At 38.9% G+C, this 511,959-nt stretch overlaps 27 protein-coding genes and 1 long non-coding RNA gene across 47 annotated transcripts; 22 read left to right on the forward strand and 6 right to left on the reverse strand.

The window, feature by feature from the left end:
* Positions 1-757: 757 nt before the first annotated feature.
* On the forward strand, positions 758-12,873 carry dcaf5 (ddb1 and cul4 associated factor 5). 2 transcript variants are annotated; one of them, XM_041971269.1, is made up of 9 exons: positions 758-1,195; positions 1,825-1,968; positions 3,555-3,591; positions 3,717-3,856; positions 4,855-4,984; positions 6,130-6,343; positions 8,671-8,737; positions 9,427-9,554; positions 10,910-12,873. In XM_041971269.1, the coding sequence occupies exons 1-9, from the start codon at positions 988-990 to the stop codon at positions 12,215-12,217; spliced, it is 2,376 nt and encodes a 791-aa protein (XP_041827203.1). In that variant the 5' UTR covers positions 758-987; the 3' UTR covers positions 12,218-12,873. The 2 variants fall into 2 exon arrangements, with proteins under 2 accessions (XP_041827203.1, XP_041827202.1); XM_041971268.1 differs by lacking the exon at positions 758-1,195 and adding an exon at positions 1,265-1,409.
* Positions 12,874-23,702: 10,829 nt separating this feature from the next.
* Positions 23,703-82,866, forward strand: actn1 (actinin, alpha 1). Of its 5 annotated transcripts, none has more exons than XM_041971259.1 (22): positions 23,703-24,096; positions 51,477-51,591; positions 53,090-53,209; positions 60,325-60,411; positions 61,062-61,149; positions 63,837-63,915; positions 64,133-64,214; positions 66,202-66,287; positions 69,404-69,496; positions 70,526-70,756; positions 71,726-71,873; positions 72,043-72,193; positions 72,295-72,403; positions 72,687-72,827; positions 73,924-74,106; positions 75,500-75,634; positions 75,983-76,162; positions 77,178-77,324; positions 80,797-80,877; positions 81,203-81,268; positions 81,535-81,693; positions 82,290-82,866. In XM_041971259.1, the coding sequence occupies exons 1-22, from the start codon at positions 23,998-24,000 to the stop codon at positions 82,446-82,448; spliced, it is 2,739 nt and encodes a 912-aa protein (XP_041827193.1). In that variant the 5' UTR covers positions 23,703-23,997; the 3' UTR covers positions 82,449-82,866. The 5 variants fall into 5 exon arrangements, with proteins under 5 accessions (XP_041827193.1, XP_041827197.1, XP_041827192.1 ...); XM_041971258.1 differs by lacking the exon at positions 66,202-66,287 and adding an exon at positions 65,001-65,086 and having other exon boundaries at positions 23,704-24,096; XM_041971263.1 differs by lacking the exon at positions 80,797-80,877.
* Positions 82,867-85,063: 2,197 nt separating this feature from the next.
* Positions 85,064-92,321, forward strand: LOC121630792 (cytochrome c oxidase assembly protein COX16 homolog, mitochondrial). Its single transcript, XM_041971277.1, has 4 exons — positions 85,064-85,249; positions 85,967-86,044; positions 87,838-87,906; positions 91,885-92,321. The coding sequence occupies exons 1-4, from the start codon at positions 85,190-85,192 to the stop codon at positions 91,996-91,998; spliced, it is 321 nt and encodes a 106-aa protein (XP_041827211.1). The 5' UTR covers positions 85,064-85,189; the 3' UTR covers positions 91,999-92,321.
* Positions 92,322-111,765: 19,444 nt separating this feature from the next.
* slc8a3 (solute carrier family 8 member 3) lies at positions 111,766-224,234 on the forward strand. Its single transcript, XM_041972806.1, has 7 exons — positions 111,766-112,200; positions 119,682-121,548; positions 185,018-185,124; positions 219,175-219,299; positions 219,696-219,795; positions 221,912-222,181; positions 223,014-224,234. The coding sequence occupies exons 2-7, from the start codon at positions 119,768-119,770 to the stop codon at positions 223,388-223,390; spliced, it is 2,760 nt and encodes a 919-aa protein (XP_041828740.1). The 5' UTR covers positions 111,766-112,200; positions 119,682-119,767; the 3' UTR covers positions 223,391-224,234.
* A 5,272-nt stretch (positions 224,235-229,506) lies between these two features.
* Positions 229,507-245,689, forward strand: map3k9 (mitogen-activated protein kinase kinase kinase 9). 2 transcript variants are annotated; one of them, XM_041972803.1, is made up of 11 exons: positions 229,507-230,152; positions 231,138-231,551; positions 235,827-236,007; positions 237,812-237,960; positions 238,279-238,454; positions 238,579-238,819; positions 241,428-241,550; positions 241,692-241,833; positions 241,921-242,033; positions 242,712-243,470; positions 243,624-245,689. In XM_041972803.1, exons 1-11 carry the CDS (start codon positions 229,768-229,770, stop codon positions 244,076-244,078), a joined length of 3,138 nt encoding a protein of 1,045 aa, XP_041828737.1. In that variant the 5' UTR covers positions 229,507-229,767; the 3' UTR covers positions 244,079-245,689. The 2 variants fall into 2 exon arrangements, with proteins under 2 accessions (XP_041828737.1, XP_041828739.1); XM_041972805.1 differs by having other exon boundaries at positions 242,712-243,486; positions 243,624-243,696.
* A 1,930-nt stretch (positions 245,690-247,619) lies between these two features.
* Positions 247,620-250,588, reverse strand: LOC121631753 (tetratricopeptide repeat protein 9A). Its single transcript, XM_041972807.1, has 3 exons — positions 249,962-250,588; positions 249,455-249,637; positions 247,620-247,942 (listed from the first exon to the last, which is right to left on the reverse strand). Exons 1-3 carry the CDS (start codon positions 250,434-250,436, stop codon positions 247,845-247,847), a joined length of 756 nt encoding a protein of 251 aa, XP_041828741.1. The 5' UTR covers positions 250,437-250,588; the 3' UTR covers positions 247,620-247,844.
* Positions 250,589-252,096: 1,508 nt separating this feature from the next.
* med6 (mediator complex subunit 6) lies at positions 252,097-255,311 on the forward strand. 3 transcript variants are annotated; one of them, XM_041972809.1, is made up of 9 exons: positions 252,097-252,173; positions 252,482-252,641; positions 252,955-253,046; positions 253,438-253,520; positions 253,605-253,713; positions 253,826-253,941; positions 254,051-254,078; positions 254,279-254,439; positions 254,493-255,311. In XM_041972809.1, the coding sequence occupies exons 1-8, from the start codon at positions 252,152-252,154 to the stop codon at positions 254,407-254,409; spliced, it is 741 nt and encodes a 246-aa protein (XP_041828743.1). In that variant the 5' UTR covers positions 252,097-252,151; the 3' UTR covers positions 254,410-254,439; positions 254,493-255,311. The 3 variants fall into 3 exon arrangements, with proteins under 3 accessions (XP_041828743.1, XP_041828744.1, XP_041828742.1); XM_041972810.1 differs by having other exon boundaries at positions 254,279-254,437; positions 254,476-255,311; XM_041972808.1 differs by having other exon boundaries at positions 254,279-255,311.
* Positions 255,312-256,417: 1,106 nt separating this feature from the next.
* pcnx1 (pecanex 1) lies at positions 256,418-291,649 on the forward strand. Of its 3 annotated transcripts, none has more exons than XM_041972811.1 (36): positions 256,418-256,762; positions 257,865-258,079; positions 260,424-260,529; positions 261,627-261,663; positions 262,003-262,068; positions 262,161-263,894; positions 267,138-267,267; positions 270,564-270,757; positions 272,267-272,360; positions 273,456-273,513; positions 273,845-274,074; positions 275,088-275,241; positions 275,529-275,561; positions 276,381-276,552; positions 277,491-277,601; positions 277,810-277,901; positions 281,427-281,536; positions 281,951-282,056; positions 282,140-282,232; positions 282,458-282,608; positions 282,758-282,899; positions 283,018-283,195; positions 283,391-283,499; positions 283,691-283,820; positions 283,912-283,970; positions 284,174-284,389; positions 286,534-286,787; positions 286,887-287,117; positions 287,290-287,390; positions 287,623-287,773; positions 287,862-288,092; positions 288,182-288,456; positions 288,542-288,720; positions 288,819-289,249; positions 289,380-289,520; positions 290,415-291,649. In XM_041972811.1, the coding sequence occupies exons 1-36, from the start codon at positions 256,610-256,612 to the stop codon at positions 290,553-290,555; spliced, it is 7,008 nt and encodes a 2,335-aa protein (XP_041828745.1). In that variant the 5' UTR covers positions 256,418-256,609; the 3' UTR covers positions 290,556-291,649. The 3 variants fall into 3 exon arrangements, with proteins under 3 accessions (XP_041828745.1, XP_041828746.1, XP_041828747.1); XM_041972812.1 differs by having other exon boundaries at positions 273,860-274,074; XM_041972813.1 differs by lacking the exon at positions 262,003-262,068.
* Positions 291,650-295,325: 3,676 nt separating this feature from the next.
* Positions 295,326-303,557, forward strand: lgmn (legumain). Its single transcript, XM_041971747.1, has 14 exons — positions 295,326-295,412; positions 295,714-295,878; positions 296,111-296,208; positions 297,568-297,649; positions 297,776-297,858; positions 297,986-298,061; positions 298,682-298,744; positions 298,884-298,950; positions 299,550-299,668; positions 300,135-300,224; positions 300,440-300,649; positions 300,801-300,971; positions 302,074-302,141; positions 302,768-303,557. Exons 2-14 carry the CDS (start codon positions 295,735-295,737, stop codon positions 302,802-302,804), a joined length of 1,308 nt encoding a protein of 435 aa, XP_041827681.1. The 5' UTR covers positions 295,326-295,412; positions 295,714-295,734; the 3' UTR covers positions 302,805-303,557.
* Positions 303,558-305,095: 1,538 nt separating this feature from the next.
* On the forward strand, positions 305,096-312,382 carry chp1 (calcineurin-like EF-hand protein 1). Its single transcript, XM_041971520.1, has 7 exons — positions 305,096-305,479; positions 305,658-305,730; positions 306,707-306,787; positions 307,333-307,460; positions 308,668-308,729; positions 309,512-309,634; positions 310,937-312,382. The coding sequence occupies exons 1-7, from the start codon at positions 305,413-305,415 to the stop codon at positions 310,988-310,990; spliced, it is 588 nt and encodes a 195-aa protein (XP_041827454.1). The 5' UTR covers positions 305,096-305,412; the 3' UTR covers positions 310,991-312,382.
* A 566-nt stretch (positions 312,383-312,948) lies between these two features.
* LOC121630954 lies at positions 312,949-316,622 on the forward strand. Its single transcript, XR_006008643.1, has 2 exons — positions 312,949-313,280; positions 313,455-316,622. It is a non-coding gene; the product is annotated as an uncharacterized LOC121630954 (long non-coding RNA).
* A 754-nt stretch (positions 316,623-317,376) lies between these two features.
* On the reverse strand, positions 317,377-319,354 carry oip5 (opa interacting protein 5). Its single transcript, XM_041971525.1, has 5 exons — positions 319,072-319,354; positions 318,635-318,701; positions 318,429-318,551; positions 318,065-318,146; positions 317,377-317,871 (listed from the first exon to the last, which is right to left on the reverse strand). Exons 1-5 carry the CDS (start codon positions 319,232-319,234, stop codon positions 317,779-317,781), a joined length of 528 nt encoding a protein of 175 aa, XP_041827459.1. The 5' UTR covers positions 319,235-319,354; the 3' UTR covers positions 317,377-317,778.
* Positions 319,355-319,614: 260 nt separating this feature from the next.
* On the forward strand, positions 319,615-322,520 carry nusap1 (nucleolar and spindle associated protein 1). Its single transcript, XM_041971522.1, has 12 exons — positions 319,615-319,820; positions 319,957-320,025; positions 320,125-320,307; positions 320,437-320,620; positions 320,728-320,820; positions 320,917-321,029; positions 321,114-321,164; positions 321,254-321,429; positions 321,531-321,694; positions 321,786-321,902; positions 321,984-322,089; positions 322,172-322,520. Exons 1-12 carry the CDS (start codon positions 319,746-319,748, stop codon positions 322,257-322,259), a joined length of 1,419 nt encoding a protein of 472 aa, XP_041827456.1. The 5' UTR covers positions 319,615-319,745; the 3' UTR covers positions 322,260-322,520.
* Positions 322,521-322,577: 57 nt separating this feature from the next.
* ndufaf1 (NADH:ubiquinone oxidoreductase complex assembly factor 1) lies at positions 322,578-326,665 on the reverse strand. Of its 2 annotated transcripts, none has more exons than XM_041971524.1 (5): positions 326,399-326,665; positions 324,530-325,063; positions 324,141-324,326; positions 323,080-323,154; positions 322,578-322,985 (listed from the first exon to the last, which is right to left on the reverse strand). In XM_041971524.1, exons 2-5 carry the CDS (start codon positions 325,037-325,039, stop codon positions 322,845-322,847), a joined length of 912 nt encoding a protein of 303 aa, XP_041827458.1. In that variant the 5' UTR covers positions 325,040-325,063; positions 326,399-326,665; the 3' UTR covers positions 322,578-322,844. The 2 variants fall into 2 exon arrangements, with proteins under 2 accessions (XP_041827458.1, XP_041827457.1); XM_041971523.1 differs by having other exon boundaries at positions 324,530-325,066; positions 326,399-326,664.
* Positions 326,666-326,791: 126 nt separating this feature from the next.
* rtf1 (RTF1 homolog, Paf1/RNA polymerase II complex component) lies at positions 326,792-338,017 on the forward strand. Its single transcript, XM_041971521.1, has 18 exons — positions 326,792-327,087; positions 329,017-329,127; positions 329,254-329,404; positions 330,591-330,792; positions 331,090-331,207; positions 331,353-331,464; positions 331,542-331,680; positions 331,767-331,944; positions 332,092-332,174; positions 332,295-332,382; positions 332,475-332,582; positions 332,670-332,747; positions 332,928-333,049; positions 334,308-334,365; positions 336,003-336,080; positions 336,488-336,592; positions 336,716-336,830; positions 336,951-338,017. Exons 1-18 carry the CDS (start codon positions 327,004-327,006, stop codon positions 337,055-337,057), a joined length of 2,037 nt encoding a protein of 678 aa, XP_041827455.1. The 5' UTR covers positions 326,792-327,003; the 3' UTR covers positions 337,058-338,017.
* Positions 338,018-338,302: 285 nt separating this feature from the next.
* golga5 (golgin A5) lies at positions 338,303-346,338 on the forward strand. 2 transcript variants are annotated; one of them, XM_041972631.1, is made up of 14 exons: positions 338,303-338,497; positions 340,468-340,554; positions 340,636-341,121; positions 342,587-342,784; positions 342,893-343,112; positions 343,211-343,334; positions 343,421-343,624; positions 343,723-343,893; positions 344,107-344,235; positions 344,318-344,416; positions 344,515-344,737; positions 344,863-344,962; positions 345,796-345,859; positions 345,934-346,338. In XM_041972631.1, the coding sequence occupies exons 2-14, from the start codon at positions 340,476-340,478 to the stop codon at positions 346,009-346,011; spliced, it is 2,175 nt and encodes a 724-aa protein (XP_041828565.1). In that variant the 5' UTR covers positions 338,303-338,497; positions 340,468-340,475; the 3' UTR covers positions 346,012-346,338. The 2 variants fall into 2 exon arrangements, with proteins under 2 accessions (XP_041828565.1, XP_041828564.1); XM_041972630.1 differs by having other exon boundaries at positions 340,468-341,121.
* A 2,319-nt stretch (positions 346,339-348,657) lies between these two features.
* On the forward strand, positions 348,658-368,892 carry trip11 (thyroid hormone receptor interactor 11). The gene is made up of 21 exons (XM_041971373.1): positions 348,658-349,267; positions 350,733-350,809; positions 351,629-351,739; positions 352,009-352,311; positions 353,120-353,188; positions 353,314-353,479; positions 353,698-354,024; positions 354,226-354,266; positions 354,593-354,691; positions 354,945-355,148; positions 355,300-358,338; positions 358,468-358,608; positions 359,429-359,622; positions 359,767-359,930; positions 360,068-360,171; positions 360,243-360,342; positions 361,180-361,261; positions 361,771-361,885; positions 364,190-364,312; positions 367,093-367,234; positions 367,388-368,892. The coding sequence occupies exons 1-21, from the start codon at positions 349,129-349,131 to the stop codon at positions 367,600-367,602; spliced, it is 5,955 nt and encodes a 1,984-aa protein (XP_041827307.1). The 5' UTR covers positions 348,658-349,128; the 3' UTR covers positions 367,603-368,892.
* A 120-nt stretch (positions 368,893-369,012) lies between these two features.
* fbln5 (fibulin 5) lies at positions 369,013-383,757 on the forward strand. Of its 2 annotated transcripts, XM_041971375.1 has the most exons (11): positions 369,014-369,468; positions 369,624-369,678; positions 369,890-369,938; positions 370,081-370,362; positions 378,169-378,291; positions 378,802-378,918; positions 379,039-379,155; positions 380,461-380,583; positions 380,840-380,966; positions 381,082-381,277; positions 383,062-383,757. In XM_041971375.1, exons 1-11 carry the CDS (start codon positions 369,425-369,427, stop codon positions 383,221-383,223), a joined length of 1,395 nt encoding a protein of 464 aa, XP_041827309.1. In that variant the 5' UTR covers positions 369,014-369,424; the 3' UTR covers positions 383,224-383,757. The 2 variants fall into 2 exon arrangements, with proteins under 2 accessions (XP_041827308.1, XP_041827309.1); XM_041971374.1 differs by having other exon boundaries at positions 369,013-369,678.
* A 2,539-nt stretch (positions 383,758-386,296) lies between these two features.
* LOC121630716 (tandem C2 domains nuclear protein) lies at positions 386,297-397,262 on the forward strand. Its single transcript, XM_041971146.1, has 12 exons — positions 386,297-386,363; positions 387,643-387,734; positions 387,808-388,011; positions 388,890-389,060; positions 389,416-389,495; positions 390,712-390,781; positions 391,537-391,637; positions 392,148-392,261; positions 392,537-392,728; positions 395,032-395,146; positions 395,251-395,450; positions 395,829-397,262. The coding sequence occupies exons 2-12, from the start codon at positions 387,668-387,670 to the stop codon at positions 395,937-395,939; spliced, it is 1,425 nt and encodes a 474-aa protein (XP_041827080.1). The 5' UTR covers positions 386,297-386,363; positions 387,643-387,667; the 3' UTR covers positions 395,940-397,262.
* A 5,621-nt stretch (positions 397,263-402,883) lies between these two features.
* Positions 402,884-407,298, forward strand: plek2 (pleckstrin 2). The gene is made up of 9 exons (XM_041972149.1): positions 402,884-403,154; positions 403,258-403,422; positions 403,826-404,007; positions 404,109-404,200; positions 404,812-404,999; positions 405,141-405,242; positions 405,618-405,701; positions 405,880-405,958; positions 406,192-407,298. Exons 1-9 carry the CDS (start codon positions 403,101-403,103, stop codon positions 406,317-406,319), a joined length of 1,074 nt encoding a protein of 357 aa, XP_041828083.1. The 5' UTR covers positions 402,884-403,100; the 3' UTR covers positions 406,320-407,298.
* A 1,956-nt stretch (positions 407,299-409,254) lies between these two features.
* Positions 409,255-413,524, reverse strand: si:ch211-10a23.2 (uncharacterized protein LOC567812 homolog). Its single transcript, XM_041972044.1, has 4 exons — positions 413,338-413,524; positions 412,899-412,984; positions 411,695-411,875; positions 409,255-410,185 (listed from the first exon to the last, which is right to left on the reverse strand). The coding sequence occupies exons 1-4, from the start codon at positions 413,362-413,364 to the stop codon at positions 410,042-410,044; spliced, it is 438 nt and encodes a 145-aa protein (XP_041827978.1). The 5' UTR covers positions 413,365-413,524; the 3' UTR covers positions 409,255-410,041.
* Positions 413,525-414,265: 741 nt separating this feature from the next.
* On the forward strand, positions 414,266-445,414 carry zfyve26 (zinc finger, FYVE domain containing 26). Of its 3 annotated transcripts, XM_041971492.1 has the most exons (43): positions 414,266-414,350; positions 415,408-415,695; positions 415,903-415,978; positions 416,189-416,275; positions 416,374-416,505; positions 417,282-417,621; positions 420,272-420,396; positions 420,569-420,733; positions 420,945-421,033; positions 421,132-421,283; positions 421,402-421,605; positions 421,918-422,520; positions 422,689-422,853; positions 423,338-423,489; positions 423,672-423,915; positions 425,832-426,095; positions 426,222-426,341; positions 426,483-426,653; positions 426,881-427,114; positions 427,644-427,749; positions 429,572-430,425; positions 430,794-430,993; positions 431,190-431,294; positions 431,420-431,542; positions 431,867-432,043; positions 432,746-432,995; positions 433,084-433,182; positions 433,265-433,452; positions 434,238-434,374; positions 434,540-434,568; positions 434,805-434,941; positions 435,111-435,331; positions 437,259-437,406; positions 437,512-437,721; positions 438,382-438,597; positions 439,055-439,252; positions 440,760-440,840; positions 440,935-441,062; positions 441,291-441,465; positions 441,612-441,671; positions 441,815-441,997; positions 442,079-442,129; positions 443,356-445,414. In XM_041971492.1, the coding sequence occupies exons 2-43, from the start codon at positions 415,481-415,483 to the stop codon at positions 443,563-443,565; spliced, it is 7,824 nt and encodes a 2,607-aa protein (XP_041827426.1). In that variant the 5' UTR covers positions 414,266-414,350; positions 415,408-415,480; the 3' UTR covers positions 443,566-445,414. The 3 variants fall into 3 exon arrangements, with proteins under 3 accessions (XP_041827426.1, XP_041827427.1, XP_041827428.1); XM_041971493.1 differs by lacking the exon at positions 414,266-414,350 and having other exon boundaries at positions 415,391-415,695; positions 426,486-426,653; XM_041971494.1 differs by lacking the exon at positions 414,266-414,350 and having other exon boundaries at positions 415,391-415,695; positions 426,489-426,653.
* A 1,418-nt stretch (positions 445,415-446,832) lies between these two features.
* rdh12 (retinol dehydrogenase 12) lies at positions 446,833-453,238 on the reverse strand. Of its 2 annotated transcripts, none has more exons than XM_041971503.1 (7): positions 453,070-453,238; positions 452,339-452,454; positions 452,018-452,173; positions 451,806-451,910; positions 450,524-450,733; positions 450,206-450,395; positions 446,833-447,776 (listed from the first exon to the last, which is right to left on the reverse strand). In XM_041971503.1, the coding sequence occupies exons 1-7, from the start codon at positions 453,144-453,146 to the stop codon at positions 447,674-447,676; spliced, it is 957 nt and encodes a 318-aa protein (XP_041827437.1). In that variant the 5' UTR covers positions 453,147-453,238; the 3' UTR covers positions 446,833-447,673. The 2 variants fall into 2 exon arrangements, with proteins under 2 accessions (XP_041827437.1, XP_041827436.1); XM_041971502.1 differs by having other exon boundaries at positions 452,339-452,457; positions 453,070-453,237.
* Positions 453,239-453,740: 502 nt separating this feature from the next.
* Positions 453,741-457,630, forward strand: vti1b (vesicle transport through interaction with t-SNAREs 1B). The gene is made up of 6 exons (XM_041971505.1): positions 453,741-454,055; positions 454,153-454,211; positions 454,392-454,589; positions 454,756-454,929; positions 455,275-455,336; positions 456,983-457,630. The coding sequence occupies exons 1-6, from the start codon at positions 453,959-453,961 to the stop codon at positions 457,080-457,082; spliced, it is 690 nt and encodes a 229-aa protein (XP_041827439.1). The 5' UTR covers positions 453,741-453,958; the 3' UTR covers positions 457,083-457,630.
* A 2,573-nt stretch (positions 457,631-460,203) lies between these two features.
* On the reverse strand, positions 460,204-465,666 carry arg2 (arginase 2). The gene is made up of 8 exons (XM_041971501.1): positions 465,287-465,666; positions 465,039-465,111; positions 462,329-462,503; positions 461,964-462,123; positions 461,609-461,703; positions 461,392-461,496; positions 461,121-461,257; positions 460,204-461,032 (listed from the first exon to the last, which is right to left on the reverse strand). The coding sequence occupies exons 1-8, from the start codon at positions 465,398-465,400 to the stop codon at positions 460,842-460,844; spliced, it is 1,050 nt and encodes a 349-aa protein (XP_041827435.1). The 5' UTR covers positions 465,401-465,666; the 3' UTR covers positions 460,204-460,841.
* A 2,856-nt stretch (positions 465,667-468,522) lies between these two features.
* On the forward strand, positions 468,523-482,023 carry rbm25a (RNA binding motif protein 25a). Of its 4 annotated transcripts, none has more exons than XM_041971495.1 (18): positions 468,523-468,681; positions 468,943-469,060; positions 469,405-469,454; positions 469,597-469,767; positions 472,409-472,466; positions 472,789-472,949; positions 473,044-473,238; positions 473,455-473,538; positions 478,091-478,365; positions 479,202-479,313; positions 479,412-479,501; positions 479,596-479,669; positions 479,750-479,900; positions 480,047-480,557; positions 480,638-480,942; positions 481,036-481,134; positions 481,333-481,380; positions 481,587-482,023. In XM_041971495.1, exons 2-18 carry the CDS (start codon positions 468,955-468,957, stop codon positions 481,677-481,679), a joined length of 2,583 nt encoding a protein of 860 aa, XP_041827429.1. In that variant the 5' UTR covers positions 468,523-468,681; positions 468,943-468,954; the 3' UTR covers positions 481,680-482,023. The 4 variants fall into 4 exon arrangements, with proteins under 4 accessions (XP_041827429.1, XP_041827431.1, XP_041827433.1 ...); XM_041971497.1 differs by having other exon boundaries at positions 468,531-468,649; XM_041971499.1 differs by lacking the exon at positions 468,523-468,681 and adding an exon at positions 468,696-468,789.
* Positions 482,024-483,053: 1,030 nt separating this feature from the next.
* slc39a9 (solute carrier family 39 member 9) lies at positions 483,054-489,114 on the forward strand. Its single transcript, XM_041971504.1, has 7 exons — positions 483,054-483,606; positions 483,820-483,928; positions 485,638-485,841; positions 486,186-486,254; positions 487,584-487,669; positions 487,981-488,115; positions 488,398-489,114. The coding sequence occupies exons 1-7, from the start codon at positions 483,511-483,513 to the stop codon at positions 488,629-488,631; spliced, it is 933 nt and encodes a 310-aa protein (XP_041827438.1). The 5' UTR covers positions 483,054-483,510; the 3' UTR covers positions 488,632-489,114.
* A 4,773-nt stretch (positions 489,115-493,887) lies between these two features.
* On the forward strand, positions 493,888-510,882 carry plekhd1 (pleckstrin homology domain containing, family D (with coiled-coil domains) member 1). Its single transcript, XM_041971500.1, has 13 exons — positions 493,888-494,042; positions 496,530-496,623; positions 496,791-496,880; positions 498,196-498,272; positions 498,472-498,563; positions 498,655-498,707; positions 498,766-498,860; positions 498,953-499,046; positions 500,857-501,071; positions 503,558-503,690; positions 503,988-504,132; positions 505,533-505,676; positions 509,909-510,882. The coding sequence occupies exons 1-13, from the start codon at positions 493,888-493,890 to the stop codon at positions 510,064-510,066; spliced, it is 1,545 nt and encodes a 514-aa protein (XP_041827434.1). The 3' UTR covers positions 510,067-510,882.
* Positions 510,883-511,959: the final 1,077 nt, after the last annotated feature.

Raw genomic sequence — 511,959 nt, forward strand, 5'->3', positions numbered from 1 at the left:
TCTGAGGGGTTCCAAGTGGGGGCTGTGGTCCTGTGTACAGGGGAGGGTTACAAGCTTCACTGGGGTCATCAGGTGGGCACCCTACTTTATTGGGGTTTCGATGATAGGCCCACAACAACTCCAAAGGGCTCATCGGCAATACCTGCTATCCCATGTGTGCTCCCCTCAGCTTCTAACCCTTCTCAACGACTGGCATTATTTAGGAGCCCAGGAGGAATCTCTCCTTTTCAATCAAACCCACCAACTTGCCTGTTCAGCTGCACTTCACAGGGCTTCTGAAGCCAACTTCTACTGGGCAGACCTTGCTTTCCAGCCACGGCGTCAGTCAACAGTTCAGCTTAGCCCTACTTGCGTTTGTTGGGCTCCTCCACAGCATCCTCCTCCCAGGGTACAGTGAGCTCTATGATGTACACTGTGAAGTGAAGAGGACCAAAGCATGCAATAATTACAATATAACTGAAAAGAATCTTCCTGCAGTCCTATGTAAAACAAAAAAGTTTATTTAAGACTAAAGTAGGAAAACAGTACTTAAACACGAATGCATAACAGTCTTCATATCTGAATTATGAAAGTACAAAGTGCAGATACTTTTGTCTTTAGTACAGAACAACAAAGAAAACGTGAAAGGAGAGGTGAGACATAATTGCGGTTCACGTTTGGCACATTAAAACACAACTGTGGCGATTGTAGTTTTATGTCATTTCAGGGGGTGTAATCCAAGAGCCGATGCCGAGCAATAGGAGGGGAGGGAGGGGAGAGAAATCCTCTACCGGAGCAGGAAGCTGCTGCTGGGACTGCCAACAGAAGACAGAGGAGGTGCGAAACAACGTCGACATCAGTAGGCAGCCAGCGGGTATCCACCATAATGTAGACAAAATAAGGACAGGATCAGTCGTGCGCCACATCAATCCGTCTGCACGAGCAGACGTCCAGGGTGCAGTGGTGACAACAAAAGCAGACCGAGGCGTATATTTTAGCGTGGTGAAAATGAAGGAGCTAAAGGGCTGCGGTATGCGCTCCTCAGTGGGCTTTCTGTCCCGCAGAGAACTGACTGGGCAGCCGCTGTTGAAGGAAGAATTCCAGAGACGCAGACTGGCAGGCTGCACCAGTCTCTACAAGAAAGATATGCTCGGACATTTCGGCTGTGTTAACGCCATTGAGTTCTCCAACAACGGTGGAGAGTGGCTAGTGTCAGGTAAGTTGACAAACCCTTCTTCTTTTAGCTTAGGCTGTTTTGAAAATGTTAGCTTGCTAACGCTAGCTCGCCTGGCTGTCAGCTGAAACGCTCCTGGGCTAGCTGATGCTAAGTTAGCCTAGCTGTTTCGCTAGCTAGCAATCGTTAAGCCGAACAGTCAGCAGGTCAGAGGGCAGCAGCACGAGACCCCTTCCATATGCCAGTGCTGAAAATGGTAAGTGTCGTCACTGAAGTCTAATTCTTCCCCTGTGATGGGTTTAATCATCACAGCCTCTTGAAATCACAACGTTGTTTATGCTTTGAGAGTATTAAAAACAATCATATGGCCCAGCGTGACACACTGGCTTGCCATTTTGGTTTTGCACAATGAAGCTGCAGTTCCCTAAAATTATATCAGCTGGACTTAACCAGATCAGGTAAGGTACATACAGTTAGATGGACGACAACTCTGCCACCTTGAGGAATAAACGAAACTCTTATTGGGGACTCCAGAGAAACTGTAACTATGATGAATTGTTAAAATGCTGTAATTGACTAGATTTTGCTCCAGATACAAATCTGGTGTTTTCATGTTGGATCCAGTTTGAATCTGCACTTTTTTGCTGGTAAAAGGCCATCTTTCACTGCAGGAGGAGATGACCGCCGGGTGCTTCTTTGGCACATGGAGAAAGCCATCCATGGCCGGGCCAAACCTGTCAAACTGAAGGGCGAGCACCTGTCCAATATCTTCTGCCTCGCCTTTGACAGTACAAACAAAAAGGTCTTCTCTGGTGGTAAGAGAAAGAAAGCATGTGTGTGTTACTGTTTTTCCCCACAGTAATAAGAAACTTGTTTATCTGGCAGAAGTTGGTAAAAGCAGGGCTCTATAAATTTATTAAAATTAAATGTTTCACACGAACAAACACATAGTGCATCTACATACATCAACACATAAATATAGTCTACACAACTATATGTCCAGCACAAAAAGCAGGTAAGTCCAGGTGTGCACTAAGGTGGAATCAATCAATCAAGTTTATTTATAAACATTTAAAAACAACTCATGTTGTCACAGTGCTAAACAGTGTGGTGTCACAGTGCTGGGGGTTATTCCAGGATCTGGGGCTGCAATCACAAAGGCACGGTCACCCCTGAGTTTTAAGTTTGAGTGTGGTACCACTAGCACCACTCAAGCACCACTTGGTCAAGTTCAGATCAAGTCATTCTTCTTGACATTTGCCAACCTTAAGATAAATGAAGAGGAGGATGTGGTAGAAATAAAATTTAAAAAAGTGTCCCCCCCCCCCCCCCCCCCCCCTTTTTTTTTTTTTTTTTTTTACCACAATCTTTTTAATATTCGAAAGCCATTTTGGCAACTTAAACTTGCATATATGATGATCTCCTACAAATAAAGTTACAAGCAACAGAATGTCTTAAACATTTTGTCACAGTCCTCGAGGGGTTATGGCATCAGGCATACTTCATACTTTGATTCCCTTTCCACACATAGATGGGGGTCCAGATTTATGGTGAGGTCGAGCCACAACCGCAGCTCCATTTAACTGCATGTAAGTGCAGTTATTGGAACAAGGCATAGCTTAAAGGGCTAAGCACTGTTGCTAGCAGTTAATAGCCTGTGGATAGGACAGACTCACAAAGCCATATGGATTTATTGTTCTTATGCAGGAGGTGAGGAACCACACATGATCAAACATCCCACCAGGCTTTTACAAAAAGTTGCAAGTTAACCAATGTGGTTGACAGCATGACTCCAAACTCTGACCTCAAATTGAAGTCCAGTGTGTATGTTGTAAGGAAGCACATCGGTTTGACCAGCGATTCACAAAAAGAATAATAATAAACATTTAATTTAGCTTTGTTTTTTACTAAGTGGCTAACATTTCAACATTCTCACTGATGATGTTTTCTTAATATTAACTTGCAAGATGCTAAAAATAAGGTGTTATCAAAACAACACCTGTTGTGAAGGACCAGTTTAATATAGCATGTGCATTCATGTCACAACAAAATGAGTCTAGATAAACAGCAATCAGGCTGAATTATGAAAGAAATCAAAAGTTTAAGTATAGCCTTAGAGGATCGCTGTGTACTAAAACTAATAATGTTGCAGCCTAGTTATAAATGCATTAACTTGAAGGTAAAAAAAATCTTATTTAAATAAAAAATAAAATAAAATAACACTTTTAATACTGTTTTATTGAACTTGAAATGACATGAATTGGAAATCTGGACTTTTGTCTAAATATTTCAGCGGGTGTTTTATTTAACAAAATAGTAGTTTTGGTATAGTGACAACTCTTAATACATTTTTAACAAAGATTTAAACAAATTCCCTTTTTGTGTGTGTGTTTTTTTTAAGGAAATGATGAACAAGTGATTCTTCATGATGTGGAGAGGTGGGTAACAAAAACACTGATGTGATCACAGCTGTTATAAACAGTCAGTGATGAATCAGCTGGCTGATGAATGCATCCTCACATGAACTATTTAACTAACGTGGGAATGGTTGTTGCTCCTGCAGAAGGGAAACTCTGAACGTGTTCCTGCATATTGATGCAGTGTACAGCCTGTCTGTCAGCCCCGTCAACGACAACGTGTTTGCCAGCTCGTCTGACGACGGTCGTGTTCTTATCTGGGATACTCGTGAACCACCACATGGAGGTAAAAGGATAGATTAGATCATGATCATCATTATATTTATATTTGTTGCTCATTCATTTGCCAGTGTTGTTTAGGCAGTAAACAGGAAAAACTGGATGTTTGTGGAAATTAAGCTCTGAATAACCATTTAAAACAAATCATGATTGCATAGTTTTATTTGTCACAGTCTGCAAATACATATTGCTGGAGTGTGAGGGGATTACAATAAATTAGGAAGAGTGTAAATGAAAATAAAACTAAACACTTCCTGCACTTAAATGTGGAACAATGACAGCATTACAAGCTTCAACCATTGTATAAAGTGGACTTAACTGAAATGATAATTAAACTCATGGTAATGTGTAGAAAGCATGTCTTTGTGCATGGGCAGCATTTTAATTAGTTGTGCAGTGTATTTTAATGGACTCTCTTTTGGACTGAAAAGGATGTGTAGCAGTTGCTTTAACGTTAAAAATACAGTGTCTCGTCTTGCATGGCATCCTCGTCCTTCTATTTTAGAAGCCTTCCTTGTGACCAAGTTGGCAGCGATTAGTCTTTCATTCCTGCCAGCGTGCTTTTTATGTTAGCCCATTAGCGCACTGATGTCCCAGTTTGAATGGATGGAAAATGTAGATTAAATCCTCTGTTAATGCATCTACGGCTGCTACAGTATTAATCAACCAAAAGAAGGATACTGGTTTTTAATGATTCAGTCTGCATTTTCTGAGTTTTAAAGAAATTCTCAATCTAAACAAGAGGTATTGAGCTTCAAATTCAGACATAAAGTGACTCTTAATCTTCCATATAAGCTACACTAAGATGGACCATTATAGATATCAGTAAGGTGAATGTTTTTTTTTATGCTTTTTTTTATTGGCTCAAGTTTTAAATTCTGCAAGTTTACCTTGCATTATTTAAAACACATCTTTCTGGAGTGAATCTGAATGAAAAACATGGCCGTTTGGATATGTCACACGTTTCACTGTCGGTGTTCATGTAAGTGTCGTCTCTTCCTGCAGAGCCATTCTGCCTGGCCAGCTACCCCTCAGCCTTCCACAGTGTGATGTTTAACCCTGTGGAGCCCCGGCTGCTCGCCACAGCTAACTCCAAGGAGGGCGTTGGATTGTGGGATATCCGCAAGCCGCGCAGGTCAGACAACATATCTGTTTTCTGTATGTTGAACCTGTTTATAAAAGAGGAGGAAAGTTCATTATTCCTCAAGGATAAAGTGATTAACATCAGGGGCAGTTGTGAGGGATTCTTGGGCAAAAAAAGTCTCAATTTAACTTTTTTGGCATAAAAAATATTAATTTTTATGCTAAAAAAAAAAACCTTTTTGCCATTTTTAAGCCCAAACATCAGAAGTATATCTGCACTATTGCTCAGGATTGTAGAATGAATGCTCTTCTATTTAAAGTGTGTTTTATTTGCCTCTTAGTGTTTTATGTTCATTGGTTTTAGGCACAAGTACATGTGACACTTTTTTCCCTCCTCCACCAGATGTTGCTGTTTCCTTACTGTTAAAACCATTGTTCCAGCTGCAGAGCTAGCTCACTGAAAACATGTTTATACCAATAAGATGAAAACACTGACGTGTGATGAGTGTGTTAAGACACTTTCAGGCTATTAGGGCACAAAAGCCTCTCTGGCCCCTCTGTTGGCTCTGCTTCTCCTCAGTGAGGGTAGGGTTTGTTTAGAGTAGAAATCTGCTCAGTTCACCGTTGAATGTGAAAATGGCTTCCTAAGAGGCATTTCATTAAATATTTAATTTTCTCCATCCATGTTTGTGTAGTTGGTCGTCTGTTAAGCATCAGACATGTACAAACATTTTAAGAAATTTCCAGAACTTGTTTTCTTTTTCATTGTTTCTTTTTATATCTTCAAACTATCTGGAAAATGCAACAGAAGTACCTGGGAATGCATAATGTTGTAACTGTACACTTTCATAACAAGCCCATCCATAAGGAGGGAATTTCACATAATAAATAAATGACTAACTGTGTTGTTTTTAATCAGAGCAAAACTTTAATATCTCTGCTTTCACAGATAACTGTGAAGCTGGAGCCTGAACAAACCTATTAGTTCAGCCCTGAAAATGACTAAATAGCACCTTTTCCTTTTCACCGTACTAAAGTAAGACTTAGAAATAGCTTCATAACTTGGGTACCTTCAGACAGAGGAGGTCTCTGCATGCTAAGCTAACCAGCTTAGGGCTTCAGCCACATATTAAAGAGGCAGATGTGAAAATGATGCCATACATATCTGTAATATTATCTTTCCTCTTGTCCTCTTAGCTCACTGCTTCGTTATGGAGGCAGCATGTCACTGCAGAGCGCCATGAGTGTCCGCTTCAACAGCACCGGCACACAGCTGCTGGCTCTGCGGCGACGCTTGCCGCCTGTTTTGTACGAGCTGCACTCCCGGCTGCCCAGCTTCCAGTTTGACAACCAGGGCTACTTCAACTCTTGCACCATGAAAAGCTGCTGTTTTGCTGGGGACAAAGATCAGGTGGGTAACTGGATCATGGGAATCCTAAACTAAAAATACTACTTTTTGAGACAGAAGAAATTTAAAATGAGACATCAGCACTCCTTGCAATTATTTCCCTTTACCTACTGGGAAATATGTTCACGAAACTATACAGGGCTGAATAAGTTTCCACTTCATGGAGAACAAATGAAACTAGTCTCTTGCTTGTAATGTAATACCCACATGACCATGATTTAGCTTCTGACATAGGGAGCAGATTTGGACTGTAGAACAGTAAAAAGATTTTTGTTAATGACTTTGTGGTTACTTCAGATGAAACGTAAGAATTTGTGAAACGAGTGGGATCAATTTAAGGAATAGGAAAAAAGATTTGTTCCTTCAGTAAAATCAGAAACTTTTGAGAGCTCGAGGAACACCAGAAGCCCCTGAAATCAACCACTGATCCTCCCGTTGGTCCTACTCAGACATTACATCACCGTGGAGTCATGTTTATTATGTTAATATTATTCAGGGCTGTCAGTTGAGTTTGTGAAGACTTAGAAAAATGATTATTCCCGGCATGACTTGTTTAAGAGTTGGAGGAATTACGTCAGGGCTTTACAGAAAGGTTGCAGGTTAGAATCTGCTCAGCTGCAACCAGGTTAGACAAAACTCACTCTTTTGTTTTGCAAAAAGTAGATAGTAAAAATTGTGGTGTTCACTCAGTTGTTGTAGAAAAAAAGACTGAATAATCTAACTGTTCAGCGCACTGGATAACAGTCGCAAGGTTCAGTGCTGGTAACATTAGTATTGGTCACTTCAGGCCTTGAAGTTTATACCAATGTAAATACCTGAGGCCAGTTGCTCTAAACACGTTTCTCTGTAAGTGTAATATTTAAATGGTAAATAATAATGTCTAATAGCCTGAATAATAATGGTAATATTTAAAGCCAATTCGAAGATTTTTATCCTGATTATTACTGTTCTTTACTATAATATGTATATTATATGTGTATCGGAACCCTGTTCTTCAACATCAGGCTGATTTGAAGATCTTATTTTATTTTATTTTATTTTAATTTTGCATCAGACAATGTTTTGCTGTGTTATGGAGGTTTGTGGTGAGTCTGGGATTTGGAGACTTATGATGTAATGACTAACTTTGTCTAAACATTATAATTTATGCAGCTGCAGTTGTCCTCGTGTCGCTCCCTCTGCCAGCAGATTTTGGGGAGCTGTGTGCTGTGAGCGCAGCTGGAGAGTTTCTCAAATCAAGTCAAATCGCGGCTCCTTATGTCAGATATTTCACTGAGCCAGTGGAAACGTGAGATTGTCTATGATGGCACCGTTTAGACAAAAAGTTGACGAGTGAAACAAACGAGAGACAAAGATCATGATGAAGGACTAGATGAATTCTCACCTCGAACAAGGTTAAGCAGGAATGGAAGATAGATGGATTTTAGTGTTGTCTGAACAGCACTACACTTCTCAGTCATTTCTTCACACTGACACCACAGACGGTAAAGGATTTTCTCAGCGTGGTGTGAGAGCAGAACAGAAAGGCAAACTACTGCATGAAATTAATGGAAAGGAAAGTTGGGGGGGGAGGGGTCTTGGGTGCAACATTCCTACTTGATGTGTCCTCTGGGAGTCTGAAACTAAGCACACAGGTGTTCAGGTCAGTGTGTTCATGTACCCTGCAGCTAGACTGAGCTTAAGGAGGAATCAATTTTACTCCTGCAAAGTGAGTCTTGTAGGGTTTCTTTTTTTTTGTTGTTGCTAAAAATGTAGGATGCTGCTGTTTTTTTGTCCTCTCTCTCTCGCTTTCTCGCTGGTAAAAAAAAAAGAACAATAAAGTCTTCACAGTCGGGCTGTGACACTGCTTCAGAGAACCAGCAGCAGAAGATGATGTCAAAAACAAATAATTGGTCTTAAATTAGGAAGATGGTTTTATCTTTATTCTGCAAATGACCCTCCATTCTGTCTCTACCTGCTGCTTGTGGACATGTAAATCTAATAGAATAGAGAACATCCCCCACCCTGACTCTTTCAACTTACTCTAAGCAACTCTTTTAAGTAAAGCCATCTGTTAATAAAGTCTAATAACAGTTCAGATGGGGAGCAGGAGCTCTGTAAGGTCAGACTGTCATGTCACATAAAGACTGTATTTGATCACATATTATGACAAACATCTCTGGGATGAGATCTGGTGGTTTTGTGCTGTATATCGACCCCCTCGAGGTCCATCTTCTGGCATACTGCTATTATATTTGAGATTTCCTCTCCCCTCTAGGTAAAATTGAAAGCTTTGCCAAATGAAATGGAGCCGACCTAAATCTAAGAATCCATTTGTTTTCCCCCCTCAGTACATCTTGTCTGGATCGGATGACTTTAATCTTTACATGTGGAAAATTCCAAAGGACCCAGAGGCAGGTGAGGAACTGTATCTGTTTGCTCAGACTGCGTATTTGTGTTGCTGCATGCTGATATGTCGAGCATGTTTGGTCATATGTTTTATATTCCTGCATGACAAAACTAGAATGATCAAATTAGCTGGATAAAAGGGTTGGATTGACTTTTGTCTGTGGCATGGTTGTATAAAAGAGATTTATAAATACACATCTTCTGAATTAAAAGGAACTTCTTTTTGACATCTATGTAGACAAAACAGATTTTTTGCTTTAGCTTTGAGCTGCAGAAATCATTCCAGACCTCTCTTTGCTCTTAGCTGATGAGCTTCAACCCTAGCCTTATGTTTGCCCTTCATTCATGTGGGTATAATAGATTTTCTAGTGTTTCTGTAACAGGAAAAAGGTAATTATAAGGGAGGAAAATTCTCAGTTAAAATGCAGCAATCTAATATTAAAGTATTTGAACTCTGTGGCACCACTTGACACATTTGTGGTGTTCATTTCCCTGCTGTTACTCACACGGAAAATATGTGCACACTTCCTATCTGAGGTTAGATAAGTGCCACATTATGAGGATTCCTACTGTTGTGTCTTAGTCTGCTTTTTCTGTTTCAGGGTGAAGGATCATGCAGTCAGACAGCTTTGTTTTGATGACTCCTTGTAGTTTGTCTCGAATATTTTGTCTGCCATTAACAAACCCTTCCTTTTAAGGAGGCCCTGGTCGTGTGGTAAACGGGGCTTTCATGGTTCTGAAGGGTCACCGCTCCATTGTGAATCAGGTCCGCTTCAACCCTTACACCTACATGATCTGCTCCTCCGGAGTGGAGAAAGTCATCAAGGTCAGTAGCAGAACATCATTAGTGGATGGACTTGGGCCCAAAGGTTAAGTTAGAGGCACAAGTCTCTTCATGTAGTGGTTAGAAAAGTAGTCTGTAAGTGTACTATGAGCCTCAGTAGACAAGCCCCTAAGTGAGATATTGATCTCAAGTGACAACATCGAGGAACTGGCTGAGCTCTGACTTCCCTCTGTGCTGGGAAATGGAAAAAAAATAGATTTTCCCATCACTGGCTGCCATCTGAAACGGATAATGTTGAGCAGTGTTCAAAAACAAGACCATGGAAGACCAGGAAAGCCTCCACAGATGTAATACAGTATTCCCAAAACCAGAGCCAAACACTGATAAACAGCACTGTGCACAAGTCTTCAGCCACTCCTTGTTTCCGGATATCTTGCCTCCCATGAGCCACTTTTTCATTTCAACTTTTAAAGTGGTAATGAGCAGCAGCTCATCAAGCTTTCTGAAGGACTTCCACAGTTTTTCTGTGAATCTTGGCTTTTTCACTCATTTTCAGTACAATTCTTGTACCTCACTATTTTCAGAGGAGTGTGTTTTTTTGAAGACATCAGTGTATGAATCATTCAAGTATAAAAAAACATCTTAAGAAATTAAAGTGTTGTTTCTACACATAGGACAATTTGATAACCAATGTTACTAACAGCCTGTCACATTGACACATCATTTGTTCACGTCTTCTGCTGCATCTACAAAGAAATGAAAACAATAACACAGTTTGATAGACATAGAATTATATTTTTTGCACCAACAAGTTGATTCCCAAAGAGCCATGGCTTGATATTTGTCTTATGTCGGTATGGGCTGCTGGGTTGATAAGTAGAATAAGCAAAAATTAAAATAAATAAAAAAAACCCAGCAAAGACCTGAGATATGCATATGAACCTTCAGCTGATCTATCAACTGTTCAGCCTTCTGTTTCAAGAATGCATTCTTGGACAAGAATTAAATCTGAAGTAGCTAGTTTATTTTGATTTTAAATCCAAACTGAATAATTCCTCCATCATGTATACTTTCATTCCTGTCCTGTCGCCACGACGACACGGTGCTCTCCCTCCCTTCTCCTGCTCAGCAGACCAAAGTGAAGCAGTCTGCTGGTGTCGAGCTGCTGCTGCAAAACTGGATTAAAAATCAAAGCAAAAATGGTTATTATGTGGTCTTCCATGTTGTAGACGAAACTGTTTAGGGGCTCTTCATTCAACCTTTTTGTTCCTCTCTCTCCCTCCATCCATTTTTCTTTCTGTCCCACTGCCCCTGCATGTGTTCAACTTGAAATGGATCTTTTCCTCCATTTTTTTTTTTAACCCTGAATCTATCTTTCCTAAATGTTTCTTTTCCAGGTGTGGAGTCCGTACCAGCAGCCAGACAGTCTGGGTGACCTGGAAGGCCGTGTGGAGGACAGGTCACGCAGCCTCTACACCCACGAGGAGTACATCAGTCTGGTTCTCAACAGCGGCAGTGGTCTGTCCCATGACTACGTCAGCCAGTCCATACAGGAGGATCCGCGCATGATGGCTTTCTTTGACTCCTTAGTGCGCCGGGAGATTGAGGGCTGGAGCTCAGACTCCGATAGTGACTTGAGTGAGGAGGCCATCATGCAACTCCACGCCCGTGGACGTCGCTCCACGCGGGCCACAGCAGCAACTCCTGCCCCTGCCTCTACTGTGGATCACCACAGTGACTCTGATAACTCCTCCTCTTCCTCTTTGGCTGGACCGGACGCCTCGGGAGGGGAAGAGCAAGCTGGAGAAGATGGGGAGGAGCGTCCCAGAAGAAGAAGTAGACATCAAAGTCACCAATCTGGTTTCCTGGTGAACGAGGACTCGGACTCTAGTGAATTTTGGCTCGACCCAATGCCCCGTCCTCGATCCCCAAGCCCCAGAGAGAACTCTACACTTTCCAGCCCCACCTCTTCTCCTTCTCTTCCCGCTGGAGCTTCCAGCTCCTCCACGTCCACTTCCAGTTCCAGCAGTGACGACGAGGAGCGGCGCAGCGCAGTGAGGCGGCGCAATGTCATGCGGCGGAGACGAATGCATGTGGTCTCTAGAGCGGGGGATCGACCAGAGTCTGTACAGGCTCTGTTCTCAGCCATCGATTCCTGCAGCTACCCATCGATTTCAGTCGATGACCTGTCTTCTTCCTCGTCAGGTGAAGGACAAGACTCCCTCAAAATCAAACCCCGAACTAGTGGAGCCAGTGAAGAGGAGAAGTGTCTGAGCCCTTCTGACTTTGTGTGTCCAAGTCCAGTAATGTCCCCTGAGAGCCAAGAGAATGAGGAAGGGAGTGATAGGACTGAGCTGGAAAGGCATCCAGGGGGATCTCCTCTGTCACTGGACACTTGCAGGACTGAGGAGAGGGAGCTAACTTTAGACAGCTCTGATAGCAGAGAAGCCTGTAGCAGCAACTCCCAGAACCAACGTAGCTCTGGAGTCAACGGGCAGCACCAACCGGTTACACTAGTGGGAGGCTGCGCAAGCGAGAACCTACACATGTCCTCAGAGTCAGAGGAAGAGACTGGAGTTAAACCTGAAGACAGCAGGCCTCAGAGAGAAAAAGGCCCAGCACACAGCACTCTGAAACGGACTCATGTGGGATCAGACAAGACAGAGTCAAGCTCCTCCCCCTCAGAAAAGAAGTTAAAGACATAATGAAACATCCTTATCACCCTGAAAACAAATTATGAAGACCTCATCCAGAAAATGGGTTTTCTATGGGTTTTTACAGCTCTGTTATTTTTTCATTTTTACCCTGTAGTCTTGACATTGACTCATGCTGCTTATTAGCTGAAAAAATTAAGCAACTAAAAAAGTAAAGTGTGGTTGATTTTATTTTATTTTTCTGTTCGAGAACAAATGGAGTGGACGGTGTCATCATTCTTTAGGTCGAACCACAGATGACAGTAAAAGATAAATAAGCTAAATATTGTTGAATAAGAAGTGTTTAATTTCATGTGGCATCAATGTTTTTTTTATGCTCTAGTTTTTCTAGAAAGCGCTACCTGAAAATAACAAAAAGAAGAATTTTAGTTGGTAAAAAGCTGTGTAACATTTCAGTTTCCACATGTCACTAACTGGTTGGGCCTATTATCATTTTTTAGCAATTCTCAGCTGAGACTGCTTCAGGGTGCCTGAAAATTGACTGCCTCTATAGAAAGCCTAAGAAGCACAATTTTATATGGACTGTGCATTGAAATACTACGTTCAGTATCTCTACTAACAGATTGTTGTCATTATCCACACCCTTGGTACCATTACAAGCTGATTCGCTTTTGTTTCCTTCAATTAAAGAAGTTTCTTCTCCAGAAGTGTTTTCTTCAGGCTGCACTGATTCACTGAGATATTTACTTGGTCTGAAACACAATCATCTGTGGTAGAAGGTGATGAAGACTCAGGTATTGTTTTTTGAAGATCTGGGTGCTCTGCCATTTGCTGATTGATTAAGTTGCCATGGCAACATTGCCTCCTAGAAATATGGAGCCAGTTAAGCTGGTGATGACCCTGAGCTGCAAGTGTTGGCTGGAGCAGAATCTTTAACTGGACTAGTGAGCTGTGTTGTCTTCATTGTTAAGATGGTGAGTTAAGTCTCGCATCCTGTCAGATTTATCACCGATGGTCATGATTATATGTGAGGGAAGTACAGTCATGGACCTTCAGGGAAAAAACATGATGTGGATTATATAGAAGAAAATTTACCTTCAGCATTCTGTTTAATTGTTTGTACCAAAATCCAGGTAACCGACACCAAGATTTTTGAAATGTTATGGCACACACCAAATGACATCACCTGTCGGTCGCGTTGCATCGATGCTGTGAAGCCAAAGAAGGTGAAAAAAGAATCAGAAAAAAACTGTCAGAATTTAGATGAATATATTTATTCTTATGTGGGTATATTTACGAACCCATCACATTCTGTAAAAGTTTGGAGGGGAGCAACATCTCTAATGTTAACACATTTTCCATGAAAACAGTCTGAGATTTTTTAGTGATGAGAAAAGGTTTGCCTTGAATTTAATTATGGATTATTTACTTTTAAAGTGTTTGAAAAGTTTCTTTTTAAAAGGTCTGAAATATGAAACTTTTTATTGCTGTTTCTAATAAATCCGGCGTGTTTACTTCTGTTTCCAACCCCCCCCAAAAAAGCTTTGGATTGGTTAACTAAAGAGGGCGCTTGGCTGAAAAGTGATTTTACAGACGATACACTGGTGAAAAAAGTTTGAGAAATACTAATAATTATTATGGACTAATATTTATCATTCTGTGTTCTGCACACTTTGTCATCGATGCTGCGTGGTGGCCTTTACATGCAAATTGGGACAACAAAAGGGAAAATGCAACATTCCACAAAACATTCAGAAAAGAAAAAAACGTGTATAAGTTGGAGACAGCAGCTGTGACTGGACAGAATCTGAGTCCATTAAAATGGGTCAGTTAATCTATTTTTCTTCTGTGTAGTCAAGAATCCTTCCTTGGAGAAGTCCTTACCAAGGAGCTTTTCCAACTCGTATCCTTCTTCAGTTAAGAAAATGCTAATATAAATGCACATTGATACAGTCCTAACAAGTATGAATCATCAGTGGTCCCATGTCAGTAACTCCCCACACGGCAAGATTTGTATGCATGTTCATGCATGCATGGGTTCTGTCCAGGCTCTCCGGCTTCCTATACAGTCCAAAAACTTAGATATTAGACTCCTTGGTGATAGTAAACTCAGTTAAAGGTGTAACCAGCATCAGAAATGGACTCCTTCCAACATGAAAATTATACAGTCTGAGGTACAAACCTTGCAGAGAAAGGAATGCTGCATTTTATGTGTCACTATCTGTGGCCCAACGTTTGTTGGATACCTGGTAGAGTCAGCAAACCAGGTGTCTGTACACACTAGGTATCCAGCATTTGTAGGGATACCTAGTTTGCTGTCTCGGCTACAAATTTTAAAAACAAAACGTTCAGTGTGCTTAAATGACACTTGAGAAAAGGAAATTATTGTCTTAGTTGGACCAAAATTGGGCTTTTAAAAACCAACTACAACTTGTACAAAACCAGAGTAAAACACCAGATAATAAGGATCAAAGCACTCCTGCATACTAACACTCAGATACAAACAGGGTTAGATGGCCGACACATCCTGCTCCTAACTACTTTTTGCATTTTTTTTTTTATAAAAGTGTAAAGTGTATGTTTATATTAAAGTAGTAAAATGATGAATGAGCTGCTCTCATTCAAATATTTTTGGATTTATTTGTCATGTAGATTAAAAATAATAATAATAAATAAACAAACTGCAGCATCATCTGACAAAATTTCAGTTCAGTGAAACTTAAAAACATCTATGCAACAAATTCAGGTACAGAGAGTGTTGAGTTGAGCCATGTTTTACATTTACGATCCTTTGGGCAAGGAATAATTTTACAGATTTAAAACACAACCATCTGCCATTACTTCAGGATTTCTCCTGTCAGTATTATAATAATAATTATAATATAGTGTTCTTGTGGCTTAACTTTATCCAACTAAAGGGATAAAACAACAGAATTTATTTTTGAAACACAATCCTACTTTATTGCAACACAACTAGATCTTTTAGTTTACCTGCTGAATCAGTTGATTCACACCCTACCTGCAAAACTGGTGACTGGTGCCAAAAAATCCATCAGTAAATTAAAAAATATTCTAGTTTTCCTAAATTTCTGACATACTGAGGGCCAGTTTCCCACCAAAAACAATTTCGACTGGGTGACAGTAATTTGTTTGGTTTTTGTCATATAGCTAATTACTAAATTAATCTCTTACTTCTTACAATATTAGATTATGTTGACAAGTCAAAATACTACATTTTGTTAGAGAGGCCAAAATCACCAGACAGACCATTTTGACCACTGGGGTGCAGCAGACGCAAACTGTCGCTGCTAATAATTGAAATGATTTTATTACATTGTTACATGAAGTATATTAAAAATGTACATCTTGAGAGATACGAAATTCTGACCCTACCATCTGTATGTTGCAGCTGATGAGGAGGTTGACCAGACCAGGCAACATTTCTCCATCTATTGTCCAGTTTTAGTGAGTCTGCCTCAGTTTCCTGCTCTTAGCTGGCGGGAATAACTCTCGGTGAGGTCTTCTGCTGCTGTAGTCCATGATGGACAGAGATGATGTTCTGCATTCCTTGGATGTAACCAGTAATTATCTGAACTGTTGTCTTTCTATCATCTCTAATCAGTCTGACCTAATTTTTCCTTTTCCCTCATTTTTCATCTAGACAGCTGCTGCCCACTGGATATTTTCTCTTTTTTGGACCACTCTGTAAACTGTGGAGATGGTCCCAGTAGATTAGCAGTTTCTGGAATACCAGCCCGTCTGGCACCAACATTCACAGCACATTCAAAGTCATTCAAATCTTATTTCTTTGTCTCTTGTCAAAGTCAGTCTACATGCCTAAATGTATTGAGTTGCTATCATGTGATTCGCTGATTAGATATTTGTGTTAACAAGCAATTAAACAATACCTAATAAAGTGGCCGGTGAGTTCATACATGGAATATGTACATTTTTTGTTATCATTTCAGTTCTATGAGGTGTAAGTAGTATGAATTATAATCTGCTGCATGTGCATGTATATCTAATAGCCGGAAATGAATGAACATTAGTTTTTATGAAGCTGTTGTGATTTTATCTGTTATCTACTTTAACTTCTTTGTTTCTCCAACAGTGTGCTGATTGGCCAAGAAGCACATGATGTCATTTCTTTCTAAAGAAGCTGGCATCATGTTGTTCATTGAGCAGCGGGACTGGAGACGAGCAAGAGCACAGACCAGGAAAGATTACAAAAAAGAAAACCCAACATGTGGCCTCCCCAGCTGGTGGTCAAGAAGTAATAAGAGTGCAGGCAGACATGAAATTGAGGGTTATTTACTTGTTTATCAGCTGTTTTTTTTTTTTTTTTTTTATCAAAATAATTTCCTCTACTTCTTAGAAACTGTGTGTGGCCGCCACTTATCAGCAGGAAGTAGACACACTTCATTTAACCCCATGTCTCCTCTGCGAGAAGTATTCAAACAGTGGTATTGTATGTTTTGGGGTTGTGTACATTTTGACAACAGTGTGCTGGCTGTACTGTTTAATGATTAATCAAAAGCAACAGAGGCAGCTTTTTTTGACAGCCAGCTTTACAGTTTTATTGTTTGATGTCATTTAGAATCATGTGGAGCAAAAAATCCCCTGAATGAATGAAGCTACTTACTGTACAGCAAACTCCTGGTCTCTTTAAAAGATTCTGGTACTTGTTTGTGAATGATTGATCTTTATTTATTCAGGCAGGGTTGGCTCGTGCTCTCTTCCCCTACAACTCAGGCCGCATCCACAACTGGGAGGAGCCCAGTACAACCACAGCCTTTAAGGACTTCCACTCGAGCAGGCATGGATTTAATCAGAATGTCTTGGAGAGGTTTATAAGGGAGACATATGATTATAAATGCTGAAAATATAATAAACAAATAAACATAGATCATAGGACAACCCCATGGAAGAGTGAGGTGGAGTTGAGTTGATCACAGCATCAGTTGCGGTGGAATTAAGTAAAGCCTCAGAGAAACAGGGGAATTTTAGTACATCAGTGGTGTTTTGACAAGTACACTGAGTATATTTTATAAGAACCTCAGGAATGTGCATCAGTTTGAGCATTAAAGGGCATAATATAGTCTCTGTTTAACTTTCTTAAAGGCATTGAGAACCTATTTTATCCATCAGCTTCTTCTAAGTGTTGTGATCTTCATATATCTGCTATTTTTCTGAAAACTTGGGGGTAATTATTATAATTATTATTTCACTTATTAAACCGCTTGTTTTTTGCTTTGTCATCCTTTCATTTCTTTCTTGTTTGATGTGGGCAGAACTTGAAACGTAATGTTTTTTGCTATCTGGATTTGAGCTCTACATGGACTGTTCTGTTTGACACAGAAGGTATTTTGGATCTTTCATAAACCCAAACACAGCTCAGTGGGATAATCGAGGTCATGGTACACCATCCCATACATGGATCAGCTTCAACATTACAGCTATTTAAGAATTCCCCTTCCAACATGACTGAAATACTTTGGAAACTTGCTAGAGACCAGACAAAGCCGAACGCACCAGCTCTTTACATGATGTGTGTGCCTCAGAGAGCCAGAGTGAGCTGTGCCTCTGCCTCTTCACAAGATACTCAGACTCTGTTGAATAGCACTTTGTTGGCGTCAAGTTGGGCTGCAATGACATTCGCCCATGTACCCAAAGAAAACTGTGCAGTGCCATCAGAATAACTGCACAAATGTCAGTAGTTAAAAAGATTAAGTTAACTGATGCGTTTAATCAGCCATTGTTTGTGACTTTGAGAGGATAAGATTCTTCTGTCGGTTGGCCAAATTTGAGCACCTGTTGCTGCTTTAGGACTGGCGTTGAGCTGGGGTGGTGATTGCTCTTAAATTTTATACAGACATTCATTTTTCCCCCAGCAGCTGTTTTATGTGATTGGTGATTCACACAAGCAGAAGTAATTGAAACACAGATCAAACTAAAAAAATATAGAATGTTGTGCAAAACTTAATTTCAGTAATTTAACTTAACCCATAAGAGCCTGACTTGACATATTTGTTACATACAGTTTCTGATACTTGTCTTCTGTTCCCCTAATAGATACCCAGAAGCAGAAGATCAGATTATATTTTTTAAACTATTGCATAGTAATGAATGGTAGATAAAAAAATGGACTTTTCTTACCATTTTTTTCATGGGTCAGGCCTTAGAGGGTTAAAAAGGTAAACTAGACTCATCACATGCAAAGTGAGATATTTCAAGCATGTGTTTGTTATCATTTTGATGGTTGTGGCTTATAGCTTATGAAAACCTAAAAATCAAAATCTCAGGCAATTAGAAAAGTGTGAAAAGGTTCAGGGATGTAGCCTCTAAGTGCAGCACTCTAATCAGCAAATTAATCCAAAGCAATTGCCAATAACTCCTGAGCATTTAAATGGTTTTTCAGTCTATTTCAGTAGAATTCCCCATCATGGGGAAGGTTGCGGACCTGACAGTTGTGCAGAAAACCATCACTGACACCCTCCACAAGGAGGGAAAGCCTCAAAAGGTAATTGCAAGAGAAGCTGGATGCTCGCAAAGTGCTGCATCAAAGCACATCAATAAAAAATTGAGTGGAAGAAAAAGGTGCACAACCAGCAGGAATGACCGCAGCCTGGAGAGGATCGTCAGGAAAAGGCAGGTCAAAAATGTGGGGAAGCTTCACAAGGAGTGGACTGAGACTAGAGTTAGTGCTTCGTGAGCCCCCACACACAGATGGATCCTGGACATGGGCCTCAAATGTCATATTCCTCTTCTCAAGCTGCTTCTGAACAAAACAAAACATCAGGAGCGTCTTACCTGGGCTAAAGAAAAAATGAACGGGTCTGTTGAGCAGGGGTCTAAAGTGCTGTTTTCTGATGAGGCAAATTTTGCATCTCATGTGGAAATCAAGGTCCCAAAGTCTGGAGGAAGAATGGAGAAGCAACAATCCAAGACACCTAAAGTGCAGCATGAAGTTTCCACAGTCTGTGTTGGTTTGTGGAGCCATGTTAACTGCAGGCGTTGGTCCACTGGGCTTTATTAAGTCCAGAGTCAATGCAGCCGTCTACCAGGAGGTTTTAGAGCACTTCAGGCTTCCTTCAGCAGTGCCAAAAGAACCAGAACCTGGTTCAATGGGATTACTGTGCTTGATTGGCCAGCAAACTCTTTTTTGTTTTTAATTGATTTCATGTCATTTTCTACTTTTCAGAGATTTAGATTTTTGGGTTTTCATAAGTTATAAGCCATAATCATCCAACTTATGATGATTAAATGTTTGAAATATGTCTCTTTGCTTGTAATTAAGTCTATATAATATATAATTAGTTTACCTTTTTAAGTTGAATTACTGAAATAAATTAAGTTATGCACAATATTCAAATTTTTTGAGTTTCACCTGTATTTAAAGGTTTAAAGGGGTATTCCTGCAACTTTGTGCTACCTTACAGGCAGGGTATTTACACAAATTAAAGAAGAAAATTAAATCAATGGTGGTCCTTTATTTAACTGCTGCCTCTGAAATGCCATCTTTATTACATCTTTATTGTTTCAGTTTGAGATGCGTGGCTGTTGTTAAATGTAAAATGTGAAGCTTTAGTTGAGATCTTTTGTTAAACTTTGCTCAGCAGCGTCAGAAGACATTAAATAACTCATCAGATACTGTGTATTGCCTGTTACAATTAAGTTATATAGTTTGTTTTAGTTTAAGATATAAAATACCAGAAAAACTGCCTTTTCATCAGACTGAACATGTAAACATTAGAGGTAGCATTTAGCTTCAAACTAATGGCGGTGATGTTTTAAATTCTTCATTTTTTATTCAATATATAATTTATAAACTAATTAAGTCATAATTTAAATTCTAATGAAACAGCATTCTTATTCTGTCCTGGTGATAAATGCTGCACACAGCCAGTTTTCTGAATGCTATTAAATGCAACTTTAATGAATAACTTTGTTTTGTAAATGGCTCAAAGCTAATTTGCTAATGGTGGTGAGCATGATTAGCTCGGTATCAGACTCCAAACCCTGTTGCTGACAAGCTACTTTTACTTCTTTGCATCTTTACAGCACTGCTGATGTTTTACTGCAACAGCTTCCTTTAAAGCTCAGAACCAGGCGGTGAGCTGGCAGTCTGCTCCCATCCGTGACATCACTTTCCCAAACATGCGCCACTGGAAGTTTGTCCATATATGGAAGAGCTCCACTTTCTCCAGACTGTCAGGGCTATCCTGCTTTCCTGCTTCTGTGTGCATGTGTGAGCATGTGTGTGTATCTGTGTGTGTAACAGAGAGGAAGAGACTTGGCTTGCCTTACAAGGCCAGACATACCTGGCCATCTCTTCACAAGTTTATGAGAGCTGAGCTGTGACTCACCTTTCTATTCGCTGCTTTCATACAACACTGTCAAGCATTGGTGGATTGTAAGACTTCAGGCTCTGGGGCTCAGGTGTGTAAAAGCCCCCTCTCAAGTAACAAGATAGCTAGACTGAAAATGTCATAAAACACTTTTGTGTCTCCTTGGTGAGACACAACATATTTGTTGTTGTATGTACTTGTTTGTTTTATTGTTATCCATCTGCTTAAGAAAAGGGTGGGCTTTTTAGGTTATCTGTCTTTATGTGTCTGCATAATAACTCACATGGTGTGTATTAGTTCTTTGTGACTCTCAGCCATTTCCAAGGTTCCCTCTATAACTCTGTCCCCATAATGATGGTGGAAAGGACCCATTTATACAACTGACTTCCTCAGATTAAGTCTGTTAACTATTTTATATCACAGATGACACAAATCCATATTCCATCTTCAATTAAAACCAGCCCAAATAATAGCATCTACAGTTCACTGTCTATCCATCCTTCTCATTATTATGAGCCTTAGTTTGAAGAATATGCTGACCTTGTACACAACAGGGAAGACTGTGGCTTTATCTCACTTTTATTTGGATTATAAACTGATGACTCAGATTTTGTGCTGCTAGGTTTAAGATCTGTGTATCTGAGCTGCTACAAGATGGTGTATAGGCTTTATTTGTGGTTATAATTAATTGGAAGTAGTGAAACAACAACTGTGGTGGAAATCCACAAGCGGAACATGGAAAAAGCCTTTTCTTAGGAATTACTTTTATCTCTGGGAATTTCGGGGACGTTATATTGTTGCCTGAGTTTATTGCATGCCAGCTTAGACAGAAAACAGCGGGTGAGTCATTTTAATCTTTGCAAGGTTAGAAGCAAAATTGTTTCCATTTTCCCAAACATGCATCAGTTCTTCAAAACAAGCAAAAAACCACCACATGCATAAACTTTTTGTGCCTAAGTGGATTTTGTTTTTAGTTGTTACCATCTCTATTCAGCTTCTAAATGCAAATCAAAAACTGGTTTATGAAGTGTTCACATTTTAAAGTATGCATCTTCACAGCAAAGCCCATATTTGAACCATTTTTCACTGTCTTGAATGTCACAGTGTTTTAGTTTATTCTGTGTTGAGCTTTTGTGCAAATTTTTTGTTTGTTCTTATTTAGTTTTTGTCTTTTTACATCAGTCTGAATCTGTAACTTCTGCACGTTAATATTTTTCCTTTGTGTCTTGATCAGATTTCTGACACATTTACATTTTGTTTGTTAGAAACTATGCAGAATAATATTAAACTTGTGGGTTTTTCTCTGCAGTCCTGCTTCAAGTAATCACAGCAGAGAATTTGAAATACAAATACATATCCACATACATATTGTACAAATTTAGAGTTTTCCTCTTTTATATGAAATGTTAGCCCTGTTACATTAGCTTTACTTCACAGATGTGGATTTAATAATCTTTGAATACACACAAGGATTTTGGTTGGTTTGTTAAAATGGATTAAATGAGTTATCAGTAAATAAAGTATTTAACAAGGACTCCGTCGTTAAGCCTTTAAATATTCAAATAGTATGTTTGTCACCTATAATTTCCATTGATATTGTTCAGCCAAAACATAAAACAAACTAATGTTTTCTTGTTAAAACACAGAGCCCAGCTGGGAAAACCTGCATCCATGGCATTCACATAGACGTTACTTTGACACTTTCCATCTAACTAAACATTTTTGGAGATCAGTCATGCTTCTTGTCAAATGGCAACAGCTCTCCCACAGCTGCTCAGAGAACACAAGAGTCTGGAGTGTCCACCTAGTCCAAACTCTCCAACCTAATGGGATCTGTAAATCGAAAGCCCAATCCACAAAGACCCCACCCAACAACCCACACATCCCAAATTATCTGTACCAATCTACCAAACACTTTAAGACACTTCAGATAATCTTTGTCCTTCTGATAACCTGCTTGGTCAAAAGTGTTTCAGCAGAAAGAATAAATTATATTTTACACATTTATATAATGGGTGTTAGAAATATAAGGTCTTAATTATCATAAATAGCAGCTGTATGGAATAAATTTAGGGAATTAAGCATTTAACATACTTGATTAAAGATAGTTCCCTATATTTGAAATGTAAATTTGCACAAAACTAGTCCAAGCTTTCATCTTTAGTTGGTTTGATTATTGTATCAGTGTTTTTACAGGTTCTACCGAAAAAAATCAAGTAGACACCTGCAGCTTATTACAGAGTTCAGCTGCTTGAGACCTCACTAAAACCAAGAAAGTGGACCACATCAGTCCAGCTCTGAGGTCTTTACACTGGCTGCCTGTTCGTCAGAGGATAGACTTTAAAGTTCTGCTGCTGGTCAATAAAGCTCTGAATGGTTTAGGACCAAAATACATCGGTGACCTTTTGACCCAGTATGAACCTACCAGAACCATCAGGTCATCTGGATCCAGTGTCTTATCAGTTCCCAGAGTCATAACCAGACATGGAGAAGCTGCATTCAGCTTCTATGCTCCACATGTCTGGATCAAACTCCCAGAAAGCCTCAGATCAGCTGAAACACTCCGAGTTAAAGTCCCACATGTCTGCTGCTACATTTCAATAGTTTTTATTTAGAGTCCAGATCTTCATCTGTTTCTTTTAAGCTTGAATTTGTAAACTTGGTGATGTTTTAATACTGTTTTTCCCACAATGGCACTTTATTTCTTGCATTTTCTCTATGTTCTCTTAACTTTTTCTTTCTGTTTTTCTTTCTTTTAATTATTTAATGCACTTGTTATTGCTCCCTGCTTTAATGCTTTTAATGCTTTGTTTTATCTAAAGCACTTTGAATAGTCTTGTACATGAAATGTGCTATACAAATAAATTTGCCTTGCCATTGATTGCTTTACAGAAAGTTTGAATTTGTATTTTTGTCGTTCAAAAATCCTAGATAACAAAAATATGTCTAATGAGTAATCACGGAAAAAAATAATACATACCATATAAACAAACGAATTAACTGTTACAAGCGAATTATCCTGTGATGTTAGGATCAACCTGTGCAGTCAACCTTGGATATAAAACCTAGAAAATGACAGCCAAGATAGCCAATCAGCATCAAGAAGGTGGGGTCTGTAATCTTGAGACATCCAATCAAATTGCTCAGTCGGTTATCGATTCAATTTGTCTGAAGCAAAGTTTTTGAGTCTGTCTCTCCTCGATACAGAGCCTGCCTACAGCCTGCCTGCCGCGGGGTACTCCTGTTGGGGAAAAACAGAAGATAGAAAAAGAGGCAGAATTGGAGGGGGAGAGACAGAAAGAGAGAGAGAGAGAGAGAGACAGACAGAAAAGGAAGCCGGGGGTGGACCGTTAATTTCATCCACACGCCGTCTTGAATGCGTGGAGGAGAGTAGCCTGAGCTGCTGCGAAAACATTACCTTGCTGAGGACCAGGGGACTTAGGAGACCAGCAGAGAGCGGTTATATATAAATACGTGTATAATATGGATCACTATGATGGAGACCATGTCTATATGCAGCAAGAAGATGACTGGGATCGGGATCTCCTCTTGGATCCTGCATGGGAGAAGCAGCAGAGAAAGGTGAGACTGACTTTCGTCTACCTCCTGCGCGGAAGCGGGTTTGTTACCTGTCGTGATGATACAAATTATAAAGTATATTCATATTGTTGCCACGCACCGGCGAGGACGTGTTTAACGACCGTGGCAGCAGATCGATCAGTTGGCGCAGCCACAGGGACCGTCAGACATCACCAGCTGGTAGCTGTTTAATTATCAGCCTCGTTATTATCGCTTTGTTTTTCACCTGCGCGACTTCTTCAGCGACTTCTATCTGAAGCCCCAACCGGCTCCCAAACTTTTTCTCGCATGGAGATCTCGCCCAAATTTCCACGCATAGCTTTATAAAATGTCCTGTTGTGACAATTACACACAGGAGGCCCACCCATTAGCTGTGCGGGAGAGGGAAATAGTGAAGGAGGAGGGGGAGAGAAAAACAATTAAAAAGACAGTGCGGCCACCATTCCTGCGCAACAGATGTCAGCCATGCGCTTGACTGCGTAGTGTTTGCTTGGCCCCTCCTGTCATCTGGCTTATGATGCGACGTGGATTAGGCCGTGCTTAACAACCAGGGGACGGAGTGTGTGTGCGTTTCTAAGAGGGAGAGGGGGGTTAAGCCCACCACAACTCATTTTGAGTCTCCATTATTCAGCGATTTGACGAGTTTACGCGCGGATTCTGCGCGTTTTTACGGACACGTGAGATTTTTATGCATAATTGCATGCTGAACGCCCTAACAAGAGGGCAGTTTGGAAGTTAATATGTCCACCTATTAATTTCAGAATATATTACTCTACTTTTCCCACTTGTAGCCAGACGTGCGGACACTTTATATTTGTAACAAAGGGCTGTAAGACGTCCATATGCTATCCTAACAAGTCTAAATCTTCAGCACGCGTCTCACAGCTGCTGCTCTTTTTTTCCCTCTAGACATGAGTATGAATGGCCTGTTTCGAGAGGGGGTGCTCCCCCCCCCGTGAAAAATAGGGGGGACGGACGATGTGGAATCTGAGTAAGCGCTGCGGTTTGGGTTGGGCTTGCAAGGGAGCGAGAGTGCCCAAAAATGGTAATAATCGGCCCCTCTCGCTGCTGTTGGAAAACTTTTCCCCAAGTTTTTTTTTTTGCACTGCGAAGCTCTCAGCTTCTAGTTTCCTGGATTATGTCATCAGCAAGCTGCTACCGGTCGAAAGCAAAGGAAGGAGAATAAAGGGAATGGTATGCAGCAGGTGTGGACGGCAGGCAGGGACATCAGTGGTGCCTCTTATATATCATTTTTTGTTACAAGACTTCCTGATACATTAAAGGGGAAGTTTGAACAGAAGCAGTAGCACCTGACACTTGACACTGTAGTCCAACTGGGATCACACACTCAAAATCAGTCATGATTTGGTGGTGAAAGGCTTTGCTGTGATGACCTGTACATTTCTGTGCCGGCGTGACCCTCGATGATCTAATCATCATCCTGCAGAGAACAGGAATGTTTCAGCCATCCGCTCCTCTCCTTGCACACAGAGCATAAGTGGGCATGTTGAGAGGGATGAAGACTCAAGTATGTGCATGTATGCGCACACAAAACCAAAAATTCCTTCCAAGCTTCAGCAATCAGCTTTGCTGCTGATGAACTGATAACCTGGAAGCCTTAATGTTTACTTAGCCTTTTCCCATAACAAAATATTTATTATCTTGGTCTATTCGGCCCTTTTTTTTTAACACATCAACCAGGTGCTTCTTTGGGGGTTAAGATGCGGGTGGGTTCATTTTAACAAAAAGTAAGGGAAGAAGGGCTTTGTTTTTGTGATACAAGCAGAAATGTTTAATCTTTTGGATGAAACTGGAGTTACATTCGCTGGACATTCATGCACATAAGCCTACTTATCCTCTGTCTGGAGACTTTTATTAAAAGGTGATAATGGAAAATCTGCCATGGTTTAGTGGGTCTTCACACACAAACCCAGCATGTCAGAGAGTGCTTAAAATATTTTGAGTCTCATACAAGTCCTAACCTGACCCTCAGGTATAAAGACGCTGGTATCTTCTTATCTCAGTCTTTGGAGCCCCAGGTGTCTCGACTGTACTCTGCCAGAAGTTACTCACAGCTGCAACTTTCACATGTTTTCACATAAATGACACGTGTTATTGTTTTTGTATTACTTTGAATAATCTCTATCACAACATCTGTAATTTCCGGTTAGTTTTTTATTTTTGTGTTTGTTTTCACAGCTGGAAGGTGGAGTTCAGGTGTTAACTGCTGTAGCTAATTTGCCCAGGTTTGTCCTTATAAGGCTGTAATCTGTCTGTCTGTAAACCTCCCGCCTCCTACTTCCCATCTCCCACACCCCAACCTTGTGTTCCCAAACACTCCCAAACCCACACCCACATTCCCTTCTTAGGCTGCAAGCCAGGTCAGAGATAAGTGCGACTGAATTTTCTTTTACAACTTTTGCCCAAGACGTTCCGACAGAGACAGACCCATACCCATGGATAACCCATGGATAACCAGGCATGACTGGTTAATTTTTGTATAGATTTTTCTGTTTTTTGTTTTGGTCATTACATTTCTGCGAATTATCTTGTCAGACTCAATTAATCCACTGTACAGGGCAGAAAGTTTTCCAGGAACTTGTAAGGTTTTGTACCCGATCAGTGAGGATCCTGACCCACATCCACATACAGTAACTGATGTGCCACTGCATCAAGAGGGACACGGCACTTACCCTGAATGTGGAAAAGTTACAGCTGCAATGATCAGTTGATTATTTCCTTATTTTTCTTTGTCATGATTTCAGCCTGGATTTGGGTGTGGGACTGTTGGTCAAATAAAAAATAACAAAACAAAGAAAAAACAAACATCAACTTAGAAAAGTAATCGCAAGCGTCTTTCATTGTTAAATCAAATAGTCCGGTTTTATTTCATTGGTGCTCTAATACATCAGCCATCAGAAACAAAAGCAAGCCTGTCATTGTTTTCTGTGTCCAGGAATTTTGAAATGACATTATCAGTGCTCAGGAAACTGACTCAGCACGTGAATGACTTGTGTGTGTCATTTCAGTTCTAGTAAGCGAACAGGAAAGCCCCCCCCTCCACACACACACGCACACACACACACACACAATAGCAGCTGTTTGCTGGATTGCATAATGGGATGTGTAATTTCGGCTCCGGCCACTTCACCAAATGCTTCCTGTCATCAAATTCCTCTGCTGCAACAGCACACCTTTTGAAACCCCGCTTTTAACAAAAGAAGAAGAGCGGCTGTGACAAAGCAGGGGACGTCAGAGAAGTGTCGGCCATTCTCTCTCTGTGTGGCCGGTGGCTTTAAAGAAACACAAGCAGGCTGAAGACGGTTTTTTGTGTTCAGTCAATTGTCTGACTGTCATCTGATGTTTTCTGTTCTGCTGTCTAACACTAGCGCCATGATGGTCTTTGTTATCCAGAGCAGCTCCTAATGAGATGATTGAACTCACATGTAGTTATTACCTTGAGAGGACACAGTGGCTGCATGATATCTTATCTGTGAAATGTAATTTAGCTTATAAGATCTTATTTGATCTTATAAGAGAAATGGTGCTTATTTTGAACACTTTAATAAAATTTAAATCAGATTTGAATTTGTAACTTTTCTGCAACTTTCTTTTTTTTTTTAAAAAAAAGGTGTCGTGCAAAAATGCACCAATTAGATCTACAAAAGCAGTTTTGTGCTTTGGAACGTGACTTTTTGCACACATGTCCATACAATTGAGTACATAAGTGGTATATAATCAAATGATGTAGATAATACTTATTCACCCTGCAACTTTTTAGTGTATTGTTCACATCTTATGCTGAATCTGACTCAAATGATGCTACAATTCTCATAAAATGAACCCATGCAGCATCTGCATGAAGCAAATCAATTTGTCAACATGAACATGACATGGTTTATGTTTACAGAGCCTTTTTAAAGTGTTTTTGAGCTGGTCATTAAACCCAAACTACACTTATGAAGCCGCTCTTTAAGCTCAAAATTCGGTTCAGTAATCCTATGACTGAGAATGTTTAGCATACCTTTAGCAAGGACGAGGCAGTACCGGTAAAACTTAAGGGAAGTCCTTACCACATTCTGTTTCAACACATAATCCTGTAAACTTCAGTTTTTTGCTGTTGTATTGAAGTTTTTATACAAATTAAACAAAGAAAACATTTAAATTAATCTAATGGCAATTTAGTGTTTCGATCCTCCTTCTGTCAGATGAATGTTTTGACATTGATCTAACTCAAATTTACCTGCTAATGAAGATTATTTAGAAACATTTATTTTTATTTATTTTTTTTAAACAGTGGACTAATGAGGCAATCCTTTTTGTGTGTCTACCTGTCTGATTCAGAGATGCTACAAGGAATCCTGCTGTTTGTTAGCTGGAGACCGTTCAGTATCCATTTTTCAGTCACGTAGTCATAAGTCCGGAAGGCTGCCGCTCCTCCTGAATCACAGAGAAGTCATAAAGCTGAAGATGTGATTGAACAATATCTTGACTGTTGCGGAATCTTGGGTGCTGATGGCTGTGCGTCCGTTTGCCGTGGTTAACACACCCTGGTCCATAAATCCAAACAGGAACTCCCCAGAGAATCTATCATGCTGTCCCTGTCATGCTTTCTGGCGTCTGTCTCATTTGTCTTGAAAGATGGGGTCACATGCTGACACCCAGGGCTGAGAGGGCTCAGGAGCATCCGCTCACGCCGTCAGAGGAAGTTTTATGAGCATGCCCCCAGATCAGCTGGAGGGCATGATCCGGTTCATCTGATCCCAGACTTTTTCCACTAAAGAATCAGTTGGTCTTGTCTTGAACTGGGATTTCATCGACCCTAGTATAGACATCTACAATCAAAATCTCAAAATCATGCACTTAAAGTGATTCAAGATTTGAAAATGAGTTTTTATTATTTCCCTTAATCCAATTATCTATGAATTTACTCCAACAATCTCACATCTCTACAAAAATCTTTCATCCTTCTTGTTTAAGTTTAAGCAGCTCCAGTATGAAGAGAGTCTGGCCTTGACCAAGTACATTTCATAATTAATCAAAACATCTCGGTAATTCAAGAGGAAGTCAGCTACTGATGAAGCTGACGTTATGGTGTGTCAGAAGACACTGACCTGTGTCTAATCGCTGTTGCGTAACCTGACTCTGCGTCTTTCATCAATGGGACCACTCTCAAAGAGATCTTTAAGACTTGTTTTACTGCACATGGTATGTAGTGGCACAAAGTTAGGCAAAAATGGGCATCATATGATCTACCATGGTAAAAGTGATGGTGGTATTAGATAAGACGACTCTTTGGCTTCACACGAATTCTTTTCTGATCTCCTCTGTGTTTTAAAGCAGCAAGATCCAATGACTGAGAGAAGTCCGGACCACTGCAGAACTTATCGTCTTCTTTCTGTCTGGAAAACATTTTCATACCGTGGCTGAAATTCTCTTTGTTTGAGGAAGGTGAACACTCCCTTGCCCTCATCAAGCCGAATGCTACATCTGAGTTTTTTACGAATCCGCTGTTTGAAAAGTCAAATGTGAGCAATTACCAGGCTCTTATCTGAGCAGCTCCAAATGCCAGGGCCCTGATGCAAATTCTTACATAGCTTATTTTCTCAGGCTCGGCCTCCAAATTTAGAAACATACACAGAAATCAGATCTCAGTTATAGGTCATTAAAACATTTTCAAGGCTCATTGTGCAATGAATTTAAACGACTTGGTGTCAGCGGTTCGGATAAGTTTAAGTGCTTTGCTTCATTTGTGAGGCTCCTAATTTACAATTCATGCTTTACAGCCTGGAGTTTGTTATATTTGCAGAGAGCCAGAACTGGGAGACTTTTTGATTACACATTCACTCTTAGATTTGGGGTCAAGGTGCATTTCCTGCAGAGCAAATGGCAAAAAAAAAAAAGGGGGGGGGGGGGCTCAACTTAACGCACAACTATGTCGGGAGCCACTACACACTTGTCGCCACACCTTTTCAATAGTGCACGACCTAGAGGGGTTTTATAGGTGATCTGTCTGCATGTTTCCAAGGAATTTTCCAGCACCACATGGATAGGATGTAGTCCAGTCTTTCCACTGCTAATGCTATTAATCAAACCACATGCATTCTCAAGCGCATGTGCTTGCTGCGAAGCCTCTCTTTGAAGCTGAGGAGGGGGGGTTGGTTTGTACTGTACTTGCAGAGACTGCGAACATGTGAGTGTATTAGCTGTAAGCCACCTCATAGGAGCAGCTGTGGTGCGTCCCCCTGTATGTAGGAAAAAAAGGAATTAGAGTAAACAGATACCGTGGTAAAAGCAGGCACACCTTTCCATTCAGTAGCTGCATGGGTGGAGCACAGGAGGGGAGAGAGGTGAAAAGAGAGGGAGGAAGGAGGAGGCAGTAAGTGGAAGAAGAGGCTCAGACAGAAGAGCTTTCAGGTTCTGCACAAAGACCATGTATTCAAGAGGATACTCTTTGTCACATTGTCAAACTGGAGTCAATAATTTATTACCAGCGAGGATGGTGTATGAGCTATCAAATAACTCTTTTTAGACTTAGAGGGTGTTTTTCTACTGCAACATGCTTATGTTGTCATGAACTGTATTTAACATTATTTAGAAAAATGCATATATTTTAAAATGGCATGTTGTTTAAAGAGTAACACATTGATTATTCAACATCAAAAGTAGTCCGTGTTGTTGGTCTGTTCTCAGCTAAAGGTGGCTTAGATGCTTTCTAACTCTGCTGGCATGACTTGTGTTTAAACAAATAGTTTGACATACTTTAGAAATAAATAGAGATGTTCCGATACCATTTTTTCCCACCCGATACCGATTCCGATACTTGTGCTGTGGGTATCAGCCGATACCGAGTACCGATTCCACTATGTTGTTAAAAAAATATATTAAACAAAGTCAATTTACTTTTTGAATTTATTTCTAAATAGTACAACATAAAAACTGTTGCAGGACAGCTACTAAATAAATTCTAAGAATAATTATAAAGTAAAAATGAAGCTACTTTTTTAAAATAAAAAGGCATTTAAATAGAACAGTAGCCGATAAAATAAACAGAATTGCGACAGCAGCTTAAATAAATCTAAAAATAATTTAAACATAGTGTATCCACAATATTTTTAAATAAAACAGGAATTTAAATATAAAAAATAAAAAATTAGCAGTGCAACAACTTCAATAAACCTAAATATAATTTAAAAAAAATCAGTGCAGCCATAATATCTTTTAAAATACAACATTTCAACAGAACTGTATAAAAAAAAGTAACTGCAACTTAAATGATCCCTTTAAAAGATTGTTGCTGCACTATGGAGTAAAGATTCAGAAAATACAAACCAAAGGAGTAGCAGCTACACAGTAAATAAAAAATACTTTAACACAAGTTTGCTACACATTGCAGTAGCTCCAAATGTCCGTTGTAAAGCTGACTGCATGTATATCTTTCAGCATACTCGAAATGTGTTCCTTAACTGTCTCGTATAGTTTGGGTAGTGCAGTTTCGGAGATATATTTACGACCTGGCAAGCAGTACCTTGGCTCCAAATGCTCCATTAGGCGACGAAATCCCACATTTTCGACAACAGACAGAGGTTGGTCATCAAGGACAATAAATTCCACAATTTTGTCCGTTATCTGTGTTGCTTTTCGGCTGTCCTTGGAGAATTTTTCTCGTCGCTGGAAGGCAGTTTCCAGAGTTTGCTGCTGCAGCTCATTCTTATTTAGCTCCTTAACTTTAATCATTTCGTCATGCTCTTTAGCGTGACGCGTCTTCAGATGTTTAATCATGTTGCTGGTGTTATAATTACCAGCATTTGTGCCACCTCGCGAAATTTTATTGTTGCATATTTTGCAGGTCGCAGTCTTGCTGGTAGGACAATCCAGCGTAAAATATTGCCACACCGACGACATGATTACTACCTCCGGTTAGCTCCTCTTAACAGGTGTCAGGTGGTCTGTTCTTCTTCGCCCCTCTAAAACAGCAGACTGCAGAGGGCAGCACAGCACAACTGTTTTTAAGAGCAGCAAAGAAGAACTGCGTCAGCGCTCACAGAGTTAATCCGTAAAAAAAAGATTCCTATTAAAATATGGGGTATCGGATCGGTGCCTGAACTCCACTACTCGCCGATACCGATACCAGCATTTTCGGCAGTATCGGAGACATTTCCGATACTGGTATCGGAATCGGAACAACTCTAGAAATAAAATTTGAAAAGTGCTTACATATTAATATCACTGTTTCTATTTCTCTTTTTTAAATTGAGACATGGCTAGCAGAGAGTTTGCTTAGCTTAGCACTGACTGCTAGCGTAGCAAGCTAGCAGTCAGTGCTATGACTGCAGAGATAGTTTTATCATCTATTGAAGGGAAAGGGGGGGAGCCGCATTGCTCATGAACTGTGAACATAGTTCATTGATTGAGTTTCTTTAATCAGCAAATCATCTAACACCATAGTGTAACTAGGATTACTAGGAGTTAATGGAAACTATTATGTCCATCAACTCTTCTGAATGAGATCAAACTGACATTAAAGCTCCTGCGAAAAACAAACTAACACAAGCATTATTGCAGTAAAAAAAAAAAATATATATATATATATATATATATAGAAAAATGTCAACTTTTTATTAGGTAACTTATATTACATATATATTAATGGAAATTTTAATGTTTGTCTCTGTTTTCCCAGGACAGCCATCAATGTTGGCACTATTAGCCACTCAGCTCTTTGCGTTTTCCCAAATTCTGCTGCTGCTGCATTAGCAGGAAAACTTATCAGCAGATCACTTCCCACATGGCACAAGACTTTTCCCCTGGATGAGTGTAACTGACACTGTGGGTGTGGAACTACAAGGGTTTTAGTGACAAGTACAAAGTGGAGGTTAAAAGAACATTATGTTAATCAAATTTAGAGTTAAAACATTTGATGTCACAACTATCTTTTAAGGACAGTTTGAAACATTTTGTCATGTTTAAATCTTTTTTTTTTCTTTTACTTTCTAGCCATCGTTTCTAGACCTTGCATACTTTTGTTTTTGCTTTTTCACATCATCAACCTATTCGTGTTTTTGCTGATATGCGGGTTGCAGTGGAATTTTCTTTTTAAATCCTTGCTTTGTTTTTAGTCTGAGCATGTTGAAATCCCTCCGGCCTTATCAGGAAGCCTGTCTTCCATGCAAAGGGTGGCGCTTCACCCTTATTTGCTCTGTGTGTTGTAAAAGGCCAATTGCAGCTTTTGAACAACAATGAACACAAGATGTTACTAAGGCCTTTTATTTACACTGTGGGCAATTAAGGCTAATTGAGATGGAGTTAAGTTCAATGCAGTGAATCAGCCTGCCTTGGTGGCCTGCACGAGAGGGAGTAAGTAAATATGCAGAGGTTAAAGCTACAGAGCATGGAGGAGACATGAACTGAATTCTTGTGAGCTTAGATTGGTTATAATGTTAAAAATATAAATAAATTGCTTAGGAAAAGGAGGGATGAAAATTGAGACCAGAGGCTCTTTGTTTTGCTGCACCCATACACTTTTGTAAAATAGGGCAAGCATTGAACGCCTGAATTTCAATCAGTGGTGGCTATCGACCATGTGGTTCACCAGCGTCGCAGTTTACTCCCTGCAGGCGAGTTGCATTACGCGCAGATGACTCCGTACTGTTTGTTTGTGGCAGATCTTGCAAATAGTGACTGGAATCTCTTTTCCTTGCATGGCTTTTCTCTCTCGGTTTCCTACAAGATTAGCACACTTGCTCCTCACGTCACTTTATGTACAACAGTAAACAAAAGCAGCCTCTGTGAAGTGCTCACAGCAGATCTCATTACAAGTTGTAACAGACACCCACCCCTCTACTGACCCACCCCTGGTAACCCAGTGCAAGAGGAGGGCTAGCCTGCTACTTGTTGCTGTGTAGTGGAGAGGCACTGGCATAGTGGCAGGGCAGAAGAGGTTTGAGCTGTATGAAGTGCTGGAGCAATACTGAGAGGGAGGGTGCAACTACACTCGATCTGATGCTGTGATCACTTCAAAACAGCTGAATTTTAAATATATTTTGGTGCTCAGAGGACTGATGTGTGTTCTTTTCACTGACTTCACTGTGACCCATTTCTCCCTCTTCTTAGCTGGTGTAATTGCAGTCTTTGTGACCTTCCACTGATCCAGCTCTGAAATGCCAGAGGAGAAACTCAGATGCCCACAAAATATTTCTTTCCCACAACTTTGTATGAGAAATTGCACCTCTTTTCAGTGCTGCAGCAAAGTCAATATACTGGTTGTTGCCAAGAGTGGATAACAGTCTGCCAGGTCACCTCTGGTGCAAAAGCAATTTGAGCACTGGGTTTGGATGGTAGAGGCTGTAAACACCTGGAAGAAATTAATTAAAGTAATGCTTGCACCCTTTCTTTTCCTGAATAAAATAAGAAGTCATTATAATACATTTAATGTTTCTGGTGTTGTCCAATTTGAGAGCATCTTATGCTGAGTGTTATTTAGCCATCTTGTTCAAAGAAGACCACAAAGCAGTAGTAAGTGTCATGACTTTAAATGACTTTAAACTAAAAGCTGACCATCAGACATCAGGAACGTCTAGAATACCTGTTAACATCTTGTCTTTTGGTGAAAATTCTCTGTTTAACCCCACTGACACCAGGGCTAACTAAATGTTGAATTCTGTTGTATGTAAATGTCATATTAGCCATGTAAGATTAGCTTATGTGCTTAATGAAAGCCGTCATGTACAAAATGTCCATGTGAGTGAAGTTGGAATTAAAATGTTTTTTTTTTTGTGGCAAAATCAATTAAAATACACCTTAATAAGCAAGAATGGTGTCAGTTACAGAAAAAAGCTGAACTTTAAGCAAAGTGTTTTTTTTTTTTTTTCCCTTAACCTTATTGGCCAATTTATTGACTCCTGCTCCAAACTATGTCCTATAAACCCAGATTATATGTTGTTGCTGGCAGGTGGTGGTCATCTTTGAGATGTGTTCAAGTTGTTTTTTTTTCCCTGTACAAGCTGGTGACATATGGAGACACATCAGGGGGTACTGTAGTTGCCTGGTGTTGCTTTGGTGTTTAAGAGGCTTAAGGGCACGAATTCAGATTTAAGTTTTTCTTTCAGCTTTTTTAAGACAGGTGTTCTGGAAAATGTGGCTCATAAAGTGATTGGAGCTGAACTCAAGTGTATTTTGGGTATTAGCAGCAGCTTGGCGTCACTCCAGACAAGGTCAGCTCTGACTTCTTCTGTGACATAAGGGATGTCTTGTTGAGGTCAGAGCAAGCTGATGGCCACTGGAGCAGGAGCAGGTTGCATAAGTTGGAGGTTTATCCATCACCTGCAGCTCATCTCTCCTGAAACCAACTTTCAGTACAGGTTTCTTTACCGAACTGAAAATTTTCCCACTTCTGTGTTCAGCTCACTTGTGGAACTGATGATGAGGAAGCATAGTTTTGCTTTTGATTCCTAAAAAATACCATAAACACAGCTAACACTGCGGCCACTAGTAAACCCCTCCACCTGCTGCCATGCTTTCATTTTCTAAACATCAGCATTTTGTTTGACTTTCCAAAACTTTATATAAATAAGAACAAAACAACCTCATGTGACGATTTTCATAAAATCTAAGTGATAAGATGAAGATGCAAATCTGAGTTTTTACATATATATATATATATATATATATATATATATATATATATATATATATATATATATATATATATATATATATAAACCTACTACATTGAATTAAATAAACATTTTTCATTTCTTTCTATTTAATTTTCAATGGCCAAACAGCTTAAGGTTTATTTGTACTCGTACTCTATTTTCAAAGAGTTTAGCCTAACGTAGCAAATGAAGCAATACCACCTGAAATCACTAAGGGGGATTACACAATTTAGCTGCTGCGCAACAAGCAAACGGAGCCATGAAGAAGAAGAGGAAGTACAATGTGTTTGTAGGCTGCACAGACCACCACCTTCTACTGCGCTTGCACTTAATACGTCAGAATGTACATCATCATGACCTCCTCCACCTTTGCCATGTTTGCTATTGTTTGAAACTGATGTAAGAACTATGAAGTAACCTCTAAACTCTGCACTGCCCTTTAGTGGATGTATTGAACAACCATGCCAACATAAAGGATGTGTGGAAGTATGTGTGCAATGAGTCTGAAAACATTTGACACATGGACGTTGTCACAAGAGTTCAATGCGGTTGAGGTCAGGCAGGTGATATCCTCCTTTCCACTCCCAAATCCTGGAGGTAGTCTCTAATAAACCCTGCTTTGTAGGGGTGAGTGTTGTCATCCTGGAGGATAGAATTTGGTCCAAAACTGTGGCAATGTGAGATTGTCACTGGTTACAGAATCTCTGTATTGAGATTGACTCCAGTGGTGACAACCCTTTTGTTTCCAGTAAGGAAGATGCTACCACACGCCATCATACTGCCTCCACCAAAAACTGGCACCCTGTTTGTGCCGCAATTAGTGTAGCATTCTGTGTTCCTCCACATATCCAGGTTACAGCACACATGTTTTCAACACCAGTATCATTTAAAGGAGAAACAAGGCCTCACTCCGAATAAGTGAGCTCCAGCATGCTTGAAGCAGTTACCAACAAACTGCTGTAGCAGGGTGCTGCTAATCAGGGGGCAATCAGGCACTTGATTGTCTGCATCTGGGGTACCAGAAGCTGAAAACAAGAGTTGATGGCAGAATAAGCTGTTTTACACTGGCAGAGAAGATTTGGCAAGTTTTTCTTGGGCACAGCCCACATGCTCAACTTTGCTGCTCATCCCACAAATTCATTTTTCTTACAAATGCTCCACATAAAAGAGAAATAAATGAGATTTCCAACAGCGTAAGATTTATTACCAAAAAGCATTATTACAAGAAAGAAATGATCCACCAAACTCAAATTTCCTTACTTTTTGTGTTAAATTAATTTGCTTTCTGTAATATTTTAGGGGTCGAGTCAATATTTATGTATTTAATTTACAAGAAATATCTGGACAAAAAATCTCCACTTGAACTGCACTTTTATGATGGACTAGATTTTACAATTTGCTTTCTATTATTTTTTTGTCAGTCTGTTATTTGCAGAACCTAAAGTGAGTACCGAACCAAGGTGGTTTGCCCTCATATTGCCAGCATTTATCCTGTCTCTATCAAATTGTTGCAATCTGTTGGAGATGGCAAGAGTTCCAGGCCCAGTTTAGGTTCAATAAAGACAATTTTCAGTCCGATTCCATTCAGTTGTGGCATCAGAGCATGACCTTCATGGAGATGACTGGCCCCACTGAGCATCAGTACTCTGTTGTCACCTATAATAATATTATTATTATTATTATTATTAATACATTTTATTTGTGGGTGCCTTTCTTGACACTCAAGGTCACCTTACAGGAAAAAACACAAGAATAAAACTAATCAATAACCCCAGATAATTTTCATTTTACCAAATGGTCTCAGCTTCATTGCTTCAGAGTCTTAATATTAGTGCCATTAACATCTACGGTTCAGCCAGTCTACTCCTGGATGAGCTTTTCTTTCTGTTTTGATCACTTTGTTTGATGTCATAGTCTATAGCTAGGGAACTGCAGTTGGTTGATAAGGTGATAGTTTCTACCTCAATGATTGTTTGCCTTTCAAGAAAGGGAAAAAATACTGACAATACTGATACTCTCCCCAATGGTAGAAATCAGTGCAAAAAATGGTTATGGTTCTGTGGTTCAGCTAAAAACATTGAAGACACAAAGTCTTTTTTTTCTCCATATATGTTGAGTTTTAAAAATACAAGTCAAAATGTTTTTACATGCAACAGAAAAATGTTTCTACTCATTATAAACTCCCAGTTTGGTAGAAATGTGCCAAACAAGTACGTTACAACGGCCTTAACAAGATACATACAGTGCAGCTGATGTGTAGATGTGTTGAAAGTGTCCTTTGTTTCAGTGCAGTGTAGCTCCTCCCAGCTCAGCATTTCTGAGTCAGGTGATGGTCAGCAGTGAAAAACGCTGCTCTGGCACAAAGCAGCACCACGACCGAGCCACACTTTTCCCATCACACGTCTGCTGCTGGCAAACCGAGCTCCAGCTGACTCATGAATACTGTGTTATGACTCCGGTGAAGTGGGCCACTGTACTTCATCCCATCACACTGTTTAGATTGGCATCTGGCTGCTTTCAGAACAACTCAGGCATGACTCAGGACTTATTGGCCACACTGAGTCGTGATGATTGTGATAACAAGTTTGCTCCTGTTGAGGAAAATCCTGCTTTTTTTCTGTTTCTCTGTCAATTTTTAAGAAAAGTTTAATTGATACTTTTGTTTTTTTCAATACAGATCTGACTAAAGGTTTAGATTTATATAATAGAATCAGCAAAATGATGTCCACATTAAGGTCTGATTATTTAAGTAAAATACAAGTATTTTATACAGTGAGTTGTAGGTTGAGTTTGGACACACAGTTTTACTTACAAAGGGACATATGCATTAACTTGCTCTGAGCTGCTGAAGCAGAAAGATACACACACTCTCACTGAGCTTTTCAGTATGGCTTCTTTGATGCCTGGGCTTTATTTGAATAACATCGGCACATAGATTTGCATCCAATTTGTGTGCTGTGACATCAGGAAAGAGGTGCTTCTTATCGACTCAACTCATACTTGGACATTCATCAGGACATGAACCTGTTTGTTGTTGCTCTCACCAAATATGGAAGCATCACTGAGGAAATTAAACATTGCTGAAGCAGCTATCATTCATCTTCAGAACTCTCTGCCATTTTAAGGGAAATTAACCTTGTATATTTTTCTTAAGATGGTCTTTTTTCCAGTTTTGGTTAAACTGTTTGGTGTTGAAGTGACTAAATGTTTGATTTAAAACTTAAAAAAAAAAAAAGCCAAGTGTCATCACTGCATTGTGATTACAACATCAGATGTTGGCTTGTTGTAATAGTGCAGCTGCTTGAGCCAAACTTAATTTGACATAATTTGCATGATGACAGCTTATTTTTTTTCTCCCCAAATAATATATTTTATTCCCATTCCCATATTTGTTAATGGTATTAACAAAATGATTAGCAGTGGGAGTTCCAGCCGAGCATGCGCTGCAGAGGAGGCTGCGTGTTGAACTGTCACCATCACAGACGGTTTTGTGGTTGTAAACTTGTTTTGTGTGTGTGTGTGTGTGAATGTGTAAGGGCAGACGTGGGTTTCAAAAAGCCTCCGTGAAGCCAAGTTGTTTGTTTGTGAATCTTCAGGCTTTTGTGGTTGTCATAGCAACCGGTCAGTGTTGGGCGCTCTGCGGCATTTTCACAGACGAGCCACTCTTTGTTTAAATGAACTCCGGGCAGGAATAAGCCATTATCACACTTTGACTCCTCATTGTAGCACACACACATGAATATGCATCAGAGCCGCTTCGGGCCAAAAGAAAGTAAATATCAGTGGACCGCCCACAATGGCTGCTATTCTTTGTCAGGCTGCACTTTTTGGCTAATCCACTCTTGTCCCAGTGGAATAGAGGATTGTGTGCATGCATGGTCTGCTGCATGAGTCTGTGCATTGACTAGATGCAGTCAGGCTCCTGTTTTTTGGGGGGGGCTTTTTTTTTTTTTTTTTTTTTCTTTCTTTTAAATACTACCTTCAAGCTGTGTGGCACATTCGCCTACACACACACTCACCCCTGTGCATATGTGTGCTGAAGCAGCAGCCAAGGCAATAGATAAGTGTAATAAGATGTCAGTGCTGAGTCGGCACTTTGCAGTAACAGCCTGCTTGAGTGCCTAGCTGCATGAAGGCTGCACCTGAGAGACTGTCACACTCCATCACACTGTTGGCTGGTGGAAAGAACACTTCTCTTCACTGCCAGGAGGAAGGCTTGTATACAGTTGTGTGGTATGTTGCACATGTATGTGTATGTTTGTGGAAAAAAAAGGACAGAATAGGCTGTATTCTTCTCAACACTCCCAAGTTTGTCCATTTTATTTGCCTGTGATCTCACATTGAAGATGAAGAAATGGTTTAAACATCCTCCTTCCTCTGTTTTGCTCCTGCACTACATCAGATGCATCTTCTCTTCAGCTGTCTGGATTTGGGGTATTACAGGCATTTACTTTGGGTTTGGAAAGCTCAATCACAACCTTTCTGTTGGCATGGTTACTCATCATAAAAGATGTATAAAAGTACCAGAATTACCAGCAGAAATCACTTAAGCAGTGTCCAAACCAATGTAGAAAAACACTTTAAAAATCAGCCTCAAAGGTACAGAAAAGACAGACATAATAGCAGCAGATCCACAGATACAGCAAAGTGTCAATGACAAGGTGCTATACTGGCTATAACCGCCTTTCATCACTCGATAAAGGATAAAGCATCAGCTGTACTCATCTATTCTTGTCCTCAGTCCCTTTTGAGCAACAGAAAAAGCATGTCAATGGCATTGACACTGAATGTAGAGCTTAAGTTTTCTTCTGTTATTAATTAGTTGTTGACTATTTATAAACAGTTTTCTAAAGCAACACTACATAGCTTTCCAACACAAACTTTCTGAGCTTCTGACTCATTTTGATGCCACACTGGCATTCATTGTTTACATTCCTGGAGCTTAGTAGACTGAGAAACCATCATCAGCATCATGTGATAGCTATGTTTTACTTCATGACACCACACACCAGCAACTTGGACATCAACACACTGACCCGAGGATGTTGTTGTTGGAAGTGAGAAAACAAAAAAGAGAAAAAGCAAGAGACAAAGAGTCAACATCAGGCTGACTTTTGCTAACTAGAGAGAGCTCAGGGAGGAGGCAGGATGCAGAATGGATGTTAAATTAGCCTTCATTAGGGGTGCCAAACGGTAAAAACCTGCTTAAGTTGTGTTAAACATCCTTGTTTGCCCTTTTTAGTGAGGAGCTGATTTTTCCAATATGGTATTTAAACTTTTAAGGAAACCATTTATAACTTTTAGGAAAAAGAAAGATAATTTTGTGGGGGTCAGTTTTTGACATGTTTAGTATAAAAGTCAGCTAGTACATAACTGGGAGAGTCAGTAAAATCTTTGATCTTTTTTAATTTGTAATACAGCACTTGCTAATGTAAACCAGAAAATTGGCTTGTTATTGTCTCTATTTTGCTGCAGCATGGTTTACTCAGTTGAAAAAGGGATTAAAGCAAACTGGGGTGTTTAAGAATATTTATTTTTATTGTGGCTGCAAAGCTCATCCTTAGTGTTGGCACTGATGAATTTACTTTGTGGAAATCTAACACACTTTCTAGAAAAATAATAAGGCAATAAGATTTCAGGTCTGAAACACTTAAAAAGTAACAACCAGCTTATGTGAGAGAGAAGAAACACACACATAAACACACACACTCCACATCTGCCCTGCAGCCTCAGCTGAGCCTCATTCAGTGTTTTTGGAGCCAGAGAAGTGAGTGCTGGTGTGTGTGTGTGTGTTGTCAGGCTGCATCCTCCAGTGAGACAGAGTGGGATGAATGATGACCTTTGACCCTTACAGCAAACTCCCTTCTCCTGGCTGGCAGGCCCCCAGACTCCTATTCTTCCTCTGTTACAGAGAGAGAGCAGTGTGAGGACTGAAACGCCACCATCATGAGGCAGAAAGGTCATATTGTTGCTGTCCATGACTCACTCTGAGCAGGATGGATGGAACTGTGGTGCTTATTATTCAGCCAAGTCTCCCTGTTCGCCTGCCATGTGGAATCCCCTCTCTATTTATATGTTTGTATACATGCATTTGTTTAACGGACTGATGACTGGAGGATCCCAATGAGGTTTTTTTTTTCCTACTTTTGTCTCGATTGTTCATTTGCAAAGGAAATTTTTAACCTTCACGGAAGTAAACATGAGCAGGTAAATGATCTGATGGGTTGTAAACGTGCTAACAAGTTAGTGGATCAACTGAACTGGACATGATGTGGATGCGTTGGTTCTATGATGCAACCTGAATCAAGTTTTAGCTCTAAGTTGGGCCAAATACTTCCACAGCAAGTTTCAATTTCACTTCCGTCAATATACATGGAAACATCAATCCAATGATCCAACAGTATCAATCCAAATAAAAAAATAGTGTTTAAACAATGACGCAGAATGTACCTGTCAATTTTTTTGCTAAAAGAACAGGCTGTTTTTCATTAAGATCTCCGATTAAGCTCGAAAATAAAATATTTTAACATGGATTTTGTGATTTGATATAAAGAGAAGTAGTTGTTAAAACAGGATGTGATATTGTGGGTGTAGATTCTCACTCAGCCAGGTCATGGTAATGGTGCAGGAGACCTGGTTGTATTATGAAAGACACATGTCTGGAGAAGCAAACTACACCACAATCTAAAGTGAAGCCTTTTGATTTGGCACAGTTATATGAAATAAAATGATGATCTTCAACTTCCTCTGTTGACTCGCTGTTACCAGGAACATCATCATCATCATCTGTCTGCAAATAGCCTTCAGCTCATATGTGCTGGGTGAATTGGTTGATAATAGTTATTGCACTGATGTTAAAAAATGTCATGTAGTTGCTGTATTGTGACTTATATACTATTTTAAAGGGAAAATATTAGGTTTCTCACAACTTTCTCAAAAACCTGATCAAACAGGGTTGGATTCTTTGTAATAATACGCAGCAAGACACCTCTGTCTTTATTATCTTAGTCTTCAGGCATACACTGTAGTTGTTCCTCTCACCATCATCAGTTTTCTTTCTTGCCTCCCCCTCTGTGCTTGCCAGATGCACGGAGCTCCAGTGCGGCAGTCTGCAGGGCATCCAGACAGCAATTTGGCTTTTTTCCCCTCAAGTGTGCCTCCAAACTGAAACCAGTAGTAATCTGAATCTGATTCTTTTAGCTCCCCTAAACCCTCACTGTCAATTCTGCTTTGTTGGATGATGGGAACTTTGGGATGTGATCTACATCTGGAGCCAATATCAGCTGATTGTGCTGTCAGAAATGTGCAGCGGAGCGTCATGCTTCAGCTCTAAGGTTTACTGTTTACATTATGTGGCTATAGGGCAACGTCCTGGTGTCTCCTGGAATATTGATGCATTTATATCTCGCTGTACTTTTTATTCTTCTTCTGACTCCAGTTTTCAGGTGACTTCAAGATCTGATCGTCATAACAATTGTATGACTACAGCGAGCATGCAGTGATTATCCAAAATACACCATCTATAATTCAGTAACTATAGTAGAGATAATTTTCTTAATTTAAAAATGTATTTAAGTACTTCATATGAAACTATAGAAAATATTGTTTTTTTCTCATTGTGCATTGCTGTAGCACTTCTTGTGTCCCTTTTTTCAGGAATGCTCTGTTTAAGCTTCTCACAACCCTTACTATGATCTGATTGGCCAACTGATTGATCGAAAATGGTGTTGTGCAAAGACCTGGGCTATGTTCCAGTTGCTCAGTCCAGAGCAGAACCTCTGAAAGTCAAACCTTTACCATGCAGGTTTCTCTTCCCCTAGCGGTCTGAACTGTCAGGGTCTTGTTAACATCAGTATCAAAGTTCACTGAAAGTTCAACTCTGTGGCACAAATTAGTGCTCATTTGTTGTCTTTTAATGGATAAGCAGTTTATTAAATGTAATTTAATTAATTTAACTGATGAAGGCTATTGTGACTGAGCTTTCTTTCTGTTCTTCCATGTTTGAAATGAACTGGGACGGGACCCAGTGTAGAAATGATGACCAGTCTGAAAAGCTGGAGGAAAGAAAAAAGTCTTCCTTTCCATTTACTAGTGACTCACCCTTAAGCAAGGTATAGTTCTTGTGAAACTGCCTCTCCAGGTTTCCATTTTAACATGCTCTTGGTGAATTTGTCTGGATAAATGCAATGCCCTGATCCATCACATATCAGGAAATCATCTGGGAGTGTGAGAAGGAGGAAGGTGTTAGCAGCTCGGTTTTCCTGGCACATGAACAGAAAATGCTTTCCAGAAGCACTTTCTGGGCCCCACGAGCCTGAACGAAACCAAGCAGAAATGGATTTTGCAGGAAAGAAATGAGACTTTACCTCCCTGGGATGCACACCCCTCTCAACTCATCAGGATCCTTCTCATTACTGCTCCACTTGCAGACAGGGATGTAGTTTCTCATGCTGTGGATTGAGTTATAAAAGGAAATGGTTAGATGCCTTTAAACTCCTCATGGGTCCTTTTACCATCTTAGTTTAACATTTTTGAGGAAATGCTGGAATTATATTGTTCTAGACATTTTTTGTAGTAATTCATCTGCCCGATTCTGAGGTTCCATTGGGACACACAGAGCTCCGAGCTGGAGGCTGAGGCTTGAGAAACTGGCTGCTGTGTTGAAAACCATCTTCCTGTGTCAGACGTCCTGCCAGAAATGTCAGCCTTTCCTCTCTCCTCTTAACTTGTCTGCCTGCTTGTGAGCTCAGATATGGCTGGGGCTTGCACTCATGAGTTGGCTTGTTTCAGTTAAAGGATTGTACTAATATGGAACTGGCAGAGAAGCAGGAAATATTTTCCTAACTGAGGTTGATTAATGGAGTGGAGGGAAGGGAGGGGGTGATGAGGAGGGAAGCTGGGAGCAGACTGAGAGGTGGGAAAGGAAGTTGGGAACATGAGTGAGGGATGGTGCTAGTGAACTTAACACTTTCCAAACCAGTTCAACACTAATGTGGTCCAGTCACACAGCGATATTTGGAAAAAAAAATGCACTTATTGGTGCTCAAAATCTGTATGATTTTCCAAATTCCTAGTTAAAACAATTTTTTCAAAACATTTAACTGATGGAGATGTTGCTACTCACCTTCACCTCACCTTGACATACTACTGAGGCAATCAACAGTCACACTTCACAGGGGCAGAATTAAAGCAAACAAGTCAGATTAGAGGCTTATTGGCAGGATGTGGAAAGTTCCCCAACCAAAGAATTTCCTCTTCATGTCAAAGCTGAGTAATAAAACAGCAGATGCAGATAACGTTAACACGATATAAAAAATTTGGGATGTTGCAGTGATATATTTACAAGTTAACATTACCAACAACAGTTTTAAAACATTGCTGTTTTAGGACTGTTTCGTTTATATAGACCAGGGGTGGCCAGCGTCGGTCCTCGAGAGCCACAGTCCTGGCCACAGACGTTGGCCACCCCTGATGTAGACCACAAAGACAAATGCATGTCTACATTTCATTGACACTGAAAACTGCCGTCACCGTGGTGATCCGCGATGGAGGCTGAATTTGTCATATATCCAACCAGTTTCACCGCGGTCGCATTTACACTGTGAGAAACTTGAGAATGTTTTGTTCATTTGCTGCTTCACATAAACGTTTTTGTATTTCTTGTCGAATAAATAAGAATATCTGTTCAAGAATTAAACGAATGAATTAGACCATTTTCAAAATTTTAATGTAATTTGTACTCTTCTTTTTTTTTATATATATATTTTTGCTTGCTGTTGTCTTTCAAACTTTTCCATATCATCCTTTAGCCTTCTTTTCTCAGAAGTGCAGACCAACACGATGACGGGATACAGGCTGGGGACAACGGGTTGTCACACTTTACCCCAACAGAAGACAAAATTAGCCTCAGTTTCATGTCTAATAATGTTAAACCACTGCAGTTTACAGCAATTTAGTAAGGCATTGCCTCAATTTTTCATAAATAAATATATTTACATTACTGCAGCCCATCATATCTAGACTTGGAAAGTGTTAAAGTGTTCCAAAACAAAATTTTTGATAAACTTACCACTGACAAGAATATAACTACAGCTTAAGGTAGCATATCTTGATGAATAGCATGAAATGTTAGAACACCGGCTGGGTCCAGCTCTGCCCCTGACAGCAGCTCCTCGGGGGGCCGAGGGTTAAAGATTATATCAGAACGGAATAATTTCCTGGGCTCCAGTACATTTCACTGCCCATCTCCCTGAGGGGCCAACTCTCACTGGGGTGAACCATGGTGAGCCTACTAATGCGGCAGCAGCTACCCCAGATTACAAACGCTGTTAAAATAGTAACTGTGCCACATGGAGGCCAGCCAGAGGAGAGCGAAGTGAGGGCTAAAGGTGACAGTGCTGGTTCATTTTGTCACAGTAGTCGCACCATCATCCATCTTTAAAATCTATTTATTCCCGTTTAAGAGCCTGCAGTGACGCAGGAGGACAGAAGCTGTTTGCTCTCTAATTGGAGAGTTTGATTTGTCATCATCCAATCAGATTGAGGTGTAAAAACAGGGACAAAATCCACATCTGCAACTTCAGAGTCTTGAACAGATGTTTGCAAAAGACCGGTTGTTTTTCTTTATGAATACAAATTTTTTATTTATTTATTTTTTTTTTACAACCATGAAAATTCTTTTCTACACATTTACAAACTTGAATTTCTCAGGCAGATTTTTTTACAAGGTGAAAAAGCTTGATTTACAAATGCAAACTCTGAAATTATTTGCAAACATTCATTGACAGCTGCAAAATCTTTGACTATATTAGGACCATTTGGTCCCTCTACTCTGTCACCGGCAGCCTCATCTCCCCTCACATCAGGACCTCACCTGCCTCCCCTTCCTGTTACCAGCTGTCAGGTGAAGGAGCAAATGCTGAAACTAAACAGCAAAAAAACTGCAGGTACAGATTGTGCCTGCCCCAGGTTCTGAAGACCTGCTCAAAACAACTCATTCATCTGATTTCTCCGGTGCTTTTAACACATTTCAGCCTGCTCTGTTATGTGAGAAGCTCCATGGAATCCAAGTGAATAACTTTACAACCACCTGGATTTATGCCTACCTAAAAGACAGACCACATTTTGTGAGACTGAAACGTTGTATGTCTGAGATGGTGGTCAACAGCACTGGAGCACCACAAGGGACTGTACTCTCACCATTTCTCCTCACACTGTACAACTCAGACTTCCAATACAACTTCGAGTCCTGTCATCTGCTGAAATACTCTGATTACTCTACAGTGGTGGGGTGTATCAGTGATGATTAAAAGGCTAAGTACAGACAACTGTTTGTGAGATGGTGCAGAAACACTCAACTCATCTTGATTACAAAAAGAAGAAATGAGGTGATTGTTGACTTCAGGAGGACCAGGAGTAAACAAAGCACTGTATACACCATGGGAGAAGAGGTGGAGATGGTGGAGGAATACAAGTACATTGGAGTTCTGCTGGACAACAGTCTACACAGAAGCATCTGCAAGAAGAAACAGAGGAGATTCTGCTTCTTGAGGAAGCTGAGATCCTTCAATGCCTGCATTGAAATGTCACATATCTACTATAAATCTGTTGAGGAAAGTGCATTCTGCTTTGCAGCCATCTGTTGGAGTAGCAGCATCAGAGCCAGAGACTTAAAAAAAACTGAACACTGATCAAGAAGGCAGGTGCTATGCTATGATAACTCTAGGGCTAATGGAGGTGATTGTCCAGAAGAATTTTACACATCGTGTGCTTCTTCTCATCCTCTGACATAAAGAACCAGCATCCAACAGAGACCCCCTGCTGGGTCTGCTTGCATCTGAAAAAGGAAGATAACACTTGATCACACCGTATGCTACTCTGAACAGCCAATCAGAGTGCGCCCCCTCCCCAATGGATGCAATGCTGATTCTGCAAGAGTAAAACTAGTTTGGTTTCTGGTTCTGTGGCTCTTAAATTAATATTAATAAAGTTTAGGCTGGGATACTTCCTTAAAGGCAAAACATACCATTTTAGAAATAAGTTATTTAATATATAAAAAAAGATGAGCTTATCTTTTCCAAGTATGACCCTACAGACAGCAGGTTAGTTTAGATATAAGACTGCCTAATTATAGCTCTTGTGTTTACTTTCTGATAAATTCTCAAGAAAAAGTATTAAAAGAAGTTTGTATGAGGGTGGCTTTCTGTCTAACTCCCTACAATAAAATATAATTCTATTTTTATCCTCCTTTCATTACAAGTATCAGAACTGAGAACAGTATCCAACCTGATTAACACTCAAATAACACAGAGCTGTACCTTTTAATGGTTGCCACAGGAAAAACATTAAACTTAATAACGCTGGTGGGCAACGTTCCCCAAAGTTGATGCATAGCAGATTCCTCCCTCTCTTGACCCCTGTTGTTTTTACAGCCTGCCTCGGTTCTGCGAGGCTGAGACCAGAGAGAAAAGGAGGAGACAGACAAGAGCAGAGAAAGGGAGGGGGGGGGGGTTGAAAATTTATGACCCTCCAGTTTACTCCACGGACACGATCACTCAGTCGTGCTTTCCTTTTGTGTCGTTACACGACATGTCGCTGAAGCTGAAACAGATTGTGTGTAAGCTGCAGCACGGAAAACAATTTTCACTGGCAGCAACTGCTCTGCAGGACTCTGCAGCAGACATGCTAACAGCTCGCAGAGATTCACAGCACATGCTGTACTCTCACAAACCGTACGAGGACAACACTCTCACACATGAAGCTCCCAGGCGTCATACGACACACACCACACAGAACACTGAGCTTTGCACTACAATCATACCATGTCTGTTTTCGGCTGCTTGAATTGAAACTTTTGTAGTATTTTGAGGTTGGTTTGTTGTGTAGATGTGGACGACAGTCACTTTAGCTTGACAGATGAAGATTTTTGTCAGACTACATCTTTGAAAGCAGCTGCTTATGAGATGCTTTTCAACATTCACACAAACATGAACTAGAGGAGAGCGAGACTAACAGTCCCACTAATGGGAGCCCTGGTAAACTACAGTGTCATCTGGGATTTTTAATGGAACTGAGTCATCATTTTTTCCATGTATATTTTCCCCAGTGTGACACATAAAATGTTTGCCCTGAAAAACGTCACATTTACAAGAGTTCTTTGACCTGGAGTTTGTCAAAAATTCATTGTCTACAGGAGTTACAAGCAGCTGAGGAAAGATTTCTACCGAAATTTATGACAAATGAAAAGCTTAAATGAAGTGACAAAACATGTTGGTTGTAGCTGTAGAAGCTTCATTACTACTGCTCATTCAGAGCTTGTTAATAATAATGACACTACTCATTCCCCTGCCTCTTCTGGCTGTAAACACACAGGCTCTCTACACAGGGAAAACCCAAAAGAAACACAACTCTCAGGGGTGTATTCCTGTTAGCTCCTGCAGCGGTGCACCACAGCGTTTAATGATGTTGTGCTATAGTCACACAGGAAGAACTTCCACAGTGGTGGAGCCACTTTTTATCTCAATCTAGACAGCAGCTCCATACATAATGCTAATGGTTGTTACTGTAGTTACTTTCCATTTTAGTGTAGTGTGGTACACTTTGAGCTTAAAAATATGATAATGGTTGCAGATGAATAGTCATTTTCAAAGCAGGGGATCTCCAAGTTCAGACAGTGGTGATTAGATTTTAAAGCTAAACTCTTCATGATTGTGTTGTTGCATGCATTGCTGGATAGTTGGGATTCTCATAGCAGCTAAAACTGGTTTTCACTTTGACCAGTGGACGAGTTAACTCAGAATCCTGCCCGCCAAAAACCCCAGAACACCTGATGGGCCTGAGAGTGTTGACCATTATCGAGCCAGGGGGTCATGTGATGCTGCAGGTGGCTGCCAACCTGGACTGTGTGCTGCTGCCAAAACTCCACAGTGACCCAGAGAGCTTGAGGAACTGCAGGAGGGTCAGCTAATTCTTGTCAGGAGGAGGAGGCCTGTCCAGAGCAGCCAAACTCCTCCTTCCAGCACATTCAACAAGCTCACATTCCTTCTGTGAACTTTTAGCCATTTCTGTGTTTGTTGCAGGTTGACTCAGATAATTTTGACATTTTCATCTGTATGGTCTTGTTAGTTTTAACAATCATATAATTTCATTGTCTCTACTGAAACACACTCTTTTGTAGCTGAAACACTTTTCCAGGAAATATTTTTCCACTTCTGTCTAATGTTGCTTTTCTTTGAAGCAGTTTGCTCAGTCTACTTGAGGTATGTGTGTTTAATTCCCCAAAAGCACTTAAAAGTTGTCTTTTGGGCATGTTTGAAGGCTGTTTGGTGGGAAAGTGAACCTTAAAAAGAGACGGGAGCGAAAGGGGCTGACACATGTCAAGAAAACATAAAGAGTTCAGCATGAGAATCTAAACCTGCAGAGCTACAATCACCCATATCTTAGCACTTTGATTAAATTGTAGAGTGTTTATGCTAGCTGCTGACGCCACAGCTCTGCCACAGTAGTTTAACATCCTTGGCATGCTCCTAATGGCCTATTGATTAGGGTAATTTGAAGTCCCTCTTTGCCTGTTGGAGCCTGACTTAAATCATGAGTGATTTTGCAGGAAAACAATATCTTGAGGACTGAGGGTGTGTCTGCTGTTTGCACGTAAATCTTAAGCACTGGTCTTTTTCTGTCAGTTTCCCTTGGAGATAACGCACCATATAATCTTTCCTTTTCCCTCTACAGTATCCACAGAGTGTCCTTAAGCGTTTTCACTGGCTGAAACGCCACCACAGCCAACAAACTCACACACATCTGAAGCCCAGCTCCTCCACACTCAAGTTTATTGATAGTCATGCAAACCTCACCCCACTCCTTTTCAACGGTGATCTCATTGCGGAAGTTCCACAAAGTGCTCCAAACCCAGTTTGCCAGTGACTTTTAAGTGGCTTTTGTTCTCCAGTAGAGGAAGACAGTGCTGGTTTTTGTTGGCGCCTGGCTCTGCTCCTGCAGGTCTTCCTTCTGCTCCCCCGGTGGAAACACGGTGCCTGGTGTTTGGGGCCCTGGGTGTAATTAACCCAGGAACTTGTAAAGAGGCGTTCGCGGCGGGGTGCACGGCGGGCCTGCTCATTGTGCCAGCTCCTGTTGGGCGGCTGAGCTCCAGCTGCAGATGTTTTCCATTAGCATGTTTGCATGCCAGCAATGCCAGAGAATCTGAGGCTTGCTACACCTACTGTATACAGTACAAAGCTCCAGTGTGCTGCTGTTCAATGAAGAAGAAATGTAAGGACAGGGCTTCAGCTTGTTAGGATCTCAAGAAAAGGTGTAAGGGTGAGAGAATGTGAATAAACCACCATGGATCACATTTAATTGGTCTTTGCAGGAAAACTCCCTCGCACCTCCACAACAGGTATTCCATTCACAGATGTGTGAAGCAGAGATTTTAGTTTCAGCTAGCAGCGTGGCCCCGGAGATCATCGTCGGTCCCGACTGAAATAAATGTGAGCTTTGGAGCGTTGCCACTGTCAGCAGATTGTAAGATTTAATAAGCCTACAATTGAAACATAAAGAAACTCTGGTAGCTCCACAAGTAAACTTAGCACATATAAAATGCCTGGGTGGCTCACGCTGGAATTACCAACACAGCACAGGCGTATGGTGTGTGTGTTTGGTATTAGAATACTTGTCTGTCTGTGCGAAAACTGATGGTTTGTCTTCTTCTTTTGCCCTTTTTTTCTGTAGACATTTACAGCTTGGTGCAACTCTCACCTGAGGAAAGCAGGCACACAGATCGAGAACATCGAGGAGGACTTTCGGGATGGACTAAAACTCATGCTGCTGCTGGAGGTCATCTCAGGTAAAGAGCTGTTGGGTAACAGTGGATGAAAACAGTGTTGTCACATAGTGATGTCAGACAACGGGATCAGCCATTCAGGAAAAGGTTGAAATCTCCAAAAAAATGTTTTTGTTTTTTTTTTTACTTAAATGCTGAGAGGTAGATGGTAAAATGGAAAATATTCTGCATGTTTCTACTATGGAAAGGTCTCTACTATAAAAAGACGAGGTACAATTTTTGTTTGGATGTGTGTTTAATATAAAATATAATTAAACTCTGTCTGAAATCACACATAGGTGGCACTCTGTTGGCTTGGCACAGTTCAGTGTAGGATTTTCTACTGTTTAAGGAACAGCACTTGTAGAAATAATGTTTATCACATTCCTTCTTTTTGTAATTCTTGAAAAAACCCCAGTATAATTAAAGAATCATGAAACACGTTGTAGCGTCTATACCAATAAGGCGCTACTGGTTGCTAATCGGATTGGCGTTGTTACTACGGGCACTCAGTCGCCTTAGTTATGACTCCAACTTGATTAGTTTTAACAGTCATGTCCACGTTTATTCTGGTTTACAGTTCATTATTTTATCCATTAAGTAATCCCTATACTTAACAACATGAACTCTCGTTGAGTACCGACCCACGTAGAAAACTGTTTGCTTCTCTCCATTAGCAACACCTGAGTCATAGACACCAATCATTATAATTACTTCAGGTTACTCTACGCACAGACAGTATACAAGACTCACTACCGCCCCCCTACAGGTTGGGAGGGAACTTACAGTAAAATGGCTCCTACACACGTTTTCTTCTTTGTTTCTTCGCTGGTCGCATGTCAGCCACATTGCGCAACACAAAGGTCTTTCATATAATATTCTAGCTTCTGTTTCACATTTAGAAGGTGGGAATTGAAGGGGAAAAGGATCCCTAAATAAATAATTTTTTCTTCAGCTGATGTCCACCACAGTTGTTTTTTTTTTTTTTTCTTCCTCTCTGTTTAAGCCAATTACTTTTACTGAATTACAACCACATGCCATTAAGGCCATTCCTTTATTATTTTGCACCAGTCTGCAGCCTAATCTGTTGTCTAATTGTTGTCTAAATCTGTCTGAAAATTGATCAAATATTTTTATTTTTTATTTGGCTAGTTAATAAAAGCCCTACAACAAAAGGAGCCAAGTTTTGATCAAAAGAATGATGTTTTCAGGATTACGACTGTAGGTTGTTGTTGTGTGTGTGTAGTGAAGGAAACTTTGAAAATGGAGACGATAATCCACATTTAACAAAAGAGGTAGAAATGCATGAAATATACGTCCAGTAGCAGACATGCATGTAGCAACTGTCTGACTATCTGCAAGCTAACAGTCAGGTGTATGTTGGGCAGCCAACATGTGAGCCACATTTAAAGGAAAAAATTGAAATAACCTCAACTGATAAAGAAAGATTGGAAATTAGTATTCAAGTATTTATTTTTCATATTTTGGCTTGGTTCTTTTCCGTTTTCTCCTTTGTTTTCAGGCGAACGTTTGGCCAAACCAGAGAGAGGCAAAATGAGAGTCCACAAAATCTCGAACGTTAACAAAGCTCTTGATTTCATTGCCAGTAAAGGAGTAAAGCTGGTTTCTATTGGAGCAGAAGGTAAGTGATGTCAAATTTAGCAATTAACTTAAAATCACATGACTTTCTTGAAGTTTGTTTATTCCACACATTGTCATCTATTGATTTTAATCAGCTGAGTCGATTGCTCCAGATGTAGATATCTACATGACGTTGCCACAGACCTGTTCTCTCTCGCTCTCGTTACCATGGCAGGGCCGCTGGCTGCTGTGCACTTTAATGAGATCCTTATTCCTTAGTCTCCTGGTAGAGGTTGTGCTTTCAGTGCATTTTCTGAGCGTAGATCTCAGGATCAGCAGTTCCCCTCAGGACTCGATGCTGCACATTGTTCAGCACAAATAACTTGGGGATGTCCGTCTTCCTCCCATCAGAGAGTAAACGGGAATTAATGCTCCATCTAAATATCTGTCTTCCTTCCTTTTTTACACTTTGCTATTTTCAGATCAGACATTTACATGTGCATGTTTCAGCAAACCCAGAATGGCTCTAAATGATCTCAAAATATTTGAGGTTAGCAAGTATGCAAATAGTCTTTGCTTTTGCATACAGATTTTTAAGATGTCAGATATTGGCTACAGAGATTTATGCTGACAAAATAAAATGAAAGAAAGCAGAAATTTTATTGAGCTGCTCAAAGCGTCTGAAGGCTGTTTTAAAACATGTTCGGGTTAGTCTGGATGACCCAGATTTCACTGTCAACACTTTCTCCTGAGAGTTAAGAAGACATTAAAACAGATGTTTTAAATGGTGTTTTCAGTGCTCTATGATTACATACAAATATTTAACCAAAACTATCTGTCTGGCTTCAATTGCTCAGAGGAAACATGTAAACATCTGCTTTGAAGAATATAAACTCTTATAGATTACTCACAGTCCAGGAATTATTGTGTTTAGAGAGTCAAGTCTGCTTCTAGAGACAACACTCAGTCAGTTGGGTCTACTGGTTTAGCCAGCAAATATCAGAGAAATTATATCACCTCAAGACTTCATCCACTAGGACGTGAGCTGGTGATTCTTTGAATGCAGGTTGCAGCTGATGCAACCACCACGCTGCTAACATGACTGTCACTGAACAATCAGAGGCCGTCCCCACGGAGCAGAATTGCTGTAGCAATCCACCCTTTCATCCCCACGAAGCCGGGAACTAGCCCCCATAAAACCGATCATGTCTGAAACCAGGTAGCAAGGTGGATAGGTTTGAAACCTCTACCATCTATGTTCCATGAGGACGGCATAGCCGCAGAGCTGGAGGATATGACGTCAATGTGACAAAGACTCGCTGATTCTTCAGCGCGTAAATCCTCAACCATCTTCTCTTCTTCCAATGTGAACTTCCCGCAACACACAGTTAGCCTTTATCTGCGCATGCGCTACATCTTGTTCAAACTCCGTCCGAGCCGCAGAGTCCGTATCCACTTTTAAGACTAAGCTAAAGACTCAGTTGTTTAAGGAGCATTTCCACATTTAGCTTAACTAAATAAGCTAGAAAGATTTGTCCAGCCTTTTGGCTCAACCAAGCACTGAAGAAGCTGCGTGCACTTATGCCCAAGATGATATTGTGTGATGAAATCATGCACTTATGACCATGTTGATATTGTTTGATGAATGAATCGTGATCCTGTATTTACTTAAAATGACGACAAAAAAAAAAAAAAAAAAAAATTTAATTCACTGCACTAGCACTACATGACAGCACCTAGGTCCAACTGGACTCAAAAGTGGTCTGACACTTAATTATGACGTCCCATCTTGTTTGAATTCATGCTTGTGTTGTTCTTGCTCTCAAATGTAAGTCGCTTTGGATAAAAGCGTCTGCTAAATGACTGTAGAATAGAATAGAAGAGAATAGCTTTGGAGTTACTCTTTAATTATTATAGCGCCAACACACAGCCTTGCAGTATGTACAACAGCGGTTTTGTAGGGATGGTAAAGCCTTTCTTCTAGTTTTCGCCACCATTTTCACACCTGAACCGGCTTCAGCGCCATGTGGACAGGCAGCAAAGTGCTTGTAGGGATTATGCTACAGAACACAAAGATCTACGATCAAACTGGAACAGCCTTTGAAGTCATATCATCCATTTCTGCTCCTCATCACCAGATGATTAACTTATGTGTTGCATGTTTAAATCTTTAATGAGCTCCGATATAAAAGCATTTCTTGACAAAACTCCTAAAATTCATTACATAAGACAATAAAGCCAACACATCACTATATATATGAACATCATTCCTGATTTTAACTTCAGGGACTCCCTTCCCCAGAACAGAAATGTCAGGAGAAGCGGTGTCCGCTCTGCAGGGATGCGAACTGCCATTGGTAGACCCTGGTATTGGTATATTTATATATAGTGATGTATAGTATATATTTGGAACTATTATGATTAGTTTAAAAATTTACCTAAAACATATTTTGTGGAGGTTCAGATGTTGGGACAATACAGACTGCTTCAGAAGTAGATCTTTCATTCAGTGGTGGTTTCAGTTACTCCAGGTTACATCCATCTTCTTTGTCTCCTTGTTCTTTCTTCATCTCCTCACCGCTCCTCTTTATGTGATGTCTTTTAACCAAACAAACCAGATGTAACCAGGCAACAGTGATCGTAAACAGAGGAAATGGAAGAGCAGTTCTTGTCGTAACATGGAGCATGATGTTTTTTCACTTTCTCAATAGTTTTCATTTGGAATTCAAATGAACCAGTATTTTTCCTCAAGATATCAAGACTGTAACTTACCTAAAGTTGACACTGATTGTTAAACAAAATTATACAAAAATTATACATTTGTTTTAATTGCTATTTTAATTTTCATTACAGTGGAGAGACAAATTAATTGGAGCTCTACTGTCCTGTACAGTTTTCTATGAGAGTTTCTAATCCAGACAAGCATTCCAGACAGATTAGCCGCCTGGAATCTCCTCCTAGTCATCCAACCCAGCTCCCTGCTAGCTGTGGTATGGGCAGTGGAGCTGGGACAGGACTAGCTGAAGGCTCAGGCCTACACAGCTCATCGGGGGGCTTGTTCTGGGTTAGGGATGAAAGAGAGAGAGCAGGGGGGTATTTTCAAATGGAATTAACTGGATTTGCGTTCCTCCCCCAGGTGGATCAGTCATGTTCATTAGAGCTAATCTCAACATGATCTGCATGTGTCACCCTCAACCAGCGAGCCCGACTTTTTCTACCTCCTAATTCGATCTGAGCGGTCTTTCACACCAAGTTACATATCCAGACATCTGACTGGCATCTCGCACTCCAAGCTTGTCCGTCACAGCTGAGCTGCCGTGCTCAAAGTCTTATTGGATTAGACAGAGAAACGAATGATTATTGAAGGCAGGCTAACAGGGTGACCTGTTGAAGGGGATTTTCATTATCGACAATGCTGAGATGACTGGATGCGGGCTGTTCATTCACAGCCGTCAGCTGCAGGCACATTGACAACTTAGCAGGTCTATGATCAGATGATTGAATCCTTGCTCATTTCATTCATGGAGCTCAGCTGTGTCCTGCTTCAGTTAGCCATCTGTTTGTACTGCGATTAAACAGCCTGTTCAGGACCAGAAGGACTTTATTATCATATGTTAAAAAAAAATTCCAGACATTTAATACATGGTTGTAATTATCAACAACAAGGATGATAACAAATGTAATTGGTTCTAAGCCTGAGGGTAACCCTGGTTACCACATATTAAATTGATGAAAATGTTTGAGTTGGGCAGGTCAGCTCTTAAGAGAGAAAGGGGGGGCGGGAATAAAATGAAAAATTAATAAATAGATACAATTTTAAAAAAATTAATAGAGAAGATTAAAAAAAATGGAAAAAATGAAAAAATAATAAAATAAAATCCATTTATAAGATCCATTAATTAAAGAACCCCAAACATTGTTATCTAAAAGATCTTTATTTTTATCTCTCATGGTCTACTGGAATAATTTTACATGCTTTAATGTTCAAAGTTACATAATTTTCTCTTCATTTGTACTCATGTCCTCCAATATTTTGATGTCTCATGTCAATTTTAATTTGTCTCTAGTAAATTAGGACTAATGCACTTTGGCTTTCAGTCAGATTTGATCATTTTCCATATGAATTATCAGTAGTGAATAAATATTCTCCCCTACACCACGTGTTCCCAGTTCTCACTGATGCCTCCTCCTCGCATCAACAAATGATTCTTTGTCCAGTCATACAATAATACATATTTGCCATAGTGCTGTGTATTAGCCCAATCTGCAGTAAATTGGCTCCCACAAACCTCAGTAAATCATATTTAATCATTCATTTAATTTAAAAACCGGTTGGTAAATTTGATTCAAAATATCAACTCTGTGGGTTAAGTTTACAAATATGAGCAAGAGATGCTGTTCCTGTGATCCGGATGTCTGAATTCCTCCACAGAGCTGACTGATACATTTAGAGCTATGGCACGAAATGATGGTTTACTAGTTGGAAAAGAAATTGGCCCATTGTGAGCTGTGTGATGCAGAATTAATTCTGTAGTACTGTGTTTGTATCTGATCGGTTTATAAAAACCAAATGCTGCTAGCGGTCTGACGATGGCTGATAGAGAAACGAAAAGAAACAGTGCACAAGTAATTAAAAATATTGCTCCACAGCAGCCATATTAAATAAATTGCCTGTATTACAGTTTGTCTGCATTCTTTTATCTGTAATTGTAAAATAATTAGTCATCAGAGCTGTGAAAAAATTGGCAAATGCTAATTATTTTAAAATGGAAGATAATCTGCCCCATTAAACAGCTGACCAGTAAATGCATCTAAGTTTCGGCCATAGAAATTATTTGTAGTGAAGGACTGAAGATGTAACTAAATGTAACAGCCAGGAAATCTGAGCTTATTATGATCAAATGAACTTGAGGTTCATGAAAATAAAAAAAAAAACCTGAAGGTCTGGACAGTTTATAGTGAATTAGTCAGAAGGGCTTTGAGTTTGCTATAAACTAGCCAGAAATATGTGGGAATTGCTGGACTTTGTATCATTCTTCCTATGGGAAATTTGGAAATCAATGGACCCCCAGCCACCCAGACAAGGATGATCACCTGCAGACTAAACAGGCAGAGCCCCCAGTATTGAGGATTCCATACTGGGAAAAACACGGGGGTTTAAAATGTTAAACAAAGCACAAATAAACCTAAAAACTAAAAGAACAGATAGGAGCAACAAAAATAAAATAAGATTAAATAAAAATCTAAAGCACAAGTCATTAAAATTTTATTTAAGAGCTAAATTAAAAAAAAAAAAGTCTTGAGCCTCTTCTTAAAAACTTGGACAGTCTCGGCAGCCCTGAGGTTCTCTGGCAGGCTGTATCACAGGCGAGGGCCGTGGGGGTGGGGGTGGAACGAGGCCTCGCCGCAGGTTTAAGCTCCGACCTTAGAAACCAGAGGACCTCAGGGTCTGTGAAGGTTCATAATTTAAAAGCATGTCTGATAAATAAGAAGGTCCAAGACCATTAAGAGAATCTTAAAGTCAATCCTGAAACGCACTCGGAGCCAATGCTGCGATTAAAATGTGTAATTTGTTCCCGCCCTCTGGTCTTTTTGGAAAGACCACAGAGATTACAATAAGCTATTCTACTAGAAATAAAAGTATGCATCATCACCTGAGTGCTGGAACGAGAGTGTAATGGGCGGACTCTTGATGTTTTTAAGATGATAAAATCCTGTCTTTGAAACATTTCTAATATGTACAAAAATCCAGCTCAGAGTCAAAAACGACACTCAGATTTTGACACCCAAGTTTTGAAATTTTTGGTAATCTCTCTTGTTTTCAGGTCCGAAAATAGTTTTTGTACTGGTTAAGTTGTAGGAAGTTTTCTACCATCTAAAGTTTTTTTTTTAAATTTATTTATTTATTTTTATTTTGTATTATTTAAATACTGAATAAAAACTTTTCTATAATTTTACTATAAATAAAAGTGGTAGTTAGATACAGAATGGTTTATCAGGAATGTTTAGGCCTAAATTACTCGTCTTTAAAAGAGGCCTCACTGCTGCAGTTTTACAGGCAGATAGGAAGACTCTCGTCTGAAGAGAGTAATTTACTGTGTCTAAAAGCTCAGGCTCAAATAAACCATGAAGTGTTTTTAAAAGCGATGTGGGAATTAGGTCTAAAAGGCAAGTTGTGGACTTTAATTGGGAGTAAACTTGAACAAAGCATTTTTGCATTACCCGGGACAAAATTCTCCAGTGTTTCCTTGGGTCAAAACAAAGCTTCAGCTATGTTAAAATCAACATTTTGTTGAGATAAAAAGCTGGATCTAATAGTGCAAATTTTACTTAAAAGTGGTCTGCAAAGTCATAATGTTCAGCATCTGATGGCCGCATGGAGGACTTATTAAAATGTGTTTATTAAAACATCTTTTGTTTTTTGGGATTATTTTTATTGTCTGAAATCAGATTGGAAAATTGTTTCATTGCAGATTTTAAGTTTCTTGAAAATGTCTAAATGAATAGTCAAAATATTTGATTTCCTCCATGTCTTTTCTGCTCTCCTGCAATTTCTTTTGAGGTCTTTGATTCTTTTTTTTTTTTTTGTTTGTTTCTACAGTGGTGTGGGTTTGGATTGCATAATTTTGGTTTTAAATGGAGCTTTAGCGTTAATGGCTGACCTCAGTTTGCTGTTACAACAATCAACAATGAAATGACAGGCTGCAGGTAAAATCTGAGCAGGAGTTTGGGATAAAATATCAGTAAAACTTACAGCCACCTCAAAGGTTATATATTTCTTCTGCACAGTTCTCAGCGTGTTGGATTTTAAAAAATTTAAAAACTCCTTCATACAAGGATCAGAGCTGTTCTCAATGTGTAAGTTCACTAGTTACTCAAAATACAAATTTTAATATTTATATTAAAAAGTCAGAATTCTTGTATAAAACAGGAAGGAGGTTTGGGTGGTCTGTGAGCTATAACACATAAAACAAGTGGGTTGCTAAAAACAAAAGCATGATGTTAAAATAAAGAGTAATTATTAAAAGGAGTTATTTTTGCTAAAACTGGGCTTTCAGAAATAAATACAACTTTTACATCGATCCCAGCAAAGTTTGTACTCACTGGGCATGTCTGGCAGATTTAAAAACATAAGTTATGGCTACTAAATGTGTAAATTCTCTGTTCTTGTTTCAGAAATTGTAGACGGTAATGCTAAGATGACCCTGGGAATGATCTGGACTATAATCCTCCGCTTCGCTATCCAAGACATTTCTGTGGAAGGTAGAGTGTGTGAATCTGTCTACTTGTTTAAATATACTTGTGGAAAGTTGGACAGCTTTGTGTGGCCCTTATCGGGTCTGAATTGGGTTAAAAAGGGGTCCAGGATTAGGTTTAGGCCTTCATTTCACTTTGTAAAGGTCAATGTGAGAAGGGCTGGGGTGATGGATTATCTCTTTGGTGGGCTCTCACAAATGCAAAAACGAAATGTATGTGTTGGAGCATCTCCACACACTTTGTATTCATTTGCTGTCTTCATTTGCAATTAAAAACACTTTTCTTTGACGCAGCGTCTCAGCATTTAGATCTTTGTCACACATCATATTAAGCTTAAATAAGCCACACAATAGGACATATAGACTTGAAATAATGGACATTGATTTGAATATAAATGTTAAAGACGTGAGGTGGAAGTGTTTCTGAGATGGTTCATCCGTTACAGTGTAATCCCCTTTAAACGTCAACTATAATCAGTCTGTATTTGTACAGCTTAAAATTTCCAAGTGGACCACTGAGCATTTTACTTCTCTGTGAGGCAACAGCACAATACCAACCACAATATCCACTACTAAACGGGGATTAGATGAGTCAGTCACAGTGAAAAGATGAGAGTTCCTATAACTTCACTATGATCCCTTCTCCACCAACCACAGAGACATCAGCCAAAGAGGGCCTCCTGCTGTGGTGCCAGAGGAAGACCGCACCCTACAAGAATGTCAACATCCAAAACTTTCACATCAGGTAGGCGCTTCACGAGGACAACAAGTAACAGATGAGGCGTTCACTGACCTGTAGAGTTGCAGGTGCAGATTGTGGAAGTAGGCACACAGACATGAAGAGTTAGACAGAAGCAGGGAAGCGATGTGCATTACCAGGATTGCCATCTCAGTGTAGTTATTTTTCTAAACTTCATTCATTTCATTGTTTAAACTGCTCAGTCATTTCTACATGAGTTTTTTTTTTTTTCTTTTGAGGAAATTAACTCATCATGACAGTTGTTAAAGAACCATGTAAATGGCCTTCAGTCACAAGTGTAAATTGCTCATGTGTTCATAGCAGCACCAGACAGTGGCTTTCCCTGTGTTACAAATACATGCATATGAAGTTTCAACAGTTGAAAAATCCAGGAATAAAGCACATAATATGTAGAAAATAAAAAAAGTCTTCGAAAGATTTCTCAGAACTTGCTTGTTTTGGACACAGCTGATATGGCAGCATGTAGCTTAACTTGGTTTAACTTCTGTTCAAACATCAGGAACAGCAGGTGTGTGCTACCAGCTCTGGACTGCTGGGGGTTACTTTGTAAATTTTCTCTTCTTTCTTTTTCTCTATTTACGGCAAACTCAGAGAAAACTGAATTCCTGCAAAACTGAAAACATTTGGTCATGAAGAAACCCAGAAGCTGACAACACTTGGACATGGGTGTGCAGACCTCTGATCTGATACTGTGAAAAGATGTTAACTTGTGTAATACTTGTGTATATTTTTTAAATGTAGAGTCTGTGCAGGATTCTTAGTTTCTGGATCCAGACTTTGGCCCTGATATTTTGTCTATTGCATCTCAGCCTTCCAGTTTTTTTTTTTACTGGAGGACTTTTCTACACATAGTTGGCATCACAGAGTTAAATCTGGGCCAAAGAAACCAAAGAGAAAGCTTGCAGAGTTCATTTAAGATTCATGTCTAAGTACCCAGTTTGATACTTGGTAGCTTTTTCTGTGTGGATGTCTCTGCTTTACTAAATTTTCCCAAGGTTTGATATTTAAATTTGGTTAGGATTGTTTGGAAATTGGACTTTGCGAGCACCAGGATTATATGAGCATGTAATTTCTCAAATTGCTCCTGACATGTATGTGAGGAGAGCAGAGGCCTCAGACAGCGCTGACGGTGAACAGAGCAGATCTTAAAGCAACAGAAAGCAGCCACGTCCTCCTAAAGCAGACCAACTGCGCCAGACAGGAGTGCTGCATAATATTCAGAGATATTTTTTTGCATGCAAACAATGTATCTGGTTAGTAGCAAATTGGGATTTAAAGATGAGAATTAAAACCTTTTTCTGGTGTTATTGTTTCATATCCATGAGGGGGTTGAGTTAGATCTGAATCCCTGTCACAGGATCCCTCAATGTGTGTTGCATTATTGAAAGGAGACCCCTGTGATGATCTGACATGGATGAAAGCTGAGGTGAGGAAAAAGGTGGAGCTGAGGTCATTTTAGAAGAAGGTAAAAGGAGAGAGGCAGACTGTCAGCATACAGTACAGACTGGGCCTTTGATGTGGGCTCTCTGTCAGAGATGATAGCAGAAGATGGGGAGTACAGAACATTTTTTCTGAACTTCAGGTATAAAAAGCTTTAAGCAGCTTTGAAAGCTCCTCTCATAACCTGTAGGTGCCTTTTATGGCAGGTGATAGCTTTCAATGGCATCATCAGTCAGTCTTCTACAGAGCTCCAGATGTACCATCTATGACAAGGATGTTACCACAGAAGGCCCAACTAAAAACACGGAAACAAACACATGATCACTGAGATACAGAAAATAAAATTAGTTTTCTACTGGATTTCCTACTGGATTTAAACATTTCTCTCCTTGTATTTTTAAAGTACATGTTTTGGATTTAACTTATCTGCCACTTGCTGTTTTCTTCAGTATTACTGTTTTGTTTTCTGGTTTTTGAAACCTTCAAACTTTATTTACATGCACAGGTAAAGTTATAAACCAGCTGTTGTGCAAAGTTCAGATGCATTTCCTTTACAGTTATAAGATGTTCCCTTAAATTCATAAAGTGGCTTGAAATGGCGACTCATAAACTGTATGAATTAGTGGAAGGTTGTTATTTGTGGGGTTTATTTTGGGGGGGGGGGTTCAGTGAAAACTTACAGTGAAACCACTTTCCAAGAAAATGACTCTAGAAAAATGAAAGAAAACCCAGAACCGTGGTACCGTGTCTGTTCAGTGTACGGACGTGTCTAAGTAGAAATTTGTTTCCCTCTGAACATGTTCCAGGGTTTGCTAATGGGCTACAATTTCCCATTTTGTTGTATCCTTGAAAATGAATTGTTCACTTTCCTACAAAACTTTTTTTCCCCTCTCCTTTTTGAACTTGCACGCAGAGAGCCATTTTCTCGTCTTGTACATCAATTCGTTTTATCCCAAACTCTCCTTTGTCTTAGAAAATCTTCCAGCAACTTGTTTCTATTAACCTTATTTTTCTTAGAACAAAAGAAATAAATGTAAGCTCAGTAAATATCTTTGAATCATTAAAAAGGACTTACCTCTTGTTGCTGGGATATGTAGGTGTTTTACATTAAAAGTAATTAAGGAGACTTAAGGAAGGGAAATATTTTCAGGATTAAAGGCAGATTCGTCTTACTTCCCTCATCTTATTGTGTTTCTCTTCACTTTCATAATTTGTCCACTTTGCTCTTTCAGCTGGAAGGACGGTTTGGGTTTCTGTGCACTCATTCATCGACACCGTCCAGAGCTCATTGACTATGGAAAGCTGCGTAAGGTGAGCACATTATTTCCTAAATTGACTCAAATCCTCTCTGGAAAGGGATCTATGCAGCTAATAGTTCAGCTTTCTGACGTAATAGGGGGAGAATGTTGTACTTTCTTTCCCTTTTCGTGCTGAAAAGATTGATGATCCTGCTGAACATTTTTTAATCACTCAGATTAAACGTTTGCTCCAGATTTGTCTGAAATTGTTGATGGTCTGCTGTTGACAGGATGATCCAATGACCAACCTGAACACAGCCTTCGACGTGGCAGAGAAGTACCTGGACATCCCCAAAATGTTGGACGCAGAAGGTGAGCAGGCAGGGAGTCAAACTGTAAAGCGATGAAGTGGAAAACGGACTTTCTCCTGTGTTAAGACCAAAATGTACCCTCTCTGAAGTGCTGTTCAGAAGCTTGAAAGTGTTCTGTAGGAGCAGTCCAACCCGCTTTCTGTCATTTCCTGCAGCCTGAGAGCTACGCCAGCTTTCAGCAGCTGTACACGGGTTGAAAATCTTCTCATGTTTGCAGAAGAATTGTGCTCAGAGAAAATTTGGCTTTAGAAAAAAGACCAAAAAAACAAAAATGAATGAGGCTCTGAACTGGACAGGACAGTTGATTTCTAGGTCTTCAGGTCTGATTTGACCTTATATGACTAACACGTTGTAAAAGAGTCACCTCAATGAAGTATATAAAAAGTGACTTCATCCGCTTTCTGAAAGCACATGTTTTGGTCATCACATTCTCACATGCAGCTGTGCACACAGGGACAGGCTATTTTCTACAGAATGTAAATATGCAGCTCTTTCTCTACAAATAAATTTAGCTGTATTGACGTCATCTGGTATGGACCCTCAGTGAGTAGCAGTAGACAAAAAGAAAAACAAAACTGCATTGCTATGACAACAACTGTCAAAGTTTAAATACAATCCTTAATAAAAATGGTGTTTATTTATCTTTTCATGGTTAATATTATTTGTAACGAACTCTACTTCCTGTTCCTTCAATCAGCTGTTCTCTATTCAACAACCTCCCCCCGTCCCCACCCTCTCCCGCCCCTCCATCCTCCATGCCCTCCCTGACCTCCTCTCTTCCTTACAGATATTGTGGGCACTGCCCGTCCAGATGAGAAGGCCATTATGACCTACGTCTCTAGCTTCTACCACGCCTTCTCAGGCGCCCAGAAGGTATCCGGGATGCAGCATCTCCCTCCTCCTCCTCTTCCTCACTCCCCCCTCTTCCTCCCCTTTTTTCTAGCTCGGTGTGTGTCTCCTAACAGTATCCTTCTCTCTGCAGTTCACAACACTCCCCCATGCAGGGGTCACTCTGCTTTACTTTCCGCATGGTTCACGCCACCAAATGCATGATGGAGCAATGTCGGTGTTCTTTGAGGCAACGAGCACAAGTGTGTCTCCAGTCTACCAAACACACTCCTGATTAGTGTTTTGTTTGGTTGAACAGAAGCTGATTGAAATGGGAGGTGTGGCGAAGTTTATCTGAACTGAATGATGATGATTGCCTGTGATAACAGCTGTGGTTGATACAAATTAGCTTGAAGTCTGCTACCGAGGGGGAGATGTAACCGTTTAAAAGGATGGCTACGTTCAGCCTCCAGAGCGACAGCCTAAATTGAGGGTGGAGGAATGAATGAAATTAAACCTGGCACTTCAAAGTCGAGCAGCAAGATATCGGTTCACTTTAATGGTTGTGTGCCGTCTGGCTTCAGTGAAGAATCTGTCTCCTTGCATCTCTGAAGGAAAGAAACGCTGCTTCGGACTTTCTGTCTCGGATTATGAACAAAAGTCTTCCCGTTTGACAGCTGTTTTGATGCACAGCAGGACACCTGAAATGGTTCTGTGGTCTTCCTCTCAGATCTGCAGACGTAATAGTTCTATAAAAACCAGGTTTATCTGAGAGGCCCAGCAGCAGAGATCATCTCACCACAGCTGTGTTTAAGCATCTCGCATGAAAAATGTCTGTTTGTAGCCAGAGGGCGGAGATTGGACACTTAAAACCAAGCTGCTGCTTGGATTTAGTGGCTTAACTTTAGTTAAAAAACTATCTACTTCTATTTTTGAGGTTAATAAATCGTAGACTGTATTTTAGTTAATCATCTCATCTCCCACTTCAAATACTGTAAAACAAATTTCATCCTTTAAGACCAAAAACCAACAAACCTGAGAGACTGGAGGCAACTTGTGACTCGTGATATCGCCCTCTGCTGGCCCTTTTGTCTCTGCACACTTTTACTCTCCATTTTTTCTCCTCTGCCTTCTCTCCCTTTCCTCTGTTCCCCGGGCAGATATCATTAGCACCTTGAGGCCAGATGAGAAGGCCGTCATGACTTATGTGTCGTGTTACTACCACGCGTTCTCAGGCAAACAGAAGGTGAGAAAACAATGGCTGCATACTTGTCAAACTGGCTAGTAGCGAATGACAGCCACTCTGATTTTGCTTTGTTTTTTTTAAACTTCTGTCATGTGATACCACTCTGTGGTCCAGCAGCAACACACCTGGGATGGAAATTAATTATATAGGTTATGTAGGTGTGGGTCTCTCATTGAGGTAATATTAAAACACACACATTTATTTTGTTGACGTCTTAGATCAGATCTGCTGAATTCATATTCTGTGCTTTTGAGTGTTATGAGTCCATGCATTTTTATTCCTGATAGGAATCCTTACTCATTCAGAGCTTCCTTATCTGCCATCTTTAAGTAGCAAATTGGATACAAAGCTCTTTCTCCATTCAACCTCAGTGCAATGCATTACTCCAAAGACATGTCAAATCTGTTCAGGGTCTGTCCAGAGAACAATAAAGATTTATCTCACACCCAGAATATCTGCTAAGTCTACTCTGTTTTAAATCTTTGTTAGAATCCATGTTCTAATGGAGCTTGTGGTTCTCCTGAGACACACGAGTCTTAAAGCTGCCGCTCTCTGGCACACACATTTGCAGTACTGGCACAGATTGCACATTGAAACTTGCTCCTCCTTTATTACCTCAAATTGCGCCCTGAGGGAAGAAATTTACCCATAAACACCATCACTCTTGCTGGATTGGTGTGTACGTGGAAATCCACACATGGGTTTTACAAAGCAGAGCTTCGTGTTTAGCAACCGTTTCCTTTCTGCACTAAAACCCAGAGAGGTTTTCATGGCCTGTTCTTATATTCAAACCCAAATTTTCTTAAAATTTACTGCTGAGTTCACTTTTTATATTCCTTTTATTGGATGAGAAAAAAGAAAATCCACCCTCTTTCACGTTTAAGGTTTTTTTTTGTATCAGTCCCAGGTGCTTAAAGGTCTCAAATCATAGTAGAATGATGGACCTTAAAACTTAAAAGAACTTTAGGAGCTTAATCCACAGAAAGTGACAGTGCTGATTAAAAAGTAGGTTAAAAACAGGTAAATACAAATGTTAAATATAAACACATGCATTTACAGTAATTAATAGTTGAGGACACAAAGCTTCCTGTGGCTTTCTTGGTCTTGGTCTTCAGTGATCTGTATCTCAGACCTGCCAGTAGGAGACTGAGCGGATGTGCAGTGTGTGTGGTGTCTGAGAACCTTTTATTGTAGTCCTTCTGTAGATGCTGAGAACTGGTTCCTGTGCCAGTCCAATTATTTTACTGCTTATTGTTATGATTTTATTTACTGGACTGATGGATGCTAGACAGTGAAATAGATTTTTTTTTATGTCCTGATATGTGAAACTGTAGGTGTGAAAGAGTCTTTTTCCATGACTGTGTGTGGAAAAAAAAAAAGATTCACACAAGTTTCAGTGTTTAAATGTCTGACATATGTGCTTTGCTCTCAAGCCCAAAATTTTACTGTTTACAGTTTTTCTCAGTGCTCCTATAATAAAATTTTGCTGCATGGCCAGTTTTTGTTTTTTTAGTAAAGTTCTGATAGACTCCGTGTGAACCACCTGCTCAGCATTAAATGAGAGGATAAAGCAGATCAAGTCTCAGGTGTTTCCCTCTGGAGGTGATGGAGAGCAAAAAGTGAGTGAATATTGGATTTCTTACATGGACAATAAAGCTCGTGCCCTTTAATTTCTAAATGTGGAAGAAGGTTATGATGGTGAGTTTAACTAAATCATAGATTGTTTTGACTAGCGTTTTAGAATAATCTTGTAGCCAGTTTAGAACACGACTACAGCTTTGGTAAATGGAGATGTTAATGTGACGTTTTATTTCTCCCTGTTTGGTGTAAATCAGGGAATATTAGCTGGAAATGCAACATCAATTAGTTTAAAAGTCTCTGTTTAAAAGTTTTCCAGGTATCTGTGATCCAAATAGACAGAAACTGGCTCTGTGCCATCACTGACTTCCTGGATGAATGGTTAGATTTTAAGCTATATTAATCTCTCCCTGTGGTGTCCCCTGTCTGCTAACTCTGATGTCAGAGCCAAGCAATTCATGAGAGAGGTCCTGGCTGTCGAGGCTCTCGGTCAACAGGCCCAGCGTTCAAACATTTGCTCACAGAAGCACAACCTGCACATCCTGGCTCTCCTTTTAAGGCAGCTTGTCTGCTGCTGGTGGAGCCCCCGGAGCACGTCTCCGACCGAGCCAAGTTTCCTCTGTGATCTTCAAAAAAAAAAAAAAGAAAAAGAGGCAGGATGCAGTCTTTCGTATGAGATGTCAGTCTCTGAACTGTAAAAGGGTTGAAAAGAGAGTTTAAAATGTTTCTCTGTAAAAGGACACTAATGCAAACCTTTTAAAGCAGCTCATTTCCTTCCTTTCATGGTTGAAAAGTTTTGTATCTACTTTTTTTTCTGTTCTATGCTTAAAATTTGCTGCATATTTTTCCAAAACTTCATGCATGCTGCTTCAATTCTGTCCTATTTTTTTTAATGGAAATCCTTCTCTCTTGTTTTCAGTGAATTGTTCTGCATTTTCACCTATAACACAACAAGTAAACAGAGGAAATGTTGCCATGGTAACATTGTTGGGCTCAAACCTTTTCAAAATAGTGGTAAAGATTCAGTGGCCAAGTAAAAGAAGTGATTTGCCACAGATGAGACTGTGGGCTTCACTCCTCACTCTCCATATGTAGGTGGAGGCAAAGATAAAGCACAGTTTGCTGCTGTTCTATAATTAGACGGCGGTGCAGAGAGAAAGGTGCCCCTACACCTGATGGCAGCGTGACCTACAATTTAATGTGTTCTTGTTGCAGCTCTGACTCCGTCCTGCTGGAAGCAAACCTCAAGCTTTGGTGACATTATCAGAACAACACAGACATAAAAAGCTGATCCAATTCTGTTTGTTTTACATCATTACTGCTGATCTTTCCAAAAATGATTCATTTGGGAAATTTGAGTGCTTCTGTGGGTGGTACAGATGGATGGTTGCAGTTAAATAGCAGCAGCATAAATTTATCCCTGTACCATGGCAGAGAATTCACTAGATAGATGTGCATTGATGACTGATCACCACTAAAATGTGCTCTCGCTCTGCTCTTCACATCACACTGTTTCTCCCCTCACCTTCGTCATTCAGGCAGAGACAGCGGCCAACAGGATCTGCAAGGTGCTGGCTGTCAACCAAGAGAATGAGCAGCTGATGGAGGACTATGAGAAGCTGGCCAGTAATGTGAGCACACCCCACTTTTTCCTATAATTGCCCTGCACTTCTCTCAGCCCTTTCTCCATCTCCCTTTCTGAGCCTTCCCCCCCTGCCTCCAATCTCCCGGGGTTGATTGTGCTCCGTTCAAGGCAGGCAGACAATGTAGCTTCCAGTCACAAACAAACATGTTTTTATTTTATTTCTTCATATCAAAGTCTAACAGGATTTTGCCTGTTTTTATCTCAGATAGAACAAGTTTCACAGAGCATGAGATTTTACAGCCAGCCAACACTTGGCTAATGGTGAACTGTAATTCCCACTTTTAGTAGATTTTAGAGATTTTTAGAGTAGATGGTTCTTCTCTCATCACGTTCTGAATCAAAAATAAATGGCTTGAAGTTTTATTTTTATTTTTCTGTAAAGACATGAGAGTAAAATAAATAAATAAATTCAAGTTTAAGCAAAAATTAATATTTATTTCCAAAAATGGTGAACTATTCTGTTAAGGTATTAGTGGATTGTTGTAGGTCAACATTTTAATAAAAGGACCGCGCTTTTTAAGGTATTTATCAGAACTACAGATGCACTTGAATGCATCATCCAGTAAAATGTTCTTAAGCTAAATGTAACTTTTAGGGGAAAAAAATAAATCTAATGTAACACAGATTTCCTTCTCCAAGAAATTTTTAAAAATAAGTGTTTTATAGTTGTTGTTTTTTTTTTTTAAATACTGACGTCATGTCATCATGTCCATTCATGCTGTGAGGTAAAACAAGTCCAAATCAAACATGTTCTTAAATTTGTATTAAACTGCAATGATTTATCTCAACCTTTTTTCATTTATCACCCTTTAAATACATACATTACACCGCTTTTTATTCCCTTCTGACTGCCGTCTTTTCCCTTTTTTTTTTTTTTTTTTTTTTTTTTGCTTGATTTTGCTCTGCTTCTCCTTCCCTCTTAATTTCCATAAACTTTGTTTTCCTCCATCTCTGTCCTCTTACTCTTTCCCCCTACCATGCACACACACTTGCACAAACACCATCAATATCCCAGCTGCTGGAGTGGATTCGTCGCACCATCCCCTGGCTAGAAAACCGAATGCCCGAGAACACCATGCAGGCCATGCAGCAGAAGCTGGAGGACTTCAGAGGTTACCGTCGCCTCCACAAGCCACCCAAAGTGCAGGAGAAGTGCCAGCTGGAGATCAATTTCAACACCCTGCAGACTAAACTGAGGCTCAGCAACAGGCCTGCCTTCATGCCCTCAGAAGGAAAGATGGTCTCGGTATGTTACGGTAGTTTGTGGAAGGATAAACTCATTCACAAAGAAATTCAATTATTAGAGTTTGATATTCAGTGTTCTTCTGGGCATAACTTGAAATATTTTTTGGGGGGAAACTTTAAAGGATAACAGCTGCAAGAGATACCTCGACTTATTCAAATGTAAACCTGTTAAATCTATTTCAAGTTTTGTGCTCTGATTTATTTTTTAAAAATTGCTTGAACCAAAAATTTGACAAAAAAATAAATAGAACAGGAAATGAAAAAAAAAGGCAGAAAAACTTAATCTTTTCATTAATTCACCTTTAGAGAAATAACCTCTGAACATAGTGGAGCACTCTCAAAACCCAGTTATGGTTCTGACACTTTACAGTAGTGTGGAGTCTTTAAAAACCCTTTTCTCAAAACACCGGAGAGGCTTGTTCTCATCTCATTTTAATTGAAGCATAATTCAAAGGATGTTTTATCCAAACATATGCCAAGAATGTGTGTTTTTAGTTGTTGATGGAATTTCGTTTGTAAAGTGATAAATGGATTTGTCCAAAATTCCCTATACAAAGTAAAAAAAACAAACTTCTCTAGAATAGCAACAAAATCAAAACAAAACCAACAATAATTTCTGAACCAAGCATTATTGGTATATATATATATATATATATATATATAATCTCATCTTTGCATGTTTTAACATTAATCTTTAGAAAACTTGCTGTAAAAAATGGTCTTCATGTAAACTTAAAAAATTTCAGTGATTGCTAATAGTCTTTTTTTTTTTTTTTTACCTGTTCATCTGCAGCATCTCACCTTAAAGCTGCTTTGACAGCTGCATCATCCAAACTTAACTCTAAATATTTATCAGGGGATTTATACCTTGTTTTACTCACCAAACCTGACCACATTTGTAGTCATAGTCTTATTTAGATGTGTTGTTAGCAAAACAACTTATTAACGTATTGTCCTTGTTGTTGTAAAGGACATTAACAATGCATGGGGAAACCTAGAGGGAGCTGAGAAGGGCTATGAAGAGTGGCTCCTCAATGAGATACGCCGGCTGGAAAGACTCGACCACCTGGCAGAGAAATTCCGCCAGAAAGCCGCCATCCATGAAGCCTGGACCGAAGGTACTGAACGTTGAAATGGATGCTTTCAAATTCTCAGTCTGAAGTGTAAATTAAAATAGAAATTCCTGCCTCTAAGTGTATCTATGTTAGCCTGTCAACATGTGTAGTAAGTTTACATCATGATAAATTCATTTAGCTTACCTGGAACATTTTCTGTCTACACCTGCAGGTAAAGAGGACATGCTGCAGAAGCGGGATTACGAGACGGCCTCCCTGTCGGAGATCAAGGCCCTGCTAAAGAAACACGAGGCCTTTGAGAGCGACCTGGCTGCACACCAGGACCGCGTGGAGCAGATCGCAGCTATCGCACAGGAATTAAAGTAAGAGATAAGAAGCGAGAGTCAGGGTGGAAAATGACGACCAGTTACAGCCCAGTTAATGATGGTGGATCTTTTGTGCTGTTGTCTGTTTTGTGCCCCAGTGAGCTGGACTACTATGACTCTCCAAGTGTTAACGCTCGCTGCCAGCAGATCTGTGATCAATGGGACATGCTGGGAGGTCTGACCCAGCAACGCAGTGAAGCATTGCAGGTGAGATGGGACCGAAAAAGAAGAGATGTCCTGGACAATCCTAAGGGAACCAAGACTAGAAAAGTTTTTTAAAGAGTCAAATATCTTACTTTATAGATCACTGTTTGTTTCCTTCTTTCAAGTTTCCGCAACCCTCCAGAGGCTGCTGAGAGTAAAAGTAATTTTACATTTAGAGATGAAATATAACCTCCAAACCCAGTTACAGTTTGCAGCTTTGTGAATGATCAAGAACAAACTCAAGCCTTTGTGAATTCCTAAAATATTAATTTTTAATGCTTAACAGAGAACAGAGAAGTTGCTTGAAACCATCGACCAACTCTACCTTGAGTTTGCCAAAAGAGCAGCTCCGTTCAACAACTGGATGGAGGGCGCTATGGAGGACCTGCAAGACACCTTCATCGTCCACACCATTGAAGAAATCCAGGTGAATAAAGACGGCTGAAGAGAAGAAAACCAGAGGAGGCAGTATTTTCCCTAAAATCGATGTAATACAGCCTCTGAATAGATATTTTCTTAAGGATTTCTTTAGTATTTAGTCCTGTAAACTGTAAATGCAAAAAGGCCATTGTTAGCAGGCTAAGCCTAGGTAAAGACAAGGGAAAACAGCCACTTGAGCTTTGCAGCATCATCATCTGCATATTATGTTCGTTTGATCTGCACAGCAGAACTTTTTTCACAAAAGATACTTTAACAGTCATATCTGGTAAAGTACAGGTAAATTAATTTCTACATTTAACTGTATGGCAGACCTGCAGTTGTGCACTCTGGTATTGTGGTTTACTGGACACCAAAAGAAGCTGGGCCAGACTTGATGTTATCATCTCCACATGCAGTAACAGGTCGAACTGCCTGCTGTAAAAATAAAAATAAAGTAAATTACACAAAAAAGAAACTCCAGGTTTCACCACAGTCATGCTGAGTTGCTGGCTCAAAACAGCCTTGCTCAACCTCTGTTAAGCCCTTATACTGTCATTTTTTTCAGTTTGAAATAATGGTTGTCTAAAGCCTGATAACGTGGACAGATTTTAGAGGCTTCAGTTTTCCTTTTCTGGCTCTTTAAAAGAGTGTCAACATTTCCAAGCTTAAAACTGATGATTATTTTTCATGTACACGTGGTAATGGGCTTTAAAGAAAGCACATTTGCAATAAACTGACATGAACTCATTTGCTTAGATTTGGTTATATTATAACCAAATCTAAGCAAATGAGTATAAAAAACGTGTCCTGTGGTTATGCAACAGCTTTAAATTACTCTCCCTTATAGGATTAATACAATATTATTCAATTAGATTCTATTTACTTGGGTATATACAGTATGTGGCACGGTTCGAGACTGAGAAGGTTAGATTGTCTTTGCTTTGCTTTTATATGGAATATCCTTAAAATGCTACAGTAAGAATACAGAGACAATACATTTTGCACAGTAGCAATGCTGAAAATAGATTTCTTTTATTAATGTAGCAGAAATAAGTCAATACTTATTAATTACACATACTTTGCTTTTGCGCTTTGTGTCTTAGGGACTGAGCACAGCTCACGAGCAGTTCAAAGCAACGCTGCCAGAGGCCGACAAAGAGCGACTGGCCATCCTGGGTATCCACAATGAGATTGCCAAAATTGTGCAGACCTATCACGTGAATATGGCTGGCACCAACCCCTACACCACCATCAACCCACAGGAGATTAATGCTAAATGGGACAAGGTAATATGCTCAGTACTTTTATGCTTTATCGGGTTTCATTTATTATTTTTTTTATGAATGTCTCATATCATATAAGTGATGGTTTAAGTCTTTCAGTCCTTCGCTGCCAATCTAATTAGACCTCTGATTAACTAAACATATGATAAAAGTTTTGGAAAACTGCATAAATATGGTTCAATGATTTAAGGTCTGGTAAATGGCAGATGGGTGAAGAGACAGTATGAAGGTTACTGAAACAGTCAGGAAAAGTTTGCTTGCTGATATAAAGGTTTTTTCATTGCTTTTAATATTTCAGTGTTATGCAGCATCCAGAATAATAAAGTGTATTTTGTTGAACACAAACAATTTGTTTAATAATTCAGAGAAAAAAAGTTTAGAAAAATAAGGCAAAGGTAAAAAGCTTAAAGGGTCATTCCTCGCTCAATTTGAAGTTCATGGGACCTTGAAAAATCCTAAAGCTCTACTCAAAAGACTTTTCAGCTAGTTGTCTCTTATTTTTTAGTTTTGTGCTAATTGTTAAATAATTCTTTTTACATTTCATCAGCTGCTCATTTTTCACTGGATTGGGTTGAAGTTTTCTCTATAAATTCTTGCAGGATTTGCTGGTTTGCTTCTTTGTCGTCTTTAGAAGCTTTTTGGTCCCATTCAGTGGAAAACCTGGCTGTCAAAATGGTTCTGGAGATTAAACATTCAATCTTTCCTCTTTTTGTATAGGGATCAATGAGGAGTCTTAAGCTCCTGAGATCATTTATTAATTCACCAATTCAAAGTCATCTTAAGGCACTTTTATTGACACAGTCCAATTCAGTAAAATTTATCATAGTGCAATTATAACCCAATTAAAACAAATCCATTACATGATCCAGATTAGTCCAGTTACCATAACTTTGTTCATAAAAACCAATTCATAAAAATAATTACCAAACAAAACAAGTTCATTGTGTCTTCTCTTCGATTAAATCCCACATCCTGAGAATGCACAAGGACGCAGACGACAGTGGAAAGGAAAAAACCTCCAGAACCTGATCGGATAAGGCCTCCATCTGCCTCGACCAGATGGGGGTAGAGAGAACAGGGCAGATGGGTCAAGCACCAAAACTCTAAACCTGGGATACTTACTGAGAATGAACAAGAGAGAGACAAATTAAAGACAATAATAACATCATATTTATACATAAAGAGAAACAAAAAAAGAAGGAAACAGAGAAAATGCAGCCTGTAACAGCATAGCTAAAGGGATGACTGAGGGTCACCCAAGCCAGCACTAACTACAGGCTTCATGTTTGAAGCCTAATGTTAAAGATGGAGGGGGGTGGAAAGCATATGGACCGATAATAAATGTAGGAAAAGAGAAGAATAATGCAATGGTTTTTTTTTCTTCATCCCGCTGCAGGTCAGGCAGCTGGTGCCGCAGCGTGACCAGGCTCTGATCGAAGAACACGCCCGGCAGCAGAACAACGAGCGTCTGCGCCGACAGTTTGCCAATCAGGCCAATGTCATCGGGCCCTGGATCCAGAACAAGATGGAGGTCAGTGTGAGCAGATCCAACAGGGAAGTGACAATTCAGGTTCAGAATAAGGGCGCAACGCTCTGTGGCATCACGTGGAGAGTTTTTAAAAAAACTTTTAGTTACTTTTCACAAGTTTGAAATCAGTACTGATAAAAACTATGGATACAAATATCTTGATGTGTTTGATCTGATGTTAATTTCAAATTAATCTTGACTTACATTACTTGAGTACACCTCAAATTAATGACACAACAAAAGCAGAAATGATATCCCTAATGAGTCAAACGAGGAAAACTGAGGTAAAGGCGTAACAGCCAGGCACTAGCTGGGACATTTTCCTGTCATGTCCTCTGTGTGTCTTTGCAGGAAATTGGCCGCATCTCAATCGAGATGCACGGCACCCTGGAGGACCAGCTGACGCACCTGCGCCAGTATGAGAAGAGCATCGTCAATTACAAGCCAAAGATCGACCAGCTGGAGGGAGACCACCAGCTCATTCAGGAAGCCCTCATTTTTGACAACAAGCACACCAATTACACCATGGAGGTAAGCATGACGAGGAAAAGGGATTTGTGCTCTCCCTGAAGGGGGAACCAAATGTTCTTAATGCCACTTCTCACTGAAATAATCTTCCATCTATTTAACACGCCTGTCTGACTTTGTTGGGCTCTGAAAACAATCTTGCTTTGTTGTGGTCTCAGCTTTCAGAAGGCTGTGGTTTGCCACAAACTACAAAACAACAGGTTGCAGTTTTCTTTCGCAGCCACAAGAAAATCTGTTTCCTGATGATTATCATGCAGTCTCCAGTGAACAACATAACTTTGTTTCTTCAGCCAAATGCTGGGAACCTAAGATCCTCTGTCAGACACTCGTAGGTGTGCGTCGAATCAGCTACTGAATAATGACTCTGGTAAATGGATCCCAGCAGCCATCTGCTGTGATTTAACACATTTCTTTATTTAAAGAAAACATCTTATGATGCTCTTGTTATACTTTTCTTGTCTTCGCTGTTGGAAGCGGTCCCTCTCTTACAAAGAACTCGACTGTTGTTTCTTTTTTACTCTGAACACTGATCATGTAGTTTATTTATTCATGTTCCATGCAAGCTGACATGCTGATATACAAGTCCTCATTTATTAATTCTCCCCAGTAACTACGATATTTAATCCTGCTGGAGTAAAAACAACACTAACGGGTTCTCTTATGAGTGGATATTTGTGGTTGTTTTATTAAGATTTGAAGCTTGAAGCTGAATGTTGATTACTATTAAAGAGATCATATTGTTGGTTTTGATAATTTCCTCGCATTTACTTACACAAATAATGAATATTTCCAGACTGCTTAGAAGGAAAGAAGAGGTGAGGAAGAACTGTAACTATGGGAAATTGGAACCAATTACCAAGTGAGAGAAAAGGACGATAAATGCATTTTATAGGCCTTATGAAACATTTCTGACTTGTCCAAGTAGTAAACTTTATGTTCCACCATGTCAACCCCATATCCCCACCTCTGAGACTCCTTCAGCAACCTTTTAAAACTTTTATCTTTTTCTCCTCTGCAGCACATCCGGGTGGGCTGGGAGCAGCTGCTCACCACCATTGCTCGCACCATAAATGAAATCGAGAACCAAATCTTGACGCGAGACGCCAAGGGCATCAGCCAGGAGCAGCTGAACGAGTTCCGGGCTTCCTTCAACCACTTTGACAGGGTAAGTATAGAATCACTGCGCAGAGAGTTGAGGAGAGGTCAGTGGATGGTACATCACAGGCTGCCGTGGGGAACAGACATGCAACAGGAAGAAAAACGCTGGTTGAGGAATAGTTTGACATTTGAGAAACGCATCTGTTCACTTTCTTGCAGACAGTTGGAATATTGACAACAATGGTCGTCGCTACTAAATAGTTATATTTAGCTCTTGTTAGATATGACAACACATCCATATGTACTTCAGGTGGACCTGGTTCCTGAGTTCACTTCATTAAATTCAGTGTATCCTTGTGGATTTGGGTCTGAATGATCAAAGAATGTGGATGTTACACACATGTTACATATATCAGGGTCTATGCTTAAAGAATAAAAAAAAGCCTTTGTTTGTGTGGATAAAATTATGTTTTTACAACTTTGTACAGGTTAAATTAAACAAAAACTAGTTATATTAATGTGCATCGTTAACAGGATATTTTGTACTATCAGGTGGATGTTTACTTCACTGTGTGACCATGAGGCCAGTTTGATTTCATTTTTGTTGTTATAAGTTCATGAGGGTCCTCTGCAGCTAACCATGCAAAGCCCAAAGATTTGCATCCCTATAGACATAGATGTGCAGACTTCATGCACCTGGATTCGTTTCTGTTCAGAAGAACAGCAAACAAGAACAGTGAGCAGAACAACTTGGCTGCTTGTTATGAGGAGGAGCATTTCTGTTAACCACATGTACATTGATTATGTGCTCACGCATGTGAAGTTTTGGTAAAGGTGACCTATAAGGTAGCATGTGCATGTCTGCAGAGTCCCAGTTTGGACATGCAGACATGGAAATAATCAACTCACCCTTCACAGTTGTCAAGGTTGCTCTGTGCAGGTATTTTTTAGGCGTTACCTGTGTTTCATTGTTTATTTGGTTAGAGAAAGAGAGAAAAATGTCTACTTGTTAGGCTTAGGAAAAGATGATGGTTTGAGCATCATCTATCACCAAGATTTTATTTTATTTTATTTTATTTTATTTTATTTTTCCCAAAACATTGGTGTTGTTGGACCAGGTGTTGTTGCCCTGGTAACTAAGTTATTGGATGAGAAGCCCACTATTGTCTGCCACCTCCATGTCCTTCTATATAACCAGACTCTTTTGCAAGTTTGTTGTTGGCCAAAAAAAAATAAATACACAGGCTATCCTAGCAAACTATTCCTTTGTCTATGACAAATAATGAACTGTGGCTCCTGGCTTGTTTATTTATTTATTATCTTGTTTTTTTTTTTTTTTTTATCTGTGTGAGATTTAAAACTGGTTTCATGGCAGGCACTTACTGTCTTTAGCCTTGCCTACTAATGAGCTTTGTGAGTGCTAAATTGTAAACTAATACAACCATCAACTAGCTTAATTTTCATCGTATATGCAGTACTTTTGATCATTTTCTGCAAGAAAGCAAATTAATGTGTTTCCAAATGCCAAATTGTTCTGCTGCGAATTTCTGCAAGTGCTTCTCATGTTGGATCACAAATTTTTCTTTTGAATACTTAGACTCCACCAGCAAAGAAAAGAAGTCAAGGTGAGAGAATATAAGTTATGGGTCCTTCAACGGTGCTTCAAGCAGGAAACACTGAGTCCAGCTTATGTGTGTGGAGTGTATGAGGATGTGCCGTGACCTTACCGCCTGGTGTGAAAAAGATTTGCTGCAGTGACACAACATTCATCTTTAAAGGCTCAAGCGTTTGCCTCAGTTAGAAACTTTTATCATACATTAAATCAAAATGAAACAAAACTGAACGATTAAATTTAGCTTCACATCGATTGCTGCTTCTATAAAACTCTGCTTACTTTGTCCCCCCCTATTCACTGAGCTTAATGTTTACCCCGAGGCAAACATGTAAGGAACAGCACCAATTATGGATGAGTTTTTATTTAGCTCCCTCTCAACTCACCATCACTTCATGCATTCCTCCACGGCTGCCGTATCATTAATAAATGTCTGGAGTCAACGGGACCCACAGGAAGTCAAATAAAGGCCTGGACTCGGTTTTATTTTATATTTACAGCGTTTGGCTTAACATTTGTTGGAAGCCACACAGGGAAAATGGATCAAGCTAAAGCAGCAGAAAGGAGTCTGTTTTTTTTCCCTGTTTATTTTTATATTATATTAATGTGTAAGAAAATTAAAACATTTTAAAAATGTGATAATGTCAGAAAATATCTCACTTTCTGTGAATAAACATAATTACTTTATTCAGGAAAAGTGCCAGATAAAATGTTTTAAAAATGGTTTGAATGATTCATCAGGCAATAATGTTCAACATTTCCTGATTTGAGCATCTCAAACATGAAGCTTTTCCATGTGTTGATTTGATTGTTGATTCAGTTTTAAAGAATTACAACTTTTGGTCTGACAAAAGATTCCCTTTAAAAGAAAAACAACAAAAACAAAGCAGAAGTTAATTTTTCTTGATTTTCTTAATTTAGATCATTATAAACTAATGGCCACATTTGTCCATAATAATAATTAAAGATAAATCACTATTTGTTATTTACAGTTGGCTAAATAGCAAAACCAGGAAAAAATTGCTGGTCATGTCTCACTAGATATGAATAGCTGATGGTTTCCTTCATTGTATCAGAAAAGAGATTAAATATGTACAAGTTTCAGAATAAACAAGTAATTTAACTATTTAATTCCTGGCTTAAAAGATAATGGGCAGAAAATGTAACTTTTTTTCTATCTGAAGTCTTATTTGGCTTTTTAACAATATGTACTAATATATCTCTCCAATATATCAAAATTATTGTAGTACAAACAGTATCCACCAGGGGGCACAAGAAAAGTATCATATTGTAAAAGCAAGGTTTTTACCATAAAGTGATGCAATAGGTCTCAGAAACTTTATGTATTAAATATTATATGTACAGCATTAAAGGGTTAAAGGTGTAACTTACAGTAATTTATGGACTTGATGAATACATTTTGTCAAATAATCTTAAACTGAAATCAAAATTGTCTGAGTAGTTGGTAAGTTCAAATGTGTGTATATTCTAAAAAGTTGAAGAGAAGATTTGTTTTCCTTACTGTGTTAAGTTTGTGTGCCACTGACGATATGAATAACCTCACCACCTCAAGGCCTTTTAGTCTGCCTGCCACACGCCACATTAACGCCTCTGAATGCTCTCGCCCAGCCTGGCAGCACAGCTGCCACCGTGTGTTCACCTGCCAGATCCTAATGTATATGCACTGTTTTCTCTGTTTTCCATCTTTTGTGCATGACCCTCTCCCTTCACCTCCTCCCCCTCGTGCATGGTGCACTTCCTCCACCTTCCTCCCCACCTCCCCCAACCACCAACACCACCTCACCCACCTACCTGATCCCACCCCTTCCATCACCTCACCGTCACTGACACGGCTGTATGTGTTGCTGCATGGCCTGTGGCCCTGACGCCTCGCCTGGCACTGGCCTCCTCCCCACACACACCCCAGGACCACTCGGGCACTCTGGGCGCTGAAGAGTTCAAGGCCTGCCTGATCAGCCTGGGCTTCGATATCGCCAACGATGCACAGGTACTTAATTGTAGCCACACCCCTACCGTGAGAGGTTTAACTGGTTTCTCTCTCCTTTTTTTTTTTTTTCTTTTTTGCACTTCCTGCCTTATACTTCCATTCCTTCCTTTTATTCTTGGATCCTCATGTCTTTACTCTCCCTCCCCGAATTTGTTTCCTGATTTCCCCCTTTGTCTTGCAACATCCACATTTTTTTGTGGATTTCTTGCTTAAATCTCCTCTTTGTTCATCCTTCGTACTTCTTGTGACTTCCTCTGCTATCCCTGCCCCTCCTCTGTATCTTTCTTCTACTCCTGGTTTCGTTTGTCCATCGCTGACCTTGTAGAAGAGAACAGGAATCATGGATGCTGAAGACTTCAAAACCTGCCTTATCTCCATGGGTTACAACCTGGTAAAGCAATGAGCACATTTCAAATATGAACATTTGTAATAAACAAGTTCCCTTGGAAACGGTAATGGATGTAAACTTTAATTTTGTTCTAAAGTCTCCTATTTTGGATACATAAACATGTTAAATGACATGGAGACATACTTACAAATGCATAAGAACATGTGATGGAAGATTTCTACAGAACCTGAAAGTCCTGTTGTTCCTTTGCTGTGCTGCTTTATTGTATTAAATAGTTGATTGACATGCATCTTCTCCGTTGCCATTAGGGTGAGAACGAGTTCTCCCGCATCATGAGCATAGTGGATCCCAACAGGATGGGCATTGTCACCTTCCAGGCCTTCATCGACTTCATGTCGCGCGAGACGGCTGACACAGACACAGCCGACCAGGTCATGGCCTCCTTCAAAGTTCTTGCAGGGGAGAAGGTATAGTACCATTTCAAAGTATCACCAAGAGAGCAGAGTTGTTCGCTGAACGTTGAGATCTGTTTTTGTTCCCAGTAGGCTTTATTTCTACTTTTTAAACCTGATTGATAATAAAATTAGCATATTTCCACCAGACCTATTAAGACATGAAATGTGACTGTATGAATGTTAATGCTGTGAATCTGCTGGATATGTAAGTAAGATGCTGTTTGCTATCAAGTTAACCATTTTAACCAGAATATTTTAGTGTTATACGCTTTTAAGCCTAAGTAAAGAAGGAAAATATGACAAAAAGTCTTCCACCCTCTAAAAAAAGAAGAAAAACCAAAATGATGAAATCAGCCCCACTGTGTCACAATACACTCTTCTGCCTCTGCAGATGTTGACTCCAGTTTTCTAAAGCTTAACTTATTAACAACATTAATCAGCTCTTTATTCATTCTTCTGAGTTTAATCTACCAGTAAAAAACTGGAAAACAAGAAATTACAGCCAGAAAATAAGACGTCCCAAATAAAAAAGCTGTTCATCATCTGCTACCACAGCACAGACTGTACTAATACAGCTTATTGTGTCATGTTTTTGTTATCCTCTGTAGAACTACATCTTAGCTGATGAGCTGCGCCGGGAGCTGCCTCCAGACCAGGCCGAGTACTGTATCGCTCGCATGGCCCCCTACACTGGCCCCGATGCTGTACACGGAGCCCTCGACTACATGTCCTTCTCTACCGCTCTGTACGGCGAGAGTGATCTCTGAACACTCTCAGTCGTCCTGACTGGGGACCACGAGCCAACCAGCTCGATCACCGCCACATCCTCCAACCGCCCCATCAGCACACTCCTGTACTGCTGCGCTCATTGTTTGTCTGTTTCTGGCCTTATCTTTTTGTCAGTATCCCCCGTCTCCTCGTGCTTCTCCTCCCACCCGTGCAGCCTCTTCACTGCTCCCTCACACTCCATCTCCGTTGTGTTTGCTTCCCACGCGATGCAACTCTCCAGGTTTACAAAGAGGGAGAGACAAAAAAATTTTTTTTTGTTTTTATTTTCTTGTTGTCATTGTTTTTCTTCAGAAAATGAATAAAGTTAACATATTTTATTATACTGAACAAAAAGGTATTTTTCTTCACCTGATTGAAATAAGAGACAAAACTTGTAATAAAGAAAAGATTCATATACTCTTTCCTCTAATTCTGTTTACTGCAGGGATCACCGGTGTTTTCTGTTTATCATTCATTCACATTTACACAAAGAGCAGAAAATACATGTATCATACAGCATTCTGTACATCCTTATATTTACAGGGAAAGCAGGTAAAACAGAGCTGTGATTGCCTGAAAATGAAAAATATAATGATGGGCATCAAGAAGAGCTACGATGTTGACTTGAAGGTGGCATTTGCATGAACGTTGGATCATTTTCTAGTGATCGGACGGTATTGAGGTTCTTCTTAAAGAAAATCTACACTGTTTTTTCCCCAAGCCAGAGCTTTGCTATGTTGACAGTTATGATCATGGTAAATTGAATTTAGGAGTGCATCTAAATACCTGCAGTCTTGAATATAAATATTTTCTCAGTCAGCTATTTATAAACTACTTCTCGGCTACTAAAGATCGAATTTTCTAAGGTTTTATATCTACATTAATGTTAATGCTTGTGCAAGAAAACGTGTATACTTTGTGATATTAGTAAAACTCATGTCTAGAAGTAATTTAGTCCTAATTAACAAACATAAATTTTACTAAAATAAAGCTTTTGAGTTAATACTCCCACCTTTTATCATTAAAACTAAGAGTATTAAAGGAGATTACATGGGTTGAACCAGTGTGGAGGAATTCAGTTTGACATTAGAGCTCAAACTATAGAGGATAACTATAAGCCTAACAACTGTTTCATGATTAATCTAAATTTATTTAGTTAGTGGTTTATAATATGCAAATATGCATTCACCATCTGATTAGTTGGCTGAAAGGAGGCATAGTGATCTCAGCTACGATCAGCTGCTCATGGTAAACCTTCTCAGCAGAGATGACGGGCGTGACTGGCTGGAGGAAAGTGGATACAGGGATACGGCACCAAGTTGGTCTGTAACTCCGCTAGATCAATGTTGAGGGCACCGTCAAAGCGAAGAAAAGCAGTGATAAAGGACACAATCTGACTGAGCAGCTGGTTGGTGTAGGTGGGCCGCCTGATGTTGAGGTTGCTGCTGCAGATATCGTAGATTGCCTCGTCAACCATAAAGGAACAGTCGGGGTGCTCTAGGGTGGTGTGTGTGGTCAAGATGGAGTTCCACCACGGCAGTGGACATCTGAGGGGCAGGGTACACTGAGATCTCCAGCTTGGACTTCATGCCATAGTCCACAAAAAGATACTCCATCAGCAGGGATGTGAAACCAGAGCCAGTACCTCAACAAATTTAAATCATTATGTTTGCAGATTCTCAATAATCAGAATACAGAGTTCATCTAGAAGCATTTGTGTTTGTGACAGTGGGCTCCAAATCCACAAAAACCGTTCTGAGAACATGCTTTCCAGCTCTAGTCCCACCTACGAAGGTATTGAAAGAATCATCTTGTCCTCCATTATCAGAGGGCATCTGTCCATCCCCTGGATCCCATGTTCCAGACAGTAAAGCTCCCAGCAGACATTGCCAATCTGGACACCAGCCTGACCAACACACACTAACATACACTCACACTGCAGGGAGGGAGGAAAAAAAAAATCTGTATGCACTTTGTTGCTAGTATGTCTGTCATATTAACTACTTCCTGAGGAAGTAGTGACATGGTCATTACTACTTTTCAGAAACTAAATTATAAGGAGAGAGGAAGGCTCCATTGTGAACAACTGAGGCATGACATAATTAACCAGTCTGTCACATGTACAATACTAGCAGGTAGGTGTTGAATTTAATCGTTTCTGGGATGCATTGCAATGTGGACGTGGACAATTCTACATTAATGCAATGACAAAATAATCAGTTATCAGTAATGTTATCTATAGTAATGTTTTTTTCTTTTTCTGGCAGTGGAACAATAAAGTTCCCAAGTTGAAAATAGCAATGTCATTGTTTACATGTTTATGATGTTTGCCATATTCAGGACATTCAGACTGATTTCTGAAATAACTATAATAAAAAGAGGGATTCATAATTATCGGATTGCTCTCTCTCTCTCTCTCTCTCTATATATATATATATAGAGAGAGAGAGAGAGAGAGAGAGAGAGAGAGAGAGAGAGAGAGAAAGAAAGAAAGAAAGAAAGAAATCTATTTCTAAATTAATTAATTTATTGTTTATTCATTCATGTAACTAAATTGTTTGACATAATTTGTTGGGAGAGTGCCTTCCGATTAAACGGACAACCACGGAAAACAAATAATCGTTTTCACACAACTACACGGACAATTTAGTATGTTGGACCCAAGAAGGAAATACGACCCAGCTGTGACCTGCTTGCTGTTTATGTCTGTGAAATGGACACGTAGCTTGAGAAAAGAGTCATGTTTAATATAAAATCTCTGCAGAGAAACAAAACGGTCAAATATGGAGTCCCTATGCTTGTAAGTAGTTATTAAAGTCCAACATTTTGTTTGTCTACGGAAACAAAGTGCCGTTACCTCCCACTTGCTAGCTAGTTAGCAGTTACATGAAAACCCAATGCTTACGTAAAAAACTAAGTTACTTTACTCATTAAATAAAAATAAAGTCGGATAGCGTCTACAGAACCTCATAATTATGTGATTGTTCTTTTTACCAGTTAATTTAGATATGTCTTAACGTGCGCTTTTTTTTTCTCACAGCAAAGTGCGCTGTTTGCTGTTTTAAAAGCTTTTTCTTGGTGTGTGTTTACCAGTTTGTTCACTCAGTTTAACAGCAGTCTTTGGTGAACCACTGAATGCAACACACACATTTAGCAGTTATTGTTAATTTAAAATTATTCTATATGTACTCGTGAATAACGTAGCAATATTGAACGTTTTTAACACGTGTGGATGAGTTTAAGTGAACACCTCCTGCTAAACGCGTATTTGTAGGTGGTTACTTAGCTTGACTGTATTCAGTGAAGGTGTTGAGCTGCATAGAGATGAGTATTTCTAGTAGCACATAGATAATTTTTATCTGCCCATAGCTTGTTTAAGCTGTTGCAGCCTTAAAGACAATGGTCCACCTTAACAAGCGAAAGCTCCCTGTAAATTTAGCCCAATCAAATCACGCAGTCTTAACATGAATACATATATAGTTCACTAACCATAAATATATGTATTTTTCTGTTTCAGCTGCTTGTAATTGGTGGCTCCTTTGGCCTACGAGAGTTTACACAAATCCGATATGATGCCCAGAAGATCCGAAAGAGGGTTAGTTTTAAATTATGTTTCAGGAAAAAAAATAAAATAAAAAAAAAAATAAAAATGTGTGTGTATATGTGTGAGTTTATATCTATCTATCTATCTATCTATCTATCTATCTATCTATATATATATATATATATATATATATATATATATATATACACACACATACATACATACATACATACATACATACTCTATCTATACTCTATCTATACTCTAAATAGCACAGTGGCCAGTGTGGGGAAACTCCTCCCAGTGGTTAGAAATAAAATTGCATCTTTTGTGAACGTGTGGCGCGCTGTTAGAATAACACCTATGCCAGGGGTGCCCAAGTCCGGTCCTCGAGATCTACCATCCTGAAACTTTTAGATGCAATCCTTCTCCACACACCTAAATCAGATGTCATCTGCATGGCATTCAGCTCTGCAGAGGCCTGGTAACAAGCCAGTCATTTGATCTCGGGGACCGGACTTGGGCACCCCTGATCTATGCAGAAATGTTTGTTATAAAAGTGTAGCGCTCTTGTATGAATTTAGATCCATCATTCAGACATGGAGCAAAAAATGCTCGTCTGACCCATTTAGAGTGAGTCAGTTCAATTGCAACACTTGTTCTTAGCAGTCATTTCATCTGATGGTCTGACTGAAGGGAAGTTGTTGTTTTCCGTTATTTTATGGGGACAAACACTGCTGCAAGTCATCTGAGTCGGAGCCAGATGGCATGGGCGGCATGGGCATCTTTTCTTGTTATTGTTCATGTCAGTCTGCAGTTGACAGTGGATGATGGTGCTGGAGGAGCACATTGTGCCCCTGGCACTGTGTCTGTGCAGCGTCCTCCCCACACAACTCCCTCCCTTCTGACAGGGCCTGCGGCATACAGAGTCTCTTAAACCCTGTAGTGTAAAATTTCCTCTTTGCTCAGTGGGTTGGTGCACATGTGATTTTAAGGCACTGAATATCCAAACTGTCGTGCAAATGTGCTAGTTGGTTTTTAGTTGAATTGTTATTGGTTGATTACACTATTTTGCTCCTGCAGATATTTGCTCACTTAAGTCACAGTGCCCACGGTCTGACATTAAATCCTTTGTGTGATTTCATTTTCTCTTGAATGATTTAATGTAGCCTGAAGGCAGAGACAAACTTAAAGGCTCTTGGCCCTTACTAAAGACTTAAGCTTCTGGTTATCCCAGATTTTTTAATTTTCTTGTTTGTGTGTATTAGGTAAGGCTATGAACATTTCCACAGTGGGTATCATATTAATTACTGACTATTAATTCCCTGCTCTGACAGCTGCAAAATATCTCATATATTATTTATTAGCCATCGTAATGTAGGTTTAATTACTGGTCAGTCATGGAATTGTGAAACTCATCAGTCACCCACATAACCACAGCATTATAGCTGTGAAATATTAGAACTCATTAAAGTAATGCTTCAAAATGCGATTAATTTCAGACCTATTTTTGGGCAAAATCAGTTTTCAGTCCAAAGCTCTGATCGCTGCTCAGGCCTGAAAATTTGCCCAAAACCTTGTGGCATAATTTTCCTCCTTCTCCTACTGAATTTGGTGTTGATGCCTAATTGAGATGGTAAATTGGATTCGCCTGGTTTGGAAATTGAAAGAAGCTACTTTACTTCTTTTTCAGAATAAAAATGTACTTGTACTCTATCACCAAAATTTGTCATTCAAATAAGATGACCTGTTTGTCATTTTGTCTTTTGAATTTATTTATTTTTTTGTTTGTGATAGAATGAGCTAAAAGCTGTATTTTCTTCTCTGTTGTTGTTTTTTTTTAGCTTGATCCTTCACTGGAGGCTAAAGTGGACGCCCAAAAGCAGTCAGTGATTTTGGAGGAAGAGTATAAGGTAAGGAGAGCCAGGCTGACAGACCCTGGGGATGGGTTTTTTGTCTGCACCAAAGCAATGAGGGTGAGCAATAATGTTTTTATAGAGTGTCCTCAATTTCACAGAATCCCAGAAATTTGCTTATAATTCTTCAGTAAAGGACATTTGCCCAGGTGACATTTACCTAACAAGTGATTGCATACATTTTACTTTATCTACACTGGAATCTTGTCATCATGCACAGTGCAGAGCTTTAAAAAGCAGCAGATCTCAGACAATCAGAGGGGTATTCCATGAAGCAGGATTAAGGGAATCCCTTGCTTATTTCGATAAGTCTGGCTCATTAAAGGGAGAGTTTTGTTCCATTAACGTGACTGAAATGAATCGCAGCTGAGTTACTATGGTAACTAGTGCAGGTAAACAAGTCTGCTCCAGACCAGGATAACTGTCCAGCTTATTCTAGTCTTGTCTCAAAGAATGTCCGACGGGTCGCAACGGGATTTCCTAAAGGAGCGTTCCTCCAGATAAAATGCACACTCATGTTGTTCATGTCGTGTTATAAGATATCAAAATCCATTCAAATCAAATAACTATATATATTGTTTCTAAAGATCTTAATATAGCAAAAGTCAATCATAATATGCAGGGGTTGCAACATAGAGGATATTAGAGAAAAGAAGTTTTAGACGGACCGAATACGTTGATCATCGCAGCGTTTGATCTACGGATGACAGAACGGCTCTGAAGCTGCTTTTAGTCTCACTCATTTCATCCACTTTCCCTTCATCCATTCATTTGGGCTTGGTAGACATTCTGGGTTCTGCACTAAATGAGAATATGCAAGTCTGTCAGGAATCAGTCTTCATGAAATGAGGCTGAGCTGCGTTTAGGGGACTAGAAACACATGCAAGCAGGTCAGAGTTGGTCAAATAATATTTGCAGATAACTCAGGATTTGTATTTGGGTATCAATCGTTCAGTGAATATAAATCAGCTTCCAAACTGTGTTTCTTAAACTCCATTTACTTTTTTCTCTGTGTGGAACATTTAAGCTTATGTGTATGAAGAAAAGATGAACACTGAATATAAATATAATATAAACACTGAAGGAATTTCTGCCTGTAGGAAGTTGACAAATGAAAAATGAGACTTGCAGTACGAGAAGTGTGAAAGAAATTTTGCTGCATATGGTAATCACTCATATATATACTCATATAATAATCACATGTATATTCAGTTTTCTTTATTAATTTATTATTGTTAATCCATTCACTACCATTTGCATATTTTGTGTTCTCAAATTACAGAACACTGAAGTTACAGTTTTCATTGTGTATGCGTGTGTGAGGTCAGACTGACCACTTTCTACCCAGAGCTCTGATATGGCAGAGTTGAGACTGGTTTTCGACCTGCTAGATAGCAGTAGTTGTTTGGGATATCAGCTTGTTGTGGTATGTGGGCTTTGTCTGAAAACTGGAAGAAAGTGGCGCCACTCAGTCTTCTTTGGTTTGTGGCAACATGTTAAACAACCGACCCACATTCGAGGTCACATTCTGGACCTGGTTATTTCAAAGGGTGTTGATATTTCTTCTGTTGTGGTCACTGACTTGGCCTTGTCTGACCATTTTTGTATTTTGTTTGATTTACTGATCACTCAGAATGTTCAACCAACCTGCTTCTCCGTTAGGAAGAGGTACATTAATGAAAGAACAAGTGCTAAGTTTGTGGAGGCCATAGCTATGTTACCAACAACCAGTGCAGAGTCAGTTGATAGACTCCTGGATAATTTCAATCTGAAAATCTTGAATGTAATGGATGCTGTTGCACCGATAAGAATCAAGAGCAACTTGAGCAAACAGAAAACACCATGGAGAAACACCACTGTGGTTACCAGCCTAAAAAGAGAATGCAGAAAAACTGAGCGGAAATGGCGGAAAAATAAACTTCAAATTTACTATGAGCTGTACAAACAAAGCCTGCGTAACTATAACAATGAGTTGTGCAAGGCCAGAGAGCTGCATTTATCTAAAATGATTAACAGGAATGTCAACAATTCTCGCACTCTGTTTGCTATGATTGAAAAACTTACAAATCCTCCTAAACAGATAAGCCCAGAGCTCCTTTCCACTGAGAAATGCAACCAATTTGCAAACTTTTTTAGCCAAAAAATTAAAACAATTAGGCAAAATATTAATTCCACACAGTCAAACAAGAAAATTAGTCTGTGTCTAAAACCCGGAAATAATTCTGATGTCATGTCACAATTTAAAATGGTGAATTTAAAAGTCCTACAAGAAACAGTTTGGCATTTGAAATCAACAACATGCACTCTGGACATGATACCATCCGACTTTTTAAAAACAGTTTTTACCTCAGTAGAAAGTGATCTTCTACTGATAGTTAACAGCTCACTGGCATCAGGCATTTTTCCCAAGTCACTAAAGATAGCTGCTATTAAGCCACTCCTAAAGAAAAGGACTCTAGACGCCTCTATAATGAACAACTATAGACCTGTCTCTAACCTCTCTTTTATTTCCAAGATTATTGAAAAAGTTGTATTTCACCAGCTTCATGACTTTTTAAATGAAAGTGGAAATCTTGATAAATTTCAGTCCGGCTTCCGACCTCATCACAGCCCTGAAACAGCTCTGGTCAAAGTGTTAAATGACATTAGGTTGAATACCGATTCTGGTCAAGTATCAGTCCTGGTTCTGTTGGATCTCAGTGCTGCGTTTGATACTGTAGATCACAGAATCCTGTTGCACAGGCTGGAAAACTGGGTTGGACTTTCTGGAGCGGTCCTTAACTGGTTCAGGTCCTATTTAGAAGGCCGGAGTTATTTTGTTACGATCGGCAGCTATGAATCCGAACGAGTGGCCATGACTTGTGGAGTCCCCCAGGGGTCAGTCCTTGGACCTCTTCTGTTCAACTTGTATATGCTCCCTTTGGGTAAAATATTACAGAACTATAGCATTAATTATCAAAGTTATGCAGATGATACACAACTTTATGTGTCTCTGTCACCAGATGACTACAGTCCAATAGACTTATTGTGTCAGTGTCTGGAGCAAATAAACACCTGGATGAGGGAGAATTTCCTACAATTAAATGAAGACAAAACTGAGATTATTCTGTTTGGTAGCAAAGAGAAGAGGGTCAGCATTGGCAAACACCTGGAGACTCGGGCTCTTAAAATTACCAACCAAGTTCGTAAAAACTTTTCTTTTCTCATGCGCCTATGCATGAAATCTGCACGGTAACTTTTTTTTTTTAACTTATCTTGCTTTTAATCATTTTAATGTAATTTATTATTTTATTGTGATTATGTGTTGATTATGTGTTGATGCCTTTTACTATTCTAAATATCTGTAATGTCTTTGTTTTATGTAAAGCACTTTGAATTGTCCTGTACATGAAATGTGCTATACAAATAAACTGCCTTGCCTTGCCTTCTATTCCTCATTTATTATTCTGCTGTTTGACCTTCAGCTGGAGACCAGCTGAATAAAACTGTTTCTCTCTGATGAATCCTCAGAGTCTCTCCCGACTTCACGCTAGTCGGGACAGCCACTCTCATTATATGCAAGTAATTCTTTATTCAATACTTCTCCTGTAAATAAACCTTATATACTTTTACTCATTCCAGACTCTTGGTAATTTTTCTACAACAGAAGTCATTAGTCCAAAAATGCATCATCTACTTTGGAGGTGAATTGGATGCAAAAATGTTCTTTTTTTTTTTAAATATAATGAATAATTATAATAAATTGATATTTAATATGGTTAGACACAGCCCATTGACTTCCCTCAGCCCAGCTCGGAAAAGCTGAAAAGCAGCTTCATCTGATGTTCTCATCAGCTAATACATATGTTTATGTTGAAATGAAGAATCCTGTGACGTTGCAGTCGCTGTTATATCTTGTTCTTTAATATTGGACTAATTACATCCTGAAGTTAAAAGCTTGCTTTTTCTTTTGCATGTTGTTGTTTTTCCCTGCAGAAGATGAAGGAAATTAATTTGGATGAGTGGAAGAACATCCGTGGTCCCCGTCCCTGGGAGGACTCGAGGGAATACCAGGAGCAGCAGCGCAGCAGGCTGAGCAAAACAAGCTGAGACTCCGGGATGAACAGACGGCACACACACCGCAGCAGCACGGTGATGGACTGTAGACACGTCTACGGAGACGAAGCCACTGATGTTCAGATATCCCAGACACTGCAGCGTCAGGGTTTTGGAGTTGGCTTGGTTAAAATTATATCTCTATTTAAAGAAATCTATCATTTTTTTAATAGAAACAAATGTATAAATGAATCTGATTCAGTTTGCAGTAACAAACAACCAGCAGGTGGCACCTTCCATTCAGACAACAAGGAGGGACTTATGGAGTATATCGATGTGATTTCCATGTTTCAATAAATGATTACTGTTGTTCCTAAGTGTTACCTTTGCTTTCATTTTCTTTTTGAAAAAACAAAACCCCAAAAAAAACTCATGGATGTGGTCTTTGTTTACAACAATGTTGCATTGATTTACAAGCCGAAAGCATAAAAGAATAAATAACAACACTTCAGCCTTTCCTCAGGCTTTATAGGTCTCAACAGTAATCTGTTTTCCTGACAGTTATTACTTTGCACGGCGGTGGATTGATTGCATTTATAATGGAAATAATATTACTTTTTGCTTTTTTTTGTCAGGCAAAACAAAAGAACATGACTTCTGCTGTATGCTACTTAGGTGCATATGAGTAATGTCTGATAATATACCCGCCTTACTTCATTCCACTGTGAAATAAGATGTAATGGATATTTTCAGGTGCTTGCATCTGTATGAAATTGTTATGGGATACATTTTCCTTTATCACATATTTATGTTCACATATTTTGAGTCTGTTTTCTATGCTGCGTTCTCAGAATCGGGGGAAACAAACGGTAAGTTGAATGTGACGATTATTTTTCCAGACAAACGTTACTCTGTCGTTGGCCACCTGTCTGGAAAAGCTGCCGTCACGTCTAATCCACCAAACGCATCCGACTGACAAAGCAGAGTAATCAAGTACTTTTCACAGGATTAGCAGATCGAGGCTCTCCTGTCGGGCTCTGTGTTGATATATTTTGCAGGTGTTACAGAGATGGCTTCTTGTTGATGCACGCATCTGTTATGTTAGAGGTAAATCAAATATTCTGGATACTGCACAGGCTACCCCTGAGCTGTTTATCACAAAGAATATATGAACAGCTGAAACTGACTGTGGGAAAGAAGATATTGAACTGGGTGATCAAAAACTGGTCTGATCTGTTCCTTAGAGGACGTGGATTATATGGTAAAGACGTATTATGATTGCTTGGTGAAATAAAAATGCAACAGCTACAATTTGGAAATGATTCTATAGTTTATTAGTTGATGTTTTATGTAAAGTAACAATTTCTCCCGGAAATCAGTTCCTACAATATATTTCTCTGGTAATTTATTGACAAATGTTACCAGGAAAAGTGAAAGGTGTCCCTATATTACAGCGTCTCTTGGATGTAAGAGGGGTGGGACAAACAAAATAGTGAGAAGTGCTTATCTTAATCTTCCAGAGCCTAAACTAACACTCAGCCAAACACTCCACCACTTTCAAAGGGAGTTCTTGCAGTAATTGTAAAATGAGTCTCATTAGCCTCAGCTGTATTTAGTGTTTAGTTAATGCAAACCTAAACTGGTTACTTTTAGGAAATGAGAGAGAGGAAGGTAATAAGAAGCTTAATAATAATGTCTTTTCACTTCCTGGCCACTTTATTAGGTATCAGTTGCTTGCTAATAAACATCTAATCAACCAATCACATGGCAGCAGGTCTCTGTATTCAGACATGGTCAAGATGAAGGTGGATGGAACCATCGCTAAGGTTTACAGAGAATGGTTTAAAAAAAGTAAATATTCAGTGAACAGCAGTTGTCTGAAGCAAAATACCTTGCTGATGTCAGTGGTCAGAGGAGAATGGTAGTCTGGTTGGAGATGATAGAAAGGCAACAGTAACCACTGTTACCACAACAAAGTTACACAGAACAGCATCTCTGGACATACAAGACGTCCAACCTTGAAGCAGATGGGCTACAGCAGCAGAAGACCACACCGGGTGCCTCCTGTCAACTAAGAACAGGAAACTGAGGCTACAATTCTCACAGACTCACCAACACTGAACAATAGAAGATGGAAAATGTAGTCTGGTCTGATTTTATCTGCTATTTAAATGACCGGGTGAATGTGGCAGCATTGGATCCATTCTGCCTTGTTTTGATAGGTGTGTGGGAGATATTTCTTTGCACACTTTAGGTCAAGGTGTAGCTAATGAAGTGGCTGCTGATGAGTACCACCCACCCACCCTTTTTACACGATTAAAAATAAAATAAATGGAATGATGGAAACTTTTGGCATATTTTAAAAATATTGTAGCCAATTTAAATCACTGTAACTGTGTTAGAAAAGGGTTCAAAATACAGGCTTCCTAAATATTAAATGGGGACACATCACTAAAAAAAAGCATCTGCCAGCTAAACATGTCTGAACATGCTGTCAACTCATAAAAAACATAAATAAATTAAATTAAATAAATTAAAAATATAATCCTAAAATTCTATATGCAGCCACCTAAGTTTGGAAATACCACATTTATAGAGGGGCTTATTTTCACTGTGGATTTCTACACATAATTATTTTTTATTTTTTTCCTCAGAAGTAGAAATATTAATCTTTATCGCCATCTAATTTTTAGTTCAAACCATTCATTGAACCTTGAACCTTGGAAGTGGGAACCTAAAACTCTTCCTCATCAGCTGTGGTAGAATTTCAATGGTTCACAGAAAGTGGTTCCACCATTACTAAAATAACCCTGTTAACTCGCCTACGTACGCAACAGACCTTAATATTAGCTTCTTAAATTGTAAACAAAACAGAAGGCGAACAATAAAACTGTTGATAAAACACTAGAAAGACCAGACAATAAAAATGCATGTAAACAGGTTTGTCTGGTAGAAATGAAAGCCCTCGTAACCAGACTAGCACACAGAGGTAACGCAGTTTGAAGCATAAAATCTCTCCTTTAAACTACAGCCGTTATTTTTCTTCATAAACAGAATTTAGCCCAAGCACATCTGAGATGGCATTTCCCTGCATTTCTCTATTTCATTTTCAGGGTCATTCTGAGCAAACTTTTCTTAGTATTTATTTAGCCCCATGTTTGGTGAATCATTGCAATTGTGCTAATTGTGCAAGGCCATACCGCCTCACATTATCTTCACAGAGCCCACTTCAAGTGAACCACATGAAAGAGACTTAAGAGCACTGATGCAAAGGATGTGTTAAGGAATACGATAGCTCTGTTATCAATATAAACCGTGGGTGTAGTCATCATTGGCTAAAATGGGTCAGCCTGCAGGGCCTTGCTTTCCTAAGCGAGCTGTCAGGATGTTTGATGAATTTTAAAAAGAGCCTCCTTTTTTTACAGGCTGTTCAATTTTTCATTTCAGAATGCAAGAAAACCTCATAAAACATTCACTGGACAAGGCTGAAAAAAGGAGAATTAAATTTACCAAATCTTTTTAAGAGCAGAAGAGATAATGAAGTCTGAGAATTTTTTGGTTGAAAATCTGGGCTCTTTTGAAACTGAAGGCTCTCAAACCTTAAAAAATCTGTTCCATCTTACAGGCATGTCAAACTGGTCCAGCAAAGGGCCGTGTGGCTGCAGGTTTTTGTTCCAGCCAGCCAAGAGCACACAGTTTGACCAATCAGCTGTCTGAAGACTGAGATCAGTTGATTGAATCAGTCAAATCTGGTGTGCTGCTGCTTGGTTGGAACAAAAACCTGCAGCCACACGGCCCTTTGCTGGACCAGTTTGACATATGTGCGTCCAGCAGCTCTGGGGCGCTCTATCATTTATAACCCCCCTCTCATCTGCAGGCTTGTAAATTTGCTTTTCGATGAATGAAATCAAACTGGCTCCTGCCAGATCATCACCACTTCACACTGATGTGGAAACACTCTGTAAGAGAAGCACTCGGCTCCCAGTTCTTCTGGCCCTTGTTGAATATAAAATCCCCCAAACGCACACACACTCCAGATGATGATTAATTACCACTGGTTTTATCTCACAAGAGGACATTTTTCCACAGAGATTAGAAACATGATCATTCAGTCCCATGACAGAAAAGTAAAATATCACATTTCATTTGTCTCAGAAACTCCCAGTTAATCCTCCAACTGGGCTTTCATCACAAGGTTTTTGGCAGTTCATTTTCTCCTTTAATGTTAAAACATCATAGCCTCACTAACAGACTATACTTTAAGTGCAAAAGGAAATCTGATTTGATGGCTTCAACAGAAGAAGAAACGATTAAAAAAGTGTGATCACTCTATTAGTTGGACTTTAAAGCCGTACGCTCTGAATGAAGATGCAGGAAAGTTGTGATCTTGATTAGAATTAAAATTTTATGGTGATGTTTTTGAGAATTTGTGGCCAGCGCTGTCATTCATTATCAGAGCTGTTTTAACACACACACTATCACTGCAGAAAAGCCAGAAGTTGGAAGTGGTGATTGTTTTTGGTTTAGATCATTAAATATTCCATGCCAACCAGCGGCAGCAGCAGCAGTGTGTGCTGCTGTCTTCTTTGGTTTATGCTATAACCGGAAGCATTTTGAGTGAGAGATCTTCGGATTGCGCTGAGCCCACAGTCCAACTTATAATATAACCACACAAAGTTTAGTAAAGTTGTCTTAGTTTAAATCCATTGTATCTGTAAGATGTTAGTATATGAAGCTTCAAATTTTCATTGTTCATTTATAGAAGTGCATCTTGAAATTCTACATTTCTCCACCGTTCACTCTTATTTTCCTTTTTTTCTTTTTGAGGAGACAAAACATTCTTAGATGATCCTGAACCTTTCTCTTATTTCCTGCTTTCTTACTCAGTAGACGCCCACCACATTCCTCAGTCATTTGCATCCTTTCCCTTTACCCTATTCTTCCCCCACACTGGTTGACCTTCAACAGCTCCTGGTTGAGGAATGGGATGCCATCCCACAGCAAAACGTAACCAGACAGATGACCAGCCTGAGGAGGAGGTGCCAAGTTGTTGTGACTGCTTGTGGGTCTTCCACACAATACTGAGGTGATTGACAGTGTAAAATGCAAAGTGTCAGAACCATAACTGGGTAAGTGTAAAAATAGTTAATATGTGGTGTTTTTTCCTTATTACTGTGGGAGAGTGTAATCATCCAAACCACCAAGTAACTCAAAACAAGAGTAAATACCAAGAAGAAAATATTGCAGGGGATTTTGGCACATTTTCGGGGGCACTACCCACACGTTAAGCTGTGTTGCTCATCCCACAGAAGCACAATTCTTACAAGTTATACCTTGTTGTAAAATAGAATAATCAGGCTTTCCAACAATATTTAATACAACACCAAGTAGCATTATTAGAAGGGGGAAATGATATCTGTAACTCCTTATAGTATTCTGAGAATGCAGAAAGAAGATATAACCCATCTCATTTTACTCTGAACAGTTATGCTGCATCCTTAACCAGAAGTCCAGGAGAGTTTTGCATTTGTCTTAAGAAAGTTAATGGACAGCAGCTTAAATGATGGAGCTGTGTGAAATCTCAATGTTGAAACTGGGTTTGATAATAATTATTTGACTGAGATGTGTGTATGTGTGTGTGTCTGTGTGTTGTGAGATATTTAAACCTGCATAAGCTGTGAAATTAAAAGCGTCTTGCAGTTACTGGCTGATTCTACCTTCTAAAATATGCAGTTTTCTTTCTTTTATGTAATTGAGGTTAAGACCCAATTACATAAAAGAAAGAAAAATGCATATTTTAGAAGCTGCTACTTCAGTGTGGTTTTATGAGCTTTCCTAGTAAATGTATGACAGTTAAAAAGCAAGAATTATTCAGCAGCAACATAAGTAATCTATTTTTGCATATCATATGAAGCTGTGGTCATCCTCAGCCTCTGCAGCACTACTGAGTCACTGAAATGTCAACAAGAGCTCTGGAATCCAACAACATAAAACAGACTTATTCTACATGAAGGAAGGAGAGAAAAAGAGAAAAGTGAGTCAAGGAATGGCTTATTTGATTTAGCTTTTCTCTTTCCCTCCCTCTCTCTTTCATTTCATTTCTATAAATAGACGGATGCTTGGCAGCTGAGGGGCAGTCCACGCAGAACAAATGCACCCCCTGGCTGTTTCACTTCATTCCCTACATAATGAGCCAGACGGAATGCGTACAGATCGCCGCCGTCACTTCCATTTTCCTAGTGACCGAGGCAGGGGCCACACGTTGCCATGGAGACATGGCTGTTGGGCAGAGTGGGGTCCCACGCAGAACTGAGACCCACAGACAAACTGACCTCCCTTCAGCCTTCATCCCTCCGTTGTTTTTCTCTTTCATTGTGTGCCATAAGGCACGGGGCAGATGAGTAGATGAATGTGGAGTCCAGTGTCTTACACTCTCTCTGGTGTAATGGAGTCAGAGCCAGCATACCTCTCTCACCCATCTTCCTTTGCAAATATATTCCGGAGCAGTGAGCCACCGAATGCTCGGCTCCCGCTGCAGCTGCATAAGTGGAACTCTTATAGACAAACTACTTTATATGTGTGCAAATACTGCTCTCAGTGGAGATATTGTAAAAGCCAAGATCTCTTCCTACCTGTGATGTACTCCATGTTCTTAAATGCATAGGGGTTTATTTGAGGGTGGCATTCAGCAGGAGTGATTTGAAGGTTAAGTTGCATTTTAAGGTAAGCTACTTCTCTACAAGAATATGCAAATTGCTGTGAAATTGAGCCACAATGGGGTGAAAATGATGGTGTTTGGCTATAAGTACATGCACACGTGCTGAGTGCTGTTGTAGACTGACTTTAATAAACTTCACTGGCTGGAAAGGTTGGTATAGTTATTTTGACTAAAAAAAAGGGAGTGAAACATTTTACATTTATTTAACATCTTTTGGTCCAAAACCAGATGGCATAAGATGTTTTGTTTTACACATAACCATCTGGTAAGTCACGTACAGAAACATTTCAGACAACCACAAGCCTCTGAAAAAGGACACAGCACTAAGAAAAGTCTTGAAGTGCCCCTCATTTCTTATGTTTTACCTCCCAGCAGCCAGACTTTCCACCAATCTTTTAAAGTGGTCTTTAAAGATAGTCGTTTAAGCATTCAGAAGATCTTTCTCAGTTTTTCTTTACACATTGCACCCATTTTCAGATCAGTTTTTGTACCTGGCCATAGTCAGAGAAATGTGTGTGTTTTTTATTTTATTAGCCACTACACACTGACCTGTGAATTATTCAAGAAGAAAAGAAGGCACCTAACTCAAGGGATGAACCAGTTTTGTGTCTACAAATAACATAGCTTAGTGAAGAACCAGTTTTAAAGTGTACTTTTAAGTAGTTTTTTACTAGAAACTCACAAAGACATTTGTCACAACTTCAAATGTATTTACTTGTCTGACAAAAGAAACAAGGACATATATAATGAGACCATGTTTATTAGGAATTTAGCTGTAAAAATATATTCTTTGCTTCCACCTGCCATGCCCTGCCTCCACCCCTTTCCCCATGGTCTCGCTCGGCTTCCCTTCCCTCTCTGCCTGCAGCTGCACCTCAAATGACTGAAGCACACCTGTCCCCTAATACTGACAAAAATAAAAGCCTGGCTATTTCACCCACCAGTTACCAGTCTGTTGTTAAACTGGGAGTTCCTGCCTTGAACCAGAACACTTCTGGACTAAAATCATCTTTGATCCTCTGAACACATGACAGTACTATTTTTAGTAAATAATGCAAAAAGATTGAACTTTGGGTCATGTGTTGAGCATCTTGGCTTATTTAAGCCTCGTTGACTCCCAGCTTGGTAGGTGAGTCTGGTTTTGTGAGTTTCAATTTTGTGCAATTTTGGTTGGACTAACATGTTTATTTGCATTTTAAAAGTCTGGTTTTGGTCTGGCAAAGCCAGAAATTTCGTCCTTTTCCAGTGGTATTTAAATGTGCATGCTGTCTGGGATATTCCTCGTCATATAAAACACAGTTGCTTAATATTAACAGTGTATTCAGCTTTCAACCCAAACAAAGATGGAGCACTTGTGTGGAAAATGCTATTTTTGGTCAGCTCACCAGTGGAAGGGGGGCCATTCAGGAACAAGACCCTAAAGAGAAACAAGTGCTGTCACAATGCACAGTATAAAAACAAAGCAAGTTTTTCACACAAAAAAATTAAATATAGTAAAGCTGCCCAAGGTAACTGAGAAAATATGTCTTTTTTAGTTTGGATGAAGTAACCTTTCAGCTATGCCATGCTTTAAATTAAACAGCGTGTCCCTACTCACCATGCTTCTTTTTACTCAGAGTCCTCAGGGGTCTTGCTGCTTGGCTCCTTGTCTGACCCACACCTTCACACCACACTCCAAACACACGCTGGTGACAGGAAATGGGGCTCCAGGCCTGAAGTCTTTAGATCCTGATGTGAGCTGACACTTTACCTTTCTTATTTCACAACTTCACTACTTATTACTGAGCGCTGTAAGTGGACATCGCTCAAGGGTGATGTTAGTGTTAGCTCTCCTGAAGACCCCCCTCTCACCAGCTGGGCCCTCGGTGTCATTCCCTAAGTTTTTCTTTTTTTTTACCTCAGTGAAGTTGTTGCAACTCAAGCCTGCAAATGATCGGCTCCTGCAGACTGCAGAACGGAGCACAGGGAGAGAAAAAAGCTAATCACAAAATCTAAGAGCAGCACCGTTCTCTTGAGCTGTACTTTATCTTTTTCATGTCCACTTTGTCTGCTGTTGCATGCCAGATGTTTTGATGAAAGTCATCCATGTCAAACTCCCTGTGGCACTTTGTAAGTATGAAAAAGAGGGAAGTGGCTTTACTCTGAGGACACACACCACCTGTAAGCAGTCTCTTCAGCAGGACACACAAGGAGGTCTGGAGTTAAATACTAGTATAATCCATTAATTATTGCTGAACTCATAGAGGACTCAGACAAATGATGCTAGAGCAGGTTCTGAATTCCAATTACATGATGCGCACTAGCTAGAGGTACACTGCCCAATGGATTTCTCTGTTTCCACACTTTTTCCTGTGGAGAAGAAAACTTCCATATTTGTATTCTATAAACATATTCTTCATACTATTACAGCATTTTAGCAGCAGAGGATGGTGGCTAGGGCTGGTGGTGGTGGATGGGGGGTATTGGCACCTATACCTCCTACCCAATGGACCAATTTGGGGAAAAATTCTTTCTGAATTAAATATTTGACTTCAACAAATCTGTATAAGTTAATAAGATTTTTGCATCACTGTGTAGGATTTTAGAATTCAAATCGGATCAAATTGACTTTTTTTGCTTTGCATGATTGTCCCAAAAAAAGGGAATCTGCATATTGCAGTGGGATGACTGCGCCAAGTCTTTTCATATGCCAGAATGGATTAACAATTATTCATAATTGATTAAGATTTAATTATTATTATAAAAAGACTCTTAAACACTCGATAAGTTTTACATACTGCTTGTTTTGCTCTGGAAATGTTTTTCTTTCATTGAGGCTTCAGGCCTCCATAAGGCTGGAATTAGAAGTGGTTGCACTGTCAGCATCCTTCTTCTTTGCACCATCTCTGGGGCTTCACTTGTCTCTACAGAGGAGTTATTGTCAAGTCAAATCTCATACTTGTGAAAATGAATCTAGACTGAAGAAAAAAATTTATTTGGTTGGGCAACAAACCCCAATTCCAACGAAGCTGAGATATTGTTGAAAATCTAAATAAAAACAGAATGCAATGATGTGCAAATGTTAAAAATCCATATTTTCCCCCAATAGAACACAAACAACATATTAGATGTTTAAACAGAGACATTTGAACATTTCTTGGAAAATACTAGCTCATTTTAAATTTGATGGCAGTAACACATCTAAAAAAGTTGGAACGGATATTTAGCTTGTCTAGCATCCCCTCTTCTTTTAACAAGTCTGTAAATGTCTGGAAAGTGATGAGACCAGTTGCTGGAGTTTTAGGAGAGGGATGTTGTCCCATTCTGGTATGATGCAGGCTGCTAGCTGCTCAAAAGTCCTGGACCTTTGTTGCAGAATTTTTGGTTTCATTACAGTGCAAATGTTTTCTGTTGGTTAACGGTCTGGACTGCAGGCGGGCCAGTTCAGCACCCAGACTCTTCTCCTGTGAATCCATGCTGTTGTGATGGATGCAGTTTATGGTCTAGCATCGTCTTGCTGAAACCTGCAAGGCCTTCCTTGAAAGATAAGTTGTTTGGATGGAATGTTGCTCTAAGGTCTAAAACCTCCATGTAGCCTTTACACATGTGGAAGCTGCCAGTTTAGGCACTAATGCAACCGTTTACCATCAGAGATGCAGGCTTTTTGAACCGTCTACTGATATCAAGCTTGGTGTTCCCTCTCCTCTTTAGTCTGTAGGACACAGTGTCCATGCTTTCTAAAAAATATCATAAATTTTGATTAATGAACTGCTGAACAGTTTTCCATTTTGCCTCGGACCATTTTCAATGAGTTTTGGCCCAGAGAAGATAATAGTGTTTCTGGATTACGTTCACATATGGCTTCTTCTTTGCATGGTGAAGCTAACTGTGTTCACAGACAGTGATTTCTGGAAGTGTCCGTGAGGACACCCAGATAATAATGAGTTACAATAATCCAGCCTAGAACAATTAAAGCATGCACTAGTTTCTCAGCATCAACATGAAACAGGATTTTCCTAATTGACGATGCTCCAGTGTTGCACAGGTTAAAGGATGCAGTCCGGGAGACAGGTTTTATTTGTGGGTTAAAAGATAAGTGTCACGGGGGAGAAACTGGCTGACTGGTAGGACAACTGTGAGTGGTAAAGGATTAGTTTTCCTGAGGAGCAACAGTCAGTCAACAAGCCTGGTGGAAGTAAAAATATAAGAAAAAATTATTTACAATACAATTAAAAGAAAGGTCCAACTAAAACCAATAAAAGTCTTTCTTAAGCCTCAGCACCAACTGGAGGGGATGCAATCTTCTCCAATGAGTCCTCCAGACCAGTGGGAGTATCTCTGTTGGTGTTACAGCTAGTAGCCAGTTGTCATCCATCACGACCGGCTAAAATCCACTACAAACAATAAAACAAACAAACCACATAAAAAGCTATCAAGTCCAAGCTGGAAAAGTAAAAAACCAAACAAATCCGGCTAGTGCAGCTAAAAACTAGTCGTTGGATGACAGAATGATGCTATAGGTGAGAGAGAGGTCACTTAGCTGAGAGGTCACCCCTCCACTTATCCAATTGGCCGTCCTCTCTCGTATCTTACATACCTGTGACATAAGTCTTGATCCAAAAATAACTCAGAGGATCCTCCTTGTTCTTTTTTAAATTTTAGACCCTGAAAGGAAGAGCAAACATTCAATCATTCTGTCTTCACTTTATGTGCTGATTACATGGTGTTTGTGTATAAATCTTGCTGACCTGAAAACAATAATGATAACATCATACCTGTTCAGTGTGAGTCTTACTTCTCAGAGATCATTGGATGGTTGTGCATATTTAAGTTTGTTTTGGGGGTTTCTGTGTGATAAAGCAACAGTGAACACAAAAGGTGAGTGTGTGCTTCGTGTGTGTATATCCACTATATTACCAAAATTACAGGTTCATCTGTATGAACTTAGTAGACATCCCATTCTTATTCAAATGAGTTCAATATGACGTTGGCTCACCCTTTGCAGCTATAACAGCTTCAACTCTTCGGGAAGGCTTTCCACAAGGTTTAGGAGTGTGTTTATATTTTACAATTGACACAGTGCAGTCAGACAAGTAGGGTTGAAATGGTGAAGTGCAATTTGTCACACCAGAGAAGCCGTCTCCACTGATTCAGAGTCCAGTGGCGGCATTGCTCTACACCACTAGATCCAGTGCTTTGCATTGCTTTTGCTAATGTATTTCTTGGATGCAGCTGCTTGGCCATTGAAACCCAATCCAATAACCTGATATGAACACCACACGAAGTTTGGAGGTCTGTAGCAATTGACTCTGCAAAAGTTGCCGACCCTTGAGCACTATGTGCCTCAGCATCTGCTGACCCCGTTCAGTCATTTTATGGGGCCTACCACTTCTTGGCTAATTTGCTGTCCTTCCCAATCGCTTCCACTTTGTTATGATACCACTGACAGTTGACTGTGGAATATTTAGGAGTGAGGAAATTTCACAACTGGACATGTTGCATATCCCATTACCATGATGGAATTAACTGACCTTCTGAGAGCGACCCATTCCTTCGCAAATGTCTGTAGAAACAGTCTGCATGCCTCGGTGCTTGATTTTTATACACCTGTGGCCATGAAGGTGGTTGGAACACCTGATTTCAATTATTTGGATGGGTGAGTGAATACTTTTGGCGATATATACTTTAGTGTTTTGAGCTAACATAGCAGCAAAGGCTCATGGGAATCATGTTTTAACAGTCCTTTGATTTTTGTTAGCTAATATCAAGTGATGTTATCAACTTACTTTTGTCCATTGTCAAGTTCATGTTAAGTTTTGCTCATAGTTCTGGTTTCATGTCGCACCGTGACTCTGGGATATTGTACCAAGAGAGACCCTGCTGTTCTACATTGTATTCAAAATGCCTGTTAATCTATAATAGGGTCACTTTCCTATTGAATCCCATGGCAAAGTGACCCCAAACTTTTGAGAAATTTCTTGGTGATGAGAGTTTTAATGGTCTGAGAGGAGCCAAGTTCTTATCCACTATTGACTCAGCTAGCAGGTATCACCAGGTAGCAATTTACGAAAGAGACAGACCCAAGACAGCATTTACGACGCCATTTGGTCTCTTTGAATATGTTAGGATGCCGTTTGGTGTTTGTAATGGGCCTGCTACATTTCAGAGACTTATGCGAGCTACTATGTATGATCTCATCTTACAGATACTCCTAGTGTATCTTGATGACATCTTGGTTTTCTCTGCAATATTTGACGTACATCTGGAGAGGCTCGACGTGTTCAAAAGGTTGGCTGAGACTGGTCTTAAGGTGAAACTGCAGAAGTGTGTATTTCTTCAGGAGATGTGAAGTTCTTAGATCAGCAAGTGTCAGCTGAGGGAGTTGGGACAGACCCATCCAAGGTTTCTGTGGTAAAAAAATTGGGAGATCCCCACAACTGTTAAGGAGCTCCAGACTTTTCTGGGTTTTTTTTGGTATTATAGGAGGTTCATCAGAGGTTTCTCACAGATTGCCAGGCCACTACATGATTTGGTAAACATATGTACAAGTGACAAGAAATCAGGCAAGTTAGGTCACCAGTTTATAACCATGTGGACCCCTGAGTGTTCCTCAGCTTTTGAGCAATTGAAGGAAAAACTTACTTCTTCTACGGCATTCTGGGCTTTGCTGATTTCACTCAGCCTTTCATTGTCGAGACGGATGCCAGCCAGTGTGGTCAAGGTGCGGTGTCAACAAGGTGACATGAAGCATGCCATAGCATATGCTAGCCGTAGGCTACGTAATGCAGAAAGGAATGACAGACATTACAGGAGCATGAAACTTGAGTTGCTCGCTCTATAATGGGCAGTTGCAGAGAAATTCAGAGGGTACCTATTGGGTTCCAGGTTTGTGGTGTTAACTGACAACAACCCCCTTTGCCATCTCAAAACAGCTAAGTTGGGTGCGGTAGAGCAGTGCTGGATAGCACAGCTGTCAGTTTTTGATTTTGAGGTGAGGTATCGGCCTGGGTGTAGTAAAGCTGCTGCAGATGCCCTGTCAAGGCTGGAGTCTGCAGGGGAGCCTGAAAGAGACCCAGATTCAGATTTGGATGATTGCATTGCCTTGTGTAATCTGATGAGCCGATGGACAACTCTAGAACCAGACCTTGTTAATAAAGGTCTTGAATGCTACATGGTGAGGCAGATCTGCACTGTAGAGTCAGGGTCTAATGGGATACTTGAGCAAGGCAACACTTTCACTCTTCCAGGGTATACCAGGGATGAGTTGATTGCTTTCCAGAACAGTGACCTTACCCTGAAAGAGGTCAGAACGTTTTGGGAGAGTGGTAAGAAGCCAAATTCTATGGAAAGAGCAGCCCTGCCTTGTCTAGTAAAGCTCTTGCTACAACAGTGGAACCTCATACATCAGAAGGATGGCTTATTGTACTGAGTTGTGTCACAACCATGTCACACTGAGGTAAGGCAACTACTGCTACCTGCTTGTCTCTAGGATCAGGTTCTGGAGAGTATTCATAATAAAATAGGACACCAAGGGATAGAATGGACTGCAAATCTGCTGAGAGAGAGGTGTTTCTGGGTTGGGCTTTATGAGGATGTGGAAGAATGGGTTAAGAACAATGAGAGGTGTATTTTGTCTCAAGCAAGGTACACACATAACAATTTTTGGGCTGTTTATGTCCCGATTTTGCCTCTTCTCGACCTCAGACGGCAAACGCCCGATCATCTTGAGATTTCCCTGTCCAATCATCATTTGGTCTGTGGTGTGTTATGAGCTGATTTGTCCCGATAATCCGCTCCGGGGAACATTGAACATGTTTAATATTTCAGAGCCGATTTCTGAGGAACGCGACAACTCGTGCATTCTGACTTCATGGATGGTGACGTGGTACGGAATGTAGCCAATCAGCCCAAGCTGGCTGGGGTACAAGAAAGTAAATAAAGTCCATGTTCAATCTGTATCTTCCTTTTCGTAAAGCCTTAGTTTGACACTCTGACCCTTGCTTTCATCCACATGTCACTTGTGAAAAAAAAAAACAAACAAAAAAAAAAAACTGATCTCGCATTCAGTTGAACAGTTTACTTTAAAACTTCACAAAAAAGGTCCATTAGTTCTCTATAGTATGGAAAATAAAAGTAAATAAAACATAATGCCATGAAATGAGAGAAAGAGAGGTCAAAAAACTGTGTGGCTCTACTCCAGGCTTGCCTGACTGTCTTTTTTGATCAGGTCCCAGCCCCACCCCTGTTAGCCTGCAATCAAATATGCAAATCATCTTAGAGCCACAATATCCTCTTCAAAGTTACAAAGATATCTATGCACGTAATTAAATAAAGCATTTTTCTTGTTTTTAGCTTGAATTACAAAACACCTATATATTAAATAATCTGAAAACATGCATGAAATCTTTAACATAATAACTTTAACCATAACTTAACTAAAACTTGTATTTAGGCTCCTACACACGCTGTCTCCAGTCTGTAATTTTTTTCAGTTGTGGCTTTTTCTGTTAACAACAGTCCCAAGACCACTGTCATTTCCTCATCCTATATATCCCCTTTCATGTTGTGTGTAGTGTTACTATGTTTCTTCTTTGTTTTTTGCCAGTTGTTGCTATGGTTATTCTTTTCTACGTTTCGATGTTTGTCCGGCTCAGAGGACTAGATTGTAGATGAGTTGCTGGGCAGCATCGTCGTGTGTGTTGTTCTGTGATTAGATTTTCAGAGCAAACCACACACAGTACAATCAAAACTGATTTTTTTATCTTCAGGTGTGAGCTCTCAACCAGATAAAAAATCTCATAAGATTAAAAAAATCGTTATGTGTGTACCAGGCTTAAGATGCCTCAGCAAAAAGATTAATGCTCCGGCCCAAGCATTTCTGGATTCCCGACCTTTAGAGGTTGTGGCAGTGGATTTTACAGTCCTTGAGCATTCTTCAGATGGACGTGAAAATGTCCTTGTTGTCACTGATGTGTTTACAAAGTTCACACAAGCTTTTCCTATAAAAGATCAGAAAGCTGACACAACAGCTAAAGTTTTGCTAAGAGAGTGGTTCATGAAGTACGGAGTCCCTGAAAGACTTCATTCAGACCAGGGAAGAAATTTTGAGAGTGAGGTTATAGCAGAACTGTGTAAGCTGTATGGTGTCAAAAAGACCAGGACAACTCCGTACAGTCCACAGGGAAATGCTCAGTGTGAAAGGTACAACTGGACACTTCATGACTTGCTCAGAACCCTTCCACCAGAGAAGAAGAGACGGTGGCCAGACTATCTGTCTGAGCTAGTGTATGCCCATAACGTCACACCGCATGCTACTACAGGCTATGCCCCTTATTTTCTGCTGTTTGGGACTGAGCCCTGCCTGCCTATAGATGCATTGCTAGGGCGGGAAGGCCAGTTGGACAACAGGCAGGATTGGCTGTCAGTTCACCAGGAGAGGTTTAAGCAGACACACAAGAGAGCAAAAGAGCATTCTGAGCTGAAGGTGGCAGAGAGGATTTCATTTCAAAGTGGGAAATAGAAATGTGACGTTCATGAACGAATCGATTCTTTTGAACGACTCTTTTAAATGAACTATGGAAACCGATTCACAGCTGAGAGCCGTTCATTTGCGAGCCATTCTTTATATATACAAATTTTTGGCACTGCCTTCATCAAATCAAATCAAACTTTATTTATAAAGCGCCTTTCATGCCATAGGCAACACAAAGTTCTTTACATGATTAAAAACATAAGAATAAAAACACTCAATGAAATCTTTCACACAGTCACATGCACACACGTATACACACACACGGCAAGCCCAATCCCCACTCCCCACCCCCTTTCCAGCTAAAAATGACTGAATGAATAAATAAATGAATAAATAAGTAACTAATAAGTAGTACAGTTGATTAAAATGAAAATAAAATAAATAACATTTGTGACATCATAGAAGTCTGATGTCCAACACGCTCCATTCATGTGAAGCATCTATGGGCAGAGAGTATTGTTTGGAAACAAATATTGTGAGTTCTATCCAAAACATTTACTAGAATTTGCACAGACTCCTCGGGTTTATCCTTTTTTATCTATAGTTTTCCTATAATTTTTTAAATCTTGTATAGTAGATTTCATATAGATACATATTTTGATTGTTTGTCATTCTTATATATTTTGAAATTTTGTAAGATATTGTAAAAACGAGCCAGTCTTTTGAATGGCTCTTTGAAAGGAACGGCTCCACAAGATCTCTCTCAAGATCTCTCCCTTCTCTAGTGGGAAAACCCACTGTCCTCCAGTCAACACTGGCAAATTAGTGTTCTTGCGTCAGCGACCCATGGGGAGAAACAAAATCCGCTTGGGGTTCAACTGTTTATAATGTAGTGGACATTCAAGGTACTACTCACACTGTAGAACCTGTCAAAGGAGGCCCCTCTAATAGGGTTCACAGGTTAGAGTTGCTTTTGTGCAGCTCCAGCTCTACAACCCAACACTAAAAGTGGGCTGCAGAAAAACAACCAACTGGCAGCTGAGTGGGTGCCAGAGCCCCTTGAACCTGAGTATCTAATTGTCGAGGAAGTCCATCCTATTCCTGATGTGAATGTGCCTCATAAACCTACACCTTCAGATGAGTCAGGGTTTCTAGTGTCATCACAACCCGATGAACCTGCATTACATCCCACTAGTGTGACCATTGAGGTGGATACAGATCTTGGAGAAGGGATGTATTCTGAAGCTATACTGTAGTGACTTACCTGATATAGATAGAGATAGACCGGAGCCAAGGCACAGTCCAAGTGCAGAGGCTGAAAAGTGTTCTCAGCCAATTCCTGTCATCCGGAAGAGTAAGCGAACAACTGAAGGGTGTCATTCAAGTCCATTTAATTTGCTGAAATCAGCTCTCTAATGCAGTAGCAGTTAGCAACGATAGGGTGTCACAAGTTTAACAGGCTTGGGTATAGTTCTATTTGGAAAAGCATTCCAAGGAGCATTCCATCTGGCTGAGATCATTGAGTCACCCTGTTGAGGTCTGTAGTCATCGAGGATGCTGACAAACTGGAGGGAAGAATGTAGCCAGGTGGTAAATCATTAATATAATCTGATTGTTTCTCTGCAGCACTGTGGTCCACTGGCTGTCCAGGCCGTGTTAAACACTGCATGCCTTGCAGTGTTACTTGGGCCGGGTACTGCGTGACAAATAAGTTGGTGCCAGGGCAGTCCATCCAGACTTGCCACAGTACTCCTGGCCTTTTCTTTCTCCCTTCCCATGGGAGGGGGGTGCAGCTATACGGGACAGATGGCATTTGTTCTGTAGGCAGAACAGAACATTTATCCAGGTAATAACCGGGTCTGTGTTTATCTTCTAGATACAGGGATTAGCGCATCCCAAGCTATTTATGTGTGGATACCCTGCTGTTTTGTCTCCGTTTGATTTCCTGTCCGCTCCTCCAGTGCATCGGCGGGTGGAGCCAAACTTCTGTGACTGACAAATTTGCTCTTACGCCCCAGTGAGGGGTAAAGCACGGACTGATCATTATTGTGGGTGCAACCCAGGTGGAACATTGTTTGAGTTTTCTTTGGTTGCCTGCTTTTAATTTAGATTTAAGTAAAGCATCTTTTGCATGTTTAACCCCTTTTTTTTTTGGTTACAGGGCTGAATGCACCCCACATGATCTAACCCCATCAAATGGGGTCACACAAGAGTGTCAGATATTTTAAATTGTGTTTGAAGATAAAATTGTTAAAAATAAAGATGTCATTTTTGTATGGGAACCCATCTTCCCTGGTGCAATTTTTTATTTGGACCTTGACTTTTGATATTAGGTTTTTCAGGGGGTTTGCCACCCCCAGATGGCGTTGTCTCAATTATTCACATTCATCCCACCCCACTCGACTTGCCACATTTGCATGTATAGAGATATGCTAAATATGTTTTAAATAGTATAAATTAATATCCTGTGATGTGGCTATTAGATGGCAGTGTCACAGGATATTATATCTTTCTGCCAACACTTAGCCCTGGGCATTTTGGGCCTTCTTCCTGTTTGACATCTGACTTGGCTAGAGACACGGGGAGTGCTAATTAAGAGTCCACCTTATGGTAAAATAGAGACCGATCTCTGAGAGAAGAGAGCCTGCTTGTGGTGCAGGGCAGAGACTGCAATGTTCCTTTAAAGGTAAAGGAAGAGCAAGAACCTCGGTGCCTGTAACTTCCAGTGTCTGTGTTGAAAAGAACTGCTGTGACATAGCCTACTGCTGTATTTTCTTGGGTTTTATTTTTATTTTATTGTATTGCCACTTTTGTACAGTGTTGTCATTTGTATTAAATTGCTGTAAAAGAACCCCAGTAATTGTGTCCTATGAGGTAACTAATTTCCCAGGCTATTAGTCTATAACTACATCTATACTCATTAAGATTAAATAAATAAAAAGATTATGAGAATAGTGGGTTTCTGCATCTATAAAGCTTCCCGCATTGGGGGTTTTCTGGGGATGTAGCCTTAATAAATAGGCTATGAGGCTGAGGGATCGTCTTCCTTACAATCTCCACTTGAGCCACGTCTGGTCAGCAGAGTAAAGCTGGACTTTTTGGGAGGTTAAACTTGAAGCTGGGATCTTAGTTAGATCCTTATTCCAGCTTGTAGCACCCCCTTCCCCCGCCTGTTATGGGTCCTCTCTGGTCAAGATTCATGGTTTGTGTTGCAGGCTGCTCTCAGCTGATGGTGACGTATTTGTCCATCCAACAGAGTCAGTAGTGTGGTTTTGAGGGGGCGGAGGGCTGAGAGGCGCAACCATTTCACACCTCTAACGCCTGAGAGGTTGGGCTGGTTTTTAAATTATATTACTAACAGTTACATGAGGATGACGATCCCCAGATAAAACCCAACTTCGAGCGATCAGCTGCAGAGCCAGACTTCTGAACCAGTCAGATGCTGCGCAAAGTCCACCTCAGGCAGCCCTGGCAACTTCACAAGCGTAGTTATATCCAACAGCTGAGCGCAGATCTGGAAAACGACGCATAACAGGCTATTAATTGCAGCGTATTATTTCTGTGCGGAAGACAGCAGTATCCAAAACCTACAGGATCCACAGCAGCGGTTCCCTGCGCTGCAGCGGCGGGGAGAGGAGGAGGAGAGCGCTGATTCACGGCTTGCAGGAGGAGGGAGAGCCGCGCGGACAGACTCAAGAAGATCCATCTCTACCAATCTTAAAATACCCACTCCTCCTCCTCCTCCTCCCTCGTTACTGACAGCTTTGTGATTCGGTCCATCCGTCAGACAGGGAGGATCTGGGGAGGAGGGCGCCAAGGCAGGAGAGGACGAAAGGCGATCACCCCTCTGGCCGGTTTGATCCTTTCCTCGCCGACATTGAGCAGACCGGGGGAACTGCTCCTCCGTGGATGAGAACGGCACAGCGGCTTTACTGGGGGATTCTGATCCGTGGAGCGCGCTCGAATTAAAATATCCTATTTTTAAGATCCCTGACAAGCTGATCCACACAGCAAAATAAGAAGAAAGGGGGCGGAAAGGAGCGATTTCACAATCTCTGCACATTAACTCCTCGACACACAGATCCAGGTAGGTTTTAATTAAAACAAAACCATGTCAACTCAGAGATCAGGGGACCACACTGGCGCAGACATGATTTCTGATATGACAGTTCGTGCATCACGTTAGATTCATCCCGAGATGCAAATATCGATGCGTGATGGTTGGATATGGTCCGTCTCTCCGGAGTGCTTCATTTTGCACAAGCTTCTTTAACCTGCTCCATCATTAAGCAGATACGATTCATCGCAAACGGGCTGAAATGGATTCGCGATACCGTCTAAATTGGCGTCTGTCAAGACAAGTAACGAATACCGGCTGTTAACGGGCTGCCGAACTCATCCCGCTTCTGATTGGCTGAACACCTGGATTTCCACTTTTACCCGTGAAGCTCTAGTCTTTATTTTTACCCTGTATCTGGGATTCTCCTGCATGGTCTGTCAGCGTTTAGAGTTAATAAACGCAGGCTTGCACGCATCCTATAGTCTAAGTTATAGCGGGTCTAATGCTCCAGAAGGGATTCCCCCCTCAGGTGCTACCGACATTGGTACAGGGGAGCAAAACGGCCCCGTGATGATTAATCATCAACAGCTGCGGCTCTCTGTGTGTCTGCTGAGTCCATGTTTACGCGGATCTCAAGTAACCGCCTTAAACAAGACCCTCTGCCGAAAATAGTGACAGGGAAAAGAGATCTGTGGGCAGAGCAGCCGCTCTCTCCTGTCAGCAACTGCCTCAGCCATAATGCTGTCTGCATCAGTCAGTAGCTTTGCAGGCTGTGTAACGTGGTCACTAGAGATGCACTAAGTAGGGGGAAAAGAAATGCCGACCCAAATAACCAAAATTGCCTTAACCTTGCTAACCTTGTTTTCACAATTAAAAAAAAGAAATAAAAAAAAAAAAGAAAAAAAAAATGAAAAAAAAAAAAAACCAAAACAAAAACACACATCTAAATCATCCAGTCTATTATTCATTACTCCACCCAAAGAAGCTAAGATGCAGAAATAGGATCTTGAAAACTGATCCATTTTTAGCCTTATCATCTCTACCTTTAATAGTATCTAGCACACCTTGTAACAAAACTGTACCTTCATGTTCTGGCACAGAAATGCATCCATTTGAATCAGCAACCTAATCTGCAGGTTTTGGATTGTAGGTGAAAGCTGAAGTACTCAGAGAAAAACCCACAAAGTCACAAGGAGAACAAGCAAACTCCAGGCAGAGAGGCCACAGCCGACGTTCAGAATGAGAATCTTCTTGCTGTAAAGCAACACCTTCAACCACCACACAATCGTGCAGCCACACTTATCTAGAGTTTACTCTTTTTTAAACTAAAAGTAGAATCATCCACCTTTAGTTGTCAGTGATGACTGTTGCTTTCAAATAAAACAAAGAAGGTTTATCCGTTGGACCATTTCTGTTCCTTTAAAGCAACAAAAATGAAACAGTAATTTCTCTGTTCATAGTGACATTCCAGCTGTTTGATGCTGCCCTGTTCAGTTCTTGCTTTTTTTGGTCTGTTAAACTGTTTTCAGAAGGCTCCATCTTGGTCTGTTTTTATCTTTCAGCACATTACAACCAACTAACAGTCACTTCAGATGATGATTTATCTGGCTTTTTTTCATTATGTCCTTTTCATGTGTCTTAGTGGTGATGGGATTTAAATGGAAAGTATGTTTTCTGATAATAGTAATCTCTATGCTGCAACAATACAGTGATTTACATTAATGTGTTGATTCAGTGATAAACAAGTCAAAAACATTAATCCAAGATTAAATCATTGAACCTATTTCCTAACACCAACACACCTCCAAACAAAGCTAATAACTCAAACAAAACTAGTTTGTAAGTTAGCCACAAGCAGACAGAAGAGCATCACTCAAGATCTAAAGTAAAATATAACCCCAGGAAATTAGCGTGTGAAATTCATCTCACATTAATCGGTTGTTTTCTGAGGCTACATCCAATGTGTGAGTCCACACAAAACCGCTGCAGATGCTGTAGAATAAGTTCCAGGCCTGTAAGTGGCACTGTAAATACAGCAAAAACAGAGAAGAAGACTTGGAGGATGAGCAGAAACCCATGTGATGCTCTCTGATGGTGGAAGCAGAAAGGTAGTAGATTTTGTTGTAAAAGCTGTATCATACTTTGCAACGTCTGCAGTAGTGATGTGCGATACCACTCGTTTTTTTTTTTTTGATCCGATGCCAAGTAAAATAAAAGCCAGTATCGGCGATAACGATCTGATACCGAAATCTTGTATCTTTGCCATAATGATTGCATGTTTGTCAACACCTACATATTAAAATATTTAGGCTAAATAATATCAGTCTAAACAAATGATATGGATTTGTAGTATTATTTTTTTTATCATATTAAAATTTTTTTATCCATATTTTTATTTTTTTAAAAGCCCACATTGGCTGGTTTACTGAATATTTAATGTCACCAGCCTCTGCAGCATCCTTACCCACTAAATCTAGGCCTGTTGAATTGCTGTGAGCTGATCTCAGGGACACATATCACTCCAAGCTGAACTCATACAGCTGTTTATTGCAGCATTTTATTATTTCATAACCATATTTAATACTGTACATAACAAAGCAGGATGCAATAGTCTTTAGAAAGAGGGAAACTCCTGTTTAAACATCAACACACAAACCCGAACCTAGCAGACAGATAAAAAACACTTTCCCTAAATTTAGCATCAGTGGTCCACAGCGCCACATTTTTTCCCTCTGAATAGTGGTTAGTACCTGCCTGCAGCATCAAAGGACTCCAAGAGTGACGTGTCTCACCCTTGTAGCACCTGTCCCTCTCCTCTCCTCCTCTTCATCTTCATAATTTAATTATATACTGTGTTATGGTCAACTCTTAAATGTTTAAGGAGGTTTGTGGTGTTGCTACAAAACGTTTATTCAGCTGTTCAGCTCCACATGAGGCACCTGCGCCCCTACGCTGTACCATTTCACATATGACTTTGGCAGGCAGAAGAAAAAGTAGTTCCTGCTAATTGGGTATAATTTAGCGAAAATTCTGATATTATAGGTACTTTGCACTCTACTCAAGTTTGTGATAGACTACGTTTTTTTTTTTATCCCAACTCATTAAAATATTGATATTCTAACATGAAAATCGATTCTAGAACATAAAACGCTGATATCAGTAATATTGATATTTTGGTATCAATCCACACATCACTAGTCTGCAGCACGAACATAATGCTGTAATCCACCACTGTTGTAGCTGTTTGCACATACGGTCAAGCAAGAGGTTGGACTATAGCATCATCGGTTCAGGAAAGATGCATATGGGCTGTAAACATAGAAAAAAAACGGTGGTGTTTTAAGATGTATTCATTTTGAGACCGGATTTTTAAAAAATAGCATTTTTTGGGCTCCCAAAAATGTTGGTTCCATGGGGACAAAATGTATAAATGCTAAGAAACTTTAGTGGATACACCCAAACCTGAATCAAATCAAATCAAAATTGTACCTTGTCAGAATGATATTAGCGAGCATTGAATTGCTGTCCTTTGACTAGATGTAATATTGTTTGTGATCACATTTGCGATTTATACTCCCAGTAAATTTAGTTTCCGATTTTCCACTTTTATGGGAATTGAATTCAATAAATTATTTCAAATTTAATATTTTTCTGCTCAAATCTGTTAGAAAATCAAGTTGTTTTTTTTTTGTTTTTTTTATGTGTTGAGTACATTGATTATCTGTCATTTAAATTTGTATTATTATCGGGATGACCCTACTTAATAGGATTTAAGTCATTCCAGTCTTGTTTATGCTTAAATATGAACTTTTATCCCATATTTCTACTTCCACTTGAAATTTTATTGGTACAGGGTGGATTATGTCGCCACTCCAAGTAAACATGCTATTCTGTTATTCACTTCTTGTGCAATCCAGAGAAATAAGATCATTTTTTGTGACTTTCAACTTACTGTACACAACTTAAAGAATCTTGTCTGAAGGAAAAAGTGGCTAAAAGTTGTGTTAACTGAGTTTAAGTGTTTGCATCCCCATCCATCTATTTGAATGAGGTGGTGTTGGATTTACTTTGGGAAAACGAACGGGCTGATTGTTGCCCCTAATTAAGAAATGTCACGCACAAAGTGGCTCTTGTGCCAATGTGGGGCAACTTGGTTTTTCTGTTAACTTTCACATTTTCCGGTTGCTGCTGTTCAGTCTTGCTCAGACTGCTCTGCATTCGCAAAGCAAAATGCAGCCCTTAAAACTGCAGTTAGTATGCAGATTGGTTCATGGAGCTTCTAATTTAAGGGTCATTGTCGTAACAGTGATGCATGCTGAGAAATGGGACGGTTTACTCTCCTCTGTCTCACAGCACCCGAATGCAATTTGTGTGGGGATAGAAAATCAATTTTCAAATACAAAATCCTTGTGAGGTCATACACCTGAAGGGGCCTGAGTACTTAATGTAATTACTGCGATAAACTATATTGCTACCTAAAGATTATTTGTGTCTGTTAAATGATTTTCTCTATCAATCAGTTACTTGAAACCTGAATAGTGAGGACTTTTTTTCATTCATACACAAGCAAGGAGTACATTTTTTGTAAAATGATAAATCAAATAGTACCTGTAATGTGTCTGATCTTTTGTGCTGTTCTTAGAATAACTGTGTTACGGTTAGAAGATGAAATTTCGAGATCTAATAGGTCAAGACAAGAGGTAATTACCAAGAAACTGACTGCCTCAGTGTAGTACTGTTGTATGGTCTTACATCTTAAAAACATCTCTGTCACTTTGGTAGTTTGTGCTTGGATTCTTGGGTATTTGGCTTGTGTGCCACTTTTGTTCATGTCTGTTTATCCAGGCTGACTGAACACATTTTACTGCTTTCTGTTGCTCCCCTTATGCACTATGCAACACACAGAAGATATGCAAGTCTCTCACTGGCTGCATAAATGCTGCAGGAAGAAAAATGAGAAAAATATCATATGTCACATGCAGGAATGACCAGTGACTTCCTGTTGCTCTTGTTTTCACATGCTTCTGATCATCACATGGACATTGTTTTTGTTAAGGGGAAAGAAAAGAAGAGTTGATTTTGATTTGACATTTCAGATTTATTTTACTGCTCCTCCTGTGTCGCCTGGCAATCAAATAACATCATTCCCATCCTACGGTAGTAACATATTGAGAGGCTGTCCCTGGGCTGGGCTTTAAATCCTGGATGCCTCATTGCAGTTGGTGCACATCCACCCCGACTGGCCACCATGCAATAAAAAAGATGAGGAGAAGCTGGCAGGTCAGCAGTGCTGCTCTGATTCTAAAACAGGAAGAGGCACTTCCCTCAGCCTCATGCTGCCTTCAATGACTTATTCATACCTGCAGGCACTTTTACCTCTTTATTGCCATAGCATGGGATGCACTAATTGTTCTTACATTCTTAAAAGTTTACTCTCATTTACTGTGTTACTGTGTTAGAATTTTAAAGCCCTAAAATATTCCAGAATTGTTTTATTTATTTCAAATAAAACTTTTCTCTCATTAAGTAACAACTTTCCCTCTCAATTATTTTCCCGTTGTTTTTGTTTGTGCTCTAGCTGCTGGTTCTCACAGGGATTAAATAGCTGGCTGCAGTCCACAGAAATGGCTCTGCTGATTCAGTTAAATTCAAGTTCCTTGTCTGCAGCTTGTGCTGCTGCTTGCTGTCATCCCATTTTCTCTCCTCCAGATCAGTGTACTGCCCTAAAGTCATCTTTTCTTTTCTTTTTTTTTAAACATTCCCTTTGCATTTTAAATTTCATCAGTCCAAATAAAACCCTTTTAAAGAGTCTTTGAACATTATTGAAGTTATTATTGTGTACAAGACACAATGATACTGCCAGTGATGCGATTATTTGTACCTGTGAACCATTAAATTTAAAATCTTAGTGATAATTTATCCCAGAATTGATTAATTATTTTTGCCACTGCCTGTACATAAGGCAGTGTAACTTTGCCAGTTTATTGCAAACTATATTGACACAGCTAAGGTCCTATAAACAATATCAAGGCATTTAAATTGGCGTGAGTACCACAGATTTCTTCATTTTGAAGAATTTGGTTGAATATTTTAAGCATCTATCTTTCTAGAAATAGTATTAAGAGGTACTCCAAATAAGTTAGTAATAAATTGGAGTCTAACATAAGCTATTTAATGAATACTTTTATTGCCTATTAAGAGTACACCGTGTATACATGGTTGTGCAGGCAGCCCCAGAGGTAAGTCTTTAGTCAGGATTCATAACATAGGAATACACTCAGGTACAAAACGTGGAACAAGATGGAGCTGATTTAGCTTAACAAAATCAAAGGGAGGAGCAATTGTTAAACCAATAAAAAAAAATCTGTAATCGCCAACTGAACTCAGGACACAGTGACTGACTTACATGGTCTTTGTCTCTCAGAAGAAACTATTACAATTTAGATTTAACCACCAGCAAACCCAGAGGTTCAAAGACATTGTTGAGACCGCACAAAGGTCCCTACCAACCTCTGAAACCACTAAATAATCAGACACCACTGAGGCACGAGCCTTTAGAATAAATCCTCTGTGTTAATGCTGTGTGATACGTTGGGGTGGTCCGTTATTCATCATGCTTTCTCCACCTCTGGCCAAAGCTTTGGGCTGCAACAGAAAAGGAAAGTCCCATCCATAAGAGCTCAAGAGGGGCTTCAATTTAACTTTAGCTTTTATTAATTTTAATATTGTCTGTATTGTAACTGTTAGCTCCTCTCTCCTGCAGAAGTGTTAAGTGTGTATTTAGGGCTCATTATATAATTTATTTGGATTGGACATCCATTGCCTTTGTTCCATTTTGTTTCTTGATGGTCTCCTGCCTCTTCTCTGCTGTTTTTTGCAATGCGACATTTTGGACACTGCTTAGTTTGGCAACACTGCACGTTTGCTGAGCGAGCAGTTTGGTTGCAGGCTGTGTATTACCCCTGAGATTTCAAACAATCATGCTCAATTTCACATTATTGGGTGCACGTTTTCACATCTGAACTGAAAATAAACTCTATGACTGAAAATATGGTTTCATTAATCTGATGTTATCTTTCTCATAGTGTGGTTTCCAGATGTAAAATTCTCCTGAATTCCTCAGCAGCATGGAAAGTGTTTCCCAGCTCACATATCATAGATAAAACATAAAGGTCTCATGAAAATACTCATGAAACAGAGACTCACTGAAGACGTACAGAGGGATTGTTGGATAATTTAAATTCTTGCACTCATATAACAATAGAAAAATTCTTTTCATACTTCAGACAGTGTGTTTCTCCCCATTCAAACACACAGTCTTACACATTAGTATTAAAACCATGCCTCAAACTTGAGATTTAAGGCACAGGGGAAACACCAGGATGTCATTAAATTCTTCACTGAAATATTATGTTAATAAATAAATGCAACATGATGCAACTGCTTTAATAATATTAAAAAAAGATCCAATATAACATATACACTATGTTTCTTTCTGATGTGTTTAGGTGGTGGGTGAAGAAAAGCACAGCCCAGTGCTGGATCCCAGAGGGACTGTTAGTGTGGTAAGGACCCTTGAGACGAAGGAGGGTGCATGGAGGGTTCAAGGCCTGTAAAACCAGGGTCATCGGCCTGCCTCTGGTTGGGGCTGGTTTCTGTGGCTGTAGCCTTTCTTTGTTCTGAGGCCCGGTCTGATCCAAGTCCGACGCTCAGCCCCAGCAATGCCACCTGCAAGGGGACCTCAAAGTGCCAAAAAGGGATCATCCTCCCCATCTGGTATCCCGAGGACCCCTCCATGGGTGACAAGATCGCTCGGGTCATTGTTTATTTTGTAGCCCTGATCTACATGTTTCTCGGGGTGTCCATCATTGCTGACCGCTTCATGGCAGCCATTGAGGTAATCACTTCCCAGGAGAGGGAAATTGTCATCAAGAGGCCCAATGGGGAAACGACCACCACCACAATCCGGGTGTGGAATGAAACAGTGTCCAACCTCACCCTCATGGCCTTGGGCTCATCTGCCCCTGAAATTCTGCTCTCTGTGATTGAGGTTTGTGGACATGAATTCAAATCTGGTGAGCTCGGGCCCTCCACGATTGTAGGCAGTGCAGCCTTCAATATGTTTGTCATCATTGGCCTTTGTGTGTCTGTCATCCCCCAAGGAGAGGTACGCAAGGTTAAGCACCTCAGGGTGTTCTTTGTGACTGCAGGTTGGAGTATTTTTGCTTACATCTGGCTCTACATGATCCTGGCTGTGTTTTCTCCCAATGTAGTCCAGGTGTGGGAAGGCCTAGTCACACTGTCCTTCTTCCCCATATGCGTAATTCTTGCCTGGGTAGCAGACAGACGGCTGCTCTTCTACAAGTTCATGCACAAGAAGTATCGTACCGACAAACACAGGGGTGTCATTATTGAGACGGAGACTGAACGTTCCAAGGGGATTGAGATGGACGGCAAGATGGTCAACTCTCACTTTATGGATGGAAGTGCCGCCAGCAATCTGATAGGTTTGATTGAGAGCAAAGAGGTAGACGAGTCCCGACGTGATATGATTCGCATCTTAAAAGATCTGAAGCAGAAGCATCCAGAAAAAGAGTTGGATCAGCTGGTTGAAATGGCCAACTATTATGCTCTCTCACACCAGCAAAAGAGCCGTGCCTTCTACCGTATCCAAGCTACACGTATGATGACAGGCGCCGGGAATATTCTGAAGAAACATGTTGCAGAACAAGCAAAGAAGAGTGCCAGTGTGCAGGAGGTCCATGTGGAGGAGCCAGAAGAGTATGTGTCTAGGATTGCTTTTGAACCTGCTGCCTATCAGTGCCTCGAGAACTGTGGTGCAGCCATCCTGACCATCACTAGAAAGGGTGGTGACATCAACAAGACGATCTACGTGGATTATAAGACGGAGGACGGCTCAGCTAATGCTGGAGCCGACTATGAGTTCACAGAGGGCACAGTGGTGTTCAAACCAGGAGAGATGATCAAAGAAATAAGTATTGGCATCATAGATGACGACATCTTTGAAGAGGACGAGCACTTCTTTGTGCGTCTCAATAATTTGCGTGTCTTGGAGACTGAGGATGAGGTGTTGTCTCCGAATAGCCTCCCTTACCCAAAGGCCATGTTAGGATTCCCCACTGTGGCCACTGTAACTATTCTGGATGACGATCATTCTGGGATCTTCACTTTTGAGAGCGGCTCAGTCCATGTCAGTGAGAGTATTGGTATTATGGAGATAAAAGTTTTGAGGACTTCTGGAGCAAGGGGGACTGTCATTGTGCCTTATCGCACCTTGGAGGGACTTGCCAAAGGAGGAGGGGAGGACTTTGAAGACACCTATGGAGAACTTGAGTTCAAAAATGATGAGACCTGGTAAGGCTGTTCCTTTTTTCTTATGGTTATCGAGCAGTGGGTTTATATTAATGTGTTGTTGGCATAGCAGTTTCTAATTGATTAAATTTACAAAACTGGAAATGAAGTGCATGTTGGGTTACAAGTAAATGATTTTCTTTGAGTGAGGTTTTGCATTCATTGATTTAGTTTTCATTTTTGAGTTGCAGTTTGATGGTGGTAAATCTGTCACAAAATAGCTGCAGTACATACATATATGAGCTTCAAAGCTCTTCACTAGTCTGCCAGAAGCTTGTCTCATTCAGCATTTGCTTTTGATGCAGAGATTCTGTCTTCTTCTCTTGACATCATTTAATTTAGAGCATGCTTTAGTAAACTATTCATGTGCTATTTGCAGTCATCACTGTGAACTTTGAATGCTTCTTTTCTTGGTTAGACAGCATACTCTCTCATCTGAGTGTGCTTTCTACCATATATCCACTTGTTTTCCTGTCAGGAGATTTTGCTGTCATCAGAGTGCTTGGTAGCAATCCCATGTGTGTCTCACGCAACAGCAATTCAACTGGGATTTGTCACACAACCATGGAAACAGGAAGGCCTTAAGTAACCCTCCTCTTGCCTATCCAATCCCTGCTGCCTTTATTTAGTCAATCTCTGGCTTTTTGTTCTTGTCCATTTTTTTTAAAAAATTCTCAGTGTTTTGTTTGCTTCTGCTGAAACAAAGCAAGATAAAAGAGAGAGTGACACCAATGGTCACAAGTCTGGCTTAGATTTGTATAATCAGTGGCAGCATTTTAGGTTAGTAGGTGAATGGTGCCATGATGAGTGATGAGACACAGAAGTTTGATTCTTTCTTGGGGCAGCCATGAATAAAAAGCTTGAATTTTGGTTGCAAGCTTCTATGAGTAATATTGATGCCTTTTGTAAATTGCATATATTATGTAGCCTTGTCAGCAATACCATCTGTGTACAGTACCGCTCTACAAAAACACACAGCCTTACAACTGAGTGGGCATATTTGGCAGTGTTGCAGCAACATACTGCACCACACTACAAAGCATATCAGGGCCAAATATTGAATGACTTCATGATATTTAGTCACACATATATAAAGCAGTTCTTTAAGATACTAGAATGTGTATAAAGCTGCACCTCCTGAGAAAATTGGATTTGTTTATTTCACAGCTTGCATCTGCTTGCATCTCACATATTGGTCTACAGGCACTGAATCAAAGTGACATGCATCTGCGACATCCCCCTCCCCACCAATCAGGACCCTCTCAGCCTGCTGCGGCTGACTGGCAGGGTCTGTGCTACAGGCTGAGAGTTCCTGAGGGCTGAGACAGCCCAAAGACTGGCGGCAGGGGAATGAGTGTCGGGGTGATCAGCATGCTCTTGGGGCCTGCTGAGCTCTCAGGGTTTTGCTTGATTTATGTGAGAGGCGCTTTTTTTGGGCCGTGCCTGAAGGCTGCTGAGGGAGATGAGTTGAGAGACTATTGCACTGTTGTGATGTTGTTGGCATTATGAGAGAATGACAGCGTATTGGTCTGCTCACTGTGCTGCATGTTGTGCTGCAAATTTGGCAGTCTTACAATGCATCATGGCTCTGTTATGAGTTCACAGCTGTACACAATAGTTTACAGTTATATATGAGTAATTTGTGAGAATAATTAGATGGTGTAGTATATTTCAGGAATTTTTCAGGAAAGATTTAAAAGATTTTGTGTAAATAAGTTGTCAATTTTTTTATATTACACTGCAGAAATAAACCGATGCTCACAAAAAACAATCTGAAGGGAAAATCAAAATTAATTTAGCAATAGTATAGCCAAAGCAGTTGTTCTGTTTTCTTGTTAGAAAATAAGGTAGCTAATGCATCGTGCAAACTAAAAATGTAGCTGGAGCCAGTGTCAGCTTTATTTGCATAAACTTAGCAGCATCTTTGCAGAAATCTGCTAACACCCTCTATAATCAGGTTTTTCATTAACTGGAGAGATATGGTTTTGATTGCCGTTGATGGGAACGCAGTTGGTTGTGCATGATGATCATTTTCTCTGAGGCTGCTGCATTCGGGGTTACAAGAGAACAGAGCTCATTTTTTCTTTACAGACACTCACATTTACATGCTATTGTGTCAAATATTTAGGCTCTGAAACTGTCAGCAACAACTTGGGGAGAAAAAGAAAAGAGATTGATCCATTTTAGCTAACTGAAAGATTACTGCAGCTCCCTCTCAGTCCTGCTGTGTTCCAGTCAAACACCAATTAACTGTTCAGTTGTCTCAGAAAGTTGTCTTTATCTGAAACTGTGGTCCAGCACAGCCTGTAGGATAAAGTGTATGCCATCCCTTCATGTTGTAGTTACAGGATTGTCATCTGGGAGGTAGTGGTAATTACTGGACTGGTTTAGAATACATTTAGCCCTCAGAGCACTGAGGGTAAACATACTACTGGCAACCTGAAATGATTTAATTGGCTTTTACTTCTTTAAATGCGTTAACTTTGCAAGTGCTTATGCACAGATTTTTCAAGTGTTGGATTACCCCCCCAGTTAGCTGTTTCTCTGTATTTCACGAGTTGATGCTAAGTAAAGCTATCTGGGCTTTAGCTCAAAACACTAATACGAATGTGGCACCAATTATCTTTCAGCAGCTGAGTGTGTTACATAAAGTGATGGTAAAAGTATATACAGTATATTTCCCACTGGCACACTACATTTCTGTTGCTATGGATACTCATCATAACAGATGTACAAGAAAGTTAAAAAAAATAACAGGAAAATGAATTTTCTTCAAAAAAGTCAGCAATAAATGAAAAATTAACACAATCTGATCTGACCTACTACAAATGCTTCCTCCTGACAGCACATTCTAGCTTCTCTCTTCAGAGACTGCTGTGTTTTTTGTAGAATGGCACACTTCTGTTACAGAACTCCCAACAAATCTCTTGAAATTTCCATAATTACACTCGGATAGTGATGAATTAGATTTTCTCTGCATTCATTAAAAAGACAAAGAGGAGCAGTGGTTGTGACAGCTTCATCCAGAAGCATACTAGAAGATTCATGGGAACACATCCATACACTAAACAAAGGGAGTGAATGCACAGAATATTCACCAAAGGCATAATTACAATGATGTTTCTTCTGCTGCCTTGAAAACCCTCCTCAGGGTCATTTTCACACTCATGACATGAAAAAATACAGAATTAATTTTCCTGCACTGCCTAACATGAATATGTGATAATGGAAATGTTGTGTTTATTTCCATTTTACAGAAGGACTCCTTTAGTTGCTAATTCAGTGTTAATTGTGATGACTAAATGAGGACACAGTACATCCCTTGTCTAAAGGGCAGGGTGTTTTTGCCCCTTTAAATATTTAGACTGCATAATACGTGATTCCTTTCTCTTTCCTTATGTTTTATGAGCCATTAATTCTCTAATTCTTTTAGCAAAATATGATCTCATGGTCACCAACGAGAAAATGTTTCACTGTCTTTGTTGTTCACTGTAGCTGTCAGTGCTTGTAGTGTTGTGGCTAAATGGTGTAATTCTGTTGGTAAGATTAAAACAGCCTAAAAATAACTCTAATGTTAATGACTACTTAAATGTAGGCCTCTTGGGAAAGTTCTGATCTGCAGGTTTGGACCAGCTCGAGTGGAGCTGCTGTGGATTTTAAATTATTAAAGGTTGCAGACTTTTGTGTCCTTTGACCCGGTGAGAATAACACAGCTGCAAGGTGGAGAGGCTCCATCCCTGGAGAGATGGATGTTTAACCAGGCACCGATGGATTCATACACAAATGAGTGGAGAGCAGCAGACAGACTTTTTTTTTCACCACCTTGAGTAATTGTTGCTCCTGTGCATGTAATTTGCTTTATATCCTTTGCATAGATATAATTAGATATGGGTTGGTTTTTTTTCTTAGATGTATAAATATATTACCCTGTTTTTATACCCCCACCTCCTCCAAGTCCCTCTCCCAAACTTTTTTCTTTATATTACAGGAATGTAAAAACTGTGACCCTTCACATCATGACTGACAGAACACATGTTTACGCTAATCCTCATCCTGCTGACCACTCAGCTTTTCTCCTTGCCAGCACTTTTCCAGAGATCCTGGAATGAACCCCTGAGGTTTACCTTACCACCCTGCAGCCAGCTCTCTCACACAGCCAGTCATCTCGTGTTCAGTTTAATATATTCAGAGCTTTATTTCTGTTATCGTATATATACAAACCTCAAAGTGTCTGTTCTTTTAGTAATGCAAATTTGTATTTAAATATTAATACCATCCTTTGGGGATGAGTTCTGTGTTTTCTGATTCAGTTACTTTAAAGACATTAACAGACAAGGATCAACACAAATAAAATAATTGAATTTGCTTTTGGTGAACATGCAGTCACACCTATAGCAAGTCCCATCGGATAATAATCAAGGATGCAGAGGTAAATAGCTACAGAAACAGACTGCAGTATGACGGAGGGAATCTGAGTTGTTAGAAAGGAGAAATGTTGACTGATCCAAACCATTATTTGATATGCAACGTTTTGTTACCACTAAAAAAAACCTTGACAGAAGAAATAGTTATTTCAGATCATGCAGCGAATAAAGACTGTCAGACACCAATTCTAATATTTATTACTAACACAAACACAAAAACGCAGCTTAGTGCTAACTAAGTTAACGTTTATTTATAACATAATTCAGTTCAGGGTGTGTCGTCAGCGCAGTCTCCCACTTGGGTGTTAGCTAACAGGGATCATGCAGTCAGGTTTCCTTGTTTGTTTTTCTCAATGTTTCTACAGCCTAACAGAGTTAATATGGAAGAAAGTGCATCAGTGTGTCTTGAACCACCCTTAATTTCTTCATATTTTGCCAGGAAAACAGGAAGCACAAGCAGGGAATAACTAAAACATGCAAATAGAAATGGAAATAAAAAACAGAAAGGAAAAGAAACAAAGTTTTTCTAATAACCTTAAAATTCAACATTTGGTATGACCTCCTTTTATTCTTCAGTGAAGTTTGAACTCTAAAAATGTTCTTATGATTTCTTAAAGTAGTCTTCAGGAATAGTTCTCCAGGCTTATTTAAGGACTTTCCTTAATTTTAAGGGCACATTGCACAACTTGTTGAGATACACCATAAATTCTTGTTAATTTCCTTAAATTCTGTTTAATTCTTTTTTTTTTTGTGGAAGAAATGGGAGACATTTGTGAAGGATTGCTATTAATAAAGTGGCTAAAACATAATTTAATATGAAAAGTTTTCTGTCAGGTGACACAACATAGATTAATCTTTAAATCCTTTTTCGGTACTTAAATGGATCACAGGTCAGTGTTAAGTGACTTTCCTTCCTCGATAAATGGCCAGTTACAAGGCCTGAACTGAAACTGAGTGAAAAACCAGGAAATGCATCACTGTATGGTAAAAACTTTGCTCAAACCCCTGTTGTACACAATTTGATACTAGTCTTCTGCCCCCTGGTGGATACTTGTTGCACTACAATAATTTTGACATATCACATGGTAATAAACTGTAAATATTCAAAAATAATTTTTTTTTTTTTTTACATTTTGTTAAAGGACCTAATAAAGACTTCAGATTCATATTCTCCCTATGTTTTCTTGCGCTGGTGTTTAAAGGGTTAAAAATAGAAACTTGCATAAAGGGTTTATGTCCAGTGCGCCACAGTAATTTTCATCAACACCAAAACTGAATGAGCTCTTTCTTTGCTCACAGTCCACTTCTCAGACCCGAATTTTAGCAGTTGCATTAGGAAAGTTATCAGTTTCAACACATCAAGGAGTAAAGGACTGAGCAGGATTTAGAAAAACTTGTCCATGTGTTTATCTTTAGTAGACTGGACTACTGTAATGCTGTCCTCACAGGTCTCCCTACAAAGTCCATCAGACAGCTGCAGTTAGTCCAGAACACTGCTGCTTGAGTCCTCACTAAAACCAGGAAAGTGGTTCATAGAACTCCAGTCCTCAGATCTTTACACTGGCTTCCTATCTGTCAAAGAATTGGCTTCAAAATCCTGCTATTAGTTTACAAAGCACTGAATGGTTTATGACAAAAATACATTCAGGACCTCAGGATCTCTCAGGTCATCAGAGTCAAATCTACTTACTGTTCCCAGAGTCAGAACTAAAAATGGAGAGGCAGCGTTCAGCTTTTGTGCTCCTCACATGTAGAACAAACACCCAGAAAACTGCAGGTCTGCTAAAACGCTCAGATTCTTTAAAGGTTAAAAAAATATTTCTATTTACCGTCTTTTTATTAAAACACCTGTTTATTCATTATACTGTACCTTTTCATTTTTAAAAATTTTAAACTTCTTTTTAAAGATTGTTTTTTATGTACGTTTTAATGTTTGCTCTGCACCTCGCTGTAATGCTTTTCATGTTTTATGTATAGCACTTTGAATTGTCTTGTACATGAAATGTGATATACAAATAAACTTGCCTTGCCTAAGGCTGAAAATGACGTGAGAGGGGAGTTGGTCAAATCAAAGCATTCAGGAAGTGTGAAGCTGCAATTGAAGGATCAGTTTGGTATTTTGCTGTGTAGCCATCCAGACAGTTTCCATAGTGACAATACATTGAGTTGGTCTCGCTGTAAATGGTTCTTTGAGTTATAGGACTGGAAAGAGATGCTGCTGAGGTTCTTTAGACTGCAGTGTTGGTGTGTTTTTGATTTACACAAGAATAGCAGCAGCTAGATTGCTATGAAAACACAACTATGTTTCCCAGAGGCTGAATTCAGTTAATTATGGTGATCCACTAACTTTTCCTTGATCCATATTGAAATTTGGCTCAGTTAGACATATAAATACACTTTGGACTACTTTTCTAACCCCCTCTCTCTTCCTTAAATACCTACATCAGGTCAACATATTAAGTCCTTAAGTTCCAGGCCGCTTTGAAAAAGTGGGAAAGGTTTATAATGTCATCTACATCAGCCTCAGGTGTGCCAAGTGTTTAAGAAGCAAATGTTTTCTACATGTTTGGATTCAAACCTGAAATCTACTCTCATTTCAAGGAACTAAATCTGAAACCCATCCGAGATGCATAAACACAAATATCTATAAAAAACATGGCCTAAATAAATGCACCACAAAGAGTCCAGCCACAGCCGATGTGAACATTGGCGGCCTGAAACCGGAGTGTAGTGCGCCACCAGATAGGTTTCTGTAATTAGTGTCAGCTAGTTTGGGAGTAGATAACTCAAGTACTCTGATGCTGCCTTCAATCATATCCAAAGCTCCATAAATAGGACTTGCTGGCTGGGAAAAACGACTCATGCTGACCTCTTGGAGGTGACAAGCAAGAAGCAGTATGTTGGATTTTTTATTTTCATTGGCTGTGAAATCTACAGCTTGAGGTCATGAAATGTGGAAGTATTTCAACGTAAATGGTGAACAAATAAAATCTGATTTACATGTATTAAGGGGATTACATAACGGGGAATTTAGCAGAGTAAGGTCTTTTTATTTGAGCTGGAGAGTATTACTTTGCTTATGAAAACAGTTTTATAATCTGTATAATATCTTCTGTGTGCAGTAACCTTTATGAGGAAGCACTCTGGTGTCAAAATAGCCGAATGATGCCATAAACATAAAATCTGTTGTCTCAGCTTTGACTTGGAGAGTTTATAAGTAGTTGGCTTGTACTAATCACCCATTAGTTTGTAGGCTAGAAGTATCAGTATCAGTATTTGGAAAACTAGCTGGATGATGGGGCCTAAAACCAAAGCCTAATATACACTTTGCCTTTATTTCAATCAGAAGAAGCCAGGCTGCGTCCACATTTGCTTTACCTTTGGGGGTATCTGTATGTGTGCATAGAAAACCAGAAAAATGGATTGGAAACAGGGGCTACATTTAGATGTACTGAATTTAAACATTGGCATCAGAGGATTTGCACACGGCTCTGCATGAATGACCATGCATCCAATGATTCACTGTGGGCATGCACGACATACTTCATGCTGCACTGTCGATGGACATTTGCAAGATTACAGTTCTTTATGCAGAAACTACCAAAGTTACAGCTATAGTACAACAACACAATCAGGTGAGGGTCAAAGTGGTTTGTAGATGTGTATGCAAACAAGCAAAACTGAAGGAGGCTTTGTTTCTCAGTGATTCTCAGGAAAAAATAAAATAAGAATAATTACAAATTTAATATATATATATATGAAGTGATAATTTTTGCTTCATTAAAAGTAAAAATCTAACAACTTAATTCCAAAAGAGTTGGGATACTGTGTAAAATCCAAACAGAATACAGAGATTTGCTAATTTAATAAACTCATATTTTATTCCCAATAGAAAATAATCAAGATATCTGATGTTGAAACTGACACATTTCATAGTGAACATTTGATCATTTTGAATTTGATGGCTGCAACAAATCCAAACTCTTGTTTAACTTCAGTGCCCCTTGAATGTATGTAGGCTTGCAAATTGTTTGCATTTGATAAATGGACAGAGTCTGGTTACATTAAACATGGGTCACTGCTCCCATTAAATTCCCTGCCTGCTGGGGCGACAGTCTATGGTGCCAGTGGAGGTGCCCTTCCTGCCCATGCACCTTTCTCCAGCATATGCATACACTGATAAAGGTCAGTCCTGCTCCACAACATCTTTCTCCATGCACAGCACAGCAACGTTGAGACTGGAAATCAATACAGCTCACAATGAGGGGGGCTAAGATTGCAAAAGGCTGTAGAAGATGTGAGAAGCTGTTGGTTTCAGGTGAATTTTTCCCCTCTTACTGTTAACTTATGCAACTCCTGAAACAAGAAGCAAGAAAAAGTACAGAAAGTGTTTGCAAATTTTCAGGTTTTGTCTGGTGTTTTTAATGTGTGAATTTTGCTTCTGGTGCTTGATGTTTGATCAATGTCTAAAATACAAGTACACTCACATTTTGTGTCTTCACCCAAAAATAATAATCTTTTCTTAAACTTTTTCCACATATGGCTGTGGCATCTGCTGCACTCCCGAAAGCTCACCAGCAAAATGGTACAATACATTAGTAATAATACAGTACAGTATTTACCATACTAAAGGTAAATATAGAGAACCTATTAAAGATGTTACATTTTCTCATTTTAGTTGCAGAAATTGATCTGGTATTATCTATGAAGGGTTTTTAGGTTTACTCTTTTGTGCAGCAAAAACTTTAAACCTACTAATTTCACTGTAGCTCGTTTCTCTAAACCAAACAGCCCATCTGCATTGATCAGTTCATAGACATGTCTGAATAGTTTCCTGTAGAATTTCTTTGTTATAAATGAAAACTTATTGTTATAGTGAATAATGATGACGAATCAGTGGTGGTAAACCTTCCTTGCACAGATGCAACAAAACAGCCTCCACTACTCTGTTTTAAAGATGAGGCAGCAATGTATCTTCCTCTTTGTCCTTTAAAACAAAAAGCTATAATTTGAGCCACAGTTTGCTGCTTACTCTATTTCTTATGTTGTGGAAAAAAAAAAAAAAAAAAAAAAAAAACACCTTATGGATGCTGTTTTTAGCAATTTAAACACTTGTTTTTTTTCTCAGAAAGCATCTTCAAGTGTCTTGTTTTATGTCTTGTGTTAAATATTTTGTCCAGCCAACAACAAGAGTAATAGAGTAAGAGTATTACTTTTATGTAAGATGCTATACATAACATTAAGTTTAAAGGGTAAACATATTCCATTACATTAATGTAATTGTAAAAATATTAGATACAGTTCTTCCAAAAAAAATCCACTTTGTGTTGACTTTTACATTTAATTTACTAAAGAAATTGTTAGAGATCAATAAAAACAATTGGCAGATGGATCAGTATCATTCTGAAATTATTTTAGAAGTCTTTTTCTTGTTGTGATATGCTTTGTTCTAATTTCTAACTTCACATGAAGTCCATCATTGTCCATGTTGTCTTGTCAGTCAGTGAATGCATCACTGTTGTGAACCCATGGACCCATGAAATGTCTACGGAAGCAAATTTAGTCTAGCAGAGTGACGTGCATTTTTTGGGGACATGACAAAGGTCCATTTTGAAGTTAGATAACAGGAGTCAGTGGCTCCTTTATTTTGTTCAGCTGTTAATTACAAGAGACTTGTTCTTTTGCTCTCCACTGCCTCCTCCATCCCTGCTGTAGCTGGGTTGGTTCTCTAGAAACACCCTGAGCAGATATTCACTGTGATCTCACTCCACAGTCCCAGGGCTACCCTCTCTCCTCCTCTCCCTCATTCTGCATGTCAGGCTGGACCAACATGTTCTGCAGCCAACTCAGGGGACCTCCTTTAGGGAGAACTTGCTTTTATTCCCTGGTTGCTGCAGCAGAAAATGCGCCAGAATGCATCAGTAGTTCCCTGCTACTCTTTCCCTGCCTTTCCCCCCATTTCATTCCCACCCTTCATCCTATTCCCCTCCTCCTGCTTCTGATTCCTCCTCCTCCACCATCCTTTATCATCATTTTCCAGTCGGTGCAGCAGCTCTGTGGTCGAAAGCAGGCATGACCTCAGCATCAGCTGTTTAAAAAAATATTGCTTGATTTGTGTTTTGAAGCTAAATTATGGTGGCCTTTGTACTCTGCAGAGCCAGCAGGAGTTCTGCAGAGATGTTTAATATTTTTATTTGCATTGTGGCTTTTCTCTTAAGGATCATTGTTAAGTATGAGTCATATTAACTATTCTTTTGGTTACAGCATTAAAGCACTCTCTGCCTCATGATGCCAAAACAAATCAAATTAAATTGGTTAATAATAAATATCGCTGTCATGCATCCATCTTATTCTTTTTTTTATCTGCCTATTTTCAATATTCATTACAGCTTTCCTAATATTCGTTTTTTTTATTCTTTTTTTATTTAGCTTGTCGTCATTTAATGTCTCATTTCTGCAGCTACTTAAATGAATTAATATACCACAAACATACCAGGAAACAAAAAAGGCAAACATTTATAGACGCTTACCTCCTTGTATACTACTTCTTACTCCTTGACTGTCTGTTAGACTTTTGCTTTGCACGCTTCCTTCGCAAAATTATGTAAAATTACAGGAAGTCTTCCATTCAGTTGTGAACCTAATTTGACATTTAAAGCCACATTTTAAGTGCCTGTACTTAACTTGAACTTGTGTTGGTGCTTTTAACTTCATTTAATTAACTACTTTAATTCCTACTTACCTTCCAAATAAAGATCTGTTTACAAGTTTTATAGATCAAACTAATAATTAGTTTCAGCATTTTGGATGAAACCTGTTCTCTCTCTAAGGAAAACTGCCTGACACACAAGGTAGCCAAAAACCCTGCTTGGTGCTTTGAGAACAGAGTTGAAGCCAGATTGCATGCTATACACATTTTAAATTCTCATGTGCAATTTGTATTTGAGTGTGTGTGTGTGGGTACACACTGCAATGGTGGTTCTGAGGCAGAAGAAGAGGAAGTGGATCTTGAATTCATTGTTGTTGAAGCTCAAGTGTCAGGTTTATTTAGCAATCTATCTTCTGCACTAGTGGGAAGGGTCTTCTAAGTGCTCCCTGGATGATCATATTTACTTTAAACTCCAACTTTGCGGTCAAATGTAAGGTCCTTTGCACAGAGTGGGACACAAACATAAAATGAGCTGAGAAATGAACGTGTTAAATCCTTTTATATCAAAGGTATGCTGCCTGACGTATGAAGCCAGAAGCAACTTAAAGATGCACTACTTCACTTTTGCCATTTTCTCAGCGACGTTCCCCCTATCGTCAGTTAATTCAGCATCCATCTTCCATCCTACCTGTATGGTAAGCTCGTTCCAGACAGTAAAAAACAGTCTTATTGTGCAAATATCCCTGCCCAGACTTAACTGGCTGTCCAGATGTAAGACTTGTACACGCCAGCATCCCAACATATAAATATTTCACACTTATGTTGACTCTTGTCTTATCTCTTGCCCTTCTATGTCTTGTAATGTTTCTTTGCTGAATCAGCCACGGAACACGTTCAAAATGGGTGGTTTGTTTACATGTGTTTGCTAGTGTTGCTGCTGTAACACCACGCAGCGTCCCGGATTAAAAAGTTGCATAATGCGGTTTCTCGGTTATGGGATATTGCTGGGCAGCGACGGCTTCAGAAATGCACATAATAGACGTCACTGTGCCATCAAACAAGTCATGAATGTAAAGTTTTAAGTTCGGAAAGTTACAGAGTGGGTCTTTGAAGACGGTTATCCCATTGAATCCTATAAAAATTAAAAAATTCAAGCACATTTTGTCATTTCTTGTCGAGTTTTATCAGCTTTGTCTTTTTTTTCCCTTTTTATGTTTCCTACCTGAGTTTGTTGTCTTACCTGCTGAGCTTATGTGTCATGTAACTTAGCCTTCAAACAATATAACGTAAAGATTCTTTATCTGCTTTGTCTGCAGTAGGTATTGAAGGTGTTGTTTTAATGTGCTTTGGTGAATGCAGAATCACCTAGTTACCCTTCAGTGTCTGCAGAGATAATCAGCCTGTTTGTTCCTCGCTACACATCCTCTGACATGATGTTTTAGTTGTTTGTCACCTTTGTTATAGTTGCTGCTTTTTTTTTAGAATATTTTTGTCTTCTACTCTTTGTTGTTCTTGTCAGGTGTTTTAGAGGATGTATTTCTTTTTCTTTTATGTATTCTAATTTTTATGTAACATTTATATCACCAAATCCGAAAACAGGATTTTCTTTTCAACATCAACAACAATAAAGCCGAGCTCTGATGTACAAACATCCATCATTAGCTATCAGATCTCTAAAGCTCTTAAAATCGTTGCTTCTTTTTAAACAGATGAATAAATGTAACTTTAAAGGTAGAATGTGGCTAATACATCTTTGCCCAGTCAAAATCTTTTACTTGGTTTTGTCTCCCTAAGCCTATTTTCAACTCTTTATGGGTATTTGCGCTTGTTCCTATTTTCTTTCTTTCCTCTGCACCTTTATATCAGCTTTAATTAATTTTCCTAATTTATGTTAATTTGAGTTGTTCTAATTCCATTTCATTTCTTCTGACCCTCCCACAGTACATATTTATTATTTAAGCCCGCAGAAGAGCCTCCATATGTGTTGTCCCCGCTTTTGTAGATGTTGGCCTATTTCTGCCTGAACCTGTAATTGCGCTTTGTATTCAAAGCTGTTTAGACCAGCTTCCCTCAGCATGTCAGAGCAGTGCAGATGTGGTGTAAACTCCTCTTTAAAGTGAACATATACTTCACTTATATTGTGTCATGATTTACACTGTCTTCTGAGTATAAGGCCATGACAATGAACTATGTTGAAGCTCAATCAGGATGAGGCTGTCACTGATCCTCTGTTATTTTTCCAGTTATAAAATGGAAAATACTGTAAAATGCTGTTCTCATATTTTGTTCAACTAAGGTGACACCGACACTGACAGATAGACAATTAATATGCATTATACTATATACTGAGTATGGTACTAATCTAAAATTTTAACTGGAAGTGTACACTGGACACTGCGCATAACAGAATTAGTAAATCAGTAATTAACATGCTTTAATTTTAAACTATCCAAAACTAATTTAAATACATGTCTGTCTATTATAATATGTAACTGCACAAGAAATTACTGCAAACTTGTCACTGTACATAAACCAGTTTTCTGTCATTAAAGTGAATAATTCTACACGCTTGCACAATTTCTGTGGTACCCTTAAGACTTTGAAAATTCATTCGAGATCTTCTGTGGACTGAGTGGAAGCTTGTGAATGGGTTCTCTGGGGAACTCTGGCAGCCAAGTGCATTACATCAAGCCATCCAGTTTGGGTAACGTGTGAGCTGTGTCCATATTCACAGCCCAAAGTTATACAGAAGTTCAGAGTGATTAAAATAGTGGAATACTCCCTTAGGGTTGGATTTGTTTTTTGTTTGTTTGTTTTTTTCTTTTTTGTTTTTTTTTTTCTTAGAACTGGAGTTCAAATACCTTTAGTTAGGCAGTTATTTTTATGAACTGGCTTGTTTGAACATAATTCAACCCTAAATTGTGGAACTTGACACGCTGCAATCTGTTGATTGGTCGAAAGAATTTCCATTGCCCGTACGACTCAACAATAAGAACAAAGCTACAAGTTTAAATATTCTGTGGAGTTTTTGCTGTTTAAATCACATGTCAAGAAGAAAGACCACAAACTGCTGGATGTCTGACAATCCCGTCTTTTGTACCTATTTTGCTTTGTTCTTCATTATAATTCAAGAAAGGCATTGTACCACCAAGACATCATGCTATTATTGACACGTCTATGGCTATCCAGCTTATACCCTGCCTTCCAAATAAGGGTATGGTTGGCTGTAGAAACGTAAAACGGAGATTAAGGTTTAGAGAAAGGATATGCGAGTGCTTAGTGTGTGTTGGGCAGTTGGAAACAAGTTCATACCGGTGCATTACCGCCACCAAATGATGTCTGAAACTGACATCAATTTGTGAGAGTGAACTCTGAACGTAGCGCTGCTCACTGGTGGAGTAATAGACTGAACAACCATGACAAAGCAAAAGACGTGTGGAAGTATGAGGACGGCAACATATGACAACGTTTGAAACATGTTATTTATGTACGCAAGGGAGCATAAATGGGCCTTAAGTGAGGAGTTCTTGAGGAGCCGCTGCTCCTTTGTGTTGAAAGGTATGAAACTGTAGTAGATCAGGCCTCTATTTAAATTGACTTCTTAAAGAGAGTTTAGCTTACATTAAACTGGGATTGGACTCCAGTACAGCCCAGAATTCATCTAGGGCATCACAAATGTAATCTAGCTTGGGAACACCTCAGGGCTCCCCAGGGCAAGCTTAAAGGGCTGCTTGGAAGAGGGATGTCTAGGATACCCTACTTAAGCTGCAACCCCCATGAGCCGACTTTAGATTAGCAGAAGAAAATGGCTTTATGGATGCAATGGATTTATTTCAGTGGGAAGTTTGTTTCATGCCCTTGCTTGTCTCTTTGTACAGAATGACTCGTCAAGCCAAAACAAAGAATTTCCAATAAGTGGAGGATGTTGTGAAAGGGTCTGTCTTCACTAAACTTGGAGTAACAGCAAATGTAAAGAGTGGCTATATACAAAAGCCAAATTCAAATGGATTTAAGCAGAGACCCCCAACTCGGGTCCTTAAGGTCCACTGTCCTGCAGACCTTAGATCAGGGCTACTCAATTCGGTCCTACGAGGGCCGCAATCCAGCATGTTTTCCATGTATCCCTGCACCAACACACCTGAGTCAAATTAGGTGGCTCTAACAGCCAATCAGGTTCTACACAATGACTCATTAATTTGACTCAGGTGTGTTGGTGCAGGGATACATGGAAAACCTGCTGGACTGTGGCCCTCGTAGGACCGAATTGAGTAGCCCTGCCTTAGATGTTTCCCTGCTGCAACATACCTGACTCAATAGCAGACATACAGAGCTTGTCAGAGATCCTTGTAATTTGACTTAGGTGTGTTGCAGTAGGGAAACATTTAAAACCTGCAAGACCTTATTTTCTCAAATTAATCAAGCCAGGATTTGATTAGATTTTGCTATGTGTTTTTTTTTTTTTTTCTACATGTATGAAGTCAAGATAACTATTACCTAGAGCTAGTCACTGAACTTTCCCCTAAAATGTTTTGCCAAGCTAAACAGGGAATTCTGTTTCACTTTTGAAGTTGAGTAAAGTAATTAAAGTCTTACGTGCAGTAAGTTTCTCAGTGTGGAGATTTAAAAAGTATTTATCATGAGCAGCAGATAGCGTTTAGCTATTAAAACACCTATCTTAAAACACTTGATGTAAGAATGGTGTAAATGTCCACAATATAGTCTTTATAGCCTTTCTTCAAACCCTCTTTATATGTTTAAGTTGTTTTAGAGGGTAAAAATTTCAGTCTTGTCCTCATTCTGAGTGGCTAGGAAGCTAGCTAGCAGGTACTCAATCTGAGTAGCTAGGAAACTTAGCTAACATGTAGCTGTTAGCTTAGCTTTCTTGTTTAAGTATATTACATCTCTTCAACTCAGATTCTGCTATTTAAGTGTAATATTAAAAAGACTTAAGATTTTCCAGTTTGCAAAAATATAGTGCAGGGCGTTTTCACTTGTGTATGTAGCAGTTATTTATAGGAAATAACTTTCAGACCTGTGTAAAAGGAAATACAAGGCATTTTAATTCTGGATGTGAGCTCCATAAAATACATCCGCCTTCCTGCAACAATCCTGCATCTGTCATGTTAGATTTCATCCAACTCTGTGTAGCAGCTATTTAACATGCCACCAACTGAAGCAGCAACGGGACAGCAGGGCAAAGGAGGACGTGGTGGTGAAATGAAACATGCAGGGAAGCCAGAGGAGATGGAGATGGATAAAGAGGGAGGGAGACAGGCAAGGACAGGGAGGAAAAGATGGCATCAGAGGGAACAAGGTGGCAGAAAGATAATGATGGAGACATGAAATGGAGGGCAGACAAAGAGAGTGTGTTTGAGGAAGGGAGAAAAACAGCACCTGAGGCAGACAGGGGGAATGAGAGGAACAGACTGTGAGACGAAGTAAGGATGGAAAGGGTTGTGGAAACGAGTGAAAGAGAGAGCAGAATGAGAGAGAAAATGAGCACTGAGCCCCCAGATTTCTTTGCAGCATGTTGGCAGATTTGATGAGGCTTGACCAGGTGTAGGGGAAGAGGAGGTGGAGGAAGAAGACAGGCACCTGGTTACTGTAGATGGGATTGAATTTCCTCATGACAAGCATTGATTATAGCAGCCAACAGTGTGAAAATCTCCAGTCAATGGGAGATAAAAGAGGGAAGTCAGGCTAGATCTGTGTGTGCGATCAGCGAGGTAATGTGTGGGAGATTGTTTGGTTGATCACAAACTAAAAAAGTCACAACACAATTTCCTGCTCATCACACCGATGCTCAGCTTGTTATCTATTCAGCACCATTTCAACCTTGGCTGGTCCTGTTCAGACAGTCAGACAAGAGGTTGCTTCTAAAATTAGAAGCAAAAGGTACACCAAGCAATTTGTGGCGAACAGTGAAGCATGTGGTTGACAAGATGCAAACACATTTATTTTACGTTTGCACAAACGTTAATAGCTACAACAAAAATTAAGCATTTAGCCAGTTCAGCTAGATTTGTTATTTTTGCAGCTAAAAGTTCATACCGTGTTGAACAGCAATAAGTCTCTTGGCCTAATAATGCAGCATCATTTTTCCAAAACAACTTCCAGGCAATTACACCTCTAATAATCTGGAAACAAAATATCAACATTCATTGAAAACAAGGATTATGTCTTTTCCTGTTGGTGCTTGAAAACTATACACATTTTAAAAGTTTATTCTGCAAAATTGAATTTTAGTTCTTTTTAATCCGTTCCATCATCATCTTACATAAACATAACAGAATCATAAAGAAGAAACATACAGCAGTCTTTTAAACTGAATCAAAACTTTGTAACATTTGATCACATGGTGGGTTTAAACAAACTGATTGGAAATTGATTTGACAAACTTATCAACTTCAGAGATGTATTCTGGCTGACAACATGACTACATACACATGAAAAAGATTTCATGAGGATGACACTTTAATCCACATCATATCGCTGTACTACGAGAGTATTAATTTGTACCACAAGTGGTTGCAATGGGAAATGAAGGCTCTACACTTCCCATTGAACTATACAAGACTGTACCAAAGTGGGTGTCAGGAAGAGCCAAGTCTTTGAAATTAGAAATACACAGACAGCACATTATTTCTTCTCCTCATTGTCAGAGACCTCATAAAAAGAAAGGCAGCCAGGCTTTAGACAGGCCCAATTAAAACTTTCAAAGATACAAATTCTCTTTGATCTCTCTATACCGTCCCAGTGGAGATGCTTCAGTGCTGAAGTTTCCCTCTGTGCTGCTGTCCTATAACCCACAATTTCCTCATCTTTGAGACTCCTTTTTCCCCACATTGTCATTTTCATCCCAGTAATGCTCATTTAACTGTGTTTCATGCGTATGTGACCCTCTATTGATGTCTGTAGGTTTCAAGTTAATCGCACAAGCAAGTTTCAAGGCATTGTGTGTTTTATATGTAAAATAAATGTCTTTTAATTTCTTTGCAGAACTGGATCAACTCTTTCTACCAGTTCAAGGAAGAACCCAGGGATACTTGTAACATGAAAGAGCCATTCATTTTAGATTTGTTAATATTAGCTTAAAATTTTTTCCTCTTGACAAACCTTGCTTTATTTAAAGACAGGGTCCACTGGCAGAGGTTACATAAAAGGGCTTGTCCTAATTTAATGCAGTTAATTTAGCTTGTAGAAAGCTAGAAAAAAATCTGTCTGTTTTCTTAATGTGAGAGTGATTTTTTAAAGTTTTGTGTAATAAATATATACTGTGGTTTGGTTTTCTTGTAAATGGAGGGCTTATTAATGCCCTAATTTAGTGCAAAAAAAAGTCTTCTCGATTGATTATTATAATTACAACTTTGTAAAAACCTTGGAGATTTCAAAGGACATAATAATTTATTCCCTAAACTGGTGAGAGAACTACAACACTGTAATACCAGGGTAATGATGCTAATTCTTTTTCACATGCAGACTGGAGTTTTTAAAATGATTTTATAATTAGACTCCAAACTTAACATCATAAATCCAACAGTTTAAATTTTTTTCTTTATTTTAACATAGGAAATGCATCTTGGAGGCATTTACACAATGATTATTTAAAGATGAAATTAGAGAGGAGCAAATTATTTCCAACTGCTGCTTCTTTTTGGCTCCTCGGTGTCGACGTCAAAGTGAGCAGAAATGCAGGGATCTTTCACTACGAAAACATCTCTCGCTCCTTCCATCCTTCATGTTCCCCCCCTGCTTTCGCTGCTTGGTTTTGTGAGCATCAGTCCTCTGAGATATTTAAAACAGCTCAGCCTGAAAGCCTGATTTGTTTTTTTCCTTCGACCTCTTGTGAAAATCTCTCCTTTGATGTTTCCACATCCACCAAGTTCCTCAAAGTGCTGTTGCCATTTATGAAACTGTTAATTGAGCAATTACTTAGTTAATCTGTCAAAATGGCCTTTGTACTCCTGTACTGTCCTTTTTTTAACCCCTTAAATTTGAAGTATTTTGGTATCTCATTTAAACAAATGACTAAGCCATATCTGGTAAGGTAATTTGGCATTGAGATGAAGCCAGAAGTAGACACGTTTAATCTTAAAATGTTTGAAGTTCAGCCTGTTTCTGAGTCGGCCCAGATTAGAGATGGTCTACAAATCTGCTGATAAGAAGAGTGTGTGGGTGGAAGACAGCTGAGGTGGAGGTGCTCCTCTGGTTAAACTGTTGCGTCTTTGGGGGAAGGAGTGCAGTGCATGGCAGCCTCATCTAATGGGAATCTGCTGCCTGTCATCTTTGGCCTGGCCATCTCATTAGAAGGGGAAAAGAGTAGTATAGAATTTCTGTTGCCCACTGATGAATGCAGCAAAGTCTGAAGAAAGAGGAGAACAGAACAAATGTGGTGCCTGAAAGGGAAGGAAGACCGACTTGGGGGAGATATAGATTGATGAGGGATTGTTTGCTTGGAATGAGTTTTCATAAGAAGCTTTAGATTTTCCTCCCTCCAGCAGCAGGTATGAACCTGAGTTGTGTCACAGGAGCAGTAATATATCCCCACTACCCACCCACACCCACACACCTGTGATGTTGACCACTCAGCTGCAAACCACAGCATCTGGCTGTGGAGAAAACTCAGACATTTACTGGCCATGTGTGTGTGGGAGCTCATAAGACTCTTTTGCCTATGAGTAATAGATGAAAGCCTGAAAGAAGTGCAGCTAAATAATTGAGGTCTTATGTAATGATAATTGCAGTCCATAAATACAGATTCACCTTTGGCAGAGCACAAGCTCCATTTTCATGCAGTGTCCCTTCTTACTGTGAAGCTGAACAAACGCCTCCTGTCTGAGATCTTTCTCTTTCTTTTTAGGCTAGACAGTCTGTCTCCCCCTTCATATTCTTTTTATGCCTTATTCTGCCCGTTTTTATGTCTTTCAGTTTTTCTTTTCCTTTGGGTCTTTTTCAGAATTTGTCAGTAACATTCAGACAGACACATATGCACAAAGAAGTGACAGTTTCAAAGCACCGCCTCGTGGAAGAGTCAGCATTGAACAGAAGCTTTGCTTGCTTTAATTGCTGTCAGAGGCGGGATGGGAGTGGTGGTGACTTGGAACAACCAAAAGGTTTCATTCCAAAACATTGTAGAGCTCTTCTGTTAAAAATAAATCTTACCACCTGAAAGGCAGTGGCAACATTTTAAAGAACACAGTTTTATAAATAGTGATTTGAAAGGCTAGAGAGGCTGTGGGAAGTATCTTTTTGGGGGCTAACTTATTAAACATGATCTCTTTAAGTTTCCCTGTAAAGACTCAGCATGCTATTGTACAATCTATACCTTAAAAAAAGTGGTATTTAAAGTGGGCATCGTGATTTACTTCTCAAGATTCTGAGGCAAATATTACAAGTCAACATCCTGATTAGTTTATCAGGGGCTGATAATAAAGGATTATATATTAGTGTGATTGTGTAACCAGATAACAAAAATAAACATCTCATAATCAGGTCAGGCTACACCCGGAAAAGCTGAGTCTCATTAGATTGTTTAGGGGGAACATTTTGTCCACATGTTTATTATGCAGTAGCTTCGCCAGGCTTAATAATTAAAAGATGGTAATAGTTTGGTGGGTTTGTGTTGGGTAGCATCTCGTCATGTGAGAAACCGTGACCTGTGAGCTTTAACTGAAAAATATGTGACATAGTGTAGACGAATCTGGGCAAATACCGGAAGTAGACCCTCCAATATGGCTGCGGTGGAAGGTAAGAGAATCGTAGTATTTCTTAGTGATATAAAAAGAACGTTGTGCAGTTGTTGGCCTTTTGAACAGTAGTGGAAAACTTCAATTGTAGAAAAAAGTGAATGGCAAGAAAACAGACCTTTACTCCACGAACATTGCCCCTGTCAGACATGGGCAGGGGGCGGTGGTTGACGCTGTCTGCCGGTGGCATTGGGGTGGAATGTCGTCGCGAGCAGAGGATGCTGTCGTGTAAATAAGATAAATAGCATCAAACTCTTGAAGTTTTTAATTAAATGATATTATATACTGTATCCCTGAGATCACGTGATTGACCTGCTGGTTGTGAACTAATCATGGCTGAAGACCAAAGGTGACAGAGCAGCAGCAGCTCCCTCTCTATGGAACTCCATTCTTCTCAGCCTGAGATCTGTAGACTAAGTGATCTCTTTTAAAAAGCAGCTAAAATGCATCTTTTTAAACTTGCTTTTGCATAGTTTTATTATTTTTTTTTTTCTCTCCTGTGTTGTTTTTTGTGTTTTATTGTAAAGCACTTTGTGATTTTTAGTTTGAAAGGTGCTATATAAATAAACATTTACTTTACTTACTCACTTTAAGAGTCAAGAGGCTGCAATATTACTGAGAGGAAAGAGTGATTTGAGAGATTATGTAAAATCTAACATTATTTGCTCTCATTGGGGGAATGTTGTAACCAGAAACTAAAAATAATTTCGTCAATAACACAAACAGATCATGTTTTATAGCGCCTCACCTCCACCTTCAGAGGCAGTACCCCTGCTCTGAGCTGGGTACATGTGTTACTGTATTAAAAAAAAAAACATACACACACACAAACATTGTATTGGACCAATACCCGATACTGGTATTGGTATCAGTGCATCCAATACCTGTGGAACACATTGCCTTTAACTGTGCGGTCTGCAATCTATGCTTGAGACTCACTTCCTTGCCTTTGGATGAGGACAGACACCATATTGAAGTTTTTATGTTGTACCTTTGTGTGTTGTCCCTGTGTTTTTATATTTTATTGGTTTGCATAAAGCACTTTTGAGGCTTTGGCTGTATAAATGTGCTATATAAATGAAATTGACATTGACATGCCTAGTTTTATTTATAAGCTACTGCCTGAACAAAGTGCAGCTGAATGAGGGACATTTTGAAATGAAGCAAGGGACATGTAGAAGGAAAAACAAAAATGTGGCAGTGGCTGGACAGTGTAACAAAAAAGGCTGTTGACAGAGCTGGGTTCAGTTGCAGCTGTTAGCAGAAATCCATAGCAACATCCGTACCAACATTTGCTGCAATGAAAAATATAAAACACTGGTCTTATGTCTTTCCTTAGAGATTTTTATGATAAAAAAGCATCTTAAAAGGTCAAACTTTCATATGACCAAAATTTTGTACTGTTTCATAATTTTGTTTTTTCTTCTACATGTTTACAGACCTACTCTTTGATGCTAACTTATAGCATGCATTAATATGAGCATTTACTGCAGATTCTTTCCTTTTTGTCAGATCAAATTTTTGCCTCTCTTCCGGTGTAGTGGAAACAGGGCCGGAGTGTTTCCCCGCAGACCTGATGGGTCACTGGGTCTTTACCCGTCATGCTCTGCTTTCTGGAGCTGCTTGGCTCTGTAGGAGAGATGTTCTTCCCCATCCCTAGTCTCCCAGTGCTCACCATCTTGCCAAAAAAAAAGCAGAGATAAATGTCTGGTTCATAACAGTGATGTGACTGAGGGTTGAGGGGGTGGATGGGTGGGGGGGTGGGGGGGGGGGGGTAATGATTTAATCATCATATAATGGATGGAGGACATTATTCAGGCTCAGATTAGTGCAGGTGTTTGCCACCCCAAGAATAGTCAAGCTGATGAATCTCGTTGTCAGCAGTGAAAGTGATGGTGTGGTTTAATCTTCACTGTGAACTGCATACACAAGTTATTTTTGAAGTGTCAACGATTCATCTCCAGCAGCAGATGCATAGGAATTAGCTCAAGTGTTCATTTGTAGAGGCATTTTGCTGTAGGGTTTGGCTCTTATGCCTGGCTCATTATTTACATTGACTTTCAATCTGCTCTTTCCAAGGCTCAGCTAACAATAATTATCATTATCAACTGAAATGCCAGATATTTTGAGGATCTCATAATTATTCATCACATGTCAGAAAACAAAGAATACATGCATTAATTTCCTAAAGTTAAAGATTAGACCTTCAAATAAGTTGTTTAGCTTGACTAAACTTGTGAAACCCAAAAAGATAAAACAGAACTGAGTTAGTGTAAAAAAAGCTTTTTTGAGAAGCATTTTTCTGAAAGGGCTGAATGTTTATGCTTGGAAATCATAATTAATTCACTGTTTGTACGGTAACTGATTTATTTTGTGAAAACTGTTTAAAAAATGTAATGAATTCCGATTTAGCATCACAAATTGGTTTGCTTAGATGCCATATTGTGGTCTAGCTCGCTCTGAGGCTGTTTTGTTTTTTAGGAACAGATGCTAAATTATAGCTTCAGGAAATTTTTCTACTCAAACATATAATCTGGTTCCAACTAAATCCCTGGAAACTTATAAAAAATTACTTTATCCAAACATAAAAAAGACAAGTTGATTGAAAAAGACATAATAAAAGCAAATAAAAGCTCACAGTTTATATATGTTTTTTAAATCTTTACTCATTTAAATTTTCTTTGAGAACAGAATAAATTCATATTTGATCAATTCTAACATTTACCGTAAGCATCATATCCAAGAATGTCAATGTGTTGTTGCTCATTTCTGAAATCTTATAAGCAACACTGCATAAATGTCGAAAGATACAGTAAAACAATCACATTTCATCTGTTCAACACCCACTCTGTTTTTCTCTTTCTCACTCGGTCTGACAGACAAAAATAAATAAATAAAAAGAGTAAAACAAACATGTAAAACTCCTAGTCAATTCTCGCAGGCCTTAAAGTTGTTTTGAATGAATGGAAAATGGAATTGTACAAAGTGTGCTTTGTATGAAAGTCCAGGCTTTGTTCGTGGCTATAATTGGAGAGCTTGACAAAAGCGAAGGAATGAAAACGGAGAGCTTGTGGGACTCTCCCTTCTCATAATTTGGCTTGAAGGCAGGCATGTGTGACAGACTGGGAAACACAGGGAGAATGAAGGCAAATGTGTGATGTGATAGATGCACAGAGACATGGAGATGAAGAAAAATTTGCTGGTGGGGTACGAGCCTGAAGTTTCCATGACAAATCAGATATTTTTAGTGCATCTTCTTATTTTAGTCCAGCTGTCATAACGCCAGCTACGCTATGTCAACTTTTGCATAACTGACAACATCATTCTCAGATTGTGAAATAGTCTGAATGAATAGATTCGTAATGCAAACAATTCTGGAGTATGACGAGATCCTGCATCCTTCAAATATCTTCATGGCCCCTGAGTATCTGCTTACTGCAACGGTAGCATTTGACTGACTATAGGAGGCACATTAGGATGTGTAGTACAACGTGTATATGGTTGGCCATGTGAAAATGTCTCCAAACTGTTTCTATTGGGAGCAAGAGATGAAGGGGATTTTTGAAGAGAGTTACATGTTGGTGGGTCCCTGTAAGAGATGGAAATGCTTACTTTCATGTTTATATTATGTCTGCATACACATGGGAATTTGAAAGAGAAAGTATATCTTCTTCCATTTCTAAAGTTTAATGTTTCAGGACTTAATAAAAGAAATAATCCGGCCCCTACTGGGTCATAAAATCTAAGCCAAAGATGCAGAAGCAGCGTTGGAAAAACTAAGTACACCTCATAAAACAGTAGCTTATAGAAACCACCTTCAGCAGAAATCATTTGAATGAATTTTTCCAGAACAATGTTATCTGTCCCTCACATCACTGAAGAGGAATTTTGGACCACTCTTCTTTACAAGGTTGCTTCAGTTATTGAGGTTTACGTACAGCTCCCAAACATCATTTCAGTCATGAGGTCTAGAATTTGATTGGACCTTTGCAACATTTGTTTATTTTTCATTCATGCTGTCTTGATCTGATGCTGTTTGGCATTTTCCTAGAGTATGACCCAAGCTTTAGCTGGTGGACTGATGGTCTCATAACTCTAGAATACTTTGGTAAACAGAGTTCATGGTCGACTGCAGTGTCCAGGTGCTGTTGCTGCAAAACAAACCCTAATAATAAATGCTCCACCACCGTGTTTGACAGATGGCCTGAGATGTTGTTATGATACGTTGTGTTTAGTTTTGACCAATTATAGTGCTGTGCTTTGTGACAAAACATATCCACTTTGATTTATTCTGTCCAGAGGACATTTACCAGAAGTCTTGTACTGTAGTTTGTTCTGATGCAACTTTGCAAACAAGCTTCAAATATTCTTTTTGGAATTAAAGATACTTTCTCCTCCAACCCTTCCAAACAAGCCCTACCTGTTGTCGTGTTGTGCCGCACAAATCTGTTTTGCCAAGGGGAGGTTTATGGAAAGACAGCAAAAAGAAGCAAAAAGCAGAAAGACGCAAGAGGAGACAAAAACACAACAAATAGAAGGCAATGACCCTTCAGTCCAAACTATCAATAACCAACTGCTACATTTATACAGAAACACACCAGAGAATTTCCCACAGCTTTTACCAAAAAAAAAAAAAAAAAAAATGGAGCTGACAGTAATCAAGAGTTCCTAAATAATAACCAAATCATAAACATATCACAAATGTATCACAACAACCACCAAAGTACCAGATACTCACTCAGAAAAAAAACAAATGTATTTTTTAGTGTATAAACCCACTGGACACCTCAGTGACTGTGTCAGCATGCAGAGTATTTTCCTACAGAGTATTTGTTTGGTCTTTTTCTAATCGTCCTATCATGAACTTTGATATTTAACATGCTAACTTGTAGAGTCTAAGATGTAGCTGTCAGGTCATTTTCAGTTTCAGTTACACAGTCTAACATTGAGGTGAACTTACCATAACGTCCACTCTTTCAAAAGTTTCAATGTCCTCAACTTAATCACTGAATAATCTTTCTCACTGAAGAATGATGGACTCCAAATTAGATGGAAATGGGTTTGTAAACCCATCCATATTGAGGGGCAGTGACAATTGCTTCTCCTTGGCATTATGTTAAAACACACATAAAGATCCAGACCAGCAAACTTCTTTTTGAGGCTGGCTGCTATTTACCTTCTTGATCCTTTGGGAGCAGAGGGTGTGTTTTACTTTCTTTGTCACATGACTGTATTAGTGAGTCCACAACCTAAACAAACTGCACATTCTGCAAATATTCATGCAGTCCAGCCTAGGAGGTTACACAATTACTTGACATCCATAACTGTCCTGTGAACAAATGTGGATGAGTCCTCAGCATGAATTAATGCCAATGCTTAATCATATCGCCCAAGGATACATTATACATTATACGCTATGCAATATGGACTTGAGCAGTGAGTGTGCTGTGAAAAAGGATGGTTAAAAAAAACACTGATATGCTGTTAAGACTATATCACAATAGTGTGTGTGTCTGTGAGTTGTGGATGTGTACATTTGCTGACTCTCTGGAATCTTGCAAAGAGCTCCCGAGGTCATGAGTAATGATGAACCTGAGTGTCAGATTGTGCTTCTCAACAGAAGATATGAAAGACAAGATTATCTGTGGAAAAAATCTTGTTTGACATGCTTCATTTCTCTACAGATTTAGCTGGGAGCTGATCATTTTGCTACTGACACATCTGATCAATTGTAATACGATCATTTTAACTCATTTGCAAATTTAATTAATGATAAAAAAAAGATAATTTATTTGAAGCAGCATCTCATTTTTATATTACTTATTCCTTCCTCATTCTTGGATGATTGGATTCTCTGGAAATAGCTCATGGGAAATGTTGATTTCTTTTTTTATTTTTTTATTTTATTTATTTTTTTCTAACTTTTAAGGGAATATATATATATATATATATATATATATATATATATATATATATATATATATATATATACATAGACTGTTGTCCAAAAGACTCAAAATATTGACACCAACTATGATACATTTTTTGACATACACTTGTGCTTTCTTAGGTTTGGCCATTAAATGTATGTGGATTTGGTTAGAAATCAATAAAGAAGTTGTTAGGGTTACAGATAACCTGCCTGTTAGATGCAGATATTAACAAATATAAGGTTGCTGGTTTGCATCTTGTGCCGCAGTGTCTTAGGGATAAAAAAAAAGTTATGTAATTTCACAATTTGCGTGTCTTTCTTGTAAGCAAATGACAGTTCGGGGCAAAAATGGATACGATGCTACAGATTTTCTTTGTTTAATTTGCACTAAAAGCTTCTTCGCAAAGCTGATGTCAAAGAGCTCTGAGCCCTAAACAGTTATGGCTTTTCAAATACTGTATATCTGGTTTTCAAATAACTAATTACTGTGTGTTTATTACAGAGAGACTCAAAATAAACTACAATGCCCATGTTTGTAGTAAAAAAAAGAATTCACTGCCCAGTGTAACCACAGTATGTTGGTCAGCGGTGTGTTTTTAGCAGTTTTGAAGCAACAATGGAGTCTCAGTGGCACAGAGCAATGAAGTGTTTGTATCTGGCTAAACTAAAGCAAAGCTTGTCTCCAGAATAAGCTCATGTTTGGTTCAGGTCTCTTTGTTTTTTAACAGTTATGAGTGGAGCAATCTTTTAAACTTTTCTTATTTGTTTTCTACTACAGTTTAAAAAAAAACAAAACAGGTTAACACATCTGAAAACAGTTATTTATAAGTTTTACTTTTTTTTTTTTTTTTTTTTGCAACAAATTTAAATTTAAAAATTATTTTCAAAAGTCAGTTCTCCAATATATCCATGATGGTAGAATTACAGCAGTTGCTATGGAGTCTGTGATGTAAGCTCAAAATCTCTATTACATGTGTGTGAAATTGTATGCTGAATGTGAGTGTGTGTGAGAGAAAATACAAACTAAATACCTACTGTACTTATATGATCATTAATTTGGGAGAATATGCCTGTTATTTATTATGTAGAATGTTGGTGTTTGTGTGAATGAATGTGCTATCATGAGAGAGAGAGAGAAAAAAAAGATATCAGCTGAGCCCTTGCTAGTGTTTGGGTTCCTGCTCTTTTACTACAGCTCGAAATGTCAGCTGGATGGATCACGTGTTTCCAGTAACAGTACCCTTCCCACTCAGCCGTTGCACACCCTCGTTTTTCCCCCGGCGTCGTCCTGATGGAAGTCGATGTGATCTGGTCCTCGGCTGCAGGAGTGGCGCTGCTAAAACAGATGACAACCGCTTGAAGAGGCCCTTGTCTCCCCCTTGTCTGGCGCTTATAGAGATGGATGGAGGGGAGCACATCACAGGCAGCACACGAGGAGCTTACTGATGACGGTGTGGAGGGATGAGTGGCATCGTCAGCAGCCTCATCCTCGATTCTCCAGTGGCACACTGGCCCCAGACCTCTGGCTCCCAGCCTCAGCGCCAACAAGGCCTCTCCAGAGGGCTGATAATGGGATTTATGAATAAGCAAGGGGATAAAGTAAACACACACAAAAGAGAACAAGATGAATGTAACAATAGTGAAGGCTTGAGAGGAGGAATTAGGACTGAAAGAGGGATAAGAGAGGAGAGAGAAGGAGCAAAAAGGAGAACAGTGAAAAGTCAGCAGGGCAAAGAGAGGCTGATATGATGCTGGTTGTGGGAGTGCCTCTGCTCTGCTCTTTCCCTCCAGGAAGTCATGCCGCTTCTCCTCTCCATTTGGAGGAGGCTTTGTCACCATGACAACCGGAGAGAATCTGCACCCGACTCACCGGGCTGGGCTGTACGTGTGCATGCATGAATGTGTTTTGTGCAAACACATCGGCTCATCCTCACTGCATGTGTGCTCCTGTCTGATGCGTGACTCTATTTCAGTCAGTCTTTGTGCGTGTGTGTGGGTGTGTGTGCCTGTGTGTGTGTGGTGTGTGTGTGTTGTTCTGTCCGCATCAAGTGCATGCATGCATGTGCAAGACAGAGATACACACTCATTCATGTATACACACACACATAGCCTCATATTCACAGTTTGGACTGCAGGCTTTATTTTTAGCACGTGGCACTTATATAATCAGGGTGACACTAGGGGGAAATAAAAGGAAGAGGAGGAAAAAAAACATCTCCAGTATTTCCCTTACCCCCATCTGCCATTTCTGCTTTCTGCTCTCCTTCTGTGTTTTCCTTCTCTTGTTTTCTATCTTTTCTCCCACCATTTTCCCATTTCTCGACCCAGCTTCTCTCTGTCTTTTCTCTTCACTGTTCCCTGCTTGATTTTAGCTTTGACTCCACATCTTTCTTTGACTGCTCCTCTCCTCGGGCTCTTCTGTTTCCCACACTCATCATCTGTCCTCCTCTAGCCTCACCTACATCTCCCTTTTTCCTGGCACTCCACAGCTGCAATTTCAGGAGGCCATAAAGAAAATCCTATAGGCAGAAAAAAATGGAGGGTTACAAGCAACAAAGTAGAGGGAATGAGAACTGTAGAGACACGAAAAAGAAGAAAGGTAGGCAGATCGTCTCTCCAGAGGTGGTGATGGGGCTCTTTTCCTACAAGAGTGCTCTCCACAGTCTAGTTAAGCCCCTTTTCCACCTCCCATTTTTCTATGTTGGCCCATTCTTTAAGGTAATTTGAAAATAGATGGCATTTCAGGGTTCATTAATGGGATCAGTGCAGAGTGAACTCATGGAAGCTTTCAGCCAAGGCAGGGGAAATAACCCACTTTGCCTTACTCCTGTTACATTCACCAAATCATAGCTTCATCCTAGCCTGCATCTCACTGGACTGACGTCAGGGTTCACTTTGGAAATAGCTGACATTTGCTGAAAAGCCGTGTTGGTTTGATGTGATCAAGTACTACTTAGCTGAATGGCACATCTGAGGAGTCATCAAAAAGTAATGTCTGCTGTATGTATGTAAAGCATCCTACCGCTGTTTCTCTGTGGGAAACTGCTTATGCTCTCACCTCTAAATACTTTTGCTTGGCACTTGACTGCGCCAGAATCTCACATGAATTAACTCAAACGTTACATTTGAGATTCATGTGCAAGAAAAACTGGTTAAAGAAACAGCTGTGGTTTCAGCTTGTTGGTAGGCACAGGTTGAATTTATCTATAATTTAGAATCTTGTTCCTGCTCCACACAGCCTTTAAAATGTGTCCACCTGCAGCCAAATCTAGAATTATAACCCACTCTTCGTTTTACTTCATCAGTGTTTTGGCCATCAAGTCCCAGCACCGTTAGCGAAGCAAATGCAGGAACTTTGTCAAGTGCATTATTTCGATTTGTCTCATTAACTGACTGTCATCTGTTTGTGTGGGAAAGGAGGAGATGCTAAAGAGACAGACTGCCACAGGAGGAAAAACTGCAATTTATGCTTATTTATGGAGGCAAACTGTTTACTTGGAGCAAGCTGAAAAAAAAAAAAAAGATAGGAAGGACTCATTCTGAGTAAGTTAGAACATAAACATTATTTTTAGTGAAGCATTTAGATACTAACTGAATCATGTCTTGATCAAATAGATTTTTGTTATTGTTAAAAACTGTGATTTGAAACCAAACCACACATATTTTTTGGGTTCTGAACCCAAACCAACAAGTTTTGGTACCTGAATCTATCCAGGAAGGGGTGTTGCCTAAACCAAACCACAGAGACCGAATTAACCAGTTAACAGTCCTTCGTATCTCTGACACATCAGCTGGTTGGATGCAGTACAGGAGACTACAACATAAATGGAGGAAAATATTTCCAATACTGATGAAAGACCAGTTAATTTAAATGTCTATACACCCTGAAATGAGGCATATTTAGTAGTTAATAGCGTCATTGGTTAATTTTAAAACTAGCTTGTCGCTCAGCATCCAAACAGCCAGTTGGTGTAACAGTATATCAGTCTACATCAGCAAACTGCCCTGCATGTTTTGGTTCTTTCCAGCTCCAGCACACCTGACTCAATTTAATTGAACTGCTCAAAAGATTTCCTAAGATTTTTCTAATTTATATTAATGTCTAATTTTTCCGTAAATATAGAGGTGTTCTTATATCTTTATTATTTTTTATATCTTTATTTTTTACTTATTTATGTGTGCTGTTATATTTCTATTTTCTTTTTTATATGTGCTAAGGGCTGAGAGACTCCTCAAACTTTTGTTATGCTTGCATAATGACAATAAAGATCTTGAATCTTGAATCTTGATCTCATATTGATCACTGACTCCTAAACCAAACAAAATTACAAATTGTATAGTGGCAGAAACAATGAATCATCATCCACAGAACGGATATAATATCATATTGTGATCAAGCTTGTGATATCCAGCCCTACAAGCAGCCCTGTGTGTTGATTTAAAAAACCTTATGGTCAAGGTGGATGTATAGTACTTACACAGATGGATCTGGGTGGGCCATTCCAGATATGGTCTGCAGACCCATCAAACTGGTGCAAGGCCCTCATGCCAGCATGTAAATCCTGTGAACTGAAAACACACAGACAAAAGGAAACTGAAAAAGTAGTTGAACATTGACAACAATGGTCTCAAACTGGTCTTCAATGCAGGTGTCATGACTATCTAACACAGACATTGTCTTCTTTTTGTAACCATTTCTCGTGACACAGGAATGTATAGGCCAAAACTAAATAGGGTGCACAGCAAATCTTCATTACACTTTCTACCCCAGTGAAGAATGAAGGTGATATTTCTGAGATTTAGAGAGGCAAGCTACAGTATATCTAGCCTGATGCACCAAGTGGCTCATACCCTGAACCTACTGGAAAGTTCTCAGTGGATGTCAACTAGAAAATGGCATGAATACTGTATGGTATGAAGCATCTTTCTGTCACCATCTATCACAAGCAAGCTTCATGCAATAAATCGAGTTGTCAGGCATCCAAACTTTTGTGTTTCAGCTTAAAACCTGGCAAGAGAGATTACATGACTGTGCATGTCTTAAGCCACCTCTCGTTTCTTTATGTATTGCCAAGAAAACTTGATATAGGGACAACACTTTATTGAAACATGTGCAAACAAAAAGTAAATAGTATCACAGTTTGTGTAATCCTAATGAGCTTGAGAGTCAAGAATAAATACCTTTATTCTTCAACACATCCTGAACCCTCTTAGTTTAGCTTTCTCGTTATTTATTTATATAGTCTTCAGGAATAGTTCTTCAGGCTTTTTGAAGGACTTGCCAAAGCTCTTCTTTGGATGCTGGTTGCCTTTTGTTTCCTTCTCTGTCAGAATGATGCCACACTACTTTAATAATGCCCTGGAGCAGATGGATCAGCTGAGGGTCCAGAATCTCTTAGGCCATGTGTCAGGTCTTTGCTAGATTTTTTTTTCTGTCCATCAGTTTCTGTCCATCTGCTGTAGATAGCTTTCTTATGCCTGCTACCTTTTTCTGTTTTCCTCCACGTGTCCAGTTTCCTAAAAATTTCAATAACACACTACACAAGTTTTCAGCTAATAGCACTTTGGGAATAATCTTGTTGGTGCAAAAATATCCTTTATCCTCCTGTTATCTTCGGCATTTTTGTAGCTGCAATTTAAGAAGTGGGAACAAATGACCTATTTGTACGACAAGCTCTTAGTAACAAAGTACCTAAAGACATATAAAAAATTGGTCCTTTCCTACCAACACTGGTTCACCTCTTGAATTTTGCATGTTTCTTATGCTTGAATAAGTCACAGATCAAGTGACTTGTCAATGTCCAAAGAAAGACATTTAAAGACCTTTAGAAACCCCGAGAACTGTTGCTCAAAACTGCTTTAAGAAGATGACAAGAAAGTCAGGCTGCTTGGAAGCAAAATATAAAGAAATGAATGGTCCCAAGAGTTTTGGATATTACTCTATGTCTGTTGATCATGATCTTGCAGATCTCTTGAGAATCCAGTTGTTTCTCCAGCTAAAGCAAACAGACTGATGAATACAGCTTAGTATAATCAAGGATAAACATAAATGGTATTGATCTTATTATGGAAATTAAGTCTTTGAATGCTTTACATTTTTCCAGCAGTTTTCATGTTATTATGTTTGAAAGTTAAACTCATTTTCAGTATTGATGTCTTCTTACATGCAGATCAATTAATGAACGTGTATTTTAAGTTTTAATGTAAATGTCACAGTCCACATGCCAATACAAATTTATGTAATCATGGGAACAAAGCTTTTATTTAAATGTAAAAATTAATTTGGTATTTAAAGGAATGTTTTGCTCCTTTCAACGATGATTCAGGCTGTTTGTTATTTTAAACTAAGATGGATTAAAATCCTACTTGTGACTAAATCTTTGCTAAACTAGCTTGGAAGTCTGCCCTTTTCTTCAGTGTTGTCCTGACCTACCAAGTGTAAAAACCTTCGATGCATCCTACGAGCTAACCAATCTGATAACATGGACTAAAGCACCTCAGGTCAATCAGGAAATTCCATCTGGAACCCATCCAGGCGGTACGATGGCAGGTGTAGTATTATTGTTGATCTTGGATTACAGGGCGAAGCAGCAGAGCGATGACCTATCACGGCGTTGTTGATACAGCTTTTTTGTAGTGGGAATCCTGCTCTACCTTCTGTTGCACTCACGTTTATTTCATCTGCCTCAGCCACTATGTGAAACCAGGTTTGATGTTGATGCTGCAGCTGAGCCGAGGGAAACAGCCACTTAGAGAGCATCATGGAAGGCCTGCTCTGCTGCTCCACAGTGACGTTTGGTCACAGTTGGCTGCAGATGGGATTCTGTTTGTATGCATAAATATAAAATTCAGAAATTATTCATAACTGAATCAGGCTTGGGCTGTGAAACGACAATACGTGAAATGCATGTATACTAAAACGTTTGTGCCCTTTTTTTGGGTTCTGATTGGCAGTCACGGAGAGGCTTTTCCAGCGCCTGTAGTTTTCAGCCTGACAGCTCAGTGACACATCATTACATATTGCTCAAGGCAGCACAAGCTACAGTGACCTTTAATGCTGCTGCTCTCTGCACATACGTACTTGTGTAAATGTGGATGCATGTGTAGGACTGCTGTTTATATGCATTCTTGTAAATGTATGTGCTTATGTCATATCGTATGTTTATACTACCCCCTCTTTGATTAACTCTCTGGGTTCACGCCTCTTTTGACATTCATCACTGGGTTTGGTTTGGAGTAAGTACTTCAATTTATTCTATATTTTCTTGGCAATCAAATTTCAGAACCTTTGTGCCCTCTTTTCCACTTACATTCACTTCCCAGCGTAGAAGAAGGTTTAAAATATCCGTAAACAAAAATTAGCTTGATTGTAGCATCACCCCAGTGATAAACAATTCCATTGAAAAGCCATGAATTAGTGGTGATTGGTGTAAAGATACATTTGTCAAAAATTGACTTTTGGACATTTGGTCGGGTGGCATACTTTGTTAAAATTTAAAACACAGATGTGTGTTCTTTCCTCCTCTCCTCTGGCTGCTAGGTGAAAAAGTATCGAGCAGAGAAAGTGTTGACTCAGGGGGAAGGAAGCTGTCAGATTAATAACAAAGAAGGGCTGCAAGAGATGGCAGAGCAAGCAGTTGAAATTAGGCAGAGTGTCTTTGCAGTTCGCCCGTCTGTGGCATGCGCCATGATTTTTTACTCAGGTCCATACAGTTGTTTGTCATCCCATGTCTCGCCTGTCACTCGTCTGTTCTCCAGTGCATACATTCCTAATGAGAGCAAAAAGGCAGGCATTTGAATTTTTGATAACAACAGGGGCGGGGGTCACAACAGGCGGTGTAGGGAGGGAGGGGCAATAGGGAAAGAGACTGGAGGATGAAAGAAGGATGAAGGGAAGAAAAGTTATTTTAATTATTGATTTAGTACTATTTGCAACTAATTATATTACGCTTGAATTGCATCTTGGACAGTATTGAGCTACCGGTGCTTTACTTTATTGATTCCTTCTAGCTGAAGATTTAGTTTCTTTTTTGGGATAAGGATTTTGCATACAGAAAAAAATCATTTCATTATAACTATAGTAGAACATTCAAGATTAAACTGTCAGATATACAAAAAATATAAGAGTCGAATATAACACTATAAAATACTTTTTGGGCATTTAAATTGATTTCATATTTGCAGTTGAAAGACTGTCTAGAGATTCATCTTAAGGGGGATACTGTTATAAGAAACAAACAAACAAAAAAAGGTTAACTTTCTATCTGCTTTTGCTCATTTTGTATTCTTAAAATGTGTAAAAATGCCCATGGCATTGCTTCTGAACGGTTTCTTTTTCCTTTATAAATGGCTAAATAATCATTATTGCTGAAGGTTGATCTTTTGCTTATTTGATTTCAACATGAGGTTGTTTGGGATGCAAGAACATCAGGGAAAGAAGGAGTAAATAAAAATGGGTAGAGAAAGGACATGATCAAAGTGGTGAGAGAAAGAGGAAGGAGGACAGCATTATTGGATAACAAGACAGGTGAGAAAAGTAAAATGGGGAGGGCAAGATGGGACCGTAGGGAGGACAGATTTGGTGATTGTGTGTGTGTGTGTGTGAGACAGTGAGGTTGGGGGTTTGTGCATGATGTATGTGACACATAACATTAGACAGGATCAGGCAAAAGCAACTGAAGTACATGGCATCTCTCCCTGCATCCTGCATAATCTTAATGAGCATTCTGATGCTGCTGCAGCTCTGCTCTAAGCTTGTGAAGTAAATGAGGCATACACACACACACACACACACACACACGCACACGCACGTGCAACTGGGCCCAAGGTGTGTGTGTCCTGCGCAAGTGGACCAACGCATGCACCAAAAGGTTTAACAGATATTCTTATATAATCATGCATGTACATCTTTCACATGGTTGCACAGAATTTTATGAAGACTGCCCGCCCCCGCGCTGCTCCTCCACCCCCACAGCTTCCCTCTAACTCTTTTCTGGAAAAGGCTGCAGTCTGATTATCAGATGCATACTCGTTTACTCATGTTTGTTAATAGAAAAGCCACCCCCCACCTTCCTCTCTTTGATAGCCCTGTTCACCGTCTTCTTTGTTTTTTAACCATTTTACTGTTGGTCACATGTTGCTGTGTCAGTCTCTGAGTCAGCTTGTGCAGTCCCAAGCCAGATTACTACTAAGAAGCAAAGAGAAGATCATTTTGCCTAGTTCAGAAGGTTTGTTTGGTTCAGAGACCCACATGATGTGTTTCTGAAGAAACCTCTTATTGTGTACTTATCTGAAAAAAAAAACTGTTAACTTCACCCTGAAAAAATATAGTTAAATGCTATTACTTGTACCCACTGGCTGATCTCACCTTGTTATTCCATCAGAAAGTGCCTTTGTGTGTTTTATATTCTGACCTTCACTAACTTTCCACAAAAGATTTTCTGTGCTGAGTAGGTGAATGGTTCAATAACAACAGAAATCACAGAAGTGGCAAAAAAGTTTGTCTGACTGTTACATAAAATAATACAAATTATCATTAAAACAGGCCGTTCTTTTTTTATGTTTCTAGACTACAATATATCCACATTAGCCATATGCTAAATTAGCAAAGGCAGATTGTTCCTCAGACTTGGGGGTGCAGGTGTACAGTAAAGGTGGATTTATGCTCGTGCGGCGTCTGTGTCCCCGCCATAGGCGCTGCGTAGCTCTGCAGAGGCCCGACATGCACCTCTTCCAGACCTGACATGCACCTTACGAGGAAGTACTCCCTTATGACTGGTCAATTTGAGAATACGAGTTTCCGGTATTCTGGATCTTCTCAATGAATTTGTATGGTAACCACTATTTTTAAAAACAATAACCAGTGGATCAAGTTGATGAGAGGTCGATCAAATTATTTCTTTGTTTTCTTCCACAAGCTAATAAAGACACTGAGCCATGCTGGACGTCATTGTCATTTTAAAACACAAAATGCGTACCGAAACTGAAGTGAACCATCAAAAGAACTCCAACCTGGTGAGTTTACCGGCCGATACCACCCCTGCTGTCACCTTCAGAATAGGAGGAGAAACTGCAACACGACACCAAAATAACGCGTACCCCCTACGCTCGCGTGCGAGAGCAAACTCACCAGCTTCAGCTATGCCATAACCGACCACACGCAGACACCGCGTGAGCATAAATCCGCCTTAACTGCATCTAATAGAGATGGGATTTATGGCTCTTTGAAGGGAGCCGGATCTTGAGGAGCCGTTCTTTTCAAAGAGCCATTCAAAAGACTGGCTCGTTCTCACAGTATCTTACAAAATTTCACAATATGCAAGAATGACAAAAAATCAAAATATGTACCTATATAAAATCTACTATACAAGATTTAAAAATTATAGAAAAAATATAGATAAAAAAGGAAAAACCTGAGCAGTTAGTGCAAATTCTAGTAAATGTTTTGGATAAAACTCACAGTTTTTGTTTCCAAACAAAACTCTCAGCCCATAGATGCTTCACATGAATGGAGTGTGTTGGACATCAGACTTCTATTATGTCACAAATGTTATTTATTTTATTTTCATTTGACTCAACTTTACTACTTTTTATTTATTATTTGTTCATTTATTCATTAAGTCTTTTTTAGCTGGAAAGGGGGAGGGGGGTTGGGCTTGGCGTGTGTGTGTAAACGTGTGTGCGTGTGACTGTGAAAAAGATTTCATTGAGTGTTTTTATTCTTATTCTTATTCTTATTCTACTTTGATGTATGCAAAGGCTTGTTTTATTGAACAATGAGATACGAACTGAGATATGCATAAATGTTTTTAATCATGTAAAGAACTTTGTGTTACCTATGGCATGAAAAGCACTTGATGAATAAAGTTTGATTGGATTTGGTTTAATGAAAGCAGTGTCAAAAATTTGTATATAAAAAGAATGGCTCACAAATCAACGGCTCACAGCTGTGAATCGGTTCCCATCGTTCATTTAAAAGAGTCGTTCAAAAGAATCGATTCGTTCATGAACGTCACATCTCTAGCATCTAAACTGAAAATTTTGGTAGACTTAAACCTGCATTATACTTAGAATTTATAAACAGAAAGGTCCTTTGTGGATGGGTGAGGTGGATATCAAGGATTTCTTCCTGATTTCTGATCTGTGAATCAGGTCAACATTGGACCCTGATACCCATATTGCATCCGATCGGTCCCAATACTTTTTTTTCATATAAACTTTTTTATTGTGTGAACTTTATTTTCTGCTTCCTTTCAACTTTTTAAATGAATATTTTCTAAATACAAATTAAAACCAGTAATGTAAACTCAGGGTTCAAAGTTGTGACTCTGTTTTACTTTTATTTATTTATTTATTTTAACTTTTTTTTCCTATTTGTTTATAGCAATAAAAACAAAACAAACAAACAAATAAAAAGTTAATTAGTGGATGTATTTCATTGTGAATTTTCTATACTGTACCTTATTTTGGTATGGAAGATAGTGGAAAGGGATAAAAGCATTGTTACCACTCCACTCACTCAGTCTTTAAAGCAAGAGTACATAACTTTCTGACCTTAAAACGCTCTGCTTCTCACTCATTTTGATGGCACACTAAAAATTAATTATGCACATTCTTCAAGCCCTGCAACATCCCAAGATGGAAAAGCCACAATTGACTGGTGGCATCTACATGAATGAATTCCCCGTGAAAGATATTGTAAAGTAAACTGATCATCTTATATTTGGCTTACAGAAAAAAATTAAAAGCAACATTCTTTTCAAACTCTTTCCTCATGATAGTCACTAATCAGTCCATGAGCAATAAGAGATGAAATGTCAGTAGACAGTTTACTTCATAAACTATGGCATTGCTATAAAACAGTGCATCTGACGCTATAAGCACTTCCAGAGTTTCTTGTTCTTCACTCAAATTTGTACCAATTAATTCACCCACATTTCACTGAGGAGTTTTGCATGTCAAAGTAGTGATGCCGTTCAGTTTGTGGCTTCACAGAGATAAGAGGGCCGGCATTTATGTGGTTATGGTGTTTTGCTCTGTTTCTGGTCATGTTTCCAACAGCGTTTGTTCAGCTGTGAGAATCTCCCAGTGAATACTCATATCTCACTAATCATCTTTTTCTGTTTTTTTTTTTTTTTTCTAAATATTCTTTCTGAAAATGGGTTAAGAGAAATATCGGTGATGAATAAAAAGACCTATTCTACAGAAATGTATGTTGCCCTGTAGTATGCGGTCACTGAAGCTGCATCATATAATAACAATAATAATAATTTTATTGTCATCACACAGGAAGGCATGACAAAAATATAGCTGGATGCCACTGACAGTACCTTTAAACACAAATAATAAAATCATACTGTATGTACATATCAAAGCAAAAACTATAATACCAGTCATATAAAATCCAATATATTTGTATAGAATATCACATGGGGCAGTGATAAAATAATAATAAAAACAAAATAAAATAAAATAAAAATGATAAAATAATAAATATGTAAGCCGCATTATTGAAGGTCAATTTACTATATTGTTAGAGCTCAGCAGCCTGACAGACCATGGGAAAAAACAGCGGGAATTGGTCAGAATGGTGACTAGGCACTTTTTTAAATCAATGCACATTAGCCACACCTGATGAGTAAATATCTGGGTGCTCATCAGACACACAGCTAAGGGTCTGAGGGTTAATCTACATGTACCAAGTGGTTTTGCCATCTCTAATGCCTAATTTCCCAGTCAGAAGTATAGATATGTCTGCAGTGCTCCCCCTGAAAATACTACCACCACACACACCAGATAGTGTAGAAATGACCTGTGATACAATCTGTCTAGGGTGTTCCTCACTTTTTGGGTAACTGGGATATAGTTACTCTCATACATAATACAACAAAGCGATAAAACTCCTTCCCAATAGTCTTTTTAAATAATGTGATTGACTCTGTGTGTTTGAAATATGCCCAATGCCAGTGTATGATTCCCAGAAGAGCTGTAGTCTTAACTCTGTTATAATTCAAATTCATGCTATATATGAAGTGTTTTACATGTTTGTTCACTATCCATAGTGCTCCTGCGACTGAGTGGGAAACCATGTTGAAGGACAAACTCTTCTCTCTGATCAGATGACACTCATTTAAAATATGTCAGCTACTCTTCGCCGTGGGCCACATTTTGTCTGCCATGTTGCTATGTCATTCCTTTCCCTTCTTTGTCATATGTCAACCCTGTTTGCACTGATTTACATCAGTCTGTGTCTGGCGGCCTTCCTGTATGTAAACAAACAGATAAATCTAATGCTAACTAACTAATCATGCCCGAGTCTGGATTTGGCTCAAATTGAATGAATAAAAGCTGTGTGCAAGTAAGGAGCAGTGAATCCAAGTGTCTGTTGTCTGCCAGACGGATGTAGCAGGCGGGCAGTCTGTGTACCTTTCCAGCAGATTGAAAGAGAAGGAGGCAGAGGTTTGGATGTTTAAACAGCTGGTGACTAAATAAAGAGGGATTTGGGACGATGGGAGACAATAATGCAGCAAGACAGGAAAGAGAGCTCAGGAACAACAGACAGAGTTTCTAGATCTTCTGAGTTTCTGAAAAGTGCTTCATAAATAAAAAGTATTAATATTATTCTACCTGGGTTTAGAGTGGAGATACAATGGTTTCTGCAAAGTGAAATTTGTGATGGAAGCTAAAATCAAAGCTCCACTGCTAGCATAACTTGTTGTTCTCTCTGAGCCAAGAAGACCAGAGATGATTCAGTATGAAAGCTGCCACTTTAACAGTTGGGCAGCAAAGCTGATAGTGATTTAATGTTTGCCTAAATAATAGATAAGAATGTGTTTTTTTGCGGTTGCATGCACGTGGTCTTTCTAAAATAACTTGTGTGGTTTCATATTACCAAAATGTTAAATTATTTTTCAGATTTTTCCAAACACATGTATTTTATCTACTTTGTATGAACTTGTTCAATCACAGTAACATTAGCATTGGAGCTGTGCAAAGTAGCTTCTGATTCTGTTTAAAGGTAATATAACCACATGCAGTTTGTTTAGCTGAGGCTGGAAAATCAACATTTGCTGATAGTAAAGTAAATTTTTTGTAGGCTGCAAACTATTTTGTAACATAAAACTCTCTTTTATGTACTTGTTGCAGTGCATGTCAAAATGAAGACATTTCCACACTTGTACTATCATTATTTGATTTTCATATGTTATGCTTTTATGCCTCTATTCTGATTTATTCATATAAAAAAGTGAAATGATAAGACATCAACATTCTGTATCTATACTATCTGCTCAGTGTGGCTTAATTCTGGCCTACATATTCACAGCAGCATACTAAAATGCTTTTAGTAATTATCCCACCATGCAGTAATTAAATAATTACATCATGTTTGCCATCTTAGTTTAAAGTGTTAGCTTATTAATTTCAGATAATCAGCACTAAATACATTGGGCTGATGTAAGAGTCATGGCCTGCAGGTTTTTGGTCATATAGCAAAGCACTGCATAATGTAGTTTTGTTCTAATGGTTTTATGCACAACGTTAAGTTTTTAGCAGCCCATCCTCAAGCGTATGTGTCTCTAACAAAGTTCAAGGCAATTCTTTCTATAATTGTGAATCATTACACATGTATCAAATTATGTTTCTATGACTTCACTCTTTGGCATTGAGGAAGAGGACCGATGAGGGAAGAGAAAGAGAGAGAGAGAGGTTTAATGTATCAGAGATGGCTCCTAACATGTGCTATATGGCCATGTCAGATATCAAATGTTCTCATAGTCATTCTGAAGTGCTAATCTGTGGAACAGAGAGAAAAGCAGCTGCAGACAAGGATTAGCAAGAACAGTGGTGAGGCAACATCTTTTAGAAATGGCGCAAATGAAAAGTGAGAGGTGAGAACGAGGGTTTGTATGTCTCTGCTGCTGGTCTGAGACAGCAGTGGACTGTCAGTTTTGTACAGTTACAGAAGCTCTGTGCTGATAAATAATGGGCAACACAGACATCCCCAATGTGGTATTCAGAAGTATGAGGAGGATGAGGTTTGTGAAGTAGTGATGAAGCTCATACAAACCGTAGGTGCATTTTAACAGGCTGGAGTTTGTTGTCATGGCCTTCAATTTTAATTTTCACCAAAGTGAAAAGTTTTCTTAAAATTGTTAGTTGACTTGTTTTAAACTGCAGAATACCCATGTTACAATACCATGGTCTTAAGCCTTTAGGAACATCTGGAGCATCAGTGAACATCTGTCTTTTGCCATTTCAGTGTGTGAGACACCATCTGCACTGTTAGATCCAGTCACCTTTTTTTCTTTTTTGTGTGGATTCAGCAATTTGAATCATTGTAGAGTCTGTCAATAAAATAACTCATTGTGGATGTTCATTGCTGTTGGACAAGCCATGATTTCACAGCCTCAGTGCAGTTTCACCTTATTTTTCATCTCTGCCTCTTACTGTTTTCTTCCATTGCATACAGCCAAAAATTGCCAGAAGCAAAGCTTTTTATCCATCATATCCTTCAGCTACACACAAACGTGTACAGTAGGTTAACAACACTGGTGTTATATTTCCCTTTTTGAATACTATAAATAAAATAATGCCCCTTTTCTGCACTGAGTGACGAGGAATGAGCTGCCTTTGCTAATTTAGCATATGGCTAATGTGGATATATTTTAGTCTGGAAACATGAAAAGAGTTACATCCTCTTGGACAAACATAGAAGGTACGTTCTTGTGTTCTTGTGTCCTGGTGGACACAAGAAGATCCAGCAGAAGTGTCCCTTCATCACTGCTGGTACTTGGCTTTGGTAGTGTGTAAGGACCATTACAGATTTCCCAAATAAATTTGCTGATGTATAAAAAAAATTACATATTTAACAATTTGTTATTAACATAGGTATCCAACATTTATCTCAACTCAAGTCAATTTAGCGTCTGCAATGACTATAGAACAACCATATAAAGCAACAAAGTTTTGATTTGAAGTGCCGGTGATTGTTCAGAGTGCCCCCTCTCAAGCAGAATCTTTTTGGAGGTAAAATAACTTCCCAGAAGCCAACTTAGACTTGTATTGAGTATCTCCAACAATCCCAAGTTATCTGAGCAAAGTTTCTAGAAAGGAAACGCTGCAAAGAATCCAGCCAAATCAGGCTAATTATTTAATTTGTCTGGGTTTTGATCTACATAAAAGTAGATAAGATTATAATGTGGGTTTATTGGATCTTAAAGCACCTCAAAGTTGTCATTGCATACGTTTGAATCCTTTCATGGAATAAACCCTAATTGTAACCATTATATCCAGTTTTTGCAATTGTTCCACTGGTTGCAGCCCTGAGCTCTTTTTGATGGAGGCTAATCCCTCATGTGTGCACACTCAATGAGCCACCTCCAGCTGAGTGGCAGGTTTTCACTGTGGGGGGGTTGAAGCTGCAGGAGGATGGAAACTTCCCCCTCTTCATCTCCTCTCCATCACCTCCTTCCTTCTCTCCTGACATTTTCACCTCACTGCTTCTCTGTATTCAGCCAATCCGGTGCGTTTTGGGTGCTGTGAGTGTTGTTCCTCTGTCAGGGGCCACCTTTGAAGGAGACGTTGAGAACGAAGATGGCATGGTGAATACTGGGAAATCAGGTCAGCATCCTTAACTTGCAATCACAAACATAGCTGCACGCCGCCAAGAGTTTCTAAAAATAACGACTTCCCCGACAGGGGGTGAAGAGGGAAATAAAGTGAATGAAAGCAAACGCATTTGCTGAAGTAGAGGATGTGATAAACACAAGGGTGGCCTGGAGAGAAACAGATATGGAGGAAGGTAAGAGATGTACATAAAGGTAGACAAGGGAAGTAAAGAGTAGGAGGAGATGGTGGTGGAAAATGAGAAGATGAGAATGGAATGAGAAAAGCTGGCTGGATGGGGCAAACAGTATCCCCAATGATTGTCCCTGCCACACCTTATTAAGGCATCACATTGTATTTCTCCCTCCTCAACCTCTCCCCTTTCCCCAAGCGCTGACAAGCGTGTTCCTGACAAACACAGTAGGGGGGGACATGAAGAGAAAAGCAGAGGAGCCAAGGAACAGCAGCTGTGGGAATCGGCGCTATATTGTTCAGGCTGAAAATACAGCCACGCAGGGTGGGCAAAGAAGAAACTCGCTGAACAACAGAGTAGAGAGGAAAATACGAACTGTAGAGAGGGATTAGCTCACACAGTAGGAAGAAGGGAATCAATATAAACCAAGTCAGACCAGGGTCAGAGAGTATTTTCAAAAACTTGGTGTTTGCTTCAACTTATCTGAATATACTGGAGGCTGCTTGAATATCATGAGAATGTATTTCTGTACTGTAGAAATGAATATTGCTGCTTTTAGCCAGTATTTTGCCCCTAATACAAGAGTCCTTTCGAGGAACTAAAAAAGCATCCATCCATCTATCCATCCATCAATTCATATCAACTCAAGAGGCCAGATCTTCCATTTCATAACACCCTCCTAAAGAGGTGCTGGCTCTTGCTAGCTCAGGATTTAAGGGGCCAAATTGGCAGCATGACACCTCTCTGAGCTGTCAAAGACAAATCAAGCTTATGGCAACTCATACAGCAGTCATTCATACCATGAGCAAGTAGTGAAACCTTTTATAATTAATTAGGATGAGGAATGGGAATAAAGTCTGACCAAACGTTTTAGGAAAACCAGAGCCAATAGTTAATTGGTCTAGACCAGTAGTTCCCAAACTTTTTCTGCAGGGGCCCCTTTTAATCAGCAACAATAATGTGGATGAGACGGATGATTTAGTGAAACAACTCTATTGTATATGACAGGTGAGTAGTTTATTTCTGAAGTAATCATTGGGCTTTTCGTTGAGTTCAGGTTGAGAAGTTTTTAAGTGGCTTCATACTGTCAGATGTTGACATTTTGAGACATAAAACACTCTGTGGTCTCTCTTCATTACCCACCACTGACTATTACTATTACTTGACAACTAACTGGCCAAGCCTAGGGCAAGATTATGCCTCATCGTATTTTGTTGTCTTTTTTTTTTTTAATTCTCTGTTGTTGATTCATCATCTTCCATGTTTTGCTAGCAGTGCAAAAACAACAAGTTTTGTTTTGCCTAGCTGCCCCTTATTCCTTGTGTTTCTGCTGAGGGAAAAGGAATGTTTTTTATCCAGAGGTTGTGGGATCTCAGTTTAGAACTGAAACGATGCTGATTTTACACAGCATTATGATAAGACATCAGGAAGGCACCTGATATCAGTAGCTTATCAGCCCACACAGCTCATTATTTATCAGCCCAGCTTCCTGCCTTCACTCGTTAAACCAATTATTTTTCATTTTTGGGGGAGGGGGAAAGAAGCCCCAGTCTTATTTAAACAGGTAAAATTTAGCAAAATCCTCCTTACCTGCAGTTTGGACAGGCTGGATGACTCCAGCTTCCAATGCAGTTAGCTAATGGTAATGAGGATTCGGAAGGATGGATGATGGTAACACGCTCCATGGGAGGGAATTAGCATTAAGCATTTCAACTTTCCCTGTGAGGCAGTGGCCCTTTTATCCCGTCATTATTGGCAGAGACAATGGTGTGGTTAATCTTTTTTTAGAGAACACAGCAGAGAGCCAGGAGGGAGGGAGGAGCTGTCCAATAATCTCATCAGAGACCAGAGGACAGACACCGTGATTAGGGGAGGGAGGGGAGTTCCTCCCATACATGTTGAATCACCCAGCTCTCCTGGATCATCTCAGGGCTTTCCACTCCCGTTGTTCCCACATGTGTTTTTTATGTGTGCAGTGTACATGTAAGGTGAATGTGTTAGTCACAAACTGTCAGCTGTGATGCTATGAAGTGGAAAAACAGTGATCTTCACAAGGCAAACTTCTGGCAAACTCATGTTTATACTCCATATTACTCTTTAGTGTTGCAAGTTGTATGAATCTGCTCAAAGAGGCCCCTGGCATCAGGGACTCTATGAAGAGGTGTGCATGATCTGTAACCTGCTGATGACACCTTCATCCTCCTCACGTCACAGCTACAATAGTGAACAGCAGTAGTGTAAATTAATGTACCAGAGTTCAAAACCTTAGCTTTTGGCATTAGCTGTGTGCTCAGGTCAGAAAAACTCATTTGACCCTAATAACCATGGAAGGAAATGTTTCAGTTGATTCTGGAGCCTGCATACAGCAGTGTTTTAATCCTCCAGAGGGCAGAAAAGAAGTTCTTCTAATAAGCTGGTCAATGGAAATTCATTGGCAAGCTGTATGACGTTTAAAGTGGTCCTTTGGAGCCCAAAGGCCACTGGAAGACATTCCACAGCCATTTCTGTATAATTAGGAATTTATCAAGGGACCCATTTTAACATCAAAGACATTACATTGGTTATGAGCCCTAAGGTTAAGAAACAGTGTTATACTACTGAGAACTGTAGCATAAAATCCAGCCATAAGCACATCCTGAATTTGTTCTGTGGAGTGTGCACAGGAACGTTGTATGAACAGCTCCTCAGGCTGTAAACAGATTTCATAATTTCACAGTGTCTTTTTCACACAGTGTTTGTGTCAGTCCGTGCTAATAAGTGACAGTCAAGTGTAAATGTACGCATGTGTGCCGGTTGTGTGGAAGCAGAGGGTTTTGATACAGTATGGACACATTAACACTGAAAAGACAGTTTTGTCGCTGGTTATTTTTAGAAGTGTATGCAGCTTGTCTGTGCCATTCACTTCTGCACCAGGTTGAATGTACACTCAAACACTGAAAACACTTTTTTTTTAGATGTCTTCCTTATTGTGAATCTCTTTGTCTTTGCCTTTGAGCTCTGAAATCAAACATTTAATGTAAGCCAATGAGCAGAAAAGCAGCAGGTTTTCTTGTAGGCAGCACAGTTAAAACGTAATTTTCACTTTTTAAAACTTTACAGTGGTAGCTCCAATGTTTCTGTTTTACAAGAAAGAAAAAAGTAATATCAAAGCTGAGCTCAGCAAAACATTGCTAATAACCCTGACTGCACAAGAAAATCATGTGTGTGTAACAATAAGTAGGGCAACATAAAAGCAGAGAGTACACCTTAAAACTATAATGCCTTTTTACAACAGCCAAGTAAAAAGAAAATCATCTTTAAGTGTCAGCTTGTCTATAGAGTGTCTACTTAGGAAGCCGCAGAATGTGCAGCATGTTGGAAGATCAGAAGCAGTGTGTGTCTAGTTTTCATTTCATGAGACTTTCAAACACAATCCTAAGCTGTAGCTCATCTGCATTTTTGAAAGCACTCAGACCTCAGCCCATACTGTGCAGGCTACATTATGTTTGGAAAAGAAAGAACATAGAGGCTGAGGGGAGCCAGCTGATAATGACTGAAAGTCAAAGTTGAAACTCCTGCTCTCAATGAAACACGATAATCTTCGAGAGCAATTGTAAATTCTCAAATGTGGACAATTGCAGAAAAGAAAGTGACCCCCGAAAAACTAGATGCTGAAGCTTTTTTGTTTGTTTGTTTGGGTTTTTAGGTTAAAAAAAAAAAAAAAAAAAAAGTTTAAAAATAGGATTTTGGAACTTGACAGCTGAGTCATGTTTTTGTTTTTTTGTTTTTTTTGGTATCTAAGTCTGCTCTGCTGCTTTAAAGATGCACAACAGAACTTTAGCAGAGTTTCTCAGGAACCCACTCCCCATCGACAGCTGATAAGGCATCCATCCTGCATCCTACCTGTACTGTCAGCTAAAAGACAATCTTATCTTGATTCTTGTCTTATCTTTTCCTCTGTCCCTATCTCTCTTTCTTTTTCTCTCTTCCTCCAATAATGTCTTCTTGCATTACTTTGCTGAATCAGCCACAGTAATTTCATGCTTGCTAGCATGTGATGCTTTGCATAAACAAAACTGTCTAGTTGTATGATGCTGTTTCTTATGCCTCAGGATGCTGCTAGGTGAAGACGACTACAGAAATGCAAATAATTGATCACACTGTGCCTTCAAATGAGTCAGGAACAGGGAGTTTTAATGCCAGAAAGTTACATAGTGGGTCTTTAAAACTTGGCACTCTCTATGTACTCAAGTTTTTTGGAGCCCAATCTCCAGTAAGTGTTTGATAAGTGGGAACATTGGTTAAAGGACGATCCATTCCCAAGTCTTAAGTACAAAATCAGGAGTTGCACTGCTGGTGAGGACATAACATCAACATTATGTGCAGGGGTTAAATTGGGATTCGCCATGAGGGGTGGCTCTCATCAGAAGGAGGTATATATGCACAGTGACAAAACTGAAAAAAAGATAACTTGTATATTTCTAATTAATGTGACCTTTACCTGGGTTAACCCTTAGGTGCCCAAGTGCAAGTGAATACAGCATGTAATGTATTTTTATTTGTTTTTTTTCTATATGGTGTTCTGGATCAACATTACAATGTTCTTAAGCATAACGCAACATTTATACAGCTCCCCACTTGAGTGATAATATTTGCCAAACTCTTTACATCTCCTGGGATGGCCTGTTGAGCTCATGTCGAGGTGTCCCTGAGCAAGACACCGAACCCCAAATTGCTCCTGATGGATCGTGATCGCCTTGCATGGCAGCTTCCACCATCAGTGTGTGAATCTGTGTGTGAATGGGTGAATGTGATGTATAATGTAAACGCTTTAGTTACAGTAAAGCACTATATAAATACAGACCTTTTACCATTTTACATTTTATGAAGACACAAAACCAGCAGATGTAACAACTGTACAAAGTTAAACAGCCAATAATGCAGAAGAAACACAATTAAAACTTGTCATTTGGCTAAAGGTTTTTGCTGTTATTGATTAAATATAAAAATCATCCTAATTAAACAACTGTTGATGAAAAAATATCATTATCACTATTTGCTTTTACCTTTTTTTTTTTACTTTGCCATTAGATGGCCACTTTGTGTCAGGGCTCATCCCCTGACAGGCCCGGCTGAATGTGGCCTTCTGTTACTTGAAAAGAAAACCCAAAAACAAAACAAATCCTTGTACTGCTTTCCTGCATGTGTGTGCAGCTCTTATTTGCTTCCTCACTAAACATTTGATTTTACAAGACAGACAAGAGAGCTTAAAGTGTCTTCCTTTTCTCTGCACCCTGAACAAAAGTGGCCACAACATGCAATAACGCTTCACTCTAGAGTTGGCTGGAAGTCTTGTATGGAATAAATTTGGCATGCTTTTTTTTCTGTGTACACAAGTATTGCGTCACGTTAATGTACTTTGGGACAGAACATTAATGTGATGTGAACCTTGGCCAGAGGAGAATGGGCAACTTGAGTCATTTGACCTAAAAAAGACCTAAAATAGAAACACCAGTGAAAAACTATAGACAAGACAGATCTTTAAGATAGACGGGTCACCTGTTATTTGCAAATTTGTGTATCCACACATATTTATGCTTGGGATACGACTTAACAGATGCTTCTAGGACATCACACTTCCAGGGTGTCCCTCCAGGAGTTCCTGTTAACAAATGAAAAGAACTACGCCAAAAATGCCAGCAAATGATGCATTTTAGTGTCTGCGATGGACTGTTCTCCATACTGTAATAGTAATTCTACTTAGCATCGCTGTCACCGGGGATTTGATCTAGTCTTCGATGACTTTAAAGTCTGATTTCAGCAGTGTCCCCACAGATGTGCATGTGTAGAATTCAAGGTAGCTAAACTGCATGCTATTTATCACTTTTGTATAATTATTTGAGATGTCAAATCAGGTGAAGGTGCAATTAGATTCCTACTCTGTTGTATGTTTCAGCCATAAATGTATCACTGCATTTTTTCAAGAAATACAAATCAGGAATAAATTAGTCTGAAATCAGGGAGTTTTGTTTACGTTTTGCTGGAATACATCAGGTCTATAATAAGTGAGCCAACCATAAAATGGTTCTGTATCAAGGAAAAGATGTTGCCACTTTATGCTTCTAGAAACAAAAAAACCCCCAAAAAAACAAACAAAAAAAACATGCAACACCCACGTTTATATCTATTCCATGTCTAAGGGTTTAACATTTTGAAAATTTCTGTTCATGCTGTGTTCAAGCCGTGCATTTTCCCCAAACCATATCCTGGTGTTTTATTACCTCCACCAAGGAGGGGGTCATGTATTCGGTGGCGTTGGTTTGTCTGTCCATCTGTCTGTCTGTTAGCAACATAACTTTGTTGACATTTTAGGAAATCTCATAAATTAAATAAGGAACAAGTGATTAGATTTTGGGGGTGATCCTGTTCACCATTTGGATCCAAAATATTTTTTTAAAGGATTCTTTACTATGGGGAATATAATTTTGCCATTAGATCTTCTAATTTTGCTTGGCGGAGGTCAGCACTCTCTGGGTGCTTCTGTTCAAATGTAAATCAGGTATTTTCTGTTTTAACATAATATAAAGCCAAACACGGCCTTTGGTGCTCATATGAAATAAAAGAGAAGGAAAAAATTGAGATAATGGCCACCCTCGAGCAAAGCCTAATTTTAGTCACTTCATGGCTTTTCATGACTAATTTAATCACTTGTGTCACTTCTTAAACTACCCTCACTTTCAAAGTCCAACTCTTAGATATTCTTTACATAAAGCAGGAATAAAAAGTGCAACAGCATAATTTGTGAGCGTGGTATTTACTCCTGTTATTGTCCATATTGCAGTGTAAATGTAAAATCTTTTTAAAATCCAGACACAATGCACTAGAACATTAGCTCAAAATCACACATATTCACTCTCATTCACACTCTATGTGCATTATGTTGCATGATTAGAGATTTACTGTGGTGTAACACAATTTTTTTATGTCCCTCCTCTATTCCTTCTGTAAATCTAAAAATAAAAGCAGCTCTTGTAGTAGCACTAATGTGCAGAGCAGATAAAGTGTCTTGTAATGTGTGAAACACGTGCTGAGGGTTGCTCAGGTTCCCTGGTTCTGTGGAGAGAACTACAGAAAGCCCAGAGGGACACACAGGCATAATGGTGAGCTATCATTCAGACCATACAAGATGTGATTGTAGGTTTTCTGGTTTTCTTCATTTTTTTAACATTGACATTTTGGCCTCAATGGCTGCATGGTGATGTGGTGGTAAGCACTGTCGCTTCAAAGGAAAAAATGCCTGATAGGTAAACTGGTGATTCTAAATTGACCCTAGGAGCGAATGTAAGTGGATGTTTGTCACATTTGCTCCTGCCTTCCTCACTCCAGCCTGATTAAAGCCAGGAGATGCTTGATGTCCTGGCCTGTTGTTGCAACAAGTAGGTATAAGCAGTTTTGATACAGACTTGCTGTGGTTAAACCATTCTTCTAGGCCTCATAATCAACAGATAACCCTACTCTTAGCACTACTGAACTTTATCACAGATTATCACACCAACTTGCTTCCTGTCTCTTCTCTGAGCTCTCTCCAGCCAGTAAAAACCAGCCCAATGTTGACCTTTGTTTTATCTCTTGCTCTGTAACGTTTTCCTTTTTTTTCTTGCTTCCACCTATAATGTCCTGTTCTGTTCTTTTTTGCTGAATCAGCCGTGGTGTCCAAAACAGGCAGTGTGTTGATATCCAGTTGCTAGCATTACAGCTATAACATGATGCCCCAGGCTGAAAAAAAAGCAAAACAAAACTGCAGGACAGTGATGGCTCCAGGAATGTGCATAATGAATGTCATTCTGCCATCAAAATGAGTCAGAAGCACAGCTTTGTGGTGGAAAATTTATGTAGCTTTTGACATACAGAAACACAACTAAATGTAAAAGAAGCATTTGGTTGCCACTTGGGGACAGTATGATAAAAGTGGAAGAGTCTGTGGTTTGTAGTGGAGTGAAATTAAGTCCTGGACAATCTTCATTATTCAACACATCAGTTTACAGCATTCTGCACTTTTTTAATGTTACCTATCTACATTTAAATTTTCCACAGAAGCATACATTTCTTGTGTTTACTCCAATGATTGCTGTTTGTTAGTTACCGTTTCTACATTAAGTTACTCATTTAAGGTTTCACAGCATTTTTCTCTATGACCATGAACATTTTCTGATCTGTCAGCACTGCAGGAGGTGTTCTGTTACTGTGATTACTGCCTTCCTGCATTAGAAACATAACTTTTAGGTGTGTGGAGACAGTAAGGGTTTCATCCTGTCAAGGGTCACTGCCAGTGCTTGTGACCATGGACAGGTTACTTCCTCCACAGGTCACCAGTCTGTGACAAGGTTAACACAGTTTACACCTTTGGCCAATTTAGAATCACCAATCAACATGACAGAGGGCGTCTTTGGTCAGAGCAGCAGGTTTGAACCCACACCTCACCCGGTGTATCACTGTGCTCTACGTGATTTGTGCATTGGAAGTAAAATATCTTTGTACTGTGAGGTTTGCCAAATGGCTGTGGGCTATTCAAAGGAAAAATAATAAATAACTGACCCCAGAAGAAAATCAAAAAAAGGAAAGGTCAGATAATTAACCTTAATCCTGTCTAACAACTCTGACACCAACCAATAAAAATGTGCAGAAATGATTCTTGATGGAAGTGAAGCTGAGTAGCTTTATGGTCTGAAGTCCACACTGAATCCAAAATTAATAACTGATAAGGTATTGACACCAATGAATAATGAGAATATTGAAGTTATTACAGTTTAGATAAAGTAGTGGGACCGTGTGACATGAAGCAGACATCTAGAGGGACTTGATGCCCCCATTTTCCCATTTTTCAATGTGTCTTTAATAAATGACTCAACAATTGCAACTCCTACTTCTTCAAGTAACTGTTTACTTAAAAAAAAAACAACTACGGGTTTTGAGGGACGCCCTTAAAAGTGTCAATGGTGTGAACAAGGCCTACTAAGAACACATTCAACACAGCACCAACAGGCTGGTTTCTATTTCTGGAGCTTCACCAGCTTATCTAGTTTCTAGACATGACAAGAAGGGTTACGTTTCATCATTTTACTTCTCTATATTTCTAAGGTTTACCCTTCCTTGATACAAATGGAAGCTTGTCGTTCTCCCAAGTTATTCATATATGATTGCGTTTGTCATTTGGCTGCGGGCGCGTGGACATGACCAGCTTGAGCTCTCTCAGCTGTCACGGACTCACACCCAACACCCAGAATAGCACTCATGAATGTCTTGCCCTCAGTCCAATCCTCTCCTTTACCCTTCATCTTGGAGGCCTAGCTGCATGCTGTATTACTTCCTTGTCGCCCTCTATCAGACACTTCCACGGCTGAGTGTTTTATTGCATTGTGTCCTTGCACAGGGAGGACCTTTGAGCCTGCTCCAGACATCCAAAAAATTACCTCTTCATTTTTCTCCTGGCCCAGATAATGTGAAGCAATGCTGTCTGTGTTTTTACTACCTCCCCTTCCTCTCCTTTACCTTTGAGTGTCCTTCCCCTATTTTTCTTTTTTCTTTTTATTTATTTTTTTTGTCCTCCCCTTTTGTCTTTTTCTCCTTCAGAACTGGCAGTCAGCAGGTTTTTATGGAGACTGCTTGCAAGTGTGCCTGACAAGTGAAGCCGACTGGCTCTGCTCCTCCTCCTCCCATAACGAGGCCTCTCTGTTTAGATCAATGACAGTCTCTTGCCTCTCCAGAGGGCACATTTAGCTTTCAGCTGTGTTCATCATGTCTTTAGTATTTCTGATTCCTCTGAGTTACCTGTTTCTCTGCTCTCCGTCCACGGTGGAAGATTTAAGCCACATTATTTTAGTCATTTTTCCCAAAGCCTGTGTGATGAGATCATTTTAATGTGAATGGTAAATGATAAAATAATCGCATCTGAGTTATGTAAAACCATGAGTTTGTATTGCTTCGAATGCTTAGCTGTTAGAAACTAAACTCACTGCTGGGCCAAAAAAGCTTTCTCCTCCTTTTGCTGTTAACTGTGTTATCCAGCCTTTGAATTAAAGCATAGTCTCAGCTGGAAAAGGAAAGAGCTACAGATGCAGGACAAAGGAGGCAAATGTAGCTTTTCTTGGGTGTTACTGGTTGCTTTGGATTTGACAGGCCACACAAAGTAAGCTGCCAGTGTGTGATCTCCTGGTCATCCCCTCCTCCACCAGCAGCAGCTGCTGAGGTGTATTTATGTGTGTGTCAGTTGCAGAAGCATACGGATGAAGTAATGGGCTGCCTGGATGTCAGCAGACAGAGGTAAACCTGTTCAGACTCTCTGTGCCCTCCAGGGACAGTTTCATTGTGCGATTTAGCTCAGCGAAGCCGTATGAATTGAAATAAATAGAAAGGGCTGAAGTTTTACAGAAAGCACTCGTGTGTCATGTGTCGCATTTAGAGTGGAGCCTGGCTAGCGAAAGGGGTTTTGTATCCATGACAACAAGGAAGAGCGAGAGCAGCAAATGGGAGCTGGTCCGGTGCATTAGACATTCAAGTCCTTGGCCAGATCAGAGAGGTGTCTTGTCACTGAGGGCACATTCGATCACAAGTCTCTTAAATCTAACACACACTGTAATCTGACCAGCTGCCCACTAGGTAAGCTTAAGTGAGAGATTTATGTTCCCACGGAGATATTTGCCAGTTGTGTGAGACAAAAAAGGCTGTGCCGAAGCTGCTGAGAGGCCTGTGGTGAGACAGCTGCGGTCCTGCCATGGAATTCGCATTATGTGACTTCTTATCTAGCTTCATGACTTTGGTTTCTGTTTGTGACAGTATTAATAAACATGGCAATACTCTCGCTGCAAGTACTCATCTTGAGTTTCACATCTGTTATTCGCCGGATTAGCCACCTCACTGCAAGACTTCACCTTTCCTTCTGCTTTTGTGTGTCTGTGTTGCTGCGCGACCAATCCACCGATGAGATATTTTCCACCTACGTCCTCCATCTGACATTGTGAAGTTATATAATACTTTATTGATTTGTCTATTGCTATGACCCTTCACACTTCGTCTAGCCAGCAGCTCTGCATGCAGTGCATCACCATTCAGGGCTCTGGCTGAAACATGCAAGGACAATACATGAAGGCGAAGCAAGTCAACCTGAAACCCTTCTAGAGTGACTGAAGGACATTTCAGCGGAGAGGATGCTTGCTGAAATGGGCACCTTGACTTTCAGTGTGAGGCCCATCGTCCTCGTCAAAGTGAGAGAACACAGAAAAAGAAAGTCTTACCCCATCCTATGGATTGGCAAATTGGTGCTTTCTTTCTTGCTCTTTCTGGACTGAGTGAGCACTTTTTAAACCAGGACTTGCTTTGAGACATGTATTATTAAAGCAGCATCTGGCAATGCTACACTGACTTGTGTTTTTTCCCCTTGCACACCTTCTACTCATAACTTTTGCATCTAGCTAAAATGGCCAAGGAAAGAATTTTGTGTACTTCAGTATTGTTTGTTATAAGTAATATTGATGCGTAATATAAGCAGGCTGGTCACCACTGCTTTTTTTTTTTTTTTTTTTTTTTTTTTTTAGGTTGCTCCCCTTTGTTATTTTTTGCTAGTTGGTCAACTGTACCTAAAGTATGGTTTGCCTCAGAGTCATGTGGGGAAAGGACAGAAGGGGGAGAGAGCAGATTCGGGCCTCTTGGGTGAGGAATATAAATCCTGCTGTGATTTTTGTCACCAGATTGGCCAGAAATCACTGACAAATGTGTTTACCTGCTTTTTCTGTGATTGCTGGAGAAAAGAAATAATCAGGACTATAATGAGGCAGGCTCATAATCCCTGCGCTTGGAGACAGAAACCAGGGCGGCTTGATTAAGATGCTGATTTCCCACTAGGCACTGGGTCCTATTTTTCCCCTCTTGCCTTCTACAGTCATAACTTCACATTTCATATTATTTTAGATGCATAATTGTGATCTGAATTGATTAAAAGATTGTATCTTTTCAATGGTTTTGATATTGTATTTACTCACATTTTCTTTTACTTCTGCACAACTAAAACTTTTGAGGAACTCATTCCCTTTCAATCTTACATCCAAAAAGGCTTCAGTAGGGGAGACCAGGGACAGTTGTGACATTTGCAACTGCTCCAGTCAGGGAGAAGTTAGGAATTATTTAATTCTTTTTGCACATGTTCAGGTGGGTCCTTATTCTGCATATGATAAAGTATTGCTTTAAAGGCAAACACAGCAAAAACTGTGAAGGAAAATATCATTTTGAGGTAAGAAAGTAAATTTTTTGCCCTAATTATTTTTGTGACTACATAGCATGCTTTGTAGTTAACATTGTCAAACATATATCTAGTTGATTGTCTATTAGCTGTCTTTCAAGCAGGTTATTTGTGGTAATGTTTTAGTTGTTAGCTGTATGGCAAGGTAGCTCATGGATAATTCACTTGGGGACAGTTGTGATTTGAATGACAACATTTTGTTTTAGGGCATTTTTGCACCAGAACAGGAGAAATTTGTTCATGAGGAAGCGGAACCAGAAAATCTGCACACCTTTGGTTTAGCTGGCTTTCACACAGCTTTTTACTCAAGTGGACCAAACTGATGTTAGCGATAAAGATGTTAGTGTAGTTTAAAGACTCACGACAGAAGTTTTGTAATGTTCCTAGTGAAGCGCCTCCCCATCAATGGCTAATCCAGCATCCATCTTATATCTTATCTGTACTGTGAGCTCTCTTCAGCCAGCAAGAGCCTACTGCATATTGTATTCTATATTTGTTATTACTGTATTAAGACATGGAAACAGAAAACACCCGTTTTGTCTCCTTTCTCTCTTTCTTTTCCTCTCTTCCTCTGATAATGTCTTTCTTTGCTGAAACAGCCACGGTGCACTTTCAAAAACAGCCAGTGTGTTTATACCAGTTTGCTGGCATGTGATGCGAAACATGTAACGTCCCGGATGAAAAAGTGTATAGTGTGCATAGTGTGATTTCTAAGCCTCGGGGCGCTGCTGGGCAACGATGGCTCTAGAATTTCATTGGAAATTTATGTGGTGCGTCTTTAACTTCTATGCTGTGGGACCACAGTATTTTTGTTTAAAAGTTTGGCCCTCATTTCATAATGTTACATTTCACCCCAACAGGGGTTACAACTGACCCTGACTATGGGGTCAGTTGAAACATTTCATTCCTTGTGTTTGAGATCAAGCCATGCATTTTCTGTTTGTGCTGCATAGGCAGTTTCCTAGCAGACACCTGAAGCCAGTTTGCATAGCTGTTTGAATACACTGGGTTAAAAGAGCTCTAAGTTAGAGACAGAGATGTCAAAATTGTTACATCTGTCCCCGGTCTCCCCTACCGCAGTGAATTGAAAGTAATTTGTGAGGTTTCAAAACCGTGCTTCAGTCACTCCACATCTACATTAGCTGTGCTTAAATACAAGCCTGTGTAAAGGTAAAAAAACAAGCTGGAAGCAGCTGGTAGACTCAGGAAAGTGAAAGCCCAGGTTGGTGTTTAAATTCTAGCTATTGTTTTAATCAGTGGGCCTGCTGATAAGGGGAAAAAAGGTTGGTATTTAATTACAGTGAGTTACTACTGAGTGACTGATTATTGTAGTTTTTGTAAAAATTTGAGGGCCACACCAACAGACAAGATAAAAGTGAAGATTGTACAACTCACATATCACCTCTTGTGATGCGTCACTCCACTGCAATGATTTCACACTCTTGGTAGATCTGCTATTTAGTATTTTGGACTAGAAGGCAAAGAAGAGCCCAAAACAGTGGAAGAAGAGTCATCTGAAGATGGAGAGGAGGCGGGCAGCTAAAGAAAAATTTCAGTCACAGTGTGGGTTTTGGCTTTAGAACTAAGATAGAAAGAGACACACTAAATCTGGCTCTCCATCTCTCCTTGGCTTCTTGCACCACCTACACATACATTTCAATCCCTTTTCTTCATCTCTTTTTCCCCCTCCTCCATCCGCTCTGGTCTTGGGGAAGGCAGAGGCCGCTGGCTGCTGGCAGCCCATTTCAGCGGAGGTGTGAACTCTTTAATCTTCTGTCATTACTCAGTGGCACTTCCCACACTAATACTTGACTTAAACGTGCCACTTTCAGCACGTTAGCACCAATACATCAGCATCACATTAATTTTGACAGGCTGGTTTAATTTAGTAACAAAGGAGAGCACTGCTAAGAATGCTGGCATACTTCTTTTTTTTTTCTTTTTTTTTTACTCCACTCCAATTTCCAACAAGTAAGATTTTCTTGGATTCTTGTTCTATACTGCATCCTTTTCTTCACAGCACAAAGGAGGGATTTTTCACGCTACAGAAGCGAGTAGTTTCATCCTTATGTGAGCTTATTGTGCTGAATTTTAAATTGGAGTTTTATTGGCTCATATTTATTTCACTATTCAAAGCAAATGCACTTTCCATGTGAGGAATAGAAAAGCAGATATTTTTCTCTGAGACACAAACAAAAGGAAAACATAATGGGACTTATGAGCTTTCTCCACTTAGCAACTTGAAAGCAATGCAACATACAGAACTACAGGCAGGAAATAATTTGGTTAGACTTACAGTACAGTTGGAGCAGCCTAGCAAGTTTGTGCCAAGTTACAGCGGGGAGCTCTTCATTAAACTCAGTGGAAGTTTTTTGATCAGTGTGATGTGTCAGCAGAACTGAGGGAAGTTGTGGAAAAAGAGCAGTGGCATCTCTGTGCTGGGGTTACAAATGCAAACTTAGGAAGATATCCAAGCACATCAAATAATAATGCCAGATGCTTCTTAGCCCTTCATCCTAATTCCATCTTTTTCATAACATAACAAACCTGAACTAAAGACTATTTCTTTGCCAAATACTTTTCATGTAAGAGTATTGAATAATTGAAGTTTTTTCCTAACCAGAAGCTGGAACTCTAACAACAAAAGAAAAAAACAACTGAGGGGGACACCCAAAACAGGAAAATGAGGAGAGGTCTTTTCAGGAAAAACCTGGGATATAATCACATGTCTGGAAAAAGTTGGGAGTTTGTTTTCAAGACATACTAGAAACAGCTGGTGAGTCACGTCATTTTAACCTTACTGGGTCTAACACAATTTACAAAGTTGAATCGATTCAAGGCAAAAACAAAAAACAACAAGCGAGTATTAAAACTTTTCTGTTGAAGTTATTCTCAATCTTTACAGCCTGAACTTTTTTTTATTCATATTTTTAAATGTAAATCAAAAATGTCTTCCTAACTAAATTCCTTTAACTTCAGGCCTTGAAGACCACTACTCTGCAGTTTTAAGATATTACCCTGATCCAACACACATAATTTCCATTAAATACATCTAACAGCTTGTCAAGCTGCACAAAGGATTATGGGTAGGAGCAAAAAACAGACAATAACAGTTTAAATTACAAAAACATACATCATTATTGCATCATCTTAGCTTATATATATTTCCCTATTTGTGTTGTGATTCCCAATGTGTCACATGACCGACGATGTTCCACAGAAAACAATATCCATCTCATGTCTTATGACACTACTAGATTTGGAGATGTGGATAAGCATCCCTATTACACTTTTTCTATTGAGGCATGACATACTTAGGGTTTACCATTCAGAAGGCTCCTATTATTCATTATATGGCACCAAGACAGCCAGAAATGTAGCATGTCAAAATACACAACTCTTACATTTCTGCAGCAGTGTGCTTGCATTACCAGACACACCACACACATATTTTTCATGTCTAACGCCTGCATGAAGAGGAAAATACCTTAAGTTGCTGTTAGTTCAGGCATGAAAAAAATAACAGTAAAAATGTAACTAGTGCAATGGAGACCTGAGAAAAGGCATTTGAGTGTGTGTGTGTGTGTGTGTGTAAGTGCAATATATATTTGAGTATGCCATTTGCTGCCCCTTGTCACACCCCATGTCTTTTCTGTCAACACGCCACACTGAAACTGTTCATATTGCACCACCAACCACTACGCCAGCAGCAGGCCAGTCCTTGTAAACACTGGTTTGTTATTGTGTGTGGACAGCAGGTGTTTGATTGTATCCTTATCTCTACACACATACACACTCATGCAAAAATACACTGCCCTTTGTTTGGAGGAGCTATTTGCAGCTTCAACAGTCAGATGTTTTGAAAGAGGAATGACTGATAATCATCGTGGACAAATACAAATGTTGCTTAATGCTCTCCATGCACCACTCCACCTGTGCTGAGCATGTTTGCATGTATATATTTAGGTGGTTTATGAGTTGTCTTAATGATAGTGCTTGGATTACGTGTGCAGTATCTATATAAGAGTAAATACTGACTAGTGGGAATCTGGCAAAGTGTACAAGACTGTATTCAGCTTATAACTTGTTCTTTTGTGAGTTGGCATCAGGATGTGGTGGAAAACGTTTTTCTTTATCGTCCATCTAAACATCCCTGTACATGCACTCAAATGTACAACAAAATCAAACTTTACACTGTCATGAAAAAGTTTATTATTTCAGTGTAAAATGATGGTGAACTGGTTGAGTGATGTAAATAAATATCACACAAAGGTATGCCATCATTTCCAAACCTTTTATTTACTTGGAAGCTGTATATTAATCCATTTTCTGTACCTGCTTATTCGTGTAATAGATGAGAGGCAGGATACACCCTGGAAAGGACAACACTGACAGAAAAGCAACCACTCACACTCACTCCTTGAGACAATTTAAAGATGCCCTTTTTTTAAGTTGACTTTTCTTGTGTTTTACTTCCTGTGTTTGTCCAGCTACTTCCTTTGTGTTTGTCCTAATTGTCCCCACCTCCTTGTTCAGCCCTTGTGTTCACTAAATCCTGTCTTTATCTATGCCCTTTGCCAAGTTTTCAGTTTAACAAGCTTATTTTCAAAGACAGTTTTCCCTGAGATCATACCTTTTATTGGACTTCAGTTGGTTTTTACCTGCTTCACCTCTGCAGCTGCTTTAGGTTTGAATATTTCCTACCTAACTTTATTTCATCTTTGTGATTTCTTTCTTGCTGATACCACCTGCCTGTTTCTGGAGTCTACACTTTTATCTCCTGAGAAGAGGCATGTTTACAACTATGTTGCATCACCCTCCTCTTTTCATAAACCTCCTCCTTTGTTTCTAAACACTTTGTAAGCATCGGGAAACTTTGAAAGATTTTTTATCCCTAATTTTGCAAGTATTATGAGTTTTATATATGCTTCAGACAGGAAATGTTTCAGTTTCTGTTTTTCTGCTGTTGTCAGATAAATTAAGTTTATGGCTTTAATGATCATCATCGCATGCTATTTTTTATTGTCACAGTTTTACACAATGTCTCAACTTATTTAAAAGCAGAGTTTAATAATAATTATGTTTAAATGTTTTCCAGGCATTAGAAATATTTTTATTGCCATTATTATATTCACTTCTATAACAAACTTTTGTAAAGTATCATTCTGAGCTTAAGTTGGGTCTGCCCTCTGTTGTCCAAATCATAAGGTCCTTTTTTAACCCACTGACGCCTTAATTGATTTTATTTCTTTCTGTCAAACTAATTTATTTGATTTTTCTTTGCTTTCACTCACTCTTATTTATGTATTTATTTTGTATTATTTATTTATCTGTTTTTATAAATTGTTATTATTTTATGTAATATTTAATTGTTCTTTTTATTTGTATTTTTTCCTTTTTTAACTATTAATTTTGTTTTTATATATTTGTAAATTAATTCAGGTGTTAAGGGTTAAAGCTGTTTAAAATATATTGATATTTGCAGTGGATCACATCTGGAAGTATAGGAGAAGATAACAACATAGAGTTCTCATTGGACTTGCTGGTTTCAGCCTGACCGAGCTTTTTAGCACCTTATGGCTGGTTGCTTTCGTTTTATGGCTCACAACTTTATTGTTGTGTATCTCTGTTGAGCACCAAACAGTAGACTTACAAAGCGAACAGGTGGAGAGCATAGCGGACTATTATCAGCCAGAAAAACCTGAATTTCCTCTCAGAAGCTGGTAACAGACATAATTTCTCTTGTGGTGCTGCTTTATGCTTTATACAGTAGATGTGCTGGACAATGATTTCGTGGCAAATCTGGGGCCAGAGAGCATTCTTGAAATTTTTTGCATAGAAATATTGATGGATGGAGTCCCGGCAGCTCATTTTCAGCCCACAACCCCTTTCCTTATTAAATATGTAAGCTGCTTTGTGTTCTTCAGTGTGTGAATGGCCATAGATTAATCGTGAAACTGCAGCTGTAGTTTCTCTATGTCAGGCAGGACCACCATTCCCCCCAACATCCAGGCAGTGTGTGTTTAAAAAAAGTCTCACTTTTCTATTAGACTCCAGTGCTGCTGCTTCTCAGTCTTGATGAGAACGGAAGTGCTGCTCAAGGCAGCAGAAACGGCACTGCCGACGTCTCGCCTGGTGAGAGGGAAAGCCCTGCTGGTGAGATGGAAAGAGAGAGAGAAAGAAAAATGGATTGTTCTGCTGTGTGTAGTGTGCTAACAGGCTCTTAAAGTGTACAGTTCCCCCTTTGGCGACTTGCATCCAGAACCACAAACACACCGGTAAGAGAATGGGATTTAGTGGGAAAATAAGGAATAAAATATATACTCTAATCTGTCAAGAGCTTCTCAAATTCATTGTTTTCTATATATGGGATCTGTGGAGCATGTATTTCTGTTGGTGTACAAGAGTGTTTGTGGTGTGAAGTGTGTGTCAGTACTTTGACAAGAGGCGCAGTGTATGTCATGGTCTTGGAAGTTAGGCTGCTTTTTGACTCGATGCATGATACATGAGCAGCTATCTATAATGAATACTGCCAGTCCACTCATCTTATTAGCTGGATCCCTGCTTTCCAAATGCTCTTCTCCAAATAAAATGCATAAAAATGGTATTTTTGCCCAGAAAAAGAGGAAAAGCATCTTCCCATGAGACGTCAGGCACATAATAAAGTATGTCATCGCTATTTCAGGGCTTGTTGCGCCGCTGTCGACTATTGTTGGCTTGTCTTCCGCTCACGGGGCATGCTTTCTGAGGCCTAAGAGAGCAGTTCCAGCGAATGTCACGGCTCGTCTTGTTTGCTGTGGGTTTGATTTCATTCTCCAGCATCAGACGGAGTGTGATGTAAGGTTTGCATGAGTCCGATTGAATTCTACAAAGCTATTCCACTAGGAGCCCCTGCTGTGATGTGGTGAGGCATGGAGACATCTGGGTACATACTGACCACTTAACTGCCTGTGCTCGTCAATAACTCTTTATAAAGATCAATTAGGGTGATCAGTGGTGAGAACGCCGCTGGGGCTGAGGTGCCATATTGAGCTGTTTCTGTGTGATGATGTTACACAGAGCACTTTTCTAAAGAAAGAGTCTCACCCCTTCAGACATTTGACTTCATTAAAAGGGTGTTTTCTTTAAACTACAGCAACAAACTGCTTCTGTCTTATCTGCTTCATCCATGTCTGAGGATTTGAGGGGAGAGTCCATGTAGCGTCCAGCCTACCAAGCTTTGACTGAAAAATACTGCCATAAAAATCTATTAAGAGACACTTTTTTTTCCATTTGTTCATTCATCAATCACCTTTCTGCCGTTGTGAGATGTCTGCTTACACATTTTACATGCTGCTGTTTTCAGTTCATCGTGTTCTCATCCCCCTGCTAAAAAGTCCTTTTTTTTCCCCCCTCAGTTTCAGTTGTGTTTGATGACATGATGAAGGTGTTAGCCAAAGATTTTACTGGAACATGTATGTGTCACACACAGGCCGGTCCACTGCAAGCTGACCTTTCACCTCCTAACCTTTCTTTCATGCTGATTATTAATCCTACTTACAGTGCACTTCCTGTGTCCCTCCATCGCAAATTAACCTTTCTCTTCTTCTCTCTCCCACTTTCTCTGTCCCTTTCCTTTCACCCCCTCCCCCTCTTATTCCCCCCTTTTGCAGCAAATTTATTCATGTGAAAATTATTGACGATGAGGAGTATGAGAAAAACAAGAACTTCTTCCTGGAGCTGGCTGAGCCTCGCATGGTAGACATGAGTCTGCAGAAAGGTGCGGTACTGAACCCTTTTCTTCCAGCTTTCTTTCTGTCCGACTCTTATTCTCACACTTTGTCAATATCTTGTATCCTGCTGTTTGTAGCTTTCATTTTCCCCCTCTGGGCACTTTGTCTCGATTCTTCCATCTTTAACTAAACTTTCATCCTTCTGCATCTACGCCACCCTCAATGTTGTCCAAAAATGCACTAGACAACATACAGTATTTGCAAGGTTATTTGAAGCTGATACTTTGCATTAAAGTTTGACTTTATAAACCTGATTTTCCTTGTGTGCTGCTGCCAATATTAAGGTTATGCTTCTGTACTTCTGGCATGCGTCATTACATGCACAGTAAAGGGAGTCATAATCAAGATAATTTTTATCATGTTTGTTTTCTTTATTTGCAGAACCAATTTCTGATGTCTGGTATAAAAAATTGATGCTTTTTAAGATTTAAGAAGCCACTATTGCTTAATTAGTACATCCCTAAATTTTTAGGCATTTTACAGTTTTACCAAAAGGCTGCAGGATATGAAGAAAACATGTGACATTTTTGTCTAATACTGTGATAAATATAATTTGTGATAAATAAACAAATAGTGAAGAATATATGGTGCTAATCTCAGGTGTATTCGTGGAGGCTACATAATATTTAGTTTAGAATAAGCAAAAAGCAGAATTTCTTATAAGTGGATAACTCTGCACCTCTGCTTATCCCATTTGAAGTAAAAAATTCCTGATGGATGTGGTTTTTTAGTGATGATGTTGTGATAAGGATGCATTTTTGATACACTGTGCAGCCTATGAGAGGACTGTCAAATAGGTAAACAGTCTATAAAAATCTTTGAAACATTACTTGAGAATGTATGTAGAATATAATTTGCTATACAAGCTCCCTTAATAAAATGATCAATTGCAACACTTTTAATTTGTAATTACAGAACAAACATGACAACATAGTAAGATGGTATAGCACATATACCATCTTACTATGTAATGTCTCATTAGACATACAAAACAAATTAAACATAAATCTAAGGTGAAAGTTGTCTTGTCTGTACTTTTGTTGCGGTGGACTGTAGAATTCACTGCATCAAACTTAAATTAGGATTGTCACAGGCTGAAAAGTTGTAAAGACTAATGAAGACAATGGCAACTGGAGCTGAGGAAGATACAAATCAGTGTCCAGGTTCAGTCTAAACGGTCAAAATCTGTGAGGGAAATAATGTGAACCCCTTTGTGTTGTGTTGTTGTTAAAGCTCAAGAGGCTTAAATTCATTATCCAGTTATTTAGACACCTTATTCATTATGATAATTCATAAATATGTATTTATGTAGTTAATTATTGCTGAATAAACAGAAGCGGCTCAGCAGTGCATCATGTGCTTTTACCCAATGAGCAAGCGTCTTAGATTCAGCTGCAAAAAGTTATCACTACAGCATAAGCTGCATCTAGAACTTTAACAAGTTTTTTACTCAGCATTTCACAGTAAAGGTTGCAAGAGCTGCATAAAGTTTCAGTTCTTTAATGTAAAGACAATAAGAACTTCAGTGTAAGAAGAGACGTAATGCAGACGTAATGTTTGCTGCCTGCGAGTGTCCACCATTGCTGTAAATTACTTTGCTTTTCACTCATTTTAACTCATCTATTTTCTGTCAGTTAATTTGCATTTTGTTGCTTCTTCTTCTTTGGTTACCACGAGGGCAGAATACACAGTGAATCACATCCCATTTGGTTTTACAAAGTGGTACGTTGTATATCTGAGCTGCATAGTCATAGACATGTTTTGTATAGGTATTAGGTATATTTTTTATTGCTTTCTACATATTCTGTTGGTATCTGTATCAATAAGAGTAACTACTTTTTTTTTGCTATTCTCAAACTAACGAATAATTTATTTGCATTTCTTGTTTAGGTGAACTGAACAGCTGATGATGAGTATTTGTTATTAACTGTAAAGCAACAAAACAAACCTGAAGGTGATCATGCTGTTTTCCCCACTTTGTATTTAGGAAAATAGCATAATGTTGATTTCTAACATCCAATTTCCGAGGTACATCTAATGCACCATGAGAGCCTCCCAGGCAGATCTCAACATTGTGAATAGGAGGAGGAGCCAAAGTTTTTGGAACTCTATAAGGTTTTGTTTTGCATCTGTAAGTTAAAAAAAAAACTTTCAATTAAAATATATGTTTAAATTATATTGTTACATAGTTTAATAAGAAAAGTTGGGTTATTTATGCATTTAGTTATTTCAATTTAAATATTCATTTATGTAATTTATTTATTAAAGTTTTCCTCAGAGAATAAATAAAATATGTTTCACTTCCTTTCATTACCTTCTGATTTCTGACCTATGTTTGTTATAATAGCTGATTAAAAGTTAACTTTTCTAACATTAGAGAGCGAAAAACACCACTGTGCAACTAATTAGAGTACAGACAAGGAGAGAATCTTTTTTTTTTTTAAATACAAGAGGTAATGAATGTTTGATCAAGGTAATAAATGTTTTATCTATATATGATGAGGAGGTAATGAAAAAGCTTTTCTGTATTATTTCACATGTAGGATTATATTTTATAAATGTGCCTGCACTAATTAAACCACTTTGATTCCATATTAGGAAAAACACAGACCAGTACTTTAGGATTACTTATACAGTATTGTTACTGTAGTAGGAGCTACTTTATCACAATGACATGAAGGATAATTTCCTTTATATTCCAATGATTGTATTGTTGTTTATAACCACAGATCTGGGGCTGATTGGGTTTGTTTTCTTCTTATTAAAGCCAAAGCACAGAAGCAGAATGGATGAATATTCTATGAGAGTCTTTGTTTCATTAGACTTTTCTTTATGTGTAACATCCTTGCTCCATTTTCCACACAGCCTTTGCAACAACAAAACTCAACAACAAACTTAACTCTTGTTTATTTATCTATCGTTTCTCCGTACAGACAATAAAACCAGCAGCGAAAAAAGAATTGTTTGATCTCATTTTAAGGCTCTGATCTGTCTGTGATTTCTTACTAACAGTTGCGTCAGTTGTTGCAACTTTTCTAGCTTTCTTCATGTGCTGGGAGGCTGAGAAAAGATTCTGGTGGATGTGAGTGAGTCCCAAGCTGGCAGTCTGACTTTGGACAGTGTGTGAGTAATGAAAGCAATCAAGCCAACAGTCACCGCGACCTGTCAGTCTGGAGTTGTTTACTGCCAGCTCCAGCAATGCCCTTCTCTAACTTCTATTGAAGTGGTCAATACCATTAGCACCTCCAGTGCGGTGGCCATTGGAGCCACTGCACTTCTACTGCTGCACCACAACACAGCAGAGTCAGAGGGAGTCGCTTCACAGTTCCACGTGGACAGTTCAGGATTTTGTGTGGGTGACTGTTGTGCTGAGGGGGGGGATTTGTGTGACTTGTGTAGTGGCAGTTTCCCTCTCGTCAACCAGCCAAGAACCACTATACACTGGTTTTAATGAGAGAAAAATACTTTGAGTTGCACCTGACTCTTCATTAGTTGTGTTTGATTACTCAGGCCAGCACACTCGGTTTAGGTATGAAAAGGAGTTGTCTGTGTGCTTTGTTTGTGTTTTCTCAGATTGCTCAGAAGGATTATTCTGGTTTTCCCAACAAACAGTGGTGCAGTTTATTATACACAGAGAACTTACTCAATGCCAAAAATTATAAAATGCAAAGCAAGCACAGCATTATTTGTCATTTTAAGACAGAATTTAATTAGATTTTTTTCATCTTTCTGGTTGTTGTTGTAACTTATGACCAGGCAGGTCTAAGAGGCACGCTGTAATCGCTTCTTCAGTGAAACTCAATCATGGACATCAGGTCTGGGAAACTGCCCATTTCTTTCTCTGCAGGACACATGCACCAGCAACTAGCTCAACAAGGGGAAGGGGGGGGTCGGTTTAGACTGAAAAGCAGGTCTGACTAGTTGCTTTTATTTCAGCACAGTTGATTATTGTTAATTGTGTCAGGAGCATGAGGGCAAGTCGGAGGAACCACTTTTTTATTATTATTATTAAAAATTCTGTGCCATGCTCACATGATTTTTTAATACTCTTTTTTCAGGATAACTGGATAATTTATCTTGTTATCTCAAGACAACAGATTATTCAAATACATGGTCTAGAGGGGGCTGGAGCTGTTCCTGGTCCATCACAGAACCAACACAGTGAGACAAATATTGAATCAGACTCACACTCTCTCTTAGTGAGAATTTAGACATAAATCAGCCAATCCTGCATGTCTATGGAAAGAATCAATCATTTAGCAAACCTCTGTGGGAGATAAACATGGTTTACACCTATCTGATTAAAGATCACATTAAAACCACTGACAGGTAGGAGGAAAAACATTGTTCATCTTGTTAAAATGCAATGGTCTGCTGGCAAAACCTTCATCCTAGCATTCATATGGATGTTTCTTTGATACTTGCCACCTACCTAAACAATTTTGCAGACCAAGATACATCTTCTACATATGACAGTGACCCCTAAAGTAACAACCTACCCATGCAGGACAGCTGTGGGCTCTGCAAAAAGTGATAAAACTGCTCAGAAAGGGCTAAAAGAAACCACAATAATTAGTCTGAGGTGTTCACTGGGCCTTCAAACTCTGATGGATACTAATTTGATAGACTATAATGGCATCCACCTGAGTGTTATGTTTACATTGCTGTCTAATACCTATGACCCTTACACAGGTATTTGACATGGGACTTGATGCGGATTAGAATTTAAAAAGAAGACTCCTTTTTATTTCCTTTAATTTGCCGTGCAAAGAAATAAAAATAATTGCTTTGAATCCAGCAGCCTTTAACTGACCAAATACAGAAAGTAAACCTTGCCTCTGTAGTGCCAACAAAGCATGCCCGTGTCCTTGCTTTGTGTCAGAGTGAGCCTGCAGCGTGACACAGAAAGTACAACAGGACCTCATAAATACTAATCAGTTTTAAAACAAGACAGCAGACCAATCAGTCTGTACATGTAAAGTGTGACACATTGAGCGATCATCTCTGCACAAGAGTACATGTCATTGTGTAAGCAATTATCCAGCGTAAGTGTCCTTCAGTCAGTCACTGTATCCAACTCTGCCCTCTGATATTTCATAGTTTAACCAATAAGATCATTTTGTATTGAATTACACTGTTTATTTACCCTTACACCAGGACAGCAGTTTAATTGTAGCTGTGGTGATATAATAATATTTTCCTTTATTTCTTAATTGTTTAGTCTGTTTGTTTCTGACCAGTCATGTTACTGTGATGTTCTCATGAGAGATTTGTTCTTGGATGCTCCGCGCTAACTTTCTGGCTACAGGACTGTTCTGTTAAAAAGCAGATCAACACTGAAATCTTCTCTCCAAGTACAAGGCGCTTTTGCTCTTATTCATACTGGCATCAGCAAAAATTTGATCTACCATATGGCTTTGCTGGTAGCACTTTATTGATGTAATTGGTCCAAATTTGTACATGACAGACAGATGGTTCATACAGTCATTTGGGAAGTAGTTTTGGAAAATGCTTGGTTTGTATTTTCCAGATAATTTTGTTTAACAAACTGGCTATATTACAAATTTAACTCTTTATCAGGCACTCACAGAAATTTCTAAATTTCAGCCATAGTGAGGAGAGTTATTGTGATATTGAAGGATAATACAAGATTTTAAAACTTGGTTAGTTTTTTCTAAAATAATAAAAGTCTTATAGTAGTAAGTGCTTGGTAATAAAAGTTTCTTCATATTTTTATGCTGAAAGCCAAACTCAACAAAGTATCTGTATCTGTATCTGATGTAGCCTGATGATCTTTGATGATTGTGGAAATAACTCCAGATGGTTCTATGATTTCATGTAGCATGAGGAGGCATTTTGTATGTCCTATTAAGCGATCAAACTTTGGTTCTTTGTCGAATAAAGGGTTAAAGAAATCAAAGCTGGAGACTGCTCTCCCCTCAGATACTTCCCACTGGAGTGGTTGTGAGAGTAGCTGTATGTAAATTGTAATGATGGCATCCATGAAGATCATGATGTTGTCCTCTTCCTAAGCAGGTAGTTTTGATTTCTATCTTTAATGAAGTGCAGGCTTAAACTTAACCCAACCTGGAAATGATCAAATTTTGTTGGTTAGGTTTACGAAACCAAAGCAACCATCATAATGGAGTCCAAAAGAGAGTAATAGCTGTGTTGTAAAAATAATCTATTATAGCATAATCTTTTTTAACCCTAGCTTAGTAATATTTTGCTGAAACCCAAACAGGAGGCAACAGAATGTTACTCAGAAGTTAAAAAATAATGTATTTTGATCTCAACTAAATTCACTTACTATCTTTCATGTATTCAGTTTTTATAGATTTTAAAACTGAACTCATGTATTAAACAAAGCATTGACTTTAGAGTTTTTCTTTTTTTCTTTTTGATTATCCTGAGGCAGAAAATTGTCACAGAAATGTCTGAAGTACTTGTACTTGACCAAAGCGACAAGAACGCAAAGATTAAGGAAAAAGATGAAGGAAAGGACAGAAGAGGCTGGTGTAAAGTTTTAGAAAAAAATAAGCCTAGTAGATGGGAGGAAGGGGTGGAAAGTGCTGGGCAGACCTTCAAATGACACTGCAAAAAGTGTGCTACAAAGCAGTGCTTGGCAGCGTCATCATTCATGTACGGTGGTGTGTTGGGGCGGCTTGTGTGTTGTTTTCTTGTGTGTGTAAGAAACAACCCATAAGTGAGTATCCTGTGCTTTAGAGTGCCTGTCTGTGTTTGTGTGTCTACACACAGTGTTTGTGCATGTGTGTCTGTTGGATTAATATCCATCTCTCCTTGAGGAAATCCATCTTCCACCCTGCCACTTTCCATTCAAATCATGCTTGGCTTTTGGAAACATGCCACTCATCAGCCATCTTGCCCAGAGTGAACATGGGCATGTGGCATGTAGGGGCACTTCACATGCTGCTGTTTGAGCTTGGGTCCGTCTTACAGTCTTACTTCACACTTTCATTCGTTGCAATCAAATTATGTTATTTATGTTAGTTGTACCGTGAAGGGATGCTGCACACAAAGTTCCGAACTCAGGACGGATGAAGCTATAATGGGTTGTTTTAGATGTCACTGGATAGCACACTATAATGGTTTTTACTGGGTCCGTGTGTACCGCGTTCCAGCTTTGCCGCGGTTTCATTCCGACCTTCGCGGCACATCAACTCACGACAGCAGCATGTCAGACACAAAGCACCTGCAAGTGCAGTTCTTGTAGCTGGATCAGCAAGATCACTATATCACAGGAAAACAGGAGAGTCTTGTCTGTTCTTCAGAAAGAATTGGGGTTGGCATACTGTCTATTGCTTTATATACTGATCAACAGCTGCAGGCTAATGTTAGCCTTAAGGACCAGAATGTTAATCATTGCTACCCTCAGATGCTGTAAGTATCCAGCTTTTAATTCCAATCAAAATACAACCTGTTTGATATTATCAGGGCAGCCCAATGAGTTTGGCGTAAGACTGAATCTGTGAACCCCTGCCAGATGGCAGATACTTGCCAGATACTCTGAGCCAAGCATCATTACCAACTGAGGTCTAGAATTGCATTTGAGAGGTGAATTGGCCCAAAATTCCTGCAGTGTGACGTTCGAACTAGTGTGGGGTGATGCTTTGATAGAGTGGGGGGGTAAACAGTTCTCATCTTTGATTTAATACTTTTGATAATATAACCTGTGAGATTATGCAAGGAGAGTTATGTAAAAAAAAAAAAAATAGATAAATAAAAATCTCATGATCCCACTACAGGGATGTAATGAAAGTTTCTAGATTTAGTTTATTTTTACTGTTTGTGTACTCACTGGTTTACTGGTTGCCCTCACTTACTGTTAGCATCACCAGGATTATAAGCTTTGTGTTTCTGCAAAGGGAAGGTTAACAGGTAACCACAACAGTGCAGTTTCAATTTGATTAAAATTTCAACAGGCAACATTAGAAGAAGAAACCTCCACATGGATGTCCAGTGAGGTCCAATTGTGCTTAAATCACCAATCTTGCACTTTGGAAAATGTTCTTCAGAATCAAGAAACTCTTAATGGTTTATTTTATCTAATGTCTCTGAGTGGAGAGAAGTTATTGAAATGAAAGAAAGAAAAGCAATGCTGAGCAAAAGTTTAAATTGGGAGCTCGTTCTTCATGCATTGTTGCTCAAAGGTTTTGTTTACTATTGTGTATGAAATCTAAGTAACCACTTGAGATGCCATGTGAACCTCGACGCAGTTTCCTCTGTCTTGTCACCCAGTGAATTATGCCTCCAATTTCCAGTGTGATAGAAACAAGAACACACCACTCCTGAAGTCAGAGCTCATAACCTTCCGGATGCTAAGATCAAGGGCTACATAAATCTCTGACTCAGTGAATTTTATGAACCCTCACTTAGTGTTCCCTTAAAAGCCAAGTAATGTCACTTTGTTTGTCAGTCTGCATTTGACCGCTTTTGCATCTTCAGAACAGTTAAATATGTATGCTTATATATTTTTAACTTCCCTGAACTTTACTCAGACTTAAAATAGTTTGTTACTGTAACACAAAGCCTTTTAAATATATTTAATATGCAAAAACGTGTCTGAACACAAGCATGCAGTTCAACATATATGTTCAGTTTCGTTTTCTTGTCTGTAAGAGGCAATTTCTTCAACTAACTGCTCATAAACTTCAGATAACTAAATTCACTTTCTCAGAACATTAGCTCCCTTTTCCATTTTAATAAGCATAAAATTACACAGTTCTTTCAGCATTTGCATGAAAATTATTAGGAAATTACATAACGAGTGAATTAAAGCATTTCCATAAATATCTATGAAATTCAGTGCTGAAACTTTTTAAAGATTATATAACTGGATGGGATTGTCTATTTTTGGTTAATTCAGTGTAGCAAAGCTCTGAGAATATGAAACAATCCAGCTCATAAATACTTAAATCATTTGAATCCTGTCTTGTTTGCTCACAAATATTACTGGCGCACAGTGAATAGGATTAATTTAAGGGCAGCGATAGCTTCTTCTGTGTAACTTCTGTAACATCAGCTGTAACCCATTTAAACCTGATGAACCATGCACTCAGGACAGTTTAGGTCACAATAGGTTAATGACATTTTGAAAGCTTTTTACTCACACTGAATCAATTTGCCAACCTAAATTTGCAAAAACAAATAATGCTTGTTAACTATATGAATCTCACTGACCCAAAAAAATCTGTTTAATATGCATCATGCTCATGTTTGTAATTACCTCTAGTGTTTTGTTGACAGTATCCCAGAAAATTACAAAAGGCTGATGTCAAATGATAGCTTGTGACAGACAACTGTTTAACATTTCTATTACCATCATTACCCATCCACTCCATTTCAGGAACTTCATCTGTTTCAGGAGCTGAACTGCTCAATCCTGGGCCTGGAGGAAGTCTAGATGACTGGTATTGAATCAATTAGCTGCCTAATTGGTCTGAGATAGAGACTCAATTTCCTTATCACTTGCTCCAGCAACCATTACACAAGACACTGGGGTTCTGTCAGGGGATGTGCCAAGAGGTCAAAGGGGAAATATTTTTGGAAATCTCATACTTATTGATGGAGATATTGTGTACTAAAAGTGCACAGCATACAGTATACTTACTGTAAATACAAATGTTTTATTGATTTCATGCTAGCTTTACAAAACTGCAATACTTTAAAATGTTGAAATGTAAATGTTATTTGCTTGGCTTTTTTATGTACACTAAAAAAAGTCTGTAAAAATAAGACCAAATGTACTGGAAATAATTTAAAGGAATTTTCCATTGTTACTTGAATTGTTTTTATTTTGTGCATTGCATATTGGGAAGAATAATTCTACTCAAAACTAGACATATCTGGAGTCGTGTTCTGGAGTCATCTGAGATTAGTTTTCTACTTAACTTAATCAGGTTTGATATCATTTTCGTATTCCAATGTCATACACTTTTCTCCAGATCCACAGTACCAAGCGTACAGACCGCAAAGGCTCATGGGAAATACATATTCAGCAGGAATTGAACATTTTGTGACTGTTATTCTCTAAACTTGAGTTATGTGCTTTACTGTCTGTGTAATTTTTACATTTAAACAATGTTGTTGAGATGTTCAGTTTTGTTTGAATGTTAAAGTTGGCACTATGAGTGTAGTGGACAGTACAGGAAGTGACATGAACAACCACCACAAATCAGCATTTACTAGAAATGTAATAACTGATCATAGATAAACTTACGTTATTCACTTTTAAACAACTGACCTAAATCATTTAATTTGGTTTAACTATTCTCTTTAGTTCAGTGCAGCAGGAAGTACAGAATTTTCCATTTTGGGATTAACAGAAGTGTTCATCCAATTAAGTGTAAAACATCCTGGTAATTCTCTGCAAGGACCATTTTTCTACGAACATTTTTCTTAAGAGTGTAGCTTAGTTTGAGAGTACGGGTGTGGTGGTCTCAATACTGCTCAGTACTTTTAAATATTTCTTTGTTTATGTTAAGCTGATTCAAATCAAAATATGATGTTTCTTCTGTACCATTTGTATTGTACTGTTGAATGTCCCACAGCATGTACTTACACATTTTCCTTCCCTGTGTTCTCTGGGAAAAGTATGTGGATTAAATATTTGTTTAATTTGAGCAAACATAAAGGGATTTAGATGCAGCAGTTCTCACAAGGACATATAGAAAAAATAATCTGAAGATCTATGGTGTCGAAGCCATTTGCCGATCAAATGATACATTTGTGGTCTCAAACTGAAGTTCATGCAAACCTAAAATGTACTTCAGCAAGGGCATTTGCCATCATACGCATCATTACACAGCCGAACCCCCCACTAAACAATCTGTTAGTACCTCAGCTAATGACTCACAGGAGTCACTAATCTACTAATATCTGCCATTTCAGTCGTGTACTGGTACTTTTGCCAGCAGCTCACAGAGTTGTGCCCTTGTTTCGGCGACTGCCAGCAGAAGTGAGACCTTGTTGAGTGAGCGATGGTGCACAGCTGTTGCTCCCTGCAGGAGCAGCAACCTCACTACCTGCTGGCCGACGATTCAGACGTGACCCTAAAACCCCAGTCTGTTTCATCAACACAGCTCACTTTCCCATGAGCAAAAGCAAAAAATTATGGTGGATGGATGGTGAGTTTGGTTGACTCAAGAGGCTGGTAAAAGTATCTGGAATGTTTGAAAGTATTCAGTCTGTTTTGCTTGGGAAAAAAAATACTTCTGGTGTCACGTCCAGCAAGGAAAGCTTGGATATACAGCACTTTCAGATCCCGATGCATCTTGTCTTTGAATGTGAACCTAACTGTAAATAGGTGAAAAGTATTTATGACAGAAACTAATTAGTTTAATTAACTTTTAAAAAGTAAAAGAAAAAAGAAAAAAAAGAAAGAAAAACAAGGACAACACTCACTTCTTCTTCTTTTTTTTCATTCATTTTGCCAAACTTTTGCACATTTACTGTTTCTCGCTAAGTTAACCCATAAAGGCCCGACCCATGAAAAAATTATAAGAAAAGTCCAAATTTTTAATATGAGGTCTTTATTTGGCCCTTTGACAAAATGTAACAAAAAAATGTTACTACCATTTATTACCATGTGATAGTTTAAAAATATTATAATGTGGTGTTCTGCTTCTGGGTATCTATTAGGGGACAGAAGACAAGTATCAGATTGTGTTCAACAGGATTTTAAGCAAAGTTTATACCATAAATTGAAGCAAAATGTCTCAGAAACTGTATGTGACAAATATATCACGTTGGTTTCTTGTGGGTTAAATAAGAGGAGCTGTGCTTTTATACCGAGCAGCTAACCTGTGAGCTGTAGCATGCAGCTTAGCACAAAAACTAGAAAAATAGGAAACTGTCTCCATACAAAATCTTAAAGCTAGCAGTGTGAAGCACAGTAGTTTTGTAACCTAAGTGTAAAAGTAGTCATTTTTAGGATGAAATGTTGATGCATTTTTTGTCTCAATTACACAGTCAGATGATAAGAATGAAGGACTCTAGCATACAGAAGACCTACCAATTATTCTTACCAACAAAATGGGTATTACCATTATCCTTAGATTAGCATTCATTTCATAACTTTTAGAAAGACAGACAGCATTTTGAATCATAATACTGGCATATTCTCCATCTTTTTTATGCTAGCATTAACAGGGAGAGCAAAGAAGTGATGAGCTGTAGCAAAACTACAGATTCAGTCACAGCAAACATCTTAGTTTGTCAAAACTGAGGTTATAAAAATCTTCTGTGCACTGAAGAAATGTGTGAAGAACATTTTGTTGGTGGAAATGTTGCATGCCAATTACCAATATAACACTGGTGGTGCAAAGCACTGTGTTTTATGCATTATTGTGGTTTATTGCGATGCCACATTTGACTTCAGATACGAATAAATATTCAGTCTTTTTTATTAAAATAAAAAAGAACAGGTTGTAAGCGAACCTGGGTTTTTATACTGTGTCACAGTCTGTAGTTTACATACAGACATCAGTTGATGCCATTTGATGAGGATTACATAATGTGCTGATAAAAGTTAAGGTTGTCCCAAGATGAAGCTAGGGGATATGTTAAAAATACCTTTCCACATATTTTTTTATTATTTTTTACCATATGTGCCTTCTTCTTCTTTTATGACTTGGTCACACCAGCTGTTTATCTCAAAATACTTAACTAAAAACTAATCTGTGATCATCTGCATTTCAGTGAGTATCAATTAATATGTTTGTCATAGTTTTAATTTCAAAGTTAAGTACCACAGTATCTCTCTGAGCCCTTTTCGGTTTTGAGAAAAATAATCAAGAAGGCATGAAAAATTTGTTGGATTCACAGCAAAAACCATGGTGCCAAAAACACTAATACCACTAATCCAAAGCTGTAATGAAATAAAAAAATCTTATTTGTGTGCATGTAATTGTCAAGTTTAATTTCTTGATCATGAAAGCAACTCCTGTCACAAAAACAATGCAATACTCTCGGTTGAAGTACAGAAATAGAGTCAATTAGTGACAAGGGTGAGACAACTGAGTGCTTAGTGTTGTGTTGCAAGTCTGCCTCTAAACGACTACATGACATCTGAGCACAGAGATCAAGCTCAGAGCTTCACTGATGCACTATTTTATGTTGCTTTAATTGCCAAGATTCTATGTTGCTCATTGCACACCTGGCTTATGAGCTTGCATCAGTCTAAAAAGGGGTTTACCAGTTGTCTCCACATCTTAAATCTGTTAAAGCCCCACTCTGTTGTGAGCAATTCTCTGTATTCATTTTCAGTTAATATTCGCCATGCAAAAGACTCAGTTTGAATACAGATGACACAGTTAATATTGAAATCTAAGAGGGATTGCCAGAATATGTCAAGAGACTTGCACAATTAGATTGGTGTGACACTGATGTTATTCCCCATGCAAGAAGTGGATTTAAGTAAAGATTATTATATAATCAAAAATATGCCCCAAGGACTGTGTAGCAGGTGACCTGTAAGATTTAGTCCGGGACTATGGATGCAGGTTTGCCTGTGTATGTGAGTCTGTGTTTGCTCATGCATTTAATTGCAAAATCTAAAGAAGTGTGTTCTTATTTTTCATATTAATAACCCATCTTGTGCAAAAGACTTGTACCATCCCACTCAAAAGCTATGTATTGAACTTAGTTTAGAATTTACAGGGATGTAGGCAGAGGGATGTTCACCTCTCAGTGTGCTCCACCAGCCATGGTACAAATGTCACGACTCAGAGGGCCTTCGGTAGCCTCAGTACCACAGAGAAATCACACTGGCACGGATGAATAGATTTAATTCACTCCTCCCAGTCCAGCGGTATTCATGCATTTGCTGGGCCTGACTTCATTAAAGCTCTGCTTCTGTCTTGGATAACAAAGAGGAATGTCAAAGGCTGACATGAAAGTGATTATGAGGAGTTAATGAACTTTACATATTACTAGATTCTTTTTATGGAAATCTTCCATTTATAAGTAGTAAACTTGTTATAGTATCCCTAAGGTTCCATTCCTGGTTGATTTGATGTCTGATTTTACTACAGAAAAACTAATTGAACAGCCAATTTTTCAGTCAGAAAGACACGTTATTCCACACATCATGTAAGTTTATAAACTGTGTAATACAGCATTTTGAGTGTTATCATAATGACTGCATCCATTTTCTAAAATATTAAAAAGGCAGATCACCTAATTTTTGGATGTGACATTCCATTATACAAAAAAAATCTAGTCACTAGTCACACTGTCAAAGCAGCAGTGATGGCATCAACATGCAATTAGATGTTAATTCAGTGATGCAGCATTATTGTAGGGTATTGTTTGCCCAGCGTTCCATTAATCAATACAACTGCAGTGTACATTTGGAGCACCTCCTTCTGAGTGGGGAATTTGCTTGGATTACTGTGGGGTTGTGCTGTTCTGTAGTAAATGGACAATGCAAGGCGCTCAACATCGTGCCCAGCACATAGGAAGGTTGCAGGGGTGGTTGTGTACAGGAATTGACAATGGAAGGTTGCTGTGTTGTTATGAAATTAGATTCATCCTTCTGCTTCCAGTCATTAAGGTCCTGCCTTTGAACAAATAGGTTTCAATCCGTCAGTTTGATTTGAATTATGTTGTGATCCTTTTCCCTTCTGGATTGGGGTTGCAGTTGAAGGATGGGTCCTGTCACTTAGCAAATAAGACAAGCATTTACGTGAAGACCCCCACTCCCACCCCATCCCATTCATTTCATCTCCGAGACACCAGTGGCCTTGCTGTGGTGGCAGAGACACACAAGATTGTTGTCTAGTAACAGTTACCATGGATGGCACACGTTGTCAGGGGCTTTGGTGTAATGGATTCAAATCGAACTGTTGAGTTTCAGGCTGGGAGAGGCAAAGAGAGAGAAGGCAGGGGGGGTATAGGGCGGCTGAAGAAGCACAGAGAGGAGGGAGTGACAGAAATAGTCTGAGCATAAAAAAAGATTTAAAGGTGGAGAGAGAGACACAATGAGCAACAGAGAGAGGAAATGGGGTGGGTGGGGGGTCGTTTTGAAAGCCCTCACCATCTGTGATGAGAGAGGAGCTGGAGGAACATTGATTGTCCCTGAGAGCTGTGAGAATGCTGCTCTCATCATGGCGATATGGATGAACTGCACTGCTACCTGCCATGCCAGTGGCACACCATGCTGTCAGGTCTGACTTGACACACTGGTTGAGGGCCAGCAGGAGCACCAGATTTCTACATAGGCTCTCATTAATGTCGTTGTCAGAGCTGACCTTCTCAAGCCCTCCAGAGAACAACTTTGCTTCACATTACCCCACCTATAGGGCTCAATGAGGAGGTGAAACTCAGGTTCTTTGTATTTTTCTGCAATGACTTTCAGAGATTTTTGAATCCTGTTTAGTTTTTTTTTTATTATTGTTTATGTGCATAAATCCACATCTCCAGGTCTCCGCTCAGAACAAAAATATCCAACTTTCTCATCTTTATCAACAGTTAACTTTAAGTTCAGTTCATGTAATAAAGTTTAAACTATTTGATGCAAAATTTTGCTTTAATATAGATAATTATTTCCCATCAGTAGTTACAATCTAAGTTTATTAACTTAGATCATTAGAAATTTGATAAAATGAGGAATTTTGGTTTCCCACATATATCATTAACAGCTTTTCATTGATAAAATAAGATAGGCTACATTTAACAAAGGTTAACAATCTAATTTAATGTTAGCCATTATCAACTTAAAATACAGGAGAATGATACAATAGTGAAGACCTGGGTTTTATGAATCCAAACTGTGATGGATTAGACTTTTGTAAACCTTTCAGCTGGCCTAAAAGAGGTATCTCATGGAGTAACTGCAGATGTGGGATATGCAATTATGTAAGAATGAAGGCATCAGCCATCAGTCTGGGGTGTGTAAACTTTTCTGTCTGTTAGAGTGAGATCAAACTACTATATGATCTGTCAGATTAAACAGATTTTCAAAGAGTCAGATCCTGCAGAAAAGAGGGAAGATGGCATGTACACGGCTTTACATCTAAAATATGTCAGTGCATAGGCGGAAATCCTGGTGAGAAACAGAGGGGACGTGACTCCCCCTTACATATAGTCCCCCCCCCCCAAAAAAAAACCTGTAAACACAAATATTTAATAATTTAGTGATGTCAAATATATAATAACGCAAGCAGTACAAATTATAAACATAAAAGAATAATTTTTTTTTAGTTGTTTAGTTGACCATCCCTATTCCTTAATGCGGTTTGGTCCACTTGCCAAGTAAGTAGTAAGAGCCCAGTAAAATCAAGACATTGTGATAAAAATGTTAATAACATTGCTTCATTAGGCAAAGTCAAGTTAGCTGAACACAGAGACCCAACTTTAGTTTTTCACAGCTGGATAAGACAGCATACAGTAGATAAATAGATAAATGAATGGTTAAAACATTTTATTTATGGGCCTACAGTTACAAGTTATAATGTAAACCTATGAGGGTTGTACATTTTTAAGTTGCCTTATTTTGTGGCATAATTGTAATATCTTGTAATTTTGTTTGCTATAATGCTACAATGAATGTATATTTTTGTGTATTTTGATGTTATTGGATTATTCTAGAAGGTATTTCCTTTATAGTTTTGGAACTTATATTGAGCTTGTAAAGCTACTTTGATGGAGCAGGGTGCAAAGAAATTCTGTTAGATGTGGTCATAAAGGTTATTTATTAATGTTAATTATTATTATTTAATATGAACCTTTATTTAAACAGATATTGAGACATGCAGTGTCATTTACAAGAAAGACCTGGTTACCTAAGCTGACACACGTGTCTTTGGATGCCACCTTCCACCTACATTGTTGATATTGCTGGCTGAACATAGAAAAAGCTGCAAATAGAATATATAATATAAATTAATACAGAACAATGCTATAACTACTATCATTAGTTTTAATAACATTATTTAACATGCTTAAGGCTCAACCCTGCAAGGCAAGTTGCAAATGAGCAGGAGAGAGATGGAGAGCAAGTTTTTCACATCCCCCCAGGAATTATTCTCTGAAATTTTACAGTTTAATGTCCTCCCAGAAAATTAAATGAATTTTTCCCCCTGGGTCAGTGTGAAAAGGGGTCTAAATTCAGGGTGTACAAAGGAGCTGTTAGACTGTCTTTCTGTATTGTTTTAAACATGTCATAGAAATTTTATGCAGATTTCATTAAACTGTGAACTAATGTTAGATTCTGGAAATTAAATGCAAGTAGTAGCTTAGTTTTCTTTTTCTTCTTAACACATATTAATGAAATACTTTGTTGTAAACATTAAATATTTATACTTTAGCCATAATTTTAGACCAACATTGTTTTTGTACCACTTGAACACATCAGATGGGAAATATAGAAGTGTCTACAAATGAATCTAGCAACATTTCTCACACATTTACTCATTGATTCCTACTCGAAATGCATTTCACAAAACCTATTTTGCCTAAGCAAGTAAATTTATTGTGTTTCCCTGTCAAAAATCCATTTTTAAATGATATCTCGACTGACTATGGATATTATTTTGGGAGGTGTGAGACAATCAGGCTGAATGCAGTAATCATATTAATCCTGTTATGACAGTTTTGTGTAATTCTAGATGATGTACTGTATACACTGGTGCTACTAAGGGACAACATGAATGGAAGAATTTGAAGGGAATAAGTGTTTAGGGACCACAAATGCTTCATGGACCCCAACCACCTTGATGTTGGTGATAAAACTAACTCATTTTCTTGGTGTTCCTCTTGGTTACAATACATCAGCATTCATAAAGTAATTTGCCTTGAACATTTATGGACAAATATAGAAAGCAGAATTTAAGCTTGATGAGAGTCATCCCATTCCCTGTCGAACTGTTGTTTATTAAAGGAATTTCATTTGAAGACATGAATGCATGTGACATTATTCATCTGGTTATTTGTATGCTATGAAAGGATTTCACACAGTTTATGTACAGACATTGGTCTTTCAGGTTGAATTGAAATATCAGAAGCACTGTTCAGAATTTCCCCTAAAATTAATAAAACTGGACCAGTTTTGTATAATCAGAATATTTTAATTAAATGCCCAAGGTTACTGAAACACAATAATAATAATTTACATTTGCGTTCAGGAATGCCTGTGGAATTGCAGATTTTGTCTCCATCATTTTTTTAAACCATATTTTGGTAAGTATTCTGAGAAGTAGTGTATGCCTACAAATATAAAGTAACTAGTGAATATGAGACTAGATTCAAGACTTGATTCACGAACTGCAGTGGATGATTATGGTATGTTTTGTGTGTGTGTGTGTGTGCATATATATATATATATATATATATATATATATATATATATATATATATATATATATATATATATATATATGACAGTTAAGTGGAAATTATCAGTGGAAGTGAGTTTAAGAAAAAGAAAATAACAGCAAGTGTCAATATTGACTGACTTTTACTCACTGGACAAAGCTCAGAGAAGAGACAACATGCAAGACTGATGCTGAATTAGCCTTTATTCAGCACCAAAGTGTGAAAATCTGGTTCTATAGGGTCATTTTAAATCTGGTGTCGGGACCACTAACAATGTCTGGTTGGATGACCTAAAGGGTCTGATTTAAGGTCTTTTATCATTTCTTCACCCAGGAAGAAATTATCAAACAGTCATATGTGATATTTTATTTGTTCCAGTAAAGAGCTTACTTCAGCATAGTATACAGTCTGTAGATGATTGAGACCTTTTTTTTGTTAAGATCAATTAAACATGCGTTTCAGTAATCAAAACTAGAAGAAATAAATACATCAATTTATAATTTAGGCTTAAACATCAGCCTGTTTTACTTTTGATATAAGGGCAGTGTTTATATGAGAGGGTTAGACTAAAATTGGTACTTTCTGTGATCACATTTCTAAGAGCCCCACATGCAATGGAAATTAAGCAGAATATAACACTTTAAACCTTGTTTAAACCCCACATTTGGTTAAAATCGCATAAATGCAACATATCAACCACTAAAACCAAGAAAATGTATATTTTTTATAAATATTTGCTCAGTTTAAGCTTGAACCCAGCAGCAAAAACATGACCAATTGTTAAATCTGAATGATTTATTTAAATATTATGGTACAGTATGAGCAATCCTGAAGGATTTCTCATTTTAACCTCTGATTAAATATTAATATTCAGGCTTTCTCATAGCCAGAGGGTAATACATGAAAATATTAACAAAAAAGTTCTACTACAGCCCATACTGGAAAATAGATTATAATTCTGTAGATATTGTTGTTCATGATGAGTGGATATTCCAGCTTCTATGTATGAAAAGCCAAAAAGATGACTTGGTGGCGGCTGCAGCTTTGTCTGTATGCAACGTAAAGGCGCAGTTAATCAACTCTCAGGGTTATATCAGTGAATACAGTTGGTGCAATACATCACTTTGAGCAACCAAGATGCTTCCATTCACTGTAAGTTTAGCTTCCATGGAGCAAACCCCCTCAAACATTGTTTGAAGCTATGGGTTAAAACCATGTTTTTTGGTTTGTTTGTTTGTTTGTTTTACATTTGGTGTGCAAAAGAGTCATTTCAATTCCCTTTTGTAAAACTGAAAACTGTTTTCTTTAGTTTTTCAGCAGGTAAGTTGTTATAAAAAAACATGTTTGTCTTAGACTGAAGTTTGATTCTTTTTAAATATACGTAGGGCTGTCAAATGATCAAAACATTTAATCAGAATAATCACAGCTTTCAAATTAATTAATCATGATTAAGCCCAACTTTCAAATTCATCATGATTAATCACCACTCACAGCTATGCCTGAAATTTCTCCATTTTTTCTGCATTGTATCAATAGAAAGACCTGATGCTTACACATATTTACTGTTAACTGAACTTCCCTTGGGTAAAAGTCAGATATCCAACTGTCAGTAAATGCAGCATGTTCTAGATCATAATTCAGAATTTATATATCATTATCTCACCTACCGTCTTCAAGGTGATAATTCTTGTCATAAAACCAGCACATGTGACGACTGAGGTTAAACATTAAATGATCACTTTAGTTGTAATAATGAGTTCAATATTTAAAATAAATGGAGAAAATCTAGATCTAAAAAAGTATTTTCAGGGGGTTTCAGTTTGAATTAGACAAACAATGATTGTCGTTGAGACATGAAATTGAATTATATGTCTTAATGTTGGTTTTCCTTATTACTTATGTGGTGGACTAACCACTTGCTTGTTTTATTGAGCTTGTTATTGTTTTTTTTGTTTTTTTGACATGTTCAAAATAAACCACTGAAGTCTAAAGAGTTGTGACTCACCTGAGGTCTCGTTAAGGTGGCCATTGTTCATACTTTTACTGGAGGGTAAGTGTGAATAGGTGATGTCAATTTTCTTGGGGTAGCTGAAAGGATACTAGTGTAAGTTCAGTCATGATTTTTTTGTTATGGCATAGATGGCCTCTTTAACTCCCTGCTCAAACCACTTGTCTTCTCTGTTCAAAATGTTAATACTGTTGTCCTCAAATTTGTGTCCTTTATTCTTCCAGTGCAGGAACAGAGCTGAGTCCTGGTCTGAAGAATTGGCTCTTGTCTGTTGAGTGATTGTTTGGTTCCTTCAATGTAGAGCTCACGGCAGTCCTCACTGCACTAAATTGCATACACCAGGTTTCTTTTTTTTTTTTTTGAGAGTGTGGAGTCAGGAAGAATTGGTTGAAGTTTCTGTCTGATGATGTGGCTGGGTTTGAAAAGCACAGGTATCCGGATGTTTGTTATAAATCCTCCTGAGTTTCTCAGATGTTCCAGCCACAAAAAAAAAAAAAAAAAAATGTTGCAGTGTCATAGTTGTCCAGTTGTCTTCAGTTTGGATGGATGGATGGATGGATGGATGGATGGATGGATGGATGGATGGATGGATGGATGGACAAGACAGAAACCAACTGCTGCATGAAGGCTTTGTTTCTCTGGCTTTGAGAAATCCTGGGAACCCATCCACATAAAAGTCAATTTAACACACACACATATTAAGTGAACTTATAAAGTTAAGTCTGTGTTTGCTGCATGTGTGTTTGTGTGTGCGTGTGTGTGTGAGAATTTGTGTGTGTGTATGTGCACAACTTCTGTGTGAGAATTTGTGTGAAAGCCTTGGTCTGATGGCATTATCAGAGCTGGTAATCTGCTCTGTAATTGCCTGCTGCTGACACGGCAGAGAAGCTGATACGGCTGCAGAATAAACAAGACTGTTAACAAGTACAGGGAGCTAGTTTCAACCTGATCTGCAGCTCTGCGTGACGTCCAGACTGGACAAAACAGGAAAAGAGAGAGAGACAGAGAAAGGCAAGGCGTTAAAGATGCATCAAAAAAGCTGAGAAATCTGAATGGAATGGGTGGAGACAACATAAACAAAAGTGATATTTTTTTTTATACCAAGACAAAACAGGGACATGCTTTAGGTTGTAGAGCAGAATTATGCAGCCCCCTAAAGCTTTGAGGAACTACTAGCCTAGAAAGCTAATCAAACTGAGAAAAAAATCAGTTTCTTTCCACCCACAAGTATACTGCATTTACTGGAAAAAGAAAAAGAAAAAATATATTTTTCTGATTTAACCAAATAATTTTACATAAAAATGATTGTTTTTCTAAATGAATGCAATATAATTTATCAAAAAATTTTCAATAATCAGTCTTTTTTAATGATGAAGGAACTAGAATGTCTACAATGATAAAACAGGGGAAAACTGCGATATCAGAATCTAATATTTCTGCTTCTGAGCCACAGCTGTCAGAATCATAGAAGAAGAAATTTTTTAGAGTAAGGTCTAAAGTATTTGCTTTTTACTTCACAATTGTGTATGAAACTGGTTTGGTCATGAGTGTAATAGTTTCATACTTGCTCATGCACTACGCTTGTTATCAGAGGATTCCAGTAGGGGGCCCATTAGAGAACCCAGACCAGTGTTGCTGACTTTGTAGGATGAAAACAAAATGAAAAACCATGCCATGTGTCTTTGAAACTTTCCATAATTTTTACTGCTGTTGACTCGTGACCTTACATCCATCTCCCACACTCCCCCTACTAAAGAGTCCACCCTGTAAGAAAAGCAGAAAACAGATAAATCGCTTTTGATATCTCATTATTTCAGAAAAACAGAAGTTTTATTTCCTACCTGAATGAACTACTCAAATATGCTTTCCTTTAGAAAAACTAAAAAATTAACTACAGCAGGTCAGGAAGACAGCAGAGCTAAGTAGTAAAGAGACTGTAAAGTTGTAGAGTCATAACTGCATTTGATGGTGCCGATAGACTGCATGCACACAACTGTGCTAACAATCTTTCTGTAAAATGTTGACCAGAGGACTTCATGACTTTATGACTTTTATGGTTGTGTTTGTGAAGTTTTCTAATATTTCCTAAAAGAAGCTTAAACTGCAGGAAATAAAGATAAACATTAGTGAGTTTCTTTGTGTCAAGTCTTCAATGAGCACAACAATGCACTTGGTTTTACATGCATTGTTTAGAGTAGCTGCAGCCTTAATACAATTTTTACACAAATAGTGAGTTTAAACCATCTTTTTTTCTTTTAAATCTGTGTTTCATGTTTTTTATAAAGATTTTTGTAAGGATCAGTAATGCCATTTGGCGATTATCTTATCTGATTAAGCAGACCAGAACTAGAAATTCTCACTGCTAAGCCATATAACTGTACAACTTACTCTTAACATAAAGATGCGGGCATTTTTGTGGTCTTCAATCATTTGTATATAAAACTTGGGAAAGATGTTTTTGCATTTTCATATGTTGTTTTTACTTCCTTTCTGGCAGCTTGTGTTATTTTTTTTGTCAAACAATATTTATAACATCACAGCATATCTTGTGACTGATCCCTACAATCTGGAGAAAATAAGCATCTAACTCAAATCATAATTACTTGTTATGAAAATGACTACATTTTCAGCCACGATCACTCAGAATATGTCTTTGAAAACAAGGCAAAAAAGACAGAAAAATGTACTGGGAAGTGAGATACAGAGGGAGGGAATTGAAGAAATGTAGAAGCAGGGAAGAAAAAACAGGTTAAATCCAGATAAATAAAGAAAAAAGCCCCTGATGAGAAAACCATCAGAGATACAGTGGAAAGCGAGAGAGCAACCAGACTCTTGTTAATATTAGAAACTGTCCCAAGTGAGATGCAGCATATGGGCTGATTAGGAGGATCTCTTGTGTGTCCCGAGGCAGGCTGTCCGGGATTTGCAAGCTTTCCCAACAAACACCTTATGTGAGATGGAGAGTAAACCATTACAGTAAACCTAACACCTGAATCACTAATTTTAGTTCCCTACATTATCTTTTCACTTCCAAAACCAATACTTACTTAAATATACTCGATAAGCCATTTTTACCAATAGTACTGTTGTGTCTAATGATGGAAAAATTTGAGGGAACAAACTTTAATTTCTTGATGGAGAACTGCCAGCTCCTTCAACATTTTTTTTTCTGCCTAGGAGCAAAACCAACAGACTAAACTCCTTGTTGCATGATAAGAAAAACCATCCAGAAAAATCCAATGTTGTCACTCTACGAGTCTGCCAATTTTCTTGGCAATCATATTTGTTTACTCCAATCTTAGTAATATCTCAACATGAATGTGTTAAAGCTTTACTGATGTCAAAATGTTACACATTGCGACTTTAATTAGCAGCAAGATTAAAAACATGATTTTCAAGCTGTGAAAGACCTCCACCAGGAATCCTCAAGTTTAATTCAGTTAAATTATCAGTTCATTCGGTGTCGCTGTGCTGCTTCAGAAGATGAAGTACGGTGTGTACTCAGCCTTTCAACTCCCTGTGATTCCACGCCATCACTGACATAGATACAGCATGCTAACATGATGGACGCGCTACAAAGTCTGCATATTGAAAGATGATAAAAGCAGATGAAGCATCTGCCTTTGTCATGTCGTATCTCACAGGCTGACATTCTGCATGCGTCTATGTGCATTTTGTGCAAGTTGAATATCTGTGCAGACTAGAAATGGTGGCCACTCACAGAGTTATTATTTTATACATCCCCCTTGAATTGCAGAAAGTGCTCTGATAGTCTGGTTGAAGCCCTACATGGCATGTTTTCTCTCAGTCAGTGCGTCTGTCCATATGTTTTTTTGACCTATAATCTAGACCAGTATTTCTACATTGTTGAAAAAAATTTCAGAAATATAAAATAAAATATGTTTTATTTTATTCATATAAATTTATACAGATTTATAAAAAAAAATTGAAATTTATTTTAAAAGCGTTCATTTGATATATGTTTAGATATTTTTTGACTTGATATTTATTGAATAAATTTTATATTTTATTATACATTTCTAATTTATATTTGTATCTATATAATCTTTTAAACCTATCTTAACTTTCCATTTATTTTTTAATTCTGTTCCATTACATATTTATTTATCTTATATGATGCATTTACATGTGCATTACAATTTACAAATCACAAATTATTTTGAATGTACATACGTGTACATTTCCACATGTGTGTAGTCATCCTGATCACCTGCACTGACTCACTTTATAATACAAACTGAGGTCAGATCTATTAAGTAGGAAACATTTTTTAAATACCCCTGGAGTGTCTCCAAGTACTTCAAAGAATATGTGCACCTCTAGTTGAGAAACACTGATGTAGACCTACATTATGAGTGTAAAAACCCTCTTTAAGGAAGATGTGTTTCTCATGAAGACTGATAACTCACCCATAGATTAGAAGATAGCCATCTCCTCAAACAACAGGAGCATTTTATCTCTTCTTTCTGTGTCTTTCACCTCATGCATCCCTTCATTTTTAATTCTATTGATTCCTACATGCATCCTGCTCCACTTTTGCATTTTTTAGATATTCTTCTCCAGCTGTGTTTTGTAATGTGGTTCTAAAATAATTTAGCCCAATCACTGGACCCACCTAGTGTGTTTGATAAATATTTCTTAACATGCTGAATCAGCTTGGACAAGCGTGTTTGTTGCTCCTCACATGAATGTGATTGCATGTTTATGTAAAATTCATAAGCTTTATCCAGTTGTAGCTCCCCATCTGTGCTTTCATGTTGCCATCAATCAATACACCCACCTTGTCCTTTCAGGTCCTCCACCTTCCACTCCTATTTTCCCTGTCTGTTTCTACATTTGTGTGTGTGTTTGTGTGTGTATTGGCATGTGTACTGATGTAATCGTAGTAGGTATGCAAAGCATGAACTTGTTTCAGTGAGCAGTTTTCATAATTTAGCTGAAATTTGTTTTAAGCTTGCAGCCCTGCTGTGATTGGTTGCTTTGCTACTTAGTTGCCACTCTTAATGTTTCTGTTAATGGATCTTTGTCATTAGAGTACTAGGAGAAAAGTTGCACCATTTAGTGACCACTTTCATACAGCTGGGACAGTGATTCAAATTAAGGGGTGGCTAAAGCAAGCTAGGCCTCCCTAAAAACATTCACCTGAGATGGGGGGAGACAATATATTTGATGTATTCATTGAATACATCAAATTTTCCAAACGATGCAGATGATCTGATGTTTCTTTCAGCACCATGGACAGCGGTATTGTTTGTTTGTTGTGTGCAGTGAGCCAACCAAGCGGCAACCATTGCATTTGCTGCTGAAAGAACTTTCCATCCCTAGATGAGATATTTCTGATTGTATCAGCTGCACGTGACTTGGGAAGTTGCAGTGCACGCCTGAAAATAAAGCTCTCCCAAAAGCCCCTGTGTAATTCAAACACTGGCTGAGAGTTACTCTCGGCTAGAGTGTAAATCAGAAAAAATATTGTAGTATTTGTCAGACCAAGACTGGATGTATGTAAACAGGTTAGTCTGACTAAAACATTGTGAAAGTGAAGCTCTCAAAACCAAAAAAAAAAAAAATTCTAGTAGTTCAACATCTAATAAGTCCTGCATTTATGCATTTTACTAGACTGGAATTCTCACATAGTCTGCATGACAATGTATGCTGGGACAAAGAGAGTGGTCCAGTTAAAATGCCAGATTGTACTCCAACCTTAGCTTCACTTAACTGTGCATGTAATTACATCTTCTTATGACTGTCTTGACCTTATGTATTATCCTTAAGGGTTTTCTGCAAGCAAACAGATGAAGTGTAACGCACGAATTCACATTGAAATCCCTGCAAACCAAGTAATCATAAAAAAGTCCAGTACTTTTGACATTATAGTAAAAGCCTAGATATAGTTTACTCTAGATATTCAGCATATTATTATGAGGATTAATAAAGCATTTTCAGTTTTGGTGCTGACATGTGAAATGTGGTGATTTTACTGCAAACATGAACTTATTACTAAAGTCAAATAAAATAAGAAGACAAAAAGCAGTTTAATTATGAGAGGGTTGTATTACACTAAGCCTGTAACTTATTATTGGCCACATGTATAATTACCTGGTCAAAGCTTGGGGCAGGAACTGTAGAGCATGCACAGGAGTGTCTGGGCCACATTATTTGGGTGTGTTAGTCCATCTTAGAAAGCTTTGATTTTTTATGATTTTGGTCTGACTAATTCTCTTTTCTCTCCAACTGTCATGGAAATGTGCCCAGTATTTACTGTATTTAATGGAACTACTTTCTAGTAAAGAAATAAACCCCATCTACTGTCTGTATTTTACATTTGACTATTACCTACCTAACTGGAAAAGGGTCTCCTCACTCCTAGTAGTTGCTCTCTTTTCAAAACAGAATCATTATGTATGCATCTGATCCCCAGTCCCATATGACACCCAAATGCCCCTGCAGGCACTCGGTCCACTGCTAACAGGCACATGCTGAGCCGGCAATGCTCTATTCAATCAAATTTGTATTTTATCTTTTCAAGAAATCTTTGTTTCTTTGCCATTATGAATCTACAGTCCTTCCTGCTTTCTTTGTTCCATTCTTACAGCTTGCTGTTTCCTCATCTATCCATCTGTCTGCCCATTCATTCTTCCATCTACCTGCACATAGCTCAATCATCTTTCTCACTGTTTTTCTCATTTTCTACCTATTCTATCCACCAGACAGTTCCTGCACCACTAAGCTTGCAAGTAGATTTAATCCATATATGCATTTGCTCAATCCCCACAAGCATCCATCTGCCACCCTGCCTGTCATTCATTCCTCTGTTTCCCTATTTTTTTCAGTATTCCCTGTGTATTCTGTCTTTGTTTGCATCTCTGGTGGTTGAATCATCCTTCCCATTAACATCAGCTTTGGTAGTTTGATGTCTAATTGTTCTTGAGTAACAGAGTTGTGTTGCCAGCCCGTTGGATAGCTGTAGGTGTAATACTGAAAGGGACATAATAAAGCACTTTGTCATGCTCAGGTATAGCGCTGTTTAAGTGCAGTCCATGTACTATTCCTGCATGACTCACATTCCCTACTGTACCTTTCTCATCTTATTACCACTACATATTTCAAGTACTTTTCTCATTCCTTCACCAGTCCCTACATCATCATACAGCATATCTATATTTTCATCTTTCTTTTTATTTGTAGCTCCCCCTGAATCCCTTCCTTAATGTTCAACCTGCAGTATGTCACATTTTTGCTTCATCTATGACATCCTCTAATTTTCTTCCATCCCCTCCACCAGTTCAGTCCTTAATCTCTACATAAATCCATTCATCAATTTCTCAATTTTTCCTTTTGCATTCACCATATTTAACATTTTTGTGTACACTTAAACTATCATCTTCTCACCCGTTCACCCACTCCCCCTTTCACAATTCCAATCATCCATTCCTCCATCTTTGTCATTTTCCTCCTTACAATCACAGCCAGTCCTCATCCATCCACTTAATCAGATCCAGTTCTCCTAAACCTCTTCCATATTCCATCCTTGATCCTTTAATTTTTTTCTGCTGTCCTTCCCTTCCCGTCTTACTTTCCTTATTCCCACAAATTCTTTCATTAGTTTTTGTTTCTCTTATTCCATTAATCCATGCAGCCATCTCCCCATTTCTTCTTCCACACATGTATCAGGTTCTCCCTTGTTTGATACATCCATACTTCCCTCCACCTATCTTTACATGCCGCTTCCAGCACAGACCCAGGCCGCCTCAGGCCTTGACAACCAGAACAGTCCTGATAAAAAAAAAAAAAAAAAAAAAAAGAACAGTCCTGATAAGTCAAATGATGATTCTGCATTAATGAGCTGTGCAGAGAGAAGGTTTCTATGAATGTTGTATTGATGCTGTGACTTGAAGCCCAGATGTGTGAAACTCACTCTTTTGTAGCGACGCATATCTGATGAGGCCGAAAATGCAGAACAACACCTTAATGATGGTGACAGTTAAACAGTCACAACGCCCTACTCTACCACATACATACACTCCTCCACCCCGCCAATTACATCCCTTTGGTTAATCTTCCCTATCGCAGTAGAACTGCTGGCAGAATGACAACGTTCCAGACTGGCTGTGTGTGCAGCTGCTTCCCAAACACGTCTGATAATCTGTCTTTGATTTTTGTGTTGTGTTCTCTTATCAGCGTGTTGTAATGAGGCTTGAGCACATGTGCATTCATACGTGTATATACACTCATGTCTGTGCTGAAAGTATTGGTGAATAATTCATCCACAGAAAATGGAAAAATAAACCTCATAGTGGGTTCTAACTTATGTCTGCTGCATCCCTGAGGCCTTCACATTAAATGCATTTCTTTATAAAGCACCTGCAAAGTTCACTCTTTCTTTTTTTTTCTTTGCCTCGTGGCACAGACTTATGTTTATTAGTTGGCACATCTTTTAAACCAAACGACAAATAATCATTTTCTGATTTGGCAATGAGCTGAAGGGAGAGACACGAAGCAGAAATTATTTGCCAATTCTTTACTTAAATTGGCACAGATGCTCTTTAGACCAAGCCTCACAACAGTGATTTTATGGATTTTGGATTTTCAGAGGCATTACTCTATAATAGTCTACCATTAAGCTGCCAGTTAGAAAATGAGGTCACATACTGGATATGAAAAATGTTTGAATCTTTTGAACTAATCTTGATATATGGACTCAGGGCTTCTACTGAGGGGGCACACAATATTAACATTTACCCATGAGGTGAGGTGGCATTGCATTAAACATGAGTGTGTTTTGCCTGAACAATGCTAATACTGTGTGCTTGCTTTAATTATTATCTAGGAACACTTTGGGTAATCCCAGGACAGAGATGTGTCCACCTGTCGAGTCCACCTAACTGATGCAGCTGCCATATTGCGCAAGACATGTTTCTTTACTTTTTCCATTCAGTAGATCAAAATACATTTAAATTTTATTCAGAGCGCATTATGGTTGCTCCATTGCCATGCAGTCGGTACAGGGTGGCCACATCTCCTAATGTGTGTATTGTATGACTGTGGAGCCAAGGGGTCGCGCTGCAATTTAAGTCATCATCTAATTTTATTTTTTTATTTTTTTAAGTATTTTCAGTTGATTTTGTTTGTGCTACTAGGAAACATTGCAGTTAGCTGCTTTTCTCTGTTTTATATTAATGTGATATGAATACTATCTTTACATAATGCATTTTGCAGCAATGGTCAAATAAAATATTTCATTTGTAGACACAGGCTTTGTCTGTGACAAAATTGTCAATGCTGTAATGTAACTGGTATTAAAAAAGTTATTGACAAACAACTGTATATTGGGTATGACAGATAATGACAGTCCCTATTTGTTTGTAGCTATGACTTTCTAATATGTGCTGTTTACTTGTGTTTGTGTGGTTTGCGTGATAGATGCTCCCTTGCCAGCCTTTACTAAATGACATACCATTATTACTGACTGGAATACAGAGACTCAGCCTCACCACAGCTGGCTTTTACACCACACTTGGCTTCAGATCAGCACAGCTCGGCTAGTACTAATGATAATGAAGCAAGTCGCCCACAGCAATTAATGTACTCAGCTAGTAATGATGATTAACAGTAGACTGTATTTGATTTAGGATGGTGATAAGCTGCCTCTGAAAACAAACAGGTTAATTAGTATTATGTTACTGTAAAAGAGGTCTAAGCAAAAGAGGCGCTCCTTTCATGGAAGGTGTTAAAAAACTTTACTTTGTCCTTCAAATCCTTTAATCCCTTTGGGAGTGTGAAGATTTTGCTTTTGTTTTACAAAATTAAGAAGAGGTGATGATGAAGATGTCAAAGGAGGAGCTGTCAGTAAAAATCCCTTGAGGCTGGAAGCCATGGGAAAGCTTTTCTCTTTCTCGCTGCTTCCACACTCTGTCCTAGATTTACCCTTCTCACTGGGTGACTTTCTAAACAAATTTTTTTCTTATTATTTCATTTTGTTATGGTATTTGCCATGGGCATGTGTGCGTGTTGTGCTGTGTCACTGAAGTGACATAATACATAAACAATCAGGCAGAGCCCAATCTAAATGGTAAGAGAGATGTCAACATCAGTGCATTTTATCTTACAGATTATCATCTCTGACAAGGAAAGTTTGAGGAAGTGCATTACTCTTCTGTTAACTAACTGCTGTACCACTGAAGTGCATCTATTAATCACAACCTACTGCTGTAATGTGGTTGAATTTGTACAGCCCAATACCACAGTTTCATTATGCTTAGCATAACCCTGGCATATATCCTTTAAATTTCTTTCACTTTATTTAAATTACCAGCCATGTTTGATTCAGATTCAGTATATTTCAGAGTTGATAATTCAGTCAAAACCATGGGTGTCTTGTATCTGACTTTCATGTGAAAACTGTGCACATATGCAGCAGATGCTTATTTGCATGTCATTTGTTTCAACAAGAACAGAAACTAAGTCTTTGTAAAACCACTCATTAGATGTAGTGGTAGCAAATTTGTGGATGACATGTAGTTTTGAGGACAGAAAACATATCCATCTAAAAATTTGAGATTAACAAGAAAAGTTAGCTTTTAGCAGCTATTGCTAGCATTTCTGTGATAGTGCTACAGATTTCGCATGTCGGTAAAAGCAAAGGATTAGTGGCCTAATGTTATATATGTATTGGACATATACTTAATCTAGGACAACATACTGAAATTACAAAATCCAGATTTAAGAGTTGTTGATATTTATCTTTACAATGGTGCTCAAACATTTCAGCTTGTTGCATCGGGGATAAGTGTGCCATGGGCTGTATATATATATTGCTAAAGGCTGCAATGGCCTGGTGACATGTCCAGGGTGTACCCTGCCTCTCGCCTAGTAACTGCTGGGATAGGCTCCACCTTTCCTGCAACCCTGAATTGGACTAAGCAGTACAGAAATGGATAGATGGATATATTGCCAAAGGCTACAATATTTAGCAGGCACTGCCCACATATTCACAAAGGTTCCAACATTTTATTAGGACTGCAGAAGCCTCAAAAGTAGCATTTAGACCTCCTTCACACACTGAAACTCCCTCACATGCTAACAAGGTTTTAGAGCTTGCTGGCAGCTTTTGATGACAGGTTGACACAGGTTTTGATGTTGTGTATTTGCAGCCAGCACCCCCTAACAGAGGCTGCCAAATAAAATCCTGTCATCCTCTACAGACAGTAGAAACTCTGAGTCTCATATATTTCAACACCAAATTGTCATCTTCAAAGATCTGCTGCTACTTTGACTATTGCTCTACTGACACCATTCAGAAAAAAACAAATGTTATCATTTTCTTTCTTCTCTTGAATTATTCATTCATGCTTTAGGAAATTATTATGCTTAGTATAAATATTGAATGTGGACATATAATTGCGCTCTTTGAGGAAAGTTAATGCTTTGTATTGGTTAACATATTCTCCAAATGATTGTAGTGTTTAGATCATATTTTAATATTTAATTTACTTAAGTACAATCCCATTGTAGTTTTTAGTTTCATATAATGACAATGATGTGGCAGATGTTTGACTCAGATTTAGAACTGGAACTAAAAATATTTGACTGTGTTTTGGAACATACACTTCATTCAGAGTTTGTTAATTGGGGGTTTATGTGTACTTATCTCTTGTAAAATCTTCAATCGATGTTAGAAATATACCTGGAGAGAACAAATTTGCCTCAGTTTAGTTGCTTTCTACTAAACATTTTCCCATAATGCGCCCCTGAGACTTCCACTTCCTCAGCCAGTCGAATGTTGATTGCCATAAATTCTGACCTCAGGGTCAATTTGCAGTCATTCTCTGAGGCCAGTACATTTCTCTCCCATCTATTGACCTGCTTTCTGTGTTATCTACATTTCTTAGCTCCACTTCTATTGCTCATTGCATTTCCTGCTTTCTCTATGCATTCCTTATTTCCATCCTCCTCTTCCTTTTTCCTCTCTCTCCTCTCCTCTACAGCCTTACTGTTAGCCGATGGTAAGTTGTCCATTCCTCCTCCTGTTTTTGTTTTTTTCATCTGTACTAACATTACCTCTTCTGTGTTTGCTGTGGATTGAAATTGAAAGCTTGAAATAGAAATCGTCATTAACTTTGCTGCTGATAAACACTTCGGAGTAGATAATTTGACAGGTTCAGTGCAGATAAACTGCATGCAGACAGTGTTTTTTTCTTTCAGCTGTCTTTGTTAGGAACATTGCATCCTCTTCTGCAGCTCAGTCCTTCAGTTAATGATGGATTTGCACAGTGATCTGAGGACTGATTAATCATAAACCCATAAATTATGCTGTCCAGTCAACAGCAATGTGCAAACACTTGATAACTGTCAAGATAAAAAACCTGTAGTTCTGAAAAGAGAAATTTAATTACCTGTGTGTGATTGTGTTATTATAGTTCCCTTTCTTGTCAAGGAAATTGTGTCATGTAGTAGTGCAGCACAGAGCAAGGGAATGGCTGGATAATCAAATTTTAAACAGGAGCAAAAGAAATCCTGTCAGGACTTGATGGTACACACTGTCTTGGGTGTCTAATTGATTTAGCTGTAAAGTGTGTTTGTGCGTGCAGTAACTCATGAACTGGTATATTATGCATGCCTCCGTGTGTGCACGCTTGCAGACACGCCCTCCTATCAAGGGAACTTGGCTGTGATCTTTAATAGCAATGTTAATATTTAATGATAAGCGTGTTGTCAGGACAGAGCAGCAGGCTGGGAAGCAGGGCTCTCATAAAAGATGACAAGGCCTCTGCACCAGGTGGCTCGGTGGGGGTGTCGCACAAAAAGCAAGATGAGAGGGCTTTGGATACATAACCATTCTTTCTTGATAAACTTCGACAGCCCTGGATTGATGTTATGGGGTTCTTTGTAGTGCGCAGTGCACTCCAGAACTCTGTGAAGCTTATTTCCATAGAAGACATATCTGATAGGCAGATGGATGTACTGACTTGGGCTTTCACATACACTGACAATGTAAGAAATGTACTTTTAAATCTAAAAAGTTTATTCCCAATTCAAGATCCACCTATATGGGATCCACTTAGTTGGGATTTTTTTTATCCCGTTAAAGTTTGCAATTATGCAAATTTAGGAATTTCTACATAAAAATCTCCACAGCCATGTTGACAGATAATGATGGCAGCACAGTTACAGCTAGTTATTAAAATTGTTATATAGAAATAAACTTTATGCTGCATTGTATTTCGGTGGTGGAAACCTCTAGAGGTGAATATCTTGGCTTGCATACCATTAAGATTCTTGAGAGAATTAGTAGGATTTTAGAGGCCTTTGTTACAAAGTATAATACTTTAACAACAGACAACAGTAATCAGAAATTACTGCATTTGCCTTTGCTCAGTAAAAACAAAATGCATGTTTGTCTAACTTCTAAATGACAAAAGTGACACACAGCCAAGATGTTTGACGCAGACAAAGTGTTTAGAGTCAACGTGACTAATGAATCTCAGTTTTTCACTAATGCTGTCTGAACACGTCACATTAAATAAATCTCTTTATAAAGCCTGAAAGTAATAAATGTTACAAGTGATGCAACCTTCTATGTTTTGTTTGTGTGCTCTGAAGTGCTGCTCAACATGACAGTTATCTACCTCTTTTGATCGCTGGCTTTCTTTTTATTTTGCTCCCATCCGTTCAGATGTGCCAGACAGGAAACTTACATCAGACGAGGAGGAAGCCAAGCGGATCGCAGAGATGGGAAAACCGGTGCTGGGGGAGCACTCCAAGCTGGAAGTCATTATTGAAGAATCATACGAGTTTAAGGTGAGAGAGGTTGCGTTTCAAACGGAGCATATTTTAATTGTTTATATGAAGTGTTTTCTGTGCAGGCATGCTGATCCAGCTGCCATCCTGCACAGAAAACTGCTGCATATCACCGCAGGGCAATGTTGCTCCTCTGTGGCATCCCAACCAACATAGATTTATTTCTGGGTGAGCGAAGATTATATGCATCATCTGCCCTCCTCATCCAGATGAGATACCTACCATGTTTGTTTCTGGTGGGAAGTTTATCATGTTTCAGTCAGGTGTTTCTGTTGCATAGAACTGGATAGCACTGCCATCATGTGGTGAAGCTCTTGTATTTCTCCATAAGAACCTGTAAAAAATTATGGATTGATAGAATGGATTTAACTCTTATATTGGTATCATATCATGCAGAGTACAGTGGACAAGCTGATCAAGAAGACTAACCTGGCTTTGGTGGTGGGAACAAACTCCTGGAGAGAGCAATTCATGGAGGCCATTACAGTCAGTGCAGGTAATGTTTCACATTTCAAACTTCATTAACTGGCTCTGTATGTTGATGTGTGACCTACATGTGGCATGAAAAAAGAGGGGAAAGGCCCCTGACAATCTGCATTAAAACGTGATCATTGAATATAAAAACAGAAAAATATCATCTGCTACAACCTGTGGTCATTACTGACTTCAGTCTGACAGAATTCTTTGTCAGTATCAGCCTTCAAAGTTCATATTAGTGCATTTTTCTCAGACAACAAAGCACTGAAGGTTCTGGCATAATCTAATGTACACAGCAGACACCTCATCCATCACATCAAGCAGCAGCAGCATCAGATCTTCAGCAGTGCAGCTGCATCCATAGACATTGTTTAGAAGACCTTGGATTGTCACATCAGTACTGAAATATTAAATCTCGCAATGCTCTTTATTTTTTCATAATCCATCCTTGGCTGAAAAATGCATGCAGCTCGCTTGGCCTGACACTTTGAATCATGGCAGTATCCCTGTCTGCTTGCTGAGTTTCCTGCACACTGTGGGGCAGAAAAGGATAGCGTGATGACTGAACCTAGGGCAGTCTAGACCAGGGGTCTGCAGCCTTTACCATCCAAAGAGCCATTTTCCCTCAGCCCAGCTAAATAAAACTTGTTTAGAACCTCAAATGTTACATGACCTTTTATAAATGAAAACTCAAAATTTTTGAAGAATATCTACTATAAGACATTTGTTATAATTTTTGAAGAACAACATTTTTATTTCTATTTTTAGGTTTTAAAATAAAGAAAAGCTTATAGACAGACTTTCTTCTATGGGGGGTAGATATTTGTGTAATATTATATTAAAAAAACTAAAACAAAACATAGTTTCCAACCTAATGACAATTGGTACTTTTAGTGTCTTAATGTTGTGGAAATTCAATTCAATTATTCCATTAAAAAATACTGAAGAACTGCTAAAAACCTGGGTTACTATGGGTTACTATATCTATATTTAAAAACATTATTTAGCTCTTTAGCATTTTTAGCCATGTATTAAAAGCCATTATGGAAAGTCCAAAGAGCCACTTGCAGCTCCAGAGCTACAGGTTGCAGACCCCCTGGTCTAGGAGACAATAGAGGTATTGGCCACTTGTTAGTCCTGCACAACACAACACATAAATCACGTTTCCCTACTTTTTGGGCCAAAATAAGCTCATTTTCCAAACTGTTTTCCAAAATTCCTTGCTTCATGTTCTCTGAAGTTCCCTCAAATTCCTCCCTCTAATAATTTTTATACTGAAAGAAAACTTTAAGGTTTTTTTGCACCGCTAAGCTAACAAAACCAACAGTGGATTAGTTTGCTAATGGGCTAGCTTTAATGTCAGCTTGTTTGTTTTCTAAAAATGTTTATTTTCAACATGAATTATCTTTCAGTATTCGTGTTTTCTGTTTTGATTTTGCCACTTTAAACACTTCTTAAGCCAACTCAGATTGTAGTTGGATTTGGTGCAAAGTGAGATGGTTACCAACCGAGCCAAAGGTTTTTAACCTATGCTAAGCTAACCTTTAAAGTTATTTCCTCAAATACTACAGTTAATATAATACTCAGGCAATAAAACCATTACATCGAAGGGAAAACTGGACTGTAAACTAAAGAATGTGACGATTCTAGCTTTCTAAAAACTTTGTCACATCTCTTGAATAAGAATAGCATGTAGTTTTTGTGGCCTTTGGCTCTGACAAGTATTCATTGCACACTTCCAGTTGAATGTGTGTAACAGTGACCCTAAGGCTGAAGTCAAATGGCATCACATGCTGAGTAATAGTGAGCGTGCCATTTTAAGCAAGTGTTGTTCTCTTTCTTCGCTTCTATGTCATCGCATCTCATTTGTGGATGTTTATGTTGCAACTATTTTCTGTCTCTTTGATGGCTCTTTATACCTTCTGCTTTCTCTCAATTTTCTGCTTCATTGTCTATCATTCTATCTTTGTCCGATTTTTTTTTATTCCTAATCCTTTTTTATTTACATCTTTTTTTTCACCCCTCTCTCCTTGTCTTTGTCCAAATATTGTCTTATCCCTCCATCCTCTCCTTGCTATCTCCTATTGCATTCTACTTATCACCAACTTTATTTCGGCTACCCTTCTTCCAAGTAGATGAGGATGAGGAGGACACGGGGGAAGAACGGCTACCATCCTGTTTTGACTACGTCATGCACTTCCTCACTGTCTTCTGGAAGGTCCTGTTTGCTTGCGTTCCTCCCACTGACTACCTGAATGGCTGGGCCTGTTTCATCGTCTCCATCATCATCATCGGCCTGCTCACGGCCGTCATCGGCGACCTAGCCTCTCACTTCGGGTGCACCATTGGCCTCAAGGACTCTGTCACTGCTGTGGTTTTTGTTGCTCTCGGCACGTCAGTCCCAGGTGAGTCCAAGAATAGCAGAGAGGACACTTTCTGATTAGGACATGTCATTTTCTATATTTTAATGGTTGTTATCTAATGAACCTGGCCTGTTCTTTATTAACTTTTTGTCAGTTGATGGATTATATTGTTCGTATAATGTTTGTAAAAAGTCTGACTTCACAAACCTAAACAGTCAACATGCTTTGTCATCAAGACGGTTGATATTCTTATTTCTTTCAAACTGACATTTTCACCCGATGGGAATAAAATGCCACAGAAAGCTCAGACTGTGTCAGCATTTTCAGTTATTAAAGGTCACATATGTGGCATTAATAAAGCATCTAGCCCAACAGACAGAAAAAGTTGCCAGACTTGGGTTTACTTTGTGGAATAACAAATATAAATCTTTCCTACATCTTTTTGCAAGAAATGTAGCATGTAAATATAGAGATGGTCTATGTTTTGTTCGCTCAGACAGATGTTTTATGTTGCCTGTTGTTTGTCATGGAGTAGTGATTACAAACCCCAACCAGATGGTTTTTCATATTTAAATCTAACCATTTTGCTTTTAGACCTCACTCTAACCACAACTTTTTTTTTATTATCAACCCTATCAAAGCATCAAAGCAGTTTAATTGCCTAAATCTAATCCCTTAGTTAATTCAACCAGAGCTAAATGTCTTCAACTTCAACACACAGGTGCTTTTTAATCTGTTCAACAGTTCTTCAAAAGTGATATGTACATGCAATCATCATGATCACTGGTTTGGTGATACTATCCTGTAAAAAAAAACTTTAACAAAGTTCCTTAATCATACTAAAATAAAATAAATTTATCTCATCTCTCCACAGACACCTTTGCCAGTAAGGTAGCAGCTGTCCAGGACACCTACGCGGATGCCGCCATAGGGAATGTGACCGGCAGCAATGCTGTCAACGTCTTCCTCGGAATCGGCATGGCCTGGTCGGTGGCAGCCATTTACTGGCACATGAAAGGGAAGCCATTTGTGGTGGAGGCTGGGTCACTGGCCTTCTCTGTCACTCTTTTCACCATCTTCGCCTTCCTGGCTGTCTCAGTGCTGCTTTACCGGCGCCGAGCCCACATTGGAGGAGAACTGGGTGGGCCCAGGGGACATAGACTGGCTACGTCAGCCTTCTTTTTCAGTCTCTGGTTCCTTTACATCCTCTTCTCAAGTCTGGAGGCCTACTGTCATATAGAGGGCTTCTAAACATACAGGGGTTCAAAATCCAACTTAAAATAGAGGTAAAATAGTGAAATTTCACTGTGGAATTTGCAAAGTCTTGAATGGTATGAAACAACTGGAGAGGCAAACCTGGGGCTTTCTTAAACACCTACTTCCCTCTCCCTAACTCCTTCCCTCAACCCCTTCTGTGAGGATGCTTGGAGGTGTGTATCCTGCCCTCTAGTGTTGACAGGCCTGACTGATATGAGAGCAGCCCTGAGTCAGTGCAAGTGTGCTTACAGCTGGGATTGGGTTACCACAAACTCCAAAGGATGCCAATGCCAAAAGGCGGTCATGCATTCCACTGGAAGAGACTGCAGTCTTATATCTGGAGAGAGCAGAGTTCATAAGAAGTCTATTTTTCTCAACATCTGACGAGAACGACTTTTTTTAGAAAAAAAAGTATTTTGGGGATAAAAACACAAAAAATAAACGAAACAAAAAAAAAACATACACACACAAAGAGGGATCGAAGAACTATTTTCGGATTTTAGAAATAAAAGATTCTATAAGAAATGGAAATATGCTGATGATATTGGGATGGACTCATAGTATTTATTTTTATTTGCATAGTTTCCGACAGAGCCCTTCAGAGTTCCCAGAAATCATTTAAGAAGACGTCGAGGAGCGACAGTGACAGTTCATACTGGAAGATGAATCCCCATTCAAACAAGAGCAGAGGGAGATGTGGACACAGAGAACACGGTCAAACTGCCCTGAACATTACTTCCTTACTCTAAACGTATCTATATATAATATATTTCCATATGTTCTGTATATTTTGAATATTTGTTTAAGTGTGGTCACCTTCTGCTCTAACAACAGAGGATTGCTGTGGCTAAGTGGGAGGGGAGGGGTGGGGGTCAAACTATATACTGGAACGATGTCTTCACCTTTCTAAGAGTCATGTATCTTGCCTAGGTAAAAGTATGACATTGTAGTTAATTTATTTACAGATACTGGTCTCACACGACTTTTCACCTTTTCAATCAGAAATCTGAAAAAAAGACAAAAAAATCTAAACGTGTTGCTGCAGAGATAAATTCAGAGGTATTTTTGTACTGTTCCTTCCATGCACTTTGCTGTATAGTTCTACTTCTGGAGACTTCTACTTGTACATGTGCAAAAGGCCGACATTAAAGTTGTCACTTTGGACTGAACAGTGCCTGTGGAGGGAGAGGTGTTTGCTGCAACTGCCCACACTGACCAGCTCTTTGCTATATTTAAAAAACCCAGAGTTTCTGTCCAAAATCATGCATAATTAATTTTTAAAGATGCACTAGTGGAGTTTCTGTTTGTTTGATTTTTTTTTTAGTATTATTATTATTTTTTTTTCTTCTTTCAATATTCTCACTCATTGCACTAAACAAGACTGAATCCTGATGCTCCTGCATGATGGTCCACTCTATCTTGGTGCAGTCTGCCAGAAGGTTTGTTTCATTTATTTTCCTCATTTGTAATCTGGTGAATGTAAAGGCCGTGGTAGATGATTCGCATAATCTTTATTCTTGTGAAACCAGTCAAAAGCATATGGATGGAAGGCTTTTCCTAAAGGAAGACACAGCTCAGAAAAAACATGTCACATCATAGAATAAAGGTGATTCTGCCTGTAAAGATTCTTCTTTCCCTGATAGGTTTTTACTTCAAATTTTCCTCTAAATGGTCCCTTAAAATCATCCCAGACTGTAGCTACAATGAGAAATCTACAACAAGCTAAACTGATCACTTACCATCCGCAACCAGCCTCCTAAACATGGCAGATATCAGTCTTTACAAAACAGGTTAGGTTCAAAGGCTAAAATGAAACCAAAGTATTTAATATTTTTTTTACTTTTACGTGAATTTTACTTTCCCAGTCTTACATCATAGCTCTGTTGTTTAACAGTACAAAATATATTAGTATAATATTGTATTACTTAGATAATAACTCATTTCGATGCTATTTTTGGTCTGACTCACAGCTGACATCAGTATATTTTCTGCTTTTTATTTTCTAGTTTTTTTTGTATGTGTTGCCTTCAGTGGTTGTGTGTTGGGTTACATTTCCTCATTTTACATAGATGTAGTTTTACATTGTTTTAAGAATACATTTTTGTATAAGTCATTGTTTAATTTTATTCTTATTTGTTCAGCTTTAGGTACCAAAGCTACTTAATTTTTCCTGTTTATGTTCATGTTTTATGATTTTGGTGTAATAAGTCCCACGTCATGATATTGCCTGTGAAACAATAAAAAGCCCTTACAGCTGAATTATAAAAAAAAAAAAAAACAGTCCATTAGCTTCACAAGTCTAAATCAAATAAAGATCATTTATTTATATTGTAATAATACATTTTGAATTGTTGATGAAAAAGCTGGACAACAAAGAAAATAATAATGACGAAAATACAATTGATAGATAAATGTCCAGAAGTCAAACAAGCTGAAACATCCGACTGGTTAAAACAGCATTGGTTATATTGTCCAAGATTTAGTGATACCTAGTGGTGAAGCTTCATATTGCAAATAACTAAAATTCTATGGTGTCCCACTCTCCCCTTACAAACATTTACAAGACACTACAGTGCCCCCTACAAACATGAAAAATGTGGAAAAACTCTCTCTAGAAGCAGAGTTTGGTTTGTTTATTATAGGCTAAGGCAGAAACATGGCGATGCCTTATGGCTGGCTCCAAGGGAGCAGGGCCTCCACTATCTGTATATTAATGTTTTTTCTAGGGTGACAAAACATAACAAGTAGTCTTTTTCCATTATTTCAAACAGATGAAAACATGTTTATGGCAATTAGCATAAAGCTAAAGTAGGTTAAACTGTTTTAAATAATGTATCCTTCCCTTGTTAAAATTTTTAGTGATAGTAATAAAAATGAAAAAGATTAGTTTAGCTTTAAGAAAAAGGATTTCTTCCTAATTTTTTGTGTTCTCATATATATTCAAAATCCTAATCATTTTTTTCTTTTGGTCATTAAATAACGAGGGTTAGTAATGCCCTGTCTGAAGTGAAGCTCTTCAGGGGAGAAGCAGTATGAAGGGCTGCTGGTGTGGGTTTTAGAGCAGGAGGTGTTTCCGGGTGGAAATGTGAAACTAGCCTGATATTCGTACTGAATGCTGTATAACACATGACTGGTGCTTTGTTTTTTAAATGTGTGAGAAAAAAATTATAATCCCAAAGCTCCCAACAGCAGCAGAGAATATGGTTTGTTAGTTTATTTGCATAAATTTTATGTTAGATTGAGATCAGTCAAATCTTCACTAATTCAAGAAATCCTCCAACGGATTACCAAAGAGGTGGGATGAAACATCTGTTCTTAAATATTACAAACACACTACAAAAAAAAAAAAGGGAAACAGGAAATAGCAGCGATGTCGTATCTCCACAAGGGGGATGTCAATCTCAAATCCCTGTGATCGTCCCTCATTCTTCTTCTTCAGCACTCCTCCTCCTCCTTAGTGTTTTTCCTTTGTGCTGAGCAATGATTAAATACGTCTCTTGGCTGAATTGGCTCTTTTCCTGGCCCTGGACCACACCTGCTCACCTCACTCTAAACTCCCCACATTGTCTCTTTAACATATAAACACACACATAAACAGAGAGGAGCGATGGGTCCACTGCTGCACAGTTAGAAGGGGCTGAGGCAACACAAGCCCCACAGTATGTACATAATTTTTGGTGTATGTTCACACAGACACAGTGTAGTTGTCCTGTTGAGGGAGGGGCAGGGAGGGGAGGGGGGTTCCGGGTCAGGGGCATGACAACACTTATCTCATATCTCATTTACAGCTTCTCTGCAGCCACTTCATCTAAGCCAAATGGAAGTGTGGAGTTTTGTTGTTTTTGTTTTGTTTTGTTTTGTTTTTTGGGGGATTTTTTTTTAATTCCTGCACTAGGAAAAGTTTAAATTTAAGCAGGTAGCCAGTGTATTCATTTAATTTCTCTGCCTTTGGTGACTATCTATATGATTTATTTGGCTGTATTCTTGGTTTTCTCTCTGCTGGGCTGTGTGGTTGCTGAAATGTTGGCCAGTGTGGGTTTGTGTGTTGTGCATGTTGCCCTGCTGAAGCCAGGCTGTGCACCATCTTCACACTGCACAGGTGTTGTTGGTCTGCACGGGGGCACAACTCAATTGGTTCTTTCATTATTTTTGTCTTAAAGATACATGTCTTTATTCTGTAAAAGATTAAAAAAAAATGCATTTATCACTCACAAGAGTTCTTAAGGCACTGGTCTTATTTTTTATCAGTTTGTGGGATGGAAGTAAAACATCACTGTGCAGTAATCGGACTTGTGGTTGTTGTAAGACACTGAAGAAAGTTTCATTAATAAGGTGAAAACTGTTTCTTTTTGACTTTGTTTTTGTGTAAAAGAAAAGGGGCACATTTTAATGGATGGGTATGTTTTCCTGGCCTGCTATGAGATGTCAAAAATAAACAAGCAAAATTCCAAAGCTGAGGTTTGAGATCAACTTGTTTTCTTCTTCTTCTTCTTTCAGCAGAATAAAATCAGCTTGTGGTTCGTAAAGAAGACACTTCTTTCATTGGCTTAAATAGCTTTCTATCTTGTCATACGAATAATGTCACAGATCTTTAAACTTTCAGTATGATGTGTTTTGGGGGATTTTCCTTGACTCAAGATTGGTGATAACAGACTAAATGCTGCTGTTTAAATATATTGCCATGAAAAGTCAAAAATGTCTGTCATCCCAAACTGGATATGTAGATTTGCTTCACTGCATATCTTTAAATTTGTCCAGAAAAGTCTCTGAGCTGCTCCATGCCTGATGTTTGTGTGTTTTCCCCTAATTCTGATACAGTAAGAGGAAGCTGCAGATGAACTGCTTTGTTTACATTTTCCAAAAAACAAAATCTTACTAATTTAGATCTGTTGGCACATAGCCAAAAGCCTGAAAAGCTGGAGGGAAGGCAGATTCCCATATTTCCAGACAGCACTTCAGTTAAACTGCTTATTAAAGGGGTTTTTCTCCCTTTTCTCCATGTTTTTTCTAAGATCTCTCTTCAATACACTCTTTCTCTCCCTTTCAACCTCACAGAAGTTTCTATTTGCAACCTAATAAATAAGAAAACAAAAAAAACTTTTAAAAGGAAAATCTGTCTTGAAAAGGATAATTATATTGAAGTTTCCAAAGATGTCTTCAGCTGTATGGAAACTCATTTCAGTGAGTACAGGGGAAAAAAATGGTCATGACAGAGAAAAATGTTATGATCTTGAACCTCTGGCTTCTGAACCCTTTATAACACAAAATTTTATTCCAAGAAATTTATAAAACTTGCAAATTTTCCAGAAAACAACCTCAATTCTTGAGCATGTAAAGAATTTAGAAACATTAAGAACATTTAGAAAGTTCTGGTTTTAGGGTAAATCACAGATTTTCCTCTCATATTTTGTGCATCTCTTCAGGCTTGAAACGCAAACACGCAAAAGTCACACAAAAGCCACATCATGTCAACTCATAACATCAAAATGTGGCTTTTCAGCTCAAGTCTTTTACTCATTCTGCCATAATTTGGAGTTTTAGTCTCCTAATTATTACTTGTTATATTTTTTATTAAGAGCTCATCCAGTTTATTTGATGGGTTAAACCATTGTCTTATTATCTAACAATTTGACACAAAATTCTGAAATACATAAGCAGTTTTCTGCTTAAAGTTTCACTATGTTGACTTCTGTAAGTTTAATAGATTTAAACACTCCTCTGACCAATTAAAACTTAAAGTAATCACACATGTACATATAATTCTTTTCTCATATTATTGACAAAGAGCCAACTCTTTCTTTGATCCTTTGATTGCTTATATACACACACACACATACATACATACACACACATATACATATATATATTATTTTGAGGGGTTCAGCTACTAAGTAAAAAAGGACTATAAAGAAAAGAAAACGCTGTTTGTCTTTGTCTCTGTTTGTACTGTATTGTAGGAACTGGTTACACTGCATTTGGCGCTGAGAAGAGGGCGGGAACTAAATAGTTGATGACGTGTGTTTGGACCAATAGGAAGCTTCTGTAAATTCGCACGTTGATATTATTGGCTGAGAATAAAGCCCACTGCACAGCTCAAGTTACAGCAATGATTGGGTGTAGGATTCAGCATCGAAAATGATCAAGCTGCAGCTGTGTGCTGATGCTAACCAAAAGGAGCTGAAAGAGGGACAATGCAGCAGGATGGTGCTGTCAATGGCCCGCAGTGTTTTTATGCGAGATTAGCAGCTACTTAGCTTTGCATGTGTTATAGTGAGTGTGTGTGCGTGTGTGCGCAGACAGCAGGACGGTCCAGCCAGCCGCGTCAGGTGGATGCGCTGCAGTGATCCACGTCGTCCTTATGGATCGCGTCCATGGATGTCTTCAACCCCGCTTTGGACAATAGTTTGAGTCCCAAGGCGGAACCACCCGAAGAAGCAGAAGCAGATGTTTTTCGCTGGCCCACACCGGAGACTGGCCCACGCTCCGCGCAGGATGCGCAACCCGCCGCTCAGGGCTTCTGGACTGCCGTGTTCGACTATGAAGCGTCTGCGGACGATGAGCTCAGCCTTTGTAAAGGAGACGTGGTGGAAGTCCTGTCCAAGGATTCCCTTGTGTCAGGAGACGAGGGATGGTGGACTGGTGTGATAGCGGACCGGGTTGGCATTTTCCCATCTAATTATGTCCGTAGGGGAAATGGCATTCCGGAGGAAATACGGGACACCTCAGAGCAGCAGTACTCAGTACCCCCTCTGCACCGTGAGTATCCCATTGTGCATTATACCTCGTTTCGTCATACCTACTGAGATGAGAGAGCCATCGCCAAAACGCAGCACAGGGATGCAGTTTTATCCTTGTTCCAGAGAACCCCACGTTGAGAGTGCTGTGTCATGGCGAGCGCAGTGCACTCCTGGCCAAGCATCCTTACAGCTTCAGAACCATTATTCAGTCACCAGTCAGTGATGCACCCCACCTCAGCGCTCTAATGGCATCCATCAGAAAGCATGTTAAAGATGCAGAAGAGTCTCAACATAAAACAAAGTGGTTTTTAGCGTCCAGTTGAGGTTGTGCTGAATTTGCAGCAAAGATGCTGTAAAGAAAAAAATGTCCATCAAAAGCAGCCACGGTTTACTGCACTGGAGGCCAAAGTAAAAATGCTGTGAATGAGGCTTGAGGCTGCTAGAAACCCATCCCTCCTGCCTTAAAAAGAGCTTACAAAGATAGCTTTGTATTTTAAGGAAGTTGGAGTTTGATTAACCCAGATTGGTTGGATCTCTTTGTTAGCTGTTTCAGTCAATCACATGAAGACAGCTGGCCTACTTTCACACACCTGAAATATTTATTAAGGTCAGTCTGGTAAGCAGACTGTTAGGATTCCACAAACTGAAGATGAACAGCATTATCTCCCAAAGCAGGCAGACATACCGCTGTTCACATCATCACACACTTTTCATTGAACCCTTTTGTTCTACTTTTTGTTTCTTTCTTTTCCAAACATCCAAGCCATATAAGACAGATGTTCACCTTTGTGTAGTAGGAAGTACTTCCTGTATTTGGGTCATGTGGCTTAAAACTTTGAGGAGGCATTCTTCAACAAAATGACCTGGTTTTGAGATCCAGCCAGCTAAATAGTAAACGAATGGATCTCAACCACATTTGATGTGCTTTGATAACAATAAACACAAATTTGTTTTTTTAAAAATGAATATTTTTGTTTTGTTTACCTTTCCTCTTTTCTCCTTAGTCTTGGAGATTGATTTCTCAGAGCTCACCCTGGAAGAGATCATTGGGGTTGGTGGTTTTGGAAAAGTATACCGAGCAGTGTGGCGGGGCACAGAGGTGGCGGTGAAGGCTGCACGCCGGGACCCTGATGAGGATGCGGAGCAGACTTTGGAGAGCGTTCGTCAAGAGGCCAAGCTCTTCGCCATGCTCAACCATCCCAACATCATGGCTCTGCTGGGTGTTTGTCTCCAGGAGCCCAACCTGTGCCTAGTCATGGAGTATGCTCGAGGTGGCCCTCTGAACAGGGCGCTGTATGGGAAACGCATCCCCCCATGTACGCTGGTGGACTGGGCTGTGCAGATTGCTCGGGGCATGCATTACCTCCACAGCCAGGCCATTGTCCCTATAATTCACAGAGACCTCAAGTCCAGCAACAGTAAGCTTCCCTCACTTTACTTGTTGTGAAAACCTAGTAATGTTAGAAGAAAGTGGAGAACAATACAGAAAATGTCAATTTAATTCACTTTTAAAATATATCTTATAACATCCAGATCATACTTCTCAAATTATCTTTTTTACACTAATTTAAATGGGTGGATAACTGAGAAATGAGAGCAGGAATGACAATGAGTTTGCCTCTATGTTTGTGGAGCTGTTGTAATCTGGTATTTTGTCCAACTGGATTCCCTAAATCCCAAGCCTATTACTGAGGATTTGTCCAATGCTCAACCCCAGCCTCCTCATTGGAGGCCCTGACAATGCCTACAACATGACTCTTGCCTGCCATTGGTCCGTTCTGTGGTAATGATCTTGTTTCACTTCCAATAGGCCTGCTTTAAAGTGCTAAAGTCAGTCTAAATAGTTGTCCTCCTGGGCTCAGTGGGGAAAACCCACACTCTCTTCACACGGCATGAGAAGCGCAAGAGAAAGCAGCAAGCTTTCTTTAAAAGCTTGTCCAGAACCATCTGTGTCACACTCACCCCATGCAGAGTAAAGGACTTGGAGCTTTGCAGGTGGATTTTTGTGCAGCTTCCCATAAACAGTCTAAGTTAGCATGTTGCTGTGAGATGGGTTTATGCAGGGGTCAACCACAGCAGATTCCCTCACAAAAAAGTGACCAATACAATAAATAACACGGAAGCACAGATGAAAAGCAAAGACAACAGCTTATTTAACACTTGGTTTCATTCTATCTCATACCTTTGTCCACTCTGACCTCTGTGCTTTCTTTCAACATCATCACTAAAACAGTCAAAGCAGTCCCCAGCTCAGCTCGTTGCACATATTTCTGATACTGCTCCCAAATGTTTGCAAAAGAACTTCTGTTATTTTCCCACAAATTAAAAACCATGCAAATCCTTTTCTGCACATTCATAAACTTGAATTTTTTGGGGCAGATTTTTTTGCAGGATGACAAACTTGATTTACAGAGACAAACTCTGGAATTATTTGCAAACATCCATTTACAGCTGCAAAATCTTTATGACTTAAAATTGAGCTTGTACAGATGGGCTTAAATCCTGCAGTTCCCCAAGGGTGGGGGATGTAAAGGCCATCTGACTTTGCCCAGTACGGGCAGAATTTTACCATGTGCAAAACAGAAAGTGTAGAGAGTAATGAAGTGCTGTGGTTTAAGTAAGAACCTTCATACTGTTTAATTTTTACTACAAGGAGAAAGTATAAACCCGTTCCAGAGGAATGTAACCTCCAGGCTTTACTGCTATGGCCACAGGTTCAATTTTGCATTTGGTAAGTGAAGCTGTACATATTTCAACTTTGCTTCCTTGCATTGGATTATAGATTCAGCTCACACTGATGTCATTTCATGTGGTGATATGAGATCATACTAGCTCCAGACTGATGGCAGTCCTACATCTATGACAGACACACATGTAGCAGCACTTAAATGTCAAGTGTTGCCACTTGGGGTATTACTCAGACATTTTGCTGTGTTACTTATTCCATAGAGGCACAGTTTTTACAAGTTATACCTCGTTGTAAAGGTGACTAATTGGGCCTTCCAACGATTTAAAAGACAACACCATTTGGTATTATTACAGGGACTAAATAATCAATCAAACACAAATTTCCTCACTTTTTGTGCTAAGTTTACATTACACAGCCTGAAGCGACACTTAACCCAGTCAAGTCTTTGGATTCATTTTCTTTCAAGAAAAATTAATCTAAAATGTGTTGTACTAGTAATTAACATTTTACATAATAATTTAAAAACTGTAAACTAAATTTGAAAAAGTACAATCTCAGTTCTCATTCAGTTTAGTTGCTATTTTTATTGTTAAAATAAGTAAAACGCTATTAAAGAAAATGTTCATATAAAAAATGTTAATATTTTAACTGAACCAACTTAGTTATCTGACACACTCCTCTTCCTCACCTGTCCAGATCATATGGTTTCCCACCTGTTTACTGCACTTTTCATCATCTTTGCTCCTCCTTGTTCTTTTCACTCCAATTTTGTCCATAAAAATGCAGCCAAAATCTGCTTAAGTTTCTCTGCCTTCTGCTCGGAAGATTAGACCAAATTCTTGTATTGCTCTGTAAAGCACTTTAAGTTGTAGAGTCATATGTTTGCTTGGAAATTACCATGACTTAGCCAAATAGTGCTGTTGGAACAGTTTTATTCAGGGTTTCTGTTGGGATAGCTCCATTTTAGTTTTCTATTCTGCTTTACAGATTATATATTTCAGATATGCAATAATTTGGAGTTCTTATTTTTGTTTAGCTCAAATAAATAGTGATTTAATTTTTTTATTTAGTAAAAAAATATATATCCATATGAATATTCACAAAGCCACAGTATTTACCAATTAAGGAGAATTTAAAGGTATTTTCTGGGAACTGTATTTTTGGGTACAGAAATAAAGTCCTTATTTTTCTGGATGTGGATCTACAATAAATAGCTTTTGATGAGCATTGCAGTGAAATTATGATTAAGTTCCCTAAATTCAAGAAAAAAAGACAGGCTGGACAGAAAAGTCGGCCCTACTTTAAAAGTACTGCGACTGTTTCAGAAAAAGTTATTTTTCAAGCATTATTATTTGTTACCGAGATGGAAATTAGTTGCTTAGAAACTGTAAGAGTTTTATCCCCCATCTAGGCTGGTTAATATTAGGATTGCCCAATGTCAATAAAGCCTGTAATAAGTGATATTATTTCTGAAGAGTACAATGACACTATGACCTGAGTTATATAAGCAAATTCTTCAATATATTGTGTAAATCTCGGGTGTAACAAAGGCTGCATTGAACTTCTTTCTAGTTTGTTGTGCCTAACTTCCAAAGTGGAATGCAGCCCTCCACTTGTGCTTGCCGATGTTCATGTCAAAATGTCAATAATTGCAAATGCTGATATTGTAATAATGAAACATTTCTGATATATTGTGCAGCCCTGATGGAGTAATTGAGACTATTATTTTAGATAATTGTGATCACAGTCGCATAATTGTCATAATCGTTCACCTGTCTGAAAACAGCTGGGCAAAAATGCCATATTTTACCATTTAATATTGCTTGGAAATGTACAACTTTGTATGGAAATCCTAAAAGTCATGCAGACATTAAGGTTCCTGTATTTGTTTTAAATTATTTGTGGTTATTCTTTATGAGGATTAGGTGAATTACTACATTATTACAAGTCTTACTGAGCATTAATTGCCTAAAAATAAATAGATAAATCATTAATCCCGATTATCTGGATGACAAACAATCATCTCCCAAGTTTCTGAATCATGATACCCTATCCACAATGCTCAGCTACCACTACTGGCTCATTTTCCCATCATATACCATTAGAAGCTCTTATCTGAAGCACTGTGCATTACAGGGAGTGCATACATTTGAAGCCCTGAAGGCCTCGAGGTGAATCAGCTCCAGTTTGTTTCATGTTGTACCTCCTCAGCTACATGGTAGCTAGGGTTTACTTTATGTTTGGGGTTAATTTCTTTTAAAACTGTTTCTATAGCATTAGAGAGCAACATGAGCAGTAGATGAAGAGGTGCTTGATGTGCACCACAGCCTGCAGACACACCCCTCTCCATTGGGCACGGCCACAGCAGATGGTCTGGCATTGAACAGCAAAGTGTGTGTGGGCGGGTGGGGGGGGGGCATTTGTTCAGGAGCAGTCCTGCTTTGCCCGAGCATGTTAGGAATGGGGTGTTTTTGACTGCAGTTAGAGCAAACTAACTGGGTTTGTTGCAACAGGATATTTCTGTAGTTGGCGTCTACATTTAGTGTTTATATGAGATGAACAGCTGTAAAAATACACATTAGCGTTGATCAAGGTGGTGTTTTCACCTGCTTTTGATGTGTTATAGAAGCTCACGGTGTCCTGGTTTCTCTGTTTGTTTTCCTTTTTCTCTTCTCTGCTTTTATCCTATGAATCCTTTCATTGTTACCTCCCACTATCCACACCCTGTTTATTCACCCATCATTTGTCTTTTTTTGTTTGTTTTGGGGTTGTTTGTGTGTATCCACATGTGTTGTGCTTTATTCTGCTGCTACTCCCAACATTTCAAACCCCGGCGATGGTGATGATTACCTAAAACCTTTTACTTTAACCATCAACCCACCCTGACAACCCCTATCCTCCCACATTCTCCAACCTCACACACATTCTATAACCCCCCCCCCCAAAAAAAAAAATCCCCTTCCCCCCTTATCACTTCCTGCTCCACCACTGCTGACCGCTCCAGTTTTGATTCTGGAGAGGGTTGAGATGGAAGACCTCAGTAACAAGACGCTGAAGATCACTGACTTCGGCCTGGCTCGAGAGTGGCACCGCACCACCAAGATGAGCGCCGCTGGGACCTACGCCTGGATGGCTCCGGAAGTTATCCGCTCATCCATGTTCTCCAAGGGTAGCGACGTTTGGAGGTGGGCAGAGGGAGGCCAAAAAGAGCCCAAAAAGAGAAACAATTAAACCACCAACTACACGGAAAAGTTCAGCAGTAACAGATCACACAATGACACATGGGTTAAAGAGCAAAAACATTGAGTTTTAGGAGATGGCTACAAAACTACATGATTTCATGTTGACAGACTAACATACAATCTTTTTATCTTTGATTATTTATCCCTAATCAAAAGAAGTAGAAATTAATTATATTTTTTTATATCCAAACATGAATTTGTAATAGTTTTATCTTTTTAAATGTTCATATTGTCACATGTCACGTGCATGAATTAGCCTGAAAATCATTGGGGTTTTTGGACAGTCGCTTTTTCCAGACAAGTAATTTGCCTCCTGCAAAGTGTTCTTCTTCATAAAGTTAGTGGCAAACAGCTGATTTTTAAGTCAAATTTGAGAGTTGAGGAGACCCTGGGGGACCCGGCCAGACAGATGCAGAAGCTCTGGCAGTGTGTTGCTAGACATGAGGAGCACTTGTGGTTGATGAAAGTAGCAACCTTTATCATTTTATTAGAGTTTACTCATTACATTATGAACATGGAAGTCAGTTTTGGTGGCCCTCCCCCTTGTGGTTCAGCCATACTGTGGTAGTAAAGTCCTAGTGGACACAACATTGACCCTCAGCCAGATGGGATGAGCTGCTCTGTCATCTTGAAAGAAAATGCATAAAAATAAATTGACTTACTGTGACAAATAGTTGAGAAAACACACCAAATCTCTTTCTCCACCTGCCTTGTGCTAGTTTCTTCTCTAGCTTGCTAGAACCCCACCCTGCAAATGCTCTGTATTGGTTGGTGCTGGTTCCTTCAACATAGAACATATGAGCTGTTTGACTTCATTTTTGGAAGTTGAATGTGTTGTTTTGCAGATTCAAAGCATAAATTTTAGCCGTAGTGTTCATGGCTTGGTTCTTTGCTCTTTGTGTTTTGTGATAATAAAAAAAACATCATTTGGACGTGATAACAGGGTGAAAGTGTTGACTTTTAATGGAGGTGGACTTTAAAAAGTCTATTTTAGACAAATTTCCTTGTCAGAATACAAAACATTTTTAGCTTTTAAATTTTTTATGTTAAATTTTAAGTGAACTTTATAACTAATAAGGAGATTTGATTACCCTGCAATGGCTCACTTGAAGGGTAAAGTCCCAAATGAAATGTCATGGTGGTTTTGTTGCTAGTTTTTTCTTTTTATTAGTCTTTATAGTCGGTGCTGACTTCAGAGACGCAAATATATACTATGAAGCACATGGAAAATTAGATTTTTTTCCCATAATATCTTTTTTAACAGAGTAGTTTTTCTATTCTTGAGTATAGTTTGTGACCAAGGGCAGAGCCAGGAGCAGGAAGTGTACCTTTTCAATGGAAGGAAAGTAGGATTAATGTCCACGAGTGATAACCAGTGAAAGAAAACACTTGGTCTGCTTAATCAACGACTCCACCCTAATGTAGAATAAAGCTTGGTCAAATAATCTTATTAATAATTGTTTGTTTTAGGGAAAGCATGTGACTTGTTGCCAGATTGGTGGGTTAGGTCAGAATTATTGAAATTATATGCTGCTTTATGACAGCAGGGTAATCTGCCATCCTCATTCATTCCTGATGTGTTTGATTTGTTGTTCATCAGTGTGCAGTCTTGGATCTGTTAGCAGCTGTGCTGTTCTGCCTCTTCTGTTGAACATTTTCTCTTAGACAGATGTGCAGGGTTTTCCTGCTGCAATCATGAATTGAACAAGTTGATTTTGACTCTGTGTCTGTTTTCTTTTTGTTAAAGTTATGGGGTGCTGCTGTGGGAGCTGCTGACTGGAGAAGTTCCATTTCGAGGGATTGATGGACTTGCAGTGGCTTATGGAGTGGCAATGAACAAGCTGGCTTTGCCCATTCCCTCGACTTGCCCCGAGCCTTTTGCACGTCTAATGGAGAGTAAGAAAACAAAATAGCTCTCTGCTATAAGATTAAAGGGATCATTGTAAATTGTTGACATGCACTAAAACTTCATGTAGACGTTTTAAAGAGCTGGCAGTTTTTAAAACATGTACTTATTTACTACAAAAGGGACAAATAACCACATTATTCTTATGCATTTTTCTACTGCAGCAGCTTCAGTGTCTGAAAATATCTCATAAGCAACAAATAACCAAACAGAATATGCTATTACTTTCTGGAATTTTTAAGGAGCCCCAAAAATGTTTGTTTCATGCATACTTGGCCCTGAGGATGTTTTTTCAAATTTTTCCACAGACTGCTGGAACCCAGATCCTCACTTTCGTCCACAGTTCACAACAGTTCTGGACCAGCTTACAGCCATTGAGGAGTCAGGATTTTTTGAAATGCTTGCAGACTCCTTCCACTCTCTGCAGGATGACTGGAAACTTGAGATCCAGGAAATGTTTGATCAGCTAAGGACCAAGGAAAAGGTGAATGTCTGCACTGTGTAATTTCTGAAAAAATCTGCATTTTAACTACATCTTCAACTCTACATGAGGGATTTCAGAAAGTTGTAACAGTATTTACTCTACCTGCTCTATTTGGACCCTCCAGGAGCTGCGATCGTGGGAAGAAGAGCTGACCCGTGCAGCGCTGCAGCAGAAGTGTCAGGAGGAGGCATTGAGGAAGCGCGAGCAGGAACTGGCTGAGCGGGAGATCCACATCCTAGAACGGGAACTTAACATCATCATTCACCAGCTCTACCAGGAGAAGCCTCGCGTGGAGAGCAGGCAGGGCAAGTTCCGCCGCAACCGCCTTAAACTCAAGGATGGGAACAGGATCAGCCTGCCGTCAGGTACTGAAAACAAATTGTAGGAAGGCGATGAATTATCTAAGTTTATCTGAGTTGTACATCCTAAAATCTTGACTACATCAGATTTCACAACATGTCCTGCAGAAGGAGGGCTTCTTCCTTACAAGATTCCTTTAGCTCCTTGTGTTTTAAAAGCATTTCTTTCTGCTCAGTTGTCAGTCAAGTTGCGGTCTGAACTTTAGCGGGTCACCACACCAACCTTCCACCCCTATTCTGTTGTAGATTTACTGATGGGCCAATGTTTAGCTGTCACAGATGGCCTCACATTTGACTTGATTACTATTAGAGTTCATTGTTGAACCAGAGACAGCAAGATATAAGGGCTTTTTCTTCTATTCAGACTAAATAATAAGATGTTGTAACATACCTTCTTAGGAAATTGAAATCTTTTGGATGTGAACAAGGACATTCTCACCACATTCTATTACGCTTTTATTGAAATTGTAAAATCCTTTTCTTTCACCTGCTGGTACTCTTTTATCACACTACAGAACAGGAATCTTCTGCTCAATGTGGTCAAGGTGTGTTAAAAAATGATTGTTTAGCTGGTAAGAACTCTTACAGCTTTCTGTGACCATCAGACAGCAAACCTGGGGAGGAAGTCTACCTTCATCCCTATGTTTCGAGGAATTCAATTCAATTCAAATCACTTTATTTGGGGCAATTTTAAAAGGCACAACAGTAGCTTAATAAATAAATAAAAAATACATAAGGACAACAAACAGTGTGGCATTAAAATGACATGAGGGTGATTAAAGTGTTTCAGTTGCTGGACAGCTCTAGGGATGAAGGTAGACTTCCTCCTCCTACACCCTGGATCCTCCTCCTACAACGCGGAGTCTGCTTCCCGAAGACAGCCACTGAAACTCTGAAACCAGAATATGGGAGGGGTCCTTTAAAATCCTGCATGCCAGGTTTGCAGTCTGCTGGTCACAGAAAGCTGTAAGAGTTCTTACCAGCTAAACAATCATTTTTTAACACACCTTGACCACAATAACACCAAGGTCACGATCATCACCTTATTTTTATTTATGTTGGGCTCAAGGTAGGAGCTTTCACGCCACGCCAGAAAATACTGTTAAGCTGAGCCGTAGTGTTGTGTGTTGCCAGAGAGCAGAAACAGAAGAACTGTGTCATCAGCTAATTTAACAAAATGACAATATGGCTGGGTGGATCTGCAGTCATCTGTTTAAAGGATGTAAAAAAGAGGAGAGAGGACATAACCTTGGGGAGAGCCAGTGGAAGAAAGGGTGTACTGTGGGTGAGGAGGTCACTTATCCACAGGATGAGTTGGTGGTCCAGAGAGAAATGTGTAGAAAGTTTCACAGCAAGAATGTGTGGCTGCATGGTGTTGAATGCAGATGAAAAGTCTGCAGGAGTCTGGCACATCACACCACATCATGAATTTGGGACAAGCGAGGATTGTTGGAAGGGAGGGAAACAAATTAACACATTGGTAAAGGAGGCAATCGAGATCAGGAAGCAGGCTAGTCTCCAGAAACCGGGATGACAGGGCGTACATGCTCTCACATACCTGGGATTCCCTACTCTAGAGACCACCACACGGCGGGAGGCTTGGCCGTCCCAGTGGGTCTGAAAGGTTTGCTGGGACAATCACACCTCTGAAAAACAGCTGATAACACATCAGCTGACATTTCTGAAGAAGGCTGCAGCCAAAACATGTCAAGAATAGAAGAAAAACCCTCATATCATTAATACTAAAAGACAAAATGAAAATCTTTAAGCAGAAACAGCAAGGTTCTCATGCCCTGTGATTGCAAAACAAGCCCAAATCATCACCTTTCCACCACCATGCTTGACATTTGGTGTGAGCTGTTTATGTTAATATGCTGTGTATGGTGCATTATGACCAGATATCTCCACTCTGGTCTCATTGGTCTGAGGCATTGTTGCAGGAGTGTTGTGGTTTGTTCAGATGGAACAGCATATTCAGAGAGAAGATGCTACCCTCTTGACAACTCTTTCAAACAAACCATACTTGTTTTTTCTACTTGTACTGTAATGAACTTAAGATGCTAATAGAGGCCTGTAGAGTTTGAGATGTAGCTCTTTCTTTTTTGCAGTTCCTCTGATGATTGCACAAACCAACTTTGGGCTGAACTCCTGGAAATATTGGCAGCTGTCTTAAATGTTTTACACTTGTGAATAATCTTTCTTACTGTGGGATGATGGATGCCAAATTGTTTGGAAATGGTCTTATAATCCTTCCCAGAATGATAGACAGTAACAGTTGCTTCTCTAAGATCACTGCAGCTGTATTTCCTCCCTTGCTTTTTGTTAGCACACACCTAATCAACATATGTTGAGGATAAGTTAATAAGGTGTTCTTTATTAGCAACACCTGACTCTTACTTAGTCCCTGTGGAAGTTTTACACATGGTCAAATGTCACATGTTGTGCATCTGAGGTTTCATTTAACTGATTTTAGACTCAATTTTTATACTGTGTAGAATTCCAGAAATGAAAGAGGATGCACTTTATTTTTTATGGGAATGTTGTACTTGATGAGAAATAGCTTCACAGAAAGTTAATTTTAGTTATTATACATGTTTTTCTTGAAATTCTTTAGATTTTCAGCACAAAATCACAGTGCAGGCGTCTCCTTCTCATGACCGTCGGAGGAGTTTTCTCAGCAGCAGTTCCAGCCCTCCAGCCAGCCCACCGATGCTGCCTCGCCTGAGAGCCATCCAGCGTAAGCACAATAAGTGTCCCATATTTGAAATTTGATGTCATTAAATAGGGAATTATGATGACTGTGTGTCTTTCGAGCTAATCTGCATGAAGGTTTTCTTTAGTTTTAATGCCTAAAAAGCCTTTTATTGTCATTTTGCAGTCACTCCGGGGGAAGGGTGTATGGCCTGGGGCCGCAGCACAGGTTTCCAGCAGAGTGAAGAGGAGATGGAAAGGAAGGGGTCCAGGAAAAAGGGCCGGTCCCGTGGATGTGGCATATACAGGGAGCACAGTGCTGATGCGAAGTGAGAAAAATATATTTTCAGTTCAAGTTTTAATTATGCGAGTTCAAATTAAAAGTCCTTGAAAGTAATATATGTCCTTGCTCACAGTGTGAAGCTTCCTCGTGAGGGCAGTCGACAGCGGTCCTGCAGTGCCCCAAACCTCCGGAGATCTCCGAGGCACAGTCCAGCAGTACCTGGGGTGCCAAGCCTTGTGGAGATGGGTAAACAGGAACAGCTTAGCTATTTTTCTCTATGTCTGGCATGTGTCCACTTGACATGGAAATACAGAGAACAGCTGTCAGCTGTGCCTGTTTGCAACTTCAGATCATAACTCGTGGCAAGCTATTTTTGTATTTATGGAATTCAAGAAAGTCAAGTCACTTTAGAGCAGGGGAATCCAAACGTTTTTCACTGAGGGGCACACAGAAAAATATACCAAGGGCTGGGCCACTCACTAGAGGTGAGACATATAGTCTATTAAAGTTTAAAAAAAATCAATCAAAAGTTGTTCATATGTGCTATACTGTTGAATATGTTTACAGAAAAAGACAGCCTTCTTTTTTTTTTTTTTTACAAATTTCCATAAATAGATTTTCAAAGAGTTGTTCGGGTTAGCAGCTCATGCTCAGAACAGCAGCCTCAGATTTCTTCTTAGTCAGGATGGTGATCCCCTTCACAGAACTGTACAGAGAAGAACAATAAAGGGGGAAATAAGATGGGTACATTTGAAGCTTGTAATTTAAGTTATTGGGGTTATTAACACACCTATTACCATTAGAAACTGTTATCAACTTTAACTGGGATGCAGACAGTTTTTCTAAATTTTAGACTCGGTGTATAATATGCATTTGAAACTTTTGTGATTTGTTGAAGTGGTTACTCCATGACATTGTTTCTAGAAAATGAAGACTGCTGCTTCACAACTGAGCCAGGAGCAACTCCTGGTCAGTCCTACCTCTGCATTCCCTTCCAAAAGGAGGCCCAGGCATCTTCTGCTGCTGACAGTGATGGAGATGAATACTGCCTCAGGAGCCAGGTACCTGGAACCCCACCATGCAAGAAGAGCCCCGGTGGGGGTCGGCGTTCTGAGCTAGTCCTCTTGGGCTGTGGGGCTCTGCTGGCTGCTGTCGGTCTGGGTTGCAACCTGCTAACTTTGGCACAGCCGGAGGAGAGCATTAAACCCCGATGGGAGGGCTTCTTCCATAAAACAGGTGGCCAAAGGCGAGGCACCAGCCCCCCAACTCGCAGACTGTTCCGGCGGGAAAGCCCGCTGAAGCCTGCGGCGCCCTCACTACCAGAGCAAGGTCTGCCCTCGTATACGCTGCTGTCTTTATCACCGATGTCTGACTGCAACTCCACCCGCTCCCTGCTGCGCTCTGACAGCGAGGAGTTGCTGGTCTTCCGCCCCGCCATGCCTCCTGTCCCCCCTCCCGTCTCAGACTATAAAGCATTCCAAACATCTGTCAACCCGCTGGTCAACACACACGTTGAGAGCTTCAAGCGTAACCCTCGCCAGTCTCTCACACCCACGCACGTCCCCTGTGCACCGAGCTCTTCACGCGGCCTGCGTCGAACACCGTCCGATGGAGCCATCAAGAAGAGCTGCCCTCTCAACAGTCTGGAGCCTTTGCCAGAAAAAACAGCTTTAGAAAACACAGGTGATGAATGACTCTGGTAAATAATTTATTTGCAGATATTATTTTATACTATGTTTTCTTAAAATAATTATGCATTTTTAAGCAAAGTGCTTAAATTTGAATGTTTTCTGTTAACAAAATGAATCTTTGAGTATTTTGGTTTTACTGCAACAGGTGGCTTCAGGGGTTTAAAAGAAGACTGTTCTGAGGTCCCCCGGCTCCCCAATCCAGATGTGGTGTTCCCCCCAACACCTCGACGGCGCTGTGCTCCTGAACGCCCCAAAACCTTGGACTTTGTGGCCCGGCCTCGGCCTTCGCCTCGCGCACGCTGCGACGTGTTCTGGGCAGAAGCGAGATCCAGGGGAAATGGACAGACCCTGGGTAACGGCGAGTCCCCCTCCAACACCTCCAGCACAGAAACTCCACCCACAGTAGAGTTTGGGAGAGAGCCGGCTGTGCTGCCCACTCCCATGGAGGCCCCCACACCCTACTCCCCACGCAGGAATGAAAACCTGTTGGACAAGCTGGACGAGGGGCAGTGCCAGGATGGAACTGTCCCGCTCTGCAGACCTGAGGTCATCCAATCCAAAGACTCACCTTACCGCTACAAACCAGGGTTCTGGTCCTAACCTTAGCCCGACTCTTCATTTGCTATTGGCCTTTGATTTGTCACAAGTCTGGGTCCATCCATCCGGAATTAACGTAGGATTGTTCACTTTTCTCCATCGGCAATATTGTAACTTATTTGCAGTAAGAAATTTTCTGTAAATATTTTACTGTTTTGACATTTGGTCTTATTGTCATTTGCACGATAATCATCTAGTTAGTCATTGAAAACAGCTCAAATAAAGCAGAAAAAGTAGGCCTACTTAAAAATATTATGTGAACCAGTCGTGATGCATTAGAAGAGGATTTAGGAATTATTCGGCAGGTTCAGGGTCTTTTTCTATAGTATTAACAGATTTGTGTTATTAAAGCAGAACAGTGCTGACACCTTCACAAAGCTTTACAGATTTCTCTTATTCAAGCTTGAGTTCAAGATTGTGCATTTAATTAAGTGCACTTTAGGAAAGCATCGTGAATGTAAAGCTTCAGGGTTTTTTCTCTTTTGATTTATTTAAATGGAGGATTTTTTAATTTGTAATTTATCTGCAAAATCTTTGCCATTTGATCACATCTGTACATTGTGTTTCTCACTCCGGCTGAAGGCGGATGGATTCCAGTTTTGCACCGGCCACCTGTCATCACCAATCACAGAAATGTCCCACAGACAGGGAAGGCTGTTGTTTATTATAAGCACTTAATGGCATTACAAAGCTACATCCTGATTGTCTTATTTATTATTTGTATGTGACCATACAGCCAGGTGAGAAATAATTATTCTAACTAAAAGGGAACATTGACTTAACTTAACCTTATGAATCATTCTGTGAGTTTGGATGGGGGATGCCGAGCTTGTTTAAGGAAACTTTGTGAGCAACAGTGGCTCACAGGTGGAAGAGGCCCAGATCCATCCTGAGTATTTTCAATTGTAATGATTTATTTATTACATTGTATTAATTTATTGGTTTTTCTGATGTTTTTTTCTTTTTATAATTCTAATTAATTGTGTTTGCCTTGATTTTTTTTACATTTGTAATGCTCTCAGAGATTTTTTTAGGTGTCAGTTTTTGCACAAAACATCCAATAGGGTGCATCTCCTTCACTACATTTGTTTATTTTTTGTTTGTTTGTTTGTTTTGTTTCAGGGTTAACTCAAATAAGCCATTTGACTGATTCTGTTTAGGTCACTGGTTTTATGGTTTAAAGATGCAAAATATAGAGTTCAAGGAGTTTCCCTTCCTCTGCAAAACAGGCAATTGAGAACTCTAGTATAAACTGTGAAACACATTGATTGTTTTTCTTGTACAAAACAAGGAAATAATTAAAGAAAATTACTGGCTCATAAATTAAATATTAAAACAACAAAAATGTTCATTTATCTATTTATTCCATATGTGTAATAAATAAAAACAAAGTAATTATAACTGCTTTAAATCAAGATTTTCTACTGTTTTAATATCTGATTGACAGCTCATTTAGATATTGAAATCAGTGAAAATGTGCATTCATTTAATGCATTATTGTAATAAATAAAGATAAAATAATTTTTACAAATGCATTAAAATATTTTTACTTTTTTTTAATATCTAACTTGTCAATATAGTTTAAATACAGGATTTGTTGACAAGTTATTTACATATTTGTTATCTTATTTTTATTGGTTTATTGTAATAGATTGTTTATATTTATTTATTTATTTATTTGTTTGTTTGTTTGTTTGTTTGTTGCTTGACTATGCGATTTAAACCATTAGGAGATATTTAGGGATGAATCTACTCTGCTTCTGCCATTAAATCCTGCCTGATAGCTGTTAAACCATGGGTTAAAAAGAAGATAAAAATTTGACAATGATCACTACAAACACTTTCCAACTTAATGTCTTAATGCCTGTCTCATCTTGTCTAATGTTAAATGACCTCTAATATTTGATCTCCCTTTGTCCAAAGCGGAACATGATATTTATGTAAATGTGAATGCTTTTTTCCTCTGAGGACTGTGCAGAATGTGAACGTGCTCATCATACACTGTATTTCAGCTACAGGTGCTAGTTGAAACATTGCTAAGGTCTTATTGTCTGTTTGAAATCTTACCACAAATAAGCTGAACTAACTGTTACGAATGGATGTTGTTTGGGGTGAGAATAATACTGTTATTAACTGACTTGTATTTGCACTGAAACACACCAATTTGAGTAAAATTGTGGGGGAAAAACAGCTGATTCATATTTTCTTGGTTTAATCTTAACTTGCACATCATCATGTGACTGGACTCACGCTTGAGCAGTCACTTGTATCCTCCTCGTTTTGATTCTCAGTTTAAACATCTGCAGGTCATCTTGATCATGTCTTCATGAGTAAATACTTTGAGTTGCTGCCACATGATTGGCTGATCAGATATTTGTGTTAACAACAAAGATATATTTTCTTCTTTTACCTCATATGGGTGGCATTGTCCTCGGCTAGCTGAGTCCACCTGGATGCAACGGGAAGAGGGTAAGTGTGATGTACCACTGGGAAACTGATTGTTATCATTCATGTGGGTGCTTCATTTACTTACAACCTAAACTAAAACCTTGTGGGTCAGTTATGCCTTTTCATGGAAATTGTATTCCTGATGGTCTCTTTCAGAAGGATAATGTACCCTTCCTAACTATGCTTGAAGAAGCATGACGCCAAGTGTTGACCTGGCCTCCAAATTCTCCAGGTTTCTTTCCATTTAAGCATCTGTAGGAGGTGCTGGGAAAATAAGTGTGTCAAAAGAGGCTCCAAACCTCAATATTAAGCATGTGCTTATAAAACTTGGACTTATCAGTGTGTTTCTCCATTTTTAAATAATAGCCAGCATTTTATTAGGAAGATTTTCTGCCTCGTTACAGCAAGTCTGGAAACCATTTCAGTCAGCGTTGCTTTGTTTGCTTGTTTCCATGTGTTTTATCACTTGTTTCTTTTTGCTTATGAGGAAAACAAGATAAATTGAAAGGAAATCAGCAGCACCACCACAAAAAAGATTTCAATCAACAGATACGTTTATTACACATTTACTATACACATTAAATATTTGCAGATACAGTAAATGTCAATGAAGTGCTTTGTTTTGGCATTAATAAACACAAATAGCTTCCCTTTGCATTATTTTAATGTGGTTTTATAAAGTAGCCTATTTACATTTTGATATGTCTTTTAGCTCATACTGCTCTTTGCAACATGTGCTCTTCATGTCCTTGTGTTTTGCGTTAGAAACCCACTTACTGAAAGCACCTTTACTACAGATATGATCAAAAGTATAAAAAACTGTGACTTTTGTAGCGCTTTTTAAAATTAGCGTAAGGTGACAGGAGTGTAGGTGGTTGTTACTCACTTACTCCAAGGCATTTAAAACGCGTCTTGTGCGAAGGCAGGTGCTAATTTACAGTGACGCTCGCCTGCAGACGCACTGCTTTGTGGACCTTGTTGCTCCCGTCTCTATCACAAGTGTTGGCCTGTATGTGCAATGTTTGGGCTGGCAGTGCACTAGTTTGGAATGATTAAAACACACTCCAGATGAACTCATACTTGATACGTTTTGCAACTTGGGGAGGGATTAAAAATATCTGGTGCTTTTTTTTTTTTTTTTTTTTTTTCTAAAAAGAAAACACTCCAAGCACACAACAACGTTCCATCACATAACTGGCAACCGTATGCTGTAAAACGCAAATGCAAACAAACATCGTTTCACACCAAGACCTCTGACGTGTGGTGTTTAAAGTCTGGGTGGCACACAGTGGGGTTGAAATTTGGGACGGGTGAGAAGTCATCAGGCAGTGAGTGCTTGTGTCGTCTCTTTCTTTTCCCTTTGGGCATTTCGGCGAATCTTCATCTCTGTTAGTTGGATGTAACGGATGACGTTGGTGTCTGGAAAACAAAGGCAGGAAAAAGTTCATTTATTTCCTGCACAGCCAGGAAATGGTGCATCAATATTGACAAAAATTTTCCACTTAAACTAAAATGGAACAAAGTAAAAGACCAACAGTGAGTACCGTTTTCTCATTTATATTAAATTCTGTTTTTTTCTTACTGCACTGTGCAAAAGTCTCTCATTTCTTTATATATTAATGCTGTGCAATGATTTATTAAAATGTGCAAACAATGAAAATAAAGTATATGAGGCAAAATCAGAGTTTAAAATTCTGTCTTTAAAGTTAATATCTGGTTTTTCCACCTTTCTTCGACACAATTTGAATCCTCTTCCACAAGCTTTCTGGTAATGTCTTTATGTTGTCTTCAGGAATAGTTCTTCAGCCTTCTTAAAAGACTTTCCATAAATCTTCTTTGGTTTGCCACTTTCTCTTTCACAATCTGTCAAGATGATCCCTCACTGTTTCAGTAATGTAGAAGTCTGAGCTCTGCAGAAAATACCTAAATGACTTCTTCTATAGAGATCATTTAGGGCAATATGTGAGAGCTTTGATGGCTTTTTACCTATTGTTTATGCTGTAGATCTTACAGGTATAAATATACAATTTTATGCCTGTCAAAGTATGTAATCTTTGTCATTTTTTGCATGTGCTAAGAAAGAAATTTAAAGTAATTATGTGCTGTTGACAGACTACTAAAGTGCCCAAAGACACAAACTAACATCAGTTCTTTGCTTGGTATAGGTACAACACTGCATCCCTTCCAGTAAGTTTGGTGTCGTTTTATGCTTGAATGATTCATTGATCAGCATTAAGTGGCTTAAGAAATTCTCTAAAAATGGTTCATCATAAGCCAGTATGTAAACCTCTCTTTAACAGGAAGAAACCTCCAGCTTAACCACACTCAGGGAGAGTGGCCATCTGCCTCAACTCATCAGGGCAAAGTATTCTAAAGATCTCAGGCAGCAGTAACAGGGAAAAATGGTCATGACCCTGTTTAACGCTGCAGATGTTAAGGCAGTAGACTCTTACATAATCCAGTTTACACTAAATGTTCAACAGAGATTTCACTGCCAGTTTACTGCCACTCACCAGCCTATTGTTCCCTTCCTATCCTACTATAGTCCCTGGTGTTTCATGCCTATTGCCATGACAAGACTTCCAGTCCCTTAATAAGCTCCCCAGCATATACTGTATATCTGCAGTCTGCTTCTTTCCTGCTATTTCTGTTGCCTTTTTCATGGGAAGCATTTTTTTAACAAGACTCTACCTGTTCTTAAACCCAGAATGCATTCAAATAGTTATATGAGATAGTACTCTAGTTCATTCCACCATTTAGATCTTGAGTGAATCAGCATCTTTTCAATCAGTGAATCCACTCGTTGTTTCATTAATCTTACAAGAGCATTCAAAGTGCAGCTCAAAGGCCTCAATTTTACCTCTTGGACAAGTTTTCCATGGAAGGGAATAAGCATTATGGAGCTCACTGCCATGATCTGTTAGTCCTAACCTGATGGCTCCTGTTTGTGTGACTCCTTCAGGTAGTGGAGAGCCTTCTGAAAGTCACCAAGATGGTAATATGCCACTCCGGATCGGTAGAGCGCTTTGAAGTTTTTTCCTTCCTTGTGAAGGACTTTCAAGCAATATTCCTTCACTCGTTCGTAGTTCACCAGCTCCATTTGCAAAAGGCAAGCTAGAATGGGGTGAAACAGCAAAGAAAAGGCTGATCAGGCTGTACAGTAATGTGTGTGCTGCGAGGTATAAAAAAACACACTGGGTCTTTTGATAATGCGTTAAGTGAATGACATAACTCATTTAGCAAGGGGTTGAGTAAATGGAGCATTATCATAAAGAGAAAATAAAAAGATTGGGGGTGAGCTTAAGCATGACTCATACTCGTTATGAATCATTCATGTCGGCTACTCTAGTTTTCCTAGAACCTCTGTTTAAAAATAAATTTAAAAAGACAACATGTCAGAGTAAGTGCGCATCTGTGTGAGAGAGGAACGTCTCTTACCTGCTAAGCTGTTGTAACACTCCAGCTCCGCTTTCTCCATCGCCCCCTTCTGCTCATCTGTCAGCGTACTGGACTTGCTGATGGTCGGCAGTAGGGGGGATGGGGATTTGGAGGTGGTGTCCGGGTCCCCCAGCACCCTGCACAGCCCCTTGATCTCCAGCAGAGCGCGGTGGTACTTGCCAATCGCCTCTCGGTACTTCTTATCCTTGTAGCACTGGGTGCCCTGGCTCTTGAAGTCCAACGCCCGCCTCACGACGTCAGCTGGCTCGTTGTAGGCTGGTTGTTTCAGCATCGACCCACCATGATGCCTCTGCTGTTGGAGCTGCTGTTGATATCTGCTGTCTTTGGTCCGACTGCTGCTGCTGTTGGGGGGCTGAGCGCACTGCTGGAGCCTCGGGGAGCCGCCGCCGCTGTCGTTGAGGCTGCCTTTACCACTCTCCGCCTTGTCTTCGTGCCCAGACTTGATCACACTCATCTTCGACGTTATTTTGTTGTAGCTACCCTAATGCCCGATTGTAACTTAGCTGGGTAAATTGAGGTTTTCACTGCATCCTCACGGCCGTAATCGCGCCTCCGCCTTGCCAGTGCAGCAGCTACGTCCTCTCTGTGCGCAACCTGCACGTTGCGCGCTCCTCCGTTGTCTGCATCTCGTGTTTTCCGCTCTGATCAGCCGATTGGTCAATAAATAGAGGATCAGTTGTCCTATGAGCGTGCCCCAGAAAGAGATTGTTTAATTTCGTAAACAGGTTTAATTTCACCACAAATCTGCAGAAAATCACAGCAAAATCCCAAAATTTTCAGAGCCATGTCTTAGTTTCTTTCTTTTTTGTTTCTTTGTTTGTTTGCTATAAATGCCTGCCTCCAGTTCTTATAGCCTATGCCACGGTGCAGTGTGTGTGTGTGTGTGCGTGTGTTTCTCTCAGTTAAAATAAAAAACATAAAAAATAATGGCAGTGAATAACAACCCCATCCTTGCTCTTAAATATTTCTGTCAGTCACTGTCTTATCTCATTCTGGAGGAAAGCAATCATCTCTACTGGGATGAATCAGATAAAGATCACCCAGCCAGACTCATCTCGCCCAAGCAGCCTCGTCCTTTCTGCACAGACAGAAAATTTCCATGACAAATAGTTTCTAAGGACAGGCTATGATGTCATCCAGAACTAAATTTATTCAGATTAATGCAGGAAACATAAGTCTGAAGAGAGGGAGCGCAGGTGATCAGTTTTCTTTTACGAGTGTTGGTTTGACTGGACATTTTCTCATCAACAGTGGCTGTATTCACCATGCTGGAATTCTGTCTTGTCAGCTGGATGTGATTCTGGAATTTTAGTTGTCTGGAACAAATGCTACTGACCACACATAAAGACCCTTGTAAAAAATAGGTTATTGACAATATGACATGTGCATTGTTTTTGTACTTTTTCCTGCATCCTCAAGTTCCTTTAAACAGAATCTAAATGACCTGTGTTATTAAGAAGTAAACAAACAAGCACCACATTTCTTTGAGATACAGGGTTAAGTAGGATGAATATTGGTGAATTAGCCATAAAAACTGACATTTAATCTGTAGTAGTAGTTGTAGTAATTTTAGTAGTAGGGGTGGTGGTGGTGGTGGTAATTTAAAGTGTTCTGTAATTTTATGTTTAAATAGGCTATGGAAATAAACTATCACTTAAATTTGCTCGTTGGCATAACTGTCTAAAATTTATGTACATAACATAGAAAACATAGTCAAAAACAGACACATTTTTATTTACATATTTATTTATTTAAAGACATAATAGATTCCACAAATTAGGCTATTTACATATGGACAAACCAGTAAAATGTTTTGTTCATAATTCCTATAGAAACTGATTTTTTCATTCTTCTTAGAATTAAAATTCGTAATTAAAATAATACAGTAGCCTAATAAACACGGTTGAAATCTGCAAAATAGCTTTTTTGAAAAATGAATATCATATATGTCAGACAAAACGTTGTATAGTAAAAACTCAAAGCTATAAGCTATGTTAGATTTTTTTCAATATTCTGAAAGACGCCATGTTTTGTAAAACACAAAAGGCCTGATCATCAAAGTAATAACATTGACCAATTCATGCAGTAGTCGGTTGTGCGACTACGTCATCAAACTACGTCCTGAGAGATTGTGAATACGTAATATTTGAGAGACAATTTGTTTACATCATGGCGTCGGTGGATTTTAGAGGTTTGCTATTTTCCGGTCTTTTGTTATTTGGGAAGTCATTGTCTTTATATATATTTTTTAATCATCGGTTAACGTTCATTGAGGCAAAAATTACGCTTTATTGCTGAATTCTTACAATACTGCTTCTTTCTTGTTTTGCTCTTGGCCTGTTTCAAATGTATATTAGCGCATGAAGCTAACGCTAGCTACATAGCGTAGACTAGCGCATCAGCTAATTTAGCTACATAATTTTTAATCTCGAGAACCCTGAAAGTACAAATTTGTTTTTGTAGCTCATCAGAACATTTTGCTGTCCTTTTAATTTACAGACAACCTCCTTTGGATATCCTGGGTAGATAGCGGCTGGGTGCCGATTCTTAACCCTGGAAATGTGCTGGACTACTTCTCTGAGAGAAGCAACCCATTCTACGACCGAACCTGCAATAATGAAGTAGTGAAGATGCAGCGGCTCACCCTGGAGCATCTCAAGTAAATTTATACCACACAGCCGAATTTGTATTTATTTGACAGAGAGCATAAAATCAGTCAAGATTAAGGCATTATATCATTCAGCTTAAAATCAAATTAGGCAGCAACGTTTCTGCTTTAAAAAAAAAAAGTAGCTTGCACCCAAGTTAAACAAAGATGTAGGAGTTTCATACAACAATTATTATTAATTTCTTAATACAATATTTTGTATTAATACACCCAAAAAAAAAAATAGGTATTAAATTTTATTTTTTTGTTTTTCTCCTTCGTGGTCACACATTTGTCTTTTGACATTGTTATTGTTGTGTTTCAGTCAGATGGTCGGCGTGGAGTATATTCTTCTTCATGCCCAAGAACCAATTCTTTATATAATCCGTAAACAGCAGAGGCAATCACCAACACAAGGTGAGTACTATAACATTTGATCACATTTTTAGTGAATAAATAAATATCAACAAGCTGATTCGTCACTTTTGAATGTGTTAATTTAACTGGTTTGATCTCATAAATAAGTGGGGATGTTATCCAGCTATCTTGTACATTTATGAGGATTTACTAAACCAAAGCCTTATGAATTGGATCATCAGCTATTCTGCTTACCACTGGTGTCATCAGTATTATTTATGTGTTGCATAAAAAGAGTAATAAGTAACAAAATAGAGAATTTTATAAAATGCTAAATTAGTTTTGTGATTCTGATTTTATGCATGTTAGTGAATGTAAAAATGTCAAGATGCACAATGTCGAGCTTGTAAAGCTTCACTGAAGTCTCCACTTCTGTGTGTTTATTCTGAAGTGATTCCCTTGGCCGACTATTACATCATAGCAGGAGTGGTGTATCAAGCCCCAGACCTGGGAACAGTTATCAGCTCTAGAGTGGTACCAAAATAAATCAATACATAAATTTAGAGCACTAAAATGCTTGGAAATTTTTTATTTTAATACAAACTATATCTGCTGTAGCTTTCTGCAGTCCATGGAATTCAGTCTGCATTTGATGAGGCCATTTCATATTGCCGCTATCACCCATCCAAGGGATACTGGTGGCACTTCAAGGATCAGGAGGAAAGAGGTTAGTGCCACAGTGAAGGAAATATGGGGGAAAAAAGTACTATGCTGTATTTTAGTTTTAAGATGCTAACATTTTCTAAAGGTGGTTAACAAAGTTTGGTTTTCTTTTTTAGAAAAAGCCAAGCCCAAGTCTAAGAAAAAAGAGGAGCCTAGTTCCCTGTTTCAGAGGCATCGTGTTGACACACTCCTTTTGGACCTCAGATCAAAATTTCCACCAACATTTTATCAGGTATATTTCACACTGATTTTCCAGTCATTCGCTATGATTTTATCTTACATGTCAATTTTGCTAAAACAAAAATCATATAGATGACCATTTCTTTGCTTTGTGCTTTCAGCCTAAGCCTGGAGAGAAGCCCATTCCAGGTATGATCTTCAAGGAGTTGGATTTCTTATAGATCCCAAAATTACAAAATAGTCTCTATGTCAACACAAGCTAATATTTCATACTTTTTACAAGGAATTCTAGATTTTATCACTCATTTAATTTGCGATTATCGTGGTAATAATGGAGTGGAGGCCAGACCCTTAGAGTTTTCCTCTAAATGTATGCACTTGTATTTCAGTTGAGGTGAAAAAGGAGCCTGAACCTCCTACAGAAACCATTAAACAAGAGGAGAGGGAGCCAGCCACCAAGTCCTCAGCTCCGGCTCCACCAAGTAAACCACCTCCTGAGAAGAGAGCAAGGCTACAGTAATAGCCACATCCTGTGGGAAGACGGAGAACTGCTGTGAAAACTCCTCTGGCTTTAACTGTAGTCAAACGTCTTCTCTCATGGAGTGTTTCCGTGTCCGCTTAAAAACTGCAACAGCATCCGTCTCTCAATGGTCTGAGCTGAACTGGCACAAAGAGCTTCAGTTGCTTTTCTTCAGTTTTGTACCCTTGGCGGGCTTTAAGCATATTTCAGGTAATATTATTGAGAGCAGGGTTTACATGCTTGATGTCAGCAGGCTTTTCATGTTGGATTAAGTGTTTTTTGATGATGCACTCGGATCAGCTTTGGTGGTGATTTACTGTTGGCATCAGCAATGTTTTTGTTGCAGCTACAAAAGAACTGTGTGATGCTCTACCTAATCTAATCTGAAATGTAAAAAGCCCTTTGCCACAATCTTCTTTCTTTACTTACATACAGTTATAATGTTGTGAAAGAAATCCTGTTTTCATGTTTTTTTGTAATAAAATAAATGAGCAATTATATAAAATGTTTAGTTAAATAAAATTAACAATCGTGAGTCTCTTAATTACCTATATTAAGAGCTTTTGTTTCATTCTTTGGTAAAAGCATTTTTCATATACACTGTAAAATCTATTTTAGTTGTCTTCTGGCTAAAATGTGTATGAAGTTGTGTACTTAACTCCACTGTATGTTGGTTGATAGTTTAGAAAGAATTTGCATATAAAGTCTACATTTTGATGCTTTTGAAGAAACATTTTGTTTGCAGATGGAACTTCTATTGAAAATCACTAATTGTACCTCCAGTTAAAGTTTGAAATGTTCATTTGTAATTCCAAGTTATGTTACTTTGTACTCATACACTTAATATAGAGAAATTATTTTTTGTCTAGTCACTAGTAAATTTACTGAAAAAATAAATAATTTGACTGTTTCTTAAACCCTCTTGAGGTTTCTATATTTCTAAAAATATGACCTAAAGCATAATCTGTTCTACAGAACTACTAAAATTAGATTAAAAAAAAGAAGCCAGTTCATTTAAAGAAAAATAGAAACAGACCCAAACTCACATCATGCTTTACAGACATGTGCTGGTGACGTTGGTCATTTGGAAGTCTACTAAATCTGTTTGACTGTACTGGCCAAGTCCACAGGTTTTAGAGATGGTTTACTTATATTCTTTTTTAGCCCAAATGTACAACCACTGTGGGGTCAGCAGAAGTTCCCTTTGTTGTTGTCATGACACATATGCTCAAACATGCTGACAACTCAAAACTGTTAGTTATCTCATTGATTGAAGCACTTGGCTGTTTCCACCCGTTAAATGAAAAGATAATCCTGGAGATTCACCTCATTCTCCATACAGATATGAATTACTGCTGGTTTTTAAGAAATATTGAAGGACTCACAAACTTTCACACAGTACTGTTATCTTCTAAAATATAAACACTGATTAAAGTAAATCCAGATAGCTAACTAAGCAACAGAAAGATTTAACTGATGTTTTTTAATAGAATAGAATAAGAAACCTTTATTAGTCCCTCAGTGGGGAAATTGCTTTCCTGCAACATTACAGGTGCAGTAAGCAGAAGCAGCCAGGTGATATAAAAAAAATAACTGAAATATCAACGAGACAAAAAAGAAAACGTTTTTGCTATTTCTATTCATTATGTTAAGAATTTTCTCGTTGCTTAGATTGGAATCCCAAAAAGAAGTAATACTACTATTTCACCACATGGTGGCGCCATTTGGTCATATTTGGGCCGATCATCTAATTGCCCGATTTAATTTTATTCCATGTTGTCATCTCTCCATTGATCCGTAAATATGTCAAACGTTTATATTCTTTCAAAATTGTTTTGCTAAAGAGAAAGCAGATACAAATAAAGTCAAAGCACACAGAAAGTATATATATATAAATATATATATATATACTTTTCTTTTTTTTTGCGTCACACGGTGCTTCCATAGCTGCTGAGTACCTTTTCCACGAAGAAGAACTTTCTCGCAGGGCGTGGTGGGATAGGAGTCTCCTCAGTGGAGGACTGAAACAGTGCCCCAGCTGGCCGGCTAGCAGCAGAGAAGATGGCTGCAGAGGGGATTTTCAGGCCACTGTCTGAAAACAGAACACCGTTTGTCATGTTGAACGACGACTAGCCAGCGTGTCACCCCGGTTGTTCCGTTAATCGGTTCCGACTGGCTTCGTCGGAGCGGATTAAACAACATGGGGTCGCAGACTCTACAGATCCTGAGGCAGGGGGTCTGGGCTTCAGTCACAGGCGGATGGTACTACGACCCCGATCAGAACACATTCGTCAACGCTTTACATCTCTACATCTGGCTGTTTCTGCTATGTTTCCCCTTCACGCTGTACATGGTGAGCGGTTTGCATATTTTAATCCATTTTATTGTCTTTATTTTTGTATTTGTCGTTACTGTTGACAACGTAAGTTACCAAACCAAGTGTCCGTTAGGTTAGCTGCTTCAAGATACTAATGGTCGCTCTCGGTCTATTATCTGGAGCGGAGACAATGTAGTTTGTATTCAAACTAATAAAACGTCACGAATCTTTTCAAGTATATTTAAATTATCATACTCCAAAATGAAATAGACTAAATTAGTATTAATCTATTGGGACAAATTTTTAGAATAATCTCAATATTTCTCATTTTATGTGTGCTGTCCACCAACTAGATTGGATATGGAAGCTTTTTTTTATCTTTATTTTTTGGTCAAAATTTAGCTTTTACACAGTGAAGTAGGATATTAACAGATGATAACGCTGTTGCAAACTGTAATCACTTAATTTAATTCCCCTTCCCCCCCGTTATCAGCTTGTTTTCCTTCCATCGGTAGAGATTTGCCTTGTTCCTGATTTTAGTGGCTGGAGGACAGCTGACAAGGATGTAGCACAGTGAAAGAGTTAAAATGCTCATCAAACAGAAAACTGGCTGCTGGTTGGTCTATATTTTTCACGTTATTGTTTAATTCTTATTTTCTAAATGTATTTCGTTTTCTGTATGTTTTAAAAGTGTGTCAACCAGTTTGTCCTAAATGGAACCAATGCCAGTTTCTTATCATAAGAGCATGCGATTAAAGGGTTGTTTTCCCCAATAACTGTATCAAACTTTATCAATATGAGCTACATGAAGCTGAAATCTCACTTATATCATTGTGTTTTTTCAAATACACACTGGTAACTGCATCCTCAGGCCAGTAAATGGATGATTTATTGACCTGAAGCTGATATTTCAAATCGGTTTGCAATTTCACTTCTATTCCTGGAGTGCAAATGTGTCGGTCAGCTCTGTGGTTTTTATAGTAGTGCTGTTGTTTATGATGACCACACAGGATGCAGTAGGATATATCAGAGCTGGATGCAGAAGCTCATACACTTTATACAGATTTAAACACACACAGATTTTAAGGTCACATTGGCTCTGACTAACATTCTGTGTCTTTTTGTTTTTTAATGCTAGGCCCTGCAGCCAACTATGGTGATAGTGGGAATCTACTGTGGTGTGATTGCTGCCATGTTTCTGCTGCTGAAGATGGTGAATTACCGCCTCCACTACGCCCTGGATGAGGGGGAGGTGGTGGAGCATCAAGCCAAGGAGAATCAGGGCAGCAGAAGTGGCACGGAGGGGGCAAATGATGGAGGTGCCACCCGTCGGGAGGACAGCAATGGCCCGGGGTAAGCCGACTTGTCATCTGGCCTAAATGTGGATTTTATATCTGAAACTGTAAAGGGAAGATGTTCCATGAGTGTGACTAAAACACACAGATACTGGAGCAGAGCAAGTACTCTGTATTATGCATTGGGTGGAGGACACCACACTTCCTGATCAATGATGGTGAAGGGTCATTATGGTATGTGGGGGTGGAGTAAAATTAAGTCAGTTAAAAGAGATGTAATCTGGAGATGACTGAGAGAGGATGTTGAGGTCCTTCTAGAAAATGAATGGGTGACATTTGAAGAAGAATAAATTAAAATTGAAATATGTTGGAATTAGAAGTATTAAGAGAATTTAAAATTAACAAGTCTTTTCACATTTATTTGATTATTTAATTCAGTATATATTAATTGCATTTTTTTCCAACATATATACACTCTTTTAACATCTAGAACCAGTACTTATTTCTTTATATTTTGCCTCCAGTGAGCCCTATGTTCTTGTAACCGATCATTGTGCGCTTGAGTAATAGTTCTCCAGGCTTTCTAAAGGTTTCATATCCGATTTAAACATATTTGAGCAACGTCAGGGACAATTTTGAACTCTTGGCTGGAAGCATTTTTTAACTTTCAAAAAGAGGATATGTCTGGGTAAAAGAGGATGTTTGGTCACCCTAGTTTAAATAACTGTTGCACAAGAAAGAGACGGGAATTCAATTCAATTTTATTTATAAAGCGCTTTTCGTGCCAGAAGCAGCAGAAAGTGCTTCACGTAATATGTTCCGAATTACATCTGAAGCGCGTGGAGTTGTAAAACCGTGGAGGCTGCAGGTTTGATACCCGGATCAGGCACTGTGCCATGTGTAAATTTATTGCACTGCTTTGCGATTTGCTAATTACAGCATTTTAAATTGTAATGTCAATTTGAAAATGATTAATCATTCTGCCCTACGACAGATATTGTTTGTTACAGATGAACAGTATCTGTAAGGAATATTCTTAAAACACACATAAAAGCATGAGATCTCAAAGATGCTTCTAACCCTTCAGTTGATCATTTTACTGTTTGCTGATTCAGAAATGTCCTTCATGAAAGGGCAGCTATCAAGAAGCCATTCTTAAGGAAGTAAAATAGGCGAGGCGAGATTATTTGTATAGCACGATTCAATGGCAGTGTGATTCATAGTGCTTTAAAATAGGGAAAAAATGCTGAGATATACCAAATGGCATTAAAACTGGACTGAAAATCAGTGGGAACAGGTTTTATAAAGTGATGAATGCTCCCCAGAGCCTGGACCTCAACATTATTGAAGCAGTGAGGGGTCATGTTAACAGAGAACAGAACAAAAGGTATCAGAAGAGCTTTGAAATGGCCTTCAAGAAGCCTGAAGACCTGTTTCTGATGAAGAAATGACAACAAAGCTTGTGTAAGAATTCAGGCTGTGTTTTAAGAATAAAGTTGGTCAAGCCAAATATTAGCTTTCAAGCTGTTTTGATACTAATTTTATACTCTTCATTTGTCTTTGCACATGTTTTGGTAAATCTCTGCACCCATTTCATGTTGTCCTGGCAGTATATAAAGAAATGGAGCTTGGATTAATACTTTTAACTTCGGATTAATTTAACTGAGTTGAATGTATTTCATATTTCTCAAAACAATTATAAAAAAAAAGAAGAAATAACTTTGCTCTGAATACCAAGTTTTCTACCTGTGTTTTTTTAACGGAGAGGCTTAGGTTTCAGAAGCAACAAGCCAGTGAGATTTCAGCCTTTTTCTGCTGTGAATCGCAGCAGTGACTCATATTCACATTCCAGAGGGGGTGCTTAGCTGGACACCGAGCGAAGGAAAAGGCACCAAGGAGAGTCCCGACCACAGGGACAGTTCAGTCACGGCTTTGCCCACACATCTGGAGCAGCATTCTGGCTTGTTGGGAGTTTACGGTGGAGCAGACAAGCAGTACTAATGGTGATTAAGGTGTCTTGCTCCACTGCCCACTCATTTCCCCCCTCGCTGGTCCTTATCCAGCCCCCGTTGCCTCTATGTTGCATGTTTTAGTTCATTACTCGGTGTGTTTGTTTTCTGCGCTAAACCCTCAATGAAACATTTTTGGCATATGTTAAGTGTAAATGATTTATATCCCTGGCAGGTTGGTTGTTTTGAAATTCCGACTTGTTTAACAAGCATGTCTGGGCTGAATATAGACCAGGAGAAAGTCCTGTTTTTGTCTGGTTTTTGGTCTCACAGTTAAGTTTCAAATCCCATACAACTGCTTTAAAGTCTTGATTGCTATTTTTTCTGGGAAACGGTTACTATGTCTACATGCCAACAATTCAGAGGTGTGGTTGCCTTTATGTGTTTTCAAAGGGACCCTGGAGGGGGTATCGAGATGGCAGACTTTATCCGACAAGAGACTCCACCAGTGGATTGCAGTTCCAGGAACTCCTATATTGGGATGGAGTCTATCCAGCAGGTAATCAGGGTGTTGGGACACTTCTTCTGTATCCCTGGCATCTGTTAATTAAAGGAACAGTGTCAAAACCACCGGTCGGAGACATAATCACATTCATCGCATGCATGTTTATTTTTATAAATAAGAAAAATAAGCAATTAGCTGCTTGAAGAGAGAATAAAGTGGCAGTGATGTGAGTTTGGGTTAATTCATAAAATAACAAGTAAACAAATGGCTGGTTTATGTTTCTGAAATAGAGGATGTTTTATGATTATTGAGTTAAAATCTCATTATCCCATAGCATGGGATTTGACATAAATATCAGACTTCTTTGGATTCTCAATAACATGTTATTTTTTTTCCATCTTTACAGACTGAGTCATGGATACTTAAAAAATGCAATGAGCAAATGAATCAGATTTAAAAAAAAGAAAAAGGATTACAATCTAATTTACAACAGTGTGCAGTGGCTCATTGATTGTGACTATTTTCTTGAGCCGTATGAGTGTGTGAAAATCGTGTAAAAACACAAACCCTGCAGATTCAACAGGGAACAAAAAAGGAAATAAACACAACACAAAGACCACTTTCAGCTGTAGTTTATGGTAAATTTAAGTGAGTGATCTTGTACACAGTTTAACTGTTTTTTGACACACTTTATGAGATTATGGGGTCTTAATGTGTATTTAACAGAAACATCATATAGCAGGGGTTAGTACTGTCTTATTGTAAGCACCTTAAGTTGCTTTCCTACAACTAAGCTTTGTGTCTAAAGGTTGTTTTCATTAGGAACGATCCTCACATAGTCTGCTGACAGCAGATATCTCCTCCCAAATTCATTTTTTAGCTGCTGTATTTCTGTGGGATATATTTAACCTCTGAGTCCCATGGGTGCAGTGTTCTGCCTCTTTGCTTCACATCAGCTGCTGCAGCAAGTTGGCAGAGAATCCAGAACTACTTTTTTATTGACTTTTTTTTAGTCTTTTCATTTTTTTTCTTAGAAATGCCGTGTTTTGTACTGATTACACCAAGTGTGTGTAGGTTTTGTTATAGAAATGAGCTTTTGATATGTTTTTTTGTAAAAAAAGAAAGTAATGATCTTTTGCTATGCGTTTCAGATTGCATCCACACATGGAAGAGCAATAGTTATTAAAGGTAATTAGTGCTACTCCCTTTAACATAACATGTGATTAAATCATTTGCCAGATCACTTTTTATCTGTATTTCTGTAACTATAAAAAGTAGTTAAGTAGAATTTTCAAGTCTGTTTTACTCAGTGATATTTATGAAAACTTTTCACTTTTAGCTCATGTATGTAACACAAATAACTGCACTTCTTAAATTTTCAAGAGGCTTGCTACTTTTTCATTACTTGATTAGTTTATTCTCTTTTTTAATGTCCTGATATGCAACACCTTAAGATTGAGGGAGAACATGCTCTGTAGAGGTTGTGTGGAATCCAGAGGATTCAATGATTAGTTGCTTTCTTTGTAGGAGATGTGGGAAAGATCTCAGATGATATCAGTTTGACTCTGGTTGAGAGCTGCAGTCATGATCATGGTAAACACACGTTATAAAAAGCTTTTTTTTTCACAGTTAAGGTTTTGACATATCCATGTTTTGATCATTTTTCCCCCCGTGTCTTCTTTTAGATCTGCTCTCAGACACAAAGATGTACTGCCTTGTTCCCAATGACTCCTTCGCCTCCTTGCAGCCATCAACCTCCTTGTGTCCTTCAGAGTTGTCCAGGGAGCCTGCTGATCTCTGTAACTCAGCTGCTTATCACTTCAGCCTGTCGCACTCGTCCTGTGACACGGAGGTGACCACTCACGCATCCATGCAATCTCAGAGCTTTAGGAAGGAGCTCCGCTCGCGGGGCCTACCTCGGACATCTAGTTCAGCAGGCTCCGCTTTCCCCGACCCGTGTCTGCCAGACTTTGCTCTGTATCCTCCTCCCAGGAGGAGTGGCCTTGACCCTGTCTGCGAGATGGAAGCTGCCAGACCACACAGGCCAGCGATGTGTGATGGAGAGGCAGCAGAGCGGCTTTACCAGCAGGATCAAGCCGTGCCCTCCACCTCTGGAGTTGAGTGTTACAGGCACAAAGAACCACGCAGAGTTGCCCGCTCAGTCTCCAGGGAGGCGGGGGAAGGGAGCTCAGGACTATACCAGGTACAGGTGGGTAGTAGTGGTGGGAAAGGCCCTGGTGGAGGAGGGAAGTCCCAAGGAGGAGAGCGAAGTGCAGATAGCCTGAGGAGCCTGAGCACCCGTAGTAGTGGCTCCACTGAGAGTTATTGCAGCGGCACAGACAGGGACACCAACAGCACAGTCAGCAGCTTCCACAGCGAACAGACCAGTTCTACACATGTGGAGAGTCTGCTCTCACTTTCAGGGGATGAGCGTGTACGGGACAGAGGAGAGGCTGTATCAGCCCCTGCAGATGGCGGGACTTCTAGCCTCGGCAGTTTGAGCTCCCGAGGTCTCAGTAACCTCCCCCCTAGAGAGGCCAATAAAAACCCGCACGCCAATGAGCTGACTGCTAAACAAACTGCTGATACTATTTCTTCTGGAAACAAGGAAGTCTTGGAACCTGTTGGAGACGCGGAGGAGCCTGGCGTTAGGACCAGTGTCGATGATTCAACAGGTGTTGTTAGCGCAGAGCAGGAGCAAACAACAGATGATGTTGAATTGAAATCAGCGAACATTGTTCAGAGGACTTCTTCTCTGACAACGGGGCGCTGTGGACGTCGGCAGAGCGGTAAGAAAAGAGCAAGCAGCTTCGATGCCAGCCGTCACCGGGACTACTTGTCTTTGCGTGGTATGGCTAAACCCTGCAGCGCTGTTTTTACTGGTGGTGGAGAGGATGACTCTAGTGATCAGAGTGAACTCAGCTGTGCCTCTAGTCTCCACTCCACCCACCATCCAAGTACAGACAGCTCATCAAGCACCACCTCCCGCTCCTGCCACTCCCCAGAGGACCACTTTAAGGCCCTGAAAGCCAAGCGTGCAGCAGTCAATGCACCCTCCTCCTCCTCTGCAATGAAGGCTGCGGCGGGATCTGAGGAAGGAACGCGAAGTGGAGGGAAGCGCCGCGCCTCCCGCCGTACGCCCAGCACAGGTAGTGCCAAAACGCATGCCAGGGTGTTGAGTTTGGACAGTGGCACCGCTGCTTGCCTTAATGATCCCAGCCGCTTAGGAGCTCCATCTGCGCCTCGACCTCTCACCACCTCCAAGTCGGATTTGGAAGCCAAAGAAGGGGAAGTCCTGGATGCTGCTTCTCTGCTGGGTCGGGCCTCCCAGTTGGAATCAGTGACCCGCTCCAGAAACAGTCTGCCAAACCAGACAGCTTTCACTGAGCCTCAGGATGCCACTGCTGCTTCCCTGCGGGGTAGGTACCACACACACACACACACACCACACACAGAACTGTGTAATACTGAAACACGAAACAAGTGACATTATTTTAAAATTTGCTTTACACCTTAAGTTTGTTTTGATAAAGTGAATGAATTTTATATTGAGTATACTTTGACCTTTATAACACATTTAGCTTTTTAATGTATTAACATGAACATAATGATTGAAATCATAAGCCAAAACCGGTTCTGAGTGTGTTCTGTTAGACACTAGGTATGCCTCAAAATTGCCTGTGTGTGTGGCTGCATACGAGATGTTGTCTGTCTTGTAAATTCAGTGTAACCATGGTGAGTTTCCATGGAGTTATAATTCTGACCCAAGCATAGTGTTCCCTGTGCAGTTCGCTGTTAGTATGACGCCACAGTGTGTGCTTTGTGCTGAGGTTAGACAAACAGACGCTTTCTTATTAGTGTCATACACACTGAGTCTAATAGACATTCCCTCCCCCACAGTCTTCAAGTTTGAGTTAATATCTTATTTTTGCTGAGGTCTTCCATGTCTTGGGTTTGTTCTATGGCTTGTGTGTGTTGTGGCTGTTTTTATAGATTTTTGCACTTTTTGGCTTTGTCAGATTTTCAGTTGTCACCTACAGTGATGCAATAGAGGCTGAATATGCCTCGGTTTCTGGTGAGAAACATGCAACAAAAAAAGTTTGTTTTTCTTTGATTACTGCTGTGTGGATATTTTTAAATGTGGCTTTAATCCAGACAAGTCCCAGTCAGTAAAGAAGCAGTCATGATATCTTATGTCTGATTTAGCATAAAGTTTGTTGCTTAAAGGTACTCATTGACTTTTGAGGCTGTTCAGACAAAGTATTAATATGTGTCCTAGATGATTCAGTCACAATATCAAATTATGTGTGTTCACACCTGGTGTTAAAATGCCATCATGGGATGAGATCGGATCTCACGCTGCTTTCTGCAGAGCAAGAGATGACGTCACTCATAAGTTGATTGTTTTCCAAGGCACATAGAAAAACCACAGCATGGCAGTGTTGTATCTGGGACTGATTTAATGATGCACAAACTGACAGGATAAACTATTAAACATTGCAGCCGTCGCCCGTTTTAGTGGATTCAACAGCTATGTTTGATTAATTTACAAGGTTGCCGTTGGTGAGCTTTAACCTCCTAAGTCAGAAATCCAGCTTCCAGTCATTTTTTTCCCACTCTCAAACTTAGAAATTCCAACTTTTTTTATTCAATTGAAACACACCTCAGTTGTAGAACGTGCAACTGAGCGACACACCTTCTTAGTTTTACTCAGTTGGATTCACATTTAGTAGGATTAATGCACCGTTTAGTTCAGCTACAGGTGAGGAAGGAGTTCAACCTGGCCATTTGACTGGACCACTGTTCTTGTCTCAGTATTGCTCTTTATCATGTAATGTTACCTCTTGTTACCCTTAAATAGTGGTCAGCATCGCTCAATTTAGGCCAGAGCGTGTGTGAAGTAAGGCACGTCTGCAGTACCAAAGGCTAAAGTTTCAAAACCACAGAATCAAGACCCTAATTTTTTACCATAGCTTCTTCGTAAGAGTACAGATTAACAAGAGTAAGGTAACAAAGAACTTGTGCTATGTACTGTTAGAAAATGGCAACCCAGTCTTGTACTTTTACCCTAACTGTACCCATCTCGGCATGTTAACAACATAAAATGACAGCAAAAGTTGAAAATGTGTATTCATAAAACACAAAAAGCGACACTAAAAATGAGTTTTCTGAAATAGCTGTCCTGTAACTGCAGCCATCAAGAGTAGCTTCCTTTACTGCCGCTACTCTTGATGGCCTCAAAATGCTTTACATTTAGCTTGTTTTTAGCCGTTCAAGCAGTTCAAATAATGAAACTGATCTATATTACTTCAGGGCTTCATAAAAAATGAATACATAGTCAAGGACTTTATAAGATGTTGAATAAAATAGCTTGTAAACTCTTTGTTAGTATAAAAGAAACTAACTGTATACACTCAGGATTTAGTCAGTCCTTGTCCCACATAATCTGGGTTTGCTGTTCCGGTTTTGAAAGCTTTGATTTTGCTTGATTTTGATTGGACGAACATGTTTACGTGTATTTTAAAAGTAAGTTTTATTTTTTTAAATGTCATGTAATGATGCTGACTGTTTAAAAGAAAAATCATGGATTTAGGCTAAGCAGTCAGGTCTAAATGCATCCTTAGTTCATCCTGAGCGCATTCATGCCTGTATGTGATCAGATCAGCCAGGACTCACATCAGCACCAGGTCTGAACAGGCTTCTGATCTGAAAGTGTGATTGTTATATTTGGGTGATGTCTTAGCAAATGTGCTAATTCAGCTTCTGCAGACAGCCTGTTGCAGTTTACACTGAATATGTTGGATATTATTATATAAACAAACCGGTAAGTTTCTCAGAGCTTCATCTCCTTAATTTAATACACTTCAGTTTTGCTAATACGATCTCAGAAGCCGAGATGCACTCTGGGTGTAATTGTACCTAAAATTAGCAAGAGATGGTTAACATTAGCTAGAAATTGATTAGTCATATTACTGCTGTTAATAGTTCTCTCTCTCTGCTTCTCATATCTTATATTTAAACATGTCATGATACATTGCACTGGTTTCAATAATGGTTATTAGTAAAAGATGCAAGCATTAGCTACCATGGAACAAGCTTAATCGAAGAAAAATATTGCAGCAAACCTTTAAATGTTATGTATTAAATAAAGGTGTGTGTTGTTGCTTCCTAAATGAGGTTTAAAAAAAAAAGAAACTTTTTTTTTTTCATCCAAAGCTAGATTGTGTTGATTTAGATTTGTTTACTTGGGAGCTTTTGGACAAGTGGGAGACCATCATTGGTCTCTGCCACATTGTGCACTGTTCAGCACATTTTATTAGACAGGCTTTTATGGCTGCACCCATTACAATAATGTATTAAGAAGACATGCATTTTCTGGGGTAAAGTCATAACAAATAGGCTGCAGTGTTGTTGTGCTGGTCATATAGTGTTTGAAACCTTGTTTATTCAAGTGGTGGCTTAATTCAGAGTGAAAATATTCATTTGTTTGTCATTTGAGGTGCATGTATGAGATTTTTTTTTTTTTAAGATTTTAGAATATAAAATGGAGGTGCAACCCAGCATAACACATGGACGAGTCACCTCCTAGCACCCACATTAAATTCTGAGAGAAAGGAATCGCCATCAAGCTAACTGGCCAATGATGTCTCTCATCATGACAGCGCCTGGAAGTGAAGAGACGGTCATATTCCGTCGCGAGCGTAGCACGTTTCGTCGGCAGGCAGTGCGGCGCCGGCACAACGCAGGGAGTAACCCAACCCCTCCCACCTCCCTCATTGGATCTCCTCTCAGGTACGGCGTGCATGGAGCAGGGAGTTGTTTCTGTTGCGCCGTCTGGCGTGAGCATGTCACCAGGCGGCGCTGTTTCCTGTCTACACATCAATACCAGTTTGCATTTTCTCCTTTGCATGACATCAAACAGGACACCATCTGTTTCTGGACTGGTGTCTCCACTATGCATGTGGTGTTCTGATCCTCTTTTCCTCAAAACTCACTATTTTCATCCTGTTATTTTGCTCTCTAATCTTTTAAAGTCTACATTTTGAACATGGATCAAAGAATAGAGTCCTTATAAAGGCCACAAGCTCTGACTAATCATCTTGGATAACACACTGTGTCTTCTCAGATGTGCGCGTGATTAGTTCAGTCATACAGAGGTCCTGCTGTATCGCTGCGATTTCCCTTTTGAAAGACCTTTCTGTGGGAATAAATGTTGGTATTGATCATTTTAAAAACCAGAGGTCTGCAAACTTTCCCCAACATGATTGCATTGTTTTGTCTTTAAGACCTCATAGCTATTTTTTTTGGTGGATTTTAAGAGTGCAACTTTTACAAATAAGTCACAAGAGATTAATGCTATGTTTCTTTTATATTAACTAATTTATAAAATATAAGTCTTTCTAATGCTGTAGCTCTCAGAATCACTATTTTATTATATGTGCATTTAACATCAATAGATTATTTCAAATAGTGTCAGTCTGGCCTCATCCAACGCCTGTTTCAGCTCCTTTTTAAAAAAAAAAAAAAACTTTGTATAGGATTTATTTTTTAAACACTTTACTTCACATTTTGGCACGAGTAATGAGTTCCCCCCAGAATACTTCAAATGAACTGTCACTTTAAGTTTGTAGCTTTGTTAGGGACACCCAATTTATTATCCCAACTACAGCCTGTGTGTTCCTATAAGCTCAAGGGAAGACAAAAAAGTAATATATCATCTATGGAAAGTAGCAATTCTGTAAGTATATCAAAAGACAGGATAAAAGATACTCAAGTCTTACTCTGAATGCACCAGATGTCTTTTAAACTTCAGTTTTGCTGAACAACTGCCGATAGTTATTCACCTATAGCCAAGACTCGAGGTTTTCCTGTTTCTATGTTGCAAGGTCACTTTTCTAAATGCTGAGCCTTGAAAACTGTTAAGCACGGAAAACAAGTGTGCAGCCTGCCAGGGGTCAATAAACTCACAAAATGCAAAATCATTCTGTCTTCCACTGATCCCTCTGCCCTCCACCGTCCTTTCACTCCCTTCACTTTTCTTTGACTTTCTTCGTCATGTAGAAGTTAATGTAAAGATAACTCAGTCATCGTGTGGATGGAGCAAAAGGAACACTATTTTAATAAAAGTTCAAAATTAAATAATGTTGCTGCTATTTATAGCTGTGTCTATTATGCAAAAAAGAAAATACATCCTCTTTTAATTCTAACATATCTGGACCTTGTTAGGTCTTAAAATTGGGCCAATAAAACCCTCAGACTAAAACGTGAGACATTTTACACCATGATGTTTTTATTCTCTACAAAAAAGCAAGCCAAAATGCAGCAGCAGTGTGTGAAAAACTATACTGACCATTGTGCTGACATACAAAGGTTAGTAGTAGTAGTGGTATTTAATCACCGTCAGCGTGAACACTTCTGTAAAAGCAGTTTGCTGGTCTGGAGTTTTACCGTTTGTTTTGTTTATTAACACAGTGCCTAGGCGGAAAGACATCAGCAATTATCTTAGAGAAGCAACTGTTGCTCCCTTTTAATCTGAGAAGGGCCATTTCCAAACAACTTGGAGTCCGTCATTGTACAGTAAAAAAGATGATTCACAAGCGGAAATCATTCTAAGTAAGTCTTAACAGGAATGGACATCCCAACAAAACCGCAAGAAACCAAGAACTACATCTCAGATTACTGCAGGTTTCAGTTAACAAAGAACTCAACAGTACAGGTCAGGTTTGTACAGTCACATACAGTGGTGTGAAAAAGTGTTTGTTGCAGATCATCATATATAAATATTAGTCAAAGACAACACAAGTAAACACAAAATGCAGTTTTTCAATGAAAGCTGTGGCAGTAATCAGGCCTGAATATGACTAGAGAAAATGAACTCAGGTGTTATAAACAGTTATGTTTTAACACAAGTAAACACAAAACAGCATTTTGTGTTTACTTGTGTTGTCTTTGATTAATATTTAAATTTGTCTAATTATCTGAAACATAAGTGTGACAAACATGCAAAAAATAAGAAATCAGGGGCAAACACCTTTACACCACTGCAAGTACACACCACAAAATTTCTAAAGGATTTCTTTTGTACATAGCAAACCAAAGTGGAGATGTTTAGCCACAACGCAGAGCTCCATGGTTGGAAAAACACAAGCATGTCAGCACAAACACCTCATAACATCGGTCAAACGTGGTGGTGAAAGGGTGATTATTTGTGTTGAAATGACCCAGTTAAAGCCCAGACCTCAGCCTGATTGAAATGCTTGGTGGGACCTGGAAGGAGCTGTATGTAAACAAATGCTGGTAAAAATCAATGAACTAAAGGAGCCTTGTAAAGAGAAGTGGGTCAAATTTTCTCCACAGCAGTAAGAAGCTGATAATATCAAACAGAAATCAGTAGCTTTAAGGTATTTCTGCTGAAGGTGGATCTACAAGCTCTTGAATCATGAGATGTACTTTTTATTTTTAAACACATACTGCTTCTGCACTTTGACTTAGTTTGTTAAATAAATTATCTTCTTTTACCCTTATTTTTTAAAATAGAAAAAGTTGTTTTTCCTTCAGATTCAAAGCGTCACACTCTTGAAGATCAATTTTAATCTCATTCTTGTAGAGTTCATTTCCTTTATTACACAGTTTCATGCGCTTTCAAAGTACTTTCACACATATCTATCACATCCTTGTCTGGCACTGCTGCTTAGGTCTATTTGCAGGGTGCAAATAATGGCTTAATGTGGAGCAGATAAAAGTGAAGGTTGTGGAGTTCAGTTTTAGGCCATGGCCTATTCTAGAAGTAGCTAAAAATAATTTATAACACAACAATATTGCAATTTAAAGTCAAATAGGTGTAAAGGTGGGGAAATAAAAATTATTATGGAAAAAAATATTCCACAGAGATGATTTTTTGGTTGTGGGGTTTATCCATTTTTGCTCTTGACTCAAGGACCTCCTTTGTGCATGTGCATCCAATCACCTAAAATCCCTCTGCTGTAAAAGAATGACCTTGTCTCACCTGCCCTGTTGTTGTATATTAGAAAGAATCCCTGGCCTCCACCACTTCTTATTTCCTCCCTTTCTCCCTTCTCCTCCAACAGTCTTCAGGAGGCTCTCAACCAGGCCTCCCAGCCTTCTACTTCACAGGTGAAAAGTCAGCCATCAAGAACCCCATCCCAGGTGACAATGCTGAGCACAAGCACCTCCCTGCTGGCCAGGAATGGAAGCACGCACCTGGAGGGTTCTCAGGACAAAGCCTCAACTGTTGGTGCCACCAGCTTGCAGGATGACTTTGGTAGGGAGCACATCAAGAAAGCTATAAATGAAAAGTATCGTCATAAGACTGGGGTTTTGGTTGCGTCACTCTGGTTTTCTTTGCTTTGGTTAGAGAGCGTCTGCTGTAGCTTTGATGGTTTGGAAGAGAGCTGGTCATAGATAAGACTGCGGCAGTCAGCCATAGCACTGATAGAGTATTATCATTCACGGTTGATGAGCTTTCGTAATCAGTCAAAGCCCGTCGGCATTATCCACGCTCCATTTATTGCGCTTGGTTATATTATGTCTGTAGCCAATACTTGACCTCACTTGGATGTTGATTTTACTCTTTGATCACAGCTCCTGGTGCTTACAGCAGCATCTCTCATTGTGGTTCTTGACTGTGTAAAAGAGTAGTTCACACACATCTCAGGATGTCAGTGAACATGATGTGGAAAATGAAAAGCTTGCGTAAGAGCTGTCATAAAACCCTCTCCCCCTCAATGCATTATTACTCGTGCTCATAATTTGACTAGATGCAGTCTATGTTTTTTACAGGACTGGATGGTGTGTGTGTTTCCGTTCTTGTAGCATATGACTTAACTTTGCTGCCAATGTTTAACTTCTAATGCAGGTTTTAATGCACCACTGGTTTCTGCAGTTTTCTTATGAGAAACTGTTGCTTCACTCTAAACCAGTGCCCAGCTACAATGGGTTAAGAAAATATTTTTCCTCCTGGTTCTCAACCACAGGAAAGGTATTGCACAATGGGTAATTTCCTTATCAAATATCCTTGGTTAAATGGAAGTGGGTTTAGGCTTACAAATTCCTGACAGTCGGTTTTTGTGTCAACAGTTATAAAGCTGTTAACCTTAATTGACACAACAGTCTACTTTAGCTTTTTTTTCTGCTTGTTTGCAACAATTTAAAAAGCCACATTATAATATCTTCATTAAAATCTATATTTGAATTGCTTCTTAGGTTTTATTACCACAAGCTGGAGCAGATTCCAGTATTGTGTAGTACACCTATGAGTATGACTATGAGGATCACTGTATTAGAAGTCTCTTTAAATATTTCTTGCTGTAGCTAAGAGGAAGGGAACGGGAAGTCCAAATGAAGGACTCAAGGAGACAGGCCTTTACATTGTGCCATCGTGGTTTCTCTCATAATCTGTAATTTATGATGTATGAAATTTACAGATTAGTTTGTTTTTTTCAAGACCTGCTGTAGTTGTTGAGCGTCATCTGTTGAGCGTTTGCATCCTGCTTTTGTAGCTCGCTACAGGATACAGTGGAATAAGGCAAGCGACAAACTGACTGCCTTTCAAGTCAAACAGGAAGCGACATTCTTACTTACAGCCTCTCTGGGAGGAGGCACTTTCACTCAATAATCTCATTAGCTCAGATGAGCACACACAATATTGCCAAAGCCATCAAATTCTCTGCATGTAAACATGTTGTTTAATTAAATTATCCCCGCAGATGAAGCCATGCTCTGCTCAGGCTCTCGGGGACTGACTGAGATGCTCTTTGTTGTATTTCTCCAGGAAAGCTCACTCCCTCCTTATATGAGGCTGGTGGATGCGACATGTCTCTGGTTAACTTTGAACCAGCAACCAGACGAGCCTCCAATAACCTATGGTTAGTCTCAAATTGATTGACGAGCCTGCTGTTTTGAGCCTTTTGTTTTGCTGATAATGTCGCTGTGGTTTTAGTTTCCATATGTTTGTAAACTTTACTTGAGTTGTGTATTTAACTTTAGACTAATACAAATGTTGTATAGCTAAACATCTGTTGTTCAGCCACAGCCATGTGAAAAAAGTCCCATTTTCCATGTTGAGCTTTTAAACAGCGGGGGAAAAAAAAATCTGATCCTGGTCCTGTGGCTGTAAGACAAACTCATATCATCAGCCATCCACAACTTTCCAGAGTTTCACCTAGCATGGTGCTTTACATCATGACTAAACATCTCCACTTTGGTCTGTTCTATCTGGAGGACATTGTTTGAGAAGTCTTGCCATTTTTTATTATATGCAACTTTGCAAATCTAAGCTGTGCCACCATATTCTTTTCAGAGAGGAGAGGCTTTCTTCTGCAACTCTTCCAAACAAACTATACTTGTTTGTCTTTTGATTTTACTTTCACAAACCTAAATATTTAACATGTTAACTGTGGCCTGTAGAGTCTGAAATGTAGCTATTTTTTGTACAGGCTTACACGGTGAACTTGCTGGCTAGATCTTGAATACTCAACAATTTATCATCAACAAAGTGCTCAGACTTGTTGATAATTAGTTTCTAAAGTACATTTTATTTTCCCCTCAAATCTTCAGTATGTCCATTTTTTGCACACCACGTTTGACATAGATTTTGTTTAACAAATAATGAAAGGGTGTAATATGGCACAGTTGTTCATTTCTAGTTTTATTTGAGTAAAAACTTGGCAAGGACCTGACTTTTTTCTGTATTTCCTGGTATGTAAAACTGTATTATAAAAAGTGTGTACTTTCTATTGTACATAGTGCGTAGTTTAGTGCTGCATCTTTTGCTTGTCTGTGCATTTAGCTCCCTCTGAGCTAACTGCTCTAGCTCTGCATTATTATATATTTCCAAACCAGAGCAAATAGTTAAATGTTTAGTTTGAGGCCACTCAGAAATAAAAAACGATTTTATATTGTTAAGTTCTTCTAATGCTTTTCTTTTGCTGGTTTTCTGATGCTTGTCTTGTGTCCTGCAGGGATACTGACTCCCACCTCTCCAGTTCTACCTCAGTTCGTTTCTACCCTCATGACCTGGTGAGTGCCCACCCAGTGACATCCTTAGTGTGTGTGTGTGTTTGCAAGAAAAGAAGATATGTGACTTACAATAGCAAAAAGGAAACTGTGCCAGTTTTAAGTTGCTATCTTATTGTGTTAGATATAGAACCCTTTTACTTTTTCTTAGCTTTAATACTTCAGGCCAAAAACAAGTGTGATAATGCCAACTTAAAAACTACTGCACTAGCTATTATTTGGTCCCTGGATCAATTTAACCACTTGTAGTTGGTAATCGCAAGTTTGCTTCTTATGTATAAGCAACAAAGTTTAAAAGATAGCATAAAAAAAAGTTTAGCTGACTGTGAGACAGATCTCCCTCCCTCAGATCCGTCTAAACCGCCTGCTGACCATGGACCCAGAGCTACTGGAGCAACAGGACGGAGATCTAAGCCCAGATCTCCAAGATGCACCACTGGGACAAGAGGACGCTGCAGCCTCTGCTGCTGCTAAAGCCAAGCAGTACTACCGTTTGTGGCTTCTCCCCTACCTGTGGGTAGGCCTGCACTTTGACCGGCTTACCCTGCTGGCACTGTTTGACAGGTGAGGCAACATAACATTTCATTGGCTGTGTTTTCAAAGCAATAAGTAACTTTTAGCCGTGGTACCCAAGTAGAATAGATATAAAGTTTGGCATGGACGTCACAAGTTAGAGTGGCCTGTTTAATAATTATGAAGCCATGTGAAGGAGGTTATTTTAGTTGCTTGGAGGAGAAGCTAATTTTGAAACTAGTAACATGCTAATGTAACCTTAGGCATTAGTATTACGGTATATTTTAACTTATCGCTGTATTCTACAGCCTACCAGGGTGTCATGTCAGAGTGAAAATTACTGTCTGAACCTGAAAAGTTTGCTCTGAATAGTGATTGTACTTTATTTTATTTAGACTAGATGGCTGGAATAAAATATCAGACAAGATACCAAGATTGGATACATGTGTTAAAAAGTTGGAGAATACAGGAAGCGAGACTTGATGTAGAAAATATGTTCCAGAAATCAGAACTGGTTTTGTTTACATGTACTAGATTTTCCAGACTTAAGTCTACCCAAACTCTTAAATGACTGATGTCAAGCTTTGCGTTCTCACACACAGCCTCCCTCAGAAAATATCCAAAGTATTTTAGGGTTGTGTGAGGTCCTAAAAGATTATATAAACCCTACTTTAAGCCCACAATTGTATAATTTAATGTGGATAATATAGGCTTTCTTATCCACTTGTGCTTACAAACAAGAGGAGAGTCAACATGATTTCTATGAGCAGATATCTTTTTCTTCCATCATTTTGGACATTATATTTGCACAAATTTTCAAGTTATTAAAAGTTGAATAACTGTTTTGTGTGTGTGTGTGTGTGGATTGTGGGATTTACCTCACCTGTGGTGACCCACAATGTTCATGTTTTGGGGTGCTTTCAGTTCTTTCTTATTGCTTTATGTTATTAAGCTTTATTGAGTCATCTCGTAGTCTTCAAAGGCAACTAAAAAATCCTTTCTTTTTTCCAGTGTTGGCTATTTTAAACATTAGGGAAAGCTTTGACTTTTCTGGGTCGTTCCAGGAACCGTGAGGTTTTAGAAAATGTGCTGGCAGTCGTGCTTGCTGTCCTGGTGGCCTTTCTGGGTTCAGTGTTGCTCGTCCACGGCTTCTTCACTGACATCTGGGTCTTTCAGTTCTGCCTCGTCATTGCAAGTTGCCAGTATTCCTTGCTAAAGGTGAGTGCTTCACATAACAACATAACATTATTATATTTGACCTTAGGAAGTGACACAGGGAACCATTGTTGCAAAGAAGCAGTTGAAACGCTGCCGTCATGTGTTTCAGCACACCAGCAAAATCATCAAAGTGAAGTATGCCTTCAAGGGAATTGATGATGCTCTAAAGTGTTTTGATTGTTTTTATTTTTTAAAACTCCTTCAGATTGGTTTGTTTAAAAAAAAAGGAAAAAGGCCATACTTGTTTGCATAAATTTTGTCAACATTTTATTTTTCTGCATTCACAGAGTGTTCAACCAGACTCCTCATCCCCTAGACATGTAAGTAATTATCATTTATTATTTTTTCACTGTAGGGACAATGTTGGTTCTGTTAAACTAAGTGTAGACAAGTAGAGAATTACATTTCCTCTTATTTCCAACACAACTAGCGTCTGTAAAAGGATGCTGCTTTTCCCATGTGAATCTATGAGTTCCTGCCTCCTTCGCGTGAGGAGGCTGCTCCAAAACGGCGTCTTTTATTAATGCAGCTCTTACTCAGCTGCAGGCACAAGCTTTAAATAGCTGGTCAGAGTTTAGACCACAGCTCACCATCTCACTCTTTGTGTCTTGCTTCCCCCTCCCTTGTGTTGTCCCCTTTTCTGTCACATTAAAGACTTCTTTGCTTCCCTTTTCATGACATTTTGCAAAAACCTGGTCTATTTAAGCTGATTTCTGGTGCGTAAACTCTCGGTGCTTCTGTGAAAAGGACGTGCGTCCTCCCTGTACTGTGAAACCTTACACTTGATGGTATTTCTTTTTATACATGCATCACTGGTGTCATATGAGCTGTCCTTCCTTGGCTCATATGACACTGATATCACTAAACGGATCTTTTCTTTTGGGATAATTATTAAAATAATGATTGTGTTTTAACGATAAATTGCTGCTAATTACAGTTTTAATTATTTTAGAACTTTTTGATGCTCCAGAAAGTGTGAAAATGACCAAAAATTTCAAATTTTCAATCAAATACACGTGAAAAGTGTTGTTAGCACTTGTTTTTGGTTTAAAAGTGTATTTCTTCCAAGTGCTGACACAGTTAGAAAGCCCAGCTTCTACAAAGTTCAGTTTTATATCATGATACTTTTGTCCCTGCAGGGCCATAATCGTATCATAGCATACAGCCGGCCAGTGTACTTCTGCCTGTGCTGCGGCCTCATTTGGTTGCTGCACTACGGCAGTCTGAAGATCTCTTCATCTCGCTTCACCCTGTACGGAGTCGCCCTCACCAGCTCCTTTGTTCTTGCCTCTGCCAGGGACCTCGTCTTAGGTGGGTTCACTTCCATGTGGTATTTTGTGTCCAGTGTTGTTTTTTTTTTTGTTTTCCAACAAATCACACATCAATAAATTCTGGACTAGATAAAGGCCTTATCATAGTCAGATGGAAGAAAAAAAATCTCCCTCTTTCAGATCCAAGATTTTACACATCAAGTCAATAAAAAAAATGTTATCCTTACAAGTTTTAAAAAGAGAAACCGCACCTCACAAGTTTTTTTTTTTTTTTTTTTTTTTTTTTCCTGTTTCACTTTACAGCAGCATTACACTTTATGGCACCGCGTCACAAACTGACTTTAGAATACTTAAATAAACAGAGGAGTTCATGATCGGCTTAACTACTGCAGGCTGTCCAGGTCCTGTGGCTGCAGAACAAGCCCCAATCATCAGTCTTCCACCACTGTTTTTGAAAGTTGGTGAGAGCTGTTTGTGCTGAGATGCTGTTTTCTTCCAGAAATCTTATGGTTCATTCAGATGCAACTTTGCAAACCTAAGCTGGGATTCTAGTTCAAAAAGGAAAAGACCTTATTTTATTTGTTTCTTTGTTTTTATTTTTTTTATTATTTTTAACTGAGACTCTACAGTCCTCACTAAACAATTAGCATGCTAACTGAGGCCTGCAGAGCCTGTAGATGCAAGAGAATCTAGTCTGATACTGTTCCACCACAACAGGATAGTTGTATTTACTAAAAAAAAAACAGAGTTGAAACTTCATATTAAAGCTAGGAACAATGTTTTTTTTTAAGTTAGCAAACATTTAAACCTCTTTTTATCAAACATTACTCCTGTTTCTCCGGATGCTTGACCCTATGATAGAGGTTGTTGTCATTTCTGCTTTAAATCTGGTTTTTGCAAAGTACAAAATGTTAGAATGAAAAATGTATAAATTAAAAAAAAAAGTCAGCATTATCTTCCCTTTCTTTCTCCCTGCAGTCTTTACTCTCTGCTTTCCCATCGTTTTCTTCATGGGGCTGCTGCCGCAAGTCAACACATTCGTCATGTACTTCTTTGAGCAGCTGGACATCCATGTGTTTGGGGGCAATGGTGGGTGACTTGTTTATGCAGAACCTCTCTGCAGGAGGTCACTTTGACCGCTACTGACTGAGCCAACAGACACTCATACACACAGTCATACCCTATACATTTTCCTGTGGCTTCATAAGTGCTGAGCAGCATTCTGCCTGGCCTGGTTCCTGTCATTTTGAGTGGTCTCATTGCTGGCATCCCTTTTCTGTGTGTGTGTTCTCTGCAGCCTCCACAAGCCTTCTATCAGCGTTGTACAGCATCCTGCGCAGTATAGTTACTGTGGCTTTGCTCTACGGCTTCTGCTATGGAGCTCTGAAGGTAAGAGCAAAGTTAAGAGCTAAAGTGACTATCATCAGAAGTGTAATGAAAGTTTTTTTTTTATCTGTGTCATTTACAATTGAAAGAATTATGAGGCCAAAGAAACTGTATAAAATAAACTATGAAAGAATGTTAGTTTGTTAGTTTATTATAACCCCTAAATAGAAAGGTGAAACTAAACAACCACTTCACATACTGATGGCTTAACAAAGGAAAGCAGCTCCTCAGATAAAGACTGAGCAGCCTACTTACATCTCAGGGATAAGGGACAGACTATAAAGATGGTAATTTCCATGTTCTGGCAAATGCAGATGGGTAAGAGGAGTGAAAGAAGCAGCCATCTGTTAAACAAGTAGGGGAAAAAAAACTGTGTTAAACAGAGGAGGGGGGCATAGGTATCATCTTTCTATCACCCACAATGCAGCTTTGATTCTCCTTCCCAAGTGGTTCTACAAGCATTCACATATTCATTTTTTGTGACCAAAACATGTTGGTGAGTCAGGTAAACAGCTCACAGGTGACTGCAAATAAACAACCCACACAATGAGATGGTAGGTCAGTTACCCACACACGACTTTAATTATTCCCAAAGTCACAACTTTTAAACGAGAAACTCTCCACCGGTCTGTTAGAGCTGGAAAAGCCTTTTCAGATGAGAGGTGAAATATCTTCAAGAACAAAGAAAAGAAGTCCAGCTGCTTTGGATTACCGTGACCCGGTGTCTGTATCGCAGAGCCAGGATTAACCTGATCTTGCAGATAAGAGACCAACACATGTAAAAGCACCTTTTCCTAACCTCTCAGTTTTATTAGAAAATGAAAAAAATGCATCAGTTTCTGGATGATGAGAGAGTGATTCTTTTTAAGTTAAATATTGACAGCACTTTTTGAATTTCCCTCAAATTTATCTACATGAGAGATATGTCAGCAGAAGACAGTATCGAACCTAAAATCGTGATTGTGAAGATTTGCAGTTCATTTAATTTTACTTGTTGAAATCAAAGGAGTGCTTTACAAGATAATCAGACACTTTACATACAAACAAGTAGTGAAAAAAACAACAAACAAAATAAGAGTAAACAACCACATTTCAGTAATTGTCAAGCATTCAACAATGCAAAGACTTCTAAAAGATGAGTTCTGTGCAGTTTCTGATTGAAAGTGGCAGAGAGCTCCAGAAAGAGGGGGCTGCAATGGAGAAGGCTCTGTCTCCCCAGGTTATGGGCTTGGTCCTGAGAGGAGGATGAAGAAATCTGGAGTCGTGAGGACCAGTGGCTTCGGGTTCTAGTGTTCGGACGGAGAAGTTCTGTAATGTAGGAGGGGGCCCTGCTATGGAGGGCTTTGAGTGAGGAGGATGCATTGAAGGATGGGAAGCCAGTGTATTTGTTCTAAAGGACAGTGGTGATGTGGTCTTGGATGCGAGATTGGGTAAGAAGATGTGTAGCTGAGTTCTGGATGTACTGAGGTTTATTGAGGAGTTTAGAGGGTGAAGCATAGAGTAGGCTGCTTCAGTGAGTGAGGGGCAGAGGCAAGCAATGATTTTTAGGTGGAAGAAGGCTGGTATGGAGATGTTGCTGATGTGTCTTTCAAATGCTAGGTGGCATTTTGAAGATGACTCCAAGCTTGCGGATATGTGAGGAGGGGGCTATTGTGGACTGGTCAAGGGTGAGGCAAACATCATGAGCAGATTGCAAGAGGGATTTTGGACCACCTATTAAAATGTCAGATTTATTGTAGTTGATTTATAGATAGTTGGCTTACCTCCGTGAATTTATTTCTGTGAGACATTTGGTGAGAGTGGAGTAGGTTGCAGAGATTATGGATTTAGTGGAGATGTAGATCTGGATGTTGTCGGTGTAACAATGAAAGTTGGGTCCATGGCTGCGAATGATATGGCCAGTAAGGAGAATATAGAGGATGAAGAAGATAGGACCAAGCACAGAGCCTTGGAGAACACCTTTAGATAGCAGGAGGAGTTGTAATATGGATGAACTGTTCTCTGTTGGAAAGATAGGATGAACCTTTATTTTATGCAAAGATAATTTAAAACAGATGACTTAAAAGGACAGAAACTTTCTCACATGACTCAAGAAATACACCTGTAGTGCGCTCATTTTATAAATGACTCCTTGGTTTTCCCCCCTTTTATTTTGGGTGGGGTGGGTCTGCTTTCTTCTCTACTTTGACTGCAGCAGCTGTGTTGCTTTTCATTCTGCAATCTGGCTCATGGGGGATTTTTCATCCAAGAAGTTTTAATTCACAATATTGTACAGTCCTTCATCCAGTAAATTCTGAAAGGTTTAAGTGTTGAGATGAAGTGGTAGAACTTGCTAGAACTGCAAATGAAAACTACAAGTAGTGTCAAATAATTACACTGTGTAAAAACTTTAGTCACTAAATGTTGTCAGGACTTGTGTATTTTGTATCCGCCAATTGTACAATTCATATGAAGTGTTAGTTTTTAATATTATTTTGTATTTGTGTGTTTTTTTTGTTTTTTTTTTAAACTGAACCTGTATCTTTAACATTTCAGCAAGATCTGTGCACATTTTTGTTTCTGTCTGGGAAACCATATAAATAACTTCGACTTTGCTGTTCCAGTAAAACAGCAGAACGAATGCCTTATGCTGAATAAATTTGACCTGGGATGCTTAAAAAGTAAAGTCTTGCTTAAAATTGCTGATGCTAAAGATTTAGCGGAAGTAGTTTTTGAGTTGAAAGGCAAACTGGAAAGATTTGAAGCTCAAACTGGCTTTGACAAACGTTCAAACTTTTAGTCACTGCAGAAGGCTTAACAGAAACTATTTGCATAAAAGCAAGCTCAGACTTGCTTTTATGGACAAGGAGAAATGCCTTTGACAAGGAGCTCATTTGTATGTATGCAAATGTGTGGTTGATTAAAGATAGTGGAGCAGCCTGTAATTCTCCACAAGGAAAAACTTTTCATGTCCATTTGCACCACACAAAAGTCTTAGCATACATCTCCAGAAAAGACTGAACATTTTTAAGTTTCAGTGGTTTAAATAGCAGACTTATACCAAATAAGTAAAGTTTTATTTATATAACATGCTTCACAGATTAAAAAAAATGTCAGTAAGTACTTTACAAAACAAAATTACATAGAAGAATAAGACCAAAAAGGCATAAATAATTATAAAAACACAAGCACATAGTTGACTTTCAAACAAACCGCCTAGAAGAAGTCATGAATAATAACAATAGTTCTGATAATATATTTTTTTTTAAATAGAGAGAGAGAGAGAGAGAAAATAACAATTATGTTAAAATCCTCTCATTGTTGCCGCCTGTAGATCAACTGGTTGAGCCCTATGTACAGAGACTACAGCTACTCAGTGCAGATGACCAGGTTCGAGTCCAGGCCTGGGTCCTTTGCTGCATGTCATTCCCTGGTCTCTCTGACCCCCTTTACAGTCCAGCTACTGTCAAGTAAAAGCCACTAGAGCAAAAAAAAAAAAATCCTTAAAATAAAAAACTAACTTTTAAATCCTCTCATTGTGTGTCTCAGGAGACCTGGGAGCCTCATCACATCCCTGTGTTATTCTCTGTGTTCTGCGGCCTCTTGGTGGCAGTGTCGTACCATCTGAGCCGGCAAAGCAGTGACCCGTCTGTCCTCATGTAAGTCCACTGATCTGCACCACAGACCTGGCTCACATCACCTCTTGGCATATCTTTGCTGCTGTGATGTGTGAAAAATGTGAGTTGGAGAGAGTTTAAATACATATTTAAAGACTTGGCTTCTCTAAGGATCAGATGTGTTCAACTCACCCATCTGGTATTTTAAGCAGGTAACCAGAAAGTATTTTCCATTAACTATTTGACCCATGTCTGCTAGAGGGAAATCTACAGTGACTTTTGCACTCACACATATTCTGAGGATTATCTCCAAAGGAGTTCTCAATTAAAATAAAACTGTTTCTCCAAGTTTTTGTGTCTAACAGCGGATGATTTTACATTTCCTCTGTCATTTAATAAGCTAAGGAGACTTGGGATTTTTAAGAAAGGCAGAATGTTTTGCTTCTTGATTCATAGCTCACTGATGCAGTCCAAGATTTTACCCAACTTAAAAGACAAAAACCCAGAGGACCCCCTGTCAGAAGTTCAGGACCCTCTGCCAGAGAAGCTGAGGGCCTCAGTGGTGAGTTCATCTTCACATTAAAGCAAGACTGGGTCTTTTCTTTTCTCCTCATTACACTGAATGTTTCTTTTTTACATGTGTAGAATGAACGTCTGCAATCGGATCTGATCGTGTGTGTGGTTATTGCTGTCCTTTACTTCGCCATCCATGTCAGCACAGTATTCATAGCACTACAGGTACAGTAAATGTTTACTTTTCAACAAGCACCAACAATTAATGGTATGTTTGCTGTGTGAGGGGAAATAAACACATTAGACAGGAGTCACTGGATGCCTGCATGCATTAAAATAAAACTCAGGTCGCTTATTTAAGAAGCTTCTGCAAAGATGGAGAAAACTTTTTACCTCTCAACAGCTAAACCAGAGATGATCCACATTATTAAATCTCTTGTCTTTCTTCAGCCTTTCCTCAGTTATGTTCTGTACGCCCTGTTGGGAACGGTGGGTTTGCTCACACACTACCTGCTGCCTCAAGTTCGCAAGCAGCTGCCCTGGTACTGCTTCTCACACCCGCTGCTCAAAACCAAGGAGTACTATCAGTTTGAAGTCAGGGGTAAGTAAAGAAACCTGATGAAAGACTTCCATGCTCCTCCAGCTGATCATCACAAACATATGCAGATGGATCAATGATGTATTTTTCTGCAAAGTTTAGTATCTGTTTCTGTTTTTGTCTCTGAACTCTAACCCTGTCTCTCTCGTCAGATGCTGCTCATGTCATGTGGTTTGAAAAGGTGCATGTGTGGCTGCTGTTTGTGGAAAAGAACGTTCTCTATCCACTCGTCATCCTTAACGAACTGAGTGGCAGCGCCAGAGAACTCGCCAGCCCAAAGAGACTTGACACGGAGTGAGGATTCTCAAGATTTCCACTTTCTATTTCCCCAGTTTATGCATAATGCACTGCATTTCATCATGATTTGACTATTTACTGAAGTGGGGTTTTTTTTGGATGCTTTTTGTCTCAGGGTTGGGGCTCTGATGATCACAGTAGCAGGTCTGAAGCTGCTCCGTTCCTCCTACAGCAGTCCCACCTACCAGTACGTGACCATCCTCTTCACTGTCCTCTTCTTCACTTTCGACTACCGCCATCTGTCCGAGACGCTGCTGCTCGACCTCTTCCTCATGTCCATCATTTTCAGCAAGGTAAAAAGAAGTCACCAGATGCATAACTAGTTCTCGTTTTATTCAAGACTCATACATTTATAAATGATACAAAGATCATAGTGAAAGGTACAAAATGCACACAACATTTAAAATGTTATTTAATTATGTGGCTTTAAATCGCTGCGTCATAGTCACTTTATATTTTTCATGTTCTGTTTCTTTGTTTTTTTCCAGTTGTGGGAGCTTTTTTACAAGCTGCACTTTGTCTACACCTACATCGCTCCATGGCAGATCACATGGGGCTCAGCCTTCCACGCCTTCGCTCAGCCCTTTGCTGTGCCTCGTATCCTTTCACATTATAAACTGTGAACTAAATCACCAGTTTCACGTGCACTTCTAACACTGTAACAGCAATTGCAACTGAATGACAACATTTTTTTAAGCTGCAGTTGTTGTTGTATTTTGTTTTACATCTGTGCAAACTGTAGTAAATGGTGAATCATTATGAAGTAACCTTGACCTGAGCTCCTCCAGACTCGGCCATGCTGTTTGTCCAGGCTGTGGTATCTGCAGTCTTCTCTACTCCCCTCAACCCTTTCCTTGGCAGTGCCATCTTCATCACCTCCTACGTCCGCCCCGTCAAGTTCTGGGAACGAGACTATAAGTACGAAAAATACATTTCTAATAATAAACTGAGTGTTCCATTGAGTCATCTTGTAAAATATGTGTTTTTTTTTTGTTTTTTTTTAATGCAGCACTAAGAGAGTCGATCACTCTAACACCCGACTGGCTTCTCAGCTGGACAGAAATCCAGGTGAGTTGGACATTGTCTTTTGGGTAGATCTGTTATCTGAAATGACCCGAGAGATTGACACTAAACTGTGGTGCTATAGACGAGTGCACTGATGCACATTATAAGAGGGCGTCTAGCATCTAAATTAGTTCGAAATTCAATATATTTGATTGACGTCAGCAGCTAAGTTTGATTCCAGCCTCCATTTTTTTTTCTTTCCTCAGGCTCAGATGACAACAATTTGAACTCCATCTTCTACGAGCATCTTACCCGATCCCTTCAGCACAGCCTTTGTGGAGACCTGCTCCTGGGCCGCTGGGGGAACTTCAGTACCGGGGACTGCTTCATTCTGGCCTCTGACTATCTGAACGCTCTGGTGCATCTTATAGAAATCGGCAACGGCCTGGTCACCTTTCAGCTTCGGGGGCTGGAGTTCAGAGGTAAGGGAGGTCCTCATCTCTGTCATACCTTAAAACTATTAGTGACATAAGTAGTGTTTTTTTCACATAATTTTTCTATGGCTTGGATGTATCTTTATTCTGTGTATCATGCCGAACTTTTTTAGTTTTAGTGAGGTCTGAATAAATAGGTCAGATATGTGGAACATATACCATTACCTCTTTAATGGAACCCTGTTTAATATGACTTCTTAGATTAATATTGGCCTTGTCTATGTAGATACAATATTTGAAAGACTCTTGATATTTTTATACTTGATAGTAATAAAGAAATCCTCTTACTCATGTATTGTATAAGATGTACAATGGGTAATAGTGTTGTAATATGTCTAAAAGCAGCTCTGGTTGCCACAGGAAGGTAACTATGATTTCCATTTGAACTCAAGTGCAGCAAAAGTAGTGAAGGTGAGACTGAAAACATGACTTGAAATGTACAAGAAAACAAAGATGAAAAGAGATGTGGGAAGGCAGGAGCTGAGCCATGTCTGAGGAATCTGTGCTACAGCTGCCTTTCAGGGACATCAGAGGGACTCTAATGTCCGACTGAGGACCATTTTAGTCCAGTGCTCTCGAGACGGGTACATTAAAGAGCAAATTGTTTATTTTTTATCAAATAAAGGTTGAATTTAATGATTCATACCACAACCGAGGGTTTTGTGGGAAACAATGACTCGATCAGTGTTTTAGGATAGCGCTGTGGCTAGCTCTCAGGTTAAAGGTGCACTACAGAGAGTGGAATAAAAGGTTTGGTGATATCCCTGCTGTTTATAGCCAACAACTTGACTGAAAGTGAAGCTCACTTCAGTGATACTGAGTAAGACAAAATATCTGTCCTTTATAGTCCTCAATCACAGCAAGCAACACTACTGAACTCTTCCTCAGTAACATTACCAGATAAAGGTATGAAATGGAAGAAGTAGCTGTGAGGTGTTTAGGGTCCATGTTATTTAGGAAAGACTTGCTTCACTCCTCTTGTTGCTTTTCAGCCAGAAACTATAACTAAAATCAGCTCCACAGGATTGAGTGAATTTATTTTCCTTTGGCTGGTTAAATCTGAAACGTCTTAAATTATGATTTTTACCCCATCATTAGAATAGAATGTATTGTGCATGTACAGTAATGCCGGGTGCTATGGTTTAAAATATGTTAAATGTTTTAAGGTTTTTAAGTCAAAACAAAAATAGTAAAAACAACAAACAACAAGTAGTACTTTCGGTTTTGGCCTAAGTTGCTGCTGTTTCAGCGGGTTGTATAGTTTATTACCTGTTAGTCTAGCTTTAGATGAAGTTTCTCTGGGATGAAAATGTGGAAATTGGTCACTTTTTATTTCTTCTGATCATCTCTATGCAATGTGGCAATCGAACCAGATGTGGATGGCTGAGTGTACGAACAACTTTCTTTGTAACAAGGCTTAAAATTAATAAGTGTTTCATGTGTTATAGTGGAGAATAAATGTGAGATGACTGAGAGTAAATGGATGATAAAGCAGAGTATGCTATGGAGAAGGATTACCCCTGAATGAATAAAGAATAGTAAGCACTTCCTAGTAGTTTCAGTAGTATAAAATAGCATTTTACCTTATTAGTTCCTCTGTGCTTTATTTGTTTGGAAAACACACCTGGGTGTGTTTTGTCATTGTGACTTTGCGTAATTTAGTCTGAGGCTCTCTGCTACAGAACATCATAATTAAACAGGTATTTCAACATACCTGTTGTATTATGATGAGAGCATGTGATGAACTGAACTTTTTACAGAGTTGGACACGCTCCTCTAAGCATGATACTCATCACCTTTGTGTCAGCAGCTTTATCTGTAAATATGAAATGTTTTGTTACAGATTAGCTTCTTTATAGTTCTCCTTTCAGTGAACCTGCTACTTAACGTATCAAGGCTATAAACTATAAATCAATTAGTCAACAAGCCTGTATCTCACAGCTGATCTGAAGGTTTTGGATTAATTGCATTAAAAATCCTAAGCACTTGAAGGCATCTCCCCAGGTCACATTTATGAACCACATTTAGGTAAATCAGCAACAAAGTCCACATTCTTTTTCTTGTCTTTTCCAGTTTTCAAAAGACATTTTTTCTCAGAATAACAGGAATCGGCTGTTTTTTTTCCTCCTCAGGAACCTACTGCCAGCAGAGAGAAGTGGAGGCCATCACTGAAGGGGTGGAAGAAGATGAGGGCTGCTGCTGCTGCGAACCAGGCCATCTTCCTCACATCCTGTCCTTTAATGCTGCGTTTGGGCAGCGCTGGCTTGCCTGGGAGGTACTCGTCACCAAATACGTTTTGGAGGGCTATAGCATCACCGATAACAGCGCCGCCTCCATGCTGCAGGTGTTCGACCTGCGACGCATCCTCACCACCTACTATGTCAAGGTTTGTAGGATCACGTGACCATTTCAAAGTGGATCCGACTTATTAGAACAGCATATGATTAGTAAATTATCTAATTGCTTCAAAATTTCCCGGATTCAGGGTATCATCTACTATGTGGTCGCCTCCCCCAAACTGGAGGAGTGGCTAGCTAATGAGACAATGAAAGACGGCCTGCGAGGGTGCGGAGAGAGGAACTACGTTGACCTGGATCCCACCTTTAATCCCAACATCGATGAAGACTACGACCATCGGCTTGCAGGAATCTCCAGGGACAGCTTTTGTGGCGTCTACCTGGGTTGGATCCAGTACTGCAATTCTCGAAGGGCCAAGGTAAGGCCAATGTCTTTTCAGCTGTTTCCAAATTTTATATGAAGGGGGATGCCAGGAGGATGTCGGTCAAGACTGCCTGATGAAATACACAACTGTTTAAACTTTTAGGTCAAAGTTGGCAACAAATGAGATTTGAGTGACAACTCTTGCCTGTCTCTGCTTTGTGCTGTAGCCACTGGACTGTGAGAAAGACTCTGCTCTGGTGCTGCTCTGCTTCGGCCTGTGTGTGCTGGGAAGGAGAGCTCTTGGGACTGCAGCCCATCACATGTCCAGGTTATCTAGCAATCTTTATTATAATGAGTAAACTCTGCATAATACAACAGGGTGTGTTCTCTTATGTAGGCCAAACAGCAACCAGTTAGATTTTTTTCTTTTTAGGAAAATAATGCTTTAAATGTTTTGTAATAACTTATTGAAGAGTGACATACAAATAAAAAAATTTTCTTTCATTTCCATATGGATCAAGTGCGTTATTTGCATGTCTGGTTTCTGCTTTCTATCCCAGCAATCTGGAGTCTTTCCTTTATGGACTTCATGCATTATTTAAGGGTGATTTCCGCATCTCGTCAGTGCGAGACGAGTGGATCTTCGCAGACATGGAACTGCTCAGGAAAGTTGTGGTGCCTGGAATCCGAATGTCTCTCAAATTACACCAGGTGAGGTGCCACAGATGCTGAGAAAAGTCTGCCTTCAGTCTTGTATTTGTGGCAAGTTTAACCATGCCCCTTTTGTTTTCTTTGTCAGGACCACTTCACGTCCCCCGACGAGTATGATGAGCCAGCAGTTCTTTTTGAGGCCATCTCCTCCCACCAGCAGAACCTGGTCATTGCTCACGAAGGTGACCCGGCCTGGAGGAGCGCCGTGCTGTCCAACGCTCCATCCCTCCTTGCCCTGCGCCACGTCCTAGATGAAGGCACCAACGAGTACAAAATCATTATGCTCAATCGACGATACCTCAGCTTCCGTGTCATCAAGGTGAGACTGCATCAGGTCGAGTTTGATGTAGGGGGTGTAAGTGTATCTAAGATAAAATCTTTAATGACACCTTATCACTTGTGCTGCAGGTGAATAAAGAATGTGTCCGAGGTCTTTGGGCAGGGCAGCAACAGGAGCTGGTGTTCCTCAGAAACAGAAACCCAGAGCGCGGGAGCATCCAGAATGCCAAGCAGGCTCTGCGTAACATGATCAATTCATCTTGCGACCAGCCCATTGGATATCCAATCTACGTCTCACCGTTGACCACCTCCTACTGCAACTCACACCCACAGCTTGGACGCATCTTGGGAGGGCCCATCAGCATCGCAAACATCCGCAACTTCGTTGTCAGCACTTGGCACAGGTTTGTGACTCCGTGTGTTTTCGCAGCTTTGATTAGATTAGTCGCTGTTTAAACAAAAATAAATGAAAGGTTTATTTTCTTGCAGGTTAAGAAAAGGCTGTGGTGCAGGCTGTAACAGTGGAGGGAATATTGAGGATTCGGATGCAGGGGGGTTGTCGTGCGGCAGTGGGAATGGGACAGGTGGTGACTCTCAGCAGAGCTCCGTGTCGCAAGGCGGCACCTCTGGACCTGCTCCTCCTCACTCATACCAGCCACATTCTCTGGGTGAGAACTACTGCACCTGTATCTTAGCAACAACACTGCTAGCATACATTAAGTCCCCCTGCAGGATTTGTTATGCATCCTCTCCTCCATTTATCCAGGCACCAGTCAGAGTTCCCAGTCTGTTCAGTCTGGTTTGGTACGCCACTCACCCGCCCGAGCCTCGATGGCCAGCCAGTCATCATCGTACCGCTACAGCAGCAGCCGCCACTCCTCCTTGCGCACCTCCACCACCGGCCTGGAGCCCTGCCGTCGTTCCTCCACCAGCCAACTGTCTCTGCGCACACTCCCCACATCCCTGCAGCTCCGGCTGGGCTCAACCTCCGACCCCGCCGGCCCTTCGTCCTCACTCTCCAGCCACAGCATCCCTCCCTGTAAACGTCACACACTTGTTGGCCTCCTGGGCAATGACAGCGTGTGCAGCACCGTGACGGATCCCCTCAGCCAGCATCATCACCATCATCACCACCCACAGCAGCACAACCCCACTGTCGCCACGATACGGAGAGATGACATCTCCTACAGAGTACAGGTTGGTAAATATTTATTCGAAATGAGCTGGAGTGACGTCACTCAGTGGAAACTAATGCATACACGGATTACTGCTTTGGAAATTTAGAAATCAGCCTCATATTTAATGTCGAGCTTCTGTGATGTCTCAGATTGTAGATGTGAGTCAGGTGCTGGAGAACATCAACTTATCAAAAAGGAAGGAGCTGCAGTGGCCTGACGAGACCATGAGACTGAGGGCAGGACGGACCTGCTGGAGAGACTGGAGCCCCATCGAGGGCATGGAAGGGCATGTAAGTCTTTCCTAACAGCTGTGCATCAGCAGATGACTTCCACACATCCTCACACAGATGATTTAAAGTGTTGGATTTCAGAAATAATAAAATCAGTTTGGTTGTTGCTGCTCTACTGACATTCTGACTTCTTTAATTCTACAGTTATTTCCTTGTTTGTATACGTGTGTCCTGTTTTTTGGCCTTTGGCCCCCCTGACTAGTGATGGCGTATTGATACTCCAGAATCAATACTTAAATATCTGCCAGTCAAGACAACAGATTAGATACTTTTTGGTATTATACTGTAAATACGAAACACGCTATTTGTTTTCACTTCTGAGAGTTTTTGGTGATAAAATTACATGAGAAACCAGCCACGTGTGTTCTTCTCATGTCACATGATTATGGTAGCCTATCTGATGTCGTGATGATGATGCCGCTTGTGTTAGTGATGATGTTTTATTTTAATATTTTACTGTTTTGAGCACTATGTTCTTTCAATTTAAGAATTTTTATTTATAGTCTGATTATTCCATTTTTAAATATTTATTTTCAACTTATTTTAATCAGTTTACAGATAGTTTCAAATATATTTATTATAATTTTATTTTTATATTATACTTAAAAAAATTAAAAAATTTTAATTTTGATATTTATATCCTTGATATTTATGTTGATATTAATGTTCACGAGTTTTATTAATATTAATCTACTTTTGCGTACAAGGCAAAAAGTATTGGCATCAGTATTAATATTGATGAAAAAATACCATAAACTGATGACGGTATCAACAGGAAAAACTTTGGCATCGCCCATCCCTACCCCTGACCCTTTTGCTGTCATAAAAGCTTTAAAAATTTCATTCAGTGCTTCTTTTCTCTGTCCCTCTCTTTCTCTGTCCTGCCCCCTGAAGGTGATTCACCGGTGGGTGCCTTGTAGCCGAGACCCAGCCAATCGCTCCCATATCGACAAGACCATCCTGCTGGTACAGGTGGAAGATAAGCTAGTACCCATAATTGAGACTGGGGTCATTGAGTTGGGTGCAGAGGTTTGAGATGAGCAAGCACACACGTCTCACAAACACACGCTTGTGTGAAGATGGAGCAACACCTCCCTGACTTTCAGCAGGGGTCTGTGGACAAACAGGGAATGGGAGCCTTCGCTGCCTCCTTTAGTTCCCCATCGCTGAAGGGGAAGGAAGCCAGGGATAAGTGCAAACAAAGGCAGAGTAAACGTATACCCGACATGCTTTACTACATCAACACACATCCACAATATCTGCCTTTTGTTGCGTCTCAAATGCTGCATGACGGTAAACAACCCTTAAGTTAGTTCTTGCTACTGGTAATTAATTTCTATGCATTTCATCAGCGATTTTTCTTGAATTTACTGACAGAGCTCAGTGTAAGAAGCGTGTGGAGATTTCTTTTTTTGTTGTTTTTGTAAATCCTTTAATATTTTGCCAAATAAGTCTATTGAATATTTGCCATGGTTTCATACATGAATGCTTCTTTTTTATTATTATTTTCTGGCTGCCAAGACTGCAGAGAAAGTTGTGGCGCATAACAGACGGAAGTCCGAGACTAGACAGCGCTGTCCTCCACAGACTCTGTTTCATTGTTGTCATTCCTTTTTAATTTGTTTGAAATTTGCAAGATCGATTTGCGCAAAGAAAAAAGAACTTGCACTATAATTTTTGTATTTAATTTACAGCAATGCACTACAATCTTTAGATGATATCACATTTTATTTATTACAGACTGAATGGTCATGGTTACCGATGCCTTGGGAATGAAAAAAATGCAATCATTATTCTGTTTTCAGCCAATTTTATTTTAATATTTTGTTTGATAAACTTGAAAATAACTTTTTACTGTACATGAATTTATCTATACATATATATATTTACACAAATATATATATAATGTCTATGTATAAAAGATTTTGTTTTCAATATTTATTACTGTGAACATAGTATTTACACTTTGTTAAATTTTTTTTCTTTTTCTTTTTTCATTTTGGGACAAAGGTTAATGTATTGAGGACCATTGGTTGAAAACAAGATGCCGCAATTTTGATGGACTGTTTCACTATTTAACTGAATTCTTTTCTATATGGAGAAATAAAATTTGATTTATTGCTGTCTTTTATACGCCTCCTCTCAATCCTTACATATCCCTGTATTAACAGATAGTTTTTAGCATCAGAAAATTAAACTGTGAATATTTATTATTCTGTTACAACAAAAGCTCAGTTAGATTGTGTTTGACTAGCATTTCTTTTAACAAAGAGACTGGATGGATGGATGGATGGATGGATGGATTTACTTTAAGGAAATAAGCCTTCACCAGATTCACAATTTAGTAACTACAGTCTTGCCTGCATGGCCAAACTGGCTCTTAATAGATTATTTGACCTGATCAGTTTCTGATTGTTCAACATTGATTTTAATTTTGAAAAGTAAAGCATCTGTAAGATACAAGATTCTTTATTCATCTCCAACAAGGGAAATTTAGGTGTCCAGTAGCATACAATGTCTACCATACTTAATCAAGCACTTTCACTATAATAAAAAGCTAAAACATGATAACAGTAAATAATATAAGTTTAAAGCCACTATTAATAGTAATAAAGTGCATATTAGCCAGATTTATTGTGGAATCTTATAATGCCTTTACTAGCATCAGGTTGGAACCGTTTGTCCATGGGAAGTTTTTTTGTTTTGCCAGACATGAGCAAAATCCGCCAACAGTGATTGAAAATGTCTGTGCAGTGCACCATCTACAGCAGGAGTGTCCAGGAGGGCCACATTCCTGCAGATTTTAGATCTCTCCCTGATCCAACAAATCAGATTCAAATTAAATGACTCCTCAACAGTATGTTGTCAAGTTCTGCCAAAGCATGTTGACCCATAAATCTAATTCAGATCTGTTGTACCAGGAAATATCCAAAACCTGCAAGACAGTGGCCCTTTAGGGCCAAACCTTGGACACCTCTGATCTACAGTTTCACAACTGTGACGTCAGCATGTATGATCTTAGAAGAACTTATCTCGGCAACTTGGTGAAATAAAATGTTAGCACAAGCTATGTGGAGAAGATGGTAAGAGCAAGGAGCTTTGGATCAGCCTGCAGCTGGGTGAACTGTAGGTCATTAAATCTGCAGCGGAGGGGAGACCACCTCAATGGACATATTTTCATAAGGTTGAGGTAGTCTTTACTCCTTATTTTAACTGCAATATGTTAGCTGCACCTGCCACCGACAGCAAAGTAGGCCAAAGGCATGATGCTACCACCATCATACTTCAGAGCTGGTACACCATTGTGTATGCTGACTGCCTCTGCTTGTTGTGTCAAACAACACATTTGTCTAAAAAATCCTTTTTTGTAAAAAGAAAAATAAGGGGAAAAAACCCAAGAGTTATATGTTTAACTTAAGACTTTACAGGCCTTTATAAGGAGTAAAAAAATCTAAGTTAATTAAATCTACAACAGAATGAAAGAATCTAGATGATGTAAATAACATTCCAGATCTCAACCTGACTGAAATGAGAGGATCCTCAGAGTTCTATACATAAAAAAATGCCTGCAAATCTTAATAAATGTAAGCAATGATGCTACAAAGAATGGGCCAAAACTCCTTCACAATGACTGCACACAGTTTACAAGTTATTGACTCATGAAGTGTACTTCATTTTTCACATATTGCCTCTGAACTTTGGTTTAGTTTGTGTTAAATTAATAAAACACTGTAATGTATGTCATGTTGTTCATCTAAGGTTTTATATACCTAATTTTAAGATCTGATGAGGACCAGATGATTCTGTGTTATAACCTCCTATGTAAAACATTAAACAAGAAAGAGGTCATGCTTTCATTTTCACATGACCTTTATGTGTATAGTCAGCAGTTTCACAACTTCATATTCAAAGTTTAAGGACAAAAAAACAAAAAACAAAAACATGTATTTCGTGTATGATTAGAAAATGTAACACTGAGCTCTACCAGTCAAAAGTGACCCACTGGATTTAAGAGGAAAGTGTGTCCAAACTTTTGAATGGTAGTGTACTTGCTTATGGAAATGAGTAGTTTGAGTATGTAAACTTTTCCATATCAAAATGTAAATATTGATCTCAGCTGTATATAGAGGACTAGCACGTACAACAGTGTTCAGAGTACAAACTAATCTTAGTAATGATGACTACTGTGGAAGTCTGACATCAAGTGCATGTTGAAATTGTCTGTTTATTTACATTTGCAAAAAGATCAAGTGTCCAAGAGCAAATGGTTCAATAACTTGAGTTCTTCAGGTCTGCAGAATCTCTTTTCTGAAGAACATTGTTACTCAGCGGTTCAAGTTACGTAATGCTTTCGTAGCATTTTGTCTTCAGTTTCCGGAAAATTTTAAACCAGATTTCTGACAATACAAAGAGATTAAAAGTAACCACCATGTAAAACAAACTAATAACACAAAACAGGCAACTGGATTAAAGAGAAGTCAATGATTTTAAAGATGAAAAAAAAAAACAAAAAGGACAAAGATGTAATAATAAATCCTGAAATTGTGATAATAATGATGTAATGATAGAAGGAGTATGTGAAAATGAGGTTTTAGGTGTTATATTTGACCATAAACTGTGCAGGAAATCTCATTTCAACATGTGAGTTCTAAACTGAAGAAGCATTGGTGTTGCTATATTTCATTTATTGTATTGAGTTGTCAGGTGACACTTACAATAGCACCCTACAGCAATTATGAACATTGCAAAAGAGAAAAACTAGGACAGCGCATAATGTAGGCTACAGATATCATACTAACAGGCTATTTCTTCATTCGAAGGCATTAAATTTAGTTGATTTGGTGAAATATAACACATTGCAAATAGTATACAAAGCAAAAAATAATTTACTTCCTGATAACATACAGAAACTGTTCCTGGAGAGAGAGGGGGACTATGAATTAAGATGAATTGACTATTTAAAACAACCTTGTGTGCACACTACAATTAAAAGTGTGCATTTCTATCAGTGGGGTGATTCTGTGGGATGGATTACATGAAAATATAAAACTGAGTACAAATATCATGCAATTTAAAAAGAATGATAAACATCTAAAAAAAAATGTATCGACTCAAGGAAGCTGAACATTGTGTTATGTATTTATTTGTTGTTGTTTTTATTTTACTTTTTATTTATTTATTTATTTTGCTTGTTTGTTTTCTGAGTGTGTTTAGGCATTGAATATGAAGAAGGTCAAATGATTAGGGATGTAATTGCTTCTTTCTACTCTTTTTCGGACACTCTAATGTAAATTTTTAAAAAAGTTTTTTTTTTCTTTTGTTTACTGTTGTATTTATAGACCATTGTATTGGCAATTTTTTATGTTGTTAATTTTTACAATTTTGCTTTTGTTTGAAATAAACTTTTCAATAAAAAAAAAATCAATAGCAACAAACATGAGCAAAACCTCCAAAAATATAAACAAGCAGAACCATCTCAGTGACATAAAATAACTGCTTCTAAATATGAAAAATCACCCAAATTGTTATATTCTGTGATTAATGGTTTGTTCTGTGATATACTTGTAATATAAAATGATTTTACCAACACCTACGATTAGAAAAACTATTATGATCTAATTTGATTACAAAGGCCTGGGATAATTTTTTTAAATTTATTTAGTTATTTTTACTTTCATTGGAAAAACAAGCAAGATCATGCATGTTTTTGCCCTACTAAATCACATGACTGTTACAGTTAAGCCCCGCCCCCGAGCGCTCTGATTGGCTACTGTGGAAAAATTCCTGCCAACTGTTTTCCCGACGTCACATATAAACCTGCCATTGACGCCAGCCTTGGATCCATGTAGCTGCTTCACTACCTCAAGCTGCACACGACACATCGAAGAAAAGGTAATAAAGCATGTTTTCTGTATTAAAAAAAACGTATTTTTCTAAAGCGGTAGGGATTTATCCGGTGTGTGTTTTAGTAGCTCTAAGGTTTCTTAAACTTTCACAAAGTCATTTCCATAGTTAGCTTGTTAGCTTCCCAGAAAGGATCATGTGACTTGCAGGCATCAGATGGCATGTTTGTCTTATTTTTATCTGTAACAGTTGATTTTTGTGTCACCTCTTAGTCCAGACGATGGCCCTTACTGTATTTTGGAAGTGAATTTGGTAAGAAGAGCTATCATTCCCTTTGTCACCCATATAGGACTCCACAGAAGGCAAGAAAATGCGTCAGTCCATCCTCCTCGCCCTGCTCGGCTTGAGTGTAGGGTTGGTTATAGGATATCCCTTCCTGGACTCCGAAGATGGAGGAAAACATTGGGTGCTTATCGTGGCCGGCTCCAATGGCTGGTACAACTACAGGCACCAGGTGAGAAGATTATTAATCAGAGGAGCTGCATTGAGTCCTTTCCCACTGTGTAAACTTTGCTTGACTCATTTGTTTTCTCTTATAATCCTGGTGATATCATACAGTTGAACTTCGGATTAACCACTTTACCTTTCACTATGCATGCTTTCACAGAGTATTTCACAGTTTCTTAAAAATCCCAAAGATTGCGGTAATGTGCAGCTAACCTGCCTTTTCTTTTCTTCCTGCACAGGCTGATGCCTGCCATGCTTATCAGATTGTCCACAAGAATGGCATCCCAGATGAGCAGATTGTGGTCATGATGTATGATGACTTGGCTCAAAACGAAGCGTGAGTTGGCTCTTTCTTTTTTGTTTGTTTGTTCCTGCAATGCAAAGACTTCTTCTTTTCTCTATAGAGTTCAAAAACCTATTTGTACATAACTTTTAGTTGGTCTTGTAGAATGTAGTTTAAGGTTGTCAGTCATATTGATTGTTCTTGTGCAGGACTCTAGCATGAAAAACAGTTAAGTTCAAGTTTTCAAATTGCTTATATGCCAGTTATGTTGCATTTGTAACTTGACTTTGATCAGTATTTGACTAGAGAAGTAAAGATAAGCAGTTATTTTAATCTTTGAAGCATTGTTTTTCTTCATATGATATCATATGATCTTAATAGATAAGCATTAGTGTCTCAACTTTCACAGCAATGACAGAGAAATCACACAGACTCTGTGGGCTTTCCCATGGTGCTGTGGCATGCTGCCTTTGGGCCATTCAGCATTAACCGGCTGCATTAAAGTCACAAGGCAGCCATTATGGGGCTTCCTCTAAGTTTGACTAGATTTGTCATTACTAACAGAGTAATGACAAATGTCTCTGTTAGTAATAGAGGTCCAGATGTACTGAAACAGATTAGTTGTCTGAATCTGTTTCACTCTGTGACATATTGTTGGATGCACAAGTATTCAACATTAACATTTGCTGAGTTATAATCAGTTTAATAGAAACTGCTATAAGTGTATGTGTTACGACATTTATGTTAATAATAAAGATAGAAACCATGTCTTTAGCACACAGTAGACTGCAGACATATACAAATCATCTTTTCCCCAAATTTCTAGTTTTGTTTTTTTTTTAAATAGTTTTGGTAGCAAAAGTTATTCCGTAAGAGGATTCACCAATTTCAACACTCACTTGTTTATATAATGATGGCATGTGACATGACTATGAACATATGTGGTGTTTGTTTTCCTGGACTATGTGCAAGGAAGTTGATGCAAATTTCAGTTTACACAGCTCATATTGATTGTTTCTATGGCTCAGTGATAGGCCATAATCACTGTCTATGTCTTCATGAAGTGGGTCAAGTCTCATAAAGACGTCACCCAACATTGATTATTTTACATCTGTATTACTCTCAATAGAACTCACATGATCTGGATGTACTGAGTTTCTGGTTAATATATAACTAATGTTGCAAATGAGAGAGCAGTAAGTTATTTTTCTTATCTTTTTTTCTTGCACAAGTTATTATGTCACAGCAGTGTAATGTATAAAAAAGTGAATGCAGTTCTTCAGTGAAGAGTGAAAAGTCCGAAGTGCTGTTGTGCACTTTTTCTGTCACCTGATCAGTGAATCATTATCCTCCATCAACTTCCCTTTGCCAGCCATCTGAACTTCCTTCTCTGAGTCATACATTTGTTTCCAGAAACCCAACCCCTGGAATATTGATCAACAGACCTAATGGCGGAGATGTGTACAAGGGAGTGCCAAGAGACTACGTTGGGGATGTGAGTGCTTCAGCACAAATATTTATTTAATGTGAAATGAGATTTGTTGGATCCATGCCTTTAAGAGGTTGTTTGGAAATGCTTTGATTTGATGTCATTTCGGACCGTGTGTTCCTGTTGCTGTAGGACGTGACCCCAGAAAACTTCCTGGCAGTGCTAAAGGGTGACTCCTCAAAAGTCAAAGGTGGTTCTGGGAAGGTTTTGAAGAGGCAAGTGATGAACAAACAGAGAAATGAGTCTCTCAAAGAGATGATGCCAGAGAAGCGTAACATTACTTAATCTGGTTTATCAGGTTTTTTCTTCTTCTGCTAACATTGTTCTTTTTTTTCCTGGCAGTGGGCCCAATGATCATGTGTTTGTGTACTTCACTGACCACGGGGCGCCTGGTATTCTGGCATTTCCTAACGATGATGTGAGAGTTTGAATTTATTTTCTTTTTTTACTTTGTCATCACTAACTAACATAGCCTACACATCTATACAGAAAAAAAACAGGATGTTTTTTGAATTGTCAGATTATTGTTCTCTATATCTGTCATGTGCCTGTTTTTTAAATGAACATATTCAGACATTAATTCAAGTCTGTTGTTTCATATTTTCTGCATCTTGACACTACACCAGAAAAGCACGATAAGCCTCCAAGACTGATGACATTGTCATAAATAGTCTTTGTCTGCTCCTGATGTCGAGGTTTAATTGAGAAAAGATTGTTTTTGATGTCAGAAAGTTTTTCATTGTTACTGTTTGTGGCATAATAATAAGGTCCCTCGGAGTCACTAATACAACTGTAATGTCTCAGAAATTAGACTAAAATGGCATTCATCAACAACTCTCATGCACAGGGATGCTGGAGCACCTTTGCTCAGTCCAGTTTTGGATTTTCAGGGTGATAAACCACCTTCTTGACAAAATATGTTTTTTTTTTACATAATACACCCCCTACTAGCCACCCTAGAACTGCAATATAAAGCTTTGCTTGCTCTGAAACTGTTACATTAAATGGAAACTTGCTTCTTTCTTTTTCCGTCTGCAGCTCAATGTTGAAGACCTCCAAGAAGCCATTACATACATGCACACAAATAAGAAGTACAAAAAGGTACAAGGCAACACAATGTTCTGTTTTTCTGTGCACATATCAGATAGTATTTAGCTAATCGATAAAATCCAGTCAAGTGATGATGCAGCTGTACTGATTGTAACACCTGTTTTTCTGTTCCTCTTTCCCTCTAACACAGATGGTGTTCTACATTGAAGCATGTGAGTCTGGGTCAATGATGAACCACCTGCCTGATGACATTGATGGTGAGTTTAGTTTTCCTTTATCAGAATGAATTTCTGGTAAAACTTAAGTAATGATAAACAAACCAGCAAGAGACCAATAAAAACATGAACATGAATTCCCTTCACAACTCTTTGACTTCACTTATGATGCTTAAGTTAAAAGTTGTCAATGGAAAAAACGCTGAGCCAAAAGGATTCGATTTTTTTCTCAGCAAAGGAAATTTTTTCATGTTGTTTCCCAGGTTTTTCATGTTGTGTGTGGTCTAGACTGAGGTCTCTCCTGTGAGCTATATACTTCGCTTTTAGTTCCTTGTCATGCCATCTGAGACGCTGAGGTCAGCAATAATGGTGTGTGGTAAATTATTAGCGTAGTCACACTGTCATGTGCGTAGCATCGTGTGATGATATTCACAGACATGTGATCTGCTTAGATAACTATGCCCAAAGGCAGTTTTTAATTTCTATATTTCTACACATGTTTATCTGTGGTCTTATAACATACAGCAATGTTTTATTCATTTTTTTCTCCCATCCAGCTCTGATTAGAGTCCATGTCTACACTGACATTTTTTACCAAACCGTTAAAGAGCATAACATGAAAATACTTCCTGTGTTTCCAGTTTACGCCACCACTGCAGCCAACCCTCAGGAGTCCTCATACGCCTGTTACTATGACGAGAAAAGGGACACCTACCTGGGCGACTGGTACAGTGTTAACTGGATGGAGGACTCTGATGTGGTAGGTGATGTTTCCCGTGTTGGGTCTAAATCATAGCATTTTGCTTTTTTAAGTAATTACATTTTGATTATGTAAAATTTGGTTTTATAGCATGTAATATGTTTTCCACTGACAGAACTGGGATCAAAATTTCACTTGTGTTCATAATTTAAGTTAATTTTCTACTCCAAACACCTGGTGTCTGACACAGGAAAAGGAAGTGGTGAGCGTTTCCAAAAGCAGCTGCAGCAAATTGTTTTTAACCAACAGTATGGGAACGGGGTCATTTCCTTTATCTTGTCATGCCTCTTTTGGGTTTGCAGTTACAGAAACTTAAAGTTCAACAGAGCATGAAACACAAAATGTAAAATAAAGTTCCACTACATGGTTTGATGAGTGATTTTTGTAAAAATAACAAATGTGTGTGTTGTTTATGGAAATATTTTCATTGCTCATGTTGTTTTCTCGTCTGACATTGTTCCTCCAGGAGGACCTGACTAAGGAAACTTTGCTGAAGCAGTTCAAGATTGTGAAGAACCACACAAACACCAGCCACGTCCAGCAGTATGGAAACAAGGTGAGGGACGGGAATGAGCCCTGCTGGGGAGGGCGACATAAAACTAAATGTCTAATTCTGTGAAGCATATGGTTAATTGTGAGTTTGCCTTTAGACCAACAAAATTTTGAGGAAAAATATTATATTTGTTCATTTTATAAGCTGAGCAGTGATGATTGAGAAAAATATTTGTTTCTTTTATTTTGATCCTGATGTTTTTTTTACTTTCTCTGCAGACTTTGGCCCACATGAAAGTCATACAGTTTCAGGGTAATCCCAAAGCCTTCGACACCCGTGCTTCTCAGATGAACCTGCCTCCCGTTACAAATCCAGACCTGACTCCAAGCCCAGACGTTCCTCTGGCCATCCTGAAGAGAAAGATGATGCGCTCAAATGATCTCAAGGCCACAAAGACCCTCCTGGCGGAGATTGACAGCCACCTTAAAGTAAAAATATTCATTTTCATAAAGTAGTTGTTCCGCATTACATAATCCAATTAAACATCAGTCAGAATTTAACAGCACAAAAAAGCATGAACCCCAACAAAAGTCCCTATGTTAAAGATTTCTGTACTTTTTAATCTTTATATGTACTCAGGTCAGGGATTTGCTGGCCAGCACCATGCGCCTCGTGGTCGAGAAGGTGACGGGCAGTAAGCTCAAGGCTGTGGAAGTTCTCGAAGAGAGAGCTGAGCTCTCTCAGCATCAGTGCTACAAGGCTGTGGTCAAATACTACAAATACAACTGCTTCAACTGGCACAAATCTGAGGTAGACCTGCACACAAACATCTTTTCTCACCAAACAGAGCAGGGACATCAGCCACAAAAATTTACTGTGTGTTTATGTAACTATGGTTAATGAGTCATACTCTTGGCCGGATTTATCTGAAGCTGATGGTTGAAACTCCCTCACATGTCGAGAGTGTGGTTTTGCTTCTTCTAAGGAAACACTCAATCTGTTTCACATGCTCTTCATCAGCAAGTACCAAGCTCACATTCATCTACCTGTCTGCTTTAATCCAGACAAAGAATAAGCTGGAAGTCTTTTTTTTTATGGAAACCATGTAAAAATAGTTACACATTAGACGTCCTGTAAGAACACTTTTTGTGCAAATGTCTCAAATTGAATTTCCAGATTTTAAGCAGCACAAATATTCGAACGCCACCTGTTTAAGTAGGTAGTTACTAGAATCAGTCTTTGATTAAAATTATCATCTAAACCTAAAAATGTTGTAGAAGGATGTACAGTACATGGATTACTGCGACACTTTGAATAGCAAAAAAGTATGGAGAAGAGTAAAGACTGCCAATTTAAAGTCCCCATGACAAATTATTCCATGAAGTAAATTAATATGATTAAAATGATTCAATAGTTTTTTTTCTCAAAAGACAGTTTAACTTCAACTTCATTTACATGAAGGCATGTTACTGCATTACTGTGACTTTCTTTGGATAAACAGAAACATCTCTGCTTGTGAGTTCTGTCAGGTCTGGGCTGCTTTTTGATTTTTGTACACAACTATGTAAGAAAATAAATAGGCACAATGAAATCTCAGAAATTTGTACAAGCAGCTAAAGAATGTGTGGAATGTGAAAAATGGTGATCAGACTCACTCTAGATAGAGGTTTAGAGAAAAAAACTAAAGAAAACGAAAGATGAGTCGGTGAATGGGAAATCCTTTTGCACTGAAATAAACTCGGTATTTTCTTTCAGGTACTTTTATGTAGCTGTTTGGCCTTAATAAAAAATTCTGAAACTATTTACTATTTCCTGGAGCTGACATTTCAGTTCCTAATAATATAACAAAGAGCAATTGATCATGTAAAAGAATTCAGTGACATTTCTGGCATGATTTTCTGTTGTATTTCAGTATGAATACGCCCTGAGACATCTGTATGCTCTGGTGAACCTGTGTGAAAGGGGATATCCTGCAGAGAGGTATGATCTACTTCCTTTTTAATAAACTGCTTTTTTCCCATTATCTCGGAAAGCTGTAGCATGTGTTATTACGGCATATGTGGAATCCAGCTTCTTATGACTCAGGTCTTTTATAAATTTTGTTTCCTCTTGATAAGAGTTGATTTGATTTTAAACCCATGTCTATTAAGTGATAAGATCTTAACCAGGGCACATTAATCCATATTTGAAAATGGGTATTTTTCTTTTTGAATAACCTGCACAGTATATCTGGTAGGCATACTTTGAGATGTAGATCTTCCAAAGAACAGACAGGTGATAATGTTTACACTTAGAACTATTATAATTCAACTTGTGTTTTAATAATAGCAATGATCCTCTTGGCTTGTTATTAAAATTGCTTTATAAATATGTTGTTCACGATTATATTTGCAATCAAAATAATTCTGTCTTCTTTTATGTAGCTATTCTTATTAATCAGTGTCTATCTTCATCAGAATATCAGCCCTCTACTTGGTGCTTTACTGATATGCTGCTCATTTGTTTGCATGGTTATAAACCAAAGCTTTGTTGAATAAGACAGTCTCCGGTGGTGCATGTTGCCATTTGTTGGTAAAGTAATTTTGTGTTGTTGTCTTACTCTGCAGCATCCAGCTGGCCATGAAATCTGTGTGCTTCTTCTAACTAAAAGGAATTCTGCAGGACCAGTTTGGTCTCGGATAACGAGGCTTCTTCCATGTCGGAAGCGTTGAGAAAACTGAGCTTCTCTTTGCACCGCTTGGGAATCAGTCTGGCTTGATATTGACGTTATTGTTTTATACACACTATATACCACTTTTTTTCTTTTTTTTCCAAGTTTTTTGATTTTTACAGAGAAATTTTACATTTATTTTGTGATGAGTTGCACTATTACTGTGAAGTGAATTTGGATGATGTTTTTCTGCTTCTGATTGTGTGTTTTTTTTTTTTTTTTTTTAGGATATGACTATTATAAATGCTTGATTGACATGTAAAGGATGTACCGCTAAGCACTGAATGTTTGTTGAGTCGTTTGTTTTAATACAGAGATCTTAATAAAATCTGACAAACCAAAACTGGTGCTTTTAAAATGTTTCTTAAAGATCCTGTTAGTTTTTAAGAGATTTTGGCTTTCTTGTGAGGTTGTTTTAACACCTGATGCATGAAACAGGATAAAAGCAGAATACACAGACTGACAGACAGGTTATTAGAAGGTGAAAATGCTTAAACTTGTTACAGGAAATGCAATGAAACATCTTTACCTTTATGCTGTTGGTCTTTCATGTCCATAATAGTCCTTCATAATCATACAGGGTCTGTTTGGTATGTTAACCTTACTATGAAAATGAAGTTGTACAATCAAAAAGAATGTAATATAAATGTCTTCAGGATCAAATAAAGACCAAAGTTGTTCCAGGATTTTTCACATTTTTGAGTGGCTCTAATATTATGCTTGAATCTTACACTCACGCATTAAAGGAATGATCCCTGTATTTCATGTAAATAACATGCATAAAAACATTCCAGCGGTGCATAATACACATACAGGACGCAGTTTCAGATTATTCAGTATTAGGAACGTGTCCCATCTAAAAATTTAGAGGGCCAGTAGCAGTAATTATCATGTAGGGATGATTAATATTTGTCTAAGTCTTTATGTCCACCCATAAATAAAAGTTGCTCCAGTGGTTCTAGTTCCTTGACTCGCCACTCGGGTCCAAATGGAAACATCTTAGCACCTACAGATATGGATTTGTGCAGACATTTCTATGTCCAATGTAAATTAAACAGTCATCTATGAGGTTTTCTTTCTTTTTCTTCTGCTTCAGCAGCTACTGATTTGCTTTCTATTAAACCATATGTGATGTGTAAATTCTTTTTCTTTATTGTTATAGCATTATTTAATACTTGGTGAGGTAATAGCATTCCTACATGGACTTTTTATGGGTCATCTCAGTACAACCAAACCAGCTGAGCATCTTTTGACTAAAATCCAATATCGAATCTGTTAAATAAGCAGCAAGAAACAACAGTTGCGACACCAAGTGGACAAATGTTTATTGCAGCTTATTAAAATTAATCTTATTACTTTTATAAATTTTTGAGGCAGCTCTTTTCTGACAAGACAAATGTTTTATATTCACTTGCAAAACGTTTTGATTTACTGACGCAATTAGACAGACATTTGCATTATTAAGTGCTTGTTAAAAAATGTACAATAAACTGTTGAAAGAAAAACAAATTTAAAACCCTTTTCCCCCTCACTTCTTTCCAGTTGTTTTATTTCTTTTGAAAATTAAAGCTATCTTGCATTTTATATATTAACATAAATTTAATATCCTTTAATATCTCATAATTTTTCTTAAAATTATGGAAGAAATTGTGATATAATTCTTAGTTATTAAACTTCAAGGGTAAAAAGTTGTCACATTTAACACGTCTGGAAGAAAACCCTGCCTGAGGTTACCAGATACTCTGTTTCTGTCTATATGTTCAGTGAGAGGTTCACTCAGTTATGGCATGGGAAATATTCAAATTATTATTATTTTATTATTATTATTATTATTATTATTATTATTATTATTATTATTGTTGTTGTTGTTGTTGTTGTTGTTGTTGTTGTTATTATTGGAAATGTTTTAATTAAATTTGATTATTCAGTTAACCAAATTAATTTTTATTTATTACAATTATTGTGTTTAATTATAGTATTTTAGGCATAAATAGTCTATTTTGAAAGAAATCAAAAGTTTTTGCTGAGATAATGGTCTTAAAGCAGAAAAGTAATTCGCAAACATATTCAAATAAAAGTTGTTTTTCCTTGCAGCGGTGGTGGTTTTAATAATTCCTGTTTAATTTTAAAGGCTTTTCTTAACATTTTAAACGGGCAAACCGCTTTGCTACCTAAATCCAGCCCACCCCTCTATCCTGCCAGGGAGGTGGCCTTGTTAATCCCACCCACTCTACAGGAAGATAACCTGACCGAAAGTCGACTTGGCAACATGAAATCGCTACAGACCGAAGGCAAACTTTAATGACAAGCATATCACCGGTCGAACTGCATCGACAGAAAGTCTGAAAACGTCTCATTTGTCTGAACTCTAGCTGTAGCGCTTGTTTGAGTTTTCTGCTGCTTTTATAGCTTAACGGTTGCTGTCTGGTTTATAGCTCGCTTGGTTAGCTTGTTGGCTTACTTTAACCTCCCTTCGCGTCAAGACTCTCAGCTGGTCCGGTTGCACAAGTTAGTGTGGCGAGTCATTTTTAACATTTCACCATGGGATCCAGGGCGTCTACGTTACTTCGAGAAGAGGAAATTGAAGAAATTAAAAAGGAGACTGGCTGTAAGTTGAGCTCAGACTAATTCCTTCGATAAAGATGGGGACTGTTGCACATAAGCTAGCTGTCTTGTGTGGATCCACCTTTAACATGCCACACACTGCATTTAAATGTATCTACAGTGATTTTAAATTGTAGTCACCTGGCAGTAAAATCTTTGCCTCTTTGGTGTTTTACCTGCAGTCTCCCACAGTCAGATCACTCGACTGTACAGCCGCTTCACCAGTCTGGATAAAGGGGAAAACGGTACCCTCAGGTAAGCAACGACAAATAAACAGCCAGATATCCTGGCTGATTTGTGTGATTCCTCTCTTCAAAAGCCATTTCCTTTTGTGGATGTCAGATTAGTAGTTTTTATTAGTTATGAACTCATTTGAATGACTAAAACTTATCTTCTCACAGATTTGTTAATACTATTGAGAATAAAATGGTTTGCCAGACCACCCAATTATAGGCATATGGGAGAGTTATTATTTGTTTGTTTTGTTAGATTTTGTATTTGTTATATCAAAATAATTGATATAACAGGTTTTGTGAATTTAGATTTAATACATATGAAAAAGGTCAGCGACAGATCTGGTATGCAATGACTTGTTCTTCCATCACTTTATATCAGTGAAGTCCATCTTGGAGTTATCTGAGTGTAGTCATTTGAGACCTCGGCGTGACCTCTCTGGTTAACTTCTTGCTCTATGATAAGTGATAGAAGATGAAATACTTGATAATGATTAAGGGAACTAAACTTCAGCCATGTAGTTTGGTGTGGCAGGGTCAGTCTTTCAAGGACAGAAAGGGGGAAAAACATTTGTATAATTTCATATTAGTCTTTTGAAAGATGTTATGTTTTTACATAAAAGGCTCTTGGCTCTGCTTGTCCAAGCTCTGGTGCTTTCAGTCATGCCAGATGCCAGAGTTGTTCTCATTTATCTAATCCCTCACTGGTTGACACAACAATGAGATTTTCCATACTTCTGAGCAGGCTCAAATCCAGTCTGTCTGCTGGATCATATAACTTTACCACTGACTGACAAATGCCATTATTCTCTGTGAAAACACTGACTCTGCTGTCATCTTTTACTTCGAAATAATAAATACATCTTTTAATGTTTGCTCTCATTCAAGTTCATCACAACATATTCTGAGACCTTTGGTAAATTATCCTAAAGCTTGAAGAAAATGTTATTTCTTGTCGGTTACAACTTTACTGAGCTCATATTTTGTGATATCTACAGTCGGGAAGATTTCCAGAGGATCCCTGAGTTAGCCATAAATCCTCTAGGAGACAGAATAATCAATGCCTTCTTTCCTGAGGGGTAAGTTTGTTTTTTTTTTATTTGAAAATGTTTGTTTTTTTGTTTTTCCTTTCTCTCTCTTACCTTACAAGTTTGTGCCCTGCTGTGGTTTCAGCAACCATGACCACAGATCTTTACTGCAGTGGTATTCAGATGTGGCCCCATGACAGTGAACATGAGAGGCCGACTTTTTTCTGCCAAGTTAGTGTATAATAAATCAAGAAGGGTTTGACATGCATGTTGGAAAGTTGTTTTGGCTGGTTTTTTTTGTTTTTTTTTTACATTGCCATGGAAATCCAAAATCCAGATGGTTTTGGATGTGTTGTTAAAATCCAGAAAAGGCAAATGTGTAGGCGTTTTAATTCCAGATGTGGTTTTTAATGGTTTCAGATGGATTTCTTTTTCTTTCTTTTTTCTTTTTGGTCTGTTTTCTTTCAAACAAGTTGAAAATAGAGGAAGTTTATACAGTGGTTTTAAGTTACTGCTGCTTTGAGTTGTCCTTGTGCTGCCCTCACTGCCTTTTATAATGAGTACAAATGTAATCTAAACCACCAAATCATTTTCAGAGAGGACCAGGTGAACTTCAGGGGCTTCATGCGCACTTTGGCTCACTTCAGACCAATCGAGGACAACGAGAAGAACAAGAACCCCCCTGCAACTGAGCCACTCAACAGCAGGACAAACAAGCTGCTCTGTGAGTGTAGAGCTCAGTCTCACAGGCGTGTTATAGGGGTGGGCCGATTCACAATTTAATCGATTCATCGCAGTGTGGCACATGCCGATTCAATTACGATTCGTAAATGTGTGTAAATGCTCATAATCGATCATTTTTCATGATAATTAAATAACAGGAACACAGCTTCAAAATGTGGCAGGAACAAAAATGTTGTGCATGTCGTCCAGACACTTTAGGGGACGGACCTGTCAGTTCTTGGTGTTTCAGTAAACAGAAGTACCAAGAAGCCGGTGTTCTGTTGGTTTGAAATACGTTGTCAGAATAGCATACCATAGCCTTGTCTGTCGGTTTAAACTACTTTTTCAAAATGGCAAAGCTGGTATACTTTTCTAATAGATAGGTTGCAATGACATGTAATTTTTTATTTAGTAATAGATATTTCACAGTTAATCATTACATGTTCAATGTCACTCAATTTGAGAGAAGGTGCTGTATGCTGGTAACTCCATGCTATAATAGGAGTTTAAACAACATTACAATCTCAATTGCAAAGAGATTATCAGAAAAAAACTGTATTATAAGTACAGTTTTATATACTTCATCTGGGTTTTAAATGTATTTCCGCTCGAGTTAAGTCATACAAGAGATCCACTAACTAACTGCTTGTGGCTTCACAGTTGACTGTATGCAGATGTAATTTCTGAGTAGTCATTGGTGCTGAAATGATGGGTCATTTGCGGTTTTCTGTGCTGTGCATGCACACTAACCAAGGGTAGCTATTCTGACAGCGTATGCCAAACTGGCAGAACAACTGATGTTGCTCCTACTTATTGCAAACACATCTTTACTGTAAATTTAATATAAATATTAACATAATATGAAAAATATGTTGGATATGTGTTGGATTTATTTATGCTTTGACATAAATGAAGGGGAGTTAATAAGTTTGATTACTTGAATTAATGGATACTGAATGAATTTAAAAGTATGAAGTAGTGGGGAAAAAAACTGAATGGGGGGGAAAAAAGATGCATTGGAAATCCTGATAATTGTTTAATAACCACATCAAAGCAACCTGAATTGTGATTGAATTGCGAGGTACCTAAGATGGCACACCCCTGACGTGTTATGGTAGAGTTGCTGACCAGCATCATGAACATTCACAAGGTTTCATCATGTTAACTGAGTGTGTTTGCCATGATTTACATTTGGTTTATTTTTCCAGTTGCTTTCCGTCTGTACGACCTGGACAGAGATGACAAAATCTCTCGGGATGAGTTGCTGCAGGTGAGTGTGTTGGTTTGTCATGTAAGGGAGATGCTGAGTCACCTAACTATTTCTTTTGTGAGAAGCAGAGAAGCAAAACAATCTTAGCATATCAATTAATAGATTTAACACACATTTTCCTTTCTGTGTGGAAATTATTATTATTTTTTAAATGGTTCTGCTTGAGGCTGCCTGCCTGACTTCCTCTGCTAGAAGTCTGAGGAACAAATGCTATTGTGCAATATCTTTAAGGTGTTTTGCATGGAGCAGGACTTCCTTGTCAATGAGAAGACTTTGACCTTTTACTGATAATGATGTGATATCTCACCTTAGCTAGTGGGTGACCTTTCTTTTCCCCCATGTTGTCCATGATCTTGCATTTTGGCTTCCTGTATGCTCCCTCTGTGTTATTTGTTGTCCTGTGAAACCACCTTGGTGTTGGTGACATTGTGTGACCTGTAATTGGTGTAAGCTGCAGGTTAAATGACTCATGTAATGCCTTGTTTTGCGCAAAACACGTCTGTGTCACCTTCATCTGATTCACACACTGGTGAAACTCCAAGTACTGTTTGTGTCCTTTTTGTGTCCTTTTTTAAAAAAAAAAAAAACAGTCACATGTTAGAAAACCAAAATAACTACAAATTATCTTGTGCTGCTGTAATACAAATGTACCATTAACGCTGTTTTCACAACATTATCATCACCATATTTCCAGGGTAAACATTAATATTACTTAACCTTCAGCAGTAGCTGTTTTACATTGGTGTCCATTAACCATAATGAGACTGTTTGTTTGTTTTCAGGTTTTGCGGATGATGGTTGGTGTGAACATTTCAGATGAACAGCTTGGCAGCATCGCTGATAGGACCATCCAGGAGGCTGACACAAATGGAGACAGCTGTATTTCCTTCAGTGAATTTATGAAGGCAAGTTTTATGGTCATCTTACATTGACTACATATGTATTCACTTTTCAGGTCAACTACTTGTTTCAGCACAAATGAATGTTATTTGAAGGGTGCTTTTAAATAAAAGCTTGAAGGTGTCGTACTGACAAGCCTATATGTGCTGTGCTGCTGAGGTGGGGTTTTAGAGGAGGGGGAAAATATTCAATACTAGTTGCAACCAAAAAACACCCAGCAAGACATCCACCTTTTTTTCATCTTCTTATTGCATGCAGAATAAATCTATCAAGCGGTTGGAGGAAAGTCGTGGCCCTGAAGCTGCAGCTAAAGCTGGATTTTATACTTGCGCAGCGTCTATGTACAGTAGGGTCGGCGCAGCTGATGCCAGTGAAATGTGCTCTTGCACTTGAGCGTATGGTTATGGTGTCGTGTTGCAGTTTCTCTTCCACGGTAACCACACAATTTCAGCAATTAGCTCCAGAAATCCTGAAGCATGTAATCACAAACCAACCAATCACAAGGGAGTACTTCTGCGTAACCGCTTCAAGCAGGGGTGCATGTCAGGTCTGGAAGAGGTGCGCGTCAAGCCTCCACAGACCTACGCAGAGCATACGGCAGTGAAGGCGTAACCAACCTTAAACAGAAATCCAGCTTAAGAGGGTGTTGGTTTATAATAGCCTCGTGAGAGGACAGAATGGCAAATTTAGACGAATTCAGGAGCTGCATGTGCATAGGGGCCGCTTCCTCAGATTGTACTTCAAGCTCAGGATGGATTAATTTGACAGCCTGCTGGAAATAGTTGTGCAAACTTATAAAACTTCAGGCAGCTATCGTGCTTTACGGTGTCTGTGTTTCAGTGTTGGGGGATTATTGATCTGCCACAGAATAGACCCATTGATGTGTTGTTACAGTGCTGCAACAGACCTGAAATTATCTTAACTTCTGTTCAGGCTGCACATCCAACCTTGTACTGCACCAAGCTGACCATGCATTGATTTGTTGCCAATTCAACATGAAGAAATAAATGGGTTTGGTGGAGCACAGCACCCACTTTTTCCTATGTGAAAGCCCATTTTATCATTAGTTTCACATACAACAGTTGGCCTGTCACTTCAGTAAAAGCAAAGCACATATATAGTTTTACAGAACTTTGAAGGCAGTTCTACTTAATATTTATTTGCTCATGGAGTTGAGACAAATGTGGGCTCACACACTTCAAGCTGTCCATTTTTAACTGAATCACGCAAATGCATATTAAATTAGGACCAAAACTTTTACGTACTATATTTGTGAAAGCAAACTTTCTCTTTTCATGTTTTCTCAGGTCTTGGAAAAGGTGGACGTGGAACAGAAAATGAGTATCCGGTTCCTGCATTAAGTTTAATTTTTTTACTTTCTGAGTAGAGCTTGAACTTTTCTGTTAAAGTCGGGACACAACCTCATCCAGCTTTTATTGGGCTTCTGTGGCCCGCACTAGTACCCGCTGTCCGACTGAGCATTTGGTAGATAAAGTCTTAGATTCTGAGTTTCTGCATTTGCACTGCTCTGTAAACAAAGGGAAAAGGTGTGTGCCTTGGGCTGTTTTATGCAATGTCATTATGTTTATTTTCCCATTAATCCAACATTATTTATTAGAAAACATTTTGAGGGTCATAGGAATACCATTCCTCTTCTGTTTATCACGTGGGAAAATGATTTTTGAAATGCGGTACTAAAGAGCTTTTCTGTAAAGAGTAAGTTTATTTCACATTTACTCATGCTCTTCTACTCGGCACACGTGTCTTTGTCTGAATGAACATAAACATTGTTTATACTGTTAGATGTGCGATTCCACTTCAGAGAAGTCAGTGTTTTGTTTAATGCTAACGGGGATGTTCTGAATCCTTCTCTGAACTCTGGTGGAACAAGTCCAAGCATGCAGCTGTAAGTTGGTCAGCTGAAGCAAAGCAGAAGCCACTCCACGAATAAATGTTTGACTGACTGAAGAAGTGCCGTGGCTTTGGTTCAGCTTAGTCTCAACAGTAATCAAGAACCTATAGCCTTGTTTGTGCTTTTTTTTCATTTGGATTAACCTACCAACTATTAATCCATAATGATAGCTGCAATCGGTTTTAACTGTTGGACTTAAACTAAGTAAATTTGACCCCCTTTTGAATCTGGGGCTCATTGGAGCCACTGCACTTTGTAAAGTCTTCATGGAGAGTTTATCATGTCAGTAGCTGTGCCAACAGACACCCAGACTAGTGTTAGCAAGATTAAGCTGCCACAATAACCTGCCTTTATGATTTTGTTAAATAATTTTAGGATTAAATAAAAGCCTGGCTATGAGTTTTTGATCCTGTGGTGGAAAATCAGTAGTGAAACACTAAGTTTTTATATTTGGATCAGCTTCATGTAACCTGGTGTGCTTGTATCTCTGTGATGAATGTCACTGTGGGTAAGAAAAATGTCGATTTTAGCACTGCTAGGTATTTGTCCTGTAATGCATTTCCCCACTGACTAGCTCTAAATGCTTAAGAGAATAAAAAGCTTAGGGAAGATGTATCCCATAATGGCTAGTGTACATGAACCAGAGCATAGATGTCTGACCCCTTTCAATCTTTAATGTCAGTTTGTTAAATCATTACACCCTCCACAACCAAGTGCAGGAAAAAATGATCAACCATTTTGATAATCATTATATGATGATAGGTCATATGATTCATGTATTATGTGATGTTGGTCTAAGTCTCAATCATTAATTTGATTTGAATAAATTAAGTGCCATGCATTATGTGTCATTCATTTGGAAGCTTGAAGAGAATGAAAAGAAAATGCACTTACATAAATAACCCTACATCAATACATGAAATACACCGTTTAATACAGTATACATGTTTAATCCAAAGTCACAGATTTATATTCAGTTAATGAAAAACTGTCTTTAAATTTTTATTTTCAGGTTGATTGTGGTGTTGTACAGAGAAAGTTCTTGCAAAAATGGTTTGTGTTTGGAGTCAGTCCATTTTGTTTTATGATTATAAAATTTTCCCAAGTGGAGTAGAACCTAGATAAAGTCTTTGTCCGTGTCCTTATTGCCAAAACATAATATATCTTTCTCTGTTAACTGAACTACTTGCCCAGTTTTATGTCAAATGAATTCAATAAGTTTGTAACTAATAACTAATATTTTAAGTTCCCGTACTTAAAAAAAACAAACAGAATAATCCTAAATTGTCTAAATTCCGCATTGACACGAGTTGGTAAAGTCCACAAACTTGATTGACGTCTGTAAAAGACAAAAGAAGAAAAATGGTTCATTCCGGGGCGGGCTTTATCTTTGATTGACAGGTTTCCGCCACAATCATCGCATTCTTCCGCTAGCTCGTAGTAGCAGAGCAAAAATGGCGTAGATCGGAGGGTGTTTGGAGAAGAGGACGACAGGACCTTCTTCTCTCCTCGTCGGCTCATGCGGGGGGCGGGAGAGAAGGGGGTCCTCAGGGTTTTGGTTTATTTTCTATTAAGTGTGTCCTTGACGATGGGACTCCTCTCATCGAAATAAGCCCGACAATTCAGTAATGTGCCACCGTAGAAGAAGAACCTCCGGCTTTTGTTTACCATTGTGTGCAGCTGCAGCCCTCAGCACAGAGGGAATATTTCTGCATCGTTTCGGACCAGCTCTCACCAAGGTCAGTGTTTCTGCTAGAACCTTCTCTTCTTAAAGTTAAATTTGATAGTGTAGCGATATCTATACATACCTAGAAACTCGTTGTTCGAAATACTGTTAAGTTATTTTGGCTTTTTATCTACAAAAGTATTTCAGCTTAATCTGAGCTACACAATAATGGAAATTATCATTCTAGGAGAAAATATCCTATCAATGAAACCAGCTGAATCCTAGACTGAAAGTATGTCTCCATTCAGAGATGACCCAGTATAACCAACACATTACCACCACTACCAAAGCCTCCAAAGGAGAGCTGTTGTCAAGATGACCTCCTGGATTTCTGCCACACACGTCCTCCTTCCTGATGTTTCTGGGACGCTGGCTATCTCTCCTCCGCAACATCCTCTCTCGTCCTGGCCTGTTTCTGCAGCCTAATGCTCACCGAGGACAGCTGCCAAGATTCGGAAGCGTCTGACCTCAGAGTTGCACACTTTGGTTATGCCCATGTAACCTTATGTAATACAAGCTCTGCAGCCACAGAATTGGCAAAAACCACATAGTTTGGTTAAATTTCAAACAATGTCTTGGAAGGTGTAATCTGTGTGAAGTTTTTGCAATGTTAAAAATGATTACTTATACTTACCGAACAAGAAAGGGAAAAAAATAGATCAAAATAATAAAAAAATGTCTGCTCCCAATTTCTGTGAAAGAAGTAAAGACACAAGGTACTGTAGCAAAGATCAAGGCCTGTGATGAAATTAGATTTTTTTTTTATTTTATTGTTTTTGTTATTTTGTACTACCTCATTGCCACAGCAAGTCCAACATCACTGAAAAGGAGCTTGATCAGGATGAGTAGCTTAATGGTTATCAACCACCATAGCAGTTTTAGTTTTGGGGAGGTGATTGATACATAAGCAGATTGTTTGATTTCTGTCCAGCTGTTTTGAGAAAAATAATGTCTCACTCAAACTACACTCTTGAACGTCTTTTACAAAGGATGACAAGATGTTATTTTTGTACCATCACTTCACATCATCACATTTCACATAATGTGATTTCCTTTGCAAAGTCTGCAAGTAGATTTAAATTTTGCCACTTGTGGTATTTGTCTGCACCCACATTCAGTCCACCGTGAAACAATTTATTTTAGACACGTAAAAGCAGGACATCCTAAGCACACTACACGTGGATCTAATTTGTCATTTTTTAGTTTTATTTTTGTGGCATAAATCGTGACATATATAAAAAACACTTTACCGGGATCTGTGCAATATTTGATCTTAACTGTCATGTTGTTGACCAAACTGTATATTGTATAAACAAGTGACAAGTTGTTGAAAGCAACAAAATCACCAATGTCTTCCATTAAGATATGTATAGACTCATGTGCATTAGCTTATTTAGCAGGACTGTGGTGCCAACATTATAGTAGCCATGCATGACCAGTAGTGATGCTTGCTTCATTGAAAATAGTGAAATCGAATTCTAGGCCGAGCTGAAGCTCAAAACTAGTAAAACAGTTTCAGAAAACAAATGAGTGATGCACCTTTAAGAATAACCAAATTTAAACACAGCTTTGCCCTCAAATTTAATGCATGAGGTCATTGTAAGACAATTTTTAAGATGAGAAATTAAATGTCAGTATGGCTGAATCAGGGGATTTAATGATAAGAGTATTGACTTAAATCCTTTTAACACACAATTGAGATATGTAATAGCTTTCTTAAAAAGCCAGAAGATTTAGTCAATGTGCAACAGCCAAAAAATAAATTCCCCAGAAAACGAGTCTCGGATGAGATGAATTTTAGAGAAAAGGTTATGCTCAGAGTAGAACTTTAATCTTAGATTTGGATCATATTTGTAGGGATTCATAGTGATGTAGTCCTAGATTTAAGATCTCACCATATTTCATTGTACATAGTTTTGGGATTCAGAGTGTTCTATTTTAATCCATAAAATTGTATTTGATTAGTTTTAGAAGCAATAACGAACAATAATGCATGAGTTTAGTTCCAGGATGTTGGTATGTAAAAGATTGTGTAACATCACTTGGAAACCTCCCCTTCTGTTCATTGTCTACACTCTTTTTAGCTTCTATTTTTTTTTTTATTATTTTACGTGAGCCATACAATATATTTGGCTTCAAAGTATTACATTACATTATGATGTGTTATCAAAAACAACTGGTACTTGAGAGATGGTTTAGATTTAAATTCTTGTAGCATTTTTAAATCCACAAAAACCCACCCCTTCCTTTAGAAATGCAGACTTTTAAGTAACCATGTGGCTGCAAAGGACTCCTGGAAGGATGTTTGCTTAAAAAGCACTTTTCTCTCTGTATTAACACACCATCACCATCGTCATCATCACCATAATGTCTTGAATACTGTATTCTAGAAACCATATAATGCTGTTTCTGGGGATTTATAATCAGTTTATAAGCAAGTAGACGTCGATGCGACGTGAATATATGGGTTTAAAAAAATATGCATGACTTAGCAAAGTGATGAATGATTTGTATTGCATGCAATAATCCAACTTTGTAATGTGAATGAGTGTAATTAGGGTACTGAGATCTGATGTTCAGTTAAATGGGGGTAATTTGACACTGCAGCAGGCTCACTGATGTAGCTTCAACAGCGGGTTGTGGTTTTATGGATTAACAAGCCTGTTATATCAAAAAGTCTTGTGTCACAAAAAAAAGAGGAAAGAACAGAGAAGTTTCTGCTCTCATATTCTGTTGTGTCAAATGTGATCTGGCACAACAACCATAGTGGAGCTGAGAAATAGATCAACCTTTGTTCCCATGTTCAAAGAACGAAAAAAAAAACAAAAAAAACAGCGAAGGCATAAGATTAATGACGTTACTTTGTTGATTAACTTTTTCACCGAGGAGGTGGACTGTGTAGAAACTATGCACTCCAGAAGGAGGAAATGGGCATGCTTATTATGTGTGAGCCTCTTGTCTGGTTTTGTATTTACTTAAAATAATAGAAAAAAAAGTCTGTATCAGAAAATCAGCAATAAAATGCAGCATGGTGCCAACTGGACTTCTGGGTGTTGTTTGCTTACAGTTGCAGCAGTGTTTGCTAGTACTGTATTGATGTTGTCAGGAAAAATGTGGACAAACTGAATTTCGAGCTTGTAGAAATCATTCAGCAATGTGATGAACACCTTTAGATGCCTACTTATTGTTAGGCAAGGGGGGGGCGGATTTATTTGTATACATAACAATTTAAAAAGTGCCAGTTAAAGTTTGTCACAGTAAAACACAAATAAAATTTTAATTTTTAAGTTACCTGTTGGTACCAGACATCCTAATTGTATTAACAGAGATAAAGCAGTACAAATGTTGGATCTATTAAAAAAAAAACTGTACAATGGACCATATGTAAATAAATCATGATTGGAAATGTCCCAAAATAATAGTGGTGATTTTAACTCTATATGTCAAGTATATCACACTGGCCCTATTAGGTCCACCTGAGCCATTGCTTGTTAAATTGTCATCAACACACTTTGAGCTCCTTAGTACCAACGTGGCATATTTGAAGCACCACAGTCTACCTGAGTGCTATTGCTAACCATGTCTATCCATTTATGACCACCGTGTAGCATCTTCTGATGGCTACCTCCAGCAGGATAATGCATCATGTCAAAGCTCAAATCATCTCCACCTAGTTTCATGAACATGACAATGAGTTCACTGGACTCCTATGGCCTCCACAGCCACCAGATCTCAGTTCAGTAGAGCAGCTTTGGGATGTGGTTGAACGGAAGATTCTCATCATGGATGCAGCCGACAAACCTGCAGCAACTGTGTGATGCTGTCATGTCAATATGGAGCAAAATGTCTGGTGTTTCCAACACCTTGATGAATCTATGCCATGAAGCAGTTTAAAAAGGCAAAAGGGGGTCCAACCCAATACTAGTAAGGCATTCCTAATAAAGTAGCGGTGAATCTATCTTTTAATCATTTTCAAATAGAAGTTTTTAAAAGTATCTTCTTTAAGAAATCCAGGTAGGACCTATGAGGTTAGGCGAACTAATATCTTTGTATAAAGACTATTGATGGGGACAAAAACTGTCCCCTGCATCTCTGGCGATATGAAATAATCAGAAATTATTCACTTTATTGACAAAGCAAAACAGACATAGTATATGTATTCATTCTGATGCAGATATAAAACAAGGACACTGAAATGGGAGCAGCTAGCCATAGTTTCCAACTTATCCCAACTTTGGTAGTTTAATACAAAGTGTGAATGAGACGCTTATAAAACCTTTTCAGATGAGAAACATCTTGCTTCAACATACCAACAGAATCTTAAACTCAGCTACTAGAAGTGAAGTGAGGTTTGTACTGTGCAACTTTATCCAGAAAGAATCTAAATGAATTAACATTTTTATCAGCTGCAGAGACATATGGAAAGACATAAATGGCCCCCAGTAACATACAAATACAACAAAAACTTTAGAGGTCACTAATCTCAGGGCCGGTTCGATTGCTTGTGCACACTACTTGCTCAATTCACTGCTAACAGTCATGTCAGCCAGTCTGCTCTTGATGTGCAACATCTCATCCATCTGCTCTTTAAACTGTTGTTTCATCTGCAAAGAAAGTGAAAAAAAGTGATTTGACTAAAGTGACTAATCTCAGCAGTTTTAATTTGTCAAAACGACAGTTTGGTTATGAAAATCTAATCATCTTAAATGGAGGTTATTTTACTATACAATAAGTCAGAATAAGTGCAATTAAGTTACGCTACTTCATTGCAAACATTGATACTTTTTGTTTTCTCACCTCACTCATGGTTTCTTTGAGTGGCTTCAGATCAAACGTAAATGTTGATGCTTTCACCATTGAGCAGCTGTTAAGGATGTAACTGTAGAAAAAGAAAACCAATATTTAAAGGAGTTATGCATGCGCAATTAATTCTATTAAATTTCCTCACCAGAAACCTATTTTAAATATATTCTAAGCATTATTATATATCAGGAGCAAGGTATCTGGAGTTTGTATTTTATCTCCAAACTCCACTTTGAGAAAATCCCTTCATGTTTTAGACAACACTAATAAATCATATTTTTATTTTAGCCTCTCTGGGCAGCTGCAAACACAAGAAGTCAACACGCTTGTGTGCTAAAGCAGAAGTGGGATGGCTTACCAGCTGATGTTTGCTTTGTGGAGAAGAAAGATGGAGCGAACAGAAGCTAAATAGGATGGAGCTGAGTAAATAACTTTCCCCAGAACACAGTGGCAGGAACGGCATTTTAGATGGCTGTAGATGCTAAACAAACAAGAGTAGTAAAGAAAAAGATGGCTTATTGTGCTTAATATGCATACATCTTCAAAAGCCAAAACCATACTCACCAATTAGCCAGTCTCCCTGTATGTCCAGAAACTACTTTATCACCAACAACCACATCATTGGTTACTTCTGAGGGGGGAAAGGCAGTATTGATCATATCGTTTGGGAGACAATTAAAAGTAAAAACTTGCAAAAGCAAAAATATACACAAAATAATTAAAATATTCTGTAATGATCTTAATGATCTAAGTGCCATTTTAGACCACTCTAAATTTAACCAAAACCCACTGTGAAGGTACTTAAGTCAATTATATTTTGGGTCATGTATTATCATGGGTTCCCATGACAACTACATAAAATTAATCAACAATGCGTATAAAACAATCTGGTAAATTTGAAAAGAAATGAACAAATATAAATAAATAAAATAATTTTTTTTTTTAAAAAGAAACAGCCAAAAGTAATAAAACATTTGCTTCTTCGAGAGAAGTAAACTTACTTTGGCACATGACAGACTCCATGCATTTCAACTCTCCACAAATCCCAAAGGAGTCTGCCAGGACGGTGTTGCACTGCTGACAATGGAGAGTCAAGTGTCCTGCAGCTGCGGTCATCTTTAAGTCGTCTATGCGTCTAAGTAAGATGCTCTTTTCAAATTCCATTAAAATGAGTTTTACGAAACTTTGCTTGACACTATACCGCGCTAATGTATTGGAAGAGAGAAAGAAAGCGAGCTGCTTCTTCTTCTACATGTTTTACATCAGTGCGCGCGGCCTGTGGAATACTACCGCCATCCGGTGTTCCGTCATCTGGTAGAAAAAGTAAAATAAAAATGTAAACATTCTTTATAAAAGAAAATCGCATAATTAAAAGTGAAATTAAATAATCAATATTATGTTAACTAATTGGTTATTATAATTTCTTTTAGGCAGAAAAAAACACACACGTTAACGAGCTTCTCTCCGATTGGCTACCAGGCATATCCGGTCAAGACTAAAAGCCAATCACACAGCTGATACTGCTGTGTTTTGAATTGGAGGTTATTTTAACTGTCGGGCGAGGACAACTCCCACTTTATTGACAAAGAAGACTAAGTCTCATTTTGAATAAGTTACAAACCCGTGTTTGACTTGGTCTCGTTTAAAAAAATAGGGAATAAACGGTTATACCAGCATGGATTTGGACTCCATGAAATATGCTGATTTGCGAGGCCTCGCTAAGGAGCTCGGGCTTAAGGCGAACATGAAGGTAAATGAACTTTTTAGTTGTTGCAGATAGCTCAGACAGTTTTGAAGCTAGTCTTAAGGCTAACGGCAGCTGTTTGGTAACATTAGCACCCATGACTGGACTATATGCAAAACAAATGTATTTTCTTCTATAATAGGCCCACAAACTCCTCAAAGCCCTAAAACAGCATTATCAACAAGATAACAACAACGAAGAGGAAAAACGGGTAACTTTCTCCTAATTAATTACTACATTAATGATCCATAAAAAAAAATGCATTGTGGTCATTTTCCAGTGCGTGCTAAGTGGTGTGTTCTCTTTTCAGAGCAACGATAATGTCCAAGAGGATGAGAAGGACAGTCAAGATGGAGATTGCAAGGACGCCGCTTTTAGCACCACAGTGTTCGTAAACACATGTCGGGGTAGAGGCAAAGCCACCAAGAGAAAGGTTACCGAAAATACAACCGTAACAGAGGGTGATGTCAAGATGAAACCAAATGCTGCACAGGTATATGACTATTAAAAGCAAATTAAAGTCAATGACAAGGACGCAATTGAATATTACGATCTGCATGTACTTTTTAAGCACATAATTACCTTGTTTCAGTCTTAAATTTAAAAAATATTTTTTGTTAAGGGTGATGCTGAAATAAATTCGCACAGCACATCCTCCACTGCAAAAAGTGCTAAGAGGAGAAAGACGTCATCTGATGAAGACTGTGAAAAAACTGAACCAGTGTCCCATAAGGAGCTTCAGACCACCATCGGTGAGCAGCAGCAGGCTGACACGAAGGATGAACCGCCTGCGTGTGGTGGAACAGGTTGGTGTCATGGTGTATTAAAATAAAATCTTCTAATTTTTTATTTATATGACCATGTGTGTAGTCACTCTTTATAGATAATTTTCCCATTTAACACCTATTTTCAGAAAAGGCACCAAAAGTGGCTAAAGCTGGTAAAATCCCTCGTTACCAAGGTCTCCAGCAGAAGAACAAGACTCTGTTGAAGCCTGTCACTCCTAGTAAGTTAAAAATAATATTTTAACAAATACTAGTAAGCAGGGGTTAAGTCACGACCTTGTTTGTTAATGCTTGTTTCAATTCCATCTCTTATTTAGACTTCAAAAAACTGCATGAGGCACAGTTTAATAAAATGGAGTCCATTGACACCTTCCTCCAGCGGAAGACAAAGCAGATGGAAACCTACAGGAAGCCGGTGAAAGAACTTAAGGTATTTCCTTCTAAACCATTGGATTTCATTCTTTAATAAGTATTTTGTTCATAAGTACACATTTATTTATATTCAATTTTTTAGGAGCTTTCAGACAACACTAAATTGCAGCAACCCGATGGCAAAGCCCACATGGTAAGTAGAACCACTGACTCATCGTATACAACTGCTGTATATCCTGATAATGTCTGATGTGCAGTAATGGATATTTTTGTGTGAAACAGAAGAAAAATCCAGCCCGTGCCACTGTGTTCAGCCCTGCCCCGGGGAATGGTAAACCAGCTGAAGAAGACTGCGGACACACTTTGCTCTCAGCCAGTAAAGTTCCACCTAATAAAGCTGCAGGGAAAGATGTTCCATTCAGACCATCTATCCTTTCCACGCGCAGGATCAATGTGCGGTGAGACACTTTCTTTTTTTTTTTCTATCTTTCTTTAACTGGATCAATTAAAGGAAATATATTTTATGTGACACTAACAGCCTGATGTCCTTGTTTTGCAGATTCTCAGAAGCAACTTGTGACAACAAGCTTAAGAGATCTTTGGTGAAAACACCGGCACGCATGTCACCTTGCATGGCTTCCAGCACCCCCAAAAAGCAGACTGCTGGTGCAGGAAAGCCCCAAAGTTTCAGGAATTCAACTTTTTCTGCGCCAAAAACGCCAGGTACTTCTATCTTTCAGTTCCTCTAATGGTCTTTTGATTTAGATGTCTGTCTGGGAAGAAAAGGTAAATAGCTTGTTTTCCCCCCTAAAAGGACTATTCGTTTTCACCGGCAACACAAGCACTTCAGCAACCCCTGGGAAAGAGAAGAAACCGAATTTTGATCTGAAAGCGAGTCTGTCGCGTCCTCTCACCTACAAGCCACATAAAGGTATAAAACTTTTCTTAAGATCTTGGTTTAAAATTATATTACTAGGCAAGACACAACATTAATGATTTATTCTTTTTACAGGTAAACTTAAGCCGTTTGGAGAGACCAAAGAAAACCCATCAGGAAACAAGTCTCTTGTCTCAGACACACGTCAGGAAAGTTACAAACAACACAAAGTCCAGTCAAGGTATGACTTAAAATAATCTTAATAAAACGTTTGTAACAAATTATTCAGACACTGTCTTTCATAGATGTTCTGTTTGTTGTAGGGAGGAAAGGAGGACAAAACAAATGGAAGGCCGCAAGCAGAAAAAAGAGGGTCTACTTGGGGCGAGGAGAGGACTTGTCATGATGTAGAAATGTTGTGCTTGCTTTTGACGTATGCAATCTTTTAGCTTGTTGTAGCAAAGTAGACTGCTCCTATCTTCTCTGCAGCCTATCTTGCAGAGTTTCTAGGTTTGTGTATTTGTTTAAAAAGCATTTTTCCTAAAATAATTCTTTTTGTCTCTTAGTGGATAGTATATTCTCTTAGATTGCAATAAGAGTTTCCAATTCTGTTTTTTACAAGTTTTATGTTTTTTTTAAAAAAAACATTATTCTAAGAATAAAAATTTGACCGGAAATGATTCTAAGTGTTGTCAAGGCAGTTGTTCTGAATGTTATTTGATTTTTCTAATAAAATCACAATGTTTTAAATGTGAAAAATATTTTATTAATGAAGTTATTGACAGAAGTTACTTAAAGAAGTGAATCTTGATGAGACTGAAAGATCACCTACAGCAGTTTTGACGTTACCCTATTTGCTTAGTTTAAAACACAAAAAGCTTTAAGTTTTACAAATAAATACAAGTTGATGTTTCAGTAGATGGACGACAATCCAAATGAAAGTTGTTTGAACAGGTTGAGGTGTTTGGGTGTTCAACCAAAGCGCTATGATACATCTCAAACTTCCGGATTCCTCTTATATGCTTCATAGGCAAACTCCTCAGTGTGAGCATAATCTTTGCAGACACCAATGAAATCGATCTCTAGCTGGAATGGACCATCTGTTTTATCCCCCAGAGTAAAACCAATGGTGTTGACCTGTAAACACATAATCATGAACTATCAGTGGAAATTGTCAAGTACATTTGCAGGTTGTTATGTTTGTATTTGTGCGTTTTATATTTGACAGTACCTTGTCGAGCCAAAGAGGATGTTGATCATCTTGTATTCTCCCTCGATGTGTGAGAAAGAACTTGGAAAAAGGTATCTGCAAATGAGACATAGATCATTTAATTCACCCAAGATTTAATCTACAAAACCATATACTAGTGTGCCAAATACTTAAAGTAGTCTTCAGTTTGATCAACACATTCCATAGCTCTGCTCAATACCTCTAACACTGACATATACTGTCTGGCCAAAAGAAGTCACCACTGGGATTTAACAAAGCAAATACTGTAGGTACAAGCCTCCCATTGTATAATTACTGCATGAGTGATTATCTTTCACCTGGCAATAAATTATTTAACCCTAACTGATGCAATGAGGAGCTTCTCATTTCTTAAACATGTGGAAATACACATCCCGTGGTCGTGGAAAAGATGGTCTGTTTAAAAAGGTCAAATCATTGGCATGCATCAAGCAGAGAAAACATCTACGGAGACTAGAAACTACTAACATTACAAACTGGAAGGATAGTGATAGGAAGAGAGAAAGATGAAATGACGCAGCCATCATGCCAAGTGTCTACAAGCTTGTGGGGGAAGTCTATGATGTGGGTTGGTCAGGTCATTATGTGCCCAAAGAATGAGATCAGCTGATACCAGAATATAGTGAATTAGCATCATCATCTTCCCTGATGGCACGGCCATATTCCAAGATATATCAGGATTCCTCAGGCTCAAATTGTGAAAGACTGGTTCAGTGAAAGAGACATCCTTTTCACACATGGATGGGCCACCACAGAGTCCAGACCTGAACCCCACTGAGAATCTTTGGGATGTGCTGGAGAAGGCTTTGCTCAGTGGTCACTCTCCCATCATCTATACAAGATGATGGTGACAAATTAAGGCAACAGTGGATGGAAATAAATCTTGTGACATTGCACAAGCTTATCAAAACAGCATCTCAGCGAATGCTGCAGCAATCAACACTAAAGGCAGTCCAGTGAAATATTAGTCTGGTCTTTTTTTTTGTGGTTACTTTTGTTTTGGCCAGGCAGCGGATAAAGCCTTTGTAAGTCTGTTTGTTCACCTTTACATCTTGCCAGTAGGGCCCTCCCCTGGTGTAGAGGAAGTAATTGTAGATGTCATCTTTCTGATGGGAGAAGTATGTTTCTGTGCTTATGTTGATCATCCATGGGCGGCCATCTCCACGAACCCGTAAATGTAGGGTGTTAAAACTGGTCCAATCATGGTGCTTTTTTCTATTGAATGCAACCTTAGAGAAGCAAAAGATAGTTAGGGGGTTAAATTTAAATCAAGATGTGGTCATTATGTAAATGCTGCTACTGCCAAATTAAAAACAACAGACAGGTGCCAGGTGGAGAACATTTGAGGAATTTATCAAGCCGAACCAGATTCATCCAACTAAAAGCAGCAATGCAAAAAATAAATAAATAAATAAAAAAGCAGGGCACTAACCAGTGGTTGCTTTGAGCGCATTGTGCAGTATCCACTGTAACGTGTTTCTCCATCTCTTGGAGGAGTTGAATTCAGAGTCCCATACAGAAAGCAGGTATTGTTCCTTCCAAGCTTCAGGTAAACTTTGCTTTGGCCTCCTATCTCTTTATCTGAGGACACCGTCCAGTCCTCCAAGCTCTCAGGACCTCTGAACTCCCATACCACCCTGTTCTGCTCCAGCATGTGTTCAAGGATTGGTTTGCCTTCTGGGCCCACCCAGCGGTTAAAAAACTCATTTTTCAGCAGTGTGAAGTGCTTCTTTATACCATCCAAACCCTTTTTGAAGTCAAAGTTAATCTTCTGCCATGGAGGCTTGTTCTCGCTGGGCTGGCCGGGCCGTCGATATCCACTCTGGATCAAAGCTCTTTTGGGCACAGTGAGAGGAGCGGTAGGGGGGAGGAGCAGGTACTGGTGGTGGATGGACCTGAACTGCCTCAGCAGAGGGAGACGTGTGATCTGCGGCATGGACATTTCAGCACTGATCTGGATGATTCACTGCTGGGATACATCACAAATTTTGTTACATAGTGAAGAAGGAAAGCAAACAGGATTTTAATTAAATTTAAAATGTAAATCATAATCACTTGTTGGAGGATACAACATTTCAAAATGATAAAACATGTTTTGCCTGTTTTATTGATCTTATTTATGGGTTTACCCGTTATGTTTTATGGTTTAAATTAGTGGCTAGGCCATTTTATTTTATTTTTTTGTAATATGTGCTTACTCATTTAAAAGCCCTGGCATCTCTTGACAATTTCTGGCCTATAAAAGAATACAGCACAAAAAAAGTGGGACTCTTGCTGTTAATTTGGAAGAAAAATATATTCTCTAAATTGATATTGGATTTCAACAGCTCAATGGCTTCAAGAGCCTTTGATTTTAGTGGATGACAAGTCTGGACTGCAGAAATGTCCATTTACAAACCACACCTTTACAGCAGAAATGTACTATTTCGTGCAGAATGTGGTTTGGCAATGTGTTGCTGATGAAGCAAAGTTTTCAGTGCAAAAGATATCAGAGATGGCAGCAGATGTTGCTCCACAATATGTATGTTATTCAGCATTAATGATGCCTTCACAGACGTGGTAGGGACCTATTTCAATGTGTCACTAATGCACACCCAAACTGTTGGTTTGGAAGTTTTGGACTGTGAGCTGATAAAAATGTTATATGACATAGCTCATAAAAACAAAACAAAAACTAGATAGCCCATCTCCTGTTCAGCATGAGGGATGCTGTGTTCATGGTTTTCAAAAAGCATTTCAAAGTTTTAATAGTCAAAATCGCAAGACAGGTTCCATTTTAATTTGAATTTGTGGAAGCAGTAAAACTGTCAACCATCAATGCTCACACATTGATATCCAGTAAAGAATTGTACATGTTGCAAATGCAATGACGCTCAAGGATCACACATTTAATGTTAGTTTCCTGTCTCATCCCATGCTTAGAGATTTTCCTGGGGGAGATGGAGTCTTTTGATATTATACACCATTAAAATGGCTATTCGCCTTCAGTTAAAAATTCTATATTTTGCGTTGATCAGTTTTATTACTTGCCAAATTCTAAATTAGCATACAATTTGAATTTAAAACATGTATCACTGTCAACATTTGATATGCTGTTTTTATACTTTAAACTAGAGTTTTAAAAGAGTAACTTTTTATTTGAAGTTTGCCATTATTTCCGACAGCATTTTCATCAAGAAAATGATGAAGCCCTATGATTTCAAACGGTTTAAACAGTGGCATACTTTGCCAAAATGAACATATATGAACACATGATGATGGGAATAACATATTGCACCTTTCATTATCTGTTCCCACTTACCCTATACACGTGGTACCAGCTAAGAGTTGAAGCTGTGTTACATTAGTGAAGAATGGAGTTTAGTGTGATTTACTCCATGAAAATACATAGATATCGCGCTACGAACTTCATACATGCTCGTCCAAACCCAAGGTTGTCTGTCTACACGGGAAACTCGGCGGAAGCACCCGAGCTGCGTTCAGCATAGGTTAAACAAGAAACGTTACACACGAGGAGCAAGCGATAAATATGAATGACAAACAGATTTACAACGAGAAGAACATTTGCTGGATCTTGAACGTAACTTTAGTGCACCAAGAATTCCTGCCCTGACTGACACACTTCTTGTAGACTTATAGTTCCCTTTTTATTGAACACGTCCTGTATTTAATTTCCACAGCGATTTTCTTCGTTTTAATTTTATTAGTAAGAAGTTATAGTTCAAGCGATTTGATATTTTACTATATAAAAGCGAGAAATACAAACTGCTTTGCATGTATGAACGCGCATGCTCAGTACTGTCTTTGTGTGGCGACTGCAGAACCAACAAGCTAGGTAGCAACAACGGCTAGTCACAAACATTAGACGACACAAGAGTAGCTAGCAGTTTAGCTGCGCAGCTAATCATGGTGAATGTGAAGAAGCGGAAAGGTCGAGTCGTGATTGACTCTGACTCCGAAGACAGCGCCAGTGACGATAATTTAGATCAGGTAGGTAAACATTTTTCAGATTCAGTTCCTACTGGTGGCTTTTTAAGTTGTCAACGGTTTGAGGTGAAGCTAACGTATGCTAATTGCTTGCGCTGTGTTTTGCCTCGCTTGAACAAGCTGAAAGTGGGCCTATTTTATGTGTCCTTTAGGGGTAAACACGTAAATTCTAACATGTATACATATGGTTTTTCATTAAGTGTTTATTGAAAGTGCATTGCAAAGCGTAGAGTGTTTGAGTCTGTGCAGAGTCTTAGAAACGTTCTGTCACGTTAAGCGAAAGATTACCTTACGGGATATGTCTAATGCTAGCAATTGCAGTAAATGTTACTACGAAAATGCCGCGCCACGGGCCTCCGACTGGTTTCGGGTCTTAAGCCGCTTGGCCACTATTTTACATTGTTGCAGGATTTGTTTGTTAGCTTGTAGACTTAAAGAGAATGGGATGTGTTTGCTGAAACAGGAGATAGTAGAGCCGCATTTGATTTAGCTTCAACCTTATCTCCTGGCTGACGTCATGGGCTCAGACCTGAAGTTCTATTTCAGTGTTGTTGATAAACAAGTGCGTCTAGTATAACATGCCAATCTGAATAACTGCACTCAATGTTGCTCTAGTAACTCTGGTTACAATAAACTATAGGGCATGAATTTGATTAAGCTCTTTTACTTTGGTGGTTTTAACCATAGACAGATCTTAAGTCCCTTTTTATGTCATGAAAATAGCAATTCTGATCAAATGACCTGATGTTTATTTATGCATACCGCTGGAATGTGTTCGGGATTAGGTTTAAACCTTTGTAATACAGAGACTCTATCTGAAGCCAGTGCTCAATTTCATAAAATTGGGCATTTATATAACTTAATATTTATAACTTATGTGAACCATTATACATCATAAGGCCATAAAGTGCTGCAGCTAGGGCTGTCATTGTCATGTTATTTTAGTCAAGAGTAATCCCAGAAATAGTTGCAAATAATATGTATAAATTTTATGTTTCTTAGTTTAAAATGAATGCTATTAGTGCCATTCTTGTGTTGGTCCCCATCCATCAGATTAAAGTCTTCAAAGTGCTGGGTAGTTTTCTAAACCAAAAACAATGTTCGGGGAGATGCTTTAGTGTTTGGTTTTGCAAAAGGGCTACTCAGTTTGGTCCAATAAGGGCCGCAATCCAGCGCACCTATATACTCAAATTAATGAGTCATTTTGAAGAAATTTATTGGCTGTTAGATCAATTTAATTTGATTCAGGTGTGTTGAAGCCGGGATGCATGGAAAACCTGCTGGATTGCGGACCTTGTAGTACCGAACTGAGTAGCCCTGGTACTAGTCAAGCACCTCTTGTTAAATCAAGACAGTACCCAGCTGTGAATGGTCATCCATGACTATCAGCAAAAATAGAGAATTTCAAAACATTAAGCCAACAGTTGTAATTGTGGATTGGCCTCATCATTACAACTTGCATTTTAGTGAAAGAGGTGAGAGGTGGTCTCTAGAAGTACTTAGTTTTAGGCAGCTTTTCATATTCTTGAAGTATAAATGGACATAACTTAATATTATTGCTTATCTATTCAAGTAGGGCCTTTAAATGTTGAGACAACTGCTGCTCATACCACCATCAGCTGTCACTTGGAGCTTATGTCTTGTTTTGTTTTAATTTAATTGAGTTTTATCCTTAAATAAGCTTGAAAAGTTACCTTTACTGTACAGTGCCGTAATAGTTACACAGTGGTGGGTTCTATTGCATCTCATTTGTATTTACTTTTGTTTACATCTGTACTTAGAGACATCAGTTCAAGATGAACTTCCCCAAGACTTGCTTATTTTATAGATACATTTGAGCAAAGTCTGTAGTTTCATAAGGCAGTTTGCTACTTTGTGTCATGAGTTGACTTGATGTTGTTTCTGAATCACATCATTCTGTTGTCTTTTTAGGAGCTGTTGTCTTTGGCAAAGAGAAAGAGGGTTGATTCAGGTGAGCAGGAAGAACCTGTTAACAAACCAGCAGCCTCTACAGACTCTGAGACATCTGATAGTGATGATGAGGTAAGATAGTCTGTGCGTTCTCTCCTCAGTTTGGGACACATCAGCTTGTAATGAATGGACTACAATTCTCAGTTACTGTATTCATCTAAAGTGAAAATATATCTCTTCTTAATCTTCACTTTCTAGTGGACGGTGGGTGGCACCAAAGGCAAAAAGAAGGTTAAACAGGGAAAAGGTACGGAAAAGAAGAGTGCTACAAAGAAGAAGGTTAATAAAGCAACAGCATCTGGCAGCTCAGATGGAGACAGTTCTGCAGACAGCTCTGCTCCAGAAGAGGGTATGTGTCCTTACATTGTTTAAGAAATAAACAATATGTATTTAGTACTGTAAAAATCTGGCTTCTTTTCAAACATCTTCAAAGAGCAAACAGTTAAATCAAAGCATATTTAAAAGGAATTTGTTACAGAAATATTGTTTAATTGCCAACTAACTCTTAGATTAAAGAAAACAGACCCATACACAGGTTATAGGTTTCATTGCACCTTAGACAAAAAGCAAAATAGAAAGTCCAGACATGTGATGACCTGTAGATAACACATCACCATGGTGCCTGTCTGTGGGTATTTTAGGTGGATGGGATTACATGACTCACTCACTCATTCCCTTTATCCCAGGTGGCACACTGCAGAGTATATAAGCTGTTGTTTATCAATACATTGTCCTGTTTAACACTGGTCTGGTCAGTGATGGAAAACTTCGATTTCAGTCAATTAGGACATCTGATTAAATGGAAAAAATGTCCTAACATTTTATCCCTCTTAATTCACCCTTGACATAAAGTCCTAATCAGTGATATTTTCCATTTTAAAAAACAATGTTACTGGCCAGCTGTAAACATGCTTTTGAAAGATATTTCAGTTTCAAAGAGCACTGTGTTAAATTTGGATATATAAACAGAAAAATAAAGAAAATCTGTTCATGAGAATTTAAATCCTGACCAATTTGACAGCAAATCACAGAGCATTTTTTAAAAATGAGAATAACAACACAAACTAACTAAACTAACATTGTTTCAATAAGGACACCAGCCTGCATTATATACATATTAAGCATTTGATATGAGTAACTACAAGCAGATCTCCTGCTGTGGGGTGTGCAGTAGTCCAGTTTTTCATAGACCAGTGGGCACTGCTTATCTTACACTACTGCATGAATAAAAGTGAGCTGCTGTAAAGAAAATGCCAAATGAATTATCTTGACCAGCTTTACCTTTGACAGTAGATGTACTATTTTGAGACGTTGTTGCTGAAAATAAAAACTTTGTTTAGCTAATGCTAGAAAAAAAAACACGTAAAATGGAAGATGGTTGTCCAAACTTATAATGAAGCTTAATTAATCTTATTCGTTATGTCATGTGTTTTAAGCAGCTTTGAGAACAACTGTTAATGTCCACTCCATAATCTAGTGACGTGTTTGAAATCAGCAGAATTATCCGTGTTTATGTAATATCTTAAAACTTTCAGGCGAGGTGTCGGATTCAGAGAGCAACAGCTCATCCTCCAGCTCCGACTCAGACTCCTCTGAGGACGAGGTGTTTAGGGACGGTTACGATGATGACCTGATGGGCGACGCCGAGGACAGAGCTCGTCTGGAGCAGATGACAGAAAAAGAAAGAGAACAGGAGCTGTTCAACAGAATTGAGAAAAGAGAGGTGCTAAAGAGACGGTAAGAGAGTAAAAATCTATTTGTTGATTTAAAAAAAAAAAAAAATCTGTCACTAGTTTCCCTTTTTTGTTCACTGGCAGGTTCACTGAGGTTTCCAAAATAGTTTAAAAAAAGCCACAAATCAACAGTATATTTCTTTTGTTCCTCAAATTTATAATTTTCCTTGATCTTTTAGTATTTTAATTCTTTTCTAAACAGACTTGCAATAAAAGAATTTTAACAATTTGTGTATCATGCAGTGGTATTTCACCAGTACTGCCAGTGTTTACTCATTCAAGCTCCTGTTTGGTTTCAAAGGTTTGAAATTAAGAAAAAACTAAAGACGGCAAAGAAGAAAGAGAAGGAAGAAAAGAAAAAGAAACAGGAAGAAGAGCAAGAAAAAAGGAAGCAATCTCAGGTTCAAGACACTCAAGTGGTGAGTTCAGTTTTAGTGGCAGCTAAAAGATTTTCAGATGACATATTTATATTATTCAGAGTTAATATAGATCTTAAAGTAAATAAAATATTGGAGAAAATGACCTCGACACAGAATGTAACCTGTAATCTCCATCTGTCTCTAGGTCATGTCTCATAACAAAGAAAGACGATCCAAACGTGACGAAAAACTGGATAAAAAGTCCCAGGCTATGGAAGAACTGAAAGCTGAACGTGAGAAGAAGAAAAACAAAACAGGTAAATGTACTTTTACCTCTTAGTGATGTTGTAATGAGTTCGGCAGCTGTAACAACCCACCTTTCATCTCTTCGCAGCTGAATTGCTGGCCAAACGTGAGCCACTCAAGACAAGTGAAGTTTACTCTGATGATGAGGAAGAAGAGGAGGAAGATGACGACAAGTCATCGGTCAAAAGTGACCGGAGTTCACGTTCATCGTCTTATGATGATGACGAGTTAGTATTTTAAGCTGTTTGTTCACCTCAATACCACTTTCTTCTCACAGTTTTGAGTAACAAGTTGAACTATGTCTTGCCTTCAGAAAAGAGGAGACGCCACCAAAGTCGCAGCCTGTTTCACTACCAGAGGAACTCAACAGGATCCGACTGTCCAGACACAAGCTGGAGCGCTGGTGCCACATGCCCTTCTTTGCAAAGACTGTCACTGGCTGCTTTGTGAGGATAGGAATTGGTAATAGCAGCAGCAAACCAGTTTATAGGGTGAGCTTGACTTTTAGGTCATATTTCTTAGGACTGGATAACCATAAGCAACAGCATTCCCTAATGCATTTCAGAGAAGATCTAAGACTAATTGTAAAGCATCTTTAGTTTAATAAAGGTTTCATTTTACTCCTTTTCTATTCAAAGGTTGCTGAAATTGTGGATGTAGTAGAGACGGCAAAAGTTTATCAACTTGGATCAACGCGGACAAACAAGGGATTGCAATTAAGGTAGGCGTTCAATCATAAAAATGTTGATTGTATTTAGATAAGTAATCAAGTAGTAGTTTAGTAGATTTTTTTTCCATAATCTCCAAAATATTACCCTCATATGTTGTAAATCTTCTTCAGACATGGTGCTGACACACGAGTTTTCAGGCTGGAGTTTGTATCAAATCAAGAGTTCACAGAAAGTGAATTTATGAAGTGGAAAGAAGCAGTAAGTGGATTCAGTCATTTGACATGAAAACAGCAAAAAGTTGGGTGAAAGCTTCAGTTTGAGTTTTCTGTGCTGATTTTTCTGTTCTGCAGATGATGGTCGCTGGGATGCAGGTACCAACTCTTGATGAAATTACAAAGAAAGAGCAGTCCATCAAGGAAGCGCTGAACTACAAGTTTAATGACAAAGATATTGAAGATGTGAGTGTTTTTCAAGAAGTCCTCTGATTTCTCTGACTTCACACTGTATGAACTGAAACAAACCTCTGCTGTCTAAATTCTGTGCAGATTGTAAAAGAGAAGGACAGATTCAGAAAAGCTCCACCAAATTATGCCATGAAGAAAACGCAGTTACTCAAAGATAAGGTAAAATGAAATCAATTTTATACACGTGTAACATGCTCATTCTTGTCTTTGCAGTCATTGAGCATCCATATAAATCAGAAAAAGTTCCCACACTGCCCCACACATGAAATTGTCCATCGGTGCCATCAGTTTTCACCCATCAGGCTCTTAATCAGACATGTTTATGTCTTTTGACTGAAGGCAATGGCAGAAGAAAATGGAGACGGTGAGAAAGTAAAAGTAATCCAGGATGAGCTGAATGAGCTTGAGGAAAGGGCAGAAGCACTTGACAGACAAAGGACCAAGAACATCTCTGCCATCAGGTAAATGCCTCTCTTAGATATGATGCTACGCAGGGCCGTATGATTTCCTTGATGCGGAAAATGCAAACCGAATTTTAGAATTTGACATTAAAAATGGAAGAAGTTGTAAAAGATGGAATATTGTGGAACTGGCTCATAGGAAGGTATGATCTACTTTCTCTACTAATCTAAGAGTTTTCTACGTTACCCAAGTCAAATGAAGAAGAAAAGCAAGATGAGAGTGAAACGTATTCTGATCGCTGCAACTTTCTGTTCGACATCATCTCTGCTGGCAGGACTCGCAGCTCCCCCCCGAGAGTCGGCGATGGCTAACAGACCAACAGAAATACCAGTTACCCAAGAAATGCTACCCAAAGTGCTTCTTTTTTTTTTTTAAATATTAAAAAGCTGTCTCCATTTATGGTGAAGTGTTAAAAACACGGAGCGTGGTCAGAAAACCAGCCTCCGTAAAACTTTTACCTCGGGTGTTTGAGCTGCCACTGGAGGAGATCTATGGAGGAAAAAATATTAGTCTAACTTAACAAAACTACTTGTAGGAGACTGCTGCGCATTGACATTAATATGAATAATTTGAACCTTTTTTTTTTATTTATTTTAAATATCACTAAGCTCATCTGGTTGAAGACGGCTTGTCTAGGCTACAGCAGGGATCACCAACTCTGAGCCTCCTGGGCCAGGGTCCTGCAGGTTTTACATGTTTCTCCTCTGCGACACCTGATTCAAATGAAATGGCGCTTCAACAGCTTGTCAAGTTATGCACAAGTCTCTTAATGATCCATTGATTTGAGTCAGGTGGGTTGCAGGAGGGGAAACATCATAAAACTGCAATACACTAGCCTAAGAAAAACAAAGTTTGGGGGGGGATTTAAATGGATTTCATAGCACCCTAGGCATGTTAGACCAGGAGGTTGAGTTCATAGATAAATGGTTAGAACCTAATTAAAGTAAGTACAGTCAGTTTTGGTGTTTTATTTTTTCCCTTCTTCTTCTTATTATTATTGTCCCTGAGGGCTCTCCGAAGGGATTAATAAAGTATTTCTATTCTATTCTATTCTAAAAAAAAATAGAGACCTTGCATGTTGATGAGGCGTGAATTGTTGAGAATAGAGAGCGAGTTGAAAATCTCATTTTCAACATTCAGGCCATCTAAAGCAAACTTGTGATGGCAGTATACCAACATTTTTTATCATTTGCTCTTCATATCACTACTATCATTACTCTGTCGTCATCCTTTATTCAAAAACCGTTCTTGTTTCAGCTACATTAACCAGAGGAACAGAAGTTGGAACATTGTTGAATCTGAGAAAGCTCTTGTGGTAAGTGCTTAACTTCCTCTGACACCACTTGTATGTTGCTTGCATTATGCATTTTTAATATTAAGGAGAAAAGAAAACCCTGAAAAATGTTAGAAATATTTGCACTGCATATAATTTGGAAGTGATTTAAAATATATTTGAACATTTCTGCAACTTCACAAGTAGAACAGAAATTTTTTGGGATATTTTAAAATCCTCCTGAAGATGCTGCAACATTTAAATGTTTACCAGGGGTGGTGATGCTCCACTGTGGTGGCATGTTTTTTTAGGGACGCATATTTCCCCTAACGATAATGAGCTGTGATAACAATCAATGTTAAATAGCCCGTTAGAATTAATAAGATCTAGTGGCGATTTCCCATATGCCAATAAACTATATAATAATGTTAATTTTGACACCAGGTTACTAATGATTAGTTATTAATGATTAATTAAATACCTCATAATAAAGGCTGGAAATGGCCTCACTAATGGGCACTGTTCCGTGAAACTTCTTCTGCCCAGGAAATGAGCCTCTAGGATTGTATGACTCTTCTGTCTTATCATCTAAAATCATTTGAAGCTCATGAAGATGCACACACACAAGCGAATCTTTCTGTTCGTACAGCATCAGCTGCTTTAATGTAGAAAGTTAAACTAATAATTTTGGTCTTTTTGGGGGGGTTTGGACTAATTCTAGTTTGTTTATTGAGAGCTTTAGTGATTGAAAGGTTTTCTTTCAGAAGTCTATGGCCTAATGAATGAATGAATGAATGAATGAGTGAATGAGTGAATGAGTGAATGAATGAATGAATGAATGAAAAATACTTTATTAATCCCAAAGGGAAATTCAATATTGTAGTAGTACTAATTCTTTTGTAATGCAAAAAGACCGATGAATATGTGATCATGTCATTCTAAAAATGTCCTATGATTTCATATGTATGCATATAATGCATATTCAGACCATTTCATAGAGGTATGTGGAGCTAAGCTTCTGTAACAGTCATTTACAAGCTGTAGAGTTGAAAGTCTAAGACAAGTCCACAATACAACTGTGCTGTATGATTTGTTACAAGTATAGCTGTTGTAAAAGGTAGAGGGAGAACCAGAGTTAATTTCCAGGTACTGGTGATGACTTTGGAAGATCAGGTTGAAAATTGAGGCAAAAGGTTCATCCCATTGTTTTAGTTTGCAGCAGCACTGTGTTTGAGGATATTGAAGTTCTGCCTTGCACAGTTTAGCTGTAGCTGCCTTTGTAGGAGCATTAAATCATCTCACTTGTTACAATGAAGGAACATATATGTTGTTGATTTTACTGCAGTTGGCTTCAGTTGTCCCATAATAATAATTTTAATAATAATAATACTTTAATAATCCCAGTTGAGAAATTGGGCTCTACATTTGACCCATCTATAAATGTACTAGAGAGCAGGGGGCTGCCATGTTTCATCACCTGGGGAGCAATTGGGGGGTTGGGGGCCTTGCTCAGGTTGGCTAACAGTGGTTCACCTCTGTTGGCACAACAGGGACTTGAACTCGAGTTCTCCAGACCCAAGCCCAACTTCGTAACCACTAGGACACCACTCCCCCATAAGACGGGAAGTATATAATATAAAAATACCCCTAATTTTCCTTTTCTGTGCATTGTCTAACAGGCTGAAGGACAGAATGCCAAAAACCAACAAATGGACCCCTTCACACGAAGACAGTGCAAACCAACCATGGTGTCAAATGTAAGTTTTAATAGTAATTTTATAACAGCTGTAAAATTTTAGATTTGACCACCTAATTTTTCATAAGTCTTTGATTATTAGTATTATTTTTCTAAAGAAAATGCATAAATCTGACAGAACTGTTGGAACTTGAGAAACACGCACCCCACTTGTATGTCAGGATCAGAGTAAACAGAATGCTATTTGGTGATAAACATCACATAAGCAGAACATTTATGGTTTGACTCCTAGTCAGAGGATTTATACTGCGTGCCATATTTCTCACACAACTGATTCTGATGCTCTGAAGTATGCTCAGAGCAGCTTCGATGCTAGTATGGCACATCCTTGCTATGTATTAAGTGTAATAATCCATTTTTTTTACAATATAATGGATTAATGTAATCTGACTCTTCTTTGTTCTGCAGGCCAGAGATCCATCAGTCCATGCAGCTATTCTTGCTCACCTAAACCAGAAATATGGTTCAGGGTCAGCAGCAGCAGAACAAGCCAGTGCAGAAAAGAACAAACTGGTAAACACAATGCTCCCCAAAATCTCATGCAAAGATATTTGGAGCGCATGAAGGAAATGTCTTACTAACACAATAAGAGGTCTTCACTCCAGTGTCTTATGTTTGTTCACGTCTTTGTTATAGGATCAAACAAACCCAAAAGACAAAGATGTCCCGAAACCAACCACTGACCTCTCAGAAGACCTGTTTAAAGTTCATGATTTTGATGTAAAGATTGATCTACAGGTTCCTAATGCAGGTGAGATGGTTTCACTTTTATGTTTAGTGATACAGTTCAGGCTGTATAGACGAACTGATGACTGCCCGCTTATACCATAGCAGTGCTGTACTGATGTATAATTTCATTCTTATTGTGCAGAGGCGAAATCTCTATCCGTCAGCTCCAACGCGCTGCCAGTGAAGGACGGCGCCCCCCGCAGGTCCCTTAACCTGGAGGACTATAAGAAGAGGAGAGGCCTGATATGAGTTGGAACCACCCCTCGTTCAGACACCATATTGCATGTGCTGAAGAGAGAGACTGTGTGTGTGTGTGTGTGTGTGTGTGTGTGTGTGTGTGTGTGTGTGTGTGTGTGTAATAAGTTGTGAGAAAGTCAGTATGTGTGCATGAATGACTCCTGGAAGATGTGTGTTTGAGTGTTGCTGCAAGAAACTGTTCATCCAAACAGAGGAAACACTGATTGAACCAAGACTCAAAATCTTTCTCAAAGGATCCTTCTCAGAAGAAGCTTGTCCAGATGTCTGTCGTGTATTTTTGCATCATCACAGACACACACGTATTTTTTTTTTTTTTTCATTTTCCCCCCTTCTCCAAGAACTATCTTCCCTCTCACTCTTAAAGTTCACATCTTTTTTGGTTTTTCTTCCTTGAAAGGACATCGCTTGTGGATTATCACCTTGGACAAGGACATTAACTTAGAAAACTTAGGTTGTTGATGCATTTAGGCTGGTCTTCTGATGGAGTGGACCAGCTTATCCCAACCAACCAGGAATTGGTGTTGTAAATCTTTTATCTCCTATAAATGTATGATAATACCCATGCACTCCATCCTAAACTTTTTTTTGTTTTGTTTTTTTTTTTGTTTTTTGCAGTCTCAAATAATGCCATCTCTGACTTTGACATTGGCGCTCTGTGACAAATATGAAGAGTTCAGTACTCGTCACCTGGATATTTGTCACTTTTTAGGGCCTTTGAAATAACCCAATTTAAGAGGAACTCTTTTTCTATAGTTGGCTGGTTCTAAAAGTATTGCTTCATTTCAGTTATCTCTTTTTTTCGGGTGTTCACAGAATAAATTCCTCTGTCCGTAAATCCCCAAACAGATTCTACATGTTATTGTGTCCATAGTTCCTGTATTGATGTGGCATGCCATGTAAATATGCATTTTTGAGTGAGTGCGAAACAAATAAAGAAGCACTGTTTCATAACTCCTGCTTATTTTGTTTCTAATGCACATTATTAACAGTTTCCACCTGAGACATTTGATGCATTAAAGCTTTACAAAATGAGCAAATTGCTGATTTTATTTGGAAAATAATTTATGATGAATGTTCATGTGCAAACATGTTCCCGTCTTCTGGCTCATAATAGCCACTTTTACTGTTTTTAAAAGTGCTCTCTATTTGTTAGGTACTGTAGTTCTGGACCTTGTAGGAGTTGACAAGCAGGAGGCTTGCTATTGGTTCATTTCTGAGCAGGCTTTTCCGACGGCGCTCTGTTGTGGGGTCCTTGCTTGGAGCGCTTCCTGGTCCACGTATTGAGAGAAGCTCACCGATATCCTGTTTGACGAATAATGATATTTGACTATGTTTTATCATAACGGTTTTCCTCTTTCATGTTTAATTATCAAACCTCGGAGATAGCCAGGTGACCAGAGACATTCAGACATTGACGAGCTCTTTTAAACGGTACGTTGGGAGGTTTTCTTTAGTAGTCAGCTAACCTGTTAGCTTTAGCTGGCATGGAGTTAATCCAGAAAACTGTAAATACTAATTTTGTTGTTGATGACACAACCGCGGATTACCTATGAGACAACTTTGTTTTCATAATTATTTCTAAGTACTTTTGCCAGAAGCAATTTGGTTTCGTTAAAGAGATGACTAACTCGATAGTCAGCTATAACCTTATAGGTTAGCATTTGATCAGAAAGTGCTGTTTATACAGAATAATAAGCTCTTAATCTTACGTGAGGCATTTTTTTGTTTTCAAAAAAACATTTTATCTTAAATATCTGTTATATAATGTCGTTGTCATGTTGATTGGTTTGATAACACTTTCAAAATTTTATATCTGAAACGAGACGCTATTGTTCCTATTTGTTTTTTAATGCCCTTCAGCACCAAAAATGTTAATCTTGTGTAGTAATAATAATTCGATGCCTAGAATATATATTAGGTTGATTTAGAAGATATTCATGGAAATTGTGTGTTACTCAAACATTAAAACACAAAGCTATGTATAAATGGTAAATATACAGTAGTGTGCGCTCTAGCATGATACACAGATCTGAGTCAAATATTTGCTGAAAAGGAGAATATTATCTTACTGTTGAAGCTGAATGAATGTTTGAGGATATTTTTAATTAAAGTTGTTGCAGGCTTAAGTTGATGTAATTTTGATTTTCTGGCAACTTTTTTTTTTCTTTTTTGGGGGGGGATATACTGAATGACTTCATCTTTGATCTAATGCATGCAGAAAATAGTGGCCATGTATTCAACTAATATATCACTTAAAAAAGTAGGGGAAAGAAGGTACACTATTTGGCCTTGTACTGACCCTTTAGCCAAAAAAAAAACAAAAAAACAAAAACAGGCATAATTTTGTTGAAATGTTTATTGCTTTTTTTGCTTAATGTTTTGATTTCCAATGTATTATTTCAATCACTGTCCAATCTATATTCCCCAGTTTCAAACTGGAGCTGATTATGATTCGGTTACTTCTTTTTAAACTTTTTCACCTTGTTTTTTGGGGGGGTTGCCAAACTATTTTTATGTTAAATGATTCCCTATTGGTTAGACCTCGTCTTTTTAACTGGTGCACTTAGATTGTCACTAAAACACTAATGATGCATCATTTATACTTGAATCAAACAAGCTGCTCAGCTACTGATTTTGATCTTATTTTTCTGGAAAGCATCAATTTACTGTGTTTAACATGAATACTCTTACTGAAGCCAAACAACTCCATCTTTGCAGTCATATGCAGACTGCCACACATGGATGGATGAGTTTCCAGATAAGACTTTGAGGTTCTTGGAGACTTTTTTTGAGCATCAAACCCCACATTATATTCTTGTGTTAAATTTGCTCAGTGTTGGACAGTTGTTCAAAATCGATACCACTGATAGATAATTTGAGTAATCTGGAGATCATTTTAAATCCCTCTTTGGATAAAAAGATATTGACTTTTTTTTTCCAAAAAGCCTTTAGGAGTTCTTTAGATCTTGCCATGATCCCACCATTCAATAACAAAGAGAACATCAGGTCCTAGAATCAAGCATTTCACATAAGTGGTTCCTTTAATTGGTTCTTTGTTATTCAGATTATAATTCTTCTCATGTTACTGATTTTAAGAAGCAATTAATGTGGGAATTTGAACTCTAATTGTCCACATTAACTGCTTAGATCTATACCTGCACATTGATCATATGACCTATTAGCTTTGCTATAATCTTGCTTATTTGAATTTTATGTTTATTATTATACACTGTCAGCTTTTAAAAATAAATTAAACTGAAACTAAAATTCATCTTTTTTTTTAAGTGGCCATATTAAAAGAAAAGTGTTAGATCCAAAAACTAAAAGAAAAATACAGCACATTTTAACGAAACTTTAACATATTTAATTCTCTCATTCTACTGCTGTCTTTCTACCTCTAGGATGCAAAATGTCTTGGTTTTCTGATTTTGCTGGAAAAGCCGAAGACTTTCTGAATAAAGTAGACCAAGGAGCTGCCACAGCCCTCAGTAAGAACCAGGCAAGAACATCTTCCTTTTCATCATCTCCTGATGGACAATCTGCTGTTGAAACTGAGTACAGTTCTGTAGCCTTTCAGACCAACCCAGTTGCTGCTCATCATGATACCTTCACATCCTCTCACGATGCACCGAGTTACATCTCTGCTGCAGCTGGCAACATCAAAAGATCTAATGCAACATTGCTGGCTGGGACAGCCAATGTGCCCAGTACCCCTTCTACTTCTGGCAGCAGCATTCATAACTCTACCAAGACCTCATCTAGCTTTGTGAGGCCCAAAAAGAGCGAGCAGGATGTGAATGAAGATGTGCTGTTTGACTTCCTCAACAGCTCGGACCCTCCAGTCAGCAACAGAAGGGATTCAAGAAGGGAACTTGTGAAAGTGGCAGCGCCGGTCACAGAGGTGCAAAGCCCAACACCTCCCCCTTCCACTGTCCCCTCAGCCCCATCCACACCCCCATCTACTCGTGGTGTATCCAGGGCCTCAAGCATGAGCTCACTGTCTGCACACAGCATCAAAACATCAGAGGAGAGCTCTGCTAAAGAACAGAGTCAAGGTATGAGCCCAGCCAGCAGGCTGCTGCTAGATTCATATCGATTTATTTGAGCAAAACTTAACGCCTAGTTTACAAACACAAAATATTCCTGTAAATGAATGCTTTGACTACAGAAAATGATTAAAACTGTATGTCTCAATAGTACCTTAAGGCCATGAGATCTTTCCATTTTTATTTAAACTCCTTTTTAGAACATAATTTAGATCCCATGTAACTTTTGTTAGATATGCTCCATTGGTTGTATCTATTAAGTTGTAGGTCAAAATGTCAATTTCAGCACATTTGATTCACATTTTCATTCAGTGGTCAGCTAAAAAAAAAACCTTAACTGATCACTAGTTTTAGATCTTTGAAATGAGACCTTTAGTTTAAATGCAGAGATAGTTGTGTGAAGCAAAGATCACACAACACTTGCACAGTCTGTCATTAACTGTTTTTTTTTTTGTAGTGAAATGCCAACAATATTGATGCATTTTAAGCAAATTTATACATCAAAAACACTTATTGCACAGCTGAATACATCAAAAGCAGAGAAGCTGGATTAAGTGTAAACTGTGTTGGCTGCTGGAGAGCAGTGGTGTAGAAATTAAGAGAGCTTTACCTAAAATCTTGATCTGCCTCTTGTGGCTCTTGAGCTGCATATGGCGCTACAACCCTTACTGGCATTTAGGTGAAAATGCAGTGTAATTTGGCATGGATAGGTTAATTTATGCTATGATTTCTGGTGAGAAATTAGCAAACAACAGTTGCTGTTGCTGAACAGTACCAAGCTGCAAATGAGTGGAAAAAAAAGCAAATTTAGAATTTCTGTGGATATTTGTGCTGTGCAAACTTTCTTTATAAAAACTGGATCAAGTCCCCAAACCCAAATACTGCTACAGATTTTATAGCAATTTAAGAAATTGTAAGGTTTCACAATTAAGAATACATGAAATAACCATTGATTAAAATTCAGAGCATCTATTCTAGGACTTAAAAAAAATAATAAACATGAAATAATTCAGAAGTTTTGAGACTGGGATATAGATATCTAAACCCTGGTGTGCAGGTTTGGCTTTTTTGTCTTGACACATAAAATGAAATACATTGTTAATAGTTCTGTTTATTGTAAGTTATATGTAAGAGTCATATATAGGTTGTGTGTCTAAATGATGATTAATTGGTGGGACAAGTGGCTCTTAGTAAACGTTGCATACCTTTGACCTAAATCAGACTCTCTTGGTGCTTTCTTTATTTTTTCTTTTTTAGGTAAATTCTATGGTAAATTCTAAGTTCCCAAATTGAAATTGAATGCAGCATTTGCAGTCTTCTTTTATGCCTCTGGTTTTATTCACGTCACAACCACCTGCTAATGCTGCAGCATTGTTGGGTGGAGTGTGTTTTGTGCATGCATGAATTCAAATGTGTGTTCAGATCTTTTTGTGTGTGTGTGTGTTTCCTCTTGGCATCCACTTGATTACTGTAGACACACCTGAGAGTTCAGACTCAGGCTTGGCGGCCCCTCAGGAGACCAGCAGACAGGAGCCCCCTCCCCCGATCGAGGAACCACAGAGCCAGATTCTGTCCAGTCTGCGTCTGGAGAACCAGCTGCTGCGCAGTGAGGTGGCCTCCCTCAACCAGGAGATGGCTTCAGTCATTCAGAGAGCAAAAGACTTACAAGATGGTGAAAAAGACGACAAAACGGCACGCTTTTACCTTTCTACTCCTCTCTCTGTTGTAAAAATATAGTTTTTTCTTGTTTTGTTTTTTTTCTTTTCTTTTACTCCTGCAGAACTGAATCAGGCACGGCTGCGCGCAGACAGATGGAACTCGGAGCAGTCTCAGACCAACCGCACCTTACGGGAACTTCGGTCACAGGTTGATGACCTCACTGAAGCTCTCTCTGCCAAAGATGGCCAACTTGCAGTCCTAAAAATCCGACTCGATGAAGCAGATCAGCTGGTAAAATCCCGCAGTGCTGCGTTAGAGGAGGCACAGACTGAGAAATCAAGGTGCACTTTTCACACTACTTTTTGAAAAAATAAGAATTAGATTAAGTTTTTAATTATTTGGCGTAGATTGTATTTTTATTTATTTATTTACTTTTTAGAATTATGCAAGACCACACAGAGGGTAGCAGCATGCAGAACCAAGCCCTTGAAACGATACAGGAGAGACTTCGAGAAGCGGAACAGGCTGTCAGGCGAGAACAGGACAACTATCGGCAGATGCAGGTTCACATGTTTAAATGAACCATTCTTTTTTTTTTAGTGTTAAATATGTAAGCTGTGAGGCTCATGAGTTCTCTGTTCTTGTGCAGACTGAGTATGCTGGCCGCTTGTCCAAATTAGAGGGTGAGAGGCAGACTCTCGCAGAGACTGTGACTGCAGCAGACCGACGAGCAGCAGACGAGAAGGTCAAGGTTGACGACCTCCAACAGCAACTGAAAAGCGCCAAAGCTGCAGCTGAGTTCGCCAAGCAAGAGCTACAAGATTACAAGCACAAAGCATCACGCATCCTACAAGTAAGGCTTGTTTAGATCCTGGAGAAAACGTTCTTTCTCATGCCTTCTTATGTGGTGCCTCTATTCAGTTTTTAATCATGCTTGAAATGTTTTGTAAGTCCAAAGAAAAGCTGATCAGCAGTCTGAAGGAGGGAGCTGGACTAGAAGCCGTGGAAGGCAGCGGGGCCATGGCTCTGGAGCTGGAGGAACTACGGCATGAAAAGGAGCTGCAGAGAGAGGAGATCCAAAAACTGCAGGGCCAAGTGAGCACACTGCGGACAGAGATACAGGTGAGATGTTGTAATTGGAAGGAGGAAATATTTATGATATCAATTAACATTAATTCTGCTATGAAAGATTTCATATGGATGTTTCTGGGGAATAACTTGTTTTGCTCTGCAGAAACTAAGATTTTTGTCCAATTGACTAAAATGCTCCCTCTGAAATTTCCTTCAAACACCTTTGAGATGTACCAAACTCATGACGTGTCATCTTCCTCACAGGATTTGGAGACTCAGGCCCTGACAGAGGCTGAGGCGTGGCGGGAGCAGCAGGTGCAGATACAAGAGCAGCAGGCCTTACAGAATCGAGCTAAGCAGGAGTTGGAGGCTGAAGTGGAGCGCTACAAACAAGTAAAAAACACTGATGATGTCTAACAGTGTGAGATGTCTACTGTTTGTGTTATTTGGGATGTTTTTTGTCATTTTTTCATAGGAGCTACAGTACCTTGAGGATGAGCAGCATCGAGCCAAAACCACTCTGCAGAGCCGAATCAAAGACAGAGAAGATGAAATCCAAAAACTCAGGAATCAGGTTAGTTACTATACAGTGTCAAGGAGCAGCCTGTTGTTATTTACCAGTTTTACACCACCCAAATCAAACATCGCCTTTGTGTGTATCTGTTATTTCAGCTGACCAACAAGACTCTCAGTAGCAGCAGCCAAACGGAGCTGGAGAATCGCCTCCACCAGTTGACAGAGACGCTGATCCAGAAACAGACCATGTTGGAGGCTCTGGGTACAGAAAAAAGCTCGCTGGTCTTCCAGCTGGAGCGTCTGGAGCAGCAGCTGAAGAACGCCCAGGGAGGACAAAGCGGAGGGCCAGCCATCAACATGAGCGGCCTAGAGGCTCCAGGTGCAAGAAGCTGCCTTTTTTTTAGGTTTAGTGAATTAATAAGATAGTAAACTGGGATATTTTTAGTTAATATTTTTTCATATTTGGACTTAATCCACTTAATAGTTATATTTTTCAATTGGCAGGGGCACGTCAAAGAAACACACCAGTACTTTTCAGTGACCAGGACAGTCCAGGAGTGTATGGAAAAGTTCAAAAGGCAGCCAGCACTATTGACCGCTTCAGGTGAGCTTTCACTGATCCTGCTACCATGCTGTAATTAACCTCTTCCTGATATTTTTCCAGCCTTCTATGAGATATGATTTACCCAAAATGATGGGATGCATCTTTGCAACCATAAGGACTGTATGTAAAATATTAGCCTCAAAAGAAAACTGAGACATAAAGTGTTATTTAGAATCAAGATATGTGTTAAGATGTCAGAGTAAATTCACCTGGAACACATTAAAATATGTAAAATCACATTGCTTTCAGTAAAAACCAGAGGATAGCAGCTTAATTTAGCTAGGATTTAGTAAAGTAATGTCTGATGAGTAAGCAGAAAGTAAAAAGTGAATATGAGTAGTTTTACAGATGTTTTAACAGAAATATTATGCAGGTAAATATCTCAGGAAGCCATTGGCCGATGTTGATAATTAACACCTCTATCAATAGTTGGAGTCAAGAGAATTAAGGGATAGCCCCCAAATTCGCCTTAGAAACACCAGAAAGATCCAAAAAGAAGTGAACCCCAAAACAGTATATGAGTAAGAGTGAAAACTTCACTTTAAACCCTCATTCATCTTCATGGAAACTACCAGGGCCCTCATTAATCATTTAAAAGCAGTCATAGGAAAACACATTAGAAGAGGTTTTTTTTTTTTTAGGTGGTTTTTGGTAAGTCTTTTGAACTGCGGGTCTCCCCGTGACTTTGGTTGTGCTAGTATTGGTGCTTCCTAGCATGTAAAAAGATCTTCTGTACGGCATGGATTTAGAGGAGGAGGAGGTTATTTATTTTTTTATACTATAAGACAACAAACTTCCATGCTGACCAGGGGATTTTTTTTTTCATCTCACAGCATAAGACTGGGAATCTTCCTAAGGCGCTACCCTATGGCCAGAGTTTTTGTTATCCTCTACATGGTGAGTTTTTATTTTCTGACATGTTATGCTAGTCAATAAAACTTTTAACTCATTAATCTTTTATTTTTCCCCAGGCGGTACTGCATCTGTGGGTCATGATTGTTCTTCTGACTTACACACCTGAAATGCATGGCCGTCCCAATGGAAGATAGAAGGCTGTAAATTCAGTTTCTATGTGGCCTTCAGTGTGAAGAAACTGCTGGAATATGGGCTCTGGGACCTGACTCTACCTATTTTGCACAGATATGCTATGAACTGAAAAAAATAAAAACCATTTTTCTTTATTTTGAATGGAAGAATGACAGCTGACAGCTGCATTGAGTTTTAAAATTAGTACAGAGTGATTATATGTTGGCGGGTCTGAAAGGACATGTTTGATCGCATCTTCTCGTCATAGGCTTTCAGTCCTCTGTTTTCTTGAGAGATTGTATTTAACATTATGTAAAAGGAAGAAAAAACTTTTAATAAACAAGTCTAATGAGAAAACTGTCTGGCAAATTTCTTATAGATATGGGTTTTGAGGCTTATAGATGGTATGAGTTTGCCAATTAAACTGATTATTACTGATAATTTTGATAGAAAAACCTTAGCTTTAATAATTTAAACTGGTCAGCTCTTCCTTCCCCAAGAAGTCGTGACATTTCCAAGAGACGCTTTCTTGGTAAAATGGCATGATAGAATGCAGACTGACTAAATTGTATTTATAAATTCCTCTTTCTTGTGCTACTTTTCACCTAAATTCCAAACTGCATCCAACATTATAAACTTGGGCCATCGTTAGTTCTGTTATTGAATCAGTTCTGACCTTAGCCTTTTCACTTCATTGCCTCCATAAGATAAGGGAATTGCTGCAAATTGCTGTGGATTTTTTGCTGAGTCTCTTCAGTCCACAGGTCTAAGCCTCTATGAAAAATTCATTTGGAGGAGAAATTAAAATCAAGTGTTTTCAATCAGTAAGTTTTATATATAAAACAGGAATCCATCAAAGTCTCATTTTGACAAGATTAGGAAGTATTTTTGATTCCCACCCAAACAAAGAGCCAAGTGTGTAGTACACTGCAATAGATGTAGACATAGTTACTTCTAGCCTTCTCTCAGGGGATTAATGAGTATTTTTAATGTTATTTCATTTTATTAGAATCAATAGTATTTTTTCATTAACTTTCTTTATTCTTATATTTTTATTTTATAATAATAATAATAATAATAATTATTATTATTATTATAGTAGCAGTAGTAGTAGTAGTACCATATAGAGCTTTAGGCTTACACCAGCTTATTTATATGCTAGAGTAGGTTATATTTTTTTATTTAATTGACTGTGACAATATGTTTTTACAAATGGTTAAAAAATGCTAAAACTTTTACAAAAGTAAATTAGCTTTATGTCCTCCTCTGGGTGAACTGTAAAAAATGTGGTAGCTTATTATCTAATGCCATCATCCAGTTAAAGTAATATATGGAAATAAGAATTCAGTTCAGTAATTAGAACTTAATCTGATAACAGCAAGAGACAGCCAAATAAGAATTAACTATAAGCACTGGCATTAGAAGCACTTAGAGAACGCAAACCTCCACAAAGCCATAGGGTCACTCACCTGAGAAAAACCCCAAAAGGCCCAACAGTCCACCCAGTTACCCCATGCCAACACTCTTATGTCTACTTCAAGCTAATATCACTGTTTCCATCAGCAGGACAGATGCCACATCTTGTTTAGAATCTTTGACTCTGGAAACAGCCCTTAGATACCAAGATGAAGCAAGGCTTTAATAGTCTTGAAGTTACTGAAGAAATTCTCATTTTCTTAGTGTAGATAACATCTACCATGATGTCATCTTTTATTTTATTTATTTATTTTTCCCAATAATTCTGGGCATTATCTGTTTAATTAGAACCTGTAATGGAAAAATTAGCTCTATTCCCTAATAGTAAAGGATCCTTTTACAAATTCCTGAATCCAGATAGTGATCCGGATCAACCCCAAAGTGTAATAACTCTTCCTTATTCCATTTCTGACATTTCCTGAAAATTTAATCAAAATCCATCTGTGACTTTTTACTTTTGTTTTTTAGATTTTTTTTTAGAATGGCAATGTTTTCCTGCAGCAACACACTGACAGGTTTGTGCAAAGCTTGACATCAAGCTGTAAGGTATGGGCAATCAGGTGCGTTGTGGCAGAAAAAATCTAAAACTTTCAGGACATCAGCCATCTAAGACAAGGATTGGGGATGTGGGGATTTACCTTCGAATTACACTTCACTTAGAAGTACCTTTCTTTTTTCACCAGGGAGGGGCATTATCAAGGCAGCTTTTTTTTTTTTATTAATTTATTTATTTTAATAGGGAAGCTGAAACATTTTGGTTAATTGCAAAGTTTTATGCTGTTTTTAAGTTAAGTTGTAATTATTGTAATTATATAGTCTTTTATAAAAAAAAAAAAAAAAAAAAAAAAAAAAACATAAGACGAAATCACAGACCCTCAGCTTTAGTAAGGGTGTATTAATTCACATTCAACCAGGAAGAAAGCTTTAGAAATTATATGATAAAATCACATTTAGTCTTTTTGAAGACCGTTTTACACAAAGTAGCATGTAAGAAATGACATTCAGACTTTAGAGACAGACCCCCCGGGAAAAAAAAGAGAAAGAAAAAAAGAAAAGAAAAGAAAAGTAAAAAAAAGAGAAGAGAAGAAAAAAGTCTCAGGTATAAGCCAAAAGTCAGTGTCTGATTTTCGGTTGTCTTGGTTGATGAGCGCGTCTTGACTTTGTTGGTCCTCCAGTATCCCACAATGCACCGCTGCTACGCTCCGTGTCCACGTCAAAGCTGACAACCCAGCCGAGCTGATAATGGCTGCAGTTGAGGTGGCACTTTTAGGATTTTAGACTGGCAATAAACTGCTAAATATATAACTATAACTGCGAGCAGACATTGCCAACTCCAGCTAAAAGTTAAAATCTAAGGTTACGGTTTTCTGACTTTAATATAATGTCGCGTATCTCGCTTGTCTTGACGAATTCCTTCAGGCGAACCACCAGCTGTTGTTAGCCGGGTCTTGTGTTCGCTAAATGAGCGTCTGTCAGCCTGCAAAGCCACTTTGTGACCGGCCAGAAAAGTGCATTTTGACGTTAATCGCGTTTCTTCATAATTAAATCTACGTCTGAGCTTAATGACCGAGCTGACTTGATCACATTTCAACTCAATGCGAGGTTAGCTCCACTGTCCTCTTCGGCCTTGCTTTGTTTTTGTTTGTTTTTCACCCCCCCTGAAGATGTCATCGTGGCTAGGTGGACTCGGCTCCGGCCTCGGCCAGTCCCTGGGACAGGTCGGCGGAAGCCTGTCATCATTTACTGGGCAAATATCAAACTTTACCAAAGACATGTTATTGGAAGGGATGGAAGAAGTAGGGGGTAAGTTTGACTTCCTGTTTTTGTTCCTTCTCCAGTTTACTTAGTTATATTTTGGAATGGGGTTCTTTAAATGCACATCAATATATATCACAGGTTGATCCTTGCAAGGTATTTATTTTAGAGTTTAATTGGTAAAAAGATTAAGTTTTCAGTTTTTAAAAACCAAAGTGATCTCGAGAAAGACAATGAGATACTCAGATGTAATATTTCACTTTACCTACCCGTACAGTTTTAGCCCTGAATGACACTATATCAATAAACAAAATATCCCACTGAAAGTCTTTATCTTCCATTAACTCAAACATTACACATCTGCATCCAGATACAAAAGATCCTCCAAAATACCTTTCCTAAGTAATCTAAGTATGAAATAACTATCCCACCATGTATGAAACATTCTAATAGATAAAATAAAAAAAACTACAAAACAAATTTCAAGCTCTCTGTTAACAGTATCCAAGTGTTTTAATTGATTTAATCTATAAAATGCAAGAAAAGTGTTAAAAAATTTAGATCACTAACTTCACCTGATACACAAACAGCAATATAACAGGTTAAGATATTAGACTGCTCACACAAAAACAAGTATTTACTTTAGAAGTTAAGTTCAGCAAAGTAGGCATTAGTGCTGCTGTGACTAATGTCTACTGATAAATCAGTGCAGCATGAAATGACAAGGAAGTAAATCTAGTAGAAATATGTTAGCAGAAACCTTGTTTATGTGATGTGTCCCTCTGCTGATTTGATGCAAAGCAGGATGCAACATGGACACAAACAGGACCCAGCAGCTATTGACATTTTGAAGCTTGCATACATAAAAGATATGGTTTTTAATATGTTAGATCCTCGCAACTCATCTCAGTTTGTTGGGGCCTTTCAACAGATTAGTCTCCTGTACATAAACAAATGATGTATCAGTTAATATTTCCAGTGCCTAAATAGCAACAGGTTTCTGTATGTAGCTGTAGCCTGGGCTCGCGAGTATGTTAAAACACAATGACTGCTTAGTTTCTGTCTAAAGAGCTTTGTTCCACCTGCCTTATTAAACCAAGACACATCATCCATCTGAGCAAACAGATAAACATTCGTCAGAAGGAGAACTTTGGCCAGAACTCCAACTCACCAATCAAAAACTAAAAGTATTCATTCTTATCACCGCAGGAAGGAGATTCATGTCAGCTTTAAAAATATTGGATGTAAACTGCAACTATTAGCTTTGTGTGTGTTGTAATGAATGTTGGCTGAGTATGATGTTGAGGTTGTTAAGTCACATTGTTCTGATTAGATGGTTTATAATGTTGACCTGCTTGGTCAAGTGTATCATGTGATCCGTGTGAATGATAGAGAAGGAAAAAAGTATCTGTAGTAAATAAAATCATTCATGCTTTTTTAAAAAATTATTCCTTCATTTAAGATGTGCACTTTGTATTAATGCCTGTGATTAAATCTTTTCCTTGAACAACAGATGCTGCTACAGAACTACAGGTGTCCAATTCCAAGTTGGCTGAAGTCGAGACTGCGTTTGCTGCTCAGAAATCTGAGGTTAGATTCCTCACTCACTTTCTCAGTCTCCTTTCTCTCCGGACATTTTGACTTCTCACAGTATGAGTGCAGCTGATATGATAAAAATAGTTTATGTTGAAATGTCTGTGTTATCAACAATGTTAGGCCCTGATTCTGCTACTGGTAATATTATTACTAAAGAGGCCTATAAACTGCAACCTGTTACTGCTGTGGTCCAGATCAAGTTGTCCCTGAGCAAAGCAAAGTAATTTTTTATACCATCAAGAGTCCTGGAAAACATTTAAAGCTCTCATTCTGAACATGCACTTAGAGTAATGTAGTACATTGCTGAAAATAATATATCAGCACAAAAAAAATTATTTATTCATCTATAATATGAGAGTGAAGGGAAATCTTTTCTAAGTCTTTATTTTTTCTGTTATTAAATTAATTTGAATAAGAGGAAACAACTATTAATTTACCCACAAATAAGTTTCATTCATGATTTTCAGTCACTGTCTTCTTTTCCTGTGTTGGATGCTGTAAATACTCCGTGGTGTACTAAACGTGTTGCAGTCTGTATCTAAAAATATCCTCAAACAAATGTGACACAGTATATGTCCCTTTTTTTTAGTAATGGATGCTTAAAAGTGCAGTGCTCAGCTGTTTAGTGATATCACAAAGGCATTTAAAAATGAAGCTATATCAAAGCTTTGACATGTTTTTAAAGGTTTTAGTTTTATTGATGGTTTTAGATTTTTGTTTTTTGAATTAGTTCACTGCATTAGTATCCCTTATTTCCTGCATGTCTCTGTGTAATGAATTGACCCATGTCTCTTTACTCTTTCTTTGTTCCAGTACGACAGATTGAGGAAGCTTCATGCAGAGCTCGAGGAGAAGCTGGAGGCATCGGAGATCCAGATTAAACAACAGTCTGCAGAATACAGAACCCTTCTGCAGCAGAAAGACGTATGTTCATATAGTTTTGAACATGTAATGATTAACATGACCCACTAGTCACAAATCTCTCAAGAAAAAGGCTTATGTGTTTAGAAATGTTTGATTTGCATGTCAAATTGTGTTACAGTATAGTAGCATACAAATACATTTAAGCCTAGATTACTCAGATGTGTATAAAAAGACTCAGCCTGTGCTTTGTTGCATAAACAGAAGTCCAATTTTATTAAGAGAGATTTACAAAGCTCTTGTTGATAGTGAGTATGTTTGTTTCCACCCAGGTGGAGATCAGCCACCTTAAAGCTCGGCAGAGTGGGCTCCAAGAAGAAGTCCAGAAGTTGCAGCATTCTGCGCAGTCTTCCTCCCTCGGTCCGGCGGTGTTGCCCATTGCCACAACTTCCTCTACCACAACCTCCTCGTCTGCTTCCACCTTCCTGACCCGTCCCTCAGGGTCTCACCAGAGCTTCCACAGCGATGAAGTCGACATCAGTGACGTTCTTTGGTCGCAGCAGGAAATCAACAGGCTGTCCACAGAAGTCATGCGTCTGGAGGGAGAGGTGTCTCACTGGAGGAGAATGTCTCAGGTGAATGAACGGGAGAATGTGCTGGCATAGCAGAATGCATGCTTTATAGGGAGTTTCATTTAAAAAAAGTTGTTCCTCTTCCCCTTGTAATCACTTAGTTTGGCTTGAACAGGGTTAATTTAGTTTGTTTTTGTTTTTAGTACCCAACGCACAACTAAAACTGGCCCAATGAGTCTGCTGTAAATGTAAAATATGTCTTTAGGACTAAATCTGAAATTTTCCAATTACTTTAAATGCTGGTTCATCCAAATCAAAGGTTTGATTTGTTGTCTTTTGACATACAGATGAAATTTGCAGCCATTTCGGTGTAATTTCAAGCTCATTGAAAAATGTTATGTATATTTTTCAGCTAACATTTCACACTTCGTTTTCAATTTCAAACACTTAAAAGAAAAATAATATTGTAGTTGCCCATGAAATTTTATTCAGAATATTTAATTTTATGGAATTAAGTTTTGTTTAAAATTAATTTAGTAAAAGCACTCATTTTGATGCTTTTCGGGTGGAGCTATAAATGTCAAATAATATTTTAAAAATTGCTCACAACATATATAATTTGCTATACATTAAATTTTACATGGCTGGTTTCCACAAGAAGTGCAGAAGATGCATTGGGCTTCTTTTCAATCACATCAACACTGGTTAAAGAGCAGGTATTTCACCATGTAGTTTCTCCGACATGCTGGAGAGAAGGAGGTGAGGTGGGAGTATTTTATTGGTTGCTGTCTGTTTTAACATTGAATGGATCTAAATCCAGCACACTGTTCCTTTAGGTTTTTTATAATACTCTTTTTTCTTTTTTTTTTAGGCATCCACAGCTACGGGGGCCGGTAATGGTGATCAGGGGGAGATTCTGAAACTTCAAAGGACTATTAAGGTGACTTTTGTAGTCTCGTATTGTTGTCACTATAAACTGTATTTAGTAGATAAATGCAAATCTGTAATAATGTTATTAGACAGTAATAACACTAAGATTCTTTTCTTTTTTTTTTGTCCGATTAGGAGCTGCGAGATGAGATGAGTCGTGAGGTGGACGAACACCAGCATGAGCTGACAGCTCTGCAGGATGCCCAGAGACAAAAGATGGCCGACGTCACCCGGCGTCACAGAGAGGAGTTAGCAGAGTATGAGGAAAGGATAGAAGAGCTGGAGGAACAGATTCATAGTGGTAAGCTTAATTTAGGCATTTCTTGTCAAAAATAGAGAAGAAACAGAGATTTTGTTAGTGTTCTTATAAAAGTCTGCTGTAATCAGATTCCCATAACTGACAGTCTGCATCATGGCAATTTCTTTTCGAATATGTCAATATAAAAGAAATAATTTTAATAGTGCAGAATAATTATGTGAGACACAAATCTTATTTCTACTCCAAATCATCCTCTGTAGGAGGCAGTCAATCCAGCTCCTCATCAGATGCCACCAAACTGCTTGAACTCCAGAAAATCATACAGTCCCTGCAGGAAGCAGCAGAGCAGCACGAGAAGCAGCTTTCTGAACTGTCCGCAAATCTGGAGGATGCACAGAGTAAACAGGCCTCGCTGCAGCTGGAGAGGGACGATGCCCTGGAGGAAAATGCAGGACTGCTGCAGAACTACTCTCGCCTGCAGGCCTCCGTGGACGAGCTCCAGGCGCGAGTACAAGAACAGCAGGAGAAAGCTCTGCAGAAAGCCCAGCTAGAGCAAGAGATCCAAACATTGAGAAGTAACCTCGCAGGTATGTTTTATTTGTGTTAAATATAAGGACTGAATACTTTATTCTTGTTTCAGTAAGGCTGCTTAATGCTGTTTTATCAAGAGCAGAATTTTTTCTGCTAATGTAATGATTTTTTTTATTGTTGAAAACTTACGTAGACAGAATATTGTTGTCATCTCGTCAGATACAAAATGTATGTTAACCAAAATTTCACCTTTTTAGCTGCAGAAAAAGAAAATGAGAGACTGAAAAGTGTGGCTGAGGTAAGTTGAGTGCAGATTCAAGCCATATATAGAGTTTACATTTAGTCATTTAGGATTTGTTTTTATTCCGTCTTAAAGAAAATGAACAACATTCAAGTTTAAGTGCAGCAAATGATTAATTCGGTTTAAATCTAAGGTGTTAGAGAGGTTTTACTGGAAGATATGAGACTTAAAGAGGTGTTTTGCAGGTAGCGAGAAGCCCCTGCTCTGATAGTGTTTCGAACCGCCATAACAATGCATCTGAGGCTGAGAAAACAGCTGTTTACGTCTAATATTTTCTAATCAATCACTGCTAGTTCAATAATCTCTGCAATATTGACCTCTAGGCTGAACCAAAGGAAGAAGTTGAGCATGCAGACATCTTAGAACTGAACACCATTATTGGAACATTGAGACAAGAAAAGGAGATCCTTGAACAAGAAAAGGTTTGTTTGCCTGATGCAAGAGTGAAATTACCGTATTACCTGATGCTACTCAAAATATCTGCAATAGCTTTACTATCTAGGTTAGGTTAGTATTTACACAGATCACCTGAATAACTAATCTACAAGTTCTCTGAAGGTTTAGTAAAATATTTCTTTTACATACTAATAAAAAAACAACTTTTAAACTAGAAATGGGATGTGAAGGTAACACAGACTCAACAGCTGAGTGTAGTTTTTTTGTTTTTTTTTACAGCTTAATCTGCAAGAAAAACTGAAAGTAGCAGAAGATCTAATGGTTTGTAGTAAAGGAGCAAAGTCTGATGATGTGGAGTCTCTGGAAGATCTGAGGGTTGAGTTGGGGAGGAGAGAAAAGCTTCTGAGAGCCATCGAGGAGGAACGGGACACCCTGATGTCTGAGCTGGAGGAGCTGGACCGACAAAACCAGGAAGCCACACAGGTCTGACTGATCAGTGCTTTTTTTATTGTCGTTATTTAGTTATCATTGAACTTTTTATATTTCAGCATCCTCTATGCTAGTTCTGTGAAAGATTTTGTAGTTCCACGTTTTGGGATATCATAATTTAGTTAGTTATCTCTTTTTTTCCTAGCATGTGATCTCTGTGAAGGAGCAGCTCTCTGGACAGTTAAAGGAGGCTCAGGCAGAGCTGACAAAAGTAACTTCAGAGCTCAACACTACCAAGAACCAGAAAAGGACACTAGAGCAAGAGCTTGAGACTCAAAAAGAGAAAGTCAACCAGAGTGCTTTCACCCTGAACGATCTGCACATGAGCAAACAGCAGCTGGAACGAACAGTGAAGGAGCTGAAAGACAAATTGGGACATGCACATGAGCAGAACAGGGACGCTCGTAGAGAAGTTGCAGAGCTGAAGAAGACCCTGCAGGAGAAAGAGGAGCACTTATGTGCGGCTAAAGCAGAGCTAGATCTAGGTGGGGAAAGAGGAACTGAGTTGCATAGAGCCATGGAGCAGCTGGCAGGGAAGGAGAAGGAGTTATCAGACCTCAGGAGAGAACTGGATGAGAAGCAGAGCTCTTATGAGAGGGTGATGTCTGAGGAGTATGAGATGAAAATGGAGAACAGAAAGTTGAGGGAGGAGAGTGAGGATTCTTTGGGTAAAGTAGAGGAACTAACCAAGCAGCTGAAGGACAGCCAGGCTGCTCTGAACAGGACTGTAAGAGAGAAAGATACTCGTATTGAAGCTTTAAGGCTGGAGAAAAATCAACTTGAATGTGAATTGACGCAGACTGAGAGGACACTGACAGAACAGGCCCAGCAGTACCACCAGACCATTGAGGAGCTGACTCGAGCTCGGTCAATGGATGCCTCAGCTTTGCAGACTGAGCACGAATCTGCAATCCAACTTAACCAAAAGAAAGACTTGGAGATCGCTAAGTTGAAGAGGGACATGGAGCAGCTAGTATCTGACCACAGAGACACCAACGAGATGCTTTCAATCACAGTTGCAGGACAGAAGCAGCTGACAGATTTGCTCCAGGAGAAGGATGCCTTCGCGGAGACTTTAAAACAAAATGCTGCAGATTTACAGACAGAGATGGAGAACAGCATTTCTGTCTTGACCAAGGAAGCAGAAATTCTCAAACAGGCTCTAGAGGAAAAGGATAAACAGCTCGGTGGCATGAAAGAGGAGAACAGCCATTTGAAAGAAGAGATTGATCGCATCAGGGATCAGCAGAGCAGACCTCCACCTCTAGCTGAGCCTAAGACCCTGGACATAATCACAGAGCTGGAGACAGAGATAACCCAGCTCAAGTCCTCCAGGAACTGCTTGGAAGAGGAGGTTCAGACTCTGAGGAAAACAATCGAGGAGCAGCAAGCTTCTCTCCTTTTGTCTCATCAGTCTCTGCAGGCTCAGCAGAGTGAGCTTGACCAGGCCCACGCTCGCCACCAGCAGACCACGCTCAGCTACGACAGACTCGTCCATGCCAGAGATGAAGAGATAATCCGTCTCCAGCAAGCAGTTGATCGGTTCAGTGATGATCAGAGCCGTGCCAATTTTCCACCTGTCCAGGGAGAGGTCATCCTGCAGGAGGACAAAACAGAGTCTCTGAATCAGGAGAATGGCAATGAGAAGCATGACTTGTCCAAGGTAGAAATAGAGAGACTGGTGAAGGGCATCAAAGAGAAAGAGACAGAGATCAGTCAGCTGAATGAGAAGAACCTCTCATTAACCAGACAGTTGGATCAGCTGGTGGTGTCTCAAGATGAAGTGGACAAACTTTCTCAGATTATTTTGCAGAAAGATCTGGAAATCCAGGCACTCCATGCCAGAGTCTCCATGGGTGGAGGACTCAGCCAGGATGTCCTGTATTTACAGCAGCAGCTGCAGGCCTATGCAGTGGAGAGAGAACAGATGTTAGCCGTGCTTAACGAGAAGACGAGAGAGAACAGCCAGCTTCGGTCTGACTATCACCGTCTCATGGATATCATGGCAGGGAAGGAAGCTGCTTTAGTGAAGCTTCAGCAGGAAAATCAGCGCCTCTCCAACATGAGCGACCCCTCAGGAAGCCAAGAGATGTTCAAGGAGACCATCCAGAACCTGTCTCGAATTATCAGAGAAAAGGACATAGAAATCGATGCGTTGACTCAAAAGTGCCAAACCCTGGTGACTGTCCTACAGTCCACAGGAGGAGAGTCTGGTCCTGGATCTGGAGGTGTCAGCAGCAACCAGTTTGAAGAGCTGCTGCAGGAAAGGGACATGTTGAAACAGCAAGTGAAGAAGATGGAGGAGTGGAAGCAGCAAGTGATCACGACAGTGAAGAACATGCAGCACGAGTCTGCTCAGCTGCACGAGGAACTCGTCAAGCTGCAGAGTCAAGTCTCAGCTGACAGCGACTGTAGCTCCAAGCTGTCCGTCGACTACGCTCGATTGATCCACAGTTATGAGCAGAAGGAGAAGAGGCTGGGAAGTCTCAGTTTTGAACTCGCTCAGGTGCAGCAAACTATCACACAGCTTAGCACCACTAAGGATGTTCTTCTGGGTAAATTAGACAGCGTAACACAGACTCCTGAAGTTTTAGCCACTCAGTCTAGTGGTCCTCCTCTCACAGCGGATGCTCCAATGCACCAGAGTGCCTTGCCTGTAAATAATGACAAACTGCTGGAAGAACTTGAACAACTGCGAGTGCAATTAACTGATAAAGAAAACATGATCAGGACTCTTCAGGAAAACAACCACAGACTCTCCAACTCAGCCTCAGCCTCAGAGAGCGAACACAGAAGTCAGGCTGAGGAGGTTCGGCAGGTCAGAGACAGAATGGAGTCTTTGCAGAGGTCACTTAGAGAGAAAGACTTGCTCATTAAAACCAAAGGAGACCAGCTCAATCAAGTGAGCGAAACTCTGCGTAACCGTGAGAATGACAATGAGGTGTTGAAGCAGGCTGTGACCAACCTGAAAGAACGTGCTCTCATCCTGGAACTTGATGTGAAAAAACTGAAGGAAGAGAACGAGCTGGTGGCTGCACGCTCACGAGAAAAAGAGTCGGAGTTCAGAGCGCTGCAAGAAACAAACATGCAGGTCTCGCTCCTGCTCAGAGAAAAAGAGTTTGAACTGAGCGCAGTAAGCGAGAAGGCTGCCACAGTGGAGAAGATGCTTAAAGACAAAGAGCAGGTCAGATGGCTGCATCACTTCTTCATTTCTCTTTCATTTATTTGGTCTAGTTGCTTTAAAAATGTTTAGTAATTTAAAATAAACAGACGTGTCAATGTCATGATGAGTTCCTGTGATCATGTGACACAGGGTAAATCTGGTGAGCTAAACCAGCTTCTGAATGAGCTGAAGTCAATGCAAGAGAAAGCTGTGATGTTCCAGCTGGAGAGGGATCAGATGATGATGGCACTCAAACAGAAACAAATGGAGACCACAGCGGTACAGAATGAGGTAAGAAAAGAATATTCACCAACTCTTTCCCTTTTTGTTTTTGTGGGAAAGTGTGGGATACTGGATCACACTTTACCCTGTTGCATTGCATTGTCTCTAACAGAGCAAGCGCTTGCTGAGGTAATATACTGTAACAGGTTTAAAAAAGGTGTCAACAACCTGCAGTTACCGGTCCTGTGAAGTACTTTTATTTATCCTAAAATTTTGCCTCCAAGCCATAGTGTTTTACCTTTAGCTTATAGCTGGTAATTTGTTACCAACTGTGCAGTTTAGATAGGTTATTCTAAAAACTAAACCCATTATGTAAATCTACTTTTAATTACTAATAATAAACTATTTAAACACCCTTTTCTGAACTCTTCTTGGTTGCATCCGCCTTCCCAAAACAGCTGCTATAGCCACATTAGAAGGCTTGACTGGCGGCACAAAAGTACATTTACAGTATATTAACAAGTACGTTTCCATTGAAATATTCATTTGAGAAGAGTAGTAACAAAATTTGACAGCTTAACCTATTGATAATTTTGACAACAGATTTTATATTAATAAAATAAAAAAGACTAAAATTACTTGTAATTGATTGGTTAAACCAGTTATATTAACATCCAAACATGCTCAATATTCACATTTTTCCATGGTGTTCTTAATATTCTTAAATGGCATGTTCCTAAAAAGTCCATATTATGAGACTGCAACCATTATTTTGTCACAAATTTCTCATGTATTCTCACAAACAAAATACAGTGGACACATTTCAGTCTGTAGAAGATTCATAACTCTTTTAATAGATCTTCATAGATGATGGTGTTTCCCTTTCCAGCTGCAGCATGTGAGGGATAAAGAACAGCGTCTGAACCTTGAGCTAGAAAGGCTGCGTAATCACCTGCTGGAGATTGAAGATTCATACACAAGAGAAGCCCTTGCTGCTGAAGACAGGGAGACTGAACTACGCAGGCGGGTGATACTGCTGGATGAGAAGCTGGCCACATCCTCCAATGCTGTGGAGAAATCCAGGTTAGCAAAAAAATAAAAGTCTCCTCTATGAAGCCAGCTATGATCAGGTTAATTTAACACTGATTTTATGGGGAGGAAGAAGAGTAGGCTAATTGTTATTGTCATCGCTTATGCATTTCTGCTTGCATGTTCTGCTTTCTACAGCCAACAGGCCAGCATGCAGGTGGAGTCTCTGCAGGAGCAGTTAAGTGGGGTGGTGAAGCAGAGGGACGATGCACTCGTCCAACTCAGAACCTCTCAGGAGCAGGTCAACCAGTATGCAGTGTCGCTCTCCAACCTGCAGATGGTGCTAGAGCAGTTCCAACAAGGCAAGTTGCCAGAAACATACCTGTGTTCCAGCTGTTTATGTGCAACTATGCAATATTTTTCCTTATGTTTCCCCGATGGCATCTACTTTAAGAAATAACTGTTATCTTTTAGTATTTTTTTTTTCTTTTCCTTTCAGAGGAGAAAGCAATGTACTCAGCAGAGCTTGAGAAGCACAAGAAAGAAAAGGAGGAGTGGAGAAGAAAAGCTCTCATGCTTGAAGACCAAGCATCAGCTCTGCAGGTAAATCAGAGGTGGACGCATCTCTTATCATGTCATTTCTTATTTCTGCCTTCCCCGCTTTTCTGTTCCAGATAAACTTGGACGAAGCCAACGCCGCTCTGGATTCAGCGTCTCGTCTCACTGATCAGCTCGATCTGAAGGAGGAACAAATGGAGGAGCTGAAAAAACAAGGTGAGGTGCAGCTGAGTATTTCCACTACACTACAGCTACACGTCATCTTGAAGTTTTCTTTCCAGCTATAAATATTGATAAGGGATGGGCACATTATGTGACTAAATTCCATATAAATATGAGAAAGTAAAGGCCTTTCATGTGGTTGTAAAAGATTGTTAATGTCTGCATTTCTAAAAAATGTCAAAGAAAGCATTTGGCTTCTTTAGTCTTGGCAGGGTTTGAGTAGACGTATGTCCTTATCATAGACTGATTTACCCACAAAACTGGGGGTAAACTTAATCCCACGATGTCTCCTTCTTTAATTTTTTGTCTGGTTTTTGTCACACTGAGCAGATATTACTCTTATCATGTATGCCCATTACGTCATAGCAAATTCTCAGACTATTTATTTTTGTCACCAGCTCTGTGGCTGTTCAGGCTGTATTTGTCCAGTCCTAAAATGAGCCTTTAACCTTCTTTTGTCATGTCAGTCATCTAAATGAAAAGTCATATTATGTCTGTTAATGGCTGATTAATTGTAAGAAAGTGCTGAACTACTGCCACATCAATCAGACTAACTTATGTATGTCGGTGGAGCTCAGCTCTAGTTTGTGCCTTTGTTGGAAGCCATCTTGTGACAGAGTTTATGCATTATTTGTGTGAAAGTCTTGAGAAGCAGCTTTTAAAAAGGGATAAGATGCTGTAAGAAGAAAACTATTTACAGGTAGTTTGAAAGGTCTTTCAGAAGAGCAGTGAATACAGTTAGCATGCCTGTTGTGAGGGTTCATTTTTTGTAAAAGCGGATCCTAAATGTTGAAGCTTTTCTTTTCTTTCTTGTTTCTGCTTGTGTTGCAGTGGAAGTGAGGCAGGAGATGTTGGAGGAGGCGCAGAGGAAATTGATGAACCTTCTGAACAGTACAGAGGGAAAGATAGACAAGTAAGTGACTCAGTGTAATCAGATTATTATTAAATCATCTCATTTGTTCAAAACATAAAATAAAAACAATAAAGCAGCTTCAAGGGTTTGTAGAAAGTCACTCAGATATGATAAAGTGTCATTTCTCAAAGCTTATGATTGAAGCAGATTTCAGAAGTTTGTCTTCATGTTTTTGTTTTTCATTAACATAAAATGAAGGATTAAGTGCTACTTGCAGGTTTGAGCAACAGCTTCTACATTCTTGTCCAAACAAAATGTACAATCTCTTTAAAACTGATGGAAATTTGGGACACACAAGCTTCATATGATAGCAAATATGATGGAAACAAGATATATCCATCAATCTAGTTTATTGTTTTAATTGTTGTGAATAGGTTGCTTCTACTTGCCTGATTAAAAGTAAACATTTAAAACAGTACTGCTGCATGAGACAAGAAGAAAGCCATCTCTTTTAAAAGCTTGAAAAGTGTCTTCATGGGACGTTGTTGTTCATGTTGTTCTGCCTGCAGGGTTCTGATGCGTAACCTGTTTTTGGGGTATTTCCACACACCTAAAACCAAGCGTTCCGATGTGCTGAGGCTCATGGGAAGTGTGTTGGGACTGAGCCGGGACGACGTTGATAAGGTGAGGGGTGTCTTAGCTCATATGCTAAACTATTTGCTTAGGCAGTCACATTATCATGTTTTAGGCAGCTGGTGTTAATTTTGATAGAAGTTGGTGAGCGACATTCACATAATTTTGCCATATGTGAAATAAATACAAGACAAATCGCTGGACTAAAAGAAGCCACAATACAGTGTGTTTGAATTTTGACCAAGTTTTAACTTGTTTTATGCTTCCTTCATTTTTTTAAAATACCAATATCTACAGTAAATCACATACAGGACTCATTTAAAGATGTCAGACATAGTCTGTTTGCCAAAATCATCATATATATATAAAGATTAGTATATAGTAGTGTATGAGCTTCCTGTACAGTACAATTAACTGAAATTATCATGTTTAATTATTATTTTTATTACCATGTTTTTGTTATTAAAAGTTAATTTTACATAAAATTAGGCAGCAGAGAAAATGTTTAAGAAATGGCAGATATATTAATCAGAAATTGGATAACTGACATGACATTAAATTTTAGGCCTAATATCTAACAATGTAGTGGGCTGTATTGCTACATAAGTAAGGACATAAATGGTATTTAACTAAATTAATATTTGCCCAGAACTTTTTACAGTTGTTAAACTAAAGTTGTTAATGAACAGAACGGTACCATAGAGGTGTTTCTGGAATGGTGTCGCAAACAAAGTCATTTGTGTGTTAATTTAGTCTCATGAACACTCATGAATTGTTTTCCCAGCACTGACTACTTACTGTCATCTTGTTGCCACAGCTACTGTTTATAAGTTATGTTAAGTTTCTGAAAGATGATCATTAAAATGAGACAAATAAAATCTGTTTTGGTATTAAGTGCCTCAGATCTGTTAATTAAAAGTTGTAACTTTGGGGGCATTTCTATTTGGCCTATTTGGCCTTCTCACCTTTTCTTTACAGTAATACATTTTCCAACTGTAATGTTTTACATAGAACTGATGGCAAAACTTGTGGACAAAAAGAGACGACACTGATTGATTTTTGCCATCTGTGTAACAGCTGGAAGCTGATTCTCGTGCTTGGTGGGCCTGACATCTTTTGTCCAAATAGAACCAATCAAATAATTTTAGAAAGTCGTCTTTATCATTTTCTCAGTCCATCACATCCGATATCCTTTGATGTTTTCGTAGTTACAGACTCATCTTCTGGGAGTAAGCGGTAGTTATTGGACCAGCCCTCTCTGTACTGCGGATAAACCCACAAGACAGGATTTATTTAACCCATTTTTTAACAACCCGTTAAACACACCTCTGCACAGTAACACAAGGAAAAATGACATATTACTGCAGAACAGTTTCTCACTTAATAATTCTAGCTTAAAATGAAAGTTATAGTTTATATTATGTCCAATCTCCTCCTCGATCTGACTGAAGTCCAAGTCTCTCAGCATGTTACTGTTTACATACACCATTCCAGGTCACTCTGACCGAGAGACAACATACCTTCTTGTCAGTTTTTGAAATAATACATTACGTAAGCTTGTTCTTCGGAGGCAGTCCAGCCAGCTTAAAAAGGTCACTTTTTTTTTAATAATTCCACTGAAAATCCTCATGAACCTTAGCCCTGAAAAAGAAAGCATTTTCATATCCAGATTTTCTGGCACGAGCGCTGTGGGACTCCATCCAACAATTCCAAAGCACATTACCCAACACTCTTAAAGGAAAACAGAGACAGAGTGAGAAGCTAATGAAATTACAGGTCTTTAAATGACCCATTTTTATTATTGTTTAAGAACCTTCTACTTCTTTGTCATCCTTCCTTCATCATCCTGTTAATGCTATTTAAAGTTTCCACTTTACGGCAGCCAAGTGTCCCACAAAATCAGCAGACTTTACAGAATCTGTTTCAGTGGTGCAGCAATTTCCCTTCTACTGCCTTAAAGCCTAATGCTGTAATCCATACACTCAGCATGAACTGCCAGGGAAAAGACTGCGACAATGAGGGAGTGTGAAGGATAAAAATCTCTTTATAAAATATTGACTGTCTGCAGAGAGTTAGACTGGCAGCACATTGGTTTAATGAGACATTGGGTCCACAAAATAATTTTCCAGAATGTGGGGCAAACCAAGAAAAGAAACCGAGAGCATCTAAAATGGGCCAAAATAATCCAACCTCCTTAAACAGGAAAAAAAAATCTGGTTTCTAAAAATAAACTAGAGAAAAAGTGAATGATTTCTGTTTTTGTATTTGATCATAAAACATGATGTGTTGAAAGTAAAATGTTCCTCTTAAGGATCCAGCAGGATTTCTCTAAACTTCCTTACCTCCCATCTGCAGATGTTGGAGGAGGACAGACGGCCGGGTGTAACTGGGTGGGTGTCGAGTTGGCTGGGAAGCAGAGGAGCACAAAGTGTCCCAAACACTCCACAGAGGCCCACCAGTGGCCAAGATCTGAACTCGGTAAGACAAAAACAAGTTGTTTGCCTTTGGTTTTTATAGTGCAATTTGAACACATATTCATTACTACTCTTAAAGAGACTCTATTATGCACGTTTCAGGCTAATTTATTTCACAAGGGCAGAAATCCATCCAGCATTTTTCACATACCCCTTTATTTATTGTATATCGATCCTCTCCGTAGGCTCTCAGATCAGCTTCTGCCAGAAACAAGCAGAATAAGACTCTTCACCCTGAGCCCCGCCTCCCCCGATGCAGGCTGCCTCTGATTGGTCAACTGCAGGGAGTAGTTGTCAGAGCGCACACTGTTTTTGTCATAGAAACACCGGCATAACTCGTAAACAAACCAAAGTAATATAATACTCAGCAAACAATGCGAACACAAACCATACAGCCGTACATGTTCGAGCCCAAGTCAGACCTCAAAAATGAGAGTGAACTACTCAACAACCAGCTATAGTCCGATTTAACGTTGTTTGCTGTCCTTCACTCGCCTTATATATTTGTACGTTGCCCCTGCCTGCAGAGATGTAAAACATCTGCTGCCAAGAAATAGATAACGTAATGCTATTTGCTAACACTATCATGCATTGTTACACTATAGTTAGCTGTATTTCTAGCCACTCTATGTATTCATTTATTTATTTACAATAGCAACATATAGAGAATTTTTTTTTTTTTTTTTTTTTTTTTACATTTTTGTTGTTTGTAAACAAGATTCCCAGAAGCTATGTATAGCTTATAAGTAGGGGTCCACATACAAAATACATGCCAATATTGTGCAAACAATCAATGTGAAAAGATTTTCCACCCAAAACCCATATATATATACACATAATACCACTATAATGCTATAATGCTATACCATTTTTACATTCCCCTTTTATACAATATACAAAAATTACAGACGTACAAATATCAGAAGAAATTAATCATTTAGACAGTCAGACCAGATGAAATCTGTTCATTCATAGGTGGTTAGTTTTTATCATAAAGTAGTAATATTTTGCTTAAGATGTTTTTTTTAAATATATTCATAGAGGATAGTTCTTTTGTAGAGCTCTAAGTCTCATTCCAGATCTCCAGGCCCTTACACGCACGGGAATGAGGTGACAGAGTCTAAAATTTAATTTACAAACTACATTATACATAACACAAGAATTATAAAATAAGTTGCATTCAGTGAGCTTCAGAAGCTTGACTTTGTAAAAAAAGAGGATCAGAGGAGGTTTTGATCCTCATGCTAAAATGTAAAATTTGCCCATGCTACTACGCGTGTAACTTTCTTCTGTAGAGTCTGCAGTTTTTTAAAGGTAGCTAGGGTGCGTGTCACACCATATGACATTGCAATAATTTAGATATGGTTCAAATAGAGGCTGGTACAGAGTTAGTAGAGCTCCAAGTGGAAGATAGCGCCTTTACTTAAGAAATAGACTCAACATATTATGGGTAATTATTTATTAGATACTCAATGTGTTTTTTTTCTAATTTAAGAATTACTAACAGCTTGATGTTCTCTACTGTTTCAATAGCTCTTACATTTATTTCAATCTGTAACTTATCTATGTTTTTCTGGCTTCTCTTTGAACGAAATATGATAAATTTAGTTTTATTTAGATTTAAAGATCATTTATTAAATTTGAACCAGTTGACTTTTTATCTAATTCATAGATTACAATATTTTGTAGGCTATTTGGATTTTTGTGTGACAATAATAAACTAGTGTGATCAGCAAAGATTAACTTATGGAGTATATTTAATAAATTTACAAAGTCATTGTATAGAATAAAAAGAAGTGGTTCTATTAATGAGCCCTAAGGAACTCCACATCTAATAATTTTATGTCGAGATTTGTTATTGTTTATTTGAATGTATTGCTCTCTTTCAGATAGGTAGTTTCTGAACCAGCCGACATCTGTTTTTTCACGTGGACAATCAGCTGGGTGTTTTTAGCCTGGTCATTATGTTTGTAGCATTTCCATCTACAGTGCTGATCGCTAACTCTCTGGTCATCATTAGGTGTGTTACCTGCTGGTAGCGATCAGGTAAAGTCAGAGTGGATTAATGCCAAACAAAACAGACAACTTTTTCGGTTTTACTTACAGCTTGTGGCTCAGGATGGGAAACATGGTCCTTGATTGTAGGAACAGACCCTCCTTTCAACCTAAAGCCTGGTTTCAAATCCCTCTTTGTATCGGCCCTTCATCCAGCAGTCTTCGGTGAAGTGCTGGTCACAAATACAATCGGTGGTGTAACTCTGTGGCTGGCTCCCAAAAACAAACTCCGTCTAACTGTTTTCTTCAGGAATCTGAACAAATGTAGCTTTCCCTTACAGCCGAAGAAGCTTTTCTTGTGTCACATGCTGACAGTGAAAACGTTGCGGTGTCCACCGCAGTGTCTTCCGCCTTTTACTTAGCAGTAAAGGTGGGTGTGCCTTTCTTCTCGTGAACGTGTACAATCTGGAGAAGATGACCAATAACTGAGTCTCCCCCATCAGACGTCACTGAAATATCGAAGTAGAAAAAACTCCAAACCTATTGTTTTCAGTGCCATGGAAACTGAATGTAGAGACACACTGGAAAACTCAAACATGTGCTTATCTGATAAAAAAAAACGTGGCGCTCACTTGTCTAATGAGCATTCAACATTATAACACTGTAGAAAGCTCAGAAAAGTCCAAATAGCATAATGGGGCCCCTTTAAGCCAACTCTTCTGTCTGTTTGGATCAATAAAATGTCCCAAAATTCAAACAGCACTTACTGTCAACCTGTTGCTGTTTCAGTCCTTCTCTGAGATGTTTGTTAAGTTCTTGGAGACGGAGTCAACTCCTTCACTGCCAGCACCAAAGCTTCCAGTCCACGACTTCAAACCTTTGAGCGCCCCTCCTCCAGGAAGAAACAGTGCTTCTGCTTCAGCTGCTGCAGGTAAATAATCCTAATAGAAAAAAAAAAAATCCACCTCCAGCTTGATTCTTTTTCTCATGTGCTTAATAATATCAGACGAAAGAGATTTAGTTGTTTTCCTGACTTCACCCGAAATGTCAAACTTTATTTAAACTAAAGCCTCCCTTTTTGTAGGGGCTCCAGCAGCCAGCAGGCGAGCCGGCGAGTCCAATCCTTTCTTGGCCCCTCGCTCTGCAGCGGTGCCGCTGCTGGCTGGTTCTAGCTCCGGTGGCTCAGGAGGCCACCTGCTGATGAAGCCCATCTCTGATGCTCTGCCCACTTTCACACCTGTGCCCGTCTCAGCTGAGGCCAGCGCTGGAGCTGTGCTGAAAGACTTATTAAAGCAGTGATGAGGAAGCCTCGCAGATGTCTTAATTTATAAAACATGAGTTCAACACTACAAAGACTAAAATGGTTGAGCAACTATCCAATTTATTTCTGCTGTTTTTCATTTTCTACAAGAATAAGTGATCAAAGAATATATAGAAGCTGAATATTACCATTTTTTGGAAGAGTTAAAAACTAAAGGTTCTGTTTTACTTACAAATACATTTCTATGCAACAGACTCTCCCTTTACATGTCACTCAAAATGTTTCACAACATTGTTGTTAATTGAACCCACAAATGAAAAAAAGATAAATTAAGTTACTCTACATGCCAAATAGAAGCAGGAAGGGAAGATTTTCAAAGTGGGGGTCTGCAGATCTTCAAAGAAACTCTCTTCTTGATCACTAGTGAGTTTAGGTTTTTCTTGACCACACCAGTTCTGAACACAAGTGACCTTGTAAACTTGCTGTGTGCAGTACAACACGTGGGTTGAGTCTGATCTCCACCTCTGTTTGCAGGAGGAAACTTATCTTCCGTCAGCTTGCTTTGAACAGCATGTATTTTCTTGTCGTCAGAGTGCTTTTTTTCCTGAACAATTCAGTGAGTTTTCTCTGATCCAGGAGCTGCATAAGAACTCTGGCAGCAGCAGCCCTGCAGAGATTTATGTGGTTCAGTACATCTGTTAAAACCATAAAGATTTCTTTTTCTTTTTTGCAAGATCTTGTCTTTTCCAGACGACTTGACTGTGACATGCAATAAGCATAATTATGGCTGCTGACTGTGGTTGATGAGAGGGTTGAGACTGCTCTAATGATTAAGCACAGTACTATTATATAGTTATATATATATATATATATAAATATGTATGTAAATGGGTGGTATTTTTTCTATTTATGGGCACTAAGTAAGTCATGGAAATAAAGTGCCTGCATTTTTGCCAGTTGGTATAATCTGGACTGTAAATGGTTAATATAAATATATATATTTACAAGATGTAAAAAATAAACCCTGCACATTGAAGAGGTTTTACCTGAGCAGAGCAGGCCAGCATGTGACTGTGCTGCTCCACATTTTTGTAAAGACATCAGTCAGACTCAGCCGGAGGAATGTTAGATTTGTCCAGGTGTATTGACGAAATGTATAAACTGTAAATCCTCCCTGTAAAAGAATTTTGTTGATGTAAAATCTGAAACTCTTGAGATGGAACAAAGAAGTACAGCTACCTTGAACTTGGATGAACTTCAGCAGAGGCTGGTATCCGTGACCTAAATGGAATTTGAAATTAAATAAAGGTGCCACTGGCGACCCCTTTACTGGTGAGCACTGCGTCTCCTATTTTTTTCATCTTCTTTCCAAAGCGCATGCATGGGATGCAGATGTAGGCGCCAAATGTGCCAGCTTAGGGAGGAGGAGGGGGTGTTTGTAACTTGTGGAAACAGTCTTCCTGCGCCCCCCAAAACCGCCAAAGTGGCCGCTTGTCGGAGCGAGTGCGCCGCTGCCTCTGTGCGCTCTGACTGGAGGGGGCTGGATCTCCTGATTGAATCCAGCTGTTGTAAAAGTGCTCGGAGGGGGCCCGTCAATTTGCATGGCTAAATAACCCGCATAGCACGACGGATCTGGGCAGAAACGGAAAGGCCCTTTTTGAAAGGCACTCCTGCAACACTTTGGTCAATGTACCGAAGCTTCAGCTCGATCACACTGCGGTTAATGAAAACCTGGTGTCGACTTTCGCGTAAAGGCGCATAGTAGAGGTGGGGGGTTTTGGTGAGTGCCCCGCTGGGATTCAAATTCACGGGTCGTCTAAATCTTTCCTTTGAAAAGGAGCTCACTAGAAACCATTAACCATGCTTTTTGAAATACGTGGCCTCAGGTTTTACTCCTCTTCAAGGTCAGTACATTTCTTTTCTTAATCCGGATTTTGCGTAACGGACTCCTTTTCATTAGGCTTTGCTTTAGATTCGTGTTTGAATGAATATGTAACAGGATGCTTATATCGAGCTCCCGTTACTTCAACCAGCTGTTCCTGAAATTCCCTCTTTGCAGGATGTTGGCTGCTCTGGTATTTATTCTGCTTTGTATCCAGTCTGGGCACGGACAGGTAACTCCACGCCTTATTTCACCTCAACATTTGACTGATTTTCTGTGGATTTAAAAAAAAAAAAAAAACCTCATAGAAATCATTCACAAATGTATGTTTTACTTGGAATAAATTATCAAGTCAAGTCTTGTAGAAAAGCATCGGGACTGACCAAAAAAAAAAAAAAAAATCTAAGTTTGCATGACACTGAAACAGCCTCCTCTCTCCTCAGACCTGCACAAACGGTTTTGCATATGACAGGGGGTTAAGACAGTGTGCAGGCAAGTGACAAGTTAACTTTTTCAGCCAAATAAATAAATTTACCCACAGTGAAACAACAGAATCCTAGACTGTGTGGATTACGGTCACACAGATGTTCTGGATGCAGGATAAGCTTTATCGGTCCCCTGCTCTGTATTCCAGATGTGAATGAATGCGTTATCCTGCAATATCCGTGCCAAGGAGAGATGGAGTGCGTCAACCAGATTGGAGGTTATAGATGCATCCCGACTGATTTGTACGATCGGCCATACAGACCGAGCGGCCCGATCCTGCCTGAGCCAAGTTACCCGGACACCTCTGCTGGAGTTGCAGACACCTTTCTCCCTGCTGCTCAGAGACCCGTGGAGCCAAGCTATCCCAGAGTGAGGCCCCCTACTCTGTGCACCCTGGGATATGCTCCTGCAGCGGATGGCACCTGTAACGGTGAGTCAGCTTGTCTGTACATATGTTCTCAATGGATGAAAAATATCAATACAATAATATTAATACCCATCTTTAGAGACAGGGTAATAATAATATTTTTGTTTTAAAAAATGTTACTGTGACATTAACATGATAATAACCATGAATAAGCACACGTTTATTACTTACTTTAAATTCGTTCCCTCAATTCAGTGAAGTGGTTCCCAAATTTAAGGGTCAGGTCTTGCAAAGGATTTCAATGTGACCATCAGAGACTAATGTATGTTGTAACTGTTTAAGAAATGTTCCCTTTTATATATTTTTCTTTTCTTTTTTTTATTGCTGTTGTGCTTGGAATCTATTTTAACAGACTGTGTTGTTAGTGTACCATCCTAAACCGCATTGCTCAGATTTCCAAGGAAAAGTTGTGAATCCTTTGGAATTACCAGGATTCCAGCATCAAACACACATAGCAACAGACAAAAACAGGTGTACTTCTCATGTGTTTATTGAACAGGTTGAAATCATTCATTACTTACACTGAAAGTGATGTTTTTAATAAAAGGATGAGGGTAGAGTTACTGGCAAACTTGGTTGGTGTGAACCAAAGCATTATCAAAATATTCTTTGGGGAGAATAGAGAAGCACAAAGTTGCAAAATATCACAAAAGCATTTCTGAAGATCCAAATGTTAATTAATCCACAATAAGGTAAACCATCTACAAATAAAAATAAAATAAAACGCACAAAAAAACAACAACTGTTGGTTCTTTGCCTTTCTGCAAAAACCACACCAATTTGCAGCCATGTAATCAGTGAAAAGTAAATGGAGTAGAGGAGAGCTCAACTGGTTCAGTGAGCATCCCATGAAGCTTTTTGATTAAATTAAATGAAACATACTTTATTAATCCCAGAGGGAAATTGCAATGATGAAGTCGACCTGTGTTTGAGTACTGACATTCTTTGCTGCATGTCATCCTCTTCTCTCTTTCAGACCTATTTCCTATCAAGCTACTTTTAGAGGACTTCCTCAGGTCATTGAGGCTTTGCAAACATTATGTGGAAATGAATATAAAATTTATAAGACAATGACCCAAAGTTTATAAGAGAACAACTGGCTGATTGGAAAAAGAAGAAATGCTTGTTTTGAAATTGATGTTGAGACTTGACCCTGATTGTGTAAGTTTCATAAGCAGCTGCCAGAAACAAGTGATGAAGGTTGTTTCTGCTGGAGGAGAGTAGGAACTGAACTGAAGAGCTTTTTCCTACCCTGTGACTTACAATTTATTCAGAAGAGACATGAAAATGCAACTATTTGTGTTATTACTTTACCCAGACTGTATTTGTCTATAGTTAAGATGAAGATCAGATATAATTCTGTGAGTGAGCTTATAAAAAGCTTATTATTTTATAATCATTTAAACATTTACATTACTTTTGTTGTTCATTATCTTCACTTGATAGCATCTCTGTTTAAACTTTGTTGAACTATTTTATGGAGGTTCAGCATTTACACCCTACCATCACAGGCAGGGAAAGTACAGTTAACAATGAGTCTGGAGTTAGTTTGCTGTTTTCTGTAGCTAATGGTGGAAAAGTAACCTCTTGCATATGTTGGAGATTTTTCTTTTGCCTCCATCCTTAGATTTATCAAAAAAATCTTTTGTGGTGCTCTGAACTTATTTTTTCCAACCATTGCCTAAAAAGTAATTTGATCTTGATTATTAATGATTTTCTTGGTTTTTACACGAATGCTGTGAGCTTTAAAAATGTATTACCACATAACTGCATGTTACAGATGGAAAAAACAGTGAATATCTGTCCTCACTAGTAAAGCTTGGTAATGACAGTTCAGACATCTTCCACGTCCTGATGTTTATTAGATGTTAGAGTGAAACTAGATGGCTGTGGTGACACATAGAAAGATGGATGAAGGCCAAAAAATTGGTGTAAGTTATGAAAGATTGTGGTCAAACTTTTAGGGAATGCATGACTCTATTAGATCATTGTGCCTTTTTTTTTTAAACTCGGTGCAGCAGCCTGCCTGCACAGGAACCTTCAACTCCTCACAATAAATATATTTCCTTAATGCTGATTGAATCTGCTGCATTGTACAAGATGTAAACATCCCAACCTGTCAGATTAACACAATATATAAGATTTATTGAACCAGTCTTTGCATAATTCAGTTGGTGAAAGTTATTAAAAATTGCCTCTTTAAATTGAAATCAAACTGTTTTATGTCATTTTTGACAAATCATTTGTAAACCTGTACTGTAGTGGGAATTTATTCATATAATAGTTTCCTTCCTTTGAAGAGAGCATTAGAGTTTAGCTTGTGGACAAATATGGTCAGTTTCTCTTTGTAGGGGAGAGGGCCTGCTGGGGAATTGGCTCACAACCTTGTTTGGGTAAACTACACTACCAGAATGCCAAAAATGAGGTCATGTGTTACCAAATCTGAACCCGGGCCAAGCCCAGAGAACAGGCATGCCTCTGTGGGGGCCACTCGTTACAAGTCCACACACTTCTGGAGGTTGCCATGTGTGTGTTTGTGTATGTGCAGTGATGTAATGGGTTGATGACTGATGTTTGCTTGGGGTAGAAACTACACAGACTGTGACTTCCTGTCGGAGCCTGTAACAAACATGGCTTTGTCTTTTAGTTAGTGCCACAATACTCTGCCACTTTCTTTTATGGCACCAGTCTGTGGGGAACAATGGAACTAATTAACCCTCTGGTACGCCTTGATGCATTTCTAGGCTTGTTTAGCCAACAGCACAGTCACAGTGCTGTCTATCTTTTAGCTAGTTTACAAAAACAGCAGGCAAATTTTTTTCTAGACATTGCCATCGTTGTTTATACCCACACAAGCTGCACTATTCAGCCATCTGTTTGGACACTCGATTGTTGAAGATGTCATTATAAAAACCGTAAGCATTAATTAGCTGTTTTAGCAGTCCCTTTATCCCTTTAGCCTATTAGCTAGTATTTCCCTCCTGACAGTTAGTCAATATGCTGAGGTGAACTATCCAAGTGCTGCTAGAGGTTTGATATGTCCTCACAAAAATACTTAAGAAGAACTGTAATATGTGCTCCCCAAACTGTCAGTGATCTTTACCTGGACCTCGTGGGCCTTCCCCAAATCTTAACATCTGTCTGCCTCAGTGCTTTGAACAAGACAGGGAAGTGTAATCTCTAAAAGAATCTTCACTATTTGTTTGTAGATACACAAGGGTTGCATTTTTGGCTTGTTAGCATACATGTGTTCATAATAAAACTGCTTAAGCACACCTGGTTTTCACTTGGTTTCCACCAACCAGTTGAATCTGGTTCTAATGGAAGTTTTCCTTTCTGGACTTTTACCTATCTACTGTTGCCTGCAGCCCTGTGCATGCTCATGAGAAAGAACTGAGTTGAAGAGAAGATTTAATGCAATCCACTGGTTTCCTTATCTATTTTTTCTGAATTGGTTATGAACAGATATTATAAAAGTAATGGCTTTGTTTTAATTCGCTCATAATTGGACTCCAGCGTATTGAACTAAATATTTACTAAACACAATCAAGAATGTCTATAAGTTTGTTTTTTTTATTTACTCAAGTCTTCAGTGTTCATTATCACTCATAATGTCAATTTTGGAGATTTTTATTTGTTTACTTGCATTGAGATATACTTGAGAAAAATTTCCAACTTTGTGGGCTACTAAATGTAGTAGGAACCACAAAATGCATAGTAACTCATCTTAAAGAAATAGATTTATAATAAAAAAATAAAGTAAAACTCATTGGATAGCCGTAACTTAGGATGAGTTTGAATGTTGTCCATCTGACTTGACAACAGATAAAGAAACACAGTTGACACATCAGTTTTTTGAAGCCACTAGGAGCTGGCCTTGAGACATTTATGGATGTCAACACGTATTTTTTTTTTTTTTTATCATGTTTTCTGTTTTTCTGTTACCAAGGTGAAGACATTTTAAGCAAACCTCCTTTGTCATGTCTTCTTTGGAGCTAATTAAGGTCACTTAATCAGTGCAAGGTCACTCTACTGACAGTGCTCTCCTGTCAGTTAGTGATTGATCCGCTGGTCAATCCTCAATCCTTCTACTGCTGGACCTGTCTGCTGCCTTTGACACAGTCAACCATCAGATCCTCCTCTCCACACTCTCAGAGCTTAGCATCTCAGGATCTGTCCTCTTGTGTTTTATGTCCTACCTCACCGGAAGATCCTTCAGAGAATCTTGGCAAGGGGGAATGTCCAGATCACATGGGCTGACAACAGGGGTGCCTCAGGGCTCGGTGCTTGGCCCTCTTCTCTTTTCACTGTACATCTCCTCACTCTGTGCAATCATTAGCTCTCATGGCTTCTCCTACCACTGCTATGCAGATGACACTCAGCTTTTCATTTCCTTCCCATCTGACAACACAACCATCTGAATGTGAACTGCAGCATGCCTTGCTGATATCTCCACAGGGATGAAGGATCGCCACCTTCAGCTAAATCTATCCAAGACCGAGCTTGTTTGTCCAGCCAATCCTTCCTTACTGCCACAGATAAGCGTGCAGCTTGACTCTATCACGATTGCGCCTATGTCTTCTACCAGGAATCTTGGTGTCATGGTAGACAACCAGCTGACCTTTAAGGTCCGTGTTGCCTCGGTTGCCTGGTCTTGCTGATTTGCTCTCTACAACATCAGGAGGATCCGACCCTACCTGACTGAAGAAACGACACAGCTCCTGGTCTAGGCACTGGTCATTTCACGCATTGATTGCCTGCTTGCTCAGTAAAACCTCTGCAGATGATCCAGAATGCAGCAGCACGTCTGGTCTTTAACCAGCCCAAAAGAGCTCATGGCACTCCGCTGCTAATCGCTCTTCACTGGCTTCCAGTTGCAGCACGCATCAAATTCAAAGCTCTGCTTCTGGCTTAAAAAACAGTAACCCAAACAGCTCCTGTCTACCTTCACTCCTTAATCCAGAGCTACACTTCCTCTCAACAGTTATGCTCTGCCAGCGAGAGACACCTAGTGCTCCCACCACAACGTGGTGCAAAATCAGTAGCTAAACTCTTTGCCTCTGTTGTTCACCAGTGGTGAAATGATCTACAAAACTTTGTCTCATCTGCAGAGTTCTTATCCACTTTTAAGAGCAAGCTAAAGACTCACCTGTTTAAGGAATATTGCCGCACTTAGCTTAACTCTTCTACTCAACAGAATGAGTTAGAAAGATTTGTCCAGCTCTTTGGCACAACTTAGCACTGCATAAGTTGCGTGCACTTACATCCAAGATGTTATTGTGTGATGAAATTGTAATTAAACAAAGGACTATTGTAGAGAGGAAAAAAACAAAAAAGCACTGCCTCTAGCACTACATGACAACACCTGGGTCCAACTGGACTCACAGCAGTCTGACTACCCCTTAATTATGATGTCCCATCCTGTTTGAATTCTTGCTTGTGTTGTTCTTACTCTCAGATGTAAGTCACTTTGGATAAAGCATCTGCTAAATAACTGTAGAATAAGGTTGCTAGTGCCAACATTGAGGCTTATGGACAGCTCATGAAGCCGCCTATATAAGCCTATATATGTTTTAGATCTGTAGTGAAGCTACACATGTTGTGCATATGAGAACATTTCAGAGAAGTTCTCAATGGTAAATGTGAGCACTTGCTGCAGTTGTGTAGCTCTTGGCCGGTGGCCGAACTCTCTTCACCTCCTCCTGTAAAGGACCAGTGGCCAAAACTGGCACATAAGGCTATGGTTTCACAGACGTTATCGCTTATCATAGCTGCCTGTTCAAACAGTGGGGAAAAAAGAAAAGAAAAGGCTCCCACCCACTTCCCTCACCGCTTTTCTAGAGATTGCTGACTTCACAGTCTGAGAACATAAGCAGAGGTGGAATTTTTTTAATTTGTCATATCCTCATAAGGAAATGTGGTTCTTATGATGCAGCGTGCAAGCGGCTTCAGGGGCAACTGTGGAATTCAGATTGTAATTAGCGATATCAACAATCTTGAGCAAAAACAATTGTGACATTATGTTAATGAAAAGTTATTTGTTGTTTTAAGAGGTTTTTTGAACACAGGATGGTGAAAACCAGAGTGGAAGACTTTTGAATAGAATGTGGCTGATGTAATCTCTGTGCTTGTGGAAAAAATGGAAGTCTAGTGGACCTGCTTTTAAACTAAGCATAAAGTCATAATATGCTGTGGTGGAGTTTTCTAAGTAAAAGAAGAGTAAGAGTAAGACAGAGAAAAGCTACCAGAAATACTGTGGGGCTTGCTTTGAAAAAAAGAAAAATGTTAAATTAAGTAATGTCAATTAAAGGTGCAGTGTGTAATAAAATCTGTGGTCATTGACAGAGAAATTTTATTATGTAATCCAAAGCTGCATCTATTGGTATCTAAATTACTAAAATAACTGTTATGTTTTTATTCTCTTAGAATAAGTCATTTCTATCTACTTACTGTGGGCCCACATACATGACAGCTGCCATGTTTGTGCCACCATTTTTCCTAAGGTGTTTCTGAATGGACAAACAACTCTGTGTGTGAAGTGAAAACCATCTGAGCTTTAAAACTGCAGTACCAGCTTTGATAGGTGCTAGAGCACCGTTTGGGACAACACCTTAACAGTACCATAGATGAAGACAATAAACATGTACACAATTTTAATGTAGTTACCTGTAGTGCAGTCATGGCTGCGCCCGAGGCCACTGAGTCCACTCACAGTTGAAAAAAATGTTCATGTCTGGAAGAATTTTGGCCACTAACAGCCACCGTCCATTCACAGCTGTGCTTGGTATTTGAAGTCATTTCGATGGTGATCATTATCACTAGATGTCAGTAGTTCTTACACATTGTACCGTTAAAGTTCTGAATGCACACAGTAATCAGTATAATTGGTGTGCATCCAACTCCTTTCACAAAAGAAATCCAGACCAGGACTGGACCCTGAGCCAGCTGTGTCAAGGACCTGTAGCCTCTGTATAAGGGATGGCTGTTGAAATAGATGCTACTTGTATCAGGTGAATTTTTATGACCGAGAGAAGTCCTTGTGTTTTTTTGTTATGGTCTATGAGCTGTTTTTTGTGCCATGATTGGACACACTGGCCTTATTGGGATAGGCCATTCCCATGCAGAAGTATCATTGGTATAGGAACAACACATGTGATCTCCAGCATACAGTACATTTGGAGGAGAAACTAAGCAGAAAAGACAAATAAAACGTCTATGATTCCATTTGTAAGTCAAAAACAAAGTAAGAGCAATGGGTACCCACGTTAGGGACCATGGACACTGACCCAGAGCTGTAGCAACAACTGCCTTGCTCAGGTGTTCATCAATCTCGATGGCAGCTAGAAACCGAGTTTCCCAGCAGAATGCTGGATCAGTACTATTCACATCATCTGTCAGTGGTGTTGAAGTCCCCATGAAATCAAGATGTTTAAGTGTTTGAAATTGATCACTTTTGCTCTATACATCACAACACTATGAGATCCATCTACATATGTTTTTACATAAAATTAATTATATTTTACAGCTCAGCTTGGATTGTAATGTAAATGATCAAATGCTTTGTTAGAATTTTGAATTTTAATAAAGGTGATGCAGTAAGCTTTAAAAGCATTACATACTAATATGAATTGTAATGTTTTTGAGTCAACGTAGTAAACTTTCAAGTTTTTAAATTTCGATTAATATTAAAGAATTCTTCAGTCATATTATCATTGCTTATTTATCGTCTATCTTTTCTACATGTGTCAGACTATCTATTAGTTACACTCTTTAATCATCATTTCTGTGTCCCCTCCTTTTCTGTTGCAGACATCGATGAATGTGAGACAAACTCTCATCACTGTAACCCCACCCAGGTCTGCATCAACACAGCAGGTGGCTACACCTGCTCCTGCACAGAAGGTTACTGGCTCCTTGGTGGACAGTGTCAGGGTGAGTGTTTGTTGTTTTTGCATATTTAGTTTATCAAATTAATTTTATATTGGTTCTATTGCATTTAAGTCTATTATATTCCTATTGGATGCATTTTTATAGATAGTGATGCACTGATTTACAGAAGTTGTTACAAACCTCTTTGATTCCTGTGCATTTCACAAAGCTCTTACATTATCTTTTTTTCCACAGATGCGTCATCTCTCTGGTCTTGTTTGGAAAGAAAAAAATTTAGAAAAAAAGAAGCAAAATTGTGAAATGCATGATGTCAGTTCTGTGATTTCACAGTAAAGTAGTGTATTTATTCACTCAAATAGGTCATCCTAAAGTAATAAACATAACACAACAGAACACAACAGAAAAAAAAGCAGGCTTTTGCAGCTATTTTGTGGCCTCAGGTTTTTTTCTGGAAGAAAAGCACCATCTTCATGTTGTGTGAAATAAAGCAGCAATAGATTTAGTCTAGAAATGTAATGTCTCTTAATTAGTTTGTCTCGCCTTTCAAACCAGATATCGATGAGTGTCGTTACGGTTACTGCCAACAGCTTTGTGCAAATATCCCCGGCTCATACTCCTGCTCCTGTAACTCCGGCTTCATCCTGAATCCAGATGCCCGGACCTGCCAAGGTATGCACACTCAGACCCAAAGAACAACAAATGTCTTGGATGAAACACTTACACGTGTGCACGTGTGCCACACCATTCCATTAACCGCAACAGATCTTTGTTAATTTACTGTTTGGTCAGATGTGGATGAGTGTGAAGATGAACCGTGCAGTCATGGCTGCTTCAACACCTACGGCTCTTTTATGTGTAACTGTGACGAGGGATTCGAGCTGGCGTCAGATGGAACGAGTTGTATTGGTGAGTAAACCACACCTCAGGCTGTCAAGGAGCAGAGACCTTTCCTAGAAGTCACTGTATGACAGTGGCCTTACTACAGGGATCATCTATACAAATGAAATGAACCAAAAGTCTCATAAGAAACTACTATCTTTAGGGTTTTGACTGTACCTCTATGGTGGATCACTGAGGTAAAACCAGAGCAAGTAAAGCAGAAAGTTGGAAAATTGAAAAACTCACACAGATTCCCATCAGCAGATAACAGTCTTGAGAAAAAACAAAGTATACCTTTATTCTTTTCAAAAGTTTTACTTATCAATATTAATCGAACAAAATCTTGGTCATGACCAGGTCTTAGAAAGGGGGTAAATACAGCCTCTGAAAAACGATAAAACATGATATATTATAATGTTATTGTTGACAGGCTATAGTTAGAATATTAAAGGTTAGAATTTATGACAGAACAGCTAAAAAAAGTTTGGATTGCTTGTGCGAGTTGACAGGTAAAAGCCTCTTCTTTGAAAAGAAAACAAAGAACAGCATACCAGCACAAACACTTCATACCAACTGTCAAGCACAGGGGTGGAGGGCTGATTATTTGGGCTTGCAGTCATTACGTCAACCATGAACTCTTCTGTAAACCAACATATTCTAGAGTCAAATGTGAGGCCATCTGTCCTAAAACCAAAGCTTGGCTGTAATTTGGTAATTCAATGAAACAATGACTCTAAGCACAGCAGCAGATCTACAACAGTGTCTGAAAAACAAAAGAATCAAAGTGTTGAAATGATCCACTTTAAATTCAGTCCTCAGTCTGAATGAAATTCTGTGGTGAGACATTAAGAGAGCTGTGCATAAACAAATGCTTACAAACCTCAATGAACTGAAGCCACATTATGAAAAAGAATGGGCCAAAATTCCTCCGCAATAATTAATGTGACGGATTGATAACGTCACATAGAAAATGATTAAAGTTATTGCTGCTGAAGATGGTTTTACAAACTACTGAACTATGGAGGGTTTTAGTTTACCATAAAGTACTTAAACATTTGTTCTTAGTTTTTTATTGACACGATTCAACATGTTATGTGCTCTTCATCTGAGGTTTATCTCATTTTAAGATCTGGCAAGGACCAGATAACTGATAGAAGACGTGAACATTTGCTTGTTTTTTTACTCCCCACTTACTGTGAAAACAGAAAACTATGTGTGACATAAATTACCCCTCAGAGACAACAAGGTTTTTAATTGAATAAATTTGCTTTCTCTTGGTATCAGTATAATTTTCCCATCAGTACTAATCGCATATCTTTTGATTCCATTTAGACTTAGATGAGTGCAGTTTCTCTGAGTTTCTGTGCCAGTACAGATGTATAAACATCCCCGGCTCCTTTTCCTGCATCTGTCCACCTGGATATTATGTATATGAGGACGGCAGGAGTTGTGAAGGTAAAGTTTTCTGCCGTAAACAATCACTCTGCTGCTGAGGGTCTATCTTTTTCTTTTATATCTGTATTTCCATATGTATTACAAAATATGCTGTTAGCACTGGCTAGTTTGTGAAGTCTTTAATGATTAAATGACTGTTTTTTTTCAATAGTTACTTGAAAAAATGTCACCTCCTCCTTGCTGATGATATGTTGTTGTCTTCCTGTTGATGTGGATGCTTTAACTGACTTTGATTGTTGTGTGTTTGATTTTAAAGATATCAATGAATGTGACACTGGTAACAACACCTGTACAACAGAACAAGTATGTTTCAATTTCCAGGGAGGCTATACATGCCTGAATTCTTTACTGTGTCAGCCTCCTTACATCGCAGTTAGTGACAAGTGAGTTTCCCATCTTGCTCTCCAGCTCATTAAACCCATTTTCAACGACTTAATTTTCTGATATTTTTCTCCTAAACCCACTCCAAAGCTAAACCTGTTATCTCCTCCTCCTCAGCCAGTGTATGTGTTCAGCTGAGAACCCTGCCTGCAGGGACAGGCCCTTCACCATTCTGTACCGACACATGGACTTGTCATCGGGGCGCAGTGTGCCTGCAGATATCTTCCAGATGCAGGCCACTACGCGTTACCCCGGTGCCTTCTACATCTTCCAGATAAAGTCGGGCAATGATGGCCGAGAGTTTTACATGAGGGTAAGAGTTACCAAAGATCCATTAATTGGAGATGAAGTTAACAACAGTCAACATGCACAGAAGCATCACATTAAATTAATGAGACTTTTGTTTGTATTGCTGTAAATAATATTATATGAGCAGGTAAGATTTCCACTAAAAATGTGCGTCTATGAAGAAAATAGCTGAAGAAAATGCGGATCTTTTGCAACAAAGACAGGAAGAACTGTGCGTTCAACGTGGATGAACAATAATAAGCAAAAAGTAAACAGTGCCACCTACAGATACATTGTCAATAAAGAACAAAAGTAAATAGAAGCAGAAAGCTGGAAAGGAAACGGCAGTAATGTTTGCTTGTTAAAAGATTTATGTGGGATGCACTGCAGAAACCCCACAGCTGGGGCTGTTTAGTTAACAAAGGTGGTGCCAAAATCAGTCTAGGACCTGTTTTATGTGACCATGGTGTTTATTAAAGTGGTGAACATTGAACACGATGTGTAAGAATCAGTTAATAAATATGGTTTAACTGGCGCAACAACCCTGAGCAGTGGTAGAAGGCAGCCAATTACATTTAGCCTATAATTTAACTATATACTTTACTTTTAAATTCAAAATAACTCAGATTTTTTTACTCTATGACATTAATCACAAAGGAACATTTGACCATATTAATCAACTGCAATATTAAAATGCTGATGTTCACAGCTGTTTCAGGATTGACAAAATAATATGACAAACTCTCATTTTGTTTTAAGTCTTAACACATTTTATTGTAATTGACATTATTCTGTTAATTTGTTTTCACTTTTTTAAGTGGGGTTTATCTGTAGACAGCAGTCAGAACGCTCTCAGGTTGTCTGTCAGGAGAGCTAAGTCTACAAGTAATCAGTCAGTCTGCTGCTGACCAGCTGTCACTCAAAAGGTCCCCCCAAAAAAATTAATGAAATTCCTAGAAATTTTTTTTTTACCGTATTTTAAAAAATTTGCTGAGATAATTACGATCTAACAAGCCAGACGACTCATGATGGATTCAGCTGATAAACAGATGGTATATTAGCTGCATGAAATGTCATGTAGCAGGTGCATGGAACAAATCTTTAACTTCTGAAGCCTTCAGGGTTAATCAAAAATTTAAGTTCAGATATTTGATTTGCAGATCGGTGCCTCTGCATCTTTGTCAACAACTTGCTTAGCCAAAAACAATAAAAGGTAAAAAAATAACAATAAAAAGAAGCATAAATATTTGCCCCTGAGACAAGTTTTTAGTTAAACCATTTTGTTTACAGCCACAATACTAAACATGTTTTGAATATTTGCCCTTTTTTTTAACTTTGATATCAGCTGTTATCATGTTGGGAGCAGGAAGAGCATGAGCCTTAGCTGTCAAATTATTTACAGCTGAATAATTTGAACAGTGCACTTAGTGAGAGGAAACATGAAGCACCTGATTAGTCATTGCAATGTGCAGCCAGTAGATGGAGCAATATCTGAATGTGCAATTTTTCAGGGGTTTGTTATAATTTTCCTCCTGTCAGAAACTGCAAGCCTGAATTTTTCTATTTAAATACACCTTTGCTTGAAGCTTTACTTGTATCTTGTTGAGCTGTGTAAACAAGCCCTGATCTGACTCTGGACAGGAGAAAAACCACAAACTCTCTTTGAATTTGTGCTTGTGTTCACTTGCTATAAATAATATAAGGAAGGCATTGAGTCATGAATTACTTCCAGCATGACTGACTTCACCACTTCCTGCACTCCATTCCTCACATTCTTCCTCTCTGTCTGTGTTCTTTTTAATCTTACAGCAAACCAGCAATGTGAGCGCCACGCTTGTCTTGTCACGGCCAATCAAAGGGCCAAAGGAGGTGGTGCTTGACTTGGAGATGGTCACGGTCAACAATGTCATCAACTTCCGAGGCAGCTCCATCATACGGCTGACGATATTTGTATCAGAGCACCCGTTCTAAAACGTGAACCTCATCCCCCCCAGATTTAAAGCATGATGCAGCTGTGCTCACCTGCACCTGATGTAGTTTTAGTTGAGACAGCTCAATACTTTTTTTCCCCAGTCATTATGTCATCATAAGTAAAGACACATCCGATAAAGACTCTGCCAAGATCAGATGATGGGAAATTTCTGTGTTTGAATCCCCACCCTGACTTCCTGGACGCTGAGCTTTTATGGCTGCAATGTGGACTCAGAGGGATATTTATGGTGTACAATTTCTGACCTCCTCTCCTCAGATAGAATGTTTGACATAATATTCACTGAGTTTCGGTGTATATGCATGAGTTTCCCAAGTTTTCTGTGAATCTTCATTCCTTCACATTTAAGCTGTGAAAGCCACTTTCATACCATCATGATCGTTGTTGATCGTAGTTGTTGAAGAACAACTATGTAGATTTGTAATTATGTAACAGTCAGTCATTCAACTGAACTGTTGACCACAGTTTCTTTTAGACCAATAAATGACTTCACCACCCAAACGACCCTGCTATGAGTTGGTTCCTGCATTAATGAAACTGTAACATAAAACACTCCAAAAACATTTGCTTGCTGTGACAAATACAGATAAGAAATGTTATGTAAGGATTTGCAAGTCATTTAAATAGACTGAAAATAATGCAAACGTAACACATCAACAGATTTCGTTACTGGATTGTAGTTGATCTAATTTTGAAAGTGAAATGTTTTGCACTTTATTGTCTACTTTGTAATATTTATTTGTCTCATAATGGACCTAATGTTAATAGGTTTGGGCTGCAGACAGGTCAGGTTGGCTCCAGATCTTTTATTTGGTTCTTATGCAGCTGTAATACATGCCAAATACAGTTTGGTAGCGTCTCCCTTCTTTAGTCAGGAGGGTTCGGCATCCCTCGTTTTTTAAAAGTTTTGCAATTTTTAAAGATGTTCGCAAAACAGGAGCACTTTCTGCATAATCTAGTTCATCTTAAAAGATCTCAGACCCAGAGATGGCAGCCATGTTTGTGGATCTTGAGTATACAGGTTTACAGGTGCATATTCTATTCCATTCTATTTTATTTCATTCACTGAATGGTTTATTAAAGTCTTCCTGAGGTCATGAAGTTATTTTTCTCTACAGGACTGTGGCTGTTTTTAATGCAGTACTGCCTGAGAGGACTGAAGACCACAAACAGTATTAGTTTTCTGCCTGGACTACTTTTTCTAAAAGATTTCTTCAGATTCTCTGCTTCTTTTAAATAGTTTTATGTTTAGAAGAGCCTAGTTGAAAATAATGAACTGAAATAATTATCTTATTCTGAATTTGATGGCAGCAATACATCTAAAAAAAAGTTGGAACAGGTGCAACAAAAGGCTGGAAAAGTAAGTGGCACAAATAACTTTAGAATCATATGACACATAATTTGGTTAATTGGTAATAGGTCAATAATATATAAACTTTTATTTGGTAGGATGGTTAAGAATTAGGGTTGTACCAAATAAAAGTTAAGCATAATATGACCAGAAGACAGTATGAACTTCTTTGGACTAGGCCAATAACATGACTGGGTATAAAAAAAAGAGCATTTTAGAGAGGCAAAGCTTCTTGGGTATAAAGATTGATGGACTGAGAAGAGGGACCATCCAGCTTGTCATCAGAGGACAGTTCAAAAGACGGCATCTCTGATGGTATGTGGTTGCATGTAAGCAGCTGACATATCTGTGAAGGCTCCATCAATGCTACAAAGTACATTGCGGTTTTAGAGCAACATCCAGGCGACGTCTTTTAGGGCAGTGGTCCCCAACCCTGGTCCTCAAGGCCCACTATCCTGCAGGTCTTAAATGTCTTCCTGCTGCAACACACCTGATTCAAATTGAACCGCTCTCTGACAAGCTCTGCACAAGTCTGCTAATGAGCCATTAACTCGACTCAGGTGCGTTGAAGCAGGGAAACAAGGAATGTCTGCAGGACAGTGGGCCTCAAGGACCAGAGTTGGGGATCCCTGTTTTAGGGAATGACTTGCATATTTCAGCAAGACAATGCTAAACCACATACTGCATCCATCACAGCATGGCTTCATAGAAGAAGAGTCCAGGTGCTGAACTGACCCACCTGCAGTCCAGACCCTTTACCAATAGAAAACATTTGGAAGGCTGTGAAAGAGAAATCAGGTCAGCTGAGAAGCTAGAATCCTGCATCAGACAAGAATGGGACTACATTCCTGGTCTCCACAGATGTTTACAGACAGGTGTTAAAAGAAGATGGAATAATACACAATGATAAACACCACCCTCTTCCAAGATGTTTTAGAGTCTAGCTGCCATTAAATTCAAAACAAGCCCTTTTTTTCATGAGATGGTTAAAAATTTGTTTGTGTTCTGTTAGGAATAAAATATGGTTTTATTAAATTTGCAACTCGTTGCATTCTGTTTTTATTTGCACAGCTCCCAACTTTTTGGGAATTGGGGTTGTGCTTTCCTGTAAATTGTGAAATGATATAAAATGGGGACAGCACATTGAAATTTGAGTTGATAACGCATTTGGTGAAACTGGACCACCTTCTGGCCAGTGGGGAGAATTGCTGCAAAATCTGAAATCAATACAAGATTTCTTTTACATTAGATTTTTTTTCTAAACATTATTTGAAATCATGTAAACTCATAGGCAAGGATTTCAAATATGTCACAACGAGTGCAGCAATTCCAACGAGCAGCTTCTTTTGTGTTAGTCTTCTAATTTCTTCATTCGCATCATTGTTGTCTCACTTGGAGGAGCGGCTCTGTCGGTAAATCGATGATGTGTTGGTGGCCAAGTTTCTGCTTGAGTTAGGTAAACAGAGATGTGTATCGAGGAAAATGAAAAGAAATTGACAGCGAGTAAAACAGATGAGTGGTAAAGAACTCAAAACAGAAAGAGCTGTTGTTCGGGGAAGGAAATGCAAATATCAGCTGTCAGTCCGGGAATCAGCTACTCCCAACGAGGAATGAGGGAGGAGGAGGAGGGATGAGGGGGGGAGGAGGGAGACCTGGGACTGAAGAGAGCCATAAACCTGAGATCTGCAGCATTTCTCTGCCGGCGGCCCCGTGAGCAAGCTGCACAACGCGGATGTTCAAACAAGTTGGTCCTTTTCCCCAAGAAAAGTGGTGAGTTAATATTTCAGAGGACTGATCAAGTTGAATTTATGGCTAATTATTTTCTATATGTGTATGACAAGTTTGCACCAATGATTTCCTCCATGCTGGAGTGTGAGAATATTCTTGCCTTTGTGTTGAAATCCCAGTCTTAAATCGGTTCATTGAAGAACTTTAATGTTTTGGTTGTACTAAAAACTGATATCTGTATTTATATATATATATATATATTCATTTTCTCATTCTAGTTTAGATTATGGGAAAAATAAAAGGAAAATAAGATGGACTATTATCAAATTTTCTGGATGCTGAACCAAATTTAGCCAAATTAGCTACTTCGGATATTTATTTTAGGGTTCTGAAGCCAGTTTAGTAAATCTTCAGCCATTTTCAGTGCCCCATAGATAGTGTTTTGGATTCAAATTAGGAAAATAAAATGGGAAAAAATTTGAGTAATGCAGTGTTGTGAAATAATAAAGGTCACAGCTTCAGACTTTTGGAATGTTAAAAAAAACAAGTGCAAGATGCACCTACCAAAATCATTGGATCATATACAATAAAAATACTATAGAAAATTTTGGAATTTCCAAACTTTCTGAAGCATTGCAGTGGAAAATGTTTATTTATGTGGTACAATAACATCCTTGACAAAACTTTGGTATTTTCATGGAGCAGTACACCCTCTCTGAGACCTACTGGCATTATAAGATGATTGAAGAATGCCTAGTTATCATTATGGGGATGAAGTAAAATTAGTGTGCCATTTTGATGGAACAAACATTGGGGTTTTCTGTCAGAGTTTAGTGTCTGGAGTGATGTCAGCCTTTGAGTAAGTACTTAGAAAACCATTTTCCAGTCTTGGTGGTATCACTAAATATAATATGGGATCTTAACTTTTGACTCTAGGGTCAATTGAATATTATTGTTGGCACTTTAAGTGAAGCATGTTAGTAACAAAAGACATATTGGTTAAAATGAATGCGCTGTGTGGAACACATTCCATTGAATTTGACCTAGAACTTTCTGGTCCTCTGTAGCCTACAAAGTATTGATAACTCTAGAGGACTTAGTCAAAACTGTGTATGCAACACAAACTGTGTATGCAACACCTTTCTGTGTATGCAAAAGACTAAAATTATGGGACCTCTTGGCCTTGTAATAGATTTACAAATGATAAATAACTTAACTTGGGTTGGATGTTTGGTGTAAACTTATCTCCCGATTAGGAACCCAGAATGGCTTATTCCAGGTGTTTACTGTGTAAACTGCTACTTCCATGCTCTGTTTTCAGCTTTTAGATATTTCCAGTTGCAGACATGGAGTGCCTCAAAAACTGCTGCAAGAACTTCATGAGAAAGAATGAGAAGCAGCAGGAGACCCAAGGTAAGGTAATGTCCTGCTCATCAGTTTTGACAGATTGTTTTGGTGTCTGAATGATTTCCTCTTTACTTTACAGTGATTACAATGAAGATACCTCCTAACCAGGAAACCACCTTAGGAGATAATCAAAATGACAGGAGAAAGGAATTCACAGAAGATTACCTTCTCTCCAAGCTGCCACCAGACGGCAAAGAGGTCCCATTTGTCCTGCCTACCTTCAAGGCGTCCTTCGTCCAACCCAGAGGCCCCCAGTTCCCCAATTTGCAGCCTGGTCCACAGAGTATGTATCACCTTTTACCATCCTCTTCACCTAGCTTCTGCTAGGTTTGCATACATATGAGATGTACTGAGTAGCCAGGATTTGTTCATCCAATTGTGTATGTAGAATATACAGACTGGTTAATCTTGACTTTATAAAACTGTAGGTGAAGATCTGCAGTGGAGATTATGAGGAAAAGTTAAATAATTTTAATTAAAGATAGACTAGATAAAATCAATTTATATACCTTGGAACATGCAAATGCATGTCTACTGTTTGAGAGTTATAGTATCTAGTGCCTGCTTGACTGAAAACTGCTCTGTAACAAACATTAGTTACAAAAAAAATGGTGCATAGAGTCAGAATTGGCATAGACAGATACGTGGGGGTTGTATAACATTTAATTTTGTCTCAACACAGCGTTTGGTCATGGTAAGATTAAAGCGATAACACCAACCTAAGTTAAAGCCAGCATTGAAGTCTCTAATTGCCACCTGCCTCACAAATCTAAGTGAAAGTCAGCTTAGAAGTTACCATGACTTGATTGCACAGAGGGAATGTACCAGGATATCCTGTTTCTAAATGAAAAGGTGAGATGCTTTGGTTGAATGACTGAGGAGAATGATTTGGTCAGATTAAAGTGCGCTGACCACCATTTCCTCTAAACTTCAGTAAGAAAGGTCAGAAATGACCAAACTTTGTTAGAAAACTCGAGAAGGTTAAATCTATCCAGGTTATAGAAAACGTGTAAAGAGTAGCAATAGAAAGTAAAACCAGACTGTTCACCTTGCCGCCACTCCTGCACGTCAACATTCTAGTATCTATTCGTCTCAAGCTTAATTAAGTGAATTATATAAATCTGGATGCAAATGAAAAGAAATCTTGAAACATCTTTGCAGGTTCAGCAAGGTCCACTTATGCAGAGAGGAAGGCAGACCTGTTGGGCACTGGTTCTTTTGCCTACAACCCAGAGTCATTCTTTCATCAGGGCTACATGTCAGCGTACATCTCACCTGGTTTGACCCGCCGAGACTCACAGAGGAACAGAAACGCCAGTCCTCTAAGCCCAGGTGTCTGCACCTTTTAGACTGGGAGTCTAAATGGTTGAAGTAAAAAATATATTGGCTCAGTTAGTCAAAGGCACAAATATTTCATTATATTATTTTCCTGTTTTTTGTGTTTTTTTTTAAATCTGACTTTCATATGAAGTCATGAAAGCTTATAAAGTTTTGCATGAATGACATTTCTTTTTGGTCACATGTTACATAACAAAAGCTAATGTGAATTTATTTGTTTACAGTTGTAGGGAAATGTGTTTTTGTGTACTTCAACTCAAAACAGATTCCTGCAGGCTAATAAATTCATATTATCTTGCTATTAGCACTTAATGAAAGCACCTGAGTTCATCGTGATGTTGTCCCTCAGGTTGGACTCTAAAGCCCGACGGTCAGCAGCGACTAAGCAGCTCCATGTTTGATCTGTCCAACCTTCAGAGTCAAAAACAGGTGACAGTTTTTATCTAATCTGTAGTTACACTATATTTGGTTGTCTAAAAAGTTGTGCCAGCCAAAACTAAATATAGTTGGATAGTTTCCACTGTTACTCAGCAGCTGAATAATTTGTGCTTATCATTCTAATTGTTCATAAAATATAAATAAAAATGGGACAAATTCAATTAAATATGTTGTAATAAATATGGCAAATAAAAACAAATACGAAATTTAGAAATATGTTGAAAAAAAATAGAGAATGCATACATGATTACACATGTATAATAAAATCCACAAGAAAATTAAACATCCAAAAAATTACAAGGAAATTATAAAGATAGTCTTTGCCTCATTTGGTTTTCTCTAACTTGGTTTAAGCCTAGCAGAGTTGACGCAGCATGGAGAGGAGCCAACAGTAGAGCTTGAATTACATCTGCATGTCACTGTAAAATGTGAGCTTTACAACTTGGTTTTCATAACTCCCAGTTCATAAATCTTTAATTAAAGATAAACAAAAGCAGTCAATATGTATTTGCTTTTGAAATTTTGATTGGATCCCAGCCATAATTCCCTTCAGCACTGACTTTTCTATTTTAGAAGCTATCATTGAATCTAATCTGAATTTGCCACATTTGATTAAGCTCCACCCCCGCTGATTGAACAAGTTTGTGAATGGTAACATGATGCAATATTTAATCAGTAATATTAAACAGAAAACAGAAGACTAGATGGGGTGTAACTCTTTGTCAAATAAAATGAGTGCTGTTACCTTTACTTTACATGAACAAAGCTTTGTTACAAGCAGCCAATCCAAAGTCTCATGCAAAACCTCTGTAAACATCACAATACATCTTTCAAAATATACACTGTGATAAACGTCAGAGCACTCCTTGCATGCTGTGAACTAACAAATGTTTCACCTTCTTATGTCTTTATATCCCAGCACAACATGTAATGTATGCTGCAGTTAGATCTTAAATGTTAACATATGATGTTTAAAGTGTTTATTTTTTCCTTTGTTGTTTTTTCTGTATTTTTGGTAGACATTAAAAATGTAAATGAACACTTTATGTTCAGATATAATCTAGTAAACACAGTGTAGTTCCTAATAGATCAACTAGAAAAAAGTGTCAATATTTAAGGTATATTTTTCCTGTTTAATTTAACATTATGTAACATGGTAAAGGGTTGAGCTTCTTGATGTCCTGACTGTGTTTGTTGTCCCCTGCAGCGCTTTGACTCCACGTCAAGCACCTTCAGCAGTACGTCCTCTGCGATAGGCTCCATAGAAAGCAGTCTGGGTAACTATGCTTCAGATCAAACCCTCTTTTTGTTATCTGTCCAAAGAAAGACCCCCTTTAGCTGCCACCCCTTCGAAAGGATAAGTTCATTGCAAAAATTAAATGTTATAAAAGAATGTTAATTAGAGTCTGCATTGTCAGATAAATGCACAAACTCAAATTAGTCTTAGGTCATGTTTAAACTGGGGATGTTCTCAGCTGTTGTCACGCAAAATGCCCCTGGTCCATAATTATTCAGATGAAAGACCTGTTCTGCAACAGCACTCCTCTGTAGTCTTACTGTATCAAATTCAGACCATATTAGATGAACATTGTGACTGGATGAGCCAGACAGGGCTGTTTGGGAATTTGTTTGAACACAAGAAGGCCTGGGCACATTCTGTAGAAGTAAACGAAACATGAGGTTTCAGCATGGTTTTGTTCCCAGGCCAATGTATGTGCTAAAGCTGTCATGATATACCCAGTTAGATACGCTTGTTTGAGTCTAGCTATTCTAAACAGGTCTTTATTTGTCATCTTCACCATAGTAGATGGAGATTTTCTTTAAGAAAGATATCCACCTGATGAAAAGGTTGAGTTACATAATCACATAAAGGGAACTGAGAAACTGAATTCCAGATCAGAGATAAGATTTGGTGTAAACGCATCTTAAGTTTTCTTTCTTATATTCTTTAAACATCTATTAACATCATGCTTCTGTACCTGCTTACAGTGTATTGATATAAAAACATTACATTTCTCTGTCTCATTCTCAGAATCTATAACCTTGTCTGGGGATGAGCATGAGCTGGGGAAAGTGTGTGTCCGGATGAACTATCAGGAGGCCCTGGAGCAGGTGTGGATAACCCTGGTTCAGGTAAGGTTACATACAGTATGGAGGTGGGGGCCACAGGACAAACGCTCTATTGTACCATCCTGCAGCATTTCTCAAAGGACCCCCTGTGTGTCCAGAAAAGAGGTCTCTGTTAGCTCTCCTCAATGCTCTATTAACTTTGACTCTGACACTCAGAAGGAAAAGGTTGTTTTTTTTAAGGAGTGAAGCTGTCCTGATTGATGTTAAACAGAGGAAGTGAGTGTGCAGTTAAAGGGCAAAATCTCAATTGTGTATTAAATATGTATGCTTACAACTTTAGAGGTTTAATGCAGAAGTGTGCAAAAATTCCCTGACGAGCAGGGACTAAAACTTAAAAGGCAGCACCTCTGTTCCACTTGTGATTATGAGAGTAGAAAGTCATATCAGTGCAGTACATGGGTTATGCACTGGGACATTTAGATAGGGTTTCACAAATATAATATTTCTTAGAGCAAAACTCTGAGAGTTATTTTCCTGAAGAGCATAAATATTTGACTCTTTTTTTGTGACCAGTGCTCAGATCTCAACCTTCATCCAGATGGTGCAGAACAACTAATTGGTGTCAAGGCAATCATCACCACTCCGAAACCCATACAGTTCAAGAGCACAGTCAAAGAATACTGTCAGGTATGTGTGCAGGTGTAACTTGATACATCTTGATGCACTAAAACGAACCTCCACATGTTAAATCAAGGCTGAGATGAAAATCTCTGTTGTGTATCTTTTGAATTGATGTGTTTTAGAATACACTTTATTATCAAAAGAAAAAAAAATGGGATTATGGGTTTAACCTTAGCACACAGACAACATGAAGCTAATATTTTTCATAGGAAAATATCTTTGCATATATATTTTTATTAGATGCACTTACAATTTCTACTCAATTCTTCCTCTGCTTTTAGGACATATCCTTCATGGAGACCTTCGTATTTGCTCTGCGTCTCCAGCAGTTGCGCTGCAGTGCCTTGGTGCTGCGCCTGCAGTCACACAACCCCAAGAAACGTACAGTGGCAGAAAGTGTCCTTTCCCTGAGGCAGCTTGGTCCTCAGGAATCAGAGCACTGGTTGGAACTCAACCCTCCATCTAAATCCTCTGTAAGAGTTTGCTTTGTATCAAGTATGTTGTTTTGGGTCCAGTTTTGCTCCCATTGCATTGTCTGCTGCTGGTGTATTGAATGGTAGCACATTTTTAGAAAATTTATAGAAAAACCTAGAGGTAAGGGGGTAGTTTGATTTGAGAAGTTGCAAAAGGCCATCAACCTTTCTCCTGATTCCCATATGTGTTTGATATACTTTAAGGTGGTCATTTTCAAAGATATTTAGATGGAGTGTTGATTATTTTGCAAAAATCTCATCAACTAGACCTCAAATCATAACAACCAAATCCCTATGTCGTTTTTTTATACTATTTAAGTATGACCCAAGACTTGTATGAGCATTTCCACATTGGTGCAAACATTCATTTCATTTATTACCTTTAATACTTCACAAAGTCTTCTTCAAATGGATCTTGCAATTATGGGACTTGAATTTACATGCAGACAAAACAGCCATTTTCTCAGTTCAGGGTTTTGTTCAGTCAATAACATGACAACACTATACTAAAACCCTTTCTTGACTTCCTAGTTGGGTTCAAATAAAAAAAACTTTTGTGCTATCCCACTGTCACAAATACAGGATATTTTAGGCTACAAAAACAGTTATGCTAGCTGCTGTGGCTGTAGGCTACTTTAGCATGCTGTGCTGTTTTCCTTCACCATAAGCATTGCCCTTTTTGTAGTTCAGTTATACAAAAATACACAAAAAGTAATATATGTTTCACTTTTCAAATATATTTCTAACCTATTTTTAAATGCCAATGGGTAAATAACTGATGCTAACTAGCTCACACAGTCTGTGTCGATTGAAGTAATTTCTGTTCCACTTGATGTTACATAATGGTCCTTGACAAGTGTACCTAATAATCCTTGCTTACGCAATCAGTTGCCAATGTTTTTTGTTTTCCAAGTGTAATAATAGTCTTGAAATGTCCCAGGGTTTTACTACTTTTTGTTCATGATTTCCTATGTGTGCTCCTGTCTTTTATCACCTTTTTGCATTAGCACAGCAATAAGGACAAGGTGGCAGTGCCTCATAAAACTGTCCTCATGCTGTATTCTAAGCCACTGGCATGTACCGTACTCTTGGCCCAAAGAGGCCGTTTGTTGCACAATCACAGACAAAACAGAATATGTAATTATTTTTAGGGAAATAAAGATACAGACTTTATTTGAGAGATACAACCTGAGAGCAGAATCTGTAAGTGAAAGAGCTGGAAAGTAGGTCAAACCTCAAACCATTTAACTAGCAGAGAGTGGTTTTACTGATAAATGGATGTATGTCTGGCCAGTAACTGTAAAATCTGAACTGTTTCTGTACTTAGGAGATCAGACAGTGACTCATCATCAGGTTCTCAGAGGGACAATTTGATTCAGTCAGTGAGTACCCATCTGCTGGACACAAAAGACCCAAATTGTCCAAATCAATGTCAATCAGTGAAAGCTTTTAAGTGTCGAGACGGCTTAATCTGAGGGAGTTTTGAAAAAAGACAGAAAACAAAACAAACAGGATAGCAGGAGGGGAAAATGATATTACAGCAGTGATAGCAGTTATGTGTGGCAACAATTAAGAGTGTCAATTATGATAATCTTACTTTTGCTTTTTAAGATTAAGAGAAATGACAGAATTGCTGAGGCTGAGGACACATTAGTTAGTGGTATTATAGGTATTTGGCAATTACTAATCATGATGAGTGTTATCTCTTTTTGATTTTATGGTGACTCATTCAGTAGCATTTGAGATGTTTTACTTGAAACCACTAATGTTAGTCTCATGGTAGTATTAAAAGGGAAAAGACAGTAATTACATCCATCCTATGTGGACCATGAATTATTAGCATTCACTTTAAAATTATTGCATCAACCTGACTCCTGATCCAACAAAACGTGGACCAAGAAATTACAAAAGAGCGGTTGTATTTCAATAAAACTTCTTAGAAGTTAAAACTAATGGGACAAAATGATAATGAAGCAAAAATAGGTGATTCCACCAATAAAAGAGTGGTCCCCAAATACAGCAGGTACAGAGGAACATTAAAGATCTACTAACATCTGTTTCCTTGATAAAACTTGAGCAATTAATGCTGTTTGTCGCTTTTCTGGCTCTGACATTTGACACTGTTTTAAAATGGGGGAAAAAAAAATATGATTTAAGGTGAAATATCCGTAAGACTAAAGCTGCTAGGTCCAGCCAGATTATGAAATATTTTCACTTGATGGCAGTGAAATAAATCAACATCTTAATTATGATTGATCATAAAATGCCTAATTTTGTAGAGATAATTGGATATCGTCTTACAGGTTTGCCACTCTGAGCTGCATCTCAGCACCTGCTTTCAGCCAGTAAATGGACGCATCCAGGTCCAGATTCATGCCGCCCAAAACCTCCCTCCATCCTGCTCACCTCTCTCCCAATGTAAGCATGTTTGTACTGTAAATGTTTAAATACTAAGATAAGTAGCTGGTCAGCTCAAGTTTCAAATCAGTGTTGTTCATTTCACCTCCACTCCTCCTCTGAAGCGTTTTTCATCAAAGCGGAGATGCACCAGTTGGAACAGGAGGTGATAAAGAAGAAGACACGTGCGCTGAAGCCGTCAAGGGGTCGGTGTCAGTGGGCGGAGACTTTCCACTTCATGCTGGCCTCCTTAGAGCACGCCTGCTGGCTGTCGGTCAAGCTCTACAGTCGCAGCTCAGTCAGACGGAAACAGTGTCTTGGACAGGTGAGTCCATATTATTAACATTGTCCTTTTGTTGCTATTTGTTTCTTATATTATTTCTATATTGCCAGATGCCATGTTGCGGGCATTGAAGCAGAACTTTTTTTGCTTGAACTTGTTCTGGTGCTGTCATGCAGATGCCTAATCAGATTTAGATCTGTGGAAGGAGGGTGTATTTGGTCTGGAATGACAAAGTAAGGGTCAAAGTAACCTTAAAATTCCCCTGCAGAATATTGCATTACAAAAAGATAATCAGCATAATTCCCTTCACCTGTTTGTTGATTGTATGCATGATCAAAAGAAAATAACAGATAACCGCTAAGGAGTGGCTGCATAATGTGATGAACTAATAAATAACCTACTTTTCTTGGTTGATGTCAGGTTCAGCTGGGGTTCGACAGCCCTCTACCAGAAGCTGTGGAGCAGTGGAAGGACACAATGTCTCACCCAGAGAAAGTGGTGACAGCGTGGCACAAGCTAAGCCCATCCTAACTCTGTCTCTGCAGTGTTTGAAGACACTGCAAACATCATGCTCTTGTGCAGCAGGCCCAGCAGTACCTGCTTACTTTTCCAGTCGGTTTGCCAAAGTCGTGTATGCCGACTGAGTCCACGCTTGAGGATCGGACTGTAAAGTGCTGAACGTGCTCTGAATGTCTGGGAAGACAGTTCAGGTGTTCATTAATTGATTGTAAATAGGGGTGTTGAACAAAGTGTAGGTGCTCTAGACTGAATAAAAATGTTTAAAACTGTAGGGCATTTGTTTAACCAACAGTTTAACCACATGCCATTTAGTTATATAATGTACTTTATAAGTTAGGCCTTGTGTAAATAACTGCTTTTGGGGAAATATGTCTTACTTTTCAGTTGGATATATGTGAAAAAGAAAGGATATCCCTTTTCAGGCCTTACCATGTCTTAGCCAGTTTATTGGTCTGGATCATGCTAAGGAGGAAAGGCATCAGCAATGATTTTAGAGAAGCTGTCCATCAGGCTGGGGAGGGTTATTAGAACATTTCCATTTACTTAGAAAATTCTTTACAAGTGACAAATATTCAAGACAGTTGCAGATCTTTACTGGAGTGGATGTCCCTGCAAGTTCACCCCTCAGTGCAATGCTCAGAAATCCCAAAGAACCCAAGAGACACATCTCAGGCTATACAAGACCCGGTTGGCATGTTAAATATTAGTGGTTATGACAGTTAAAGTAGAGAAAGACTCAACAGTTCGACCTGTTGGAAAGAGTTATGAATACTTTTTTACCCCCACATACCTGTCTGTTTACAAGCAGGAAAAATTACCACAAGGTCAAACGTATTGTATTACTAAGTCTTTGTCAGTAATATCCACCTTACAGGATATATCTGATGATTTTCCTCATTTTTCTTACCAGCAACAAACGTGTAACTTTTTAAAGAGCTGGACATTTGTAGATTTTACCTTTATTATTTTTGAAAAAATGTAGAAAGATGTCATACAGAGTGTAAAGGTGGGTCTCAAAGATATATTTTAATATGGTTTTAAATCTATATAGGAGTAGACAATACCAGATTAAGGTTATACAGATGCTGCTTGTTAGCTCTTTGTTACGTCTTTATTCTTGGTGAAAAAACAGAAAATTACTCAATGTTAAAAATGTGCTACAGGGTTTCCTTCTGATCCCTAATTTAATATTATGGAAAATCATGTTAGTGAACTAGTACAGCAGCACACAACTCAAAGCTAGGCTTTACATTTTTTTTAGAAAGCACTTTATTTTTTTCTGTATTTAATATTTTTATTTTAGAATTGTGCCATAATAAAAAGTAGTTGTCATTTGGAAATGTCAAGTGTGTTTATTGGAGAAAAAAGGGACAGAGGAGACTGCCAGCAGAAAGTAATCCAAATAATTCAGAAGAATGAAACAATTAAACCAAAGATGTTTGAAACTGCTCAAATTTAAGTACAAAAATAAAGATCCATGCACCTTTTATTATGTAGGAAAGTGGCATGAAGAGAAAAGTCTTAGAGCTTTTCAACTCGGCTGCAATTGTGAAACAGGTCATCCCCTATCCTGGTTTTGAAAAATCTTGTTTTTCTTTTTCCCATTTCACAATTTATTACAAGGCAATTCAATGTCACTACTGTACACAGCCAATCTCATCCTCTCTACCTGAAGAGTTCTGCAGAAAATTACTTTTCTTTTTTGTTCGTAGAAAAACTAATTTCCCATCTCTGGAAGTAGAGTTTTATTTCAATTACCGAAAGAAGAAAAATCCAGAAACTAAATATCCTCAAGATCAAACCCTTTGCTTTTCATGTAATAGAACATTTTTAACACGTGAGTTTGTGGGAATAAAGCACTCCAGTTTTTTCTCCGAAATGGGAATCATGTCCCCATTTCAGTCTAATAAACCATTAGATTGACTGACGTGTTCTGTGTAACCAGCTGCAGACGTGGACACGCAAACACACACCCAGCAAACAATAAGTCTGTGGACCAAGAAAACAGAGTGTGGCGAGTGTTTGCATTTTAAGTGTGTGTGACCAGGACAACCGGGTGCCCCACGTGGACCGACCTGCGTCAGAGCCCTTCATATCCTGGCATGCCAAAACACCATCATCTTTATTTGTCAGAATTAATGTTTGATTTATGGTTAATGTTACACAGATGGAATACTAGATACATCTTGTGTGTGACTTAACACCCACTCTGTTTTACTTTGACAAGCCTGAGCCAAACAAAGCATGTGATGTTTTTCTTTTTCTTTTTTTTTTTTCTTTTTTTTTTGTCATTGTTTCCTCTCTTGTGCTTAACAGATTCTTTTGGCTGCTTGCCACTCAAGTCTGCAGCTCATTCTTACTTCCTCATAAATGCAGGCTTGTGCATACAGGTTTATTCACCTGGGAAACTCAATAGGGAATTTACAGGAGACATTATGTGCTGTGTTTTTTTTTTTTTTTTTTTTTTTCTTTCTTTTTTTTTGGCAATATTAATTTTATATGACAGCTTGCAAAACACTGAAAAAACTGTTGGAGTAAAATTTTTTAAAAAAAGTTCCAAGAAAAGCTATTTATCTCTGATCTTATCAAATTTATTCGACAGACCTGCCAGAAAACTTTCACACAAGCACATAATGAGGACAGTTAGTTTTGTTGCAGAATTTCGATCACCAAGTATACTACATGATGCAAAAGCACCTTAAACATAGCCCAAAAAGTAATGAAATTTGTGTTTAGTGGACTTTTTTTGTTGACAGTGGTTCCTGGCTATAAATCTTGTACAGTTGGAAAACCTGTTTATTACCTTTTTTTAATGAAGCCAAATTTGTAAGGAAATGCATTTGTGGGATGAATTGAGTGTTTAAGTTGTGCCCATGAAGAACTTGCTAAATACTCTCTGCCAACTTAATGATGATTGCAGCACTGATAGACTATCTGCTTTTGGTGGAGGTAGTGTGATGGTGTGGGGGTCACCTCTTCCTCACTGGAAAAAGAAGGCTTGTCACCAATGGAGGTAAACCCAATGCAGAGAGATATGAAGAATAGATTCTAAAACCAGTGACAATCCAACAAACATCAAATGTCATCATTTTTGGTTTAAAGTTTAGTTGGAAATCACCCATGGTTTCTCCACTCTTCAAAGGTGGCTGTGGCACGGATCCAAACTGCTACCGACCCATCTCCATACTTCCGTGTTTAGCCAGGGTCTTGGAGAAGCTAGTGTTTAAACAACTAAACTGCTTCCTTGACTCAAACCACATTCTATCTGACCTGCAGTCTGGCTTTCAGCCTGGCCATGGATGTATAACAGCCACCGCGAAGGTCCTGGATGATGTCATCACAGCACTAGACTCCAAGCAGGTCTGCTTAGCCACCTTTATTGACCTTGCCAAGGCATTTGATTCAGTTGACCATAAGATCCTTCTACAAAGGCTCTCCAGTATTGGTCTGTCCATCTCCTGCTGTGACTGGTACTCCAGCTTCCTTTCTGACCGTGCCCAGTTAGTGAAAGCAGAAAATACCATGTCAGAACCATTCATTATTTCCAAAGGTGTGCCTCAAGGGTCTATTTTGGGCCCCACCCTTTTCTCCATTTACATCAATGACATAGATAAAGCTGCTGGCAGCTCTCGGATCCAACTGTACTCAGATGACACCATTCTGTATTCAGTCGGCCCCTCCCCACAAGCTGCTGCAGCTGTTCATCAACTCAGCCTCACTTCAGTAGAGCAGTCCTTCCACAACCTTCACCTTCGCCTCAACTCCAGTAAAACAAAGTGCATCCTTTTTAGTCGGAAAACTGGCGCTGACACCCTACCAATACTCACCTGCCTAGACGGCACGGCTTTGGATTATGTCAACTCCTATAAGTACCTGGGCATCTGGCTGGATTCATCTCTGTCATTCGTCACCAACATCGATAATCTCCAAGCCAAAATAAAAGCCAGATTAGCGTTTCTTTTCCGTAATAAAGCCTCTTTCACTCATGCAACCAAATGCACTTTAGTCAAATTGACTTTACTCCCAATTTTTGACTATGGCGACATCATTTATAAAATGGCATCAAGCGCAGCCCTTAAAAAATTAGACACTCTCTACCACTCAGCCATACGCTTTGCCACAAACGCCCCTTTCCACACCCACCACTGTGATCTCTATAAATTGGTGGGCTGGCCCTCCCTTCACACTCGGCGACTCCATCATTGGTTTCTTTTTATTTACAAGTCAATCTTACACAAGACACCTTTCTATCTCTCATCTCTTCTCCACCTCGCTCGCAGCACTTATCACACCAGGTCAACCGAATTTATTAAGCTCATCATTCCCAAAACCGCCACTGTTTTCGGCCTTAACGCCTTCCACTTTGCCACTGCAAATGACTGGAATACACTGCAGAACACTCTCAAACTTCCATCTCTGATATCTGTTTCTCTGTTTAGACAGAGACTTCAACAGATTATTGTAGATACTTGTTCCTGCTGACAATGCTGACTCTCCCTTAGCTACAAACATTTCTCCACTACTTTTTCTTTCACATAGATCTGTCTTATATACTGTGTTCTACTCCCTTTCCCCCTTTCATTTTTATATATTTGTACTTGCTCTGCGCTTTTTTTTAATTTGTATTGTATTGTTGCATTGTGGTCCTGTGTATGCACAGTTGTATGTTTGTATGTATGTATATTTTTTATTCCTGCTGGGGCCTCTTGGCCAGGTCATGTTTGTAAATGAGAACTGGTTCTCAAACATTTTTTTTACCTGGTTAAATAAAGGTTAAATAAAAAATAAAAAAATAAACAGCTCATGCTTCGTTATATAAAACAGCAAAAGTGAGCATCCTGGATTTCATTGATCTCGGTCTTTGTCTAAAGCTAGAGAAAACTTTACCATTCTCCAGAGCTAAATGTCATCCATACATTTGCTGTGATACATTCTGTTTCTGTAATTTCCTGCATTGTCAAACATGTCTATTTTGTAGTTGTTGTTAATGATGTTTGTTTATCTTGTATTTTGCAGTTATCTACACTTGTTATTGATGATAGGGTGTCTTGTGGGCTGTTGTGCTGTTAAAGTGGACGGTTGAGTTGACATGAGAATTGGGTGCAAGACCCTTTTCGTTCTGATTGTAATCTATCAAATCTGAAATCGAATCAAGATATAATCAGAATTGATCAATGAGTTTGATCAATGAGTAAATGGAGTGATTATTTAATTTTCTGAGGGGGAAATGCCACAAAGCAGTAAAAAAAAACAACAAAAAACAAAAACAAGAACAGTATTTTAGAGGACAAATTTTAGAAAATACTTGTTATTTTTGTTAAAATCTCAGTATTTGTTTTGTTTTCTGCTGTAGGCTTCAGCTGGTTTATAATATATCCATTTTTGTTTGTATTGGTGTTTTATAACCGTGTTTGCTGGCAGGAAGAGTGGCGATCACCCTGCACATATGGAGGGAAGGAGGGAATCAGAAAGCCGGCTTCCATTGTCGACATGCCCTTGGACAAGACGTTGCCTCCTGATGCGTCTATTGGGATATGAATACGAGTGATAGTAAAAAGCACTTAGTATGAAAAATAGAACTACTGGATGAATGACTGGCTGAATGTGACATGTAGTGTGAAGGGTCAACATGACTAGTGCTACCAGCTGTCTCGGAATTCCGAGCTGCCGAGCATGTGACGTCATTACCAGGAAGCGGCGTCCCAGCTGCACAAACTCGGAAAAAACTCCAAAACAGCCAATTTGTATCTACAAATGCCATATAAAAAGTAGAAGTGCTCAAACCCACTGTAAAAATGTGCACCATGAGAACACCAGCTGATTTTGTTGATCATGATTAATACACTACACGAACAAATCCACCTTAACAACGTATCGATAACGAGAACTCACGTGCTGTTTACACTGGAAACGTAATGGACACTATTATAACGTATTTAATAAAGACAACAATGGACTACAAGTGGTACTGAGCGCAGCCATCTTTAACTCTGGAACCTCGGGTGTGTTTCGCTGCTCGGAAAAACGAAATCACTTAATCATTTCCGGCAAAAATTCCTCGAAATTCCGAGTGTCGAGGAAATCTGGGACGCACCGTCCATTTACCGTTCAGACACCCTCAATGGTGCAGCCAATTATCTTCATAAAGACAAAGATCCCCATTCTTCCACAGACTTGTGCACTTCTACTGGACGTTCAGTGAGAATGCAGAGGCAGTCTAACGGTGTGCTTTTCAGAGTTCTGTTTATTTTGCATGGTTAAATAGTCCAGCTTTTAATGCATTTTAACCTAAAAGTTTTATATATATATAAAATAACTCTTTGGAGTATTTCTCATTCACCCATACAGCCCTGCATAATATAAAATTCCATTTGATAAATGCTGCATTTTTTTTCCTGCTATAAGTTTGGGCAATGATCCAACGTTTTGAAGACGACATTTAGATACTTGATTAGCTGTTGCTCTCTTTTATAAGATTATTGAATTCATGGCACATTTGGTTTGATACAGACATATACAGTACTTAGGATTTATTTTCAAGCAGAAAGTGAGATCAGTTGAGATGATACAGAAGATGTTTTCAGTGGTCACATTGAAAGTGAGAACTGGACCCTCCTTTTTCTGGCTGTGAAAACCAAGAACCAATAAAGAGAACAATGATCAGTGGGGCCACAGATTGCTGTCAAAGCAGGGGTCTTGGTCACAATGTTTGCTCCTAGTAGTCTCATTAACTTGGTATTTGTGCACAGTGATAAGTGTTTGAAGGAAACTTGGACTGTCTTCCCATTGGGTACAGCTGCTGCAAGGAGAAACAGACAGAACTGGACCACCAGCTGCTCCTCTGTCACCAGTATTGGATAAATTCACTGTGACGAGGCTTTTTTCTATGGTTTAATTTCCAGGATCTGAATTGTTCACGTACTAAAACTGATGAAAGACAATGTTGCTGTTGAGTGGACGCATGACAACCTCAAAATATTCTCCCATGTTGAGTTCCTGAAGGAGTTGGTGCGCCCTCCTGTGATAATGAACAGGAACTGATCATCACAGTGCAGGGTCGGAAGGCAGGGTTAAGGTGTGGGTGTGAGCGACGTGACGCATGCATCTTTCACATTAAATAGCGGAGCAGGCAAGAACAGGTAAATCTCACTTTTAAAGCTCTCGCTGGAGAAAATGGAGACAGATAAGAGGAGCACTATTCTTAGAGAGGGGTTCCTGGTGAAGAGGGTAAGATGATTTTTTAAAACAAATACTTGATCCCTGAATTACATATTACATTTCTTTAACAGAGAATACAGCATTTAGATGATTTTAAAAATAATTTTCACAGGGTCATGTTGTTCACAACTGGAAGGCACGCTGGTTTGTGCTAACACCAGACCAGTTGCTGTACTACAAATACGAAGGAGGGAAAAGGGACTCATGTCAGCGAGGGAAAATCCTGCTGAAGGACTGCACAATAACTTCTCCTTTTCTAGAGCATGAAAATCGTCCAGTAAGTTAAAAAGGTTTTTTATAGAGTTCATCCTAAAACATCTTGAAACAACAGCATTTTGGGTATGTTTTCATTTATAAAAGAAAATGGCTATTTACTGAAATGAAAAGGCCATAATAAATGTGTCTATAAGGCAAACACAAATATTTTATTAGACATACATGAAGACGCAGATTTGAATTTCCTTATATGGAAGCAGCACTTTCAGGTCAGCGTTTTCCTTCGTGTTTTTTTTTATCAGTAGAAGGTAGTAAAAATGTGTAAAAGTTGATCTTCCACACCTCACTTGACAACAACATTTATTTCCTCAGGTTTCTGTTTTATTCTAGCCTGATCTCTGTTATCTGCCTCACTTTGAGGAGCAGTTTGTCAACATCAATCTCTTTCCCGTGCTTTTCAATAGTTGGTGTTCAAGCTCCAGACTCAGCATGGGGTGGATCATTTTTTGGAAGCTTGCTCCAGGGAAGAGAGAGATGAGTGGGCTGCTGATATCACGGCTGCTATCAACAAGCTGCAGGTGACTGATGGTGCGATGACACACCAGAAAGATCCTGCTAAATCTCAGTTGCACCACATCAACCTGAGGTAATCCCCTTTTTTTCTTTTTCACCCAAAGACCTGTTTTCACTGTCTCAGACTGTTTGTTTGAGGCTTTCTCACATATTTTTCTTCGCTCTCTCTTGCAGCAAAGTTATGGACTCCATGTATGACGTCCACAGCGGCATCAAGTTGAGCAACCACATGGAGCAGGGCAGCACCTACAGCAACTGCTTCTCAGGTGAAACGTCTCCTTTATTCCACATTGAAGCAAATGCCTGACTTGCTATCGCATGCTATTTGCTATTACACATTTTAAAATAATTCATATCTAACAAATAAAGACACAAAATTGTATTTTAGCTATTTTTGTGTGGTTGAAACTTCCTGTACTGATGTTGTTAATCTAATGATTTTATAATGCAGCAAGTAAATCGACAGATTAGATCATAAAGTCATCAACTTTATTCTTTTGTTTCCAGTTTTGTATTTTTGCTATAGTTACTTTCTTCTCTTTTTGTGTCTTTCTAATTGTAATTATGATTTATGTTTTATTTGTCTTATTTTGGACATTTCTGTTTCTTGTGGCTGTGTTTTGGTTTCTTTGCTTTTGTGCTTGTATGTCACGGTTTTGTACAATTGTGTTCATTTTCTAATTTTTTCTGGTCATTCTGTGCCACCTTGAGAAGTTATTTTTGATCTTATGATGCCAATTAAATCTCATCTGCATTGATATAGACACTGAAATATCTTTTTTCACTTATAATGCCAGGGGCTTCTGGATCAGCCCCCTTGTGGGCTCTGTAATCTACCTCTGTGTCTGTTATCTTAACATATATGATGTCCCTGTAGGTTCTGCAGTGGTGGACTGGCTGGTGTTCATGCAGCTGGCTCTGACCCGTGTGGAGGCGGTGACGTTGGCCTCTGCTCTGCTGGAGGAAGGCTTCCTGCGTACAGTTGGCATGAAGAGTGTCGAAGCCCTTCGCACTGCTGCCCTAAGCGAGCAGTTCATGGATGACTCCACTGCACTGTACAGCTTTGTATGTTGCATTCAGTTTGACATGTTAATACATGTTGCACCTTTTGGAATAGATACTGTAAACACTATGCACAAAGTGAATGTGCTCATGTATTTATCAGCTTATTTGATTAATTTACAAGCTATTTGCTCTCACTCTCAGCCTGAAAGTTTAAAGAAGAGAGGCAGTGTGAAAGCAGAGAGGTCTCTGTCTGCAGTGGAACTGAGTGGGAAAGTTGTAAAAAGAGGATATCTGCTCAAACAGGTAAACATTGAATCAGGTCTGTGTTAAAATCCTGAAAAGTAATTTAGATGAGACACTCATTTGGCTTCCATTCTAAAAGGACATAAGTTATAACCACATATAGAGTAGACTGATCAGCTTATTAACATTTGTATGTGTAAAATATATTATTAGAGTTTACATGAAAGGTGATTGACAAAAACTTTAACAAAACATGATTAAAAAAAGATATTTGTGAAAACTAATTTGACTGCTAAAACATCAACTGCAGAGAGAGGATTCTCACAACCAATAAATCTCTGATAAAGTTGTTCTTTACAACTGTGAGTGCTGCATTTAAGTCTTTGAGGACTTTTCAGTTTCTCATGGCTTAACTCTTGGCTAATCTTTAAACAGGGACACAGACGGAAAAACTGGAAGGTGCGACTGTTCGTGTTGCGTTCAGAGCCTGCTTTTCTTCACTATTATGACCCAACAAAGGTGAGCACATGGTAAACATGAAAACACATCACAAACTGACTGAGTCAAAGCCCAAACAAAACATTTTTTTCCTATTAGCTCACATTGTGACTCTGAGGTTGTCATTACTCACAATTAGCTCGTAATTACTTGCAATGCCTCCACATATTTGACTCTGTCTGTTTTGGTCTTGCATCAGGATGACATAAACCCTGTTGGTGGCTTCTCACTGCGAAGTTGTTTGGTATCGTCATTGGATGACAATGGAGTTCCCTCAGGTGAGAAACATAAACTTCAGTGACTTCTAGAAAACTTCTTCATGTTAGACTTTTAAACCTACTGTATTTGACTGTAATAATGCAGGATACCATAATGTTTCAGCTTTTCGTTTCTATGTATTTTTAAATTAAATTTATTATAAATAGAGAATGGGGCTGTTATTACAACGCAGGTTTACAATGCCCTTTATTAATTTTATATTCTATTGACATAACTTTCTTCTCTTCTACAGGTGTGAAAGGCAACATTCAAGGCAACTTGTTTAAAATCATCACCCAGTCAGACACTCGTTACTTCATTCAGGCTCCATCTCACCAGGAGAAGATGGACTGGATAGATGCAATTCGAGAGCAGACATAGAACTGAGCTGATTCCAGTGAAACTTGACTCTCCAACATAACAGCTTGTTCTCTGAAGCTGTTATGATTATAATTGAATTTCCTCATTCTGTGAATGTGCTGTAGCAACAAAGTGAATGAAAGCATCAGAGGCTGAAATGTTTCTTTTCATTTGTCTCTAAAATGTTGGCTCTCTTGGACTGAGTTTTTGAAAGCCTTAAAGTTCAACCATTTCTCTTGTAGTTATTCTGTTTAATATGTTTGTGTTTTACAGTATTATCAATATATAGAACCACTACAGAATTATTTTTCTTCATTTTAATGCAACTCTTGATACAACTGATGAGACATACATTTCTTACGTTCAGTAGTTGATCTTAACATACTGCTTGACAGACTGGGAAAGTGGGTGGATCTTCATAGTACTGCGCTAAATAGGTTAAAATCTTACCTAACAGATCAGGACTACTTAGTTTCATTTAGTAATGATGAATTAGAGAAAAAAAGATCACATGTGGGTTCCTCAAGGCTCCATTCTTGGACCATTATTGATCGATGTCTACATGCTTCCCCTGGCTCAGATTATTGAGTATTACGACAGTTACTACACTTATACTGATGACACAACTCTACACTACTTTGTCACCACATGACTATTGTAACTTACAGTCAAGGGGTAACACAACCTTTACTTTAACCCTTGTTTTTTTCAGTTTTTTATTGCTCCTCCTAAAAATACACTTTTATAGATTCTGTTTAGTCATTTTCTGTGTTTTGTTAATTAATCTTAAATTCTAAATCTAGTTTATTGTATCTTTTGCCTTTGTAAAGCACGTTTGCTTTGTGTATGAATTGTGCTATACAAATAAATTAGCTTGACCTTACCTAGAATACCTTGTTTCTTGGTAATGTGCATTTTCTCAAACTTCACGAAGATATTTGTCGCTAACTACCACTTATTTTTGATGGCTCTAGTTACTGATTTGTATCTGAACAATATAAGAAAAACAATAAACATAACACCCAAACTCATGCTGGTTAAAAATCCACTTAATGACACATTGTCAAATAGCTGTATTGGCTTTACAGTTTTTAGTGTTGTGGCTGTAGCTCAGGAGGAAGAGCAATTGTCTTTTGACTGGAAGGTAGGCGGATCAATTCCAGGCTTCCACTGACTACGTGCCGAAGTGTCCTTGGGTAAGACACTTAACCCCACGTTGCCTCCCGATGTGCCTATCGGGGTGCTTTGAGTGGTCAAACTGACTGGAAAAGCGCTATATAAGTACAAGTCCATTTACCATTTAGTGTATTCTGGCCCTCAAAAAGGAACAGAGATAGAAAACTTCCTCCCAATTAGAAGAGGGCAAGAGTTGGATACTTTAGCCACAGGAATTTATGACTTGAGATGATGTCCAACAGAGTAAAACATGTCAACTCTTTTCAGACAGGAGTAAAAGTTGGATCTTGCTTATGATTTGGTATTTAGAGAGTTCTGATCAGACCTCCAGCAAACCCACAAATCTGTCATTAGGATGATGAACTCTCATGTGAACCACACTAATGTTTGTCTGTTTCAGATGTAAGTCTGAAGCTGAAGGCCTGGAACCTCCTTTCTTCACCTTTTGTGTTCCTCAAACTGATAAGTTAACTCGCAACCACCCACAGGTTTTATCTTCCACTGTGACACAGACAAGACCATCCCTGGATCTCTGCAGATCTTACAACAATGACTTTGTTTAACTAATATTCCAGATGGGTGCTAAAACTCTGAAAAGGGTTTTCTACACTTCATCAGAAGTGCCCTGATGAGACCAGGAAGAGACTTTCTTTATCTGAGTTATCAGAAAGAACAAAGGTCTTGCCTTGCCATTAAATAATGTCCACTCCATGTAAGCTGATCCGCCATCACATTCTACCTGCTACAAAACCACAAAACCATTTTTTCTCTTGACACCTTATATGACTTTATAATGCGCAAAAAAAAAAAAAAAAAAAAAAAACCCCAGACAACCTCAAATTTACTGTTGTGACTCACAGAAGAGAGCTGTGCCCCTATAAGTTATTAACCTCAGACCTAAACTCCCAGAGTGCTTATCAAATAGTTAAAAGGAGCTTAACATTGAATGGCTTTAACAACAAAATGCTACTTCATCACTGATGTATTAGTTAAAAAAAACAACTTACTGATTTGATTATTGTGTTAACATCAGTCATAGGTGCCATTATTTCTCAATAGTCTGGTGTTTTTGATGCTTCAAGTGTGTTGTGCTATTTTTACATAGACTTAAGCTTGTGTGATCTACAACACTTGACAAGTCTTCACAGATAATTTAAAGAATTTTAATGCCTAAATATGTTTTACTTGTCCTTTATTGGGTAAATGTTTAGAGTTTGTTAAAGATGTCACACATGCTGCCGGAGACGCATCCATAAACTCTCCTGTCAAATGTACATGACTGGAAGGTTTTATACAGCCTGCAGCTTTGATGGAAGACTAGATCACATTTTTCTGATTTGATTTCTGCTTTTATGATCATAAAATAGGTATAACATAACATTGTATGTAATAATAAAAGGCCTTAAAAAGTTTCAAATTAAACTCCATGAACTGGGAAGAGTCAGATTTTTGTCTTTTTTTTTTTTTTTAGTACTGACTGGAGTCTGGCAATAAGAGAAATTACTTTCCAAGCAGTGACTTGAGGTGCCTAAGGAAGCATTTGTCATGATCACAAAACTTGAGGCTTGAGGCGCTCCCAGCAATCACAGCGAGACACTCCCACCCGGCAAGTTGAGGCGAGCCTTTATCTGAGTGACTCAAGCTGAGCTGGTGTTGTTTTTGCTGGTTCCGGTGAAATCATAAATGACACAACACCCTAGTTATGTATGGTTGTGTTACAAGGGGTTATGGACAGAATCTAATGCTTATCTGACTACAAATGGAGAATGACAATAAAAAATAACAGCAAAACTGATTTATTGCAATGAAGTACGACAATATGAAACATTCCTATGACAAGTGCCAGAAGAAAATGATAAATACGCAAACTAATGAGTGTTTTCAAAGCCAGGGTTGATAATAGTACAATCACTGAATGTGTGATATGACTAAATCTTTCCAGCTTTTGGATTAATCTTCACTCAGACAGAAAAAACAAGCATTGTGTTTGTTTAGTGGTTTGCACTAATGTAGGCTACTTACATTGGTTTATACTGTCGTTGCAGTTTTAAATCTGGCATAAAATGACAGTCTTTGTTACGTAATCAACTTCAGAAAGATTTGCTCATGCAGGCGCTAATAAACTTAAGTGCTTTCAAAGGTTAACTCCAGAGAAGTCAAAGACAGATGTCAGAAATCTCTTTTTTCTAAATCACAAAGACTAATGCAGCACTTTTTTAGTGGCTCATTGTGTCTGTACAGTGTTCGCTCAGAGATAATAAGTTAGCTTAGATCACATTCGTAACAATTCACATCAGTTTGAATCACATTCTTCATTTGAATTAAGACATTTATGACTATAACATTCAATCTTAATCTTCAAGTCCCCAGACATGTAATCTTAGTGAAGGCACTTTTGTCTTAACGCATGATTACGAGGCTGGCGTAACTTTGTTTGAAAATGGAAACAAAACTTCCTCATAACGGGTTCATGTATTCACACAAAAAGAAGGTCTATTCTAATGTTATTTACTGTATACTGTCCCAAAGCATCCTCATGTCCGTTATCTGTGGGTAAGATGCTGGTATTAGGCCACCTTGGTGAGCTGTAGGTCCCCAAACACTCGTAAGGCAGTGAGGGAGGCAAGCTGGGACAGACGGTGGGTGAAACCACAAAGAGGCTGACCGTCCACCAAGATACGAAACTGCTGGTGCTCACAGACAATCTCCATCTGTCAGTAAGGAGAAGTATAGTCAGTTATGTACAACAAAAGGTGCATACAGAACATAGCTGCAACAGACAAGTCAACAAGAAATGAGAAATTATTGCCAGACTTTACATATATCAGACTAACATATTGAAAACTTAATATAAAAATGAAATAAGTCCTGCTGAGTTGGCAGAACTATGGAGCAACATGTTTCTATCTTATACTTTGTATTCCATGCATACGTTTCATTGCAGATCCTCTGCAACACCTACAAAAGTGCATGAAAAAAGTGAGAACCTACAAAAAGGGGGACACATTAATGTACAAATGGAGAGGGTGGCACAGCGCAGAAGCAAACCATAACTATCTACTTCCTTTTGATACGTCTATGATAGTTTGCACCTCTACTCAACTCCTTGTTTAACCCCGTAGTCAAACCAGGTATTTTACAAAAGAATGGCAAGAATAAAACACCAGAAATATTCTAGCTGACATCAAATACTTGACCTGTTAAGTTTAAGCCTTAACCTGAAGATTAGAGGTAAGTAGACTACTTTCTCCCAACCAGGACCACAGGCTAAATTATCTCCCCCTGGACTTTTTTTTAAACCCTGTGGTTCTTGTAGTAAGAAAAACAGGAGGTAGAGAAAAGAAGCCACTAAAAGACCCTAGTTCCTGGGGAAGGTTCTTGCAACTGAAATGCAAGAAAATATAGACTCACAATAAATTAAAGCCTACCAGTCATGTCTTTCCCTGTATTCATCCTTTAAGATTTTTTAAAACCCCATACTGAACTACTATGTTCTGATTTAACCTAAATGTAGCATGCATGTCATGCTGCATGATGAGTTTGTACATTGTTTATAGTACAGAGTTTCAAAAACAGCCACTCTTCTTCCCACCTATGTAATCCATCAGGTTTCGACTGATCCACAGGCATATTCAGGGTTATTTGACTGAGTTGGAGATGGATTCATTAGTACTTTATGCTGTGAAACAATCTTATGCAGCTGCTGCAGCTTCTCTTTTATGTTCACATTCAACTCCAACTAAGATGCACAGTTGTTATTGCTTGCAGAGGTGAGAAGAGGGATCAAATTTGACTGCAGAATTTGTGGTTTTGAAAGTCCCCATCAAACCAGGAAGCTAATAAATAGGATTTGGGACTTAGATTACCATTTTTCAGTCAAACATCCATGATGGTAGCAATACATTTTTTTTATTGCCAATTCTTCTTTTGCACATATTTTATAAAGCAGGGAATTCAACAAATCTGAATGCAGGCATTATGTTGTTTTACAAGAAAATGCTATAGGCATAGCTACAATTTACAGTCTAAAATCTTGTAAATGATGAGTCCTGAGATAAATAGGAAGAATCGTGGCATGATAGACAATCCTTCCTCTTAACACAGATCAAACTGTGGCATGCATAATAGCTTATACAGCAGTTTTTAAAAGCTGACCATGCAAAATCAAAGCTGTTGGTAAGTCACAGATCCAACACGTTACCCTAAGACAGTAAAATTACCTTGAAGGATTCTCCGGCAGCAAAAGGAAAAAAGGAGAGTGTATTTTCAGATGGACCCCACTTTCCATCCAAGCGGGCGTTGCGTTGGACAGCCTTATCCATGAAGTTGACCTTCAGCTGCAGACCCACGTCGCCCTCTGTTTCCTCTTCCTGAGGCTTACTAGACAGAATCACCTCAATGCTGCATCAGCCAAACAAACATCAGGGACACATCAGTGTGGTACAGAACACATAGCTCTAGTACAAGTAAAAGAAATGGCTTTAAAGATTTTCTTACTGTATTTAATTTCTAAAACACAATAACCACCGTAGGCTGGCAACAGAACAGGGACATCTTCTGGTTCTTATGACAAATTACAAATATTCATCATATGAGTGATTTGTAGAAAACTTAACCTTAAGTATAATGAAAACATGTTGGTTTATTTTGGCCAAAGATTGTACGAGATTATACATTTATGTTTAATCTGTAATTACAGAAAAATATACACAACTGGATTATAAATATTTAGACATTTAACTATCTGGAATCATAAAAAGTAGTTATATCATCTTTTTCTATATTTTTAAACAGGGACAAATTATTTTTATATTATAGTTGTTTGCAACATCATGACATTGTTTGAATACATTAACCAGTAAATCATCAACACATCACCAAAAAAAGAAAAAAAGAAAAAAAGATCCTCGCAGCTATTTCGTAGCCAAAATAGCTGCGAGGATCTATTTTGGTATCTGAGAAGAGTCCCATAAGGACACTTGAGCTTAAAACTGTTCTTTAGCCTCTGAAGCTAAAAATAAGCATATTGACAAAATAAATAAATAAATAAATTATGTTAGTCTGTTTTTTGCACAGATTTGTTTCCCTTAAAACTGTGTAATTATCATATTGCACAGTGAATAACTAAACTAAAGAATCCTAAGACTTCATGGTATTTGCAGTTTTCCGACGCAAACCCACAGACTAACCTAATCAGAAGAAACTCGGGCATTACACAGAGATTTTTTCCCGTACAGGGAACATTTTGGAATTGCACTCAAATGCAGCATCTGCTTTGAAGATGCAAGTCAGAGCATCATTATCCCACATTCAATTGACTGTCATGTCATGTGTGCAACAGTAGCTGTTATTAATGTGTACTATATGCTACTTTGTTTTGCTCATTAAATAACATTTAAACTAGAGAAAATGGTGTAGACTAACCTTTTTGGTTTTTTGTTAACAATCCCCATGACAACAAGTTTCATTGAGGGCCGCAGTCCACCTTTGATTTCTCCGGTATACTCCCCCTGTGAAACAATAGATAGGCCTATATATTTATATTGATAGCGAACTCACAGGATTACGGCCTACCCCGCTGCACAACAGTGCTATTATTTTATTATTGAGCCGATATAAGTGTTTAAATGCTGGTCAGTCATGCAGCCAGCTGGTGTCCATCTACGGTGCGTTGCAATCTGTGGCACGGATGGGAACAATAGCTTTATTGATCCGGATCTGAAACAATCAGCGACTCATTAGTACAAACTATCCGTCTTAATTTGCAGTCACCATCTTGAACGGTTAAATTGATTTGGTCTATACAATATTTTTGCTGAAATGTTGCAATGCATGCCTTATAAAATAAAGGTACGCTACATACATTTTCTTTCTTGTCCTGTTCTTCCATTCCACTCTGGGCGTGATGCAGTGTGGAGGTTTGGAGCGGTGATACCAACTGAGGACTGACTGAGTCTGCCTCCAGCTGGCAGACCCCGCCTGTACCAGGTTGTCATAGAGACTGGCTCCCTTGTTTGGTGATGATGGTGGGGGCCAGACAGACCAAGGTAGAAGGATGTCGGTCGTACACTAGAAGGACCCATTTTAACCACTCAAACCAATTTGAATTTCGTCTTTGCTTTATTTCTTCACTGTCACTTCAGTGGTCTTCTGATTCTCTATCGCTAAACTGCGATTTTAATAATCACAAAGCAAATCAACCAGATGCTGATGCGTTCACTTGCTGTGGGTGACCTCATTAACTTCTTCTTTTTCATCAATGAATTGACCTTTACTTTTTTTACACAGTTCTGCTGTTTGACTTTAGTGAGCTGCATTACTTATTTCCTTGTTGGAATGTCAACAGATTTGGATTCACCTTCAAGAAAGACTATTTTACGAATGATCAGACTCCGGCACCCATCCACAAATGACACAATGTGGCTGTTTAAAAAAAAATCAGCTATTACAAATTATGTCATAGCAATGCATCGGCCTACTGACATATTAAAGCTAGTGAAACCTGTCAGATAGCCTAATTCAACGTTATGAAATTTAAATATATTGAATGACAAAGGATTGGCTGTAAAGTGCCCTGGGATGAACTAAAATAAACTGAACAATTCTCGTGCGATTCCCTGTTGTTTGTTGAACGAGATAGGAAGATTAGTTTAAATAATAATTCTTTTCCGACTACACCTAAAGGCTAAGTAAAGAACCTGGCTTTCTGCTATGGAACGCCCATCTCGTGCCAACCTTTGACCAACCAGCGACGGAGAATCAGCTGATTTTGTCACATGACCTTCGTTATGTAGCTAGCAGGACGGTTTGAGAGACAGCTGTACTTATTAACGTAAATAATAAACAGTTTCGGTGGGAAACAGTTCGAAGAAATGAGTAAGTACCCTCAAATTTTACTGGCAAACTTTTCAACGTTTTTTTTATTTATAAGCATTAACCTCGGTGCGCTATTACGGAAGTTAGCTGACTTGTATTAGTTATAGCAAGAAACAATTTAGCTAATGCGACTCAAAAAAAGGTGGTAGCTGATAAGAGACGAATGACGAAGACTGAAATAGCATTTCACATAGCATTTAATAATCTCGAACGTCGCTGGTTGAATAAAGATTTGTCCCACGTTTCTGCCTCAACATCGCTATTTAGAAAGATAACTGAAAGTACACATAGGCGAAACTATCTGACTTTTTACGTGTGGTGCAGTGTCAACTGTAAAATTGTACACGATTGAATATGTGAAGTAGATTAGTAAGTTTTGGTAACAAACATAATAAAGCATACTTTTAAAAGTCACAGATTTAAAATACATTTGTCAGAACTGGTTGCAGATTATAGGTCATGCTTTAACTTAAGCAAATTTGTCGCGTGCACTACTTGTTACATTTTCATGAAATAAAACTATATGAAAACTGTATATCACAATTTCGTGCACTTTTCTACAGCTTTGTATTAGACTATATTTTTCTTGAGTAAAGCAAAAACGAAAATCAAAGAATACACTTTAGTGTTACAGAGCATGCAAATGAATACTTGAGATTTATATGAAAAATACTTTAAAATGAAGCAATCAGAACTAAAACCGAATTGCATATGATACATTTAGAAGCTAAATCCACGTTATTTACTGTATATTACCATAAGGAAGATGACCTGCTATCTGCAAGACTACAAATTGTACATTTCTTCTTATATATAAACTGAATCAAATGCTATAAAATTTAAGCATAGTATTAAAAAATTCATTTAGTTTATTAAGCACCACAAATCACCAATAATGTCAAAAACTATTAAGCACACGACTGCACCGCTAACTTGTTTAGTAATGTTGGTAATAATTACATAGAAGTTACTAATGACCATTATCGTTTGTGTAATTATCCTAATCATTTTGCGAAATCTAAAGAGATTTTCAGGCAGCCTTCTCTTTGTGTCTCAGATGAAGGATGCATAAGGGTGCCCCTTGGCTACACGGTAATTAAAGCTCCTCTTTAGCTGTGACTGCTGAGCAGATGAGTGTCTCATCCAAAGTGACCATGCATCCATTCGGCTGTGACGCCGAGACCTCGCTTCAGGACCTGTTTGAGTACTTCAAGAGTTGCCTGCAGCATGGGGAGTGGGAGCTGGCGAGCGCCTGTGTTCCACAGCTGGTTAACTCAGCAGGAGAACTTTCAAGAAACCTGCTAGACATAATCAAAGCTATTATCTGCCATCCTTACAGTTTAAAGTGAGTATTACTATTACATATATTATTGATTTTTACTGTTTTGTGATTTCTTTTTTAAAAGCACACACACACACATACACATATGTATATATATATATATAATATTTAAATGTTGAATTGTATATCTTTTATTACCTCTTTAAATGTTCTCCACATCTTGTGCAGCACTCTTAGCTGAATGTCTATATGTGATAAATGGTTTTGTAGATGGGAGTCAGTTGGCAGTCCACATAAACTGGCTTGGTTTTGGCTGCAGGTCTTGGAGAAGTGGACAGAAGATCGGGTAATTTAGAGAAATCGTATTAACAAAACTTTCATTTCAGACATATTTTACTTAGTGTAGATCTTTATATGTAAAAAATTAAACTTTAGAAAATGCTCCTAGCTATTTTACAAAACAGTTGAAAAATAAGCTTAATATGCATTTTAAAGCATTTGCACCACAGTATGACCACAGTGTAACACCTTTCCTCTTTCTGCCACGTTTTTACAGATTCCTCCCCACATCAGACGACAGCTGGAGTTTCTACTTGTCCTGGATGAACTGGGGTCAGAGGGCATACCAGAGACTGTTCTTAAGGTTAACTTCTTTAGATCTGGCTACAGCTGAACAACATCTGAAAACAAAAGATATTTTCTTTTCTTTTCCATATTTATCTGTACATTATCTTTGTGCAGGAGTTGCAAGAGGCTTTTTTGGCCAAACAGTCGAGGGCAGGAACAACACTTGCTGCTGTTGAGTCTTGCCTACAAACTCTGTTGGAGAGAAAGAAACCAAGACTTGCCCAGACTATAGCACATTTCTTACAGGTAGAGTCACACATAAAACACCTATAAATGACGGTAATAACTAAAAATTACAGTCAGTAATGCAATAAACAGAAAGTCAGTCCCATGTGGTAAACATTTGTTTTATTTGATCGGGCTTTTTTTCATCACGTTAAAAGATACTGTAAATGTCTGCCTTTTTTTGTACCAGAAGCACACAGTGAAGAGACGACTGATCTGTAGGCACGTACACAGAATTATAACAATAACTGAGCTGAAATACAGATGTGAGCAACTTTTTAAGAATCTCAGGGAGAGATTGATTATGTGAAGTCAAAAATAACTGTTTAGGTTGTCCACTGGTCATCTAAATAAGATTATCTAAGTTATGTTTTCATTGTGGTTTAAATATATAATCTAAAAAGTCCTATAAAGCCTGCAGCTAATCTTTGGTTTTTATTTATACTCAGATACATTTGTATGTCATCTTTATAGCAGAGAAAAATATATATATCGCAAAACAACAGAGACTTGGCTCAGGATGGAGCCTTAAGGTGCTCTACTTGTAACAGCAGCAGCTGAATATTCATTTATGTGTGAGAAACTCATCTATTAGATAAAACTTTTAAGTTTACAAAGCATGTTTTAATAATTTTATGTTAAAAATGATTTTATAACTTGTAAATCTTGAAGTGTTTATGCATACTGTTTTCTATACTGGTTTATATTTTCTAGATATTTTTAAAGAATATTGAACCATACAATGTACTCTAAAACTTCAGTTTCCACGTTTCTCATCCCCTCCCTTTCTTCTACAGGACCAGCCATGCTTTGAAGGCCATACTCTTCAGCACACTTTCATCCAACATATGATGAAGAAACTTGAAAATCCAGAGAAAAGATCGGAGAAGATGGAGGAGTGGGTAGATGAGATTTACACGGTGCTGGCTCTCATGCCACAGAGCTCAGGTGGAAGTGATGGGCAGTTGGTGACACTGTGTGAAACACTGTGGGCGGCCAGAGATGGACCCCTGAAAGAGGAGAGGATCCTCAGCTCCTTGCTGCGCCCTCAGTGTGACTCTCTCATCTCGATTTACTGCTGCACCGCTCTAAGGCTGCAGAGGGATTATCTGCTGAAGATCTCCCCTGAAACGCAAGGTAGGGGTTGGAATTATAAGTGTTTAGAATGAATAACTAAATAGATCATGTTTATGCAGATTATGTTCACAGTATGCTGAGCCATCTCAAAGTTCTTATTTGACAAAGTTTTGAGGCTGCGAATGAAGAAAAATGTGAATTTTACTTCGGTCTTATTTTGTACTTTCTCCTTTGTATTTGTGACCATTGAGTAATAATGCAAACTAATGTCACATGCCCCAAATCAGATTTAACTCAATTAAAACTGTTATTAATATGAAGTAGTGAACTTTCTGAAGTAAATAAGGTTGAACCCGTCAGACCATGAGCTCAGAGTATTATGATAATGAGCACAATTCAGTAGCTTCACATGATTTTAGTTTATTGATCCATATTTTGGAGTTATTTTAGGTTCTTTTGTCTTATTTTATAAAGTAGTTTAAATTAGTTTTGCCTAGTTACAATGTGGGTTGGATTACATGTTTGTCCTCAAATACAATTGTTTGCATTCAGTGGACATTACCTAATGTGTATGTTGTGTAAAATAATATGATGCCCGTTATTATGTTGGGTCTTGAACCTTAAAGTAAGGTGAAAATATAAATAAGTTCAAATTATTAATGTTATAATGGAAACTGTTCTGAGCAGTCCAGAGCAGGCATGGTTTTAAACCTTTCTAACTACAATTCTCAGCCAAAAAGAAGTCACTCATGGAAATATTTTCATGGGCTGAGATTACAGCGTGTGTTTGTCCTGCCATAGTTTTGATGAGCTTTTCAGTAATACATTTATTTCTGTCTAGAGTTGGTTTTCATTTGGTTTTTACCTGAACAGCTGAAGCCACCAAACAGGCTTGTCCGGGCTTGTTTCATTTGCTGCTCTTCTTATGCTCATGTATCCATCACTATGCAGGAATGGGAAATCTCATCGAACTACAAGACCCTTTTCTATTGAGTTCAGTCTTTATGCTCATTATAAAATTTAAGCCTTTTTCTTTTCACTCAGTCTCATAAGCAGTTTTCTCAAAGCTACACAGCTGTTTAGTCCTAATACATTTAGTTTTCTTTGCATAGTTTCAGCAATCTCCATTGTTTTATTTGCTTGATGCATTTGATTAATCTCAGACGTCAGGATGTGTGTTCTGATGATGTTAAGTTAGAAATGAGAATTTTCTTAGGCATCGGTCAGATTAAACATGTTATTAGTTCAGTACTTTCCCAACGGAGGGTTTGTTCCTGTTAGTTTTTGTTAAATCCAGATAGTTTCTTCTTTTTTGACCAGGGCTTGTGTTTATTGACTGTGTGGACTAACTGAAATTAAGTGTATAAAGCTATTAAAATATGCAAAAATTAAGATCAGTGTGTGAAGAACATCACTAGCTGCTAACTTTGTGCTACTCTGTACATTTATGGAAAACATTCTGTGTTAATGTGACTCATTTATTAAGAGAAACTACAGAAGAAACTAGAATATTTAACATATTGTTAAAAAGTTGACATACGGCTTCCTGACCCAGCGACTTGTCTCTATAAACCAGTTCCCCCTCTGAGCTGTTTCTGCTGTCGGCTTACATTAACTTTTGTTTTATGACAAAGACAAGATATTGAAAGTTTGAGAATAAGCCTTTATTGGTTGCAGTGCTGGAAACGAATAGTTAGCACCACCCCTTTTAAATCACACTTCTGCTGTTGTGGCTGTACATCTGCGGCAGGTTTAACTGGATGTCAGCATTAGTTGCATGTGACAGCTTAAATTGTGGTTTTTGTTTTGTTTGCTTTATTTCTGTTTCTCCATTTTTGTTCGTATATTGTGAGTGTCTACTGGACTTTATTTGATTTGAACAAGATTTGTTGCCAAATTGAGAGTTAATATTTGCTGCAGAGCTGATTTTGGGCCTTCATGTTTAAAGTAGTGGCCTCGATTCTCTTTTCAACCTCTTGTGTGTTGTCACTAAATACTGCCTGCTCTTAAACTAAAAATGGGCTCAGCATCATCTCCACAGTGTCCCCATTTCTAACCTTCTCAATCGGATCAGGTCCACAAACGTGGTGATTTTTTTCTTCCGGAAATTCCTAATTTCTAGTCTGGTAATTTCTAGGAGTGTGGTTCATCACACTAATCTAAAGAACTATGGAGAATAGAGGAACGCAGTGCCGTCTCACACCCCCTGTAGATATCTGGGTCTTTATAGCTTCTCAGAAATCAACAAACTGGGTGTTTAGAAGTTCTCTGAATCCATCCATCTAGGAACATTTTAGAAACTGATGGGCTTGTTTCATTGCTTTTGAGCCTTTTTTCCTCTCACAGATCAACATTTCTTTACAGTGGACACACCCACACAATGGATGGCTTGCAAATCTTGTGGAAATATAAGCTGAATTTGATAAGCGTATTTGGTTAGAATGAATAATTTAATGTTTGTGTGGGCTTGAGGAAGCTGATATAAATTATGTCAAGTTCTGTCTGTCATTATGAGAAATGTGGTTTATTCGTGCTAACACTTTGGGCTCTTAATACCATGTCTGGCTTAATTTCAGTTAGCAACAAATACATTTATAAATCTGTACCGCTGTTAGCATCATGCACCAGGTTCTGTTATTAAATTTAGCTAAAAACAGCAATGTTTTCCTTGTCTTATTAGGTTAAAATAAGTTTGTATCTTCATTTTTAGTGGAACTTCCTGAAGCAGAGAAACTCACCCTTAGTTTATGTTGCCACAAGGATCGTCTGTCATCTTGGAAGACCATCTTTTTTGAGTGCCTTAGTAGTGGAAAGCATTTCCTTGAGCAGGTCTTGGTGAGTAACTTTAAATTTGGTGACCAGATTTGAACTAATACAAGAAGAAGTAGCATCCTTTCAATGGTTTTGTTGTCATAATTTGTACTGGATCATGATGGTTGAGTTAGGTTCGTTAGCAAATGCATGTGATGAAATTCAGTAATGTAATAAGACGTGTTCCCTCCTGTAGGTTACTGCACTTGACCTGATTAAACATGAGGAGTTCAGTCAGCTGAAAAATTTGCTGCAGTCGGAGTTCCAGCCGTTGTCTCGTCTCCTGCTGCTGCTGGGATGGACTCAGTGTCGCACCCTGAGCTCAGCTCAGATGCTTCTCACCATCCTTCACAAAGAACAGGTACCACCAAAATATCTAGTCGGCCCGGGAAACTCCTGGTGGAAAACCCCACTAACTAAGTAGAGTAGAATAGGGCAGATTAGGTACTAGTGGAAAAGGGGCTTTAGCTACACATAGCTTGTTTTATTTACTTTTGGAAATTGGTCACAGATTAGCAGATTTAATTATTATCATTTTTGCTGCTGATTTGCTTTTATGTTTTTCTTTTTAGGCTGCAGCCAATGACTCTGTTCTGCAGGAGTTTGCTAATCTTTTGTCATCTCAGCTTGAAGTACTTGAATGGTGTAAAAATAACAATCCGTAAGCATTTTATTTTAAAATATTAAAGCTACCAATTTTAACTGGATCATTCGTTCTTTTCAAAAATGTTCATCTGTGTTTTATCTTTCTGTGTGCAGAGGGATTTCCATGGAGGCGTTGCTAGCACAGCTTCACACTCTGGACAATCACTCAGCCCTCTATATTCTGCACTCTTTGACTCCTTTGGCTCAGTTTGAAGAACGCAGGATATTAGATCTACTCCAACAACTGCCAAATTTACCTGAAACAGGTTTACATTATGCATATTTTTTAAGTTCGACTGAGTCCTAATACATGCCTAAATAATAATGATTATTATGGTGTAACGTGTGTAATCATTCCTGTGTTTTCTTTTTATTTTTATGCAGAAGACACTGCAGTCAGTCCTCTGAACCCTGCTGTGCAGAGGAATGTAGTTTTGTTCCAGGGGTTCTGTGCCATGAAATATGCCATTTATGCACTCTGTGTAAATGCACATAAATTTTCAAACTGCACAGAGTGCGAGACTTTGCAGCATCACCACTCTTCAGAAGAAGAAATAGACCAAAACAAGACCTCAGCTTCCTCAGAGGGTATGAAGGCTGTACTTTGTTTTATGCACTGAAGTTTTAGTTTAAATACAGCTGATGGAAAACCTTTCTGTTTTGCTCATCTTATTTTATTATAATCACAATTATAAAAGCCGAGACAATAATGTCATGTTTGAAAGATGCTGTAGGTTTTGGAAGTATTACTTCATGCTAATTAAGGGACCATAAACATGGAAATGCTGTGGAAAAATCTACCAAATTTTATTTTTGTGTGCAAGATCAGATTCTTAAATCATTCTGAAAGATGTTCAGACTTTTTTTCTCCTGTTTTTTTATTTTTTTTGTGTTTCCCAGGTTATCATTATATGTTCCAGCACTACCTATCAGAGTGCCAGCTCTACCTGGAGACTGTGCCTGCCATGTTCCGCCTGGAGCTCCTGGAGAACATCTTCTCCCTTCTCTTTCTGTCCACCTCTGACTTTTCCCAACAGATTCAAAAAGACTCTAATTCAAACACAAGAAACGACTGTGATGCAGAATGCTTGTTAAGCACAAGAAACAATAATGTAGAAGCAGAAACTAAAGCAAACACGGATGGCTCTGAACACAGAATGAGGGAGAACCAAAAGCTGCAGCTGTGCTCATCATCAGCACACTGTGGTCATCTGGATTTAGGACACTTCATTCAGGGCTGCAGGGGGTTTCTGGTGGACGTGACTGCCATGGAAGGGTTTCTTAAGCTGCTAAAAGAAGGGTTGGAGGGTATGTGTGTGGTTGGCCATCTGGATGGACAGGAGGCAGGAAGAGCACTGGCCAGAGAGGCTGAAGCGGTGGCGAGCCTGGGCTGCTCGATGACTGCTGAGACATTCGGGGCCCGTTTGCAGAGGCTGTCCAAACGCACTGCAGAGACTCAGTGGAGGCTGCAGATCATCACCAGCAACCAGGGCAATGGTGACGGTGGGCTTCAAATATTTTTTCCAGCTTCCAGATTAATTTTTGTACTAACAAATTTAGCTTTGACTGATGGCTGATTTAAATGTGCTGCCCAGTACGTGTACCTATGAGTTCATAATTAGCTTGTTGTTTTATGCGCTCTGTAAGCTCGGATTGTTGATTTCCTTTCAGGTTTGGAAAGTCCATTTCAGATGTCGGCATTCAACTTTACTGCTGCTCCTCTGGGACGCAGCAAGAGCTCAAGCCAAAGGCGGAGAAGGAAGCCAGCGAGACACACCGCAGAGAGACAAACGTCTGTGGAGAAACATAATGGAGAAGTTAGCACAAGTGCATCAGGTAAACCTGAACCTCCAGTCTGACCTTTACAAGTCATAGTCTATGATAATCACGTTTAATCAGATTGGCTTAGTTTCAGTGTAGATCTCAGCTGTAATCTTTAAAATCTGGACAGTGATTTTAAGTTCTTGGTGAAGTCTGTATTTCATTGGGACAGCTTCAGTATGGGTCTCTTTCTGAGGTGGTAGTTTTTTGGGTAAATATTAAGTAACTGAAAAGAAGAATGCTTATCCCATATTTCTGTCCTAAAGAAAGAGAGCGGAGACTCAAACCAAGACACTTAAATACAAGCAAGAAGATTGAATGCACGATGCATGTTATCAGATGTTAAACAGTTTATGCCAAAAAACTTAAGGACTTTCGGGGATCTGAGTGTCTTGATGCTAACTTTGCTGCAGAAAGAGCTGCTCTTATACTTTTCTCCACCCTTTTCTCTGTAACAAAACATGAAATGTGTATTTATTTGGTATTTCTCTTTTGTCAGATGGTGGAGGAGGACCAGCAACAGGTTCTGTGGATTTGGAGTTTTGTCCATGTGGCGGTCCTCACAGTTGGCTGGTCCCAGCCATGTTGTCTCCTCCAGAATCTCTGCTAATGTCCTGCATCCGCCGAGGAAACTACATGGAAGCACATCAGGTCTGTGAACATCTGGGTTTTTATCAAGCCATCTGGCATATCAGCATTTTATTCTAAATACAATGAACGACTCAAAGCAACATGTTATATGTGATGCAGTAGAAATCTTTAAAATCTATTTTTTGTCTGATTAGTGAAAATAATTAGACAATATATAAAATATATTCATTTATGCTCTGCAGGTGTCTGTGGTGTTTGACCTGGAGGCGTCTGCCTGTTGTGGCGAGCTGGTCTTCATGGAGCGCTACAAAGAGGTTCTGGTGGAGTTGGGGCAGGTGGAGCAGAAGATGGAAAGTCAGTCCATGTCTTCATCATCTTCCTCATCAGAGGGCTTGGGGTCTGCAACTGTGACGGGCACAGGGAGGACACGGCTGGGGAGCAGTGGCCGGTCAACGCTGCAGGCCATTGGAAGTGCTGCTGCTGCAGGTGGGATTTTTGTTTTCAACAACAGTCTAATTTTAATTAAATTTATGTTCATCAAAACCCTTTCATTGAAGAAGGCGCAGAGGATGGCTGCTGCATCTCAAGCTCTCTCCCCTAACGTTTTTTTTCCCTTATTTAATCTCTATTTAGTCTGTAATTCTATTCTTAGTTATGCAACCTGCTATAGTGAGCCCTATTATACAATATGATAGCGATAAATTACTATGCATCACGTCGGTGGTGGGAAAAACCTTTTAGCACCACCACCAGCTTACAGCGGGGAATCTCAATGGCGGCGCCTACCTGTTGTTAAAAAGATAGTCACGAGCTGGAGTCTTGGTCTGGATGAGGAAACGGGGGAATCGGCCTCCTCTACTGAGTATTCTTCTGGCAAATGTTCAGTCATTGGACAGTTCATTCATGAATGAACTTTGGAGCAGGATGGCGTTTCAACAGGATTAACACCTGTAACGTTTTTGCCTTAACAAACTTGGCTTGACCCCTCGATCCCGGACCAGGCCATTGTTCCCGAAGGACTCACCGTTTATCAGCTGGACCGGACCATACATTCAGGAAAGAGCAAGGGAGGTGGTGTCTGGTTCATTGTGAACAACAAATGGTACTCAGATGTGGGAATTATTTCTACAGGCTGTACTCTGGACCTGGAGCACCTCATAATCAGATGCCGGCCTTATTATCTTCTGCGTGAGTTCACATCGGTTGTCATGACAGTATTGTATATTCCGCCACACTCTGATACCAACGAGGCCATGGAAGAACTGTTTGAAGTTATCGACAGGGCAGAGACTTCATGGACGGAGGCTGCGTTTATTGTAGCTGGGATTTTAACAGCGCCAACCTGAGGAAAGTCCTGCCCAGATACCACCAACACATAAGCCGTTCTATGCGTGGCAAGAACACACTCAATCATGTTTACACACCTTACGCAAACACGTATAAAGCCCTCTTGATTTCCTTTTCGGAAATCTGATCACGCCTCACTTCTGCTGCTGCCTTCCTATAGACAGAAATTGAAGTGTCACGGACCAGTGACGCAGACCATTCACAAGTGGTCCGTCAAATCGAGTTGCAGCATTCAAGACCGCACCACCAGGCTCAGGGACAGCTTCATACTGCAGGCCATAAGACTTCTAAATGCTGTCAGCAGCAACACCACCTTTAAATAATAGCATCTTCTTATTGCTTATTATTTATTTTACTGTATAATGTATTTGTAGTATTCTCGCTTTTTGTGTTTGACTATTTTTATTGTGGTTTATATTTTTTAGCTTTGTTAGGAGAGCCTGAGATCCAAGAATTTCACTGCCAATGATTTTTGATGTAATTGTTGTGCAATGACAATAAATTCATTCATTCATTCATTCATTCATTCATTCATTCATTCATTCATTCATTCATTCATTCATTCATTCATTCATTCATTCAACACTTGATAAAATGCTGTTCAAGACTTTGTTCTTTATGTTGCCTATAATCATCGTTATATTAGCTCCAACTTTAAGCAGCTTAAGTTCCACTTAGTAGAGTTTCAGTTCCCGGACAAGATTATGGAAGAAAATTACATTAAAATTATTTAAATGTATATATACTATATATATTTGTGGATCTGTTTTAAATTAATTGACAGCTGCATTTTCTAAACAAAAAAAATTCAGCTTTCAGAGAAGATTGAATTAGATTATTTAATTGTGATGTTCTTTATCCTGTAAAACTCTCACCTGAAGTTATATCTATTAGCAGTTTATAATTATTTACTTACAGTATTTTATATATTATTATAAATACATAAATGGTAACTAAATTAGATTTCAAGTTGTTTTATTGACAAAACATGCAGTTTTGCTGACTCTTATATAAGCTGTATGTGTTTGTCATACTGTTCATGTGTTTCCTTGCAGGAGTTGCTTTCTATTCCATCTCAGACATAGCAGACCGTCTCCTGAGCACTCCAGCTTACCCTCTGCCCACCCTGGAAGAAGGCTACTGGCTGAGCCACTGCCCTTCGAATGCCTCTGGTCTGCTCTACAAGCTGCTTGAGGAGCTCAGTCCTGCAGCAATGGCAGCCTTCGACTTGGCTTGCTGCCACTGTCAGCTCTGGAAGACGTCCCGACAGCTGCTGGAGACAGCTGAACGGAGGCTCAACAGCAGCCTTGAGGCTAGAGGTATGAAGCTTGTATTTTAGTCTTCATGATTTATTGTCAAATTCGGAGGTACTTGTGTTTATTTTTACACAGATTACGTGTTAAGTATAATTTTTTGTCATCTTTAATCCCTGTCTGCTTCACAAGGAGTAAGAGTTGACCTTAAAGTACCTCATTCGGAGGGGATCTGTGGATTTCCAATGGTATTACAACAGATCAGCAAGATCTTGAATCATTCAGCCACTCATAAGGGCTCTGTCAAAACAGGTAAATACAAATGTTCAAGCATTTATATAAGTGGAAAAATAATTAAATAACAGTTCAAGGGGTTTATATTGATACAGAGTTTTCTTTGGTTGGTAAGAGTTACTAATATTTTTTTGGTTACTGATCCATTCTTGTCAACAGAAGCAGTTGGGGAAGACAAAGGGTTTGCCAATCCATTTGGTTGCTGCATTCAAGAAGTGCTGCTCTGTTACCAACCAACACTTAGTGAAGAGAGCATTGCTGCACGGCTTGGCCTCACTCAGCGTCTGGAGAGCACCCTGCACCATCTGAGTACTGCTACAGATGGCACAGGTCTGCACAGCACACAAACTGTAGCTGTCAAGAGGCAGTAAACGATGTAAAACTTGGGGTTTAATGTAGTGTGAAAGTTTCTATTTCATTATCTTGAAGCTTATTTACTGCCATGTTTGATAGAAGACATTACTAACTTGCATGAATCTCAACAAGACACAGAAAGTGTTATTTAAGGAGTAAACCAACTCTACTGTTAGTCATGTCTGTCTCTTTGTTATCAACAGAGGGCACTGTGGGCAGCGCTCTTCTGGCACTGCTGGTTGAACAGGCCAGTCTGAAGCAATCTGAGCTGGACGCTCATCCCGTGCGGTCTAGCATGAAACAGCTACTTCGTTCTCTAGATCAACTCTGCCCCTTTGAGCCAGATGGAGAACTTGCCAGACCAGATTATGTGCGCAGTTTTCTCGACTACGTCAACACACTAGCTTCTGTGTTAGTGCGTAGCCTCTGTTCAGAAGGTAAAATATTTTGCCACTAAGGCTAGACGAAGTGGCTTTACCCTGTCATGACAGAAAAGCTTTCATAACAAGCTTTTTTTCTTATATACAGTCATGGTTTTGCCTTTGTTTTTGCTAAATGAATGATGACAGTGTAATGTGCTGTTCTTCATCTTCTGTTAATGATTAAATTATTTTCCTTCATGATGTCCTGACATGTAAAACTTAATAATTGAGTGAAAATGTTCTTTCCTTTTCACATAAATGTAAGTCTAAACAGTAAAATTGCTGTTCTATCTGGTAAATTTTCCACTTTTAGACTCCAGCTTCAGCGTTAGTCTTTCCCCTCTGGCATTTTTCTCAGATAATGCCAGGGGTTTCTGCTGTCTGACATCAGTACCTGGTAATGAAATTACTGAGGCAACAAGCATTACTCTGATACCAGGTTTTAGCCACTCTACCTAAAGTGTGACTATAGTAAATACAGCCAACCATTCCTTTCTTTCTCATACCCGGTCTTTGTTTGAGTTCGCTCTCTTGTTCCTTTTAGACCAGAACAGGGAAGTGAAGCTTGGGAATCCACTGCTGGTGTTGCTTCAAGCTCCGTTTCAGCTTCTCTCCCACCTGCTGTTTGACAGACAAGTCTCTCCTGACAGGTACATATATTTACAGCCTGTCTTTGCAGTTTGAGTATGTTTTTCCTCACTTTGATCTACAAGCTCACCTGAGCTGCTGCTAAATGTGCTCCTGACAGCAAAGCTTTAAACTGACTGAATGTTGTACTTTCATTTGGTCAAAAGTAACGCAAAACTTTTATTTAATTTTTTTTTTTAATTTCTATGAAACTAAAACAGAAATCTATAATCTGTAATTTTGATTAAAAAGAAAATCTAAAATTTTTTTAAAACCTTGATGCTGATTTCCCTAAAATTCAGTTTTCAGATCCCTCTAGCGACTTTGTTTTTTCATAAAAGTGACTAGCGACAAATCTAGCGACTTTTTCTGTTAGTATTGGAGACTTTGGAGGCTGACTTGAATGACTCTTCAATGTGGAGTCAGTGCTGCACAGACCCCTTCCCCGTCCAAAAGCACTCAGAAGAGGCTTGGTCCTAGCAGCAGCACACAGCTCTCAGCTGCAGCCACTTGTTGATGTTGTGTGTGGCTGGCTAACTTACTAGCTTCGTAGCTTGTGGTGATAGTAGCCACTAGTCGGTAGAATTGTGTGTGAAGTTGAATTTATGCTAACTTAGATATGTTTATACTGGTCGGGCAACTATGTTTTCAGTTGGATTGCAAATTTAATTAAAGCAGACAGAAGTATGAGCTTATCTAGGAGCAGCAAGCGAACTATAGTTAGCACAAAACACCTGGGCAGCTACACATGGATGCAAACTAAAAACTAAAGCATACTAAAACAAATCATCTAGATAAACTAAAATAATATGCCAGACTTAATTTTAAAACAACTTTAACCTACATTCTCATACATGAAATAGTCTAAATGTGGTAAAAAAGTAAATAAAATTGTGTTTTGAATGTCTGGGGTCACCAGAGTTTAGTGATATCAAAAAGGGGTTTCCAAGCTAAAAAAGGTTGGGAACCACTGCTCTAGGTGTTTGTGTCCCAATGTATTTTTTTGCTGACATAAAATGCTGTTCTGTTTGTCTTCAGGTTACCATCACAAGGACATTTGATCTGATTTGGCATAAATATTAATATAAATAAATGCATGTGAACATAAAAATGCCTGCAATTATTTCTGCATAAAATAGGATAGCTATGTTTTAAGTATGAGTTTTAAATGGACTGTTAAATGTAGTTTAACAATGTTAAACTTCATTTAACAATGTTCTACTAACTACTGTCAATGTTCAATATTATCTGCTGTCAAAAACAGTAAAAGGGTAAAATGGTTGTCCTGACTAAAACTAGACTAAAATGTTGACAGTTTTTGTTAACTAAAACTAGACAAATAAAATGATGTTTTCTTAGACTAAATTCAAGACCAAAATGCTCAACTTATACTCGACTAAAACTTGACTAAATAAAAACGACATGAGGTTGACTAAATGTGATTAAAACTAATAAGCACGATTGACACTGGCACAAAACTGAGACTAAATTTAAAAATGGCTGATAAAATTAACACTAGTGGAGCAGCTGTGAACAGTAAAGTTAAAGTGTATTTGCATCAAACAAATTATAAGTGTCTGACAAGATGGAAACGATCTCCACATTAGACTTGCTGAAGGAAAAATCCTGCTCTTAAGTCTTTTTGGAGGTAAAGTTTTGCAGGAAGACAGAAGTGTACATTTGAGTTGGAGTGCAGAGATTCGTCAGGAGTACAGGGACACTCTGAAATTGTACCTGTTGTTGACCCTTCCAGTAATATTTATAATACTTCTCTGCATAATGTTGAGGATTTGACATGAAATCGAACAAACTTTCAATTTTTTCTGTGCCCTGTTTTATCTTCAGAGTTCTGTCCTTGCTGCAGCAGGAGGGTCTGCGACTGAACGTCCAGCAGGTGATTGTCCGGAGATGCTGTGAGGTTCTGCCGGTGTGGACCTCCTGTCCAGGCGATGAAGCAGACTCCAGTCAGGCCAAGAAAGATGACGGAGCGTTCAGTGTCACTGCTTTGTCTCGCCTGCTCCAACAGCATGCTCAGGATTACATGACGACTCTGGGACTCTCAGAGCCTCTGTCCGATGCCAGCTCTGAGTCTGAGGCATCATTGGAAGATCTCTCTACTACGCCCACCAACCTCTCAACATCTCCACCCTCTCAGTCATCATCTTTCTCTTCTTCATCTTCCTCCCCAAATTCCTTCGTACTTACAGCATCAGCCCTTTCTTTCCTAAAGTCTCGTTCCCCTCTGCTTGCCACACTGGCATGCTTGAGTGCCTGTAAAGGAGAAACTGTAAAGGAAAAACAGTCCTCAGGGTGGTCTGGATATTTCCGCAGCGGCCGTAAAGAGGTTGTCCTAGATGCAGAGCAGATTTCCCGAGAAGCTGATGGCCTGCTTAAAGACTTTCCTATCCTGCGGGCTTACCTTCACACCATGGCTGAACCAGTGCTGGGCACCGCATTAAGCGAGGGGCAGGAAGGTCCTGCTGGACTTGGAGCAGTTATTTGTGGAAAACCACTTGTAAATCTCCTGCTGTCTGGACCTCAAGAAGAGGTGGCTCAGGTGGTGGCTGCTGAGGCTTTTCAGAAGGCTCTTGACTCCAGAGACGTGTCCAGAGCCCTCACTTTGCTGGAGCTGTATGGGCAAAACTCCAACCAGGAGAGGGCGCTCAGAGACCGCCTACTCGCCTGTGCTGCTCTTTACGGTAAAGAATAAGTCAGAGCATCCTGATGAAGTTGCTTATTTTTCTTTCTTTTCCTTTTTTAACTTTTTTTTAAGATGTGGATGTTATGGTCATATTTCTGCTATGAAACTAATATGAAAGTAAAATAAACAATTTTTAATAACTTTTTAATTTACTATAAAGCATTTTTATACTTTTGATGTAACATAATGAAAGAGTTGTATAACACAATATAGTTTTATTTTCATTAAGCCTCTGTAATCTTACATTTAAACCACTTTTCTTTCAGTTAAATCTCTGCATCCTAATTTTGTAATATGAAATTTATCACATAAAATATCAGAGTTACTGAAAAATATAACTAAAATGCCAGATTTTTTGTGTTTTAGATGGAGATGATGGTATCGATCAGCTGTTCCGAGTGAAGGATGCTAACCTGAGAGCCCGAGTTGCCCTCCAGGATCTGGAGCGGTGGTCTCTGTCAGCTTGTCTGGAGCTGATTGAATTTTGCCTGAATGACCCAAATACAGAAACATCACTGAAAACAGACCTAGAGATTAGGAAAAAGGAATTAAGCATCTACTTGCAGGTAATGCAGGAGTCAAACACATTATTCTAGAGATATTTATACATGAGTCACATCAGATTGATCTGAGAAAGAAAAAAATTATTACTATTATGTTCTTTTTCAAGTCAGTACATGCAGTGGCTGAGAGGAATTTACTTGAGTTTTATGTGATCTAATTTTCTGTTACCTTAATTGTATTTTCATTGTCTTGCCACAGATGATGAATTTACACCCTCCCTTACCCTGGACGACTTGGCAGGAGCTGAGGACACAATCCAAAACAAACCCGGAGTCAGTGTTATCTATGATGTTGGGAGCAAAAGTGGGTACAGCACACCTGTGTCAGTTTCTGACTGAAAAACAACATCATTATCACCCCAAACTCCAGAATTTCTAAATTAAGTATGCAAAATAATAGAACAAGTCACTTTTTTATTTATTGTGCAGGAGTTTGTTCTTTGTGAAGACTGGGTGCAGCTCTATCCTGTATCTGACCAGCTGAGATTGCAGCTGCAGACCGAGCATCTGCTGTGTCTACTGGAGCAGGGACAGCTGGACGAGGCTTTTCAGGTCCAGAGCACTTTGTTTTCTTACCGATTAGATTCTAAAGCCATTTAAGTTTGTAAAAAAACATTAGTCAGGGATTTCTAATTTAATCTTTTGAATTTAAAAAAATACCCTTATTATGGTATTTCAGAAAATTTAAAGGACAACTTAAAGCTGATACTAACTGGTAATTATTGACAGACTCGTGTTTACTTTACAGCAATCTCTTGCCAGGAAAAATAAATAATCTTTGTTGAATTTAGCTGCGAGTTTATTTATACTAAGTGCCATTCGCTGTTTTTTTCCCCCTGTTATTAATTTCCTTTGTCTCATGCTTGGTTCATTTAGCTGCTCGAGGGCATCTCAGACTTTGTAGTTGGCCTGGACGTTTGTGAGCGGGCTCTGGATAGCCGCCCCGGGTTAGCTGCGTGCCACTTCCTGGCTGACTACCTCACCCTGCATTTCCAGAGGCATGTGTCCCCAGCACGTCGACAACACATTCATGCTCTTCATCTGGGCTCTAAGGTTTGTGAATATGAATATTTAAATATATGCCGATAAAGTTTTGTTAGATAATGTTCATTAAAAAGTATAATATTTTTTACTCCTCATATATTATCTGAAATATAATATTTATGTATTTCATATAAGTTTGTTGTAGAGATTTCTTCTTTTTTTGTATCATATTCGAAGAAGTTTAGAAAAGGGATGGAAACTTTTTTAACATGTTTTTTTAGGCTTTTGTGGGCTTAAATTTGACAGTAGCTAAACAGGAAGGGTTTTTTAAAGAAAGAAAAGGTGTGACACTGTGAGCTGGACACCAGCTCAGGATTTTGAGCCAACGTCAAGGAGTGTAGCTTCCCGCTGCTCAACCAGTTGAGCTAAACGCCGCCCCAGGAAACTGATTTCTTAGAAAAAGTGTACAAGTACTTTCTTGTGTTTCCTAGAATTGTTGCCTTTTACATATTTTGTCATATCTTAATCTGCCAGTAAGGTTCACTTCTTACAGCTCAATGACAAACCCTGGCTGGTGAAAAATGTTGTTTTTTTTTTCTCATTCTTAAGTTTTGCAATTAACTCTTTCAGTTAATCTCCCAAACACTATGCGGAGAGTATCTTTTGATACAATGTGAAATGCCTAAACTAAACATCCTATTCACAAACTCAATTCTCTCCCCAGCTGAATTGCGTCCTAAGTTTAAGCTCACAAACATGTTTCTTCTGCAGGTGTTGCTGACTCTGCCGCCAGCAGTCAGGCAGGACTATTTCCCTCTACTCTCTGAGCCACTGTTGATGCTCGAGCAGCTTTTGATGAATTTGAAGGTGGACTGGGCAGAGGTGGTGGTGCGAACCCTGCGGAACCTGCTGGTTGGCCAAGATGCAGGCCTTAGCGCTGAGGACATCGATAAGCTTCTGGCAGACTACGCCTGCAAAGCCCTTGACTTCTCCTGTGCTCCCAAGGAGAGATCTCGATCTGGTCAGTAGGGGTGCACAACATACAGTGCTTGAATCTCAGTTTAGTATTAAATACTAGTTGTTCATATAAGCTGCAAATTATGTTGCAGACTCTGTAATCAGCCTCCAGGATGCATTGATGCAGTGCCCCGCTCAAGATAGCGCCTCTCAGTCATCCAGCCGAATCGAATCCCCGTCATCTTCTTCAAGTGAGCAACTTGCACATATTTAGAGGTCATAATATGATCCTCTTTTAAATTATTGTGTTAACTTACTCGTGCTATATTACAGGCAGCACCCCTACACACACATTGTCTGTAAACAGCGGCGACAAGGAGAAGGATCGTGGCTCATCAGGGCGAAAGCGCCCCTCCTCTGCCAAGTTCCAGCCTCCAGATCAACCCCCAGCCCGCAAGGACTGGGTCCCTGACAGCCAGCAGGACGTGTGTATGGTCTGCCGCCGTGAACGGTTCACCATGGTCAGTGAGCAAAATGACATGAAACTCAATTATGTGTTCATAAACATAAAAGAATCACTTGCCGACATGTACACTGTTAAATTTTCTATTAAGAAGTCCAGAATAAGAAAAAACATTTTATACTTGCATGCATTGCACATATTAACATGTTTTATACACAGACATTAAAGAAGTGGTTCCCAAACTAGGTGGCAGACCCCCTAGGTGGGGACCAGAGTTATGGCAGGGGGGGCACAGCAAGGTTAAATAAAACTTATAGTTTTTGCGCTTTGAGCACAACATCGAAAAATTCTTGAAAGTACCAATGAGCAAACGACGATGGCTCAACAACAGAGAGTTTAACTACCACAAACTTGGCATTATTGTTGTCGATGAAAAGTGGACCGTGCAGAAATATTTATTATATTTTTTATGATGTGTTTTGTATGTTACTAAAATCCATTGTAGCACTTTGAGATTCCTTGGAATGTAAAGTGCGTTACAAATAAAATTTATTATTATTATTATTAAATATTTTGGGAACCACTGCATTAAAGGAAAATGTCTGTTCTGATCTAAGAGTGTTAAAAAGTCTTTTCACACAAAGCAAAATAAGTTTGAACAAGAATTTTTAATCTTGTGATATTTTTGCTAAATTTTTATAAATCGTACTCATAGATAAATGTCCCTCACAACATAAGGATAAACAAAACGCAGACAGGAAACTGAAGAGAGTCATATGATGATTAAATTCAATTTTTTTGCATTCTTAGGAAATTACACTTATTGCTTTCTTATTCTTTTAGTTTAACAGGCGTCATCATTGTCGTAGATGTGGCCGTCTGGTTTGTCAGGCATGTTCTGAGCAGAAGATGCTTGTTGATGGATGTCCAGGAGAGGAAGTCAGAGTCTGTGACCAGTGTTACAACTACTTTCACGCAGCGTAAGACCTTCTTTTAAGGAAGGGATTTGACTTTTGTATGTAAAAGTTTTTGTTGTAAAAGTTGTGTTATAAAAGGATTCACAGCAACAGTAATTTTTAGAAGAATGTGATGGATTGTGTTTTTACAGTCAGATGTTTTGACCATTATTATTTTTTTATTTGCAGTTCTGACAATGAGCTTGAACCTGCTGAAGGTAAATTAAAAAATATCCCACATTTTGTTGTTTTCATTCTTTCAATAACTTGATTTTTGCTGTTAGTTTCAGAATATTTCGGTACCTGTTAAAGCAGGTTGTTGTATCTTGGTTTCTATCCTAATAAATTAATTCTGAAAAAGTGTGCATGCAATCAGCAATGTCCCTAATGTTTCCATTACCAGTTCTATACAGTTTCCTACACGGTCTCTCTTTGCTTCTCTGTCTTTGTGCAGTAGCTGGAAGCCCTGTGGTCACAGTGGAACCTCTGGATGGGCTGCTGTGTCTGCCTGAAGTGATCCATCGACAGTTCCAGCTCAGCACAAACACTGCGGAGAACCAGCTGCTGCGGAGCGAGTTCTACTACGAGCAGGTCTGGATTTGCACATCACTTTGGACCTATGCCTAGAGTCAGCTTCCTGTCTATTTAAATAAAAAACAGAAATAGAAATAGAAACAATGATCAAGCTTATCTTTTAGTGTCTTCACTCAGTTTAATCAGTCCCTTAAGGTTAAGAACACTCTTTTGCTAACTCATGAAGGCTCCCAGTGCACACCTCTGCGTGGCCATCTTGTCCCTGCACAGTGACCAAACCGCCTGTGGTCACCAGCTCATCAGCCACTGCCGATCCCTTTCGCGGAAGTTGACCAACCCAGAGGTGGATGCCTGCATCCTCACCGATATCATGCGGCAGCTTTTGTTCAGCGCCAAGTTGATGTTTGTGAAAGTCGGCCGCAGCCACGATCTCGCCTTGTGTGACAGGTGAGATGTATATTCAGATATTGTTTGTGAGCAGTTGTTTCATTTAGCTGTGAGAGGGAGACAAACAAGATATTACATAATCTGTTTTTTTTCCGTGACCCTGTCCTTGAGTCTTTTTTTAGAAACATCCACATGGACACCAACCTATAAACAACATATGTGGTGTTGCATTTGGCAAAATGTGTCATCTGATATGTTCTTGATGTCCTCACATCGTAAAGAGATTGGTTTTCACCATATTTGATGAAGTGCATTTCTCTCCTTTTCTGAGATTTTTGTGAAATGCTGTATTTTATATAACAAAGTTAAGGAATCCTATACATATGTGTTCTATATGAAATTAAGTACAATCTGAGTTTTTTTTTTTCTCCTCCATTTATTTTTTCCCTTAATTTTTCCCCCCACGTTTTTCTTTAAATTTTCCCATATTTATTTTTTCCCAAAAATGTTCTTCTATTATTATTATTATTGCTTGAGTGTCTCTGTTTCTTTTCTTTTAGCTTGTCTGTTTACCAGTAAGCATGCACCTGGGTGTAAGCTAGCTCATTAGAGAGGTATAACACAAGCGTGTGAGCCACAGCAGAAACCAACCCTGATGAAGACCTAGTTGGTCACAACACATTAGTCTTTTTAAAAAATCTTATTTCCATGTAAAAAATAAGGCTTTCAATAATTTTAAACCATTCTGGAGAGTGCCTTTGACCATTTTTTGTAAGCTATTTACTCTTACAACTAAAGCAAATGTTTTTTTTTCACTTTAAATAAGAATTCCTACATAAATAAAAAGACGTCTGCACACCTGAAGGATCAAAAGAGCACTTTGTGAAATCACTACAAAGGACCGTGAAGCGTTTCCAAGATATTGCATAATTTAGATAAAAACTTTCCATCATGTAAAGCTCCAAGTTGAAACTACAAAATTAAACAGTAGGTATTTTATTATAACAGAAGCTTGAAATTATGACTAATCAATGTTCTACGTTCACTGTTACGTAAATAACATCTTTGCCTGAACTAGGGCTGGGCGATTAATCAGTAACATCGATAAATCGAATTTTCCATGAAAATCTGGATTTTTTTTTCCATGGTTAGCAGCAAACTTAGCCCTCCCTCCACACCAGAACAGTGTTTGTCTGACAGATTTTCTGTGAAGTGACCCTTCACTCATGCCTGGGATTTAGCTGTGTGTATAACTGCAGTGAGAAATGCTGCTCTCTACGAGATGCAGAAATCAACTTTATCCCACAAACTCTAGTTAGGAGACAACCTTCATCAGGGGAATTATTTCTGCAGTGGATCCTGTATGATAAGGATCCAGATGGAAAGAGATCATGGATGCCGTTGTGTTGCATATTTCTATGTAAGATATGAAGTCTTTTATATGGTGGAAAAGTTATGACATTATATGCTTTATTTTTGCTGGCATTCATCTATATAAATAAATAAATGTTTTTAATAAGTTTATGTTTTGTAAAAGAAAAGAAAAATATCTTTTAAAATCGGAAATCAGATTTTTTAGGCCATATCGCCCAGCCCTAGCCTGAACTGATATTTGCCTTTCTGAAGCAGCTGGGTAGTAAATTCTTTCTGTAAAACTGCGGAAGTCAGCCACTCATACTGGTGTCATAAAACTTGCCTGATCATGTGGCTTAAAGTTGCTCAAAAAAGTTTGACCAATGCAGGATTATTTGCTAGGCTGTAACTCATTTCATGACTTTCAGCAGCCTGATTACAACAGTTTAAATCTCAGGAAGTGTGTTTAAAATGAGTTTCAAAGATCTAAAAAAGCAATACTCACCCCTGCATGTCACCACATGTACCTTACACTCTTCATTTAACACAGGAGTAGGTCTGCTCTTGTATTTGTCTCAAACACAGATTTTTCATAGTTTTTGCATTGTCTTCTCTTTATTCCTCATGTCCACAGTTACATCAGTAAAGTTGACGTACTGAAGATTCTCGTGACGGCCAATTACAAGTACATTCCTTCTCTGGATGACATTCTGGAGTTGTCTGCTGTTGCACGCCTTCGTAATCAGCTGCTGGAAGCAGAATACTACCAGCTAGCAGTGGAGGTGGGTTTTTTTTTTTTAATGGTGTTTTTTTTTTATTTCAAACTCCTTAAAAATGAAAAACTCATTGTTGATATTATATCTGGGGCTGTTTGGCTACTTTGCCAGGTGTCAACCAAGAGCGGCCTTGACCCTGGTGGTGTGTGGCAGGCCTGGGCCATGGCATCTCTCAAAGCAGGGAATCTTTCAGGAGCAAGGGAAAAGTTTGGCCGATGCCTGAAACCTCCATTGGACCGAAATCAGCTCAACCTGGGTCCCTCTCTGCTGCAGGAGGTTGTCCATCATCTAGAGACCACTGTCCGCCCCACTCAGGGCACGGTAGGAGGACCCTGTCATGGTGTTTTTTAGAAAATCAAACTAAACTAACTCTAAAACATTTCTGCCATCTTGGCAGAAAGGAACCACATCCCTTTAAGACATGTAGCCTAGATAAAGAGTCTTATATGAATATAATATATAAAATATATAAAGAAACTTATATTTTAGCAACAGTAATTTTTTTTATTTCATGCCTTAAGCAGATGTCAGCTTAGTCACTCCACATGCAGAATGTACAATATTACATAACATACAGCTCTAAAACTTGACACCATAAGGATCATTCATGCTGAGAGGAAGTTGATAAGTTCTAGCGTGTGTGGCATTCAGTGTGTTGATGTTGTTGGCCTCAGTTTCATAGGAGCTTCCAGACTGAAAGACAAGACCCCTGGTAACCCAGTCTGACCACATGTAACATTTGCAGACTTTTGCCTTTTAAGCTTCATGCAGAACCATAACCATAGAAAAAAGATAAAGTCACTAATTTACAATAAAAGTAGAAGATTTAACCTCTGAAATGTTTTCTATTTAATGTTTTTTATTTCTTCATTTTAGAGGATTTAAGACTACCAAGCCTAAATGGGTTGAGCTGATAAATTACACATGCACATGACCCTCTGAACACATGTTCATGACCCTCTGTGTTTTTTCTAATCTCAGTCTTATGGTGAAGATATACTGGCATCCCTACAAGAGCTGGAGGATGCTCTCTCCGAGGTCAGTCCTGTGGAGAAACAGGAGGGACCAGCTCAGAGCAGCCACCTCCACCAGGAGTGTCTCTACTACCTGAACACATACGGCACTCACCTGGCACTGGTCAGCTTCTACATGCGTCATGAATGTATGACAGAGGCCCTGACTTACCTCCTCAACAAGGTGAGGCTTAGCTTGTTGGATTGGTGATGAAGACAAAAACTTAGTTAATCCAAGGAGTTAGGTGACCTTCCAATGTTAGTTTTCATCTATTTTTGAGTAAATGAAAAAGTTGAAGCTGTAAGTGGCATGAAGTGCAAGCCTGAAAATAGAAATCAATCCTTTCTGGTTCAGTTTGAGTAGTCTAAAGATCATCTGACCCAGCTTCACAGATGCTTTGGTGCCTCTCTGTTGCCAAGATCGGAGCTCAGGCAAGCTGTCAAGTTACACCTACTCCATGGGTACTTAATGAGGTCCATGTGACTGTTTTCAAGCCAGAGAGACAAGTTTTAAGATTATATAATCCTCAAATGTTTGGGCATGTAACATTACACTTGCTCAGAGTTTATTTATTTATTTATTTATTTTTGTTTGTGGTTTAAGTTTGACATATGTTTTTCTATTCTCTGCCATGGCTCAGGACTGCCCAGAGGAGGTCTTTATTGAAGGCGTGTTGCAGCCCAGTTTGGAGCGGGGGCGTCTTAGCATGCTACAGGGCATAATGGAAAAACTGGACCCCAGCCTGGAAGCATGCAGCCGCTACCTCATCGCCTCCTGCCAGTTCCTGCAGCGGCGGGGATACTATAACTGTCTGTACCAGCTCCAGCAGTTCATGATGGTAGAGTAGCACTACATTTTCACCCCTTTTATGTGAGATTTCCTGTGAGAGTTCCCCAATTATTTGATAAAAATACAGAAAATTACAGGTCAACCATCTGTGTTTTCCCCCAAGAAACAATTTTTACCCCAGTAAGTTTTTATAATCAAGATAGCCTTAAGAAGTTGCCATGGTGGCTTTGTGATCACATTGCGTTCCATATAACTTTCATGTCTTCAGTAAGACAGATTTATACTTGCAGGATGTCTGCGTATGGTAGGGCCGGCATAGCTGACGCTGGTGAAATGTGCTCTCACACTCAAGCGTAGGGTTACAGCGTTGTGTTGCAGTTTTTCTTCCGTGGTTACCGCACAAATTTAAAGAGAAGCTCCAGAAACCGACCAATCACAAGGAGTTCTTCCACATAACTGCGCTGCAAGCAGGGGTGCCCGTCAGGTCTAGAAGAGGTGCGTGTCAAACGTCTGTGGACGCGGAGCATACGGCGATGACACAGTAACCGACCGGTGACAGAGTTGGTGCACGAGTATAAATCCAGTTTTACTCAATGGTATTAAACCCATAGTCTGAATCTTAGTTTACAAACCTGCGAGTTGGGATTTTTTTCCTTCTTAACATTTGACTGAATTTTTATGAAGACCTGAAGAGGTGTAGTTAAACAGAATTTACTAGAAAAGGCTAAAAAGCAAAGCTTTATTTCACTTGTGCTGAAAATTCCAGTAATCATCTCTCAAACCCCTGTATACGTCTTGTATCCATCCACAGACCAAATTCAGAAATAAATTCATTCCATGAAAAATGTGCATGTCCACTGGGCGGTGACTTGTTCATCACAAGCTGAATTTTCTATTGTGCTTCAACTGGGAGCACTATTTTCTCTATTCTCTGTTAAAGAAGACTTCAGGGTTTTTATTGAGTTTAAAAACTGGTCAGAAAAGTTTACAGAGCTAATAAGTCCAAAAAAAATTTCCCATAGGTTTAAGGGATGTCAGTTAAAAGTAACTGTGTCACAATTTCAAACATCTAGTGGTCAAGTTGGAGAAGCCAACATTTTAGAAACTAAAAGCATCTGTATCAGTGTGTTCATTTACCAAGTGAGAAGAAAACAAGAACTGTGTCGTCACTTAAAAGGCCTGTCCTTTTAATCAGTGATTTCCATCTGCCAGCATTTATTCTTGTTTTCTTCTTCATTTCAGTTTATTAAACACATTCAGGTCCATAAATACACACGTAAGACAAGACAGATAAAAGACAGAAAAAACACATAAAATATAAAATCAGAAAAAAAAGATAATCAAAATATCCTAATAACATACATACAATCAGTTCTTTAACATAGATCTTTGTTATTGTTGCAGAATGCAACTTCAAGGCATTTGGACATTGGCTTCACTTTTTGGGCTTAGAAGCGAAATCTGTGCAACATAAGCGGTCTATGCTCTCAGTATTTAAACCTAAACAAGTGTTTTTAGATTAAACATATACCTTTCAAATGTTGTTGTTTGGACAGGATCACGTGCGTGCTGCTATGACTTGTATTAGATTCTTCACACAAGGAGCAAGTTCATACCTACAGCTGGGAGAGCGGCAGGTATGTCAGTTTCATTTTTACAATTATACAGCTAAAGCTAAAATTTCTGCTAATGCAAGCATCTGATCCTGACTTGAAACCTGTCTTTGTGCAGCGCTGGTTGGTCAGAGCCAAAGAGCACCTGAAGACATATCTGCAGGAGCAGCAAGGTCGGGGTGGCGCGAGGAGAAAGTCATCGGTCGGCTCTTTCAGGAAGATGATGTCATCCAGTGATGTGTCCAGGTTATCTAATATTTTCTTATGTTGAATAAAACTGAGTGTAATTTAACTTTGAGACATTTATTTTCCATATACATTATTTCATTTTATTTTTCATGTTGCTTTAAAGAGGCTACAGCTCCTCAGTGCAGGCAGCACCCCCCGTTCATCTACTATGAAATATAGGTCACTAGAGCCCAAACATTTTTAGGGAAAAAAAAGTGTTAACATCCCCTGTCGCGCTTTTATTAGGCACATGAATACAATCGAACTCCAGCTGGAGGTGACGCGTTTCCTCCACCGCTGTGAGACTGCCACATCCTCCAAAGCCTCACAGACCAGCACAGCATCTTCCAAGTCCTCAGGATCCAGTTCCCCACCAACACTGTTTGGTGGAAGCCAGATGAAGATTGAGGTTGCCTGCATGGTAAAGTTCTGGTTGCTATTATTCTATTTATTAACTAACTGTACTTACCGATTTATAACCCACTGAAGACACACTGAATTAATTTACATTCATTTGTTTAGAAATGAGTGTAAAATTAATTTTGTTTTTTACTTGTGATGATAAAGGTGATGCTTGGAGGAAAAAACATTGAAGAGGGATTTGGGATTGCTTACAGAGTCATACAGGTATGTTCAACACACTGTATATTGATTATGAATTCTTTGTTGTAAAAATTATATTTATTAAAAAATTGTTTTCAAATTTTGAACAAAAAAGTTAAATTGATTCGACAAGCCTTGTCCAAACTGATTTTCTCCTACTTTGTTAGGACTTTCAGTTGGAGGCCCAGGCCGTCTACGTCCGGGCCGGCCAACGGCTTGTCCGTCAGCGGCAGTATGGAGCCGTGCGGCAGCTGCTGAAATGTGTGAGCGAATCAGGCACCGCCACCAAGAACGACTGCGACAGCCTCATCCTCAGCTGTGTCTCCATCGCAGATAAAGTCCCAGCTGATGTGAGTGGCAGAAATATTTTGAAGATATACATCATTGTAAGTTTGGACATGCTGACTGTTTTTATCTTTGTTTTTATTTAGGCCAAGGACCTGGAAAGTCTCATTCTGGAGATAAAGAGCACAGAAAGCAAGGTAGCGTGACACTGACTGCATTTTTCTCTGCGTCTTTTTTAGTCTGAGGCTATCTTTTCCAAATGCAGGAATCTTAATGACCCTGACTTCTTCTTGTGTGTGAGAGAGCTCCACAATTACTTCCCACAGTGCAATCACGCTGCATACTACTTAAATCGTTTTCTGTCTGTCTGGACATCAGCCAATCTGCTGGGTTCTTCTTGTTTCAGATTCACTGAAAAAACTTTTCCCAAATGTGATCTGTGGAGTTAGTTAGTAGCTCTTTCTTCACAGTGCAGCAAGATGTCTGTTTGGTGCTCGTTACAGAATTATTAGTAGATTCTTCATTTGCTGCTGCAGTTCGGTGCATCTGTGTTTGGGTAGTTTGCGTCCTGCTGTTGTCCTTTAAAAGTGTTTAAACTTTGTGGTCAAGTCAGGAAACTAGATTTCTTTGCAAATGTTGAGTAGCACAGAAACGGTGCATGAAAAAAATTGTGAAATTTTCTTTGCATGTACCCACATCTGCAAACACACACCCTTGCCTCCATCTGTCCTGTTGTTTCAGTGGATAATATGGTAATGACTTTAAAAGAAACACAATTAGAAAAAGTTACATTCAGGTACACTGTTGGACCACATTTGGCTTTGGTACATTTTTAGAGTGCCATTGCGTCTATAAGCTTATGCAATTAATGCAATTGATTTTTCACAAAGATTTTTGTGTTGACAACAGAGGAATCAGACCACTGTGTCAGGTCTTCACCACCATATCCCAAAGACTCTGTGGTGTCAAATCATTTGTGAAAATTATGTCTCAAGCTCCTTGAACAGTTTTAGTATGATCAATTCTGGCGTCAGCATTTTACAATATGCCTGTTCCCCCTAGGAAGAAAAAAAAGTGTTGATTCAGTGTTTTCAGGTCGTCTGCTGACTTCAGTTTTGGACCCTATTAAAACAAAGTGGGGAGAGTTGCACTGGTGGATGTGGTTTGAACATTTTTTTGCAATAAATGGAAAAAAATGCCTGCAAAATTAGACTTAATGGTTTCAGTCTGGAGCCGGAGTGTTAATGTTTTATTTTCTAATAAGCTTATTATTCTACTGATCTTCTGTACTTCAGTGACATGTTCACAAAATCAGTAGTACCCTCTTTACATCAGTAAGTCGTCCCTTTGAACATTCAGAAAGCTGTTTAAAACAAGATTATTGTTGACTACATTCTTACCATCGTTATTCCTCTTTCTGCAGATCAAAGCTTACCTGGAGTGCAGCAAGCTGAGGCCGGCATACCTGCTGGCAGTGAAGCTGGAGACGAGCAGAGCCAGGCCATTGGTCCAGGAAGTCCTTCAAGCATCTGAGGGAGCACAGGACTCTGTGATGCAGAATATCTGCCGCCAGTGGCTCTCTGAACATAACAAGTCACTTCAGCAGCATCAGAACCGACCCAATGCAAGGTAAAAGCAGGGCCGGTGAAGCAAAAGAGCACTCAGGCGGTGCTTAAAGAGGAGCAACATATCAAGTGCAAAAGTGCAGGGTTTACAGAGAGATTAAAAGTTACTACAATATCTGCAAAATTGATATTCCCAGCATTTTTAACGCCCTTCTGTTATTCATATCTAAAAAAGAATTATAATAATGATAATAAAAGAAAGTGGAATAAATTAATAATCATTACATAAATCCTTGGACAAAGCGACCCCCCGGTAAGAACTGTGGCTGACAGGATGCTAACTCTTTAGCACACACTTTTAATAACACACTTCAGTTTTCGCTTTAAAAGACTACTCCACCAATGCACAAAAGCCAAAGCTGCATTCCTCTTCATCCGTATCCCTCAGCATCATCACCAACAATACAATAATCTGTCTGCCAGCAATTCACAATGTATGTTCTCTTAAATGCAGCGGCTGCAGTTTTCAGCTGCTTGTTTCCAGCAGAGATGAAAAAGGAATTATAGTTATCTCAAGCTCACTACAAATCGAACGAGTTAATCCCCAAACTACTGTGAATAAAGTCACTCATCTTCCTGCAGATTAACTAAAACTCGTTTTACATTTGCAGTTGTACTCGACACAACTAGCACAGTGATTTTCTTTCACAGTATCCGTAGCCAAAGAAGGGAAACTAACCCATCTGTACTGATGCTCATTTTTCCCTCTTTCTCATATCTTTTGAAATGTAGTGTTATTATTAATATACATCTAATAGTTGCTTAGTTTTTCTGTTTATATTTTCTCTGAGATCAAACTAATTCCCTCTACTGTACCAGTCAAAATTATGTGCTAATGAGTTAGCATTGGGCTCTGAAGGGACTAACTTACTTCACTATCAAAATATTGGAAACCCTGGACAGGTGCAGAAGGTTTTTTGAGATCAGAACCTCTAAAACCCCTGTTATTACTTTGTGTTTTAGTTTGAGTAGCCTCCCAGCTCATGTAAAGATGTGAATCACCGCTGTGCTTTAATCGGGAAATGTTTTATTATCTCTAACACACAATATTTGGTAGGAAGGAATGATAATTATCTCTACATACCAGAAATGAACATGGCTTTGTAAAAAGATACAGTCAAGCTTGGATGACATGCAAATTTGTGTCCTACCTCATCCTAAAGGGAAAATATCTTTTAACTGAAAGGCTTTTGACAAACATGTTTTTTTTATCCTTATTGTTTGTGTATGTGTGTGTGTGAATAAAGTTTGCACTTCTGCCAAGAATGTTACAAACCCTGAAGAAGCTGAGAAGTGTTGGATTGAAAATGAGGCAGTTTACCTGTTTTACATGTGCAGAACATGTTGTGTTCAGCTTTTAATTAAACAATTTAGAGAATTCAAGGGCATTTAAGATGTTTCTGAGAAATTTCCAGGGACACATTAATATTTTGGGTAGGATACAGAAAGGGACCTTCTCTATAGATTATTAACTACGTTAGCAAAGACCCCTCAGATGTTGGTCATCATGTTTTTGCTTTGCTTTTGTGGGGTGACATGACCCAGATCTATATTATTTAAATGAATAGTAACTGACTTAAATACATAAAAAGGGATTCATCCTGAAAACACTTGTTTTTGATTAACATGACAATCAACTGATGTTGCTAAAGCTGCCTTTTCAATTCTGTGTATTTCAGTATTTTGTTCACACTTCTCTGTGTAGAGGACGTAGTGTTGTTCTTTGCCTCATGTCCATCTGCTGTACCAGAGACAGATATTCCTGTTATACTGAGTGCTCAGTGAGGACTAATGAAGACTTGAGATGCACTCTGTCCTCCTTAACTTTTGCTGTGACTCATCACTGCCGCACTTTATACTAAAAGAAATCTTTCGGGAGAATTGTAACATGTAATGCAGCAACTGCTTAAATGAAGCAGGGATGCATTTTCTCCATCACTTGTAACATACAATGAAATTACAAAATAAAATATTAATTAATAAAAAAGGGTTTTTGTAGTTTAATGCTGTTTTTTGCTCATTATTACATAAATGTTATATACTAGGAAACTGGTTAATTGTCTCACACACAGTAGAATTTAAGCTTGTGTAAGTTTTCCAATTCTCTAAGTTGCACAAAAAATAAATGAATAAATTTTTTTTTACTGTCATGAAAAATGAAGTATTGAGTCATTAACAGGATTAATGATTAATGGTTCCAGCCTTACAGGTTTATAATGAAACAATACAGCCTCATCTGAATAAGTACAGTTAAAAATACAGCTTCAAAACCAAGCAGCAACACTGCCCTCCATTTCTTTGTCATATTACCAGGAAACAGGTGGAGTGATTTATCGAAACATGTGTAGACATTGATAGAAAAACAAGGTATTAATTAGCACAGTGGCCAAAACCTCTGAGCAAAACTGGCATCATAATTTTGCTTTAGGTCCACGAATAGAAGCTGTTTTTGTTAGTTTCTTATCTGACATTCAGTCTCACCCAAGTGGTTATTAATCCCTTTAAACTAATCTGGGTTCTATAAAAAAAATCTGTATTTGGATGTGTTTGAGAGAAAAGAAAATGCTTTAGAGCACGGGTCTCCAACTTCCGTCCTTATGAGCTACTGTCCTGCAGGTTTTAGATGTCTCCAACTACAATACACCTCTGCACAAGCCTGTTAATGACCCAGTGATTTGTGTCAGGTGTGTTGCATCAAGGTAGAATCCAAAACCTGCAGGACAGTAGCTCACAAGGACCAGAGTTGGAGATCCCTGCTTTAGAGTATTAGATTAAATGTAGGAGTGGAAATTGTCTGATTTACAATAACCCTGTGTATCCTGTTCTTTTTTTTTTTTGTTAGGTGTTACGAAATACTTTGTAATGTTTCTCCACCCACATTACTTCTAACATACAAAACATATTGTTTTCCATTGTTGCTTAATTTGAATCAAATGATGTCAAACTAACTTAAACATATTTGGTACAACATGAAGGCTTTCAGAATATAAAGTTATTACACCTCTACCAAAAACCAGAATGTCATGTCTGACATCTTTGCAATAAAAGCTAAACGCACCACTGAGTTTCTCCACCTAGCTTGTTGTTTGAGTTGTCACAGTGCATGCAAATCAGCTGTATGACCTTGTAAGTAATCAGGACTGGTTCCTCCAGTGTTCTGTGTGGGCTATATAACCTGTCTGGTCTCGCCTTTCTAAAGCTGTGCAGTAGATTTAAAGCAGAAATCATCCACAGCACTGATGCTTGACTTTAAAATAATAATACAAGAGTCTTAATAGGAACATTTCTGTTTATTTACATAAAATGTAAACATTCAACTCTTAACATGAATGTAATTGTAGTAAAAGGCATGTTTGACTTGTATAAAACACTGGATGTAAACTCTTGGCATCTGTACATGTGAATGCTGCAGAGGAATTATGAGTTAGGAGATCCTTAAAATGTGAAACTGTGGTTCCTCCAGGAATGTGCAGGTAGACTGTGCCAGTGCAGGTGGGGAATAAAATCTCTGCAAACATGCAGTGAAATGATTCCAGTTCTGATTAGCTTCAAAGTAGAAAAATGTTATCCTGAACATCGGCAGAGTTATGACAAAATACATCTATGCAGTTCAAGCTCCCGTAATACTTGATGCTGATAATGAGAACCCCTGCAAATTTTAGAAGTGCTGGCACAAAAGTCAAACTATTTAACTGCAAATTCTGGAGAAAGCAAACAATATTTGAAAAAGATGCTGGTCTTTTACCCTGCATTAACCCTTCACTGCACACCACAGCATTACAATACATCAAGTTGCTTTTTTTTTGCCTACACTGTATGCACATTGTGTCACAAAAAAACTCCTAAAAAGTATTTGTGTTAACACAAAAATATAGTTGAGTGATTTTGGTTTAAGGAGCTGTTGTGAAGCACCAAAATACTCAAATCTTTACAATGTATCTGTATTTACAAAAAAGCAACTTCACATTATAGTATCGTTTATATAATTTACCTGAATGCTTATTATGTAAAAAGTATTCAAAGAACATCAAAGCCCAAATAAAACAAATGAATGAAGAAGAACAGAAATGTTAGGACTCCTTGGAGAACTGAGACAGATAGCAGTTAAAAGCTGAATCAGTCCCACTCGATACCGAGGAGCTCACAGCTGACGTCCCACAGTCTCCTCGATGTCTCTTCGCTCCTTCCCTGAGGGGCTACAAAGGCAGGGGCGCAGTCGCTGAAATGAGAAGAGGAGGAGAGTTGTTATGTAAGGGCAGATAATGGCATGAGTCACCACTCTGGTTAAAACCATCCGATTTCCCTCTGACCTTGTGTATGATTTACTATGGACAATGTTAAAGCAATACAGCTTCTCAGACTATTTTTATCTAAGTCAAACTATCTGGTGGGGTTTAAATATAGTTTTTTAATATTCATTTTAGTGCATTATTCTGTTTTTCTTAGATTCTGACTGCCTTTATTGATCTTTTCATGGACATTTAACCATTATGACAAATAATGTTTTTGTTTAAAAGTACAGTACCCTCCTAAGCAGATAAAAAAATGGAGGATCTAAAATAACATCATTATTTAATATAGATAAATAAAAAAAAATTAAGTTTTTGTTTAAAACAAAAATATTGTTCATATATTACAGAGATGTCCAATTCCAGTCCTTGAAGTTCCCTTTAAATTAAACTGATCTCCCCAACAGCTTGTTGTCCTGTTAATTATCCATTAATTTAATCCCAGTGTGTTTAAGCAGGAAACATGTAAACCTGCAGTATAGCGACTCTGAAGGACTGGAATTGGACAGCCATGACCTATTTGAATGAAAGTCTTCTTTATTAAAGTATGTCAACCACGCTTGCGTCCAAGAAGCCCACGCTGAAACAGTGTGTATATAAAGTGATAATGGATGTGACTTTGTAAAATGTGCCAAACCCTTTAAAAGTAAGTAAATACCAAAGAGAGCAAGAAGGGTGTGTCTGGGCTTCCCCTGAATGACGGCAAGAATGAGGATGTTTTCAAAAGGCTGATGTTGAAAGTGGTTAAAGTGCGTCATTACAATGTTGAAAGTAATCTGAATAACAGACTGTGTGTTCAAGGGCTGTTTAGAAAGCACCCTGTATTTATATTCCTTATGTAACAGTGTCTAACCTACTGATGTTTCTAAATGAATAGCTGGGATCTGTTAGACATTTAGAATCATCTTTTTCCTTCCCCTTGTTTCTGTACTACCTTAGTAGAGGGCAGTTGTAAATATGTAGCTGAACAGCTGGAGTCAGAAGGTGGACTGCGATAAAGAGCATATGCAGCCAGGGACAGTCTCTCTTCATATAAACTGCTCTTGCAGATCTAAGCACACAGCCCAGGGTTTGGATGCAAACACAGATCGACTCATCCTGCACTGCACGACTCACTTTCCATTTGTCTTAAAAAGTGGCAGAAAGACTATGCACACCTGCTTTCAACCTTGGCAATGTCATATCTCTCTGTCCCGGCAACCTCAGTCCCAACCAAAGCTGTGTTTATTTTTACAGTATGGGAACTCTGTAAATGCCCTGAGAAACCACCTTCTACCTGAAAACATTCCTGTTTTTATAAACATAATTTTCTTCCACAGTTTTATTACAATATCTGTTGGCTTGTGAATGAGGTATTATTGTATCATCAGTGTGTACACGAATACCAGAAATGAACCATGGAGCAATGAATGAACATGACTGGTTATAACCAGGTGTGAGGACATAGCTTTTATAGGGAACCATGTTGCAGAAAAGGAAGGAAATGAGGCAGAGGCAATCTGAAGTTTTTCCCAGACACCTTGCATCCTGACATTCACATGAATGTCACTCTTGACATGTACAACTAAATATTGTTGCATACTCATGAAAACAATACTCCCTGATGGCATCAGACTCTTTTAAGTGAGATAATACACCCAGGCATTCTGCAAAAATGTGTTCAGGGAAGGTCTGAGGATTATGAAGAGTTCAAGGTCGACGGATTTCAATCCCAGTAAGGGTCTATGTAATATCCTGGCAAAACAAGTGCAATCCATGTGGGCTCAAACTTGCAGCCTCAAGGGCTTAATGTGCCACTTGTGTATCTAAATGAACACCTTCAGAGGTCTTGTGAAGTCCATATGGAGCTGTTTTTGTGGAATAACTGGGGACTAATGCAGTAATTCATAGGCATTTTTTAATGTTCAGCCTGGTTCTACTAAATTGCTGCCTTCATTTGTCCAATGGCTTTCTAAGAATTGGTCTAAACCAAATGGACCAAAGCTGAAAAAAGGTCATAGACTAAAGCTGTAGAATAAAGATGGCAAATAATTCAATGGTATAGTTTTAAAGTAGGTTGGTTTTCTGTATTTTTAGTTTCTCACAAGAGACTCTTCTTTAATAATAAAAGAGGTGAGAACAGATTAGTAAATGTCTTTTTCAAGGATTACATGCCCACATTTTCTTCCACCTGCTACACTGCTGCAGTAATTAATCCCTTTCAGAAAAGACATTTCCCTCAAGACACAATTTCCATTTTCCGCCTGCAGATCAGGGCTATACAATGTAGTCAGTGTTTCCCTGCTCCAACAATCATGGGACCAAATTGAATATTCCCGGTTGTAGATTCCTACTGAGCGGCTTTCTTGTTGTCTCCTACCTGAAGTGTTTCCCAGAGATAGAGTGCAGTTCATCTGCCACGGCACAGTATATGCTGGTTTGTGCTCCTTCCCGCGGGGTTTTCAGGAACATGGAGAAGACGGTGAACAATATTGTCATGAGAGTCGAGTGTCTGGTCAAGTCTGAGTTCACTGTGCCCGGGTGGACTGAGTTCACTGTCACATTAGTACCTGTCAAAGCAAAACATGGAGCAGTATTTTACATGGCATCACCATTCCTGTTCTGTTCTTATTCTGTTTACCAGAAAGCGTTATCTGTTCTTTCAGACACAATTTTATAGTTTTATGTGCTTGCTTACCTTTGAGTCTGCGAGCCAGTTCTCTGGCAAAGAGTACATTGGCCAGTTTGCTCTGGCAGTATGCTAATCCGCTGTTATAGCTGCCCTGGCTGTGAAGGTCATGGAAACGGATCCAGCCAAAGTTGTGCGCCAGAGAGGAGACCACCACGATGCGGGCTGGCGCGCTGCGCTTCAACAGCCCGATCAGGAGGTACGTCAACAAGAAGTGACCTGCAAGAAGTATGAAAGATGCCATCAGAATGTTCTGCTTCTTAACTTCTTGCATTAGATCTGAGAGAAAATTTAACCAATCAGAGAACATTTTAATTTCATAAGTTAGCTGCATGCTTCTTATTCCACCAGAAAACAAGTAAAAATAGAATTTCTAAATATTATACAAGTGTCCAAAAGTTGGTTGAACAAAGAATGAAACCAGATAAAAACCTCTAAGACTAATGTGAGAGTTGGGTACGAACAGCCATTTTTTTACTTAAATGATCAAGAAAGAAAAAATTAGGCAAAAGTTCATTGAAAACATTTGTCTGAATTTTATGTCTCGTATAAACTGAAATGATCAGTGTGCATAAATGACCAAAGGTTTTAAAAATATTCTTAAAAAATCTGTTCCTAAAGCTCAAATTGCACATGTTAGGGATAAATTCATCTTAGTCAGGTGGGAAGTTGGACCACATTAGATGACTGTTTCTGGTGTTTTTAAATTGGTATGAGTGGTTGTTTGTCTCTGTGATGGACTAAAGATCTAAGATGTACCTCCAACTCGCCTGATAGCAGCTGAGATGGACTCCTGCCCCTGCAACTCTTAAGTGGGTGTAAACGAGGGATGAACTGTTTGCATTTCTAAGACAATTTTTTAGACAGAATAAGTGTAAAATCTCTCCCAAAGAAGACTAAGAGAGTTTGTTGTTAGTGAAACTGCAGAACATTTTAGTCAAAAGACATCTCAAAGAAACTATTCTTTCTAATTTTGGGGAAAAGGAGTCAGTTACAACTTGGAAACCAGTCCAAACAACTACTGAACATGCAAACGGTTGCAGTGAAATGTGTATTGTTGCTCTTGTCCTGCAGATACTCCACTGATTTTGCCTCAGTTTGCATAATAGCTGTTAGAAAAAAAATCACAATGCTTTGGCATGATTTTATCTTTTGGTAAATCTCCAATATGCATTATAAATATTTGACCTGGATAAAATGACCAATGTTGCGGTCAGTACAAAGCTCACAGTTAAACTTACCGGCTGGTAAATCAAAGTGTTAATTTCAAGGCATTTCTGCAAGGTCTTACCCAAATGATTGACTCCAATATGCATTTCAAAGCCATCGATAGTTTTCATATAGGGGCACATCATCACTCCAGCATTGTTGATAAGAATATGAAGATGGTTGACCTCTAATGATGAGAATGCCACAAAATTAAACGGAAAAGGTTAAAAAAACACACACACACACTCATCGCACACTGTAATTAGATGTGAATAACTGCTGCTCTGCTTTCACCTCTCAAAAACCTCTGAGCAAAGGCTCGTATGGAGCAGGTATCTGCCAAGTCAAGCTCTCGAACCTCCACTTGTGCTCTGGAGTACACAGCTCGTATACTGGCTGCAGTCTCCTCGCCCTTTTCCACGTCTCGGCACGCCATGATCACCCGAGCCCCTATTATGTTGGAAATAAATAACAGCTAAACTATGAACAAAAACATAAATTAAATTAAGTAAAGGAAGCAAGATATAAAGGGATTCTGTTAGCTTTGGTTGTGCCCTTTCTGAAGGTGGGTTCTGGAGCTTTGGGATCAACGCCTTTTTTTGCGCATTAGCTCACCTCGTATTGCCAGGTCCAGAGCAGTTTCCTTCCCAATCCCAGTATTGGCTCCAGTGATAAGCACCGTCTTCCCATCTAGCCTAGATGTGGACTTGCACACTCCTCCTGCTGCATACCTTCTGTTCAAACACAGGAACAGCTGATCAAAACACTCATTGAATCACAAATCACAGAAAACAACTCCACCTGAATGACAAGTGATCCATTTTGCAGTCAGCAGGTTATCAATCATGTCCTCATTAGGACTGGGCATATGGGGAGTCTGGGTTAATTATTCATGGAAAAATTTGGCTGATAAACAGTACTGAGCGACAAGTCGCATGACCCACGCCACAGAGCACGGCCGCCCCATATCCAATGGCTTAGTTGGAGTAATGCGTACCGATATAACTCCTCCCACGCGCCCGCTCCTGATAGGCCCGAGGAGATGAGATGAGAGACACCCGGTGCAGAAAAAACTCCCACAGCTCCATCATTCTGTTTCATTGATTTTTTGCTCTGAAATTCCGTCATCGTCGATTGAAATTACCAATCATTAAAAAACACCATGAAATTGAACATCGTTGGGTTAAATGAGCAGACAGGGTTTCAATTCTTATGAAAAAGAGGGACTACATCGTTGCAATTACATCAGTGTAGTGTTATGTCTTGTCAACCAAGTAACAACTTGTCAGTGATGTGTAGGACACAATTTATATCAGAATGAACGAGTGTATTGATTAGTTACTTACCGTATGTGTGGTGCAAATGAAATCACCAGCAGCGTCACCACCCCGAGGCCCGCGATAATTAATAAGAGAAACATCATGCTATGGATTTGCGCTTCTCCGTCTCTTCTAGCAGGATGCTACTGATGGGTAGGCAGAACAGCTGATGTCAAAGCTAACGGGGTGCAAAGCGCAGCGGTGGGTGAAGGATACACCGCGAAAGGAATCATGGGATTGTAGTTTCTTTTAAAGCTAGCACAACGGAAGGAAAACTCTTTACATTTTCACTTTGATTTAACGTGTTTTATTAATATAATTATACATTTATTTATGACTTGGTCACCTATGAGTTTTCAGTGTTACTTGGTTACATCTGGGTTTTTTCTGTTTAAGTCACAACAATACCTTTGACTAAATTAATACAAATTAAAAATAATAAATACAAAAATGAAAGAATTGAATTAACCAATAAACCAATAACAAATAAACTGACACATTATTATCAAATGAATGTGATACATAAATAATGCGTGTCCGATAATAAACACCTGTTAAAGTTGTCTTCTTTAGTGCCTGACTAAAATGATTATTGATGTCCTTCTGGAGTCCTTTTTTAACAATGTTCGGCATTACTTTTAGGATTCAAAATAATAATCAGTGTAGTAGGAAGTTTTGTCCCCCCAATGTTCTAGCTATTTTTTATCAGCAAAAAAAAATTTAATATTTTTTCACCCGGATTTTAAGTCACTTGGTCACGAGGGCTATCATGCGGAAGAGTTCCGGGGAACTGATTATCATCAAAGCAAAACTAGCAGATTAACTTAACGCGTTATAGTGTAGCTGGTGTCGTCTTTTACAGAAAAAGAAGTAGTCGACGTTTAAGAAAAGACAACTAAGTTACACGTATTTAAACATGTCGTCGGAGGAATTCGAGAAGTTGCACGAAATTTACAGATCTCTCTACGATGAGCTGAAGCTAATGCCAGAGAAGGCTATGCAATCTCACGGAGGTAAAACAGTGTTTTAAAATCTATCTAACATTATTTAAATAACCCAACAACATAACGGGCCCTGTTGTAAATCTTTAACTTGTGTTGTCCTCTGCAGAGGAGAGGAAGAGGTTGGTGAGGACCTTCGATGAGAGGCAGGGGGAGGCTGAGGAAGTGGTACGTTGTTCTGTTTACTTTTAGATTTCCTGGTAAAGTTAATCAGTGTAGCTAAACAAAGCAGTGAGTTATGGCTATTTCAGATTTGAGTTTTTTGTTTTTGTTGCCATTGTAGATGAGAGAGATTTTACATTTTTCTCTAGCATCAGCATCACACAGTGCTTTCTGATCTGTCTCCAGTTACAGGGGATGGAAGAGGAGCTGCGTGCTGCCCCTCTGTCCTACAGAAATACTATGGGTACAAAGCTGCGGCTTTATCGCAGGGATCTTGGTAAACTACAGAGGGACATGAAAAATTCTGCACCCGGATTTGGTTCTTCTTCACAAACACTGCTAGGGAGTAATCAAGGCATTTATTCATCACAAAATCAACAAAGTGTGAGTAGGGGTCTGTCTTTGGAAAGATAGAGCACGATCATCAATGCATCTATTCAACAAAACTTAAATTAAATAAATTATATTCATGTGCACTTTTTTCTTTTTGTTCTTTTGCTTGAATAAATATACTTAATCTTGGTTGCATTTCTAACTTTTATCCATTCAGACACACCAGCAGTCCCAGAGAGCTCTGCTGCTCCAAGGATCAGAACATCTGAACAATGCCAGCCAGAGTATTGAACGAAGTCAGCGTCTTGCTGCAGAAACTGAGCAGATCGGTACAGATATCATTGAGGAGCTGGGAGAACAGAGGGAGCAGCTGGACCGAGCCAGAGATAGAGTGAGCTGATAATCATGGTCATATTAGGCTTTATAAAAGATGAGCTTGTGAACTTGTATCTTACATTTTATATCAGGGCTACTCATTTTGGTCCTGTGAAGGCTGCAATACTGCAGGGTTTCAGTGTTTTCCTGCTCCAACACACCTGACTGAAACTGAGTAGCCCTTTTTTATAAATGTGAGAAAGTCCATAAATTTACCTAATTGATCCAATTTGTGATAAAATAAACTGTGTTCTGGTTTGTGTAAATCCAATTAAAATGATTCATTTTTATTCTGGAAATATGAAGAGAACATACATAACCACAACTTGTTTAAATCTCTTTTCTTGTTATCTCTGTCTAGTTGGTAAATACAGGTGAGAACCTCAGTCGGAGTAGAAAAATTCTCCGTTCCATGTCACGACGGTAAGAGCTTTCCTAGAAGGGTTACACATTTAAACTGACTGTTCCTTTTTCTCCTTTTTTGAAAATTCTTGACTAAATGATTGAACACATGTTTCCTGATTTTTAAAGTGTGTAGTTTTGCTCAACATGCTTAATTTTATTTTTTTTTCAGCCTTTTTAACCAAACCGCATAATGATGCATTCACACTCACCGTTTACAACCATTTTTAAACTGTTGCTTTCAATTTAATTAATATTGTTTGGAGTTTTAATAAAGTCAGCTGGTATCTCTTTCAAAACAAGATGTGTAAATCCTGTTTTGCTGCTTATTAATGCCAGTTAGTGTTTTGAAACACTGGTCAGCTGTACAGAAATCATTCACAAACACTAACTATAAAACAGCACCGAAAAAGTAGACTGGTGATCCCCCCACCCACCGATACCCCTATAGCACAAACAGGAACTCCCATCCTTAGTTACTGTCTCTTAACTGAATGTAAGTATAAAAATAATAATAAAATAAAAATATCTGGCTTGACTAGTGAGGAAACAATATCTTGGGGATCCAGTCACAATGGAAGCCAGCCCACCCATGACCACAGAGGGTCATGGGTGGGCTTCATTGCAGGACCCCCAGCCAGCCAGACAAGGGCAGTCATCATGGCGGCAACCTTGCAGACAGAGCTGGCAGAGCTACCGGTGTGGAGGATCTCCTGGAGGAAAACACTGGAGTTAAAAAGTAAAAACAAGAATAAATAAACTTATAAACAATAAGAACTGATAAGAGAGACAAGAATAAAAATACAGATAAAGGAGTTCAGGAAAATGATAAAGGAGTTTATAAAAACGGTGTAGTTGGGTAAAAATAAAACGAAGAGCCAAATAAATAGGTGGTATTTAAAATAATAGAAAAATATATGATTAAAAAAGTGAAAATCTAAACAAAATCAAATAGAATTCAGCTATAAGCTAGGCTAAAAAAGCTCTTGAGCCTTTTTTTAAAAACAGCAACAGTCTGTGCAGCCCTGAGGTTCTCTGACAGGCTGTTCCACAGTTGAGGCTCGTAGTGGTGGAACGAGGCCTCACCAATAGTCTTAGTTCTGACTTTGGGAACAACTAAGAGGCCGGTACCAAAACAAACACTGTGATCTGTTGTTTTTGTGAAGAGAGACAGTCTTCCTGCACTATGGCTGCCTATGAAACTTCAGGATACAGTAGATGGAAAGTCAAACATGAACTAAAGAGACATACTGATGTGGTTCAGTAGTTGCTCTCTGAAGCAGTTCTTGGCAAGAACTGACTATGTGACTTGTCCTCTGGCACCGGCCCTGAACCAGCTATTTGACTGACAGTTGACATGCATAGCACCCCACCTTCATAGATTATCACTTCATCTGAATGACAAACTTAAACCTCCAAACTGTTTATGCTTAAAGCAGACAGTGATGCTACTGTGGCTTCAATTGGCAGCGTATTATTCGAGATGCATATCAAATAATAGAATTCTGATAGTAAAACAGTTATTTTTTATTTGTTTTTTTTTTTTTTTTTTTTTGTTTTTTTGTTTTTTTGTCATTCATATCTTCTGTACTTTATGTAATATTTAATTGCACATGTCCACATAGCTTCCTTTTTTAATGTTGATTATCTTCTATTCTGTTTTGTAGGCTGATGACAAACAAGCTGCTTCTAGCTGTCATCATTTTAATGGAGTTGGCCATTCTGGGTGCTGTGGTTTACCTGAAGTTCTTCCGAAAAGGAAACTAATCTGTGGGTCCTTTGGGCAAAAACCCAGACTTCATTTAACTGTCCCCTCTGCCTGTCCAGTAGCAATAACACTGTTCTGCTGTTCCTGGGAGCCTTAACTGAGAGGATTCTCTTCGTGGGCAGGTGGAAATCATTTGACAGGAATGGCAAAGCTGTTACTGGAACAAAAACCTACAGAAAATGACATTTGCACAGTTTTATCCGTCTCTTACTGCCAGTGATGTCCTGCAGGATGATGATCTGGACGTTGCAGAGACGACCTTGTAAGACTTTAATCAAGATGGCAAACAATCTTATTTTTTCCCACCTGTGTGGGCTGCCTGGTGAAAGTGATTCAGATATATAACTCTTAAAATTAAACAGCCAGTGAGCCGATATTTATAAAACCAAGCTGCAGATAATTATGAAACAACACCAGCTGGAACTGTGTTGTAACGTGTTTGTTTGGGTCACTGATTTTCATCACAGGTTCAAACACTGTATGATACAAAAATCCCACTGTTCCTTATCTACTAGATTTCTCACCATTAAAGCTAATCTTTAACTCAGTTTGAATCATATCAGAAGTTTCCAGGAAAAGCAGTGAAAAACAGGTTACAAATAAAGAAAAAATCCATTGTGGAGTTGCAGGCTGAAGCCCGATGCCGGGTTAGTGGTGGGTAAACAGCCACACATAGCTGGTGATCAGGTTATTTTAGGTGCAGAGTAAGTGAAGTAGAACATCTGCCACACTGTTTTCCATCAGCACCTCAAAAGTACAAAAACAAGGTTTGTGCTGGAAAAATCTTCGTGGGGAGAATCAAAAATGATGCCGAGTCAAACTGTCTTTTACAAGTGTATTATAGCAAAGAGAAATAAAAAATACATGCAATCGAGTATGCAGAGAGATCTCTCTGATCAAACAAGGAAGTGTCACAAAGTTATATAGATCTCTGATCACAACTGTCATCATCATCATGCATGACTCAATGGGGATACCTATTAATGGCTGTTGCTAGGGGCAACTTAGAGAGAGTCCTTTGTAAAACGAAACTAGACTCATCTTGAGACAGCACATGATCTTTGCCCTTTACTTCACCCTGCTAGTAGACAGGAATAAAGGGGAGCTACAAAGAGAGTTGGCCAGCATATGTAAGTTTTGTTTTTAGTGTGAAAAGGCCACATGATAATTTCTAAGTGTAACAGTAATGCTTCATCTTATGACAGCTTTAATAAAGTTTAGGCCAAGCTCACACAATAATTTCTATCACAGGTTGGTGACTGTTTTCTAGATAACAGAGGTGTATAATTAAATTTGAATTGTCAACAGACCTGAGGTAATGTCCAGATATCACAGTGAGTGTGTGTATGTGTTATGTTTGAAACCTAGTAACGACTGCGCTGTTGAAATCACGGGCAGATAAACAAGTGATCTGTCACAGTCAACAAGATGGAGAGAAACTCCCCTCTTACAGTTGCATGGCCAGGGTAAAGAGACTATCCCTGACAGTAACATCCAGGATCACACTATTTGATGCAGACCGGCTCTGCAAGTTTGTTTGTTTTTTTTTTGCATCTCAAGAAGACATAATATGACCAGAAAATAACCATATTTTATTGGAGTACCTGCAGTCTTGTTCAGCCATGTTCAATCAACACACCGATATTTGACTTGGGCCCAAACTTGTGTCTTTTCTGCTGTAAATAATTTTGAACTACACTTAAAAATGATGATTCATTTCCCGACTTTTATGTTTGCGCTATCACAGCTCAGAGGTTATCCACTGTGTGAAATGTTTAGAATGGACTTAATGGGTAGACATTCATGTTTTCCTGTGTGGTGATTCTCATCACATTTGTTGACTAATTGCAGAGCGACTGTAATCTCTCGCTAACACAAAGTTGTTGCCAATATGCGTCAAGCTGAAGTGACTTTAATCCTACTGTAGCAACAACACAAAACAAAAGAATACGACTCCTGTACTCGACTTCGATCCAAACTATTGCTTTTCTTGTGAAAACTGATTTTAAAATCAGTTTTCTTACCCGCTTCTTTAAAGGGGCAAAAAGCGAAATTGTTTTACTGCAAGGTTTGCAGATGTGCGCTGCCTGCAGACCACAACAAAGTGTCACGAGCCACACCTCCCTCTACCTCTTCACCCACCCCCAACTCACCTTGGAGTGTGCAAAGTGCACACACACTGATCAAAACAATTTCACCATTTCATGGAACACGTTAAAGTAACTTATTATTCTCTTACTTACTGTAGAGGAAGAGCTTGCTCCGAGACTAATTTTAGCCTCTTTAGCTATTACAGTACTCTCCACTTTGAAAATACCAGGTCTGTGTTAATCTGGGCTATCTCCCTTTCTTTATCCGAACGACTGTATTATTTAGGGTTATGTCAGATCCTTGTGTCTTATGCTGAACGTTTTGTTCCGGTGTCCACCATTTTGCTTAGAAACTGTTTGCTTCCTGTAGCTTTTTATAGAGAGGAAGGGCCAAGGAGAGGAGACAACAGTTTACATGAACAAACATGAACGCGCGGCCAGACCGGCGTGTAAACACGAGGCTGGAAATCAACACAGACAGACGTGTGACATCATTCTATGCTCTACGCAAAATTACACCTCTAGCTCTTCACATAGCCATTTTTAATCCCTACAATCTAAAATTGATTCATTTCCACTTTTTGCCCCTTTAATTTGAAGCTAGTGCCATCTCGACTTAACTGTTCCTCACTCTGCAACAAATTTAATTTAAATTAATTAGAATGTAATTTTTATTGTTCCCAGAAGATAAACTCACCAGTGGGTCAGAATCCATGACTTTTCTTTGCTGTGCCAATATGATGTTCATGATTGTAGCGACATGTTCTAATTGTTTTATTTTTTATCTTATTGCTTTTCAACAAATGAGGTTTATATATATATATATATATATATATATATTCCCACTGGATAAATTGCAGTAGGTGTGGTAAGTCTTGATCTTATTTGTGTACTGTAATTGCAAGGAGGCTATAATCTATTTGACTAACACAAAGTGGTCATGGTTGCCAATATCTGCCAAGCTGAAAAATTACAGCTTAATGTAGCAATAATACAAAACAAGAGAGAACAAGACACCTGTATACATGAGTAAAAATATCACATTTATGGAAGACCAAGATAGAAGCTCCTTGTAACAAGGACAATAATCATTCAACAAGTTAAATAAAGAACAAACAATAAACCAGTACAAGTGTTGTCATGTTAATACTTTTTTTGTCAAAACTTCAGTCAACAGCATGTTTTTTTCTCCCTTTTTTTTTTTTTTTTTTTTCTTTGATTGGACAAAAAACTCTAAAGAAAATACAGTAACCACAGCTGGTCCAAAGTGTCATTACTAGTTTCAAACTAACTGGCACAGCCACAAAATGCCACGAAGTCCACATTAGACTGTGAACGTCAAACAAAGTCAAACTTTTTCTTGCCTCTGAGGCAGGTACATTCTCCTTAAAAACCAAAAACCTGATACATATGTGGCACACTTAATGACGCACAGTAACAAAATAAATTAGTATTGCCTTTTCGATTAGTAGTAGTCCCATTAATAAGTGCAGTGGTTTCTAAATTATGTCGAAGGCTTGTCTAAGCATGACCAATATGAGCGATGTGGAGCCTTCTCATTGTTTCATGAATGCAGGCGTTATTTTGTTTACGGGATTTAAAGATAACAGTAAACAGGAAAAAAGTGGAATGGTCAGGCATGACAAAGTTCATAAATGTGCTTCACGCTCAGAGGCAAAGCTGCTCTGTGTCGTTTTTCTCAGTGGGTATTGCATCAATGGATGCGTGAGCGCCTTCTCTCGTCTGTCCGAGTGACGACGCGATGACGTCCACCGCTAGTGAAGCGGTGGCCTCCACTGCTTCAGGGCTTGCCCCCAGGATGGGGTTTACTTCTACCAGGTCCATGGCTGACAGCAGACCTGCACGTCAACACAGTCACAAAGTTAGACTCCTAAACTGAGAATAAAAGATCTGAAAGTCTGGAAGCAGGGTTGCTATCATCTGTACCTGTGTTGTGAATTTCCTCTGTGATGTAGATTCCCTCTCTGTAGGTCAAACCTCCGTTTACTGGCGTTCCTGTGGCGGGGGCCAGGGATGGGTCGAAAGCGTCTATGTCAAAGCTCAAGTGGATCGGTCGCTGCTTTCTGTGGAGGAAGGTAACAAAGTTTAAAGGTTGGTTAAAAGTTCCCCTTAATTCAAACATGAGCAATAGTTTAGATTTATCAAACAAACGTGTATATTATCGTAGAAATAATGATAAACAAAATTTATTCTATACCTTGCCAGAAGATGGTCAAGAGTGACTTCCATGACCCTTTGGATGCCAAGTCTGTCGATATCCCTCATAGTGAAGTACTGAATGCCCAGATTCTTCAGGATGTGGCTGCAGAAAAATGCACAAACAACTTTTTTATAATCACTGCATGACTGAAAACTGCGCATCAGCTACAAGTGGTTAAAACATACACTGAATGTAAGTGGAAGCTTGTACTTACTACTCTCCAGGGTCAACGTCCCGCAGCCCGATGTACACCAGGTCACACGAAGAAAGGAATGGCTTAGTCCATGAGAACCCGGGAATATCTGGCATCTGGGGGGACAGATGGAAATGTTGTTAAATGTGATGTGTGAAGCTGGAAAAAAGATACATCAACCAAAAATAACATCCCAATCTATTGCCAAATGACCCTGCTTCATCGGTTCTTTATTTGAAGGAGATAAAAGTTATAATTTTGTTTAATTTTACATTTGAGTCATGTTCTGTAGAAACTGTGTGTGTGTGTCTACAAACTGAAAGAGTTCCTGTCATTGTTTTGGTTTAGCAAAGCCTGATAGAGCATGTCTCCCCACCTTGTCTTGCAGCTCTTTCAGCATGAACGCCACAGGCTGGCCATGAAGGTTTCCTGACGGCGAAGTCATGGGCGTGTTTATGTCTGCATGAGCGTCGACCCAGATGAGACATAGGTCAGGACACTGCTGGGCGTGGCCACTCACTGATCCAATAGCAAGGCTATGAAAGGAGAGGAGCGGTCTTATAAATATCTGGCTTTAAATCAGTCAAATACAGTAGCCAAGCATGCACTTGTAAAGGAGTTGCACCAGCAGCAAGACATGCGGTAAAATGATATCCAATATGCTTTGTCCACATGTCTGAATAAAGTCCTCTTGCAGTAAGATGAGGATCTGCATGCTGTTTTATAATCTGAGATGATTACCTGTGGTCACCTCCCAGCATGAGGAAGGTATGACCAGCACCCACAGCTCTGCTCACTGCGCCGGACAGCATCTTATTTGCAGCACCCACAGTTCGAGGAAACTTCACATCCATGTAGGGCTCATCTTTCTCAAGGAGGTGGAAGCTGAGGTCGCCAAAGTCGTGGACAGAATAGTCTAAGAAACAAAAAGAAGACACTTTTTAATGAGCAGATGGTCAGTTTGTTGTAGGGTAGGGATGAATGAAATGATAGTTTAATGCAACCTGGACGTTTGTTTATTTGAAGACTGCAGGCAACATAATCTGTCTTCTATAGCATGACTTAACGTGGATTTGTCTGACCTTGCAGTCTGATGAGGTTTAGTCATTCAATGCCAGTGGAACGTTAGTGACGAAGCATTTTCCATTTGTCCCAGTTCCCACTGCAGCTCAGGTTTCGGTAACAGCAGTTTGCTCTAAGTTAGGGGGCTGCAGATGTAGGGACTGTAAAACACTCACTTCTTAAGACAGATTGCAAAGCAAACAATTTGCCACATTGGGTATCCATCTGGAAATGTTAGCCTTGATACCGGTGTAGGGTTGCTCTTCTGATCTCGGGGCAACCACTGAGGTTTGCTACCATTCGTAGACAGGCCAGGAATAGCCTTGTCTTGATGCACCAGTGAGCATCTCTTGCAGGACAATTCAAACGCATGTGGTGTCTGTGTTTCTAAAGTATAGCAAGGTTGTACCTTATATAGGCACAAGTGTATTGTTAAAGTTATAAGATTTGTGGTTTATTTGAGTTTTTATTTCTTGTTTTTCTGCTGAAACAGTTTGAAAAATCTGGCACCAACATTTTAAGAGTTTAAAGATTCCAGATGAGATGGTTTATTCAGTTAGTGTTTCGTGTCAAGTGTTGGGCTCCGTTACTGACACTGCAGCGGTACCTTTTTCAGCTACAGTCATGTTTACATCAAGGCACAAGGAGGACGACTCCAGGGCATCAAATTGCTTCCACAGACATTTCTCAGACCTCTGATTTTGATGTTTTATTTATTTATTTTATTTTATTTTATTTTGTTATTATTACTTCTTGGGCAACTTTTAAATGCAATTCTTACTCAAGTCCCTTCTTTAAAGATGCAAATCAAATGAGTTTTCATCATGTGCTAGTCATATCATGTACTGAAGAATATTTCCTTTCTTATAACATGATAAAAATAAGCATTTTTTTCCAGCTGTTCACAGTATTGAAATATCTATGGAGTGATTTAAAACAAACATCTAAGATTCCTTCTGTAAAACCTTTTGATTCCATTACATTACAGCTAAACAACTTAAGAAATATTCACATATCTGTTATGAGAAGGTATGTTTTATTAATTTATTCACTTTTATTGATTTACTATTATTTATGTCATAACTTTTATTCTTATTAATTTATTTAATTTTTAATTGTATTTTATTTTGTTACAGTTATTGCCCCCCCCCCCCCCCCCCCCCCTCCCTTTTTTTAATAAAACATTTGCTTTTAAATAACTGTAAATAAATTCGAGTGTTAAGGGGTTGGACATGACATCTTTGAAAACTTGTATGTAAACCTACTGAGCTGCAACCTTCCCTTAAAATATTGCTAGAAGTCATTTCAGATCATTTTAACAGCATGGACCTCACTGACTGCTATACACAAGTATGCAGCAAGAAACATCCATCTTTTAAAAGTCCTTATTTGTCTTAAAATGTCTAAACATAAAGCCAAATCATAACAGTAAAAAACCTGATTAGACTGTTATCACTGTAATGACTGTATTTATATCAACTTCATCAAAAATGTGGAAGGCTTTTACCCTGCAAAGCTGTGACAACAATTTCTTAGCATCCCAATAAAATATAAAACCTAATTCCATACATACAACTGCTTTAAATCACCTTTAATCTATCTTATTTTTCATTGTACCATGTCGTGTTCTGTGTTTCTTGCGCCATTTTAATCTACAGTGTCCTTGTTATCCTAGACGGACTTAGTGTCTGAATAACAGACTTTAAGCAGTCTAGGTTGACACCTTATCACACTACGCCTGTGTGGTATTTCCTAATCACAGTCAGCAAGATGCTTACGAGTTTTGTTTTGACCACACTGTTAGCCATTACCCAGTCTCGTCCCTCCCTCCCGGGTACAATGTAGCGTCATTGGCAAGAAAGCTATAATAAAAAAAAGAGGATTCTTTCCGACTGAAGTGTCGCCGTTCAAGTTCAAGGCAGCCCTTTCTTTCAATAGGTTTAGCCGCTGAGCGTGTGCTCACCGGTACAGGGCGCGTGTGTCTGTCTGCAGGGACACGATGTGGAAATAAATTACACACCCTTCTCGCGCACTTCCGAACATGTGCATGGGCTAAACATGTGGTACAAACCGCCTGGAGTAGTTATCATCCAAGGTGTCTGCTTCCTGTAGAAGTTAACGGCCTATTTTTAGAGGTTAGCTTAGAGGATGACAAGTTATCTGTAAGATTTAAGATTTAATCTAATTAAAACTGACAAAAATCGCATTTCCAAACGAGATGCCTAAAATATGCTGACTTACGATTATGTAACGAGCTATCTAAAACAGGAGGCAGAAGTCAAAGCTCTTTAATCTTGCTAGTGTCAGACCGATAGGCTACATTCGTCCGGTGTTACATAACTCAGCGGCACCGGCTGTTCCCTCTACATCCCCGCCGACCTTCACCTACCTAAACTGGACAGCCTCTCGATGAGACCCGCATCTCTGATGACTTTAGGCCCGTGCTCCACTCCTCTTCTTTTCTAAGAATATTTAAAAATATTATACGTGAATATTCAAGATTTTGATTTCGTATAAATCTGAGATAAGGGAAAGAAAGAAAGAAAGAAAGAAAGAAAGAAAGAAAGAAAGAAAGAAAGAAAGAAAGAAAGAAAGAAAGAAAGAAAGAAAGAAAGAGAAAAAAGTCAAAAAGCTTACCTGTCCTCTTGAGAACGGGGCGCCTAGAATAGCCACTGACTGATCTCTGCTTTGCTGGCAAGTGTGGCTGAACTGAGCTCTGAGAAGACGGGAAAGTGGTCCTCTCAATGCCATTTTCCTTTTCAGAGATCGAAAGAGACTTCCGCGACACAGCAACGACTCTGATGAGATGCCCAAATGAAATGTTGCGCTGGTGGATGCTGTCTGTATCCGCGTCGGGGCAAGCGAGGGCGGGCAGGTCTTATTGCCTAAAACCTGCTTAATATTAATTAGCTGGTAAATAGGAGTTTAAGGTGACTGGAAACGACCCTACCTACTCATACAATCAAAAAGTTTGGTATAGCCTAAAGGCTATCAGTGTTATCAGTACCAACTGATATGTTATTACCTTGTTTTCAGTGGGCGTGTTTGATTTTATAATATTATTTGACGTCAGGTTGAGTGACACACCTTCCATTCCACCAATAGGAGCTGTCGAAATTGTTGGGTTCGCTTTGTGGGCGTGTCCTATGTACTGATGTAGACCAAAAGCTTTGTCATGGAAGGTGTTGTGAAGCACTGGATTGCCATGTCATCGATGTGGAATTTTCCAGAGACGCAACCCAGCTGGACAAATCGGCTCGTTTACATTTAGTTTGCATTCTGTTTGTTCATACTCCGAAACTCTGACCAAAACATATCAAATATCATGTCAACACGAAAACACATGCCTATCTTTAAGCTATATTTCCATAGCTTATAGAGAGTGCCATAGGATGCTTTGGCTCTACTTAACTAAGTGGCCTATTTACACAGTCGCGGGAAAATGCGTATAACTTAGTAATAGTAAAAACGTTTGCATTACTGTAAAAGACCGTTACTGTATTTGAACATTATGTACTGCATTTATCATTAGTTGGGGGTTAAGAACTCATACAGAAGGGTGTCTATCTTGTATTTGTAATCTAACTCTGCCAAGTCAGAGCAGTTCAGCTGAGTTAAATTATTCGCCTCGCCATCTTATATAACTTACCGCCATCTTAATCATTCAATGTAGTTAAAAGGGTAGAACACAGCATTTTTCGCTTTTTAACTAATAATATAAACATAATACAAACAGAACTTTCCTGCAAAGTGGTTGCAATTGTGCAACAACGCAGAAACTTTAAAGCACGTTCACTTTAAAAACTGAATAGTCGTGAGCCCACTTTTACAGCTCAACTTTTATTGAAGAAAGATATCACGTGAGGTATCAGGCGTAACGCAGAGCCGTCGACATAGCTCTGGCGTAACGTTATAGATTATTTAAAGGTTTATTTTTTGCAAAGTTATTTTTTTTATTTTTTAGTCTATCTGTAACAAATGCAAAATGGTTTAGGCAGAACACAAATAAATACATAGTATACAATACTATAGTAAATTAAATAGAAGAAGAGGAAATGTTATTTAAGATTTGGTTAAGAGTTTATTTAATTGGTTAAATAAACAAATATATAAAAAGGTCTTGTACTGATTAATCTACATCTGATCTACATCCGTGCATAAATTATTGGGCCATATTAAGAAATCTATTGAACATCATCCACTTTAATCCCTAGTTTATTGTCATTATATTCTGAAGTGTGTGTGAAGAAAGAAACTCGACAGCATGAAAAGTATACACACACACATCTAGGTGGACTTGTTAGGGAGCTCAAGCAAGATATTTGGCGCCACCAAGCGTCTGAACATAAAATATACAGACTTTTTAATGCCTTAGTAGAGCTTTCTTTGCCCTGAGACTTCTTTCTCAGGCAAAAGTTTCCCCTGTCTCTGCACAAATATAAAGAAAATTTGCCAAGCCTGGGAAAATGTGTTGGAGCATGTTTAACTTGTAAGTATTAACACTGCTTCCTTGCGTATATATATATATATATATCTATACATATATAGATATATATATATATATAGATATATATCATTCATTCATTCATTTATTCATTCATTCATTCATTCAGTTAGTTAGTTAGGCATTTATTTTACATCCTAATTCTTGAAAAGGAGTGGGAAGAAGAGAACTTATTTAATCCCACCCCAGCTTTATATAATAAGTTATAATACTCACATCTGTTTCTCAAACCTCAAACCAGGACAATAACCAGATTACAAAAACTTATTCGACAGTATTTACAGTATTTATCAAATATGAGAAAAATAAAATATAATGTAAATTAACCAAAATATATGAAAAATAGCAATGTACATTCACAGTGATGTAACCAAAAGTAACAATCAACTATTATATGATATTATAACTATTATATTAAATGATAATTACATATCAACAAGATAAAAATGAAAATACCAATAACGGAAAAGAACAGGTCCATCCTTATACTGTGACCAAATCATATGTTTACATAGCAGTTTAAATCTATAGATATTGGGACTTTGCTTGTGATGGATATCCAGACTGTTTCACTCCACATACAGACACACAAAAACGCTGAATGTTCGAAATTTAGGTAATGCAAAATCCCCATGTCCTCTAAATTTATAAGAATGCTCACAAATTGTGAAAATATTTTGTATATTAATGGGTAGCAAATTGTTAAATCCTTTGAATAGTTATGAATGTATAATACTTTGCAAGATCATTGATTTTTAACTGTTTGGATTGAATAAACTGATTATGAGTGGGCTCTAGAAACCCAAACTTGTGAATAATCCAGACTGTTCATTTCTGTAGAATAACTCATGAATTAATTGTGTATTGGTAGCTATTTCCCCACACTTCAACACAATATGTGAAGTATAGGAGTACCAAAGAGCAGCGTACGGACTGCATTTACATCAAGGTATAGTTTCATTTTATTTATGAATGAGAGGCTTTGATGGACATCAAATTTATATTAAAATATATTTGTATTTCATATCAACCAAAAAATATTAAAAGAAAAAAAAGGTTTGTTAAAAAAAACCTTGGGGTAAAACAAGAAACAACACAGCAAAAGGTAAGAAATGAATGAATGAATGAATGAATGAATGAATGAATGAATCTAATAACCAGTTAAATCGTCATAATGTAATTTTGCTTCAAATTATCAAAATACTGCACAACATATGATAAGTTGTTTCTGACTCCTCTTTTCCAGAAGGCACGAGCTATATACAGTCTTTGGGCACGAGTGACAGCCTGAAAGACTAAATTTAGGGTAATAAAAACAACCGCAAGCTGAGCTATCCCATGATTCATTTCGAAAAGAAAAGGTCCTCCTTTTTTTCTTAATAATCATTGGGGTTCCTGTCGAGCACCGGTGTCAAATATAACGTTGATAATTACTGTTACGTTCTTCTGTACAGTGTTTGATGGACTTTTATGTTGAGAAACGACCGCTTTATTAGGTGTTTTTTTTTTATTTTACTCTTGACTGTAGGTAGGTAAATCAGTTTATGACCGCTGGAGCTAATATGAACTAGCAAGGCCACAGAGCTAGCTGACACGAGCTAATTTAGCTAGTTTAGGTAGCTGAGTTTCCAACTGAGCAGGTATCCCACTTGCTTGTTATCTCGTGTTATCAGTTATTTGTATGATTAATATTAGAATTATATTATGATACATATAGTTATTTACGCAACGAACTCGTAAACAACGACCCCGTGGTCTCCTGTTAAACATTTTCGTCTTTCTTTTCTAGGTTTTCTTCAGGATGTCATACCCTCCTCCACTCAACCGCCCACAGATTGGTATCCCACAGTTACCCCCCAGAATACCCCCTCCACAGTATGCAGGCTTTGCTCCAGTTGTTCCGCCAGGTACTAAAAAGTGGCGATGCCATATCACATGACAGTTGTGTTTGTATACCAGTCCTGCGGGAGGGAAGGGTTTGGGATATCTGTTAATGTCATTTTTAATTTACAGCAAACTTTTAGATATCTGTGAGTGATTGGATGTGTAGTACAGGTTCCAGCTAAACACAAGATACAAAATTGGTCTGTAAAACTGGTAATTCGTCCTACAGACAAGTAATTGGCTCTTGTGATCATAGTGAGGTTAACTTGGTTTATGTGGTGGTCTTCATCAATATAATATAAATTCTCAATGGTTATGTGACTCAGTGTATATATACTAAGTGGCATTTTTAAATTTCTTTTATCAGGTACTCCCATGATCCCAGTTCACATGGGTGTAGTGACCCCTGCACCCACGGTGAGTTTGAAACAGGAGTCAGCCCACACCTACACAAGCATAAGTTTTACATATTAACAACAAAGTTTTGCTCAAGTATTTATTTTGTTTTTCAGTTTGATTATGTGTTGCACTAAATACTATATTTGCATTTATGTTTCAGGTTCTGGTCCCAACAACAGTTGCTGTAGCACAGAAACCAATTACTACAAACAAAGAACCTGGCACCATCAGAGTCAAGGATTTGGAGGATGGTGGGGGCCCCACTACCACAGTATTTGTGGGGAACATCTCTGAAAAGGCATCTGATATGCTGGTCAGACAGCTTCTAGCGGTGAGTGGTCCATATGAAATGAAATACACTATATTGTCAAAAGTATTGGCTCACCTGCCTTGACTCTCGTATGAACTTAATAGACATCCCATTCTTAATCAGATCAGTTCTGTATGACGTTGGCCCACCCTTTGAAGCTATAACAGCTTTCCACAAGGTTCAGGAGTGTGTTTATTGGAAATTTTCCCCATTCCTCCAGAAGCGCATTTGTGAGGTCAGACAGTAGGTGCGATTCATTACCCCTAGAATTGCGCAAAAGCTAAATATCACAATAAAAAAACTGTAATGGAAACACCTACATTTCGAAAAAAACGCCACATATCGCTAAAAAGTTTTTACTGTCATAAGGTGGTTCATCAGACATGTCGATATAGAACTATATCGCAAAAGTGTAATGAAAACACTTTCCTCGCAGATGATCAGTTCATTTAAAATAGAGATGCCGCTGTCTGAATAGACGCAAGAGGAGACAGAAATCTTTTTGCTAATAATTAAAGAAAAAATTATAATCGTCATCCTTGATAACAACGGCGAAATGCAAGAGTTTTACAAAGATTTAGAAATCTCTGTTCTTAAAGTGGTGTCTCGCAGGACGAGATTTTACCAGAATAAAGGCTAATGCTCTGAACACCATTCAATGGAAACACCTGCAAATCACAACTGCACTTTATCGAAATGTTAGAAATATCGCTTTTATTTTGCGAAGCTAGTGATGTTGGACAGGAAGGCCTGGCTCTCAGCTTCCACTCTAATTCATCATAAAGATGTTCTGTCGGGTTGAGGTCAGGACTCTGTGCTGGGCAATTTTATTTATTTATTTAACCTTTATTTAACCAGGAAGTCCCATTGAGATTAAAAAACTCTGGGAAGGGAGTCCTGGCCAAGAGGCAGCAAAAAGTATCAGTTACAACTAAAGTATCAATTACAACAATTAACAATTAAAATAAACAGTTAAAATGACTTACAAATTATTATTGTTACCAATCAAATTTATTCACACCAAACTCAGTCATCCATGTCTTTATGGACCTTGCTTTGTGCACTGGTGCACTGTCATGTTGAAAAAGGAAAGGGTCATTCCCAAACTGTTCCCACAAAGTTGGGAGCAGGGAATTGCTCTAATGCTAATGTGAGAGCTCACGGTCTTAGCGTTAGCTGCTAATGTGAGCGGTAATATGCCACCAAAGACTTTACAGGTAAATGTAATCCACACTGGTGAATAAAAACATCTGAATTTGACATTATCTCGGCAAGAGAAGATGATTATAGACGGAGGCAACACAGGCATGCAGTTGTGTGGATATATTCTAAGATCTCACTGAGCGTCTGTAAGTCAGACGAGAGTAGGGTCATGTTACCAGAAAAGAGGACATATTTAAAAAAAAAAAAGCTCTAAGTGTCCAAAGTCGCTCCTTGAGGGTCACTGGCCTGCATGTTTTCATTGTGTCCCTGCTTCAACACACCTGACTTAAATTAAATAGATCCAGTACCTATCAAGTTCTGTACAATGACTCATTAATTTAAGTCAGGTGTGTTGGAGCAGGGAAACGTGACAAACCTGCAGGATTTTGGCCCCTTTATGACCAGGAGCTGGACACCCCTGCTCCACCCCTTGGCTGATTGTTTTGGCAGTATGGTCCTCCGGAAAGTACACTGTTTTTTCGCATTTGCTTTGAAGTGCCCGCTCCTCATCAACATAATGAATGGTAAGGCTCATGTATAGCTCCGAGGTTCAGCTGGAGGTCAGCAGTAGTTGCAAAATGTTTAACTTCCCTCAGCGCATTGTCAAGCTTCCCACAACACTCTTCATAAAGCTGGGGCAGAGCAGTTTGAGAAAAAAAATTCTGCCTGGGAGCTCGTACCTGGTGTCTAGCACTTTAATTAATTACCGAACCCATCTTTCTCCACGGTGGTCATGGGCATCATGACTCGACTTATTACACAGTTGGCATCCAATCACAGTATCACGCTGGAATTCACTGAGCTCCTGAGAGTGACCCATTCCTTCACAAATGTTTTTAGAAACAGTCACCGTGCCTCGGTGCTTAATTTTTATACACCTGTGGCCATAGAAGTGATTGGAACTCCTGATTTCAATTAATTGGATGGTTTAGTGATTGTTGGATCAGAGGAAAACAAATTAAAACGTTGGATGCAGGTGACAAAAAAAAGAAAAAACTTATGTCACTGAAATAAGAAGACAAAATGAAAATCTTTGAGCTGGGTGAGTGAACACTTTTGGCGATATAGTGTATGGTTATTGAGTGCTGACCTTGTGAGAGGAAACCACCATGTGTTCGCACATAACTGGATATATGTATAGACACATTGTGGTGGTTATTGTGAGGTAGTTTCTCTTAAATTATCAAATTGTTAAAGCAACAACGAGCTGCTTAGAGGAAGAGTTGTAGGTAACGATTCTTTCTTAATTGGACAAAGTTAAACCCGGTATGCTCCAGGTAATCAGCAATTCAGTTTGTTTTCTCTCAGGTTACTCATGGGAAATTTCCAGGCATATTTGTGGCAGTGACACACCAGTTCTGTCTTTTGACTGATCAAATATTTATTTATTATTTACTATCATCTGTTTTGAGAGTTAAAACTAATCCTTTTGTTGAATTTTTGTCTTTGGCTTTTGTAGAAATGTGGTATTGTTCTAAGCTGGAAAAGGGTCCAAGGAGCGTCTGGGAAACTTCAAGGTAAGGACAAAAACATGGCACATTTAAACTTTATTGTTTTAGTGGTAATGCATGTAATGCTGCAGACACACCAAAGACTAGTGGTATAAAAATAAAAACAACCACCTTTTTTTTTTTATTTATGTGTAATTTGTTTTCATGATCATTGTTGTAAAAATGAGCTTTATCCTCTACTATGCTTTTTTTAAAAAAAAAAAAACAACTGATTTACAGTTAAAATTTATGTAACGTTTTCATGTCGTTTTATCGAGAGTAAAATAATCAGGTATTTTTTTAATTCTAACATCATGTAAACTAACTTTCTACTCTCAACTTCTGGAAGCTTTTGGGTTTTGTGAATATAAAGAGCCTGAATCCACACTCCGAGCCCTCAGACTTCTACACGAGTTGCTCTTAGGTGATAAGAAGTTGCTTGTCAAGGTTGATGCCAAAACCAAGGCTCAGCTGGACGAGTGGAAGGCTAAGAAGAGGAGCACCAATGGGGTATAGTGCTCGCCTGTTGGCTTAAAAACTAAAACTGAGTATTTCCTCAGTTCTGATCTGTTTCTGTTTTTCTAAACTGGTTTATTTTACAAAGGGAACCACCGATGGTTCAAAAAACGAGGATGAAGAGGAGAAGGAGGTTCTTGATGAAGAAACCTTGCATCGGGACCAGGTTGTGAAGGGGGCCATAGATGTCCTCATCCGAGAGTATTCAAGTGAGCTTAACGCTCCCTCGCAGGATCCCGACAGTCAGCCTCGTAATAAGAAACGTAAAGAGAAGAAAGAGGAGGTAGGTTTTAAACGATACAGATGAAAATAAAGACTGGAGACTGTTAAATCTACTGTTTATTATTATTATTATTATTATTATTATTATTATTGTTATTATTAGTATTATTATTATTATTATTATTATTGTTATTATTATTATGATGAGTTTTAGCTTGTGATAGTTTTTTGTTTACTTGGTGTGTTTTTTTTCCTGGCTTTTTCCACTCTCTGTAAGGAGGATATCAATGCTATGGAGATGGAGGATGACAAGAGAGACCTGATTTCCAGAGAGATCAGCAAATTTCGGGACACACACAAGGTAACGTATCAAACTGCTGTTGTTAATCTATCAGTTAAATTCTGATTAATAAATACCTTACGTTAGTTATTAAAATCCCTCTGTAGGAAGTGGATCTTCACTCGATAGAAATTATGTGGGTCTGTAAGACTTCCATAAAAATATTGTTACTGTCAACTATTCTAGTCTCTAATGGCCCAATAAATAGATCAGTTAGAGAAATAGAACAGTAGAAGAACATGAAGCAGCAGATGTGTAAAGTATTATAGTATCAGTATTACCAAACTAATGAAAAGTTATGATTATTGATGATGCTGGTTTGAAACAAAAAGTTAAAGCTCTGCAAAAGTTAAATTAATCAGACAGAGTGCATGGACACAATGTTAAATTCCAATTAAAGCTAATCTATTGATTAAACCCCACCAATATGGTAGAGTTCATTTGGTGACTAGATCAAGATGAATCTCAGAATCTCAGCTTTGGAAAAAGTTGCGAGGATAGGATGTAAGTAAGATCTTTCCTTTCCTCTTTACTCATGTTGGGCGCTCCCTTCTGGAGGGTTTGCAGAGGGGCAACTGGCTCTCAGGACATTTGCATTACTTGTATGCAGCTGGATTTTGAGTTACATTGACATTTTGTGCTTGAACAATAATGGAGAAATAAAATGTGTTGTTCTTGCACTCAGTAACGTTTGAGAACGTCGGGGAGCTCAGTGAACCTCTGCTTGTCCTCAGATATTCAGTAATGCGTTTGAACAACACACCCAGACTGAACCTAACCACTGCAGAAGTTTAAACTGCAGCCTATAGTATTATTTAAGCAGGGAGCGCCTCTCCACAGCACTCTGTGGTCTGAAGACATGCAAGGTAAGGGCTTGCTTTTCTTTTCAACCTATTTTAAAAACCTCTTGTCCTTACTCTGTCTCTGATAAGAAGAGGATAAAATCATTAAACATGGGAGTGTAAAGTTAGTAACTGCTAAGTAGAAATGAAGTGAATGAACAAAATAAGTATTTTATTGGATCATCAAAAAGTCAATCAAAAGCCTTAATAAAAGCAGCTGGACTTCTTTTCTTGGTTTTTGAAGATGTTTCACCTCATATCCAAAAGGCTTCTTCGGCTCACCTGCTGGTGGGTAGTTTAAGGCTTATAAGTTGTGTACATAACGAGCATTGTTAAGGTCACATGTGTGTGACCGGCCCACCTGCGTGCGGGTCATTCGGGTCATTGCCCCCTATGAGCTGTTGACCGACATGTTGGTTACAAGATCCAGGATGTGCATGTCTCTGAAACTGCACTGGGATGAAAGTCAGGGCTGCTTTGTAAGTGTTGGATTGGTGATGCCTGAGCCTACCTCATCTGTTTGAAGTCTTTTTCCCGTCTGACATTTGCTGTCTTTGAAAAGAGTCTTCAAGAACCAAGGAGCGAAGTTACCTTTTTATTTTAATGTTCAGGATTACCAAACATGCCCCACTGTGGGCATTAGCAGAGGGCTAGCGGTGATACTCAGGCAAGTTTGAATCTTTAATTCATACAACAGAATACTGGGGGTTCATTAAGGAAAGAAAAGAAGTGGTAGTTTTTCCAACTCTCTGTGGTAATGTCTTTAAATGTTATAAAGTGAAAATTTTAAGGATAAATTCGATATACTTTTACCAAAATAAAATAAAACTAGTTATAAAAAAGTTGGCATATTACAGTGGAAATGCTGAGCATAAACTCAACATTTTCTAGAATAAAGATGAGTCATTAAGATGATATCAAACCAGCATTAGTGTATGGTGCTATGGTTCTCAATATGCTTTTTGTAAATTAAATTCTCTTTCTGGAGGCATTAACACAACTAATGTCTCAATATGCTGATATAAATGGGTCCTTTTATTAAACTAGCAATAAACCACACAGCCTTTCTATCATTGATAGTTTCAGATGCTTTGTTGAGTGAATGATGGCCTACATCTGTATAAACTTTGCTACTGCATGTCAAGGAAGTGCAAACCTGAGCACGTGGTGTGCAGTCGCCTTCCAAAGTTAATTTGATGGACCAGAATAGTTTTCAAAATTTTCACTTTATTTCTCTTAAAATCTCATCTTTTCCTCGGTGACCTCAGTACTTTGTTGTAAATTTATGCAGAAAGATGCAGGTAGACGGAAAACATCGCTCATTGAGAACATCAGCAAACTACATCCCATCAACCTAAAGAAAAGTGGAAAATATATTTAATAGCAAATGAAAAAAATATACTGTACATCTGTTGTCATTTTGTACCTAAATTAGTGACTTTTGTGACTATTTAAGATAGTTTTTTGTTTTCAGTAGTACTGATCAGACTATTCATGAAATAATTTAAGAAGTAAGTTGTAGGCTGAATAAAGTAGAAAAACATCTCAGTCTAATAAGAACCAATTTTAAAAAACAGAGCATATTAAAATTGTGTGAACACTCCCTTTAGTTTGAGAGTTAATGTTAAACATGGCCACTAAACTAGTGAAATTACAGAATTCAGCCAGTATAGCGTTTGGGTGCAAAGCAGGTAGCAGAGCACTTCTTCCATCCTTTTTGTTTTTCTCTCATGAGGTGTCAGACCTACCTTTTCCAACATTTTTCTTTCAATGCTTTAAAGCTGAGACAGTGTTGACAGTATAAAATGTTATAAGATCAGTGTTGGTAAGGTGGGTCTGACTCAGAAGGTTTTTTTTAACTGGGTTGGAGAAACCAGAGAGACACCAGAAAAACACCAACAGGTAAGACCGCTTCACTAATTTCCTTGTGCCAGAAAATGAGATGTTGTGATTGTCTGAACCTTAAACGTGAAAACAAGTTGAAATGTTATTATGAAGGTGAACTTTAATGAGATAAACTACTTTACTGTCATATTTTGGACATTTCTTTGCTGATGTGACTTTACGCTTGACCTGATTTTCCTTCCATACATAACCTGTAGGATGTGTAGGGGCAGAGAAGAGCTGAAACCATAGCTCATCACCTGTAAGTTGCTCACCAGTAGCTCCAGAAGAGACTGTAGAAGATGCTGTGATGTTTATCCGGTAAAAATGTTGACAAATGGTTGACATTTCATGTCCACATAAATTCCTGTAGTGAGAACTTTCCAAATGTAAGAAATTTGTAAGCTTGGGTGAGAGAATTTAGAAGAAAAAAGACTAAACAAACATACTGACGTTCACTTTACTGATAATTTGCACTTAGCTGTAAGTTGATCCAGATATTTAGCATCCTAGAAAAGGTTGAAGAACTCCTGCACTTCCACAACTTTTCACATTTTTTCTAAAATATTAAACATGTCCGAATTCCACATAGGTGTATTAACAAGGGCTGCGTTCCACACAGTGGAAGATGTGCATGTTAGCATGCACACGTTAGCATGCACAGGTGCAGACACTGAATACAGGCCTCGCTAATACACCTGAGATTAGCACAGAATATTGTCTTTTATAATAATAATAATAATATTGTCGAATATTGAGTCTTTTTAAAATACATATGTCATATTGTCATGGCACATCACGTTTTCCCTAATATCATGGAGCCCTGGGAAACGACAACAACCAAAAAATGGTGTTAATCTATTTAATTTACACTAGTTGGCTTTTTGTTGACTTGTTTTAAATCGTGTGGCACCCACAAGTAACACTGAACCAGGCTTTTAGAGTATACCTGGTTCAAAGCTGGCTTGGCAGATTCTTCAGTACTAAGCGTTTTTATCCTGAAAAGCTAAAATTTGTGTAAAATATTTTTACACTAGAACAGAGTGCCTTCTTTATTAGTGTATTATTATTTCAGATACCTACCTTTTTAAGCTGCTGTGTGTCCTGTGCATCGAGTTGAGTCCTTCACATATCAGCGTCTGCATGACTGCACATTGATTTTAGAAATGGGCAGATATGGGTTTGACCAATACTTGTTTTACCCACAGCTGAGTTTTTATTGGAATAACCTCTTATTACATCAGAACATAATGTGACATCACCAAAGACCCCATTGTCACTACAGAGGTCGTGCTCCCTGTTACATATGTGGGGTAACCAAACGAATCATTTCAGTACAAGCGACAATATGTACAGAGGAACATTAGTGGAGTCATCTCAGGACATGGTCTCAACACGTCTATGCAACAAGAAAAAAATACAAGTTTTCAGAGCTGAAAAGAGTTGATGGAACATCTGAAATGTTTTTCTAGTAATGTTTTTTAACTTCTACTCATCCTGCAACACCTCATATAAACCTCAAGATTAAGTGTTTGTCAAGAATGAATGCAGTTCATGATTTTACATAAGTGCAGCCTGGACTGAGCAGTATATCATCAAACCTGTTGTAGCAGCGGACCACTCCTCCTGGTGGAAACAGCAGTGGTAGGAAGACTTCCAGTCTCTGAGCATCCATCCTCTCCAAGGGAATGAGTCATGGTAGTATGAGAACTTGTCCAGAACAGGAGATGTAAATAATTTATTTTATTGTCATGTGGTGATAACATGTTTGTATTTTCAGTGTGGTGGTATTCTGGTATTTTGCACCTAGTGACAGTTTCCCCATTTTTCCTGTTGCGCTCCTGCAGAAACTAGAGGAGGAAAAAGGAAAGAAAGAAAAGGAACGACTGGAGCTGGAGAGAGAACGGAGGGAGCGAGACAAAGAGCGAGAGCGCGAGAGGGAGCGCCGCGACCGAGAGAAAGAGAAGGAAAGGGAACGAGAAAGGGAGAAGGAGCGGGAAAGAGACCGAGATCGTGAACGTGAAAGAGAGAGGGAGCGCGAACACGAGAGGACGAAGGAGCGGGAGAGGGAGCGAGAGCGAGAGAGGAGTCGAGACGCCAGCGAAGCTCGCAGCAGGTCGAGGTCAGTGGGCGTTGATGTCGGATTAAATTCCACTACAGGCTTTGGTATTTTGGTTTGACACATGAGATCACTGCTGAGATGCTTGGAAAGCTAAAATATGACCAATTCACCACCGTGCTGTTTTGATAGATCTTCTACTCTTGCACAGTATTTGCACTTAAGACGATTGCTTCATTACAAATTCACACATTCATCTATATGATTTGCTGATTCAGCATCTTAAAAAGGACAATAAATTAGTGACCATGTAGCTTTTTATTTACCCTCGTCTATTTTGAGTTTGCAATCTTTGACATACGTCCAGCCAGTGTAATCGGTAAAGTTTCTACCTTTTTTTTCTACCACTAACATAAATAGAAAGAAATTACTTCATTTTAATGGCATACAGCTCACTGGTCCATATATCTTCTACAGTTATTTTATGTCTTTCAACTTACTTCAAAAGAAATCTAAACATGTAAATGATATTTGTGTCACATCAGTTTAGCTGTTTTTTCCTGTGGTTTCAAAAGGGCAAATATGTGAATCAAGAAAGATTTTTCTTAAATAACTGTTTCCTGGATTAAAATTTAAAGTAAGCCTTTTCTATAAAGGTAAATTTGACTTTATTGTCATTGTGTTGTTGTACATTAGGTGGAACAAATACTTGTAGTTTAGTGTGTGCAAGTAAATAAAACCAAACCAAAGCTAACGATGCGAGTTGATGCCTGATCTAATTTCATGTGAAATTAGTGCTTTGTGTTGTTATTTTGCTCCTAATCTTTTCCTAATCTTAACTCCTGATTACTTAAACTTAAGTAGTATGAGCATCGTCACGAATGCTTTACTTTTTGTAGAGAACGGACGAGAGAAGATAAAAAACGAGACCGTGACGAAGATGAGGAAGACATTTATGAACGGCGGAGACTTGAGAGGAGGCTTAGAGACAAGGAAGCTGCTTACCAGGAAGTATGTGAATAACTTCTCATTAGTGTGAAATTTATGTTTAAATGATTGTATTAATGTCTGACTGGGATGCTGACAAAACTGTTTCTTTTTTCTGAAAGCGTCTGAAAAACTGGGAAGTCCGAGAGAGGAAGAAATCTCGTGACTACAACAAAGAAACGGAGAGGGAGGACGAGAGGCGGCGTGAAATGGTAAACATAATGCACGCCACACAGATCAAACAAAACTGGGTTTAGGCAGTCATCATGCAGATTTACAAGCTTTTATTTTATCTTTTATAATCAGATGAAAGAAGCCAAAAGATTGAAGGAGTTCCTTGAGGATTATGACGACGACAGGGATGATCCAAAATACTACAGGTGATTATCTAAAGACATATCTAAAGGTGTGAGGTGTTTACTTTTGTCATTGCTTATTTGTCTTTTTTCACACATTTTAGGGGCAGCGCTTTGCAGAAGCGACTTCGCGACCGAGAAAAGGAGATAGAGATGGACGAACGAGACCGGAAGAGAGAGAAAGAGGAGCTGGAAGAGATCAGACAAAGACTCCTAGCAGAGGGTCACCCCGACCCTGATGCTGAGCTGCAGAGGGTGAGTTCACCTTTTTCTTCTGACATAAATCTGTTCTTTATTTATCTCAAGCACTCTTTTGCAGCATGTCTGTTTATTTGTTTTTTTTTAACATTACTGTGAAATCTTTAACTTATGTAATGTGTTTTTTGATGTCATTTACACAGATGGAGGAGGAAGCAGAGCGCAGACGACAACCCCCTCTCAAACTTGAGCCTGAGGAGAATGTAAACCAGGAGAAAACTCACAGGGAGCGGGGTGATCGGGAGCGTGGTGATCGGGAGCGTGACCGGGAGCGTGATCGGGAACGGGGTGATCGGGAGCGTGATCGGGAGCGGGGTGATCGGGAGCGTGATCGAGAACGGGAGAAGAGAGGGTCAGAGAGACCCATAGAGCCAACACCCCATGTCCCAAAACAACTTTCAGATGATGATGTGGAGGAAGGGGAGGAGGATGACTACCCCGATGGTGAGAACTCACAGGAAGCCAAGCCTCAGCTTAAACCAATCATGCGACCAATCACCGCAGCCCCCTCAGTGTCCTCTGGCAGTGGGAACGTGACTCCAAACACACCTAGCAACCAATCTCCTTGCGGCATAATCATTCCTGGTGAGAACACACCTGAGCTCCAGCCTTTAGAAGAACACCGGCCCAAGATCGGTCTCAGTCTAAAACTGGGTGAGTTCAGTAGCAAACTGAGAACACAAGATCTGCTGGTTTGGAGCTGAATCTGAGTTCCTCCTCATTTTCTCCTCCAGGTGCCACCAACAGTCCCAGTCAGCTCAATGCAGGTAAGCGAAAGAAGCTAACAACTCTGGATAGTGTTTTCAACAAGTTTGATGATGATGAAACGGATGAGCAGCCTCGCAAAAGGAAACTGGTTCCTCTGGACTATGGTGACGATGACAAGAGTCTGGGGCTCGACGGGGCAGAAATGTCAGCGGCTAAAGGCAACGTCAACACTGAGGAGAAACGCAAGCACATAAAGAGCCTTATAGAGAAGATCCCTACTGCCAGGCCTGAGCTTTTTTCCTACCCACTGGACTGGACGATGGTTGACTCGGTAAACAGAGAAAAAAAATCTGGAAGTTTTCATTTTAATATGACACATAACTGAGAATTGAGTAATTTGTGGTTCTCATTGTGTCTTCTTTAGACTTTGATGGATCGTCGCATTAGGCCATGGATTAATAAGAAGATTATTGAATACATTGGCGAGGAGGAGCCCACTCTGGTTGACTTTGTCTGTTCAAAGGTTGGTATTTATTTATTTAACATAGAGAACAAACAGCAAGACTACTTTCTAGTTACAGACTTCATTCTGTTTCTTTTATTTAGGTTGTTTTTGGAAAAAAATAAAGCACTCTTAATATATTCAACAGCTTTTAATCCTTCTTGAGTGTGTGGTGCTTAGAATATTACTTATTCTAATGAATTATTTTCCATACCTTAGGTAATGGCGCACAGCACTCCTCAGGGTATTCTTGATGATGTTGCTATGGTAAGTGTTTGTGGATGTGGTTTGAACGGTTGAATCTGCGTAACACTAAATTAGTTATTTCATTTTTTGCTTTTGGACTTCTTAAGAAATGTGGCGCTTAGCTGCCTTTAGGGCAGTAGTTATGTGAGAGGATGCAGCCTAAACTTATAATTTTTCTTTTTATTAGTAATGTGTTTTTATGAAAGCTTAAATGATTTGTGTTTTAGGTTCTTGATGAAGAAGCAGAAGTCTTCATAGTAAAAATGTGGAGGCTATTGATATATGAAACAGAGGCCAAGAAGATTGGACTGGTGAAGTAAAGACTCCGTCTCTGTGACAGATTTTTAAATTTTCAGTTCTGCTTGCTACAGTTTTTCTGGTGGAGCAGACGGTAATGTGCCCATACACCCCTCCATTCCGTCAGCAAGGAGCTGCTGGCTTGTACATGTGTGTTTGTATGAGAAGTTTGAGTTGTGCACAAACATGCTGCATGGTAAAAACATGGTTGTTATTTTCCCCATTTGTTGACATTGTTAAACCGAGACCGTTGCATTGCACACAATATGTTCTCTAAATGGTTGGACACATTCAGCTTTGATTTCCTGGTGATTTATGGAAGCACTACTCTGATGTGTGAACTAATAAACGTGCTTTTTTCTAGAAAGAAATTTGTCCTTACATTTTTACTATTGTTTTACTCTTACATATGTATATTTTTTAACCAGGAATTTCTGCTGCTGCTCTGCTTTCTCCACTCCAAGACATTATGACTCCATCTATGACCTTGATCTTGATAAATTGTCAGAGCAGTTGGAAAACACATATCTGAGGGCAACGTATCTGACAGTTCTTCAGCTTGCTGCAACTTTCTAAAGAAAATTTTGATAAGTACAAAGTATTTTTGACAAGTTTAAATGGCTTTAAAATGTTATGGTGATGGTCACCTTTTACTTATTTTTTATCAAAGTTTTTGTGTTTTATTTTTCTTTTCCTGATAAATTCCCAGAAACCAACACTACAAAACCCCTACATTGTGAGAAGCAAAGAAAAAAGTTTATACAAAACAATAATACTGTTCTGGAAGAGCAGATTAATTAGTAACAAGTCAGGATAAGGTATCAGTAGTCATCAGGGAAAATGTGAAAGCCCGTCTGTGATGGTGTGCAGTGCATTGTAAAGGTACCACTGAGATGCTGAATTTGGACATACATTTCCTATCCTTCCATAAAGGTGACCGCTTTGCATGAGATGTGCAAAGCTGCAGTCCAGTTCTGTTTCTCAGACTTAAATGAGTATTTCAAGTTACAAAACTATTTTAAGGAAAGGGGCACATAAAACATAATTAGAACAAATAATGTCTTTATTTAAAATGTGTTTATATTAAACTATATTTGTTTATTTATTCAGTTTCTGTCAAGGAATAAAAATTAAAACTGCAACTTTGATTCCAAACTCAGAGATTAAAAAATAAACACATTTAAAAAGCGTTTGGAAAGAAGTTATTTGGTAACCAAATAAAAAAAAAATAGAGCAGTTCTGGCTAGCAGATGATTTTGCATAAAATCCTAACAACTATTATGTTTTATCTGTTTTATATAAAGACGTTATATTGCCTAAAAAAGTGATTTGCATCGGTTATCCCCCCCCTTTTTCCCCTATTCTCCAACACACTTGCAGATACGTGGCAGGTTGAGTGGTTGAACCGTGACCCGGAAGTAGTTGATCGGCACCAAGCGAGAATCCTCCAGTGGTCTGTTAGCTGCTAACCACTTCGGGAAGTTGCGATATTATTTGTGACAGCTGAACCCGAGGGAAACTATGCCATGCATTGTTTGTTTTCAATCGAAGGATAATCTGCCGTGGTTCTTAATTTATAAAAACTGAGAGCCCGGTGATTACCGAAGCTAGTTAGCTTAGCCTTGCCATCGAGGCCAGGAGCTGCAGCGCTTCTGGTAGTTAACGTGGTTGTTAGCAAACTGGACTGGTACAAAGGACGGCTGTGACGTTTGTTGAATTGATAGCATAGTTCACTAAAAGCTACATTCTGGGGTATGCTTCTAACCCTGGGCTCCCGTCAAAGTTGGTGTTAAAGTGTAGTTGGATTTAATGGTTTAGCTTAGCTGTAGATTAGTCGAAGAAGACCGTGAAGTCATGGACGATTTTAGCTCTATCAGTCTTTTGTCTCTTGCAATGTTGGTTGGATGTTATGTGGCCGGGACAATACCGTTGGCAGTCAACTTCTCAGAGGTAAGTTTGCACCATGTATAGAAACAGCCGAAAACAGTCATTGAGTAGCTGACTTCAGTCACATTTCCAAGTTTATACCCAGGGTACTGTCTGTTTAGAGCCTTTAATCACAAATCTTGATCTCATTTGAAATCTATAGTGTTATCAGCTAATCAGTTCGATTTAAAACAGTCATGCTTTGTGCTAAACCTTCGTGTGTATCTGTTTGCTCAGGAGAGACTGAAGCTGATCACTGTGTTGGGAGCAGGGCTGCTTTGTGGGACTGCGCTTGCTGTCATCATTCCTGAAGGAGTCCACGCACTTTATGAAGAAATCCTTGAGGGTAGAGCTCGTTCCTGTAGCTACAAATATTATCATATCAAATATCATTCTTTGATCTCATTCTCGTATAAGTGCGTCTCAAGTTTCTACTAGAGAAAAACGAGTACCCACATTATAACCTTTTATTCAAAGGGACTAAAAACATCAACATTTGAAGTAAATGCAGCTAAACCAAAAACAAGTGGCATAATATGGAGGCCGTGCATTGTATCTGATAACTGGTCATGCATCTATTACCTGGTCAATCAAAGGAAATGCTGACACGGCAGCTTTGACAGGGCAGACTTGGGTTATTAACCTTCATAACAAAATTGAACAAATTATCTAAAGTCTGCTAAACTTTTGACTGTGGTGCTCAAATTGTGTCGCAACCAAAAAGGTTTTTGATTGGTTCAGTTAGCTTAAGGAAAGAAGGTTTCATCATCAGAATCAATCAGCCAATGAGATGGCCCTATTATCCCCCCCCAGAAGATGTTTGTTATTCCTTTATGTTATATAAATAAAGCTGGTAAATGGTCTTGAGTTGGTTGCAAGAGTGGCATGTCTTGTAGTGGACCCGCAACAAACAGCCACAGAGAATTTTGGCCTGCAAAAACTAGAGAGAGATGTTGGGACTTTTATAAAGGTCAAACCAATGTGTTACTTTCTTATAAATAAAAAAACATAGTTGAGAGCTTGGCAACATAAAAAGTCCTGGAAGTTGTAGAGGACAGAAATGTTAGGTGATTTCAAGATCCTTCCCATTGTAAAGAAAAACTCTTTTACAACATCCAACCAGTGATTACACTTTCTGGATCATAGCCTCATATTTTTCAAGTCTCAGATTCATTCATAAACCTCAAGAAGCAAAAGGACAGATTAGATGTGTCTAAAAAAGTCGTAGCATAAAGCCAGGCTTGTTCTGAAACTGCATTCTTTGTGTAGCTGAAATTTAAGATTTACCCGTACCTGAATGACCTGAGGGGGGAAAAAAGGTACGGGTCATAAACTGAAACATGCAGCATCATCCGTAAAACACGAGGAGTGGCTTCCAATGGCACTCTGTCAAGTGTTTATTCATTTTATGACAGAAACAGCTGGGTGAATTTTGAGGGATTTAACTCCTGCTCAGATTCAGCCAAATGCAGGAAAGATGATTAGACAAAAGCCTTTAGAGCCATTCATTCTCTTTAAGATAATTTTAACAGATATCTCCTTTCCCCCCCAAACATTATTAGAAAAGCTGTTAGTTTTTTCCTTGTGGACATTATTTGCTGTTGGGCATTGCCTTGGATTTCTTGATAATGAAAACAAAGCCTTCCAGGTTCAGATTGGTGTCTTTATTGTTTAATCCTGTTTTTCATTGACTTGCTAGCTTCCTGCTGATATTAGATATCTTTTTGGATATTTTTGAGGTGGGTGCCCAGACTTAAACATGCCAAAGGACAATTAAAAGCAGAGCATTTACACAGACACTGCAATATTTCAGATATATATGTTTTAACTGGTTGAGTCTCATTCAAACCGAACAAAGTTCATCAGCGTGTGAAGTACAAGAAGTTTACGTTTATTTCAGTTGCATTAGAGACTTTGTCAAACTCGGATATTTGTTTTGTGAGAATATTTGTGGTGGTTTCTGTGTTCAGCAGGTTTTATAGAGTAATTTGAATAACTTTGAATTTAACAGTCCGCATTCATTCGTTTGTACTCTTCTGGTCTTTGTTTCTCCAGGTGGACATCACAGCCATAGTCAGGTTGGAGTTGTGGAAGCATCTGACGCAAAGGTGGAAGCAGAATCAGCTCTTGGCGCCAGCGTGAAACATGAGCACAGTCACGAGCAGCTCCATGCTTGCATCGGCGTGTCCCTGGTCCTTGGCTTTGTCTTTATGCTTCTGGTGGACCAGATAGGCAGTTCACATGTTCACAACACTGAAGGTTAGTTAGTATTACAAAAGATGATGTAAAAGATTAGCAGTAGAAATGCTGGATCAGGGCGGCTGAAACTTTCTGTGGAGTTTTATTTTATTTTGATAACCAGGAATGGAAAGAAAAATTTGTTGTATGGGACCCCAAATACTCCAGATGGTATAACAGCAAATTATGTTTACCCAGATGCATCACACGTTCAGTGCTAAACTCTGAGATAGTTTTTATTTGAGCAGATTATCCTCTGGAAGCTGTTGATTTAAAGCCTGCCAACATGTGATGCTGCAATTTTTCACCACTACACAGTTTTGTTTGCAAAAAGTTTTGTCTTTTATGTTTTTCCCCTGGTTTAGATCCAGAGTCAGCAAGAGTCGTCAACTCTAAAATCACCACCACTCTGGGTCTTGTGGTCCACGCTGCTGGTAAGTCTTGTTTCATGACTCAAGGCTTTAAATTCCATCTTCTAGCATTGATTTCATTTATTTAATTTTTTAAAACTCTTTGCATGAGGCCGATTGCTTGATATGCACCTGTTAACTGTGACTGTCAGAGTACAGGGTTGACTTGAGGCACAAGGTGTGAACAAGACACTCCTCTGACACTACAGCTCTACATTTCTGATGTTATTAAAAGGACAACGAATGTCATGTTGACAGAGACAAATAACTTCTCATTCTGCCATGAAATGTTCATGCAGTACATTGTAAAAAAAAATGCTGCGCTAACACAACCCAATATATTTACCTTTTGTGCAGTCAAACATTTGCAGGGAAAACTTAATTGCAGACTTGACCACAAACTTCTAACATAAACGACAAAACACAGATATAAACGAACCAGTGACAGATACTCATGGAGCTACAGCTCATCTGCCCTCAGCTTAAAGAATGTAGTACAAACAGGTCTGCAGAAAGCACTAAAACAGCGATTCATAACTTCCTCCTTCACGGTGAAGGAACAGCAACTGTTCACTTCTTCCGTCACATTCGGGCTCAGCTTCTCACAGTTAATTACTGTAACCGAACCAATATTAATCAATATGCAGCTCGTTCTCTTCATATTTTATCATCTTGCCTGCAGTGCTGCTAAATATTTTGTTGCTAATTGACAATGTATAAAAAATAACTGTGCAGGCTTTATATTAATGTATTCATGTGTGTATTAACATGTGAACAGTCAAAAACAGTGTAATGGTGGTGGTCACGGAAGATTGCCTCATTTAGGTCTTTGGAGCATTCTTAACTGGGACAAGGCCCAGAGGGAGACCCAGGACACACTGGAGGGATTATGTATCCCTCTTCACCTGGGAATGCCTTGGAATCCCCCAGGAAGAGTCGGAAAGTTTTGCTGGGGAGAAAAACCCCAATGAAAGAAAATAAAATGGATAATTTTTTTTTTAACCTGCAGTATTTGTTTGCAGATTTCTACCTTAGTGTAAAAGTGTTCTTCATTCTGTGTAGTTTTTTTATTTATTTAAATTAGAGGAGTTCCCTGCTATCTTTTTTGAAACTTGACAGGTTATTCCCAAAGCTTTATTAGAAATTAAGATTTTTAGGCGTTCATTTAAGTGGTGCTCCTAAATCTTCAGACATGAGCACTGGTGGAAAAAGTTAATCTGGAGCCCTGCTTTGTAATTTAATTTGCAATAATCCCTGGGAATATGGAACCTATCCTTGCCTTTTGTATCAGAGATTTACTGATATGCTAATGGTCGGCATCCTTCTTACACTTTTTCTCTCTGTCGTTTCCAGCTGATGGAGTGGCATTAGGAGCTGCTGCCTCCACTTCTCAGACCAGTGTTCAGATCATTGTATTTGTAGCTATTATGCTACATAAGGTAATAATGAACATATTTTATACAATGCAACCAGTGTTTGTCAACGCCTGCCTTGATATTTTCTACTTTATGGTGTGTAAAAATACACTTTACACAGCTGGATAGTTAATATATTTTGTCTTGTCATAAAAAAGAACTTCAACTTTTTTTTCTTTCTTTTTTTAAATTTTTGTTAGAAAAATTGATTTGAGCATATTCTGGTGAACCGTGCGTTCAGAGTGTTTTTGGAAATAAATGAGAAATCTGTTTATCAGTTGCTTCATTTAACAGTGTGTATGAACACATGAAGAGTGCTGCTCTGTTTCCTGCAGGCCCCGGCAGCATTTGGTCTGGTATCCTTCCTGATGCACGCTGGTCTTGAGCGGAACCGCATCCGTAAACACCTCTTGGTGTTCGCCCTGGCAGCGCCTGTCCTCGCTATGCTTACATTTTTGGGCCTCAGTCAGGTAGTTACTATATTTTTCTAGAAGTGTGTGTTTTTTTCCCCATGTTTGTAAATATATCATAAAGTCAAATTGAGGAAAAGATACACACCCTAATAATTTCACTTGACCCCTTCAATGAACATGCTTTCTTCTCTAATTGTTAGGACTATTCAGCCTTACACAGGCTGTCATCGTATTGGTGTGTGCACTGGGGCCCCATCATATCAGATGCTCCGGGTGTGTTTGGAAAGATTTTCTGCAGGGCATTTTGTTTTACTCTGTTTTTCTCTGTTCCTTCCTCAGAGCAGTAAAGAAGCCCTGTCAGACATCAACGCCACGGGTGTCGCCATGCTCTTCTCCGCCGGCACTTTCCTCTACGTGGCCACCGTCCATGTCCTTCCTGAGGTGGGGGGTGGCGGCCACAGCCATGCTCCTGCAGGGGGTAATGGAGGGAAGGGACTGAGCAAAGTGGAGGTGGGAGCTCTGGTGCTGGGCTGCCTCATTCCTCTGGTGCTGTCTGTTGGTCACCAACATTAGATCCAAAGAGGAATTTAAAACGGGTGTACAGGGGAAGGAAGATGAAACAAAGACAGCAAAACTAAACGTCTTATTTCTTATTGTTCGCGGATGGACCTCGTGGACCAGATGAAGCGCCTTGAAGGGACATCATGTGACTTTAAAATAAGCTTGAAACAGGACTTAAATGGTTTTAGGGAGAATCAGAGCTGCTGCAGTGACAACCAATACACATGATCGGTCTGCCCACATTGACATCATGGTACAGCTGCTGTCTGCATTTATTCCACCAGAAATCTTTTCTTTTCACGAAAGGCCAAAGGTGGACCTTTTGTAAAGCTCTTTTAGATCAATGTGGAGTTTTCAGCGTTGCATTATCATGCTTGTCTAAAGTCTAAGAACCAGTTCTGATTTTAATTATCTTTTGAGTAGATGGCAGTTGCACAGTGAGATTTAGTCTCAGTTAAGCTTGTGATATTACAAAAGCTGTTAAAGTCCCTTTTTTTAAAAAATAACTGTACAGAGTGTAAATCTTTTCGTCAATACAAATAGACTTGAACTGATCTTTTAAGTGCCATAGAAGCGACTGTGAAACTGGTACCTGAAGAGGACGGTGCCGTGAGGACCAGTTTCAACAGCAGAGACCTCGTTCTCAGACAACCCTGATCAGGCGGATTAACCAACCACGTGTTTGTAACAGTTTTTTGTTTTGGGTTGTCATGATGTTGGTAAAGTTGATCCTGTACTGTTGGGGGGGGGGAAATCATTTGTGAAAAGCTGCTTTGTGGCATGGTAGACAAGCCTGGCTTTAGCAGATACTGGTATGTGCTTCCTGTAAAAACCACTTGGCAGTCACAGTCCAGCCATCTAAATCCTGAGCCCTGCGTAAGGACAAGACACAACCATCTGGGTTGCATCAAAACATGGTCACTTTTTGGTTTGTGTATTCAATTCTTTCTGTTCTTGTAAATTAATCAATACAGCCTGCTAGAAAAATCTGTATATAACTGTGATTGTTCAGATTAAGAGGTGGATGGTTTTTTTTCTCGCAGTTCTGAATGAATGAAAAAAATTGCCCTATAATGGGGGCATAAACTGGGTGAAAACCTTGTGGGACCATTGCCTCAGGAGAACAGATTGTCAGAGTTCAAGGTGAATTTTGAGCAGTTTTAGTTTTGATTCACTTACATAAAGCAATAATCATTAAAAAAGATTAAATTGGAGTGAAATCACTTCGTTGGTGGCACTACAGCACGTAGAATATTTTAAAATCTGTCAAATGTCCTTGAATACACCTCTGACCCACTTTCCCCTCTTATCCAGCACCACTAAAGCAAAAAGGAGCTGAAATGGAAGCAGGCGGCACGCTCTTGTCAGGACGTTGCGGTTGTCATGAGTGTTACTGTATCACTGTTCCTGCTCTCAGCAGCACTCATGTTTGTATTTGTATGTACATGTGTATGTAAAATGTACAGAACAACTTCCTTCCACAGGTGTCGTGATGTCATTTTTGTTCTTTTGTTTCCTATCTTGCATTTTTAGATGTAAACATTTCAGCACTGACTTGACACTAAATTCTGATAAATGTCATTTTTATCAAACAGCTTATCAACTCCAGCTCTTATGATGGGAAACCCATCATGAAGATTTAGATTTCTATGTACGACTGCTCTTGAGAAGCTGTGTGTTTTAAAAAGGGAAACCGTGAAGGTGATGCTTCACAACTGGAGGTTTATCGCAGCCTCATTATGTGCAATTTATCTTTTTTAAATAATGTTGCATCAGAGTTGCAGAGATTTTAAATGGACAATTGTGATGCGAGTTTATTCTTATAATTTTGTCAGTTATATAAACATTTTTAGTTTGCCACCATAAACTCTAAGCTTAACAGGAACCTGCCCTTCATTGTTTATTAGAAATAATCACATTGGGTCATGAGACTGATCACATTTATGGTGCTTTTCTTTTGAAGAGCTACATCTAAGGAAGTATTCATGCCTACCTGTGCAACAATCTGTTTAGAGCAGAAAAAGCTTTTAATTTTATTATTTTTTTTTTTTTTATTAAGACTTAAAAAAAAGCCAGCCTCTCCATAATAATTTGAACTCAACTGAAGTTTTTTTTTTAATCAGCATGTTCATAGCTTCTACTGCAGGAATCAACAACTCTGGACCTCGGAGGCAACCGGTCCTGCTGGTTTTACAAGTTTCCTGCTGAAAATTATGTTGACATATCCAGGCAGTGCAATTTAAATTAAAAAAAAGAACAAAAATGAGTTTGTTTTTTTTAATTTATTAATCTAAATCATATTTCAGCTCCTGGTGGTTTTTATGGTGTCAAAGGGTGAGACGGGTACCAAAATGAAAAACTAATATAGTGAGATGGTTTGATTTTTCATTTTGTTAATAAACTGTTATAACTTAAGATATAACATTATGTATATATACATATATATATATAATGAAAAGTCACTGTTGTGTGTAGCTGGGTGTGACCACCTGTTGCAGCCCCAGCATTGACATCAACAGGTGTGTATCAAACAAAAAGGCCGTCAAGTTCAAAATGTGACAGGAGTGATGTATGTTTTTGAACATCTGTGCCATGTTTACTCTTAGTAATGAAATGTGGTCATACAGGACATTAGTTAGCTGAAAGTACCTGCCCTTAATAATTAAAAGGACCTAAAGACATGATAAAAACTTTAGTCTAAATATCTTAAACTTCAAGAATGAAATTTGCGTTTCTTTTCACACAAACCAATGTTCATGGTCCTCACTGAAAATCTTTACATGTAAAAAGAATTCCTGTAAACGGTGCATTTTGAGCACGTGGAGCTGATGCATCCTTGTTCGTGGTAACAGAAAAGTCATGTATTGAGGCGGACTGGGATCAGAAGATTGTTGTAATATTTTTAAGTTGCTTTATTTAGATGATTCCAGAATAAGTCTGCCTTATTTCCATACTCATGATTGTGAATATTAATTGTAAAGCAATGTGTTTTAACACGACTAAATTAAAGTTTTTTTAATTTGTGGATGTTTGGGCATATTTTAATTATGTGAGCATGTTTAATGCCATAGTAGAAACCTGAACTACAAAAACCCCATTCTAAAACACACTGAGCACTGTTCAAAAATGTATATACAACAGAATGCAATGATTTGTAAAGCTCATAAACCCATACTTTGTTCCCAGTATAGCTTCCCCTCTTCTTTAAACAACTATCTGTAAATATCTGGGAAGTGAGGAGACCAGTTGCTGGAGTTTTAGGAGAGACCATTCTAGTCTGATGCAGGATTCTAGCTGCTCAACAGTCCTGGAGCTTTGTTGCCAGGTTTTTGGTTTCATGATGCTCCAAATGTTTTTTACTTGTAAAAGATCTGGACTGCAGGCAGGCCAGTTCAGCACCCAGACTTCTCCTATGAAGCCATGCTGTTGTGATGGATGCAGTATGTGGTTTAGCATTGTCTTACTGAAATCTGCAAGGCCTTCCCTGAAAGAGACATCTGGATGGGAGCAGATGTTGCTCTATAACCTCTATGTGCTTTTCAGCTTTGATGGAGCTTCACAGATGTGTAAGCTGCTTACACATGGAACTCTATACCATCATAGATATAGGCTTTTAGAATTGTATGCTGATAACAAGCTAGATAGCTTCCTCTCCTCTTTAGTTTGCGGGTCTATAGTTTCCAAAATAAATTTTACATTTTTGATTCGTCTGACCACGTAACATCTTTCCGTTTTTTGCCTCAGACCATTTTAAATGAGAGGACAGCAGCTTTTCTGTATCATGTTCACACATGGCTTCTTCCTTGCATGATAAAGCTTTAATTTGTGGATTACACAGTGATCTGTACTCACAGACTGATTTCTGGAAGTGTTCCTGAGCTCATGCCCAAAGTTCAGTTTTCTTTTGGCCTTGTCCCGTGTGCACAGTGATTCCTCCAGATTATCAGAATCTTTTGATGACACAAAATGTAGATGGTGGGATATTCAAAGTCTTTGCAAATTTTTTGTAATTGTTGAGTTTTTTGTTTGTTTTTTTTTCTTTTCCTTTTTAGACAAAGGTTTTTGCTGGTTGGTGAATGTGTATCTTTCTTTACTGAGAGGCTCTACTTCTCTGAAATGCTCTTTTTATTCTCAGTCATGTAGCTGACCTGTTACCAATTAAACTAATTGGCTGTCAAATGCTCCTCAAGTTGCTTTTTATTTGCACCATTTACTTTTCTAGCCTTTTGATGCCCCTATTCCAACTTTTTTGAGACGTGTTGAAGCTATAAAATTCAAAACAAGCTAATATTTTTCATGAAACGATAAATTGTCTCAGTTTCAAAGTCTGGTGTTATTTATGTTGCAGTGGAAATGTCATGTGGGTTTATGAGATTTGTAAATCATTCTGTTTTCATTTACATTTTACAAAGCCTCTCCAGTTGGGGTTGTAATCGTCATGATCTACGTCTTTTGAACACATTGTGGTCTTTTGAATTAAACGTGGGGGGAGGGAAATACCCTGTCAGGGTTGTTTGGTGCATTTAAACTCGAAAAGCCCTTCAGGCTCAGGATTTTCCCATTTTGGCTGTTGAAGCTGAGCCGTTATTTTTGTAATCTGCTGTCCATCCACTCTGACACATGTGCTGTAAATTAATCTGATCCCCGTGACACTAAAGCTGCATGTTAGCTTCTCTCACTCCCCATCCTCTTTACTAGAAAGTTTTTTAGCCACGCCTATTCCACAGATGTCCCCCTAATTTACTGTAGAAGTAAGAGATGAAGGGAGTGAAAGAAGGAAGGATGGATGGACAGATGGATGAATGGAGGGAGGGAGGGAGGGAGATACCAGAGTGTTCATACCTGCCAAGAGCTGGAGTCTGCTGTTTGTTGAGAGTGCTGTAATCTGAATAACGGCTTTTACTGGCTGAAATATATCGACCGGCTTCAGATTTAGCTATTCATTCCTAAAGCTTCGCTTCCTCCCTCTCTCCCTCTCTCTGCCATCCTGCTTTCATCCTTGTTCATCAGTTCCATCAGTCCTCCAGCTGATGAACATATTGGCAGCTGCATCATTCCACCCTGCTGAGTTATTGGGATTTGTTTGCTACTGTTTCTGCCTGAAGCTGTTGGTGCCTGCAGCACCTCTGTGTGTGTGTATATGAGTGTGTATTGGCTGATGTTGGGCTAATTGTAATTGACTTACTGGGTTGTGGTTTATTTTTTTAATTCTATTGATATATTTTTTTTAACTGGCCCTGCATCCCAGGGCAAGGGAACCCAGTGAGGATGTTTTCATCTTCATCCAGAAACTCACTATTGTCACCCTGGTCGTCCATGGAGCAGCCGGACGGTGAAGGGCTGGACATCAGCACCAAAGTGCAGCTGCATGGAGTGCTGTGGAAGAGGCCCTTTGGACGGCCATCAGCCAAGTGGTCCCGCAGGTGAGATGAGTGTGACATCTGTCTTTAGTCAGTTTTTTATCTTACTTAAAAGTATAAATTCTGTATATATTCTACCTTTGAGCATCTAAACAGCTTTCTGATGGACCTAAACAGAAGGTTAAAGTTAGAAAAAAATCTGTTCTTCTGTCGTCTTTAAAAAGTATTTTCTTCTAATGGCAAGTTTTTGTTTATTTTATTATTTACTTCAAAATTATTTTGAAAATTGTGAAGTTATGTTTTCCCAATAGGTATCAAAGACTCAACTAAAATGTTAATATTTTGTGCAATACATTTAAAAATGAAAATAAATGAAAACTACTTCATTAATTAATAAGCAAATTACAATTACATTATTTTAAAACACTGTTAAAATACTGATTTTTCATTTTGCACTAACAACTTCAAAAACTATTTCTCTACTTTTCTCAGAGCGGAAACTACTTAAATTTCTTTACATCTCTCACAGAAAACATCTCTTATCACATATCCTTGATAATATCACAAATATCTTTTCATTTTAAGTCATTATAATTGTGAGTTACTGTGTGTTTAATGTTCACTGATTAGCTGCTTGCTTGGATTTATGTACAAACCTTGAGATGACCTTTTATGTACTCATATCTAGAGCTACAGCTATAAACATCAATGTTATCATCCATCCATTTATTGTATAAACTCATTTGTTCTGATGCAGGATTGCAGGGGGCTGCAGCAAAGCAATAAAAGAAGAATGAAAAATAATAAAAAATAATAGTTATCAACTCCCCCACTCTAATCTACCCTAGCTCCAACCCACTTCCAAGCACAAAGCCTTAAATATAAAGTGGCCAAAATCAAATAAACACACAAACAATTAAAGAAAGTAGTGATGTTTAAAGAGAAAAAAACTAAATTGTACAATTCTAAAATCCTAAACAAGTACTATTTGAATAATGAATAAAATAAAACTAAATACAAGAAATTTAAAAATGTATTTTCGTTTCAGGCTAAAAGCAGAAAGAAATAAACAGACTAAAGTAAATGAAAGGAATGAAAGGAAAATAACTCAGTAAGTTAAATAATATTCAATTAAGAAAACATAGCTATACTGTATTATATATGAGGTGATATATTATTATGTGATAAACTGGTAGTCTGAATATGTATGTGTGTATACAAATATATATGGAAGAGAAATTATTTTATGTGTTATATGTCAATAAAAGTGGATGCATAGTAAAAGTTATATTGATAAGAATATTGGTAATATGTAAACATATAACGTCACAACAAAAGATGACTAGGAAGGGGTGGGAGTAACAAAAAGTGTATACTTCTTCCCACTCCTTTTTCGAACCTGTTAACATTTTGATTTGTACAAGCAATGTGTTTTGGTTTTCTAAAGAATTGTTTTCTCTTGTTTTGAAACATATTTTTATTTTATATTTTTATTTTTTGTTCGAAATAAATTTGTTCATTCATTCATTCATAGACAAAAAAAAAGCTGCGATAGAATTATAAGTATACACCAAGAGTTTAAAAAGCTTAAATTCATGACTATGCAAATCTGAAATATCTGTAGTTATATTATACCTTTTAAATGTAGAAATCTTGTGACTTAAATCAGCCATTTCTCTCGTCATTTGATCAATCAGGGCCAAATATGTGGTGTTACGGTGCTACTACATACCACAGAGGAAAAGCACTAATTAATGCATCAGTGTCTGTGTCACCTTGAATAGAGCATTTGTCTCAGCATGATGAGTAAATAATTTCTGGCACTGCCACAGTGGCCATGACCTTCTGTGAGCAGCTGCCTAACGCTTCAAAAACTGATGCTCATAAAATAAATGATGGTTGCAGGGAAAATGCACAGCAGGTTTAGATAGCTAGGTAGAGGGATGGATGGAATCAACACATTAGGGAGAAAACAATAAACTTTCTACATAGAAGATGATACCAAAAACAGGAGGACTCCTTCAGCAGAAAAATCATTCCACACACAACTTAAAACACATGATGGACAACCGGAAAAGCTCAAGATGAAGATGACGTGGACAGATCTGAAATGAGAAGAGCATGTAAAACAGTCCAAGAATCTCATAACTACTAACCTCTTACAGGAAAACCTTTAACAGATTCTTTAACAAGCAAAAATCCTTCAAACATCAACAGAAATATTAATTGCTTGTTAAAAAAAGAATAATTTAAATGCCTTCTTTAATGTTATTTCATATCTTAAAAGTAGTTTTCAAATTAACTTAACTTTTCAGTGATGCAAAAGAAGAAGATGCAGCACCTACTTCTTGTTATAGACTTTTTGAATATTATGTACTCATTTATTAGGGAAATCTTGCCAAAACATAATCTTTATAAACAAGGACCTCCACTTTGAGCTGACCTGTGACAATATCCTCATTCACATGATGCACCAAGTAAAGTTGCAGTGATATGTCATAAACACAAGGTCCACTCATTGCTGCTTTTATTGTCTTCCTCGGTACAAAGATTCTTCATCATCAAAGACAGCTTCTTGCTCTACTATGCAGAGAGCGAGAAGAGAAACTTTGAGACCAACAGGTACTTCAACATCCATCCCAAGGTGAGCTGCTGAAATGAATATTTATACCTTTTTTGGCAAAATGCTGTATTAAGGAAGAAATAAACCAGATTTGTGATAGTTTTCCATTATATTGTTGTTAAGATGTTTTGTAGAGAATTAAGCTGATCTTAACTTCTTGGATTTAATTATTATTTTCCATTTCTTAGGGAGTCATTCCTCTGGGAGGATGTGTGGTGTCAGCGAATGAGGCCATGGGGATGCCCTTTGCCATTGTGGTTAACCTGGAAGATTTCTCTGTAAGAGCATGTCCCCCCCCCCCCTATGTAAAGTTTTCTCTGCTACATTCTAATATAATAGGCAAGGAGAAGTCTGGCATGGCTGTAAAAATACCTGCCAGATTTTTGTGGGGTTCCTCAGGGATCCGTTCTTGGCCCTGTTTTGTTCTCCCCATATATCCTGTTCTATCTTTATGTGGATGATATTCAATTTTACTCATCCGTGAAGGCTGGAGACCTCTGAAATGTTGCCACTTCACCCGACTGTTGAGACAAAATTAATAATTAGAAGTCTTAAGACTTCTTAAGACTTCTCCTTAAGACCCTATAACACCATTGTCATGTCACTACACTAGCATCCAGTCAAATTCAGGATCCAGTTCAAAATCTTCCTTTTCACCTATAAAGCCCTCAACAGTCTGGTGCCAAGATACATTTGTAAACTATTAACTTCTCATGCTACTCTCAGACCTCTGTGGTCTTCTGATCAAGATCTGTTAAAGGGTCCTTGCTCTCAACTGAGAACTCGAGGGAACTGTTTGCAGTCCTGGGTCCCAGTCTATGAAACAGTTTTCCTCTGGGTATTAGATCTGGGGCTTTTCTGGGTGTTTTGTCACAACTAAAGACCCATCTTTTCTCAGTATGTTTTATGTCTGACTATACAGAGTTTTATGCTTTAGCTTTGCACTTTTTTTGCTTTGCATTTGTGTTTAGTTACCACCTGAAAAAGCAGATTTGGACAGTTATTGATGCAGTAAAAAACCTTCAAGAGTGAGTTGCTCTATACCAAACAGTAAACAAACATTACTAGAAATTTGCAGGTGAGCAAAACTGATAATATGACGGCTGGTGGAGACCAAATCTAATATGAAAGACATTAGTACAAAATATTCCCTTAAACAGTGTTGGGGTAAAACTACTTGGACAGGCAGAAAACTCACAAAATTGATGAAAAATGGCAAAAGGTTTTAAGAAGAAATTAGCTCATTTTGTATCTTATAACCACAAAGATGTGTGTATTTAGCCTAATCGTGCAATCCCTTTCAGGGTTAGGTCATCTATGAGCTTGATTCCAGTGATTGTCAGAGGAGTACAGATTCACAGGTAACCTTAAATGAATGCTGCAGACCATCTAGTCAGTTAGAGCTGAGGAAACCTCTTAAATCACAGATAAAACTTCTTGAAGAACCTCATACAAATCAGACAGCAAATGGGATGCACAACTATCAGTGTTTATCATCTCAGGAGCCCAAAGATAGAAACCCAATGTGTGTTTTACCAGCTGAACCATTACTGACATGATGCTGTTGTAAATTACGGTACGTCCATCCCCCAGGGTACCATAGTACTGGCTGCTGAGTCTGTGAAAGAGCAGCTCCAATGGATGGAAATGCTCCAGGACTCAGGGAAAGTGTGAGTATTTTTTTTATATATATATCTCATGCTGCTCTTCTAACAGAACTAAACATATGTAAGATAAATCTTTTAGTGCAGAGGAATTTCTTTAAAAAAACAGGCTCCTTTCTGTAGCTATACATTTTAAACCTGTTTGGAAAGTCTTAATGTTTTAAAAATCCCAGAGTTTACTCAAATGACTGCATCTAACCAATAGTACGTGGAAAAACGCTCAGCTTGGGGAGGCTATGATTGAGAGTCTGGAGGCTCAGGGACTGCAGCTGGCCAAAGAGAAGCAAGAATACCTCGGTAAACAAAAGAAAGGTCACCTGAATAAATTAGTTTTATGAAAGATAATAAACAGGGGCAGGTTTAATTAAATGTGTTCATTTTTCTTCAGATAAGCTAATGGAAGAGACAGAGGAACTTACACATCAAAGGGCACAGAGAGAGGTGAGACTCTAGGTTTTTTATTGTAAAAAATTAACACTAAAATAATAACTGTCTGCAGGAGTTGGAGCGGCTGAACCAAGTCCTGGAGGAGGAGAAAATGAAATTTGAAGAGGTGGTGCTGGAGCTGAAAGCAGAGCAGGAGCACATCAAACTGTAAAAACTCATCTATGTTCTATTGGTACCCACCAGTGCTAATATTGCTGCTGTGAGTTTAAGCTTTGTTTTTTGTTGTGATTTGATGGCAGAGACCTGGACGGCACATCTCAGTCCCTGAAAAATGTCGAGCAGGAAAAAGAAGAGCTGAGCTGCTTGACAGTTACACTTCAGAAGTCTATCGAGGTATTCAACGTTTCCAACCACAGACTTTTGTTAACTCTGCATCAGTTTTGTGCAAACCCCTTCTTGTGTGTGTGTGTGTGTGTGTGTGTGTGGATGGTCATATGTCAGCTGCTGATATAAACAGGCTTCTGCTAATTTATTAAAAGCTTGTCATTAATGAAGCTCCTCATGGACAGGAATTACATTATAATCAGAAAAAAACTCTGGCTTTCAGGGTAGAGTAGTCTTCTCCACTGGAAGGTTGGTAGTTAGATCCCAAGCTTCTCCCCAGTGAAAGGGTACCAGGGCAAGATACTAATCCATAAAGTTTCCCTGATATGCTCATTAATGTGATTGTAGAGACAAAAAGGGCTGCATATATGAAATAAGAAGAGCTAGTTTAGTATTTAGTGAATGGGAGAATGAGACACACATTGTTTGGTGTTTTGTTGAACCTAAACAACGCTAAAAGAGTGTTTTATAAGGGCAACCATTTACCATTTCTGGATGAGATTTCCTATTTGAAAGGAAATATAACTGAGGATGGCATTGATCCACTTATATAACTCTTGACAACAAGACTACAGAAGATTACAATGTCAAGGAATTAACATAATTTAAGTTACCCCTTACTAAATTAATACACTGAATAGTCATTTACAGTCTTTACTAGAAAATATGCATGAATCTAATAACTTAAAGAGCCTCCTCTGGTAGCAACAACCTTTACCAGATTTTTTCCTGTTGCTCAGAAATCTTAAACTTTGGTCCTCAAGTGCCACTGTCTGACAGGTTTAGATGGTTCCCTGCTCACACACCTGACTGAAATGAAATGGATCCAACAGCTTGTTGTTAGGATCTGAACAATGACCTATTAACCAAAGTTTGAGATCCCTGCTATAGGTATTGAGATTTGCACATGGATGAAGTTTAGACCTATCTACATAAACATTTCAGTTTATTGCCTGATGATAGACTGACAAAATGTCCATGGTGTACCCTGCCTCTCGTCTGACAGCAGTTTGTATAGGCTCCCCTTAACCTTGCATTAAACATGTATGGATGGATGGATGGATGGATGGATGGATGGATGGATGGATGGATTCCAGTTTATTAATACTTCCAGAATTTTTTCATATTAAGCTTGGAGATCAAAACTCTGACTTTGCCATTCAAAAACTGGAACTTTCTTCTTTTTTAAATGACTGCAGTTGTTGATTTACTCGTATTATCTGGTTTATTATCTTGTTGCATCACTCCATCTGTCTTAAGCTTCAAGCTAACTGGTATTCTATTGAAGGATTTTCTGTAATAATTTTTTTCAATCATTTTCTGAATGATGACGAGGTATGCAGGCTCTAAGTTCCAAATCATGATGCTGCTTTCAGTTAAACTTTTGTCACATTTATTTGCAAAATAAATAAATTTCCCTAAAGTGATGAAGGACATCCAGAAGGTTTACAAAATTGCCATAGTGCTACAATCCCACTGACAGGTTTCTTTTTTGGTGTTTTTCCTATTATAACTTTTTTTGTGCGGTGTTTTTCTTAAAGAGCATGCACATACTGAGAATTTACCAAAGATGCTGTTTTGCCATTATTATTGGACTCATTTTGACCTCTTTCTGGACTTGATGTTGTACCTAGATAGTGGTTTTTGTCAACCCACACATGTACAACAAGGGAGGATTATAACAAAGTGGAATTTCCTCCATTTAGAGGCAATTTGTTTATTTGTGAGTTGCAAACATATTGTTATAAAATTCTCCCATGAGCTTTTAAAATCTAAATAACTAAATGTAATCTGATCAATCCTGTTCCTGCTGCTTCAGGAGCTCTCCCAAGAGAAACAGCGAAGACTGGAGCAGCTGGGAGTGAAGGAGCAGGATGACAAGAAGGTGGAGGTAGTGGAGGAGAATTCTGAGCTGAGCTACAAGAAATCTGAGGATGGAGAAGAGCTTGAAGATCAAGAACTGCTGCAGGATTTGCGACACATTGAGGAGCAAATGAAGATCCTGCTGAAGGAGAAGGAGCAGGCTGATGAGAAGTGAGTCCTGAGAGAAAAACCAGTATCCCCACTAAACTCAGACAAGGATTAACAATCCAACAGTTCTTTTACTCTTACATAATTTCAGAAGCTATGAAGGTATTTTGTTAAAGTAAGAAAAATCACATGTTTAAATACAAGTTAAGCATTTTTACAATATGAGGAATCCTGTTTTGTGCCTGTCTTCTATAAAGATATAACTATGTGATTAAAAACTTTGAAGCAAAAAATCAAAGACAACACAGGTTCACGTAATCACACTGTATTTTAGATTATATAAGCAACTGTGTATTAGATTATAGCCTATAGTGTAAACTTCCATGCTAATGGTACAGAGGATGTAACAACTAGTGGAAAATGTGTATTGATTCCAAAACAACCAGTACATTGATTAGGTGCATTAAGTGGGATATTACAGGCTGCTGTTATTGACTTTGAAGCACTAATGTTCAGTTACGAGTGCTGAAACATGCAGTCCATAACAGTGGGTTTCCATGAGCTCTCTCTTCCTCTCAGTTACCCTGAGGCTGCATCATATGGACAACCTGCAAAATAACCAGACAAAACTCCCACAAGAAAAACAAAATCATGTTGATCCTCACCTGCACTGTGAGACAATATGCATGAAACACCTACCACTAAAATGGGTTTTAATAAGCAACTCTATCTGTGTCTTAGATTCGGTTAAATTAGTTTATTTTATTGACATTATGTTTACAAAGAACAAAAAAAAAAAATCCCTAAAATTCCGTAAATGAATAAAGTAAATTGTGTAGCTGAAACTCAGACTTTGCATCAACATTTACTATATAATCTGATATCTTACAGCATTGAATATACAAAATAATCAAGATATTGACAAAGATAAAAAAAAAAACTAATATATTTTTAAACAGCAATTATTTGGTAGAATTTATCATAAAGAAGTTTTGTTTTATTATTTTCTTTTAGATTTTTTTGAATACTTAATTTTGAAATGATCCTGTTGTCTGTTCAATCTGACACTTAAACAAAAAGCATATAAAAAATATTTATAAAGCTTTCTTCTACACATGTTGGAAAGTTTTCTTAAATGCAACAAAAAAACCTTTTAATTAACAGATATAAATACAATGGAAATCATTTCAATATCTTTGTTGCATTTGGGAAACAAACAAATCTTAAATTTAAATTAATAATTTGTGAAGTGAGGATACTAGCTATTGCTGTTTTTCATATGAATCTATTCTTGCTCAGTACAAGATTTTATCTTCTCTATTTGTTTTAGTCTGATTTATCACCTTATGATGCTGGATACTTTTTCAAGAGACTGCAGGCAGATGACTCAAACACACACAATTTGTCCATTAATGGCATACAAAACAAAGTCAGGCTTTGTTCTGCTGACATAACAACAAACCTTCTGGAAGAAGACATCGCCAAATTATCTTTACCTATATGCTGGACACTGATGAGCTGGTGTTTATAACACTACTTGCTTTATAACAGCCTGGACAGTTTTCCTTTTTTTGCTTTGTAAAACCAAAAGTCTTCTTCAGCAGCTCAAACATGGACTCATCTAACCACTGAACACATGTCCACTATCTTTCTTATCGTCTGAGATTTCTGATATATCTCTGGATGCAGCATCTGACTATGCTGAGTAACAATTCTAAGGCCACATGGCTTGGAAGGATTTTGATCATGATATCCATGCCACCATATTGATCACTGGTGTGATCAATATAGTGGCGCCACATAATATTATGAGCAGTAGAAACTAAAGAGCTTTGTCTTTAGTTTGTTTGTATTTTTAAACCAAACTGTCTATTCTGACTGAATTAGGTTCAAAGTGGTGAACCATGATCTTATTGTTGTTTTAAAAGACTAAACCTTTTGGTGAATATACCTTTGATACCCAATTGTGACACCCTCACCAGTCCAGAACTCTGTTACTTATATAATCAGTAACTTTCCTGTCGTTCTTTGCTTCTTTCATGATTTTTTTGAGTTTGTTGCTGGAGTGAAATTTTAAATTTATTGATGTTTCTGAAAACATTGAAACACTTAAGTGAAGACACTAAAATAATTTCCTTTGCTCAAATTTAACAAATGACAGATTAAGATTTTTTTGTGCATTTTCAAACATCTCCCATCTTTTGTTTTTATTTATTTATTTATTTATTTATTTATTTGTTTGTTTGTTTGTTTGTTTGTACAATTATGACATTTGAATTCTGAAATTTGACAAATGTGTCCTGTGAAGCTAAAAAATGAAGCATGACACCAATCACTGAAACTCAAGCCTGAAACAAAGGTGACAGGATCCTCTGTTGTACTAACAATTTTTAAGAAAATTCCCATTTTTTTCTGCACTAAAACTGTCTAATGTTAATGCTTCAAAGCTCTAAAAGAGTTGTTGTAAAATGCAAAATTTGGGTAAGAGTATGCAGAGTGTTTTTAGGTGTGCTCTGTATTTAATGTTTAACTGCATTGTTTTGGTTCAGGCTCTGGGAGAATGAGCAGCGGGCTAAAGACCTGCAGCAGGAGAGGGAGTACTACTCATCTCAGGCTCAGACGCTGCAGCAGTCGCTCTCTCAGCTCACAGTGGACAAGCAGCAGACTGAGGCTGAGCTCAAGGTAACACAGCATGACTCAGCTGATTCCAGGCTGCAGTTACACAACAAGACACCTTATTGAAGGTTGCTGCATGAATCTGCTGACAGATTTTTAAAAAATGTGTTTTACTTGCATTGGAAATTTCCTTTTAATGCATTTTGTCCACACAAATACATCTGATTAAAATGAGAACCAAGGCTTAATTAGAAAAGTTACACTCCTATGCATCCCATTAGCTCAGGTCCATAGGGATATTTTGGACTGAAACAAACCTCAGTTGGCAATTATCCTGTTCGAGTTTTCCTGTCTGTGTTACAGGCGGAGATTGAGTCTCGGGTGGAGCTGGAGCAGAGGTTGAAGCAGGCAGAAGAGGCTCTGCAGGACCTGGAGAAAGGCCTGAATTCACTGGAACGAACCAAAGAGCGAGATGAGAAGATGAAGGGGGATGTCACGCAGCTGAGGAGTAAGCACATTTGCTAATACCACCTGTTGAACTGCTGACCATGTGCTGAAGTGTAAGAGAACCTGATTTGTGAGTTCTGTTGTTTCTAGCCTGTCAGAACCAGGAAAGGCAAGGCATGTTTATTTCTGTGGCACATTTCATGTACAAGACATGTGTTTTAAAACATTAAAAGCATTACAGAGGTGTGCAGAAGAAGCATTACAAATAATATAAACTAATATAAAAAGAAATAAAATCATATTAAGACATAAACAAAACTGTATGTAAATAATAAAATCATATAAAATAACTAAATTAAAACGATTAAAAGCAATAAACCATCTAGATAGATTAAAAGATACTGGGCAAAACTCATAGCTGCATGAGAGAAAAATGATTTTTTTTTTTAACCTGGATTTTAAACTATCCACATTTGGTGAAAGTTTATTCCCCACTGGCAGTTTATTCCACTTGCTGTATGTTTAGTCTGGACTCTGGTCTGGACTTGCTGACCTGAGTCTTTGGATCTAAGAGCTCTGCTAGGTTTATATTCTCCGAACAGATGACAGATGTATTCTGTGATTTGTAAACTATCAGCAGGGTTTTAAAAGCTATTCTGTGATGTGTTCAGATCTACTTGGTCAGTGATTTTAAAAGACCACAGCAGATGTTAGTGCTGACCTTCTTGGAAGGTAAATAGCAAATGTACTTATATCTTCTCTTTGCTACTCGACAGAATAATCTCCGTTTTGTCTTCATTTAAATGTAGAAAATTCTCTCTCATCCAGTTGTTTTTTTTCATTTATTTTTTTTGCTCCAGATAAAGGTTGAAGATCCCTTTAAAATCTCCATCTATTAACAGTAGTTGGGTTTCCATGGCTGCTTTTGAAAGTCATTTACGATAAACAGATGAATGGAAATAGAATAAAGAATTGAAAAAAACATCACCTAGGCAAAAAATTTAAACACTAATTTAAGATGGTTTTATTCCCAATAAATAACATTGCAAATTTTGAAATGATGTAAAATGATGTAACTTTGTCAAGGCTTTGTAAACCACTTTACATCAGTTGGTTAGAATCTGTTTCTGTTATGGAGGTAAATTAAAGCTAACCGGCATTGTTGCCAAGTCTGCTTGTTTCAAACAACTTTGGGTTTGTTTTTCTGTAAAGTCGCTTGGAAATATTACCACTTGTGGGCTTTTGTGCTTGTCCTGCATCCTTTATAAAGGAAGTGGAAAATATCCTTCATATATATATATTCAGACATCTTGATTAGAATAAATTATTTTCCTACTTCATAAATAAAATAGTTTTCTCACAGTTTATGGATGGATCTGCAACTGTTAGGGATTTTACATGACAATTTATGACCATCAAAACATTCACATGTATCATCAGTTCGTGTGTGTGTTTGTCCAGAGTTCTTTGAGGAGTGCATCTGCGCAGCAGAGATTGAGGCAAAGCTTCCTGCAATAATGAAGAACGCTGTGTATCTTCACAAAGCTGCTGCACGAAGAATCAAAAGCTGCAGAATCCAAAGGAGAGCCTCTAGACACCACTGGTGTAAGTCTGTGCATTGCATGCTGATAATTACAACACCCAATCCAGCATAAGTTTTATAACAAGATAACAGTTTTTATTTAAATCTTTTACTTTTATTACCATGCAATGTTTAATGTCTAAATATATACTCAAAAATGATTTAGTTCTGATTCTGTTTCAATTTCGGTTTCAGTTCAAAGTTACATGTTTGAAAGAAGGAATTCACATTCTCTGTTTTCATATTTTGAATGTTGTGATGATGTCCACCCCCTGACTCTTTAGAGGATTCCTTTGACTATATGGTCAAAAATGATCTCTTCCTTTCTTTTAAAAAGAGAAAGGATGGGATGGAAGAAGACCCAAGCCTCTGGGCATCCGTGCACAAGATGCATTTCTGCATGTTTTTAACAGAATTTTGCTTTTTGCTACTCCTGTCCCACTCATGTTTATTTAATTTTTACCGGATTCACCAACAAATGATCAGGTGCAAGAGTTAAAAGTACACAGTTTGGTTCAGAATTAATGTACACGATTAGATCTAAATGTTAGAAAAGCATTATTGGACAGGGGCACAAACTGCATGTTTAGAGCTTTACAAGCACATAAAAAAATGTTGATTTTCAGCAAAGCTAAGAAGCAAAAAATGTCTTAAAAATGTTTTTTTTTTTGCTGGTTTAAAAATAGAGATGATCACATATTGGAAGCATATTTTAACTCTGATCTGTTTTTTTTGTTATAAAGTATTCATATTTCCCATTTCCCCCACATTACTCAAAACATTTACCTTTTATTGCGTCTCTATTTTTGCTGTAAATGGTGGATTATATTGTGAAAAAAGTTAATCTAAGTAGGTTCAGTTGCATAAATATCTAACATGAAAAATTATGTAGTTGTATCAATTCTGGTTTCTCTATTTGCTGCAACTTTGTTATTAATTTTAGCATTAGAAACAGGATTTTAATTATTGCAGCTGTAGATGAATCACTACCAGTGACCAAAACTGCAAAACTTTACAATGAAATCACATCAAGATTCAGGTTCTTTTCTTCCTTTTTTTTCCTGATGAATGAGTAAAACAATTTAAAAATGTTGGGAGTCTTAAAGGGGTCGTCACCTGGTTTTTTCATGTATCCACTGTCCTCTAAGTGTCTTCAAATATTTTTTTGAAAACTTAAAAAAAAACAAAAACAAACAAACAACAACAGCAAAACAAATCTAACATAGAGCTTATTCTGACCTTTTGCTCACACCACAACTTTGTCTCGCGAGAGTTCATGCAAGTTTTTGACTAATGTTGATGAAATGCACGCTGATTGGCCACAGAGACGCCAGAGTCGGAAGGGGGGCTGGCCCAGTGCCAGGTGCGTGTGTGTCACGTTACAACTGAGCCATGGTTTTGTTCCAACCTGCGTGGTGCGGTATTTTATACCGGGAACGTGTCAGGTATGGAGCGCCCACGAGTGCAGTCCACCGCAAGATCATGAAATCACAGGAGAAGTGGAGAATCACAAGATTCTCAAGAAGACAACAAGAACCCAAATTTCCCTGAGGACTCTCCAAAGGGATTAATAAAGTATTTCTATTCTATTCTATTCTATTCTACATTGCAGGGGGTTAAACTTTTGGGCTCGTCCCATTAGCGTTAGCATTAGTGTTAGCTCACTAGTGTTAGCTCATTAGTGGCGGCTCACTGGCTGTGGTCCCTGAGTGGCCCGGTCGTGGAGGGCGGCCTCTCCTGGCCTGTCTTGCCTGTCTTGCCCTGGGGGGCCTCCTGGGGAGCAGGGGTGCCTAATGCCACTAGAGGCTCATCATCCAGGGGGAAGTTTGCTTCCCTCTGGACGTACATCCCCGGACCCCTCTTACTTCCTGCTCTCTCTGTCTCACACACACACACACACACACACACGTAGGGAGTTGGGAGGCGTGGAGCCATGCGGAGTGGAATGGAGGAGACCATTCAGTGGTCTCCTTGGATGCACCCCGTGGCGACTCGCCTCTCAGTTTTAATTGCACCAAGACACCAAAACACAAGAAACACAACACACAAACAACACCTGGGGGGCATGGCATGCGGTGCATGTCGGGCGGGGCCACTTAGGTGGCCCGGCTCCCGGCTCATTGCGGTCACTGCCCCTCAATTTTAATTGCACACAACACACACCACGTCAGGAGCGGGGAGGGAGAGGGTATTGGGGACCTCTCACACCCCTGTTCCCCCTGTGTGTGACCGGGGGCAGGCTGGGGGGAGGTGGTTGCCCAGGGGCCGGGTCCCGGGGTGGCTGCGCTGATGGGCTGCTGGCTCTGTGGGTGTTGGGTCAAGGGGGGGGTGCTTGGGGCTTGCTGTTCTCTGGTCCGCCTGGGGTGTCCCCCACGGGGCATGGTGGGTGGGTTGTGTGTGGCGTGACTGTGTGGTCGTGAGTGATTGTGGGTGCGGCGTGGGGGAGGGTGTGAGTGTGGGGTTATATAGGGTGCAGGTGGGGAGTGGGGGGAGGGGGCACCCTGGTTCCCGGGGTGTGCGGCTGGAACATCGGGGTGTGTGCTGGCCTGCACCGGGTGGCTGTCTGGGGGGGCCTGGTCCTCCTAGGCATGTTGCGGGCCCTCTGCCTTTGGGGGGGTGGGGCTGCCGCCTCTGGGCTCCTGGGGCCCTGGGCCCTTCGCTTGGACTGCCCTGGGTAGCCGGTCCCTGGCGGGGCCGGCGGCTGCTGATCTTGGCCCACTGGGACCTGTGCCCCGGGACTGTGGGGGGCTCTTGCTGGGGCTCTCCTCTGCTGCCCTTCGGGTGGTGCTGGAGTCATCTTCGTGGTGGGGTGGCTTGGGTTGGTGCTCTGGGTCTGCTGCTGGGGGCCCGGGCCTCTGGCTCTGGTCTGCCTCTGGCCTCCGTGGAGGCGTGGTCGCATTTGCACGATCTCACTCATCACTCTTCATCACTGATCACTCCTTGTTTCTCATGCTCTGCATGCTGACACAGTCACTGAGTTGTCCAGTGGGTTTTAATACTAAGTGATCTTTTTTTTTTTTTTTTATTATTTTTCCTGTGAGTTAGTATCTGGTTGCTAGTTTTTTTCTGTGTGTGTTTCTGCCTTTGTAAAAGTTGTAGGAAATTTTCTGGTGTGTTCATGTACAGGTGTAACAGTTTGTTGTTTGTTGTCTGGTGATGGTGTTGATTGAAGGGTCGTTTTCCTTCTGTCTGTGATCTTTTTGTCTCTTTTCTTCTTTCCCTTTTGCTGTTTTTGTTATTTTCCATCTTTTTCTGTCCCCTCCGGTCAGGTCCAGCAAGATTACATAGATTCCGTGATTCAAAGTAAATAAATAAATAAATTAATCACATTATCAAGAGGAGCCTTACCCATAGGCCTCCCCTTGGCAGAGCAAATTTGTTCAGCACGATACAGCACCAGATTATCATTTTGCTTGCTATGATGCTGGACAGGACAAGTTAAAAAAAATAAAAAGCATTAGTGTTAGCGTTAGCTGCGTCAGCAGTAAAGCATGACTTTATATATTACATCATTCCACGGGGGCTGCCCTATTCAAATAGCCTCCTATGATGACAAAATCACAGGAGCAAATTAAAGTCACCTGATTGAGAGTTTACCCTTGTTGGCAATCTGCTGTGAACAAAGGGCCCAGACAGAAAAACTCGACCGTCTTCAAAAGAAAGGTTTTCAGGGAAGTTAACACTTTGCTCCAACACCAATACACGTGTTTTAACTTGAAAAAGTGCAATTTCCAGGTGATGACTCTTTTAAGAACTTAGTTCACAGTTGTCCGATCTGCTTTACATGAACACTTTTGATCCAATCGAATGTCCAGTTGGAATAAAAATGCGTCATGTAAACACCTTAGCTTCTCTAATCTGCCTTTATAGGAATGAATATTCAATCCTATCAAGATGGATGGTTTTAACCTTTCCATGATCTGATCAACAGGAAAAAATAACCATGTATAAACTCATTTTGATTTATTTATTGGAAGGATTATTTAGCATCTCAACTATCATAAGGCTCTAAACGAGTTGTTTGTGCAGATATTTAAGTTTGATAAAATCTTTTTCTTCATCATTTTCTTCATCTGAATTAGTTCACAATGTGCATTTCAAAATTATTATATCTGTATTCAGTTTTTCCATCATCATCGGATCAGTTTTTATCCTGCGTCCATGTAAGCTGTCAGCTGGAATCTCTGATCAGATCGATTTCAGTCAGATACGTGAAATAATTGTCCATGTAAATGTAGTTATTGTCTCTGTGTAGTAAAACACTCCAGGTCGTTTGCTGTAGCCAACGACGACGACGACGACATGGAGGAGCTGCGAGCGACTGCCCGAAGGCTGACCTCTGACAGCAGCTTCAGAGAGAGCGTCTACAAGATCATCACTCGCAAGGACTCCACAAGCAAATCGCAGGATTGAGCCAATATTTATAACTTAAAATGGAGGTTCTACAGCAGTTGCTGAGAGTTTTGTGGTTAAAGAAATTATAGAAAATATTATCTACAAGTAACACGTTATTTTTTCTCATCTGCCCAGAGCTGGCATGCTTGAGATTGTGTTTTTTAATGTGTCATTATTTTGAGATAGCAAGTTAAATATCTCATTATCTTAAGATAACAAGGATTGTTTCTCAATCTAACTTTTTGATCTTTAAAAACTAAGATAAAACAAAGAAGTCTTTCTTTGGCAGACTATAAAAAAACATAGCCAGGAAGTAAACAGAATAACTTCCTGTTGAGGATTCTGACCATGTGCAACAGTTGTCAATTAAATTGGTGCTAATTTCTTATTTTCCAGCCCATCTTGATCACCTCATGTTATTAGAAAAACAAAACTCATGATAAACAGTTACAGTAGTTGGTTATCAGGAGAAAAAAAGGCCTTTTTGTCTAGATAGAGAGAAAAATTAACTTGTTATGTGAAAATGGGCTTTGTGATCTAAAGATAACTGAACAATTAACTCATGATCTTAAAGGTGCAGTGTGTAACAAATAGTCATTAAAAACTATGTTTCTAATGATAACTAATCACTTTATTCAATAAATGTTTTTATTCTTTTAGTATGAGCTATTTATAACTACTTGTTGTGGGTCCACATACATGGCAGCTGCCATATTTGTGCAACCATTTTACTATGGTGTCTCTTAACAGACAAACAACTTCATGTGTGACGTAAGAACCCTCTGAGCTTTAAAATTGCAGTACCAGCTTTGTTTGATAAGAGCTAGAGCACTGTTTGGGATAAGTAACGCCTTACAAGGACCATAGAAGAAGACAGTACAATTACACAATGTTGAAGTAGTTACCTGTGGTGCAGTCATCCCTGAGGCCACATGAGCTAGAGAATTTTGACCACTGACAGCCACCGTCCATTCACAACTGTGCTTTGAGTTTGAAGTCATTTCTATGCCCTACTCCACCAGTAGATGTCAGTAATTCTTACACACTGCACCTTTAAGAAAACAGCATTCACAGTAATTATGCTGCTGTCATCGTCTGTGGTATTTGTAGCAAACTAACATAAATTTATCTTTTCAAATGAAGACCTATCAAGGAACTAATCATATTAGTTTGTTTCACACAGTCAGTTTCTTCTGCATCTACAGATAAATATAACAAGATTGATGACAGATTAGGAAATGAAAAGGGTGGAAAGAGTTATGTAATTTTGTTGTTGCATGACTCATGCCTGAGTTGGATTTAAAGAGGGAGGAAACTTGGCTGGACTGATTAAGTGTTTGATATTTATGGACAACTTAAAGTTTACACAACCCTTTACCTAAAACCATTAGCAGTGCTGTTTATTCCTGCTCCGCTGGTTCTAAATCATTCAGTATTTAGCAAGTGGTGTTCATTCACTATATACATACATACATACACACACACACACACACGCGCACATATATATATATATATATATATATATATATATATATATATATATTCTCAAACATAAGCTGTGATAAAATGTTAAATAGATAAAGTTGTAGATAACTTTTCTCAACCTACAACTTGTAGATGTGAGAATGGCTGCAGCATGACTGACAGCAATGAGTCAAAATAGTTGAAATAGTTATAAAAGAGCACAACATTTAGATTTAAGCCTATATTCTAGTTCCTGAAACTGTCAGGCCTAAAATGAAGATCTTTTAATTTTGTAAAATTAGCTGAAATCTATAAGTCTTCAATTCAAACTTATCAGTATTTGATTTGCACATTGAAAATCTGCAGTGTATCTGCAGCTGAGAGCATTCACTCAAACTGTTGTAACTTTATACTTTCCTGAGGAATCTCTTATGGGTGCATTACTTT

Source organism: Melanotaenia boesemani, chromosome 20, assembly GCF_017639745.1.
Source record: "Melanotaenia boesemani isolate fMelBoe1 chromosome 20, fMelBoe1.pri, whole genome shotgun sequence".
Lineage (NCBI taxonomy): Eukaryota > Metazoa > Chordata > Actinopteri > Atheriniformes > Melanotaeniidae > Melanotaenia > Melanotaenia boesemani.

Bases quoted from the DNA above. Each gene is read 5' to 3' on its own strand.
- dcaf5 (XM_041971269.1), top strand. From the start codon at position 988: ATGAAGGAGCTAAAGGGCTGCGGTATGCGCTCCTCAGTGGGCTTTCTG. The intron at 1,969-3,554 runs GTAAGAGAAAGA...GTTTTTTTTAAG, and splicing joins CAAAAAGGTCTTCTCTGGTG to GAAATGATGAACAAGTGATT. The intron at 6,344-8,670 runs GTGGGTAACTGG...TTCCCCCCTCAG, and splicing joins TTGCTGGGGACAAAGATCAG to TACATCTTGTCTGGATCGGA.
- actn1 (XM_041971259.1), top strand. From the start codon at position 23,998: ATGGATCACTATGATGGAGACCATGTCTATATGCAGCAAGAAGATGAC. The intron at 64,215-66,201 runs GTGAGCAGGCAG...TTCCCCGGGCAG, and splicing joins CAAAATGTTGGACGCAGAAG to ATATCATTAGCACCTTGAGG. The intron at 69,497-70,525 runs GTGAGCACACCC...TCAATATCCCAG, and splicing joins ATGAGAAGCTGGCCAGTAAT to CTGCTGGAGTGGATTCGTCG.
- LOC121630792 (XM_041971277.1), top strand. From the start codon at position 85,190: ATGTTTAATATAAAATCTCTGCAGAGAAACAAAACGGTCAAATATGGA. The intron at 85,250-85,966 runs GTAAGTAGTTAT...TTTCTGTTTCAG, and splicing joins AATATGGAGTCCCTATGCTT to CTGCTTGTAATTGGTGGCTC. The intron at 87,907-91,884 runs GTAAGGAGAGCC...TTTTCCCTGCAG, and splicing joins TTTTGGAGGAAGAGTATAAG to AAGATGAAGGAAATTAATTT.
- slc8a3 (XM_041972806.1), top strand. From the start codon at position 119,768: ATGGAGGGTTCAAGGCCTGTAAAACCAGGGTCATCGGCCTGCCTCTGG. The intron at 219,300-219,695 runs GTGAGAGAGGTT...CATATCATGCAG, and splicing joins AAGAATCATACGAGTTTAAG to AGTACAGTGGACAAGCTGAT. The intron at 219,796-221,911 runs GTAATGTTTCAC...TCTTCCAAGTAG, and splicing joins GGCCATTACAGTCAGTGCAG to ATGAGGATGAGGAGGACACG.
- map3k9 (XM_041972803.1), top strand. From the start codon at position 229,768: ATGGATGTCTTCAACCCCGCTTTGGACAATAGTTTGAGTCCCAAGGCG. The intron at 236,008-237,811 runs GTGGGCAGAGGG...TTTTTGTTAAAG, and splicing joins AAGGGTAGCGACGTTTGGAG to TTATGGGGTGCTGCTGTGGG. The intron at 237,961-238,278 runs GTAAGAAAACAA...ATTTTTCCACAG, and splicing joins TTTTGCACGTCTAATGGAGA to ACTGCTGGAACCCAGATCCT.
- LOC121631753 (XM_041972807.1), bottom strand. From the start codon at position 250,436: ATGAGTGTGATCAAGTCTGGGCACGAAGACAAGGCGGAGAGTGGTAAA. The intron at 249,638-249,961 runs GTAAGAGACGTT...ACCCCATTCTAG, and splicing joins GTGTTACAACAGCTTAGCAG to CTTGCCTTTTGCAAATGGAG. The intron at 247,943-249,454 runs GTTAGGACTAAC...TTTGTTTTCCAG, and splicing joins ACACAAACAGGAGCCATCAG to ACACCAACGTCATCCGTTAC.
- med6 (XM_041972808.1), top strand. From the start codon at position 252,152: ATGGCGTCGGTGGATTTTAGAG. The intron at 252,642-252,954 runs GTAAATTTATAC...GTTGTGTTTCAG, and splicing joins CTCACCCTGGAGCATCTCAA to TCAGATGGTCGGCGTGGAGT. The intron at 253,942-254,050 runs GTATATTTCACA...TTGTGCTTTCAG, and splicing joins TTCCACCAACATTTTATCAG to CCTAAGCCTGGAGAGAAGCC.
- pcnx1 (XM_041972811.1), top strand. From the start codon at position 256,610: ATGGGGTCGCAGACTCTACAGATCCTGAGGCAGGGGGTCTGGGCTTCA. The intron at 272,361-273,455 runs GTTAGTCTCAAA...TGTGTCCTGCAG, and splicing joins CGAGCCTCCAATAACCTATG to GGATACTGACTCCCACCTCT. The intron at 284,390-286,533 runs GTAAGGGAGGTC...TTTCCTCCTCAG, and splicing joins TCGGGGGCTGGAGTTCAGAG to GAACCTACTGCCAGCAGAGA.
- lgmn (XM_041971747.1), top strand. From the start codon at position 295,735: ATGCGTCAGTCCATCCTCCTCGCCCTGCTCGGCTTGAGTGTAGGGTTG. The intron at 295,879-296,110 runs GTGAGAAGATTA...CTTCCTGCACAG, and splicing joins GGTACAACTACAGGCACCAG to GCTGATGCCTGCCATGCTTA. The intron at 298,951-299,549 runs GTGAGTTTAGTT...CTGTGTTTCCAG, and splicing joins CCTGCCTGATGACATTGATG to TTTACGCCACCACTGCAGCC.
- chp1 (XM_041971520.1), top strand. From the start codon at position 305,413: ATGGGATCCAGGGCGTCTACGTTACTTCGAGAAGAGGAAATTGAAGAA. The intron at 306,788-307,332 runs GTAAGTTTGTTT...AATCATTTTCAG, and splicing joins AATGCCTTCTTTCCTGAGGG to AGAGGACCAGGTGAACTTCA. The intron at 309,635-310,936 runs GCAAGTTTTATG...ATGTTTTCTCAG, and splicing joins CCTTCAGTGAATTTATGAAG to GTCTTGGAAAAGGTGGACGT.
- oip5 (XM_041971525.1), bottom strand. From the start codon at position 319,234: ATGGAATTTGAAAAGAGCATCTTACTTAGACGCATAGACGACTTAAAG. The intron at 318,702-319,071 runs GTAAGTTTACTT...TTCCCCCCTCAG, and splicing joins GGAGTCTGTCATGTGCCAAA to AAGTAACCAATGATGTGGTT. The intron at 318,147-318,428 runs GTAAGCCATCCC...CTTTTTCTACAG, and splicing joins CACAAAGCAAACATCAGCTG to TTACATCCTTAACAGCTGCT.
- nusap1 (XM_041971522.1), top strand. From the start codon at position 319,746: ATGGATTTGGACTCCATGAAATATGCTGATTTGCGAGGCCTCGCTAAG. The intron at 320,026-320,124 runs GTAACTTTCTCC...TTCTCTTTTCAG, and splicing joins ACAACGAAGAGGAAAAACGG to AGCAACGATAATGTCCAAGA. The intron at 320,308-320,436 runs GTATATGACTAT...TTTTTTGTTAAG, and splicing joins TGAAACCAAATGCTGCACAG to GGTGATGCTGAAATAAATTC.
- ndufaf1 (XM_041971524.1), bottom strand. From the start codon at position 325,039: ATGTCCATGCCGCAGATCACACGTCTCCCTCTGCTGAGGCAGTTCAGG. The intron at 324,327-324,529 runs GTTAGTGCCCTG...TGCTTCTCTAAG, and splicing joins TGCGCTCAAAGCAACCACTG to GTTGCATTCAATAGAAAAAA. The intron at 322,986-323,079 runs GTACTGTCAAAT...ATGTGTTTACAG, and splicing joins ATCCTCTTTGGCTCGACAAG to GTCAACACCATTGGTTTTAC.
- rtf1 (XM_041971521.1), top strand. From the start codon at position 327,004: ATGGTGAATGTGAAGAAGCGGAAAGGTCGAGTCGTGATTGACTCTGAC. The intron at 332,748-332,927 runs GTAAAATGAAAT...TTTTGACTGAAG, and splicing joins CGCAGTTACTCAAAGATAAG to GCAATGGCAGAAGAAAATGG. The intron at 336,831-336,950 runs GTGAGATGGTTT...CTTATTGTGCAG, and splicing joins TCTACAGGTTCCTAATGCAG to AGGCGAAATCTCTATCCGTC.
- golga5 (XM_041972630.1), top strand. From the start codon at position 340,476: ATGTCTTGGTTTTCTGATTTTGCTGGAAAAGCCGAAGACTTTCTGAAT. The intron at 342,785-342,892 runs GTGAAAAAGACG...TTACTCCTGCAG, and splicing joins AGCAAAAGACTTACAAGATG to AACTGAATCAGGCACGGCTG. The intron at 345,860-345,933 runs GTGAGTTTTTAT...ATTTTTCCCCAG, and splicing joins TTTTTGTTATCCTCTACATG to GCGGTACTGCATCTGTGGGT.
- trip11 (XM_041971373.1), top strand. From the start codon at position 349,129: ATGTCATCGTGGCTAGGTGGACTCGGCTCCGGCCTCGGCCAGTCCCTG. The intron at 353,480-353,697 runs GTAAGCTTAATT...CATCCTCTGTAG, and splicing joins GGAGGAACAGATTCATAGTG to GAGGCAGTCAATCCAGCTCC. The intron at 358,609-359,428 runs GTAAGAAAAGAA...TTCCCTTTCCAG, and splicing joins CCACAGCGGTACAGAATGAG to CTGCAGCATGTGAGGGATAA.
- fbln5 (XM_041971374.1), top strand. From the start codon at position 369,565: ATGCTTATATCGAGCTCCCGTTACTTCAACCAGCTGTTCCTGAAATTC. The intron at 378,292-378,801 runs GTGAGTGTTTGT...CTTTCAAACCAG, and splicing joins CCTTGGTGGACAGTGTCAGG to ATATCGATGAGTGTCGTTAC. The intron at 381,278-383,061 runs GTAAGAGTTACC...TTAATCTTACAG, and splicing joins GCCGAGAGTTTTACATGAGG to CAAACCAGCAATGTGAGCGC.
- LOC121630716 (XM_041971146.1), top strand. From the start codon at position 387,668: ATGGAGTGCCTCAAAAACTGCTGCAAGAACTTCATGAGAAAGAATGAG. The intron at 389,061-389,415 runs GTGTCTGCACCT...GTTGTCCCTCAG, and splicing joins CGCCAGTCCTCTAAGCCCAG to GTTGGACTCTAAAGCCCGAC. The intron at 389,496-390,711 runs GTGACAGTTTTT...TGTCCCCTGCAG, and splicing joins ACCTTCAGAGTCAAAAACAG to CGCTTTGACTCCACGTCAAG.
- plek2 (XM_041972149.1), top strand. From the start codon at position 403,101: ATGGAGACAGATAAGAGGAGCACTATTCTTAGAGAGGGGTTCCTGGTG. The intron at 404,008-404,108 runs GTAATCCCCTTT...TCTCTCTTGCAG, and splicing joins TTGCACCACATCAACCTGAG to CAAAGTTATGGACTCCATGT. The intron at 405,000-405,140 runs GTATGTTGCATT...TCTCACTCTCAG, and splicing joins CCACTGCACTGTACAGCTTT to CCTGAAAGTTTAAAGAAGAG.
- si:ch211-10a23.2 (XM_041972044.1), bottom strand. From the start codon at position 413,364: ATGGAAGAACAGGACAAGAAAGAAAAT. The intron at 411,876-412,898 runs GTTAGTCTACAC...TGGCTGATGCAG, and splicing joins GTTAACAAAAAACCAAAAAG to CATTGAGGTGATTCTGTCTA. The intron at 410,186-411,694 runs GTAATTTTACTG...CCTTACTGACAG, and splicing joins CTGCCGGAGAATCCTTCAAG to ATGGAGATTGTCTGTGAGCA.
- zfyve26 (XM_041971492.1), top strand. From the start codon at position 415,481: ATGAGTGTCTCATCCAAAGTGACCATGCATCCATTCGGCTGTGACGCC. The intron at 415,979-416,188 runs GTAATTTAGAGA...ACGTTTTTACAG, and splicing joins AGAAGTGGACAGAAGATCGG to ATTCCTCCCCACATCAGACG. The intron at 431,543-431,866 runs GTCCAGAGCACT...TGGTTCATTTAG, and splicing joins AGCTGGACGAGGCTTTTCAG to CTGCTCGAGGGCATCTCAGA.
- rdh12 (XM_041971502.1), bottom strand. From the start codon at position 453,146: ATGATGTTTCTCTTATTAATTATCGCGGGCCTCGGGGTGGTGACGCTG. The intron at 451,911-452,017 runs GTGAAAGCAGAG...TCTCATCATTAG, and splicing joins TGCTCAGAGGTTTTTGAGAG to AGGTCAACCATCTTCATATT. The intron at 450,734-451,805 runs GTAAGACCTTGC...TACTTCTTGCAG, and splicing joins TATTGGAGTCAATCATTTGG to GTCACTTCTTGTTGACGTAC.
- vti1b (XM_041971505.1), top strand. From the start codon at position 453,959: ATGTCGTCGGAGGAATTCGAGAAGTTGCACGAAATTTACAGATCTCTC. The intron at 454,212-454,391 runs GTACGTTGTTCT...ATCTGTCTCCAG, and splicing joins AGGGGGAGGCTGAGGAAGTG to TTACAGGGGATGGAAGAGGA. The intron at 455,337-456,982 runs GTAAGAGCTTTC...TCTGTTTTGTAG, and splicing joins CTCCGTTCCATGTCACGACG to GCTGATGACAAACAAGCTGC.
- arg2 (XM_041971501.1), bottom strand. From the start codon at position 465,400: ATGGCATTGAGAGGACCACTTTCCCGTCTTCTCAGAGCTCAGTTCAGC. The intron at 462,504-465,038 runs GTAGGTGAAGGT...TTTGTTTCTTAG, and splicing joins CGAGAGGCTGTCCAGTTTAG to ACTATTCTGTCCACGACTTT. The intron at 461,497-461,608 runs GTAAGTACAAGC...ATTTTTCTGCAG, and splicing joins GACGTTGACCCTGGAGAGTA to CCACATCCTGAAGAATCTGG.
- rbm25a (XM_041971495.1), top strand. From the start codon at position 468,955: ATGTCATACCCTCCTCCACTCAACCGCCCACAGATTGGTATCCCACAG. The intron at 469,768-472,408 runs GTGAGTGGTCCA...TGGCTTTTGTAG, and splicing joins TGGTCAGACAGCTTCTAGCG to AAATGTGGTATTGTTCTAAG. The intron at 472,467-472,788 runs GTAAGGACAAAA...AACTTCTGGAAG, and splicing joins AGCGTCTGGGAAACTTCAAG to CTTTTGGGTTTTGTGAATAT.
- slc39a9 (XM_041971504.1), top strand. From the start codon at position 483,511: ATGGACGATTTTAGCTCTATCAGTCTTTTGTCTCTTGCAATGTTGGTT. The intron at 483,607-483,819 runs GTAAGTTTGCAC...CTGTTTGCTCAG, and splicing joins TGGCAGTCAACTTCTCAGAG to GAGAGACTGAAGCTGATCAC. The intron at 487,670-487,980 runs GTAATAATGAAC...TGTTTCCTGCAG, and splicing joins TAGCTATTATGCTACATAAG to GCCCCGGCAGCATTTGGTCT.
- plekhd1 (XM_041971500.1), top strand. From the start codon at position 493,888: ATGTTTTCATCTTCATCCAGAAACTCACTATTGTCACCCTGGTCGTCC. The intron at 498,708-498,765 runs GTGAGACTCTAG...AACTGTCTGCAG, and splicing joins ATCAAAGGGCACAGAGAGAG to GAGTTGGAGCGGCTGAACCA. The intron at 499,047-500,856 runs GTATTCAACGTT...CTGCTGCTTCAG, and splicing joins CACTTCAGAAGTCTATCGAG to GAGCTCTCCCAAGAGAAACA.